The following is a 475,054-nucleotide window of genomic DNA, read 5'->3' as shown; positions in this document are numbered from 1 at the left end:
GTTTCACTCTGCAGGGGTTGAAGAAATGGGTTGTCCGTGGGGTGTACAATTTCTATCTCCAGGACCTAGACTCAGCCCTTTCTTTCTTGTACACTCTCCCAGTCATCTTAGTCACTTCTACCAAGTTTTAAAAGATCATCTGATGATCCCCAAATTGGTTTTGATGGATAGCACCCCTAAGTTACAGGCTTCCTTTTCTGACTGCCCTGGGCACAGAATAATGTCACCTGATGGCCCCCGGTCATGTGTCCATCCCCCTGCTGAGGGGTGGGATCAACTCCCACCAATCCCTATGGAGAGAGGATACGTGAAGGGAGTTTCCCTGAAGCAGCTATGTTTGTCACAGCCCCAAAGAGAAAGCAGGTGAGTCATTAAACTGTGCCATGACCCCCAGTAGGAACTCAGCAATGAAAAGGGATGAGCTTTTGATACACATGACAAGGTAGGTGGATCACAAGGGTATTACGCCAAGAGAAAAAAGCCCATCTCAAACAGTCATACACTGTATGATTCTATTTACATGACATTCTCAAAATGACAAGACTGTATACATGAAAATCAGATTTAGTGTTTGCTTGGGTTAGGGATGGAGGGGGCAGGAGGTGGGTGTGATGACAAAGCGGGTAGCACCAAGGAGATCTTTGTGGTGATGGAATAATTCCATCTCTTGGCAGTTACAGAAATCTACCCATGTGATAAAATGTCATAACATGATACACATTGTACCAATGTCAGTTTCCTGGTTCTGAGATGTAGCCAGTGGGGAAAACAGGGTAAAGGGTATGTGGGACCTCTCTGTAACATTTTTGCAACTTCCTGTGAATCTATAATCATTTCAAAATACAAAGTTTTTGTACATTCTTGTACATTTTGTACATTTTGTACATTTATTACATTCCTAATCTATTATGTATCCACATAAAAAGGTCTTCTTAGGAAGTTAAAACTTTGCTAATATAATCAATTTAAAGATTTCTCTAAAAGATCAAAAGGTAAAATGTATATGATAATTAATGGCTATAAATTGAAATAAAATCTCCTTGGACAAGACTAAATTTTTATTGTGATTTAAAAATAATATAAGTATACAAATTAAACAATTGTGAACCCTGGTGTTGCTTGTCCGTCTGGGGGCCATTGGGAAGGATCAGTTTCACACCTTGTATAGATTATGTCTAAGACTACAACCATGCATTTAGGAGTAAGTGAGTTGTTTAATATTACAGACCATTTCCAAACTGCTACGTAGAAGCCCTGTGAATATTGCATCCATGTGCTGTGCCTATGGGACTGTGAAGTTGAACTCTAAGAGAAACAAGAAAATGGATGCTTGGCAGTATTGGGAAATGAGATTTTGTTGTGGAGAATCTATCACTTTCAAGTGCTCTGAGTGGCAGGGTTTGAAAAGCTAATTATATTTTTTTCTATCGTTTCCATTTTCAGCCTCTCACCATACACTGAAGCAGTGTCCATGCTGGCCCATGCTGGTCACGGCACAACCTGTAAAGACAAACCCGAGCCTACCCACCAAATCCATGACATCTGCTTTTTCTCTTGAGGATGTAGGGCAAGAGATGTGGCTTCTGGACAGTGCTAGTCTAATGCACAGATGTTTAAGGTCAAGGCCATGGATCATGCTGGGCCAGCACTTTGTGTAAATCTCAAGGGACAGAGGTGCCCATGTATGCTTTAACAGATGTATGCTGTGTATATTTGGGTTATTGTGGTCCCTCAAAGCATGGTGCCCCAGGCAGGGACCCCTCTCCTTCTGGACATGTGGCACTGTCAGTGCTCATATGGGCACATGGGTGCCTGGGTTTCCATGGCAATGGGCTTCCCCTCTGGGAGAGACTGGCTCTCAGAGGACATGGAGGCTGCCCTACTCACCTTGGCCTCCCCCACAGGACAGAACTCACAGGTACCGGGGTTCAGGGAATTTGGGGATACTGGGTTGGGCAGGCTTCTCTGAGGGGCCAAAGGTGCTAAGGGCTATGGTCAATCACTGCCAAGTAGAGCCCCGCATTCCTGCAGAGAGAGACCCTGGCTGGCTGCTCCTGGGGAGACGACTGCCATGGCCCTTCTTCCCTGGACTTGATGCCACTCTGAACAGAAAGTGCAAGGTTTCAACTAAAGCTGTTCCAGACCAGTTGAAGCTAGTGTTACTTTTCCCCCATGTTCCCCTCCTTTCTTTCTATTCATCAGGTAGCAGATGCCCCAAAGATGGCCTTCCAAGTTCCCCCTCCTGCTGTGTGCATCTCTTCTCCTATCAAGAGGTGGACATGATGCTGAGACAGATCTGCACATAGCCTCTAAGAAGCCTGTGAGCATCACTTTCTCTCTCACAGAGTTAGCCGCCATGTTGTTTGTGCCTTGTGCCAGTCTAGCAAGTGATGAGAAGCCATCCGGGGAAGAGAAGCTACAGGAGCTCTGAGGCACCAGCCATGGGAGTTGGACCCCTTGGACTTTCCAGCCCCTCTAGACCCCAGATGAATGCAGCTGGCGGCCCTCAGCCCACACTTTATGAAGCAGAAGAACCGCCCTCCTGAGCCCTGTCTGCCTTTGGTCCTGCAGAGTCATGAGAAGCAACAACTGGCTGTTATTTTAAGCCATTATGTTTTATTATACAGCAGTGAGTACCTGAAACACTCTCCAGTAAAACTTGGAAAAATCTGATGGTCAAATGTTTGAGCACCTACTATTTGCCACTAGAGACTGGAGTTTGAGAATGGGGCCACACACGTGAACGAGAGAGTCCCTGACTCAAGAAAAGCAATGGGGCAATGATACCAGAGTGATGTGCAGAATGGATGAGCAGTAGGGAAAGTGTAGGGTGCCCGAGGGCAAGGGAGGACAGAGAATCCTATTGCAAAAAGGCAGGAACAAGAACAAGGCATCTGGCCTGGTTGCTCCACACAGCAGTAAGGACTAGGGGGTGGTTGGGGATAGTCTCCTGCGGTATTTTACATGTATGGATTTTGCCAGAGATGTAATAATGATGCTACTTACAGATGATGTCAGTGACATGCTATGGGCCAGGTGCTGTGGATCCTCCCACTGTTTTCCTCACACCCACCTATGAAAAAGCATATTGCTATGGTCCCATTGTACTGATGAGAAAGCTGAGACCTGAAGAATTGCAATGACTTGCCTGGGGTCAGGCAGCTAATGAGGGACAGAGGCAGGAGCCAACTGAGGCTCTTGGACCAGGAGCAGAGGCTTATGGCCATGATGCTGTTCACTGGCTTCTAACAACATTTTTAATCAAACATTTCCTCATGGCATTAAAAATCATATCCGAAATGGCATATTAATGACCATATATTGTTTTAAACTCCTCTAAAACAGAACACTTCAGATTATTTCCACGATGCAGGGAGCACCTTTCAGCATAAAAGTTTGCTCTGCTCCTGCCTTTATTTATATTCCAACATCAAAAAGCTTTTTCTGAATATTGGGTCATTTCCTTTGGATAGATTCACAGAGGGTAAATAAAATATTTTAAGTTTAGGATTTTCTGCAAGAAACCTCTCGAAGGAAAAGACCATCGATCTCCGTGAGTGATTGTCACACCCATCCATACTTAGAGCGATCATTCCCACATTTCATAGTTCTCCAGAAAGACAGAGAGGTACTTCTGCAGAGGACCTAGCTATAATGACTCATAATGAAACCACCCATAAATTTTCCCTTAAAATGTGAAGTGAACCTGTGGCTGAGGTTTGAGAATTCAAATGTGCTCTCTGGGCAGTTACCTCGGTGGGTGTGAGCAGAAAGCAGAAGTGGCCTCGCCTCCCTGCTTCTTCCCCTTGCATCAGAAGCAAGCCAGCTCTCGCAACAGCCCCGGGGGGCTGGCAGCCTCCCCGGGTCTCCAGGCAAGCCACGCAGGCAGCGGGTGGCCCTGTGCGGTGGGGGGTGCGGGGGATGGGGAGCTCCTCTCTGAAAGGGCAAGTATTGCCCCTGGGCCTGCTCACTGGATAGCTTTGTCATTTAGAGAGTCTTACAACTGCCCCTCGAGCCCGGGGCAGGGGTGGGGCTGGGAGGGATCAGCAGCCTCTTTTTAGAAATGTGGGTGAAGGCGCAGAGGAGTGATCTGCCCTATTAACCTGCTGTTTCCCAGAGTCCGCTTCCTCATCCTCAGGGTCAAGTCCTAGTTATCCTTGTGGCGGGTCTCCTAGTCCCCCGGGACCACACTGGCCCTGGAGCCTGGGAGCAGGAGGCCTTTCCATATTATCCTAATTTCTTATGTGGACATGATGGTGAGGTTAGCAAGCCTGTGAAACAGAGGTGTGCTGATAAACGCTTAACAACTAGCTCTCAAAAATATGTCTGTCTGACTTTCTCTCTATGCCTCTATCTATCCATCCATCTATTTCAGTTTATTGTAAATTTTACTGATATAAAATATGTGTAGCACATAAGTTACAAATAATAATAAAACATACGATTCTTGATTGCAAATTCCATTTAGTCAATTAATTCTAATGGAATGCCGTTGCTACTTTTTGCCAAATTTTTGAATCTGTAGCCAAATTAGAGTGTCAATTTAACCACAATTTGACAAATGGAGTCGCACGCTGATCCACCGTGCTTTCCCCAGTAATTTACAGTCATTAAGTCGGATGTGTAATTTACCACTAAACTCTTTCTCAGGCAATGTGCATTAACTGAAACCACTTGCAGCTTTCGTGCTGCATAGGTTAGAACTTTCCTCCGTTGACAATGGCCTGAGTGACTTTGTTGAACTGAATAATTGTTTTTGAACAACGGAAAAATATTTCCTCAATTTTGTATGCTCTTCACAATGTGATGGCTATAGACATGACCCAATTTAAATTTAATCTGAGTTAGTAACAATTTCCCCACCACTTTCTTAAGACTAATCCACAAAATAACAAGTCAAGCCCTTGTTGGAAAAATAGTTTCTAGTTTCCAAGATGTACATTCTCCCACCTGGGTCAATTTTAAAATAGCGCCATGAGCTGGAAGGTGTGTGGTTGTACATCATTGTACAGTTTCCCCCACAGACACAATAACCTCAACAGCACAAGAGCAAATTGTAATGAAATGAGTAGATTGTACGTACTTACTATCTTTGTTTTAATATACTTAATGATGTTTTATTTTATTTATTTATATTTTAAGTTTTTTTTACTGTGTTATGTCAGTCACCATACAGTACCTCATTAGTTTTTGATGTAGTGTACCAGATTCACTGTGTATAACACCCAGTGCTCCATGCAATCCATGTCCTCTTTAATACCCATCACCGGACCAGTCCATTACCCACCCCCTGCTTCTAAAACCCTCAGTTTGTTTCCCGGGTCTCCCGACTCTCTGGGTCAATCATGTTTCTTGATTCTACAATGAATATTGTGGGAAACCACACTATTGTCAATGTCGTTTATTAGTTTTTGAGTTTCTAGGGCCAACCTATGGACAAAGCAAGTAAGAGACTTGTAGTTAGCTAACACAAAGGTTTTAAACCACGATAACATGAAAACAATAGCATAAGAAACATAAATAAGGGGATAGGAGAGGAAGAATAACTGGGCTAGTATTTTTAGCTTTCATAGTAGCCAATACTGTCTTGATTTAGTGAAGACTTGAACGTACTATGAAAGTCATGAAAGCAACTGCCAGAAAGAAATATAAGAATAGGATGAACAAAGCTGGAAAGGCAACATGTAGAAGAATAAAGTAAAAATATGATTATGAATCATGAAGGTATATGAGAGAGGAAGAAGAAATTAAGGGAAGGAAGGTAATTTTCTTGTTTCTCCTTTCTAAAGTTCTAAAGGTACTGTCTAAAATTAACCCTAAAATAAAAGTATTAGTTAAAGTTGTCATGGTAACCATGAGAAGGTCTACAAGAAATCACTCTTAGTGATTATTTGGGCAAAGGAGAAAATGTCCACAGGCAAAAAAGAAGCTAGTTTTTGTGTTTTTATAAGCTGAATTTTCTTCCATGTGCAGGTACAGTTTTATAAGTGAAAAAAAAACAATCAGTATTCAAAAAGCAACTTCTGCTTCCTCATCCTGGACCCCATTTACTTTGCAGTAATCTTTTTTACAGTATATTTTGCTTTCGACCACATATGCAAATATCCTGCATTCACATTTCATCCCTATTTCCACTTCCCTTGGCTCTCCCCTTTCCCCCTGCCGACCAGGGGAATTCTCTCCTTATACTGGGGAATGGCCACATTTTGTACTTGTCCATGCTACAGATATTCACAATATGCTGAACACTGCACTTTGCCATAGGTACATTCTTAAAAATTCTTTAAATCTTTAAATTCTTTAAATCCCATCACGCTAAATGTGTGTATTGGAAAGGGAGGCTCAGCGGGCTTAGACACCTTACTCCCAGTCCCACAGTTTAATGGCTAAAATTAACACATTCCTCTTCTTTGCACCAAAGGATTCGGATAGTTAAACCAATATCAGCATGGGCACTCCCCCAGGAAATCCCCCAGGCAGAACTGTTGAGAAGTAGAGGGTGCCCTGACCTGCCAGTTTGCACATGTATTCTATTTGATTCTCATGGAAGCAAAATCTGGATGAAACTGTAATTTCTTCATTTTCAGATGAGAGGACAGTCTCAGTGCAGCTAAAGAATGGGCCTGAGATCACCTTTCCCTGCCTGCTCCCCCTCAGCCCCCAGCCACCTGCCTACAGGAACATGTGGTCAGTCCCTTCCTCTGATAAGTCCTATGGCTGCTGGGAATGGTGTTCCAGGAGGGAGGACGGCAGGGTCCTGCAGCTCCCTCTCTGGGCACAAGGGCTCAGTGCCTCTGATGGGAACCTTGGCCGGCCTGCTTCTTCCGTTGATGTTCAACGTTTAGAGCTCAAGCTGATCCCCTCCCACTCTGCCTTTCTCTGCAGGGCATGTCCGGGAGCCATGCCTGAGTGGAGACCCACAGGGGCCACAGGCCAGCTGGCAAAGCGGTTATAGAAGCATGGGGCCAGCACCTGCTGTGCCTCCGCTGCTTCCCCTGTCACCAAAGGCCACTGTCTGCGGGGGAGGAGAGGGTGCTGACACAGCACAGAGGCCCTCAGGATGGCTGTGGAGGAGCTGGGCTCTGTGCCCCGTAACTAAGGGTACAGGACCTGAAGAACAGCCCTGGGACGTGGAGAAAGGTGCTTCCTTTCCTTTACATCATCTCAGCGCAGGCTGGAGTTGGGAGGGAGGCTCCTCCATACGCATCTGACCTTGACCAAGCTCACACATCCAAGAAGGGAAGCTAGGTCAGTCTGCTCTTTCTGCCCCACGCTGCCTCTCCGCAGTCCCCAGGGAGTGCTCCTGACCTCATCAGTAACTCTGGACCCACCAACCCCAGCCTCCCAGGCCTTTGGTTCCCCTCCTCCTGGGTCAAATATGGCAGCCTCTCATTCGAAGCGGCTGCATTCCTTTTTGTCTCCTGCTCTAGGAGAGGACAGGCTTCGCTGCCTTGCAGTGACCTTTCTGGGGCATGAGCATCTGGCTGGATGCAGGAGACAGCCTTCCCTGCACCTCTCCTGCGCCCAGGTCCTCATGTGGTCTCAGCCAGGATGGCGAGCCGTGCTCAGGGCCAGCCACCCTCAGGGCCAGCCACCAGCGACTGTTCTGATCGGGGGATTGGACCACGATGGTGACCCCAAAGAGACCTAATCACAGTCACTTCCCAGGTCCCACCCAGGCCACATTTGGTTGGCCCAGGCGTTTACAGATCCAAATGAAGATGAGAATGGAGGGAACAGCTCTCTCTGGGAGACTGAGCTCACCACATGAGACAGACACTTAGGAGCCACGCATGGCGGTGTTCCACTGTGGTTACTGTGGACCAGGGAAGGGAGCAGGTGGAATGATACAGCTGGAAGCAGTGACCAGAGGGACAGCATCTCCTGCTCACTTCCTGAAAGGCAGTCACTGGCTTTCTGTACCTCCAACGGAGAGTGTCCCCAGTGAGGCAGGTGGAAGGAGCACCCAGGCTCCTGTCTGTGGGGACTGAGGACACACCTTCCATCCAGACCCTACCCCAGGCTTCTCTAAAGACAAGGGAGACAAGTCTTGCCTCCAGAAACCGTTTCTCTGTTCTCTGCCTCAGCCTCCTCCGAGCTGTCAAAGGCGTGGTTGCCGCGGCCACGCCACGATGTGGCTGTCTTCATTTGGGCTTTGCCCTGGAGGTCAGTTTTAGTTCACAACCAGGCCTCGGAGGCCCAGAGCAGGTTCTTGAGGCCACGTTCCCTCCTTCGCGGTCCTGGTGACAGCCCGGGAAAGCTGCGCACAGCTCCGCCCAGACGTCCTGGTCACGCCTGCGCGCTGAAACGTCGCTTCCCCCACATTCCCAGCAGGTCTCCCAACGTCCCTTCCTTCCTAGCCCCTGCTTCCGGCCCTCTCCCAGCTGGCTCCCAGCACTCCCAGCCTCTCCCAGTGCAGACTGTCTTCAAGGAGACTCTGGCTCCAAGGTAAATCCTTCTCACGCCGCCCTCCAACCCCCGCTGGCGTGTTCTCTGTAGCTGGGAAGTGTTGAATGGGGGCTTTTGGAGATGGAAAAGAAGTCCCTCCTGGATTGGGTAGAATTTTGGGAGGGCCATCACCTAGAGGTCTAATCCTTGCCACGCCAGCCTTCTGCTGCCGGCTGTGTCCAAGATTCAGTCGGGGCTTGCCATGGTTCTTCTGGACGCCGCACCAATGCAGAATGCTCCCTTCCTCCTCTGCCCCCTCCCCTTCCTTCCTTCTTTCCTCCCCTAGGACAGCTGCTGCTGCGGTGGTTGACCTGGTGCAATGACCTGAAGGCGCTTTATCCCTTCCACGGCGTAGCCCCGGGCACCTGTGAAACAAATGTATGTTTTACCTTGGTTTCTCCTGGTTCCCCCAGGCCTGCAGGCAGACTCTGGGATTCCCCCGCCGCACTGCTCAGCTGCGCCTGCTCCTGGAACCCTAGCTTTTCACGATGCCCCCTCCTTGAGCTCTCAGGGGAGGTCTGGGTCCCTGGCCTTGAGCCCGCCGTCTCTTTGGGACTGACCTGCCTCATGGTTACCTCTCTGGAGCTATGTTCTCCTCCGCGCGCCGCACCTACCAGGTGCATCATGAATGCTGTTCATTTTCTTCTTTAGCATTTTTTTGCATGTAAACAGTGGATTTACTTGGCTTTTAGTGAGTGGTGAGAAATGATCTGATTTTATTTTTTCTTACATTTCTATCCAGTTGTCCTAATACCGCTTACTAATAGTTCATGTTTCCCCACGGATGTGAGATGTCACCTTTGAGTACACTAAATTTGCACATCTGATTGAGCCTATTTCGGGATCTCTATTCCATTGTTCCCTTGATTTATCCCAGAGAACACTGTTCACATGATAGATTTAGAGTATGTTTTGATTTGTGGTATACCTAGCCTTCCCTTCTTGCTCTCTTTCTCTCCTAAAAAAAGTTTTATTATGGAAAATATTTTAATATATGTAAAGTAAATGTAATACTATAATGAACCCATGTACTCATGGTTCAACTTCAACTTTGATCAGCATTTTGCCATTTTTGGTTCATTTATATCTTATTTGCTACTTAATTATTTTAATCATTTCTTAATGTAAAATTTTATGTATATTGAAATGCACGATTTAAAAAAAATTGCTCCATTTGTGTATGTAACCCATACCTCTATCAAAGCATTAAATATTTCCATTGCTTCAGAAAGTCCCTTTGGGCCTCCTTCCATCCCATACTTCCTTCCCAGAGGCAACCATTGCTCTGATTTGTTGTTGTTGTTACTGTTGGTTATTTTTCATAAAAATGGGATCACAGAGCGTGCTTTTTGTGTGCAGCTTTATCTAGTCTGCAAAGCCTATGAGATTCGTCTGTGTTGAAGGGTGTAGGGATAGTAGGCTCTTTTTATTTCTGAGTAGACTTCTATTATATAAATATACCATGGTTTGTTTATTCATTATCCAGTTGGTGGACATTTGGGTTGTTTCTGGTTTTTAGCTATCATCAGTAAAACTATTATGAATATCCATGCATGATCTTTATGTAGACAAGTATTTTTACTTTATCTTGGGTCAGTTGGTAAGAATGCATTCCTGAGTCACGTAAGTGTATGTTTCATATTATAAAAAACTGCTAAACTGTTTATGAAAATAGTTGTATCATTGTACATTCCTACCAGCAATGTAGGAGCATTCCAGTTGCTCCAGGTCCTCACTATTTGGTGTTAATAATCGTTTTTAGCCATCATAGTGGGGTGCTGAGGCATCTCGGTGTAATTTTCCACTTATCCAGTAAGTGATAATGTCAAGCAACTTTCCATGAGCCTTTTGGTCACTAGTATATTGTTGTACATAAATATTCATGTACATATATGTATATATTTTATATGTTAAAATTGTTTTGGTATCTAAGTCTTTTGTACATAAAGGGTTGTGAATCTTTTAGTTATTGATTTGATGGAGTTCCTTATATGTTCTGGTTACTTTCTTGATCAGATATATGCTTTGGAAATATAATTCCAGTGTGTGACTTGCCTTTTCATTGTCTAACAATCTCTGTCCAGGAAGCCTTTTCCTCTTCTCAGGGTCCGTAGATATTTTTTAATGTTTTCTCTTAGGAGCATTATAGCTTTAACTCTTTCAGTCTAAGAAACCCCTTATGTTTTGTTTGTTTATTTGTTTTCTTTTAGGGTCTTTTTTCTTTTTTCTTTTTGTATATGGTGTGAGGTAAGAGTCAAGATTGATTTATTTTCATCATGGGTATCCATGTTATTCCAGCACAATTTCTTTTTTTAAATGTCCTTTAAATTCAATTAATTAACATGTAGTGATTATTATTAGTTTCAGAGGTAGAGGTCAGTGATTCATCAGTTGTATGTAACACCCAGTACTCATTATACCATGTACCCTTCTTAATGCCTGTTACGCAGTTACCCCATCCCCTGACTCCCCTCCCCTCCAGCAAACCTGAGTTTCTTTCCTATGGTTAAGAGTCTCTTATGGCTTGTCTCCCTCTATGATTTAGTCTTGTTTTCTTTTTCTCTCCTTTCCCCTATTCTTTGTTTTGTTTCTTAAATTCCACATATGCCTGAGATCGTATGATAATTGTCTTTCTCTGATTGACTTATTTCACTTAGCATAATACCCTCTAGTTCCATCCACATCATTGCCATTGGAAAGATTTCAATTTTTTTGATGGTTGGTATATATATATATACCACATCTTCTTTATCCATTCATCTGTCAATGGACATCTGGGTTCTTTCCATAGTTTGGCTATTGTGGACATTGCTGCTATAAACATTGAGGTGCACGTGCCCCTTCAGATCACTAAATTTGTATCTTTGTGGTAAAAACCTAGTAGTGCAATTACTGGGTCATATGGTCACTCTATTTTTAACTTTTTAAGGAACATCCATACTGCTTCCCAGAATGGCTACACCAGCTTGCATTCCCATCAGCAGTGTAAGAGGGTTCCCCTTTCTCTGCATCCTTGCCAACATTTATTTGTTGTTTCCTAATTTGTTAATTTTAGCTATTCTGATTGGTGTGAGGTGTTATCTCACTGTAGTTTTGATTTGTATTTCCATAATGCCAAATGATGTTGAGCATTTTTTCACGTGTCTGTTGGTCTTTGGATGTCTTCTTTGAAGAAATATCTGCTCATGTCTTCTGCCCATTTCTTAACTGGAATTTTTTGTTTTTTTGGGTATTAAGTATGATAAATTCTTTATAGATTTTGGATACTAGCCCTTTATCTGATAAAACATTTGCAAATCTCTTCTCCCATTCTGTGTGTTGTCTTTTGGGTTTGTTGACTGTTTCCTTTGCTGTGCAGAAGCTTTTTATCCTGCCTTGGAGATGTGTCTAGCAAGAAGTTCCTGTGGCCGAGGTCACAGAGGTTGCTGCCTGTGTTCTCCTCTAGGATTTTGATGGTTTCTTATCTCAAATTTAGGTCTTTCATCCATTTTGAGCTTATTTTTGTGTGTGGTGTAAGAAAGTGGTCCAGTTTCATTCTTCTGCATATTGGCTGTCTGATTTTACTAACACCACTTGTTGAAGAGACTGTCTTTTTTCCATTGAACATTCTTTCCTGCTTTGTCAAAGATTAGTTGACCACAGAGTTGAGGGACCTTTCTGGATTCTTTATTCTGTTCCATTGATCTAGGTGTCTGTTTTTGTGTCAGGACCATGCTTTCTTGATGACGACAGCTTTGTAATAGAGGCTTAAAGTCCAGAATTGATGCCCCTAACTTTGGTTTCCTTATTCAACATTCCTTTGACTATTCAGTGTCTTTTCTGGTTCCATACAAATTTTAAGATTATTTGTTCTAGCTCTGTGAAAAAAGTTGATGGTATTTTGATAGGGATTGCATTGAATGTATAGATTGCTCTGGGTAGCATAGACATTTTAATAATATTTGTTCTTCCAATCCATGAACATGGAATATTTTTCCATTTCTTTATGTCTTCTTCAATTTCTTTCCTGAGTGTTCTATAGTTTTCAGATTACAGATCCTTTGCTTCTTCTTCTTCTTCTTCTTCTTCTTCTTTTTTTTTAAAGATTTTATTTATTTATTTGACAGACGGAGATCACAAGTAGACAGAGAAGTAGGCAGAGAGAGAGGAGGAAGCAGGCTCCCCGCTGAGCAGAGAGCCCGATGCAGGGCTCAATCCCAGGACCCTGGGATCATGACCCGAGCCGAAGGCAGAGGCTTTAATCCACTGAGCCACCCAGGCACCCCAGATCCTTTGCTTCTTTGGTTAGGTTTATTCCTAGGTATCTCATGGTTTTTGGTGCAGTTGTAAATGGGGCCAATTCCTTAATTTCTCTTTCTTTCTTTCTTAATTTCTCTGTCTCATTGCTAGTGTGTAGAAATACAACTGATTTCTGTGCCTTGATTTTATATCCTGCCATGTTGCTGAATTGCTGTATGAGTTCCAGCAATTTTGGGGTGGAGTCTTTCAGGTTTTCCATATAAAGTATCATGTCATATGCGAAGAGTGAGAGTTCGACTTCTTTACTGATTTGAATGCTCTTTATTTCTTTTTGCTGTCTGATGGCTGAGGCTGGGACTTCTAGTACTATGTTGAGCAACAGCAGTCCAATACTATTTCTTGAAATGGCTTTATTTCTCATGAATCTCTTCTCAAAACATACCCTTACATTCCTTATTGCCAGAAGCTGCATTCCATTACCCTTCTAAGCCTGCTCCTCACTGATATCCTCCCTCTGGTCTCATGAGATCTCTCTGCAAAGTGGAGCCTCTTTAGGGAGGACCTCATATCCATCAGTGCTGCTTCAGTGATGGGAGGGCATAAAGGCACTCAGAGCTAAACAGAAGTTTCAGCTGTTTCTTCCTACTTCCCCTAAAATAAAACTGTTTTGGCATGGCAGGTGTGTGGCTGTGTATGATGTGGGTGATGTCTATGAATTTCCCACAGACAGACCAGATCTTATCACCCCGGGTGTCAAGCACAGTGACAGGCATATGGCTATATCAAGGAGATGGCAGTGGGATAAATGCAAGTATCGATCAAGAAAGGTTTTTTTCCCAGTGCCTTTCTGAAGCTCTCATCCTTAGTGATGTCTGTACCTTCTCAACCACCAAAGATAAATGAGCTTAGCTTAAAGGACTTGTTCTTAGGTTTAAAGGTCCTTGAGGAAGGCATTCTTCTCTCTTATTTGTGTCTGCAAAACCCAACTTAATACCTGGCCCTGATAAATCATTATGCTGGTTGCAGGGGGTTGAATGGCTTAAGTTTGAGTAATGGCTTATGATTCTTCTTTCTCTTTTCAGTGGGCTCCTTTTTGGGTGTGATGTCAGTGCTACCAATGTGGAGTTGTAAATTCTACCTTCCAGCTCCCTTTGAAAATTAAAAGAAGTATTTGACCACTTGTAGTCTTCTGATGCCCTGTCATTCTCCATGTCTCCTCCTGTCACCAGCAGTATCTATCACTACCCCTTCAGGCTCCAGGTGTCTTGTAGGGTTACTAGTCACACTAGTATTCATGTCCTCCATCCCCAAGAAAGTGCAATCTGCTGGTTGTATTTCCTCTCTTTTTCTGGAGTTTATCATAATCCTCACAGGGATCGTGAAAATTCAAGGAAATTGCTTTCTCTTCAGATTTAAAAAAAAGTCCCACTGCTATGGAAACAGGCTTCTTTCTTCTTGATTCCAACTTGGTGTAAGAAATACATTGTAATAATGAAATGGGAGAGTGTTTATGATGAATTAAGTGAGAAAAAAACCCCAACATGTTATAAAGCAGAATTTATGGCATGATTTTAAATTTGTTAAGAAAAAAAATATGAAGACCAAAGAAATATATTTCAGTAAACACAGAAAAAAAATGAAATGTTATTCTCACATGGGTTATTGCTTAGCGGTTTGAGGTATTTAGATATTAATGATTTTAATTTTTTGCTGTATTCTCTATACTTTTTTGTACAATGTATAAAATTAACAATTTATTTATTTTTTTTTAAAGATTTTATTTATTTATTTGAGAGAGAAAGGGAGACAGATAGGGACAGAGATAGTGAGAGAGAACACAAGCAGGGGGAGAGGCAAAGGGAGAGGGAGAAACAGTCTCCCATGGAAACATGGAAACAGGGAGCCTGACATGGGGCTCAATCCCCGGACCCCAAGATCATGACCTGATCAGAAGGCAGACACTTAACCTACGAGCCACCTAGGAGCCCCAACATGATTTATTTTAAAAGTCAGGAAAATTTTATCAACTTTTTTTTTTGTCCTAAGTGTAGATCATTAGCTCTCTGAAGAGAGTATGATGGACACTATGAAATGCATTCTCTTTTAATAATAGGAATAAGGCTGGCATATGGCTGAACTACACTTCCCAGCCTTCCTTGCTATTGAATATGGCCATGAAATCCCAATGGGATATGAGCCAATGTATTGAATGCCACTCACAGGTTGGGCTTTTGTGAGTAAAGATGGGCTTTGTCCATTTGCTTTCCCAGTTTGCTGATGGGTTGCAGATACCAAGACTTTAAAGGACAAAGTAGCTTGTGTTCCTGAATCACTATCTGAGGGACAACCACCTGCCCACTTGAGTAAGTGTTATGGGAAATAACCTTAACAGAAACTTTGTTTACTCATCTCTTTCTCCAGAGTCCAGCTGGGATCTGGCATAGAATAGATGCTCAGTGCATTTTTTTATTAGAACTGAACGTTGACTTTCCTGGTATCTTTGTCACAAAGTTACAAATAAAATACATATCCTTAACTTATCTCAATTTTATTACACAAAGTTAATAAAATGCTATTTCATGTAAAATGTGAGAAGCTTGCAACAGTATGTTTCCACTTACTCCCTCATCTTTTGTGGGACTGCTGTCATATATTTCTTGTAAGTATGGTATAAACTCCATGCACAGTGTCACAATTTTTGTTTTAAACAATCCTAGTGTTTTAAAGAAATTAAGGCAAGAAACAGTAAATAGTTTAATTATATTTGCCATTACTAGGGCTCTTCCTTTCTTTCTGTAGATCCGCATTTCCATCTGGTGTCTTTCCCCTTCAGGCTCAAAAATTTCATTTAGATTTCCTCCCTTCCTTCCTTCCAGATTTTATTTATTTGTTTGACAGAAAGAGAGAGAGAGAAAACAAGCACAAGCGAGGGAAATGGCAGAGGGAGAGGGAAAAGCAGATTCCCTGTGGAGTAGGGAGTCCGACTTGTGACTTGATTCCAGGACCCTGGGATCATGACCAGAGTAGAAGGCAAATGCTTAACCTACTGAGCCACCCAGGCACCCCTCCTTAGAATTTCTTGTAGTACAATTCTTCTGGATATGAATGATTTCAGCTGTCATTAATCTGCAAATAACTTAATTTCATTCACATTTTTTCAAGGATTTCATTGACTAAAAAGTTATGTGTTACCAATTTCTGGTTTTTTCTTTTAACGTGCTAGAGATATTTTTCCATTGTCTTATGACTTCCATTGTTTCCTGACAAAACATCTGTCTGAGGTTGTGTTTTTGTTCCCCTGTTTGTAATACTGGTTTTCTTTCTTTCTTCCTTTTTTTTTTTTTTAAAGATTTTATTTATTTGAAACAGAGAGAGAGATCACAAGTATGCAGAGAGGCAGGCATAGAGAGAGAGAGGAGAAAGCAGGCTCCCCGCTGAGCAGAGAGCCTGATGCGGGCCTCAATCCCAGGACCCTGAGATCATGACCTGAGCCGAAGGCAGAGGCTTAACCCACTGAGCCACCCAGGCGCCCGTTTTCTTTGTTTATAAGATAACATTTTGTTTTTCACTGTTAGGAGTTTGACTCTGATGTCCGTAAGTGTAGGTTTCTTCCTGTTTTGCTTGGGACTTACTAAGCTTATTGTATCCACAATTTGCTAGTTTCCAACAAACTTTGCAAATTTCAAACATTATTTCTTCTGATATTTTTCTCTACTCTCTTCTTTTTCTTCTTTCCCTCTGGGGCTTCAGTTACACATTTATTATGCCATTTGGTATTGTCCCAAATGCAACTGAATGCACGTTTATTTTTCTTCAATCTTTTCTTCTCTGTCTTTCAAATTGAATAATTTCTATTTAGTGGTCTTTAAGTTCATTATTTTTTTTCCTTTTGCAGTCACCACTCTGCCATTGGCCATCAGTAAAATTTTCATATTAAATATACTTTCTGGTTCTAAAATTTACATTGTTTTGTCCTTTTCTTGTTTTACTATTTAACACATAACAGTGTTATGTTTATTTCAGGTGGACAATATAGTGATTCAACACTTCCATACATCTCCCAGTGCTCAACACAACAAGTGTACTCCTTAATCTCCACCACCAATTCAACCCATCCCCCACCCTCACCCCTCTGGTAACCATCAGTTTGTTCTCTATAGTTAAGAGTCTGTTTCTTGGTTTGCTTCTCTCCTCTCTTTTTTCCCTTTGCTTATTTGTTTTCTTTCTTCAATTTCACATATGAGTGAAATCATATGGTACTTGTCTTTCTCTGACTGACTTAGCATTATACTCTCCAGCTCCATCCATGTCATTGCAAATGGCAAGATTTCATTCTTTGTTATGGCCAAATAATATTCCATTGCCTCCTTATACCACATCTTGTTTATCTATTCATCTACCAATGAACACTTGGGCTACTTCCATAAGTTGGCTATTACAAATAATGCTGCTATAAAAATAGGGGTGCATGTATCTCTTTGATTAGTGTTTTTGTATTTGGGGGGTAAAAACTCAGTAGCGTGATTACTGGATCCAGGGTAGTTCTGTTTTTAACTTTTTGAGGAATCTCCATGTTGTTTTCTACAGTGGCTGTACCAGTTTGCATTCCCACCAATAGTGCCAGAGGACTCCTTTTTTCCACATCCTTGCCAACACTTATTGTTTCTTGTGTTTTTTATTTTAGCTATTTTGACAGGTGTGAGTGGCATCTCATTGTAGTTCTGATTTGCATTTCCCTGATGAGGAAGGATGTTGAGCATCTTTTCATGTGTCTGTTGGCTATCTGGATGTCTTCTTTGGAGAAATGTCTGTTCATTTCTTCTATTTTTTTTTTAAGATTTTATTTATTTATTTGACAGACAGAGATCACAAGCAGGCAGAGAGGCAGGCAGAGAGAGAGGAGGAAGCAGGCTCCCCACTGAGCGGAGAGCCCGATGTGGGGCTCGATCCCAGGACCCTGACATCACGACCCGAGCTGAAGGCAGAGGCCTTAACCCACTGAGCCACCCAGGCACCCCATTTCTTCTATTTTTTAACTGGATTATTTTTTTTGGGGGGGTGTTGATTTGTGTAAGCTTGTTATGGATTTTGTGTAGTAAGCCTTTATTGGATATGTCATTTGTAAGTATCTCCTTACACTCAGTAGGTTGCTTCTTAGTATTATTGATTGTTTTCCTTTGCCGTGTAGAAGCTTCTTATTTTTATGCAGTCCCAATAGTTTCTTTTTATTTTTATTTCCTTTGCCTCAAGAGACATATCTAGAAAAATATTGATATGGCTGGTGTCGGAGACCTTACTGCTTGTGCTCTCTTCAAGGATTTTTATGGTTTTATGTCTCACATTTAGGTCTTTCATCCACTTTGAATTTATTTTTGTGTGTGGTGTAAGAAAGTGGTCCAGTTTGATTCTTTTGCATGTAGCTGACCAGTTTTCTCAGCACCATTTGTGGAAGAGACTGTCTTTTCCCCCACCGGATATTCTATATTCCAATCTCCTTATATTTTCCATTTATTTGCTGAAATTTCCTACCTTGCAGTTATTATGACTATCTTTTCCTTTTAAGTCCTTGAATATATTTCTAATAGCTGCTTTAAAGTCCTTTGGTGATACTTCTAACTTTAGGTTCATCTTGGGGTCTATTTCTATTGACAGTTATTTTTCTTGTTATAGGTCACATTGTTCTATTTCTCCAGATTTCTACTAATTTCAGTCATATGCTGCAGAGTATAAATGTTACATTGAAGGGATGCTGCATTACGTTTTCTTCCATTAAAGGATGATGTGTTTTGTTCTGGTTGGCAGTTTGACTACTGGAATCTCCTTTTGGTTCCGCCGAGTTTGCTTTTATTATTTGTTAGGACTTACCTATTTCCATTAAAAAAATTTTTGTTTTAAAGATTTTTATTTATTTATTTGACAGACAGAGATCACAAATAGGCAGAGAGGCAGGCAGAGAGAGCAGAAGGGAAACAGGCGCCCCACTAAGCAGAGAGCCCAATGCGGGGCTCTATCCCAGGACCCTGAGATCATGACCTGAGCTGAAGGCAGAGGCTTTAACTCACTGAGCAACCCAGGCGCCCTCTATTTCCATTTTTGAACTTGTTCCTAGTTTGTGGCTTCTACTTTAGTGTATGGTTCTTTCTCCTCTGTGTGGCCTTTCTGGAGTATAAGATGAATTCTCCATATACTCAAAGAGGTCTTTCCAATCTGAATGGGATGTAACTCAAACCTTCGTAACACTGCCCAATCTCTGCTACTTCTGTTCGGTTCTCAGCCTTGGAGCAGGTTATCTAGGTCTTTTGGAGTCTTACCCTATGCATGCACAGGTGACCCATGGCCAAGGACACACATGATGAGTTCCCACAAAACACACTCCTCTCAGGACTCTGCCCTGAACATTCTAACCCCTTCCATCTTCTGCATTTTTATTTCAAGGAGATTATTGCCCCTGGGCCTCTGCTCGCCTGCACCTTGCCAGGAAGTAGCCATAGGAAGAAGTCAGGACAACTTTGGGGCTCGCCTATTGTGTTATTCTTATCTCAAGGACTATAGTGTTCTGCTGCCTGCTCTTCAGTGCAGGGAAACTGTTGTCTTACATATTTAGAGTTACTTTCAGTGGGAGGATATGTTCTGTAACAGTTACGTTGTTATAAATGGAAGCAGAAGTGTAATAGCTATTTTTGGACATTTTAGAAAAAATCAGAGTCTCACATTTCCCCTCAATAAAAATATACACGTACATGAGCAGTTCATAGTTCCTGACTGCTTCAGTGTCTGAGCATGACCAAGTGTCTCAATAATAACTTGTATTTGTACAGCTCTTTCTAGTGTTTAAAAACCCACTGGCAAATATTACTTGATTTGTCCCTAAGACATCATAGTCATTTCTCCCCACAAATAAGAAACAAGGTAAAGATGTTGACTGTGTTAATACAGTAGTGGAAATTTCAGTCAAGATTTTCAAACCAGGAGCTAAGCCTCTAACAACATATTCTCTTCAGTCGACAAAAGTAGGTCTCTCTCTGGGAAAGAGTCTTGTCCCAGCCACCAAGAAAATTAACATTTCTCTTCCCACAGTAGTACACAGTATACAGCATCACGGGCCTTGGATATAGTATAAGGAGGATGTTAATTAGTTGCTTTAAAAAATACTGGAGTCTGTTTTGGCCTGACAAGATGATTCTGGTGCTAGTGTAGGCACTGTAGCCTGTCTCTGGGTGACCCTAGATAACCCTCCTGTGCTTCTGGGTTTCCAGCTTCCAGTGTGGCTTCCTTTGTACCCATGGACAGTGGATGAGAAATGAAAGCTTACGTAAGGATGCTGGTGACTGGGCCTGGGATCAGTGGGGGCATGTTGCCTTCGTCTTCTGCTGGACAGAGTCTCCCATTTTGGCTGCTGTCTCCTGGCAAATTTGCCCTGGCAAGAGTTGAGTTTTGTTACAACTGTGTTTTCATTTTTGAACCAATATCAGAGCCTTGCTGCCTCCCGTAATAAAGGATGTGCCCCTCACTTATAGTTGTTTATGAATGGCCAGCTGGTTATGAGCTAGGAATGGGCGATGTGCTAGCTTGTACCAGTCAGACATTCATGCTACCCACCGCTTCTGCTCATGGGGCATGGAGAGGTTGTGTGCTTGGGTGGACATGCTGGCTGATGTTACATGGACGGTGTTGTGGAGGGCTGATAGGAAATGACTCAAGCTAATAAACCGAGGGAAAGAGCACCATGTTGCTGAGTTTCAAAGAAGTTCATCCTATTATTTAAAGTCTTCCTTCATCATGACTTCAATGTTACCCACAGCTGGCCATCTAGCCTTGGAGGACTCCGTTGGTTTGTAGTACAACTTAGGTCTGAGGATGGAGGAGGAAGGACTCCAAGTGGAGAGCTCTCTCTGGACCCAAGTGAGAAGAGGCATATGACCCCATGCAATGTCATGGATGCCCGTTAGACACATCTCTGACTAAACTCACCCAAGCACCACTATTGTCTGTATTTTACCAGAGGTTCAAGGGGGACGTCCAGCCGGACAGCACAGGGCTAACTTCTGTGTCCACTCTTCACTAGCTTTTCCTTTGTCCTCGGCTCCAGCCAGCACTGCTTGACCACTGAGCACCCTGCCCTAAGGGGCCTTCCCGCGGGGCCCGAGTCATCCACCAGAGCTCAGGCAGTTGTGTTACTGTCTGGGTCATCTGCTGACTCTCCACTTCTGCTTTCTCCAGGAAATGAGCAGAAACGCAGCTCAAGTGATTCATATTGAAACATTGTTGAAGACTAACAATGCTGGCCGGATCCTCTTCCCCCAGGCCTGAGGGGCTTGGGCTGGATCTGGGGGCACCCATGTCACCTGACGTCGGCAGGCCCTGACCACCACACCTCTGGGTAGGTCATCTTGTTTGTGGCCAGGCCACACTGGGCCCGAGGTGGGCATGGAGGTCCTGTCTGTCAGGGAGGGGCCTACTGGCTGCCTCCTGGAGAGCTGGCATGGGAGTCCATGCAGCCACCAGTGCCTGGTCTGGGCTTATGGATGTGGGACAAGAGGTGGGCTGATGAGCAGAAAGTGTGTGCTGGGTGGGTGATACAGGTGGCGGGGGCCACTCGAAAGCATGGGTCTGCTGGGGTGTCTGTCACTGTTGGAGTTTGCCGAGCTGGGCTGGGCTCCAGCTCCCTTCCTCATCCTCCTACCTCAGGTCAAGCCCTTTCTCAAGGTTCTGTTAAGGAAGGTGACATGCTATGTGTGGGAGAGGCTGGACTTGGGCCTGTCTCTGCTAAATCCCAGGGTTGAAGAGAGGAGGCTGACTGTAAGGCTCCTCTGCCCAGAACCCCACAGGCCTCTGAAGGGTGCTGAGCTGTGAGGGCCGCTTCCCGGGGACCAAGAGAGCTAGCTTTGTCCTGGTCTGGTGGTCATTCCTGGGGGTCTGGTAAGTAAGGGCCTCTTTAGGCCTCCCTTTCTTCATGTGAATCATCACAACAAACCTTAGAAATGCCAATATTTTCTGAATAAGCAGGACCACCTGTCTCACAGAGAATTTGCTTTTCTCTCCTGAAATCGTACCTTATAGAACACCGAACTCATCCTTTGTCCCCGCTTCTCTCAAGTGACAAGGAGCTAATCCAGCAACTCGGGATTTTATGTATTACTCTTTCCAGGGGTATTTTGATGTTGACATGATATTCTGCAAAATTTTCCATTTAATTATTTGGGAAATATTTATCGAAAGCCATTTCCTCCCAGCACTGTTAAAGGCATCTGGGGGAGCAGACGGGGCCAGTGGTGCTTGTTGCCGTGGGCTGCATTGGGATGGGGAGCAGGGGGTTGGGAGTGGGGGGTCGGGAGGCTGGAAACCTGTGTACCTTCTGGGTGGAGCCCTGAAGGAAGGGAGGGTCTGAGCCCTGTGATTTTTGAGAAGAATTCCGGGGCAGGGGAATAGAGAACGTCAAGGTGCCTTGCAGGAGGCCTGGTGAGGGCCGGTGGCGGGGGGGAGAACAGCAGGGTAGAGAGTGGTGAGGGCAGGCCAGTGACCTGGCCAGAGAGGGATGCCACGGGGTCAGGTGAGGGAGGGCCTTCCTGTTCAGTGTGAGGATCTGGGCTGTTCTCCCCAGACAGGATGCTTCTAAATGATGAGTAGGTAGAAAAGAAAATTTAGAAACAGTGTATAGGGTATAAGAAATAACACCTAAGTGTTTTTGTTTTTGTTTAGTTTTTTAATTTTAATTTAATTTTATTTATTTGACAGAGATCACAAGTAGGCAGAGAGGCAGGCAGAGAGAGAGGGGGGAAGCAGGCTCCCTGCTGAGCAGAGAACCTGATGCGGGGCTCGATCCCAGGACCCTGAGATCATGACCTGAGCCAAAGGCAGAAGCTTAACCCACTGAGCCACCCAGGCGCCCATGTTTTTGTTTTTTTTAATCATCGGCGTCTTTGAGGTCCTTCATAGGCTTCACCTCTCCCTCTCCTGTCAGAGAACATGGTTGTCCAGAATTTGGGGATTATTGATCCCTTGCTTTTCTTTCTAATTTTACCTCATATGTCTAAATTGCTAAATATGTGTTACTTAGTTTTGCATGTTTTTTGGACTTTGTAAGTAGGAATTTTTTAAGTCTTTTAAGATGTGCTTCATTTGCTCCACAGTATGGTTCTGGAATGCCTTTGAATTGTTGCATGTGCTTCTGATTCATTCATGTTTATTGCTTGCTGTATAATACTCTGTGATATATACATATACCTCAGTATATGTCCCCAATTTAATTCTGGACACTGGGATTTTTTTAGGTTTTTGTTCTTGTTTTTCTATTATAAGCTGTTAGGAGCTCCAGCACTTGTTAGGTATAGCTAGGACACCCCTTGCACATATATCCCAGGGTAGGTGTGCAAGAATTCCCTAAGGTGTAAGCCCTGAAAGTGGAATTGGTAGGTTTACAATCTTCACCCTTACTGGATGATACCAGATTGCTTTTTCTGAACCAGCTGCACCATTTTACCCACCCATCAGCAATCCATAAAAGTTTCTGTGGCTCTATATCTTCACCAACGTTTGATATGCTGAAGTTTTAATTTTTGCTGATCTAGTGAAAATGAAAATCTGCCTAGGCTTTTAATTTGCATTTCCTGAATTACTAAGGTTGGGCATCTCTTTATATGCTTATTGGCTATTGTGGATCCCTTTTCCTGTTCAAATCTTTTGTCCCTTTCTTGTTGGCATCATCTGTCTTCTTTAGCCAACTGATTTTCTATAATTTAATACATATTTGGATATTAATCCTTTGTCAGATATATATATTATATTTTACTCTTGTTTGTGCTTTGTCTCCTTACATTCTTGGCAATTTCTGCTAACGATCAGATTTCTTAATCTCAAATGAGCTTCATTTATCCATACGTTCTTTTATGATATACATGTATTATCTAAGAAATTCTTCTCCACTATGAAGTCATAAAATTATTCTCTTACATTATTATTTTCTTTTATAATTTTGCCTTTTACATGTAGAAATCCCTCATCTAAAAATGATTTTTCTGTATGATGTGAGATAAAGGGTAACGTTTTATTTTATTTTGTTTTTCCCATATGGATAACCAAAAATGTTAACTGTATTACTTAAAAAGGCCATTCTTAGGCACCTGGGTGGCTCAGTTGGTTGAGTGTCTGCCTTCGGCTCAGGTCATGATCCCAGGGTCCTGGGATTGAGCCCCGCATCATGTTCCCTGCTCAGTGGGGAGTCTGCTTCTCCCTCTGCCCCTCTTTCTCTGCTTGCGGTCACTCTCTCTCTCTCTCTCAAAAATAAAAATTAAAAAAAAATTAAAAAATAAAAAGGCCATTCTTCAGCCACTTATCTACACCCACTCTGTTGTGAATCACCTTGTCATGTATATGAAGTTCTGTTTCTGGGCTCTCAGTACTGTCTGTCTGTTTATCTCTTTGACAGTACTATATGATATGATTAATTCTAGGCTTATAACAGATTTTGATATCTGAAAAGAATCTATTTTTTTTTCTTCTTCTTCCATTCTGTCTTGTCATTCTTGGTATGTTCTTCCTTGATATGAATTTTAGAAACAGTTTATCAGACTCTACAAAAAAGCTATGTTTAGGTTTGACTGAAAATGCAATTTGCAGAGCTATACCATCTTTATGAAAATGACTTCTCCAATTCATGAACATGGTTTGTATCATTTATTTAGATGTTCTTTTAAATATTTAAATAAGTTTTATAATTTTCCTTATAAAATAGTGCATATTTTGTTTAGAGTTATTCCTAAGTGGTGTGTATTTTTATATCATTTTAATTGTCACTAAAAATATGTGTTTCGCACTCACTGATGCATGCTTGCATTTTAAAGAAGAATCATTTAAGCTGTTCTATGGGTAGCAAAGGAAGAAGCAAGACTATCAGTTAAAAGGATGTTGTACTAATTCAGGCTAGATGTATTGTTGGCTCTTCCCAAAGTGATAGTAGAGATAATGAGAAGTGATCAGAGTGCTGAGATTCTAGATACTTTCTGAGTATGAGATTTGATGATGTTTTAAGTGTAGTGTGTGGGAGAGGGAAGTTGATGACTCCAGAGCAACAGGGAGAATGGAATCGTCCTATTTTGAGCTAGGTCATGGGCAGAAAGAACATATCTGCAAAGTGATGGTTATTCCAGGATAAAGGTTTGAACAGACAAAGGTAGAGATGTATATTAGACACCAAGTGTAGAAATGAAGTCTCGGCACCCCCTGTCCCCATGTGACCTTCACAGTAGGAAAGCAAGCCAGCTTGGTCGTCTGGGGGGCAAGGGGCGGATATCCTGTGCAGGAGGGAGAGAAAAAAGGTGAGCTCCTTGGAGTTCTTGAGCCACACTATAGAGCTTTTAAAAATTTATTTATTTACATTTATTTATTTCCAAGTGAGGACATGCATCTATTTCCATTTGTTATGCAAACTATCAAAATACATGTGCATTTTGCACCTGAAATGATTTTCCAGGCAACACTCTTAAGCCTTTGGCCAATGGCCCGAAGCATTTGCACACCTGTAGGAAGCTTAGGTCTCCAAGTCTGCACCTGTGCTATCTAACACAGAAGCCTCTAACCACACCTGAAATATGGCCAGCCTAAACTGAGATGTGCTGTAGTGTAAGATGCACATCAGATATCGAAGATGTTTCAAACAACAAGAAAAAGAAATGTGAAGTGAAATATCTAATTGATACTTAAAAATATTGATTGCATATTGAAATGATAATATTTTGGAGATACTGGGTTAAATAAAAATATTTGAGTAAATGGCTTAATTAATTCCAGCTCTTTACTTCTACTTTTTAAATGTGGCTACCAGAACAGTTTTAAGTTATGCACGTGGTCTGAATTCGTGGCTGGCTTGGTATTTCTTCTGGGCAGCACCGTTCAGAGGTATTTCATGTTCCATGGCCAGAGGCTTTTGTGGGAAATACAGTTCAAGAAGGATGGGAAACCAGGGAGGTGAAAAGCCACTTGTCCCAAATAATTCCAGGGAGAAAGAAAGTATGAAGGGTAAGAGGAAAGGATTTAGTACTTAAAATAAACCGGACACTGGGCAGGTCCTGGTATTTGCCATCTTTTTTAATCCCCACAATGAGCTCAGTTTCATTACTCCCATTTTACAGATGAGGAAATGGAGGCTCAGAGAAGTAAGGTCCTTCATCCTCAGACAGTAAATGACTCAGCTGGGATTTGAACTTAAAGCCTGTGCCGTTTTAATTAGCTGCTACCACCACCATGAGTTGAAGAAACACTTCTGGAGAGAAATAATCAAGGTTTGGCAGAAGTTTGGAAACTGCTCTTTCCCTTTAGCAAATAGTTAATCCTATTTTTGAAAATTCATCTTCCCCGATGATTCACAGGAAACAAAAAGATTGCGTGGGGATCCTTTTTATCCCAGCATCGCCCATAATAGCAACCGGGACACCCCAAGCATCCCGTGATTAGGGAGCGAGAGAGTGAATTACAGGCAATAGAGCAAGAGCACGCTTCTTGGTCATTAAACCTGATAACTTAAGGGAAAAGGCAACATAGACTATGTTTATGATATGATGATAGGCGATTGATACAATGAAACGGTTTATACATCAGTTATAAGTCAAATATGCTTCAACATGAAAAGAAACATGCAGAAGAAAAGGGACTTATCTGTTGATCTTTGTGTTTTTAACATGATAATAATAACAATAACAATAGTAATAATAGTATCACCCAAGTAGCACTTGGATATGGCTTTTTAAAGGATACAAAGAGATAAAGATGCATACGGGAAGAAACTGTTAGGGAGGTTGGGCAGAACATATCAAGAGTTAGTAAGGTCGAAGCGCGCTACAGTGAACCCAGGGGCTTCCTCCTCCCACTCTTTGGGTGTGGACCAGATGGAGGCGAGAGGGGCAGCAGGCTGGGAGATGGACGTCTTAAAGGCAGGGCCCAATGATACCTCCTTCTGTGTTTCTGCCAGAGCATGCAGACCACCCCTTTACTGGGTTGGGTGGCGTTGTCCACCTCCTCCACGGGTGCGTGAGTGTGTGAGGCTCTCACCTGCGTCCTTGCATCCAGTGTATGTGCAGCAGCTGCAGGGGTGGGTGTGGGAGTGCGGTGGGAAGGAGGGACTGCCGTCATCCTTGTAGGGAACGAAGGGTGAGTAAAGAACCAGGGGAATCCAGTGGGGATGGGCAGAAGTCCGCATAACCAAAAGGAGGAAAAAAACCAACCAAACAAAGCAAGGCAATACTTTGCAATCAGTACACAGAGCCTGGTAACTTTTAGTTTTCCTTTTCACATACCTGCCTCCAGGAAACATTTAATTATGTAAATTAATGGGGGGCAAGTCCCCCCACCAGTGATTCCACTGCTTCCCCTTGCAGACGGGATCTCTTGCAGACTCTCCCCTCGAAAACATCACCTTGGTTCCAAGAAATACTTCTTCCCCCGCACAATTTAAGGTGTCTGAATAGTCTCAATTTTGACATGTGTCTTTAATGTGAGGATCCCCTCCTCCCATGTAATTAAATAATTGTGTCATTTTATAATTGATAGAAACCTGGAGTGGAGGAAATACAGGGAAGAGGAAGATAAAGTGTATTCATGACTAATGATCACACAGGGAAGAAAGTGATGGGCGCCCCAGTTCTTACAGGCAGAAGGTATTGATAGATTTGGGAATTATGAAGTGCTCACTTTTATTCTGCTTGACTCCACACATAGTGTCCCTGCACAAGTGGCTTTGGCTACCAGGCTCCCCCTTTCACCTGGACCTGGAGGTGATCATAATCCTGAGCACCTGGTGTAATTACTAAGTGAGATCTGTAGTGTGCGTGTAGGATTGGAGACTGGCAAGTGCTGTCATTGAGTAAGGGGGGAAGGGGAGCTAGGGAGGAAGGGATAGGTAGGGGGCTACTGACTAGGCTCATGTAGGGGGCCACATGATCAGGCTCACCCCAAATCCCAGAAATGCTGAAGCCTAACACAACCAGAGTTAGAGAACAAACCAGACCACCCTGCCCTGGGAGTCAGTGGTAGGTGGGTCACATTGTGACCACAAAGAATGACCAAGCAGTAAAGAAGAAGTAAGCCATTAAAGATGTTACCGCAGTCCTTACTCAATGGTCCTATCAGTGGTAGAGACTTTAACAAGATTTAAGTTCCTTGGTCACTTTTCAATAAAAGACCAACCACAAAAGCCCTCAGTGGCAACTTGCTTGTTTGCGACCCTCTCACTCCTGAGAGCTTTTGCTCTTTCCTTGCTCAAAACAATTCTATCACTTTGCTCACTCTCCCTCATCCTCAAGATTCGTTCTTGGACTCTGTAAGAGCTTCGCTCTCCCTCTTCATTATGGGCTGGTAGTGACTACTTTCTAATCACAAGGTGGCTCAGTGGCGGGAGGAGTTTGGAAGTTGGAGAGAAGAGGGTTATTTCTCAGTTGTGGCATCGGGGATGCCTGGCCAGGGAGGCAGCCAGCAGCTGTGTTTGGAAGGGTTATGTGGAGCTGAAGGAGGGGCATCCCAAGGAGAGAATCCTGAGTAAAGGCAAAGGATCAGATTATGAGTGGACAGTTCATTTGTCCAGACTACATTGGAGGTGCAGCGAGAAGTGAAGCAAGGTAGGAGGTTGGGCCATGTCACTGAGGGCCAAGAGCTTGGGAGTGCTCCTTGAGAACACGGGGACCATTGAAGACACTGGAGCAAGGGAGTGCCGTGATGGAGCTGTGCTCCCCGGTCTGCCGCTGTGGGGTGAGTGGGAGACAGTTGAACAGAGTGGGAGAAAGCGGACACTCAGGGGTGTAGGCGACTCACTTCCCCACCTGTAACACGAAGCTCCCGGAATAAGGCTCCGGAAGGGTGTCTGCCGATGAAGTTTTACTTTTCAAATCAGCTTCATGTTCAGAGGATTCACATTTCTCTTCTGACCCCTGGATAAGTGTTTAACCAGAACGAGCATCCTACAGCCTAGTGAGTTTCTGGTTGTGTCAGAAATATTTTCTTACCCAAACCTAGTTCTACATGCACAGGAAATGCGAGAATGGCACTGAGGAGGATCAGAAGGAGGCAAGGAACCTCAAAAAAGTACCCAAATGGATGAGATGGGTTGCCTGCCCTCTGCGGGGAGGCAGGCCAGGGGGAGCCCACGCCTGTTGCACCCCTGAGTGTCAGCTTTCAAGGCCAGGGTGTAGACCTTCCCTGTTTACTAATCCGACAACTGGCCACACCCAGAAAGCCGTAAGGAGCCCCAGTTCCGGCAGCTCATTCTGGAGGCTGAGTGTTGATGCTGGGTGGGCTGCAGGTGGCAGCCCCAGAGGGCCGGCCAGCGGGTGGCCACCTTGTGCCCAGGCTCGTGAACTGTCAGCCTCTGTGGTTCCCAGAGGTCAGCTCTTGCCTCTGGGGATGGTGAGATCACCCTGTCCTGGCCAGGCCACACAGAAGACTGGGCCCCAGACCTCCGGCCAGGGACCAGCAGCATCTTCGCAGATCCAGCTGGGGGATCCCTTCGGGGCTGTTGGCAGTAAGAGCTTCCAGCTATATATATTCTCCCCACTGTTGCTGACTGTGTCGGGCCAGCCTGGACTGGTGGAGGAGGGTGAAGGGCTTCGAAGTCAGAAAAGTCTGGTTTTGTCGTTGATGCTGATGTTTATCAGTTTGAGTTCAGACAAGTTCCCAGTTTTCTCTGCGTGTCAATTTCTCTGTGGCTTGCTTTCCGCCTCTATGTCACGGGGATAACGATATCTACCTTACAATTTTTCTAAGATTAGAGATCACGGACAGCTCTGCCAGCAGATGCTCATCCAGGGACGGCCAGGTACACTTGACCTTCACTTCTTAGGTTGGAGAGCAAGTCACAGACTAGCAGCGGAGCGGCTCCCCGATGACGGGGGCTGGGCCTCTTGTTCCTTGTGCTGTCTCTAGCCCATGTCTTTGTGCAGATGGTGACAGCTCGGTTGCAGCTAAGCTTGGAGGGTCTGGCCAGGGGAACTGCTCCCTGGCTATTTCGGGCAATGTGGAAGTCAGTGCACATACCGAAATACAAAACCAGGGACCCTCCTGCAGGACCTGGCGAGTTCCTACATTCTGTTACTGTTGCACAAACCACAGAGGTGTGTACTAAATGGGAGTGCTTGGCCTGGAATCAGAAAAAGGAAGTTACAATGGTCGGGGCAGGTGCAAACCGCCCAGTTCCTGTCAATCAGAGTCCCCATCTTAGTCTTCATGGGGGTGTTCCTCAACTTCTGGAAATAACCCAGTCATTTGAGGCAGGATGTAGGCTTGTGGGTGGGCTCTGCTGTTCTCTGCCAGTGGGAGCTCTCTGCCCTCGGCTGATGGAGGAGGTGCAGACACTTGCTAACTGAAGAGGACTTGGGGCAGCACCCAGGCGGCTGCTGGTCCTTGCGCTGGAACTGGGTGTCAAGGCTCTCAGGGAACCTCTAACACTACTTGTTCTACTGTCCCATCAGCCACTGTCTGCAGGGACGCTTGCCACTACCCATGCTCTTGTACTCGCCCTGGAGCTGGCTGTTGGGGAACGCACTCCTGCTCCTGTTTCCCACTTTTTATCTTTAAGATGGCCAAATCGCCACTTCTAGCTTTGTCTCTGCGAATCCCAGGACATACTTCTGAAGCCTCGATTTAATCCACCAAGTATCCTGCTCTCCTTTCAAACCAGTGCCTCGTTGTGAGAAAATCTGAGATAGGACACTGTCGGCAGACAGGCCAGGGGTGGGCTGATACAGAAGAGAAGCCAGGTCTAGGGTGGGGTCCAGCTTGCCCTGGCTTTGGGGCTGGACCCTAAAAAGTGACCAAGGCTCCAGAGCACACCCACAGAGAGCTATCTGGCCTTAGGCTCCTCCAGGAAGGGCAGGCAGATTTCAGGAGCCCGGAGGCAACAACACACACAAAGGGAGCGGGCTAGGGTAGGACATGTGTGGAGTTGGGGTCGGGGTACTGTGAGCCACAAGGCAAGAGGTGTGGGCATTCTGCAGACATCTAGCCTGTGCTGGATGGCCTCTCACATATATTCATATGCTTAATTCTTTCCACAGTCTGGTGAGATGATATTCCTCCCATTTTACAGGTGGATGCATGGAGGCTCAGAGACTGTAAGTCACGAAGGCAGACAGCTAGGAAGAGGTAGAGCTAGGATTTGAATCAGATCTGTCTGAGGCTGCTCTGGGTCTGCCCTTGGAGCTGGGTGGGGATGCAGTGAGTCAGGTCCGGCCCAAAACTCCAAGCTCAGGGTGGTGATGGTGTCTTACTAGGGAATTAAGGCTGCCACAGAGGCAGACTCAGAGGTCCCATTCCCACACATCCTGAGCTGGCCTGCTGATGGGCCTGGTACCCTTGGCCCCTGCCAGCTCACAGCCCAGGAGCTCATCTGGCCTCCAGTCACAGCTCTGGGATCACCTTGCTCAGGGATTCTTAAGGGAGGCACTCCTCCAGGGCCTTTCGACTTCTTCCCAGGCCGCTTGCCTCTCCTGGGGATGCATCGAAAACACCTGAGACCTTGTAGAAAACACGCTTGCTGGGGCCCCACCCAGACCAATGAAGTGGTCCTCTTCAAGGAGCAAGGCCCCACTGGGGGGTTCTGGTGTGTGGCCTGGGCTGGTGCAGATTGCTCTATTTCTAGATGCACCGAGCCATTCTTAATGCCGTCAGCTTCTCTTAGATGTCCCTTTGCCTCTGTGTTTCCATGATTCTCATGGCCAGAGTGTTTCTTGCCTATACCTGGGGTGTACTTGAGGCCCTGGCTCTTCTTGCTTCTCGTTTCTCCCTGCTCCAGGCCTGGCTGTGCCAGCCAGGAATAACTTTTCTAGAATTTGTTTATATAGAATCTATTTATTTCTAGAATCTGTTTTATCTCTTCTTTATCTCTTCTACACCTTCAAGATCTTCTCATTATCTAGAACACCATGTCCATGCCAGCCTACTCTCCTGGTCCTTCTTGACTTAGCTGCACCATGATTTCCTGGGCTCTCCTTCTCCTCTCCAGAGAGCCTGTCTGCTTACACTGACCTTGTTTCCTGCTCACCACCCTGTTCCAGCTCTTTGGCTGGCCCTGGCCTGTGCAGATGGGGCCGCGATGTTCGTCAAGCCCTTTGGAGTAGCAGCCACAGCAGGATGGGGAGAGGCAGGAGGAACATCCCTTTCCACATGCTACCCATGACCTCTTTCTCTTGGGGACCCATTGTCCACAGTTGCACATCTGGTCCTCTTTTGGTCAGTTCTCAGCTGCAGAGACAGGTAGGGGGTGATTCTCTTACCCACCACCCCAGATCTGGCTCCTCCCTGCCCCTAAGAAGGTACAGCCCGATGTTGCAGCTGCTGCATGGTGTCTGCTCAGCAAACACTGAGGGCCTCAGGAAGGGCTGTCCCGCAGAGGGTTCCGCTGTGCTGCTGAGCTCAGAGGGAGATCAGAGCTTTCTCGGGAACACTGGCTCTCAGGAGCTCGAGGCAGACCCCGTGGGAAGTCTCATGCCCTGAGGAGACCCTGCAGCCATAGTGACCAAGCTCTGTCCCTTCTCATCTTGTTCCTTCATGGACAGCTGGTACTTGCCCTGGCATCCAAATGAGGTGTGAGATGTGGTGGTATGAGGAGAGGGAAGTGGGAGCTGGAGGGAGTGTGTATGGACAGGGCTCTCTGGGGGACCGTGGAGAAGCTAGGGTGGGTTGCGGTTGTGGCCATCCTGAGTGCCTCGGCTTTGTGGCCCCTGGGCAGGGCAGGCAGGGAACGAGGTCATGCATTCCATGTTCAGAGGTCTCTGCTTTGGGGGCCTGCGTTGGCAGAAGCAAAGGGACGGTGACATCGCTGTCTCCTGTCCACGTCACACCACACAGGTGCTCATGCCCCTGATGTAGTTTCTGTTCCTGGAATTTTGCCTTTTCCAGAGTGTCAAGGAAATGGGATAACACAGTATGTAGCCTTTTGAGACTGGCTTCTGTCACTTGCTATAAGACTTTGAGGTCCATCAGGTTGAGGTGTGGGTCAGTAGTGTGTTCCTTTTTACTGGGGAGAAACATCCCATTGTCAGGATATACCTGAGTTTGTTTGTTCTTTCACCCGCTCAGGGCCATTTCGGTTGTTTCCAGGTCTGGGCAGCTATGCATACACCTGTTACAAACATTCACACGTAGGTTTTGTATGAAGGTAAGTTTTTATTTTCCTAGGGTAAACACCCAGGAGCCTAACTGCTGGGTGAGTATATGTTCAACTTTCTAAAAAAAACTGCCAAGCTGCTTTCCAAAGTGGCTGGACCACTTGTATTCCCATCAGCCAGGATGCATCCTTGCCAACAGTTAACAATCTGTGTTTTCTTGTTTTTTTTTTTTTTTAAAGATTTTATTTATTTATTTGACAGACAGAGATCACAAGTAGGCAGAGAGGCAGGCAGAGAGAAAGAGAGAGGAGGAAGCAGGCTCCCCACTAAGCAGAGAGCCCCATGTGGGGCTTGATCCCAGGACCTTGGGATCATGACCTGAGCCGAAGGCAGAGGCTTTAACCCACTGAGCCACCCAGGTGCCCCGTTTGCTTGTTTTTTTTAAAGACATTCTAACAGGTGTATCCTGGTATGTCCTTGCGGTCTTCCTCTGCAATCCAACTGTCTGGCTCAGTTCTTCTGGTTAGCTATGCTAGGCTGTGGAGGGAGCAGAGCTTCTATATTACTAGAACTTCTACAACAGCTTCTTCTTTTCAATTTACTTTTAACTTGTAAGCTCTCCTGTTAGCAGGAAATGGCAGGGAAGAGGAAGTGAGGCCTCGCCCCACCTTGCCTATGTGTTTGGAACAAGAATGCCTTTGTTTTTTCTTTCTGAGGGCTCTAGGTTAAGGCCAGGTCCTTGCTGACACAGGAGCAAGAGAGTATGGATCCGCTGACATGTGACGAGGAACTGACTTTCCAGGGGAAAGGAAAACAGATCACGTATAGCCATGCGTGGAGAGCTGCTGTTGTGCTCTGTATCGTCTGATTTAGAGGTGCCCCCAGCTCTGGGGCCCGGGGGGCCACTGCCTGTGATGTAGAAGGGAAACAGGTTTGCCTCTACCCAGAGTGCACAGCGCAGAGGCAGGAAGAGTCACATAGGCTGAGGAGAAATGGGGAGGAATTCCACCTTGAATGGCACCATCACAGCTCTTTGTCACCAAATCTGGGCTTCTCCACGGAAGACACTGAGTCTTCCCTGTGACCTGCCTGTTAGAGAGCAGCTCCTTGCACCTTCCTGCTCCGTTTTCCCTCAAATGGCTTCCCAGCACCTTAGCTCCGAGGGCTGCTAAATCCTGTCTTATATCCTGAGGTTTCACCTGTTGGCAAATCAAAGTCAGGGAGGAAACGGTCAATGTTGGTTTAGCTGCCCAAACATCAGCAACCCAGCTGACTCTCCAGCGCGCAGCCGCCAGCCGGCTGCCCTGGGCCCTGTGCTTCTGATACATCCCAAAGCAGAGTTCTAATGACGCTATGGAATTATGCAGGGTAGGTGAGGTGGGAGCGCGGATGGGCAGTGATACCTATCTTGGGGGGCCCACGTGGGCACTCCCTGGGAACCCCCTCCTGTGCTGTCACTGTAGATCCGCCTCTGGTTCCCTGCACACAGGCATGGACAGGGAACTCCTCCTCTGCACCGGCCCACCATGCACAGCCCCAGCTCTCAGCCCACTCAGGCACCTCTCCAGTGCGTCCACATGGACTCATGTCCCACGTCTCTTCTGTGGTCAGTGCGTAAAGGCCAGAGGGGAGAACTGAGATCACCAAGACCATTTCAATGAGGAGAAAGCTAGCGTCGGAGAGGGGGAATAACTTGGTGAAGGCATCGCAGTAGCCCAGCTGGGACTGAACCCCTGCCCTGTGACTCCTGTCCTAGCCCAAAGCTTCCCTCCGTTTGAAGGCAACAGGAGTGGCCAGCTTCTTGCCCCGTGCCTCTCTCTTGCTGCCTCATGCAGGTTGCAGGAAAGCAAGACCTCTGGCCTGCCTGGTTGGCTGTGTGAGGAACCATGACTAAACTGTGCTGTGTGTGACATGTCCTGAGCCTGACTGGGAGAACAGCTCACTGGCAGAGAGGGGGCCTGGAGACCCCTGGAACACCCCCCACAGCTTCCAGTCCTCTGGGTCTGCCAAAGCCGTCTTTCCCTTTACCTCGCCCCAACCGTACCGCAGCCCTGCTCCGCCCAGCAAACCTCTACCTCTCCAAGAAATGTTTGTAGGGAGGCATGCCTTCCCTCAACCCAGGCTACCCGCCCAAGCAGGAGTCCAAGCCCTACCATCTACCTAGGGTCCCACACCAGCCCTTGTTTGAGCTTAGCCTCCGGTGTGCTTTGCTGTCTGCAGACCCAGGATGGACTCTGCCTTGTCTGCTGACTGACAGTGGGACCCTGGGTTGGTCACTTCCCTTCTCTGAGCCTCAGTACCAGCTGCAGACGGAGGCTGATCCCTTTGACATTGCTGGAGGGTAGGAAGATGACATGAAGTGCGCAGGCATTTAGAGAGGGGCCAAGTGATCGTCCATTCCCTCCGTCTTAATGGTGACATGTGCCAAACACTAGCTTAATCCCGGACCCCTGTGAGGGGTCCTGTTATAATCTCATTTTATAAATGAGGACACAGGCACGAGATGTTTCGTCTACTTGTTCTAAGCCCGTTGATTCAAGCTGGAGAGGCCTCGTTCTGGGGTCTCTGCTCGTGACTGCTATGGTGTGTGTATTAGGGTCGAGTCTATGGAAGTTTGGGTCTTGCAGTGGTGTTTGGTCAATTTGGTGATTTTTTTTTTTTTTTTTTAAAGATTTTATTTATTTATTTGCCAGAGACAGAGGGAGAGAGAGTGAGCAAGCACAGGCAGACAGAGAGGCAGGCAGAGGCAGAGGGAGAAGCAGGCTCCCCGCCAAGCAAGGAGCCCGATGTGGGACTCGATCCCAGGACGCTGGGATCATGACCTGAGCCGAAGGCAGCCGCTTAACCAACTGAGCCACCCAGGCGTCCCAATTTGGTGATTTTTTTAAAAATATTTTATTTTTTTTTATTTGACACAGATTGAGAGAGAGAGAGAGCGAGCGATCACAAGTAGACAAAGCAGCAGGCAGAGAGAGAAGGAGAAACAGGCTCCCCGCCAAGCAGAGAGCCCGATGCGGGGCTCGATCCCAGGACCCTGGGATCATGATCCAAGCCAAAGGCAGAGGCTTAACCCACTGAGCCACCCAGGTGCCCCAACTTGTTGATTTTTGTGACAAAATGCCCTCATTCCCCATTCTCATCAGGGGAGGCCAGTGGGTGGGGTCAGGCATCTTTTGGGTGAGACTCTGTCTCTTTTTGAAACTTTGATGTTCGCTCATCATGGATTTTTTGGCATTAATTTTGATTTTCATGGACACTGCATTAAAACGTTATTTATCTTGGCTACTGAGATTTTTTTGGGGGGTCCCCTTACGTCTTGTGCCTGAGGTGTCTTAACTTGCCTCACCCCAAACCCAGCCCTATCCCAGTGACCCTACTCCCGACTTACTCCATTTTGCCCAGAATATGAAAGTGTTAGCACCTTCTCACAGAGGTAAGAAGGCACTTTTGATAATGAAGTGGATTAGAATGATTTCTTCTTGCCATTTGTCACATAGCCCTGAGAGGTTAGTTGCTCCCTGTTACCTTCCTCTTACAAATAAAGTAGGTCTAGGGGGATGGGCAGAACCAGGGTGGGGGATGGGCACAGTCTGACAATTGAGTCAGACAACTTCTCCCTGGGATTTCATGGATCCCCATTTGTTAGAAATTCTTGTTTTGAAAACGTCTCTCTTCAAGAGAATGTGATTCAAATGTTTCACTTCAGTAAATACAGCTTCTTAATTTCAGAGGAAATCTGAAGTGGTTTCTGATATCTCCACTGAATATCCAGCCACTTTCCCCAGGACCACATTTCACCTTATGTTCTCACCGGCTTGATCTTAAAATGTGGCATGGCGGCAAGCCCCCAGAGGGGTGTTATTGAATGGAACTCTTAGTTGTACCTGTAGGGGTGGTTACAAAATGACTTTTATGTGCTGGAGGCACCACTTAGCTTGGCTTTAATAGTCATTCTGCGGATTGGGTTGTGTGTGCTGGACCCGGGACTGGTTCTGTTGGTGATGGAGATGGTGGTTTGGTTGGGATATAGGGATTGTCAGAGTCTAGGGGAAATCCAAGTAGAGATCTTGAAGTGAGGAAAGAGAACATGTTTAGAGGAGGGGTCTGGACTGCAGAGAGAGGTTTGGGTGCCATCAGTGTATGAGTTCATTCATTCATTCATCCATTTATATAGTAACATTTTGTTGAATGTCTATGTAGTGCCAACCACTGACACAGATGCAGTGCCTTCCTTCACAGAGCTAACATTCAGTGGATATGTGGCTCTCAGGGGAGTAGGAGATCTCCTACAGGGAGCTCATGAAATGAGAACACTTGCCATCTGACTCCAGAAAACCACTGCAGGGATCCCTGAAGGAGACTGAGCAGCAGACAGACAGAAACACGGTATAGCAAGATACATGGCGGGATGCCAACAGAGATGCCATTGCTTTTTAACCTACCAAGCGAGCAAGAATTAAAAAACAATAAATAAGAAAGTGTGAACTCTTGTGCATTCTTGGTCAGAGTACTATGCATTGATGCAGTGTTTAAGGAGAAGCAGTTTGGAAATATGTGTCAAGATTCAGCTATTTCCCTTGTAGGGATTTAAGAATGTATTACAATCTATTATTTAATCACGGATATATGCAAAGACTTAGACATAAGGCCTATCATTGAAGTATTATTTATAGTCGTGAGTAATTTGAAACTACTTAAGTGCCTATGTGTAGGAGATTAATTAAATGAATGATGATCAACATGGCCCTATGGTCACCATCAGTCATTCAAAATGAAGATGTAAAGGATCTACAACATGGAAAGTATTCATGATCTGTTTTTGTGACAAAAAAAATGTTATGAACTAATTTTTTAGAAAAATGGGTTGAGAGAAGGTATTTTTGATTTTTAAAACCAACGAGGGACAAGTTTCTAGAATATACTTCTTCAAAGCAATAAGCAAAAGACAGGCGAGGAAAAATCAGCAAAGGTTATGAATAGTCAGTTCCCAGAAAAAGAAGTGCCAATAGCTAAGAGGCATCTGTGCTGCTCAGGCTCATTAGAGAAATGCAAATTAAAATGACAATGAGGGATCACTTTACTTCAATCAGATCGGCAGGCATTAGAGAGCTGGGTAATTGGTGAGGTGGTAGAGGAGCCTGTGGGCAAAGTGTGGTCCGGTGCCAGCTTTCTGGAAACATCTCAGTTGGTGGTACTTTGTTGATGTAAGCAGGCATAAAACCTTGACTCAGCACTCCTGCTCCCAAGTCCATACCCGGAGCCAGTCCCATGCAGCCCCATGAAGGGACCTGCATAGAATGTGCAGGACAAAATTGAATGCAGCATAGGAAGTCGCGGACAATCTGGCCATGGCTGCGGAGTGAACAAGTCAAATAGGCATGTGATACCCACTTTGTAACATGGGGCAGCAGTTAGAAGGAATGAAGTTGACAAGCACAGAGCCCCACAAGGGTCGGTCTGAAGGCATATGCTGATGAAAAAGTGAGCTGCAGAAAAGATGCAGAAGGTCATTCGGGGAACTCATAATGCCTGTCTTCAGAAATCGTGTCACCTGTGCCATGTTTTATAAGAACCCATGTTGTGAAGCAGGTGGAGCTGGCAGGGCAGGGTGGCGAAGAAGGAAATGCAAGTGGGGAATGGAGGGCCAAGGAATAAGTAAATAAACCAACAAAGCCAGTCAGGAACCTGGTCCAGGTCAGGGAAGACTGCCAGGATGTGAGCCATCCCACCACCTGCTCCTGAGGGTCAACCCAACAAAGGAAATCGAACTCCCACCAAGCCCCAGCCAACCATCAAAAGCAAAAGTATAAATACAAAGTTTGCTTCAACAATATGAGGAGGATTTTTTTTTATTAAACAATGTATACATAGATAAGAGCTAGAATACCAACAGTCCTTTTTCTGGGTACAGGCAAATAGTGTCAAAGGCTCAGAAACAGCCAAAGTAAAACCAATACATCACTGAAATAGTAATTAGTGAAAATTGATCGTGTACACACCAAAAAAGACAGCTTGTGAAGTGGGAACACTCAACCCAAGACATGGAATGAGGCTCAGGGGTATATTGTTATAAAGCAGCTTATATAGTGAGAAAGCAGTGATTTTATTCTTCACAGCGAGAGGTTATAATGTTAGAATTTTCTTCAACGACTGGCAGTTGGTCAGTGGTTGCCTCCTATCAAACTTGGAAAACAGTTTAAGTTTTGCTTCTTATTTCCAGATATGTAAGCAAGAAACAACTGAGGTCAAGTTAGTTTTGCAAAATAAGTTAAATTAAGCTTTGCTTGTATGACTAAACTGGTTCTGTCTGCTCAGGGAATTTTCCAGGCTGGTTTGTTTTTTTCTTTACTACTTGATTGTCTTCCTGATACTTGGTTCCTTTCCTGTTTTGAGACTGAACTTACATGGCTTTTGTAATAAGAAAATGAAGTTTGAGAGTAATAAGCATGTGTATTGGAAGAAGCGCTAGGGACTCAGGGAGTTGTGTACGTAAAGGGTGAGAATGTTTCAAAGAGGGGTGGTGCATCTGGCCCTATGACCTTTCATCCATTCCCATTCTAGCCTGCAGGGGGTGTGTGCTGGGCTAAAAGATAAAGCATGACTACACCCCGAGCTGCTGTAGCCCAGAGCAGAACACTGGTGGATCCATCTTTTTGTGCCCATCCCTCTGGTTCCTACCCCATGATTGGTGGTTGTTGGTCACCGGCCAGATTCCAGAAAGGACTCCTACAGGGTGACATTGTGGTCAGGGAGGGCTTTTTGCAGGAAGCCTGAACGTTCTGGGCACCATGTGGAGTTTCCTATACTCCTGACATGCAACGAACAAATCTTTGTTGTCCTGTGACTGAGTCATGACACAACTAAAGACAAGGGCAGTTGAAGAGTCAAGGACACAAATAAAGGCATCTTCTTGAGATCACCCTTTTGGCAAATTGGTCTTTGGCTATTTTTACCACATAAATTCTTGTCCGCATGCCTACTGACCCAAGATCTGCAGCTTGTGCACATCATCCCTGTGTGTGTTAAAAAAGGAACTCTTTTAAGTTAGCATGGGGTGGGGGGGTAATTGAAGAGTCCTTTTGAGGACAAAGCTCTAACAATATGGAATGTGAACCAAATAATGCTGAGAGTAAAGAACCTATATTCTTTCAGACTCATGCAGTAGAAGGAAGTTACCACTGAAGATATAAAATTATAGGCCTGTACAAATGTTGGTGACAGGGGTGCCTGGGTGGCTTAGTGGGTTAAAGCCTCTGCCTTCAGCTCAGGTCATGATCCCAGGATCCTGGGATCGATTCCCGCATTGGGCTCTCTGCTCAGCAGGGAGCCTGCTTCCTCCTCTCTCTCTCTCTGCCTGCCTCTCTGCCTACTTGTGGTCTGTCAAATAAATAAATAAATAAATCTTTAAAAAAAAAATGTTGGTGACAGTTGTACATATCCCTTCTACTTACTCGGCCTTTTAGAGGAGGAACAGCAGCAGGTAATAAACAAAACCAAACCAAACAACAACAAAAAACAAGCTTTGGTGTTAAAGGTTTGCCCTTCAACTGGATGTCTAGCTGCTGATATGCCTTCGGCCCAGCCACATTCCTTTTTTTATATAGTGAAAATAAAAATACCCACTTGTCTCCTGAGTCTGTGTAAAGAGCCCAGCACAGTGCCAGGCACATGTCAGATTGCCACTGTAAGTCACATCTAAGTCAGAATCTCTTTAAAAAAAAAAAGTCTTCCTATTTTCGTCAGTTCAGTTTCAGATTCTTAGCGGAACCATCTTCAATAGGAACTGAACTGGGTGAGTACAGTACCTTGTCCCACACACAGCTTCATTAGGAAGTGCTTGACAGGACTTGACATTTTTGTTTTTTGTTCTGAATTCAGATCTGCTTTGCTAAGGCATGGAGGCAGAAGAAGTTTCAAGGGCTGAAGACGGAGCTGAGTATCCAGGTTCTAAAAATGAAGGCCAGCCTGATGTTGCTCAGCCTGACTTCCCACATGGAGGGCAATCTCCTGGTCCCACTGCTCTCTGGGAGATGCTAGAAAGGAAATTTCTAGAATACCAGAAGTTGGCTCATGGGAGCCTGGCTGAACATCAGCAGAGCCTGTTGGATCTCCTTCCGCTGTTCCTGAAGGTCGGTATTCTTATTTTTGAAACTGTAAGTAGATGATACAGTGCTCTGGGGACACTTCTGCGATGATTGGAAGCTGGAGTTGGTGGTTTTAATATCATCACAAGTGGTCCCTGTTGGGTTTCTTAGAGGGGAATGTTGTGCTATTTAATAAAGATGGCAAGCAAGGCTCATCTCCAGGATGAGGAAGAGTTGGAAAGGACAGTTGGCTCTTGAGTAATATTGTCTCCTTAGTTAAAAAAAAATTATATTGTTCAACCACCATCCTAATGTGGAGCCAGAGAAAGACCAGCCCCTCTGGAGCTAGGGAAGGAAGGTGTGTTCTGGGTTGCCAGGATAGCAGGTAACCTCAAACACCAGCAATGCCAACAGTGAGGACAGGGAGAACCCAGCCACTGGCATGGGAGAGAAGGGCAGCCTGTCCACAGAGCTGCCATTCTGGCCAGTGGCAGCTGGTGATGGTTTGGGTACAAAGGATTCCTTTTGTTGTCTCAGAACAAAGGTCCTGCCAATGAGGTCTGCTTTATAGTTGAATATGTTGAAGTTTAGTGGCAGAGTTGGAGACACATCTTTTTATGAGGGCTTAGTTTTTGCTTGACTATTGATTTTGGGTTATTATTTAAAAAATATAGAGCTACATTCAAAGCACAAAGAATATGAGATACTTTTCACATTTGAAACTAGGCTAAGACAGATGGAGACCTTGCCACATTTTCATTGGGAAACTCCCTTGTTGATTTGTTTCATCTAACTTATTAACCAGAAATATTTAAGGATTTCTAAAGATGAATTGGAATCTTCTTGGGATCATATTTCTAGGATGCACTGAGTACTTAGGCATGTCCTTCTGTAAAGAATTTTGCCAAGTAACTTACTGCCCATGAATTCATTATTTTCCTCCATCTTTTGGACTTGTATACCCCATCCATTCCATTTCGCAGATTGGATAACTGGCACATAAAGAATGTACGGGAAAAGTAAAACTACGTTAAGAGAGAGAGCTAAGGTTTCTCATTCCTAGCCCTCCTTGCCCCAGCAACCCTAGCTTCTGGAGGGTGGTTTAGTCTCCTCCAGTTCTCAGGTCACCTTTGCCTTATGGAAGGAAAAATGTGAGCAACCTCCTGTCCTCCACCAAAATTTGCTGCCCCATAGGTGTGTGGGCTCGGCCATTGCATGGTCTCTTTGCCACCCATCTGGTCAGCCATGGCTCTGTTGAAAGGGCTCTCATTCATGATGAGACAGAGCTTGGTCCTTCTTCACCTCTGTCTAGACTGTTGATTTAAGAATTCATTCATGTGTTGCACACATAAACTCTTATACCCTGAGCTCGGCTATGATAGTTGAGAAGACGGACAGAGGTTTTACACCATGGAGAGTTTAGTCCAGAGTAGAGGATACTAAGTAGCACCCAGAATGTGTCTTGTTTTCTTGAAGGGGTTAACAAAGGACTTTGTGGCCATTTTTTTTTCAAAATGGAAAGTTTTCGCGTGAAAATCAGATTTCCAGTTTCTCTTGAAAATTTTGGTAGATGTAATACTGACAATTGGATGGAGATGGTTAGGGGCACCCCTTTTAGACAGAAGATGGTCTCTGTTTCTCAGTTTGCCCCAGTCCACCATTCCCTAATATCTTTCACCCAACCCACATTACTCATTTCTGTTGCCTGACCTGAAGGGATTTGAGCTTGTGACCTCACACGCACAAGCAGTTTTTATTACTGAATTTTGGTAGTGGCCCATGTTTCCCAAGCTCTGCTCTTGTCACTAGAGGCATAATGACCCTATTGTTGAACATATGGGTTTTCGCGTCAAATAGAGCTGGTGTCAAGTCCTGGCTCTATTGCTAATTAGCTGTGCATCCTTGAACAAATTATTAAATATTAATGAACCTCAGTCTCCTTGTCTGTAAAGTGGCATCAGTAACAGATTGCTGGGAGTCTGTGAGGGTAAGAGGAGATAATGATTGTAAAGTTCACAGCACATGGAGAGCAGACGTAGTTCTCATTACCTTTCCACCAGCCACCAGGATACTAACTGTGTGTGTGTAGTTTGAGATCCCATTTCCAGTAGTGTCCAAACTGTTGACACAATCTATACGTTTTGGGTCCCTGGAGCTCACCTCTGATGAACCCTGCAGGAGTAGAATATTCCAGGCTTTTTATCATTGCTTAAAATCTCTATTTTTTTTTTTATTAAGTCCTACATGTCTACAAACCTGTTGTTGTTTCTGTTAAGTTCTAACTAAGAAAACCCCACCAGAGTGACAGCACTTAGGCTTCTTAATTAAGGGTTGGTATAATGGAAGGGGAACATGGAGAAGGTTAGAGGGTTATTGTTATTATTATTTTTTTGAGTATAGCGTAGATAAAAGCTGAAGTGTAGATGAAGACTGAGAACACTCACTAGAATACAGGTCCTCGCATAAGAAGTCAAGCTTGAAACTACTCTGTTCTGAATTTTATAATCACAGAACAATGTTCTTCAAGATCATCTATAAAGAACCCCCTTGGAAATACAAGGATTTAAAAAGTCATGCCAAAAGGGTGCCTGGGTGGCTCAGTTGATTAAGGGTCCGACTCTTGGGTTTGGCTCAGGTCATGATCTCGGGGTCATGAGATCGAGGCCCCTGTCTGGCTCTACATTCAGCATGGAGTATGCTTGAGGATCTCTCTCCTTCTCTCTCTGTCCCTCACACTTGTGCATGCTCTTGCTCTCTCTCTCTCAAATAAATAAATAAATAAATAAAATATTTTAAAAAAATCAAAATAAAAAGTTACGCCGAAGCCTTAGTCATGCACTGGTTATCCTGGCAGCCATGCCCCTACTGGGCTCTGAGACAACTGAGGGCTCTAAAGGAGTCTTGGACTGCTTTGGTTGATGGAGCTCAATTCTCTATACCTGACTCTTTTCACTTTAGGGCCAAGGAAAATTAGGATGATCTGGAATATTCTTTGTTTTAAGATAATGCACACAAGGGATTTTTGAATCACCACCCCCCCTGCTTGGAAAAGGCTGTGTCCCTGGATTGGGGGCTTTTTTGCCTGCCTTGCCCAGGCCCTGTGTCAGTCAGAGGTGGTATGGAAGGGGCAGCCCGGAGCTCGGGGGAGGGTTGACAGCAGTGAGTGCCCCATCTCAGTGGCCGCCACCTGCCTCCACCTAGTGAGTCTTGAGATTTGGAACAGGGACTGTTTGGTGTGCCAGACTCCCTCAGAACTGCTTCTTTCCCATCTTCTTCCCAAAAAAAACTTCCCTCTGGCCTCTTCGGCTTTCTCTCCAATTTGATTCCTCCAAATCCACAACAGAGGATCGTGTTTTCCCTAACTCTGCATTAACTGCTAGGCAAGCACAAGAATGGGTTTGGTTGGTTCTGTAGCAAATCCCAGCCCCATTGCCTCCTGAGTGGAGAAGCATCTACAGGGCTGTTGAAAAGTGAACCCATGCAAAATTTGGGTGATTCTCTTGGTAGTAAGGAAGAGCCTGATGGAATTTGGGGCATTGGAACACCAATGAGGAACTGCTCTGGGAGGATGAGTCAGAAAGGAAGTTCTCATCCAGAGCTACAGTCTCTCCTCCCCCACGAGGCTCCATCGATCCTCTCCAGAGATCAAGGAGGAGTTCTTAGCCAAGAGAGGTGGGCACTTTCACTGAGAATAGCTAATAATATTCACCAAGCTCTAACTACCTAAACCAGGCATTTTGTTTAATGTTGATAAGCCTTCATAATAACCCCGTGAGGTGGGGGTCATTTTTATCCCAGCCTTGCAAATGAGGGAAGAGAGGTTTAGAGACGTTGCATAACTTGGCTGGGGTCACTTCGTTGTTCTTGAGGAGCAGAACTCAACAGGGACAATATGCCCAGACCTGTGTCATTAGCCCCTGGGCTCCCTCACTTGGGCAGCACTGGGGTTCATAGAACGGAGCACATTTGACTTCCTTCCCTGTCCCATGACTCCCTGGACATATGGCTTTGCCTGGCTAGTACCGAATGGGTACAAAAAGAATGTCATGCCCTCTACATGTGGTGTTTGGATAGCTCCAGGATGTTGCAGATGAAAATGAGGTTTTAGAGCCTCACACAGGAAGCAGCATGGAGTTGATGACTTCTCAGTGTGCAGAACAGTGTTTCCAGGAAGGACTCAAGTGACTATTGTGTCCATGCCACAAGCCTTGGGCTTCGGTCTTTCTAGAACCCTTCCTATCATAGTCTCTCACATCAAGAGAAGTAGGCCTTCCTCTAGCAAGCCTGGGAAGATCTGCTGGCCCTTGGTTGAGTTTGTTTTGAGGGGGAAAGGAAGTGCTGTGGGACCTCACATTGCTTAGAGATATTTGGTTATAATAGACATGGGGAAAGCTAGAGCTGTAGATGTAGTTGTTGGAATGTGTTCTTGGAATGTGTACTTGGAGAGAAAACAGGCAGAGAGACAGGGAACCCCTGTCAATGAGTGTAAAATTCCTCACTGTCTGGGACAGACGACCTGGGGGGTGGGACCAGTGGGGACAAGGGGAGCTCTGTGGATGTGGTAGATTATAGAAGCTGAGAATGGGTCCACACTGCTCCCTTCGAGAGGTGGCATCCACATCCCCTCCTCTGGGATCTGGATGGATTTGTGATGACTTGGCCAATGGAATAGGGCAGAAGTGAGACTTGCAGGTCTAGGCTTCAGGAGACTCGCAGGTTTTTCTCCCCATCACTTGTAACTTCCTGTCACTCTTAGAACTCTGCTGCCATGCTGTGAGGGAGTCTCAGCAGCCCTGAGTAAAAGCCTACATGTAAGGGAACTGAAGCCCTTAGCCTTGCTGCTGACGGCCAGCACTGACTTACCAGCCACTCGGGTGTGGCATCTAGCAGGTGGATCTCTAGCCCTATCAGTTGCCCCAGCTGAGTGACGCAGAGAATAGTTGTCCCTGCTGAGCCCTGATCAAATTGCAGACCCATGAGAAAAATAAGCCCCTCAATTTGGGGGTGGTTTGTTGTAGAATGATTTATAGCCAGAACAGTGGGTAACATGGCGGGGGAATCATCCATTTTCTAGTGTGGAGGGATTGGATTTAACTCGATCGCACCTGGGCAGTGAATGTGTTTGTGTGCGTGTCTGTGTGCATGTGTGCAGACACACAGGGGAGCACAGGTCCTCTGAGTCCAATAGCCCTTCCAGTGGTGTAGAGTTCATGCCACCCAGTGTGGACAATCATTCTCATGGAAACCATGCGTGGACCCAACTGACAGTGGAGGAGAGAGAAATAACGTTAGATATAATAATAAGGATGAGCAATAATTATTCCCAAGTGAAGTGTCCCAAGGGGGCAATGAAGGTAAATACCCTTCTTTGTCCATCCCTGATCTACCCAGCCTCAGAGTGGGACCTGCAATGCGGCTTCTTCCCATCTCGGAGAAACATTTTTTTTTCTGCCACCAAAGTTTTGATGCATCACTTTTTAAATTTACAGTGGAGAGGGACAACTCTGTCACACTAGCAGGGAAAATTTGCATAAAGTCTCTGAAATGTGTTGAGCTCACTTAAAGACCAAATCACCAAACTCAGTGGTAATGAAGAAATAATAACATTGCAGCCAGCCTTGAAAACCAGCCGGGTTCTGTCATTCAAAAGCTGGGGTTTTCTCCCAACCCCTCAAGAGCTTTTGTCTTTCCTCATTGTCCTTTGGAGGCCACAGTATCATTTTCTTTCTCTTTCTTCCATGGGAGAGACAGCCATGAGACACAGCTGAGATAATGCGAGTAAATAAAATTTAAAAAAAATATTGAGCAATATTCTCCCAGCATGCAAGTCCCAGTTTGGGGAAAAAATTAGGTCCTTTTGGAAGCTGCCTTAACTCTTCGGGGGTCTCCACGGTACCATTCAGTAAATGATTGCCTCTGCGCATCAAACAGCACCCCAGTGGCCTGAAAGAGTTAACGTGGCCTCCAGAAGTGCCCATCGCGGTCCCAGGAAGGAGTGTGAGCCTTGGGAGAATCTGGCTGAGCATACAATTACTGTTCAGCTCACAGTGGCCCAATTTACTTTATTGTAGAGTGCCTGTAGGAGTCCCACTGGTTGAAGACGATCTAGATGCTTCTGAGTCAACTGCCTGCAAATTGGTCTTTGAGGGGTTTGCCAGTGCAGGGAGGAGGCACAGGAATTTGTTAGGAAGATATCATAGCACAGTTCTTAGTCCTGGGGAGGAAATAATCTTACCAGAAATTCCCAGCCGAAAGGACTGATGCTTTCTTTCCAGGTGATAGCCGCTTTCCAGAAGGCAGCCATAAATTTCTTAGCTATGCACATGCTGCATGACTATGAGTGAAGATAACTCAGCTCTTCATTCTGCTGCTTGCCTGCTTCTCTGGGCTTACTCTCCTGCCTCAGCCTTCGTTTCTGTAAAGTGGGAATAATCGTAACAATACTGATCTCAAAGGGTTGTCGTAGAATTAATGGAAGGAATGCACGTAAGGGCTTGGTCCAGTGATTGGCACAGACCCAACAAGCAATACGTTCAGCCCTCAATCTGCGTGTTGTGGATTTCATCATCATGTGTTTACTTATCGAGTATTCGTTGAAAGTCTACTACAGCATCTAACACTCACCTAGCATGTCTGTAGTGGCTTTTTAAAAAATAATTTATTTATTTATTTGAGTGAGAGCTTGAGAGCGAGTGAGCATGAGAGCATATGGAGGAGGAGGGAGAGGGGGAGGGAGAGCCAGGCTCCTGGTGGAGCAGAGAGCCCAACGTGGGGCTCAATCCCAGGATCCCGGGATCATGACCTGAGCCTAAGGCAGACACCCAACTGACTGAGCCACCCAGGCGCCCCTAGCATGTCTGTAATTTCAGCAAAGTTCTGATGAACTGCTTTCTTATTTACAAAGGAAAGGGACAATTCTGTCCATTTATAGCGCAGACAATAAAAGAAGTATTTCAGGTACAAAGTTTTGTTCAAAACAAAATAAATATTCCCATACCCACCACCCATATAAAAAAAATAAAATATTTCAGATAAACTGAAGTCTCTTGTGCATGCCTGCTAGAGCTCATTCCCCTTCTGCCCTCCTGTGGTGCAAACACCCATCCTGCTGAGTTATCATTCCCTGTGGGGGAATATATATGTATATATATGTTCCCTGAACATATTATATGGATATAACGTGTATTATGTATATCCAAATATATATATCCAATATGTAGCCATGTTATACAATAATATGGATATGTTTTAATAATCATAAGTGATATTATTATGAATTTTATAGGTAGACTCACAGGTTTTTCTAGACTCAAGACTGTACTATAATTTTTACAACTTGCTTTTTGCACCCAACATTCTATTTCTGCATTTACCCATATTGATTCATGTCACTCTATTTCTTTTTCAATTCTATATCGTATCCTTACATAAGTATGCCACAGGTTATTCATTCATTGTTCTGTTGATGAACACCGAGTTCTTCCAAAATGTCACAGTCACAGACACGGTGCATAGTAGTTTGTGTTCCTGTCTCCTTGTGTACACATGCTGGCATTTCTACAGGGAATATGCCTAGAAAGGAATTGCTGGGTCATAGGATGTGTCCCCCTATAACTTTATTGGATTGGATGAAATACTCTTCAAAGGGATTTTATGCACATTGTGCTCCGTCAGTAGATCATGGGGGTTTCCTGGTCCTTTCCCACATTTAGTATTGTCAGGCTTCACATTTTTTCCAGCTGGAAATATGTGACTGTCTCATTGTGCTTTTGATTTGCATTTTACTTACTATTATTTCCTGATTATTTTCCTAATTTGTTATTTATTGTATCTTTTATAAGTTACTTGTTTCATTTGCCTGTTTTAAGAAAATCAGAGTTTTTTAAAAATTAATTTGTGGGAATCTGGATGCTATTCGTTTGTCTGTTATATGCATTCCAGATATCTTTTTACCAATCCATGGCTTGTTTCCTTTGTACCTAGCATCTTTTAATACAGAGAACATGTCTTATTTATTTATTTATTTATTTATTTATTTTCAGCATCACAGAATTCATTGTTTATGCACCACACCCAGTGCTCCGTGCAATACGTGCCCTCCATAATACCCACCACCTGGTTCCCCCAACCTCCCACCCCCCCCGCCCCTTCAAAACCCTCAGATTGTTTTTCAGAGTCCATAGTCTGTCATGGTTCATCTCCCCCTCCAGTTTCCCCCAACTCCCTTCTCCTCTCCATCTCCCCATGTCCTCCATGCTATTTGTTATGCTCCACAGAGAACTTTTTTAAAAGGTTTTTACTCTTTAAGAAATATGGTATCTACAGCAAGGAAACACATTTCCCTCTGGAATTTTGATGCTTTTCTCACCTTTTCTAGAAGGAGGCTCTCAGGTTTAAAGAACTCAGTCACATCTTTGGGCAGGAATATAATTTAATATGGCTGGTGAGTAGGAGCAGTGGACAGCAGTCTAGCAAAACTCTATTTTGTGGAGGCCACTAATTGCCAGGAAACTGGAAAGAGGGAGTTGCCAGGAACTCAAGTCCTGTGCCAAGAAGAGTCACTCCACTCTGACTGTTGGTCTGGAGAGAGCTCTCCTCATCCTGGGACTAGTAAACTTTACCTGTGATGAACAGGAGAACAAAGGGAGAAGATTCTAATGAAAAGCAGATTGGGAGGGAATTCTGAAATTCTGAATTCTTAGGGCATCCTAAGTGGAATTTTAAAATTAATGACTTCTATTAAATAGTATCCTAAACAATAAAAGAAAAAGTTCAAGGTGAAAAGAGGACCAGATAGGATAGAACTAGAGAAGAAACAGAGAAGAAAGAATCTTAAAGAATTAAAAAAAAAGAAAAAGAAAAGAAATAGGAGATTAAAAGGGACCACAACCACTTGGACTCAAAAGAATTTCCCGAGCCTGGACCTAAGCTAGAAAACCAAGGAATAGATGGAGAAATTTCATTTCATGTGAATTTCAGGTTTCTGTACAGTGAAACCAAATAATACCAAATTAAAAGGAAAAAATGACAAATTTGAAAAAATCATGATAGTATTATGGACCAAGTGTTAACATTTTTTGGTATGTAAAGAGCTTTTTAAAACAAATAAGAAAATAGTGAAAACCCTGATAGAATAATAGGCTGAGGGTAAAAACAGGCACTTCAAGAAGCATAAAAAATGTTCATCTATTTTGGTAATCAAAAGACTGCGATTGAGAGGAGATTTTTTTTCTTCTATAAGCTTTCTCATTTAAGATGAAAAAGCATGACAGTGCCCCATGCACTTAGAGAAACTAGTCCCCTCCCATGGAGCCCCTGGAGAGGCTAATCAGGTAAACTTTTTCTGGGGAATGAGTTAGTAATCTGCATCAAAGCAGTAAAATAAATAAATGAATAAATAAATAAATAAATAGCATGTTCTTGTAACTTGCAATCCCACCCTTAGGAATTTATAAAAGGAAATAATTTTATGATTAAAACTTAGATACCTGCACAAGGTTCGAGAAGCATGAAGCATGCAAGGGTAGAATCAGAGAGGTAACAGTTGATGGGGTAAGGAAGTTGAGGGAGAGGGGAACCCAGAGAATCACCCTTGGAATTTCTCACTAGGGCACCTGGGTGCTTGGTAGAACCATTCACAGAGACAAGATACACAGATCTGGGAGGAAGGCAGTGGTTTGAATTATGTGTATTTGACATTTCAGGAGCATGAGTTCAGGGGCCGATGCTCAGCGCCCAGTTGGATGTGGGTTTGGAGCTCAGCAGAAGCTGAAGAATTTATAGGCACTAGGGTAGGAATACAGTGGAAGGTGTGTTAGGGTAGATGTTAGGGCAGGTGTTTCGGGGGCCTTTGGGATACACCTGGGACAGTGAGGTGACCCATGGGTTTGGGCTGGCAGGGAAAGCGGCATAGTGATTCTCATGCCTTGCTTTGTCATTTTGACATCTTTGCTGGAATCCTGTTTATTGCCCTTCAGGCCTGGGAAAACTCCGTGGGGATCATCTGCTTTCCCAGTCTCCAAAGGCTGGCAGAAGATACTTCAAACCAGCTTGCCCAAGAGATACAGAAGGCACTTGTGGGAAAGCCTGCAGGTAAGAGAACACTTGATGGAGAGCAAAACCATCTTGCATGTTCCTCCCAGGACCCCTATGAAGCTCTTCTCTGTTTTCCAGGGGAGTCAGACTGGTGCCTTCCAGAGAGTGCCACAGGCTCACTTCTGCTGTCGAGGGTGTTGGGAATGAAGGGAAAGGTTGGCAAAGGAGAGTAGAGGGATTTGCAGAATTCTGCTGCTCCTGGGAGGGACACACACACACACACACACACACACACACACAACCGGGGTCTCTGGGAGGGGGCGTACTAGGATATAAGGCACACCTGTGTGTTCAGTGAATCGCTCTATCCAGAAAAGACATAGAAGCTAAAGCGAAACATGTTTTCAGTTTTGGGGCTCCTAACTTGCATTTGTCTGCTCCTACAGCTGGACCCTGGAGGCTGGGCAGAGTTTCATGGTGACACAGGGCTGAGGGGCAGGAAGGGATTCTAGGGGGAAGGAGTATCTTGAGACTGGTGCAGATTGCAGGCATCTCTGCAAAGTAAGGGGCTGAAAGATACAGAAAGAGGAGTGAGGACTCTGGATTGGGAGAAGACCAATAGCTGGGGAGCTTCTTATTATTTGGTAATGGAGAGCCATTGATGGTTGTTGAACAGGCATGTTGACATGATAAAGAAGGTCCCCCCAGGAGATTAATCTGGCAGAGTGTGAGATGTTTGGTATGGTTTCAGATGGCATTGTGGAGAGGAGAGGAGACAGAAGTGCCCTAAAGATGCGAAAGCACATCTCACGGGAAAGGAGGCCAAGGGGAGGGAAAGGAGTGTGGGCAGGTCATTGCCCCGCCCTGCTGGTAACCTTTTCTCCCCTTCGTGTGCTGTTGCCAGAGCAAGCCAGGGAGGCAGCTGGGCAGTTGCTGCGGTGGAAGGGGGATGTGGATCAGGATGGCTACCTGCTCCTGAAGTCAGTATTTGTGCTCACAGGGACAAACTCGGTAAGTTTCGGACCCCGTGGGCCCCACTTGGGAGCTCTGTATCCATGTGCAGCAGGAAGTCCCAGCAAAGGGCAGTGGCATGTCTCAAGTGTGTCTTTTTTCCTGTGATACTGATTTATCATTTCTCTTGCCCTATGTCCCTTCTGATCTAGAACATGGACTTGAGCAGCTGAAATTCATTTTGGAATCCTGCTTTTTTTCAGTTGACCAGCTGTCTGTAACCTTGGGCAGATTGTCACCTTTCTGGGACCCAACTGTGTGGCTAATTTTAGAATAGGGGATAATGCCTTAGTTCTAGGGTTAGTGCAAGGATTAACAATGGCTGATGTGTACAGATGGTTTCCTGTGTCAGGGCAAGAGGACAGGTGTGTCCTGTGCAGGTCAGTTAAACCCTCCACACCCTCTGAGTAAGACTGTGAAGCCACTTTAGTTACCATCCTGTGTACTTGCTGTCTGTCTGACTCCGGAGCCTGTGCTCTGAGCCACTGCTCTTTAATGCCTCCTGCTAAACTCAAACCGAAGGAGCCCACCTTAGGCACCTTAGGCACCTGTCCCATGCATGCCCGGGGACAGTGCCTGAATGAGTCTGACTTCTCTTCCTTCCCTTCCCTTCCTACGGTACAACCCTCCTGGTTGCAGACATGTCCTTCCTGTGACTGAGGATGACTGTGTCCTCTTAGGCAGAAGCAGTGCCCGGGAGCTGTGGCTATCAGCAGGAAAGGCCAGAGGCCCTGGACAGGGCAGGCCCAGAGACTTGTGTATCTGGTGAGAGTGCCCACTGCACGCCAGTCTGGCACTCAGCACCAGGAGCAGCAGGGAACCAGATGGGGGCAGGGCTGCCCTGAGGCTAAAGGTGGAGGAGACCTCAGCCGGGCATCTGAAATAGTGCTTGGAGCTGGGGGAGGAGGTTGGCGTGCAGTCCCTCACTGGGGGAGGGTCCCTGGCCTTTGCTCTATATACGTCCTGGAACACTACCCATGTGGCAACCTGAAGCACAGAGAGGGAGCTTTTCTGTCCCTGGAGCAGGACTGCTCACACTCTGGTAGTAAAAATTAACCTAAGATCTTGTCTTCCACTGTGAGCCACCAGCCTGCAAAGCAGTGAGACAAGTAAGTAGGTGTATTTTAGTGGAGCCCGTGCAGCGTGGAGGACAGAGGAGCCCCCCTGAGCCAGGGTGCAGGAGAGCCAGGTGTCCAATACGGGTGCCCTACCACTATCATGCCCTGGAAGCTTCAAGGCGGAAGGATAGGACCAGCATCCTGCTTTATATTCCTGGTTCTGGCCCAGACTGTGCATTCTTCCTTTCTTTTTCTCATTTTGCCACCATGTGTGTCACCTTAGTCAGCTGGGTGGAAAGTTGGGTGGACAGTATGCTTTAGATTAATGCCATATGTATGTATGCACGCACACACACACGCAGACCTTGCTGCTGCCATAACCCCGGGGAAGCTGCTGGCTGAGCAAGTGGAAGAAAGGCTCCAGAAAGTTCCATACTGAGCCTGGTCCCCTCTCTGCCGACTTCCTGTCTTCTCCCCTATGGCTGGCCGCTCTGGTTATCAGTGCTAACTTATGGGACTGTGTCAGTCTTGGGGACGTCTCAGATCTGAACAAGGGGATGGGAAGGTCCTTGATCAAGTCCTTCATTACGGGTTTCCACTTGTTCTGAACCATGCACTCCCGATTATCCAATTCCCTAATCAGGATGCAACCTACCCAAATCAGTAGTGTAATCGTGTAGGAAAGCCCTTGTGTTCTGCTCTATACCTGTCCCTCCCTCCCTCGTTCCCACCCTTCTTTCCTCCTTTCCTTCCTTCCTATTACCTATCCTATAAAAGATGGGATGTTTATTGAGCACATAGTATACACTGTATAAATGTAATCTTCACAGCTGCCCTAGGTGGGTCGGATGATTGTCTTTGGTCTTACTTAAGAATGTGTTGCCCAGGGGTGGACGGGGGAAAAAAAAAAAAAAAAGAATGTGTTGCCCGGAGAGAAGATAGGATTTACCCACGTTCCCAGCTAAAATGGTCGCAGGGACTGGCTGGACCATGCTGTTCTGGGCCAGAGGGGTGCTCCGCTGGCTCTGCAGCCATGGGTCAGGTCTGCGCTTCCCTTGCAGGAGACACTGGGCAGAGTTGCTGAGTCTGGCCTTCCAGCCCTGCTCCTGCAGTGCCTTTACCTCTTCTTTGTCTTTCCTCTGGAAAAGGACGAGCTTTTGGAGAGTGATGTTCAAGTTCAGAGGATGTTTGTGCAGGTGAGTGAGAGGAGGGCTCCCTAGCCCTTGGCCAAGACCTTGCTCTGCTTCTTAGAGATGTTTTCATCTTCCTCAGTCATAGCCCCAAAGTAACTCTGTCCTCCCAGACGGCCAGCTCATCTGTTGGTTCCCAGGCCCAGCCAATGCCAGCAATCCTATGCATTTGGAAAACAGATGTTCTTCTCTCTCTATCTCATTCCTCCCTCTATTGATAGCCCCTTGTTCTCCCCCAGAAAAGCACACAGCTCCTCTTCCTCCTGCACTTGGTCCCCGTAGCTCCCCTTCCTCCAGGGTGCGTTCCCAGGCCCTGTCTGCCCTCCCCAGCATGTGGAGTCCCCGTCCCCGGCCCCCGTGTCCTCTGAAGACAAGCAGGCTAACTGCACTTGCATAAGGGTAACCAACATTTCCCAAGTATTTCCCTTTCGCTCACCTCCCCCACACCTTGCCATGGCCTTGCATCTGTCCCTTCCCCGAGCCCTCTCTTCCATTCCAGGAGGAATGTAGTACTACAGTTCTGATTCCATGTCAGCTAAAGCATGGTCAGTGAAAGTGGTAGTGGGTGAGGGGCTGGCATTGGGACCCTGGGGATCTGGCTCCCAAGAATACTTTGTGAGGTCACCTCCTTCCGCCTCCCAGAAGCTATCTCAGGCTGCTCAACATCAGTGTAATTTCCTGGTGTCCTTCCCCATTTTCCCTATCCTCTCTAACTACCAGCAGCAGCTTTTTTTTAGCAGAACTTCTCACCTCTTTCCCTGCCCCCTTACTGGCCAGTTCTGCTTTCTCAGGCTCCCAGATGCTGCCGTCTCCAGAAGACTCCTCCTGCCTCTCTAGAGAAGACCTTGGCGGTGGGGAGGGAAAGGGGGGCCCTATGTCCCGCTCATCTTTCTGCAGCCAGGGCCTCAGGGCGCCGTCTCACAGAGCAGGTGCTTAAGAGCTTTTGCAAATTTCCGAGTGCATTTGTGCATCGCACACGCACATTCATGCTAGCATCCGTGTGAGAGTCATTCTCAAGCCAGAATCATTGTTATCTGAGCTTATCTCACAAGTTCACTTATGGTAGGTCACCCCTCAAGCTGCATTTGTTGGAAGCTTGGGCATCATTTATCTGTATATAAATCACATTCTCAGTGGTGGCAGGATGCAGTCCTGGGCACTTTGACAAGCCCTTACCATGTGGCTTTCCCGTGTCCTGCAGAGAACTAGTGCAACCCTGCCTTCACGGTTCGATCCATGCATGGGTAGAACACGAGCCAAGTGATAGGCCATGGCTGCGTTCCTTGGGGCTTTCCTTATTTCATTCCACAAAATTATATGGAGCTCCTCCCATGTGCTGCTCTACACCAGACCGGTGGTTCCAGCAGCAAGCATAGTACCCTCTCTCGTAGAGGTGACAGAAAGATGGGGAGGCCAAACAGCGGAAATAACCATGTGATTAAAGAGCAGTGCCCTGATTTTTTAAGTGCTCTGAAGGAAAAAATGGAAGGTGTCCTGGGAAATGAGGACACGGGGACCTGATTTAGAGTAGAGGATGAAGGAAGGCTGTCCAGAGGAAATGGCACTCAACTGGAGTGGAGGGTTGTAGCAGAGGTGTGAAGGGGAAGGAGAGGGGACAGGAGCAGAAATGGTGTTGAAGGGTCCCATGGCCAGCAGATGGGGTCTGGAGCCCAGTTCTGTGGCTGTCCAGCTTGGACTCTGTTACTGAGGTCAGAAGGGGCTAATAGATTCAGATGGAAGGAGCTGTCCATATCTGCTGAAGAAGGAGATCTAGTCAGACCATCCAGAGCCAAAGGGAGGACTGCGCACAATCACCTGAGAGAGGAGGTGGGGCTGGTCTGCACAGAGGTCTGTGAACCATGATTTACCCCAAGTGGCAGGACCATATCAGAAGAACCTTTGGTGGCCACTGGGAGATGGTGGGAGAAGAGGCATGGGGCCCAGAGAGGAAGTTCTAGGATAACTTCTGTGTAAAAGAACAACTCTCTGAGTCAAACCCTTCTTTGTCATTCTGAATTGGAAAGGGTAAAAACTGCTTGCATAAGATTAGGAGTGCAGACCTTAGCCCACCCCCTGTCATCTTTTCTAGATGGTGCTCCTGACCCTGAGGCTCTGAGGCAGAGGGTGACCCATACAACCCATCCTTTGTCCTGAGGCATACTCCTGGGAGCTCTGGAAAAGGAGGGAAGGGATCTATTACAGGAAGGAGGCTTCCTAACTAGGCATCTTTATTTTTTTCCTCCAGATGTTGCTGAACATTTGCTGTGAGTCTCAGGGGCTGGAGAAACTTCTATCAGGAAATGAGCTTCAGTCTCTAGTGATTGCCACTACCTGTCTTCGGGAACACAGCTGCTGTTTTTGGAAGGAACCCACCTTCTGTGTGCTGAGGGCAATCTCCAAAGCCCAGAACCTCGGCATCATCCAGTACTTGCAGGGTATGACCCCGGGAGACCGGGGCTGGGATGTGGGCCCACTTTCTACAACGAGACCCTGGAACCAAAAAAGGCATGGCCAAACAGCGTCTTCACAGATGCCCATCTTGGCCTAGTAGATGACCCTTTCTTGGTTTCCTTCATAAGAGTGTGTTTATTATTTATTTTGGTGCTCCCTTGGAGGAGGAAAGGAAAGGGGAACTCATTTACTGCGCACATGCTGTCAAACACAGGCTGTGCTGGACCCATTTGTGTGCTATCTCATCTGTGTCTTTGAGATGGATATTAATGCCGTTTCGTAAAGTGGAAAATGGGGGCCAAGGGTGGGAAAACTTGCCCAGCTCCCAGCTCACAACCCCGAGAATCACATTCTAAACCCAGAGATGTCCAATCCAGAGCTTCCGGCTCTGATCTGGGCAGCATATGTAGTGCTGATGCCATAGATTCTGGAACCAGACAGCTGGGCTGTGGACTCCAGGTTTGTCCTCCTGTTCTCATAGCTGAATGACCTTGAGCCCTCAAGTGCCTGTGTGCCTCAGTTCTTTTATCTGTAAAATGGGGGTAGTAAACCCTTGCCCTGTGATCGGTCTTCTCTCTGGGGCGGGGCGTCAGCTGGGGACAGCTGAGAGAGTTCAACAAATCCACTATTGTAACTGAGCCTGGGACCAAACGTCAGCCCCAGGTTAGGGATTTAAGGTAAGGCCAGGGCCCAGCAGTAATGGCCCTTAGCTGAGCTGGGCCTGAGATGATCAGCAGCCCAGGTAACCCCCACAGGCTAGAGTCAGAGACCCCTGAGAAAGAGCTGCATGTGTTGGTGGCAGGTGTCTCTCACTGTACCATTATTAACAAAAGAAAATTTAGACCTCGGTGGGGGAGGCTGCTGCCTGGAGCCCTGAGCCCAGGACTCCCCTAGGTTCGGAATGAGTAGTTCCCATGGAACTTCTCTGAAGAGAAGTTCTGGAAGAAAGGGCTGGCCTGGTGGTTCCCTGTAAAGCCCGCAGCTCTTGGGGCTGACCTGCCCAGCATGCAGACTTTGGGGGGCATCTGAAGCCTTGTTGCTGAGGAACAGAGCAAGTGTGATCTTGTAGACAATTTTCCTGATCCACTGGTGTGTCCTTCCTGGCACTCAGAAGAGCCTTCCACCGGTGAAAGAGCTCTAAAAGTAGTGATCCCTCAAATTGCAAATCCAGTGACCTCTCTCTTATGATTCAAATCTTCGCGTGGCTTCTCACAGCTCTGGGTAACTGACAAGTTCCATGGCTAGGGCCCACACTTCTGGGCCCTGGTCCTGCCTTCCTCCTTTCCCTTGCAGCCCACACTTCTGGGGGCCAACCCCCCTGGGTACTTTAGTAGCAGAAACACACCACCTTTTCATCCCTCACTTTCTTCGACTCCCATATCCTTCCCTGAACTTTTAATCAGGTTGATCTCTGTGCATCTTCTGTGCTGCTTCCTTAAGAAGGTCTTTCTCAGTGCCCAGCTCTGGCACTGTGTTGCTCACGACCTGACAGACCCGCCCGTCCCACCCCTGCTGCATGATGGGAATTAGGAGCAGCCGGCCAAGACACTTCCTTCCTCTTCCTGTTTCACCTACTCTCCATCTGGGTCTGCAGAATGGGGCTCTTGGGACGGCACTTCCCATGGGGGAAACTTCTTGACTCAAGACCCAGTAGAAAAGTGTTTTGAATTAATTCGCATTTACATCTTGATATGTACAGTTTAAAGGAGGGTGGGGAGCAGACGGCTGTGGCAGAAAAGCTACGACCTCCAAACTCAATAAGGTTTTCTTCCTGCAGCCATGGATTGCATCAAGCTCTCCCTTCAGAACCTCTCCAAGCTTGCGGACAGCCTCCCCGCTCCTGAGGTGAGCGAGGCAGTGAACCTCATCTTGGGCTTTGTGAAGGACTCCTACCCCGTCTCCTCAGCTCTGTTCCTAGAGTTTGAGAATGGAGAGGGCTACCCTCTGCTCCTTAAAGTGTTACTTCGGTAAGTGGTTGTCCTTGGTGGGGGAGAAATTGCCAAAGCCTAGGTCTTTTGGGATGGGTTCAGCCACGGGAAGCGGCCTTCCCATGAGCAAATGCTGTAGCTCTTCACAGGTTTATATGGATTCCGAGTGCATGTCCTTATACCCAAGGCTGCCATTTGCAGAGTAACTTTTATCCAGGGTGCTCCCCTTGCCTTTTGGTGCTAGGCTGGTGGAGACCTCTGGGGGACTGGCATTTCCTCGGCATCCCTGTGACGAGTGCCAGGAGCCAACATGGCTGCCCCATCCAAGAAGCCCACAGAGCTGGCCTCGTCTGTTCCCACAGGTATGACGGGCCAACACAGAGTGAAGTGGACCCCCACCTGGAGGAGCTCCTTGACCTGGTGGTGTGGCTGACAACCTGTGGGAGGTCAGAGCTGAAGGTGTTTGACAGCGTCACGTACCCTCAGCTGGAAGGCTTCAAGTTCCATCATGAGGCTTCTGGTGGGTCATCTTATGTCTCTGGGGGCCTGGCAGTGACTGACACTGTGCCCTGCAAATGCTACACTGGTCTATTACTGCCTCTTTGTGGAGAAGTGAATACTTGGCTCCTGTCAGGGATTTTGTTGTGCCTCTGTGGAGATTACCTATGGATTTAAAATCTCCCCCTTTTAGATTTTTTTTTTTTTATGTCTTGGTGGGTTTCAAAGGAAATATTTGCTTAATAAAGGCAAAGACCCTCTCAGGTAATGGAGGGAGCCTCTGACCTCCACCTCCACCTCTGCTATGACGTACTCTGCAACATGTGTTCCTATACAAGTACTGATGTCCCCAAGACAGCCACCCAGGTTCAGAGACAGGGCCACCTCCATTCTTTGAGATTGATTGGTTATTTGATTGATGAACTCTGTGCAGCAAAGGCACCAGTGGGACAAGGCAGGTATCTGCTCCCTAAAACATCACTGTAGAGACAGTCCCACATATATGGAATCATGATCTCCTCTGTAACTGGCTGATAAATGCATCGGGGACAGTGGTGACACCAGGCAGGTGGGTCAGGTCTGTCCGGGTTACTCAGAAAACTCAAAGTGGGGTTTCAAGGCTCGGAGTGGATCGCCCAGGTAGAAAGGAAGAGGATAAAGTTCAAAGGCAGAAAGTACAGCCTGAGGAAAGACATGGGGACTACACACATCTGGGTGAGTGTGGGGAAATGGGCACAGAGACGGGCACAGACCAGAGCGTGGTTTCAGGAACATCTCTGGAGTCTGAGGCAGGGAGGGCCGGAGACAGGGAGTTCTCTGGTGGAGAGTCTCCTGGGCCAGAAAAGATGAGGCTTTATCCTTGAGCTGGAGAGAAAGGAGGGGGTGGTTTCTAAAGGTGTCTCTGTTTAGTCGCTTGGCTAGAAATGAAACTGACTTTGCTTAGTAATCTTTAACATCATTGAATTTTAATTGATTAAAACCAACCCTTCAGCCCAGCACTCCCCAAAGGAACTATAATGCGAGACATACCACATAATTTTAAATGCCCTGTAGCCATATTTAAAAAAATAAGAAGAAACAGGTCAAGTTATTTTTCATAATATATTTTATTTAACCTAATATATCCAAAATATTACCATTTCAGCGTGTGGTCAATATAAATAATTGTTAGTGGCATTCTTTATGCTGCAGCTTAGAAATCCGCTGTCTATTCTTACACTCACAGAACACACCAGTTGGGTGGCTATATTTCTAGGGCTCCGTGAGTCACCATGTCTTGGACCAGTGCAGCTCTGGCCTTACTCACACTCAGCACAGCCGGCTTTTCTGGACTTCTCATAGACATTCACCTACAGGAGCTGGAAAATAGAAACTATAAATGGTATTTCCCAACGGTAATGCAAGCATGTGTTTCTAGGCATGGGCGGGAGAAATGACCTGCAGGATTATTCCCTCTTTCATCTTCAGGGGTGACTGTGAAGAATCTTCAGGCCTTCCAAGTCCTACAGAACGTTTTCCACAAAGCCAGCAACCCCATCCTCTGCACCAAAGTCCTAGCAGCCATCAGGATCATGTGGGCCTGGAATGCCCGTAACTTCTTCCTGCTGGAGTGGACCTTGCAGCCCATCTCGCAGTTTGTGGAGATCATGCCCCTGAAGGCAGCCCCAGTGCAGAAGCAATTCTTCCAGCTGCTGGAGGCCCTGGTCTTCGAGCTGCATTATGTGCCCCACGAGATCCTGGGGAAGGTGCAGTGCCTGATCAAGGAGAGCCCCGAGTCACCGTGCTCCCTGGTGGCCCTGCAGAGTGTCCTCAAGATAGTTGGCAGGGACCTTCTCTTCACTGACATCTTCCGGGACTCTGGTCTCCTTGGCTTGCTGCTGGCCCAGCTGCGGAAGCGGGCCAAGATCCTGAGGAAGTCAGGTGCCTCCCAGGAGTGTCGGGAAGGGTAGGGGAGCAGGTTGGTGGTGCGGGGGGAGGGGTCTGTGTGCTATTCTGCCGCCCAGCAACATAACAGAAAAAGTGAGTGTGCCCATGTCACCTGGAATGGGGGGTGGTGGTTGGAGAAGGTATCTTGGGGCACATGGCTTTGCAGAGTGGACAGTCCTCTATTTCCTGTAACCAGATTGATCTTCCCCATGAAGAGGCCAGAGAGATGGGTGTACCTTTAAACAGACTCATGGGGCTAACTCAGGCCTGGTGAATTCTCAGCTTGCAGATATTTCCTGCACTGAATGGTGTCTGAGTATGTAGATGGAGAGATGTCAGGGAGGCAAGGGTGCTCCCAGAGTCCTGGGGTTCTGGCAGGGCAGAGGGTATGGCATGTGTGTGTTAGGGGGTCAGGGGTACACAGCCTCCTTTAGGTGCTATCAGGCCCAGTGTTCTCCCACCTGGAGCAATGATCACTGCTATCCAGTTTCCCCCTCCAAGTCTTGTCCCACTTCTTGTGTTTTGTGTCCTTTTGGGCTCTGCACCTGTGGCTCCTTGGCAACATCCCTTCACCCCTCCCTTGGCCCTGTGCTCTTAACCTCAGCAGCTTCTGCTTCCCCCCGGCGACTCCAGGCTCCCTTCTGTCCAGGCAGGAGTGCTGGCTGGGCCTTCTCACTGCCTGACCACAGCCCCAGGCACACACCCTGATGTGATTTGTCCACGACCCCCACCTCCACCAACCTGCAGATAGGAGCCAAGGTTTGAGAACGCCTTTCCCAGTTCTTGGCTTTCCCGCATCTGCCCCTCTGGGCTTTCAGCCTGGAGAAGTCACACCAGGACACTTAATCCAGCCACTTACCTCTCCCCAACATTTGGCCTTTTCTCCTACGGCACTGGGTGAGAGGGACTGAGGGCTCTCTAGCCATTGGCTGCTTTTGGAATTGGGCTTCAGACTCAAGCTGATGTCATCCGTTTGTCTGTTCCCTGGGCCTGTCTGAGGGGAGGAAGCTGAGGGAGAGAGTGTGGGCACTGGGGCCAGACAACCCTGGATGGAAATCCTGGTTATGTTACTTAGGAGCTGAGTGATCCTGAGCAAGTTCCTTAACCTCTCTGAGCCACTTTCCTCCTGTTAAATGGGTACAAGAATGTCTACATCATAAGGATGTGGTCAGCATTAAATGAGGAAGTACGGAGGTCCCCTTGCTGTGCCTGGAGCATCACAGGTGCTCAAGAAATGTTAGTTGTCTTCTCCCCTGCAGCTTCTGTGGCAATGCATGGAGGACTGAGACAGACAGGCAACTCTGGGATGCCTGGAAGGACTCACATCTCCCTGGGAGTGTTTGTAAATCTGGTCAAGATGGTGGATGAGGAGATCCCTGCTTTACATATCTGGGCCTCTGGGCTGGGCCTTGGAGACCGTCCCACCACGTGCTTTTTTCCACTGCCCTTCACATAGTGTTTTTGTTTAATGTTTCTGTGGTACCCTACTGTGTAACGCTTCCCAGCAGCCTGCTGTTGAATTTGCTTTTAAATCCCATCTCCAGACCTATGACCATTCCCAGCAGAATTTGAACTTTTTTGTGAGGTGATGTATCCGGTCTTACTTTTTGCTTTCTATTGTCATAGTTTTATAACGCTAGTTGTATTTCATTGTTATAATGTCTCATGTCTAGTGTTTCTGTTGTTTCTTATTTTTCTTAGATACTTTGTCTCTTGGTTAATAAACTCTACCTTTATCCACTCATTCAATCATTCCCCGAATAGGTGTTGGGCTTCCCTCTTGTGTCAGGCACTTTTCTGGCACTCAGGATTCAACAGTGGACACACAGGCCTGGTTTGCCCTCATGAATCTAATGGAAACACCCATCCATTCCAGAAACTGGCAAGCCGCTCCATACCTCAGATGGGAGCTGGCAGTCCTCCCTCCCAGGCATGAATGGCAAAATACAAAACTGTCCAGAGGAAATTCAAAGAGGTGGGCTTTGGACATTGTGTAGAGTAGTGGTTCTCAAAGAGTGGTCCTTAGACCAGCTACATTAACATCATCTGGGAACTTATAAAAAATGCAATTATAGCATCCCACCTAAGACCTCCTTAGCTAGAAATTCTGGGGAGGAATTCCAGCTTCCGATTTTAGCATGCCCTCCAGGGGATTTTGTTGTGCTTAAGTTGGAACTCCAACGGTTATAAGGAGTAATAGGGTGACTTCTTCTGAATTAGGATGCACACTCTCTTAAAATAGAAGCATTATGTTCTCATTTCCTCGAGAGTATAGGAAACTAATGGAATCAGAGATTTGGGGTCATACCAGGTATACTTAAGATTTTATGTATTGCTTCTTAAATATGGCAGGAAACAAAGAGTCCATGCTTGGTGTTCAGGATACAGAAAGAGAACTGACCTGTGTGATGCTGAGAACTGTGGTCACACTTCTGAGAGGCTCAGTACGGAATGCAGGTAAGGGGGCGGGCACCAAACTCATTTTGTCACTGCTGGGCAAAACATTAACTGTCTCCCATGATTTATGTCCGTGTTGTCAGGTTTAGCCAAGGAATAACCAACATGAAAGCTGTGGCTAATGTCCGTTTGCTGGTTGATGTCCCGTGATTATCAGTAACTTGGTAGACATCTTGGTTGAAAAATTTTACTTTTAAGATCATTGAATAGGGTTGGGATAGAGATATCCTAAAGTTATGAGACCACATAAATTACCCTCTTTCAAGTAAAATCTATGAATATCTTGCTGCACGGACTAAGTTGCTTTTCAAAAAAATCAGAATTGTAAAACGTAGGTAAAGAAAACAAACCATTTTTAAGAGGCTTCCAGCCCCTGATGAGCTCAGTAGCTCCATCCATACAATATATTTTTAGCTTCTTAGGATCCTGTGACTTCCATGTTTTTTTAATTTGGTGCATTAACAATGCATGTGTATACGTTATGTTACGAAGCAGATGTATCAACAAAGTGACATCATTGGTTTGGTGATTTGGGGTGTTTTTATCTGAGCGCCTCATAGATCAACGATACCAAATGTGAATAATTATTTCATATCCAGAAACTCTGTAATGTTAGACTATCAAAGATTCCCTGGCAGTACTGGTTAAAATGCATATTCCTAGCCTCACTCCCAGAGATTTAATTAGCAGCCAGTCAAGGTAGAGCTCAGGAATCTTTTTTTTTTTTTTTTTAAGTGGGCTTCATGCCCCACATGGAGCCCAGTATGGGGCTAGAACTCAAGGTCATAAGATCAAGAGTCAGATGCTTAACTGAACGAGCCACCCAGGCAACCCAGGGAACTACGTTAAAACAGTCTTCCAAGATGATTTCCATGTAGGGATGCCTGGCCCATAAGTGGTGAATTCCTGTCTCATGGAGCCAGCTCAAGTCTACATCATGCCGCTTGAATGATCTGGTTACTTCCTAGTTCTTATTCCACACATGATCACACCACATGTCAATCCTGCAGAGGAAATTCTTAGGATTACTTTTAAACAAACGTACGCCACTAGTCAAACTTCTTTCATCCGTCCCCCCAATCCAGGAAACTAGCTCAGAATTATATATGTTCATAACTTTAATTCTGGTTTGTTTTCAATACGAATTTTGGCAGAGAAGAGAGAGACTCGCCCTTGGCCCTGGATTAGGGTATGAACTGGCAATAAAGGATAGAGGTACGATCTAGTTAACGTTTATATTAGGTGGGTTTCTAAGAAAAATTCACTGAAAAATTTTTAAAAAGAAATTTCAAAAGCAGAATTTTCATTGAAATAGAATTAAAAAAAAGGTATTTTGTTTGTTTTTGTTTAATTTCTCCACAGCTTCAGCTTCTCTTTTCCTCTTCTCATTGTAACAGTGGGTATAGATTTTGAAAATAAAAAAAAAATTCTCTATTGGGCAGAGGACACACATATAAAGGGCACAAAACACACTTGGATGTTGTAAGAAAAAGCCTTCTTGTCATTAAAATGAAGGTGCTGAGGCCCCATGGCTCTAGCCCCATACTGTCTGTCTGGTCCTCAGTTGTCCTCAAAGACCATGGCATGGTGCCCTTCATCAAGATCTTCCTGGATGATGACTGGTACCGGGGAGCCTCGCTTAGCATCCTGGAGCAGCTGTCTGTCATCAATGCTGAGGAGTACATGAGCATCATTGTGGGCGCTCTCTGTTCGTCCACTCAAGGCGAGCTGCAGCTGAAGCTGGATCTTCTGCAGGTGATGTCAGGTCTCCCTTTGCGACGGGCTTGCCCATGGACAGGTGGCCAGTGACGGGCGTTCGCACGGGGCATTCCCTGGGTCACTGTATTGCCCGCGTAGGGTAGCACTAGCTGCTATCGCCAAGGAATCCCACATCCTTGGTAGCCCTGTTGCGCGTTCCCTTTCTCTGTCTAGTCCAACCAGGGGTGGAGGGGGATGCCATGCAGGGACCCCTGTCACCTGTGCATCTCATCCAGCCAGGAGACAAAGGAGCACGGAGAGTTGCATGAGGTGTTCTGCAGCCCTGCAGTCCTGCAACGGGCTCACTTCTGTTCAACTTTCTTTGCGCACAACTCATTTAGATATGAGGGGAGCCATGAAGGTAGTCAGGCTGGGCGGCGACTTTGTAGCGACACGGTCAGCTGGGGAAGTGGAGTCTGAGTCAGTGGTGGCCAAGCAGCTGCCTTGTTTACTTGACCAGCATTCAGTGAGTGTCTACCTCCTGGCAGTGGAGGGCCTGGGACACACAGCCATCCTCGAGCTCCCAGACTGGGGCTCATAGGAAGTGAGCCATCATTGCAGTGCTGTGCGGTGATGCCCTGGAAAGTACTGGGCACAGGCTTAGCCATGGGAGCAGAGGACTAGGAGAGCCCAGTCCCGCCCCTTGTGTTGAGGAAGGCTTGCACAGGGGTTACTGGAGCTAGGACGAGGATGTAAGGGGCAGGCAGAGACCTGGCCACGGAGGACACAAGGGGAGGAGTAAAACCAGGATGTCACTTGTGGGTAATCAAGACAAGTGTAGGTTTTTGTTTCTGAAATACTGTTAAGGATCATCAAACAATCATAACACAGTTAAAGTGGTAACACCTGTCCTCATCACCATTCCTTCAACAATTCTGTTGTTGTCGATCTTCCATTCCTTTTGTCTTTGGGGCCTTACACATTTTTAAAGATTCCCTTTCTTTTGTTGTATGCTGTTGAAGAGAAGAGCAGAGGAAAATGCGAGTATCCCCCAGGGACCTCTCACATACATGGGCAGCACAACTCCATGCACAACACACGCTCATGTCTCCGTGACATACTGCCTTTGATCACCAGCGAATTTAAAAAAAAATACAGAGTTGCTCTGACTTCCAAAATTAAACCAGCAGACTTACTCAGCCATGACTATTTCTGTACAAAACCCTTTTAACATTTAGAGAATGGTGCTTGGTTTCTTTTACCTACTTGCTTCTCCACAGAGCCAGTCACTGTCATGTGACTGCCGGAGCTGTGTGTTCCCATCGCCACATGGCCTGAGCCGGCGTGCTTGGCATGGCCAAGGCATCACGAGAAGCCAATCCCAAAGGGACAGAATGACCATAATTACCACACATTTCACAGATGACCAGAACCTAAGCAGCGATTTAGTTGTAGAGCCAAAGAAATCAGCTTTAAATGAAATAAAACCAGACTTACGTGAAACAAAAAGTTAACTCTTTTGAAAGATAAAGATACTAGAGTCCCATGATCATGTGAGGTAAAGGGACAGAGAGGGCTGTGAGAGAGAGAGTAAGGGGGAGAGAGATATCAAGAACTAAAGGCAATTTACAGCTTGGGAAGACTTTAGCTTTCTGTGATCCAGTCTTAATGTTCCAGCATAGACATGGCCAGAAAGCATCTAATACAAATTATGAGTTGAGCTTGAGTCTAAGACTAATGACTTAAAATCTGGGGATCTTTCCTCTTTAGCATGCTGTTATTACATTTTTTTCTCACATGTCTATCTTCAGCCTGATTCACATGAGCCTTATGCTGATAAGCAACAAAGAAGGCATATGACCAAAGTCGTGAGGACTTAGGTTTCCTGGAGGATGAATCATTGAAATCCCCATCTGTTTCTGGCATTTTCATATTGCAAGTCCGACAGATCCACAGAGGGGAAAGTTTTGACTTTCCTTTGCTTGGCAAGAACAAGTGTTTCTATGTCCGTTACAGAGTACTCTGCTTTGCTCATGAAAAGTTCATCTTCTTTGCTGTGTAGCCCAGAGGCACCTTATTGGAGTCCTGTTACCCTTGGGTAATAGGACTGCATTTCTAGAATTAGCAATGTAAAGTCTTTCTGGTGTTTTACAGATTCAATATAGTTTCAGAATCATGCTATCAAGGGATTAACACTGTGTAAGCTTATTTAACAAAGTCATACCCTGTTGTTCAACGTGCCATCTTCTCCGTGGGTGCCGGGTCACTGCTGCGCGGTTGCAGGGTGGCGCCTGGAGCTGCCTAGGGCTCTCCCAGGACCAGGGCCGTAGACACGCTGTTGCTCCGGTGGGTGGTGCAGAGGCGTGGGGCTGCTCCCGCCTGACCCACCACTGAGTCATGTGAGTGACTCTCCAATGTTCGCTGGAGTCTGATATAAAATCTGTATTTTTTCTAAACATCTTGGGAATCCACTGGAACTTTAGAAACAAAGATGGCAAATTAGCTCTTTCTGGCTGGATCTCCCTCTTTAGAAGCTGAGCGTGGACTCTGCCCGAAGCACTGGGCCTGCAAAGTGAGTCAGATGTAGGATGAGGGGGAAATGATGGGAGTGGGGTGGCCTCAAAGGTAGACCTCCCCCTCCAAGTTTTGCCATCTCTGACATGCATTTCTATCCAGGTGTGACCTTCACTTCCTTCACTTCCTTTCCCTGAGGCAGTTGGGCAGCAGCTTTGGAGGAGAGAATTCCTCCAGAAACACCCGCCTTCGGGCAGTTTCCAAAATCCAGGTGGTACTTCATACCAACACACAAGCACATGTGACTTCACCACCTAATCCTGGCAAATGATAATTGAGTTAAAGAATAATGTAAGCAAATGAATTTCCTCCCCACTGCCAGTGGGACTGTGATTGGGTTATGCACAAATTCAGATTGATCTGCTAATATACATTTAGCTGTTCAACTCTGGGCTTAATCACATTACCTCACGAGTCTTCCAGCATGACACATGGAAAATTATGAGGAATAACACATAATAGAATGTGAAATAAATCCGGTTAGTCCTAATGTCGTTAACGCTTTGCAGCAGACATCCATTTTATAGATTCAAGCTGGAGGGATACTAACTCCGAGACGATGACATGGTAACTGAGTTAAGGAGGAGAAAATGTGCTTAACGTTGACCTTTCTTGAAATGTGTCAACCCTAGCCTGATTACTTTGACTTCAGCTGATTAAATTTACTCCCTTCCGCAGGCTTGCAAGCCCTGGTGATGCATTGCCACGCAAAGTTGAATGACAGTAATGGAGACCCTCCTCCTAGGCCCCCAGTTCCTGACAAATCGTTTCCCGAAGTAGCACAGTATTTATTTTCCTTTATGATAGAAATGTTTCTCTTTAGTTGCTATGAAATTAAGCCTTTGTAATTGGATTTTGGACTCTTTACTTTATGACTCTGCAAATATGAAATTAACCCCATCCCAAGAAATAATAGAGCCGTCTAAGTTCTAATGAGATTACCCCCATTTTAGATAATGATTTTGAATTTAATAAATCAAACAAAGCAACAATTAAGGACAGCCATTTCTTTCTCCTCCCCCCTCCCAACAGGAGGAGAAAGGAGCCACCTAGGAATTACAGGGCACAGACCCTCTGCGAGACATGGGTCTTAAGAAGGACTTCCATTGGGTTGCTCTGTTTTAAAAGTATCTGCTCTCAACACTCTGAAGTATAGAGTCCTTTTGAACGATACCCGGTGTCACATTAGATGATTGGAAGGTGGCTTCTTGGATAAGAGGGGAGTTTGGTGGTCACCCAGTGTCTGTAATTTGATTTGTTTGTTTTTTGATCATTTTCCTTTTTTCATACTTGTTTGTCATGTGTCCTTGTGATAAATGGCATAGTTTCATTCAATTCATTTACCTTCAACAACCTCCTACTAGTTCTAGGAGACGCAGAAAGCACTCCTATCAGTTTAGAGGGTTTAACATCCTAGAACTTAAAATTTCCCAATGTCTTGGTGATTGGTGACCAGGCAAAAGGCCATCCTCTACCATATACCAGTGCTCATCCTTTTACATGGAATGTCAGTTGGTGGGAAGAGACCACCACCACCAACACACTTCAAGGTCAGAGTGGGTTTCCAACTTGGTGGAAGAAATAATATTCTGTTGGGAGTGAGTTGCTCATATAAGGCAGGCACAGATGTAGCAGATCTGTGTGTGGCTTGTCCTGGCCCCAAGTCGCATGGTGGTGTGTAGGGACAGGCTGCTGCTGCTATGGTGCTGTCAACATGGAGAAAGGCCTTGCTTGTCTTGAAAGCTTAGTGTTGCTCCAGTGGCTAGTGGGGAGACATGGGGTTGAACTTCACACTCATTAAGCATCACCCTTCTGGAGAACCTGCTTTAACAGTCTATATGCTTCTTTTGAGGACCTGCCTATAAAATCAAATTTCCCTGGGTTTTGAGCCAGATTCAGAAGTAGTTAGGCCATATATTTTCCTTCCTTCCTTCCTTCCTTCCTTCCTTCCTTCCTTCTCTCCTTTCCTTCCTTCCTTCCTTCCTTCTCTCCTTCCCTTCCTTCTCTCCTTCCCTTCCTTCCTTCCTTCCTTATCTCCTTCCCTCCTTCCTTCCTTCCTTCTCTCCTGCCCCCCTCCCTCCCTCCAAAACATTTGTCGAATACCTAATGTACACCACACACTGTCCTCAATGAATGGCACATTGTAAGTGCTCAATAAATGTTTGATTTTAGAAGGAAACAAAAGTTTGTCTAGGAATAGCTCAGTGATCTAGAGAAGGCAGATTCTGCCATGAATGTCATGATAGCCTAAAATTCACACATGCTCTAAGCATAAAGAATTATGCTTCCTTCCGTTAAACGTTTCTCTCCTCTACCTTGATTCCTTCATATTTTCACACCAGATATCAAGCAGATTCACTTTCCCACCTTTCTTCCTTTAACAGAGGCACTCATGTTTGCATAGAAAGGGAGACAAATAATGATAAGCTACCTTATGGCGATTTCACTGTGAGTCTTTGCAGTACAAGGGATGGCTCATCCCACTCATTCAGCAAACATTTATGAAGTGTGTGCTACATTCCATGGCACAGAGTTGCCTGATCTCACGGAGCTTCAGTCTAGTGGAGGGCTGAGACAATTTCCAAGTCACTTCATGGCAGTGTGAAGAGAGTCTGGTTCAACAACGGACAGGGGGCTGTGTGAGCCCTTGACCTGGGGGCAGTATAATTCAGCGGTCAAAGGACACTTCCTGGAGGGAGATGCACCGAAGTTAAGACCCAGGATAGGAAACCAGTACAAACCCTGAGCATAGGCCTTGGCAGCATTCATTTGAAAGGAGGCACTGAGGGGAAACCTAACTAAAAGGAAGAGGAACAAGGTACACATGGTTTCAGAATCACTCTCAGGTAGCCCGCTGCTCCCACAACTTGACCAGGGAAGAGCACGCGTGAGGCCTTGGTAGTGGTGTGCGGGAGCTTGGCCTTAACAAGCTGCCTCCTGGGCTTTCCTCATTTATATCCTGTTGGTGTTTCAGTCTCTCCTCAGGATCCTGGAGACCCCCAAAGGCCGTGCTGCTTTCAGAGTGTCCAGTGGCTTCAATGGACTCTTGTCGCTGCTCTCTGACCTGGAGGGGTCGCTCCAGGAGCCCCCGCAGCAGACGTGGGCGATGGTGTCCCCCAGCCAGACCCTGGACCTGGTCCTGCACACCCTTTGTGCTTTGTCCGCGGCATTGCACCTGGACCCCGTCAATGGTGACTTCTTCAAGAGGAATGGGCTTTTTGAGAAGTTGGCTGAAGACCTCTGTTTGCTGGGCTGTTTCGGAGCCCAGGAGGAAGAGGGAGCCCCTCGGCACTCCGGGGCGGACACAAAAGCCAGGCCATTTGCTGATTTGCTGAGTGTGGCCTTTACCTCTAGGAGCCCATTCCCACCCAAGATACAGAGCTGCCTCCAGATCCTCAGCTTTCTGGACAGCATGGCCAGTGGCACCCTTCACCTACGCAGAGACCTGAAGGAGTCCCCAAGGGCTGGGCAGGACCCAGCTGTGAATGCCCAGAAGAAAGAAGCTGGTAGGGATGCCCAAGGCAACTTCAAGCAGTGGCCAGACATGGAGGAGAGGTAGAGCTTTGCCGCCTGCTTCTGTAATTGTGTCACGAGTGCCTTTCTCTCTCCCGTTTTCTCCCCAATATCCTGTGCATGTGTAGTAGGTCGGAAGCCTAGACCTACAAACTAGGGCGGTGGTGGGGGGGTGTGTGGGAGGGTGCACAAATGTCACGTGTCTTTCTTCCCTTTAAATCAAGTTAACTTTGACTCCAATCTCCTCTACTGTGGGAACTGGCAGAGAACTAATCTGAGTCAATATGTGGTTAGAGGATGCTTTTGAGTTATACAAGAACTGGGGGGCTTCTCAGATCTTGAAAGCCAAGGGCAGAACTCTGCCGATAAGCTCACTTTCTCCATCGCCATCTTTGCTGCTGCTCCGGGGAGGCTTGGTGCCTGTGCCCAGCCACCCTGCTGTCCTGGGCAGCCTTTGCCCCACCCGTGCCTCTGCTCTGCCAGAGATGAGGTCATTTGGCTTGCAGGATAACCACAGTAACCTTTTCTACTGTTCATTCTGGCTGCTTCCACTTCTCGTAACAAAGACAGTCATCTCTGCTCACCTCTCAGGCCCATTCCTCCATGAGCCCAGACTTTTGTAGACAACGCTTTACTTTCATTCCTGCAAAACAGACTTCCATTAAAGCGATTGAGCACAAAGAACACTGCTCCTTCCTTTGGAATTGCAGGGGAAGAAAATGAAAGAACATAACAGCAATAGTGGGTTATCGTTTTTTTTTCTTTTTAAGATTTTATTTATTTATTTATTTAAAAGAGATCACAAGTAGGCAGAGAGGCAGGCAGAGAGAGAGGAGGAAGCAGGCTCCCTGCTGAGCAGAGAGCCCGATGTGGGGCTTGATTCCAGGACCCTGGGATCATGAACTGAGCCGATGGCAGGGGCTTTAACCCACTGAGCCACCCAGGTGCCCCAAAGGGTGGGTTATCTTTTTTATTCTCCTTAGGTAGCAATGACAAAACACAAATTAATATTGCAATAAACTATCTTGCTTTCTACCTCTCCATACTGTCTGACACTTGCTGCCATGGGACTCCCTTCTGAGAGACATTGTACCCATTTATCCAAAAATGTTGGATTGGCCATACAGCAGTGCTGGGGGTTGTTGGTGAGGGGGACGAATGACAAATCTCCAACCACTTAGATAATCATATCATTGTTCCTGTTTCTCCAGCTAATCTGCTAAATTAATTGGTTTTCTAACCTTGCATTTGCACAGACACCAACTTGCTCATGAAGTATTTATTCCTGCCTTTGATTTGCTGATTTTTTGAAAAGGACTTTTGTTCATGAGAAAGATTGGCCTTTCACACTCTTTTCTTGACTATTTTCACTATCGAGTTTATGGTAGGCGCCTAAAGTGAGTCGGGCAGTGTTGTCTCTTCTATTCTCTGGAAGAGTTATATAAATAAAGATCACTGTTCCTATTCCTTAGCTTTGTGACAGAATTTGCCAGTGAAAACCTCATAAGCCCCATGTTTCCTTGTAAGAAGATTTATTTTTGTGAGAATTAACTTATATTTCTTCTTGAATCATTCTCAGTAATTTTTCGAGTTCATTTTCCCATTCTGAGTTCTAATTTACTGGCTGGCATAAATAAGGCTGTTCCCAATATCCTTTTAACTTTTTGCACCTGACATCATTTGCTGCTTTTCTTTCCCCTGCACCCCAACACCCCAGCATTTTTGACAGATTTTTATTTATCAGTGTGTCTCAGGGGCCAACTTCCAGCTTTTCCTATCTCTCATACGTATGCTTTCTAATTCTGTTTTCATTTGGTTGTTCTTATTATGTCCTCTACTTTCTTTGAGTTCATTCTGGTATTCTTCTCTTTAATTTAATTGATTAGGAGACTTTTTAAGTGCAAATTTCTGTCACTTTACTCGAGCTGTATCATGCAACTTTCATTATGTTGCACTTTCGATATTATTTAGTCCTAAATATTTTAATTTCCTTTCTGACTTGATTCTTGAGTCTTATTTGAATTATGAATTTCCAAAGTTACAGAGTATTTTTGGTCATCTTTCATTGTTGTTGAGTTCTAATTTTATCATCATGAGAGAAGGTGGGCTGTATGATGGCAATGCTCTGAAATTAGTTGAACTTGACCTTGTGGCCTTCCATGTGACTAATCTTCATAAGTGTTCCATGAGTGCTTGAAAAGAATGCACATTTTCCAGTTGTAACACTCAGTGTTCTATTTCTGTCCTTTACATCAAATTCATCTATTGTCTTCTTCAAATTTTCAGATTATTTAATCTGCTTGATACATCAGTTACTACGCTGTGTTAGATATTTTTTTTTACATTTTTTTAATTTTAATTTTAATTTTTAGCATAACAGTATTCCTTGTTTTTGCACCACACCCAGTGCTCCATGCAATCCGTGCCCTCTCCAATACCCACCACCTGGTTCCCCCAACCTCCCACCCCCCGCCGCTTCAAACCCCTCAGATTGTTTTTCAGAGTCCATAGTCTCTCATGGTTCACCTCCCCTTCCAATTTCCTCAAACTCCCTTCTCCTCTCTAACTCCCCTTGTCCTCCATGCTATTTGTTATGCTCCACAAATAAGTGAAACCATATGATAATTGGCTCTCTCTGCTTGACTTATTTCACTCAGCATAATCTCTTCCAGTCCCATCCATGTTGCTACAAAAGTTGGGTATTTATCCTTTCTGATGGAGGCATAATACTCCATAGTGTATATGGACCACATCTTCCTTATCCATTCGTCCGTTGAAGGGCATCTTGGTTCTTTCCACAGTTTGGTGACCGTGGCCATTGCTGCCATAAACATTGGGGGTACAGTTGGCCCTTCTTTTCACTACATCTGTATCTTTGGGGTAAATACCCAGTAGTGCAATTGTAGGGTCATAGGGAAGCTCTATTTTTAATTTCTTGAGGAATCTCCACACTGTTCTCCAAAGTGGCTGCACCAACTTGTATTCCCACCAACAGTGTAAGAGGGTTCCCCTTTCTCCACATCCCCCCCAACACATGTTGTTTCCTATCTTGCTAATTTTGGCCATTCTAACTGGTGTAAGGTGATATCTCAATGTGGTTTTAATTTGAATCTCCCTGATGGCTAGTGATGATGAACATTTTTTCATGTGTCTGATAGCCATTTGTATGTCTTCATTGGAGAAGTGTCTGTTCGTATCTTCTGCCCATTTTTTGATATGATTATTTGTTTTGTGTGTGTTGAGTTTGAGGAGTTCTTTATAGATCCTGGATATCAACCTTTTATCTGTACTGTCATTTGCAAATATCTTGTCCCATTCCGTGGGTTGCCTCTTTGTTTTCTTGACTGTTTCCTTTGCTGTGCAGAAACTTTTGATTTTGATGAAGTCCGAAAAGTTTATTTTGGCTTTTGTTTCCTTTGCCTTTGGAGATATATCTTGAAAGAAGTTGCTGTGGCCAAAGAAGAGGTTACTGCCTATGTTCTCCTCTAGGATTTTGATAGATTCCTGCCTCACGTTGAGGTCATTTATTCATTGCGAGTTTATCTTTGTGTATGGTATAAGAGAATGGTCGAGTTTCATTCTTCTACATATAGCTGTCCAATTTTTCCAGCACCATTTATTGAAGAAACTGTCTTTTTTCCACTGTATATTTTTTCCTGTTTTGTCGAAGATTATTTGACCATAGAGTTGAGGGTCCATATCTGGGCTCTCTACTCTGTTCCGCTGGTCTATGTGTCTGTTTTTATGCCAGTACCATGCTGTCTTGGTGATCACAGCTTTGTAGTAAAGCTTGAAATCAGGCAACGTGATGCCCCCAGTTTTATTTTTGTTTTTCAACATTTCCTTAGCGATACGGGGTCTCTTCTGGTTCCATACAAATTTCTGGATTATTTGCTCCAGCTCTTTGAAAAATACCGGTGGAATTTTTATCGGAATGGCATTAAAAGTATAGATTGCTCTAGGCAGTATAGACATTTTAACAATGTTTATTCTTCCGATCCAAGAACATGGAATGGTCTTCCATCTTTTTGTATTTTCTTCAATTTCTTTCATGAGAGTTGTGTGGTTCCTCGAGTACAGATCCTTTACCTCTTTGGTTAGGTTTATTCCCAGGTATCTTATGGTTCTTGGTGCTATAGTAAATGGAATCGATTCTCTAATTTCCCTTTCTGTATTTTCATTGTTAGTGTATAAGAAAGCCACTGATTTCTGTACATCAAGATTAGAGCAGAGATCAATGAGGTAGAAACCAGAGATACAGTAGAACATATCAATGAAACTAGAAGCTGGTTTTTTGAAAGAATCAATAAGATCGATAAACCATTGGCCACACTAATCCAAAAGAAAAGAGAGAAAGCCCAAATTCATAAAATTATGAATGAAAAGGGAGAGATCACAACTAACACCAAGGAAGTAGAAACGATCATCAGAAGTTATTATCAACAGTTATATACCAATAAGCTAAGCAACCTAGATGAAATGGATGTATTCCTGGAAAACTATAAACTCCGAAAATTGAACCAGGAAGAAATTGACAACCTGAATAGACTGATATCTAGTAACAAGATTGAAGCAGTGATCAAAAACCTCCCAAAAAACAAGAGCCCAGGACCTGATGGATTCCCTGGGGAATTCTACCAAACTTTCAAAGAAGAAATAACACCTCTTCTCCTGAAGCTGTTTCAAAAAATTGAAGCAGAAGGAAAACTTCCAGACTCTTTCTATGAAGCCAGCATTACCTTAATCCCCAAACCAGGCAAGGACCCTACCAAAAAGGAGAATTTCAGACCAATATCACTGATGAATATGGATGCTAAGATTCTCAAGAAAATCCTAGCAAACAGGATCCAACAGCACATTAAAAAGATTATCCACCATGACCAGGTGGGATTCATTCCTGGGCTACAAGGATGGTTCAACATTCGCAAATCAATCAATGTGATAGAACAAATCAATAAGAAAAGAGAGAAGAACCACATGGTCCTCTCAATTGATGCAGAAAATGCATTTTGCAAAATCCAGCATCCATTCCTGATTAAAACGCTTCAAAGTATAGGGATAGAGGGAACATTCCTGAACTTCATCAAATCTATCTATGAAAGATCCACAGCAGATATCATCCTCAATGGGAAAAAGCTTGCAGCCTTCCCGTTGAGATCAGGAACACGACAAGGATGCCCATTCTCACCACTCTTGTTCAACATAGTATTAGAAGTCCTAGCAACAGCAATCATACAACAAAGAGAAATAAAAGGTATCCAAATTGGCAATGAAGAAGTCAAACTCTCTCTCTTCACAGATGACATGATTCTTTATATGGAAAACCCAAACGACTCCATCCCCAAACTACTAGAACTCATACAACAATTCAGCAACGTGGCAGGATACAAAGTCAATGTACAGAAATCAGTGGCTTTCTTATACACTAACTATGAAAATATAGAAAGGGAAATTGGAGAATTGATTCCATTTACTATAGCACCAAGAACCATAAGATACCTGGGAATAAACCTAACCAAAGAGGTGTTAGATATTTTTCATCGTAGTGATAGATTTGCCAATTTCTGTTCATTTTTGCCTTACATCTGAGGATATTGGAATCACACATCTTGACAATTTTTACATCATCTCATGGAATCAGAAATTTTCCCCTTCTATGGTGACCCTCTTTATCCCCAATAATATATTTTGCCATAAAAACAATTTTGTGTACCCATAAAAAGGCAATGCCAGCTTTCTTTTGGTTAGAATGTGCCAGGAATTAAAAAAAAAAATTCTATTGTTTCAAGCTTTCTGGGTCCTAATGTTTTAGGTGTTTCTTTTCTCAACACTAAAGAGTTGGTTTTGTTTTTGCTTTATTTTGTCATTTAACCCAGTGTGGTATTTTTTGGTTATGGAAGCATGTGCTTTGTTTACATGTTTATAATTACTAATATGTTTGGAACGATTTTTACTTTGCTATTTTGTATTTTCCATGGTCCCCCTTTTTCTTTTGATTTTTTTCCTTGTCTTCTTTTGAATTATTGGAATTTTAATTTTTTATTTTAATTTTTCCCATTGACTAACTTGGATCTTATACTCTCTATTAGTCTTTTAGTGATTGCACTAAAATAATTTAACAGTCCTCCTCATAATGTTTAATCCTTTACTCTGTTTACCATTGCTATTTATCTTCATCCTCTTTCCAATATATATGTGTTCCATGTGTAATATGTAAACTTAATTCAACTCTTAAATGTACACTTACATTTCCAATGTATATATTACTGTTGCCTAATATTAATTTTGGGCCATGATCAATCTAATCTAAATCTAATTTTAGCTAATCCAACAAATAAGGCATGTATTCATATTCATATATTTTTTGTTGAGGTATAATTGACATATACCATTATATTACTTACAGGTATAAAACATAGTTATTCAGTATTTGTATATATAAATATTTTAAAGACTACATGAGAGAGAGAGAGAGAATGCTTGAGTGGGCTGAGGGGCAGAGAGAGAGAATCTCAAGCAGACTTTTCACTGAGTGTAGAGCTTGACATGGGGCTTGAGCTCACAAGCCTTGAGGTCATAACCTGAGCAGAAACCAAGACTTGGAGGATGCTCAACCAACTAAGTCACCCAGGCACCCCTCAGTATTTGTATATATTGGGAAATGACCACCACAGTAAGTCTAGTAATTAGCATCCATCACCACACTAGTTACAATTTTTTTTCTTGTGATAAGTGCTTTCAAGTTTTATTCTCCTTGCAACTTCCAAATACACAATATAGTAATATTAACTGTAGTCACCACCATTAACTGGTGGTCACCACCAACTATAGTCAAATATGCAATATAGTAATATTAACTGTAGTCACAACTGTAGTTGTACCTTATGTTCCCATGACTTATTTATTTTAAAACTGGAAATTTGTACCTTTTGACTGCCTTCACTTATTTTGCCAACCCTCTAAGCCTTGCTTCTGGCAACCCTCTGTGTATTCTCTGTATCTATGAACTCTTTTTTTATTTTTAGATTTTACATGTAAGTGAGATCATATGGTATTTGTCTTTCTCTAAGTATTTCACTTAGCATAATGCCCTCAAGGTCCATCCATGTTGTCACAAATGACAAGATTTCCTTCTTTTTTATGGCTGAGTAATATTCCACTATGTACTTGTACCACATCTTCATCCATTCATTCATTAACGGTCACTTAGGTTGTTTCTGTACCCTGGCTATGGTAAAGAATGCTGCAATAAACATAGGGGTACATGTATCTTTTTAAGTTGGTGTTTTCACTTTCTTCGGGTAAATATCCAGAAGTAGAATTGCTGGATCATATGGTAACTCTATTTTTAACTTTTTGAGATATCTTCATATTGTTTTCCATAATGGCTGCACCCATTTACATTCCCACCAGTAGCACATGAGTGTTCCTCACCAACACTTGTTATTTCTTGTCTTTTTTGACATTCTAACAGGTGTTGAGGTGGTGTCTCATTGTGGTATTGATTTGCTGTCTTTAATGATTAGTGATATAAAGCACTTTTTCATCACCTATATATCTTCTTTGAAACATCTCTTTGGATGTTCTGCCCATTTTTTAAAAAAGATTTTATTGATTTATTTGACATACAGAGAGAGAGAACACAAGCAGGGAGAGCAGAAGGCAGAGGGAGAGGGAGAAGCAGGCTTCTAGCTGAGCAAGGAGCCCAATGCGGGGCTTGATCCCAGGACTCTGGGATCATGATCTGAGCCAAAGGCAGTTGCTTAAGCAACTGAGCCATCCAGGCAACCCGTTCTGCCCATTTTTGATTGGATTTTTTTTTTTTTTTTTTAGTATTGAGTTGTATGAACTCTATATATTTTGGGTATTGACGCTTTATCATATATACAATTTGAAAAACATTTTCTCTAATTCTGTAGGTTCCCTTTTTGTTTCACTGATGGTTTGTTTTGCTGTACAGAAGTTTTTAAATTTAATATTAGTTCTACTGGCTCATTTTTGCTTTTGTTGTTTTTGCTTTTTGTGTCAAATCCATAAAATCATTGCCAAGACCAATGTCAAGGAACTTACCATCTGTTTTCTTTTAGCAGCTTTATGGTTTCAGGTTATATGTTCACAGCAAGTCTTTAATCCATTTTGGGTTAATTTCTGTGTATGTGTAAGGCGATGGTCCAGTTTCATCCTTTTGCATGTGGCTGTCTAGTTTTTTCTCAACAGCATTCATTGAAAAGACTGTCCTTTCCTCACTGCATCGTCTTGGCTCCTTTGTTGTAAATTAATTGACAACATATATGTGGGTTGATCTGATCTCTCTATTCTGTTCCACTAATCTATGTAACTTATGCCAATGCCATACTATTTTGATTATTCTTTGTAATATCTCTTGAAATCAGGGAGCATGATGCCTCCTGCTTTGTTCTTGTTTCTCAAGATCATGACATTTCTCACTGCAGTGGTACCACAGCTGCACCTTATGAGATGGCTTTGACCAGATTCCAGGTCCTTCTCTTCTTGCTTTGTCTCGGGGAGAATTCCCTTTCTGAGGCTCCCTGATCTCTCTGTTCTGGGGAAGGGTGTCCTTGAGGAGGTCTCTACCCTGGCCACGTGGAGAGCATGGAGGTCAATTTGGTATCTCAGCATTGAACCTTATTCTACCAGCTGTTAGAGGGCAGGGAAATAGTTGTCGGCACCAGAAGACATTAGTAAGTGGTTTTGAGTGATGAGAAGCCATAGTCATTTTTCAAATGTCTCTGGGGGCTAAGCTCTAAACACTTCTATTCATTTAATTCCCTTCTAATCCTAGAACTTTACTAATAAAGAAACCAAAGCTAAGAAAGGATAAATGGCCAAAGTCACACATTTAGTAATTAAGCAATAGAATCAGATTATAATCCCAGGTCTATTTCCAAAACCTGTGTGTGTGTCTGTGTGTCTGTGTGTTTCTGTGGGTATGTGTTCTTCCTGCTTCTTCTGGAAACTCCCACAATAATGGCAATGATTTTCCAAATGTTCTGACACAATAGCTTACAGTTTAAAGTTGGTCTCTAACCTATGGACGGCATTAACCCACATTCTTTACCGATTAATCCTGTGTCAGATGTCACCTTGGTTTCATGATGAGTAATTTTTAAATGTATAAGAGTCAGATTTCATAAATAGAGCAATTTTTTCCTCATTAAAAAAGATACATCACCCTTGACCTTTCCTAATGGTTAGAGAATAAGTGAAACCCTAGCCTCTCATGAGAGAATCTGGGGGATAAAGGCAGGGCGGTGGGCTGAGAATGGGGGACAGGTTGCTCATCCCTGTCCACCATGAACTCTTGGCATCTTCTTGGACAAGTGCCTTGGCTCAGCACTGTCTGTGCAAAGTGGGCCTTGCTCTCCAGGGAGGAGGGGCAGAGGCTGTGGGCCTTGGACTCAGACCAAATGCTCTATGCCTTCATGGCCATGTTCCTTGGGCCTATTGCTTTATCTCTGTGAGCTTCAATTTCCTGATTTGAAGGCAGTGGTAATAAAAGTATCCACTTTGAGGGCTGCCATGAGGTGGGGGTTGGAGATGATAACGGTGCTGGTCATCATGACCACAGCTACTGTCTCCCAGGTACTTGTGTGCCAGATGCTGTGCTCAGCTTTTCACAAGCATTAGTTGGTTTAATTCATGTAACAACAATGATTTAAGTAAGTAACATTGCTCACAAAATGGAAGTTATATATTATGGAATTGCCCAAATACATGTGCAATGTGCAAGACTCTGTTGGCTGTCAGAGGACTTGGTTCCTGCCTAGGCTTCGACCTCTCCTGGCCTCTGCTGAGCCTTATGGGCGGACTTCCGCTCATTATTATCAACAAAAGGGACAATATCAATGACTTAGAGTTTGAACCCAAGTTGTGGCTATAATGCACATCTGTAAGGGGACATGCTGCCCAAGAAGGCAGTGTGTACCAGGCAAAGACAAGGTGGCAGGGGATGACCAGAGCCCTAACCAGTCCTTTGTCCTCCTCTGCTGCTATTCATCTGGAATTAATAATCACTCAGTAAATATCATGACATTGAAAACCCAGTAAGATTTTACTTTCTGATGTATATAATATATGCTCTCAATTCAAAAGACCCAGCGAGAATAACTTGGCAAACTGTGAAGTTGAAGTATGTGAACCTTTTGCCTTTTTCACAGTAGTTGTGGCTCAAATATTTCTACATACCCATGCTTCTAGGATAGTTTAGGGGTTTGCTGGAGTCAGAAGCTCTGCAGACCAGGCTGCATGAGGGCCTGACTTTTTGCAGCTCTCTCTGAGGCCTGGGGCCCTGGGATAGAAGCATTTTGGAGGGTGTCCCTCTGATGCCCTCACTCAGTCCTCCTTGACATCAGCACCCCGTTCTCCAAGATTCAATGCCTGGGGCAGTGTTGGAGGGTGGCCTGGCTTTTTCCCTGGTAACTCCCCTGAGCTGTCCCCTCCCGAAGGGGTTTTGCTCTGTCACACCTGCCATTCAAACCGGGCTTGCTTTTCCATGCTCCTCTGGATGACCAGAATTGAATGAGTGGCATGTGCCCATGCAGACATTATGGGGGAACTTGTGCTTGTGCACATGTGAGAACATTAGGTGTTGGCTGTGCATCTCAGGTTTGAGAACCCAGCTGAGGAGGAAGCATCTGCCCAAAGCCTCTTGTCCCTCCTGTGGAGCTGTGGCTTTGCAGGGAGCTTTCTCTTAAACCGCCATGCACTAGTCAGCCTTGACCCGCAACTGACGTTTCATTTTCGGCAGTTTCACTTCTGGCAGCCAGCCACGGTCTGGAAGCAGGTGATCCTCCTTCTGAGGAATCGTAGGCAGGCCAAGAGTAGCCTGATGCGGAGTCCCATGCCTGTGTCATCCACGTGACTCCGTCTCTAGGTATTTTATCACTTCCGTCGCCACAGGAGGGGTGTGTAAGTCACAAGAAGATATTTGGAGAGACAGACCACATTCACATAACTTTTATTACCGCGTATTATTAGAATTTTTCTATTTATTATTAGTTGCTATTGATCTCTTACTGTGCCTAATTTATAAATTAAAATTTATCATAGGTATGTATGTTTTGGGGGAAAAAAACAGGATATACAGGATTTGGTGCCATAGCGAGGACTATGGTTTCTTGTGGCTCTTTTTTTTTTTTTAAGATTTTATTTCTTTATTTGAGAGAGAGTGACAGAGCGAGAGATTGTGAGAGAGCGCATGCGCACGCGTATTGAGGGGCGGGGCAGAGGGAGAAGCCTGCTCCTTGCTGAGCAGGAAGCTGGTCTCGAAGCCCGTCTTGGGGCTCAATCCCAGGACTCTGGGATATCATGACCTGATCTGAGCTGAAGGCAGCCGCTTAACGAACTGAGGCCCCCAGGAGCCCCTCTTATTATGGCTTTTGAGATCTCTGACTGTGCAGCTGCCATGCAGCCTAGTGCAGACCTAGTCCCCGCTCTGCTGCAGGATGGCCACCCTAGCGTGTCCCTAACATGTCTCCCAGATAGTGGTGGCACGGCTCTTCCTTCAGAAGGCTGCTCCTACCTGTGCCTCTCTGGCTCACCCCCTGGTACACATCTAGTCTGGAGAATGCAAGTCCAGAATTTCAGTAAGCACTCAGGGAATGCCCGATTGGTGCCAAGTGCTCGGGGCCAGGCACTGGTGAGTACTTGGAGGAAGGACAAATGACCCCCTGCCCTAGCCCTACAGCTGGGTGTGGGAGAATCAGAAGTGTGAGCGGATCATTATACCACTGGTGGATGCCACCCAGGGCAGCCCCAGAAAATAAGGGGGAATGGGGCAGCGCACCTGACACAGCCTGGGAGAGGGGTTCCATGGGGCCTTCCTGGGTGAGACGATCCCTGAGCTAAGCCAGGATGAGAGAGACAGGTGCCTGGAATGGGAGGGTTTGGAAAAGGCATTCCCAAGCCTGAAATACAGACCTCACAGCAGCCACACTGAGTGAGGAAAGCCCAAGGCCTTGGCAGGGATGATGGACTTAGAGCCACACACTTGAGGGCAGTGCTGAGACGTGAGCCTGGAAGGGGGTCCAGGCATGAATGACCCATAGCCTGGCAGGGGATAGTATTTCGTGGGGGGGGGGGATAGTATTTCGTGGGGGATAGTATTTCGTGGGGGAGCAGGCAGACAAGTTGCAGAGGCCACTCTGATGTGTGTGTATGTGTGTGAATGTGTGACTGTGGTTTTGTGTATGAGTGTGTGTGTGTGTGTGTGTGTGTGTGTGTGTGAGAGAGAGAGAGAGAATGTGGAGGGAGAAAGATGGATAGAAATGAGAATGAGGAGGGGGAGGAAGGCAGGAACTGGGGGTCTCTCCCCCGGAGTGATGGCGATGACTGGCATCCAGACAACAGGTTGCTCACAGGAGAACCTTTTGAGACCTATTTAGGACATACTGTCCGGCCTTGGTAGCCAATGGGATGAGTGTGGGGGAGGAGGGGCTGGCGCAGGCCCTGATAGGGAAGCCCTGGTGGAAGATCTGGTTTGGGAGAAGGTGGTGGTTGTCTTGGGTAGCCCGTGCAGACTGCCAAAATGAGATTGTATTCCTTTTAATTTTCCAATTAATCACTCAGGAATCCACTGACCTTAGTAAGAAGAGATAGCGTAGCTTGAGCCTGCCCAGAGAATTTGGCTATCGTCTGGATGAGGGATAGTCTGACTTCCACAGCTAAGCAGGAAAAATACAGGGATGGATCCGAGCACCATGCCTTACCATGTGCCGCTTCCGAGGTCACAGGGTGGGGAGATGGGGATAGCCAAACGCAGGCTCTGTGTGATGTGATGTGGTCCCACTGGTTCCGATATCCCCACAGGCCTCGGGATTCTTTGAATGAAATGACATCACTCTTACATTGTAAAACTCGACCAAGCACTCCTCTTCCCCTGTCCTCAGCTCTAGGCCTTGAGAGATATAGATAATCATGTATATAATCTTGGATTATAACCTTTGGATTATAACTTTCAGTTACATGCACAGGTCTTTTGCAAGATAGATTGAGCCATTCAGGATCACTAGGTCATGTGGGTTACCACTATCTGTCCACCCTCCTTGGCATTCGGAACCCCTACCCTCATTCCTGCTCTTGGGATCCACACCTCAGAGCAACGCTTCTCCCAGTATGGCCTATAGCCTACCTGCCTGCATCAGAATCAGTTGTGAAAGTTCTAAAATATAATCTCATAAACCAGATTTCCTGAACCACAGTCACTGGGATTGGAGTTTAGGTTTCTATTCTTTATTTTTTAAATTTTTTTTTAAAGCTTCTCTTTTATTTTTAAGCACATTAAACTTAAAGAACTTGGCCCCAGGTGCTGGGCATCTTTTTTTTTTTTTTTCATTTTGTTTTTTAAATTTCTTTTCAGTGCTCCAGAATTCATTGTTTATGCACCACACCCAGTGCTCCATGCAATACGTGCCCTTCATAATTCCCACCACCAGGCCCACCCAACCCCCCATCCCCTCCCCTTCAAAACCCTTAGTTTGTTTCTCAGAGTCCACAGTCTCTCATGGTTTATTTCCCCTTCCGATTTCCCCCAACTCACTTCTCCTCTCTGTTTCCCCATGTCCTCCGTGTTATTCCTTATGCTCCACAAGTAAGTGAAACCATATGATAATTGACTCTCTCTGCTTGACTTATTTCACTCAGCATAATCTCTTCCAGTCCCATCCATGTTGATACAAAAGTTGGGTATTTATCCTTTCTGATGGAGGCATAATGCTCTATTGTATACATGGACCATATCTTCATTATCCATTTGTCCATTGAAGGGCCATTGCTGCTTTGAACATTGGGGTACAGATGGCCCTTCTTTTCATTACATCTGTATCTTTGGGGTAAAACCCAATAGTGCAATTGCAGGGTCATAGGGAAGCTCTATTTTTAATTTCTTAAGGAATCTCCACACTGTTTTCCAAAGTGGCTGCACCAACTTGCATTCCTACCAACAGTGTAAGAGGGTCCCCCTCCCCTTTCTCCACATCCTTTCCAACACATGTTGTTTACTGCATTGTTAATTTTGGCCATTCTAACTGGTGTAAGGTGGTATCTCAGTGTGGTTTTGATTTGAATCTCCCAGATGGCTAATGATGATGAACATTTTTTCATGTACTGTTAGCCATTTGTATGTCTTCTTTGGAGAAGTGTCTGTTCATGTCTTCTGCCCATTTTGACATGATTATCTCTTTTGTGTGTGTTGAGTTTGAGGACTTCTTTATAGATCTTGTATACCAACCCTTTGTCTGTAGTATCATTTGCGAGTATCTTCTCCCATTCTGTGGGTTTCCTCCTTGTTTTGTTGACTGTTTCCTTTGCTGTGCAGAAGCTTTTGATCTTGATGAAGTCCCAAAAGTTCATTTTCACTTTTGTTTCCTTTGCCTTTGGAGATATATCTTAAAAGAAGTTGCTGTGGCCAAAGAAGAGGTTACTGCCTATGTTCTCCTCTAGGATTTTGATAGATTCCTGCCTCACGTTGAGGTCATTTATTCATTGCGAGTTTATCTTTGTGTATGGTATAAGAGAATGGTCGAGTTTCGTTCTTCTACACATAGCTGTCCAATTTTCCCAGCACCATTTGTTGAAGAGACTGTCTTTTTTCCACTGTATATTTTTTCCTGTTTTGTCGAAGATTATTTGACCATAGAGTTGAGGGTCCATATCTGGGCTCTCTACTCTGTTCCACTGGTCTATGTGTCTGTTTTTGTGCCAATACCATGCTGTCTTGGTGACCACAGTTTTGTAGTAAAGCTTGAAATCAGGCAACGTGATGCCCCCAGTTTTGTTTTTCTTTTTCAACATTTCCTTAGCAATTTAGGGTCTCTTCTGCTTCTGTACAAATTTTAAGATTGTTTGTTCCAGCTCTTTGAAAAATGCTGGTGGAATTTTTATTGGGATGCCGTTGGAAGTATAGATTGCTCTAGATAGTATACACATTTTAACAATGTTTATTCTTCTGATCCACGAGCATGGAATGGTCTTCTGTTTTTTCGGGTCTTCTTCATTTTCTTTTATGAGTGTTCTGTAGTTCCTCCAGTACAGATCCTTTACCTCTTTTCAGGTATCTTATGGTTCTTGGTGCTATAGTAAACGGAATCAATTCTCTCATTTTCCTTTCTATAGTTTCATTGTTAGTGTATAAGAAAGCAACTGATTTCTGTACATTGATTTTATATCCTGCAACATTACTGAATTGCTGTATGAGTTCTAGTAGTTTGGGGGTGGAGTGTTTTGAATTTTCCATATAAAGTATCATGTCATGTATGAAGAGAGAGAATTTGACTTCTTCATTGCCAATTCGAATACCTTTTATTTCTCTTTGTTGTGTGATTGCTGTTGCTAGGACTTCTAATACTATGTTGAACAAGAGTGGCGAGAGTGGGCATCCTTGTCGTGTTCCTGATGTCAAAGGGAAGGCTGTCAGCTTTTCCCCATTGAGGATGACGTTCACTGTGGGTTTTTCATAGATAGATTTTATGAAGTTGAGGAATGTTCCCTCTATCCCTATACTTTGAATTGTTTTAATCAGGAACGGTTGCTGTATCTTGTCAAATGCTTTTTCTGCATCAATTAGGAGGACCATGGGGTTCTTCTCTCTTCTCTTATTGATTTGTTCTATCACATTAATTTGCGAATGTTGAACCACTTTTACATCCCATGAACAAATCCCACCTGGTCATGGTGGATAAATCTTTTTAGTATACTGTTGGATCCTATTAGCTAGGATCTTGTTGAGAATCTTAGCATTTGTTTCCTTTGCCTCTGGGGACATGTCGTGAAGGAGGTTGCTGTGGCCGATATCAAAGAGGTTACTGCCTGTGTTCTCCTAGAGGATTTCTTACACTTTAAAAAATCTTTTTCCTTTTTGTTGTTCAGACTGGGCAATTTCTATTGATCTGTCCTTAAATTCATGGACTCTCTTTCATCTCATTTTCTTATTGTTTGCACTTAGTGAGATTTTTAAATTTGTTATTGTATTTTCAGATCTTAAATTTCCATTTGGTTCTTTTTTATTGCTCCCATTTCTTTGCTGAAACTTCTTTGTTTTTCATCCATTTCAATAATATTCACCCTTATTCCTTAGAGTGTGGTATATAAACAGCAGATTTAAAGTTTTTGCCTGATTAAAAAAAATAAAATTTTTGTCTGATAGTTTCAACATCTGGGTCATCTCAGCCTTGTCATCTGTTGATTATCTTTTTCTGTGTGAGGTATTGATATTTCCCTGCTTTGTTCTATGCTAAGTAATATCAAATTGTGTCCTGGATATTTTGAACGTTATGAACTCTGGCTTTTGTTGACATCTGGAGAATGCTGATTGTTTTGTTTCACCAGGCAAGCAACCAGGTTAGGTTTAGCCTGAAAGTTCTTACCCACCTTTCTGTGGACCATGTTTCTGTTATTAGTTTGGCTTCACAGACTTGGCAGTGAGGTTTGATCTACCCTATATTTGCCCCATGCAGTAGCCAGTCATGGGTGGTCTTTACCCTTGAGTTCAGTTCTCAAAGCCTTAGGAATGTGGTTAAGGGTCACATCCACACATGCAACTCAGAATCGAGGCCAGAGGTTGATACAAAGTCTGACTTTCTTAAGCCTCCTCCTCTTCATGTCTCCCCAACACTTCATGTCTACCAGGGGTCTCTTCCTTCTCCTCTGTCTAGGAAGCTGAGGCTTTAGTTTTCCTGCTTTGCCATGTACCTCCTACCACTGCATCTGTTTCTGGTGCCAAGCAAGGAAAGGAAATAGAGAGACAAGAGCGATGGAGATTTTGCCTACACTCTTAGAACCATAGTTCTTCTGGTTAGAGAGAAGGATTTGTCTTCTCCTAGACACTCAGACACCTGCCTGGCTGCTGCTACTGCTATGAGGTTGTCTGGAGTCTGACTGAGAAAGAACGAAGGAACTTAACAAAGAACATCTCAGGGCTTCTCCTCCATGCTCTGTGACCTGTAGGAGCCTACTTTTCTGTTCCTCAGCCCAGAAACAGAGATGTTTTCTTGGCACTCTGTCCTTGTCTGTACATGGTGCACATTTCTGTTTTCAGATGCCCTCTGAGCCCATACCCAGGAATTCTGGAGGGAGATACCCCAGAAAATTCAATGCAGTTGAATGGTGCTGTGGGTTTGGTTTCCTTCTCTGCTACCATTTACTTTTCAGAGTCATCAGAGAACTGCTTATTTGTTCTATGTGAGTTTTGAGTTGCATTCAGGGGGTAGGGCAGAGTTGAGTATGCCTACACACCTTGAAGGGACTCAGAAATGCTTGTGCGTACGTGTTTAACATAAACGGAGAGCCTGTCTATCTCCTTTATGCCCGGAGGGAAGGGGAGAGGACCAGGCAACTTACTTACGTTGAGTATCGACTATGAGCCAGCCACTGTGTCCTGGGGCCCAAAAGCATTATTCTATGTCTCTCTGAGAGAAGTATGGTATTATGGGTTCCACATACAGCTGGGGAAAATTAGGCTCAGATTAATTAGTTCAAAGTTATATAGATCATATGTGGTAGAATAAGGATGTGTCTTGTGGCCTATCAGAGAAAGATTCAGAAAGGTTTGTGAAAAACAGAAGAGACTAGAAAACTCAAAGCTGATATCCTGCTTGCCCTCTCTCTGCAGGGTGGATGAAGGGGACGCTGTGATCATGCACCCTGGGGTCCTGTGCATCATGGTGAGACTGCTGCCTCGGTTGTACCACACAGACCACCCCCAGGTACTTGTGGATGAACACACATATTTGTCTTTCTCACATGATGACTCACTTAAGCTCCTTCTGGCCAGATTTCTTCTTCTTTGCCTTTGCCCTCAGTACCCTGCATTAGCGGAGCCCCTCCCCCACAACGTGACGCTCGTCCTGCAGGGTAGAGGTAGTGTGTCCAGGACCCTTGATTGAGTTCTGCTGCCCTTCCCTCCAAGGCCATTCGAAACAGGTCGTTTCTGCTGGTGAAGTGACCCTACTAAAATCCACAGCCAAAGACAAACTAGCTGAAATGATTCTGCCTTCATGAGGCCAGCCCTGGGTACTGAGGACAGCGCTGGGCATTGGTGGGGCTGGAAGTCCTCCCCACCACCCCTGGTAGTCATCTATCCTGTGGGTGCTGGCTGTGATCACGGCTCGGTCCTCTGTATAGGACATGCCGGGCTAACAAGATGGACACTGTCCCTGGATCCTGTGTCTCTCATGGGGACCAAGAGATGCTGCCAGTGCAGACAGACTGAATAAATAAGCCCACAAATGAATATACAATGACAGATTGTGACAAGTGATAATAATAGGGAAAAATAAGATGCTGAGAAAGAATAATGGGAATGGAGGTGGGGGAAGACCTGATTAAATCTAATTTAGAGGAAGGGGTGGAGGTCGGGGAAGCCATCTCCTAGATGGTGACATTCAACCAGGGCCCTGAAAGATGAGTAGCAATTAACCAGGCAGGAAGGAGCCTGCTGCAGGCGGCTGGGGTGGGAGCAGAGGGGGAGAGTGGGAAATGTGCCAGATGGGGCAGGCGAAGGATGGCTGGAGCCCTGCTTATGGATGGAGTTTTATCCCTAGGGTAGCAAGAAGCCTTGCAAAGGAGGAGAGGATGACTCTCTGAGGTTTTTGTATCAAAAACTCTCTCTGTTTATTGCATGGGGAATGGCCTAGGAATGGGAGCAACAGTTCGAAATCCATGTCTGCAGGACCACATCGAAGGTGGCTCAGCTAGGGTGGTGTCTGGGCAAGTGTGAAGAGAGAGGAGAGACAGACTCACAGGACCCTGAGATGAGGTCCAGGGGGTGGGAAGAGGGAGAGAAAAAAAAAAACCCAAAACAAAACCACCCAAGTTCCCGTCCTCACAGAATAAGGGGCTCCGCAGCAGGATGAAAGGATTGAGTAACAGAACAAGGCAGTTCTTGTTGAGGAAAACCTGGAGAATCCATGCTCTAATGAGTGCAGAGGAGAGGGTACGAACTGGACTGAGCAAGCAGGTGTGGTGCTGGACCTTTTCATGGTTTGTCCTCATTGCAGTTTTCTTGGGAGTATTATTTGTCTCTGTTTTTACCAGTGGGGAAACAGAGGCTCAGATAATTTAAATGACTTGGAAGGATTCTCAGTTGGCGCACCTGGTATTAAATGTGGTCCTACCTGGTGGTAGGTCTCCTGGTCTTCCCCTTGTGCAGTTGTGGCTTCTGCAGGAGGAATGAGGTACCGGGGTTGCGGGTTCAGCTGGGCTTTGTCCAGGACCTAAAAATGAAGTGATATGTTCTAGGAAGAAATGAACACTATTGGTGTCATTAATCACAGCCTGAAAATGACAATGACCTAGTAAAATGTTGCAAACCTGCCAAAATCAGTGAGAAAAGTGGAGCGGGGAGCAAAAGCCTTGATGTGTAGGGAAGGGAACTGTTTTCACCAAGGAAATTCTGTAGTATTTCATACAGGCTTGCAAAAAAGGGCTGACTTGGTTCCATGTCTCTATGTCCCTTTATAACTGGAATCTTTTTTCTGGTTCCTGCTCCTTTGCTGGAAAGTGACCATGAAGTAATGATCAAACTAATGAAGAGAGACTCATCTCATAGTAAAATAGAATGCACTTATATTTTTCTACACTTGCAGAAAGTAAGTAGGCTGGAGTAAAATGGGCTTGATCGGTTCTTCAGCTACCTGTTGCTGTGTGACAAAGTGCCACCCAGTTAGCAAACTATGTCATTCTTTCTCACGATGCCTGTGGGGTAGTAATTCTGACAGCCTCATCAGGGACAGCCCGTCTTTGCACCCCAAGGTGATGGGTGGGCTGGACCATTTAAGATGTCTTCCTTATTCACACAGATGGCATCTCATTGGGCTGTCTCCAATGACAGGAGTCTCGTGGGCTGGGCCAGATGCCTGGGGCCTTGATTGAAGCTGTTATAATAGCATTCTGGGTTCTTCTCCATGTAGCACTCTCTGTCCAGCCTCCATCCGTGCTCCTCCAAGTGAATTCTCCATCAGGCCACATAATAGCTCAGGGCTCCCAAAGGCACAAAGGCAGAAACTTCCAGGTCCTCCGAAGGCTTAGGCCTTGAACGAGCTGACCTTGCTTCCACAGCATTTGTTGGTCAAAGTGAGTCACAGGTTCAGCTTAGACTCAGTGGGAAGGGCCATATGCCCCCTCTACTGATGTGAGGGGTTACGTGTGTGTAGAGGACAGAGGGGATTGTTGGGGGTCATCTTTTAAGACCAGCACCTACTTGCCTTAAGCATCAACTGGTAGATAAAAATATTTGACCCTGAAATAAAGCATCTTCTAGTTCTTTACATGTCTTCTAGTCATTTAGTTGTCTCAAATCTGGGACTTTACTTTCTTTACCTTGATGTTCAAGACAGGGTCTGCCTGGACCATTTTGAACACTAATCACACTCAGGGCTACCTCTGTGCCAGGCCTGTTGTTTCGTCAGTATTCATAACAGCTCATCCCAGCACACTAGAATCTTCCCACATGGTAGGGACTTGAGGCTCAAGAAAGGTGGGTGACTCCTGCAGTCATGGAACTGGTGACGGGAGGTCTGGAACTCACTCCCCGGCCCCAGATCAAGGTGTGTTTGATGAATGCTCTCTCATCTTTGCAGCTTTTGCAGAATGTAAGGTCATGATCTCTGGGCATTGCCCAATTTTGCAGGTGCAAGAGCTTTACAGTAAGGATGTCTGGCTTTCTTAGCTGTATTTCCAGCCATACAGTGTACCTGGAATGAGAACAACCAAGCCAGTGGTTTGGGCGGCCTTAGCAGCCAAAAGGTTGCTGATGGGTGTGTCGTGCCCAACTCCATGGCGGTGATGACCGATGAAATGATGCAGAGCAGAGAGTGGCTTGTCTCTCTGCAGCTCGTGCATGGGAACTGTGGCTGAATCTGAGTTTCAGATAAACTCTGTGCCTTGTCATGTTAGTGTATGGAGTGGAACTCGATGGCCATCAGATGCATTAAGTATGCAAATGAGAGTTCCATCTGGTAGGATTCTTCTTCTCTATTCAGGTCACAATAAGTAATTTAGGAAAAGTCTAATTCTCCCTCACTGTCTCTCAAAATGCAAATGAAATGTAGTCGTGCGTTTTCTCAAATATTTTCTGCAGATGCCAAATCAGCAGCTATTAAAAGTTGAATAATTACAGTAATTAATTTCTGAAAGGGGAGGGTGGGAAACCTCATAACAATCAATAGAATAGTAAATCAAATGAGAAAGGAGACCACACAGGAAAATGCTTGAATGAAAAGGACTGCAGGACTGCATCTTCAGGGCAGGAAATTTCAGTAGATGGCAGTGTTACGAAGAAGATGGAATATGAGTTCCCCTCATCTCCCTGTCTGTTGGCCTGCCGGCTCCCAGCATTGCACTCTTAGCCACCTTCCTATCTGACAGATGAGAAATTGATGGCTTTCCAAGGTACAGATGTCATTTCAAGAGTGACAACTTAAATAACTACATATATGGGTGGTCTGATTTATTTCCAATTATAGCCACATGAAATTTGTTTTGCTTACAACCAAAAGGTGTCTTCCCCCTCTCCAAAATGCTAGTACCACGAGCTGCTCTTAGAAAAATAACCCAGCTGTGTCATCATCAATATTAAAACTGGACTGTGGGAATCGCTGTGAATGAGGCAGAAATGGCATCCAGCTCAGTTCTCTGGGAGCTGAGTTGGCCTCAGAACTAAACAACTGATTAGAAAGAAGACATTTTCCCTTTCTGGCATGCTCAGCAGCCACAGGGTCTTGCTCTGTGAGGGTTCTCTGGTCCCCAGCATCACTGTGTTTTCATCAGGACTGTGGCCTTTATTCAGTTCCTGGCAGAGGGGTATTTGCTTATGTGCACGAGGACTGTTAACTCAGAGGGTGGGAAGCCAGAACCAGGTTAACAGAGGTGGAGCGCACAGTGCTTTAGAACAACTAGTGTGATCCATATGTACCTGTGAATAATTTTACTCAGCACCTTCCAGATGCCACTGGGGATTCAGACATGAATGTCACAGGAGCTCACAGCCAGAGTTGAGGATGGCTAGGGAGAGGAGCGTAGAAGACAGTAAGACCACACTCTGTTGCCTAGAACAGAGGTTTGCCCACTGGGCCTTGGGACAGAGGGGAAGGAAAGCCACAGTGAGTTGGGGAAACTGGAACCAGGCTTTAAGGAAAAGACATGGCAGATCAGCTGGAGGAGGGAGGGGAGAGAAGAAGATCATCCACAGAGAGAGGTACATGTGAAGATGTCCATTTGGGGACTCTGAGTAGTTCAGCTGGGCTAGGATAGACCGTGTCGGTAGAGGGGCAGTGTGTGGGGCTGCGATGTGCAGTCAAAGCCACACCATGAAGGACGCTGAGTACCATGCTAAGAGAATTGAATTTTCTTGGGGTACCATCCATCATCATCATCATCACCATCATCAGCATCACCATGAGCACTACAGTCTTTACTGAGCACCTGCTATATGAGGGCAGAGTTCAGGCTCCAAAGACAGCAGAATGTCATCAGATCTCACCTCTGCCACTTCAGTCACACAGACACAGGAAATGATTCAACTTCCATGATCCTTCACTTTCTTTGCTGTCATATGGGGGTAATAATATTATCCTGTGGCATTATTGTAAGGATTAAATGCAATGAGTCCTTAGCATGGTGAGCAGAACATACACTGCACCATGGGAAACTCTTACTAAATGGTGGAATTACTGCTACTAGTTGCCAGAATCTCTACAAATGCTTTATCCCTTAATCTTTATAATAACCCTGCAGGGTGGATATCAGTATCCCCACTTTGCTGATGAGGACTTGAAACTTGTAGAAGTTGCTAGGTGGTGGATGTCCATGTTGCCAGGCTCCTGGACCTCCTGCCTTTGTGCTAAGTGCCTTTTCCTGTATGGACGTGGTAGCCATGGGAGGGCTTTGGAAAGCAACAACACGATCAGACCTGAGTATTACAAAGACTCTGATCTACAGTCAGCCAGCACTGAGTCACTGTTGTGTGTGTTCCAGATTCTACTGCCAAGGAAATATCCTGCGCAGTCTGATGGGACAGAGAAAAGATCGGGCTCAGGTCTGCGTTCATCTATCAACTCACTCATGTCTTAATTTAGAAAAGGGTGCCATTTTCTGGAATTAGCCTACATTTCAAACACATTGAAATAATTGTATGGGTTTCAAATAACTGAAATATTGACAGCATTAATAGCTCTGGGTAGCATTGTGTAAGGGCATGCTATTTGAAAAGAGCTATTTTCTCCAATAAGGAAATGGGTAAAGTAGGAGTCTCATTTTGTTAAAGTATGACACCTTAGAAATTCCAAATATGTTGAATTTTAGATATCATGTCTTCTTTCATACTTTAAAACCCCATCCCCCAAATTTCTGTTGTTCTTGGAAAAATGTCAAGCCTGGTCAAGATTCAGTTTACTTTTTAGGGTAGCCTTTAAAATAGAGCAAATACACATAATCTCACATGATGACCAAAAGGATCAAAGGAAAAACACAATGGATGTAGAACGATGGCATAGAAGTTAAAGCTGTATGAGAAGACTTTTGGCCCAATTATCAGGGGACCTTGCTTTTAGCCCCTTTTCCCATCATTAGTTCTGTGACTGATGTAGGCTACTTCCGGTTCCCACACCTTGGTTTCAGCTACTCAGATTTGGCCTAGATCACAGGGGTTGCAAACTCAATGTCTTGGGGCCAGGAAGGTGAAATAAATGTATCAGTGGAAATAATAGGGAATGATGAGGTCTGTGGCTGTTGGGAAGGGTACTTGTTCTGCCTAAAGGCACTTTTACTTAAATAGGGGGCGGTAAAACAGAAGGAAAGCCAGACTATGCCCACCAAATAAAACACTTCTAGACACCATCAATTTAGAACCCTTGTGTGATCAGGGTTCCCTCCCTTATAATGAGTGCAACACACTGTGTTAAAATCATGGGCTTTGGAGTAGGACTGGGTTGAATGTCAGTTCTGATACTCATTAGCTGTGTGACCTTAGGAAATTGATGTATCTCCAAGTCTTAGTGTTCCCTTATTATATTTTCCCATTGGGAAAAATAGTGGAAAATATAGTTGTAATGTACTTAGCACAGTACCTGGCACACAGTATCTGCTCATCATACACTGGCTCCATTATATAGCATCCCCCCAGCACCCTTTTCTTCTAGCTTGGCAGTCTGTAATCCTAGGACTTTGGGTCATGGCATATAGAAATTCGGAAATAGAAATGGAAGATAATACATTTTAGGTATATTTCCAACTGGAGTTTTACTATTATTAAATTATTAACAGAGAATTGATGTTGAGCTATATATTATAGTCTGCTTGTGAATCAAAAGCCTGAGTCCTCTCTTCTGCCTGTTTTGCATTTGATCCATGACCTGAGTGAACTCAAATGGCAGATGACATAGATCTGGGAGGAGGAGTTACCCACTGGCTGACAAAATGGGGATGTGAAGGGTCTCTACCAGCCTGAGGAATGTATCAGAATCCCTTTGGGTCGAAATTCAGCAGAGATGATCAGGCCTATGCTCATGTCTTAAAGCACATATACACTGGGCTGGGAAGGATGGAATAGAGTATGTGGAAGAGTCCTAGAGGGTTTAGTGCATGGCCAGTAATTGTCCCAAGTTGGGTGAGGACACTGCTATGGTGAGTTCTACTTCCCTCTATATTTATAGAAGTATAGTGCCCAGCTAAAGGGAAGTGGTAGTCCCATGGCCCCTTAACACTACATCTGTGTTTGTCCAGAGGTGAGAAGCCAGGATGGCTAGGGATCTGAAAAACCTCCTTAGTCATGGAAGGAATAGTGAAGAGATCTGAGGGTTGGAAGCTTAGAGAGAGAAGACATTGGGGACATAAGAGCTGAGCAGGTACTTGTTAGTCAGCTGGTGGTAGAACAGTGCACACAAAGACCAGTTAGTTAAATAGCAGATGGTTTGGGCTCAATGTAAGGATATACTTGTCCAGACTAGATGGACAGCTGAAGAGGTGGTTCCAAGGGGCCCGGAAACTTGGCCACTGGCAAGTTACATATATATGAGACTCCACCTAGCCTCTCAAGATGGCAGAAATGGTAAAACCCATTTAGTTCTTGCACACAGCAAATACTGTGTACCAGTTACTAAATTCAGATGATCCCAGTGTGGGCCAAAGCCATGAACACTTAGTTTTTCCTGTAAGTTTTGAGACATTGGCCTAGGACAGGATAAGATAGGTACCCCCTTCCCACCCCACAGAGTCACCAGTTTCAACTGACTTTGCCTTGAAAACCCAGAGCTGGCCAATGCTCTGCAAGCTTCAGCACCTGGGGGCCTGTGAAGCGGCAATCCCAGCGGCAAAGTGGAATTGAATTTCTGGTTTGAATTCCTGTCCCTCCATGCACTGTGTAATCTCAGTAAGCTGTAATCTCTTTGGGCCTCAGTTCCCTCATCTGTAAAATGGAGTAATAATAGCATCCAACTGATGGCGTTCCAGGATTAAATGAGCCAGTATGTGAAAGCACTTAGAAGAGTCAGCCTTCGGGGCACCTGGGTGGTTCAGTGGTTTAAGCCTCTGCCTTTGGCTCAGGTCATAAACCCAGAGTCCTGGGATGGAGCCCCGCATCGGGCTCTCTGCTCAGCAGGGAGCCTGTTTCCCTTCTTCTCTCTCTGCTTGCTTGTGATCTCTGTCAAATAAATAAATAAAAATCTTAAAAAAAAAAAAAAAAAAAGAAGAGTCAGCCTTCAAATAGTGAGTGGGCATTGATGTTAGCTCCCATTGCAGCCATGGGGCCTGTGAACATGGTAGGTGTGTCCTCCTGCTCTTGCACTGAGCTGGTGTGATGCACAGTGGTCATGCAAAGCAGGTGCTTGGTTGGAAGTAGTCTTACTGGTATTAAAAGAGAAGACCATGACTAAGAAGAGTTAATATCCTGAAAACACTTGCATCCTATAAGAAAAAGCACTTTCACAGAAACTGTTTCTACTGACTCCCCCAAACAACATGCCAGGGATGTCAGTATTTTCCATTATTCCTGTTTTAAAGCTAAGGAACTGAGGCCTTGAGAAAATAAGGAACTAGTCCAGGTTCACCCATTAGTTAGTGTTAAAGCAGCCTGAGAACCTAGCCGTGGGGAGATTTCGGTGCCCTCTGCCTAGACGGAGAAGGGAGGATGAATGTCTGTCTGAAAGCTCAGAACCAACACACCAGGGCTTAAGCCACAGTTGGCGTGTGAATAGATCCTTCATCTCTAGAAGAAACGGTGTCCTCTGCAGTCTTCTTCCAGGAAACTTCTCCAGACACTCGTGGATGGCTATCTGTTAGCCACAACAAAAATCTGCTTTAAAAATATCTCTTAGCAAAAGTTGTGTCAACAGCGTACTTTGGCTAAAGCACCAGAGACACTCAGGGACGTTTAAACCACCTTTTACTGGGTGGGTCGGAGGGGGAAGAAGCCTTGGCCCTAGGTGGGAAGGATTCAGGCTGGAGAGTGGTATTGGGCCCCACACAGCCATCCGCTGGGCTCCATTGCTCACCTGACCCAGCTCTCATGCAGTCTCCAAGGTGTTGGAAACTCTCCACTGATGTTACAGGTTCCAGGCTGGGCAGGCATCCTCCTGGATGGATGTCTGCAGGCTGGTTTCCCTGGTGGTGTTCTCAGGGCTGACCACAGACTCGTTGCAGGGGAGGTTGTTGGGTACTGGGGGTGAGGAAGCCCAGCTGATAACTACTCGAGCTCTCCAGCCTTTCCCTGAAAGGCCATGCCCACTTTCACCCCTTCATCTTTGCTCTTGCTGTCCACTCCCCTGGGAAGACCATTTTCCCTGCTGGCCAGGTTCTTTCCTCATTGTCCTCCAACACCTTTTCTGGGCACTCTTGGCCCTCTGGGGTAGGGGTACCTCCTATGTTCTAGAACACTTTTGCCCCTTGTGCTTGCACTTAGTAGGCAACTATTGCATTTGAGGCAGAGACAGGTGCTGGGCAACAAGGGTGAAGAGTCATTGTCTCAGGCAGCGGTTCACAGTGTGCTGGGGACAGGGGGTGGTGGGAAGAGGTCTGTTTATCATCTATCTACTGAGAGAACCATCAGAGTATGGTATTTATGATTAAGGTATGGACGGTGCTATTTGGGGAAATCAGGAAAGATTTCTCAGGTGAGAGAACATGTGAATTGTCTCTTGAATAATAAGTAGGAGTTCAGTAAAGGGATGGGGCTGGAAAGGACATTCACAGCTTTGGGCATCAGTCAAAAAGGGCATAGGATATTCAGCAAAGGGAGAGAATGTTACTAGGGCTGGAGCGTGGGGTGGACCAAAGGGAAAGATGAAGTGAAGTTGGAAAGAGACAAATACTTTATAAATACAAGATCCTAGGCTTCTGTTATCAGGCAGCATCAGACATCATATGCATGTAGTTTGTGAAGGAAGCACCCACATGCAGCTCAGTCTTATTGCAAATCTATTCAGCAACATCAAGGAAACCATGCCTTTAGACATGGGTTCTGCTCATTCAGTGGGACTCGGACCTCTTACTCATAAACCAAGATCACAAACTCCTACACCTACAAGGCCATGTGGACAGCACAAATGAGTCTACCAGGCTGATGGGGACTGTGGCAAAAAGGAAAATGTGCACCCATATATAGAAAGAACTAATTCTAAGTAAGCAAAGATAACCATAAGAACTTGTCAAATGATACTCATCCATGAGTCCTATTTACTTGTGCTATTTCTGAAGAGCTGAGGTCACTTAACCTGTACTATCTCTTTTCCAAAATCGTCGAAGACCATTTCAACAAAATTGGAATAAGCAACTAATCCAAATTTGGGTAGCTCTGTAGAACTCCCTGGTTCTTTCTAAGTGTCTGGAGGAAACGGACATGGTCATCTGAAGGTTTTTACATCTGTGTCAGGACACACTGTAGACTTACGTGTCCAAAGCCCATGCCTGCTGGGAGGGATGCACCCCACCAGGACCCAGCCCTCACTGGACTCTGGGACTGTATGAATCTGGACCAGAAGAGAAAGCGGGGGAGAGAGAGAAAGAACAACAAACATCCACAGCAGGGCAAGGATAGACTTGAAGCCACGACTGTTAAGTGGAGAAAGTAAAAAACTCCTGAAGGCTGACCCACAAATCGCTCTGTGATAAGTTGCCTTGTGGGTCCTGCCCACCGGCCAGCCTGGTGACCCCACGCACTCACCATGGAGCCCTAATTGAACCACCATCCCCTAGCCTGCATTGGAAGTAATATGCGTTAGGAAAATCAATCCATTTGTAGGGGGAGAAACCAGACTGGTTTCCTGCTACTGCTCATATTTTCACTAAAACCCCATTTTACTGGAACCAACATTGAAAAAAACAGCACATTTTATTCAAAACAAGGCAATATTGGTATTGACAGAGCTGCAATGATAATGAGGACGATCAATTTTCCCTCCTCCATTATGGGGTATTGAGCAATTTTGGAGTAAACTTGTGGCATCATTAGACAAGATCAGCATTTCTCCCTTTTGAAAACTTTTGCCTTTTTTTTCTTTGCTTTTTTTTTCTTTTTTTCTCTTTTGCATATTTAGATTTTAAGTAGCTCTTCTCTGGTGGATGAAAAAAAGCAAACAACAACGAAAAAAGAAAGCCAAAAGCCCTCAAAGTAGTAAGTGAAGTGCTGATAATAAAACTGGAGATTGTTGACATTTCTTTCTAATTCTTATTAATAATACATTGTGGTGTTATTTTTGCATCTTGCTTCTACAGACTGTCTCCCCAACTTTCATCCCAAATTAAAAGACTGCCGTTACCAAATAATCTAGGTTCTGGAAGGGGGAAATTCAAATGAAGAAGGCAGAGGCTCCCTTTGTGTTCTGAGAGGAGGAGACAGGAGGAAAGACCGAGGTGTGGACTCCGTGGGGTGCAGGGAAGGATGCTGAGAGCAGTAGAAGAAAGATCTGGGGAAGGGAGGCAAGGAGGCTGGGTAGATTTCCACGTGGAGGAACTCCTCAAAGCAAAAGTGGTGGAATTGTTTAGTGCAAATAAGTTTTGGCATTTCTTCCTTCTATCTCTGGTTCCCATTGGGCTGTACATTGCCTCTAACAGTTTATAGTGGCCACGCCAATACTGCAGTGACAGGGAAGGGCTGATCTCAGTCCATTCAGGCAGCTATAACAAAACACCATAGATTTGGTGGCTTCTAAACAACCAAAACTTATTTCTCATAGTTCCAGCAGCTGGAAGTCCCAGAGCATGGTGCTGGCAGACTCAGTGTCTGCTGGGGGCCCACTGCCCCATTGATGGCCTCATTCTTACTGTGTTCATACATGGTACAAGGCAAGAGAAGGCTCTCTGGGGTCCCTTTTATAAGGGCACTAATCGCATTCATGAAGGATCCACTCTTAGGTCCCAATCACCCCACAAAGGCCCCCAACTCCGTACATATCCTGTTGGAAATTAAGTTTCAACATATGAATCCTGGGGGACAAAGACACCCAGTGCATTACAGGGGTCATATTATCTCAATGATGAGATCTTCCTTTGGCATCAGGGATGGTGGCAAAATGGTGATGTTTCAGAAGGACAAAATCCTGTCTCAGAACAATTGCCCTTAAAACCATTCTAATGAGGTTTAAATTTTAAACTAAAATTAAGATGGTCTAAAATTTTAAGTTGAAAGTGTTACTGAAGATATTGTAAATATGGAAATTTCACTGAATGCCATCAGTTTGAGACAGGAGCTCTGGTTGATGTGCTCCTGGAAGGAGGAAGGGAGGGTGAAGGGTGAGCTGTATGACCCATTCATTTTTTTTTTTTAAATCTAAAAATTCATGATAAACAGTGTAAATATGTGTCCCAATACATTTTAATCCTTAAAACATATATACTACCAAGTGGTGTTTATGACCTAAGGATGAATGCCACCACCTTCTTAATTTCTGTCCCTTAGTGATACAGATATACTCTTGACTATGTGGCAGGGTGTTCCAAAATCTCTGCATGTGTGAGGTTGAGATGGGAAGTGAGGTGATCCTCAGCATGGAGTCTGGGGTCAAAGCCAGGCTCTGACCTTGCCACGTGGCCTGAATAATGTACTTCTCTGGGCTCAGTTTCCTCATCTGCGAAATGGGCAGAGTAAAATTACCTCCCTTATAGGGTTCCTCAAAGGGACTCTATAACCTATACATATCAAAATGCTTAGACTGGGGTCTGGCACATCCTGAATTCCCAGGAAATATTCTCATCTCAGGGTAAAATTTGGCTGCTAGGAGATGCCAGGCCTGGATTCCCTTCTAAATCCAGGAGCTCTGTGCAATGTGTGAGGGGCTGCAGGGAACCCCTCCTTCCCAGACACTGTAACTCAGCTGCTAGAGCCCGTTTCTCACTGTGCTGAGACTGTTCCCTCTCCTGTCTTGCCTGTAGTCCATGATTCCCTTGAGAGCAGGGACAGTGTTGTGTTAATCTTGAAATGCCTAGAGATTTACCCAGAGCCTGACATTGAAGAGACAGTTAATAACTTGTTGAAGGGAGAGAGGGAAGAAGCGGAAGCAAGAAAGGACCCCAAGAAAGCTTTCATGGGAGGTGTGCATATCAGATGGTCTGTGACTCAAGGGGACGAGAAGCCAGTCACCCTTAGAAGGAGAAGATTCAAATTAGTGCCTTTGTGGTTAGTCCTGGCTTTCCACTGGGACTAACCTAGACATGATCTACATTGTCCGAGATCTCTTTTCTTGAAACCAAAAACTAGGGCAAAGGTGTGCAGTATGAAAAGCATACCGAAGCCCCAGGTTGGGTTCCTGGGAGGTAGAGCCCAAGACTGGGGTACAGGTACATCAGATCCTTCAAGGGAGGGACTCGGGAGGGGAGTGGAGGAAGGAGATGGTGTAGGAGAAGAAGCTCAACGGGGATGTGCCATCAGCTGAAGTCCAGCCTCAGCCTGAGCCACGAGGGCGGGGCCCTCAGGGCATGAATTGCACTACAAAGACTGAAGGGTGCGACTTCGTGGGCTACGGTCCGGTGTGTGGTGTGTGTGTATGTACACATGGCAGGTGTGTGTGTGTATATTTGCATGCATGTGTATGTGCATGAATGCATGCACACAAGGATATGTATAGTTCTGTGGATATGTATATACGCATGCACACTTATGTGCATACATGTGCACATATGTGTACACATGTGTGTATATGCATGCAGAGTACATGTGTACATATGCATTTGTGTGTGCATGCATGAACATACATGGGGGGCCACTTAGCAGGGAATAGGTGGGGCAGTGCAGCTCCCCCTTGGAGGACTGCTGTCCTCCAGAGAAGGGGGAGTGGTGATGGGTACATTCATCTGGAGGAGGAGATCTGGGGGAAGGTCCCATAGCATCCACTGCAGGAAAATGCCATTAAGTTCTAACTGGTATCCCTCTCACTTCAGACCCTATCACATATAATAGTGAAAGAGAATGTGGGCAGTCCTAAGAGGACTCCCCACCCCTAACACCTCCACCCCTGCTCCAAACTGTTATCTACAGAGGCCTGGGAATTCCAGGGGTTGATATTTTTATGAAGAAAGGAAGATTGCTAGGGCACCTGGGGGACTCAGTTGGTTAAGCAGCTGCCTTCAGCCCAGGTCATGATCCCAGGGTCCTGGGACTGAGCCCCATGTCGGGCTCCCTGCGCAGTGGAGAGCCTGTTTCTCTCTCTCCCTTTGCCTGCTGCTCTGCCTACTTGTGTTCTCTCTCCCTCTCTCTCTCTCTCTCTGTGTCAAATTAAGAAATAAAATCTTAAAAAAAAAAAAAAGAAAGGAAGATTGCAAAAGCGACGTATTTGGCTCAAATATTTACTGAGCTGACTCTCTGCATTCTCTTCTGTGGACTTCAAGGACATAAAGTTACTGAAATGACTGGAAAACTAGTCAGGGTGAGATGACACCACAGCTGCCCGCGTATGAGAGGAGGACAAGGACAGTTGGAGGGTGTCGGGTGGATGACAGCAGGGGATGAAGGCACTGGGCACCGGAGCCACACCTGGTGCTGGCCTGGGCACTGAGTGTGGTTTGGTTGGGCCATAGCCAGTCGGCACGGACATTGCCTGCGGGCCTGCCTCCTGGCCACGCTACACCTTCTGTGCCAAGGGTATGGACTCAAACACGGGACTGCAGTTGCCTGGCCCCCTAACCTATTTGAGGCCTGATTGGGGATCGATCCAAGTTGCCCACAAAGTATTCTGACCTCAAGGGCTCACCGTTTGCTTTCGCTACCTCTTAGCTTTCCCAGGAGATCCAGTGCTCCATGGCCAGTCACATCCAGTCCCTGGTGAAGTCGGAGAAGAACCGTCAGGTCATGTGCGAGGCGGGGATGCTTAGGACCCTCATGGCCTCCTGTCGCCAGGCCCTGACCACCAGCTCCAGCCCCTTGCACTCGGGCCTCATCAGGATTTTTGAAAAGCTTGCCTCCCAAGCCATTGAACCAGATGTGTTAAGGTACTGTGTGCCGTGCATTAAATTCTGCTGAGCCGCTGGCAGCTGTGCTCAGATAGAGTAGAGGAGTGCACAGGGACAGGTGTCCCCCTCCCTCTCCTGCTTCTCCACTCTGTGGGGTGTGGCCCTTCCCAGCACAGGACACTGTTAGTCTAGGGAGGAGATCATACAGGCAGTGGACAGGCCCACAGAACAGACATGGTCCCTCCCATGGAGTTGATAGTCTTGGGGGAGAGGGTTCTGCAGACAACACAGAATGCGCTGTGGGGGCTGCTCAGTGGGCAGTGCCAGTGCTGCATGAACTGGGAGGGCCACAGTTGGGAGAATGGGTGGAAAGGGGCAGGGCTTCCAGGCAGTGGGTGGCTTAGGCCTGAGGCCTGTGCCAATGTTCACGGGACTGGAGAGGAGGGAAGAGGGCATTGAGGATGCCCTGCTGAGAAGGATGGGGGCTGTGAGGGCTTGACACCCCAAGGGGCCAGACTGCAGGGAGCTGGGCTGCTGCAAGGAGCCGGGGCGGGACTCCTGACAAGGACAGGGACCTTGTATCCTTGGGGACACTTCCCGCTGGCAGCCCCTCCCGGAAGGCACCTGTTTCCTGGAAAGCTGCGCAGGACGGAGAGGCACGTGGCAGGGCAGAGAGAGCAGAAGCAGAACAAAGTAGTGCAAACTCCTTTCCCCTTCAAGGTCCAGTGCAAGGCTTCCAGCTGGTCCCTGACCAAGCCAAAGCCACCTACATGCACTAGCTCTGCAGTTTGAGTGCATGGCCAGGAACACCCTGCTTCTGCAGGGTTTGAAGAACCATTCCAGGCAGAGAGAGGAGAGCGTGGAGGAGGGGATCAGGGAGCACCAAGATTTAGGAAAGTGCTTCAACGAAGCTGGAGAACACTTCTATCCGTGAAAGGTCTTCATTTCTTTCTCTCCTCTGTGACAATTCCTAGACAGTTTCTCGGTCTTGGAATTCCCCCACCTCTGTCGGCTGCAACGAAAATCCTCCATTCGTCTTGTCTGCACAGAGGGGACCCTGGAGGCTCAGGTGAGAACAAAGGAAAGAACAGGGAAGGTTAACAGGAATGAAAGAGAATATGCATTCCTTATAAGGGAGTCTACAATAGGTGAGAAGCAGACAGACTTAAAATACCTGCTGTGCAAAGGACCGAATGAGGAAAAGCAGGATTGGTGGTCCCAGAGAAAGACCACATCTGGAAGGAAAAGGATGTCCCCCACCCTCATATAAGATAGGTGATGGTAAGATTGTACTTGACCCCTTGAGCTTCAGATCATGGAAACAGTGATAGAGTTTCCTTCGTGACATGGCGCTGCGCCTGGACAGAGGTGCCAGTGATGGCTTTATGCACAGCTCACAGCTCAGGGGTCAGCGAGGAGGTCAAGAGGCCAAAGCCCTGCGTAGATCCCTGGTATCAAGCGTGGTCCCTGGGAGGCTGCTGGCTCCAGGGAGCAGCTTAAAGAAAAGAAAGCTGTGAGCATACCGCATGTGAGATCACATGAGGGCATGAAGGCAAGGAGGCACAGCTGAAAAGCGTGGACAGAGAGTCAGCTTGTGCTGGCAGCCAGTGGCGGGGAGCAGAGCTTTCAAAGAGACAGGCTGCTGTGAGTGGGGAGATCAGGGAGCCAGGATGCAGTGTCAGTGAGTGACTACCAGTGGGGCAAGTTGGAAACTGGGGGGCGGGGTGATGTTTGTGGGGAATGGTGGACTGAAGGCAGAAAAAGTTTCCAGGAGGAGCATGGTTGCTGCAGGGGCATTCCTGAGTCAGCAGAGAGCCACATCATAGTGGTTACGCTAGCCCTCCTCCTGGGCTGTGGCAGAAGCACTGGGGCTGTTGTCAGAAGGGCAGTAGAAATGCTTGAATGGGGACGTGGCCCCTCATCTCTTCTCTGGCTTATTGCTTTAGGGTCCCAGGCTGCAGCAGCAGGGACTGGTGAGGGTCCCGCGGGAGCCGCCATGGATGCCGGCCCTGGCCCAGCAGTCACACATACCTTCAGGGCCTCGGGGACGTCCCAGGGCTCAACCACTGCCCTTCAGACCTCGCTGAGCCTCATCTCCATGACCTCCCCACGCCACCTGCAGCCTCAGAGGGCGGTCCTGGCTCCATCGTTTGTGGAATTTGACATGTCCATGGAAGGTTATGGGTATGACAGGATTTCTTATATCTGGAATGCACTTTATTAATTTCCCAGTGCCTCTGATGAATTATAATATTGATGACAAAACTGTAGTTCTCATCAGCTCTCACCACTCAGGAGCAGAAAATGTCTGGGTCAGGGACAACCTTGTCTTCTCAGTGGTTTCTCAGGGTCAACATCATCAGCCACGGAGTGCTATGACCCTCTCCTTCCCCCTGTGGGCCTGTTTTCTGGAATGCCCTCCCCCTTAGGGTCAAGTGTGAATTCCATCCCTTGGGGTCCTCATAACAGCATCAGATGCTTTCTGTCCTCATGCTGTAAGAGGGAGGGAGGCCCCTGCGGAGGGACAGAGGGGAGATGTCACAGCCAAAGCTGATTTGTGGTTCACTGATCTGAGACACTTTTGTGTTTCCAGCTGTTTGTTTATTCCGACCCTGTCTACAGTTATGGGAAGCAGCACAGAGTATCTGGTCTCTGGAGGGATTGGGACAGGTAGGTGATTCTTGGGGGGGCTCAGCTTGCTGAGCTGAAGTCATCCTGTCTCCAGAGCAAGTGCTGAGGGAGCCTTGATGTCAGACTTCCACCTGGCCTTTCAAGAGACTGGAGTCTTCCTTATTGGATCTGTAAATGAGTCATCCTTGTGGTTTGTCATGCTTGTGTTAGGGCAGGAGGATCCCAAGGGCCCAGCCATGACTCTGCATACAGTGGGGATTCAGTGGTGATTTGATGGCAGAGTCTGGACTGGATTCATTTTGTCAGCGATTGACAGAAGTTGAAACAAACACCTCACCCCACCTTAGGCCTCTTTCTAGAGAAGAATATATGTTCTATGTGTGGATGGCCATCTGGTCTACTTGGGCCCTGGCAGGCTTTGCTCAGTGCTGTGCTCATCTAAAAACTGGCTGGGCAGGACAGGACAAGCGCCCAGTGCTGTCTTAGCTAAGCACCCTTGGTTAGGAGAACCAGAATTTCTCTGGGGTGGTGGGTGCTGAGGACCCATTGCATTCACAGCTCATCCGCATGGGACACAAAGTCTGATTCAGCTAATTCATGGATGATGGTGGGCCCACTCTGTACTGCCAACCCTGTTATGGGGCAGGAGGACATGGATTTCCCTATAGCGGAGACTTCCCCATACGAGGTTCAGCTGAGGTACACCTCACGTAGCATACTGCCCAGCTTTAGATCAGCCAATAGTGACCGTCTGCAGGGTTGTGCCCCTGACACCCTTGGCAAAATGGCATGGCATAATAGGTGGGATAGAATTGGAGAGAGGTTCTGGAGATCTAGACTCAAGTCCTGGTGGGAATATGACTTACTCCTGCGAGTATGAATAAGGGGACAAGCTTCTGTGGTGTAGGGTTGACATAAAGTGAGCATGAGTCAGATCAGGCACAGGACGGGTACACAATAGGGCCACACCTGGGCCGAATCAGAGCCATGATGACTCTAGACAAGATTCCAAAGCAGGAGAAAGGCTAAAGGAAGATGCTTGTGTTCTGACTCCAGGTGCTGCCAGGTCATTCCCTCCATCTGCGGGCCTGACCTTCTCCTGCTGGTTCCTGATCAGTAGGCACAGCACAGTCCTTGAGGGCCACCCGCTGCGCTTCCTAACCCTGGTGCGTCACCTGGCCAGGACCGAGCAGCCTTTCGTCTGCCTCTCTGTCAGCCTGTGCCCGGACGACCTCTCCTTGGTTGTGTCTACGGAAGAGAAAGCGTTTCAGCCCCTGGGTAAGGTTTTGGGAGCTGGAGCTGTTTTTGCCCACACTTGGGAGAAGTGGAACTAAGTCAGCAACTCTCCGCTCCAGAGCCTGGGAGACCAACTCTCCTTCAGTGGCGGGTGGCTGGCCCAGGTGCCGCCATTTCAAATTCTGCCTGACTCTCTAAGCTCATCCCCCTGTGATGGCCAGAAATGGCCTGTTCTTCTTGTGTCCCCAAGAGAGTCACTGTTTCATAGAGAGACACCCAGAAGGCCCCAAGCGTGGCTTGGCATCATTGTCACAGAGCACAACTACCTGTCCCCCTCCCCCTCCTGAGGACTCGAGGGCAGATGTGCACCGCTGCAGAGGCGGTCCATGTGGGGTCGACCCCGAAGCCCGACTTCAGGGTTTGAGTCCTGTTGCACGACCCCGGGCAAGTTTCAGATCCCGTTTGTGCCTCAGGAGGCTAAGTGGGGATTGTGATAGCACCTACCTCACAGGGGGGCTGTGAAAATGAAATGAAGTGACATTTGTAACCGTTCTTAAACCAGTGTCTGGCACAGAGCAAGACCTCAAGCAACGATGGCTGCAGTTGCGCTTGTTTGGGCCGTGGCTCCTCGGCATGAGGCCTGTTCTCCCAGGGTGCCGAGGCAGGAAGCTGTGTGCCAGCCGTGACACCCGTGTTCTCTTGCAGACATCATGGAGCCCGAGGATGATCCCGAGCCTTCTGCCGGCCGCCAGCTGCGGGTCAGGTGTGGCCAGCTGCTGGCCTGCGGTCAGTGGCACCACCTGGCTGTGGTAGTCACCAAGGAAATGAAAAGGAATTGCTTCGTTTCCACCTATCTGGATGGACAGATCACCGGCTCGGCCAAGGTGAGCTAGTTGCCCGGAGCTCCGCTTGCCCCACCGCGATGCCTTCTGGCTGCACCACCTGGAGCGGTCTCCCTTCTGCTCCTCTGTCTCGTTTGGCAGCGGATTTGGTGTCTAAAAAAACTCCGCCTTGCTGCCCAGAACGCTTGGCTGAGCTTAAACATGAGAAAAACCCCAAACCCAAGAAAGCAAAAATCCTTCAGAAACTGGAATGAAAGCCACACAAGCAGAGCAGAAGATGAAACATGGAAATAAGAGTAGTCATAAGAGACTATAAAGTCCCAGAGCAAATGAGGCTTTTCACAGTTTGAGTTGTGGATTCCCCGGGAAGGTCTGTGCAGGGTCTGAGGTTTTACTTTTCGAAGAAGCTTCCTGGTGAATCTATTATGACTCTCTGCACGCTGCACTTAGAAGCCAGGCCCTAGGGCTTGCAAGGACACCAACACCTCTTACCAGATTTACAGCAAAAATGACGAGGAAAACATGGTTCCCTGCTTAGAGAAGGCAATGGAATGTGAACACGTAGCTGGAGAGGTGTCTCATCACTGCCATTTAGAGTCACCTGCCACCCTGACACACAGGGGAGAGGAGGCTAGGAGATGAGGGACATGGCAGGTGTGTCTTGGCAGGCACTGGGAGAGCTCCCCAGGGAAGCCAGAGTGAGAAGGGCCCAGAAGACAGCAGAAGGCGGGTGAAACCAGAATTTCTCCCAGGTTTCTGAGAGAGCAGTTCAACCTAGGCTGCATTCTAGAATCACTCGGAAAGTATTTTTAAAGTTCTACTGGGCAGGCTGCTCCTAAGGGCAGTCTTAATAGGGTCTCTGTGTGCAGCGTAATTTGGTAATCTTTTCAGAGTTTCTCAGCTGGTTCTAATATTTAGCCAGAATGGAGAACCTTAGATTAATAGGGTTTCTCATTTTGTTAGTTTGACATTTGAGGCTTGATAATTCTTTGTTGTAGGGGTCCATTCTCTGTGTAGTAGGATACCTAGAAGCATCTGTGGCTTCCCTAGATGCCAAAGCATCGCTCTCTCTCTCTGTCCAGTTGTGACTGCCAAAAATAATTCCAGATATTTCCAAATGCTCCCTATGGGACAAAATCACCCCATGTTGAGAATCATTAGGTTAGAACAACCTAAGTTTGATATAACACTTAAAGATGAATTCGGTGCTATCTTCTAGTATAATTATCTTATCAAAAAAGGGGCAATGGTAACCAGAAAGATTCAGCAGGAGCATAACAAAAATAGGTCTTTGAAAGCATGAAGTTAATTCTTTTCTCAAATCACTGATGATACTAGCCATTCTTTCCTTCCTCCCTTTCCTGTCCCCTTCCTCCTTCCCTTCCTCCGTTCTCCTCCCTTCCTTCCCTCCTTCCCTTCCTTCCTTCTTTCCTTCCTTCCCTCATTAAGTATTTTGTAGCACCCATTCTTTGTCAGGTACTTCAGATGCTAGGAATTGTCCATGCCCACCAGCCAAATACCTCCGCGAGTGTGCATATAGTACAAAACAAGAATTAGATTTATTAAGCTTGTTGTAGAAGGACACTCTATTTCATGGGGGTAACAAAGACTTGGGAGGAATTTAGATAGGATTAGAGCTCATTTTAGGTGATTTGGGGAAGGGTTCAAAGAAGTGGAGGTTGGTCTGTTCTCAATTGTGTGCTGTCAGAAAGAGGGACTTTGATGTCTGCATATGTTCACAACTTTTATCCAGGAAGTGGGAGGAATGGAGCAGGTTAGAGTTGTCATTGGAGAAAAAAGCAGTATCACTCATGTTAGCCAGGATGGAACTCTGGTTAGTTTTGTGGTGTCTTTGTTATTATCTGTTTAGGCATGATTACAGAGTGGGCTTGTTTTTTTCTTCTTTTGCAAAACATGTTAGTATTCTTGTTTTGTCTTCCAAAATAGGTTGGTATTCTGTGAAATGGTTCATGGACTTTGAGGCTAAGAAACAAGTCCTGTTGATGTTTGGACCTTGCTCGCACCTAGCACAGGGGCCGGCACCCAGTAAGCATGCAATAAGTATTCAGTGAATTGCATTGAATTTACAGCCACAAGGAGTAAGACAGACTGGATGATAGCATAGTTGAGTGAATTGGTCCATGGATGAAGAACTGACCTCATGGGACCAGCTAAGCCAGAGTTAGTCAGCAGGAGGTTGGCAGTGGTGTGGGGCCACAGGAATATGCCAAAATATGCTGTGGGGAATGACCAAGAGTAGAGTCAGACAGAGTTGACTTTTCCAAGATGACTTCAAGTTGGTTCAGGATCAGCAAGTGAAATTTAATTGGAATAAATGTGAAGGCCTGTGTTTAGAGGCAGACATCTGCTGAGCAAGAACAAGATGGGAGAGTTTAGGTTATGGATGACCCAGCTTAACAATGGTTTTCTAATGTTAGAGCCTTTATTTTAATTTCCAAGGGAAGATACATTAAATTTTGGAAGGTGGGGAATAGTTCAACAGCTTGAATTGAGCAAGATGATGTGGGAGAAATTTGAGACATCTATGTTTGTAAATCAATGCAGATGGCGCAGTGAGTAAAGGCAGTAGGAATTTGGGAAAAAAGACAAGCTGGATTGCAGGGGTGGGGCAGAGCTTTAGTGTGGGAGAGAGAGAAGTCCCTGCTTGGCACGAGGGGAGAGGAGGAGAGAGCACAGTGGACCCACTTTAGGCAGGTCTGGTGACTGAAAACTTGGTTTGTTCTTGTTTGAAAATCTCATTTAATTGGTAGAGAGAAAAAGACTATTTCTGAAATTGTATGACCCCTCATTTGAAAAATGTATATTTATATACATAAATGTGTATATAGTGATTTCATAGTCATTATAAAAATTATATAAACACATTTTGAAATACCTGAAAAATATTGAAAAGAAGAAAGAATGCCTATATTCCTTCTATCTTACCATACTTTGTAGTTTCTTTTAGTTTTTTTCCCTTTAGAAAAATAGCTGTGACTTTATTGCATAGAAAATATTATATATTACTTAATTTTTACTAGTAGTTAAAGTATTTTTACCTGTGTAAACTTTGAAATTATCATTTTAAAATTTGTGATACTCTGTTAACTAGTTTTCTTTTACGTTATTGAAATTTTTATTGAGATAATTATAGGCTACCATGTAGTTATAAGAAATAATAGCAAGAAATCCTGTGTACCTTTTACCCAGTTTCTCCCCAATGGTGACATCTTAAAAAACCATAGAAAAATTTCATAACCAAAATATTGATATTGATACAATCTGCTGATTTGTTCAGATTTCCCAGTTTTACTTGTAGTTGTGTATATGTGTATGTGTTCCACACAATTTTATCACATGTGTAGGTTCCTATGGCCATGACTTCTGTCAAGATTCAGAATGTTTATGTCACTACAATGCTCCCTTGTGTCCCTTGTGTTGCCCTTTTATAAAAATTAAAATATAGCCACTCCCACTCACTCACACCTGCCTCCTTTATCCCTTTCCCTAACCTTGGCAACCAAGAATTTAGAATGTTGTCATTTCAAGGATGTGGTATATATGAAACTCTACAGTATATGGTCTTTTAGGAGGATTTTTCAATCAACATAATTCTCTGAAAATTCATCCAAATTGTTGCTGTGCATCAATATTTAATTCCTTTTTATCATTGAGTAGTATTCCATGATATGGATGTATATGTTAACCATTCACTGATTGAAGGACATTTGGGCTGTTTTCAGTTTTGGGATATTACAGATAAAGCTGATTTGAACATTTTTTTCCCTTTTTGTTTTTTCTTTGTTTTGCTATGAACATTTGTGTACAAGTTTTTATGTGAACTTAAGTCCATATTTCTCTGGGATAAATGCCTAAGAGTTCAATTTCTGGGTCATATGGTGATTGTATATTTAGTTTTATAAGAAACAGCCAAATCATTTTCCCAGATTGTGCCATTTTACACTTCCCATCAGCAACAGATGAGTGATCCTGTTTCTCTGTTATTTGGTGTGGTCACTATTTTTCGTATTAGCCATTCTGATGGGTGTGTAGTGATAGCTCGTTGTGTTTTTCATTTGCATTTCTTTAATGGCAAATGAGATTAAAAATCTTCTTAAGTGCTTATTTGACATCTGTATATCCTCTTAAGTTATGTCTGTTCATATCTTGTGGCTATTTTCTAATTGGATTGTTTTTCTTCTTGAGTTTTAAGGGGTTTTCTATATATTCTATATACTAGTCCTCTGTTGTGTGATTTGCCAAAGAATTTCTCATAGTCAGTAGCTTGTGTTCCATCTTCTTTCCCATAGGAGTTTGGAGGGCAAAAGTTTTTATTTTGACGAAGTATAATTCATCAGATTTCCCTCTCATGACTTAAGCTTTTGGTGTTGACTCTAAGAACTCTTTGCCTAACACTAGATCCTAAAGATTTTCTTTTGTGATTTCTTCTAAAAGTTTTCTAGATTTATATTTAAATTTGTTATCTCTTATGAGTTAACTTTTATAGGAGGTGTGAAGTTTAAGTTGAAGTTCATTTCTTTGCCCATGGGATATCCAGCTGTTCCCACAACATTGGTTAAAAAGGCTATCATAATTGGTTTTGAACCTCCATCAAAAATCAGTTGGGCACATTTGTATGGATTTATTTCCAGATTCTATATTCTGTTCTACTGATCTATGTGACTATACCCTTACCAATACCACACTATCTTAATTATTGTAGCTATGTAATAAACTATGTAATAATATTGATTAAAATGGTGCCTCCCACTTAATTCTTCTCCTTCAAAAAAAAAATAATAATCAAAATCACTCTTATTTTTTGAAAAAGAAAAATTAATCTATTTGTTTAAGTTATTCTAGGGCTTTTACCTTCAAATATAAATGTTAGAATTAGCTTGTGTGTGTCTATAAAAGCCTTCTGATATTTTGATAAGAACTTCATTGACCTAATCATTTTAGGGAGAAATAATATTTTTACTATGTTGAGTTTTCCTATCCGTGAACATGGTGTGCCTCTTCATTTATACAGGTCTTCTTTCATTTCTTTTATCGACATTTTTGAATTTTTAGTATATGGATTTCATACACTTTTCATTTAAATATTTCATTTTCTTTTGAGTGATTGTAAATGATAGTGTTTTTAATCTTGGTTTCTGCATGTTCATTGTTATCCTGTAGAATTTGATTGATTTTTGTATGTTGATAATGTATCCTGTGACCTTGCTGAACTCACTTATTATTTCTACGCCTTATTTTTTTTTTTTGGTAGATTCTTTGGAATTTTCCACATGGACATATTATTTGCAAATAGAAATGATTTTATTTCTTCCTTTCTATTTGGATATGTCTGTAATTATTTAGTACATAAAACTTAATGGGTGTGCAAATACTGGACATTTAGATTCTCAATGGAATGACTGGAACAGAAAAGATAAACATTTTAGTGGCTCTTAATATTCCTTGTCAAATTTGTTTCCAAAGACACAGTGTCAGTTTTTTACTCTCAGCAACATTTTGTAAACTGCTTTCCTGCATTGTTTCTCAGCTTTGAGAGTGAGCTTTTTAATGTTTGTAGATGAAATAAGCTTTTACTTTTAGAGTGTAAGGTATATCATTTTATATCCATGAGTGTTTATTTGATTAATTCTGAGGTTAAATCTCTCTCTTTACCCCTACCCCCATCCTTTTAATTTTAACAGATGTTGTATATTCAGGCCTTACCAGGGCCTTTCCTTTCAATGGATCCATCTTCATTTGTAGATGTTTATGGATATATTGCTACCCCTCGACTTTGGAAACAAAAGTCATCATTAATATGGCGTCTTGGGCCTACGTACCTTTTTGAAGAAGCCATCTCAGTGGACACTCTGGAAGTTATTAACAAACTTGGCCCAAGATACTGTGGTAACTTCCAAGCTGTGCATGCTCAAGGTATAGAGTGTTTTGATTTATAATGATCTCACTGATATTATTTTTTTAAATGGACATCTAGTTATTTATAGCATATTTATAAAGAATAAACTCAGTATAGGTCAGTCATTAGGGAAGACCTCTGTAATTGGATCATTATAAATTTACAACCCAAAAGAAAATGTCACAGAAAAGGAAATGACAATATCCTTTAGAGTTCAACTCCAAAGCCCATAATGGAGGAGAATGGGTGGGTAATACCATCAGCAAAGAAAGAGAGAGGAGAATGCGATAAATAAGTTACATTCCTTTTAATGAAGAAGCTTTTTAACTAAAGTATACTGTTGTATTCAATTATTAAACAGGCAGACAAACATCCACATTTCCATTATTGATTGCTGGCTGTTCAAGTAGGGAGTACTGCTCTCTGTGCTCTATCAAGTCAAGGGGGTCAGCTCCCATCTGGGAAGAATGATGGATGAATTTATGTACAGAAGAAGCCTTGCGCAGAGTGAAGGGCAATTGAGCACTGTAGAGTTTTTCTGTCTCCAGGCCCCACGTCTTCTTCAAGCTTCCATTTCCTCTGGCAGATGGCACTGGCCAGAGCCATGGGATGAGGTCAAGTCTCGAGCCAAAATTTTGCTCACTGCCTATTCAGGCCGTGCAGTTCCACTAGCACACATGGCTTTCTTTGACCCGGGGACTAGGGTGCGCATTCCAAGTGTAATGTTCACCATGGCATATAGCTCATTGAAAATATTAGGGCTTTCAGCCCAGTCTCTCTCTCTCTTTTTTTTTTTTTAAGTCAGCTTTCTTATCACTTAGCATTTTGGTTTTGGAGGATGAGGTTATATCATCTCTTTGGTAGATGCTTCAAGCCTTAGTAATTTCACACCCCAGGTGTCCTTATTTTATAGTAGGGTTAATCCTGTGAGATTTATCCAGTGTCCTGTAAGTGTCAGAGAACCACAGGGGCAAACATGTGACATAAACATACACTCAAACAACATAAGACAGCCTCTCAGTGGTAGCTTCACCATATAGCCATAGCTATTTTATTTTACTGAGCTCGTACTTTCTCTTCTATAGAGACAGTAGAAATGATCAAAGCTGTGTTGTTCTAGGAGTGGACCCTGATATAGAAGCGACGCCCCTCATTGCTGAGGAAAAGGTTTCCTTTGGCCTTCACTTAGCCAGCTCCTCCACCACCAGGGTTACAGACATCAGAAACACTTACAGTGAGGTGGACAGCCGCCTGATTGCCAAAGAGGTACGACTTCTGCCTTCGCCTGTTGCCCCCTTTTGGAATCATGACCTCATAGCTTGCTTCAGCTTTCAGTGCTTAAGTGGACGCAAACTCATAAACATGCACGCGCCGACAGATTCACACAGGCATGCTGCCCATTTCATTTGTTAAAATAACACATGCCTCTTCACCCATTCGGGTCTCCTGGGACTAAAGCTTTTATTTGGAATGCTCAGAAGAGAGAGCGGATGCTCTGTATTCTTCACTGGAGAACAGGAACAAATGGAACTTGAAAAACCTTTGTGACCCTGAAAACACGATTGAGCTTCTCTTTTCTGGATGCTACTGACTCCCCAGCCCTGCAAAATGTTCTGTGAGGTGCCATGCTTATTTCAAACAGCCAACTCGCAAACAGCAAGCCGACATGTTTGTAGAGGAAGCTGCCAGTAGATGAAGTATTTCCTAATCCCTGCAGAACGTGGTCTTTTGCTTAATGCTGATGAATTTGGGCTGATTTGTTTACATTCTCTCCATCCTCACAGACAGAGGGCCACCTCCCTTTACTAAAGAGGCTCAGTATATAAGGGATGAGGTCTTGTTGAGCACCTCAGTTGTGCCTTTACCCACAGAGTACCCCAGACACTCATCTGCCTAGCCCTTCGAGACCAGTGAGGCCTGGCCTTGCAGCGGCTGGACAGCCTGGACTGGGAAGGAGGCAACCTGGTTTTCGTGGCACCGTCCCATCTCCACATGTTCTTGGGTCCACCTCTCCCTCATTAGCTCTTCACTGTGACCTGTGGGACATCTGTGGCACGACTGCACCACCAGAGCTGTTCCCACGTGACTCAGCCACAGCCTGGGAGGTGGGGCATGGGAACCCAAATTTTGACGTCAGTCTCCCTGACATTGGTTCACTTATTATTTATTCACTGACTTTCTCTTACTGGGTGCCAAAACTGGACCAGGCCTTGGGGTGCCTGCCCTCCAGGACCTTGTGAATAAAAGCTCTTCCATTCCAGAAGATTTCTTAGGACTGATTGTTGCTCATTTCTCTAGATGAACATTTCATCCCGTGACAATGCCACACCTGTGTTCTTGCTAAGAAATTGTGCTGGCCACCTCTCGGGTTCTCTCCGAACCATTGGCGCTGTGGCTGTGGGCCATTTAGGTAGGTGAGGTCTTGCCCTTTTGCTACTGTTTGGGAAGATGGGCATGTGGCTGTCATAGCTTGTGCAGCCTGGACCTCTAAGCGGTTTCCCAGCGAGGGTGAGGGTTGGCGAGTTAGCCTGCCACGCTGCACGGAGATCAGTTCACCTTGCCGCATTTGCCAGTTGCCAGTGAACTCAGCTACTAACCGGGCTGGCATCTATGCACAGTGGGGCCTGTCAAGTGTGCATGGGGCTGTGGGGGGTGCCCTTTGACAGAGGCAATGGTTGTGGTTATTTGGGTAAAAATAGCCACTGACTGCTGCTTGTCATGCAGCTGGGCAAGAGCAGAGCAGGGTGTTGGTACAAAGTCCGATCTTACAGGATCTAGAGCACAGACAAGAGCTTGGGGTTGTCGCAACCAGCACCCCAAGGCCCAGAGAGCTTGTGGCTCTCCCAGCAGTCTGGATGGAGACAAAGGCAGTGATCAGAAATCCTTTGGGCTGTTTCAGCCTTTTGGAGAGCCAGGAAGAACTCAGTGCAGGATTTTTCAGGATGCTAAGACTTTCGAACCTCCATCCTTTCTCCCGCTCCCAGCCTGTCCTAGGTGCACAGGTGCCTCTACTCTGGGTGGACGGTGGCACTGGCACCCCTTGTGTCCTTGCAGGATTCCAGGGGACTTGCCATCGCCCTGAAGCTGTGATGTATTGATGGAATGCCCCTTTGTCTCACACAGGCGTAAGGGTGTTCCACTCCATCCCGGCAGCCAGCAGCCTGGACTTCATTGGCGGGCCCACCATCCTCCTGGGCCTCATTTCCTTAGCGACAGATGACCACACCATGTACGCGGCCGTGAAAGTCCTGCACTCTGTCCTGACCAGCAATGTCATGTGCGATCACCTAATGCAGCACATCTGTGGGTACCAGGTAATCCCACCCTCCCCTATGAGCCTGTAACTCCCTGAGGAGTAGAGAAGAGCCTCATTGGCCCTAGGGGACTTTCCCTCCAGGGTAACTTCTGGAGAAGGGAAACCAAGGGAAGGGTCTTGAAGCCAGTGTCACCACAGCGGAGGGCCAGGGGATGGCCAGGCAGAGAGGGACTCTGATCAGAATGGGGGTGCTCACCTGTATACCGGTACCTTTCACTGAATTCAGGAATCATCTGTTACCTGCTTTGCTAGCATGATGGCTGACATGATGGCTAGCAGCCCGGGTGCAGGAACTAGGGTGCTGGGTTTGAATCTTGCCTCTTCCTCAAACTTGCTATGTAACCTCACATGAGTTACTTAACCTTACATGAGTTACTTACCCTCACTGCCTCAGTTTCCTTGATAATATGATATGGACAATCTCCTATCCTGTGTCTTGGAATTGTCGTGAGCACTAGATCATTTAATTCAAGTGGATGGCTGCATATTATGGCTGTGCAGAATAAGGGCTCTATAAGTGCCAGCCATCTCTAGTTCTTACTCTCTTTGAGCCTCAGTTCCCCTATGTGTAAAATGGGAATAATAACAGCACTTGTTTTGTAGGGCTATGATGATTAAGTGAGTTCATACATGCCGAGTGTTCAGAAGAGTACCCGCTCAGAGTAACTGCGATTGTTAATGCTGTTTACTATTTGTAAGGTCACCCGAGACACGTCACTGCCCTTGAGTACCTTCCTGCATGGCTGGAAGGAAATCATGAAGGGCAGGACTAGTGTCAAAGTCTAGACAATGTCACTGGGGTGCAAAGACCATGGTGGTTCCTCCTGGGTACAACAGGAGCTAAGAGAAAGCCTTCCTGTCTCTTTGGCCCCCAAGTCAGGGTCTGAGAAGAAGAAAGCTTCTCAGGCACACACCCTCTTGCCTAGACTGCTGCCCCAGCTGGACAGTGGCCCATTCCCTCTGCTTCTTCCTTCAATCGCATTGATACCAGCCATAGTTCTACATTGCAGACTCGATGATCCTTCTTTCCTGTCCACACCCTTCAAAGGTACCCAGTCACTGGTAGAATATCCCAGACTCCTTATACTGGATTCAAAGGCCTTTAAAAACTGCCCGCCAACCTGTTCTGCCAGCCCCATTTAGCCCCATTTCCTGCCCAGCCAGTGAAACTTCCTCCCTGAATCCTGCATGGTCCTGGATTGCTAACTACCTCATATTACTTTGTGTACCTATATCCTGGGCTTGGAGCACTGCCTCCCTTTCTTCCCCAGGTCAAGCTCCAACGGCAAAGGGGATCTCTCTTCTAAGCCCTGAGCTGAGTGTGCAGCTGTATCCTAGCTGTCCTTGGTACTGCGCATGTGCCTGGTCTCAGGCTCTTACCCAGTGCTGTAATTATGCCTCTGCTCATCTCTACAGGACTGTAATTGTCTAAAGGCATGGGAGTTTCCTTATTCTTTGCCAGTATATTACTGACACCAAACAGATACTCAGTAAATATTTTGGTAATTAGTGAATGGGTGTGTCTGGTTTATGTTAAAACTCAAGAATTGGGGCTTTGGGAATATTAAAATTTTCTCTGAATCATGTTGTTAAAAGCAGCTGTAGTGGCATGTGTTCTACTTCAGCCCATGCAGATCTGCTGTGACTAGGCATTTGGGCTATTATTGTGAGCATTTCCAAAAAGGTACATAGCACTTCCTGTTCTTGGGGGTTTACCTAGAAGGATAAAATAAGACAAATACCAAGATAATTTTAAATTTTTAAAAATTAAAAAAATTTTTTTTAGTACCAAGATAATTTTAAGATACATTGAATGTAGTAAGTGTCTGAGGTTATCTTCCAGAACTACCAGGCTTTCTGTGACTTGGGTGTTCTCCAGCCATCCTCCCAGAAACTCCAGGTTCATGGAGATCTGGAACTCTCACTCATGTTCACTGTGGCCTCCCCACCACTAAGTGTAGGGCCTTGGGGCACTGTGAATTGTCAGTGAATGTTTTCTTGGCCTAAGCAGAGTGCCTTGAGAAAGATAATGTGCTATAGAGGTGGCTACAGAAAATGTGGTTACAGATAATGGCTACAAAGTTGGTCAACATCACATATGGGGCTATGTTGCTTTAGTTTTTCAGGAAGAAAGAGATGGTAGAGACAAGGAGTGGCCCATGCATGGAATCCATGTACTCAGTTCATGTTGACCGAATATCTCTTAAGAGCTAGGCAGCAGGGATATGGATGAGTCCTGATACGGAACTTGATCCCAGGACTCTGGAATCATGACCTGAGCTGAAGGTAGATGCTTAACTGACTGAGCCACTCAGGGTGGTTGGGAGGGTTCTAAAGATGAGAAATATTAGAGCATTTTTGTCAGTGGGAAGAAGTAACAGGAGAAAGAGAGAAAAGCTCTCCCACTGGGCCATGTCCTCGAGAAGGTGAAGGGTGTGTTCCAGGGGCCACATGGATGGAGACCCTGTTTAGGACAGGAAGGAGTGCGAGCAGGCATCAGTGGATCTGGTATGGGAAGATGAGAGCGTTCATGTCTGATAGGTTCTATCTTCTCAGCGGAGTGTGAAGTGGGGTGGTGGCGGCAAAGGGAGGTTGGGGAGAGAGGAGAAGAGATGAAAGTCTCATCTTTAAGATGAAGAAAACAGGCTTACTAGAAAAACGGAGTTGGACCCCCAGGCCAAATGGGGACTACTTTGGCATTTGACACTATTACTACAAAGTGAAACCAGTCAGCCTGCATGTGCAATTTTTCTCAAGCAACTTTCAGCCATCCTAATTATGTCTGGATCAGGGAGTGGGGAATGGTCAGATTTCAGATATAGCTAAGAAGTGACTGGAGCAGTCTGGAAAGATAATGAGTATTCACTGATCATGGGTCATCTTAGGCAGTTGGGCTGCTTTAACAGAATACCACAGACTGGGTGGCTTGTAAACAACAGAAAGTTATTTCTCACAGTTCTGGAGGCTGGGAAGTCTAAGATCGGAGTGCCACCATGGCCAGATTGGATGAGGGCCCTCTTCTGGATTGCAGATGGCCAATATCTCATTGTATTCTCACATGACAGAGGGAGGGATCAAGCTCTCTTGTGACTCTTACAAGGGCATTAATCCCACCATAAAGCTCCACCCTCATGACTCCCTCTAACTCTAACTACCTCCCACAGGACTCATTTCCAAATAACACTGCATTGGGGGATAGGGTTTCAACACATGAATTTGGGGAGGACACAAACATGCAGTTTATACCAGCAAGCAAGACTGCCCAATAGCACATTGGAGAGGATATCTGGGAGGACAGGGTGAATGGCTGGATGGTGTCAGATCCAGGCTTAGGGAATTGAGTGGTGGATAAGACGGGTGAGAACCCAGGTACAGTAGATGGGTAGGCAACATGAATTTTGTGTGACTGAGGTCAACAGAGACATAAGGCTAAGTGGGATCCCTCTCATTAGTCTCTGAGTTGGGTCTGGACCCCTGGGATCCCAGTGGCTCCATCCTGATATGTTGTTGCTTCCCTGGGCCCAGCACAGCAGAAAGGCACACTGGGTGGTTGCAGCCTAAAGTAAGATGCTGGTGCAGCTGGGCTCATGGGGATGTGGTGGCTTCCTGGTGACACAGCAACATTTATTGGATGGTTATGAATGCAGGATTTGGTAAAGGGAAATGAGAAAGAGCACAAAGAAATGCAGGAGGATAAATACCTGGTAGTACAATTGCTTAATCATAGGGTAGCTCTTTCTTCAACTTTTTGAGGAACCTCCATACTTTCCCAGAGTGGTTGCACCAGCTTGCATTCCCACCACCAGTGTAGGAGGGTTCCCCTTTCTCTGCATCCTCGCCAACATCTGTCACTTCCTGACTTGTTAATTTAAGCCATTCTGACTGGTGTGAGGTGGTATCTCACTGTGGTTTTGACTTGTTTTATTTTCAAGATGCTGAGTGATATGGAACATTTTTTCATGTATGTGTTGGCCATGTGGATGTCTTCTTTGGAGAAATGTTCATGTTTTCTACCCATTTCTTGACTGGATTTTTTGTTTTTTGGGCGGATGTTGAGTTTGATAAGTTCTTTATAGATTTTGGACACTAGCCCTTTATCTGATAATAATTGGCAAATATTTTCCCCCATTTTGTAGGTTGTCTTTTAGATTTGCCAACTGTTTCCTTTGCTGTGCAAAAGCTTTTTATCTTGATGAAGTTCCAATAGTTCATTTTTGCTTTTGTTTCCCTTGCCTTTGGAAATATGTCTAGCAAGAAGTTGCTGTGGCTGAGGTCAAAGTGGTTGCTCCCTGTGTTCCCCTCTAGGATTTTGATGGTTTCCTATTTCACATTTAGATCTTTCATCTGTTTTGAGTCTATTTTTGTGTATGGTGTAAGAAAATGGTCTGTTTTCATTCTTCTGCATGTGGCTATGCAATTTTCCCAACATTTCTTAAAGAGACTGTCTTTTTTTCCATTGGATATCCTTCCCTTTTTGTCAAAGTTTAGTTGACCATAGAGTTGAGGGTCCATTTCTGGGTTCTCTATTCCGTCCCACTCATCTATGTGTCTGTTTTTGTACCAGTACCACACTGTCTTGATGATGACAGCCTTGACACACAAACAGATTGACAAACATAGCGATCCAAAGGGGCACATGCACCCCAATGTTTACAGCAGCAGTGTTCACAATAACCACAATACGGAAAGAACCGAGATGTCCATCAGCAGATGAATGGAGAAAGTGTGTGTGTGTGTGTGTGTGTGTGTGTGTGTGTGTGTGTGTGTTTAAAATGGAATATTACTCAGGCATCAAAAAGAATGGAATCTTGTCATTTGCAATGACATGGATGGAGTTAGAGAGTATTTTGCTAAGCAAAATAAGTCAGTAAGAGGAAGACAAATATCCTATGATTTCACTCATCTGTGGAATTTAAGAAATGATTGAACATAAGGGAAGGGAAGGAAAAAAAATGAAATGAAAATTGAGAGGGGGGCAAGCCATAAGAGGCTCTTAACTCCAGGAAACAAACTGAGGGCTGCTGGAGGGGAGATGGGTAGGGGTTGGGGTAACTGGGTGATGGGCATTAGGGAGGGCACATGATGTAATGAGCACCGAGTGTTATATGCAACTGATGAATCACTCTACCTCTGAAACAAACAAATAAATAAATAAATAAGAAATGTAGAGGGAAACCAAGAGAGAATGGCATTCTGGAAACACAGTGGGGGAGTTCAAGAAGAAGCAGGGGGTCCCTAGTGAGAGGTCAAGTACACACATACACAAGTACAGAAAAGTGGACCCTGGTCAGAAGCAGACACAGAAGTTGGGGTGTGTTTTTCCTCTGAGAACATGGGAATAAAGGAGGTAACAGCAGAGAGCAGAGGACTTGCTGGCTGAGCAGATGACAGGTACTGGTGGGAACAAGCAAGCGAAGGAGAAAGAGTTCTAGTGATGCATTCATGAGGAAATTGCTTTGTGTTTTAACTTTTTCAGATAATGGCTTTTCTCCTGAGGAAAAAGACCTCTCTCCTAAACCATCGAATTTTTCAGCTCATCCTCTCGATTGCTGGCACTGCAGAGCTAGGCTTCGGGTCATCTGCTGTCACCAACGTTGGCGTCTTTCAACACATCCTCTGCAATTTTGAGGTAAACTGGAGACTGGCCATTAGCCCTGAAGGAGTGGGTGTGTGTGATGGTAAAGAACATCTGGAGCTTCCTCTAAACTCAGGCCAGCTTCCTCAGTAACCATGGGGGCAGAGAGAAGGAAAACCTCAAAAGCTTTGGAGCCGGGAAGGTCTGGGTTTATAATTTATATGAGCCCATCAATGGACTGTGTGGCCTTGGGCAAGTGTCTTAATTTCTCTGAGTTCTAGTCTTCTCGTGTATGAGATGGGAAGCATCATGTCCCTCACACAGGCTGGCGGGGGGGTCAAACCAGATAGGATCTGGGAATGGATTCTAAAACTGGAGGATACCATATATAGAGACATAGATATAGCTGTAGATGTAGATGTAGATATAGATATAGATAGGCTTAAAAAATATATGCTCTGCTCCCTTTGGATGGTGCTTTGCTGTTGACAAATATTCCTTAAAAGTGCTGACTGAGAGACCCTGAGGGCAGGACTGAGGCTAGATGAGGGGTACTGCACAGAGCTTCAGCTGGATTGCTGTAGTCACAAAACACCATTTACTGAGTGCCTCTGGGGGCAGGCACTGACCACGTCCTGGAGACATGCTGGGGTGAGAGCACAGTTGGGTCAGATTTGTAGATCGGGGACTCCAGGGCTGGGTGGGGTGGAATGTGTTCAGAGGGGGTGGAGTGTATGCTATTGGCAGACAGGAAGGATGGGAACAGCCTTGGAGATTTCAGAGCAAGTGGCTTGGAGGGTGCCTGCCAGGCTGTGTGTTGTAGGCAGAGGGGAGGCTGGAGGGGGAAGGAGACAGGTGAGAGATGCTAGGCTGCGGGATGGGACGTGCATGTTAGCCAGTCCCTGCTGCAGTCTGTGGAAGGATTTTAAAAATGGATTTTTTTAAATTTAAAAATGATATATGCTCATTATAGAATATTTAAAAGTACAGAAAAATGGGGGTGGAAGCTTTGATATCTGAGATCCAGATGACTGTTGTCAACTTTTAAGGCATGGCTTTTTTGTACTTTCTATGCATAATACACATATATTTTTATATCATAGTCATGATCATAGCATAGGCATATTTTAAGTCCTGCCTTTTCTCACATAACAGACATGAAAGATATTGGTTATGGACTCTTCTTTTTTCTTTTAAACACTTTTTTTTTTTTAGATTGTATTTATTTATTTCACAGACAGAGATCACAAGTAGGCAGAGAGGCAGGCAGAGAGAGAGAGGAGGAAGCAGGCTCCCTGCTGAGCAGAGAGCCAGATGTGGGGCTCGATCCCAGGACCCTGAGATCATGACCCGAGCCAAAGGCAGAGGCTTAACCCACTGAGCCAACCTGGTGCCCCAAAACACTTTTAATGAAAAGGAAAAGACACTAATATTCCATTTGTCTGCCTCACATCTGACCACTTTAGGAAGCTGTTGAGTCCACACCTTTGGAGGAGAAACCATCAGCCAAGCCAGTCACTTGCACAACCCTTACTCTCTCGTACTCAGACTCCGGTTCCAAATGCTCCTGTGTTAAGAGTACATACTATATCTCATTACGAGATGGAGAGACAGGGAGAACAGCCCCCTAGAGCTCATCTCCCAAAGTCTGGGACTCTAAGAACCAGACAGTGACAAAGACACAGCACCGGTCCATGGACAGGCAAAATGGGGAGGAAATAGGGCTTGAGAAAGGAAGATGAGAAACGTACATGGAACCAGGAAGTAAAGGAGGGAGGTATCTAAAACCAGAAACACACGAGAGCTAGGAAATCCCTTGTGACCTGTGCTGTCCCACTGTACACAAGTCACTAAAAGTCCAAAAGAGCATTTGTGATACCTGTCTAATCAAGAATTCAAGGTTCCCTCCATTACATCATACCCTTTCTTAATCTCATAGGCTCCCAGCAAGCTCAATGTTTTAGCCACGCTCTTCGACTCTCCCATCATTACTCCTTCAATGACCCTCACCAATAATGCTTGTTAAAGATAAGAACATCACACTTAAAAACATTTGTTATGGACTTTTATGAGATTTGTTCTGAATCCAAATAATATCTGTCTTATAGCAAGTTTGTGGTTTCTTCACTGTACCTCTATTGTCAAAGTCTTAGATTTTCCCCCTATATTGTTGTTTTGAATAAATGTTATTTTGTTGTTTTGTGCATATATTTCCCCTGCTTTAAAAACTGTTTCCTTTGAACAAATGATCAAAGTTAAATTGTTAGGATAAAGGCTTTCTAGATAATTTTTAGATTATTACTAAGTTTTGCTAAATTCCTGATACCTAAGGATATTAACTAAAGAATGACATGTTAGAATTTTATTTTAAGCCTATTACTCTGGTGGCAGGAGCCCAAGGCAAGGGAGAGTGGATCATGAGATTGCTACAGAAATCCAGGTGGAAGATTTTGAAACCTGAATTTTAGCAAAGACGGTGGGATAAAGAAGATTAATGAAGTTCATTCAGATGAGAAGTGATTAAGAACTGAGTGAAAGGAACTCACTGTATAACACGGTGTATTACAGAGCACTGTTGGGGGCTGCTGCTGAAAGCTAGATTTAGAGGAAAATGTATAGTCATCAGTGTATATGTATTAGAAAATAGAACATTTAAAATTAATGAACAGAATTTTAGATGAAGTTAGAATAAATAAACAGAAATGGAAACACAAAAACCCCAAACAAGAAAACAAACAAAACAAAATTCAGAGAAAGAAAGAAAGAAGGAAAAAAAGATGAGAACATTACTTAAGTAGAAAAGAAACAAACATAGAAAGGATCACCAAGGCCCAGAACTAGTTCTCATAATGCAGACAGAGCTGTTGAGATTGACTGAGGGAGGAAAAAACCAAACAGGAGGCACAGCTAAATAATGTTAGGAAGGAAAGGGAAGCATAGCCACAGAGGAATGAGCGATTAGAAAGGCAACAAGAAAATAGGACCAACAACTAGGTGCCAATAAATGGGAACACTTAGCTCATTTGAACAATCTCCAAGAAAATTTGTTTCCAAAATTCACTCAGGAAGAAGTAAAAACCCAAATGATCCCATAACCATCAAATAACAGAATCACAGGTTTAAAATCTTACAAACAAACAATGTCCATAAGGCAAGTCCAGGCCCAGGCCGTCTGTAGGGAAGTTCTGCCAGTCAAGAAATGAGCCATTCCAGCCTTATCAACTCCTCCAGGAAACTGGAAAGAGAGCACTCCCAGCTTATTTTGTGAGCCAATCTTGATTGCAGAACCAAAAAAGGACAGGATGGGAAATGAAAACGTACAGGCCAATCTTATTCATAAATATAGCTGCAAAAATCCTAAATAAAATATTAGCTAATCGAACCAGGTCCTGGATCTGGGTCTGAAGATGGATGAGAAGGTTATGCAGGAAGCCAGCCAGGTATGAATATAGGCTCCCAGAGCATAAGAGGAAAGGAGATAGGCATAAATGACTTCACCACCCTGATAAACAAGAAGTAGCAGGCCTTGGCCGCACCCCTGTACCTTCCAGAATGCTGTGGCTGAGTTCAGCAGCTTGGCTCTGAAGCATGTCCACCAGCAGCCTGGCCCAGAAATTACCCATAACCACAGCTTGCTCCTGGAATGACCATGGGTACCACCCCACCCCTCCCTGAATAAACTTTTAGGTAAGCTGGTGCTTTTAATGCTGGAGTTAAGCAAACAAGCCACCCATAAAGACCAGAAGCTAAAAAAACAGGGTAAAACAAAATGAAATGAAATAAAATTAAAGGATTAGGAGGACAAAATTTCAAAAACAAGAGAACTTTTCCAAATGTCTGCCTCTATCTAGTGAAGCAAGGGCAAGGATGTGTAAGTTGTAGGTTTTGCAATTTGTAGGATTGTATAAAATTTGGAAGTCACTTGGAGGTCAACTGAAGGTCACTCACAGGCCTAGAAAAATGTAAGTATTGGGGTCAGAAGTGAGGCGAAGGGAGGAGGATGGAGTTGAGACATTTAGAAGAAGAAAAAAAGAGAAGAAAATAGAAAGGAGAAAGTTTCAAGACTTAAGGGTCCTGAGTCTGGTTGTAGGCTGAGGAGGAGGAAGCAGCAGAAAAGTATGGTTAAAAATGCCAGTGGGAGAATCACTATTGATGGGACAGGTTCTTCAAGGAGAGAAAATGTTTAGAGATAAAAGAGTGGGTTACAAAAGAAAGGGTGGGTTCCAAGCTTGATGATTGGGACAGACAATTGAGAGGGAGGAGGGAGACAGGAAGCTGAGAAGCAGAGAGAGACAGGAAGTTGGGAAGCAAGGGAGGGCCAGGAGGTTGAGAAGCAAGGAGAGACAAGAAGGTGAGAAGCAGAGGAGAGACAGGAAGTGAGAAGCAGGGGTGGGGGGCAGGAGGTCGAGGCTTCAGGGTCCTTGAAGAAAGGATAGAACCTGGTGGTTCCAGGGGTGGGGAGAGGGTAAAATCTGACGCATTATCCGTTAGATATTTAAAGAAATCTGATCCAGACATCTCGATGCAGTTCTCAGTACAGAGGTTATGTGACACAGGACAATAACCAGAAGATTCAATTATCCATGTTTTCCATATTCCAGATACTTGGTATTATGTAATTTCTAAAGAGCTAGGCAGCCTCCAATGTGGTGTGGCAGCTTCTTATTGTTCTAATGCTCTGGAAAGGAAGCAGGGAATACACTTCTGTGGGAAAGGTAAGGGCTCAGGGCCAAACAAGATTGGTCAGTCAGATCTCACTGTCTCAGATCTCCCGGTACCGAGTCAGACAAAACATTTGCTCTATGACTGACTTTATGAATAAACATTCCAAGTGTGCAGGCTCTCAGACTCCTATGGGCTTGCATGTTGGGGTGCCATTCTTGCCTACCCCCATCCATACTGGGGCCTCATCAGCCCACACCAGCTCTCCCAAATGGCCGCTGCCCTCCTCTGTATGTGCCAGGCAGTGGCTGAGCACACAGGAGCTGGGAATCTGTTAGTGGGCTTCTGGCTTAAGAGCAAACCACTTATTTTACTTTGATTTACTTTACATTCACTCTTTTAAAAAATTTTGTGGGTCCTTATTAAGTGCCCTTTGTGTGGCATGTGTGGGGACTAGAGAGGGGTGGTCCCTGCCTTCACGGGCCTCCTCAGAAACGTGGGTCCTTTGAGGTTCTTTTGCTCTCACTCTCACGTAAGAGGATGGAGCCACGGTCACCTGCTTGATTCAAGTGAGGTCGATTATTAACCCTGCTGTTCTTCCTCTAGAGGAGATGTCTGGGGAGAGCGCAGAGAGGAGGCAAGAGGGTGGGCTCGATGGTCAGTCAGACCAGACTTGGAAGCCAGGCTCTGCCAGTTAGAAACTGTGGGGTGCCTGGCAAGTTTCCGAGTCTCTCTGAGCCTCACTCTTCGTAGCTACTACGTGCAGACAATGATAGCATTTTAGGACTTCTCAGGGCACTTCCTGCCTCTAGGAAACAGTCTCTTTTATAAGTGTGAGCTCTTTGAGCTGCCCTGTGAGTGCACTCTTACAATCCCACGTCAGAACCTTCTCCATTCTTGGCCCTAGGAAGTGTCAGGATTTGGAAATAAGAAAGGGTAGTGCTGCCTCAAGGGGAGCAGACTGGAGACATGAAGGCACGCCATCCACTCTGCCCCGGCCGGACGGTCAGCAGCTGCATTTTGTTCACTGGAAATGGAAACAACCTGAGCAATAAAGTTCACTCTAGGAATCTGAGTGCATTCCCTTTGGTGTGCAGCTCGCAGTGGGTCGTGAGGGTTTCATGGAGGTGGGAGCTGAAGAAGGTGATACGTGTACAACTTGGGTGGGTGGTCACAAACCACTCTGGTAGCATCTGGTAGCATCTGTCTGGAAGCATCAAACCAGACAGGCAAGACTCAGCTTCTGATTCCAGTCCTACCACTTGCTGGTGGTGAGAGGGACCTGTCCCTCAGTGGGTCTGTCTCAGCCTCTGTTTCCTCATCTCTAACTTGGGAAGACTGACACTTGCCTTCCAGGCTCCAGTGAGGGTGAGCTGTACCTGGCGAGAGGGGCTGCAGGGCTGAGGGCCAGGCACAGGGTACAGCAGGTGTCCTTGGTTCCCATCCAGACTTGCACTGAAGCACTGGGCAACAGCAGAGATAGGGACGAGAGGAACCATGTCTGAGCTTTCCCCTGGGAAAGGCAGCCTCTAAGTTGTAGGTGTTGGGAGAGCTGCACTGATTCCTGAGCTGCTAAATGGTGTTAGTGGTTTCAAGCCTAAGGAGACCAGGTGCAGGGCCATACATGCGTACCCTGGCCAGAGTCCCTTCCCACATGCGTCTTGGTTTCACTGTGTGCTTGTTGTCTCCAGCTCTGGACAAACACCGCGGACAGCCTGGAGCTCTCCCTCTTTTCCCACCTTGCAGAAATCCTTCGATCACCAAGGTAGGCCCGGTTTTGGCAGGGTCGGGGCTAGAACTAATGGCTTCATGCTGAGACGGGGAACTGAGGGGGCAGGACAGGCTAGGAGCTCAGCAGCCACGGCCTTCTCCCATTTCCAGAGCACTGAGATCCCGGAGGGCAGCACGTCTGTCTCAGTCCATGTGGGCTGCTGTAACAGAATATGATAGGCAGGATGGTGTATAAACAACAGAGACTGATTTCTCTAAGTTCCAGGGACTGGAAATCTAACATCAAGGCCCTGGCAGACTTTTGTGTCTGGTGAGGGTCCTGCTTCCTGGTTAAGAGCAGTCTTCTCACTATAATGTCACCTGGTGGGAGGGGTGAGGGAGTTCCCGGGATCTGTTTTATAAAGGCACTAATCCCATCACAAGGGGCCCACTATCATGACCTGTTTACCTCCCCAAGACCATGCCTCCAAATACTATCACATCGACAGTTTGGTTTCAACGTATGAATTTTGGGGGGATGCAGACATTCAGTCTGTGGCAATGTCCTTCCCACTGGCTCATGGATGTAAGGCATGGATTTGGGCCCCAGGAGGGGACTCTCCAGCTCTAACTAGCACACTCTCAGGGGCTCAACAAACAGAAACACTTCTCTGTGTCCCATTTACCTCCCAACCTATTTTCCCTCTAATGGACTCTTCTGAGTCACTTTCAGATTGTTCAGGGCTCTTTTGGTTGCAAGTGGTAGAAATACGACTCAAACCAACTTATGGAGGGAAGGAAGGGAAGCAAAAAGGAAAGGAGGAGGGAGGGCAAAACGAAGGTTGAGAAAGGGGATTTTATTGGCTCATAGGTTGGGAGGGGGCAGATCTTCACACGTGTCTGGGTGGCGTTCACGCTGGTTCATCTGAGACCTGTCACCCGTCTTGTCCAAACTTATCTTCCGCGCTGGCATCGTGTGGGCAGATGGCACGATGGCCTCCGGGCAGCTCCTCAGAGCATATCCTCGGCCCACAGAGGTAGCACAGAGGGCTTCTTTTTTCCTTCTTGGTCTCAGCAATAGGATGGGGTCTCAGTGGGCCATCTTGGGTCCCATGGCCTGGCCGGAGCATGACTTCACCTCTGGAAAGGATGGAGGGGAGTTAGAACATGGTAGGTCCCCAAAGAAAACCAGGGACTGGGATCAGAATAAAGGAGAAGGGAGGCAGGAAATCCACCCTCACAACCCAACTCTTTCCTTACCTGTCAGGCCGGTCACCCCCACGGCCACCTGCCTCCTCACAGAGGGCTGTTTCAGCTTATCAGTAGTGCCTTCGATGTTTTGAATAGATTTGTGACCCTCTTTTCACTCAGCCACTCACTGGGTATCTGCAGCAAACCCGTTCCATTTCATACCCAGTTCTTAGCGCTGGAAGTTTCAGAACCACAGGACAGTCCTGTGGAGAAGGAATACAGACAAATGGGCTGCTCAGTGCTGTGCTAAGAAAGCACCAAACACAGCGGGAGCCTCCAGGAGTGCACATTCTCCCTGGCAAGCGGATGCATACAGACCACGTGCAGAATGGGTCTGGTGCTGCCCCTGTGTGTATCGGGGATGTGGAGCCTGTCAGAGTTCATGCTATCAGTCCTGAAAAGACAGCTCCAGAAGGAGCCACTCACCCCACTTCCTGCTCCTTCATCTTTCTTTTTCCCTTTCCCACTTTCTTTCTTTACTGGTTTCTACAAGATGGACATTTATCCTGGGAGCTGTTTTCTTTGGGGGGAGTCGAATTTACTGGAAATTGAATTTGTGATTATTCTAAGAAGGAGGGCGCAGATGCTTGAATTCTGTCTTTCTCCCCTTTGACTCTCAGTGGCGTTCATCCACTTTGTGGTTTGGGGTGAGCAGGAAGAGCACACACCCAGACAGGCTCGCCCAGGGCTCCGCACTGTTGGGAAGTGCTCCGCGGTCACTCGCGAGTCTGCTGTCTTCCTTCTGAGTTTTCTGAGACCGGCATTAGTTTCCCCCGAGGCTTAGAACTTAAAAGTCAATAACTGGGGTTGTCTTTGAAGGCAGTTTCCGGGGGTGGAAGGGCACGGGAGGCTCATCCCTGAGCAGCTCTGGCACTTGGCAGACACATATTCAATGGGTGTCTGACAGCATTTTGATGAGTTGCCAAGAGAGCACTGGAGTCAGAGGGCCACAGAGCAAGCCCAGCCTAGGAAACCTTTTCAGCAGAAACACAGCAAATTTGGTTCATTCCAGTAAAAGCTTTTACTGCCTCTACTCCTGGGCTCACAGGGAAGGACCCCGGAATGCTGAGGTTGCTCACCAGGCCCAGCTTATACCCAAGCTCGTCTTCCTCTTCAATGAGCCGGGCCTCACCTTCTCCAAGATCCCCACCATCATTGCCATCTTGGGCTGTCAGCTGAGGGGCCACTTCAGCATCCAGGACTTGCTCAGGTACTGTGCCAGGCTTCCCAGGGGGACGGGCAGGGGTTTGGGACTATTTCACAAGGGAATATAGGCCCCAGTTCTTTCCTGACCGCACTCAACCCAGCAACATTACCCTTCAGTGTAGTGGCAGATTCCATTTCCTTAGAACCTTCTAGAAGTTCTGTTCAGGGCAGAGAGTTGAGGAAAGGGGCGGGTCTGCTAGACTCCCAGCAGGGCTATGTGCTCACTGCTCCCTGGTGCTCAGACACACTTATTACACCAATGATTCGAGAATTTCCATGAGCACAGTCATCCTCATCAGCCATCGACCCAACAGGTCTGCTTTTTGCAGATTTCCCAAAGGACAGTCCCAGCTGACCTGGTATTTAGCCCTTCCCTTCCTCATCACTATCTGTTCCGTTGATCTGGCAGAGCCAGAGCCAACTGCTCTGATGAATCCGGACAGATTTTAGAGGTCTATGGATACACTGCATTGATCACAGAATAACATGATTCCCCTCATACCCTCCCTTGAAACTGATTTGGGTGGATCTGTGCACAAAACTTGTATATGTGTTGAGCAAGCATGGGTTGAGCTCACCATTCAAAGTATCCTTCTCTCTCTGCATTAAGAATTGGACTGTTTGTTGTGTACACCCTCAAGCCTTCTTCGGTGAACGAGAGGCAGATCTGCGTGGATGGGGGCCTGGACTCCTCGGTGCCTGGTGAGAAGACCTTTCTCAGATACCAGTCTGAAGGCAGAGAATGAGCCTTATGGCACCCCTTGAGAGCCACCTCTCATGGGGCCATTTTGTAGAGGGAAGGGTTGAGTCACAGGAAGGGGAAGATACCCACAACTGAGCAGTTGTTCCCAAGTACGGGCTTGTGAGGTCATAGTTTTTATGAGTAGGGTTGCAATCACATCAAATTGCGTATTCTTCCTTCACAACCTGGAATGGCTTCCAAGACCTCTAGGATAAAACTCGGTTCACTATAGGCCAACAGGTGGAATCCTTCATGATCCAGTTCCTGCCTACCTTCTTGGTTGAATCTCTCCTACCCTTGCTCCCCTGATGAGCCCCAACTTCAGCGCTCTGAAGGCCCTACACATCCTAGTGTATGATGATCTGCCCTCCAGCCATGCTTTGTGCTGTTCCCTTGGCAGAAATGCTTCCCCTGTTCACCCCAGTCCCTCCTTCACCCACTGGAGGCAGAAATGCCTCCCTGGTCCCATCAAGCCAGTTAAGTCACCTCCTTTGCTTATAAAACTGTTGGGCTTACTCTATTGCACACGTTTGTGATTTGTTTCTTTAAGGCTCTCTCCTCCCAACCAGGCACAGAACAAGAGCTATGTCATGCTGCTTCTGCTAGAGGAGGTGTGAAGGGAATAGTCACTGACCACTTTGTCCTGGGCCCTCCAGATCTATGCTGTCCAACATGGAAGCCTCTAGCCACATGTGGCCACTTAAATTTATTTTAATTGGTAGAAGTTAAATACAATTAAAAGTTCAGTTCCTCGGTCACAGTAGTGACATTCCAAGTACTCGCTAATCACATGAGGCTAGTGGTTACTGTATCAGACAGGGGAGATATAAAACATTCTTTTTTTTTTTCCCCAAAAGATTCTATTGGAAAGTGTTACTCGATCTAGAAAAATCTCTTTTCCTTAGGTCAAACCCGAATAGTAGGAATTACTATTCCCATTTTCTAGATGAGGAAATGGAGGCTCAGGGAGATTAAGACCTTTGGGGACAGAATCCAAGTAGAGAGAAATCAGACCCTACTTCTCCAAGCTGCCTCATCAGTCCTATTTCTGCAGCATGGTTTGTGTGCCCTGAATTGGTTTGTAAAATAACTGGCTAACCAAGGGAGTGAATGAATGATGGGTAATGGGACAAAAGTAAGCTTATTTAGTCACCCCTCCTTCTTACATGGACTTCATTCTGGACTCTGCAATTCAAGCTTTGTCTTTAGTGAGACATCGGCATGCTGAAGGCCTAGCTTGGAAAAGCATCGAGAAGAGGAATTGAGATTGAGTACTAAAAATCTCCACCACTCTGTTCCCAGTGCCTCCTGTAATGCCCAGCATGTAGTAGGTGGTCAAGAAATGTTGCAGTCTATGATAATGGGAAAAAACCATTTTTCTACTAGAAGATAAATTTGACCTAATTTTTAGGATTTTTTTGGGGGGTGGTGATGGGAAGCATCAAAACCATCTTCAGTTAAAGGGAACTTTAGGAACCTTTCCTGAAATTCTTTTTAAGCATCGCATAGAACTCTAGACTCAAATGCTAAAATTTTGAGTTTCATCTATGACTAAATTCCTGAGTGAACTAAGTGTTTGGTGAATACGATTGCTTGCTGCGGCAAATATTATGTCTCTTTCCATCCGTTTTCTCTCAAATATGAATTTCCTTTTTTTGTAGCTGGAAGCCAAACATCTGGAAAGACAATCTGGCTCAGAAACCAGTTGCTGGAGATGCTGTTCAGTGTAATATCTTCCTCCCAACTTCATCTGTCCTCTGAGTAAGTAGCTCCAGGAAGAGCAATTTGGCCTGAGCTTGCCTCATACAGGGTGCAGTATTAAAACCTTTTCTTAATGAAAAGTTTAGCATCTCCGAGTCGGTTTTCTGCAGTGTGTTTCCTGCACCAGTCAGAAAGAAAATTATATTCTCTCCACTCAATAAAGCAGACCTTGCCCTGAGATATTCTGATGCAAATGTGCAATGGGCATGAGTAACTCAGAACAGATTTGGTATAATGAGAATAAGCTCTTTTTGTCACCATTGCTATAGTGTAATTGTTATTGTTTTGGCAGTTGTGACAAGTACTGATTTTGATGTCCTGTACTTGGCAGACAATAGAATGGAGAAATGGTTAGCCTAAATAACATCTATCAAGGAAAAGGCTTGCCAAATTCTTCTGCTATTTACTGTCAGTTTTTTAGTTATTTTTCCAAGTTGGAAAAAGAAGTATCTGCCTTCAATTAACTTTCAAAACAATGTGTAACCATAAAATCCCATTAACTCTCTCCCCCGACTGCCTGCTTTATGTCTAACTCTGGAGTCATTCGTTCAACAACTATTTGTTGAGTACCTACTGTGTGCCAGACACTGTTCCTCACTCTGAGAGTGCAGTGATGAGGAAGTCAGTCCAGATCCTTGCTGCCACTGAGTTGACATTTTCATGTGTATGTATTTGGGGGACGTAGGAATGGGATAGGGAATCACCCTTCAGTAAAATAGCCTTGCAGGTAATGCTTAAAAGGTCTGCATTCCTAGAATCTAAGCATGGTAGAACTAGAAGTTGCCCTGGAGGTGAGCTAGTCCAACTCTTTCCTTTTTTATCTTTTTGAATGAGAATGTAGTGTAGTGCTTAAGCACTGGGACTCTGATCTCTAGACCTTCTGGGTTCAAAGCCCAGCTCTGCCTCCAGAGACCCTGGGGAGGTTAGTTAAGCCTTCCATGCCCTCTTTTGCTCATATATCTGAGGATAAAATCAGTGCCTGCTAAAGAGGGAAGTTAATATGTTGCTAGCCCTAAGCACAGTATCTGGGATACTCTAAATATTACATAAGCTAACTGCCATGACCATCATAATCTCAACATCGTTATCCTCACCATCATCATCACCACCATCACCACCATCATTTTATCATCACCACCACCATCATCATCACCGCCATCATTATCATTATCATTACCACTATTATCACCACTACCACCATCATCACCACTATCATCATCACCATCATCATCATCATTACCATCATTATCATCACCACCATCATCATCATCACCATCATCATCACCACCATCACCCTCGTTATTATTATCTTTCCCACCATCATCACCAACACCATCATTATCATCATCATTACTACCATCATCATCACCACCATCATCAACATCAAGAAAAATGACCATAGCTCATCAAGAGCCCTGCTAATCATCCAGTTAGTCAAAAGAGGCAGGATAGAAGAGAGGACAGTTTCTTGACTCCTAGTCTGGTGGCCACAGCCTCGCTCCCTATTCTGGCAGCTGGCACTGACAACATTGCCCAGTAAAGATTGATCCTACTCTGGTTCCCTGGAGGCAGAGTCCTTTGCTGAGCCGTTACCCCTGAGGTTTGGTTGCCTACCTCCCTATCCTCCAGTCCCTTCTAGCAAGTTTGCATTCTCCAAACTCATCATTTTAAGATTTTTATTTTTATTTATTTATTTGACAGAGAGAGAGAGAGGGAGAGAGAGAAAGTGAGCACAAGCAGGGAGAACAGAGAGGTAGTGAGCAGCAGACTCCCTGCTGAGCCGGGAGCCCAATGTGGGACTCGATCCCAGAACCCTGGGATCATGACCTGAGCCGAAGGCAGACGCTTAACCATCTGAGCCACCTAGGTGCCCCTTAAACTCATCATTTTAAAATTCATTTTTGAATGTGACACTTAAACATGTATTTTGCTTAAATTGATAAGTATGCATAAATATTGACTATTCCATTGAGATTAATTTTGACCTGTGTATTTGAAAAGGGAGTTAACCAACCATTATGTGTTTTATGTGACTGTATTAATGTAATTAGATGAGTGGCTAGTCAGACCCGGTAAGTATGAGTACTAGTGGAGTAGGGCTTTTACAGCAACCTTGCCAGCATTTTATTTTACCATCCTTTAAAAATATAACATGTACTTCACTAAGTAATATCCAGGTTAACCTTAATTTGCCTCTCCTCGGTGACAAGTGAGGCTGGACATTATTTGTATTTTTTGGACGTGATCTTTGCTGACAAACTAAGAGATAATTTACTGCATTTCTTGAACCCTGCAGGACAAAGGAAGAGATGTTTCTGAGCCTGGGGCCTGACTGGTTCCTGCTCCTCGTGCAGGGCCACGTGCATCCCAGCACCACCGTGCTAGGGTTGAAACTGTTGCTGCACTTTCTGGCAAGCCCCTCCCTCCGCGGGCGATTTAAAGATGGCCTGTGTGCGGGATCCTGGGTGGAGCGCAGCTTGGAGGGTGTGGACATTGTGATAGGTAAGTGTGTGGCCTTCTCCAGGAGGTGGGACATCACCTCATCCTGGCCTGCGAGTGAGGACCTGCCAGGCTCCTTCCTGCTTGGGGCCTTCACAGCTCTTGCAGTAGGATCACCTTGACCCCTGACCCCCATAAGCCCCAGTCGCCTCCTACTTCCTGGTCAGGATCCTCTTTTGTCCTCACTACTTTCCAGATGCTGGGGGCTTCCTTCCATTCCTCAAAAGTTCCTTAGCCTTTTTCCTCTTCCTGAGATGTTTCCCCCAGCTCACAACACCGGGAAGGCTCTCCTGGCTGGTGCGGTTCCATCTTCCAGTCTCAGTTCAAATGTCGCTTCCTCCAGGAGAGGAGGGTTCCACCTGAATTAGGGCACCTCTGTTATACTCTCTTTGTCCTATTGCTTTTTTTTTTTTTTTTTTATGGTTCTTGTCACAATTCACAAGCGTCTATTTGGGTATTTAATTCCTTAATGTCCCTCCCTCTCGCTACATTCTAAGTACTTGGTGAGGGTCTGGGGTTCTGTATATTTTGTTGAAAGCTATGTCCCTATTGTTTTGTATAAAGTTGCGCTACTGCCTCAAAGGTAGTAGGCACCAAATAAGTATCTGTTTTGGAGTAAACGAATGAAGGAATGAATGTGTATGTCAGGAATAGGAAAAGGAACTCTTTTGAATACTTTCTTATGCCCATGTACATATGACATATATTTCTATCTGGCATTTCTGTGGGATGGGTAGGTGGCAGGGAACTCCTTAGCCCAATCCCCACCTTGACCAGAAGCAATAGCAGTTGTTCTCAATTAGATTTTGTGCCCCTTCCACCTGATCAACAGATAACCTGAAGAGCCAGGCCCCCACGCCTGACCAGAGCCCCAGCCTGCTTCCTGGGTTCCGCGTCCTGAAGGACTTTCTGGGCCACCATGTGCATATTCCGGAAGTCTACCTCATTGTGTCCACCTTCTTTCTGCAGACGCCACTTACAGAGCTGACGGATGGGCCCAAAGTAGGTTCTTGGAGTGCCCCCGGGATGGAGTGACCCACCTGCTTTTATGATCCCATGTGACCAAGGCACTTCCCTAAGATTCTCTACCCCTGCCTCCGTCCACATCCTCCAACTCGTGTTGCATTTGACCCACTTCCTTGCCTCGCACTCCTACCCCCTAGGCTAGTTCTTCAGATCCCCTGAGCTCCTGGGCCTCTGCCTCCCATCCTCCCTGCCAGCAGGTCTGGGTTTTAAGCCTTTCTCCTTCTGGGCATGGCTAGAGAAGTCACATGATGATGGGGGTGACACGGGGAAGTGAATGCTGCCACCGCAGAATTAGAGCCTCGGGTTATGCCTTCTGAAAAAGCATGTCTCTTTACCTTAGCCGCATCCCTCAGTTCCCCTGCATTTTAGTGTCAGCCCTATATGCTCTCAAGTCTTCCGCCCCAAAGCTGCCCTGTGCTCAGATGACTTACCTCACAGTGGGAGTGGAGGATCCTGGAGGGGCATTGCCTTGACACCCCACTTTCTACCACCTATTTATGCCATGACCCTCTTCATCACCTTCTCTCTATTGTCGCTGGCAAAGGCTGATGGATTCCTTCCACCCCTTTCCTGAGTGACCTCACCAGGGGTTGACCCTTTCTCCTGTATTTTCAGCACCTCCCTTTCTATGGACTCTTTCCTCATAGACCATAAATACGTGAACTGTGTCTCCACCTAAATGCAGAAGCTGACCCTTTGACACCCACTCTTGACCAACTGCTGTCTTACTTATCCTCCTCCTGTCCTCCTTTAGCCAAATTTCTCCAGAGAGGATCCTGCACTCACTAGGTATAGCTTCTCACCAAACAGCCCCTCACTCATTCCATTGCACCACATCCAAGGCTTCATGAGCTCCCCTGATGGATGGGGTTCTGACTCCACAGCCGGCATCAAGACCCTCTGTGACTGGGGGCCTCACTTGTCTCTCCAACCCACTATGTTCGCTTGCCCACCCTTTGTCCTGTGAACCTCCTTAGTCATCTCTCCAATAAGACCAGCTGCTGTGTGCTTGCCTCCCCTGTGCCTTTAACGAGCTCTTACTCCCATGTCACCTGCCTGGTGAGGGGGTGGATGGACTCTCAGCACTCAGCTCAGATTCCGCCTCCTGCTTCGATCCCTAGGCAAGGGGACTCATTCGCTCCCATGTGCCTTAGCACCTTCCCCTTAATGGCACTGACACAGTTATTTATAAATAAATTTATTGTCTAAAGAAGGATCTCATACTATGCATTTGTACAGACCCTACTTCTTACTCACCTTCCTGGGTGCCTGACAAATAGCAGATTCAGAAAATTGTTTCTCAGTCTCAGCTGAGTTGAGTTAAACTGCCCTGAATTGAAAGTGGGGGAGGGGCTTGGCTCTGTAAACTGAAGGCTAGAAAATCCACCTCTCTTGACATCCTTATATTTGACCTATTTAACCTTGATATATGCTAATAGTATTAGAGATCACACTTCAAAATAAAATTCTTAATATGCTGTGCTAAATTCACCAAAACCGTGTATTTCTGTTTCTTTGGGAATGTCTCATAGGGAACAAATACCTCCTCAATGTCAGGACCCGTGATAGATGTTTTACATATTTTATTTCGCTTGATATTTATAACCATCCCATGGGGAAGAGAATGTAATTTTCATTTTACAGAGGAGGAAAGTGAGTTGCCAAGAGGCTTCATAGCTTGCATAAGCCCAGCTTTTAAAGAGGCAAAGTCAGATTGCCCTGCTGGCCAAGCCCCGCGTTCCCTCTGCTACACTCGGCACCTTCCCCAAAGCCTTTGAACTCCTCATATGTCCTCTCTAGTCTCACTTACAAAAATTCATGACAGTTGACTGGGATTGCAAACCAAATGGAAGAGCTGAAGTCAAGGTGAATCACTGGTGGGTCTGCAGCATCTTCTCGGAGCCGTGTACTTCCCCTTATGCACCACCGAGTGGGCTGACGTTCTCTACGCGGACCAGCCACCTAGGCTGTCTGTACAGCTACTCTGCTGTTTGCCTTTCCCACTCAGGCCCCCTGGGAAACACGGTGTGCTGGCTGGAAAGCCGGTCCCCTTGGTGTGCCTCCATTGGTCTCTCTATAGCCCCTGCCCCCTCTTTCAGGATAGCCTGGATGCCATGCTCCAGTGGCTCCTGCAGAAGCACCACAATGAAGAAGTCCTCCGGGCTGGGCTGTGCACTGAAGGTATCCTGCTGCTCCTGGAAATGCTGAAAGCCACCATGAGCCAGGTGAGACCCATTCCCGCCCCCCATTTTATGAGGAGGTTCTGATGGGAAGACAAATCTGAAAGAGTCACCTTGACTTTTTCCAGCAGTTTCCCTTGCTGATAATTAACAACTGTTATTCAGAATGCTTGGTAGAAGAGGCTAGGTGGGTTCCCCAGTCTAAATGTCCTCAGTAGAGTTTACGCACTCTTGCCAGAGAACATCTATTTTCCATTTGTTTACATATTTGAGTTTCTTCACTGGGAGATTTAATGCCTTCAGTCAGGGGAACATTTCTGAGCAACTGCTTAGGTCAGGAGCTTCAGGGGACTGGTAGGAGGTGGAAAGGGGCCTCTTTCCTCAAGAAGCTCATTTCCGCCATGACAAGTGGGCCTCACACATGGGTAAGCTGTGAGGTAGAAACCCGTTAGAGAAGACAGATGCCACCAACCACATACGTGACATGGAGAGCCGTTAACTCAGGACTTCAGGGTCCTCGAGAGGCAGGTGGAGAGGTTATTTTTGACATGGAGGCAAGTGTGAGGGGTGAAGGCTCCCTGTGAATGGGAGTAACTGTGAGCCAGATCAACAAGAATTTGCATGGGAGGCTGAAAACTTCTGACTTCATTCTGTAGACCCCAATGGTGACTGGAGGCTTGATTCTGTGTGGGGAAACCTTATCGCTTCTATAAGACCATGCATGTTTACCTTTACAACTTTAACCAAAGAGGAAGATAGAAAGTAAAAATCACTTGAAACACACCCATGCAGAGATAACCGCTGTGAACCTCAGGGGAATGTTCTTCCAGACACCTAGGATTATACCGTAGCCTTACAGAGGGTTGGGCCACATCAACCCCTCTTGCCTTTTTCTCTCAACATGTTGTTGGAAATTATCTATATTTGTACATGGAAATTTATGTTGTTTTTCAGAATGTTCACTGTTATAAAAGCTCTGTAAAGAACTTTCTTGAGCAGATATCCTTTCTCTGTACAGAGTTTGATATTCTCCTTAGTGTGAATTCTGGATTTTGGATAGTGGGTCAGTCAGTGACCTTCATGTGTTTTCTTTTGGACGCACTTCTCAGGAAGGTTGCATTAGACATTATACGTACACGTCCCTACATCTAATGTATGTCCCACCATCCTGTATGGGAGTCCCCAGCACAGTCCTCACAGCCCCAGCTATGGGGTCTTTGCTTTTGACCCAGTTTAAGAGTCACATCTGTAATTCCCCAGATAACCATTTTATGTTTGACATTGTAATGTAAATGCTTGGTCTTATTATAATAATAATAATTATTTTTTTTTTACTCCTCTCAGCAGACTATACGTTTTCTTTGTTTTACCTGCTTTCATGTTATTCATTTTTTTTTTGCTTTTTCAAAATAACTTAACTGGTTAGAAAGGTAACAAACTCTTTATGCTGCAAACTGGAAATATGTATTTTTTCAGGCACCCGACTCCAAAATTAATTGAACATTAGGTCTGTAATGGAACCATGAGTAAGCTTTCCAAAGAAGGAAAGTATACAGTTCACATGCTCTGACTAGGACATAACAAAATGAAGTGGATAACAATAATAAAAAACAAAAACTCTAACCACATTAACAAAATATGAGTCAAGAGGTCTTTAAAACTGCAATCACATTAATTCTAGAAAGCAACAGCAACAAAGAAATGAAGATGTCAAATATCAGAATCTTAGAACTAGACAGGAAAAAAATAGGGAGATGTATCCGAAGATGGTTGTTTAAATCAACCCACAAGTTGTCAGCTCCTTACATAGTCAGAGGTTGTGGGGTAAAGAGAGCATGAGTTACACATAACAGAAGAGAAGGGAGAAATAATCATATAGAAAATTAAATGAATTAAAAAAGACCATTTGTGCAAACTGAATAAAATATTACCTAAACAAGATCAAAGAGACATTTAAGAGCCTAAACAAGGCAATAATGAAAAAATATGGAGCCCAAGAGTTTCATAAGAGCAACTTAAATAATATAAGAATTATGGATTTAACATCTTCTTGAATAAAAAGAAAGGAGAAGAGGGTTTTTTTTTTTATCAGTAAAGCTAGCATAATACTGATAACAAAACCTGACAAACATAAAATAAAAACTGCAGCCCACTATCATTTATAAATATGTACTCAAAATCATAAGTAAAATATTTACAAACAGAATAAGGAAGTCCACTGAGAGATTAACAGAGTGACTCAGTGAGCTCTTTGCAAAAATGCAAAAAATCTATTGGTGCAATTCATCATAGGTAAGTGGCTAAAAGAAAAAAAATCACCTAATTACATGTTAAAAGAGTATATCATAAAAATTAAATACATTCTTGTTTTTAAAAGGAGAAAAAATTGTGATCTGTACTTTCTTAGCATAAGCTCTCTCTCTCTCTTTCTCTCTCTCTCTCTCTCTCACACACACACACACACACACACACACACACATTACAGCCGGATTGCCTGGGTTCAATCCCTGGCTTTGTCGCTTATCTGTCGGGTAACCTTTGGCAAGCTACCCGACCTCTCTGTGCCTCTGTCTTCCCATCTGTAAAATAGGTGTAAATGTAGAGAGTGGTGGTGAGGGGAGAAGAGGAATGTGTGTGAAGCCCCGTAACAATGCCTGCACATATTAACCCCTCCCCCAACTGGTGACCAGTATCCTGGGCTAACCCACAGACTTAGGTGTCTACAATTTAGGTGTCCTGCTGACTATCTCAGAAAGCCTTTGATTTCAGATCCTCTGGCTCCCCTGCAGTTGCCAGCCACATTCCCATGCTCGGCCTCTCATGAAGTGTACCTTCAGCCCCCAGGAGGCTCTGGAGATGACGCCTGGGAACGGACGTTCCCTGCCAGTGTGCTGCATTTCCTTGGCTGTGTGCACAGCACCTACCCCCAGGATCCCGCCTGGCGAGCCCCGGAGTTCCTCCAGACGTTGGCTGCAGTCATCTTCCCTCTGGGGACCCACAAGGTAGGACATGTCACTGCCCTGCCCAGTGAGAGCAGGGGTGAGCGTTACCATGCTTCAAGACCAAAGGGTAACAGTCCTCCCTAACCCCACCCCAAATTAAAATGCATTTTAAGGCAACTTGGCTGAAACATTAAGTAAACAACTTGGGTAATTTTCCTTTTCTTGGCTGGGATGCAGCTTGAGTTCTCTTTCAGCTCTGAGATTCAGTAATTTTTTGAGTGGTCAGGAATCTCAGTAATAAGAAATTTGATGGCGGACCAAGTCCAGTTCTGTATGGAATATTCACGCTGCTAATGTGAACCAACAAATTCCATCCCAGGAAACCAGTGGCCCACACCCCTGACAGGAGACACGGAATAGAAAGTGTCCTATCTTTGGGGATCACGCCTCTCATCCTGTTTGCAGGCCCTGACTCGGGACTCTTTGCAGTCAGAGGGTTTGCTGAGGCCCAGCTTAGAGCCAAACAAGCCAAGGTTGGGAGGGCAGAGGGCCAACTGGGTCCTGAGGACATGATGTGAGTGTGGGCCACAGGAAGGGAGGCCCAGCGGGCCAAGCGGGCTTGGTGGCTGGGAGCATGTGGCCAGTGAGAAGAACCGGTGAGGATGGTGGGAAGGGCAGGTGAAGGAGAGGAAGGGCAGACATCCTCTCATCACCCCTACCACAGTGCAGTAGGAAGCTGAGACCCCAACAGGGAGGGTGAACCTGGGACACGTGTCTGCAAATCCATAACCACGGCTAAAGGAACATGTTGGAAGGCACACAGTGCTATGTGGAAGGTTCAGAAGCCATGCTGTGCACAGTGTGGGCATGTGGTATTTGTTCCGTAATTCTCGGCTCAACAACCAAATGGATATAACCAATGTGTTCATTCAGCTCCTCTTTTCTAGAAGTGTGTTCATGGTGATAGCTCCCGTCTGCTGAACACCTGGAGGGTCCTGAGCCTGGTGCTTTACCTGACCCTAGAAGCACCCTAGGCAGGTGGTTTCTGAAAGGGGGACAGTAAGATCCAGAGAGGCCAAGTCCGAGCAATTTCTGCTGCATGTCTTGGAGCCATAAGACCCATCTCACAAAATGTTTGAGAGAAGGAAATAGGCCAGAGTTTATATGATGCATGAGTGACAGAGCCAAGATTGAAACCTCACTCTCTCACCCCAAGGCCCAGTTACTTTCCATCAGTCAGTTTAAAATAAAATTAAATGGCCAAATAAAATTCAAGTAATTTGGTTTTCATGAAAAAACTAAACATAAAGACTAGAAGATTTGCAAAAAGATAAAATGGTTTGTTGGGTTAGTATGAACTAAAGGAAGATACTGGAAAAGTAGGCGTTAAAAAAAAAAAAAAAGATGCAGTAGAGAGCAAAGGAAATCACTGTGGGCTGCACTGGAGGGGTGGTGGGTGGGACAGAGTCCAGGCGTCCCTGGGCCAGTCAGGGAGGAAGAACAGTCCTACAGGCTGTCCCTCATCATCCCCCACACTAGGGCCTCTGGAGGGGACCAGAACCATGAAGTCTGTGGTCTGACATCCTTAGTCCAGAGCCCCACCTTAACTCCTACACCTGCCGGCCAGGCTCGCCATCTGCTGAGCCGGGGTTCCAGCCGGCTGCCTGCCCGCAGCCCACACTCTGACCCAGGGCTCTTCCTCCTCACACTCAATGGTTCCTGCTGGGGGCAGGCCTGGCCCAAAGTCACCTCCTCAGTGACTGCAGAGGAGCCAGACCCTGTCTTGAGACTCCTGGCTCCGGTTTCAAAACGCTTATCCCCACACTTCCTAGCCTTGTCCCAGCTCCAAGTCAGCTTCAGAAGGCCTTTGTTGCAAAGAAAACGCGACAGGCCCTCTTGATGCAGAAGGCTGGTGGCCAAAAGGCTTCGATTTGCTGTAAATATATATGGCATCTTTCCAGTCAAGTCCACATGGAGCTAATTAATGCAGTCACCACCTCCCTAGGTGCCATTAAATTCATTTTATGGCTTAATTAAGAACGGCTGCATTAATTTTATGAATGAGCAAAGGGAGGTGCTGACAGATGAATGTGCATGGAAAGTTCATGGGCCGGGAGTCAGGAGCCCCTGGCCGCGTGTCCTTGGGTGTGTCATTTGGTCTCCCAGCATCCCCATGTCCTCCTGGATGTATCTGGGCTGACAACCCCTGCCTCACAGATCTCATATTTTTATAAACATAAAAATGAGAAAGTGAAGGCCAAGGTGCTTCTGGGACTTGGATGCTAGGCCTTGAGGAAGTCCTTCCTCCTTGTCTCAGCAGGCGGTCCTGTCTGTCAATGTCAGCAGGCCCTGGCAGGCAGTAAAGGTGAGAGCTCCCCCAGGAGGTGAGGACAGGCTGTCTTGCACACAGTCCATGAGGCCAGGCATCAACATATGCACTGCTCGTCACTGACCACTGCAGGCCTCTCTCGCTCTGTGCTCAGCCTCTTTCCATGGCTCCTGCCTACCTCGTGTTCAGAGACCACAGTGGGGCCCCCCGATGAGCAGTGAGACTCTGGGCAAGTGGCCTTCTTCCTCAGAGCCTCGATTGCCTTCCATGTTAGTGGGTTTGATAAGAATTCCACCTGTGCACATCTCAGAGGTGGACACGAGAGTGCCCTGAGGCAGGTGGGCCACTCATGTTGGCGTTCTCTCGTCTTGGAGGAGCCCATGACTCAGCCTGTCCAGAATGCTAGCAGCCCCGGGGTGGAAGCCGAAGGTGACGACATTGTAGAGGGTCCACAGGCTCCTGCCAAGTCACATCCCACACGGAAGCAGCTGAGGGAGTTCATGCAGCGACTGCTGAGGGACTCCTTGCTGGCGGCCTCCAACCCCAAGCAGTGGCTGCTTCTGGAAGTGCTCCTGGAGGTGAGCTGGAAAGGGTGTTTTGGGGTCGTGTATTGTGGGGGAAGGCCTGGGAGGACATGGGCACCACAAGGCTGGGAGATTCCCAGGGACACCTGGGAGCTGATCTCTCTGGAGAGCTCACCTTGGCCTGCAGATATCAGCCAGCTGGGAGTTGAGAACGTCTCCTGGGACTGCCATGATATGGCAGGAATGGTAGACCCTTGCATAGCAGGGAGCTCACCAAGCAGCATTTGGATAGATGGGCAAGGGCAGAGCTTAGCCAGGTCCTAAAGAAGCAGAGCCTAAAGCAGGGATTTTATGGAAATTATCTGGGGGCTGTACTCTCAGAGGAAGCAGGAAAGAGCTGCAGAGGGGGACAGGGGAAAAGCAAGCTAAGAAATGGTCCCCTGTGGGTCCTGCACAGCTTTCCTCCTCCACCCAGGAAGTGGGCTTCACCTCTCTGGTGAGGGGATTTCATCAGCTGAGGGCAATGCCCTGGGGAAGGGGCAGTTGTGAGCTGCGGGCCGCCCACACTCCCGGCAGCTGTGGTATTAGCATATGGGGCACACAGGAAGGCTTGATGGCATGAGGTTGATGTGATGGCTGTGTGGCCACTCTCTTAGTCCCCAATGTGTTTCCAGGCTTCTCCACACAATGCCACCAGCCAACAGAAGCGAGACTTCCAGTCTGAGGTCCTGCTTTCCACCATGGAAATATTTCACATGCTGAATGGGGGCAATGTGCCCATGCTCAGAGGTGAGTAGGGTGACCTTCTCCTCCTTTATGACACAGAGCTTCTGGCAACTGAACAGGAAAACCAGTCCCTGGCTCACAGGGCTGCAGGGCCCCTCGGGAGCCACAGAAGCTACCCTCTACCTGCAAGTCAGTCCTTCCACAAATCCACAAAGAGAGCTCACAAACACTGCCTAGAGGCTCTAAGGGAGGCATGGTGACCCTCTCCATGACACCCCTGCCATTACTGAACCACTCAGAGACAGAAAGCCTCTGAACCCAAATCCACTCTCCTCTGGTTTCAGTAAGATTGGCCTCTTCCCTTGAGGGAAGTCAAGATGGCAGCTAGAATTTAACATTCTTCTGCTCAGCATCTTGTTCTCTGCCCCCAAGACTGGGCACAGCAAGGGTTTCTTCAACAGATGACCCTGGATGAAGATGATGTCACGCCCCTAAGAAGTTGAGATTGAAGATGCCTTCAGAATGCTTAGGTCCAGGGAGCCGTACCTTCCCCATAGAACTACTCTAACATCCTCTCTGTGGTTTCTGAGCCATGGAATCCTTAGTGACATGGCTCATCTTCCAGACTCTTCCTTTCCCCACAGCGTGGCAACCCTGACTTTTGGTTTTTCTTGGAGAGCATCTGCAGGGCAGGAAGGTAGCGCAGTGAAAAGTATTGAGCTGGTGGTCCCATTTCTGCTCTGGGCTCTATCACTAGACAGCCGTGTGACTTGGGGCAGGTGCCTGAAGTTGTGAGTGAGGATGGCGACTGTGGCTAACTCAGAGGGCTCTCACAAGGATTAGCTGAGATCAGCACATCCCCTCTGCACACAGTGCCTGCCATGGTGATGAGCGCAGACCGATCAACTTTATAGCTTTATCCTCTGCTCCCTGTAGCCACAGGGTCTTGGGTCACCATGACAGCCTCCCCATTTACGTTAGGCCTTAAGTTCTCCACCCGCCTTCTAGATGCATGGTGGAAGAAATGCTGCCCCCGGTTTGCCTTCTCCCCACTTGGTTTATGTCACTGACAAAATTGTTCAAGACTAACTTAACTTTGAAAAGCATGTGTATTCACTGGGCATTTACTGTGTATAAGACCCCATTTTCCAGCAACAGAGTATACAGAGGTTACACTTGGGTATACAGAAGTGAGTAAGCTGTGGTTGGTTGCCATGAGGGACTTGGAGACTGTTGTGGAGAGAAGGCTATTTGGACTCTGATGATTTCTCAGACGTGGTCTCTGTCCTCACCATGCCCTCCCCCACCCCCAGGCAGTAAAGAGCCTCAGCCAAATGCAGAAGCTGCTGCTGCTCCTTCACTTGCAAACATCTCCCACTTCACCCAGAAGCTGGTGGAGAAATTGTACAGTGGGATGTTCTCAGCAGACCCCAGACACATTCTTCTCTTCATCACAGACCGCATCGTGGTGGTAAGAACCTTGGGCTGGCCGTGGTGGTGTTGGCGGGGGTGGGGATCTCCTGCTGACCCACCAAGTGTCTGTATGACTCACTGTTGGCTGTCCTTCCTGGAAATCAATTCTGAGAGGGGTGGGAGGAAGGAGGAGGACCTATATGGCCCAGGTAGTACCTGGTGGATATTGCATGCCCTTCAGGGCTCTTACCTCAGGCTCCTTGAGAGCCGTCTTGGGAAGTGGGAGCAGCAGCCCCCCATGCTGGCAGCTGAGCTCTGTTCCCTTCTAGACTCTACACCCCCCACGTCACGTTTTTATTGTGATTATTGGTTTAATCTTTGTTATTGTTATTCCCCATCAACAAAGGGTCAAAAAGCTCCTTATTTCCAATAAGTCTGTTTCATTTCATTCTTCATATGCACCTATGGGTCATATTTGGGCCTTCCCGCAGTTTTCATGAGTATTTCTTCCCAGCCCTATTATTCCTGCGTATGCTCTCCATCTCTCCCCAGATCAGTCTACATACACACCCACACAAGCAAATGTGTGCTTGTAGATACACCTTCAGATGTAAGTTTGTGTGTACATGTGTGCACATTTTTTATTGTACATGTGTACATACACACACAGAATCATACAATCTCCAAATTCTGGAGGGGAACCCTTTACTTTTTCCTCATCTTCCATTCTAGAGACTTTTCCTGACAAGTGGCCATTCGCTCTTTCTTTGAACCCTCCCTGTCTGAGGAGCTCATGCTGGTGTGAGACGGTCCCAGCCAGTGGGGCACCTGTGATTGCTGGAAAGCTGAAATCTGCCTCCAGAAACTCCCACCAGTGGTTCTCGGCTCGCCTTCTGCAGCAGAACCCAGGGGAACCCCTCTCCTTCCTCTTCACACCTCTTAGAGTGGGTAACATGAGTGTCCCCAGAATATTTCTGTCTGTGGAGTTACCTGCAGAGCCCAGGACAGGGCCTTGACATAGTTCCTAGGGTGATAGTCAGAATGTATTCAGATGCTCCCTCTAGAATAGCCCCAAGATGGGAGAAATATGCCTTGTTGGCTCTGAGGGGATTAGAATCAGATTCTTGCAAAGTTGTGTTGAGAAATGAAAGTAGCCACAGAGCTTCTCTCTTAGTTCGGGCCGTAATGACAGCACCACGGACTGGGTGATTAGCCAACAAACATTCTTTCTCACGGTTCTAGAAGCCGAGGAGTCCAAGGTCAAGATGCCCACAGATCTGGTGTCTGGGGAGGGCTCTCTTCCTGGTTTGCAGATGGCCATCTCCTTACTACGTCCTCATGTGATGGAGAGAGAGGGGACACAAGCTCTTTATTGTCTCTTCTCATAAGGCCACTCATCCCACCATGAGGGCTCCATCCTCACGACTACTTACCTCCCAGAAACCCTGTTTCCAAGTGCCATCACCGTGGGAAGCTAGGTTTTCAACATAGGTGTTTCGGGGGGGAACATTCAGCCCACATCAGCTCTCCAGTGGTCAAAGCAAACACTCAGAGCTAACATCAAAGAATGGGTACCCCCTGGGGCTGATGTGCCTTCATGGGGACACTAGGCCAGACTCTGCTCTGCACATATCTGCCATCCTTCTCTTCTTCTCACTGCCTTTGACTCTCATGGATCTTAACTTCAGGTCGATAGTTGTGACCTATCTGAGCAGCAAGACAGGATGACGATTAAAAACACGAATCCCAATTTCCGGCATATTTAAATAAAACTTAAATTCATAGGCATAAACACATTCATTACCTATGCAATTCTAAAAGAGCAATCTATGACTAACAGATGATCTTCTGAATAGAGAAACATTTTGCACATAATTTTTGGCTATAGATTCTTTTAAAAAAATTCTAAATGTATTTTTATTGAGCTATAATTGACCTATAACATTGTATAAGTTTAAGTTGATACTTTATAGATTTATATTAATTTATAGATTGCAACAGGATAACCATCACAGTGTTTGTTAATACCTCTATCAAATCACATAATTATCATTTCTTTTTCATGGTGGGAACAATTAAGACCTAGTCTCTTAGCACCTTCATTTATTTATTTCTATTTATTTATTTATTTTTCTTAGCACCTTTAAAGTTTATAGGATGGGATTATTGTCTATAATCGCTATGCTGTGCATTAGATCTCCAGGACTTTTGTTGTCTATTAGATACAATGAAGCCAAATAGATGGGTGGACACACCAGTGTTAAGGCTACCATTCGGGACCATCTGCCTCCCCCTCTAAGTTTCTCATGTACAGAAATTTGTTGGCCTCCCAACAACTTTAGATGATATGGTGGCTATGAGCATGACTCGAGTGTCTGGTGTGGGTTTGACCTTTGCTGAACCTCTCTGACCCTCAGTCTCCTTATCCCTTAAGTGGGATAATCTTAGTGCTTACTTCATGATATGATGTTTAAATGTGGCAATGTATGTAAATCAATGCAAAAATACTTAATAGGATAACTGGAATATTGTAAACACTCTAGACATAACTATTATTAATAGTTAATAATATATTAAAAAATTAGACATTGTTAATAGCATGATTTTATATTTTGAGTATCAACCACATTATCAGCATTTTAGAAATTTCTGGCTAATGTCTATTTTTATAATATGAGGGTGGTCAACTTTTAATTTCTTTTCTTTTTTTAATTTTAATTTTTAAAAAAATCCTCTTCCGCACGAGTGTTTGATAAATCCAGCTGTTCGAATTTACTTTAGTGATCATCACTTAAATAGAAGCTCAAAGGTAGAGGAAAGTAGTTCTATTTGAATTTTAGATCACATCACTTTTTGAAATACAGAACAGAATCTAAGATTGTGTCATTTTCATAGTTAACTGGGTCCGTATCTAAAACTCGCAAAGTGTTCACAAGCGTATGTGTGTGTGTGTATGTGTTTATTTTATGACACAGGTCATTGAGAATGCCTCTTCTCAAAGGGAAGCTGTCATCAGTGCTTTATACAGCAGTTTAAATAAAGTCATTCTGTACTGCCTGTCCAAGCCCCAGCAATCCCTCTCCGAGTGCCTCAGTCTTCTCAGCATCTTGGGCTTCCTACAGGAACACTGGGACATTATCCTTGCTACCTATAACTCCAACGTCAGCTTCCTCCTGTGTCTCATGCATTGCTTTTTGCTCCTCAGTGAGAGAAGGTAAGAGCTGCCTGCTTGTTTCCTTGCCTGCTAGTGGTCCATGCAGAAAAGCAAACTTCAGAGGGACACTTGATTGGGGTCAATACGAATGATATATATATATATTCTTTGTTTATCTGGTCGTCCAAATTATGTGCAGTGTTTGACAGTACAGTAGATTGTCCTCAAATCTGTCCATGTAACTGAGCCACTAGAATCATCAGGAATAATAATTTACTCCATTTCCATAATTCTCGGGTTGTAAGATAGCTTATTGATTTCATTTTAGGGGCAGAAAGCTCCAACACTGAATATATAATTGATTTTATGATGCAGCCCGATTTCAGAAATATTAACATTTGATAAATGTAGTCTTACACTGAGAAAATATGTAATAAATTGTATCATGCAAGCCAGACATGAGTTTCTACATGCACACTATTTATGATATAAAATGATATCCATAAGCAAATTTGTATAAGAAATACTAATAAAGGGCGCCTGGGTGGCTCAGTGGGTTAAGCCTCTGCCTTCGGCTCAGGTCATGATCTCAGGGTCCTGGGATCGAGTTCCGCATCGGGCTCTCTGCTCGGCAGGGAGCCTGCTTCCTCCTCTCTCTCTCTGCCTGCCTCTCTGCCTACTTGTGATCTCTCTCTGTCAAATAAATAAATAAAAATCTTAAAAAATATATTAAAAAAAGAAACACTAATAAAAAGAAATGGAATCAAGTTTAATTTTTAAAAGATTTTATTTATTTGTATGAGAGGGAGAGAGCATGTGCTGTGAGGGAGGAGCAGAAGGAGAGAGATAAACAGACTCTGCACTGAGCATGGGGCCGACACAATGCTCGATCCTACCACCCTGAGATCACAACCTGAGCTGAAACCAAGAGTTGGATGCTTACCCGACTAAGCCACCCAGGCACTCCCTGAATTAAGTTTATTTAAATCATTTTCTTAAATCCAAAATTCTGAGAATATGTTAGATTTCTCTGTGTATATGTACTTTCTTCTTTTTCTCTGTGAATATTCTCTATCACCAGTGGCTTGGCACCATACTGCTTACAAATGCGATCTCTTATTAATAGAACCATGTTGAGCATAAGGAAAGGAGGCCTATGCGATATTATACTTTGCTCTTGTCTTCTTGTTGTTGCTATTGTTGTTGTTTATTCCCAGTACACATTCTGTTTTATTACTTGAAAAAAAATTCCAAAAATCCGGTCAAACTGACTATTGAATGTTAGGAAACTCAACTTGATTTGTCTTAAAACTCTCTGGCAATCACCGGAAAACACTTCTAGCCCAGAGGAGGCCCTTGCCATGTTATTTGTTTGATATAAAAGAATTCCTTTTTGCTGGGTTAAAGTGGGAGGTTCTGCTCTCTTGCCTGTGTTTTCAGAAGTAAGCCTACCCATGTTGGAAGCATAGGTGAGAACAGAGGAGTGCCAGCGTGTGTGTATGCTTGAATGTCCAGCTTCCTCAGATCCCTCTGTTCCGCTAAATGGCCTCCAAATCCAAAAGGACTTTATTCTAGGAATTTCAAGAATGGACAATGTCATATGGCGGTATATTTTCATCTCCTTTTTTTGTCATTTTTGGTTCAATCCACAAACTTGTACTGAGTAGATGAAGGGGCCCAGAGAAGAAGGCACATGGATTAGGAGCCCCAGAACACACGGTTAATGAGGAACTTAGGATGCAAACCACTGTGCCTCCACTTAGAACCAACTTCATGATGTGCAGGAAAAATGGAGATGTGGGGCCTTGTTCAAAAATTACTAAGATTTCAGGGCACCTGCGTGGCTCAGTGGGTTAAGCCTCTGCCTTAAGTTGGCTCAGGTCATGATCTCAGAGTTCTGGGATCGAGCCCCGCATCCAGTTCTCTGCTCAGAATGGAGCCTGCTTCCCCACCCCACTCTCTCTGCCTGCCTCTCTGCCTACTTGTCATCTCTGTCTGTCAAATAAATAAATAAAATCTTTAAAAAAAATTACTAAGAATTCAAGACAATGTCAGCAGAGCCCAAACACAGAACCTTTTTAAGTGTGGACCTTGTGAAACTGTACAGGTCACAGGCCCATGGAGCTAGTCTGGCCCCTCTCAGGTGGGATGAGATCAGTGCCAAGCAAAGGCAGAGTTCAATATTTTGGGAGTCTACAAAAACAAATGACCAGTTCTGATCATTGGGAAACCAGAAGAAGTTTCAGGGAATCTGCTGGGAGTATGGATTAGATTTAATAAGACTGGAATTTTAAAAAAAGAATTTTTTCTGTTGTTAATTGTATATCTGTCACGGGAGTTGTTGTGAGGTGTTTACTTAAACTCAAATAGACAAGTTTTTCCAGTTGATATGTACTAAGTTTGAAGGATGATTATTTGTAATAGAGAACAATGGAATGATCCCAAGGAAACTAGAGTTTATAGTGAAAAATCTCTTGTCTCCTAGTTATCCAGAAGGATTTGGATTGGAACCCAAGCCTAGAATGACTCCTTATCATCAAGTGTTTCTTTCTCCAAATGAAGAAGGGAGAGAAAAAGGAGAGGAAGACTTACCAAGTTTGAGCGATGGTACCTTATATTTGATGTTTATTTTTGGGAGAGTGGTTGGGTGGTGGTAAATTCTGGGTTACATTCTTCAACTCTGTGGGACTTGGTCAGGCTAAGAACTTGGAGGACTTACTATAAAATTCCAGGGGGCTTTACCATAAGGTGATTTCACTTCTCAGGAGGTCCCTTGAATTTTCCTTCGGACTGCTCAACAAGGGAACTGGAACGTCATCTTACCTCGTTGAAACTAGCTCTTTCTCAACCTTCTTCTCTAGAAAATGGGAATGGAGTAAATAAATTCCTTATTTCTATGAGATTTTTGGCTTGATGGAGTTTATTTTTAGATTTGCTAATATCAAATCAAGTTAAAGGGATTGGAAATTTAAAAAAAAAAATTGAAGCCAGGTCCATGTGTTTAGGAATTGCTCTCTTTTGGTCACATAGGTGCCCAAAGCCAGTGCTTAAAACTGTTAAGTTTAAAGTGTACTGTGACACAGTGTTAATTACAACATGAACACTCATATTTGGGGTTTGGCTGGTAAAGTGGATGGAGCAATGTTCATCCTCCTAGAGTGAACAAAATGGTCTATAGAGGAGTGACTCTGTGGTCCAAGATCCAATGGCATTTAGGGTCCTATAATTATGGGGCACATCAGGTAGAACTGGCCTGATGGATTGGTCTATATCTGGGTAAATCCAGGGCACTGAGATTGGTAGTTGGTAGGAAGCATGATTCGGTGTCAGGAAAGAGGACTGGCTTGGGTCCTGGGTCCCTAGCCATGGTTCTGGGCTTGGTGTCCATTCCTCTGAGGTGCCAACATAAAAGGTAGGTTAGACACAGCTGTTGGGGAGGTGGCATTTGGTTAGCTAGAGCTTACTTGGGTAGTTTTCTATTTGGTATCTAATGGAATTGAGGGTAGGAGAAAGAGACTCCTTGTGCCCATCAATCATGTTTCCCAGCTCTGAACATCTGAAGCAGGCAGGACTTGGTGGTGGGCAGTTAGGGGTGGGGGAAAGGCCAGCTCACTTGGATATTGGCAGCACTGGCTACAAACTGACTAGCTGGAGCTTTGAAAGCTTCAGTAATATTCAAGAAAGATGCAATAAAAGCAGCCATGATACACCATCCCCTCACCCTTGCTGGGAGAGGCACCAAGGCCATCCTGACTATGTGATGTGTTCTCTCTGTTAGTCCAGCACAACATCCAAAAGATTGTGCGAACCCTATGGCAGCAGCTCGTGGCACAGAGGCGGCAGGAGCTGGAAGACACCTGCAAGATTGATCTCTCTGTGAAACCTGGAGAGAGTGAAGTGAAGATTGAAGAGATTACCCCACTCTGGGAGGAGACGATGCTCAAGGCCTGGCAGCATTACTTAGGTCTCTGTCCATTTGGCTCCAGAGAACAGAACTGCTGGGTCTCACAGATGCAGACTTCCCCGAGTTCCGCTCAGGGCCCAGAGCCTTTTCCAACCACATCTTCTCTGTCATCCCTTTGGTGGGTGGGATGGACATCACTGAGACCTCCTGAAACTTTGCTCACAAAGAATGAATGCTGCTTTGCATCCTGGGTGAAAGGAAGGCCAGAGATGCAAGCAGCTTCTTGTAATCTCTTAGAGAAAGTGAACGCCTGCCAGAGCTCTAGCCTAGAATCCTAGAACCCTAGAACCCTAGAACCCTAGAGCTTAGGGTTCTAGGTCTTGCCCTGATATTCACCTCCAGCTTTGAAACCTTATACTAAGTCATGGAGTGACCTGGAGCCTCAGGTGCCTCATGTTCCAAGTGAAAGTTTTCATCCCGAAAATATTAATGATCCTTGAATTCTTTCAGTGACTCAACACTTTCTCCTTCATATAAGTTAATACAGCTATAGGAATGTTGTTTTAATTTTTAAATTTTTTAAAAAATTTTATTTTTAAATAATCTCTACATCCAGTGTGCATTCAAACTTGCAACCCTGAGATCAAGAGTTGCACACCTTACTGGCTGAGCCAGCCAGCCCACCCACCCGGAATTTTGTTTTTAAAGTGGTCATCACTCTTAAATTATAGCTCATGTACTTGTTTTAAGTCATCCAGCATCACAAAATTCACAGTGATTCAAGAATTAGTTATTTCCATGTATATCATCCCACACTGCCCAGCGATATAGAACTTTTATTTCATTGGCTTTCCAAACCAGGACTGGAAAATATGTATGTGTGTGTACATGCCCGTGTATAATTTGAGGTCAAAATGTCAGATTCCATTTCAGAGAAAAGTTTAATGGAAAAGGACATCTGTCCCCATACACATGCAGTGAATTAAGTGGTGAGATGGACCTCAGTGCTCGCTTACAAATGGCTCTCTTTTATGCCAACAATCATGTATTGAAAATTCTGTACATTTGACCATCTATGTTTTTTTTTCTAAGGATTTTATTTATTTATCTAACAGACAGAGATCACAAGTAGGCAGAGAGGCAGGCAGAGAGAAAGGAGAGAGAGAGAGGAGGAAGCAGACTCCCCACTGAGCAGAGAGCCCGATGCGGGGCTCGATCCCATGACACTGGGACCATGACCCGAGCCGAAGGCAGAGGCTTTAACCCACTGAGCCACCCAGGTGCCCCGACCATCTATGTTTTAAATGCATAATCTTATTTACTCTTCATGACACCAGAATGAGGTTAGATGCTCCTATTGCCAGTTTACAGGATGAGAACACAGGAACTTCTGCTTAATTATCCACATCTCCCTTTGAGTCAGTGGAACTAGGAGTCTAATCTGGGTCTACTGACCCTGAAACCCACACTATATGGCTTAGAAGATGACAATGTGTGCTTGTAGCCTGGGCTGTTGTCCTTATTGGAGGTGGCTCACTGGGCTTGTGTCCCTGGCTGGCCCTTTAAAAGCCAAGCCAGTTGTAGAAATTGTGTATGCTCTTCCCTCAACTTTACTTCTGACACTTTTTGCTCCTCTGTTCCTAGCATCTGAGAAGAAGTTGCTGGCCAGTCGCTCGAGCGTGGGACACCACAGCAAAGTGTCTTCATGGAGTGGTAGCTTATCTTCGGCCATGAGGCTGGTGCCGGGCAGGCAGGCCAAGGAACCTGAGTGCAAGACAGAGGTGAGCTCAGACACCTTGCCTTAGAGAAGCAGCACACATTTGTTCCAAACCCCATGAGGGATGTCTTCGCTCTCTGTTGCTTGTGGACATGATCCAATTCCATATTCATCTGAGCATGTAAGATTATGCATGTGACTTTCCAGTTGAAATGACATCTAGGGGAACCAGGTTTTAGGCTGGCTTTAACTTGAAGTGCATATGGGCTCCCCTTGAGCTCCAAGAGCAGGTGGGTGTTCCTTATAATGTTAAAACCCAAACCAGGTCTTGTGGGTCTTGTTCCCACACTCCTTTCGAGTCAGGTGTGTTCAGAGAGCCCTAGCTCGCAGCTTAGCAGGAGCTGTATGGGTGGGCTTAGCAAAATGAAGACCATCTCACGGGTGGTATGGCTGCGCTGAGCCCCAGAAGCTGGAGCATGCCCACCTGTGCCCCAGAACTTGCTCCTGAGTAGGAGGGGTCCAGCCCTCTTTCTCTGGCTTCACTCTGGAACTTCTGTTCCTTGACCAAGTCAGCTCTGACCCCAGGGGGTCAGTTCAGTCTGGCTAGCAGCCAGGAAAGGGACAGCAGGGATGCTGGGCATGGGCGTGCCTTGCATGGGGACCCTTGCATGCTATTGACGTGCCTCTTGCCAGTTTTCCACCCACTCCCAGGTCACTGTCATTGGCATGACTCTGTTGTCTCTGAGTTCTGGGGAGATTGGTTGAGAAATGGTTTATGTGAAAGACACTGGAATAGATTACAGTGTTTGAAGCCCCTGTAGGTCCACAAATGGCTTACAACAGTTTGCTCTGGGCTCACACTGAGAGATCTGGAGGGAAAAAAAATTTAAATTGGCTCTGTCTTTGGTGAAGGCAGGCTGCTGAAGATACTGTCTTCTATGTCAGTTGAGGTCTCCATTCATTCTTTCATTCATTCACTCAAGAAATACTCATTAAGTGTTTACTCTGTACCCTTCTGTAAGCCCTGAGGTTATAGAAGAGAGAAAATCTGACATATTCTCTGCTTTCTTGGAGATACATTTTAGGGGGTGAAGATAGACAATAAATAGATAAATAATTTGTAAATATGGAGGGTGCTAATTGCAACGAGGAAAAATGGAACAGGGTAGCTGGGAGAAGGTGACTGTTTACATGAACCTCTCTGGAAGGGGGGCATAGGAGCAGAAAAATAAGGCAGAGACTCTGGAAAGAGTGGTTAGGCAGGGAGGACCATCAGACAAAGGCACTGAGACAGGCATGAGCTGGGGTGTTCTAAGGCAGCAAAGAACAGTGTGGTTGGATTGAAGTGGGGAGAGGGCAATCCCCGGGGAAGTCTCCCCCAGCTGTCACCAGTAGGAAGGCCTGTGCTTTTCCAGAGCAACTGGCAAACACCAGAACTTCTGTTGCAGTTACATTTCTCGGCATGGTCGTCTGGGCACTCAGAAGCTCGGAGAGGTGACTGTGGCCATGCTCTTATAACTACACACACCTAGCCCCATAAAATTCTGCAAAACACACGAACACATGCACACACGTACGTGCACACACCCCTCTCGCTGCTTCTGCCTTTCTGTTGGAACCTCGTCTGTCTTTGATCTGATTTAGTCATCCTGTCTTCAGTTTGTATTATCTTTTGGACTCTTTAAAGATAGATTTCTTTTGAGACAAAGTAGACTTATGTTTTAATTTTTAAAAAATGAACTGTGCCTTTGCTTTGGAGAATCCTGTACCAATAACTCGGTCTGGGCCGGGCACAGTGCCTGGTACAGAGGAGGCTCTTAAAATAAGTGTGTGGCACTATATGGAGCGAGGGAATAAAATGCTTTCCCTCTTGGCTGGGATGAAACTCAGCAGCCTTCCCATCCCGCACCCATCACTCATCCCCGCGAGATGCCTTTGTGGCTAGCAGAAGGCACAACTTCTCAGGTACATATGTAGACTGTGATGTCATAGGAGAAGAGCATCAACTATTTGCCCTGGGGTCTGTTTAATTATTTTTAAAAATTAATTTTGATTATTACAGCTGATTACACCTCAGTGAGCAATGTAATTGATATTTTCTAATGTATCCCAAGGAACATTTTGTACAACACGCTTTTTGTTGTTGAAGGTTAAAGACTCCGTTATTGGTTTTTGCCTAAATATGCCCACATCATTAGTCCCTCCAGTGAGAAGGTCGCCATCTGGAAAAAGCAGCATGGAGACATTATTCAGGCACAAGTGCATGAAATTGGTGTTTCTGCATCTTCTGTCTCTCTTCTGGAAAGAAGAGGCTTGTAATTAAAGGAGTTGGTTTTGGAGGAAACATTATTCATTTGGTGTTATTCCTTATCATGTCAGCGGCTGACAGCTCTGCAGCACTGATAAATTGTTCCTTGGAGTGAGACATACAATGTACCATTTCTAATGCCGCTTACCTATCTTTGTTTTCAGTAGAAAATGTTTTCCTCTTGGCAGGTGAGCTGAACTTGGGGGCGAGGCTGGTATGATGGAGGTTATTTCTTCCTTTTCTTCTCCTGACCCCATCACAGGCCCCTCTGGGATCAAATGGTGAGGCTGTGGCCTCTCCTGGGGTGAATGAAGGCTGTGGGGGTCAGCCTGTTAGGCAGAGCTAGGGACCTTGGGCTCCCTTGAGGCCACCACAGGCCAAAGATGGTGTCCTGGAAGCTTCTTCCTCATGTCCACCTTAGAGCAACCCAGAGTGTGCACCCCAGCTGGCCGTTCCTCCTCCCAGCACTACATGCCACTTGCCAGCTCAGTTTTAGACTTTCTTGTTTAACAATAAGTTGAAAAAACATCGTGAGGGTTTATTCGCTCTGACAGATGCACGATGTATGTTGTTAACATTATGGGGAAGGAGGTAAGGGGTTGACAGAACCCTCTGGACTATCGTTGTAACTTTTCTGTAAATGCAGAATTATTCTAAAATCTTTTTCCTTTTAAAGAGCATTAGCTCTTTTTTTTTTCTTTTTTAAAGAAAGAGCATTAGCAAACAGGAAATGGACAGATAGGACACGAGAGGCTGGGTGGGAAGGGGCCACGAGGATGAGTCTGTGCGAGGCCTATGAGCAGGGGGGTGATCGAGGTCATGGCAGGACGCAGGGAGGACACCGTGGCTCATGCTGGATGTGGGGGAAGTGAGGGCTTAAGCAATGGGGGAGGGGTGCGTGTCTGTTTCTAGGTGTAGGATTGGAGGTTAGAGCCCCTGAGGGAGGGGCCAGGCTGGTGGCTGTGACATCATTTAGATGGGAGATAATGGAGGCTGCAGGGGCAGGAGTTAGAGCAGTGGAAATCAAAGAAGATGCACAAGAGAATTCTGTTGAACCAAGGCTGGGATGAGCAAAAGAAGGTGGCTGCCACAGGCAGGGGCCCTGACCTCATTGTAATCAGACAGTGAGGAGAAAGGACACTGGCTGTGGCAGGTGTGGCAGGTGCGTGTTTCCCATGGTTCTGTTGGATCTGCAGAGCCTGGGAAGAACAAGGGTTCCTTGAGGAAGAGGGTTGAAAGTTCAGGGTCACTTCCAGCCTGGAAAAGCCTATAAAAGCTCAGGGCCACTTCTAGTCTGGGTGAGCACAGCTGCCTGACCTGTGTCTCGTTCAGCAAACATGAGCTGGATTTCACCCCACTTTCCTCCTGGGATCAGTGGTACATGTGTGCACAGCTGTTCCATACAGGGGCCAGGTGGACCCCACCTGAGGAGGGAGACACACACTGCTGCCTCCAAACAAAGCTGAGAGCCTTATGGAGGAGACAGACCTTCTGGAGCAGGGCCAGCCCCACTGTCCATGTTTCTGTGGCTTTTGGAGTTAGCTGAGCAAGCTTCCAGTTGCTGGCTTCAAAGTGGGAATGGCTCAAGTAGGGAAGAGAATTAATAGAGTTAATTAGAATTGAGAAAGCACCACAGTCAGAGGACACCAAAGTGAGACACATTTGCTCCAAGATCCCTGGTCTCTCATAGCTGCCCTATGGGTGAACCCTCTGTACCTACCAGATACACTAGGGCCTCCAGTAAGACCATCTGTGCCCACATGTGGGAACTTTGATCTCAGAGACCAGACACCTGCGTGGTCAGGGTGACCACAGACATGCCATTGGCTGCCTCCCTGAATGTGTGCCCAGACTCACCGTCCCAGCTCCAGCTCCAGAGCAGCTTGCCCCTGGTAGAGGAGGAGATGCTGGTTGAGGCCAGCAACTGAGAGACAGCTGAACAAAGGGCAGCCCTGGCTTGGGTCCCTGGCAAGGTAAATGACATTTTTGACCCTCTGACTCTGAGCACTTTACCCATTATCTCTTTTAAAAATCATTGTGAAAAATCTCAAACATATACCGCAACAGAGAAAATAATCAGATGAATCCCCACGTATCTATCCATCACTTCCCGTCCACAATGTTCATCTCATGGCCAATCTTGTCTCTATCTCTATCACTACCCACTTTCCCCTGCTGCATGGAATAATTTTGAAGCAACATCCCAGACATCATATCATCTCATGCATAACTGTTCTTGTACACTTATTTTCTCTTTAAAGAAATCACAAAACCCAAATAAAAATTGCAGAAAGGGAAGCAAGTGTGCAGAATGGGAAGGCTTTAGCCATCACTGGGGGAGTGATCAAGCAGTTCCTGGGCTTTCTTTCTGGGGTGTTTGTATTCATCTCCTGCTGCTGTGTGATTTTAGTCTTGCTGAGGCTGAAGGCACAATGAGCCTCAGAGAACTCAGTGCCACTGTTTCCAGAAGGAGGGGAGGGACTGATGAGGACACAATGCTTTTGAGTTTGGTGCTTCAGTGCTTCTGAGTTTGGGGGATGCATGGGATTTACCGTGGAAGCTTTAGCTGTCATTCACCTGGGGAAAAGGCTCATGGGGCAGGAGAGCCCCAGGGCTAAGAAGAGATTTTTGCAAATAGAAAGAAATGGGCTTTAAAATTTTTTTTTAATTTTTCAGTGTTCTAAGATTCATTGTTTATGTACCACACCCAGTGCTCCATGCAATACGTGCCCTCCTTAATACCCACCACCAGGCTCACTTAACCCCATACCTCCCTCCCCTCCAAAACCCTCAGTTTGTTTCTCAGAGTCCACAGTCTCTCAAGCTTCATCTTCCCCTCCAATTTCCCCTGATTCACTTATCCTTTCCTTCTAAGGTCCTTCATGCTATTCCTTATGCTCCACAAGTAAGTGAAACCAAGAGATAATTGACTCTCTTTGCTTGACTTATTTCACTCAGCATAATCTCCTCCAGTCCCCTCCATGTTGATACAAAAATTGGGTATTCATCCTTTCTGATGGAGGCGTAATACTCCATTATACCTATGGACCATATCTTCTTTATCCATTCATCTGTTGAAGGGCATCTTGGCTCTTTCCACAGTTTGGCGGTTGTGGCTGTTGCTACTATGAACATTGGGGTACAGATGACCCTTCTTTTCACTACATATGTATCTTTGGGGTAAATACCCAGTAGTGTAATTGCAGGGTCATAGGGAACCTCTATTTTTAATTTCTTGAGGAATCTCCACACTGTTCTCCAAAGAGGCTGCACCAACTTGCATTCCCACCAACAGTGTAAGAGGGCTCCCCTTTCTCCACATCCTCTCCAACACATGTTGTTTACTGTCTTGTCAATTTTGGCCATTCTAACTGGTGTAAGGTGGTATCTCAATGTGGTTTTGATTTGAATCTACCTGATGGCTAATGATGATGAACATTTTTTCATGTGCCTATTGGTCATTTGTATGTCTTTGGAGAAGTGTCCACATGAACAAAGAACAAAGCCTGAACAAGCATGTGGGCTTTGACATAAAGGGAAGTCAGTGGTGGAGTAGCAGGTAACACCTGAGGAAGTAAAAATGCAGCTGTGAAAACAGAAGACAGAGTTCCCAGAGTCTGACTACCATAAGACTTTCAGTCAGAAATCTGTAAGAAATTTTAAAAATCTGAAATTCAGAAGGTTTCATGTGGACTATTTTTACTTAAACTTGTTGTAAATTCAACATGGTATTTGTGGGCAAGAGAGAAAGGATTTTCCCAGGAGATGAATGTGCCTTTAAGAGAGATGCATGGAGGCAGGAGGCCTAAATCTGGAAGGAAATTAAGACACATGAGGAATTCTAAAATTAGGCCAGAGGAGTGATCCTCATAGTATGTTCTCACTGGCATGGCAAAAGGGCAGGGAGACATCCTCTGTCAGCAAATCAAGAGAGGAGCTGGAGGGACAAAGTCCCTGGAAATCATAAGAAAGAGAAGAGTGATTCAGAAAACCTAAAATCAAGCACTTGGTAAGAAATCACAATGCTGTGTTGTTGGAAAACCCCATTGTGTTTGGTGGTGGGAAAAGGCTTGTGAACAAGTAATTAAATGAGACTATGTGTTAGAGGAATAAAACCACTCGGACACAAATGGAAGTATGATTTAAAAAGAGATGTTGGAAAGTGTAAAACCCTCTATGGATGTGAGCACGGTGACTAAGGCCTTCTGCTAAATGGAATCTTGGTTTTTATAATTGCCGTGGGCAAGGCTGCCAGTGACTTACTTTCTCCTGATGCTTTTCCAGAGATAACTGGCCCTAAAAATAGTGTCACTCTCCCCAGCCTGGCTTAGAGATCCTCATGGTACATCTGGACTAGAATTATTTCTAGAAAGGACTCCCATTACACTGGTTGTAGACTGTTAGGGAGCAAGAAAGAGAAAAACGATGAGGTCCACCATCTTATTTCTCAAACCCTGAAGTTTCCTTTTTCACTGAAGCTGAAGTTATGTAGCTGAAGTTATGTAGCATGAACTGTGGCCCCAGTCTTGCAGGAAGTGGTGTTCTGACACCACACCCAGAATGGACCATCCAGGTGGTGGAGGTGGGAACACAGCGCCATAGGCTCATGGGAAGGCAGCCTGGCTGTGGCAACGCCTGTGCATGTGTGTGTGTGCGCATGTGCGTATGTGTGCCTGCATTGCCTTTTAGTTGTTTTTCAAGTGGTCTAGGCGCCTAACCAGGGTGCTCACTTTTATTTCCACTATTCCTTGACATACTCACATGGTGCACGCGTACACACACACACACCATTCTTCAAACAGTTGAGGTAAGAACCCACTCATCACATCGTCATCAAGAGGTGGCCAGGAAGGAGTTGGCTGGAACAGGAAACTCCATATAGAAGGGAACGTGGATGACAGGTCCCGACAGCAGAGGATTTGAAAAAGCAGCAGCGTCACCCACAGAGCAGTGCTCTCCAGAACAAGATGGAAGGATGGTCGTGGGCAGATAGAGACCATGGCTTTTCTCTTTCCATCTTAAGGAAATCTTAAATGTTACTAGTCCATCAAAAGTCCTTGTTCCAGGAGTTTGAAAAATAGAAGTAAATGAACAAAGCAAACACTGATACCTTTAATGATGTTTCTTTACCAAGTGCATCATTTGTGAGACATCCTTATCTTCATAATAGAAGGATAATTAACATCACTAATTATCTAATTAAGTTCATTAAGCATCCACCAACAGGGCACCGTGAAGTTGACATTATGTTCTACTGTCAACAAATGCTTTTGATTTCTTAGGAAGTAATTAAAATGTAAATTAGCATGCAATTATATGCACAAGGGAAGTTTTGAATTAGATATTCATTTCAAAACTGCTTTGAGCAGCATAGTTTTTGTTTTTTTCTTCAATAAAAGCCGACATTTTGCTATTAATGGCATATATTAAAGTTGCCATTCTGTTGTTCAGTGTTTGAATCATTGCCAGGTTAGAGTACTTACATGACACACGGCGTTTAGTTGATACATTTGCTACTGTGCTTTGTGCTTTTGTTCTTCTTTGATCATTTTATTCGACACGTTGGTTTGTTTGTGTCTTTTGTGTTTAAAAAAATCACAAGTGATTTTTTTTTTTCTGTAAACCTTCTGTGACTTAAATCTCTAGCTGACTTCGCCCTTTCGAGGTATTTTAGATCAAGTATTTTAATGTATTCCTTCCATCCGGTTAGGTTCAGGGAATGTAATCAGTGGCTTGTTAAGTGCAGGTCGCACACACGCCCTTCTATACACAGGAAAGAGGGAAGGTGCACAGAGCAAACTTGTGGTCCAGCCATCCTTGATTGCAAGTTCACATTTCTCTGCTTTTTAGGGCAGCCCCTTGGTTTCTGATGAAATATTATAACTTAATTTATTATAATGAGATATTACAACTGTTATGCTAAATACAGCAACCTCATCAGATGAGGACTCTTCCTGAAACATCACAGAGTCCCCAGACATTTGCTGGAAAAGAGGGGCCCAAGACAGAAGCCACCATGCCCAAATCCCCAAAGTTTGCATTTTTTTAAACAACACCAACTGAATCCTGGAATGCCCATGTTTTAGTAAAGCTCATGGTTTGTTGTCACAGCTCAGTGGGTGAGATGCCCACCTCCCCCATCTTTTAGCATGGAGATACTGGGCCTTTTGAGCATTGACCTCATGTCATTTGTTTAGTGAGAAGGAAAAGTCTCTGCTGATGCCATTGAACATCCCCAGTCCCTTTCTGGATGATGTTTCCAGGGATGGATTTAGGTGTTGCTAGGCCCCTTGGTTTTGTGTGAACGAGATTTCAGATAAATGTGGAGAGAATACAGTGGCATAAGAGAGACTGTCCCTCGTTCTCTTGAAAGGATGGGTGTCAGGGTTTGGCCATGAGTAGAGCCTGCTGAATCACTAGCTGCTCATCATTGTGGATGTGGACATCCCTATAGTCCTGGCAGAGAGAGGCTGGTCTCCTGGGGCAAGTGGGGGACAGTTAGCATGGTATAGGGACTGGTGGGGGTAGCTGAGGCTGGCTGGACTATGACAAACAGTGACATCATGCCAGAGGAAACCCACACAGGGCTGTCCATTGAGATAGGCAGTTTGGGGTGGGGCCTGACTTTTGTCCCAGCTGTCAAGCTGTGAGCTGCAGTGTGGTCTGCATCTTTGGTCTCATTTGTCAGTCCAAGAGGGGCTTCTTTTTCCCACTCACGTAAAGGATAGTATAAGCTAGCAGAGACATTGGTCTGACCAAGAGATCCCACTGCTAAAATCAGATGATGCTGACCTTCTTCAAATAGGCAGCAACCACCTACTCAGCGAACAAATGGAATTTTCTCTACCAGAACTTTCCTCTCAACTGTTTATTCCTAAACCTTATCTTGAAATGTGGTCTACCATATCATGACTTCCCAAGAATGCAAAGTCCACACAACAAATGAATAATTAATACCAACAGTAACTCACTTCATCATAAGGCTAGCTTGTGGTCCTGCCTCCGGCTAATCACACATTTCCTCGTCTGTTAGCAGCACACAGCGATGGCAGAATCGCTGTGCTCCACAAACGCACCATGACACCACGGCACCAAGGGCTCTCCCACCTGAGAGCGGCACAGAGCCACCTCTCAGTGCTTTTCTGGTTATTCAGCCTCACAAGAATTGGGGCTAAAGTTGCTTTTCTTTTGGCAGCAAGATGATAACTTGAACCCTCGCCAAGAGAGCAGGCACTGAGATTAGGCAGGTTCCACAAATCAATGGCATATGCCCAACAGCAGGTCCTGACCACTGCCTGTTGAAAGGTGCATTGAATCTAAATTATGTTTGAAAAGTCTTTAGGGACAAATGCGCATTTCTTTCTCCAAAGTGGTCTATCCAAGCAGAAACATCTAGTCTTAAAAAGGTCACTAGATCTTCTTACCTCCTTCTGCTGTTTTCTGATTTTCTTTCTTTCTCATCTGTAGTATTTTTTTTAAAGATTTTATTTATTTGAGAGAGAGAGAGAGAGAGAGCAAGTGAGGGGAAGGGCAGAGGGAGAAGCAGAGTCTCCTCTGATCAGGGAGCCCCACACTGGGCTCTATCCCAGGACCCTAAGTTCATGACCTAAGTCAAAGGAAGATGCTTAATGGACTGAGCCACCCAGGCACCATTCTTTTGTAGTATTTTTATTATAAAATCAGGCTATGTTTGTACACCATTTATGAGGGTTGTCCTGGAGGACCGTTTCAAAGTAACTTGAAGTCCCAACTCTTCAGCTCAATCCACAGTATTTTAATATACATAAATAGCTCATCCAATGAAATTCAACAACACATGAATTTATTGAACAGACATAGTGTTCCTCACTAAAAATATAGAGATGAATAACTCATGAACCCCATATTTAAAGAATCCTGGTGCTATTTATTGATCTCCCTACTTAGAGGGCATCTAAGAAGAATCATAGTAGATGGGTTTCTGAAAAAAAAATGTCTATAGGTCAATATTTTGTAAGTTGAAACAGATTTGAAATTAATTTAGGAACCTGGCAATTTAAAGGAATTGTGGGTTGAATCTTGTGAAAACTGAATATAGTCATTTTCTTTAAAGGCAAATTATACCCAGGAATCTATTCAGATTTTTGTATATTAGATTTCCTAACGTGAGACACACCTGCATTTCAAAAACTAATGTGGTATTTGGGGGAAGGTATTGTCATCCTAAGAAATGCTTTCAATTTGGAAAAATTATGACCTAAGGATGGGGGATGGAACACATTTTTGTTTACTTCTCTAAATCTGAGTTTTTAAAACTTATGTATACTCATCAATGCAAAAATGCTTTTGAGTTTGCAAGACAGAAGTGGCCCCAACTCTATAAATGAGAAGCGGGCAGATGGTCGTGGAGTGGAGAAGGAGTGCGGGGCCCTCCTGAGGCGCTCCTGCCATTCACAACCCGCTAGGGTCTGCTTCCAGTGTGGCCACCAGGCGCCTGCCATGTGAGTTACAGCCGCCTTCTCGCCCTGGGACCCATCTATTATGAGAAACCATTTTGGTTAATTAAAAAAGTGTTTCAAAGTCTCAGAACAGGAAGTTGTGAAATTTTCTTCTCTTTGCTGTTGCCAATGGGGGTTGGTGTCAATTTGGCTCCACAGCCAGGCACAGGAGGGAGAGTGGGAACAGCAGAAGGAAGGGTGGCCATCCCGTCCTGGGGGCCTGGGAGAAAGGTTGTGAGGTCCTCAGGGGCTGGTTGATCTACTGTTATTATTAGGGGTGACAAAGGAAGTAGCTGGGGCTATCGAGTGAAACTAAAGGACAATTGAATGAGCGCGTGTCTGATCGGTTCTTGCAGACGGTTCCCAGCTCATGGATTTCTATGTCTAGGAGCTGCTATACAGGCTGGGGAACCAGGTGAAGTGTGTGCTTTTGGTTCTGGGAAAAGAGACTATAAGCAAAAGGGAACAGATGAGAAAATATTAGATAGTACAACATAATCTGAAGGAAATAGATGATGTGCTGGAGACTGCCTCACGATCACTGTGGGTTGGAAGCGATCATGAAGTTGAGAGGGAAGCAGAGCCCTCCAGCATCTGGGGAATGTGGACTCCTGAAACAGACCCAGCTAGTGCCAAGGCTCGACAGTGGGAGTGAGTTTGTATACTGGAGAACAGAGACAGAGAGAAAGGTCCGTATTAATGGAGCAGGGAGCTCAAATGGGAGAGTGGTCCCGGAGAAGAGTGCAGGAACCAGTGGTCAAGTGCCCTACCAGCTTCTCTGGAGGGTCAGAAAATACATCGGCGTCCATGCCTCCATCTGCATCTACATTTCCATGCCTCTCTCATCTCTAAGCACACATCTCTTCTCCAGACATTCCCTCTTTCAATGTTCTACGCACATTCATCAATTTGCTCTTCTATCCCAGATCTTTGGTGTAAGCCCAGTGGATACAGACACAGTCCCTGACCTGGGGATCCCGCCTTGTAGGAGGATGAAATGATGACATTGTAATGAGAGGTTAAAGCTCAGGAGGTGCCCAGAGGAGAGGGAACCTCACTTGGGCTTTCTGGAGGAGTTTGAACTAGATAAGGAGGAGGAGGAGGGTGAGGAGGAAGGATGTGAGGGGAGATCGGTAGGGAGGAAGGGGCCCCTCCAGGTAGAGAGGGACAGTTGTAACCGTCTGCCTTGTGGCTCAGCTGGTAGTCTGGCATTAGCGGAATAGCATATCCAGTTTATCTTTACTTAATTTCATGTATGTATTTATATCCTGATTCACCCCTCAGAGGATTTATGGAACCTTTAGATGAGGATGCATGTAATAAAATAAAGGAATGAGATCAGGAAAAATGATCATGGAAGAAGAAAGCCAGTTCCTGGGGAATGAAGATCATAAACACACCATCTATAAAGAGCTCCTGTCCAGCACCTACATGGTGCTCTCACTTTCTGGCTGCCATTGTGGAGCCAGAGGCAGAATAGTTCATATGTTTATTCCCCGCCCACCAGTTATGCTTCTGCCAAGAGGCGGAAGTGCTTGAGCACAGGGACATAGGGAGAACTAAGCGGTACCCCCTGCCCAGCATCTCCTGGCCACCCCTACTGTGAGTTTTTAAAGATCTGATCTGAACCGCTCATGTCCCTGATCAAAAACAAGCATGTACCGCCACCCTGTCTGGGCTAGAGGACGCAGACCCACAACCCCACTGCAAGAAGCCTGACCTCAATGCTTTTCCAAGCCCACCCCTCGCCCCCGTCCTGCACTGTCTTCAAGTCAGACCCAAATCCGTATTTTGTTACAACGCACTCTATCCTCTCCCATCCATATTTTCTGGCAAATGTGGGCCTGTCTGCCAGGAAGAGCCTCCCCCTTCCATAGGACCAACTGCTTCTCCTGGACTTTAAAACCATGACCCTTCTGAAAGCCTGTGTGCCCTCTCCAGCCTGGCTGGGCCCCTGTGTAACCACAGCTCTATTTGTCCTCACAGTGGCCGCAGCTGTGAGGACCAGCCTAAGGGAGAGGGAAGGGTTGGGGTTGATTTTGTTACCTTCGAGCTACATGCAGGCCCCCCTGCCCCTCAGAGTCCCCCGAGACCTGTGACCACTGAGACAGCAGAGGTGAGCAGGCGTGCACGGCATCCAGGAAGACAGGGATAAGGTTAGCGCTGTCCTCAGGGAACTCCGGCTGTGGCCACCCCCATTCTTCTTAAAGACTAAAGAAGGAAGCCTCCCTATGAACCGCAACTCCCATTTGTTTGTCTGAAATGTTCATTGCCATGTGCAGGCCGCTCCTTTGCTAGGCAGCATCTGGAGTGAAAGAAGCCATGTGGGTTTACCGGTGCTGCCGTAACAAAGCAGCACAGCCCGGGGGCTTCAGCAGCAGACATCTCTTTCCTCCCACTCCGCATCCGTCTGAGCCTCGTGGGGGTCCTGACACCTGAGCAGGAGGCCAAGAGGAGGGAGGGTGGCTTCCTTGAGAAGTCCCAACACCTACAGTTCCAGAGCTTTCGTCCTTTGCTACCCTGAAGGGTATTTTTGTTTGTTTAAGTAGTCATGCTCCATGTACTCATGATGATCGAATTTAATAAAAACATCACAGTTGAAAAAAGACAAGTTAGAAACCACCGTTCATCTTAGAAATTAATACGTGAGTGAATTTAACACGAGATGAATTGAGCTGTGGCAATCGCGTCCCTCCTCAGCCACTCGGAGCACCGGTTGTTAGTCATTACTGATGGAAATATGATTATTATTCTGGTATTGCTTGACACTTATTACAAATCTGGGGCTGTGTCTCCATAGCAGAGAGAAGCACAATTATCTGGGCACTTGGAGAAAAGAGTGTTTCCTGGCTGGAGTCATCCAATAGATACCCTGCAAAGACCCCTTGACCATGACCACGTCTTGCTCACTGGACATACGCCCCTTCTTTCTATCAGTCTGCTAACATTTGGTGGGTGCACATGTAGACATTATATGTGACTAACCACAAACAAGGAAAGGGTTTAATTTCTTTTGTCAGGGAACCCAAACCTGGTCTCCACCAAGGACTTATATTTAAAGATAGATGCGTCAGCCTTATACAGAGAAGGCATAACAGAAAAACTTAATTGAATGTTTTTCAACCCGGAAAATACTGAATTTAAGATTGGGTTTAAAGTGCAAAGGGTGTGAGGACCAGACCCGAAAGTGTTGTCACTGACCCTGAGGTTCTCTCTTTTTTTTTTTTTTTCCAAATATCATCAGCACACCTATTTCATACTTATATGGACTATACACCAAAATAGATCACATTCTGAGCTGCAAAATACACCTTTACAAATGTTAATAGAAGTCATGTAATGTCTGTTCTCAGAATATAGTGCAATGCAACTAGAAATGGAGTACTGGGTGTGGTGCATAAACAATGAATTCACTGAAAATAAATTAAAAAAAATAAATAAAAAGGTAAAAAATAGAAATCAATGTTGAAACTTAAAGTAAACATTTCAACATGTTCTCCTTAATCCTGATCCCATGGAGTGTCTCGCTCTGGGTAGGGAATAACCAGTGACAGAGAATTCGGCCCAGCAGAGTGACAGTAGTCTATGAGTTTCATTTCAGTCTTTCAAACTTTGGTCATTGCCTCTGTTTGCCTGGCCACTGGGGACAGAGATGGACAGTGTCCCTGAGGAGCTTATTCTAATCAGGGGACAGGGCTGGTGGGAGACGAGCCACTGTAATTCAGAGTACTGCTCTCACAGGGTTTCTGCTCTGCCCTGGGAGCCCCGAGGAGGTGTTCCAGGAAAGAGCAGAGTATTAATGATGGTTTCATGTTAACTACAAAGTGCATACACAGACTCAGTGACATTGCACTGTTAAATCTCTCATCCTCTCAGCCCCTACCAGTGGAGAAGAGGGGACTGGTGAGTGACAGTGAGAGTGACCAGTGAGAACTGAGATCCTTGGGGATGGGAGTTTCTTCCACATCTTGTTTCACGTCTGCCTTGGTAAATGGGAATTCACCTGAGTTTTACTTGAACCCATCTCTTTTTTCTTTGGCCAGAGAAAGTCAGAGGTTAAAGGAATCTAGATTTGACACTAAACTCAAACAGCATGGTTATTGTTTTTTCTTTATGGAATTATTAATGAATACTTAAAAACTTCAAAAAAATTGTAAAGACTGCCGACAGTAGAATCATGTTATATAGGAGTAAGTGTGAAAATACATTCATGAAATGAAAATCAAGTTGTCAAAAATACTCTTAAAATTCCCTTACATTATTCACCAAGAACGATACCATGGTGACTTTGTGAATTCGGCACCAAACTTCTCTATATCCACCAGGCAGATTTTCTACCATTTTGGGGGGATAAGTTACTATTTCTTTGTCAAATGTCTGATGAAGGGGTTGGCTCATGCAATTAGGGGGAGCAAGATTAACCAAAAATTATTTGTCTTTAAACATGAGAATTACACTCAGTACAATGAGTTGTTTATACCCAAGGGAAATGTGGGACTCTGTCCGACTGGGGGAACGGTGACTCATATCTTCCATCTCAGTTTCATGATGGAGTTTAGGTAGAAAACTTGCGAGAATTTCATTGTATTTTCTAATACGCTTTTTACTTAGGAATACCTTTCATGTACTTTTCATGTTCATTCAGTACTGTTATATACAACTCACCCAGTTTCCCCTGTTGTTAACATCTTAAATTACCATGGTGCCCTTTTCAAAGTGAAGAACTGACATTGATGCATTACTAGTAACTAAACTCCAGACACTATTTTGAGTTTCACTAGTTTTCCCATGAATCCAGGATCCAGACCTGGGCCCCACATTACCCTGAGTTACCATGTCTCTTTAGGGTCCTCTGATTTGTGACAATTTCTCATATTTTCCCTTGTTTTTCATGACCTTGACAGTTTTGAGGAGTACTGGTCAGATATTTTGTAGAATGTGCCTCAGTTTTGGTTTGCTCAGTACTTTCTCCTAATTAGCTTGGGTCATGGAGCTTTGGAAGGAAGATCACAGAGGAGAAGTGGGCTTCTTGTCACACTGTGTCCGGTCCAGGGCACGTGACACACATGTAGCATCATCACATGGCCGTGGTGGTGTCTGCCAGATGCAGAGTTCCTCTTGTCCCCCTCCCATACTTGATTCTTTGGAAGCAAGTCCTTAAGTCCAGCCCACCCTTACGGGTGGCCTCCTGGTGAGAGAAACATCTACATCTATTGTTTTTGAAATTCTCTGTAAGGAAAGGTTTATCTCTTCTGCCCCATTATTTATTCAATCTTTTATTTGTATCAAGAGGGACTCACGCTTATTTATTTTATAATTTGGGCTGTCGTCCATTAAGCCTGTTATGTATCTTGTGCTCAAAATTGCTCCAGCTTTTTGCTGAGAGTATTTCATTGATCTCACACTTGCTTTCACTGGCACTCTCTCGATCTTTTTTTTCACTGATCACAAAAATGAATCCGTATGAATTTTATGTGTTTTAATGCATCCCACTGTAAACATTCTAACATTTTTGGAATGTGTATCACTCAGGATAAGTTATGTTGCAGTAACAAACACCCCCACATCTAATTGTCCTAAAATTGCAAGGTCATGTTTCTCCCTTGTGCTACAAGTACTGTGTGAGTTGGCCAGGAGTCTGCTGTACCTTGTCCTCACTCAGAGACACTGGCTCATGGAGCAGAACATTGAGTCTAGAAAAACGAATGCTGCTATGGAAATTAAAAAAGAACTTAGCGAATTGCTTGTGAGCCCTTCAAGCTTCTGCACATTTCTCCCCAGCATCACATAGCTCAAAGGTAGCAGGAAGGGTAATCATGCCATGTACCTACAGGAGGAGAGAACTGGAAATATTTGGCATGCAATACTATTTTCTATTAGGTTTTCTTTTCTATGCAAATTCATATACATTTAATTGTTTTTGTTATTGTTAGCATATGGTTTAATAACCTCCTTTTAAAAATATGAATATATTGGGGCACCTGGGTGGCTCAGTAGGTTAAGCCTCTGCCTTCAGTTCAGGTCATGATCTCAGGGTCCTGGGATCAAGCCCCACATTAGGCTCTCTGCTCAGAAGGGAGCCTGCTTCCCTTTCTCTCTCTCTGCCTGCCTCTTTGTCTACTTGTGATCTCTCTCACTCTCTCTGTCAAATAAATAAATCAAATCTTTAAAAAATATGAATATATCAAAAACTTGGTTCCATATCCTTAAATCTTATTTGACACCAGGGCCGCAGTGAGTGATTGTAGCAGTTACATGTAAAGACATCTGGCCAGAGTGGCAAAAGGAAGCTGAAATCCAGCCTTTGTTCCACTATTCAAGTCATCCATCCAGGCCTAGAACAGTGTCTGCCCAAAGGGGGCACAAAAGCACCATGTGGGCTAGTGGTGGCCCTTTGGAAGAGCATGATTTGTGGTGACTGCTTAATACTCTCTCAAAAGGATAAGCCATTCTTCCATGTGTTGATATTTATGGTGTGTCATTTTGTGCTACTATAAATAGGATGGTGGAAAATCTTGTCAGTGAATATTCGTGTACATATCTAATAGTTTCCTTGCAAGAAATTACTAGCAGTAAAAATGGTGAGGTTTCAAAAGAGATGTGCGGCATGTCAGCACGCAGTAGTTAATAGTCCAGGTGAAAAGTTTAGTCCCACACCCAGAATGTGTGCTGCTTGGTTGGAGAACCCAGACCTCTGACCGTAATCTCAGCCCCAAGTTTCTGAGCAGGGTCTGAGGGGCTGTGTTCAGATATTGGCCTTCCTTGTGTTTGCGAGGCTGCACAGCTGTGATTACAGGGCTAATGATGCTTTAAACAAACAAGTGTAACGACCATCATCAGTGGACAGTGGGAGCTTCCTCAGAGGCCCTGTGGGCAGGAGGGTCACCAGCAGTTGGCCAGCCCCAGGGGTGCTCTGGCAAAGGTGGACCCCACCAAGCTGAGGGCAGCTCACTTACAGGTGACCCTCCAGTAGGATGTGCCCCACTCCCCATTCCAAGATCTGGTCTGGATGCTGTAGCCAAACCCTTCCCTAAGGAGGCACTGGGAGAGCAGGGCACATGCTCTAAACCAGATCTGCATCCCTCTCAAGTCTCCAAACGGCCTTCTGAGGCCCTTCGTTCTACTTCAGAGGTTCTCAAACTCTTTAACACATAGGCAGTTGCTAAGCAAAGGCTATTTAGTTCCAATAAGCGATGCAGAGCTCTGCTCTGAATTTGTCCCTGATCGACGTACCACATCCACCGCTGCCCAGGCAGATGGGCCTCTGCCCTTGAACCGACCCAAATGGTCCACCTCCTGTCTCTGTATCCTGAGCACGACAGCTTTCCAGAGCATGAAAGGTCTCAAAGCCCAGTGGGAAAGTAACGTTCACCTAGCACTGTGGAGTGGAAATGCAAGCCAGGGAGACACACAGGATGCCAGCATCCAGGGAGTCATCGTCTAGCATCACACTTCCGTGGAGTGTTGTTGGAGTCCCTCATCCTCTCTTGTCCCATTTCCTCTTCTGTAAAATGAGAATAGTCCCAATACAGATTTGTCAGGAGAAAAGCATTAAACATGATAATGCATATGGAAACTTCTTTGTGAGTGTGCGGTGCAAGGTCCTTCCTTTCACCTTGCAGCGTGAGGAGCCTCTCCCTTCGCCACTGTTCAGGTGGACCTCTGCTGGGCTGCCAATCCCATCCTTTCTTGCTTATCTGGTAGAACCTGCACCATCAGGTAATTTTCCTTTGCTTTTCAAGCTTCTCCCACCCACAGCCAAGCTCCCCGCAGCCTGGTAATACACTTGAGTCATGTTCTTTCTCTTTTATCATGTGACTCTGCTCCCACCTCTGTTTCTCTTCTTCATGAGTCAAGTTTCTTCAGTGAGTTGCTTTACATTCCTTGTGTCCACTGTCTTATCTCCACATTTCTAGCTGACTCATTGCTGTATAATCATTCCTCTGAAATACTCAGAAGTTACCAGTGACCAGTTTCAGCAGACATATCCCATGGACATTTTCAGGCTTTGTCTCACAGGACTTCTCTGGTGCATTCACTATGGTCACATGGCTGTTGGCTTCCTTGACATCCCTTTCTTGTTTTCCTTAAACCTCTCTAATCTTTCTTCTCCTGGCCTGAACTTCACTGGTGTTCTCCAGGTCTCGTACCTTGTCTTATTGGTCTCATCTCTGTACTTACTCTCCGTGCAGGATCTTATCATCTTACTAGCATCTGGTTGCTCATGACTCACAAATCCATCAACCTTGGATGTCTCACCTCGGCTTTATTCTAGGGAAGTGCAGCTGTACCTCTGACACTTGACATTCATCATGTCCTCATATCACTTACACTTGCTCTTTCTCTTATTCTTGTGATCGCTCTTAATTTTTCTTCATTTAGTTGATCTAATTTAATTCATTAGGCAAACTGGAAATATTGGTGAAATTCTTACCATCTCATACAGTCACCAATTCCTACCGATTTCATGTTTCGTAAAATTCTTGAATTTGATAATTCCACATCACTCATTCCATTATGTGATGTCTCACTTGTACTGTCATTGTAGTGTCCTAAGAGGGCTCCCTACTACCAGTCTTGCTTTCATTAAATCCATCTATCAAATTCCTGTAAGAGTGAGTTATCAAAAATGCTAATGGACTACATCAGACTTCTATTGAAAACCTCTCTTTTAAGATATAACCCGTCCCTTTTTGGCAAGATGGCACATGTGCTATTTTGATGGGAGCTACTTTGTGTCCAAGTGTTCCCCAAAAGTTCTCTTCTCCTGCTGCATGTCTCTAAGGCATCATATTAGGGAAAAGTCTGGGCTTTTGCCTTAGATGTAAAATTAGTCAAATTTGTCAGCATTTTATGTCACTTGCGATGCTCATAAGGATTGCTTTACTTATAAATGTGTATAAACACGTGTAACCAGCAGTATTAAAGAAAATTTTGCAAAAAAAGGAAATAAAAGAAAATAAAGAAATCTTCCTATTCCCACTACTCCAAAACTGTAACTGGGGTTTTAAAATTGTATTGTTTTTATATTTTTGAGTCTTTGCTTATAAACACTTTTTTAATCTTATCAAAATATAACATAACAGAAAAAGTATTCAAATCACAAATAAACAGATTTAAGAATTTTGAGAATAAGCATGTGACCAGTACCCAGATAAGAAAATGCAGCAGTAATGGCAACCCAGAAGCACTCCCAAGCTCCATGTCCCATCCTAGTCACTAGTCCCTTCTTCCCCCAAAGTAGCAACTATTCTGACCTCTAATACCATACATTCATTTTTCACATCACTACTTTTTTGTAAATGAAATGACACAGTATATATGCTTTTCTCTGACTTATCTCACTCCAAACTACATTTGTGCAATTTATTCATGTCATTGCATGAAGTAGTAATTCATTCATTTTCATAGTGTTGACACAATAATTCTCAGGACCTGTTTATCCCTTAAAAATGATTGAAGACTCCAAAAAGCTTTTGATTATGTAGACTGTATCTATTGATATTTACTGCATTAGAAATTAAAACAAAAATTTAAAAATAATGCCTTTATTAATTCATTTAAATGTAACAGTAATAAACCCATTATATTTAAACATAACACTTTTAATGAATAGCTTTATTTTTCAAAACAAAAAATTGTTAAAAGAGAGTAGTATTGTTTTGTAATTTTGCAGGTCTCTTTAATATCTATTTGACATAGTAAGACGATATCTGGTTTCCTGTATCTGCTTCTTTACTCAATCAGTTGTACTATTTTTTTTTTTTTGGTTGAAATATATGAAGAAAATCTAGCCCCTGAAGATATGTAGGAGAGAAGAAAGGAGCATTTTTAATAGTCTTTTCAGAAAATTCTAGACATTCTTTGATACTACACCAAAACTCAACAAGTAGTAGTTTCTTAAAGTTTAGTTGAAACCTTTATCAGTGAAATTTTTGTCTTCAATTACATTAAAATCTATTGATATATTTTACACTTTGAATGGATATTTTTAACTCATACATGATTTTGTAACATGCATCTTAGCATTCTTTCAGAATATTGGTTCCCTGAGTTACATAGATCTCCCTAATGTTGACATGCTTCCTTGCACAACATGATTTTTATCATGTTCATGTCACCATTCGTCTTATAAGAAAAACTTTTAGCTACTGGGAAACTGTTAAGTTCAAAGAGGCAGATACACGCTGTCCAACATTCTAATATTTAAATTTGAAAGCTCAATTTTATCTTTCACAGCAAATCGTGTCAGATTGCTTTATTTGAGTTGATGGGTTTATTTTGTTTATTTTTAAGAAAATATCTGCCAAACACTCAGGTCTTAATAACTATAATTTTGTCTTTGAGTCATTCTTTCAAATAAAAATGATGTTCTATGACAAAAGCTGCCAGTTCAGCTCATAACTCTAACAATTGCATAGTGCTTTTTCTTGAAACAACCATCATGTTTTTGGGTATTCAGAAGAAGTGCTTTATGCATACTTCCACTTTATCACATAGATTATTAAAAAAGAGTATATTCAAAACTTGAGATTTAATAAAATTAATATTTTCTACTATTTTATCAGTGACATTCTTATGTGAGGATTTTTTCCTAATATGATTTCCTAGTGGTGAGGAATATATAAAATGATGATTGTACAGTTGGTGCCAACCCCTTGGTTTAGATTATGACACTAATTCTACTCCTCATTGCTTTTGGGCCATCAATAGAAATGTGAACACAGTGAAAAAAAGGCAAAGATTTCCCAATGTTTTGAAAGTAGCTTTTACTTCACAGACTCCTGAAAGGGTTACAGGAACCTCCAGGATTTATGGACCACTTTAATAACCATTACTGTAGAATATTCAATATATAAATATATCAAACTTGATGTACCCAGTCTGTTACTGATAGACATTTGCATTGTTCCCAGACTACTCAAATACTGAGTAGTACTGACTAGTACTGAATAGGGCCTATTTCAAACACTGCGGTTATGAACATTGTTTTACATGCCTTTAGGAACGCATATATATGAATTTCTATTAGCTATATATCCAAAAATGAAATCTCTGAGTCATTGAGTATGAATATATTCACTTTTTAAGATACTGCCAAACAATGTTCCAAAATGGTTGTACCAATATAGCAGTGTAAGAGAGTTCATTTGCTCCATATCATAATCAAAATATGATATAATTAGCCTATTTGAATTTCTGAATATTCTCATTGTGTTTTTAATTTATGTTCCCCAAATGACAAATGAGTTGACCACATTCTTGTATGTCTATTGGCTAGTAGGACATCTTTTATTTATTTTTATTTATTTTTATTTGTTTTATTTATTTGTGTGAGAGAGAGAGAGATCGTCCAAGCACAGGGAGCAGCAGGCAGAGGGAGAAGCAGACTTCCTGCTGAGAAGATGCCCAGTGCAGAACTCGATCCCAAGAGTCTGGGATCATGACCTGAGCCAAAGGCAGATGCTTAACTGACTGAGCCACAATTGCATCCCTAGGACATCTTTTAAAATTAAATGCCTGTTCAATTTTTTCTTTTTAAAAGTTTCTATTGAGTTTTTTTCTGGTTTTCTTTCCTCATTGATTAATAGTTTTAAAATATATTCTAGACATGAGTATTTTTTTAGAATGGTAAAGACAAAGCCCTCAGTGACTTTTTTTAAACTAAACGTTTTATCTTAAGAATTGTAGATTTATATGCAGTTATAAGAGATAATGTAGGGGTGCCTGGGTGGCTCAGTTGGTTAGGCATCTGACTCTTGATTTTGGCTTAGGTTATGATCTCAGGATTGTGAGGTCAAGCCCAGTGTCAGGATTCACACTGAACTTGGAGTCTGCTTAAGAGTCTCTCTCTCTCTCCCTCTCCCTCTGCCCCTACCTGGCTTGTGCATGCTCTCTCTCTCTCTCTCTCTCTCTCAAAAAGGAAGGAAGGAAGGAAAAAAGAAAGAGAGAAACAGAAAGAGAGGAAGAAAGAAGAGGAAGAAGGAAAGAGAGCAAGAGAGAGAGAGAGAGAGAGACCATGTATCATTTACCCAGCTCCCCAGTGGTGCCATCTTGTAAAATTGCAGTAAATATCATAACCAAAAACATCTCAATCACCACTAAGAATCCCTCATGGTGCCCTGTGATGGCCATTCCCACTGCCTTTCCCCTTATTCCCATAAACTCTCATAACCACCTGTATGTTTTCCATTTCTATAATTGTGCCATTTCAAAATACTGTTTAAATGGACCCATACAGCATGTGACCTTTCGGGTTTATCTTTTCACATTCAGCATAATTCTTTGCAAATTCATCCAGGTTGTTGTTGCATGTATCAACAACCAACAGTTTATCCTTTTTATTTATAAGTGGTCCATGGTATGGATGCATTACAATATGTTTAACCATTTGCCTGTTGAAGGACATCTGGGTAGTTTTTTTCTGTTAATGAATAAAACTGCTATAAACATGTATGTATAGGTTTTTAGTTTTTGTGCGAGTCTAAGTTTTCATTTCACTGAGATACATCCCTAGGGGTCAAACTGCTGGGTCATATGGTAGTTATATAGATTTTTTAAATTTAATTTAATTTAATTAATTTATTTATTTAATTTATTATTTTTTAAAGTTTTTTAAAAAAATTATTTATTCATTCATTCATTTATTTATTTATTTTAAATAAACATATAATGTATTTTTATCCCCAGGGGTACAGGTCTGTGAATTGCCGGGTTTACACACTTCACAGCACTCACCATAGCACATACCCTCCCCAATGTTAGTTATATAGATTTTTAAAAACACTACTGACCTGTTTTCCAGAGTGGCTGTACCATCCCTTCTTATCAGCAGTACATGAGGTTCTAACTTCTCTGTACCTTCACCAGCATTTGGTGTTATTACCTTTTAATTTTAGCAGTTTGGATAGGTGTGTATTAATATCTCACTGTAGGGTTTTTTTGTTTGTTTTTGTTTTTGTTTTTGTTTTTAATTTAAATTCAATTGATTAACATGCAGTATATTATTAGTTTTGGAGGTAGAGTGCAGTGATTCATAAGCTTTATGTAAAACTCAGCAATCAATACATCGCTTGCCCTTTTTAATGCCCATCACCCTGTTAGCCCGTTCTCGCACCCCCCCACTGTAGTTTTAATTTTTATTTTCCTAGTGGAAATGATGTAGGACATATTTTCATATGTCTAGTTGCCATCTGTATATTCTGTAGTGAAATGTCTATTTATGTCTTTGCACATATTATAATGGGATTTCACATATGGTGTGAGATAGCTAGAAGTGGAATTATGCCATAGACATGCATGTGAGTGTTTGTGTGTGTGTGTGGTATCAACATATATGAAGTCTTTATTTATGAGGTCATGATTGATTTGACCAACAAAACTTGTAACTGTTATTTCCCCTGATACTTGGTCAGAGGAGACAAGTTCTCATCTCAAATCACAACTGTCATTAAGCTGTCACTTGTTTCCTCTCTTTCCCAGGACTTTGTGTCATGTATCGAGAACTACAGAAGAAGAGGACAGGAACTGTATGCATCTTTATACAAAGATCATATACAGGTAATAAACAAGCTCTTTTCCCTGCACAGAAGACTGGATGCTCCCTTGGTTCTGAAATGAAGAATCAGAAGGGCCTTTGGTTTAAATTCTAGTTGGCTAAGTCAACCATAGGTGAGCAACACGTGTGCTGTCAGCAACTGAGGAGAGAGGTAGCATGTTTATCCTCTCATCTACTCATTCATCCACTAGTAAACAGATGTCAAGAGCCCAGGGTGCCTCAGACACTGTGCTGTGAGCTCGGGGCACAATTGTACACAGAGCAGACATGGGCCTGACTCTCTGGTAGCTTCACTCTACCTCTGCGTATTAAATAACAGCACAAATAAGTAGATCATTATTACTTATGACAAGCAAGAGACATGGAAAATATAGGTACAATGAGAGATTATGATGTGGGGAGAATTTACCTTGGGCAGATCAGAGTCCCCCTCCAAGAAAGTGACCATTATATTGAGATCTGAAGGAGAAAGGTGCGCAGAAGTATTTTGAGGTTGTGTTTCTGCCTAAGGGAGGACATGTGGGGAGACCCTGGTCAGGAAAGAGCTGGATGTGACCAATTAACTGGAAGAAATGACTGGGTGACCTGAGCTGGGAACGGACAAGGGTGATGATGAGGCAGGACCAGAGCACACAGAGCCTACTGCCACCTTAGGGCTTTTGCGTTTTATCTGAAATGCAAGGGGTTGCCACTCATCAGAGCAGATTTAGATAATTAAAACAATTCTCTAGGTGTGATTTCTGGACAGTGAGAGTAAAGGGTATTGTCTTTCATGCCAGTGAGATCTCTGGTTGGGTCTCAGGTCTGCCTCTTCCCGGGTGTGGAATCTGAGCCTCGGGGTCCCCATCTTGAAGATGGGATCATACTGCCTAACTGTGAACATTAAAGAACAAGTGTAGAGGGTCTAGAAGTGGCTGGCAGGGAATACATGGCCCATGTGTGGTTATGGAATGGGCCAAGAAGTTTATCTTTAGTCAGTGTTGTTCACAAAATGTGGTTAAAAATGGTTGCCAATATCAGGAAAATACAAATCAAAACCACAATGAGATACTACCTCACACCAGTCAGAATGGGTAAAATTAACAAGTCAAGAAATGAGAGACACTGGCGAGGATGTGGAGAAAGGAGAACCCTCCTACACTGTTGGTGGGAATGCAAGCTGGTGTAACCACTCTGGAAAACAGCATGGTGGTTCCTCAGAAAGTTGAAAATAGAGCTACCCTATGACCCAGCAATCACACTACTGGATATGTACCCTAAAGGTACAAATGTAGTGATCCGAAGGGGCACATGCACCCTAATATTTATAGCAGCAATGTCCACAATAGCCGAGCTATGGAAAGAACCTAGATGTCCATCAACAGATGAATGGATAAAGATGTTGTATATATATATACTATAGAATACTATGCAGCCACCAAAAGAAATGATATGTTGCCATTTGCAACGACATGGATGGAACTAGAAAGTATTATGCTAAGCAAAATAAGTCAATCAGAGAAAGACAATTATTATATGATCTTCCTGGTATGAGGAATCTGAGAGGCAGAGCGGAAGGCTTGAGGGGGAGGGAAGGAAAAAAATGAAACAAGATGGGATCGGGAGGGAGACAAACTATAAGAGACTCTTAATCTCAGGAAAGAAACTGAGGATTGCCAGGAGGAGAGGGGTAGGGAGAGGGTGGTTGGGTTATGGACATTGGGGAGGGTATGTGCTATGGTGAGTGCTGTGAAGTGTGTAAGCCTGATGATTTGTAGACCTGTACCCCTGGGGCAAATAATACATTATATGTTAATTTAAAAAAAGGAAAAAAATGGTTGTCAATAATAGAGCACAACATATAGTATTAAAACCTTACTAAATATATTATTTTCTTTATGATTTCTCTGTTCCAAAGCCTATGTTAGGTATATGAAAGACAGAGATTATAACACTAGTGCTGTGCCTGGAGGGTTCTTAAAAATCAGTAGAGCACCAAGAGTAAATAAATAACCACAAACAGGGTGATGAGGCCAATCCTAGGATGTTCTACTATAAAGAGAAGTAGGGTGTAAGGGACCATGGGTTGTGCCTGGGGTGAGGTGAGGAGTCAAGGAAGGGTAGAACAATGGTGCCCAAATGTCAGGGAAACAAAATAGGCTCTGATCAACTTAAGGCAAGTAATTTGGTCTAATTATTTCCATATGAGCTCATTTAGGAGCCCACACATGGTCCTGGGACTATGGATTCATGAGCTGTGCATCCTGTACCTCAGAAACATGCAGATTAACAACACAGCCTTCCTGGCTGTTCTGTAAGGGGGGCAGTTCATCAGACTTCACAAGGGTGGAGGAGAAATCTGGGGGTCTACAGGACATGCTGCTGTCAAAGGGATCAGGAAGCATTCTGATTTCTCTAGCAGCACTGGTCCTAAACAGACTCTCTATTTGGAGAAGAGCCTTATCAGGGGCAGCTCCCCCACCCCAGCGTTGCTGACTGCATTGCACAGCAGGATGGGTGCCTTGCTGGCTTATTTGCATGTTACCTGTGCCCCTCAGACAGACCCCTGCCCATCAGTGTCCCACCATTTGTATTTACTGACTTCTCTCAGGACTAGCAATATGGCCAATAAATTCAATTGTTACCAGGGGGAAAATAAGATGAATTGTTTAAGACTGCATTCTTTATTTATGAACATCCTTATCATACTTGTTCTATTTCAAGATGAAGGATTTGTTTGTCTAAATGTCCAGATCAGCATCCAGTCAAGAGTGTGAGATCTCTCTGCTCACAGTTGGAAGACCTGGGGTGATTTGCTTATGGCTAGGAGAGATGTGCTGTGTGGCACTTTGTAAGTTTCTGCTGCAATTTGTGAGATTGAAAGTTCATAGGGGAAAGGACAGAACCTCAACAGAGGCTCCGAGTCCAGAAGGAAAGTATCCAGCCTTCTAGCGCGTTAGCCTGGCTCATTTTCAGCAACAGGCTGAAATGGGGTTCAGAGAATAATTGAGAAAGCTGTATAGAGTTCTACTGCTTGAGGTATTTTTGAGAAAATCAGCATTTTGAGGCTAATCCATAAGGATACTTTCTAAGTGTTTAAATATTTAAGACAGATTGTTTGAACATTTAAAGGAAAGCAGAGGTAATCACCGTCTGCCAGAGATAATGGGATCTGGAGTGTCCACCCTACTTTTTTAAGGGTGCACCCCCAGTGCAGATCCCTCTCCACTTCCAGAAAAACCATGTCCGGATTCTATAAAGAGATCAGACTTGTGAAACCTGCCATGTTCTTCAAGGACAGCTTCTCCCAAGTGTACTCAATGAGATCTCCCCAGGAGGGTGGTACTAGTGAGATTCAGGGATTCTGGCCCCATAGGACTTTCAAGAATAGGTGGTATAAGACTTCTCTAACTTGGTATTTTACCCACAACTGAGAGGTCTCTGGAGATGGCAGGAGCCTACAGCATGACAAGGTCATATTACCCAATGCCCTGGAAGTTAAACTAAGCATCATTATATCACCAGTAAATCTGGCAATTCTAGTATTCAGTCTCTCCAGTTTCCTGTCATTCTGGAAGTACTGGCAAAAACCATTTCCTGTCCTCTGGCCCTGCCCAAGTTCCCCTTTGCCTTTTCCACATTATATTTGTACTCTTCCTGATGGTCCAGCTGCTTTGGTTCTGCTCTGTTGGATGCCCAGATTGTCCTCTTCTTGTGGGGAGTCCTTACCATAATGTGCAGAAATGCCTCATTATTCTTGTGATGTTAAACATTCCAGGCTTTTCTGGTTAAAGTTCTTTGCAAGGTGCCTGTCATACCAAAAGTAGACTTTTTTTTTTTTTAAGTGTATGAGAAGCACTGTTCTTGGGTTCCCTAGGGTCCAAACAAGCTATTGCCATTTCTTGCTCAGTTTCTGTATATTCATCAAGTGTTTGTCACAGCTCTCTTTTTCAAATTTAAATTCAATTAACCGACATATAGTACATCATTAGATTCAGATGTGGAGTTCAGTAATTCATCAGTTGCATGTAACACCCAGTGTCATCATATCACGTGCCCTCCTTAATGGCCATCTCCCAGTTACCCCATTCTCCCCACTGACCTCCCCTCTATTTGTTTTCCAGAGTCAAGAGTCTCTTATGGTTTGTCTCCCTCTCTGATTTCTTCCCATTCAGTTTTTCTTTCCTTCTCTTATGATCCTCTGCACTGTTTCTTACATTCCACATATGAGTGGAACTCTATGATAATTGTCTTTCTCTGATTGACTTATTTCATATAGCAAGATACCCTCCAGTTCCATCCACACTGATGTGAATGGTAAGATCTCATCCTTTTTGATGGATGAGTAATATTCCATTGTAGACACATATACACACACATACACATACATACATACCACTTCTTTTTTTTTTAAGAACAAAAATAGTGGTATTTTTAAAATTTAATTTTTTTTCAGTGATCCATAATTCATTGTTTATGCACCACACCCAATGCTCCACACAATACGTGCCCTCCTTATTACCCACCACTGGGCTCACCCTCCCCCTCTGATTTTCCCCAACTCACTTCTCCTCTCCATCTCCCAATGTCCTTCATGTTATTCCTTATGCTCCACAAGTAAGTGAAACCATATGATAATACCACATCTTCTTTATCCATTCATCTGTCGATGGATATCTCTGCTCTTTCCATAGTTTGGCTACTGAAAAAATGCTCAACATCACTTGGCACCAGGGAAATATAAATTAAAACCAATGAAATACCCCTCACACCAGTCAGAATGGCTAAAATTAACAAGTCAGGAAATGACAGATGTTAGGGAGGATGTGGAGAAGGAGAAACCCTCCTACACTGTTGGTGGGAATGCAAGCTGGTGCAACCACTTTGGAAAACAGTATGGAAGTTCCTCAAGAAGTTAAAAAATAGAGCTACATTATGACCCAGAAATTGCACTACTAGGTATTTACCCCAAAGATACAAATGTAGTCATCCGAAGGGCAAGTACACAACAATGTTCATAAAAACAAAGTCAAAGCTCTTTCAAATGCAAATATCAGAAACTCAGCTCCATGTGGCTTAGGCAGCAAATGAACTATTATGTCATACTAAAAAATGCACCTTACCTGGTGCAGAAACATGGGCATCACAGAGCACCTTACAGGTGAGGGACCTCAGGGCTCTTGCTCTTCAGTCATCTCATGTCCTCTGTCCTGGGACCACTTGTAGCTTTCTATCATGGACTAAATAATCACTCATCTCTGAGGGGTCTCACCACTGACACATGTCTGTCTGGCCACAGGTATTCCAGACAACTTATTTGCTCTGTGATGAAGACTTGGGCAGCCGTGAGCCCCCAGGCTGCATAGGTAGATATTTGGGGGTGAAGACACTACTCTTTTTTTTTCAGATTTTATTTATTTATTTGAGAGAGAGAGAATGAGAGAAAGAGAGAACATAAGTGGAGAAAGGTCAGTGGGAGAAGCAGACTCCCTGTCAAGCAGGGAGCCCAATGCGGGACTTGATCCTGGGACTCCAGGACCATGAGCTGAGCCGAAGGCAGTCACCCAACCAAATGAGCCACCCAGGTACCCCAAGAGACTACTCTTAAAAGACTAATTCTAAAGCCAGGGTAGACAACCCATAATTTGGGATTGTTCATCCTCTATGAAGCTCTATATGTTATTCCAAACCCATCAGCAATCTCCAGGGAACTTAGATATTTTCCCTAAATGGGTATTCATTTCATATAATCTAATCCCTGTAAAAGGCTTTGCACAGGCATTATTTTTCTGGAGTTCCTTATTAACCAATTGGAGTATTATATAAAATGCTGTAATTCTTTTGGATATGAATTTAAGAACTGTGGAGAAACAAAATAATCTTGCTTTGAAATAGGATTTGCTTTATTCACAGTAATAATACTGTTTATGCCAAGCAAGTCACCACATAAAACTCTTGAAAATATTGTCTCATTTAATCCTTACATAAACCCATGGTTTTATTATTATTGTAATATTATTAACCACATTTGATGAGGAAGCTGAAGTCCCTTTACACTAGACTACTAGGAAGTAGCAGAAACATCATGACAACTCGGGTTCATCTGATGCCAAAGACCATACACTAAGCACTGTGTTGTCTGTTATATATTTTTTTAAGACTTTATTTATTTATTTAAGAGAGAGAGAGAAAGAGAGAGAGAGAGAGCGTGCGCAGAGGGAGGACCAGAGGGAAAGGGAGAAGCAGACTCCCTGATGAGCAGGGAGCCTAATGTGGGGCTTGATCCCAGGACCCCAAGATCACAATGAGCTGATCGCAGGCAGCTGCTTGACTGACTGAGCCACCCAGATGCCCTGTTACATTTTCATGGGAATTTTCTAGTTCCAAGAATGATTTACCTGTTCCATATGGCCTGGATTTACAGGGCCTACCTCTAAGTCTGCCATGTCAGTCTTTGAAGTAATAGCATCAGAAATCATGAGTTAATAAAAGGATGTCAGACCCTCAGGAAAGGCACTAGTGGGCAGGCTTAAGCGGAGGCTTTAGAATCAGAAGGACTGGGTTTGCATCTCCGCTCCATCACCTGGTGGTCTTTGGAGAAATCATTACTCCTCTCCCAGACTTGATTTATTTATGAATATAAATATTTATGAATATAATAGAAATTCTTTGAAAGTTTCAAGTTTTACTTATGGTGCTACTGGGTAAAGGAAATGAGATAGAGCAGGTAAGGGGCTCAGCCCTAATGCACGATAATGATTTTTTTTTCTCTTTATGTTAAGTTTGTGAGATCTGTGCTTCTTGTCATTAACACTTTCACCTTCCAGTTTTCTGAAAACTTCAAATCAAAATTTAGGGCAAATACCATCAAGTATTTGAATAATTGCTAAAGTTCACCCTGCAGACAAAGCTGATTCTACTGTTGAAACTGACAGGTATCAAAGTTCCCTTGGCAGGTGATGATGACAACTTCAGTGTGGCATACAAAGGCAGTTCAGGGATGTACTTTATAGAAGGTTTGAGTTATACTGTAGCAGAAGGTGTGACAGCCAGATTTCAAGTATGCAAACAATGAAGATTTCATAGGTAAGGGATAACTTTCAGTAATATCAAAGGTTTTAGCTTCTATGAACGTTCTAGAAGGCAATATTCTAGAACCCTGTGGTAGACCCTTAGACAATATCCAGGCCAAGCCTCTCATTTATCCGTTGGAGAATCTAGAGGTCCAGAGACAGGAGTGTCTTGTTCAGATCTTCCAGTTGTTGGCAGATGTGCTGATCCCCCACACGTCCAGTCCAGACACTGACAGGAGTATCCTCAGCATCATGTTTGAAGGGCAAGGTCTGTGGTAAAACACCCTGTCCATTTTGAAGAGTAGGGACTGTGATGAGATTCTGCATTCCACTTATAAGATAGCTGTCCAGCGTACTCTGATGAATAGTGTCAGGACCTTTGGGACCAGTTGTGTCCTGCACAGCCCCCAGCAGTCATGTTCCTGTGAAGGCCAAAGGGCAGATGGTTTTCTCCTCCTCCTCCAACCTGGATTAAATGGTTTCCAAGCTGAGAAACTGATCTCTTCTCCCAGACTGGTCCTAGCTCTGGAGTACATTACACACCCTGAAGGTGTGCAGAGCTTCCTAGAAGGGTGGTTTTTTGTTTTTTGTTTTTTTCTGAACAATTCAGAGGCCTTGATCTGTTCACCCCCAGAAGTTTGGGGCCAAGCCCATGAGAAAATTTGTCCAGGAATGACCCTGCATTTCTGCTTCCCAGAGGCAGAGATGTGACAACATCAAGGCAGCCAACACCTGGGCCAGGATTCAGGAGCAGCTTTTTGGGGAGCTGGGCTTGTGGGGTCAAACAAAAGAAGCCACACTTTGCTCCAGATGGGAACTGGACTGGAGAGAAGGGCCGGCTCGCATGAGGAAACGCATCAGACGCTTGTCTCCGCTGGAGACCCTGAGTCCAGAAAGGCTCAAGGTAAGTGTTGGACACAGCAAAACAATGATGCTTTCAGGCAGGAAAGATGTAGAGAAGTGTCTCCTTTGCTTTTCTTTCTCATGCTCTTTTCATCAGGGGTGCTTTGGGAATGCTTTAGCATGGGTAGGCAGGAGAGATCATGTGCACAGGAAATGTAGGAGTGCTGTAATTTATTCTTGATGCCATTTAACAGAAGAAAAGAAACTCTTTCTCCCTGGTGCATAGAAAGGATGCTCTAACTACGGCCTGAGTAAATAAGTAAATGAGCCAGTGAATGAATGCTGGAGTAGTTCATACCGACACCACTAACCTAGTAACCACACTGACATCCACAAATATTGCATCCAAAGCAATCATCTGGACATTATTGTTTGCAAAGAGCCAAGTGATGGCCATTGTCTGTTTGTACCAATTATTTGCTACGGAACAGTCATAACTAGTGCTGTTATGGGCATTATTGCACAATCAAGTCTCTTTAACAAGTTTTACAATGGAAATAATCTTGAACTCAGCTGTTTCTGCAAGCTTGAGCCCATGACCCATGTAACCCAAACAATGTTGAGGCCATATCGGATTCCCAACCAACGGAATCTAGGTGGGCCCTGGGAGTTTGCTGCGATGAAGTTTGAACTCTGTGTTGTCAAACTGACAGTGTTGCATTTTCAAGAATGTGGAACCAGTTGGATTAGGAGCTGAGATGGAAAAATCTGTTAATAGTTCTTTCATGTCCTCTTTGGACAATTCTGGTTCAAGATATTATAGAGGGCAGCCTTCCAAACACTGGAATGCAAGACGTTTCCTTCCATATCCATCCTGAGATACAATGTTGAGCTTATTCTCTGCTCTGTAACCTCAGAATCTTTTACACTTTAAATCCTTTATAAAATGTAATGAAAAAAATTATATTCATTTATTCAGTAGACACTTGAATTTTTAATGTACTGTCAATAAACCTCTGGTTTATGTAGTATTTTTTCTCTCAATGCATTCCTTAGGAAGTAGAGGCAGGAAAAATAAGTAGCCTGCCCTCTGTGCTAGTGACAAAGTCAAAGCCTGGCTAGAAAACCTGGTCTCTGGTTTCTCAGGCTGCCCAGCCCCTGGTCCTGTGCCTAGTCCCCTCTCCAGGGTGGCCCATACCACAGACATCCGGGATGCTATTGAATCCCATTTTGGCATCATCTTTGGTAATTACTGTAAGTCCTACTTAATGGAAGATTGTGGGTTTTTGCCCCTTTGACTCGGAACCATCCATACTTGCGTTTTATTGTGGTCCTTTAGGATTTAGGATCCCTCCCTTCTTGCTTCTAAGACTCCAGTAAATGAGTAATTCCAGGGGGTCACGTGTACGTGTGTGTGTTTGTGGGTCCGTGTGATAGGGTGGCGGGCAGTAGTCTTCAGGATTTCATTTGTCTTTTCCCTGGTTTTATTTCAGGAAAACCAAGACAGAAATGGCAGTGTTTCTGAAACAAATGTTGAAAAGCAAGGTATTCCATTTATCAGTTTACCTGTTTTTCATTTGTAATTAAATCACATTTTGGTTTTATTTAATATGAAATTAATATTTTGGAAAAGGAAATGCTGCCAGTCTAAAGTTGATGGTGCTTACACTCTTTTCCTTACTGTGCTCTCCAGAGTGAGGAGGAACCTATTCCAGATCTTGACTTCCTGTTAGGTGAAAATTTTTATGTTAAGTGTGCAACAGTAAGAATTTTATCTTGTCCATTTACTGTATCAGAGAGACCTTAAAAGTGTCCCCAAGTAATACAAATACATGCTCAGTATGGGACCCAAAGTACATAGAAAGAAAATAAAAAAAAGTTTTAAAGTAAAAATGGGTAGAAGAGATATTTAGTACTTTGTACACTGAATTCTGTTTATAAAAATGACAGCTACAATAGTCATTATTTCCCAGTCTAAAAAAAAAGACTTTGAATCATTTTTGATGTTTACACTTACCCTTTATTTGTGTAATTTTCATGGAGGAATTTGGTTGAGTTGACTTGCTGGAAATCCACGGTTTATTTTCAGAGGTCATTTGGCACGAACACATCCAAACACACACGCACACACACAAATACAACAGGCAGACACACACAGATGTATGCACTCTAGTCCAGATTTCGTGTTTCTACCAGACCCTGCCTTTTGCTTCAAACACTGCCTGTCTGTGAGTTTCGTTGTCTCCTGAGGTGCAGCTAGTGCCGTATCTTTAACCAAACGACAACTTCCGAGCTCTGATCAAACTTGTCTCGTTTAGTGCCTAAGTACTGGATTCTGTATTGAGCCTTCTGTCTTGCCAGTCTGCAGTAACAGTGCCCAGAAGTGAGGGTGCTGGGCCCTGATCCCATGTTTGTTTTTTTATTATTATTATGTTATGTTAGTCACTATGCAGTACATCATTTGTTTTCGATGTACTGTTCCCTGATTCACTGTTTGCGTATAACACCCAGTGTTCCAGGCAATCCATGCCCTCCTTGATACCCATCACTGGGCTCACGCATACTCCCAACCCCCTCCCCTCTAAACTTTCCCAGGGTCCATAATCTCTCAAGGTTCATCTCCCCCTGTGATTTCCCTTCCTTCATTTTTCCCTTCCTTCTCCTAATGTCCTCCATGCTATTCCTTATGCTCCACGAATAAGTGAAACCATATGATACTTGACTTTCTCTGCTTGATCCCATGTTGATTTGGGGGTCCCACGGTGGCGCAGGACTTGGGATAATGTCATAATGCCATTTGCTTCTCTTCTCTTTACCCTAAGCCGCACAACTCCAAGATCAGAGGGGGAATCTGCAGAGACTGTATTGGTAGAAAGCATGCACTGATGTAGACTACGGTTGTGGGCTGCTGAGTCCTCTCATCCCCATACAAAGACCCCTGCCCCGAGTAGGGAGTTCAGCCAGGGAAGAAGAAGAAATGGCTTATGTTACGGTTCTCCCCTGTGCTTTCTTGGGAGCCTGTATCTCCGTGTTCTCATGCATGGGAAAAAGCCTGTGGTGGCTGTTGCTGTAAGCAGCAGACACTTTCATTCATCCAGCTGGGAGACTTCCAGGTGGGGAGGAGCTCAAAGAGGTCAGCAACTTAGCACAGAGAAAATGGCCTCTCAGCTTTGCAGTTATGTGCCATGCACCTGCCTGCTTTAGGCAAGTGGACATCTAGGACAGGGGAGGGGGAGAGCATGATCCAGAAATCATGCAGCTCTGTGCTCACCTGGTACCCAAATGTCTATGTCCAGAAATGCATGCTTGGGAAATAAATCTAGGCATGCACACGCATGATTGCAGCACAGTGCATTTATGTTAGAAATAGAAACTATCTGTGCCTCCAAAAAATTGGATATGGATTAGGTGATTATGAAAGAGCCACACAACAGAATATTATGCAGCCATTTTAGGTGAGTTCAAAGAACTTTTAATGAAATGAGAAAGTGCTTTGGGGTAAATACCCGTAGTGCAATTGCAGGGTCATAAGGAAGCTCTATTTTTAATTTCTTGAGGAATCTCCACACTGTTCTCCAAAGTGGCTGCACCAACTTGCATTCCCACCAACAGTGGAAGAGGGTTCCCCTTTCTCCACATCCCCTCCAACACATGTTGTTTCCTGTCTTGCTAATTTTGGCCATTCTAACTGGTGTAAGGTGGTATCTCAATGTGGTTTTAATTTGAATCTCCCTGATGGCTAGTGAGGATGAACATTTTTTCATGTGTCTGATAGCCATTTGTATGTCTTCATTGGAGAAGTGTCTGTTCATATCTTCTGCCCATTTTTTGATATGATTATCTGTTTTGTGTGTGTTGAGTTTGAGGAGTTCTTTATAGATCCTGGATATCAACCTTTTGTCTGTACTGTCATTTGCAAATATCTTGTCCCATTCCGTGGGTTGCCTCTTTGTTTTCTTGACTGTTTCCTTTGCTGTGCAGAAGCTTTTGATTTTGATGAAGTCCCAAAAGTTTGTTTTCACTTTGTTTCCTTTGCCTTTAGAGATTAAAAAAAATAATAATAAGATAAATAAATAAATGTACTCTAAAATGTGTAATAGTATAGAAATCATGCAAAGTTCTTGGTACAATCTATGATGTACAACCTTTGATTATATTAATATAGATCATAATTAACTTAGGGACCACTAAAAATAAATTAAATAACCCTGTAGGTAAAGCAAGAAAGCTTACCAAATATTTGTAATATTCGTGAATAAATCTCCTTTTCATGTTTATGGAAGTCAGCAAAAGAATTGCAAGGACTTAGAGAAAGTGATAAAAGGAGATGCATTTTAAAAGGGTGTTTTGAAATTGGAAACTCCAAGTGTGTTTCTTATGTGAATATTATTTAATCGGGAACTATTTTGTTCCTCCTTATATAAGATTATAAGGAAATTAGAATGGCCTATGTACTTCTAGTACGATGATAAAGAAGGAGCTACCTTAGTCAGATTTGACGAAAACTCATTCTTCTGAGAGTGAATTAGCAAAATTTACCCAATAAATCTAAACATTTAAATTCTGTTATTAGTTGTGGCTAGCAGTTTTGTTTTTCTGTGTTCCAAGTTTTAAAATAATTACATCTTTTAAGTAAATGAAAAAAAAAAGAAATGAGAAAGTGCTCATAATATAATCTCAAAAAAATTCTAGAGAAGATGGGGTGCATGGGTGGCTCAGTCTGCCTTCAGCTCAGGTCATAATCCCAGGGTCCTGGGATCAAGTCCCACATCGAGCTGTCTGCTCAGTGGGGAGTCTGCTTCTCCCTCTCCCTCTGCCCCCTCCCTTCTCCTTTCTCTCTTTTTCACTATCTCACTATCACACTATCTCAAAATAAATAAATATTTAAAAAATTCTAGAAAAGAAAAACTGTAGATGCAGCATAATTCCTATCACGTTAAAAAATCACATATGTGTGTTTATGTGTATGTCCACACATATATACATATACATCCAGAAAAGATATTAGAAGTAAAGAACCCAAATTGTGAACAGGGAGGAGAAAGAGACTTAGTTCAGATTCAGCCTCTAGCTCTTTGTGACCATGTGACCCTGAACCAAGTAATTAGCCTCTTCCTCTTTTCCTCAATTGTGAAGGGAGTTTGAAATAGAATCTACAATCCAATAGAAGTAAATGAAAAAAATGTCATCAAAAGCATCCAGCCCAGAAAAAGAGCTTAATTTGTCAGAGCTGAGGTTATTAGCACTATCTCTGGGTGCCTGAGTGATACTTGTTTTACTTCTCAAATATTTTAAGTTTATTCTCACAATTTAATGGTTTTCCAAGTTTTTTTTTTTTTTTAACACTTAGATCATAGTGTGTCCATAGTTAGGGGAAAAAACAACAACAACGCTGTTTTAAAAGAATAAGGTAAAGTTCAGAGAAAAGAAAAAAAAAAAAACAGATTCTAAGTGACCCTAAATGGAATTTCTCTACTGATTAATGAGGGTGGATTTTGAGGTGGTGCCCCGCAGTCACTCTGGAGCTGCAGCGTGCCAGATCTGGGACACCTTCCAGAGTGAATCAACCCAACAGTGTGTTGACCGTACCACGGGGTCAGGGGGTGATATCCACCTTCAGACACAGTGAGGGGCACGCTGAGAGCTACACCACTCACCTCCACCCTGAAACCTCACGGTTTCTCTCCATGACTCATGCCCATGCTGTGCACCACCCCTCATGAGGTCAGGTGGCTTGTGCCAAAACCGTGTGTCCCTTTATGCTGCTGCAGATGAGCTGACACCAAAGGAAGCCGAGAGCGGGAGAGAGGAGGTGGCGGTGGACTGCACCCAGCTGACCTTCTTCCCTGCCTTACATGAAAGTCTGCACTCTGATGACTTCTTGGAACTGTGTCGGGAAAGACAAGTTATTTTACAAGAGCTCCTTGACCACGAAAAGGTAATGTAGTGCACCATGATTCTTCTTTAGAGGTTATCAGGCATGAGATCAAGCTTTCCTCATTCACATGGGAGGTGATGCTTTTCTTCAGTTAAAAAAATATGAGCAAAAAGAGCAAGCATGCTTCTAAATTGGTGGGCCCAGAGCAAGGGGACAAATGGAAGCTGACAGACCTTGCATCGAGATGTTTGAAAGATATAAATCAAGGGGCACCTGGGTGGCTCAGTTGGTTAAGTGGCTGACTTTGGCTCAGGTCATGATCCTGGGGTCCTGGGATCCAGCCCCATATCAGGCTCCTTGCTCAGCAAGGAACCTACTTGTCCCTTCGCCTGCCTCTCCCCCTGCTTGTGCTTGCTCTCTCTCTCTCTCTCTCTCTGTGTGTCAAATAAAGAAATAACATCTTTTTAAAAAAGATATAAATCAAGCTAATGCACTGTTATAAAATATCCTCTAACTTCCACACTAACCTTTATAATACCTGGAAGACCAGTTTCAGATTTAGAATTCTTGATCTTGTTTGGTTTGGCCCCCTGCAGGCTGTGCCTAGACTGCTCACCCTGCCACCAGCCTCCCCGGGCCACCATTCAGGCCTTGGGATGAGCACCCTTGCAGCCCTGGCACCCCTCAGCAGGGTGGACCTGGAGAAGATGAGTGCCTGGGCCAGGGGGCAGGTTGGACAGTTAGCAGGGAAATATGCAGTCTGGTTGTCTGGATCGGGGTTGGAGGACCTATAGCATGGCCCCCTGCTATGACTGGACAAGGGCCAGAGGGATCCCTAAAGTATGGCTCCAGCAGAGAATTACTCTTACCCAAATCAAAGAAGGGTATGAAAGACGAAGCTTATGTCTTAGAGTAAACCAGACCTGAGCTCAAATCCCAACTTGGCAATATACTAAATTGTATGTTACTGAACATTTTGAGCCTCAATCTTTTTTATCTTTAATGAGAAGTGTAGAACAACCATTGCACAAAATTCTTGGAGGGGTAGAATGAAATAATGGAAGCAAAGATACTTGCGCAGAACTGGGCACATGTGAAGTAGCCCATTAAAGACCAACTCTCTTCCCTTGCTAAAGCCTAGGTGGGTTAAGGGCCTCTGAGTCTCACCCATCAACCCTCTGTTCACAACGTAAGCGAAGGAGCTTGGCCAGCAGAGCAGAGGTGTTCTGAGGTGGGCAGGGTGGGACCCAGAGGCCATACAGGGACTACACAGATACAAATGTGTGAAAGCAGAGGGCTAGTTGGGTGGATGAGAGCAGATCAGAACTAAGATTCACCAAGGAAGCAGCCTGGATTTCCAGGAGCAGGTGCCCAGCTTATCGAGCTTGTGAGGGGCATCAGCAGGTGCAGAAATGAAGGACATCCTTTCCAAGGCCAGGTTCCTTGCAGAGACTCCTGGGGGAGTGGGAGTTAAGCTGGGTTTGCTCCTTGCAGGGGCTGGATAGAAGGGGGCCAGCTTGAAGTACATTGCCAAATGGTCCCCAGCACTTTTATCAAGTTTCTTAGCTGCTTTTGGACTGGGGTCCCTGTTTAACCAATGTGGTCTTGTAACAACATCATCTTCTCTACACCTGCTTACCCCAAAGCTTTCAGGTACAGAGCACATGTCAGTCCCTATCACACCTCACTCATGACTTCACTCTTGCTGGTGCATCTAACGTGCCCTGGCTAGCCAACTCTCTGAAGCCAATCTTGGCCGCTTTCCCACTCTGGGATGTAGAGTACTTACAGTTTCCACTGCCCCTGCATCACTCCCTCCCCTTGCTCCAGGCACACAGACTGACTTTCCCCACTTCACCTGTCTGCTTCTCTCCTTGCACGCCTTGCTCCTTAACAGAGGGGCCGCTGGGTACCTAACCTCAGGCATGCATGGAGGAGACATTCAGTAAACACTGATGAATGAAGGGCTGTGAAATTCTTGTTCGTTTTATTTTGATTATGGAAGTGAAGTGTGTCTACTTCGTAAAATATTTACAGATTGAAATCAAAGCATGTACATGTATATATATATATATATATATATATGTACACATACACATATGTATTTATATACTGTGTGCTATTCTTGATACCAGCTGCTGAGGACTAACAGCTGGTAATGGTTTGGATTATCAATAGAGTATTGTGTTCATTTGAGAAATGCTTATCTAGTACATGCATAATCAGTTGAAAAACAGCTCGGAGATTAATGTTTTCTTTCTATAAAAACTTTCCTCATACCCTTAAAAGCTTATATAAAGTGGTGATTCTTAGCAGGGGGCAGCTTGACCCCCAGGGCACATTTGCCAATGTCTGGAGACTTTTTCAGGTTCATGAGTTGGCGGGGGAGGGATGCTATTGACCTCTGGTAGGCAGAGACCAGGGATGCTGCTAACGATCCTACAAAGCTCAGGGCAGTCCCACCCCCCACCAGAAAATAGTTATTCAGTCCAAAAGTGGCGGGAAGTGTAAGGTGGGAAACCGTGAGAGGACGGATGCTTGTTAAGCAGCTGTCACGTTCAGCTATCCCCTCCTACTTTCCTGATAGGGTAAGGATATATTGGATTTTATGTGTCCATATTGGTTATTTTCATCATTTTGGTAAGAATATGTCAATGGCAGTGCTTTGCTTTTGCTTGGCATATTGATTTTCTGTTGCTGCCATAACGAACTACCACGAACTTAGTGACTTAAAACAGCACATGTTTATTAAATGCAGAAGTCCCCGTACAACATGGCTCCACCAGTCCTCTGCTTTGAGTCACACAGGGATGAAGGCAAGGTGTTGGCAAAGCCATGTTCCTTTCAAGAGGTTCTGGAGGTAGATCCATTTTCAAGCTCATCCAGGTGTCGGCAGAATTTGGTCCAATGCTTCTATAGGACTGAGATCCCTGTTCCTTTGCTGCATGTCAGACAGGGATCATTCTCAACTTCTAAAGGTCACCCACATCCCTTACCTCATGGCCCGCTCCTCTGTTCTCAAAGTCGGCTGCTGTCTGTCAAGTCCTCTTCCCCCTCAGACCTTGCTGGTCCCTTTCCGCCTGCCTTTCCCATCACATCTCTCCCACCAGCCAGCTCTTCTGCCCTCTTCTGCTGCTAAGGGCTCATGGCAGTACCTCGGACCCACCAGATCATCCAGGAAAATCTCCCTATTTTAAAGTCTGCTGATCTGTACCTAATTTCTTCTGTAGGTTCTTTCAGCAGCACCTAGGTTAGTGTCTGATGGGAACATCAGGGACGAGGTTCTTGGGAGATGTCTTTGGAATACTGCCTCCCAGTTAATATCACTCAGGGTCCATATCCTACCTAATCCATGTCCTCCCCTTCCAAGGGGAGCTTCTGTGGGTGACCTCGTTTCCATGTACTTCCCAAGGCCAGCCTGGGGCTTCCAGCCCTAACTGGGCTGGGCAGAGGGCAACATCTGGAATTTACCATCACAGCCAAGAGCTAGTCTTAGCCCCAGTATTTATAACAGCTGGTTGACCTCAGTGACTATCCTGGTCTCGGAGAGCTTTATTTTTGCTGGTTGTCCTGCCTGGTGGCATTTCTCTCAAGGGTCCTATCGAAGTGCTGGGAGCCATGATCCTGAAACCCACAGGGGACTGATTTTGCCAGCCTCCAAGAGGCAGAACAAGACCAGGAAGAGACTGCTCTCCCAGCCTCCCCTGCCTTGTACTTAAACTTCAGTCTTTCTTGGTCTCCATGTCACACAGCAGGAAGCTGTCAGAAGCACCACATGTGGCTTGTTGTGGTAGCAGGAATCTCCAGGCTGTGCAGACGGGAGCCAGCTGAACCCAGCAGGGGCTGAGAGCAAGAGCAGTCCCATTGGCACTTAGCACTTGGTATATCCCGTTGCCTGCCTGGAGGGGACAGCCGGGGGGGTGGGGGCAGGGAGTCCAGAAAAATGTCAGCTCCCTGGAAAGAGAGGCTGAACAGCTGTAAGGTCAAGGTGATCCTGCCATTATCTGGACATTGGGTCTTTGCACAAATTGTTTTGATTCCCTCCGTTGTTGCTGGTTGCCTCTGGTTTCAGGGTCAGTTACAGGAGAGGTTGTTTCTGATTAAGCCTGTAACTCCCAGGATGGGTGGGACCAAACCACTGGACACGCTTGCTCCCTGGAGAAGGAGGTGCGGGAGGAGAGCAGCAAGGGCCACACAGGGGCAGGCTCCTGATGGTGGGGGGTGGGGGGACAGTGTGGCTGCAGCCTGGGGTGCTCCTGCGAGGCAAGGTGCACTGCCCAGGTGAGTGCCTGGGCAAGATGTGAGACTCAAGCGGCCTGAGTGGGGCCGTTGTCTTGTGGATACGGTGGAGAATGGAGAATGACACTGAGAGTGAGAGAGGTGCCCACGAGAGACCTGCCTGCTGGGATGGGACCCCTGTGGAAGTTCCTGCACCCACCACCGAATGTAATATTTTGTGAGAAAGAGGGACGTTGCCATGTTTGGGGCCTGGATTGGTATGTGGTGAAACAGAGGGAGTCCCTGAATTTAAAGCAGGCATCCAGAGGGAGCATGAGGAAGCAGGCCGCAGGAGCCCAGAACATCCTGGGGCCGTGGAGCAGGTCCACTCTAAGAGCTGCCCATGGAGCAGGCCCTGGCTGATGGGGGTTGGGGGAGAGGGTGGACTCACCCTGATCTGCCCCCCTCCCCACCCACCAAGTGCCTACCAAGCACTCTGCCCACTTGGCTGCCAACACCACGTGACACGTGGCTGTAACTACGGCCCAGTCTTCCTGTGGTTTTGTGACAGGCAAGGAGAGGCTTGAGTTTGTCCTTGTCCTTCCCCTTCCTGACATGAAGCATTTGTGCTTGGAAAAGTCTGCTGAACTAGAGAACGCAGCTGTGTTGAGAGGCGCCCGCAGGGACCCAGCCAGGGGTGCAAAGCTCAGGGAGGAGGCAGGCGGCCTGCAGCCACCACCTGGGCCTGCTCTCTGGTCCCTGGGGCCCCAGCTAGTGGGGAAGCACGGAGGGGCACAGCTGAGCGGGGCTGGCTCCCACAGCGATCCACCAGCAGCGCCAGGGAGGCCAAGGCCAGCAGTCTGTGCCCGAGGGCAGCTGGGCACAGGACAAGCGCTCACACTAGCCTCACAGCCTCCTTTTCTCTTTGTTTGTCTCTGTTTTTGGCAAACATGTCACTAGCTGCATGTCTGGAGCTGTTGCTCTGTGGGTTTCCTGTAGCACTTCATCTAGTTTCACGCTTATGAAGGTGGCTGTGTCACTTCCCTTTCCCAGGTGGTGACTGTCGGGTCTAGGATCCCTTGCCTGGATCTGATCTCAGATCTGTGTTCCTGGAAAGCCATGTGGATTTCCACTCTCTCCCAGCTCACCGTGTTGAGCAAGTTACACTAACTCCCCACTGCCCCATTCCCATACTGGGGCTCAGAGATGTTGGCTGCAGGCCCTGTTGTGCTTTTTCTGGTAAACCTTCTGGTGAGCAGTGGCCCAAGCAGGCAGGCCTCCTGGTCCCTCACTGCACACAGCACCTCTGTCCAGGACACAGTGTGCCAAGCGTGCACCAGCCCACCCAACTGCTCATGCCCTCGCCCCTGGTCCACTGTGGCCTTCATCTCCCGTGTACTTTCCTGATTGTCAAGGACAGGAATTGGATGTTTGGGAAGGAGGGATTGTTGTATTGACCCTTGACCCATGAACATGCTCCAGCAAAAACAGAGGAAGTTTGCCCATGGCAGGTGGGTGTGTATATTTGGAAAGTTGGGGGATGGTGGTGGTGGTGGTATTTTCTGTCTTTCTCAGGCTGGCACATTCTGCCTGCATGGAGACATTTTGTAGCCAGCACTGGTTGTAAGCTGGGGATTCCCCTAATTCATACATCTCCTTTAGACCTTCAGGGTCTGTGCTTTTTCTGAATTTCTCAGAGAAGCCCAGCCATGACAGGAGTGTGGGGCAGGTGTGCAGCCATTCTCCGAGAACCTACTGCCAACCAGCCATCATGTAAGCTAGACAGCCCGCGACAGGCCCCTGGTTTCTCCTCCCCGATCGCCACTGCAAGTGCTTTGCCAGAACAGGCTAGGAGTCTCTCCAGGTTGTAACCTCTTTCCAGGCTTCTGGAGGGGGAGGGCGGTCTGTCCCCACCAGAGGCCCCAGGGAGAAGCGGGAAAGCCTGAGGCTCCTAAGTGACAGCCACTTAACTCAGGTCTTCATGCAGTGTGGGAGCGCTGATCGCCCCCCAGCAATACCTGGGACAGTAATTACTCTGCGCTATCTTTGCGTCATTGATTAATGATCCCCAGAACCCCAAACACATTTCTCTGCAAATAGCTCCATCTGACATGAGAAGCAGTATATTCAGTGCATGTTAATTGTGGGCCTGAGTCAACCCCTGTGCTGTTGGGGGCGATCCTCTGTACCCCACCACCTAAGTTGCTCTTAGAGCCGAGTCTCCCCTTGGCAAAATGGGTTTCTAGAGTCCAGTCCAGAGTCAGAACTCAAGTGACAGTTGATTTCACTGTTGCTGTTTTCTTTAAGTACATGAAAAACTACAATTATTTTTTATACAAACTCAGTGTATTATATTAGCTTGAGGTTGCTTGCAAGGAATCAGGTCAAAGGGAGTTATTTTTGCTCTGGACAGCAGAGAGCAGCATCAAGCTCTTCCCAGGTATTTTAAGATGAGGCCATTTCTGGAAAGTGAAGAAGTGTGTTAACCTGTGTAGGTGGTAGCTTCCCATGTAGGTGAACGGCCAGCACTGACTTTCGAAGATGCAGACTGTGTATGTCCCTACTTAACACCTTCAGTGACTCTATTTGGCTTCCTTTGTGCTCCAGGACACTCCCAAGCTGACCCTGCACTTCCCTGGGCTTGTCTCCCTGACGCTTATGTGTGTATACACACACACACACACACACACACACACACACACACGCACACTCTCACACCTGACTTCTGACTCCAATTGTATACAACTACTTACAAACATGTACAGACATGTCCAGCCAGTTTAAGACTTTGTATCTTGGAATGCTTCTCCCGGGTTTTATCCTCTTTACTCCTAATTCCAACCTTGGGGACGCCTCCTTGGGGACCACTTCTATGATGTCAGCGCTGCCCCCTCTCTCACCCCTGTATGGGCCAGACAGCCCCCTTTGTGTCCTGAGTGCTTGTACCCCGCCCCCCAACCACACCATGCTGGGACAGTTGATACTCTCTCGTTAGATCATTAGCATGGTCAAGGTGTCTTGTCTGCCTCTGCGCCTACCAGTGCATGGGACACACATCGAATATTCAGTGTAGATCTGGTAAAGGAATGCACAAACAAATGAATGAGTTATGAGCAATATGCGGATGGGAGACGAGATCTCATCTTTCATAGCCTCGCTGGTCCAGAGTCAGTTTCTCGAAGTATGGTCTTCGAGACCCGCATCGGAATCATCCAGACTGCTTATTAAAATGCAGATTCCAGGTCCCACTCTGTACCTGCTGCCCCAGAACATCTGGGAATGTGGCCTGGGAATCTGAACGTTAGCAAGCTGCCCAGGTGATTCTCGTTCATTCTCTTTGAATAAGTGCCCAAGATCTCCAAGTCCAGGTTTTACAACTTCCAGAGCTACTCTAGCTAGAAATGTGCTCTGGTTTCAGTCAGCCACCAATGAGCAATCCTTAGTAAAGGCAGCTTCCCTGGACTCTGTGTTTTGAACAGTCCTCAGTATGTTTCCCTTACGCTGGTGCAATCTCTGTCCTTTCCATCTGCTCTGTCTGCGCCGGCAGTGAGAGGCTGAGAGGCTCAGCTGTTTGCAGGCTTGTCTGCGGAAGTGGCACGTGCAGGCAGGCAGGGGGCATCCCCGCTCCTTGTCTCTGCCTGAAAAGACGAGCTGCTGTAACAGACCCATGCATTCTATTTCTTCTCAGATTTGCCCAATTTATATAAAAATAGTATGTCGTTATTGTTTCTTGATACATTTTTTGATCACTAACATGACCAAATGCTCCATTTAAAAGTGATCGAGATGCCAGAGTTCACAGGTAGCCAACATAAATGGAATTTATATAGTCTCTCTCCTTATTATACTTAACTTTTTCATGGCAATTGGTACATTTTTGAAAAATTAAAATACTTATTCCATATGCCAGTAGAACAGAATGCATCGATAGCAGGGTGTAGGCAAGCAGAAGAAAACAGTGCATGCAGCAGCTCTGTTCTGGGTATCTCATTGGATGGCTCTGCATCTCACTTTTTCTGCTCATTGAATTAGGGCATTGCACTGACTTGCAGATTAATAATGCTGGAAGAACTTCAGAGGGCCTCCAGCCAACCTTCCCCTTTTGCAGATGTGCACACTAAAGCCTGACTGTAGGAGAACATGCTGGCAAGGGGCAGCCATGGGATGTCCCAGCCAGTTGTTGCCCCTGTAGCTTCAGCTCTGGGATTTTGGGATTCCCAGCCAACCTGTTCCTTATCATGCACGGGGCCAGGTATGGCCACATACTTCGTGATCCACCTGCCAGAAGTGATGATACATCATCTAGCCGACCTCAGTTCTACTTCTGAGGCAGAAGATCCTCTTTTTAAAGTGATCAATAGAATCACGGCATGAGGGAATTCTTAACCATGAGTAAATTTGGGAGGCAGCCCTCCCAGGGCTAATTTAAATGGAAGAGCAGGTAAGAGTTCACTTAGGTTCATTTTTTAGTTTTTAAAATGCCATTCTTTTCCAGCAGAATCAATTCTTAAGCTATTAACCCAGCTCTCACCAGAGATTTTTCTCGAGGTTTGGTTTATTCTGGTTGTTACTTAATTCTCCCCAAAGGAAAATACCAGGGGCTTGTAGGAATGTGCTCCAGCCCCTGCTGTGGGCACCACAGAAGGTGGGTGAGGGCGGGGCTTCGCAGGGAAGGGGGTGCTTGGAGGTATACAGGCTGGGGCTGGTGCTGGGGCTGTCTCCGCCCCGCTGTGTGAGCTTGAGGATAAGGTCTCCTCCGTACAAAGGGATAAGAGGAAAAGTTTTAACAGGCTGGTGTCACTGCCTCCTGATGGTGCTGGTGGGATTGTAAGTTGGTGCCACCTTACAGAGAAGCAGTCCAGCAACAGAGGAAAATTAAAGATACCCACACCCTTGATCTGCAGTCCCACTTCTAGGAATACACCCTTCAACCCACCATCCTGCATGTTCCAAGTGACCTATGTCCAGGGATGCCCACTGCAGCATCGCCTGTAATGTCCAGACATTTGAAAACAGCCTGAATCCATAGGGGAATTGGACAAATAAGTCTAGTACATCTTTGCAAAGAAATACTCTGTACCTATGAATAAGAGTGAGGCCACTCTCTAAAAAGGGATTTGGAAGGACCTCCAAGGTGGGCCATTTGAAGGAAAAAATGAGATGCAGAACAGTGAGCATATGGATATGCTGTATGTATAAAACAGAAAAGGCATATAAACATCTAATGTATTCTCTGAATCTCTTTGTGTGGATAGTGGATACATTGTAGGAGGCGTCCAACTTTTCCCAACCCTCAGACTTTCCAGCTAGGCTGGAGAATTAAGTTGACAGAAGACAGACCGACAGGATCATACAGATTTTACTTTTATAGGTATGTGGGAGTCTTTCTTCACAGGAAAATGAAGAACCCAAAGGGGTTGGGCCTAAGGGCTTAAGTTGAACAAAGTGTAGTCATTGTGAAAAAGTACCCAAAGTATACAGGGAGGCTGAAGGGAGGTTCGCCCAACTGGGTTTATTTGTACAATTTTCTCTAGGTCTGACCTCATTGTCTCGGGTGCTGAGAATGTTCTTTTCCTCCTAATAGAAGGAGGGCATTTTTCATCTGGGAGTTTTATCTCCTGCTTCCACCTCCCCAAAATATAAAATAAAATAAAGGGGGGGGGGTAAACCAGAGTGCCCTTCCTGTACCTGCTGTTTTTTGAGTGTCTTTGACTCAAAATAGTCATGGCACATTGACATATTTTGGGGGGGAGCTCATCTGCTCTCCTTCAATACAATAAAGTGGTGATGGTGCTTGTCTTTGGAGAAGGCTTTCGGGGAAGCAGGAGGGCTCCACTCAAATGCCTAACTCCCAAAGTAGACCTGCTCCTCAGTCGTTCCTATTATTATTGGTATTACCGGTTTTGCAGTTGTCTGGTACAGTTCTTGTTCATTCCACCCCTTCTTGCTTAGATCCCCCACTTCTCTCCTTCCTCCCACTTGTCACAGAATGCCTCCACACCCCAAGCCATCTTTCTTACAGTGGACCACAGAAATAGCCACATGACTGATCACGTTCCCTCCACTCTTGGCTCTTTCTGATCTACTCTGCACCCAGCAGCCAGGGTCCCCTTTCAGAAATGACCCCTCCCATGGCTTCCTGTTGCAATGAGCATAGAGCCCGCTGGCCTCACCAAGACATTCCAAGCATCCCACCCCAGGATCTAAGCATGCCTACTTCTCAACTCCATCTCCGCTACTGTGACCTATTTTCTGCTCCCCAGATCTGCCTTTCCTGCCTCTAAGCTCTGTATTGAATGCTCTTTTCTCCTCAAATGCTCTCTGAGTTTTCCATGGCTGCCCCATTTCCATCCATCAGGTCTTAGAGTTTGTCTAAAATATTGTCCCTTCTAAGCTTTTCTCTTCCTTACTGTGATCACCCTAGTTTTCCTCTCTCAGCATATATCACAGTTTGCTATAGTTTATTGGCCATGCATCCTTACTATCTGTCTTCCCCCCTGGATTTTAAGCCCCATGAGGGTAAGGTTCTTGTTTATCTTGTCCATCCCTCTATCTCTGAAGCCCAGCTCAGGGCCCGGCATGTAGTAGGAGCTGAGTGCAAATTTTTGAAAAGATGACTGTCTGGATGAATGAACAAATTTGGAAATGAGTCCATGGGGAACTCTGGCTCTACAGGGGGCATGAGGGCTAGCTTCTCTGACAAAGTGGGTGCAGGAGAAGCCAAGGGAACCAGCTGCCTTCAGGAGGCTTGGGTTTTAGGTACCATGGCTCTTGGCTAGTCCCCGCTTAGGAAAAATAGTTCAGAGATGACTGTGGGCAATGCTTATCTTGGAACAAAAAATCCTTGGCACATCTTCACTTTCCGGCCTTGGCCCTGACAACTGATTCCATTAGATGCACCAGTTGGAAAACCTGCTTTCCAGATTCCATCAGTGTAGTCCCAGTATTGTTCCCAACAGTGAGCAGGGGGCTTAGCTTTAATTACAGGCTCTGCCACTTACTAGGTGACCGATCTTTGGTAAGACTCTTATCTCTGGGACTTTTTTTTCCCCTCCCCAATAGTAAAACCTCCCATCCCTGATTGTAAGAATTATATTGGTTAGCATGTGTAAAATGTTTACAGTGGTTGTATGTTAGATAGTAAACAAACAAACAAAAAAATCAGTTCCTCGGGCACCTGGGTGGCTCAGTGGGTTAAAGCCTCTGCCTTTGGCTCAGGTCATGATCCCAGAGTCCTGGGATTGAGTCCCGCATCGGGCTCTCTCCTCAGCGGGGAGCCTGCTACCTCCTCTCTCTCTGCCTGTCTCTCTGCCTATTTGTGATCTCTGTCTGTCAAATAAATAAATAAAAATCTTTAAAAAAAAATCAGTTCCTCTTTAGTGTAACTGGAATTAGCACAGAATTACTCTGAGAAAATGTTGGCCTTGGCCTTACTCTTAGTCCGTTTGGGGTCCTGTCATCCAGAATTCATTGATTCCCTCACTTGTTCAGGGATTTATTCCATGTAAACAACCACTGAGTCCTTACTTCATGCAGAAATCCAGGTCATACCAAGACACAGGTCAGACTCCCTGGGAAGCCAGCTATGGGCCAGAGATGTGCACGAGGGACATTCCCTGGGAGTGACAGTCACAGGGTCATGCAGAGGGAGAAGGGCAACTCTGATGCCTCAGGTGATGCCATGAGAGCGGGAGGTGTGGGGTGGGACTGGGGCACATGGTGACTCTTCTTACCCTGCAGGGACCAGTTGTTGGGTAGAGACTGCCACTAGGAAGGGCGCGTGCCCTGCAGCCGGGCTTTCTCGTTAGCACCAGTGATTGTGGAAAGCTGCCGGAATTTCCAGCCACTGAGAGAATGAACTTGAGTCTGAAAGGAGGGATCTGGGGGAGCACGTGCCTCCTTTGTGTACATCTGGACTAGCCTTGGCCTTGCAGAGGCAGCAGGGCCAGTCTTACACTTGTGGTTCTGGACAGGCATGTTCCAGTCCTGGTGCAGCCACTTAGCTAGCCCCCCAACAAGCCCCATCACCTGCGTCACGGAGGGATGCCTGGTACCCTGAAAACCCTCCCTGCTGTTAACTACAGAAGTTTTGCTTGGTTGTGGAGGGGTTTAAAGTGAGAGGACAATGGTCAGTGTGCTCAGTACAGCCATAAATACTCACCCACATGTCTTGGTAGGGGTGGGGGTGGCCGTGGGTAATTCAAATAACAAGACATTGGTTTTGGTGGAGAAGGGCCGCTGAGACTGAGATGAGCCGGGCAGCTCTCAGGCAGTGGCTCTGTCCCTCGAACAAGGAGCTGCTCTCACCTCCAGACCCTCAGTGGGCACCTGCTCACTACCCTCATGCCCTCTGTAGGAATGATGGGCATGCTTCACACACACACAGACTGACTCTGGCACTGTCTCCCTCCAGGTGACACAGAAGTACTCCCTGGTGATCGTGCAGGGCCATCTGGTCTCCGAAGGGGTCCTACTCTTTGGCCATCAGCACTTCTACATCTGCGAGAACTTCACGCTCTCTCCCGTGGGGGATGTCTACTGTACGCGCCACTGCTTATCCAAGTGAGTTCCCGACTTCTCCCGTAGACTCTGCAGAGCCTCGACTTCCTTCGTGGCCACCGCTACTCCTACCCCTCCCACCTTGGTGTTATTGTGGGCTTCGCTTTGGGCCTGAAACTGAACCATGAGAAAAAGCAGAAGAACCTTAAGACATGGGCATCCCTGACCGTGGTTTCCCAAAGCTAAAATCCAGTGTGGGTAACAAGAAGGCAGCTCCTCATGCTTCATGAGACATGGAATGCATGAAGGGGATACAAGACAATGGGGCTCTGTTCTTAGGTTGTTTGGGTAACTGGAGCCAGTCCCACCAGCTTATTCATTCAGCAGCTTGTTGACTGGCCATGCTGCGGGAAGCACCACACTCTTCCCCTCATGCTGAGTGAGGCACACGAGGGCACATGGCAGCACAAGCAGGTGCTTTTGGAAAGACTTTGGAGAGCACTGTTTTCATGGGACAGAATATATGTCATGGGAGGACTCTTCTGGGCTCACAGTTGATGAAATGAGGCTAGTGTGCTGAATGAGAGCCCCTGGACGACATGGGCTGAGATCTGGGTTTGGAAGGATGGATGAGATTTGGGTAGAAATTTGAAGAGTCATTTTTTTATACCGACTAGTACCAGAAGTCTTTGGCAGGAAATTCAGAGGTTCTTCTTCTTCTTCTTTTTTTTTTTTCCCCCAGAGGTTCTTCTTTATGATCAGTATATATATATATGTATATATATATATATATTTTTTTTAAATTTCTTTTCAGCGTAACAGTATTCATTGTTTTTGCACCACACCCAGTGCTCCATGCAATACGTGCCCTCCCCAGTACCCAAGTATATTTGTTCTATTGGGTTCAGGTAGCTCTCACTGATTAATCTTCTTGTGTTTATAAAATACAACCACCCAAAATCCAAGTGACTGTGTTCACACCTTTGCTAGGACTTCAGTGGTCAGGTCATATGCTTCCTGGATCATCATATGTGAATACATTTGGATGAAGATATCTTGATTTTTCTGGCTAGCAAATGTTCACATGATGACAAGAGAACCTCTTAACCCAGTGGCCCTCAAACTAATATCAAGTCACCTTTAGGGCTAGTTAAAAGAGACTTCTGGGACCCACCTTCATCTCCATTGCTAGTTTAATAGGTTTATGGTAGGGCCAGAAATTTTAACAAGTTCTCAGCTGATGCTGATGCTACTGGTCTGGGACCACATTTTGGGGACCACATTTTGAGAACCACTATAACTCCTAACCTGTCAATAACTAAGAATTTCAATGCCTGGTTGTCATATCACTTCCAGCCTATGGCAGGAAGCAAGAGTTTAAGGAGTGCGGAAGAAGAGTATGTCAGCTCACTCTCCCTTGATTAAGATTTGCTCTAAAATGCTTGGCCTTTTTCTTTTCCCTGCTAATTTCCATCTTTTATTCATACCAAATATTCACCCATTGCTGTGAGTCTTCTGTGCTCTTCCAAGGCAGGAGGAGCCTAATTAATACTTGGCATGTGCATCCCATCTTATTGCTCATGTTTTATTGATACTGATCAATATGGACGATGGGTCTGCAGACTTGCCTTTCTGAGAGCCGATGAAAGCTTTCTACTCTTACCTCTATGCATGGAATGCCCGTGTAATGACTTATAGAATCCATTGCTTCACTCTCCACCTCTGGTTTAAATCGAGTTAGTGTTAGATAAGATCTTATTGATCAGGTAAATTGTGTTTATGAGGAGCATCTAATCCTGATCAAACTGACTATCTCTGCACTTTTACTAGAAGTCCTGTTGTCAGGCTGTATGGACGCACTTGATTTGCAGTGACAAAGGAGACCTCCCATGTGTGGAAATGTACTTCTCTGGAAAGTGAGTAGGAGTGGAGTGAGAACAAATGACTACCCTGGAGTGTCATTTGGGAATTGCTTAGGTGATTTTAGTCACCGGCCCTCAGAGAAGTATTTGTTAATCAGACAGTGCTTTCTAGCTGAGGTCTTGTCTGCTGCCCTAAGAAACTGCCAGCTCTCATGGAGATGTGGTTCTCAGAGACTGGCTATTAGATCATGTCAGATCAATGAGGATTAAGTCTTATTTTGACCATGGAGACTAAGGAAGATACATAAATAAGCCAGTTAAAAATAAAGCTAACGCAACCCTGAAATGTCTCTCTAAAAGACTGCCATCAAATTGAGTAGAGTTGAGCACTAGACCTTGAAAGAGGCTCTCTGATGCACCATAAAAATATCCCAAATAGAACTCAGGAACAGTGCAAATCCTCCAGCATTGATTGCACTTGTGTGCTTTGGAACTTTTCTCGGAAAGTAAGAACTTTTCCAGAAGGTTTATTTTGCCTTCAGTGGGATCGCCTATTGCTTGAATAGAATGACTATACTTGTTTCCTAAGGCTGGATAACAAAGTACCAAAACCTGGGTGGCTGAAAAAAACAAATTTATTTTTCCCAGTTTGGGAGATTAGAAGTCCAAAATCAAGGTGTTGGCAGGGCCGTGGTCTCTCCACAGCTCTAGGGGAAGATCCTTCCCGGCTCCTTCTAGCCTCTGGTGTGTCCCTGTAGCCCTCAGCCTTTCGTGCCTTGCAGATACATCACTCCAGTCATGGCCACCTTCTTTCTGTGTGTCTTCACAAGATCTTCCCCCTGGGGGTATGTCTATGTCCAAATTTCCCCTTTATTTAAGGATGCCAGTCCTGTTGCATTAGGACCAAGTACCCTATTTAAAAAAAAAAAAAAGTCACATTCTGATGTACTGGGGGTTTAGGACTTCAACATATCCTTCTTGGAGGACACTACTCTATCCAAAATAGTGTCAGGCAAGCTCACAAGATACAACATTGGATTCATTTTGTGGGAATCCAAGCCATCTAGCTGGTATTTTGTGAATAGGGTGCTTATAATCAGATATTTTCTCCACATCAGTCAGCAGTTCTGAAGCATCATTTCTCCACTTAATTTGATTCAACAAATCCTGACTGGACATCTGTACTGTGCCAGGCACTGTGGTAGACTCCATAGACACAAAGAGGTAAATCAGGTGTGGGCTGAGTCTGGTAAATAGTTTGTGATCTAGTGGCTGATTCTGGATTAAAATTACAGGTATAAATTCTGACAACAATTGGATAACCCCAGAAATAATTTCAAATATTTTAGTCTGAAATCCCCACTTTGACTCTCAAAGACCAGGTCAACCAATATGAATATCACTTAGTTTAGTGTGGTTTCCCTAGTTAAGAATATTAAAAATTATACTATGCCCACTCTGGAAGACTTGCATATGTCATGAGAGCTGTCAAGCAAAAGAGCTGTGAGCACCGTCGTATAGCCATAGCTCTACCTAAAGAAGAATATAAATCAGTTTCTCCTTTCCGTTCATTGACCTTAGGTGCTTGAATTCTGACTTAATGTGCAGAACACATTGAATACAGCATTGACCAAGAGACCCAGTCACAGCTGTGTCCGACTAATGCTGCATAAGACAGAACTCCACTTTGGACTTACATCAGTGAACTTAATAATGTTTTTTTACAGTTTAATCTTCCTGAGCATTTGGGTCTGTCTGAGCATTCCTGCCCAATATGGTTATTCCATCCCTGCAAGTAGGAGAAAAATGAGTGCATTTCCTCCTGAAAGCTCCTGCCTAAAAGCATTTTCCAGAAAATTCTTCCTCATGTCACCAGTGTCTCTGAATGTTGGGTCATGGGATCAGTCAGCAGAGAGTCTGCTGACAGGAGAGAGCTCACGGGGAGAGCTCTGTAAAAGCCAGCAGGCCTTTCTGCCTCAGAGGAGAAAAGGTGTTAGTAAATGAGCTTGGATTTTAGAGTCTGAGGACCCTGGTTTGAATCCAGTTCCACATGACCTTGGAAAAGTCATTTCTTCTCTTCGCTGACCTGGGTGACAGACCCATGTCTCTGCCACTGCCGGGCAGCATGGCATGGAGGCCTAGTGGCCAGGCAGGCCGGGTGAGGAGGTCCCCCTTGGAACTGGGGTGGGGAGGAGACAGGATGCCAGCTTCTTGCCCGTTCCTGCTACCTTGTGCGGGCACAAGGGCTCTCCTGGCTCTTGGCTCCTTGGATCTGTGGTTGGTATGCAGGCTTCTTGAGGGCTGAGGTGACCCGGCATGGCGGTGGGGGAGGGCCTCCAGTTCTCAAGTCCTGAAAGGGCATTTGATCAGAGCTTTTGCAGCCATGTACAATTTAAATTTGCTACATCACTCAGAAGCAAGTCTGCAACTGAAATCAGTGTTGTTAAGTCCCCGCTCATGGGTGGTGAAAAGCTTGATCTGGTTCCCTAAAGGTGTTTCCGTTACTCCCAGTGCACGAACTGTCCTCTTTGGGGTGAATCTGAGCCCAATTCATGATGCTCCCTTTCTCCCCTCTCCCTTTCTTCCCGAGGGGAGTCATTCTGCCCTCTGAGAGGGCTCCTGGCTCGGGGCCAGTGCGGGGGCCACGGCCGATGCTGTGGCCAGTGTCTTTCAGCCCGCCACACATGTCTCTGGGGCTCAAGGGTGGCTGGGCCACCCCAGGCCCCACGCTGCTGAAGCCACGCTGAACACAGGCTTTTTAGGGAGGCTCTTCATCTTTCTGTCCTTGCCTTCTGGCCTGACATTTCTCCATGTGTAATGGGGTCTTTTATTCTTTCCCCTCTTTGACCCATGTTTGACCCATGTGCCCAGAGAAACTTCTTACACTCATGCCCCACCTTGTGCCACTGTCTGCCCTGGAGGCTTTCCCTTCGTCTGATGATACTATGCCTCACCCTGCTCCAGGGCAGGCTGACAGAGGCAAGGGGTCAGTGGGGCTGGCTCCCCTAGCTGGCAGTGATGACAGCTCTCCACCCACGGTGTCTCCAGAACTACGGTGGGGATGTGGGGCAGGAGGGGAACAAGCCTCCACACGCCCTCTCACTGCTTATCCTGTTTCCTTTCCAGCATCAGTGATCCATTCATCTTCAACATGTGCAGCAAAGACAGGTCCTCCGACCATTACTCGTGCCAGAGTCACAGCTACGGGGATCTCCGGGAGCTCCGGCAGGCTCGCTTCCTGCTGCAGGTACACCCCGGGGAGGGGTCAGGAGGGACACCAGCTTCTCATGGCATGGGTGGTCCAGGTGTCAGTGAGGCCCCATCGGACTGTGAGGGACAAACTCTGTGACCCCTTTCACACCTGTGCAGAGCCCAGTACCCTTTGGGACACATCTGCGAATGTGGCCTGGTGTCCTGGTTGGCAGGTTTGATATCTGCTGCACTCGCTCCCTGCTTCACAGCTCCCTGCTATTTGGCTGCTGGAACCTTCTCTTTCTTGCTGCATCATTTAGAACCCAGCCTCTTTATTTTCCCCTTGACGTGCTCCAGAGTGGCCTTGGAGATTCTAGAATACAGGACAGGGCACCTCCACTGCCTCATGGCAGAGCGGATAACTAGAGAGTCCAGGGTCAGCCTACCTGTCTGAGGGTGCGGACCACCTCCACTGACCTCCGCCCCTGCCCTTTGCCCTCGCCACGGCCAAACCCAAACTCCAAAGACCTGGGCATTTCTTGGGCCAAGTGGTTTAGAGATCTGACTGTCCCCTCCAACCAGGCTCCCAGGGCTTCACCCAGTGCCTCCAAGGGCTCACCAGGGGCTAGAGGAGCCTGTTCCCTTCAGAGGCAAGGATCTGCCACCAGCTAGGCACAACCTGAGGCTTCCCACTTGAGTTGCAAGGGGAGGAGCCCCTGCTGGCCTCAGACACCCCTGGCCTCCCCCAGCCCAGCCTGACTGGTAACAAAGCTGCGTGTGTGTCCAGAGGCCTCCCAGGCACAGGCAGAGGAAGAGATGAGAGACCACACTTGGAGTGGGGAGGGGCCCCAAGCTCTCCTCTACCCTTTCTGTAAGGTTCTGCTCTGCTAAGGCCAACAGGGGGACAGGGTTTTGCCCTTATCAACCTAGCCATAAGAGTGTTTTGTTGGTAAATGTGTTTGGATCTATAATTCATCATGGAATCCTCCTCCTCCCTGGTGGCCTCCTTACAATTCTCTGACAGTGAAGCTCAAGAAGGCCTTTTAGGCAGGCTCATTCTAGAAAGGATCCACAAGCTGCTGGAGTCCAACCAGCCCTCTTTCTCCCTCTCCACTGATTTTGTCACAGAATGTTAGTTCTCATCTTGCCTGACCTTAGTGAGCTTTTTTGTAAGGACAGTGAGTGAGAAGGGGACCGCTGGAGGAAGCTCTGCCCTGAGGGTTCTGGGCAGTGTGGCCAGCATGGGCCTCGTCCGGAGTGCAGCAACAATGTCTTGAGTCTTCCAGCATTACATGGATAGCGCTCAGCACATGTTTGGATACTTCTAAGTACTCAAAATTATTATTTTATGACTATGCCTACCTTATAGGTTACATATAGTAATACATAGGTATCAGCAAGTGAGTTTCTTCCCCCTAGTGCCCCTCAGTAAACAGTGATGGTTTCCAGATGTTTGGTTATTGGCCTGACGGTAGTGGAAGGGAGAAATGGGAAGGCGTGTGAGCATTGGGTGTGGGATTTGGGGGCAGGAAGAGCTTTGTGAGCAAGACCCCCATTTCTCTTAGGTTCTCCCAGGAGAAAGTCAGATCTTGGCTACTCAAGGTTGCCAGCAGAAGCCATTACGTCTGCCTTGATCATCTGTTTTGCACAGTGCTTAGATTTCTAGTTGCAGAAAATACCTAAAGCTCCTATGTGCACCCCCAGCCGGAAGGGGTTGCATTATCATCACAGACACTTTGCCTCTGTTCAGGAGCCTAGTGAACTGGACTTTGAGAGCTCCCTTCCAGCCAGGAGGAAGCAGGTGACTCTGATGCAGCAACCCCCCTGTGCCTCTGTGCCCGGGCCTCACCCCTGCCTCCAGCCCTGGGAATTCTCTCCCGGATCCCATCTCATCTCCGAGCCTCATCCTCCATGCAGGCTCTCTCTGTGGCTGTTCCAAATATGCTATTTACACAGCTTGAAATAGAAGGAAGGGAGACAGGGAGGGAGGAGAGAAAGGAAAAAAGAGAGTATGTAGAGTTCATTTCGACATTAACCAAATACCCTTGCTAGGTCAACAAGACCACAACAGATTGGCTCGCAAAATGAGCTGGGCAAAGCATCCCGTGCCTGCAGGTTTGTGGGTCTGCTGCCCAGCTTGTGAGCTGCACATGCCCCCCAGCCAGTTCCCCTAATGTTTCTGATAGGGTGACTCTCTGGTTCAGGAAACCAAACTTGTGACCCGGAAGTGAAAGTGTCTGAAGGTATTGCTGGTCCCTTTCCTCCCTCTGTCTGTTCCTGGCTTATCCTGGGAGTGGGACTCTTACTTTCTGCTCAGTTGAAGGAAGTCTGAGGCCCCTGCCCTCCTACTCATTCTGAGGGGACTCCCCTTGTCCCCGTTACCCAGGAGGTTCGAAGAACCAACCAGGAAGGGTTGTCTGACACAGAGAACCAAATGACCCCTGGCTAGAGACTCTGTGGCCTGGTGTCCCTCTGTTCCAGGCAAGTTCAGCAGCAGTGAAAGGGGTTTCTCTTTATAGGACATCGCTCTGGAGCTCTTTTTCCAAAATGGATATTCCAAGTTTCTTGTCTTTCACAACAACGATCGGAATAAGGTCTTCAAAAGGTAAGGGTTTAAAAATCCTCCTCTAAGAAAACTGATCACGAACTGATTGCAGAGCAGACATGGATCTGTTCTATTCTCAGGAGCACTGTTTGCAACCCACAGCAAGCAGGGTTTAGGTCAGACACAGGGAGGACTTACTGACCTACAGAGCTATTAAACCATGGAACCAAGTACAGAAAAGGCAGCAGAAGTGCCTTCCCCAAATCCTGGGAAAAAGGCTCCATTTCACGGACTAAAGTTTAGGACAGTAATGACTAAAGAGGGAAGAACATGTGCAGACACAACACATTTAAGAAGCTGGCTGTTTAATGGGCCTTCCAGAATCTTCTGGCTTTGTTTTTTTAATTTTCCAAATAATTTTTTTGGCTTAATTTTTCTTTTTGATCCCAGTTGCCAATTTTAGCTGCTCCAATTTCGTATTTCACTGGAAAGAATTCCAAACAACTGATCTCCCACTTTTTCATGGAACATCTTTTTTTCTTAAAGAGAGAAGCCAGATGTTTTAGTTGAACTTCTTTCTCCAAATAGATGAATCAATCTAAGAAGTTTAAGCTGGGGTTTAAATGTTTTGAGACTAATGGTTATTTTTTTCGGCACTCTTAAAGTTATAGACAGACTGATTTGTGGAGCATCTAGAAGGGCCAGAAAGAAAAGGATGTTCCTAGCCATAGACAGAAAACACAGAAGGCAGATGGACAGAAGGGGTGGTTCAGCTTCACTTGGGGCTGGAAGTTCTGAGGTGATTTGTGACATCCCTCATTTTGAGCTCAGAGGTTCTGGCCTTGCCTTCCTGTTGGCCCTGGCCAGTAGCTGGCACCAGGACCAGCTGCTGGGACCAAAGGGCAGGGCCAGTGTGAAGATGACTCCCGCAGAGAGGCTGTTGCCCCAGCTCTGGGCACATCTCCATTGCCTGTGGGCCTTCCTCTGAGGTGCTTCCAAGGAGGGTTGTTATAGGGCTTCCTAAAGCTTTCTTCAAGTTCTATTTTAGACCAAACTGAAGAAGTACACAGGCAATGTGGAACCTCACGTCCATTTCCCCCTGTGATTTCTGTGTGTTAAACACAGTTTTTCACAGTTAATCTAGAAGTTTTATTTTTTTAAAGATTTTATTTATGTATTTATTTGACAGAGAGAGAGAGAGATCACGAGTAGGCAGAGAGGCAGGCAGAGAGAGAAGGGGAAGCAGGCTCCCTGCTGAGCAGAGAGCCTGATGCGGGGCTCGATCCCGGGACCCTGAGATCATGACCCGAGCCATAAGCGGAGGCTTAAACCACTGAGCCACCCAGGCGCCCCTAGAAGTTTTATAAATCCTTGACTCAGGCAGTGAATGTTGGCCAAACCATACCCAACCCTGCCTCAAGGAGCCTTAAATTAGATGGCATTTTCATTGGTTGCTGAAATTGGCAACAGAATTGTCGAGTGCCTGGCCCAACCTGCCAACATGCAGATTGTTTTATTGTTACCATTTTTATTAAGGCTGGAGTGTATACTGACAGCATCTCTCAGAGGTACACCCAGGTCTGGGGTTCATTATCTCGGGGACAGGTTGAGGTGTGGGGGGGGGCAAGTATATACCCTCCCTCTGGACTGGCACCAGAAATGTCTCCTGGTGGTAGAAGACTCTTGACTGCTGCTGGAATGATCCTTTCCTTTTTGTTTAGCTTCTGCTCTTTCCAGCCCACCTTGAAGGGGAAAGGCATCACAGAGGACCCCCTCAATCTAAGGTAAGGGCACACAGGCAGGTGTCAAGCCATGCTCTCTGGACATGGCACTGGCCTTGCTTTGATTGCTTTCATTTGTCTGATCCTACGGTGAAGAAGTCATGCAAAGAGCACATCTATCTACCTTCCCCTTCATTTTGCTGTCTCCCATCCTCATCCTCTCACCCTCTTCCTGGAGCTGCTTCTGTCAATTAAACCTCTACAAAGGGAGCTTGAAATTCCATGGGCTCCGTGACTTTTTCAGACCAAAATACAAGAAGCAGCCCTCTGCCCTTGGTGGGTGGGGCAGGTTGCCTGGTGTGGTGTTCACGTAGGCCCAGCCTTGGTGTCAGGCCCCTGGGCAGGGGCTGTGAGGGGTCCCAGCTCTGTCCTTCCTTTGTGAGACTCTCTGAAAGCTTAGAAGCTCAGTCAGCAGAGGGTGGAATGGGTATCAGATATTAACTTATGAATCTGTGATATGGAGCACCTTGCCAGGGAGTGACATGCTTCTAGCCTCCTCCCACGGCCTCCTTTAACAAGTACCTGGTTCTCTGGATGGCTCATTTGGGATTGTTAGTGCTTTTATTTCAATTAGCAATGAAATGAGAAGAAGAGATGGTGGCTGGTTTTTCTCTGAGAGTTTAAGTTGAGAGGGGTGTCCCCAGGAGATTCAAAGTATTTATAATAAAAAAATACATATTTTATAATGACTGTGGAACAGGTACTGCCAAGTCATTCATGGCAATTTATCAATAACGTTTTGCTTGTGGCGGTTGCTGCTTGACAGAGCAGCAAGCGGCCAGCATCTTCCCTGTCCTCACTGTGTGTGCATTTCCTCAAGGAAGGTAGAAGGAGGCAATGTCAATGAGTGAAATAAAAAGCATATTAGATAATCAGTATAAAAAACAAAGTAGGTAGATGCATGGATTGAAATCTTAGGGTGGTAAGGGAAACCCTCACCCAGAAAGCAATATTTGGATTCAGCTGTGAACAAAGTGGGGAAGCAAGCTTGCAGATCACCGGGGAAAGAGCATTTCAGGCTGAGGGAAGAGCAAAGGAAAGGCCATGGGTGGGGGTGGGGAGCACAGTGGGCTCAGCTGAGGCCAGTGTGCTTGAGGTTCAGGGAAGAGACGGGAGAGAGGGAGCAGGGGCTGGTTCATGCAAGCCGCAGGGCTCCTGGTGATACCATTGGGTTTTACTCTGAATAAGTGGGCAGTATTGAAGGAATGCTGGTACCCAACTTATAAAAGAATCACTCTGGCTTCTGTGTCAAGAATAAGTATAGTAGGTCAAAGGCAGAAGTGGGAATCCACTTAGGAGGCTTTGGCAATAATGCAGCTGAGAGATGGTGATGGCTTGGATCGAGGTTGGGGGGCACAAAGATGGCATGATGTGCTCTGTTTATGGACACATTTTGAAGCCATGACTGCTGGGATTTGTTGAGAAATTAAGTGTGGGGTGTGTGTGTGTGTGTGTGTGTGTGTGTGAGAGAGAGATAGAGAGAGAGCACTTAAAGATAAGACCAAGGATTTAGGCTTGAACAAGTGGAAAATAGGATGGAAAGACCGCAGGAAGAACTACTTCAGGGTGTGGTGGATAGCAGGAGCTCAGTCTGGGTCATGGTAACTTTGAGATGCCTGACATCAAGGTGGAGGTATCATGTAAACCAGGAGGTATATAAACCTAGAGTTTAAGGGAGAGGTCCAGGTGAAATAGAAACTTGGAAGAGTATTTAAAGCCTTGAACCTGGCTAAGATCACCAAGAGGAAGAGTCCACATGGAAAAGAGGTCTAAGGATTGCGCCTTGGGACATGTTAACCTTTAGAAGTTAAGGACGTGGAGAGGAGCCAGCTGGAGAAATGGAGATGTTATAGCCAGGGAGATAGGAGGGACTGCAGGTGTGGGAGATGTCCTTTAAGCCAAGTCAAGTGTTCAAGGATGGAGTGGTCAACCTTGTTGGTGATCAAATATTATTGGTAGGCCAAACAAGAGAGGAACTAAGAAATGACCATTAAATTTCTCAACAGGGGGGTTATTAGTGACCTTCAAAGATCAGTTGGAGTAGCTGCCAGCAGAAGCTTCCTGTTGTGCCAGAAGATGACCCTTTAGTTGGTAGATGGTGGGAAGTCCAAGGCATACCAGGGGATGGTCCAGGAGGCCGAGGCAGCACTGGGTTGCTAGAAGAGGGGTAACCGTTTACAGGTGGGAATGGACGTATTTCAGTAGTTCAACAGAAGTATAGTCCCAATTGTGCATACCAGCCCTGGTGACCTCATGTCATTTATGTTTCATGTAAACTTTAATGTCCACACTTGGATTTCTCTGCAACATTTCAGTTCAAGTATGTAAAGCCACTTCATACTAAATGAAGCCAAAAAGCAGATTCATTACCTCACATACCTGAAGACCAGCAAAGTTCTAGCTCCAGGCATGTTAGGATCTCTGGGCCCAATAAATCCCAGCACACTGTAGGTGTACTCCTCACAGCGAGGGTTTCCTTTGAGTTGACTCCATTCTTGGCAGGCTGTCCAAGCATAATGGCATCAATGTCCCCAGTAGCTCTAGTCAATGACTTGGGAATTCTACCACAGGAGGAATGCTCTATCCCAGTAATTTCAGAAAAATCCCCAAAATGATTTTCATCTGTCAAAGTTAGGTTAGTGCCCATCCCAGAACTTATCAGGAGTTTTCATAGGCCAGATCAGTGTCATGCACCCACCCACCTTCTAGAAGTGGGATCAGTCCCACCCAACAACATAGACCATACTGACAGGGTCATGGTTCCCCAAGATCATCAAGGCTCTGTTATCATAAGAGGGCTGAATACTGAGGGGTCAACAAAAGCAGATAGCCAGCCACTACTCCATGTGGAGAGCTCTCCCAGGCACCACCGAACTCATGAGCTGGACACTTATTTCCTCTCTCCCTGGAATTTTTCTCTCTTTGAATCAACTTTGACATGCCACTTTGCTGAACCCCATTTGTCTCTGCAGATCCCTTCTTTCTTATAAATGATGCCTGTGCTGTCACTCAGTGGGCACCCATCTGTCCCACAGCTATGAGCCTCACTCTGTCCATTCCTATACTGTTGCTCTCAGAGTCTTCAAGATGCCTTGCCCTGACAATGCACACTTATGTCTGCACAGGTAAGCTTCTGAATTTCTGTCCCAGATGGAGGGGGAGAAGACAAGGGAGCTGCAGAGGGAAGAATACATAAGACGAGCTAACAAAAATGACCACAAAGTGTCAGGAGAATTCTTGACCCGGGGATGAGTCAAAGATGTAGAAATTACTCCTCACTCATTCATAGGGATGACTCTAGACACCAGCCTGTGTACCACTTTGTCCCTGTGAGACACCTGGGCATTGTGCTGATCTTATTTACATTTTGTTTATTTTTTCCATGATGGCTATCTGGGCCCATTGGTGCAGGATCTTCTGGGGCCATTCTGTGCCTGCCTGGCACAATCCTAGCACAGCTCCAACCATAGAGGCCCTTGGAAAATATAAAATGGGAAATTTCTGGAGTCAATTGGGAACAACACGTAGTACACCAGAGAAAGGCTTATCAAAGCTCATGTAAGATGAGCTTTGACAAAATGAGGAAGTCCCAGTGGGAGCACTGGTCCTAGGCTCTGGGACTACCCAAGCAGCTGGGGACATGGTGAAACTGTTGCAACAACCAGCAGTGGACTTTGAAATCAAACCAATTTGGGCTCATAGTAGGTGCTCAATAAATACTGTAATTTCTTTGCTTAGCTTTAGCATCACCTACTGTATTTGTAGGGTGTATATGGACCAATTGATTAAAAACAGGTGGCCTTCTATGCTCTCAGACCTTGTACATCTTTCCTCTCCAGCTCTTCTCCCACCAGGTCCATACTGGACCTTCAGGAGTTTCAGAGAGGGAAGGCAACAGTGGCCCCCAGCCTTCGGAGGGCTTGGCTGGCCATTACCCCATGCGTAGAGCAAACTTGATTATTTTCCATTTGTATTACTAAGGGCAAGGCCCAGTCCACACGGTGAGTCTTGAAAAATACCCATCTTCTTTTAGGACACTCTAGGAAACAGGAGTTTCTCTTCTTTGATAGAAGTGTGCAGTTTCATTCTGAGAGTTTTCAACTAGCCCAAAAGTCTTGGCCTGTGCTATAGGTTTTTATATCTTCAACTTCCAGCTTTTGAGAACCGATTTGGTCCCTCTGCAGATGATCCCCTCCTATAAGGGGGTACGAGAGTTTTGCCTAGAATTCTCATGGAGACAATGGCTGTCTCCATAACTGAATTCCAGGAAGGTCCTGTGGGGATGAATCCAAAGTGGGAAATACTTGCAAAGCCTGGTTGAACCTGGGTTCTGTAATCCATCCGTGTCTTCCCACAGAACAAGACTAGAGCATTCTGATGAAAGCACGGTGGCTTGACCAGATATTCATAGGGGGCAAGATTCTGCAAGCCTCCAGGGGTTTCTCATAGAAAGCCAGCTAGACACTTCACTAGCTAAGTGCCTGGCAGCCAGAAAGCCCCACAGGCAGGCTCTGCTGATATCTGAGAAGGACTGGCTGGAGGAAGAGAAAGTACAGTTGAAGTGACGGGGAAGGTCAGCTTGTTGAGAACGCATCCTTATACTCACAGTTCTCTGTATCCTCCACAGAGGGTTGCAAACAGCTATGAACTTAAATGCAGGGTACAACGATCATTTTTAAATGACCCCCAAATTCTTTTTTTTTTAAAGATTTTATTTATTTATTTGACAGACAAAGATCACAAGTAGGCAAAGAGGCAGGCAGAGAGAGAGAGAGAGAGAGGGAAGCGGGGCTCAATCCCAGGACCCTGATATCATGACCTGAGCCAAAGGCAGAGGCTTTAACCACTGAGCCACCCAGGTGCCCCCCAAAATTCTTTAAAGGAGAAGAAAATAGATGTGATCGGGTACCCGAGTGATCTAGTTACCTAATTGTCCTGAAACTAAGGAAAAAAAAAAAGATAAAATTGTTCTGGGTCATATCATTTTTCCAGTGACAGAAAACAGGAAATTGGGGGTTTTGTGAACTTTTCTTTTTCCTGAAAAATAATTTCTCTTGGCACTGAATATCAAATTTGTCCTTGTCTAAAGGGTAGTGGGTACCAAAGAAGGCAGTTCCCTTTTTACAAGATGTGAAAAAAGAACGCTGCTGAATATAATCATCTGTACTGATGTTCTAAAAAAGTAGGGCCCTACCATTTGGACTTAACTTCTGTGCAGACATTTCTTTGGGACACCAGCAGTTTATATCAGCTGGCCAGTGGTCTCAATTCATACTGAGCCCAGAGTTTAGAAAACTCAGAGAAATACAAAGCTGGGATGCCTATCTTGTTCTTCTCAATATCCCTGTTATACACAGCACACACCTTTTATCTGTTTTTAAATTTTTTATTTAAATTCAATTTAGTTAACATTTAGTGTATTATTAAATTTCAGGAGTTTAGTAATTCATCAGTTGCATATAACACCCAGTGCTCATTATATCATGTGCCCTCCTTAATGTCCATCACCCAGTTATCCCACTCCTCCTGCACCTCCCCTCCAGCAACCCTCAGTTTGTTTCCTAGAGATGATTCTCTTCTAGTTTGTCTCCCTCTCAATTTTCATCTTACTTTATTTTTCCTTCCCTTCCCTATGTTTGTCTGTTTTATTTCTCAAATTCCACATATGAGTGAAATCATATGGTATTTGTCTTTCTCTGACTGACTTATTTCGCTTAGCATAATATCCTCTGGTCCCATCCACATCATTGCAAATGGCAAGATTTCATTCTCTGCTATGGCTGAGTAATAGTTATATATATATATATATAAAATATTTTTTTATCCATTCATCTGTTGGCAGACATCTGGACTCTCTCCATATTTTGGCTATTGTGGACCTTGATGCTATAAACATTGAGGAGCATGTGCCTCTTTGAATCACTGTATCCTTTGGATAAATACCTGGTAACACACACACACGCACACACACACACACACACACACACTTTCAAAGGGGCCAGAGGCATCCTTCCATCCTTCCATAGCCCTGGTCTCTGAAATGCTCCCTTGCTGTATCATCAAAGCTAAGTGGCCCTGGGCTAGAGTAGAGTAGACTGTTAGGTGTGAGCAGAGCTTATATGTGGGACCTGATTGTATCTGGGTATTTGTAGTTTCTGAAATGTTCTCTCAATTGTATAGCTTACTTAAATGTAACATTTAAAAAGAAATGCATTTTCTTTTCTGGCACAAAGTTCTACAGTTGAGTGTTGTCAGAGTTTCCTTTACAGATTCTCTTTGAAAAATAATGAAAGACAAACCAACCATAAGAAGCTATAAATTCCCGTTAGATGTTGATCTTGCAGGACGATGAGTCACACCCTCAGAAGCATCCACAGTGTGGAGGCTGAAATTCAAGTGTGTCTCCTCCCCATGACTGCTCCTTCAGTCCTGCTCTCCAGAGATCAACGCTGTTGACCAACTGGGAGGCTAGGAATCTGTCATGTACATGATCACTCTGATAATGATAGCTTCAGCCTCATCACTGAGTGCAGAAACATGCTTCTTGTGCTTCTTGGGAAAGCAGGGGGTCAGGGAGGAGCAATTGTAGACACAACAGAGCTCAGACCCCAGTGTCTAGAGCTGAGTTGCTGGAATCTGAGGTGAACTAAACAACTGGTGGTATAACCATTGCCCCAGCATTTAGGAACTTTCCTTTTAAAAGAAACTTATTTATTCATTTTTTTGACAGAGACACAGAGAAGGAGGGAAGACAAGCAGAGGGAGTGAGAGAGGGAGAAGCAGGCTTCCAACCCAGCAGGGAGCCCGATGCGGGGCTCGATCTCAGGACCCTGGCATTATGACCTGAGCAGAAGGCAGATGCTTAACGACAGAGCCACTCAGGTGCCCCTAGGAACTGTTCACATCATTGGCTCAGCAGGCCATGAACAGCTGAGTCCAGTGACCTGCAGTGAGCCCCACGTGGATCACGTGTAGACCTTGGTTTTAGGCCCCGTTCATGTGACTCTTATCTCTCTTGCTCACATCTCTTCTTTGCTATACCCTTAGCCAGGACCTCAGACCTACTTCTAGGTAACAGCTGAAATTAAGCCTCTCTGTCTACACCAAGCTGGCCCCTTTATCCTTCCAGCTTAGTCACATTGTTTCCATGGGGCCAGGAGGGGTTGGGGTGAAAACCCAGTAACATGAAGAGTGGCCCACTGGTTCAAGGTCCTCCACCCAACTTGCTCCTTGTGCCCACTCACCATCAGAAAACCTGAAACATGGGTAGAGAAGCCATACATTTACTTTTTATTATTATAGCATCTTCAGTGACAAGATCAACAATGGATAATTTTAGATTAGTCTGGTGAACTGAGGTCAAGGTGCTTTTTCTCCTGAAATGCCTTAGCTCTTCGGGATGGTTGCAGCTTGTCATATTTACTCATAAATTAGTACTTGGCAGATGTACAAGGATCTGTTTATTGCTGCATCTAGGCTGCAAGATTGTTTAAAATTTTTTTTTATTTTAAAATAACTATAGTTTCACAGTAAGTTGCAAAAATAATACATAGAGTCCCCATTCAGCCTTCTCTTAATTTCCATATATGGTTGTTACATCTTATGTTAACTCTGGTACAATTTCAAAACCAGGAAATTGACATTGGTATACTATGTATACATAGTTCTGTGTCATTTTATCCTATGTGTAGAGTTTATAACCACCACCACCATAACAGAATGAGTTGTTTATAGCACCACAGAGAGAGATCTCTTGTGCTACCATTTTATGGTCCTTCCCACCTTCCACCACCTCTCAACAGTGCTAAAGCCTGGAAACCCCTGATCTGTTTTTCATCACAATCATTTTGTTCTTTAGAGAATTGTCTAAAAATGGAGTCATAGAGTGTGTAACCCATGGAGGTTGGCCTTTTTTACTCAGAATAATGCTACTGAAATCCATCCAAATGATTGCCTGTATCAATAGTATGTTCCATTTTATTGCTGAATAGTATTCCACAATATGGATACACTAGAGTTTAACCATTCGCCCATTGAGAGAAACTTGACTGTTTCTAGTTTAGGGCCATTACAAATAAAGAAGACTACTTACATTTAATGTAATTACTGAAATGTTAGGATATAAGTCTGCCATTTTATTTTTTGTTTCCCTGTTTATGTTTTTTCCTGTTGTTCATTTCTGTTTTCTTTTCTTTTTTTTTTTTTTTTGCCTCCCCATGCATTACTGAAAGATTTGTTAAAATTCTACTTTGATTTATCTATAGTACTTTTGAGTATATTTCTTTGTGTGAATATTTTGTATAAATTTTAGTTGCTTGAGGGATTGCATTATACATACATAACTTACCACAAGTGACTGGCATAGAGACTTTACCAGTTTGAGTATAAAGACCATAAGTCTTTTAAGTCTTAAAGTATTCTTATAAAACTTTAATTTTCTGTGACTTATGTCTATCATTTTCTTAAACATTTCCTCTATATATGTAAAAAAAAAATTCACCAAATATTTCTCAAAGTCATTTTCACACATAAATGGTCTAAAGCAAAGAAAGACAAAGTGTATTTAAGAAGCAAGTCAGTATCATGGCCAGCACCACAAGGCCTGGCTTCCAGAATGTTCCCCTTACCACTCTCTTTCTTCTCCTAACCGAGGGCTTTTCTTCTTCAAAGTCGTTTATCCTTGTTGGCTGATTAGTCTTCAAGTTTTTGCCATAAACTACTCTAGGGAGATGTTGAACGGATCCTGGGGATGGAGACACAAGAGACTGAGGTGATTTTACTCCAGATCATGGAGGCAAAACACAGCAAGAGGTCACACAGGGGTCATCTAGGTCATGCCTGGCTTTCAGAGAGGGCAGGGACTAGGTTAGCCTAAATGGGGTTTTTGTTCTGTTTGAGGAAAGCAAAACCCCATGGGTTTTCCTAGCAAGTGTTTTTAGGCTTAATACAATATTCAGGAAAGAAAAGTGACTGTGTATTTTAGAGCATGAAGGAACATCAACATCAAGCCTTTTTCTTGATGAGAAAAAAAAAAAGAAAGAAAATGTGCAAGATGACTCCTGACTTATCTCCACTCTCTGCTTCATTCTGCTGCCAGGGTTTCCTGGCTAACAAGGTATCTACCATGAACATCTCTTGTGGCAAATCAAAACCTGCCCATTTATTTATCAGTCCTGGTGAAGGTAAACACATTTACAACGCTTTCCTAAGATATGGCTGTGAGAATGAAAGCATTATCGAGCACCCAGACCAATGATGGCAAATAAATGTCATCTTGCATACCAACCACTCATCTGGCAGTGAATCCGGAGCCAGTGCCTGGGGGTTGTTGAGGACCAAGGGCTGTGGAAGAAGTATGGTGTAGGAGAGCAGGAGAGAGAGTAAGGGGCAAATGCATGATCCAGAACAAGATCTGCCTGGGGGCACAGGGAGACTTTTTGCTTCCTTCCTGTTCTCTGCCAGTTCCTTCAAGTGACTAAGAGGGGAACATTAATGCTAAAGAAAAAAATGTCTCCAGGGATTAGGAATGGAAATGGGTAGGATCCAAATAACTGGTCACCACTCTGTGTTTGGATCATGTGTCCTGCATGGATTCTGTACTTCTTGGTGAGAGATGAAGTTGCTAAAATAGAATGGTTACCTCAAGGACATGTTCAAGGCCCGACATGCTAGCGGTGTCTCCCGAGCCTAAGGCAGGACCCCTCATCACACACTTCACGATGAGCCTTCTCTGTTCATCTTGGGAAGGGATTCTGGGAAATCACTTCCAGGGGAAATGTAAAGGAGGGTACTTTCAAAGCTGACCACGAGGCAGCGAGACAGATTCTCTAATATGCTACTCTTAGATACATAAATGTATAATCCTATTGTAAACTATTTGATAGCAGGTATCAAAAATTATTTTAAAAAACGATGCTTAACATATTTGCAATAATGAAGCTACAGCAAGAAAACAATGCAGAATAATTTATAAAGTCTTCATGGTAGAGACTTGCCTCACAAAATTATTTCTAGGAGTGAAATACTGGAAACAACTTGAACACCCAATAGTAACTTATGTGTGTTTGTTCAACTGGCTCACAGATGTTTTAAATTATGATTATTAAAACCATGTAGCAACATGGATTTCAAAGCAGGATGAAAATGAGGTAAATGTTGTCATTTTAACTGCATATAAAAATATATACAGAACCACAACTAGTAAGGAAATCTGTCACCATGATCGCTGGCTCACACTATAGGGCTGTGGATACTTTAAGATGTTCTATTTAAAACTATGCTGTGGTTTAGTTATTTTCATAATGGAAAACATTTAATGAAGGGAAAAGTTGAAAAGGGAATTTTGAGTCGTATTTTTGGAGATTTTGGAGAAAGAGTTGCCACAGCTAAGCATTCCAAAGGAAAGTAAGCAGCGAGGAGTGAAGAAATAGGCCGTCTGCTATGCTTTATCATGTGAAAAAGAAACAAGCTAGTCCCACTGAATTAACAGACCTCCCTGCTTTTCCACGGACCACTACAAAACTTGCCACCAACATAGGAAAGCCTTGATTAGGAAAAAAAAAAAATTTTTTTTCCTAAACATATCTTCCTTGATCCTCTCCTTATTTAGGCGGTGTGAAGGGATGAGTGGGTGTGAGTGACTGTGAGTGTGAGTGAGTATGAGTGAGAGAAGTTTCTCTCCACTACTGTCAATTCTACCAAAGACTGACTGTGACTAGGGACACCGTCCAAAGTAGTATTTCAGCTTTGAAATGCACCAAGCTTTAGTTAATGCAGAGAACTGACTTCTACTGAGTACTTCCTCTGTGTGCTATTTGCTATAGGTGCACAACAGCCCTTCCAGTCGGGGCTGATACTGTTCCCACTTTACAGATGAGCGAACCAATGCTAAGTAAGGTGTCCAGGGAAATGAAAAAACCAGAGCTGTCCTGGACCTGGATCTGTCCAGCTCCAGAATCTTTGGCTTTTCTCTAGGCCAGGCCAGACCTGCGTACCACTTGGCCCTGATTGCCTAACTTTGTCGGACAATAACATTCAGTCCTGTCTTCTTTCAACTGGTCTGCCCAGGACAAGGCAAGCTTTCCTGTGCTGACTCAGTCCCTGTATCTAGCACAGTGCCTGGTAAGGTATTTATTTATTGACTGCACTGACCCATACCTGCACCCATTCTTTCCTTACTCCCACAAGAGTCTGGAAAAGAACTGGATATGAGAAGATGGGAATGCAATCTCATTCATTCACAGTCAGTCAAGAGCTTGCAGATTCAGTCTAGAAAGCTCCTAGAACCAACTATGCATATGCAGACAAGAGAAAAAAAGATAAGACTGCTTTTAGTCCAAGACATTACCTACCAACACTTAATGATAATATCTGCCCATCTCTGTGGCTCAGTTTTGTCACCTTCCCAAAACTCAATGTCCATCGGCCTTCCTACCAATCCATGCTCTGAGATTCCTGACCTCTGAAGCCCTGAGCCAAAGCATGCTCACAGAATGAACTCCACATCTGGGAGCTGGCAGTCGGTCCTGAAGTGCACTGTGACTAAGAGCGTGCTGGCCGTAATGGCTACCCTGGTCATGGGCTATAGGCAGGAGAATTCTGGGAAGAAGGGGGGATGGATGGCCCTTTTCTGATTCGTTGTGCCTTTACCTGTGGGTGTGTGCATGCAGAGAAGATAGAAGAAGCAAAGAATTAAAAGCCCTTCACTCAACAAAATCACAAGCCAAGGAGGAAGGGAAAGGTAATTTTATGGGCTTGGCTAGAGGAGCTGTTGCAGGAATGGAGGGCTCCCACAGTTCCCTGTAGATGCCATCTCCTACCTTCTTCCCTCCCTCCCTTTTCCCTTCCTGCTTCAGGGTTAGGGTCCCTGGTCACCTCCAGTCTTCCTGGGAATCCTTGGCCATGGAGTTGGGTGAGACCAGATTGGAAAAGATGGCCTTTTTCGGTGCTCCAGTGGCCATATTCTTGATTTTGTTCAGCTTGTCCCGGGCCTGTTGGCATTTTCTCAGGCAATTTGAACACAGATCTTTGTCTTCCACCAGATATAAGTTGTCCAGCCTCTTGATGGTATCTATGAATGTGTCTGACTCCTCCGACTTGGGAAAGGGGTTTCGCTTTATGTTGAGCTTTTTGAGCTTGGGGAGCTTGGAGATGCTGTTGGGGATGCTGGTCAGCAGGTTGTCATAGAGCCCCACCTCATGGAGCTCCTTCAGAGCACCCAGGGTGGTGGGCACACTGTCCAGGTGGTTCAAGCCTAGGTTCAAGGTGCGGATATTCTTGAGCTGATTGAGCTCCACAGGCAGCCCACTGGTGGTGAGCCTGTTGTTGCTGACATTGAGGTACAGCAGAGTCGTCATCTGGCCAAGGGACTCAGGAAGCTTGTCAATATAGTTGCTGTGCAGGTCCAGCCACCGCAGGTTCTGGAACTTGGAGATTGATTCAGGGATTTTTCTGATCATGTTCCGGCTAAGGTCGAGCTCATCCACATCATTCAGTCTCAGGATACACTTGGGGAAATTGGTAATTCCCATCTTGCTCAAGTCAAGGCGTTTTCTCCCATCAAATGTGATTTTGATACAATTCTTGGCCACTTTGAGGGTGATCTTCTTGCCCTTAGGGCCTTTCCCGCCCTTGGCCATGTTCTTTTAGTAAGGGCGTAGGTTTGAAGTGTGCTCTTCTGATTGGTGGGTGGTCGGTTTGAGGGAAAAGTCACAAGAAACTGCTATATATACTGTGACAAGAAGAGAAAAGAAGTCTAGTTAGGAGCTGACATGAGGGCACCAGACTCCCCCTGAATTGTAATGCTTCACTCGCTAGTGGTTCAAGGAGAGAATGAGGAGGGTGGACAGAAATTAGGGCATCAGCAGAAGTCACCTAGCCAGAGGTCTTCAGCAAATTCAGTGTCCTCTTCCGGGATGTGGGGTCGGCCCGAAGGATGCTCAGTGTTCCTCTGGCTGTGCCATTCCCTGACATACGAATCTCTCCACTGTCCTGGGCTCAGATATATCCCCTACCCCCACCACCAAGGGCTCTATGTGTGTATGTGTGTGTGTGTGTGTGTGTGTGTGTGTGTGTGTTCTTGGCTATCTGCTACTTCCCAGACCCTCACAAAAATCTAGTGTTTCCTTACAGTTATCCCATGAGTCCCTAGGGTGGGGACTGCTGAGTTCTCAGAAGCAGCACAGCCTGGGTATGAGGGAATAGGTGGGAGTGAATGACTCATGTCTTACATCTCTCCTCACCTTCTTCCTGGACCCAGAGGCAACAGTTGGACATGAGCTACTGTCACTGCAGTGTGTCAGGAACAGCAAGAGAGCATCTTTCACTTGGCCCGCAAGTGCACGTGGGTGCCCACACCTCCGTGAGGAGGTTGGAGGAGCCAGGGTTGAGCCCAGCAGCAAGAGAACACTGTCTTTTTCTACTTCCTACCCCATATGCTTCCTCCCTCACATCCTTCACACTGCAGTCCCAGTGCAGACAGCTCGGCACTGACAGGTCTGATGTTAGTTATGACTGCTACCACATGGAGAAGTAGAATAGACAGAGGCATGGGTAGATTCTGGCCTCAAAATGCTTGGCTTAGAAGTCTAGCTCCGCATTAAAGAATTATCTTAAATTTTCAGTGCCACGGTTATCTCATTTATGGAAACAGCCCTCTGATAGGGCTCTTGGGGAGTGTAAATTATCTAAGCCATAAAGTGCTTACAACAGTGCTTGGCACATAGTAAAACCTTGATTAATGTTAACTATTAAATATCATTATCAGGAACTTTGCACATATTCCTTTTAATCTCCAACTGTCCAATAAGATCCATAGGATTATCTCCATTGTAAAGAGAAGAAGACTGAGGCTTGGGAGTAAGGAAGATCTTTAGCTAGGAAGAGGATGTAAACTGTCCTGTCCTATTCTAGGGGCTGTTTTCTAAAACCTGGTGCCCTTTGCTTACTGATTTTCTATCTTGGACCAAGCTCCCACCCTGGACAAAAGCTTACTGTCAGGAGACAGATCCTTGCATTATCTCCATTTCCCTGCAGGCATGAGTAGGAGAGATGCCCTGCAGTTTCTGTAGTTCATCATTCAGGCCCTCTATCAGGAACCAAGTTTGCAAAACACATGAAGCACCAGCAGTTGGGCTATGTGAGTCTATCATCACACGTTTTCCTCATTCAGTAATCCTCAGTGTCAAAAGGAAGTGGGTAAAAATTACCTTCCAGGGGCTTACTATCAATCATGCTATTGCATTGCAATCATGCTTAGCATCCTAGCTAAGGTCAGAGGGTCCAGCCCTATGCAGGTCATCCTGGATCAGAGCCTCCTGGGATGGAGATCTCCAGAGTAAACCAACGGAAGCATTCTTAGCTCTCAGCAGCACTGGTGTTCTTTCAAGCAGGCCTTGCAAGCTAAACCCAGTCTTTAGAAACAAGGAACTAAGCACATTCAGGCATAGTTGGCTGGTTACCAAAGACAGTACCGTGTTTACCACTGTTGCAGTTTTTACCTCATGCAGAATTGAGGAACCAGAAAGGATAAAGCAGGCTAAAAATGAAGGCTGGGGTTCTAGCTGCAGTTAGGATGGAATAAGGGCCCTCTTCCCTGTCTCACCGGTTGTATGCAGCTAAAGGCCCCAGACAGAACTCCTGGAGCAGTTCTCGGAGGATAAGATGAAGGCTAAGGTTAAAAGATATCTGAGGATAAGGTGATAGAGTATCAGACAGATTGAAAAAGTAACTCAAAATAAGACCAACTTTGCAGCAATGGTGATGGGAAGATTTACAAGAAAAGCCCCCTTCTGTGCTCAAAACCAAGAAAGGGGGACTCTTGGGGTTGTGGAGAATGAGGGAGATGTCCTGTTTTCTTTCCTGTTTGTTTTTTCCATCCTCTGCTGCCTCAGCTCCAGGCAATCCTGTATCACTAGAGTTGGCCAGGCAGGCAGCTAAAACTCTGAGGGAGGAGAACCATTGTCTCTGACCAAAATTCTGTCCCAAGGACATGGAGGTTGCTTTTTTCTCTCAACCCTACTGCCACTTGGCCCCAGAGGTAGAAATAGTGGCAGGAAGTACACAGCTGATTTAGAAAATAAAAATCCCAAGGTTCTATCCAGAAGACCAAGGAGGGAAGCCACTCTTAGAGCCACAATGGGTGATTGTAAAGAGGAAGGGGTTTAATTAGCTTGTATATGAACTCCTGGACACACCCTGAGATGTCTATCCATGGAGAAAACCCTGAACAAGATCTTTAGTACCCAGTCCCAAACTGTGAACCCAAAATCTTTGAATGTTGAGCTGAGAGGTAGATCACCACACAGATCATTTCAACTGATGCTGAAAAAATGTGTGACAAAAGTTAACATCCACTTATGATGGCAAACCAGTAATAGAAAGGCTCTTTCTTAACCCAACAAAAGGCGTGTGTGTGCGTACACACATGCACGTGTGTGTGCGCACACACGCACACACACACACACACCCTATATTTCATATCATACCTGGTGACAGACTAAATGCTTTCCCCCTAAGTCTGGCAACAAAGCAAGAAGGTAAACCTTCAGTGTGCCTATTCAACATCATATTGGAAATTCTAGCCAGTGCAATAATGCAAGAAAAATAAAAGGCATACAGATAGGAAAGAATGAAATAAAACTCTTCTTACTCACAGATCACCTGCTTATCTACCTAGAGAGTTCCACCAAATTTAAAAAACACTCTTGGAAGTAATTATTGTGTTTAGCAAGGTTACAGGATATAGATTAACACCTTGGTTAACACACACAAAAAAACTTTCATATTCAACAATAAACACTTGGAATTTGAAATTTGAAAAATAATAATGCTCCAAAAAATAAAATTTGTGTATTTCACATAAGTAATAAAAATGTACAGCATTTCTGTGATGAAAATTATGAAACACTGATGAAATAAAGCAAAGAAGATCTAAATAAATGGAGAAACATAGCATATTAATGAGTTGAAAGACTCAATATCATGAAGAATCAATTCTATCCAAATTGGTCTAAGGATCAATTAAAATTCCAGCAGGATTATTTGTATACATGAAGGAACAGATTTTAAAATTTATATTGAAAGGAAAAGAAACTAGAAATCCAAAAATTCTAAAAAAGAAAACATCAAGTTAAGGGATTCATGCTTTCAGTTTTAAAATTTACCATGTAATTACAACATGTGGTGTTGGTGAAGGGACACATACATAGATCAGTGGAATAGAAAACAGAGGCCAGAAATTAGAGCCACACAAATACAGCCAAATGATCAAATTATTTTTGACAAAAGTTCAAAGGAAATCAATGGAGAAACCATGAACTTTCCAACAAATAGTGCTGGAACAATTGGTTACCCACAAACAAACAAAAATAATCATCTCAAACTATTGAAATGAACTCAGATTAACTCAAAATGAATCACAGATAGAAATGTAAAGTGTAAAACCAGGAAACATCTAAAAGAAAACATAAAAAAAACTTCATAAGCTTGAGTTGGGCAAAAGTACAATCCATAAAAGAAAAGAAAATATTGACAAATTGGACTTCCACAATATTTACAATTTCTGCTCTGTTAAAAAAATCAAGAATAAAAAGACAAGCTATAGAATGGAAGAAAATATCTGTAGATCTCATGTCCAACAAAGAACTAGTATCTAGAATCTACAAAGAACTCAAGGTCAACAATAAGAAGACAATATAATAAAAATAAAATGCCCAAGATATTTAACAAGATTTTTCACCATAGAAGTTATAGGGTTGGCAAATAAGCCCACAAAAAGTTGCTCAATATCATTAGTCACTAGGAAATGCCAATTAAAATCACAAACAGATACCACTACACAGTTATTCGAATGTCTAAAATAAAAAAACAAAAGCCCTTAAGAAATCTAAATAGTACAAAGATTTGGCGAGGAAACGGCAAACAGAGAACTCATGGGAATTCAAAATGTTACTCCAAAAAAACAGTTTGGCAATTTCTTATAAAATGAACTGTATACTTACCATACTTACCCAACATTTCCCCAACTAGGCAATTACCCTAGAAAAACAAAAATTTAGGTTCACACAAAAACTTATGCATGTGTTTATAGCGGCTCTATTCATGATTGCCAAAACCAGAAGAAAACAATCCAAAGACCTTCCAGTGGGTGGATGGATAAAGAAATTGTGGCATATCCTTATCACGGAACACTGTGAAACAGAAAGAGGACAAATCTGTTGATCCATGTGACAGCTTGGATGCATCTCAAAAGCATTTTGCTGAACAAAAGAAGCCAATCTTCAAAGCCCATATAATGAATGATTCCATGTAGATGGTGTTCTGGAAAAGCCACAATCATAGTACAGACAGCAGAGGAATGTTTGCCCAGGACTAGCGGCAGAGAAGGCAGCAGCAGGAGGGAGTTTTCTGGGGTGCCGGAACTGCCTGTATCCTGACTGTGGTGCTGGTGTGAAACTGTACATATGTTAGAGCCCAGGGAACTGCGCACTAAAAAAAGGAAAATTTACTGTACACAAATTTACAATTTTTAAAAAACTTAAAAATACTTAGGACTCTACTTCTGCTTCTGTCCTTTTCACTGTGGCTCCTTGCTTGGCCTGGTTTAAAAGCCTGCAACTTTTGATGCCCCCACATAGCCCTTTTTGCCCGGTAAAGGGCATCCAGATAATGTACCACATGGCATTGCTGTGGCACACGTGCATATCAGCGCAGGGAACAGCCACCCACAAGATGGCGTGTCAGAACAACTGCCCTGCTGCTCTTGAGTTGAAATCGTAATTTAAAGAAAGATGGGCCAAGAGCAAGAGAACCTGTGTTCTGATCTTATGGTTAACAATGACTTTTCTGCATGGCAAGGTGCCAGATTTAGCCCATAAAATTACACACTTCCAGCTAAATTTGAGCTCCAGATAAACAATGGACAATTTTCAGTATACATTGTGTCCCAAACATTGCATAGTTCCATATTTTATTTGGCAATTCTGTCTCCCGGGCCTGAACAAATAGTAAAGTTTCCTTTGTTCGTGATCCTTGTGTTAGTCCTTCGGGACTAATTTAAGCCAAATCGATGTACTTATTGCCACATGCATTCGTTTGTTCACTCACTAAAGAAGTATAGTGAGAACCTATTAGGTGCTGCACAGGTGAGCAATAAAGACGGCCCAAGCTCCAAGGGGTAAAATGTAGATTGTAATTGATTCTCCTGGGCTCCCTGAAGCTCGGGGATAAAGTTCAGCTCAAATACAATAAGCATGGGTTAGAGGAGCCCTGGATGAGAAGAATGCTTCCAGTAGACTGAAGACCACCCAGGTGAGCCCTGCTGAGTCTGCTCCCCAGAGCCCATCCACACCCTGATGAGAAGCCCCCCAAGTTCTGATGATGGGAAGGCAGCCTGGAGCTGCCCACAGAGGACTTCTCCATTAAAGAGCTTCTCTCCAACGGGCCCTTTGGCTCCAAACTTGCTTATGAATGACCTGCAAGGCAAATCAGGGGCTAGGATAACACACGCTGCCACTTCCCCAGCACATCTGGGGCCGCAGTCAGCCCCAGGCCAGGTGAAGCATGATCAGCCCTCACCCACTTCATACTTCCTTCCACCTTACCTGGCTGGGGACCTTGCTCTTCGCTGTAGAGATTAGGGTGTGTTATATTTGCTCAGAGTCCATGAGGACCCTCTAAGCTGCTGAGTACCATTGGAAGCGGACTAATGCCAGAAGCCCCCCAAAGGCCAGGAATATCCCTTCTCTCATTCAACTTGGAATGGTCAGCATCCTGCCCAGTTCTGCCCGTCAGGTAGGAGAAGAAATACGGGCAAAAGAAGTGTAAAACTCATGTTCTTTCGATTCAATAACAACAACTGGTAAGATGGTCTGATATTATCAATTCACAGAATCCTCAAATGTCAGAGTGGGAATAGCAACCCACAAAAGGGCAGCTGGAAAACAGAGAAGGAGATATAAATTGATAAATGGATAGACATAGATGGATGGATGGATGGATGGACGGACGGACGGATGGATGGTTGGAGAGATAAGAGGTTTCATATCATATGAATAGTTGAGAAGCCCGAACACAAGAAGTTTTTAAATGCCCTGGGTCTTTTTGTCCTGAACAATTGGTTTTTATACTTTGGAAAAAACCGGACCAGTTGGTTGACTCTAATTTCTAATTAATTTTTCTATCTAGTCATCGTGAATCAAACAGCATGGTGGGACACCCCGTGGATATCTAAATTAAAAATGTAACAGCAACCTATATTTTCATGCCATCAAAATATTTGCAGGCAGTTTTAGTTATAAGATTGTTATCATCACTATGATAATAGAGTTTATCTTGTGCCTCGCACTCATGTGTCTTTATATTTGTAATTAAGACTGACTCTGTATAGATCTGATATCTTTAACATCTTGCTAATGTGATCTCACAATAATTATTTCACTCTTGACTAATGCATTGAGACACAGGACAGACACACTATAGAACCCAAAGCCCAAAAGTCACAGCTGTCTCCCAGCCAGTATTTAGAGCTAACTTAAAAAGCAAGCTTCATGCTATATGAGTGAGAAGTATCTTTTGCTTGTGGGCCATCTCTTAAGGGGAAATGATGTAAACTTCCTTCAGTAGAATCAGCCATTCCAAAGGCACTGCATTTATTCTCTCTCCTGACTTTCATAAGACCCATTCCCTGGACCCATAAGGGGCTAGCCTCCCCAAACATCTGTGTCTTCTCATAAGCAGCCAGGTGGCAGGTGAAGATGTGGTTGCATCCTCTGGGACCGTCTGTGAGCTGCCCCTGTCTGGACCCTCTGGCCAGGGCTCCAAAATAGGCACTAATGTTTGACTTGGGCCCAGTCTGCCCTGGGGGAAAGAATTACCATTTGTCCAGTGCCCACCCTGGGCCAGGAACTGTGCGTTCATCTATTTGCTTTACAGGGTTAGCTGGTTTCCGGAATACAGGCTTACTGGGGGGTATAAACATGAAGTGCTTTTATTTTTTCCATTCCTGCCCCCAGCTGTGTTATGTTGAGCCCCTCTTTCCTGGGGGCAGAAGGACAGATTGCTAGGAAGGGGATAGGGGACAGACTGGAGGCAGAAGGATGTCTGCGGAGCTCACACCAACAGCTCTACCAGACACATGGTGGAGTTGATGGAGAGAGACGCAGACAGCAGGCATGGAGTCTTACAGGGCCCCCATGATCGTGCGTGTTTTCTGACATCGTCAGAAGATCCACTCAGCATCATTCACTTGGGTGACATGTACCCAAGTCACGACTGCAGAGCTGCGGCTAGGCCCTTCCTCTATCTCTACAGCAATGACGCAGAGGTTCAGTTCTATCTTTAGAAAAAGAGAACTGAGGCTCAGAGAATCAAGTGACTTTCCCAAGGTAACATAGACAATGCAGCATAGCCAAAGCAAACACAGACATGTCTGATACCAAAGCGTATGATCTCTGTGCTATACTAGGCTGCCTTTCTTTCCTCTGTCTACGGTTGCCTTTGCTCTAGCAATAGGAAATGCTTATCTGGGTGGGTGGGGGCACATTGCCAGCCCCATGACTCCAAGGAGAAGAAGGCATTCTGGAATCCTAGCATTCCCAGGGCAAAATATACCTGGAACAGAAATTGAAGCTGCTTGTCCCTCATGTCCCCAAAAGATGTGCCGCCTCTGGCTTTGGAATCTTTTGTCCCTCGGCCATCCCCAAGCTCCCCCATGGTGTGAGCTTCTTGCCACATTGAACATGTCAAGAATGTGAAGATACAGATTTTTCATCCAGCATGGCCGAGGAATGGTAGCCTGGGTGCTCACCAGAGACCCGGGGCCCTCTTCTGCCCCGGGGGACTGCTGGCTATGTAGGGGCGCTAAGAGGCTGTATGCAGACCACCAGAAGTTTGATTTTCACTGTGCGGGCTCACTGTAAAGTCTAATCCCTGTGAGTTGCTCATATGCTCTTCCCAGACAACAGGCTACCCCCCTGTGTCAATCACATGATTCTCTCTACCCCCTCCCCCTCCCACATGCATGCTCAACCCTTAGAGGCACGTCATGCCCTCTGCTTCACAAAGCCACCTCCCTTAGCCATTTCATTCGGTCCTCACTACCCTCCCTTGAGGTGGGAATAGTCCTCCTACCCAAAGATAAGCACGCCGTGGGGTGGAGTGGGGCATGAAGTAGTTTATCCAAACTCCCACAGCTCACCTTATTCCAAGGCTTCTGGGTAGAACATTCTTTCCATGATAATAGAGCTGCAGCAGAGTGTCTGTGTGGGAATCATCAGGTTCACTCCATGTGGCAGTTATCTGGTTAATCAGATCAGCGCGGCTTTAAGTGTCTTCCTGGGCTATTATGCGTGTACAGCTCTGTCTACCCTTAATATTATTTACTTCTCCGTCCTGAGCACCCGTGCGGCTCACACATGTGCGGCTGGGATTCTGTTATCTGTCAAACTGTCCCCTTCCCCTGGCGGATAATAAGAATTCAACTTTTATTTGGAGCAAAAGTTCCCAGGGGGTCACATGGCCCAATAACAGAAGATTATGATTTCTTATTGGTTTAATAGCATCTATTTTGTAATTCTGAATGTACTCTGTTTTAATTGGATTTGTTAAAGGAACAAAAGGGAATAGGTGCCTTACGATTAAAATAAAATATTAAGATTATTAGTTTAACAGACTAGAAATGCCTTGTTCATCAGCGAACACATTCAAAACACACAAACCAACCTCCGCACACAGGAAAGCAGAAGGACCAGTCATTCCTGGCACCTGCAGACCTTCAGAGATGAGTGCTAATTCACTTTCAACCAACGTGGTTTAAATACTGCTACTGCCAGATAGATGCTATTGCATTTTCTCCCCATGGCCTAGGCCTCCCCTGCAGATAAGGCAATGGGCTCCGAAAAGTGGCCTGGAAGGGTGAAAAGTACAGGGGCTTCAGACCACCTGGGATGCCTTCTGCCTCCCCCTCTACCATCCAGGGGACCCTGGACGGTCCCCTGAGCCTCACAGAGCTTCAGCTACCCCTTCTGTGAATAGGATCACAAAAGTGGCTGCTTCTGAAGGTGGGGTGAGCGTAGGCGAGCCCTGGAGGCCTGTGCTGTGCCTTCCTGTATTGGGGGAGAGGGGAAATCGTGGCATGATCAGGACAGCGTAACTGGTCAATAGTGGAGCCACAACTCCTGCGGTCCCATGGAATAGAAATCGGATTCAGGCTCCACAGCCCCGCATCCTTACTGTGGCATCTCTGCCTCACCAGGTGCACTTTAGGTTACTTTATCCTAGGGGACAAGGAGATAGCTCCTTGAACCACAGGACCCCCAAGATTGGAGCCCTGAAGATCAACCGTAAGGGGACAGTTGAACTTCCCATGGCCCTCTTGGATTTACTCATTCATTAACAATAGGTACCTGATAGCTGTGGATGGGCGTGGTTTCATACAGCAAGCCACAGGAACCGGGAGAGGAGCAAAAGCAGAGAAGCATACAATGCCAGGTGGTAAGGAGTGCTAGGAGGAGAAAGAGTTGGGACAAAAGAAACAGAGATGGTGCTGGGGGGAGGGAAGGGAGCGTACGCTTCTGGAGAGGGTGACCAGGAAGGGCCTCCTTGAGAAGAAGAGACCCGGGCAGAGACTGAAGGAAGCAGGGATCCAGGGAGATGGGGAGGGTGTTTTGGATGGAGGAAACAGATGGAAAGGCCCTTGGCAGAGGGGAAGGGAGGGACAAGTGCCGGGGAGAAGGAAGAAGGAAAATGGAAGGAGGGTAAAGAGAGAAGGGGGTGGGAGGTGGAAGGGAGAGAGAGAAGAAAGGAAGGCAGGAAGGCCAGAGGCACAATTAAAAACAAAATAAGCAAAAAACAACAGCAACAACAACAAAAACACACCAAACAAACAAAACGAGAACAGACGTGATCTGGCTTATTGCTTATTTTCCAAATGATACTCCGGCTGTTGTGAGAAAAATCCCAGAGCATGTCATACCAAAGAGAGAGAGCCAGTCCCCACACTTCCTCCAAGGCCATCACAGACAAGCCCGGGTCCCCTCTGCTCTAATTTCTACCAGAGACAGGAGAAAACCCAACCACCTGGCTGGCATCAGCCATAGTATGGTACTGGACTGGCACGTCACTGTGAGGTATGCTCTCAGGGTCTCAGGGCCACCAGGAAGCAACCATGCGCAGGACCCCTTACATGCAGCCCACTGGGTGGGAGCTCTCGGGGGCAGTGGACATAAACCAGATATGGCAGGGAGCTATCCGGGCTGGATGAGAACTGTGTCTGCCATGGGCTCCCTGGGGGCCATGGCCAAACCACTCACCTCTTCTCAGTCTACACCCCATACCTGATCTCACCTAGTCTCTTTATTTAAATACACTAATGACTCCCCAACTTTTGTTTTTTGTCTAGACCTTGCCCTCTGACCCCAGACTTCTGTATCTTTCTGCCTACTTAACATTGCTCCTTGCACTATGCAAAGACACTAAAACACATTGTGTCCCAAACCAATCTCCCTGTCCCCCCCGTTACCCCCACAGCCTCCTCCAGCCAGGCCGACAGCAACAGCATCTCGCATATCAGGCCCCAGACCATGGCATCACACTCAACACCCCTTTGCCTCTTAGGTTCCATGTTTGGTCCCTCAGGAAATCCTGCTCGCTCTGTGCTCAGGGTCGATCCAGAATCCTACCATTTCCCACCATGTGTCCGGGGGCCATCCTGGGCTGAGTCACTACCGTTTGCCACCCGGCCTTGGCAGTGGCCTCCTGTCTTGTTATCCTGCACCTGTCTTTGCCCTGTGCAATCTGTTCTCGACACAGCAGCCAGAGGATTTCTGTTACCACAGCAAGTCCCTCTCTGTTACTCCTTGGCGCACACCCCTCCAGTGACTCCTGTCTCACCCAGATAAGGGCTGGACACATTCCAGTGGCTTCATGGTCTGACCCACTGCCTCCTCTCTGAAGGGCCCCCCACCACTCACCCCCACACTCACTCCACATCCACCACTCAGCCCAGCCATTTCTCTAATACGCCTTACAAACTCCTTTTTATGGCCTTTGCTCCAGCTCTTTCATTCTTCTGGAAGGTTCTTCACTCAGATACTTACTTGACCGACCTGTTCATCTTCTTCAAGGTTTTGGGTAAAATTTACCTGCTCAATTCAGCCTGCCCTGATCCCTCAATTAATGAAGCACACCGAGCCCCAGCGTGTCCTGATACTCCTTGTTCTGTTGCTCTGTCTTCCATGACACTTATCACCTGAATATTATTTTCTAACAGGCTTACTTGTTGTGCTTATTTTTATTGTCTGTGCCTTTCTCTCCACCCCCCCATCAGACTCTGCACTCCCAGTGCCTGGGATGGAAGAGGCCTTCAGTCGGTCTTGGTTGAAAGCATGAATTCTAGTTGCTTACCAAGGTCATCCCAGCTCCCACGACCCTAGCAAGGGGTCAGCTTCCTCCCAGATCCCACAGCTGCTGTGGAATCCCTCTTGACCCACTATTTATGCACCTACTTTGAAAGGGCTTCTAGAACATGCAGACTATTTTTTAAGGGAGAAATCTGTGGGGGAAAGTCGTCACTTTCACACCAAATATTTATCAGTCACCAAGTGCGTACCCAGCCCTGGGTGGGATACCCTTGAGGACAGGAAGACTTTCCAAACAGATGCATACAAGGGTGTGATGAACTTTTTGGCTGTGAGATAAAGTGTGCAGTGAGGCTGGAAAGTGGGTTAACAGTACGACAAATGAAGCTTTAATTGGGTTCGGCCAAAGGGAAAGAAAGCTTCCCTGGAGTGAGTAGCCGGATGTAAGACTTGTGGGAAAATTTTTGCTGATTCCCAAGGACAAAAGTCTTTGCAACCTTTTAAACACAAATCATTAATGATAATATTAATAATAAAAGAAAAAAAACAGCAGCAATTAGAAGATATGATTATACCTTTGTCCACTGTTAACCTCTAGAGCTTGCTACAACCCAAGCTACTCACTTGCTCATTCATTCATTCATTCATTCAACAATTTGTATTTGAGTCATTCTATCGGTCAGGGTCAGTAGACGAGTAAACAAGGTAGACGCAGTAAACAAGGTAGACATTGCTATACTTCTCATGAAGCTCCTATTTCAGGAGAAGCAAATCAATCAATACAAACAAAAGACCCAAGATCATTTCAGCTGGTATAGACACTCTGCAAAAAATCAAACCTGGGTGTGGTGTATAAACAATGAATCTTGGAAGAGTGAGAAAAATTAAATTAAATTAAATTAAAAAAAAAAATCAAACCTGGTGGAGGTCCAAGGGAATGTCTAGGATCAGGGAGAGAATATCGGGGAGGGGTGGCCTAATTTAGACTCAGAAGGTGGGGCAAGTACTCTCTGAGGTGACATTTGAACTGACACTAAAATGAGGGCACATGGGAGGATTTGGGGAAGAACTCCCTTGTGGGGTAGGGGGTGCACCAGGGCAAAGTCCTACCAAGCAGGGAGGAGCTTGTGGTGTTTACTAGAAAGGAGATGTCTCGAGGGCTGGAACAGAGACAGTAAGGAGAGGGTAAAAGATGAGGACAAAGAGCTGGGGAGGGGGGACATGTGACGTTCAGAAGCATCACCCTGGTTGCTGGGAAGTCTCGGAGGTAACGAAGGAAGAGTAGATGAAGATGGCCCCTTGCAGGCAGAAGAAGATGTTGTCTACCAAGGGGGTAGGAAGGAGAAGGATGGCGCATATTTACCGTATGTGGTAGAAGCAGAATTAGAATGGTCTTCTGGGTTGCATGTGTGGGTCAAAGAGAAAATGCAGGCTGCCATTCTAGCGGGCCTGGCGTTTTCTATACATGTTTCCTCTCGTGCTAAGCGCTAAGTTTATGTCCAAGTGCATTGTGTGCGTTATCTCATTTGATCCATCCACCCCACTTTACGGAGAAAGCCCTGAGCCTCCAAGTGTGTCCCCTGTCAAAGTCACACGCAGCTCAAACAGAGCCAGCATCTGCTCAGTCTTCTTGTCTGGGAGCTGAACTGGCATTTGGCTTTTCCGTGGAAGTTTGATTTTACAAAGTCCAGTGATAAATTTGGCCCTTTGGGCTGACAAGGAAGCTCCTGACTCATGTTTTCCAGACACTAGCCTCAGCGGAGTGATGTTCTGTGTAACTCTCACTCTAGACCAGGTCAAGCCTCACCCTTGAGATTCACCCCTCATGGCAGAGATAGCATGTGTGTGTTATCGGACCTCGCTCTGGGGACTGAGATGAGGTCTGTGATGCAAGACTGGAGAGAAACTGGAAGTTAGCGATGAATCGAATTGGCAGTGGACGGAAAGGCTGGCGATGGATTGTGCAGCTGGGGGACCCATCATGCCTGTTTGGAGGGGTGCATGTTTCCCTGCACACCCTCTGTTGTAGGGAGACCAGGACCAGGAAACATCACCCAGTCTGACTTTCCCATCACACAGGTGATGGCTGGAGGGAGAGAGCATGAAGTCACCCTCACCTCTTGATAGCAACAGTAAGAGACCCTTGGATCCCCAGGAGGAAATTGGAGCCACCAAGAACTAGGCCTTAAAAATTGGTCTCTAGACAACTGTGGGGCTCAGGGTCTCTGCAGAATGGGCAGTGACTGGCTCAGTACTTCCCTTTCCCCTGCAGGCTCCATCCAGAAGGCATGTGAGTCACAGACCAGTCGCAGCTCTGTCTCTCCCTAGATATGTGACTTCGTACACATTTCCTAACCTTTCTGACTCCCCATTTCATCCCACAGGAGCCGGTGTTCAGGACTCAGTTCACATAACATCATATACAGTTCATAAATGTATTGAGAACTCACTATGTGCCAGACCCTTTGCAAAGCAATGACACTGCATAGCTTTTAACACATTTGAATTCAGCTCCTGCTTTCAGACTGTGTGTAGCGATTATACTGACCACCTATTATAGGCCAGACATTTTACAAACATTATAAGGAATTCTTATAACCACCTATATATTGGTTTTCATCTCCACTGGACGGATATGGCAACCAAGGTTCAGTGAGGCCAAGTAGCTTATCCAAAATCACAAAGACTGGAACTAGGAGCACCTGCATTTTCCCATTATACCTGTCTTGGAAATAGGGACATAGGCAGGTGTTCTAGTGTGTTCCTTGAACAGTCTCTCCTTGCAAGGCCCACCCCAGCCTAGGATATGACTGCTTGTTAATGGGTCCCAGCATTCAGGACAACTTGTGAAGAGAGTTAGCCTCCAGACTTCTCAAAAGATGGTTTGTACCCCCAAACCCCACTCCAGTCAGCTGTCATTAGGCTCCAGCCTCCTGAGTGAAGAAGTGTAGCCACCCTGCACTCCCCCTGATGGGTCAGTCACCGGTGGGGTTAAGAAGCATTTCAAATTCTGGTCACCTCTGCCTGTGGAACAGCAAAATGCTCCAGACGCAGACTTTGGAAAGAGACCCAAGTGTGACCCCAAAGTCCCAGAGACTCACACACCGTCCTTCCCAAGCTGGCCATGGCCCCAGGCACCCAAGAAAGGCCGGCTGGGTCCCCAGCTAGGGCCCCTGCTAGCTGCCCTTCCTGCCTGTGGCTCAGGGCCAGCTTCCTCCTCTTTTTAAATAATGAATTAGCTCGTGTCTGGGGTTTGTAAATAAAGCACACCGAGAGAACCAGCATTTCCAAAGTTGCTTACTCAAAGGAGGAGAGCAAAAAGCCAAGTTTGTTTGGCAGAGTTCAAGTAAATCGATAAATGAGGGCCACGACCAGAGGAAAACTTACCCCGTTTGTGCCAGTTCCTCCTCCTCCACTGTGAAACTTTGTCACCAGGCAACAAGAGACTTGGGACCTGGAGTTAATTAGCATAGTCTTGACGCCAGCCTGCAAGGTGGGAACACAATAGCTGAGAGGTCTCCAGGACACACAGGCGCAGGCGCAACTAGCTGTCCTTGTGGGGGAGGGGGGCGGGGTGGGGACACCCGGGGCCTGGGCTCCTCCAGCTTCTTGTTGCAGGGGGCTTTCCTCTCTGCCACCTCCAGCAGCATGGTGGACACTTCTCCACCAGGCAGAACTGGCCTGCCATGGCCACACCAGAAGTGGACATTGCTAATGGAAGAACAGCCACGCTTGCCCCTTTTAAGGAACAAACACCTTACTTCTATATAAAGCACTGAGTCAGTCCCATGAAATATCATTCGTCTTCCTCATTATTTGTCCAAATAGCTTTTTCAGCTCTTTGATCTGTGAGAGAGCTATCTTTTATCTGCTTATTTGAATTTAATTATTTCTTGCGTTTTTCTCTTTGTGCCCTTTTCACACGATGAAGTCAGAATGACCATAATGCGCATATAAACCGTACAATTATATAGTCATTTTTGTCTCACTTAATATTATGTTAAATGCTGATGTGTAATTTCTAAAATCTACCGCTCAATAGAATGTGTAATACTGAATCTGGTGGATTGGGCTTTTCCTGTTGTTTCTAATTTGGTGCTGTCGTGAATAGGGCTGCAACAAATATATTTGTACATTTATAATCTTTTTGTTCAGTTTTTTCCTTTAAACTAAATTGCCAGAAATTGAGAAGACCAGCAAAAAGTTACCCATGAAAACTATTATGCAAATAATAACATTGTAGAAAAATTTGAAAATGCATACATAGAAGTAAATCAATATGCCCAAAATTATACTACCCAAATGAAATTAAATAAAATAATTAGCAGATAAGTAATTTGAACTACAAAATAAATCCAAGCACTGCACATTTTGAAAAGTATTAAAGCAAAAGGAAAGAGTTTAAATTAAAAAATAAAAATACAGTTAACCACAAAAACTTTAGATACATGAATATCACCAGTTTTTTTTTTTTTTTTTTTTAAGATTTTATTTATTTATTTGACAGACAGAGATCACAAGTAGGCAGAGAGGCAGGCAGAGAGAGAGAGAGGAGGAAGCAGGCTCCCTGCAGAGCAGAGAGCCCGATGCGGGGCTCGATCCCAGGACCCTGGGATCATGACCTGAGCCGAAGGCAGAGGCTTTAACCCACTGAGCCACCCAGGCGCCCCTCACCAGTTTTTTTTAATGCAAAACTTAAAAAAAGGTCATTTAATTTAGACAATAAATGGATTTAAAATAATTATCAAATTCAGATAAGTAGAAAATTAAAAGTTACCCAAAGTCCTGTGACCCAGTGTATTTCTAGACTATTAGTAAAAGTACATCATTTTAAATTAGAAAATAAACAATGTGAAAATCATAAAACACAGATAAGCAAAAATAAAATCAACATTTTATGGAAGAAAATGCACAAGAAGATAAATACATTTTAAAGTGCAGATATCTAAAACCTCATGAGAATTAAAGCCTCTCAGTTTCAGCATCTGGAGATAACTTCCTGTTCTATATCCTTCCAGACTTTTAATACCTCAACAGCTTCATGTTTATCTCACGGGTATGCAGTGATAACTTAGCAACTTTGCTAGGGCTTATTGTTTAAACCCAGAGGTACACAAATTACTCATTTGTCAGGAAACTGCCTTCTAAGTCAGCCAGAACTAAGGTTTTTGCCTTTGTTGCCTTTTGTTTACTTTTGTTTTCTTTGCCCTGGCAGAGGAAAGAGCTTGTCTTGTAAGTGGGGGCCCTGGGTCAGGGTTTCATCCGAACGCGTGCTTTGCACAGCCCAGTGTGTCAGGGTTTCACAAGTCCCTGCTATGTGCCGTTTGGGGGTGAACTCCTCTTGGCTTCATGCCACTCCGTCACCCCACACATCCACTTTCTCTTCTGTAAGTGAAGAAATGGCTGCCTCATTAGGTCGTTGTGGAAATTAGACAATGGGTAAGGTCTTTGCAATCTTTAACGCATGACAATTACTGGTATTTTTGATGATTATGATGATGATGATGATGATGTCTCTGAGTGAAGGGGATGGGAGATGGCTTCCAGTTACAGAATGACTAAGTCATGGGAATAAAAGGCCCAGCATAGGGAGCACAGTCAGTGATACTGTGCTAGTGTGTGGGGACAGACGGTAGCCACACTTGTGGCGAGCCCAGCATAATGTTTAGAGATGCTGAATCTCTCTATTCTCCACCTGAAACTAACATGACATTGTGTGTCAAGTGGACTCAAATAAAAATATAGATATAAAATTTTTTTATAAAAAGAAAAAAATCAGTATAGGAGTATATACATAAATTCTCAAATGAAATAAGACAGAAGTGGAAGTGATAACATAAAACAAACATATAAATAAACAAATAAAAAGTTAAAAACTATGACTCACCTTTCATTAGGTGTCTCGGCACTGCTGGTAATGGCGTCCTTAGCTGGTCGTAAGGGAATGATGGATCTTCCTTGGAGCTCATAGCCGATGAAATGAGAAATGGGATGGTGACATGCCTCTATCTTCTGCACACCATTCCACCTGGGGGCAGTGTCACAAAAGACCACCGGTAAAATTCTAGAACCCTCTCTGAAATTAAAAATGGCTGAGATTGTCTCTCATTGCCTGAGCTATAATAGGTACATTTTGTCCCCTTATTTCCTGCCCCCCCCTGTCAAACTTACAAAATAAAGTAGCAAGACTAGTGAGCTTTGCCATACGGACTCCACATGCTTGTAGCTTGACCTCCTCAGGAATGCTCAGCACATGTCCTTTCCAAGGTGGTGACCCCCACTGTCTCCAGCCTGGGCTCTGCCCATGTTCGTAGGCTTTGAAGCAGCCTGAGTTCCAGAACTGCGATAGGTGGCCGGCCCCAGACTGAGCAAGAGAACCAAACCTTCACTCGAGCCTTTGCAACCTAAAGCAATAAACTCGACTATCTTTTGCGTCTGTTCTTGTTACTGTCATTTGCCTAGATAAAATGGACATAACAGATGATTTCTCTATTGGGGGTGATGGTGTGGGGAGAGGTAAAGCCCAGCCTGGGAGCTGCATTCTATTTATAAAAAACCTACCAAGGAAAGAATTGAGTGAAAAGCGATGGGAAGCCTGAGGCAGAGTGTAGGCTGGCATTGCCGTGGTGGGAAGGTGAAGGGAACTGCCCCTGCTAGGGCACTTGGGCAGCCAGGCCTTGTCCAGACAGACTGAGGCTGAAAGGATCCTGGTGCAGGGCTTGTGAGTGGAACATAAAACGCATGTTGGGGTGACATCTGTGGGCACTTGAGTGGGACTGAGGAAGAGTGAATGGCTGGAAAGAGGAGACATGATGGGTTGGGTTTGGCAAGACATCTTGAACAAAGGTCTTGAGAGCAGAAGGAGAGTCAGAGAGGGGAGAAAAGAGAGCTGGGAAAGGAACCAAGGGATACCACAGAGGCCAAGGAACTGGGTTCCACAAATCTATGCTGAGCAGAAAGGGCATTTCATGTGGAGAAAACCCCTTCCCATCGCCTTCCCAGCACAACACCTCGTTGCCCTTCTAAACTCTTTCCCACCACATTGGTCAAAAACGGCGTTTCTTTGGTTCAGTTTGTATTTCTCAATTCTATGTGTAGAAACATAAATCAGTACAGCCTTTTAAGAGGACAGGTTGGCAATATGTAGCAAACTGGAAAATGTTCATACTTTTCATCCCAGTAGAACCGCTGCCAGAGATTTCTCTCATGGGTACGCTCACCAAGTTCCCAGAGACTTATGTCTGAAGCTGGTCACGGAAAGGCCATTTGTGAGGACAGATCCCCCCACTCCCCCGCAGAGACAGGCTCAACCCGTCCCAATCCATCTGTACAATGGGGTCCTGCTGCTGTAGAAACGAATCCCATAGAGCCATGCGAGCTGACTCCACCCTGCTGTGAAGCCTGTGACAAAACACAGATGAGATTATCCCCCGTGTCATCACAAAAACAATAACGATACAAGCGCATAGATAGGCCTGGGGGTAAAACTATTCTGGACACTGTTAACTGGGGCTCCTTGAGTAGGAGCGGTAGTTTGGAGACTCTGATTTTGTGGTCTTCCACATTTGTTAAACTACGTGCCTATGTTATCGTCCCATCCCAGTATGTTATGATCACATATATTACATGTACATGGGGAAAGCAGGCTGACATGTGGCTGTGGGAAACCCAGTGTGGGGTTGTGAGAGGTCAGCCTGCTTCTGCGTGGCCCCGGGAATTTGCCCACAGGCCACACCTAAGACAGTAGTAGAATATTGCAGCATCGCAGCAGAGCAAAAGTGACCACAAGAGCCTAACCTTCAGTAGGGTAGTGTGGGGGCAAGCAGAGCTTGGATAATAGTTTTATTACCCTGCCTGGAGAGGGCCTGTATGCCCTGGGAAGGCTGTGGCTTTTCTGGATGCGCCCATCCCACAGAGCTCCAGAAGTTCCCACTTCTCCCCTCATTTGTGCCTTGAGACATTGGGTCACCGTCCTTGTTTTCTGTCCCACAGGAGATACCCAGGCTCCGACCGGACCATGCTGCAGAGGTGGCAGGTAGAGTGACCCCGTAGAGGACTCTAGGTCTGAGGAAACCCCGTGGGAAGGCAAATCAGGAAACAGCTCTGGCCCCAGTGATGGAAAGACAAAGCGTGTGGGGGGCTTCGGAGGGATCTTATTTTTTAACTTACCAAAATGTCCCGCATATTTCCCCACAAAGATCTCAGTGATCAAAAGTGGTCTTTGAGGCTTGGAGTCCGAGGTGGGTGGTGTGTGTGTGTGTGTACACATGCGTATGCACCTGCTCCATCCACAGACACATATGTGTAAGTGGACACAGTGTAGAGGGGCTCCAGGGTTCTCTTCTTGTTCTGAGAGGATGCTCATGATTCCCAGCTTGAATGAATGGACATTTAGCCTCTGATCCTCAGTGAAAGGCTAGGACCCCAAGAGGGCCAGTCCTAGAGATCACATGGCAACAAGAAATTAACTCCTGGTCACACTTGTCCCAAATCTTTTCCCAGCAAGAGGGCCAAGCGAGACTCAGCACGCGCATCCCCTATGAGAGGTGACAGCTGTGCTGGTCTCAGTGTCCTTTCTCCCCTTGGCCATTTTTCCCAAATACAGGCCCTGACTCCGCCTTGACTGTACATTCTAAGACCCTAAGAATGAGTGTTATCCCAACAGAGAAGGGCAGAAAAGAAAGTCCCTAATTTCCCGGAGGGAGACAGTTTGTTCAGCTTCTTGGTGAGGGCTCCTTTCTCTGTGACTGCAAGGCCCCCTTAGCTAATTTTTTTTTAATCATCAAAAGGTCAGCAGGAAGTTCACCCATAGCATTTGTGCTCTTCCTTTAATCAACTTTTGAGTATCACACCCAGCAGCTAAACAAAAGAAGACTTTATCCTTGGCTTTGGACTGCTGAGCTGTATTGTTTTTTTTCTTTGTATTTTCTTTTTTTACTGGCTGACTTTGCTTCCTGAATAGATTTGCTTCAGTTCAGGTTGAAATTAGTGGGGCCTCCCTGCTTTGGCCTGGCTTGGGTGCCAGGTGCACCGGGAACCCTGGAGGCGTGTGGGGCCTGCTCTCACCTGCACAGTGAGGGCTGCAGAGGGCTGAGAGATGGGCCCCCGTGGCCCTTAGGAAGATGCCAGTTGTGTTTGGTTTATCTCCTCTCTGTCTCTTCCGGCAGAAAAGGGACATCAGCAATTTTGAGTATCTCATGCACCTCAACACCGTGGCCGGGAGGACCTACAATGACTACATGCAGTACCCAGTGTTTCCCTGGGTCCTGGCTGACTACACCTCACAGGTATGGTAGTCACGTGGCTGCTGTTCAGATGTCCTGAGGCTTTCTGACCCTGACGACCAGAGAGTACTAAGTCAGCACACAGAGCCTCTGCTATGAGATTCGGTCCACCTGGGCCTGAGGGCTGCTCCATGTTCCAAAGGAAGACTTTGGAGTCTGGGAGCTCAGGTTCCTCTCCAGATCTACCTGTGGTAAGGTGACCTTACCTGTGGGATGATCAATATGACGAGGACAGTTGCTAACATGAGCCCCAGAGGGCTTCCTGGCTTACTCACTACTCTGAAGGCAACCGATAGCCATCTGCTGAGACACTGCCCAGTCCTGCAAGTGAAGGAGGCCATGGAATTTATTCCTGAATCAACATGTGTGGGTGAGGGGTAGATTAAAGGAGAGAGATCCAGAGACCCAGAGAGAACAAACTACTCCTCTGTATCTTGACTTCAGCCATCCAGATGTTGGTATGTGGACTTCACTCAGGATCTGGACTGAGACATGTTGGGACAGGGGTGCTGATGGCAAGGCCAGATCATTCCCTCTTTTGGCGTGTGCTCCTGGGCCTCAGCAGGTAGGAGAGGGAGGAGGAAACCTGACCCAGCCAGGCCAAGATGACATTGCTGGGAATGATCTGGCCACGCACAGTCCCAGCCACCTGGGCTCTGGCCATTAAGTGGGGTGTTGGGCTGTGTGTGTAAAGGAAAGAAGGTGGCTAAGTCCTGGTTCAGACCAGCTCTCGCCGATCCTGCCTGGGGCAGCTTGGAAGACTGACACCCAGGATTTGGGAGAAGGAGCCTCAGGCCTTTGTGACCTCCTATCCCCAGTTAAGACATTTAACACAAACTCTTCTCTCCAGCTGCACATTGCCTTTTATTTCCCTAATGATCCATCTGAGGCTGAGCTATTTCAAAAATGAAACATGCAAATCCCAGCTTTAACTCACATGTTGCAAAGGGGTGGTTTACCAGCCCCCTTTGTTTAGTCCAAAATTGTGATTACTTAACCCGTGTTTAGAAATCGGGCAATTTCTCCTAAAAATGTGGATTTCCAGTATCTTTTGGAGAATCAGGAGATGTAGCAGCCTGGAAGCCCCGTTCTGTCCTGGCAAAATCACAGGGGTCTGAGAAGGGTCTGCCTCACTCTGCTCCCACCCCTGGTTCTGCAGGTGTGGAGATGGGGAAAGGCCCTGCCTCCCCAGGGGGACTGCAGTGGTTCATGGCTAGTGAAAAGGAAAAGAAGTATTAAAAAACACTTTCTATGGGACATGAAAATCCTAGAGGATATTTGACTCCTCTGCTAACATGTAGAGCATCTCTGCTCAAAGCAAACATCTCTGAGGACACCTGGCCCTAAAAACCTCAGGTCTCCACTGCCTTATATTGTGTTCCCCAGGGCAGAGGAAGGGGTAAACTTGCATGCTGTCATTGCACAGAAGGGAGGGGCTCCAGACAAAAGAGGACGCTCCTCACATTTCCTTCCCAATCAGAAGCTTCTAGAGAGTCCGTTTGATTCCCAGTAAGGACTGTGAACTACTGGAGTATACGTCTCTCTCCACGGGGGCTGAAGCCAAGCACCTTATCCACAACAGGGATTCTTTTCAAAGTCTTTTTAGTAACTGGTGGCAATGTTCTGATTTGGGTCAACTTGGAACAGGTTTAGTGTGAACTCAATCTTCCCCTCCTCTTAGTTTCCTTCTCTCCCTTATTAAGTCTTTGTGGATCACTGGCTCTGGGGCCATAAAACCCCAGCACGCCTGCTAATCACCAGAGGGGGTCAGACCAAACGACGATAAACCAATAAAGAGAACCATAAAACTAAAGAGCGTGGCTCCTGAAGTCTCACTGGGGCACAAGAGGGTCTGAGGGGAGTTAACTCCAACCACACATCTGCCTTCTAGACATTGAACTTGACGAATCCCAAGACTTTCCGCGATCTCTCAAAGCCTATGGGGGCTCAGACCAAGGAAAGGAAGCTGAAATTCATCCAGAGGTTTAAAGAGGTTGAGAAGACTGAAGGTGGGTAGATCCCAGCTTGACTTTTTTTTTTTTTTTTTTTTCCTGCAGTGTTGCTCATTCAAGTGCCTTGACAAGGTCGTTGGTAATGATTCGGGCTCTCACCTAGCATGGACACAATTATGTTTGGATAGAAACAGCTCTAATCCTCTGGTCTGCACCTTGACTGCAGGGAAGAGTTCCCTGGGCAGGTTTTACACCTACTGATGCCCAAGCCCCACCCCTAGAGATTCTGATTTAAGTAAGGCTGTGGTGAGGCACAGGGGATACTGAGAACTACCGTGCTAAGAGCTGCTTCCTCCAGACCTAGGGCTACCAGAGGTGGAGAGCACATTCATTCAGCATTTTGTATATTCCCAGCACAGGCCAGCCCACATTCATAAATACAAGGGTCCATTTCAAAGAGAAGGGAATTAAACACGGACAGTTCAAACAATGCATTCAAGATCACAGCTTCTAAATGGCGGAGCCTGTATTTGTTGGACTCTAGAACCTACCTCCCAGTCTCTTCATCAGCACATCATTTTTATAATTTTTGCCACATTCACATGCGCTTGAATTCCTAATGCCTTAATTTTTTTTCTCTAGGTCTATTCACTTCTGAACTTTGATGAATATATTTTCAAAAGAAATTTTTCTATCATGCATTTGATGCTAGCTCTATTGGTTTTCTCAAATCCTTTAAATAAACATATAATTTAAAATAAGGAGCAGCTATCCATGAACCATGAAAATTTCCCTTGGGAACCAGAGGTCTCGTGCTTTGGAAAGGCTTACACGGCCCAGAGATGCTGCTTTTGGCGAGCAGGTTCTCAGCGGGACAGGGAGGGTCCTGCTGCATCCCGCACAGCCCCATAGAGGCCTGCACTGCGTGGGGCTGGCACTCAGACTCGCTCAGGGGAGATGGGAGGATGTAGACAGTTGGGCAGGCCCTCGTTGCCCTGCTTATCCTCCTGAGGCTGAAGTGGAATCATGAGGACCCTCCTCCGGGAACCCCCCAACCCCGCATGCTGTTCCTCTGGCTGCTGGGCGTGGCAGGACCCCTTCCACAGAGGCAGGCCACGGGAGCATGGGATCTCACCGTGCTCTCCCATCTCACCTTGGGTGTGCATTTGAGCTGCCCATTTGGGACCTTGTGCAGGTTCCTCCACCAGCCCCCGGAATAACTGGCTTAGACAGCTCCTCCATGGCACCAGGGAGGGCTTCAGGCTGTGCATGGGGCTGGCGGCAAGATGGTAAGCAGTCACCACAGGGAGCTGGTTCAGGCCTTGGCCTACTGCGCTGGAGGGATTGTAGGCACCCTGGGGCTTTCTATGTGCCCCTTAACTCAGAAGACCAAAGTCTTCCCATGAATCCTGAGTGCAGCCTTCCCAGAGCCTAACTCTGCCCACGTTCTCCGGGTAGACCACTGAGGGTCTTGAATGTGCTTCTCATCACCATGGCTACCGGCCAAATCATGACATCTGCGAGCAGAACCACGGTTACATTAGGCCTGCAGGTGCTGTCTTGAGGAGGGCTTGTGCCCGCCGCTCATGATTGAGCCTGATAGAGTCTGTGTGTCTGCAGTCTGTCCCAGCACAGGGGGACATCCATGCCAGACTTGTCCTTTCGTTGCAGGAGATATGACTGTCCAGTGTCACTACTGTACTCACTATTCCTCGGCCATCATTGTCGCCTCCTACCTGGTCCGGATGCCACCCTATACCCAGGCCTTCTGCTCTCTGCAGGTGAGCTCCCTTACACACACACACACACACACACACACACACACAAACCTCTATCTCACCGATGAACGGCTGGGCTTGGATGAAGCAGGGGTCTCCCCGCTAGCAATCCAGTCTCAGTCGGTGATTCCCACTTGATGTTGGCTCCGGGATCCTGGGTAGTCCAGCTGAGGCAGGCTGCCCATCCTCACCGACCTGTGGTGACCTGCGCGTCTGCCCAAAGGTGTTGCAGAAAGACTCCAAAAATAAGGAATGAGAGATAATAGGGGGAAACATGCATAACGTAAGTCAGTTTTCGTGGAAAAGCAGAAGGCTTGAAGACTTCCTTGAAGGTGGGTGGTCTGGAATTCGAAAAATAAACACAAAGAAGGAAGAGCCAACGAATACCACTTGTGACTTCGGAATGCAGACAGCCTCGCTAAGTGCAAGTTGAAAGGCTTAAAAGGACAAAGTACTTGAATAATGAATAGCTGAACCAGAGAAAGAAGGTGACCAACTTACCCACCCATGAACCAAGAGACCATTCATCATACCAGCCTAAGGTTGCCAGATTTCACAAATAAAAACACAGGATGCCCGGGTACATTTGAATTTCAGGTAAACAGTGAATTTTTTAGACTAAAAAATGATTTGTTGTTTATCTGAAGTTCAAATATAGCTGGGCCCCCTTCTGTCTTTCCTCAGCCCTACACAGCGTGAAGGGAGCAGGTCCTGCTCTGAGTGGGTGGTATGGCCAAGGCACATGGGGTTGCTGAGACAGGGTCCTTTGCAGGCAGTCGAGACATTTATTTTCTTTCTTTTCTTTCTGACCTTATCGCTGGGATCCTGCTTCCCAGGTTGTCCTGGGGGCCCAGCTCTCAACTGGGGAGAGCCTCTGGGTAGCCCAGTTCCAGCCAGCTCCAAAGGGAAGCAGCTCACAGTGCAAGTGCAGGGCCTGGCCAACTCCAGGGCCTTCCCAGCGTCCTACCGAGAGGAAGGCAGGAGCCACGGTGGGCAACAGGCCACGAATATGCACAGACTTACTCCAGTTATGAAGTTCAACAGAGAGAAAGTACGAGTGTTCCAGGAGTGTGGGGTTTTGGTCTGACCTCACCCAAAGGCCACTCTTTGTGGTCAGATGACCTTGGCCCTGAGAGACCAAAGGCCACGTCTGCACTAAATCCAACTCCTGAGCCCTAGGTGGGAGTGGGTAGGCAAGGTCAAGGTGATTTTTCCAATTAGGAACAAAATCCCTCCAGTCTTCTCTGTCTTGGCACAGTGTTCTCTCTCCTTAAAGGCATGGATTGTCTAGACATTGTATAACCTCCTCTCCCTGGAAATACACTCAAAAATAATAAGTGTGCTTCCCCTGAGCCTTTCTCAGGCAACAAGCATTTTAAGTAAGTTTGGTTTGGAGAACAAACGGTCCCGGAGCTCTAGCCCGTGCCAGGAATCCCATCCAGACGTTGCTCATTAATCCACAAGAAGCGATGATCGCCGTTGATGATGATGGCGATGCATTCCGTTATGGCACTCCCTCCAGGCAGCTCTGGATGCTTGAAAAGCTTTCTTTGTCCCTTCAGTCTAATGCTGTAAAGCCCCATCTCTACCTGTTACTAAAGGTCCTCTCACGTGGACAGGAGGCAGAGTGAACTTGAAACGGCATCCGCCATGAGATTTATACGCCAGATCTGCTACTTCACGGATACGGAATCTTCTGCGAGGGATCTTACCTCTGGAAATGAGGGTTGATTTTGCATAGCTTCTGGAGCTGCTGAGATTAAACGAGAAAGTGTGGGTAAAGCCCCTAGCACAGGGCTTGACACTGCATAGGCAACCGATCCTGGTCACTTCCCTTCTCCCTGCAATCAGCCAGATGGAAGCTGAGCAGGCCTGAGCTTGTTCAAGCTGGTCCGGTCTGGGCTAAGTTAATTCAAGACAGCCTGGACTGCAGAGAAGCATTCTAGGACGAGACGAGCCAGATGAAACAGGTGTGCTGCAGACCCACAAATATACTGGGTTAAGACCAACCTGAAGTTAGTCACAACGAGTCTGAGTTTTCTTTTTAGCTAGTTTGATCCACGGATGACCACACTAAACCGATTTGAGGTGGTCTGAACCAGCGCAAGATGGTCAGAACCAATTTTATCTGCTTTTGGGTGATACACATTAGCTCTGGCCCTTTAACTCCCATGCTGAAGTCTGATGTGACTCCTAGTTTTTCCTGGTTTGACTGTCTGTGGCTGTTGGCCCATCTGAGCTGAAAGCAGTTGGGTTCTCCATGTGTGCTACTTTTTACTGACTCTTCTAGCACGTCCTGAGAAAAATCCACCGTCTTCTGCTTTCTCCTTAGAATAAAAGATGAATTTTAGCTCCCAAGGGAATGCTTAAAGGGTACATCTGGGGGGAAATGAACCTGGCTCTCCTTTGGGAGTCCTGGGACCTTCACAGACCTCCTTAGGAATGTTCTGGCATCTTCCTGAAGTCAGGCTCTTTCTTTTGCCTCACCGTGCCTCCTAGGGGGCAGGTCCATTTCTTTTCTTCCTTTTTTTTTTTTTTTTTAAGATTTTATTTATTTATTTATTTGACAGACAGAGATCACAAGTAGGCAGAGAGGCAGGCAGAGAGAGAGGGGAAGCAGGCTCCCTGCTGAGCAGAGAGCCCGATGCAGGGCTCGATCCCAGGACTCTGGGATCATGACCTGAGCCGAAGGCAGAGGCTTAACCCACTGAGGCACCCACGTGCCCCAGGTCCATTTCTTCTTAATGGAACTTTGCGTCACTCCTGTCTGGTAACGAGGAAAGGAACCTCACTACAGTCTCAATAGACTAGACTTCCATTCCCCAGCATGGACCATGGGGTAGCAAAGAGTGAGAAATGTGGAGAAGATGCAGAATCCAGGAGTGAGCCCTTCTTATTTTACTTATCTGGAGAGCAGGGAACTGAGAGGATCAGATGGACCCAGAGCTGGGTGTGTTTGCAAGAGTCAGCCTGACAAAAGGCGTGCTTCTCTATTCTGCATGAAGTAAGCTCTGCCTCTTGCCTATTAGTGTGAAGGAGCCAGACTTGCTTGTTGCTCGTTCCATGGCTCAGCAGGGGGATGCACCTTTGGTGTGGAAAACCATGTGTCTAAGCCCTGCACCCGATGTGGCCCTGCGCTCTGTCGAGAGGCAGACACGGTGCCTTGGGCACGGTGGCCTGCCTAGCCCCCATGAGCTGGATGTGGACAGAAGGGGGTGCTTGCCCCGTGGCCTAGATTTGCCATGCAGCACATTCTGATCCCTGGGTGGAAGGTGTGCTATGTTGCCTTCACTTTTGCATCTTGCCAACTTTGGGCTGCTCTCGGAATGACTGCGTTCCTCTGTGGTTGCTGTGTTTGATCTTCTGCCTCGAACCGAGTATTACAATGATAGACTCTCACAGTCCAGTAGGTATGGCAGAGAGGCAGAGGTACTGCAGAGAGGCAGTGCGAGCCGAGCAGGTGACACACACAAGTCGCGGGGGATGAGATGGGAGCTGGTTATGCGCTGTCACCCCACTCTGTGGAGGCCTGAGACCGCTGTCTGCCAGAGCCGGGGGCTCAGCTCCTGGGACGCAGTCCCTCTCCGGTGTCTGGCCGGCCTGGAGCTGGTGCCTGAGAGCAGCCAGGAGGCCGCACCGCTGCTGGGGCCACAGCCCGCCCCCCTGCCCCATTTCCGCCCCAGCAGGAGCACCAGTGGCCATGAGGCCCACGAGGAGACTGGCCTGGGCAGGGCAGAGCGAGGCAGCAGCGCCCCAGCGAGGGCACAGTGGCCGTGCTGCTGCAGCTGCTGTTACATTTAATCAGAAGCTGAAATAAAGTGCTGTGTTAATTAAGTCGCAGCCCGTGTGACGGCAGCTGTTACCAGCAGTGGGAAAGGGTTTTCCGAACCACCTGAGGCGCGATGGCTGGTTTTCGTGTAAGACAGATGCTCACTGCAGAGAGAACGGAGAGCCGCCCGGGTGGTCCACGTGGGGGCTCCGTGGGTGACAGGCCACCGGTCTGGGAGGAGCTGTGTCCAAAACAAAGGCACAGTTATCATTATGCTGACTCAACAAGGAGCATTTGGAAAGGCTCGTGTAATAGAGACAGGCGGACCTGAGTCAAAGTCCTGGCTCTAAAACTTTCTCATGGGTAGTATTGAATCACCAAGCTTCCATTCCTCCTTTAAAATACTCCCTGCCTCAGTAGGTGGTAAAGATGGGGTGAGTTACAGCAGGGGAGCCCTTTGGCTGGTTTCTAAATGCTCCATATTTGTCCACTGTCCTCCCTGTAAGAGTGGACAGCAGGCTTTTCAAAACTTTTGTGGGTTTTGTCTGTTGAGTAAAGGGCCACATCCTCCAGGAAGAAAAGCAAATGGCTACGCTGGGGGAGGCCCACCCTGCATTGAGAACAAGACCGACAAGGCAGCCCAGCTGGTACACGGGCTTCCCAAATTCTTGTCGGGCCGACAGCCCAGCTGGCTGAGTGGGATGTCAGAGCCTGGATGTTTCTGAAGAAGCCCGCAGAAGGCCGAGCCTGGCTCTTTCCTCAGCTGCACACGTTGGCCCCGCCATTTCTTGGGTGGTGATGGGGTCTCAAAATTGACCAGTTGATGCGCTAGCTCTTTTGTTCCCCGTCCCAGACCCCACCCCTGCTCACTTGCCCCCAGACCCCACCTTCTGCTTCCAGGAACTTTTATTCATTTATTTTTTTAGGTATGTATGTATTTTTTAAAATTTAATTTTATTTTTTTCAGTGTTCCAAGATTCATGGTTTATGCACCACACCCAGCGCTTCCAGGAACTTTTAAATTCTTTTTTTTTTTCTTCTTCAGAGCCCCTGATTACCTTCCCCCATGTATCTGAGGTCGGGGCCCCAGCCCAGGATTGCTCCTCCATTCCCACTCTGCAAAGGGTCAGGGGCGTCGGGGCAGAGTCCTCGGGGCATCTCTTTCTGTCCACCTGGCACTGAAGGAGGTACCTCACACACACGTGCGCACACATGCACACTCACACTCACATGCTAACCCATGTTTGCACGCCCACAACGGTAACCCCAGGTGGCAGAGTAGAGTGTGGGAAACATTAAGACTTTAAGAAACTCCCTGGTGGGAAACATTAAGACTTTTAAGAAACTCCCTGGTGTTCACACTGCCAGGAGGGCAGAAACCCCCATGCCGGTCCACCCAGTTGCCCAGCTGGGGCGCCCTCTCCTCTCGCTGACACACCCTCTTTCACGGACAGAGGACAGCAGCTTAGAGGACCCACGCACACAGGGTCCTGTGAGTGGATTGGTTACATGGGATACTTGTAAATTACCGGAAAAACCATCTTCCAGGAGAATGGGTTGTCAGCCTGCTCATAAAACCAATCCCATACTTGGATGTAGTGGTGGGTTGACTCAGGTCAGTCCCACAGGAAAGGAAGACTAGACTTTCTAGCACATAGTGTGCAAATCTCTGTGTTTAAGGGTCCTTGAGCGCATGTAGTTGCTGTACTCCCTGCGGGTCTTGGTCAAGAATTGAATGGATTTTTTTTCAGCATAGTTTCCCCGCCCACACTGGAGAGGGGTTTAAGAATGTCTGTCCCTCTTGAAATGCTTACCCAGGGACACAGGGGCACACAAGAGATGTGCCTTTACTACAGAACACTCCTTTCAAGACCATTTCCAGTTTTAATAGACGTACCACAATCACAAACTTTCTTCTAATCTGAACTCCTGTCATGTCTGGCAGAAGTCCTAATTGACCATTTCTCTCCCCATTATTTTGATTTTAATTTTGATTCATCTCTTTGCAAAATTTTATACCCCTTGGAAGTATTTTAATTGAGGAAGGATACCTAGAGTTATATTGTTTGTGAGCCCTTAAATATTCAGAATATCTTTCTGGCTTCTTCATGAAGGAGTGATATCATTTAGAAGTAAAATCCAGCTCCTCTACCTTTTGCCTCCGAAACCTCCAGCCTTGGCTGCCTTGTCTTCTAGCTCTTTAGCGTCACATGGAAAAAGTTTTCTGCCAATGAGAGGTTGTTCCTTTGTTGATAATAATAATGATCATCATCTTACTATTGCTTTTTTCAGCATGTCGGATACACATAGGATTCATTGCTCTTGATACTCAAGGATGCGCCGATATGCAGAATAGATTTAGGAGTAAAATCTTGGCTCCGTAATTCTCTCCAATCATTTGGTTTCCACCCAGTCTATATACTTAATTTTGTTGTTGCTTTATTTTATTTTGTTTTGGACTTTCCTCGTGGCAGGGCTCTACAGACCTTCATTGTGCCTCCCTGCCTCGCTCCTTCTCTCCCTTCCTTTTCTCTGTCTTCTCTTCCTTTTCTCCTTCCTTCCTTTCCTGAGAATCGAGTCATGGCTGAGACTCCTTGCTGGCGGCCCCCGGATTCCGTGTCCACGCACAGACTTACAGTACAAGCAATAGAACAGCTCCACTTTTTCTTCTAGGGAATTTGGCTTTTCTTTTGTATTGCAGAGGTGAGAAAACCCATTAATTTTGAAACAAATGTATGCAAATACATTTATTAATATAGGAAATAGGAAAATCAGTTATTGCTTCCTTTATAAATAATACAGGCTTAAGTTTTAAAGATATTACTTTTGCTAAAATGCATTAGACAGCTGTGAAAAAAATAACATTTTTCTTTGTGGTAATATCTTTAACCAGATTTGTAGCACTAACAATATTTCCTATGTATATATTATTTTTATTTAATACAGGTAATCTTTTTATTACCAAATCATATTGTTTCTCAGGAGATTACCATCAGTACTCATAAAAGCTGCAAAAGGAATCCAGGAGGACGAGAAGGCATCAATCTCCTGCAGATGTAAGGCTCGGGCTGCAGATTAAATATGCAAAGCTCTTAATATGTTTCAATGAGCCACTTGTTAGGTGCAGATTTATTTAAAAACTCTCCCCCTATTTTGTTTCCATTTCCATTTGAATCTGATGGTGGGCAGCATCCCCTAATTTCAACACAAGAGCAAAGTGACCTTGGAGAAAAGCCACAACCTTAAGCTGCCCAGGTAGTGTATTCTGTTGCAGCTCTGCTGTAACTGGCTTTCTCGGTGTCCTGTCCATGTCCGTGTTCAGAGAACGACCCATGGGCCTTCCTGGATCCTCAGGTCTGACTCGGAAAACTGACCAGCCCACCAAGATGTCCAGATGGGGTCTGCCTCAGGCGAGTGGCAGATTCTGCCTTTGCAGAAAGAGCTGAGACTCCTCGCCCCACACGTTAGGAGATCACATTTGCCTCAGGCCCAGGGAATCACCCCAGTAAGCTGGCACAAGGGCAAAGAAGGCATGTCCGTTGGAGGAGCATCCGTGGGATTGACCCAGTTCTGCCACTGGTTGCTTTGATAGCCTTGGGGAATCCAGGGCACTCTGAGGACCTTCAGTTTTCTGGTCTGCAGAATGGAAGTGGACTTCCTTCCTGACACCCCTGCTGTGAGGATCAGGAGTCAACATCTCCATATAAAGTGTCTAACATGGGGCAGACTTGCCAAGGGGAGGCTGTGGCCCTTCTTTACCCCTCATCTACTCCTGCAGCTGCCCCAAAGCTTCCTTAGGTAAATGCTGAAGAGACCTCAGTCCCCGAGAAGTGAAGGGAGTGCAGAGAAGTGAAGAGAAGCTGGCGGGTGCAGAGGAGAGCACTACCCATTTGTTCTCAGGCCACAAGAACCCTGCAGAAGTTGGCAGAAGGAGGACAAGTTCTGATTGAACGAAGGCCCAGCCTTAATGGGGACAAGAGAAGTATCCAGTCCCGGGCAGGTATTTTGGGGATGTCCCCAAACTTAAGTAGAACCAGAGCCCCACTTCAGAACCTCTTTCCTGAAGTCCGTCTGCCCCCAGCATTGTCATTCCTCCAACCAGACCTTTTTTCCTCCGCTCAGCCCTCAAGGCCACCTGATAAATAAGGGTAGCATCAACTAAAGATATTTGATGACTCAGATGAGAGGAGCAGAGCACCCAAAGAAAGAATTTTTTAAGTCTTACCTGGTGCAATCCTAGCTGCCAGGCTTGGGACGCATCAGGCCACTTGTGGAAATGGGAGTTGGAACCGGGGCAGTCCTTGGAGATCGTGTAGACATCTTATCTTCATGGACCAACTTCCTGTCTCCCGGAGGCTGGTGTCCCTCCAGATCTTCATCCTCAGACCTGTTCTCTCTTGTAAGGCTGCACTGTTAGATGTCAGCAGGGCCCTGACCCAGCCTGCTTCCTTCTGCTTCTGTTCCCGGCCTTCGCCTTGCTTCTGCTCAGAACACTCTGCCTTCTTCTATGTCACCAAGCTTGCAAACTCACCAGGGGTCCACTTCTCTAGAAAACGTGCCCTGATCCCACATGACATGGCTGACCCGCTCTCTGTCCTGTAGAGGGTTCTTTCTGTGTGTCCTGTCCGTGTGTGATTCAGAGTGGGCCCTTAGCACATGTGGGGAATGGACAGATGAATCACTCTGCTTTTCCTGTCTCTGATCTGAGCCTGGATTTCTGAAATGGAGAATGAACAGTGCGTCACGTATCCTCTGGGGAAGCCTCGGGGAAAGGGTCCAGAGAACGGTCGAGTGAACAGAGGCACGAGAAACCATGTCACGCACATGTGGAGCGGTGAACGAACGTGTGTGGGAGTGAATGGAAAGAAAGCTCTGATGGCGGAAGCCGTGCCTCAGTGGCCGTGGGCGAGGAGAGGCCCACCCGGGCCTGCATGTCTTTCTCGCTACCGGTGATCACATGGGCTCCCTTTCCTCACAGGGTGGAAGCTTTGATGTGGCAGACAGAATGTTCCACAGTGTGAAGAATGCGTGGGAGTCGGCCTCTAGGGAGAACATGAGTGACGTCAGGGAGCTGACTCCAGAGTTCTTCTACCTGCCCGAGTTCCTCGTCAACTGCAACGCCGTGGAGTTTGGTGCGTGGAGGCTGTGGTGCGGCCAGGGTGGGCTGGGCAGGGGAGGGATCGCTCCCCCAAAGCTCAGGTAGTGACCAACTTCATCAATAACTTTGTTGTGCACCTAAATGAAGAGACCCTTCACCAAACCAGTGTGGTCGTTGTGAGGTCTCCCCTCGATGGTGGCCTTCAGTGGTGAGGTGGGAGCCAAGGAAGGACTTGAGGCCCCCGGCTGCCAGGATGTCTCTGAGGCACGGTCCCATCCATCCTGTGAGGGTCCCCAGGCCTCAGTCTGCAGTGAGAAGCCCTGCTAACAACCAGGTCTATCCTGGCCCACTGCATGACCTGGGCAAACCCCCACCCCTCTGTGGCCTCGTTTTCCTCCGTGGCCCACGAACAGGTTAAGCTGGGCTCTGAGACCCAGAGAAGCTGGGTCTCCTGGGAGAGATTGCTTACCGGATAGTGTCTAAGGGTGGTGGTATGGGGACGCTGGTGGCTCTTCCTCTTTCCTGTGCTTCCGGCTCCACCCCAGGATGAACTATGCCATCTCCCTGGTTTAGAGGAGGAACAACAATTTGAGGACACCCCCGTGAGCAGGTCCCCCAGTGACCGTGTGTGTACCTTGGTAGCCTCCGCTGCAAATGTCAGGGTGACTTGTGGAAGGGGCTGTGTGGTCAGAGCCTGAGGCAGGGTGTGGGCCCCTGCACCCCCCGAGGAAGGGAGATGGGATCCCTCACCTGGCAGGGGGCACTCATGAACTGTCACCAGCATACACCTGCACCCCAGAGCTCCCCTTCCTCGGGACCCTCCTTCCTCCAAACAGCCCACAGGGGCACCTTTTTAGGCACTGGGAATTTATTTGGGGCTCCTGGAATAGACTGCCCTGAAGGTGTTTACATTCTGTACAGGCATGGAGGAAGGGGAGAGAACATATAAACATATTTATATAAGTGAAATTCTATCTGATGCTGAGAATTGAGGACAGAAGGTAGGAAAATGGCTCAAGAGTGATTCAGAGGGCACTGTGTTATTCTGATCTCCAGGAGGGACAGCCTGAGTTGGTGACAGGGGAGCTGAGGCTGGCTGGTAAAGGAGCCACATGAGGCACAAACCTGCAGGCCAGAGAGAAGCGGGGAAGGTTTTATTTAGTTGTACCTTGAAGGCTCTGGAGGGTTTAAGCAAGACCACAACCACTGTTTATCGGGCAACCATCATATGCCTGGAGTTTTTCTAAGCACATTATGCGTATTTCTCTTTTCATCCTTCTATCAGCCCCCTCCCCCGGGGGGGTGGGTAACAGGTAGAAAAAGTGAGCCCCAAAGAGATTAAGCAATATGCCCAAGGTTGTGCAGCTAATGGGTAGGAGAGAGACTTGGGCTTGGATCCAGACTCATTCTATTGTCTGGGGAAGCTGCCTCTAAAAACCTTGCTGTCCTCAGTTTAAAAATGGAGAGAAAATACATAAATTATAGAGTTAAATGAAGATTCAATAAGATGATGTGTGCCAAGCACCTAGCATAGAGCCCTGGCATAGTTAGGTGCTCAAAATACAATAGCTTTTACTGTTACTGTGATTATCTCCCTACTGCTCTAGCCCCGAATAGAAAGCCCCTGGATAAAAAGGCACAGAACGGTAGGGAGGAAGACAAACAATGACCACACCACTGCCATTTTATAGGCAGTTTGTGAATCAAACACAAACCTGCCTGGGAAGCAAGGAGGGCCTTGTGGAGGGTGGAAGGCTTAGAGACCAAGTAAGAATATTCCAGGCAGATGAGTGGGGGATGCAACAGACAGAAGCAGCAGCAAGTAGTGAGGCCTGTGCAGGACACAGCTCTTAGCCTGATCTGCCTGGAATCAGAAGTCCTAGACAGGACAGTGTGTATCCCGCCCTGGTTCCTAGCCCAGTTTGGGCTCCCATTCACCTAAAGCCCTGCTGTTTCTCACCCCACTCAGGCTGCATGCAGGACGGGACAGCACTGGGAGATGTGCAGCTCCCTCCCTGGGCTGATGGGGACCCTCGGAAATTCATCAGCCTGCACAGACAGGTGAGTTGAGCAGGGTCACAGCAGAGGCCCTGCATCCTGAATGAAGACTGTAGTATCTTCACTCTCCACGGAGGCTTTCTGTGTGAGCAGAGGGCTAGTGACAAATGTTTCTGAGGCTCTTATGTCTAGAGAGCCCAGAAAAGGTGCTGGGCTCCATTCTACAGGTTAACAGGAAAAAGTTCATGTTGTGGGCTCTTCCAAGAGTTCCATTAGATTCTGTCCTTGTGCCAGTTTGTTGTGGGAATCACTGGGAGAAATTAATTCAGTTTCTTTTTGGATCACCTGGGTCAAGTCAGTGTCTTTAGCTGGCCCTATAGTCAGGGCCATGACTGGGCCTTACTGCTCTATAAAGCTCATAGAAGGGCTGTAGACCCTGAGGGGCTCCTTTTGGCCAAAGGATTTGCCAGGACTGGGGAATACTTGGCTTCTCAGCCAGAGAGGTTGATGTGGTAGAAGCCATTTTGGGACACATACACGCATTAGCATAAACCACAAAAATATACGTGATAATATCATTAGTCATCAGGGAAACATAAATTAAAATCACGGGAGATGACATTACATACTCACAAGAGTGGCTAAAATTTTTAAATATGACAAAACCAAGAGTAAGCAAGAATACGGAGCAATCAGAGTTCATTACACATTGTTGGTAGGAAAATGAAATGGAAAAGTCACTTAGGAAAAAACTTAGTAGTTTCTTACAAAGTTGAAGAAGAATTTACCTTATCACCCAGCAATCCCCCTTGCGTATATTGACTGAAGAGAAATAAAGATATGTCCATGGAAAAGCATGCACAAAAATATGCACCTGTTTTATTCAGACCAATCAAAAACTGAAAACAACCCAAATGTCCAGCAACTGGTAATGGATTAACAAATGATTCATCCACACAATGGAATACTATGAAGCAATAAAAAGAAAGAGATTACTGATACATGGAGCAACATGAATTAATGCCAAAAGCATTATCGTAAGCAAAAGAAGCCAAAACTCAAAGCTACATACTAGAGGATTCTATTTATATGACATTCTGGAAAAGGTATAATTATGGGGACAGATAGTCGATCAGTAGTTACTAAGGTCTGGAGTAGGGAATGATGGAAAAGGAGTACAAGAGAATATTTTGAGTTGATGTAAATGTCCTATGTCTCGGTTGTGGTGGTGGTTACATGACTACATTCCTTTGTCAGAACACATTGAACTGTATATTTTAAAAGGGTGAATTTTATTATGTGTAAATTATATCTAAAAAGAAAAAAAAATCTGGGGTGGGCCTGGCTAGTAAAAACAAAGTTGGACTCTTTCCTGTGTCCTTCTCCCTTGCCAAGGAGAAAAGTCTTCCCTGGTTTATCCTTGCCTCTGAAAGTGTAGTAATGGTAGGCATCTTTCCCACAACACACTGGTCTTGAATAGCTGGACCAGAGGTGAACTTAACCTTCAGGTAACAGCAGCCTTCTGCCAAAATGTTCTCAGAAAAAGTTGTTGACATGGGCTGAGTGAGCAGATTCACTCTACAGGACTGACTGCAGATGCCGGTGGTCTAGTTGGGAGGCAGCTTGATTATATAACCACACAAATAACAGAGAAATTATAACTGCACAAAGTGCTACAAAGGAGAGAAATTCAATGCCATCAGATATAGGTTAGAGGTGAGACCCATGGGACCTAGGTGATGACAACAGCGGGGAGACATCTTCTGGTAGAGTAAAGATTAGGTTGGAGTGGATTAAGGTGTTCATGATCAACATCAGTGAAAATATCAGAGTAGGAATCTCTGAAAATCCTCTACTCCATAAAAGCAATAAGAATAATGGCAAAGATTATCATTTAAAAAAAAAAAAACCCTCCAGAACTCTGGAAATTAACCAGAGGCTTAGAAAAATCAGGGGAGTGTTCCTTTGAGAAAAATGGCTGAATCTTTATAAGAACAGCAAGATTTGGGTTGTTTTAATTTACACTCTTCTCATTTCTCCTCATCTCTGTAGTAGTTTTGAAAACCAACAGCCCACAATAACAGTCAAAACCAAGAGCCTAACAGTCATTGGAGGGTGAAGAATGGGTTTGGAGCTCCTTCAAAGCCCCATACCCAGAGAACTGTCATTAGTTGACCTGTTAATGTTTCCCTGAATGTCCCCACCAGCAAGGCTTTTCTTCAGTGACCTTTGTGAAAAAACAAACCAGAGACAATTGTTTGACACTGTGGCTGCCAGAGGCAGTGGATATAATTGGGCAAACAACAGACTAACCAAAAAGCTTAAATAGAAAAATTAGAGAATGAGATATTTATTAGGAGGCCTTGAAAAAAACTTCAAAATATCTCTGGAATCTAGAAGGACACACACAACTGTAGGGATACTTTCATGTGCAAGGCTGTGTTCATGCTCTTAAGGTCCTAAGCTTCACTTCAGGCTGACATTGAGGCTCTGTGCAAGCAAGATAGGAGGTAAAGGCAGAGTTTTTATCAGGCAGTTGCTGCCTAGCTGAGCACTGAAGCTTTGGGCTAACATGCACACAAAGCCCTTCCCGGGGAAAGACTGGAATGCTAATTGGTTCTAGGCATTTAAAGAAATCTTCATCCAATCATAAGATGATCATTAAGCTAACAGAGCAGAAATTTTAGTGGCCACATACAATAACAACAAAAATACAGACCTTATAGAACTAGTTCAGAAAAGTCCTAAATAAACCAGCCAGCAAACAACAATAACAAACAATAAAGCAACAACAAACCCTGGGGAGAGGGAAAAATCTGATTTCCAGAGTTGATACATCATATTATCTAAAATGCCCAGTTTTCTACAAAAATTATGAGACATGTAAAAAAAAAGAAAGTATGGCTCATAATGGGGGGAAAAAGCAGTCAGTAGGATTACCTCTGAGGAAGCCTAACCTTTGGACTTACTAGACAAAGACTTTAAATCAGCTATTGTGAATATGTACAAAGCATTAAATAAAACCATGTTTAAAGATTGAAAGGAGAGTATAACAATGAGAAAAGATATATAAAGAGATAGAAATTATGCAAAGGAACCAAATAGAAGTTGTGGAGCTGAGAATTACAGTAACTGAGATGAAAAATTCACTAAAAGAGATCAATAGCAGGCAGAAGAAAGAATCAACAAACTTGGAAGATAGGTCAATTGAGATTATCCAATCTGGGAAACAGGAAGAAATGAGTGAAGAAAAATGAACAGAATATATGCATCTGTAGAACACCATCAAACATACCAACATACACAAATTGAAAGTACCAGAAAGAGAGGAGAGAAAGGTACAGAAAGAATATTTAAAGAAATAATGTTCAAAATATCCCAATTTTGATGCCAAGTATTAATTTATACATTGAAGACACTCCGTAAATTCCAAGTAGGATAAACTCAAAAAGATCTATATTTAGACACATCATAAATTGTCAGAAAGGAAAGTCAAAGGAAGAATCTTGAAAGCAACAAAAACAACTCATCACTTAAAAGGTATCTTCAATAAGACTAACAGTTAATATTTCATCAAAAATAGAAGTGGGGCACCTGGGTGGCTCAGTTGGATGGGCATCTGTGTTTGGCTCAGGTCATGATTCCAGAGTCCTGGGATTGAGCTCTGCAATAGGATCCTTGCTCAGTGGAGAGTCTGCTTATCCGTCTGCCTCTGCCCCTACACACCTTATGCTCTCCCACTCATGCTCTCTCTCTCTAATAAAGAAATATATTCTTTTCAAAAAAAAAACACAGAAGGAAGAAGGCAGTGGTATGAAATATTCAAAGTGCTGAAAGACTATCAACCAAGAATTTTATAGCCAGCAAAACTATTCTTTGATAATGAAGAAATTAAGACCCTCTGAGACATATAAAACTAAAAGAATTTATCATTAGCAGACCTGCCCTATAAGAAACACTAAAGGGAGTTCTTCATGCTAAAATAAGACAGTAACTCAAGTCCACATGAAGAAATAAAGGAGGTGAATGATAATAGGGAAACAGAAATGGTACGGTGGGAAGAGACAATACACATCAAACCCCAAGCCAGTGCCTGGGACATAGAAAGTGCACAGTGCAATCATTGTAGCTAACATTAATTACATGGAGTTCACTGTGTACCAGGCATGGACACAAACCTAACCTCACATAATTCCACAAAGAAGGTACAATTACTGTCCCCATTTCATAGATGAAGATGAAGGAACTGAGAAACAGAGGTATTAAGGAATGATCATGGCAGTGCTGGGGTCCAGCTGGCTCCACAGCATGTTCTCTTAACCGCGACACTTAATCTCAACCTCCTGACATTTCTGGTCAGAATCAGCTCTCACTTTTTCTTATATCGATCTCAATAGGACCCCAAGACTTTATTTTCAGTCTTCCATTTAGATATCACTACAAGACATAGATATTTTGAACCTCATGATTATAGCATGGAGTGAATGAGCTAGGGTGATGGCAGCAGTCAGATCCGTTTTCCCACGAGCTGGAGGCAGGAATGGGATGGTCATTGGGTTGCCCGCATGTCCACCCACTTAGTGCTCATCAAGCTCAGTGAGATGTCACACGTTTCCTGTGCAGAGACAGCATCCTGAGGCATATGCCCCCCTCCTGATCTGTGCAGAGGGCTCACAAGTCCAAGAGAGGCCTTCATTTTTCATGCTCTTTCGGTTTTGGTTCTAGGCTCTGGAAAGTGATTTTGTCAGTGCCAACCTCCACCACTGGATAGACCTCATCTTTGGGTATAAGCAGCAGGGGTCAGCTGCAGTGGAATCTGTTAATACCTTCCACCCCTACTTCTATGGTGACAAAGTGGACCTCAGCAGCATCAGTGACCCCTTGATCAGGAGCACCATCCTTGGGTTTGTCAGCAACTTTGGACAGGTGCCCAAACAGGTACATCATCTATGTTCTGGGTCTTGCTTTCTCAAGAGTGTGTGCATTGTGAGCTTGGGAGTGACTGAAGACATTTTCTCCTGGAGAGGACCAAGAGAGCACTGGGGAGGGGAAATGGTCTTCCTATAACCCTCAACATCAGGGATTACTCCTCTGTTACCATCTGATGGTGATGAACATGATGATGTCATTAATGATAATGGTGAGGACTACCTTTCCCTGTGGGATATGTGATGGAAACTATAGTAAATCCATAGGATTTAATTGTCTATATGGGTGTCTATGCTGCACAGTTACTGTGCAGAGCCAACGAATGGAGACATCAAATGCTCAAAAGTGACTGAAATATGACGGGCCTTCTGCAAATGTTAGTTACTAGTATGATTCCCTCATTGAATCCCCTCCTAAGCTCTGGGTATAGGGATTATTCTTTTACAGATCAGGAAGCTGAGGCTCAGGGAGGTTGAATACATAACTGGCCCACAATTATACTTCAGCAGATGCCAGAGGTAGAGCTCTACCCCCACCTGGCTGGCCCCACAACCACTGCCATGTCACCAGCAGTGGGAGACTATCTCCCAGGGCCCCTGGTGAAGTTGCTGGGGTCTCATATTGGCCTTTTTCTCCACTGGCTCCATCCCACATCAGGATAATCATGTAGTAATATGAGGCTGTGTGTTCATGGGCATGTCCTGGTGAATAGTGGGCAAGAGGAGTGCTTAGTTAGCTGATCCCAGCCTGGTTGGCCCTCAAACTTCAGTTCAGCATGGAAAAGTATTATTCCTAAGGATATCCATCTGGGCTACTAGCATGGCCCCATGGGCTGGGGTCTCAGCCTGGGCAGTCAGGAGCCATGCTGGGAAATGAGTGCATAGGCCCAGCCAATTCCAGGGCCATCTTGGGCAGCAGCCTTCCCCACGTGTAACCATGAGGCTTGGAAAGGCTCATCTAATAGTGCAAAATTAGTAACGTCTTTTCTGCCTGGTCTTGTATACCATGCTGCAGGTTTGCTCTGCTCCCAGGGGAGGGCAATGTGAAAAGTGCCTAAGGGTGACTTGGAGAATGAACCGTGCCTTTAAAATGTGGGTTTGGCCAAGGAACACTTTGTAGGAAGGAGGGAATTTCAGGAAAGAAGCTTGGGTAGCCTAATGGTTTCGTTTTTTTTTTTTTAAGAAGTGAAATAATCCAGATAAAGCAATTAAATCAAAATAGTAGTCTCCCCCAACCAATTGTTTCCTGAGTTGTGTCATTGTCCTTGTCCAAAAGCAAAAGATATTTTCACATCCATATGCTCGGAAAGTGCACACAATTTTAGATTCTGATTTCATTTAGTGATGTAGCCTATGAGCTTTTACAAAGATATTTCTAAGTAATTATCAGAATTAGAATTCTTGTAGTGGTCCCAACTAGAGGCAGGATTAAAATACTTCAAGGACCGTGCACTTGCCATCAATGGGCTCTGCGTGCTGAGGCTGTGACAGGCCTCTGGCCTGTGGTGCTTTAGTCATCCTGCTTGCCAGGAGGGACGTTCTTTATTTAATGCTCAGTTTAAAGTCCCCGTTCTGATTTCTGTTTGCATTGATCACTCACCTGGCTTTACTAGGTGGACCACTATCTGATCGAGGCCTGTCACTGAGCCTAGGCTGCTGTGAGAAGCCCCCCCACCCCACCCCAGCTGCTTGCTGAGCCTTGCCTCTGCCCCTGTGCCCAGCTGGGGTCAGCTCTCACCCCTCCATTGTGGCACCCAGGGGATGTTTCCATCGAGGAGCAGAAGCGTGGGCCTGATGACTGGAAAACACGGCCTCGTTGGGGAGGGGAATGTGGCGAGGTGGCCTCGGCTGCCCTCTGTGGCAGCAGCAAGATTCTGCCAGCAGCATGGCCTTGCACTTCACGTGTTGCCTGGTTATGCAGAAAGTTTGGCATTAGGGACAATTTGACAGCAGAGATCTAAGAAAAATGAAAATTTAAAAAGGCCACTAATGGGGGTTGCCTGTGCTCTTTGGAATGTTTGAATGGATGCCCAGACGGATGCTCCTGCAGAGAGTTTGTAAGGGAAAGGAGGAAAAAAGATATATGAGAAATAACTCAAGCAAATGAAGAGAGACATGTGATCTAGAGAGGAAAGGGGGTCATTCTGAGCCCATTATAGGAGAGGCAGCTCTGCCGGGGACCAGGGCTCCTCAGGTTGGTCATCCTGCTCCCAGGCAGCATGGGGAAGATGACAGTTGGCAGCCAGGAGGGCTTTTTCCGCTAGTCCAACGCTAGGAGCTGGAGAAAGGAGCTGCCCCCCTCTGAGCCCCAGGCCCCTCACCTGCACCCACCGAGGGCTAATCCAGAGAGTCCTGTTCATGCTCATCTCAGTCAGGAGCAAGCCCAGCTCAGGCAGCACTCAGAGCAGAGCGGCCGCGCCACTTACATGGGGACGCCGCCGCTGCCACCCCCGGCCATCTGTCCTTAATGACTTACGTGGTCTGCGTCTGTCCCCTGTCTCTCCAGCTCTTTACAAAACCCCACCCAGCCAGGACTGCTGCGGGCAAGCCTTCACCTGGAAAGGATGTCGCCCTGCCTGGGAGCCTGCCCAGCCACCCGCAGCCCTTCTTCTACAACCTGCAGGCACTGAAGCCCTCCCAGGTCACAGTCAAAGGTGACTACCTGGTCTTGCTTTATTTGGCGCCCTGCCCCAGAGTTGTCCCTTCAGTGACTGTTGTTCCTTTGGAGGTTCAGGGGCACAGACCCTTCAGGATCTTGGGGTCTGACTTGACATGGCTATGTCTCTAGTCACAAAAGGGATCTGGGGAGGTGTGCTCCAGAAATGTCCAGAACCACCTCTGTTAGATCCTGACAGACTTACCTATCTTTCAGTCTGAGACACACTTTCCTCTCTTTCATATATCTCTTTCGCGCATACGTGCACACACACACACACACACACCTCTTTCTCCCTCTCTCTCTCTTTCCTGCGCACATACACCCCTCCTCACCTCCAAAGCCAAGCGAGGAATTCCCAGATTCCCTGAGGGAGGGTTGCAGCCTCTGCTTCTTGGTGCTTGTGGTCACAGTTGCTCCTGAGCCCCCGGGTGGGCCTTGTAGCCCTTAGGCAGGATCATCTGTCCTGGGCAGATGGCCCAGTGGGAGTTCCAGCCCGGCTGCTTCCTAGAGACACGGTGCGTGTGAGGTCTGATGTCTGCGCCACCTGCGGGCTGCTCGGCTTTGGGGAACTCGCACTACGTGGGGCAACATTCTGGACTTGTATTAAGGACTATAAGGTTGGGTTTGTTGGGGTTTTGTGATGTGTCTTTTTTTTTTCCCTTCAAATCCAAGAACAGGGTCTTTGGCACACCCCGCCCCACTAGATAAGGTGTCTGGGAGGGGCAGGAAAGGCAGAGCCCCCAAGGCTCCTGTGGCTTTGTGCCATCACCCAGACAGCCTCAGCCACTGCTCCCCTGGCATCAGCCCTTAGAGACACTGAAGACCTGCATGGCCACATGCGAGCTTCATGTATGTGTGAAAGCAGGGGACGACCTGAGGCCTAGGGCACCCAGTTTGGGACCAGGGTTTAACACGAGTGAGGCCCTCGAGGGACATGCCCTGGTGAGCCAGCGGCGCCTGCCCAGGCTGGTGCTTTGCCAAGGCTGGGTCACCTACCACAGCTCCTCTCTGGGCCCAGTGACAGCAGGTCTTGTCCTTTGGTGTGTAAGCTCCACCATACTAACTGGGGGGTAGATATGTACCTTTTCTCTCTAGGCTCCGAATCCCCCAAAGGAGCCATTGGCCACATCGTCCCCACCGAGAAAAGCATCCTGGCCGTGGAGAGGAACAAGGTGCTGCTGCCTCCTCTCGGGAACAGGACCTTCAGCTGGGGCTTTGACGACTTCAGCTGCTGTCTGGGGAACTACGGCTCTGACAAGGTGGATGGGCGTGGGGCGCAGCCACAGGCTCAGGGTCTCGGCCTCCATCTGCTGGGGCAGAGGTGGTCAGGAGACAGGCCGGCCCAAATCAGGCACAGCTGCCCACACCCCACCACCTCCATGCGGCTGTGCCCCCTGCTTGGGAGGGAAGAGTGTTGTACGGCTGGGCTCAGGGCCCTCGGGGCCAAGCCTCCAGCCTGGGTTCCAAGGAGTGGAGCGTGCAAGTTCTCAGTGCACACTGTCACCTCAGAGCAGTCTCTGTCACCACCTGGTCACTCAGACTCTCACTCAGCCTGGCTGGGAAGTCAGGGTTCCTCTGGCCCCAGTCATGGCTCCCAGTCAAAGGACAGTCACTGGGCATTCAGCTGGTGCCAGAAGCTAACCATCTGGCTAGTCTTCTTCCACCCTTACCTCGGCCCACCCAGCGAGCTCACTTCTTGCTGTGGCCCTGGCAGCCTCCCAGGCTCCTTGCCTCCCCGATCTCCCCTCCCTCCCTAATTCCCACCCACCGATCACATGCATGAACTCCCTGCCCACCAAGCCCTCTCTCCCCACCCCTAGCCTTCCCTACCACTTCCTGAGGCAGCCAGAAACCAGTCCCAGATGTCAGTCCCTCCTGAAAGCTGTCCCTGACCACCTCAGGCTGTCGTTGGCCTTCCCCACTCCCTAGAGTATGAGCTCCCTGGGGATAGGCTTGAACTGCCTGGATTTTGTCACCAGAGCCAGCCTCCCGAACAAGTGACATGCCCCCCAGTTCCCGTGGCACATAGACAGGGCAGCAGTATCCAGATCTGCCCTTGTCCCTCTGTCACCCTGTCCGGGCTCCCAGCCCTGTGCTGGCCAAGGGCACCAGTGCTCATCCCACTTGTATCTTCTAGATTCTAATGACGTTCGAGAACCTGGCTGCCTGGGGCCGCTGTCTGTGTACCGTGTGCCCGGCCCCCACCATGATCATCACCTCTGGGGCCAGCGCCGTGGTGTGTGTGTGGGAGCTCAGCATAGCCAAAGGCCGCCCAAGAAGCCTGCACCTCAGGAAGGTATGGTGCCTTAGGCGGGGATGGTGTCAGGGTGCTGGGGGTGAGTGCATGGTCTGGTGTGGCCCAACTCCCTGAGCACCGAGAGCCCCGCCTCGCTCAGGAGCAGAGAACACAGTGAGGCCCTGGAGGGTGTCACAAGGCTCTGTGCCACGAGAGGGCCATGGTTTCATGCCCATGGGGGATTTGACAAGTTCTCAGGGCAGGTGCCCCCATGGAGACCCACGCCTCCAGGAGAGATGCCACTTCAGAGCCAGGGAAACCAGATTCCTTGCGCTAGAGAACGTTTTTGACCATGTGCCAGGGACATGCTTATGCCCACAGCCTCGTTTTGCCTTCTCAATAGCCCTGTAAAATAGGTACCGTTATCATCCAGACTTCACCGCTGAAAAAAAAAAGCAGGTGCAAGGAAGTTAAGGGACTCGTTCTAGAGGCAGGAATGGAGAGGCTGTTCCAGAACAGAAGTGGTTGTGCAGGAAGAGAGCAGAAGCAGGGGAGAGTGGACTCCTTCTGGTCCTGCTTCTGGAACGAGCGCTGCTCTAATAACAAGCCGAGTGTCCTTACTGTTTACTTAAGGACCCCATCCGTTCATCTTAACTCCTGTAAAGCACACACAGTTATGCCCACTTTCTCAGGAGGACACTGAAGCTCAGAGAGAATGAGTTTGCACTTTAATTTCGGTCGATCTAACTTGAAACCCACGCTTCCTGCCTGTGCACCCTTGAACTTGACTGAGAGTACCACTAGGTATCCTCAACTCTAGAAGGCAACTTACGTTTCTATCTGTCTTGTAGTTAGCCATAGAGACCCTAGATAACGAGAAACCCAAAAGAATCATACAAAACTCACCATGGGCCAGATTTAAACTAAACATGTGTCACAGGAACTGGACCTGGGTTCCTCTGGCTGCTTTTGCAGCCCCGCCCAACACATGGCCGGTGCACAGTGGGCTCTCAGTGAACATGAAGAGAAGGAAGTCAGTGTTGAAGGGCCTGATGAACCCTGCAGGAGCAGTGGCACCTGCTCGAGGGGTTGGGGGGGCAGCAGTGTGGGCCAAATGCAGGCTGCCTTCACCAGACTCTGCAAGGTGGTCCTCCAAAGCCAACCTCGGAGCGCCCTCCTTTTTCATGTTTTCATAGCATTTTGGGTTTCCCAGCTCTTTCCATGAATTGCAGTCAGGGGGCTGGGTCCTAATTCCAGACCTGAATAAAGAGCCTGTGCATTCCTCTGTGGAGCATTCCCCTGGCCAAGGCACCACTGTGGGGACAGCCAGAGATCCAGCCTGAGGGCAGAACTGTCCATGGCAAGTCAGGGAAGGGGCCTCCCCCTGCTGCTTCGAGGTCCCTTTTAGAAATGAAGATGAACTGTAAAAGCCCCGGTATCGACAGCATAAAAATGTCAGTCATCATCCCCTCCTAGTTATAAATCAAGAGGGAAAGGGATGGGGAATCCCACCCGCTTTTATCTCCTAGGTGAAAAAGAACTCTTTCTCATTTACCTGTAGGGGCTGACATGGCCTTGGGGATCCCCCAAGAGCCCCAGTTGCTCAGTGAGGGGATCTGTCCCCGACTTGTTGACAAAACCATCATTAAATAATTTCATAAACGGTTTTTAAGTGTTTTTTAAAGATTCTACAACATTAAAGACAAATTTCAAATTCACTTCAAAGTCAAGCAGTTCTCTCTAATCCCTATAAAAGTTTTCGTTGTTGCTCCTGCTCTCCCCAGATATACATATTTATACCATTCTGATCATTGTGTAGATATGTTTCTTCCATTTTGCCCAGCCTATCCAATTGGTTCTGCTTTTCCACAGTCTCTATAATTTACATTTCAATTGTTCCATATTATTCCATTTCCATAAAATTACATCTCAGTTGTTTTGTTATGTCTAACGCACCACAGTTTAATAAACCATTTCTTCTGAAACTAGACAATTACATTACTCTCACATTTTAACTATTTTAAAGAGTGCTGTGGAAAACAACTTATACAGATTGCTGTTTGCTTCTGATTAATTGTTTCCTTAAAATAAATTTCAAGAAGTAGAATTACCAAGCAAGGACATAGTGCTTTATCTCCAGTGGTCCCATAGCTTTTCGGTGCCACCGACGACTCCACGTGCCCGTCTTGCCACAGGTGTCCTGCATGAGCAATTATTTCTCAAGGCTTTTATTTTGTTTGTTTTGTGCTACTTTAGTTAGGTATGATGATATTGTGCAGTTATTTTAATTGGCCGTGGAGACAGGTACAGCTGTAGTCCCCTCCCCACCCCGCCCCTTTATTCTGGTTTCACTTCCTGTGGTCTCTGTTACCTGCCGGTCAGCTGTGACCTGGAAGCAGATGCTCCTCCTTCTGACTCATTGTTAGGAGGTTAGTAGTAGGGTAACACCGTGTCATGGTGCCTATGTCATTCCCCTCATGTCATCTTATCAACTCACATCATCACAGGAAGGAGGAGTACAGAGTCTGATAAGATTTTTCGAGAGAGAGAGGCCACATTTGCATAACTTTTATTACAGTATATTGTTAAAACTACCCGATTTTATTATTAGTTACTGCTCTTCATCTGTTACTGTGCCTAATCCATAAGTTAATTTTTTTCATAGGTATGTATGTATAGGAAAACAAAAACACAGCAGACATGGGGTTCAGTACTATCCAGTTTCAGGTATCTGCTGAGGGTCTTGGAGCCTATCCCCCATGGATAATGGGGACTACTGTTTTCTGAGAAAACAAAAGAGCCAGTAGGGAACACATTTAAATCTGCTGTCCTCTTCGCTGATTTCCCCAGCCTTTCCCAACAGGGGTGGCTGAGTGCCTGACGGTGGGAGACAGTAAGCCTGACGTGGGTGGGCCGTGTCTGCACGCAGGCTGGTCCCCCTCACTCTCTGGTGCCTCCCGTCAGAAAGCAGCAGACTTGGCTCCATTAATGGACAGCACACATGTGGGCCCTTGGGCTCAGAGCTTCTCCTTCTGAATCCCCTGCGCTGACTCCAGAATCCCCCGGCTTACAAGCTTTGGAGTCACCATGTCCCCTGTGGTCAGAACTTAGTCATCAGAGCTCCGGGCAAAGCCTCTGCTTTTCTCTTCATTTAGACAGCTTCCAGTTTCCTAAGATGACCCAGTCCCTCTTCTGTGGGTCACAACCAGAACCTTGCCAGCACAAGCTGCTTAGTGCCACATTAGGACCTATTGGAAACAAACAGGGATCCTCGGCAGAACTTTTAATTGCAGTGACCAGGCAAAGTGACAGCTTTGAATAATGAAGCTCAGCCTCATTGACCCAAATGAGCAAGCAGTCATCTGTCTTGAGGGCGGAGGTTTACCGCTAGGTAAGCCAGGGTAATCACCTTTCAGAATGCCACCTCTGCATTTCTCTGACTGATTCCAGAGGACGGCAGCAAAGGAGCATGCAGGAGCTCTCAGATCAGGCTTACCTGGCAGCTTCTGGGACGGTTGTGATGGAAACCACACTATGGCCAGCAGCAGTGGGCCTGGGGGCGTCGGGTCACCCCAACCCCTCTGCCATGCATCCCCGGGGAGCAAGGGCTCTGGCCTTATCTGGATACGTGAGCATCTATAAGCCAGGCCAGAAGCAGCATAGGACAACCTGAGGGCCAGAACCAAGTTGCCAAGTGGCCAGACGGGCTATGAACCTAGACCCATCACACATGAAAAGTCACATGTTTTTTCACTGTGACCTGACCTCCCTGCCTTCTTCCCATTTTAGCAGGCAGATGCATATTTGTTTCTGAGGCTCCCTTGGTGCGATGCTCAAACTTGAGCATGCAAGAACATTTCCTGGAAGACTTCTGAGAACCCATGTTTTGGGGCCCCAACCCCAGAGCTTCTGATTCAGTAGGTCTTAGATAGGGCTCAAGAATGTGTATTTTTAACATCTGGGAACATACACCTGGTTGGAAGGCCACATTTTGCAAATCAGTGTCCTTTCATATGACTGACCAGATGCAAGACAAGTGCAGGTGAGCACACAGCAAGAGGGTGCTACCAGCCTGTGTTTCGCTTATGACAAAAGGACTGCAGATCCTGGCTGGGCCTCAGCTCCCAGAGATGAATGGGACTGAGCTGAGAGGCCAGCATCGACACACGCACGTGCACACTCACACGGGCAGGAGCACACAAACCATAGACCTTGGAATCACAGAATCACCCTGAATCTCTGTTTCCTCCTCTGGGACCCAACAGTGAAAGGGAGGGCTGGATAATTCCACAAGTAGCTGGATTGAAGGTCCCTCTCGTAACCTGTGGGTCTGCCTCTTGTCCCTAGGCCTTGTATGGACACACCCAGGCTGTCACATGCCTGGCAGCGTCGGTCACCTTCAGCCTCCTGGTCAGTGGCTCCCAAGACTGCACCTGCATCCTGTGGGACCTGGACCACCTCACCCACGTGGCCCGCCTGCCCACCCACCGAGAGGGCATCTCTGCTCTCGCCATCAGTAATGTCTCGGTATGGCCCTGCCCTTCTCGATGTCCAGGAGCCTGCCTCGCAGCGTGGTGTAGTGCCCCAAAAGAAAACCCGGGGACAGAGAGAGGCTGACCCCCCAAGAATGTGGAGAGGCTCCCAGATGTGTGGAGTATTCTTTACTCAGGCAAAGTGGAGCCCTCAACATGTGCAGCATCTCGGGCTAGATTTTTTTTTCCTTTTTTTATTTTTCTCCCTCAGGGGGATGGGGGTTGTGGGTGGTGGGGGTGGTGGGAAGTGTCTGTTCTGGCACAGGCATGAAGTTGGCTTTGGTAAGAGATCTGCTCGGCTTGACTAATTCAGCTCAGTGACTGCAAACCAGTGTTAATTCAGCAGGTGCTTCTGGTCTCTGTAGCAGGAAGTGCTTCTGCTTTGTCCCTCTGAGCTGGCTGCCATAGATGAGCCCATCAGGAACATGTGTGTGTGTGAGAGAGAGACAGACAGAAGAGAGAGAGAGAAATATTTATCTAAACCTCAGTGTGAAGTTTCTCACAGGCTGGTATCCCCATTTTAGGGCATGGGGTTCCCTAAGGATTCAAATCCTCTGCATCTATTCACAGAAACACCCAGATCAGTGCATGGACAGAATGAACGAGGGGACAATAGAAGTGGGGGGAGATGGTCAAGAAGGCTCCTGGTACCAATTTTAGTCAAAAGTGGTCTCCATGTAGGCCTGATCCAGGATGAATGTTGCATGGGCAGAGAGAGGATGGATGGATGGATGGATGGATGGATGGATGGATGGATGGATAGGTATGTGAGTGGATGGATATTGGGTGAATTAGTGGGTGGATATGTAGATGGGCAGATAGAGCGTGGGTGTGTTAATGGATAGATGGGTGGATAATGAGTGAATGGATGAAATGGGGGATGTATAAGGAAGGGAACCAAACCCTGATCTGAGAGAGTGTAAAACCCATAAACCCATCAGTCCTCAGAGAAGACTTAACATCAGGACAACTTGTTGACTTAAACTTGTCCTGCTGGGCCCGGTGCTGGGTACTGAACAGAGATATATCAGACATGGTCATTGGCCTCAAGCAGACTCTATATCAAAAAATTCAGGAAAGGACATGATGGACACCAGTCCAGAGAGCTATGGAGGGGCACTGAGTTCCCTACATCCCTTTGGTGGTTAGGGAAAGGCTCAAAGGCTTGGCTCCAGCTGGTTTATGAGGCTTCAGTAACAGTGACCAGCACATCATTGGCTGTAACATAGACAAAGACTTAAGAAGAAAACTCTCAGCATAAACATTACAGGAGATTAAATGGGAGCATTTTTCCTCAGAAATTCCCTTCAGAGGGACACTGTCCAATTTTATGATCCATATACAATCATCCAAACCTCACCAGGAATTTGCAGTGTGTGAAAACACAGCAGACCTAAGAGCCATCTGGGAAGAAGTGGATGTCTTAGAAGGTCTTGGATTACATCGGTTAGTCTTCAGAAGAGAGCAGGATAACAGTGCTTCTGCTCTGCCAGAGCAGAGCAAGGGGCAGCTGGGCAGGCAGTGACCCCAGCATGGAGTAAAGCCAACTCTCGCGATTGCAGGGCACCATTGTCTCCTGTGCGGGAGCCCACTTGTCTCTATGGAATGTCAACGGACACCCCTTGGCCAGCATCACCACTGCCTGGGGCCCTGAAGGAGCCATAACCTGCTGCTGCGTGCTGGAGGGGCCAGCATGGGACACAAACCATGTCATCATCACTGGGAGTCAAGACGGCATGGTTCGGGTAGGTGTGTCTTGGGCAGAATGAAAGCATGGTACAAGAAAGTGTTCTTCTCTGTTTTGCTCACTTCCTCCAAGAGTCTAAATGTATAGGCTGCATTTGAAACCACGAGGCATGCCAGACCAGGTCTCCATAGCAAGTGAGGACAAGGGCAAGGCCCACTCCCAGCAAAAAGTAAATAAATAAATTCATATATATAGAATTTTATGTACACATATACTTATGTAATGAAACACTTAACATCACAAGATGTGAGAGCTGAATGGTCAAATGCACAAGAACATAGCCCAGTGCTGAAAAGAAATACTTGGGCCATCCATTCACACACTTGGCCATCCATCCACCCACTAATTCTATTCTTTACCCACTAGTCCATCCAGCTGTTTATGTCTATACCTATTCATCCATCCATCCACCCTCCATCCATCTTTCCATCTACCCATCCATTCCTCCATCTACCTATTCATCTGTCCAATAATACAACTACCTACCTACCCAACTATTTATCTCTCTGCCATTTCTTCTTTCTTTCCTTCCCTCCTTCCTCCCTCTCTCCCCCGCCTCCATCCCTCCCTTCCTTCCTTTGTTCTTATGTCTCTATCCAATGATCTTTCCTTCTATATATACATCCATTTACCCATGAATCCATCTACCCATGAATCCATCTATCCACCCACATGTCTGTTCATCTATCCATGTATCCATCCGCTAATTCTGGCTCTGTGCCGAAATCTTCATACAAGCCATAGGGGACACACAAATCGATGGTAATAGGCCCTTACCTTCAAGATGCTCATATCCTAGAAGAGAAGACAAACAGAAAATAGCTGTATGCAGCCCATGCTATGACCAGGATAATCAAAGAGTGTCATGGATCCTCTGAGGCAGGCCATGGCGAGGGAGAGCCCCAAGAAACCAAGAAGAGAAGGAAACAGAAACACTGAGGTGTGAGGATTAGCACAGGAAGAACAAGGTAATTTTTCTGAGACTGACAGGAAAGATGAAGGAATAAGTAAATATAAGGAATAATTCAGAGGCTTCCTCAAGAAACTGTCAATTGAATTCCACAGTTTATGAAAGGAAATGTCAACTGAATGCCACAAGGTATTCAGGAAAAGGCCCACTGAATTCTACAAATGGTTATGAAAGCTTCCTGTGTGCCAGCAAGAGACAAAACTGAGGAAGGCCCCTCAAGAAGCCCTGTCTGTGGGCTCTCAGGGGTACATGGTCTCTGCAGAGAGCAGAGTGTCCTGGGCTAGCCAGAACATGAGGAGGCCTGCGAGGCCTGGGCTTGGTGGGGCATGATCCACGCTGTGGGTCAGTCAGAGGAGCCCAGGCTGTCTGAGCAGCAGGTGCATTTCTTCCACAGGACCCCAAGTCGTGAGTGGGGGTCTTTCGTACACTCGGCCCTCATTCATCCAGGATGGTCATGGAGCTCTTAGGATGGCCCGGGGCAGTGTTAGGCCTAGTGTGGAACTCACAGAAGCATTAAAGGAGGTTTGTCTTTGTCCTTTGGCTACAGAACTTCCAGACTTAGCTAGTGAGAAGCCCTACGTGGTCAGCCTGACGACACTCACAGGAGGGCTTGGGACTAAGAGCCAGACACAGAGGATGGGGAGGCCTAGCTGCTGAGTGGTGAGAGAGGCCTTCAGGGATGGAGGCCGTGGGATGAGAGGCATTAGCTGAGTAAAATGTCAACCAGCTCGCTTCTGAATCTCATCCCTACAGCTGAGGTCAAGGGCAGAGGTCCTGTCACAAGAGTGCGGAGTGAACCCACCAAGCGGCAGCTGTGCTCGGCTGAAGCCTAAGTAATTTCTCCCAAAGAATACATTAGTCCTGGAGGTGAAAGGGGCCATGCTCCTGCCCCTTCCCTCAGAGACTCCCTCAGAGTCCCTTGGATGAGAGGCACACACCTGCAGACAGGATCATTTCTCCAGCCAGAAAGATGTTCTTTTTGTCTCTTTTCTGGGCAGATTTGGAGGACCGAGGACATGAAGACATCTGTTCCAGGGCTGGCAGCCCCAGAGGAGCCCTCCACTCCACCTCCAAGCCCTAGAGGTACATGCCTGGCTGAGGGCGTGGGGCATGCTTGCCTTGCTCAGTCTTCCCTATCCTCTTTCTCCCATCCTGTAGCGCCAGTCAGGCCTACAAGCCCAGGGAAGCCATCGAGTCTCTCTGGATGTTGCCGGGTTGGGGGGACAGAGCCATTAATTGCAAGCTGCTGGTGGGATGTGAAGCATCATGGAGAAGTCCTGTTGCATCCTGGTCCCGTCATGCAGGGACCAGTGAGCTCTGCGCTGCTCCTCAGACATGAGAACAGTGGAGATGGTGACTGTCAGGAGCCCGTGAGCTTCAGAGCGGGGAGAGTAGGGGACAACCTTGCAGAGCTTAGTTAGATGTTCTCCATCTGCCTGGATGACCCTTCAATCCCAAACTTTCCAGCCCAGGGCCTGGGTCCAAACATCTACTTGCCTAGACAGCCAGGCTACAGACAGGAGCAAGAAGGGGACAGGGATGGGCCTTGCCATATGCCTAGGGAGAGGAAGTGGTTCCATAGTGCCCTAGCGTGCCCTGTGGATCCTGGCTCAACCCACCCAACCCCATAGCAAGCCCTTCAAAGTGGGTCTTGGTGCCCTCTGCATCAATATCACCCAGAAGCCTTATTAAAAATGTAGATCCACCTTAAACTCCAGAAAAGGATAAGGGGTTGTTAGATTTCCTTATCCACCAGGTCCCCAGGTAAGTGGGGGTGTGCACCGAAGTAAGAGAACAACTTTTCTGGAGCCCTCTTTGGATTGTGGCAGATGGGACTGAGGTAGGGGAATCTGCTCTCTCTCTTGCTATCATGGCCACTTGGTACCACCACCAGCCTGGCTGCCGTTACAGAACTCGGAGGGAGAGGACTGGCCAGGCTTACCATGGTGCACACTTGCCACACATTCTCTTATTTCTCACAGCAATCATGTAAGGTCGATTTTGCTATGACACCCCTGTGTAGGATAAGGAAATTAAAGCACAGAGAGGCTTAGTAACTTGCCCAAAGTTATATGACTACTACTGTTCAGACTCAACCAACCTCAGACTAACTTCACACCGCCAGACTAACCTCGACCGCAAATCCTGCCACACATCACCAACGACAAAACCACCCCCTGACCACAGACACAAAGGTCACCATCGAAGCCATCACCTCCTTCTCTTCTACCCCAGCTGTCCCCATGGCCCCCACCATTCGCTCCTCCAATGCAGCAAACCTCTCTCAGCTCTGTATTCATCGAAGATTTTGGCACAGAACTGAGACATCTTTCTCGGTGTCCATGACGAAAGGAAACATGTTACCATGAAGGGATTCTCCTGTCATCCTGAGTCCCTCTGGTTAGCTCTGCATCCCAGGACCCATGATCTTTCATGGGAGAGAATTTTCCAGAGTTCTGAGGGCTGTCTTCTGAAAAGGGTAGGCATTTTCAGTTAGTTCATTTCTGGAATGTACTCCACACCTTCTTGAACCATTAGTCATCCATTTATGGTTTTTTTCTTCACACAAGCATACACAGACATCTGATCAGCCCTTACTAGGTCCCAGGCTCTGCACTGGGAATCCTTTCCTTCAAAGTAAAGCCATCCGGGAACACTTGTCAATAATCTGGGCTGTCCAGACCAGCGACCTCACGAGGATCTACAACCACATTCACTTCATTGTTCCTAGTGTCTCAAGGGTCCTTTGGGACTATAAGGAATCAGCCCATCTCAGCTTAAAAAGGAAGATGTACGGGCTGGTGCATTTTAAGAAACTGACAGCACTTCCTTGGAGAGCAGGGACCAAATGTCCTCCCCATTGCCACGCACATGGAAGAGAGCTAGCACAGGATCCTTATTCTCTGCCCGTGAACAAGTGCGTGGTACACCTGCCCGAGGGCATGCTAGTTCAGGCTCGGGCACCACTGCACATTTCTGGAACTATGGAGGCCCAGTGAGGAAAAGGTAGATAAATGGATGCCTGAACAGAATGCTGGGTGAATGGAAGGACAGATGAACAAAGGGCACCTCAGAGACTTTCTACTGGTTCTTGAAGTGCCAGCATATTCATGGATGTCTACTCAGGATCAGCAGTTGTGCTGAGATTGTGCTCATTGGGAATGGAGTCCAGAGCAATGGGAAGTGAGATAAAAAGCAGGAGACAAGGCTCTGGACCTGGCTCTGTCCCCAGTAGCTTCTCTGTCCCTCAGTTTCCCCTGCCCCATCAGCTGGAGATGCTCCTACACCCTATTAGGGAGTAGAAAAATATTAGAGAATGAGAAAAATGAGAGCAGAAAAATAATAGGACATAGACAAGAATCTACTCAACAAAATGCAGGTTATCCCTGCAATTTTCACACGGTTGTAAGAGCCTTCCTGACTCGTATACCAGCTGATGACATTAGGGAGCTCACAAGACAGTTTCAGGCTGCCAAGACCCACCCACCCCCCACCCAGCCACCCAGGCCCAGGCCCACATCTTTCCCTGCCATTTGTCCTGCCCTGCCTGAGGTCACCGCTGTCAAATAGAATTATGTGCCAGGGCTGTGATCACAGTTCAAGGGAGGATTCAGGTGAAATGACATGAGGGCACTGACACATTGTTGAAAACCAGGCGAGCCACGGTATGGAGCTAGAATGTCCACATGCAGGCTTACAAACGTAAGCCAGTAGAAGTCTTGCTGTTCTCAAAACATCGCTTGAAACGGTTTTGCTGGAAAGTGACAGTTCTGGGTGTGCACAGATATTGGCACACATGTCCTATTGGTGTGGATATCGCTGCATCCCTTAAATGCTGTAAGGGGCAAGAGAGGGGATCTTTGAAGACATTAAGGATGCTGCATTTGTGTCCAGATGTAATCTGATTTCTTCCTGGGATTCATTTATTTGTCATTTGAAGGGAGGACCAACCCCAGGGAACACAATTCATTTTAGGAATCACCCCGTAGATTTTGACTTAATCTGGTACATAAAAAGTGCTAGAGGAGGGCTTGTTGTCTGGACTTCTGCACAAACACAAAAGGCACATGCATTTCCCAGGGCCTGGGAAGCGGCCCCCTCGGCCCAGCTGGGGCCTCGCAGGGATGGACGCAGCTGATGTCTCTCCGCCTCACCCCTCCATGCCGAAGGAATTACTGTCTGTCCCCAAATGCAGTCATGAAAATGAGTGAAGTAACAATCATCGAGTTATATTTTTTGAAAAAACGTTCTCAGCATTTAATTATTGGTTGTGGCGTGAGAGGATTTAGATAAGTTGATAATGCCGACTTTATGTAATTTATTTTTACTAGGCAATTACGGTCTGCATTACATCCTGGTAGCAAGGTATTGTGGGGCGTCTTATTAAGCATAAAGCCAGTAAACACTGATGAACAATTTTGCTGAACTAGGCATGCAATTTAGAAAGCAATAATACACAAATCCAATTTGGTACACAATGGATACCGCGGCCCGTCAGCACATGTAACTATCACAGGCTGCAAATTAAATTGGGACGGCCCTTTTTGCAACAGCACAGGCCAAGATTAAATATATTTTCCCCCTCAATTTAACAAGTTGCTGACCACAAATATAAATACATGTGTATGTGTTTGTGGCCCCGCGTGTGGACGCACACGTGCCTGTGTGTGAGGCCACTCAGGGTTTCGGGCGACCCTCTTGCCATAATCCCCACAGGTCACAGGTGGGAGAAGAATCTTGCCCTGTGTCGAGAGCTGGATGTCAGCCTTGCCTTGACCGGGAAGCCCAGCAAGACCAGCCCTGCGGTGACAGCTCTGGCGGTGTCCAGGTAACCAAGGCCTGGCTTCTTCAGGCCTCCAGCAGGGGGCGCCAGAAAAGCCCCTTGGCTCTAGGCTCAGGTCCCCAGGCCCTGGGAGGTGGCCTCAGTACCCCAGGAACCTGGGAGGGCCCACAAGGCACAAGAGGCAAACGAGGTGCCCGGGTAGGGCCCTAGGACATTTTTTTAAACACACACATGTTCTTGCTCTCTCTCTCTCAAATATCCATGAACTCATAAAGAAACCATAAAGGTAAAATATATGGCTTTGTAGTTTCATGCCGTAGAGGAACTTTTTTCCTGAGGCCCACTACCAATTATAACATTTGGTGTGGGGATGATCCTACATCACTGAAAAAAGAAAACGCCCTTTGAAAGCTCCAAGCCAATGTAGAATGGCCAAGTGTCAGACACTACCCTTGATAGACATTATTTTATTCTTGCCAGTTACCCCATGGCAGTAAGGGGTGCTTACTGTCATTAATCCGTCCCACACAGCAGGAAGTGTAGCCTCTGGAGGCCATGGGCCTTTGTGAGCTGCTTCCTTCTTCCCTCACTGCCCTGGAGTGGGTGGCTCGGGGTCCATGGTGGTGGGAAGCACTCGGTTCTAGAAGCCAGACTGAAGTGAGTTGGGCCAGCGGAGACCATGGGCAAAGGGACAGAGAGTGCAGAGCCCTAACTCTTTGCTGGAAAACTTGCCATTCGTTTGTTTGGGGGTGTCCAGCTGTGTCTTCACAGGATAACAGGCACACGTGGAGATGCTGGAGAGAAAAGTCTGGGCTTCACCCCGCCTCTTGGAGCCTGGACATCATGGAGTGTCCCCCCAAAGTCACGAGGGAGGCTACAACTCACATAGTCCAAAAGTCCCCCTCCCCCACAGTCAAAACATTCTCCTGTTCTCCCAGCGCACCCACCCCTGCTTCAGGTGGAGGCCAGGTGCATGTCCCATGGGGTCCTGGACTGAACACCCCCGTGTCTCAGTCTCCTGAGGGGTGGCTGGGATAAGTGGGGCTCACAGGCTTGGCTCTACCACTCCTACCTATTCCTTCTCTTCCCAAGAAACCAGACCAAACTCCTGGTCGGCGATGAGAAGGGGAGAATATTCTGCTGGTCTGCAGAAGGGTAGGAAGAAAGAGACGGCGGAGGTCTGGCCCAGCGGCGTGTGTCCTGAGAGGTGGCAGCACCCCGCGAAGGCAGGCTGACGCAGTCCCTGGGGCGCAGAGAAGCCTCCCCCGAGGAAGGGGCTGCTGGCCCTCAGAGCTGCACACCCTGAACTGCTCCACGGCCTGTAGGACTTTGGCTTTGGATTGTCCAAGGACGTGCTCTACAAAAAGGAGAGCGCCTGGGAGCCTGCGAGCAGTGATCTGGAAACCATGACTCGCTCACAAGCTGCCCACGAACTCATGAGACTCACCTTTTCAAAGGGCTAATAGGGTCACTTACTGGAAACTAATGGGAACACTGGATTGTCTTTATTTTATTAAAACAACTATTTTCCAGAAGCAAGAGGGCTCGTGAGTATAAAATCACCCCCCTTTTCCACTCAGCTGTTTGCCTCCCAGACCTAGAAAGGTAGGAAGGCCTCAGGGATGCACAGCCCGCCCTGAGTGTTTCTCAGGCCCTCCTGTCTCCCTCCGTGGAACCTGGCTCTCTGGCAGGCTTGCCTGCTGGACAGGAGCTCATGGGGAGTGAGGGGCCATGTTCAGGAGGCCTACTTCTGTGAGATGGAGGAAGGGGTGCTTCTGAGGTCCATTGGGCCCCTCCCTGGGTGAGAAGGGCCCGTGTCTGACCCCAGGGCCAAGGATCACACCGCCTCCGGCGGCGCTCTTAGCAGACATCCCATTTGCAATCCCCTCATCAGTCTGGGGCTGCACCGGAGGACTATAAATTGAAGAGCAGAGAGCACCACTCCCCAGGAAGGCAAGAAACAGGGTCATAAATATCAAGGCTGGGGCTGCTGTCATGTTTCAAAACACCATTCATCGCATTTTCCCAGGGCTGAAAGGTTTGCTGGCCCAGAGGCTGTCTTGGGCTCATTGACTTGACAAACACATCCTGAACCGCTGCCTTTGCTTCCCCAGATCACTGGGAAAGGAGGGGGGATGGCGTCAGGTCTTAATTGTTGGAGTCGTGGGGCTAAGATGTCTGTGCAGACAAATGTGACTTGAGAGGAACGCTGAAGACACGGACGCCCTGTGCCCTAGGTAGGCCCTGGGCGATACTGCAGCTCTTGCAGTCGGCGTGGGCTGCCAGGATACAGTGTCGCAGGCTGGGTGGCTTAAACAGAAAGGCTTTGCACAGTTCTGGAGCCGGGAAGTTTAAGATCAGGGTGTCGGCCCGGTTGGTTTCTTCTGGGGCGTCTCTCCCCACCTTGTAGATGGCTGTCTGTGTCTTCACATGGATCTCCTCCTGTGTCTGTGTCCTAACCTCCTCTTCTTATAAATATACCAGTCATGTTGGATTTTAAGGTCCATCCTCATGACCTCATGTTACCTTAATTACCTCCTTAAAGATGTTATCTCCAAAAACTGTCACATTCTGAGGTCCTTGGGATCAGGACTTCAACAGATGAACTTGGCCAGGATACAGTTCAGCCCAGAAGGAGGCGGCCCTGGAACAAAGCTTGGGAGGGCAGCTGTGAGTCAGCCATGTGCGGGTGGAGAGCGAGACGTTGCCAGAAGAGAAGACCGCGCCCGCAAAGGCGCAGGGCAGGCCAGGCCAGAGCCAGAAAGAGCAAGCCGGCAGAGCGAGAAGACCACGTGGAGGCTGGGAGCAGGAGGGGCTGTCACCTCAGGCAGCCTAAGCCCTTTTCCCTGCATCCCCACTTCCTGCCAACAGCAGCCTCAGTTTCTCTGTCTATAAAATGGGGCTACCTAATGACTTGTCATGGGGTTAATGTCATATCTGTCTATTTTACGGAGGGCTGAAGAGGACAACAGGTGGCCTGTCCTGACATGATGTAGTCTTTCAATAGATCACTGATTCAGTCACTCACCTGTATCTTCTCCTGCTGAGCCAAGCCCCTTGCCAGGGTCCTGGGGACAGAGAACATTCTGCCTGTTCCCAGAGAGGCTCCCTGCCTGGGCTGAGGAGAGGCACGGAGAGAGCATGACGGGAAGCATGCTCTGCACCTAGCGCAGGTCTCTCAGGCTGGAGCAGGGACGTTCACGCAGGAGACCATTGCTTCAGGAATGTCCTGGAATGCAAGCCCACCTCTCAGTTTCCGGGTCCCTCCCAGAGCAGAAGCCGAAGTCCGCATGTTTAACAGTTCCCCAGGCCGTGAAGACGTGGGGCCTGGAGTGCCCACTCGGAGACATTCTGGAGCAGACAGAGACAGGACCCGGCAGGGATGGAGGCCTTTGCCCTCTGCTGCCCATGCTGCCATCTCAAGACAAGTGCTGAGGGGCTTCCCTGACCTCTGGGGTCAGGGACCCCCGTGTTCCACTCGCTTTCACTGGCTCAGCCAGAGACAGTGGGTGTGCCCAGTGCTCGCCCAGTTGAGCTCATCCCTATGACAACTACTTAATAACCGTGAGGCCAGGGGCACCTGGTGGGCACAGTCTGTTGAGCATCTGACTCCTGGTTTTGGCTCAGGTCGTGATCTCGGGGTCCTGAGGTTGAGCCCCCCTCGGCTCTGCGCTCAGCAGAGATTCCCTCTCCCTCTCCCTCTGCCTCTGCCCCTGCTCTCCCTCTCCCTCTGCCTCTGCCCCTGCTCTCCCTCTCCCTCTGCCTCTCCCTCTCCCTCTGCCTCTGCCCCTGCTCACACATGTGAGGCTTTCTCTCTCTCTGCTCACCCTGACCTTTGGTTTTCCATCTCCGCTGAGAGCCCAGGGAAGGGAATTCAGAGCAACGGACCTCCCTCTCACGGCAAACAGGACGGCGGGGCTTTCAGTCCAGTCTGCCAAAGTGCAAGATCAGGATGTGCATTTGAGTCAACCCTTTGGGAGACAGCTTTACCCACCGTGGGTCCCAGCAAGGCTCGAGCCATGCCCAACTCTCGATCAGGACAGGCTTAGGCTCACCTGGGGACATACTTACCCTAAAAACTCTTCATTGCTTATCAGAAGTTCAAATTCAACCGCTTGTGTTTGTATTTGTTAAGTCCCAGTGCCCTGCTCCCTGGACCTCCAAGAGGCAAGGAAGGATGGTGGCCGGCCCAACGACCCCACACGCCCATAGTGCTCAGTGCGTGAAAGTGGATTGCTTCCGTGAATAGCTAGAACCCAGTGGAGGGACTGCCAGGCTTCTTTGTGCCACCAATCATGTTTCCTCTGGCCCTCGCTCTCGGTGGGTATGCCCTGACCTTCCGGTTTTGTCCCTTTGTGCGCTGGACTCCACGTGGGACAGCAGCTGCCTCCCCCACGCTCTGCCAGAAGCCGGGGGCCAAGCCCTGAGCACCCAGTCTCAGGGCTGGCGAGAACTCAGAGACTGGATTTGGCCACATTAGCATGCAGCCGAGCAGGGCACATGTGGGGAGAACAGACTCTTCATATGAAAATCCTGATGAAATTTGTTTAGCATAAAATCAAATCTCTCTAAGCCAAAATCAGTTTTGCTTTAGTAAGTTCTGGGTACATGTCACATGTGCAGATCCAGAGCACATGTGTGTGTGTGTGTGTGTGTGTTTGCTCACACGAGTGTGTTGTTTCCATTTCATTCTTACTGGCTGCTGCCAGTAGCACCTTCATAGTCCTCTTAGTAAACAGGATTCTCCAAATTATCTCCTTCCCCCAAATCCTTGAAAGCTCAGAGAACACTGTGAGGTCCAGGACAGAGCTCTCTGTCTGCCCACAGAGCGGCTGATACAGACACCCCTCTCCCAGGACCCACTACTGCCACCTGCCAGAAATGATCACGTTACACCCCGCACCCTGCCATGACTCCAGGTGCCCCGGGCCCAGCGCTGTGCCTGGCACACTGTGCGGCCCTACTCCTCACTCAGGCAGCTGGAGGTGATGCGATCTCACTGACGGCAGAGTGACGGCTTAACTGTCCTTCCAAGCAGTGGCTCCTTCCTTCCTTCCTTCTTCCTTCCTTCCGTCCATCCATCACTCCTTCCTTCCTTCCTTCATTTCTATTTACTACCCACTCAAGCGACTGCACATTCATTCATTCATTCATTCACTAGCATTGCCCAAGGGACCACTGAGTGTCTGTCCCAAGCCAGGCTGGAGCCTGACAGAGAGGCCAAGCCTGGACACGGATGCCTGAATCTTAAGCCCTAAGAGCCTGTGCCATTGGGGGTCACGCAGCCCCTCTAATTCTGCTGTTTTACAAGTGGGGAAACCAGGGCCCAGAAAAGGGAAGGGAGGTAACTAAGGTCATGTAGCAGGTCAGGCAGGTCAGTGGCAGAACCTGGTCAGGGCTCTGGACAAGAACACCCCTGCAGTACCACACGGCCTCATGTTCTTTGGTGGGGGGAGGGGTGGTGGTGGTGGCACAGGCAAGATGGAGGTCTAAGCAGCCTGCTGCCAGGCCCCAGAGCCTCAGCCCCTGCCTTACTCTCCAGTCCCTGGGTTTCTGGGACCCTACCTCACCTCACAACAAAACATGGAGAATGAAGAGTGGATATAAATGCTTCTGGAAGAATAAAAAAGAAAAATGGGTTGAATACTTTGTATGGGAAGAGACCAGCTTGGATACCTCCTATAACAAGGAACTCACTGCCTCAAAAAGTAGCACTCTGAGACCTGGGAGTTGATCCTCCCTACTCGGAGCACAAGTCACAGGAGGCTCCTGCACTGGGCAGCCCGGACCCCTGGAGTCTGGGGAGCAGAGGCTGCGGGATCGCCCCTTCGGACTGGGTGTGACTCTCGGCTCTGTGCCCCTCAGCCCCGGTTGTCCTTCTTTCCTGGGGTTCTGTAAGTCAGAGGGAAAATTCCCCACCTCACAGACTTCTGGAAAATTCAAAGAGATCCTGTGTGTAAGCTTCTACCACAGAGCAGGGGCTCAGGAAAGGCTTATTATTGTCATGCTAATTACCGTGGTTTCTCACACAGGGCCTGATAAGAGAATAATACTTTCCTTTTCTTCTCTCTCCTCTCCAGGGCATCATCCCCTCATTCAAACGCTTCCAGAATTTTTCTCATTCCGGACCACCTTTACAATTTCTCTAGGCCGTCTGTATCAACCACAATGATCTTAATGTTGTCTTTAACTTCATGCGTTCTGTGAATTTTAACCTCTAAGCATTAATGTCTGTGAAATCACAGGTTTGAGACACAGTTCTTATTTTTTTTAATTACATAAAAATAAAAGGGAAAACAACTCTTCCTCATGTCCCCCTATAACCACCCAGTCCGGGGTCTCCTAGATACAACACCAAAAGTACGATCCACTAAGGAAAAATAGGTAGATTGGATCTTGTTCAAGATATTCTGTTCTTTGAAAAATACTGTAAACAAAATAAAAGACAAACCACAGATGGAAAAAAAATTTGCAAAGCACATATCTCACCCAGGACTTGTATCCAGATGATACCTTTTATAAAGCTCCCAAAATTCAATGAAAAGAAAATAACCCTGTTAAAAAAAAAAAAATGCAAAAGATTGGAAGAGACACTTCACCAAAGAAGGTAGCTGGCTGGCAAGTACGCCCACAAAAAGATCTGAGTATCATTATCATTCGGCAAATGCAAATTAAAATCAAGTAATAGGCCACAACGTTATAAAAATGGCTAAAACTGAAAAGACTGACCACACCAAATATTGTAAAGGACATGGAGAAGTGGAACTCATGTATGGTGGGAGGGAATGTAAAATGGTACACTTTGAAAAACAGTTTGGAAGTTTCTAGAAAGATAAACTCTTTCCAGTATGAAAGCAGTTATAGACAATGCACAGATAACGCAAAGGGATAGGTGTGCCTGTTCTAATACAATTATGTTTATGGATACTGAAATTTGAATTTCATGTAATTTTCACACCACAGTGTATTATTATTCTTTTGATTTTTTTCAATATTTAAAAATGGAAAAACCACTGTTCACTTGCAGACTACATCAAAAGAGGGCTGTAGCTTGCTGACACTGCTCTTGGGTAAGTATCCAGGGCCATTTCCACCAGGAACAAGGAGAGGCTTTGGGCATAAGGCCTCTGCTGGAAGGCTGGAGGCAGCAAAGCCAGGTCCATTTGGGAGAGGCGACTTCTCCCCACTTCTGTGTGAAGCACAGCATGACTGGGGTTCAGTGAGCCAAGGGACACAAGGGACCCAGATGGCTGTGGAGCACCAGTGAGAGAAGGTGAGAAAGGTAGAGACCCATCGAGGGGCCGAAGGTGACACCCACAGGAGGCTGGACCAGGGGAAGCCCTGGAGTCACCCCTGAGGGCTCATGATACCTCCAGTCGACTTCCTGGAACAACGGAGGGGTCATCCCGTTTGGACGATCCTCCATTGCGTGGCAGAGAAAGCCCACGAAGGAAGGGCATTCCTTCCCCGTGCTGGAGAGGCCTAGGGATTTTGGGGTCCTGTAGTGCAGAGTAAGCAGGCTCCTCCTGACCAGCGTGACGGGCTTGGGCTCTTCAGAAGCCCCCAGTGACCAGGGATCGGCCACTTGTGCTCTTGGCCCTTTACTGCTCAGAGTAGTGACTAGTGATTACCCCCAGCAGCCTCGAAGACGGGCCACTCAAACTCACATATCGGGGATCTTTGGGGCCTTGGGACCACGGCAGGGTCACAAATGGGTGGTTTGAGGAGCACAGTAGAGCCTGCAGGTGTCTTCCACCTGGGCTGGTGAGAGCGAATCATTGTTTGGAGTCTGAACGCCCTGGGGAGGTTTGAATGGCAGTGCCAGTGTGGAGCCCACCCTGCTGCTTCCTACAGCTGGGTCAGGTCCACATCATCAGGCCGGCCCCAAACCCATTTTATTTATAACCCCTGGGCCAGTACCTTGGGGGAGACTCAAAGCCTGAGAAACGTGCAGGCACCCCCACTGCCTGGCACTCAGGGGGCAAAGGAACACACGCCCAGGATCCCCCGAACCCAGACCCCTCGGCGTCAATAAGTGGCTGGCAAGAATTCTCGGCCATTCCCTGGGGTGATGCCCGCCTCTGGGCACTTTCTAACCCGTTCCACGCTTATCCATAATTACTTTTCCAGACCAACTCTTCTCAGGGCCCTGACACAATGGTGAACAAGACAGATTGAGGTCCCTGCCTTTGGGGAGCTGACAGTCCAGTCATAGACACAGATAAGGACACACTGAAAAGATGAGCTCGTGAAGCGGGCCATCAGGGAACACTCAGGCTACAGCAGGGAGGAACACCCTTCAGAGAATTGGTTGCTGAAGGGCAAACCCAGATACATGTTGTCTCATGTTATCTTGTGTCTTACAGTTAAGGAAACTGAGCCTGGGAGAGGCTGGGGGCCCAGTCCCAGCTGAGGCGCCTGGATTCAGGGGGGTCTGTGTCCCCGCCTAACAGCATCACAACAAAGATCTGCGGGAGGTCCTTGTCGGGACAACACTGAGCCCTGCTGGGTCTCTCCCAGTGTCCTTTCCTTGGCTTTAAGACGTGCCTCACCCTGTCCCTCCTCTGTCCTTTCGGAAACATCGTGGCTCTCTCTCCCTTGTGCTCCACAGGCCATCTGGGCAGCCAGCAGGTGGCGCTGGTGGGAGGGGTGGGCTCTTCTGTGCCATCTGCCTCCCCTGGACTGTCCTGTCACCAATACAGGAGACAATGGCTGCTTCCTCTCTGAGCACTAGCATCAAGTCGAAGGCCTGCTGCGGGGAACAGGGACACAAGGCCGTGAACAGGACCCAGAGGAGCACCTCAGGTCTGGGTGAGGCAGCACCCTCTGGGTGGCTGGGGAAGCCTTCTCATAATGACTCCAAGGACGGCTCTTCATCCCACCTCGGTTGCTGGAGAAGAGGTGTGTGGGGAGAGGAGTGCCTGAACCGAAGCACCAACCAGCCCCCAGCCAGACTCTTCCCCGGCCCCCCCTCCCCCTGCTGCCTCCACCCTAGCCCATCGCTCAGGAGTGAAATTCCCGCTTTCCTGCCCAACCCCCTGAGCATCTGTGAGGTCCTGAAGATCAGAAATATTGTCCTGTGTGTTTACGTCTGTCTGTACTGCCTGGGGGGCTGGTCCCATGTGGGCACTCCGGGAAGGTGTGTTGAATGATGAACTGGAAGGAACCCTCAAAATTCTACAAGTCTGTTTTCCCAGCGTCTGGCCAGGCCCTCATAAGCAGTCACTGCGGAGAGCAGCACCGTGGCTGGGAGGCTGGAGAGGAGCTCCGGTGGGGGTACCCCCCGGCTGTTTGGCCATGGACCCTGTGGCCTGGGGACGAGCAGACACTGGGCTTGGCACTAAAGCAGTGAGGACTGGAGGTGGAAGACAGAGACACTAAGGGGAGTAAGAGACAAAGAGAGAGTGGGCAACGTAACGGAAGCAGGTGGCTTCTTGGGACAGGACCTGGGCAACAGGCAGGACACCTGGTGACCAGCTAAATGCAACTGGACCTTCCCGAGATTGGCAGTCTCACTGCGGCAGCCAAGAGGTGGGAACACCGGACCCTGGCTAAGACGTGCCTTTGAAGTAAAACAGACCATGGCTAATGTCCCAGCTCTGCCCATGCTCCGCTGAGGAACCTGATGTAACTTCTGAGTCTTGTTTCCCAAATCTATGAAATGTCCACAATCATATCCAACCCTTGTGAAAATGTCTAAGGTGCTGTGCACGCATTCCCTTAGCCAGGTGCCCCGCACAGCTGTTCTGTGGCAAAGCTGGCCCTTCGGTGTCCTCTTGTCAACCAGCCTAGAGCCGTGGGCTGCCCTTTTCCTCCAAGGACATTCCAGCCTATTCTCATGGCCTCCTACCTATTCATTCGTTGAACGGTGAACTCTCACAGTGTGTCTGGTGCTGGTCAAGGCCCTGGAGATGGAGCAGGGCCTGATAAGTGAGTCCCAGCCTCCAAGGAACTTGCATTCTACTCCAGGAGATGAGCAGTAGAAACATAAGGAAAATACCTGGTAAGTAAGGTGCCACTCCATGTAGAAACAGGTGGGAAAGGGGCAAGCGGGGGGTGGGAGGGCATGTGAAGGGGCTCCCAGGGATCGCTGCTCCAGGAAGGTGGCATCTGCCCCAGGAAAGTAAGAGCTGAAGCAAGCAAGACAGTGAGCCAGGTGGGTGTTGTGGGAGAACATTCCAGCACAGAGATGACCCAGTGCGAGTCCCTGAAGCAGGAAGTGCCCAGAAACAACGGGGGGGGGGGGGGGGGGGGATTTGGATTGGGGGGGGGGGGGGAAGGGGGGGGGGGGGGGGGGGGGGGGTGACTTTGAATTGGGGCAGAGTGATGAAGAGAAGCAGGGACAGGGGCAGAGTAGAAATGAGGGGAGGGTCCCAGGGAGCACGCCACCCAGAATGGCCAGAGGTCACTGCGCTGCATGAAGAAGGGAGGGCAAAGCGTTCCAGGGTTCCAGACCCTGACCATCCCACATATTGGGACAGTGCCTCCCAGCTCCACCTGAACACGCAGAGTGCTCACCCACCGCCACCAGCTCTCGTGGGCCACTCCTTCCCGTTCCTGTGGCCACAGCATCTCACATCCCGGGCTTCATCTCTGGAGTCCGGCCACAACGCTGTGGGCATTACCCAAACTGGGAGGCCCACGTCAACTGCCTCTCCCCACTTGGCTGAGGCTGGGCCCCGGTCCCCCACTCACGTCTGCTCCTGGAACAGCGTGTCCGGGCTGGGCGGGAATCCAGCCGCCGGACTGCAGGCGGAGCCCAGGGCCGTGCGTGGGGATCGCTGTGAAAAATAACACAGATGGCAAGCCTCGCCATTTCCTGTACAACACATAATTAGGTTAGATAAGAAACTAGCTGTGTCTAAGTGCTATAAATGTCTATATTAAGCTATTTTGAAAGTGCCGAGCACTTTGACATTTCAGAGTTCAGAGTAATTGAGGTATTGAAATAAAATTGCTTCTGTTATTTAAAAGGTCATTATCGTCTTCAGCTAGATATATGAGGACTATTTTCCACTCTAGTGAGCCGTTCTCCCTGGCGCAATTAGTGTCGCTTGAGCAGCGGCCTGCTGGGGGACCCCCCAGCCGCAGCCCCCGCCAGAGCCCAGGCAGCCACTAGGACACACGGAGCAGGAGGGAGCGGAGAGAGTCTCCGTCAGTGGCCGTGGACCCCACCCTCCGTGCACGGGGCTTCCACAGGCACTTCCCACGCAGTTGGTCCCACCCTCATGGGGACTGCAAGGACGCCGGCACTGTGGGAAGGCTGTAGAAGGGAGCTGAGGCCACCAGCAGTGACGGAACAAGGGCGGGTGACCCTGGGAGCCGGGAGGGTGGCGAGCGCTGGCCACCGTGCAGCAAGCACTTGGCACGCTCTGGAAGTCTGCCAGCCCTTTACTGTTCTGGCTTCTTCGAAGTTTGTCATCATCCCTAGAGGAAATGTGCCCATTTCAAAGATGAGAAAACTGATCCTCAGGGCAGTTGAGAAGCTGGAAACAGCAAGAAAGTGGCTGGAAATGTCGGAAGACTCAAGAATGGGAAGAGTATTGCTCAGGGCCCAACCCCATTCCCTGTAGCTCAGACAGCTCTGGCCTCTCTCCACCATGACCTGCCCCTTCCCCAGCCTGTGTCCCTTGTGCCTGGAGGGCTCCTTGCAAAGAACAGAAACAAGAGTGGCCTCAGCCAGACTACTCGGCCCCACAAACTTGGACCAGCAGTTCCTGGGAGGGAGACTCTGCTGACACAGGGCGCTGGCTTGCAGGAGAGCTGGGTACCAGGGTACACATACTGGTATGCATACGGGGCACCCTCACCAGGCCTCATCAGTCGCATGGTGTTCCTGAGAGCATCCAGATCAGGCGCACATCTCAAACCACCCTCTGCAAGCACGGCTCCTGGAACGTTCCTCCATAAAAACCAAACATCGCAGCTCTTCTCTCATTCTCATTTGAGCCCCTCACCACCCCCACCCCCGATGGTTAAGTTCAATAAATAGAATGCTCTTAACTAGAAATAAGACACCTAACTAAGTACTAAATTATATTCTTGGTTATCACTGATATAATATATCACAATCTCCAAATCTCCCTCAAAGGGAATCTTTTTTTTTTTTTTTAAAGATTTTTGTTTATTTGACAGATCACAAGTAGGCAGAGAGGCAGGCAGAGAGAAAGAGAAAGAGGAGGAGGCAGGCTCCCTGCTGAGCAGAGAGCCCGATGCGGGGCTCAATCCCAGGTCCCTGGGATCATGACCTGAGCCAAAGGCTTTAACCACTGAGCCACCCAGGTGCCCCCCTCAAAGGGAATCTTGACTTCCAAAGGCATCTTCAACTCAACAGTGTGGGGTCCACTGCTCTGGGAAAGAGACAAGCGGCAACAAGTCAGCACTCCACCAGCCTGTGGCCCTGCGCTGCACAATGGGGAAAAGCTTCAGAAAAAGCACTCGCTCTCTGAAAGCAGGGACTCTAACTGGTATCTGTACACCCATGTTCACGGCAGCACTATTCACAGAAGCCAGAGAGTAGGAACAACTCACATGCCCATGGATGGATGAACAAATAAGCAAAACATGGGAGACAGGTGTGACGCAGTAGTATTCCGCCTTCAAAAGACGGGAAATTCCGACGCGTGCCGCTCTATGGCTAAACCTTGAAGACGTTACGGTCAGTCGAGCAAGCCGGTCACAAAAAGACAAATACTGAATGATGTCACTGACGTGATGCCCCTGGAAGGGTCAAATAGAGACAGAAAGCAGAATGGTGGGGCCGGGGACTCAGGATTGGGCCGTATTGGGAATTATTGTTTACGGGGAACAGAGTTTCAGTTTGGGAAGACGAAGAAAGCGCTGGAGACATTGGCAGAGAGGACTGAGTGCCTTGTGAGTGCCCTCATTCATGACAAACCGCTAAGACGGTCCATTTAATGTTAGGTATATATTATATATATAAAACAGATAAAAGTAAAAAGTAAAGAAACAAGCATCCTAGTGGGGCCATTGACACAGCCAGTGACGTGTGGCAGGTGTGGCAGCATGGGGGAAGGCTCAAGTGACGACAGGAGACCGAGCAGTCTGTTTTACATTGGTCTTACTTGGGCTCATCGGTGGTTACGAGTTCTAGTCCTCTCTGCTGCTTGATGGCCGCTGGAGAGCTGTAAGGTCACACCGGGTTCCACGGAGGAGAAGGGAGCCTGGCTAAGCCGCGCGAGCAGCGGGGCGCATGGGGCTGTGGCATCCCTGGCGGGGGTGGTACAGCTGCCCCACATGGACGAGGAACCTGAGATGATGGGCTGGGCCGGGGTGCAGGGAGGCAGCAGCTGACACCCCTGCTTTTGCCAAGGATCAGGGAAGAGCTAGAGTGGTTGGAAACTAGACCAACACTGGCCTTTCCCCAGAGAGAGTACTAGAGAGAGTACCAGAGTACTAGAGAGAGTGCTAGAGAGAGTACTAGAAAACGGAGTGTCGAATATGGGGGAGAAAAACAACACACCCGAAGACCCTTTGGAAAGTGTAAGCAATTTACAACCTAACCTTCTCTCACTTCATGGTCCCAGAGTTGGAATGTCATCTGGGGAAATAAAATATTGCCTAAGCCTCTACACATTAGCCCGACCCTGTCTAGATACTGAAACAAGGTATCTTCCTAGGCAGGCGAGGGCTCTTCCCCCACACCCAAGTCCTCAGCTCTGGTCTTCTGACTCCAGATGTTTCTGAATTGTGGGGCCAGCCCTAAGCCAGCCTCCTGGCCATCATGATCCAGTGTTTTCCAGGGAAGAAGCACCACCTCCTTCTTACCCACAGAAGAGGGGCCTCCATGGGCCTCTGAGGCTGTCGACACCCCCCAGATTCCCGCCAAGCCCCTGACCCTGCCGGGACTGACCACAGCCCGAGCGCAGCCAGCCATGGCTGCCTCATCACCACCCTCCCCAACCCCTGACAAGCATGTGATTGCAGGCTGGTCTTTGATGGAAACTGGTGGAAGGGGCTGCCAACAGGACAAATATAACTGTCTTTTTGCTGAGTTGTGGAAGCTCTGGATAATGTGGTTTGGGGCACAAGGTTTGGATGCCTTCGGGAGGAATAAAATCTATAGGAAAAAGTTCCCCCAGTATGGGTTGTGTTTTTTAGTTTTCAAAATACCTTCACTGTCCTTTTCCATCTTGTGTCCCCTTTCTAGATATCATGAAGCTAGTGGATGCTGGGCTCTGTGACAGACCTCAGGGACAGTGTAGTGACAAAGCAGATAGGGGCTGCCCTTAGTGGGACTCACTGTGCCCTGGGGAGAAGAAAGCCATCATTTCCTTGTTCTGTTCCCCAACCATGAGCACTCTGAGGAGGAGGACGTGTTAAGGAAACAGTCAGGAGCTGGAGGCCAGTTGCTGGCATCTCGTGGAAGGTTCTGGAAGCAGGGAAAGGAGGTGACTCTGTGCCCAGGCCTAGCGTTCCATGTGTTCATGTGGGTCAAAAAACTACCAGTAGATGTTTTCATCCTCAGTCTAAGTGACAACAAGCCGATGGGAGAGCAAGCCTCCCTGCACCAGCACTCCCGTCCTAGGCCTTAGGGCAGCCCCACCCTGGGGTGTAGCCCCTCTGGGAGCCCTCCACACGCCTGTCCCTCCCTGCTGTCTTCTGAGGCTCACAGCGAGGGGGTAGTGATGATGAACCCAGCCTCCCCTCCCCTCCAGAGGCCAAATCCTTCCATACGGGAAGGTAACTCTTTAAATGTTATCAGCCCTGGTCATTTTTCACATGAGGGCACTGAAGGCCAGAGAGCTCGAATAGCTTCTCAAAGACACACAGCAGTTAAAAGGCAGACTCAGAATTTGGACCAGAGCTGACTGAATCCTGTGCTCATGTTATTGAGTGAGAAAAGCCAGGACACCAGCAAATGAAAACCCCAGACCAGAACTCCATTTATAGGCTCTGATCTGGTCTCTGGCCAAGGACAGTGGGGAGGAAGGGAGGTCCGCAAGTTCTCAGCTCTGGCCACCAGGAGGCGCTGCCAACCCCGAATGGTGGGGCTGTGGTCCAGACTTGGCCAAAGAGGGACAGAGGTGGGAGAAGCACCTGGCCGGAAAAGCTGGGGGAGGGGCGAGGAAACGGCGTGTCCCAACCACCTCCCAGTCTCTTAACTCAGGAAGTCCCAAGCCCGGGATGGATGCTTCATGATCCCCTTCCTACCACTCATGATTACGCGGGCCGTAAAAAGAAGGAGCTTGTCAATTAGCAAAGGTCTCCTTTTTACTCACCTATCTGGAACAAGTGTGTGGCCAGTTAGGGGCATAAATTCCAAATCTATCAAAATAAGAGAACACACTATAAAGCTAAAAGGAACAAGGCCACCAAGCTCTCTTCATTGGGGATGGGAGTGGGCAGAATTCTAGAATTTTAGGGACTTTCAGTAAAGACCTTTTCTCTGCAGTGTCATCTTTTTGTTCTTTCTGCCATCTGTCAGGTGTACCAAATTATCTTTTTACTGCAGCTTTTCTCCTAACCTGAATGGCCTCAGTTCCTTTCTTTCTCTCTTTCTTTCTTCCTTTCTTTCCTTCTTTCTTTCTTTCTCTCTTCTTTATTTCTTTCTTTCTTTCTTTCTTTCTCTTTCTTTCTTTCTTTCTTTCTCTTTCTTTCTTTCTTTCTTTCTTAGATTTAATTTATTTGACAGAGAGACACAGTGAGAGATGGAACACAAGCAAGGGGAGTGGGAGAGGGAAAAGCAGGCTTCAAGCTCAGCCCCAGTGCAGGGCTTGAACCCAGGACCCTGAGGCAGACACCTAACAACTGAGCCACCCAGGCGTCCCTGGCCTCAGTTTCTGCATGATGATAAGGTGATTCCCACTGCTGGTTGTGAGGAGAAGCACAATGCCCAGTGTCCCTCAGCCTGTGCACTGTTTGCAACCCCATTTGAAAGGCCTGTGGCCCATCCCCTTTCCCAGGCAGCCCCGGCTCCTGTGCACTGTGGTCACGCAGGTGAAGCAGATGAGGAGCCCCACACCCCCTGCTCTCCCGCCATGCACCTTCCCACCAGGAACTCTGCGTGCAGCAGGATATTTACAGCCCAGGGAACCCCCTGTCCTCTGCCTCCGGGCAGATTCTCACCCCTCTACAGAGCTCTGCTCAAGTGGACACTTTTTGCAAAAAGCCAGTCCTGACCCTTTCCTCCTTCTGGTTGCCAGGGTACTTGGGGATTATTTCCTTTTTTTCTGTGCCAGATGACAATAAGAAGAGCACAGGATTGACACTGTACAACCGGGACAGTTAAGCCAGCTCTGCCATGCACGGTGCAGCGTTGGGCAAGCTACGTAGATGCTCTGAACCGCATTCCTTCCAGTCTGCACTCAGAGCTGATGGAAGGTGGGAGCCACGTGGCCTGAATGGAGGGACAGGTGCCGGCAACATGAGGAGCGCCCACAGGAGATAACATGACTCCAGCTCTGCCTTGAGCAGGCTAGCTGAACTCTCTGCGCTCAGCTTCTTTGTCTGCAGAGGCAGGCGGGACAGTCTTGATTTAATGAGATAATACAGAAAATGTGCTCAGTAGGGTGCCTGGCCCCTGGTATTTGTCTCTAAAAGTCAGCCAACAAGTCTGCAGCTGCTGCTCCTGACCCACATCTCCACTGACGATTTCCTGGTTTAGTTTCCAGTCTGAGGAGATGAACAGTGGTGATCTTAAGCAGCACGGCTAGCTGGGGAGGGGCCTGGGGTGTTCGTGATGTGGTCAGCCATGGACACCGGCTTCTGAGAGATGTGGGTGGTGCTGGGGGGAAAGGGCTAGTGGGTAGACTTGGAGCTCAGGAGAAGGGCTAGGGACCCTAGGTCCAGCGCTCCAACTGGTAGGCTGCCTGGGGCCAGAGCTTGGGGGTGGAATTGGGGGGTTTGTGTGAGGATATTGAGGGGGGACAGTCACCAGGTTTGATTCCCACTGGGCTCTGCTGCCAACTAGCAGCTCCTTCCCATCCTTACCTTCCCCAGCTGTAAAACAACAGATTTCATCATGATGCTCCTAGGGGACATTGCCATTAGGACCCTGGCAAAAAGTCTCTAAAGGTCCTGTCTTAGGTGGAGCACGATTCCTTTAGAAAACTGACGAGGGCATCAGGCAACACAGAATTCTGCATAAAAATTCCTGGGTGTCTGTGGATTCTCTCAGATCCCACCCCCCATAGACCCGGGAGTCTGGGGTCCTAATCATCCTCATGCATAGGGAGGGAGCATCCCCAGAGACCTGCTAGGGAGCTGTAATAACGGAAAATGAAATGCTGGTTCTACCAGCCATGGCCACGCCCACCCCTCCACCAGCTGCTAATGAGTTTTTCTCCTGTTTGCTGATGGAGGACACTTGTAATAAAGTTTAATGTGGAAGAACAAGGTGCATTTAACCAAAGCTGTAAACATCTCTAATTCTATTTAAAACTATAGGGTCCAGTACATTAATGTTTAACAATCAGACACAAAATTGGTGTGAAGCTAATCGAGCTGTGTTTATTAGAAAGTGGAGGCCAAGTCATCTTTTATCAATGACAACAGAAGGAGCAGAAAACTGCAGTGTCCCCCGACCCCCCCACCCCACCCAGGCATTAATTAAGAGTCTTCCCCAAATTGCCACCCCATGGAAAGACACTGATTGTTTCTGGGAAAATCCGCTGAGCTGATAACACGGGGCTCAGTGCCAATGTCTGTCAGCCCTGTGTATTTGGGGAAATCACTTTCCCCAGCAAAACAAATTATTTTTAAAAAATGCAAAATGTACAATTAATTCAGAAAGAGCAAAGGCTCAACTTCTATTCTATTTGACCTCTGCAGAGTGCCCACTGCTGAGGGCTTCCTTCTTCGAGAAACTCCCAGACATGGTTTTCACCAGCCCTCTCCCACTCCTCTGATTGCTTGGTTTCCCCTGGCCTGCTTCAGGCTCCTCACCGGCTCCTGGAGCTGCCAGCAGGGGGCTCCCTATCACTCAGGCCAAGGCACCATCTCTCCACACTGGGCTGCCTCTCCCTGGGGATTTTGCTCACTCTCAGGCTTTGGCTGTGACATGTATTCTGAGGACAGCCCCCAAACCTCCAGGGGTTCCAGATCCACATTTCCCAACAGTTTGCATTGATGCCACTCAAAACATGGTCTGGATTCAGAAGCATGGACATTCCTTGGGGGCTTGTCAAAAACACAGACTCTTGAGCCCCACAGAGACTTCCTGAACCACGATCCACAGCTTAACGAGATCCGGCGATGTGTTAAAGTTTAGGGAGTCCTTGTCTATCCTACCTATCTGGACATTCCATCATAGCTCACGTTCAACTTTGCAGAAGGCAGGCGGAAAGCAGAAGGCAGAAGGCAGGCTCTTCCTCCAAACCGCGAATGTCTTTGTTTTCCCACCAATGATTAGCTTCTGTTCAGTGTATGGGGTGGGGGTAGGGGGTGGGATGGCGAGTCAATATCCCACCATCCCCCAACAGCCTCACCTTGTAATGGGCTAAGAATGACACAGAGCTGGGTCCCACCTTCTCCCCCAGGAAATACAGGGATACTGAAAGTCATCATGTTCTATACGGAAGCCACCCTAAACTTCACAGCCACACAAAAGACTCCCTCCAGTATCCCTGTGATGTGGCTCAATTGAATCTCCATCCCTTGTCCTTCTCCTATTGTCACCAGTGCTGCTTAGTACTACGCCAGGCCTGCAGGTGTCCATACTCCAAGCCAGAGGGTACCTCCATCAGGAGATCAGTCCCGAAACCTGACAGTCCCTCTCCATCGAGAAGGGTGTCTTCAGGGTCCTGAGAAGGCAGGCTCAGTGGAAAGGTACAGAGCAGAGCAGAGCTCGTGGCTCCAAGTCCCTCATAGGACATAATGTAAATGGACCCCTTGGCTAGTGAGGCTCAGGGCAACTCTTTTGCTTCCCGACCTGGGAAGTAACTCGGATGCATACTATGGCAGTCAGAATTTTCGCCATTGCAACTGGATGAGCTTGAATAAAACTAGGACTTAGAAGGTAGGAAAATAGGGTAGTTGACTGAATCAAAAGAAGATCTAAAGGAAAGAGAAGTCCGGGGGATTCTAGGGTCTGGGGGTAGGATTCTGTGCTTTCCTCCCTGCTTCTCTCTCAAAGTCTCCTTCATTCTTGAAGGCTTCTCTACTCATCAGAGACATGGCTAGAGGCAGATCTGGTACGCGGCATCCTGGCTTCGCTTCCCAAGGGAAAGATGGTTTGTTTCTCCCAAGGATTCTGGTTAGTCCAGACCAGGCTTCTTGCAAGCTTTGGACCTTTTTTTTTTTTTTTTTTCTTTTTGTGTGTCCCGGAGCATGAGCTCCAGCTCATGGTTGGCCCAGCCTAGGTTGTCGTCATGCATATCAAAGGCTGAGTGATGAACAGGGGCGTGAATCGTCCCTAAAAACATCAACCGGTTTAGTGTTCTTATCCCAAGTGAGTGTTTGGGCTTATCGATGTGTGGGATGACCCAGATGACTATGGACTGAGAAATACCAAGGGTCCCATGTCATTTTCATTCCAGCAAGTATCAGGAATGGTGGGAGCGGGGCTGCTGGCTTTTTCTGACTCACCCTGTGAGCTAACAAAATCATGATGTTTTATTGAAGACATGATCCCAAAGAAATCCCAATCCTTCCCACCACACCTGCTTTAACTCAGAGCATGGGGATGCTGTTTTTCCGTTCGGGAGACCTTGCCTCCTGCCATGTTTCCATGTTTCCATGCAATGCCTGGCCTAGGTCAAATTCACCACCAAATTTTAGAGAACCTATGAGCGATGGGTTCCTGTTTTGAGTTCACTTAAATGTACAAGTGATTGTCCCCTTTGTAGACTGCTTTAATATAGTTGTTTCAATAGACGCTTGAGAGTAAAAGCAAGATGAAGAGCTTTTCCTAATTTCTATTTGATATGCTTCCCCTTTCTTATCGTTAGAAATGTTAAGGCATGGTTATCGTCATGTCTAAATATGGTAAGTATGCCAACCATATTTGATAGAGAATAATGAGTAGACCCATTTTCTAAGTTTACTATGATAATGAAGTCGAGATTTATCTCCCCAAAGAAGCCCCAGGGACAGATCATCCATTGCTTCTAGTTGTGAGCTGAACTGGGATGGTTTGCTTCTGGAGATAATGGTGGGATGAGCTCTGCTTGGATGTGGATGGTACCTTCCAAGATTCCCTCGGGAAGCATTTTCAGTAGGGGAGATGGTCTGTGCAGGCTCCTGTCATCCTCTCTGTCCAGCTGGCCCCCCAGTCCCATAGCCCAGGGTGGATTTATGCCACTGTTACAAGAATGTTGGAGGAAACGTCTGAGTTTGACTCTCTACTGATGACCTGTTTGACTAACTTGCAGCTACCAGCTCTAACATGTGCCCTTCTTCATGGCATGCATTTATTTCCATCTATGATGGCCCTATGCTCCCTCTGAATTTAAGGAGAAGGTTTGAGGCTGACTGAAGTTCAATTCAGTTCTGTGGAAGCCTGGAGGCTCCCTACCCTCTTGCCTGTCCCCACAATCTTCTCTTCATGTGCCCCACTCTCCACCCCCACCGGGCACCCCAGGGTCCCACTAGCCTGTATGGCTCCTCGTGCAAATGAAGAAGTCACCCTCCTTCCTCAAAACACCACAGAAGCATATTCTGCAGGAACACCGCCATGATAAAATAAGATATGCTGTCCATGATAATTATGATAGGAATTGTACGCCAACCATATATTCTGCTCCCCTAAAGGATGATCTGGGAAGTTCTAGTGAATTCTTCCAAGTGGTATTTCTTCTTCAAAAGCTGTGTGGTTTATTCACTATCTTTGGAATTTGGCAGAGGGGAAGGGAAGGAGATGCAGGTAGAGGTCAAAGAGAATGACTTCCTCTTTGTAAAGTCAGGCTATTTCTGCTTCTAGAAAATCTACCCGCTCCCAATCTGGACCCTTTCCAATAAGCCACAGGAGATACTTATAAGCTATCATGGGTCTTCAGGAGTGTTACTGTAGAGCTAAGTTAAGGAACAAACATTTATTTTTTGAAGCTATGGTAAGGAGAGCCTTACACTGAAAAGAAACTTCATTCTGAAGATACGTACTGGCTGTGGCATGAGCGTTAACCTGGTGTAGTGGGAAGCAATGTATTCTACCCAGAATCTGGGAGTAGTCCTTATCCCATTACATGAACTCTATGGCAGGTTAGGTCACCTTACTACAAACATGAGTCTGAGGTAATTAGGGAATAAGACACTTGACCGAGTTCACTTGGCTATACAGAGGGGCACAACTCACATTCAAGGTTGTGTTTAAAATATATAATTTACCATATATACATGGTCCATTACAAAGCCGAACAATTTCTACAGTGTGCTATAAGTGAGCACCCAGAGCACACCCCACAAAAAGTGTCCTTAACAATACAGTCAACAGCATGTCTCTCTTCTAGAAGGTCTCCGTCTTCAGGGAGATCCTGGGTGTTGTAGCAGTCACACAGGGCAACTTCCGCACAAATCTCCTTGACCCGCGTCCCTGCCTGAGCCCAAGCCAGACACGCGAGAAACCCCATGTGAAGTTGGCTTGGGAGACGTGCTCTACAAGAGTAGGGTCTTTAAAACACATTTTTCCTGCTCAGCTTGCACCTCCTACTCTCCTAGCCCAGGGGAGCCAGGCCGAAAGCTCTGCTCACACAGGAGCGGGCATGCAGTCAGAGTAGTAACTCTGTACACTTCTAAGAGGCCCACTTCCACCAGTGTGTCCATGGATGGCTGGCTCCCTCTCTTGCTCCTTTGGAAAACAGTAAGAACTTTCTGGAGAACAAGAGTTTCTATAGCAATGCGGGTCCACAGTGCGGAAGTCCTTTTGAATGGTGTGCTACTCGCCCTGCAGCCTTGGGGGATTCCGGGTGGGGAAATGGGCCCTGGCATATTTGGAGATAGTGGGTTGTTAGCTTAGACAGCAAAGTTCCCCACAATCTGCTGCTGCCCTTAAATCTCCAGGGTCAGCGCATCTGTTTAGAACAAGAGATGCTTTCTTGAGTGACCGTTTGCAGTAAGCAGTTTGCTCCACTCGAGGTGCCCTAGAAATGCTCTCTGACCTTCTGAAAAAACAATTAGTACGTATCTACCATCTCACACTTGGGCCTATAATGGCATTTCCTCTAGCTGTATACTATGAGCTTGATATCACAAATACAGGAAGAGTAGAAGATTAAAATAAGATTTTAAAAAAGATTAAAACCCAAAGAAAAGAGAAGAAAACATGAAGGGGTTTGGCTCAGCAGAAAATCTCCTTGGGTGCTCTCCGAATCAGAGTCCAGACTGCTCGGGGCTCAGACCCAGACATGTCCCATCCTCGGATATCCGTCCTGGGAGATCCGTCCAAGGGCTGCGGCCCCTACTTTTTTATGGAGAGGAGCCTTGTACCCCACCACACAGAAGGCACAAGGGAAAATACAAAAATAAGGGTTTTGTTTCCAAGGTATCATAAATAACTGGGGTGGCATGTATTAAATAGGACCACGGAAGAGGACCACGGAAGAAGATGCCACGTTACAGCTTGTTCTCCTCAAAGAGGATCTGGGCATAGACGGTGCTGGTGGGGAGGCCTTTGGCAGCCCGGTGGGGTTTGACCAGCTCCAGCTCAGCGTAGGTCAGGCTCTCCTCCGCGATCTTCGGCTAGAAGACAGAACACAACACAACTCTAGCTGACCACAGGGAGTTCCACATCATACCTTCTTTCACTGGGCGTGCGCTTTCACTGCATTCTGGGATCCAAGGGGGGAAGAGATGGACATAAGTTTTCCAAGGATAGATAAAACCTCAATAACATAATAATACATATCTGTCTTCTAAAGAACATTATGCCCTGCAATGAGACAGCATGAATTATTCTTAACTTGACAAAGAACACTAACAAAAAATGATTAAACATTAGGCTACAAGGGCGCCTGGGTGGCTCAGTCATTGGGCGTCTGCCTTTGGCTCAGATCATAACCCCAGGGTCCTGGGATCCGGCCCTGAGTCAAGCTCCCTGCTCGGCAGGAAGCCTGCTTCTCCCTCTCCCATTCCCCCTGCTTGTGTTCCTTCTCTCCCTGTGTATCACTCTGTTAAATAAACAAATAAATAAAATCTTAAAAAAAATTTAAAAATAAAAAAATAAACATTAGGCCACAAAGTAAACTTTAATTCTAAAAGTGTTAACAGTTTCTCTCTCTCTTTTTTTTAAGAAATGTTTTGTTTATTCATTTATTTGATAAAGAGAAAACATAAGAAGGGGGAGGGGCAGAGGGAGAGAATCTTAAGCAGACTCCCCACTAAGTGTGGAGCCCAACTTGGGACTCGATCCCATGACCCTAAGATCATGATCTAAATGGAAATCAAGAGTCAGATGCTTAACCAACTGGGCCACCCAGGCGTACCACTAACAGTGTCTGATCAAAAGAAAAAAAAGAATGATAGAAACAGAAACAAAAAATTCTAGAAATTAATAACAAAATTAAAATGGTACCATCTACACATTTTTTGAATCACTTAACCTGTATAAAACTAAAGTTCTGGAATATCTTGATAATGATGAAAAAGAAAGTATTACTTGCTAGAACCCAAAGAATGCAGTACTCACTGAAAAATCATAGTCTTAAATATTTATATTAATAATATGAATTAAATGTATCAAGCAACCAATTAAAGAAGTTAGGAAAGAACAAAATAAATGAAAAAAAAGTAAGAAAGAAAGACTAATAAAATTAAAACCAGATAATATAAATCAGAAAGCAGAACAAGAGTATTATAAAAATACCCAAAAGCCTGTGTTTGGAAAACACCAATAAAACAAATAAACTGAAAAATAAATTAATCAAGATAAAAAGGGGGAAAAGCCCAAATGAATAAAATAAGAAATGAGGAAGGGGATATAATGTAAATAAAAAATTTTTTTAATTTAAAGAAAAACTGCTTTGCTCAATTTATTGTCCCACATTTCAAAATACAGGTAAAATGGTAATGTTTCAAAAATATGTAAATTATAAACATTAACTCCAGAAAATATGAATGTACTAATTATCATTAAAAAAAAAGGAAAAGAAAAGAAGGGAAGGAGGGGTGGGAGGGAGGATGGGAGGAAATAGTGTCAAAGAGCTCTTTCTTAAAAACACCAGGCTCAGGCAGCTTTACAGGAAACTTTCTACAAGAAATTCCTTTAAGGAAATGATAATTCCAATGTAATTAAACTGATCCAGAACATTAAAAGAAGAAAAACTTCATTTATTTAAAAACAAACTCACTTATTAATGTACAGTTTAAATCAGATTTACTCAGAATGAGGAAGCACATTAAAAGGCTAGATAACCGTATTCCCGGAATGCAAAGACGGTTCAATATTAGAAAAAAATCTACCAATACAATCCACGATAGCCATAGAGGCAAACAATAATATGGTTATCACTATAGATGCTGGAAAAGCATTTAGAAATTAAAAAGAAACGTTTTTATTAAAAACAACTTTTGAATGAAGGACGTAGAGGTGTTTATTTTCCTGCCATGCTTAAGGAACATAACCAAAATAAAGAAAAATTGGTGGGTTGTTATGGAGTCACATCAGCATCACAGCAGCATGTGTCATTCCTTTTTTCTCTCCCCACCATGTACAACTAATTGGACATCCACAACACAGCATACCAGGACAGCCAAGAGATCTGTCCATCTGTGCACCTGAAGGTGAGTGGACCCGACTGCAGAGGGAGGGGTGGTGGCAGAGAAAGGGTGGGCTGCCCCAACAAGCAGCCAGCACCACCTTTCTGCCAGAGGGGTGGAGGGTGAAGGCAGTGAGTGGTGGTCCGCCTGGCTATGTGCCTCCCAGCTGGAGGGACCAGTTGCTGTCTCTGAGGAGACCACAGGGATGGGGGAGAGGAAGAGAGACTGAAAGAGGACCATCCCCACTTCAGGATCCCCCTATGGAGCAGTTGGCACACCCCTATGGAGCAGTGCCCCAAGCACTGAGTACACACCTTCCCTACTCACCCTTGCTCTGCCCCAACCTTTTGCTTTTCTAAAAAGGAATAGTGCTCCCAACCTGAGTAGACCTGCAGATCCCTTACCAGAAGCCAAAAACTTGTGCTATAGCGCCACCTTCTGGAAAACAAAAGGAAGGTTCCTAACTATAGACCTGTTGAATTGAACTGTTAGAATCCAAGTAAACAAAACCTTGCCTACATAAAAAAGGTGTTCACTACTTCAAATGCAGTGGCAGAACCACTTCTCTTCAAACACTGTGAAAAATCACAGTAATATGAAAACAATCACAGTAACATGGTAATACAAAAATAAAATGACAATTTTCCAGCAACCAAACCCAAAGATATGGAATATTGTAACCTAACTGATAATTTAAAATACTTGTTGTAAAGAACTTCAACAAGCCACAAGAAAACTCAGTTAGATGATACAGTGATCTCAGCAATAAAACTAATAAACAGAAGCAATGCTTTACCAAAGAGACTGAAATTCCAGAACAGAAATTCTGGAGCTGAAGAACTCAATAAATGAGATGAAGAATGCATTAGAATGTACTGGAAATACAGCAGATCATATGGAAGAGAGTTCTAAGACAGAAATATAGAAAATATTCTGGCATAAGAGACAAGAGAACTGAAATGTTAAATAGTGAAGAAATCATGTGAATCATCTGACTCTATTAGAAAAGCCAACATAAGAAAACTGGGTATCCCAGAAGGAGGAGGGAGGGGAAGGGAAGAGGGACTGTTTAGAGAAATGAGCTGAGAACTTCCCACTCCTGGGGGAGGAACTGTGAACATCCAAGTTCACAAGACTAGCAGAACAACTTATTATCTCAATGCAAAAAGACCCTCTCCAAGACACATTATATTAAAACTGTCAAAAGCCAATAAGAAAGAAAGAATTTTAAAGACAGTGAAGGGTGGGAGAGGGGGGAGACAGTAACCTACAAAAGTACCCTTGTTAGGCTATCTGCAGATTTCTCAGCAGAAACTCCACAGGCCAGGAGAGAGAGGAATGACATATTCAAAGTACTGGGAGATAAAAACCATCAGCCAAGAATATCTGGCAAAGTCATCCTTCAGAAATGAAGGAGAAATAAAGGTTTTCCCAGACAAACAAAAGCTGAGAGAGTTCACTACTACTAGACCTGCCCTGCAAGGAATATTGAAAGGAGCTCTTCAGGCTGAAAGAAAAAGAGGAAAGTACTCAAAACTCTGATTAAGGCTATACATAGAATTAGAATACAATAACTCTTCTTTAGAATAGTATATTAACCTCTTAACTACAGCGTAAAGGTTAAAGGAGAAGAGCATTAAAGAGAACTATAGCTACTACAACTTGGAACATATTTTAGAACAAATGAACTTAACAGACATATACAAAACATTCCACCCAATAGTGACAGAATACACACTTTCTCAAGTGCACCTGGAACATTCTCCAGGATAGATTATCTTAGTCTACAAAACTTATCTTAGGAAATTTAAGAAGACTGAATCATAACAACTATCTTCTCTGACCACATGGTATAAAACCAGAAATCAACAAGAGGAAAAATCTAAAAATACGTGGAAACTAAACAACACATTTCTAAACAACCACTGGACCAAAGAAGAAATCAAAAGGGAAATAAAAAATTATCTCAAAACAAATGAGGATGAAAACATAACATCGAATACTGTGGGATATATCAAAAGCACTTCTGAGAGGAATATTTATAACATTAAGTGCATATAGTAAGAAATTAGGAAGATCTCAAACAACAAATTTTATATAAAAGAAAACAAACTGAGCCCAAAGTTAACAGAAAGAAGGAAAAAGTAAGCATAAGAATGGAAATAAATGAAATAGAAACCAGAAAAATAACAGAAAGGATCAGTGAGACTAAGAGCTGGTTTTTCAAAAAGATAAACAAAATTGGAAAACCTTAAATTAGATTAATTTAAAAAATAGAGAAGACTCAAATAAAAAATTTAGAAATGAAAGAGAAGAACTTAGAAGAGATACTATAGAAATGCACAGAATCATGAGACTACTATGAACTATGCCAACAAATAACGTAACTGAGGAAAAATGACTACATTTCTAGAAACTCACAACCTAAGGAGACTGAATCAGGAAGAAATAGAAAAGCTAAAGAGTAGCTTAACTAACTGTAAAGAGATTGAATCAGTAAAAAACAAAACAAAACAAAACAAAACTCCGAACACAAAAAATTTCAAGAGCAGACAGCTTCATTGGAAAATTCTACCAAACATGTAAAGAACAATTAATACCAATTCTCTTCAAACTCCTCTAAAGTATTAAGAAGAAGGGAATGCTTCCAAACTCATTCTATGAGGCCGTCATCACTTTGATTAAAAAACCAGACAGGGGTACCACAAGAAGAGAAAACTATAGACCAATATTCCTGATGAATATCAATGCAAAAATTCTCAAAACAGTGTTAGCAAATCAAATTCATGAACATATTAAAAGGATTATACAGCATGACCAGGTGGGATTTATCCCTGAGATGCAAAAATGATTCAATGTACACAAATCAATAAATGTAATTCACCACATCAATAAAATGAAAGATAAAAATCACATGATCATCTTAATAGATACAGAAAAAAGCATCTGGCAAAACACAGCATCCTCTCATGATAAAAACCTTTAACAGACTAGATATAGAAATAACATACAAAGGGCCATATATGACAAATCCACAGCTAACATTTTACTTAATGGAGAGAAACTGAAAGCGTTTTCCCCAAGATCAGGAATAAGGCAAGGATGCCCACGCTCACTATTCCTATTCAATATAATACTGGAAGTCCTAGTTAGGGCAGTTAAGCAAAACAAAGAAATAAAAGTCATTCAAATCAGAAAGGAATAGGTACAATTGTTATTATTTGCTGCTGATATGACCCCTACATATAGAAAATCCCAAAGAATTAGTAAAAAACCTATTTTGGTAAAGTGGCAGGATACAAAACCAACATATAGAAATTATCTGCACTCACTTACACTAAAGATGAAGCAGCTGAAAAACAAGTAAAGAAAATGAACTCGTTCATAATGGGACATCAAAAAATATATATATACTTAGAAATAAATTTAACCAAAGAAGTGAAAGATCTGTACAATGAAAACTAAAAAACTTTGCTGAAAGAAATTGAAGAAGACACAAACGAATAGAAAGATATTCCATATTCATGGATTGGAAGAATTTGTATTGCTAAAATGACCATACTATCCAAGGCCACCTACAGATTCAACATAATTCCCATCAAAATACCAAAGGCATTCTTTGAAATAAAAGAAATAAAAGAAACAATCCCAAATTTTATGAAGAACCACAAAAGACCCCAAATAGCCAAAGCAATCCTGAGATAAAAGAACAAAGCCAGTGGTACTGGCACAAATATAGACATATCAGACAACTCAAAAACCCTAGCATATATGGTCAACTAATATTTGACAAGGGAGCCCAAAACACCCAATAATGAAAGGATAGTCTCTTCAATGAAGGGTGCTGGAAAATTGGAGAAACACATGCAGAATAATGAAATTGGACCACTATCTCACATCACTCACAAAAATTAACTTGAAAAGGATCAAAGACCTAAACAAAAGATCTGATACCATAGAAGTCCTAGAAGAAAACACATGAAAGAAGCTCATTGATATTGGTCTTGGAAATAATTTTTTGGAAATAACACTAAAGATACAAACAACAAAAGAAAAAATTAACAAATAGTTCTACATAAAACTGAAAAGCCCCTACAGAGGAAAACAAACAATTAACAAAATGAAAAGGCAACCTATAGAAAGGGAGAACTTTTTTCAAACTATATTAATGGATAAGGGGTTGAAATATTCAAATAATATTCAAAAAATATTCAAAATAATATTCAATATTCAAAAAAAGTTGAGTTCCATCAACTCAATAACAAAACAAAAAAATCCAATTTAAAAATGGGCAAAAGAATTAGACATTTCTCCAAAGAGGACATCAAAATGGCCAACAGACACAAAAAGATGCTCAACATGCAAATCAAAACCACAGTAAGATATCACCTCACATTAGTCAGAATGGCTATCATCAAGAACACGAGACCGCAGGAGTTGGTAAGGATGTGGTAAAAAGGGAACCCTTAAATATTGTTGGGAAAAATGTAAATTGGTCCAACCACTATGGAAACAATATGGAGGTCCCTCAAAAAATTAAAAATAGATGTATCATATAATCCAGCAATTCCACTTCTGGGTATATCCCCAAAGAAAACAAAAAACAGAATTTTAATGAGATGTATGCTACCCCATTTTATCGTAGCATTATTCACAAAGCCAAGATATGGACCCAGCCCAAATGTCCATCAATGGATGAATGGATAAAAAAGATACACTATATATATACAATGGAATATTATTCAGCCATGAGAAAGGAAGACATTCTCCCCTTTGTGACAACATGGGTGGGCCTTGAGCACATTATGCTGAAGTAAGATAAGTGAGACAGAGAAAGACAAGTTCTGTATGATATTACTTATACGTGGAATCTCCCAAAGTTAAACTTATAAAAAGCAGAGAGTAAAATGGTGGTAATCTGGGGAATGAGAGGAGTCAAATCAGAGTGATGGTGCATAAGCGTACAAACTTGTAATGAGCAATAATAAGGCACAGAGATCTAATGCACAGGACAATCCATGTAGAAAATAATACTGTGCTATAATTATGTACACGTGTATGTACATGTATAATTATGTAATGTGATAAACATCGCTACATTGGCAATCATATTACAATATATAAATGTATCAAAATAGCACAGGTATACCTTAAACTTATACCATGTTACATATCAAACTTAATAAATAAGCATTTTTATTAAAGATAAATATATTTCTATATATATAAAATAAATATGTTATATTATATAAATATATTCATTAAATAATTGTAAATTATAAATATATTTATTAAATAAATATATAAAGAATACTAGGAATCCAATTCTAGTGATATTAAAATCTAAGGCTGTAATAAGTAAAATACTGTGGTACTGGCAAAGGAATACACCTATACGTCAATGAAACTGATGAAAAAGTCTAGAAATGAACCCAGAATAATAAAATAAATTATTATTTTTCAATAAATAGTGTTAAGACATTTGGGTAGCCATTTGAAAAAAAAAATCCCTACATCATTCTTTACACCAGACAAATTCCAGATAAATTTAAAATTTCAATGTGGAAAATAAATTCATAAGAAGTGCTAGAAGAATGTGTGGGGACATTTTTAAAAAATAACTTCAGTGTATAGAAGGCATTTTACAGATTAATCCAGGATTAGTACAAAATAGATATGTACATCTTCGTGCCATAGATGGCAAAATATTTCCTAAATAAAGCAAAAGGACCATTAAAAAATGAAGAAGAAAATATTTGCAACTCATATCAAAAGGCCTTACAATTCAACAAAGATTATAGCCAATAATCCATCAGAAAATTAAACAAAATACAACAGACAGGACCAGATAGTTCACAGGAAAGGAAATTACAAGGCTCTTACACATACAAATGAGACTCAACCTCTCGTTAAGAGGTAGTAAGAGAATCACGATTTAAAATCAGGCATCACTTTTTGTCTTGCGTGTTAACAAACATTAAAGAAGAAAGATTGCCCAAAGAAACAGAAGAAATGGGTCCTGTATATCATTTAGTGGAAGTGTTTGTTGGTACAAACAAGAATCTGGAAACACTTCAATGGATGTCAGCAGGAGACGGCTGTGTTCATACAGTGGGTATATGGTGCAGTCTTTAAAAAGAATGCTGGAGGGGTGTCTGGGTGGCTCAGGGGGTTAAAGCCTCTGCCTTTGGCTTGGGTCGTGATTTCGGGGTCCTGGGATCGAGCCCCGCATCGGGCTCTCTGCTCAGCGGGAAGCCTGCTTCCTCCTCTCTCTCTGCCTTCCTCTCTGCTTACTAGTGATCTCTGTCTGTCAAACAAATAAATAAAATCTTAAAAAAAAAAAAAAGAATGCTGGAACCATACGTGTACTATATGTTTTACTATCATTTGGGTAAACACGTGTGCTTCTATTCTACATGCTTAGAAAGCCCTTGGAACCTGCTTGGAAATCAAACACCTGGTATGAATCCATGATGCCCTCTGCTGAATGGCGGAAGGGAGACCCACAAGTTAGTGTGTAATTTGTTGAAACCTCTCACATTTTCTAGTAGGCACATGTATATAAGCAACACATTAATTAGTTTTTAAGTCATAATCAGAAAAATAAGAGTCAGTCACTAATTTACAGTCCTAAAAGACACATGACTTGCTTTTAAGCAACCTGTTTGTCATTTTGGTTTCTTGGCTTTGGTTGTGTTGTTTTGTTTGGATTTTTGATTTTTCATGCTTCCACCTTGGTTATCGAGCCAAGATTCAGGACAAGTAAATCATTTGCATTCGATTTAAGTTTTTTAAAAAGAATGCCGAAAACAAAAAGCCTCTTTTCTTCTGAAGTGGAACATCCTAACAGAGACAGGAAGCAAGAGACAAGGAGAGTTCCTAAGCTCCTACAGCCAGTACGAATGCCAAGCAACCTTCACAAATTAGCCATTTTTAAATTTCCAAGGACATTTATAGGGATGAGAGCCTCCTGCTGGTCTTTGGACATCAACAGTCTTTACATGGCTTCCTAGTTGTCCATAGATTCCAAGCCAACAAAAATCCCGTTTACATCTTGCTTTTCTTTTAATTACATTTCACATTATAATGATTCCATTTAGAAATGCCATGTGTCCTCAAAGAAGCACGCAAAACCTAACTCATGTAAATTTTAGAACCTGGATTTAGGAAATCATATTGTCCAGGTATTTTATCACATTACTTTGAAATTGCATTGTTTTCTAGTGTGGATTATCTGTTTATTCTTAAGTTATTCCATTACGTTTGGATATGAAAAATAACACTAGCTTTCTCAATACAGGTCACCAGGCTGGCTGGGCTGATGTGTTGTTTTCATACATTTTTATGATGTTTCTATAGTAAACATAATTCAATAAAGCCAAAGCACACTAAATAAATAATTGCATCTAGAAAAGCAATAAAAACAAATAAAATTAGTACTTTCATAAGTGGAAAGGTACTTCAATTACTGCTACAAGCAACAACCCACCATAAAATGTGTAGAATCATTTCCCTTATGCATATTTCTGGGATATAATAATTTGATTGAAGCTATGAGGCAGCACACAGGAGGCTCCACGACGTGAAGCATACACAGTTTCCAAAAGAAGATGCGTAATGTCGGTCCTTGGCACCTTTAAAGAACCTTTTGTTTTTCTGGCATGCACACTTGGCTGTCACCATCAACCATGTGCTTAATTATACTTCCCAGCTTGTTTAACTGGAAACAAATTCCTGATGGCCAGTGGAAGGCTGTAAATGCAAACTCCTCACCAGTTCTCACCAAGCCACCTTGTTTGGCCCGGATGCTTCAGTGGAAGGTTCAGGGGAGAAGCAACTTGGAGCAAATGATGGGAGTCATTAATTACTGGTGAAACTGTAGAACTGGTAGGAAAGCCAGGAGCCAGGAGCAGCAAGTCAAGGTTAAGGGGAGTGATGCAAGAGGGCCCAGCTGGGGTGAGGACCCTGAAGCCTGTCTTCTAGACCCCATTCCTACTCACACAGAAATGTATGGGCACTCCAGAGCACAACCTTCAGTGATCTCCAGTGGGCTGTCCATACCCACCCAGCTGCTTTAGACTTCTCTCAGACACAAAAGAAACTCCTAGAAGCAGGATTTCCAGGCCCCGGACACTTGGGTCTGATGTTGCTGTATTCACCGGAGAGCAGGAGAGGGAAGAAACAGGAAGGAGGGAACGTGGACCAACTGCTGAGAAGGTCTGATGGGATCCTTTAGAAAAGGCCCTAGAACTTTCCAAACATGAGAGAAGCATCTGCTCCATTTTCTTTTTGTCAGGACTGTTTGGTTTTATTTTCTTTTCCCTCTCAGCCTACAGAGACCCCTGGCCAGTTTCTCTATTCCTCCAATAAGGGCCTGGGATTTCTGTTCCACTGCTTGGGATCTTGCCTGTTCTAAACCTCTTCTTTGCTTTATGTACATGTAATCTCACTTTGGATACATTTTCTCCCAGCCAAGGGAGAATCCATTCCTTTTTCTGGAAGGGGACTCAATAAGCAAGAGGGGATGGAGGTTCACACACAGACATGTGTTGATGCATCAAAGAAAGGCCTGAAAGGAATTCTGAAAAATTCTCTCAGTTGGTGGAAATGTTCATGGAGAGGAGGCAAGGAGACCAGCCCTGAGGCCAGCATCTTGGGGTTGCCAGCAGAGAATGGCTATAGGACCACTTTGGACCTGGGCTCAGATATCAGCTGTGAGACCCTTCTACTGTCCTTAAGGACCTCACAGATCCTAGAATTGTACTCAATAGCACACTGACCACCACTGAGCCAGATTATATTCCCACATAGCACAACTTCCCCTCGGAAGGCTTCGGAAAGCATCATCACACAAACCAGTTTTCTCGCGCAGTGATAGAACCTTCTGGACTCTAGGTGTAACGAGGTCAGTGTGCAGTGAAATGCCAAGCCTTCCATGGCCCATCCTTCTGTGCTGCCAGTGGTGAGACACTCAACAGCAGATGACAGTCCCCAGGCTGGATTTCCCACTTCTAAGTTAAGCTCTTCTTTCCCCTGGTTTTAGAGTATTGATTATGGAAAATGGGTCTATGGGGACGGATTTACTGGACATGGCTCACACTAGAGAAGTCAACCCCCAAGAATTCAGAAGTCCTGCACCTCTTGGGAACACAGCACACTTCAAACTCCTAATTGGTAGTTTCTGAGTATTTCATTCCAGCATTCAAACCAAAACTTAACATTCCTACTAGGATTGAGACAGAGAGAAAAAAGAGAGAGAGACTGGGAGAGAAAGGCTGATTGAACATTCCATGCAGACTCCTGCAAAACAACATTTTTTTCATAGAGATCACAGCTGGATGTGCACATTGAATTAAGTTGCAGGAATAAAAGAAAAATGGAATTGCAGCCACTGCAAGTTCTCCAATGTCAGAAGTTCAATTGGGTAACAGCATTATCTGAGCAAAAGATCAATAACTAGGACATGGGGATGTTTATGCTAACGTCACCTTAGAGTTAAAAAATGTGATTGCAGTTCTACCGACTTGCACTATCAGGAATCTATTTGCCCAAGAGAGAATTACATATTATCAAGGGCAGACTTCCTCTTCCCCCTTCAAGATAAGTGCTCATTTTTTATTCAACAGAGGAATACCTAGTAAAACAAATGCTCCCCTCACGACGCCCACACACAGGACTCCAGCCACCGAAGACGTGGAGGCAGTGCTGTGGTCGAGGCTCTATTTGATGGTGGGCCCTGGACAGGTAGCCATAGGTCCAACCTCTGGAAAGAAAACTATGCCATCGTTCTCACTGGTTCTGTTAGAACTGACATGCCTTGAATATGAACTTGACTTAATTTTGAGTTCCACAGGTCAGCCAACTGGCATGCTCTACTTTGGCCACACTCTGTGTCAGGTGGAAGCAGACTTTTTTTTTTTTTAAAGATTTTATTTATCTATTTATTTTAGGGATAGAGAGTGAGGACAGGGAGGAGCAGAGGGAGAGAGAGAGAGAGAGAGAGAGAGACTCTGCATCGAGGGCAGAGCCTGAAGTGGGGCTTGATCTCAAGACCCTGAGATCATGACCCGAGTAGAAATCAAGAGTCAGAGGCTTAACCAACTGAGCCACCCAGGCGCCCCTGGCAACAGACCCTTGAGTAGAGAAGTCCACTGGACAGGTGGGACTAGGAAGCTAAGCAGTGAAAGGGTAGCACTGGAGAAGGCCAGGGGAATTTTATGAGGGAACTGCTGGAGTCACATGCCAGGTCTACTCACCATCTCCTTGGAGGTGAGATCACTGGTCCACTAGGACCTCTGGCTTTAGCAACATAACTGATACCAGAATCCTCACTCTGAGGGGAGGGCTGGGATTCAGCCACACTCCCCAAATTCAGCATGCAGCTGTGACTGCTGACATGGATGGGTGCCTCTTGACATTCTGAGCCAGGGTCTAGAGACCAGGACCCTTGGTCGTCTCACAGCGGCACACAGGCACATAATGCCTCCTTCGTCTGTTGCTTCAGACTTCCATAAACCTCGGGATTGTATCTGCCCAAATTCCTTCCCCATGCCTGGCTTTCACATGATTATTCAGAATTGATAGCCAATGAACTAGTGTTCTCTAGGGCTTTGGAAGGATTTGAAAGGCTCTGGAACTTAGGAGAGAAGTTTTGGAAGGAGATTAAGATTTCAAAGTTGTATCCAGGTTTTTGGCACCGAGGGTTGGATGAAGTCACTTGGAACTCTTGAGCAGAGCAAATTCGCATCATGCTCTTGACTCTGGAGAATTCAAAGGATGTTTAGCAAAGCACATTCCCAGAATGACTATGACATGATGGAAAGTCACATGCCCCTGGCTAATTGCTCTGAGGGCGCTCAGAGGTGACCAGCTATAGAACGCTAAAGCCACGCACAGAAAAGGCCCAAGGCTTTACAAGTCATCAGACAGATGGAGGTCTCTAGATTTCACCAATGTATGTTTGGAAGCTAAAATGTGATTATAGATAAAGCTCTTGGGGAGGGTCCTGACACATGAAACTTTTCATAGTGGCACAGTGATAGCGGTGATTAGCTCCGTGATCTAATACAGACACTCATTTTCTCTTCCCCATGGACCATAGATGTATGTTTTCCCAGCTTCCTTCCAAAAGTACTTTTACTGGCAGTATTGTTCAAAAGAATATTTATGTTTAGAAAAAGAGAGTGTTTGATTATCTCCTTCTACGTAGGAGCCCGCTATGAGAATCTTCGATTTTGAACCCTCCGCCTTCCAGTCAACTGGAATCCTTAACACTCTGACTCACAGAGTGTCTGGGCTTCCAGGGTCTATGTGGTGGTACATAACAGCATAGATTCTCAGGGACAGAAAGACTGCTGTTTTCCTGCTCTGTGACCCTAGGTGAGTTTCTTGGCTTCCCTATGCCTCCATTTCCTTATCTATAAAGTGAGACTCATGATAGTACCTATCCCACAGGGTTATTTTGAAGATTAAATGCATTAATATGTGTAATGTACTTAGAAAATGACCTTGTTGGTAAATAGTAAATACTACACAAGGGCTCATTTATTATTATTATGATAATTTTTATTATAGAGTACAGACAAGTGTTGTTTTGACAGTTTGTCCCTTTGAAATACTTAGAAGCAGAGAGAAGAAGACACTCAAAAATCATTTGGAAAACACCACCTGCCAGATTCTGATGGATGCCACTGGACCTCAGGTCAGTGCCAAATACATCCAGTAAGATATATATATACATATATATATATATATATATATATACACACACACACACACATATATAATATTATATATAATATTATTATTTATATATAAATATATATTTGTATATATAAATATAATTTATATTTATATTTATATATCATATATAAATATTTATATATATTTATATATATAACTTTTATTTATATCTATAATGCATAGTGGTAAAGTTGATCCTTCTAAAACAATAGGTCAAACCATTCACTTCTCTGCACAAAATTCTCCAGTGGTTTCTTATTATACATAGAATAAAATCTAGAGTCCCTATCAGGATACTGATCCTTCATGATTTTGTCCCAGGAATCCTCTGACCTCAGTTCACACCACACATCCCCCTTGTTGACCAATGCTCCAGCCAGACTGGCCTCCTGGTGTGTGTCAGACACACCTGCACAGTACTCCTTGTCCAGAGCCCACCTCAGGGCCCTTGCCCGGGCTGCACTCTCTGCCTGGAATTTCTTCCCCCAAATAGCAGTGTGGCTTGCTCCCTTACTTTACTGGGCCTTTGTTCCAAGGAGGCACTTTCCCCATCAAACGCTGTCCTTCCTGGCTCATTTGCTCTGCAGTACAGCTCTGCAGGCCACGTATCACTCCTTGGAATTATAAAGTCCTGTTCATTGCCTTCTCCCACCAGAATGTAATCACAGCACCTAACTCTACACAGGAAGCACTCTTATCATTGTCATCATTTTACCCAAGTAGAAACAAAGGCACAGAAATGGCAGGCTTGAGGTCACCAGCTAGGAAGCGGGGGCGCTGGTGCTAGAGCTAGTCTCCAAGCACACCGCCTAGCTCTGCAAAAGCATGGACTCTGTCCACCCCTTCACTGCTGCATCCAAGAGTGTGCTGGGAAACTGTGAGCAACTCGTTCTTCAAGAAAAATGTTCTGCTTTATGGCACTGGCTGACTTACATGTGTAAATTTCATGATGCCAAAGGGATTTGTTTTCTCTTGTGGACAGACGTGGGCTGGAGCACGCCACTGGCTGAAACTTAGCTTCCCGGAAGGTGCCTGACTCAGGTGCTCCTTGGCACGTAGGGGATAGTCAGTGCACATTTTTACAGGATTGACTGAATGAGTTTAAGACGAAATGAAAGAAAATCAGTCTGACGCAGCCGGAAAAACCTTTCTCTGAATATCCTGGGCCTTAGAAGAACAGCGAGGGGATGCTTTTGGAAATCATGAGCAGACCCATGGGATTTCTTTTCTCTTTCAGCCTATTTAGGGTTTCCGTGAGCACATTCTACCAAGAAGAAGGATACCTAGGTTCTACTTCTTGGAATCATATAAATCTGCATATGGCTTTCAACTTCATAAGTTAAAATACTGACATATGATGATATCAGGTAGATACATGAAAGAAATGATACCATGACACTTTGCAGTTATTAAAAGAATGGTATGGATCTACATATGTACTGACATGGAAATACGAACCGGACATATATTATTAGTGAGAAAACGTTTCAATGTGTAATCATTTTGTTTTAGATCATTCTCATTTTTAGGGAAGTTGGCACACATTAATCCTTTGTCATAATCTGTAACCATGACCTACACTGCTTGTGGGCTGACTGTGTATACACTTTGGGAATATATATAAAGATGGATATAATAAGTGTGTCACATACAGAGAAAACGGCTTCAAGAATACAAGCCAAATAGGAATCTAGCAACTGCAGAGAAATGAGAGCCTACAGGAGGAAATTCACTTTCTAACCTTAACATATGGATATTCTGAACTACCAGCCCCAGTCCAGTGCCCCCACGTAGGATCACCATCTCAACTTTCATCATATAAAAACCCAGCCAGTGAGGTCAAGACAGAAACCACTCCAAAACGTGGACTAGAACTTTCTTGAGTGCTCTCGATGAGAGGCCATGGAGCCCAGAGCCCGGTGGGGGGGACGAACAGGGACCCGAGGCCAAGTGCCCGACCAGACCCTGTACTGTCACTTCCCAGTGGGCGAGCTTGTGCCAGTCCTTACCTCCCTGAGCTCCCTGCCTCATCAGCGAGATGGAGCCAACAGCAATTTTAGGTCAGATTGTGCCAACATTCCTAGGGACAAGCACGGGGATAGCGGAGAGTGCCATGGAAGGGAAGGGTCTGAGTCATCACCGTCAGCACCATCATCATCTTCATCACACCACCACCGTCACCATCACCATCGCCACCACTAGCATTATGTCAAGGGCACAGTGCACAGGGCACAAACCGAGCGGTAAGACCAGAAATAAAATAAGAGAAGGTATGCTGGCCCATTTGTTGAATTCATATGTAATATGAGCAATGGGCACACACAACTGAATTCGCAGTTTGCAATCTTCAACTTTCTGTGTGTGCCCTAATCACACATGCACGAGGCTTCTGGACATCACACAGGCTTGTTGGAAGTTATAATAATAAATTAGAATTAAATCTGGCTACGGGGGCATAAAATCCCATCAGTAGCTCCATTAGTTCTTCAGGAACTCAGAATTTCACATCCAGATTTCCTTCCGGATATTCTGAATACTTAGCTTGATGTCACAAATACAGTCATTTTTTTTTCTTTTCTTTTCTTTTTTCTCCAAAATGGCACTTTTTTTCTAGTATTCTCTATTTGAGATAGAAGAAGCCTTTCAATAACAATTCTGAAATGTTTTGCACTCAAAACAGGTTTTAAATGAAATCAGCTTTTTAAAAAAAAAAATCAGATGTGAGTACAAATGATATTGTTTCATGAGCTTACAAAAATAAAATAGAGTAAAAAAGTTTTAAAAAAATTTCCCAGCAGTGCAATGATCCCAACAACGAAGTGCCCAATAAAAGCAGCAAATCAGCTGAGCTGAGCCGGGAAACAGGCCACCACTCTGAAGGGACGGTCCCTGCAGACACACAGGGCTGGGCCTTCCCAGAGCGGGCCTCTCCAGGAGCCCCAGGAGCAGGATGGGCCTGTGTCACATGGTGGGCCTCTCACGAGGCTGGACCTGCAGGACCTTCAGGCCTCCCCCCAGCCTCGGTCAACCTCTAGCCCAGCTTCCCTCTCTCCCACCTGTTCCCCTCGGTCAGGAGGGTCTAAGGCTCATTGCACCTGTCCCCACAGCTCCTTTGCACCCTGCCTGCCAGCACTCAATAAATGTGTGAGGCATGAACAGGTATGTGGAAGACTGCAATGTGACAGGACCGCCTAATGACACAGTAAACAGAGACCACAGTCCTGAGGCGGTCAGTCCTGAGTTACCTTCCTCCTCAGAGCACGAGGTCACATTATTCTCCTCAGACGGGGTGAGGCAGGCTCCTCCTACAGCGCTCGCTCATGGTGTAGGATCCCCACCGTCTCCCAAAAGGGGGTTCCTCACGAGTGCTTAAGGTGCTACCAGTCTTCCCGGAAAGGAAGAGTGTCGCTTGGCCCATTGTGAATAAAATCAGAGCCTCCAGCGATCTCCACTGGCTTCTGACACAGTTGGGAAGCATCCAGCCAGGTGGCTGTCTCTGGTCAGCGCCAAGCAGCAGAGGGCCTGGGAGGTGACATCCCTGTGGCAAGAGTTGACAGTCCCTAACAGGAGACTAATCAGATTCCACCTCCACTTGGGGCCGGTGCGGTGCCTGCTTCACCTCCCTGAGGACTGCCTTGTGCTTACCAGGGGCCCCGCTGCCTGCTCTCTCCGGACTGGAGCAAACCCATGAAACCAAATGACTTCTGTTTCCTTCCTCTCATCCCTTCCGAAGCTCAGCATCTATTCTTCCCTCCAGTCAACATACATAACTCCCTGTGACAATAATGGGATATGCATGTGTACCGAGGGGAGCATAGAATTTTTATCTCTGTAAAAATGGTACTAGCGTGGTACCAGCAAAGTTTTTGTTTTTTTCCCAAGGCTTTTACTTGGGGCAATATATTGTACATGTGGTTGTGGGTTTTTTTCTTCTTTTTAATTTTAAATCGAGATTATGAACATATTTTATGCAGGTTAATATATCCTTTTCATGTAAAATTTAACTGAAACCAGTTCTAGCCCATTAACGACAACAAGAGAAATTCTCCGGCTTATTATAAACATCCTTCAAGAAACCTGAAATGCGTGTCCTCTGGAAATAATTTTGCTGGGATTTGGGTTATTATTAAAATCCTCTCAGAATTCTATCACTGGTGCCTAATGTGCCTCCAAGCCCTGTTCTGCTACAGATCAGAGAGAAACTCTTTCTGGTCTTGGCAGGATGTTCTCGATAGTGAAACGGGGCCGGGAAAAGGGGCTTCTTTCCTGAGACCAGGAAAACGTGGGACAAGGTGAGGCATCTGGGTCCTGGGCTGACCACTTAGTGGAAGGCCGTTTCTTCAGACAGGTTCCTTCTCAGCTCTGATGGAATGAACCACAACCTCTGTGTCCACTGGGAGTGCTCTGATCTTTAAGAATCCATGAGAGGAGGCAGGTGTACTGCAGATGGTGAGCTCAAGGGAACCCCAGGCGGGCAGGTCTTGGTCACACTCTCTCTACGCATCAGAACGCTCTGCCTATAGGAGGCCCTAGGAGATCACAGGGCAGAGCTACCCCTGGCTGACGCAGGGATAAGCTGTCCAGGAAAGGTCCTCAGGAATGAAGGAAACTCACCGTACCCTTTAGAAGCGGATTCTCGCATTTAATTTTCTCTCTGTTGGTAAATAAGAAAACCCACCCAGTGGGCTGAACTCCTTACTAAAATATAAAATCAGTCCAGATGTGACAGACTCTGTCTTATTGGCCATGACCCAATCAGAGCTGGCTACTGAGTTTGATAGCTATTCAGAGCAACACTTTCAAACCTTCATGTTCATCAGATTCATCTGGGATCTTGTAGAACTGCAGATTCTCATTCAGTAGGTCTACAGTAGGGTGTGAGTTTCAACTTTTCAACTAGCTTCCAGGTAATGCCCGGGCTGCTAGACCATAGACAACACTTTCAGCAGTGAGGACTCAGAGCTCCAATCACAGATCTCTGTCCTCAATCGTTCATTCATTCCACACACATTCTACAAGCTCCTCTACTGGGGACACAGTGATGAGAAGGACAAGTCCTTGATGATTTTGAAACTAGTGCTAATTTAAAACTCCTGTGCATCAAAGAACGTAATCAAGAGAGGGAAAAGGCAATCTACAGAATGGACGAAAATATTTGCAAATTATATATCTGCTAAGAGATTAATATCTAGAATATATAAAGAGCTTCTATAACTCAACAACAACAACAAAACAAACAACTTGGTTTTAAAAAAAATAAAACAGGGGAATGACTCAAACAGACATTTCTCCAAAGAAGATATACAAATGGCCAAAAAGAAGGCAAAAAGATGTTCAACATCACTAATTGTCAGGGAAGTGTTAAAGAAAACCACCATGAGATACCATCCCACACCCACCAAAATGGCTACTAGCAAAACAACAACAACAATAACAACAATCCCCAATAAACAGAAGATAGCAGTGTTGGCAAAGATATAGAGAAACTGAATCCTTGCGCACTATTAGTGGGAATATAAAATGGCACAGCTGCTGTGGAAACCAGTAGGGCAGTTCCTCAAAAAATTAAAAATATAATTACCATATGACTCGGCAACTCTACTTCTAGGTACGTATCCAAAAGAACTGAAACCAAGAACTCAGAAATGTATTGGTACATTCACGTTCACAGCAGTGTTATTCACAATAGCTAACAGGTACAAGCCACTCAAATGTCTATGGACAGAGGAATGGATAGGCAAACTGTGGTATATACATTCAAAGAAATATTATTCAGCCTTACTAAAAACAAAAAAAGAAAGAAATTCTGACACATGTTGCAACATGGATGGTCCTTGACAGTGTTGTGCTAAGTGAGATCAGCCAGTCACAAAAAGAGAAATGTGATCTCAAAAAGAGAAAAAAAAAAGACTATGTGATTCCACTTGCACGAGGTACCTAGAGTCGCCAAATTTTATAAGGACAGAGAGAAGGAGGATAGGTTCCAGGGACAAGGGGAAGGCAAGTGTTATTTAATGAGTACAGAGCTTTGCAAGATGAAAAGAGTTCTGGAGATGGTCTGCACAGCAATGTGGAGACACTTAACACTACTGAACTATACACTAAAAAATGGTTAAGGTAAATTTTATGTCATGTACATTTGAGCACAATTTTTAAAAAAGCAGCCCATCCTGTCTCCACCATCTAAGGTGTCCACAGTGTGGAGAACTGTAGTGTAAGAAATGCAGAAGTCACTTTGTAAAAGGAGCCACGTGATGCTAGTGGAGGAGAAAGTGAAATTGGGCGGCTTCAGAGTGGTGTGGGAAGTGCTAAAATACAGGTCAGGTGCTGTGGGGGCCCCACGGAGAGGCCCTGAGGTCAGATGGATGGGGAGACAGTGGGCATGTGAGCCAGTTACGGCAGTGAGTAGGGGGACAGGGAGAAGCCTGGGCATGTGAAGTAGTTCTCACCACCACACGTGGTGGGGGCGGGGAGGGGGGCAGAGGCACCTAGATTCTGGACGGGACAGCCATTCCTGGGGGCAGGCATATCCAGGTGGAGCAGGGCTGGGGGTGAGTCATGAGTACCATGTGCGCTGTGGTGAATTTGGAGGAGCAGGTGGAGCCTCCAAGGGATTGTACCATAAACAGTCAGAAGGACCGGTCAGGCACTGCCTTGAAGACCCAAGTGAGGGAAGGGGTGGGCTGCCACGTGGTGGCTGCACCCCTGCGGGTGTTGACTCTCCCAGGCCATCTGTTCAAGAAGAAGAACAGCCCAGAGACAGCCAACATCCTGGAGAGGTGGAGGAGGAGAAGCAGCCTAACCACCAGGAAACAAAGCAGTCAGCTGGGCCGGTGACAGGGAACCCACGTTTACCTCCAGGGACAAGGATGCTGATGCCTCGAAGGGTCAGAAATGACAGTTTCACTGAAAAGTGCCACAAAAGTCAGTGATGGGGAGCTCCCTGACACGCAGGGGCGTCACTGATGTTCTCTGGGAGGGGGGTAAGTGGGACTCTGGGGGCAGAAGAGCTCCACAAGAAGGTGGTGAGCGAGCCCGAAGGTGAGTGGTGTGGGACAGAGCCGGTGGGGCCAGCAGGAGACAGCCGGCACAGGAAGCCATGCTTCATCCCTGAAGCAAAGGGGAGCCCCGAGAGCATTTTCAACAGGGCGATGACATGGTTGGAGCTGTGGTTGAGACGGATCTCTGGGAGCAGCGTGGGAGATGGATCTGAGTGGGACAGGCAGGATAGAGGAGACCCGCAGGGGAACGTGTAAGAAGGAAGCCGTGATGTGCCTGATTTCTCTGTGGCTTCAGTCTTCTGCTCACAACGGATCATTTCTTCCTCAGAGAAGAGAGGTGGCCGGAGCCTTCCAGCTCCTGAGTGCTATCCCAGTGCCATCATTACAGAGGCGCAGGGGTGAGGCACGGAGCCGACCTCAGCGAGGAGGGCGCAGGCTCGGAGGTAGGAGCGTGTGAAGTCCGCTGAGCCCAAAGGACCTCGTTCTCTTCTCTTGTGGTTCGTTCTGGGGTGCTGACTGCCCTCCCCCCAGATCCGTCTTTCCGTGGCTCTCCGTGAAGCACTGAGCTCTTACCTCCACATCACTGAAATGGTTTCCTCCTCCTCTTCTTGGCCTCCAAGTCAGTAACTGACCCGGCGCAATAAAAATCAGTCAAGAGCACTTCTTGCTTTCTCTGTCTCTTCAGAAACCAGGGAGCCAGGACAGCTTTTCCTGGAAGCATCTGCGTTCGCTCAGTGAGTACCAGCGGGCTCTGGAGGCAGGGGTCCCCAGAAGGCTTCAGGGGGTCTTGAGGTAGTGCCAATCCCTCTCCCCTAGCTGAAAGGAGAACTACACATTTGGAGGGTTGTGAAAGTACTCCCTTGTCCCCAAAAGGACGAAGAACCTCTGATGTAGGAACAATGCCTCACGGTCAGTGTTTAGTGTTAGAAAACAACCGATCCCATGGTCAGTCAGAGAGACCCTGCGTGATCGCTCACAGCCTCCCTCTCAGATGAGGTCACCTCGAAAGCTGGCTGCTGGGTTTGCTTTATTATAAAAAAAGGAGGATTAGTTTTGGTATCCTAATTATAAAATGCCTAAAATACCTTCCTCATCTCTTTGTTTCCTTCTTGAATCCTACCTTTTAGACTTTCCAACCACTATCAGGCTCTGACATCCATATTTTCTACAAAATGTCACGTTGTCTTGAAAACATACAAAAAGATTCCCACTTTCATGCTTTGAGGGTGAAAACCCAAGGAAAGGCATCGGTCATTTTTGCCCGCCAGTGTCCAAAGGTTCCCACCAGGAGCTTGCGTGGGCACTTAACATGAGTGAGAGGGAGACTGTGAGCCCCTCACAGAGTAGCCGGCACATAGTAAGTGCTCAGTACATACAGATTCTCCCTTCTTGTCCAGGAATCACTGGAGGCAGCGGGCAGTGTGGCTTCTCAGGGTGAGCGTGTGCTAACGTCCCTCTGGAAAGAGAGCTGGGGGGCTCTGCAGCCCATGACCACTCCAGGAAGCACTGTTTTACACAGATGGTGGCAAAAGGGAACAGCGAAAAAAAAAAAAACAAAAAAAAAAAAACCTCCCCAACTAGTACCAGGCCCCGAAAAAGAAATGTCTCCAAATTATTTCCTAAAACACCCACCAAGGCCTCTGTGAGTCAACAAGTATCTATCAACTTTAGTTTCAGCTCCCATCAAGACTTATTGATCTGAGAGCTTAATATTGACCCAATTGAGATGAAGGCCAATGTTGTCCCCCTCCCTGGGAAAATAAATCTTAATATTAACTAAAACCTGTAGATGCTAGGCCTGGTATTTTTGACTCTAAACTGCTGGTCAGACAGAATCCCATGCAAAGTCAGCTCTTTTCTTTATTGTCTATTATTATGGGTAGAAACTGGTTTCCAAATGGTCTCATTTTTGGAAAATTCTGATATGGAAAATTTTAGGTCTTTTCACCTCATAAACGATCCACATATAATTTGGCACTTAGCAGTTCTTATTGGAGATACTTCCATAAAACAAAGATCCCCTCTGATACGCATGTAACTGCCCCAACTTACTTTCCATGAAGACGAAGAATGACCTGGGTTGCATGAGCCCCGAGAGGAGCACCCCAGCTCGAACGCACACGCAAACAAAACTCAGCAACTAAGACTTGTGACTAAGACCAGAGTCGTGTTTAAAAACACTGTTGACTCCAATCTGTTTACTGGTGGTCCCAAAGTGCTTAATGAAGCATTCTGTCCCCAAAAAGTGCACAACTGATTTTTGCTTAATGGATAAATGAGAGATGCCCCCTGCCCAGGATGTGGACTAGAGAAACTGTCCATTTAGGATCGGCGACACTGCCACGGGGCCATCCGCCGGGGCAGCAGCACAGTCGTCACGGGAAGTGGATTGCTACTCCTGTGAGTTGTAGGAACTCACTTTTCTTAAACAGAGTGTGTGTCCTCACATGCAAAACCGGAGATCGGGAGAGGGGACCTTACTGTGAGGATTAACCACAACAACATGCAAAAAGCACTTTTTGGCTCTCTCTCAGATCCACAGAGTGTCAGTAAATAGCTGTTTCTGCTGTTACCAGGGCTAAAATTTTGGATTAGAAGCAACAGCTCCTGAGCAACTTAGAGACGTGGGAAGTACGGTGGGAAAATTTACAAGGCAGATCCTTTCTTGTGTTTGTTGATAATTATCAGAACAAGAAGAAAAGATCTGAAAAAGACAGACACTTACTCACACAGATGTGCAGGGATACACAGTTGGGGAAGTGAGAAAAGTTGCTAGGTTTAGCCTTTGTGCCCCACTGAGCTTCCGAAAGCCCACTGAATGACCAGAGATCTATTAAAATCAGCAAAGATTCTCCAGCTGCTTTAGAGGACAGGACAGGGGTAGTCAATAGAGCAGAACTGCTGAGGAATTTTTGATGATCTGAACCAGATGGAATCAAAGGGAATGAAAAGTCCATTGAAACCCACAATCCACTGCAGGCAAAAGAAGCCTCTCTTTGGAAAACAGGTGAACCAGCCTCTCTGGTAAAACAGCAGGAAACAAGGGTGCAAAGCAGCAAGGGCAGGGTTGAGCCTGAAACAGAACAGTAGGTCCGAACCACACCCAGAGAACCACCAGAGCCAGGCTCCACTCTGAGGCAAGAATCCAAATGAGCTGGTTAAAACCTTAGGAGCATGTGCTAGTCTGCATGACCTTGGGTTCTATCTTGCACCTCACTGACTTTGCATCTCACTCTGCCCATCTGTAAAAGCAGAATGACGGAACATACTCCTTGGAGCAGGTGTGCCGTCATTAACACGTCTCCCTCCCTGCTCTGGGCACGGAGGACATCACGGCGACCAGAGCAGACAAGCTCCCTGCCTTGATGGGCCATGCATTCTGGTAGAAGGGAGAGACAGTTAACAGATAGATATAGAATACATTGGGTGCCTGTCATGGGGACTGCCATCAGAGGGTGAGCAGTGTTCTATGTAGGATTTCAGGAAAGTTTCTCCATCAAGGTGACATCTGCGTAGAGACCTTATGGGGTGAGCGACAAGCCGCAAGCACAACCTAGGGAGAATGGTCCAGGCAGAGTGAACACCTGGTGCAAAGGTCCTTCCAGAACATGCTTGGTATGTTTAAGAAGCAGCAAGGAGGCCAGGGTGGCCAGAGGGGAACTAAGAAGGGAGACAGTGGCAAAAATGATGTCAAAGAGGTAATGAGAGCCTGACCATATACAGCTGAGCTTTCCAGTGTGGTAGCCACTAGTCAAATGTAGCTTTTAAGCCCTGAAACGTGACTCTGAAACGAGATGTGCAGTAGGGGTAAAATATACACTGGATTTTGAAGGCTTTGGAGAACAAAAAACATGTAAAATATTTCATTAATAATTTTTGCATAGATTATATGTTTAAATGATAATCTGTTTGCTATTTGGGTTAAATAAACCATATTATTAAAATTGGTTTCACCTGCTTCTTTTTACTTCTTTAATGGGAACTACTAAAAAATTAATGACATATGTGGCCTGTATGGATATAGGGCATTATAGGCCACAGTATGGAATTTGGCATTTACACTGAGCAATATGGGAAGTAAATGGAAATGCACATGAGGGGCTCAGCATATTTCCCAGAACAGACTGGAAAAAGTTTATAAAACCAGAATTCCATTCCCAAGCAAATTGCTCAAATATAGAGGCCAATAAAGATATTTAGGGGGAAGACATTAGATCAAGAAAGAATAATAATAAAACTAGTAAATGTTTAGATCAAACTGTTTAGGACATAGGGATGAAGTTTAACAAAATTGGCAAGGAATAATTATTGAAATATGAAACATAAAGTAACATAAAAAGAATCTGATAAACAGATAAAACTGGATACATGCCCAAATTCCCAATGGGTCGAGAAAGACAGGCAAAAAAAAAAAAAAAAGAAAAAAAGAAAAAAGAAAAGAAAAGAAACAAGCATTTCATTTTAGCCATCCACCTACATGTAAACTTTATGCTCTTTAACTTGCATTGCCATGATGCCAATGAGGTTAAATATTTTTCATGTGCTTACTCTTGGTGTATCTCGTTCTGTGAAGTGCATGTTGAAGACTTCTGCTTATTTATTTAGTTTTTTGTAGAGTTGTCCTTTTATTTCCTATTGATATGTGGGTGCTCAGACATTCTAGGTAAGAATCCTTTGTTAGATGCATGCACGCCGTCATGTTCCTCCAACCTGTGGTTTGTGTTTGCATTTTTTCTTGGTGCCTTTCAATCACAATCGATATTCTAAATTTTAACATTGATTTATTGATTGATTTTTATTTTTAGAGAAGGAGAGAGAGAACAGGGCAAGGGGCAGAGGCAGAGGAAGAGAGCAAATCTCAAGGCAACTCCGCACTGAGTACGGAGTCCGAAGAGGGCTCCATCTCACGACCCCAAGATCACAGCCAGAGCAGAAATCAAGAGTTAGATGCTCACCCCACCGAGCCACCCAGGTACCCCAACAACCAGCATTCTAAATTTTAAGGTAACCCAAATTTTTAGATCTTTTCCTTTCTGCTTGGTACTTAGTGAGTCTTGTTTTTAAAAAGTCTTCGCCTGTGCTGAGGTTGGGGAGATATACAATCTTTAGGAAGCTTTATATTTATTTACCTTTCCTGTTTAAGTCTATGATCCCTCTGTAATTTTTGTCTACGGTGTAAAGCAGGAGTAATGGATCCTTGTTTTTCATATGGATATCCAACAGACCCGCCACCCTATACTGAAAAGTTTTCCCTCCTCTCCCTTGTAATATCACTTCTGTCATGAATCAAGTGACAATACATATGTAGATCTGTTTGGGCTCTTTATTCTATTCCTTTGCTCTGTTTATCTATCTCTGTGCTAATACCACAGTTTATCAATTACTGTGGCTTTAAGGTGAATCTTGAGAACTGGCATATATATTCTCCACTTTTGTTCTTTTCCTTCAAGGTTATCTTGGCCCTTCCCAGTACATCCACATTTTAGAATAGGGCTTCCAATATCTCTCCCTCTCAGTCTCTCTCTCTGTCCCTTCCTCTCTGCCTGTCTGTCTCTCCCTGCCTCTCTTTCTGTCACACACAAATATACAGCTGCTAAGCAATGTTAGCGGCAAAATAAATAACAATTAAAAACTTAAAATTTTTCATATCTATGCACCCATACCAATACAAGTTAGTGTAAATAAATGAGGGAAGGTGTCCTGCTCTTCCTTACAGAAGAATTTCAAGTAGTAAATACAGAAGGATTAAGGAAAATACCCATTAATGCACCATAGTAATAACTGCTACAGGCAAAATCTATTGATGAATGCTAAAAAGTTCATGGAAAAATAAGATATTTGCTTAGACTTGACATATCTCCCCCAAAACATTTATTCATTACTGCGGTAATTAACAGATGTCCACAAATTGTTTAATACTCCTTCAGGATAGGGAGCTTCTCCCCTCCCTCAGGGTGTGAACTGGACTTAGTGATGGCCTTTTTTTTTTTTTTTTTTTTTTTTTTAGACTTTGTTTGTCAGAGAGAGGGAGACAGATTGAACGGGAGAAGAGGGAGCAGCAGGCAGAAGGAGAAGGAGGCTTGCCACTGAGCAAGGAGCCCGATACAGGACTCGATCCAAGGACCCTGGGATCAGGCCCTGAGCTGAATGAAGGCAGACACTTAACCAACAGAGCCACCCAGGTGCTCCTAGTGACTGGCTTCCACCTAACAGGTATAGAAAGGGAAAAACAGAAATTCTGTACGGAGGAAGTCTGGCCAACACCAGCCTAACCAAGAGACTGCGATTAATGTCACCATTAATAAGACATATTGACATCATGCATCCCCTAAAACAGGCCATGAGGAGGAAGTGTCACCTCTGTATTCTTCTCAAATCCGGGACCTCATCTCTACTCATCAGAAAACCTCAGAGAAAGCCAAATTAAGGGACACTATAAAAAAAATAATAATAACTGGCTGCTTCTCCTCAGAAGTGTCAAGGCCACAAAAGACAAAGAAAGGCAAGGGAATGTCACGGACTGGAGGACACATGACAACTAAGAGTTATGCGACCATCTTGGACTGGATCCTGGAACAAGAGAAGAACATGGGTGGAAAAACTGCTGAAATCTGGCCAGAGTCTGGAGCGTGGTTAGCAGCAATGTGCTAATGGTAACCTCACTTTTGACAAAGACACCAGGGCTATGTGAGAGGCTGACCCTAGGAGACGCTGGGTGAAAGGCAGACAGGAACTTGCTGTGTCTTTACAACTCTTCCGTAAATCTACAGTTATTTCAAAATAAATTGCTATGGCATATTTTCTGGAAGGTTCTTCAACAGTCTCTTTAGCGTAATTATTAGGGAAATTTGTATAAACAGGTTCATATCCTATTTATATCTTCCAGAGTATGGCTTTTTTTCCCCCTCTTTTTGAAAAATAGCATTTATAATGGAACATGGTTCTCCTTGGATTTTTAAAAAGCCACTCTGGGAACAAGATGTGGAGAAAAGACAGCTCAAAAGCTGACCCAAGAAGACAGAACGTCTTTGCTTGGGGACCAAAGCACCGAGAAGTTTCAGCATATTTTGAGTCAGTCAAGGTACTACTTGGACCTCCAGTGTGTTTAAGGCTTAAGGGGACAATAACAACACCGACTATGGTTACTCACCAGGGCGACTTTCCTCTGTGGTTTCAGCAGCTTCGGTTTATGGAATGTGGCAGCTATGGGAGCTGTGGAAGCATGTCAAGGGTTTAGCTTGGATTTCCTCCAGGATTCCCAATGCCCACATAACACGAGCATCACAGACATACTCTGTGGAGATTCATGGTCCCTTTCCTGCCCCCATGGAAGAAGTTTGGTTTCTGATCTAGGTACCACTGGGTGCCCCTCCATGGAGAGCAATCCTACCCGAATCTTTGGACATGTCATCCTCTCCCACCAGCAAGGTAAATGAAACAAGATTGCATAAAACACTGCCAGCTACTAAGAGGTGAGGCGTGCAGGTGAGAACCCGGTATGTTTGGTTAAGCCTGAGGCCAGAAACTTCCCTGGGGCTTCATCCAAACTACACACTTACAATTAAAGCTGTGACCTTGACAACAACCCTCAGAGGTCATCAGGGAGGTGGGTCTTTATTGTCCCCATGTAACAGAGGAGGAAACTAAGGCTCTTCCCCCCAATATCATGTAATGAGTACTTCAATGTTTTGGAATTTGAACTTGACCTTGAAGTTTAGGCAGACCTCATCTCCAAGCCAGACTCTACCACTTAGCTCTCTGAGGCTCACCTTCATCTTTTATAAGGAAGGGTACTAACCACTCTGAATGAATGATACGTTACTGCAGGGTTCTCTGCCCCCTTCCCTCCCCAGATCTACATTTGTCATGCCTCCCAGAATGCCCAGGCCTTCCAGTCCCTCTGTCCACCCAACATGCACTCAGCCTGAGCACCAGTGGCTTTCAGCACAGGACCCCAAGGATCTGTAGGGGACAGACCTAGTACTTCCAACTACATTGGAACCTCACCTATGTTGCTCTACATTACAGTTGGAATCAAAGACCAAACTTGATTTTATCCCCAGAAAAAATCCAAAATAAACTACATACCCGACTTACATCCTTAGAAAAATCAGAGGCTCCATTCCCTTGAATGAACCAAGAAGATGTTGATACCCCTTTGTGCCACCCCACTATGTGTGAGCATGTTAATAGTTGAAGGTGAAATGCATTGTGGAATCAATCTGTGCATGTTGATATCCCCTCTCCCAACTCCCCACTAACACCATGCTGGGCCAGTGCACCAGCCCCAGCCCCACTCCAGTGATGGGCCTCAGTGATTATCAAAATGAAGATGGGGTTCTGCAGGCCTATCATCACCAGATGTCCTCCGTCTGTCTACTCACCCTGTCCCGATCCCACCGCAAACCCCAGACCCACTTCTAGATCAGTCGTGCTGGTTCCCACATGGGTAACCATAGGCTAGCCTCCTACCTTTGGCAGGGACTGCAGGAGGAACGTCAGCCTTCTCCTTCCGCCTCTTGCCCTTCTTGGGTTGCAGGGGGGCCAAGCTGGTCACACTGGTCACGGTCTCCCCAGAGCTATACAAGAAAAGACTACTGGTCAAGGCAAAAGCAGGTTTGTTCCAGGGAAAGGGAAAGGAAGCAATAGTTTCTGTGTGCTTCCTGAGTACCTACGTAAGGTGAAGTTCTCTTACAGCTGGACTGGGACTCTAGGTAGATCCCCAGGGATGTCGGGAGGTCTAGTTCTGACCTGTGGCTAAGATAAGGATGGCGAGATGAGCTAGTTAGTGATTTATGATGTGCTTTTTAATGTTCAAAGATCCCTGGGGAGATCCGGGGCCAGCTTGTCTGCACTTACAGATGGAGAGATGGACGGTTCTTACTAGGTGCATCAGTTACACAATCTGGCTTGGCCACATCACCAGTAGGGTATTAAGATACTGTCAGAAACTTCTACCTGAGCTACCCTAAAACCAGGATTCTTTGCACGTATTTTTGTGGTGCATAATCCACAGAGCCCCTCCTGTGCAAGGGAGAAAGGACCTTGGAACCTGCACCCAGAAATCTCCAAAGTCCCCCAAGATTGGCCACACTTTCTTCTCCCACTGTACCTTTACCTTTAGGAGAGGGCAAGTGGCTTCACCCTGAAGAGGGTTGTGGGTGGTTTCAGTTATCTGACTCTGTGTAATCACTGTGCTATCAGGATCTTTCTATGTGTTACCCAGAATGATGGTACTGATAAGCCTTATACTGGGGGCAAGAAAACAAGGACACACAGGTGCTAAAGTGACAAAAGTTACACAGACCATCTTGATGGCAAACTTTGATGCCACATGTGGGATGGAATCCACGTGCTTCCTTGAATGGCTAACACTCTTATCTCAAATGTGTCAGAGTGACTCCAGCAAAGGCCCCTTCTAGAACCTCTTGTCCTGAGACACACGCTCCAGCCAGGTGGGTGCGGTTACCAAGAGAGGTTCTCTCCCTAATACATAAAGAATTTCTAGAAATCCGTAAGACTATGATCAACTGCTTAATAATCAAAATGAAGGAAAGCAGTAACAGTTATCACACGAGAGGAAAGGCTCTTACCACTGAAAACACACCAGGGCTCCCTTATGAAAGGAAGCCAAATTAAAACATACTGCTCTTCCATTCTCCACATATCAGAATGACAATAGTCACATTGGAAGCAAAGCACTCTTTTGCCAAGGACGTAGAGAACCGGGCGCGCAGAAGTACGGCTGATACGAATGAAAACCCTTCCCGAAGGAGAGAACTTGGCAATCAGAAGAGCTTGGCAATCAGAGCTACAGACGCTTATACTCTGACCCGGCAATTTCACTTCCGGGAATTTACTCTGTGGACATCCCTGCAAGTGTATGAAATGTGCGTGTGAGATTCGTCCTTACGGTGCTATTGTTGATAGCAATGGATCAGAAAGAATCCAACTGTCCATCAGCAGGGGATTGGCTAAGGAAATGATGGTGAGTCCACAAATACACATGTGGGGTTCTCTGTAGCTGCAAAGAGGAGTAAGAAGCTATTTATGTGCTGATGAGGAAAGATACATTGCTAAGGGGAAAAGCTGGGTGTTGGACAATGTACAAAATGTGCCCCTTTTTGTATGAAAATAGGGAAAAATAGAAATACATTATTACTGCTTGCATATATATGCATAGAGAAATTCTGGAAGCAGTCACAAGAAATTTTAAAATAGTGGTTCCCGGGGTGCCTGGGTGGCTCAGTGGGTTAAGCGTCCAAGTGTTGGTTTCAGCTCAGGTCATGATCTCAGGGTTGTGAGATGGAGTCCCACATCCGGCTCTATGCTCAGCACAGTATCTGCTAGGGATTCTCTGCCTCCCCCTCTCCCACTCCCTCCATCCCTCTCCCCATTCACCTGCATACACACTCTCTCTTTCTCAAATAATAAATAAATAAATACAATTTTAAAAACAAAATAAAATAGTGGTTCCTTAGAATGGGGATGCTGAGAAACTAAGCCAATGGGAGACCAGGCAGGAAGAATTATCACCATATATATTTTTAGTCAATTATTTAACTTTTTTTTAAAGATTTTATTTATTTGACAGAGGGAGAGCACAAGCAGGGGGAGTAGGAGAGGGTGAAGCAGGCTTTCTGCTGAACAGAGAGGCCAACGGGGGACTCAATCCCAGGACCCCAGGATTATGACCAGAGCCGAAGGCAGACACTTAATCCACTGGGCCACCCAGGTGCCCCAATTATTTAACTTTTTAATTTTAACTATTAAACCATGTGTTTGTATAATCATTGAAAAACATAACCATTGCAAAACAGTAAATTAAACACAAATAAATATCTGCATACATGTAAGAGAATGTAGGCTATTCTAACAGACTCCTAGGGTTTTTAAAATGAACAAAGAATGACTCACGCATCGTGGGAAAAATTCCAAAGATACAGATCATGCTGAGACTCCCCAAAGACGGCTTAGTTTTACTGGGAACTGAAACTCCAACTGGCCATAGGTTTAGAGTACAGGGTCAATTGTGTAAACTCACAAACAGGCCAAAAGAATGTGCATTTACAAAACGCTGACCACTAAGAAGAAACAAGGGATCCAAAACTCTCAGAATTGCTTCAACACACAACTGCAAGCACGGCTTCATCTCATAGCTTTAAACTCTTCAAGTGTTTATTTTTTTATTTCCATTATAAATTAACGCACGTTCATGTCTTCAAATGGTAATTACAGGCAGGGAGAAAAAGGAAAATAAATAAGTCTATCTTAACCAAAACACAGCCTTTTAAAATATTTCCAGTCTTTTTCTTCTTTCTTGTTTTTTTTTAATGGACTTCATTTTTTTTTTTCAAGAGAAGTTTAGGTTCACAGCAAAATCGAGCAAAAGGTAGAGATTTTTCACATGCCCGTCCACTCTCCCCCCGACGTGTGCAACTTCCTCCATCATCACTGTCCCCCACCATGGTGGGACATTTGTTATAAATGATGCACCTACTTCAAGATGTCATTAGCACCCAAAGTCCATAATTTACATTAGGGCTCCCTTTGGGTGAGTTTCATTGGTTTAGACAAACACATAATGTATCAGACCAAAGAGCTGAACTGCCCCAAAACCCTCTGGGCGCCACCCATTCATCCCTCCCACCCCCCAACCCCTGGCAACCACTGATCTATTTGCTGTCTCCATAGTTCTGCCTTCTCGGGAATCTTACACAGGTGCAATCATGCAATAGGTAGCCTTTTCAGAATGGCTTCTTTCACTTACTAACAGGCATTTAAGTTTCCTCCAAGTCTTTTCATGGCTTAAGAGCTCATTTCTTTTTATCCCTGAATGATATTCCACTGTCTGGATGTACCACAGCTTCATTATGCATTCCCCTACTGTAGAAGATGTCGGTTGCTTCCAAGCTTGGGCCATTATGCGTAACACTGCCATAACTATATCCAAGCTTTTGGACATTAAGTGGACATTAAGTTTCAACTCTTCCTTGATTTTTATACATTGTATTTTTTGTCATAATCTATTTATAATTTCCTGCCCTTCTTTTTACTTAATCTCTATTTTCCATATTGTTACGTCCTCATACTGTTCTGATGAGAAGCTATGCCATGGCTTCCTCAGCCATTCCCCGACATCTAAGTAATATTTGATGCATGAGTGATATTGCCATACATGTATTTGTGCATCATGGTTTTTCACTCTTAGACTTTTGTTTTGGGTTAAAGTCTTAGAGCTGGGATTACAAATTCATGGAGGAGGACCATTCGAAAGGGTATCTAACTCCCTGCTGTCAAAAGGATCTCCAATAAGTTAGTCCTACTTTGCAGTCACTCAGTCAATGGATGAGGGTATTTCTGTTTTCAGCCTCTTTAACACCAGGTCTATCAGCTTTAAAAAACCACTCACTTAATGAATAAAACTGTGATCTCCCTTTTCCTTGCATTTCTCTGACTGCCAGTGAGAAGGAGCATTTCCAGCATGTATCTAATCGTGTTTCTGCTTTTACAAATACCGAATGGACATCTGCTGTCATTTGTAAGGGTTCTGAGTTTTTCTTACAGGTTTGCATGCACCTTTCACATCGGTCTGACGTATTTATTGCAACCATTTCCCCCAATTCCCTTTGAATTGTGGCTTCTTGTTAAATGCACGGTGACTTATTTCTTTTGCTAAAATCATGAAGTGTTTTCCTTTTGTTTGTTGTCACTGAGCTTGGATCATCCTCCCCAGCTGCATCTCACACGCTGCAGAATCAAGGATTTCTCCTTCCTCTCCCCTTTTCATGGACTTCGTTCTTTAGCTCTTCAACACAAAATGAAAGTTTTGGGACAATCATTTGTATAGATGCGTGGTCTCAGGTCCAGGGCATTCAGCAAGCTGAAAAAGATCTGCTTTGTCATCACTGTTTTCCTTCAAAACAGCAAAACTGCACTAAACTAAATTTAGCTCTAATTCATACTTCAACAATGAGAATTCATATACAATGAGTCACCCCCATGACATGACAGATTATTTTGCTCACAGAATATTATGTTTCCCATTGAGCCAGCAAGACTGGCAGACATTTTTGACAAAGAAACTCCACATTATGATTCACTGACCAGAAAGTTACTCTATATCTTAGATTGGGACAAGACTGTGTTTTGTCTCTGACACAAGGGGAGTGATCATTGCTGGAGCCAGTCAAACCCAAAAAGATAGAGAAGAGGCCGGAAACTCCGTCTAAATGAGAGAGCTGTGTGATTGGAAAGCAGGGCTATTTGTGGAAAACAGGGCTGCCTTTCTGGCTCCACCCAGGGCCTCGTGGCTGGCACGCGTGTGACAGGTATAAGGTTCCAGCCTGGCCACCGTTCGTGGGCGTCTCCCTCCCACATGCGTGGGGCATGTCTGCTCTGTGACACACGGTGGTTGGGTCTAGGTCTAGTGAATGGGCAGTGGACAAGGGGGTTGGGTCGGCACCAAAGCAGGTTCTACTCTGATTAGAGGGGTGACCTTGGACGAGTCGCTCGCTTCCTGGACCTCATCCACCCATCTGTAAAATGGGGACACCTACACTTGCCATCTATCACACAGGGTTATCATGAAGGTCAGAAGGGCTAGTAGCGCTGACCTACAACCCTCGTGTGTGGTGCAGGGGGAAATGCTTCACGGTGTGCTGCAGGAGAACAAGGTTGCCTCCTGGGTATCTCCTGGCATCATGTCGTGGCCCTGAGGGGAGGGCTACGAGTTAGAAATTAAATTTCGATTAGAAAGTCTTTCCTTCCGAGATGGTCCAGCATGCCCTCCTATTGCCACAGAGAGAGTGGTGTCGGCTAAGAACCAGCACAGCACACAGCCGGCAGGTAAGGAGGAAGAGGAAGAGGCTGCAGCCTGAGCAGTGGGAGCTGCCCCAACACGCTGGAGGCAGCAGGCCACCTGGATTTTCTAGGTCCTGAGCACACTGGGAGCAACTATATTTTGCCGAACTTAAATGATTAAGAGCGTTATTTGCCTCTAGCCTGTGCAAAGCACCATGAGAAGTGCGTGATATCCACAGTCCTGGACACTCCCCGATGGGGAAAATGAAGCCTCAGAGAAGTCCAGGCAGGAGACCTGGGATCTGATCCAGGTTGGCCTGTCTCCCTGGCCCTGCAGCAAGGATGCTGGGTCCAGCCCCAGACAGCAGAGAATAAGAAAACTAGGACAGGAAGAGGGTAGATCCAGCCAGATCCACAATGGCTGCTCTGGGCTTAAACCAGCTCCCTAAAGAGAAGGCACTGAAAGGCGAGATCAGCATTCCACTGCATCCAAGTCTGTACTAAATCTGGGCCTGTTACAGCTGCTAAAGCCTTGCCTGGGTGGGGGGAAGTGGGGGCCAACCCCAGTGCTGGACACTTGGAGGCAGGAACTGGGGCTGGTGCCCAAGACCAAGGGTTATCCTGGCCCAAGATTGGGCAGAGGAGGAGGGGAGCATGTTCTTATACCTGGAATGATCTGGAATAAGTGATGTCAGCTGTCAAAATGGAGGTGGGAGGGGGCAGGTTGGCCATGTGGAAATTTGGTTCCTCTGAAGTGTTCAGGAATAGGGGGAAAAAAAAACAGTAAAACAGCACAAACAGAACTGAACCCCCCAAACAAAGAACATAACCGTAACGAAGATTCACAGATGCTGCCACATCTTGCCTCCACAACTAAATGTGAGATCAAAGCACCCTCATACTGAAGCACGGTGCCTGTGGCATAGGCGTCCTCACCCAACCATCTGTGCCCATCCTAATACCCGCCTCTCCCTGGGATCATACCGGAGGTGCGGCTAACCAACCATTCATGCCGAGGGGCTTTAATACATCCGACCCGAGCCCCCCAGATGCCAAGTGTTTCCTTTGGTGCAGGGCAATCTTTGCATCTCAGCACAGCCACTGTGAATCAGAATGCTTCCTTGAGGTCTGTCTAATCTTGTTTCCCGTAGAATGAGCAAGCGCCCTCACCGCTGGGCACACAGCAGTCTGTCACATGCTGCAAAGGGATTTGCTGTGGTTTGAACTGGGATGGCCAGAGATGCCAAGTGTTGTCTACCAGTCAAACGAACCCAGCCCAGAAAGCCCTTCGGGAATGACGCGCTGGCTCAGATCCTGCCGACATTCCCCCAGGCCTGCTTCTTGGAGCCATCTTCCCCCCAGCCCTTCTTGCTCCACGCCGTCTTTGGAAAATCACTGCATCTGCAGAAATGTCCACGCGCTTCCTTTCCTCCTGCCCACGGAGCTCAGTTTTGACACTGACAATGCCCGAGAAGGGTACCCAGAGGACCGTGAACTCCTTGCCCAACAGCTCTGAGCTCTCCTTGCCAAGATTCCCTGCAGCACACTCATCACCTGTTAGCCCTGCACCCTACAACATCAAGTGCGCCATCTTGAAGGAGGAACACTGCAGTGGCAACTCACTGTCATTACCAGTTATGGTCAATTATATCTCAATAAGCTATAGGGAGAAGTGCGATTACAGTCCTCCACCCCCAGGATGGCTGCCACTGAGAAAGGCCAATGATTCCTGCAACGGGGCAAATTTCCCGACATCTCGCTTGAGGCTTTGGGACGTGCTCTGCAGGCCTCCTGTGCCACTGGACTACTCATGCCAGGAGCAGCTTGGAAGTTGTAGGACTCCCCTCTCAAGTTGGACGAAGGGTGCCACCCACTCCCATGACTTCCTTGAAATGCCTCTTTTTCATAAATGGCATTTCATACATGCCAAGAACCTAGAACCATGTCTGGTGTGCCATGAGCGTGTAATGGGTCTCATGTGCTATTACCTGACCGGGATTGTTGTCATCATTACTGTGGAATCTCCTCTCGGAGTCCTTGAGTGGGGAGCCAGACATGACGGAGCTCTCTATGCCTCCAGCCAGAACCAGTGCCCTTCGCAGAGCCCGGCAGACCCTCGGCGGTCACGGTGCGTTACTTCTGCTGCTTCCCCTCTGTGACGTCTTTGCGTGCACACTCCAAGCAGCAGCAGAGGAAAGCTGTTCCTTTGTGACGGAGTTGCCAAGGCGTCTCCCGGTCCACGGCCTCCGTGGCCTTTCATCATAAATGCTTTACACAGCCCGAGAGGCTCTACTGGGGCCTCTTTGTTAAGGCTGTTCCTCTGCAGTCCCTGCCAGCTTTGTGAACATGAGTACACACTCCACAGGCCACGGCTTTTGTCTGTGAATGTAAAATCTCTGAACACAGACTGGAGAGATCGGGGGAGGCTTCATTAATATTTAGCAGTTCCATGCAGGGTTCTCTCATCTTGGGTCATAAAAATAACAGCAGAGAGAGGTCACTGGGGGCATATGGCCAGGATCTAGCACCTGTACCCCTAGGGTTGAGGGTATGTGTTTGGGTGGGATCTACCCCAGCTCTCTCTGGCCACCGTGCTTGGTTTGGGCTTGTCCCCTACCCCTAAGGGGTGACTGTGTTTTCTGTCAGGAAGGGAGACAGCTCCTTCATTAGGCCAGAAAGGAATGCACCTGCCACCACCTTTCTCTTCCCAAGGGGAGCCAGCCTGGCCTGAGGACAGGCCAAGCCTTGAGGCAGCACTGCCCAGAGACAGGCTGGGAATGGAAGCCACCACCGTGATGACAGCATGTCTCCTAGACAGAGCTTCCCCGAGGCTCACCCACCGCAGCATCCCTAGTTAGATGAGTCAGCCAATCCCTTCCGGGGTAATAGCATCTGTGCTAGCTTTCCTGTCACCTGGAATCAAGAGGTTCGTAAATAGTACAGAGGACTAGCTATTTATCTAATAGTTGGCAGTTTTATTCCTGTTCTTAGTCTGGGGAGACTAATTTGTGCCTTGCAGGGTTTTATGAGGATTAGAAATAAATCCCATAAAGTGTTCAGAGGTAGAGGTGCAGGGTCACACGGTGAGTCATTATGAGGAATTAGCCCAACAGCCACGGAGAGCTCCTTGAATCCTCAGAGCGACCCTGAGCGATAGGGACAGAAGCAAATTTGTACCCATTCTGTGAAGAGTGAAAATTCCCAGAGAAGCCAAGTGGCCCAAAGTCACCAAGCTGCCGGGTGGCATGGCTCCAGCGGACACCAAATCCAGGTGGAATATCCTTCACATTACGTGAGGAACAACCACCAGGGTCCACCTCACAGGCCAGCCCTCCTCATGCCTGCCTCGGCCTGGGGGCTACGGAAGGGCAGTGAGCCAGAGAGCTGAGGCAGGAGAAGGGTGAGGATGAGAGGGGCAGCAAGGATGTCGGGGATGCAAGACGGGGGCCAGGAGACACACCACCCGCATCTGCCATCCCTGCGCTCACCACCTTCCATGCTCTAGTGAATGTGGCCAGCAGGGAAGGCGTTTAGTGTGTGGGCTAAAGCCAACCAACGACAACAACAATGGTTGGAACTTTTGTAAATTGGTGCCTATAACCAGAGCACGTTGACCTTTCAAAGTCAGGGACATGGAGAGCAGCTGCAGCCGCGGCCAGCATCTGTGGCTGTACCCTTCCCACTTCTCCTTCCACGGCCCTGACTTCCTGGAGCTTCTCCTCCTTGTTCATCTGAGCGAATGCCAGCACGGAAGCCCTCACAAGCGAGTCTGAGCTTCCCGGGCTGGCATCTCTCGCTGCCCCATCCCTGCCCAGCAAAGACCTCACCACCATCCACACTCCTTGTGCATCACTTTCCATCTGTAGAATGGGACAATCACAGCACCTGCTCACACGATGCCGTGAGGAATGAAGATGGTGTGTGGAAAGGCTTAGCCCTGTGCCCATCCCTGGGCTCCCCCTCCAGCCTCTACTCCCTTGTGCTCTGCCCGGAATCTCGAGAGAACCTCACTGCTGGGGACCAAGTGCCCCCCAGCCTCCTACCCGCTGTATGCCTCTCTCCCCACTTCTGTGCGCTGTGCTTTCCCAACTCTCTTCTGGAACACTTTTACCCCTCTTTCAATACTTGGCCCAAATCTCATCTCCAGGAAGCTTTCCCTACCACCCACCAACCGGGGAGATAGGGTTAGCAGGGCCTCCTTGCTGTGCCCACGTCAGCTTTGTGGGTAGCACATGGTTTTGCTTCTCTAGTTCTCCTATTCAGTGCGGACCTCAAGGGTATAGGCTGTGTGTTATTTCATCCCTGCCCTCCGGGCCTTATAAAAAGTCCTCTAGGGGTGCCTGGGTTGCTCAGTGGGTTAAGCCACTGCCTTCGGCTCAGGTCATGATCTCAGGGTCCTGGGATCGAGCCCCGCATTTGGGCTCTCTGCTCAGAAGGGAGCCTGCTTCCTCCTCTCTCTCTGCCTGCCTCTCTTCCTGCTTGTGATCTCTCTCTGTCAAATAAATACATAAAATCTTTTAAAAAAAAAAAGTCCTCTATAGAAGAATCACCCATAAGTATGACTGAATAATAACAGAACCACTTGCATAAAGCTCACCATATACCAGGACCACTGGAAGCACTTTTTACAGACTAACTCATTCAATCCTCCCAACACCACTATGCGCTAGGACTATCTCTGCCCCCATTTCATCAGAGAGGTCGAAGAACTAGCCAAAGTCACACAGCAATCAGTACCCGAGTCCAGATTTGAACTGAGGCAGCCTGGCCTCAGAATCTTTAAACATCCCAGTGCATTACCTTTCACAAAAGAAGCAAATTCTGTAATACCACCGCTCTGCAATATTGTGAAAATAAAGCAAGTAGGTACCTATCTAAGTTTAGAATTGACGTATTCACATTCGTTCTGAAATCATTTCCGCCTTCACGCTAAGATCCCGAACAAATCAATGATTAATTAAATCCCATACTTCAGCTATAGGGGTGTGTTTAAAAAAATAAATAAATAAATAAAAACCTCTGATGGTTCAGAAAAAAAACGGAAAATGCTTTAAACTAAGCTCACAAACCACAGTAAACCTGTGCCTGTAATTTATCCAAAATATAAATGGTCTGCACCCCTGCTTATCCACGAGAAGGCGTAGGAACCAGAAAACATGAAGAAGGCTTGGATTACTTCAGTCTCGTAATTGCCGTTGGCACAGGGAACATGCTGTCAGCTTCAATTTCTCCCATTTGCAAATACTTTATTACCTCAAACCCATAAGGAGAGGTCAAGCAACAGGTCAGGAAATCTACTGGGAATTGCTTTTTTGGTGTCCATGTCCATCTTCTCGGCAACTTTCTTGAACTTGACCTACAGGAAGGAAGGCATCTGGATCCATGGAAGAGGTGTCATGGTGTGGGGACACACCATATCTCTATGCGAGTGGTGGCATTTCATTTCAAATGTGACTTTCTGGGACCTTTAGGGGCAGTTCCGTGCTTACCCGCTGAGCTGCTGTCGGGGAGCTGCCATCCCCGGGGAAAGCCCAGTTACAATCCTGCGAGATCTTGACAGGCTCCCTCTGGCCCAGCCTTCTGCTCCGGAAGAGCACTTAGACATGGGAAAGGAACAGCCTCCCAGCCCCAAAGTCAGTGCGCCCCCCCCACTCCCAGGAGATGGCAACTTCCGACTTCGGGAACGACACACATTCACGATGAGATTTGTTTTCCTTCTGTATGAACTTCTCAAAGAACGTCATTGAAAGCCCTAGGGTCTCCAGATTCTGGCCCAGTCACTCAGCAGGCCTTCTTTTGGTGACCGCACCTCAGCGCCAGCATGGCCCCATCCTGAGGGTCCCTCCCTTGCCTGAGGGTTTCCGTTCCTGGCATCTCGCCCTGGCCCTGAGCTCTCTGCCCATTCTCCCTAAGGAGGAAGTGGTCAGAGGACAGAGAAGAGCACTGATGCTGGATAACAGCTTGAGGATCTCCGGGCCCAACCGCCCACTGCCACAGCACAGATGGGGCTGGGATCTGGGAGCCTCCGGCACAAGGACAGGAGGAACTGCCTGGGCTGCAGAGGCAGAGCACAGGGCAGGCCAGAACCTGCTGGAAGGCAAGGACTGACCGGTTCACTAGCGAGGCATCGTGGCAGGGAATCTGGGCTGCACGAAGTCAAATAGGCCTGAGACTCTGATCGGGAAGATGAACACAAGTCGGCAGTGTTCTTCTGCATGGTCCTAGGGTGCAGTGCAGTAGAGGCAGTTTTGTAGAGATTGATCTGTTGGCTGGTCCCCCAAGAGACATGCCCATGGAGAGAGCTTGACTCAGGCACTGAAACAGACTCACTGAGAGCACCAGCTGGCAGAGGGGCAGCCCGGTAGGTATCCCGGGCCTGGGGAAGACCAGACTCTCCTGCCCACCAGGCTGCGGTAGCGCCTCATTGTACTCCAGCCTTAGCACCAGCTCAGGATAGGGGCCTCCCACGGGTCAGACTTAGGAGGGACAGGGAGGAGCCCAAACGCCCGGCACTGCTTGCTAACCATGAAAAGCCAAACAGGAGACCATAGCAAGCAAACCCTGAGAAGCAGTGGCAGGCTGGCCCTGCACAGTCTCTGAGCTCCCCAGCCATAACCTCCCCAGCCCCCCACATGTGAAATGCCAGGCCCTGTGGAGCACATGCTTTTGGAAAGAAACAAGTACCTTTATGAAGAGATAATTTAGTCATCATAAAATTCATTGATCTTAAGTATACAATTCAATAATTTAGGGTAGATTTATCAAGGGGTGCAAACATCACTACAATACACTTTTGGAACTTTTCTATTCCCCCACAAAGTTCCCTCTTGCCCATTTATAGTTAATTCCTACTCCCACCCTCAGCCTTAAGCAACTGTTTTCTGTTCCTATAAGTTTACTTTTTCTGGACATTCCAAATAGATGACATCATGCCATACATAATTTTTTACATCTGGTCTCGTTCGCTTGGTATAACGTATCTGAGGTTCATTCGTGTGCCGCATGTATCAGCACTCTGTTCCTTTTTATTAGCAAACTGTAGTTTAGTGAGTGGATTCCTCAATGGTGTTTATCCATTCACCAGTTCTTGGCTGTATTCAGACTGTTTCCAGCTTCTGGTTATTATGAACAAAACAGCTGTGAACAACAGTATGTTTGTGTGTCCGTGGACAGATGCTTTCATTTCTCTGGGGCCGATTTTCTGGGTCCTATGGTGAGTATGTGTTTAATGCTTTAAGAAACTACCAAATTGATTTCCAAAGCGGCTACACCCTTTCACATTTCCACCTGCAACAAACAGGGTTCCAGTTTCTCTACATCCTCACCAACACTGGACGTTGTTTTTTTATTGCTCTCAGAGCGGGTATGAATAATGAATATATTTTCATGAACTTGTCAGCCATGTGTGTATCTTCTTTAGGGATGTATGTACTCAAATCTGTTTTGTCCATTTTAAATTGTGTTATTTGGCATCTTATTATTGAGTTGTAAGAGATCTTTCTGTATTTTATCCCAGCATTATTTGTTGAAAAGATCATGCTTTCTCAAATTTTTTGAATTACTTTGTGAGGGGCTGGTATTATATTTTGCTTTAATTCTTGATATATCTCACCAGTAAAGCAATGTGGGTCTGGGCTTTTCCTGGTTGGAAAGATTTTAGCTAACAATTCAATTTCTTGACTTACTACAGGTTTATTCACTTTATAGATTCCTTTTTAAATCAATTTTGGTGGTTTGTGTCTTTCTAGAAGTTTTTCCATTTTATCTATGTTGTTTAATTTGTTAGAACCAATGTGTTCATAATATTTTCTTATAATCCTTTTAACTTTAGTTGAGTCTGTGGTGATTCCTTTTTTTTTTTTTTTTTTTTTAATTTTAAGTAGGCTCCAAGCCCAGCATGGAGGCCAATGCAGGGCTTGAACTCACAGCCCTGAGATCAAGAATTGAGCTTAGATTAAGAGCCAAAGGTTTAATCGACTGAGCCACCCCAGTGTTCCAGCGATTTCTTTTTTGCTTCCTGATTTGGTAATTGGTTTTTCCTCTTTTTTATTTTCCTGTATAGTCTACTTAAGATCTGTCAATTCTATTGATCTTTTCAAAGAACAAAGTTTGGCTTTATTGATTTTTCTCTGTGCACGTGTGTGTTTTTTCCATGTCATAGATTTCTGTTATGATCTTTATTATACCCTTTCTTCTGCTTACCGTGGATTTCACTTGGTCTTCTTTTTCTGGTTAACTATGGTGAAAGCTTAGGTTATTGATTTGAAGTCTTTCTTCTTGTCTAATATAGGCCATAATTTAATAATTTAATAATATAGCCATAATTTTTTCTTGAAGCACTGCTTTAGCAGCCTCTTATAAGTTTTGATGTGTTTTGTTTTCACTTGTATTTAATTCAACATATTTTCTAATTTCTCTTGTAATTTCTTCTTTGTATTATTTAGAAGTGTGTTGTTTTAAATTTTGAAATGTTTGGGAATCTCCCAGATTTCTTTCTGTCATTAATTTCTGTTCAATTCTGTTGCTCAGAGAACAACCTTTGTATGATTTCTTACATACATAAAATTTGTAAATTTATGCAGATTTGTTTTGTGGCCTAGATATATGGTCTGTCCTGGTGGATATTCCCAGTACACTTGACAAGTACGGTATGTGGTCTTTGGGAAGAGTATTCCATGTCGAGTCAAACTGCTTGATGGTCTGGGCCCTTGTTGATTTTCTGTCTTGGTATTCTATCAATTTCTGAGAGTGGACCATTGCAATCTCCAACTATCCTTTTAGAATCACCAATTTCATCTTTCCCTTTTCTGTTTTTCTTCATGGATGCTGAGGCTCTGTTGTTAGGCCCATGTTCATTTATAATTGTTGTACCTTCCTGGTGGTATTAATCCTTCACAATTTGTAATTTCCTTCTTGGTCCCTCATCTTATTTCTTGTCTTAAATTATATCTAATCTGATATTAATTCAGCTACCATGTCTCTTGTTACTATGTGCACAGTGTTATTCTCTTCCTTCGGGTGCTTTCCATACTGCACTCCCCATGTATGTTGTCTCAGCGAGAAATACACTTGCCCCAACTGTGAGCAAAAGCTCAGACTAGCAGCATTGTCGGCCCTCCTTGCTCAATCCCCCTAAGAAGGTCACCTCCCGTGACACTGCTGCTGAACGTGAGCACTGCATACTGTTCCAAGCCGCACGAGCCCCCTTCTAACAACAGAGCATCTGGTGGTCCTCGCAGCACTCCCTGCTCTGAAAAAAGCTCACCAACAAAGCAGGAGGGAAGAGTTTCGGAGCGAACGGAGGCCAAAACCCCACCAGACCCCACTACTGTCAGCAACAGCTCAGCAGTTTTTCCAGTATAAAAGGCTCTTCGTTTAGTACACACCTGTGGTCTTCCCAGAGTGTTAGAATAGTTATTTTTGTTGATTTGGTTCAATTAAAAGCTGCCTTTGTGGGGAGAGGACTTGCTGATGTCCTCACTTGGCCATAGTCAGATATCTCTCCCAGGGACACGAGCATTTGCATTCAATGCCTACTAAGTTCCACGAAGCAGGGATTTCTATCTCTCTTCTTCACTGTTGGACTACTCTAGACAACTACCTGGTAGGTGGTGAACTCTCAATAAAAGAAGTTTATATTTTGATTTTAGTAATAGGGTTTCTCTGGATCCCAAACTCAGCAGCAGAAATGCAAAGCAGTCAGGTATAGGGACTGCTGGGCAGTAAAGAGGACCCTCCAGAGACATCCAAATTCACATCCAACTGAAGTATTTATGAAGAAAACTGCAGATTCACATACAGTCATAAGAAATAAAGCAGAGAGATCTTGGGTACACTTTACCCATTTTCTGCCAGCAGTCAGTCTCCTAAGAACCAGATTTTTGATTCACTGATTTTTCTCTATTGTTTTGATCTTTTCAATTTCATCAGTTTCTGCTTTGACCGTTATTGTTTCATTCTTTTCTGCCTGCTTTGGGTTTATTTTGCTCTTTTCCTAATTTTCTGAGGTGAGACTTCAGATTGTTGATTTGAGGGCTTTCCTAATTCCTAATGCAAGCATTTAAGGCCATACATCTCCCCATCAGCACTGCTTTAAAGGCATCACACATGTTTTGTTGCATTTATTCTCATTTTTGGTCAATTCTCTGTATTTTTTTTAACTTCCTCTGAGACTTCCTCTTTGATCCATGCATTATTTTTAAAGTGTGCTGTGTGTTTGTATGAGTTCCAGTGCTTTAAGTTTGCTGGGGTTTGTTTTAAAGCCCAACATTTGGTCTAAGATAGGCTAGATCTTATGGCGAATGTTCTGCAGGGGCTGGAAATACACGTGTTCTGCCGGTGGTGGTCCGAGTGTTCGATCTGTATCAATTTGGGCCTGTCCTTGATTGCGGTGTTTAGATCTTCCATACCCTTGCGAATTTCTGTTCAGCAGGTCTCCTGGTTGCTGAGAAGGTGCATTAGAGCTGCCCACTGTAACTGTGGATTTATCTCCTTCTTCTTTCAGCTCTTTTTTCTTTGCTTAATGTACTTGGTAGTTCTCCCGTTTGGTGTGTATACATACATTTAGGGTCTTTGTCCTGGTGGATTGATCCTGTTGTCATTATCGAATGTCCCTCTTTGTTTCTAGTAAGTGTCTCTGCTCTAAAGTCTATTTTGTCATATTATTAGTCTACCCACTCCAGATTTGTTTTGGTTTTGTTTATGTGCTAGAACTGTTTCCATCCTTTTATTTCAACCTACCTAAGTCACCGAGTTTGTAGTGAGTTTCTTGTAAAGAGCATATACGCAGGTTGTATGTGTGTGTGTGTTTTTTAATCCACTCTGTCAATCTCTGTCATTTGACTGATGTATTTAAACTGTTTAAGTTTTAAACCAGGTAAGAGAAACAGTATGTTAGCAATTAAGTCTGCCATTTTATGATCTGTTTTCTGTTTATTTCCTGTGGTTTTTATTCCTCTGTTCCTTTATGTTACTGGAACATATTTTAGGATTCTGTATTTTTCTATACTGTTTTTGAGTGTATTTATTTCATAGTCACTTTAATGGTTGCTTTGAGTGTGATAAATAAATGTGTGACTTACCAAATTTCTATCACTTTGAAGGAAGTGTAAAAACTTCACTTCTATTTAGGTAACTTCCCCCTCCCCACTTCTAAATATCTTAATGCTTTTCCTGAGTATCAGATGGTTTTATAATTTTGTTTTGATTATATTATTTTTAAAACTCATGAGGAAAAGAATAGCTTACTTATGTACCCATATTTCTGTTCTACTGTTGATCTTCTTCCCTAATGTATCAAGTCTTTTTCTTCTATTTTAAGAATTTATTTTGGCCTTTCTTTTAATGTAGGACCCATAGTGACAAATTCTTTCAGTTTTCCTTCATCTGAGAATGTCCTTATTTCCCCTTTATTCCTAAAGGACAGTTGGGCTGGATATAGAATTTGTAGTTGACAGTTCTTCTCTTTCAATATTTGAAAATGTGCCACTTCTTGGGCTGCCTGGGTGGCCCTGTCAGTTAAATACCCAGCTCTTAATTTTGGCTCAGCTCAGGATCTCAGGGTCATGAGATCAAGCCCACATCAGGCTCTGTGCTTAACAAGGAGTCCACTTGCCATTCTCTCTCTCCCTCTCCCCCTTCACCCCTCATCCTGCTCCTGCTCTCTCTCTCCTTTGCTCTCTCCCTAAAATAAATAAATAAATAAATAAATAAATAAAATCTTTTAAAGAGAAAATATACCACTTCTTTCTGCTTTCCATCAATTCCAATGAAAACTGCACTGTCGTTCCAATTTGTGTTCCCCATAAATAATGCATTGTTTCACTCTCATTGCTTTTAAGATTTTTTTTCTTTGTCTTTCATCATTTTCTTCTTACCCCCTTTCAGAGCCCTCCTTTGGTTGTCTCTGGCAGTATTTTCAGGGATTATGGCTGTGTTTAGCAGGGAAGAGCAGGGAGAAACTGACCTATGCCATTGTGCCTGAACCAGAAGTCTCAAATTTCTAAACACTATGAGTTTGCAATGTCTGCTCTAACTGTTATGTTACCTGTGAGGTGTGTTCCACCAGTTAGAAGGCTAGCATCTCGGCACATGTATTTCTAATGGCCACATTCTGCAGAGCAGGGCAGAGGGCAAGCAGGAACTGGTAGAAGGGAATTAGGAGGATTTGTGGCCAGAAAGCATCAAAGTGCTTCAGTCTAGCTGCTAGCTTCCTCCTACACAGGGGAAACAGTTGTCCAGGAACAGGTGCCAAGCCTCCTCCAGCTGGCATGTTGAACCAGCATGAGTTATATTTTCTCTGGAATCTGAGGGTAAAAACCAGAGCACGGAATCTAGAAACACCCAAGTGCATGAAGAACACACATTTTTAGGCCAACCTGCAAACTACCATGCAGACCCTTAGGTAAAGATACAAATTAAGCCAATTTCTTGGTAATATCAATAGAAAGGAAAATATCAAAGAGTTTCATTTGAAAAAAGAAAAAAAGTATTCCTACCTGTTCTGGGGACATTTCACCAAATAATGTCTCGCTGTAAAATGAAAAGAAATAGAAGATGGTAAATAAATGTTACTTTAGAAGCATGTGCTCCAGGAATCACAGGGGAACGTAGGTACCCAGGCATTGCCCAGATGTTGGTACAAGCCACTTCTTGGAGCTTTCATACTTCTTTTTGGATGAGTAAGCATAACCATAGCACAGACACCACATTGACTCAATACTGTTCCACACTTAGACTGAGCCAGGCATGAACCATATACCCCAGACCTCCTAGTTTGATGACCCAAAACAGTCTTTTTTTTTTTTTCCAAGCCAGGTTGAGGTGGGTTCTGATCTGGAAGGTCTTAGAGTAATAGTCACCCAACTTGGAAGCTCTGCCTTAGTCATGAGAAAGCCTTTGGGGACAACCTGTTTCCATTTAGATGCTCCTCTCTGCAAAGTGGCATTGTGTTCTCTGATCAACACTCTACTGGGGGCAGGGGGGTATGTTGGAAAAACAGTCTTAGAGCAAGACATCCTCCACAGTAGGTCTCATAGAGGAAAAAAAAAGATTCTAGCAGCACAGGAAAAACAAGAACTAGGCAGTTATCCTAATAAGTGGCCAATCTAATCTCACAATTGAGTTCACTTCAAATAGAAGCAAAGCCATGGGCTCCGGAGGTGGGTGGTGGATCATTACATCGATGGTCCCAATGAATCGCACCTCCCTGTGTCTGTCCACACCGCTGTGAAACTGCTTGACCGCCAGACGTGCTTTGGTCAATGGAACAATAACCAATATGTCGCAAGCAAAGGCCTAACCGGTCCCTGCGCTCTGAGGTTTGCTCATTTGTTGTTTCATTGCAGGGAACTCTTCTGCTACCACGTAAAGAAGCCCGGCTAGCCTACTGAGAGATGAGACCACATTGAACAGGCACAAGTCACCCCAGCTGAGGCCCCAGAGCAGCCAGGCCACAGCTCATCCACCAGCAGGCTGCAGCAAAGGAGGGACTCCAGTGAAGACCAGAAAAAATGCTCAGCTAAGCCCAGTCGAAACTGCTGACCGACGGAATTGTGAGCAAATAAAATCCTTGTTCTTTTAAGCTGCTACACTTGGCATGATCTGTCCTGCAGGTGACCAGGGCAGGTTCCAGACCAGCATGACAGGGTCTCTGCTTTAGAAAAGGCTTTTTACAATGGCCATGGTCGCCAAACTGTGGAAAGAACCAAGATGCCCTTCAACGGAAAAATGGATAAGGAAGATGTGGTCCGTATACACTATGGAGTATTATGCCTCCATCAGAAATGAAAACCCAACTTTTGTATCAACATGGATGGGACTGGAAGAGGTTATGCTGAGTGAAATAAGTCAAGCAGAGAGAATCAGTTATCATATGGTTTCACTTACTTGTGGAGCATAAGAAATAACATGGAGGACATGGGGAGATGGAGAGGACAAGGGAGTGGGGGGAAACTGGAAGGGGAGATAAACCATGAGAGACTATGTACTCTGAAAAACAATCTGAGGGTTTTGAAGGGGCGGGGGATGGGAGGTTGGGTGAGCCTGGTGGTGGGTATTATGGAGGGCACGTATTGCATGGAGCCCTGGGTGTGGTGCATAAACAATGAATTTTGTTACACTGAAAATAAATAAATAAATAAATAAATAAATAAATAAATAAATAAATAGAAAACACTAATTCAAAAAGAAAAAAAAAAGAAAGAGCTTTTTAGGTTTACCTGTTACTACCCCCTTTTAGTGCATAAACTCTTTCTATATCTTGTTTACCAAGCACCTGCTCTGTGCTGGATAATTTACAGACATAGCAATAATAAAGCCATAATTAGTTTTTTGGAACACTTCATGTTCCTGGCCTGACTCTAGGCTTATTAAATAAATCAGTGATCATGTGTCTGGGGTTTGCAAACCGGTGGGCACTCCTAGGAAGGGTAGTGTTAAGGAAATCACTTTCTAGATCCTCACCTAGCACAGTGTTCTTTATTCCAGAATTCATTCTCCCAGAACATGCCTGAGCTCTGGCTGCATTCCTTTCCTCCCTCCCCATCACATCACTGTTTCTTTTCACAAAATCAAGGCATACCTCTCACCCATCCTGACTTGTGCTGTGGAGGTAAAAAACAGGAGGCACCAAACGAGAAATGATTTGAAAAGTTGGTGCCAGTGTTGAGAAAGCAAATGACTAAGGACTGGGCAACTAAAGCTTTCACCAGCAGAGAGGTTTCCAATATTTTGCTTTTGACAAGGATTAAATAATGACCTAATCCAGTTGTCAGCTGGTCAAGTATTAAAAATAATTTTTAATGACAGAACATATACCCTTGTGTGAATCTACCTAATAACAGAATTCAACATCATTTCTATTCTTAGTAATGGAATTCAGCCTCAATTCTCTACTTTAAAAAGTAGGAATAGAAGTGATGCTGAATTCCATTATTAAGCAAATTCACGCAAGGGTATATGAACTAAAATAAAAATTTATTTTAGTAAAAATACATTTCCAATAAAATGGTCTTCTATGACTGATTATCTAAATTGATAATATCTATGGGGTTTGATTAATTTTATATTCATTTTCCAAATCTTATTAATTGTGCAATATTAATAACAACACAAAAAATTTAATACCGAGAAACTTGTGGAATAAGGAAATTTAAAATTCTTAATTTAAATTTTTATACACATTACTTTTACAGAGCAGTGTAAACAAAAAAAAACTGCATTAAAGTGGGATAAAATTTTGTGGGGAAAGTAAAGTGAAGATAAAAGTTCAAGGAGAAAAAGGAACAATATACAATTTCTAATAGCTGAAGCATGTTCAGTCTTTTTAAATAAAGAGAGGTACTTATGAAATTCGTAACATTTAGATGTGAAAGAGATTGAAACACTTTGTTTTAAGATGTCCATATTTGTGATGCCCTAGAAATTACCTCCTTTGCAACAATTTACACTTATGATCAAAAAGTTTAGACATTCACAAAAAATGTTCAAGGGTGCATAGTTTTTGAAATGCTTTTAGGTGCAAGCAAAAATGTTTGAAATGCTTTTAAATGCAAGCAAAAATCTTTGAAGACCACGAATTTGCACTTGAATTTAATCTTCACAAAAACTTTGTTATTGCACCTAATTCTATGGTGGAGGACACTGAGGCACAGAAAGAAAGGTTAATGACCTTGCCTAAGGTCACACAGCTAATGTTAGGGGCTGAGCTGCGTCCTTCCTATGCTGAAGCCCTAAAACCCAACACGTCAGAATGTGACTGGAGTTGGAGGTGAGGCCTTTAAACGGGTGATTCAGTTAAGATGAGGTCACTGGGGGTGAGCCTTAATCCAAAATGACTGATGTCCTTCTAAAACGAGATTAGGAAACAGACAGGAGCAGAGAAAAGACCGTGTGAAGACACCGGGAGAAGACAGCCACCTATAAGCTTTATTATGGCAGCCAAGCAAACTAACACACCTAGGAAGGAGCAAAACTGGGCAGCCTGACTCTAGAGCCCTCTTGTAACTACTCCTCACCATTCTCAGAGATACTGGGTGGCTGGTATCAGAGCTCCTTATAGACGAAGAGAGTCAATCTCAGGAGAGATGGTTGGCCCACTGTGCCACAGCTGGGCAGGGCAGAGCTGGGACTGGAGTCTTAGGGAATCCATGCATTGGCCTCTATTTTGGGAAATCCAGTCCAGCGGCAGTGAGGTGAGCAGCCTGGAGATCAGGAAGCCAGGGAGCCGGAAGGCAGGCCAGGGCAACTTGTAATCATTGGCTGTAGGAGAACAGGCTGACTCAGAAAGACCAGGAGCCCAGAGAGGATGGTTAGTGCCCGGCACAAAATACGCCCCTTGGCCAGCACTTGCTGACCAATTCTTATGATGTCTCAGACCAGTAAACACATGGCTGATGTTCCTTTAAGGCTGAGGGACTGCCAGGGAACCAAAAGTAATCCATACCGAACATAAGACCTAGGCACTTCAGAGACATAGCCCTGGCACAGAGTCACCTTTAAATATATGTAACTTCATCAGGACTGACTCCCAGGAAGCAGAGTCTGTAAGACAAGCATTTCAGTACAGAGTCTCTGTGGGATGGGATCCTGGCAAATCCACTGGAAAGTGGGGAAGTGAGACCAGCAAGAGAAGGAAGACAATAAGGGGGGGTCCTGGAGCCCGTCTCCATCGTGGGCCATGACCTCGCACCCAGCGTACTTGACTGGGGGCTCCTGGGCCACACAAAGGCAACAGACTGCACAGAAATGAAAACTCAGGACAGTGTTCTTTTTCAGCGGTGATCTTATGATCTTTACGACTTGGAAGACTAAAAGGAAAGACTGTTTTTCTCACCTCCTGGCAGAAATGTGTCTGTGAGCTGGGGCTACCCTTTCTCTGCCACCTCAGCCTGAGCCATACTGCTCCCAGCCCCCACCTCATGGCCAAATCTCCCAGATGACCTGTTCAGGCTGAAGACTGTCATCCCCATCTGGGCCCATCTCTGCCACCACTACCACCTCCAGATGGGTGATTTGGAGTGGAGGTAGCTATGCTCCCCCATCCTATCAGGCTCTGTACCAGTGTTGGGGCCTCAAGGTCAAGGCCTGACCCTCCCCTAACTTTCCCCTAATTTGCCTGCACCCTCTCCCAATCCCAGGCCTTGCAGAGACGCTGAGGTAGGACCCATAGATAATTCTGCTCTGCTCCCCAAGCATCTCCTGCACTGTGCAAGGACTGTAACAGCCCCTGCAAAAGGTCCCATGCATCTGCCAAAGGAGCAAGAATGACTGAGCACAGTGGTCTCCCAGCCGGCCCCCCCCCCCCCCCCCCCCCCCCCCCCCGCCAATCCCCGGCCCAGCTCCAGCAGGGACAGACAGCCCAGCAGCCTGGAAAAGGACATCTGCACTTCCCTGTGGGGAGAGATAAGCCCAGGGTTGTGCCCCGCTTCCTGCCAGCCCTTCCCTTTACACGGGACTGTGCTCCCATCACGTCACATCCAAAACCCCAGCCCCTTCCAGGAAGCAGACCTGCCCTAACAGTGTTTCGGGGCTGGCGCAGTCACAAGGCCAGGTGAAGCCATTTCCCTCGGGCACCAAGTGGTAAGCTGAGAAGGAGAATGGGGTTTCCTATTGCCTGTCCTCTTGCTACAGAGAGCTATTTCATGACCACGTGAAAAGCACTGATGGAAAACACCAGAACATAAAATTGTGGGTCTAGAAACTGGTCTTATATGGAAGTTGTGGGCCCCAGGTGGCTACCTAGCACTCGAAATACACCTAGTCCCGAGTGAGATGTGCTGGAAGTATGAGATCATGCTGGATTTCAGCCTTAGCATGAACAAAAGAACATAAAATATCTTATTCTGAATCTTTATATTGATACTTGTTGAAATGCTATTTTAGATATATTTTAAATAAAAGAGTTGGGTTTTTTTTTTAACCTTTTCACCCTGTTAATGAGACTACTAAGAAAATGTCCAATGACATGTGTGTGCTAGGGTTCTAGCACAGCAAGTGCCAGCTAGACCGAGACGTCACAGAGAGTAGCGACAAAGGTGTTAAGGCCGTCTCCTTCCGTCTGTCCAACCGTGCCTTCAAACTGCCCTTGTAAGAGCTCAGACAGGGAAGCCTGGGGGAATTGCTGGAGACAATATTTGGGAGCTCTGCTTGCCCTCACTGCCAGGATGGCTGATCCCACAGTCACCGTGACCGTGATGGAAGGATGAGGTTTGGAAACTGAGCTGCAGGCTTTGGAAGGTGCTCTCCAGAACTGCCCACGCCAGGACTGACGGCCACACCACACTGGGAAAAGCATCCCCAGGAGCCATACAAGTAAGAGAAACTCCTGTCCCCATTTTATAGTGAGGACACTTGGGAATACAGGATGTCTACTCGGGGCCTAAGAAGACCCACTCTGTAAGTAAAGGAGTTTGAATCCAGGCTCTGGGTCCCACGCTCTTGGCATTAGGCTCCTGGGGAGGCTGACAAGCACCCACACAGGGAGGACGGGTCCCCTTCCCAAGGTGGCAGTGGGCCCATGAGAGCCAGCCAACCTTCCCACATGCTCTGAAGACCAACTCTGCATCTCAGAAGTGTGCAGCGAGGAGAACTCATGCTAGGGATTGTCCAAGTGTCCGCGACAGCAGGCAGGTGAGCCAATCAACTTCTCCAAGGCCCCAGGGTCACCTCTCTGCTCCTCACCCAGAGCCACCCCCCACTCCATGCTTTGAGCCTCCTCCCTGCACTGAGCGTGGCTGTGACAGGGACGTACCACCCCCCACACCTTCCTCCTAGGGGTACAGCTCATAGGCTCTCTGGCCCCATCCCCTGGGGAAGCAGGGAGAACAAGCCTGCAGCAGGGGAACGTGGGGTCTAGCAAGCTCCAGGAAGCCCTGGCTCCAGGGCTAGGATTCTAGCACAGCAAGTGCCAGCTAGACTGAGACATCACAGAGAGTAGGGACAAAGGTGTTAAGGCCGTCTTCTTCCATCTGGTCCTACCGTGCCTTCAAACTGCCCTTGTAAGAGCTCAGACAGGGAAGGCTGGGGGATTGCTAGAGCCCTCTCAAAGCAGCAAGTCTAGGTTCATTCCCAAACAAGTAAAGGCTACGGGAAAGCACTGTGCTTGAGGAGTAACTCAGGGTCTGGTCCTGGGCCACCAGGACTCGTGTTTTCCAGGGTGACTCAAAGCCGCAGAGCCCCTGGGACAAAGCTGCAAGCACCCAGGCACTAAGAGCCAGGACAAAGAGTCATAGCTCAGGAGGAAAGTGCAAAGCAAGGAACACATGGGTGCAATTAACGGCAGCTCACGAGAATAATGAGCACCCCAGGAAAACAAGGCAGCGCGAGGCCGGGGTGAGGGCCAAGCAGCAGGAATGGAGAGAGAGAAGGAAGAGAAGGACGCTGGCTGCTGGCCCCCCAGCTTCCAGGCTGGGTTTTGTTTACCTCAGGCACTCTCCAGGGGATGGCACCGGGAGTGGGGACAGCTACTCTGATATCCCCTTTGAGGCAGATCCAGGGGAAGGAGCGGGAGAGCCGGTGCTGGGCTCCCCTCCGCTTTCCCTGTGTGTGTGAGCAGCCAGGATGCTCTGAGGTTCTCAGCCTGGCAAGAGAGCTTGGCTTTCCTCCATGTGGCCAGGACGCAGAAGGCCCAACCCACACACAGTGACACAGAAAACCCAGAAACTGTCCACGTAACAAGGGGGTCTGGGCCGGATTGTATTTTTGTGGGCACAGGCAGCTCATCTCATCTCTGAGTTTCATTTCAAGATGGTAATGGGGTCCTTTCAAAATATTTCGTATAAAAGATGGGTACAGAGGAGGACAGGGTTCAGAAGAACCAGCTCTAAGGCCTTGCCACTCGAAGCGTGGCGTCTCACAGGTAACCGTGGACCCGCCATGATCTCATGAGAAGTACTCAGTCAGAATGTTCATTTGAGCAGGCTTCCCGGTGAACAGTCTCCTCCTTAAGGTTTGGGCAGCGCTGTGCTAAGGCTCCGAGGTCCAGGTGAGGGGTAACCCTGGCCCACCCTGCACAGTCCCCTGTCCCCAGCCCTGTGGTGGCTGGGAGGCACCTGGCTGCTGGCGTCCCAGAGGGCAGGACCCACCCAGCCAGAACCACAGAAGGCCAGCCTGCTAGAATAAAGCCAAGCTCCCTAGGGACTACGGGAGCGATACCTACTGTTTGGAAAGGACCTTGGCGGGAACCGCCGTGAAGGCTGAAAGAAAATTCCTCGGCAAGCCTAGCTCCCAGATGGTGAAGCTCTCTTCGGACAGAAATTTCCTCAGAATCAGGCTGAGCTTGGGCTCTGCCATACCCCTTTCAGGACTTTCTCAAGCTTCTCAGCTGAGTCCTCTCTCGCAAATGGAAGCAGTATGGACTGGTGGTAAGGATTACACAGGATTGTGCAGGAGCCACTGAGCAGTGCGGCCCGCAGCAGGTGCCCCCGCGAAGCTCCCGGAAGCTCAGCGGGGCTTTGGGACACTGTGCACAGGTGCACACGAGGCTGTCTGGGCTCGCTCCAGGGGGGCGCAAGGGCGACTGGGATCTGGGTTCTCGGGGGCTCTGTGTGAGGCACGGCACGTACTCTGGCAGTCTGCCTCGTCGGCTCTGGAGGAGATGGATGTCTCCTGAACTAACTACTTTGCTTTGTTTCCCCGATCCTGCCTACCAACTACCAGAGCCTGCAGCTCAAGGCACGCTGCTCTGTCCTGCTCCCAAACCCAGGCAGAGGTGCCTTTGGAGCAAAACAGGCTTAGAGACTGCTTATGGGGTTTCCAAACTCCAACAGCTGGGAGCAAAGCAGCTGGGAAACAAACACATTTGCCCCCACTTGCTGAGCAGCTGTCATAAGCCAAATTCCAAGGAGAATGGATCAGATGACGGGCCTGTGCCTTCCTCGCTATTCTCTTGAAGGGCAGCGAAGGCATCTGTGCAATGTGTCCCACAGGCTCACAGGCGTAGGCAAGGGTTTGCAACAGGAGGAAAGCTTGGGCACTCTTGACTCGGTAGGTGGAGGCTGCAGAGGAAGGCTCTCTGGCTCAGCTGAGAGACCGCAGAGAGCACTGTGGGAAGGGTACGGCCCATGAAAGATCCGCCATAGGCCTGGGTGTGCTGGGTGTCTCTGTGTCCCCCTCCACCGTGACTGGCCAGGAGGCTGACCTCCACGCCCTGCCCTCTGGCTCCTGGTTGGTGAGAGCACAGCAAAGCAGCAGCAGGACATCCAGAGGAGAGGGGAGAAAGGAGGGCTGAGGAATGAGTGCTCCCGGCTCCCTCCCTGCTGCCTCCTGGTATGGCGTTGCCTGGGTCCCTCTTCTAAGGCTCCTGCTGGTGACACTTGTCCTACAGCGGCAGCTCTTGCAAGTCCCAGGAGCCTCTCCTGCCCTCGTCCCCTACTCTGCAATGGCAACAGCTTCCTGCAGGCTGGTCCCTGAGTGCACCCCTACCCTCCCTGAGCCTTGCCTGCACCTTGGCGGAGAGGCCCTCTGGAAGCATGGCTCCGTCTCCCTGTTCAAGCGTTCCCATACACTGTGACCACCCAGTCTAACACTTCCCAGCTTTGTGACCTCAGGATGATGCATAATGCTAACCACGTGTCATTGACACTTACAAGAGTCGGAATGTGTTAAAGGTTTTGTTGCTGTTGTTGCTGAACTTTAGCCTCTCAATAATCCCATGGGACTGGGCACGCTACTGTTTTCCCACTACTCAGATGGGAAAGGTGAGGCTCAGCGGGTAGGTCATCAACTGGTAAGTGAAGAGCAGCCATCTGAACCAGAGCCGGTCTAATTCCAGAGCCCAGCTGTCACCCACATCATCTCGGGGAGCTACAGTGTCCACACCTGCTTTGGAAATGCAGAGGGTGTGCAGGGAGGGTATTTCTGAGGAAGTATACAGGCTCCAGTGGAAACGATACATTAAGGCTTTCTGAGAGGTGGGGACTGGAGTGGAAAAACAGCCCGGGCAGCCTGCATAGGGAGGTAAGAGTTGGAGTCCCCAGAACTGTAATCATTAAGAGAGAAAGAGCAGAGCAGGACGGGGCTGAGGAGAGATCCAGGCCAGTAGGGATGCTGACAGGGAAGGAGATGGAAGTGATCCCCCCGCCAGGCTGGGCGGAGCCTTCCTGACCTCACCTGCCTGCCAGGCGCCAGGCCCCGGGCCAGTACTGTAATTAAATAATGAACACTCACAACCGCACGCCGTCTGAGGAAGGCAGTGTCCACCCCAGTTCGTTTCATAGATGAGGACAGTGAAGCCAGGGTGGTTAAGGAACACGTCTAAAATCAGTCAAATCCAGGTTCATCTGACTCCACAGCCCCGTCTGGGTGAATGAGAGAGGGAAGGGCCACCCCCTCAGAGACGGCGGAAGGAAGGGATTTGAGAAAAAGAGAAAGTTCAACGCGCGGGCACAACCGATTTTAGCAGAGTAAGGGGGACACATCTCCTCACTCGCTGTACTCACCCGTCACAGGGACATAATCCCTGACTCACGATGCATTTTTCAAACAAGGTTATACTTTGCCCAGCATCTTCCCCCGTCTGTGGTTTGGTTGTGCTCCCGTTCCAGACATGACCTTACCGGTCCTCTTACCTCTGGCTTTCCTCTTGCTAAACACAGACTGCCAGATGATCGTCAGGGTGAAGAAGAGGACACTGAGGATCCCCACGCAGCACACGAGAACAGCGTAGATGTAGAGATCTGAAGACAAAGACATAGGGGTATCAAATAAGATCAACTTCACACGTTACCAAAAATCAGTCCAAAGTAAACCACAAGCCTACACAGAAAATATAAACTAGAAAATTTTAGGGGAGAAAATAGGAGGAAAATCTTTGGGATCTAGGACTAAGCAGAGACATGTTTTTTATAAATGTATTTTTTGAGGACTTTGTTTGTTTGTCAGAGAGAGAGAGAGAGAGAGAGCACAAGCAGGGGAAGTGGGAGGCCCAGGGAGAAGCAGGCTCCCTGCTGAGCAAGGAGCCCAATGTGGGACTCGATCCCAGGACCCTGGGATCATGACCTGAGCCGAAGGCAGACACTTAACTGACTGAGCCCCCCAGGCGTCCATAAGCAGAGAATTTGTACACTTCACACTAACATCTACACAGAGAAAATTTGATCAACTTGATTTCATCAAAATTAAAAACTTCTCTTTTGTAAACACCCGTATGAAGAGGATGAAAAGACAAGCTACAGACTGGGAGGAAATATTTGTAACTGTATATCCAACAAAGGGCTAGTATGTAAAATATAAAGAACTCTCAAAACACAACAGTAAAAAAATGAACAACCAATCCTACTAGGAAATGAGCAGAACCAGAGACATTTCACTAAAGAGAACATACAGGAAGCAAATAAGTTCATGAGAAGATGTTCAACTTCCTCAGCCATTCGAGAAGTGCACATTTAAACCACGCCGAGATATCTCACACACCCATCAAAACCAATAAGATAAAAAATAGCGACAATACCAAATGCCAGGAAGGCTATGAATAAAATTGGGTCACTGGAGGCCAGTTTGCTGGCGAGAATATAAAATGGTACAGCCACTCCAGAAAACAGTTCCATAAAAGATACACCTACAAAATTCCCTTCAACTCAGCAACTGCTCTGGGACAAATGCCCCCAGAGAAATGAAAACTTCAGTTCACACAAAATCGCAGCTTTATTTGCAGTAGCCCGAAACTGGCACCTGCCCAGAGGTCCTTCAGGAGGTGAATGGCTCCACAAACTGTGCTCATACACACCACGGGCTACTAAGGGATGCAGCAATCTGGAACTTCCGGAGAATGATGCTAAATGCGGAGGTGGGGTTGGGGGGGGGGGGCAGAAATCCCAGAAGGCTACATACTGTACGATTTTATTTATATAATGGCAGAATTACAGAAATGGAGAACAGATTAATGATTGCCAGAGGTTAAGCAGCGAGTAGCTGATGGGAGGAACTTGGGTTTGGCTCTAAAAAAAATTTGTAGGGAGGGGAATATTCTGTATCTTGGCTGTATCAATGTCAACATCCTAGTGGCCGTGTTTTACTAGAGTTTTGCACGATGTTACCATTGGGAGAAACTGCGTTAAGGGCACAAATGGGTACAGGGGATCCCTGTTATCACTTTTTAGAAATATATGCTAATCTACAATTATGTCCTTTTTTTTTCATGATCATCTTTGTCTCAGTCAATTTAGGCTACTATAACAAAATATCATCGACTGAGCAGTTTTTTGTTTTTGTTTTTTAAGATTTTATTTATTTATTTGACAGACAGAGATCAGAAGCAGGCAGAGAGAGAGGAGGAAGCAGGCTCCCCACTGAGCAGAGAGCCCAATGCGGGACTCAGTCCCAGGACCCTGGGATCATGACCTCAGCTGAAGGCAGAGGCTTTAACCCACTGAGCCACCCAGGTACCCCCGACTGAGCAGTTTAAACAATAAACATACACTTCCCACAGGAGCAAGATGCTGGCAGAACTGGTAATTGGTAAGAGTTCCCTTCCTGGTGTGTAGACATTTCTACTTGGTGTCCTCACATGGCAGAGAACAGAAAGACACCAAGCAAGCTCTTATGGGGTCTCATCTTAGAAGGGCAAATAATCCCATTCAGAAGGCTCCACTCTCGTGACATCATCACTTCCCAAAGGCCTCACCTCCTAATACAGTCTTATTAGGGGCTAGGATTTCAACACGTGAATTTGGGGCGAACACCAACCTTGAGCCCTTAATAACATACATCCATTTCCTAAACTCCTATGATCAACTTCATCACCAATCTGATTGATCAAATGCCGACTGCTCAGAAAGGCAAAGGGAAGCCAAAAGCATCATTTAACCCTTCTCTGTAGCAAAAAGCTACAGACGTTTGAACTTGGCAAAATGTTTCCCTACCCACTTAAATGTCTTGAGCCAACAGATGTTCATTATCAGCCATGTTCAGCACTCTCCTAAGAACAAGAAATAGAACAATGGACATTTTAAAGTCTCATCAAGAAATCAGAGAGTACCATGGCATTTGTAACAACAGAAGGGTGTGCCCAGTGCCAGAAACACAAAGAAAAGGAACTCAACCAGTCTGAGGAGGTCACAAGGAACTTCAAAGAGGACTGGAGCTCTGTGCTGAGTCATATTTAAGAAAACACAGAAGGGGCGCCTGAGTGGCTCAGTCGTTAAGCGTATGCCTTTGCTTCAGGTCATGGTCCCGGGGTCCTGGGATCGAGCCTCGCATCAGGCTCCCTGCTCAGCAGGAAGCCTGCTTCTCCCTCTCCCACTCCTCCTGCTTGTGTTTCCTCTCTCAGTGTTTTTCTCTCTGTCAAGTAAATAAATAAAATCTTAAAAAAAAAACCACAGAAAATGCAAAAATGTATAGAAAGAATAAAAATACAGAGAGAAACAGAGTGAAAAAAAGTATTAGATTAATAGAAATGGCTTCATGAGAACTTATTACTGATCACACAAAGTGTTTCTAACTGCTCCCTGTAATAAATGAGGAGGATGAACATTTACAGACTCAAACCTTAACACACCTCTCAAATTAGGTTTTTAAGATGAAGTTCCTAGAAGAGGAATTGCTGAGTCAAAAGGAATGCACCTTTGTAAAGCCCTTGGGACCCGGAGAAGCAGGTAGTTACATGTCCAAATGGAAAAAGCAAGCATGCTGGGAGCAGCGGAGGGGGAACGGCTAGCTTCCACAGAGAGCTGGAGACGCAGGTAAGGCCATGGTCAGTGAGAGAGGAAGGGGGAGGATAGGATGGAATCAGACATCTCAGCCTCCTTTTGACTCTCTCTTCCCTGGCCTACAGCCCAGGAGGCTCAGTGTAGTCTCTGAGCCAGAGTCCCTGAGGTCCTCCCGTGGTCTTAGGCTCAGTCAACATTTTGGCCTAAGCTAGTCTAAGAAGGTTTCTCTTCATGGAACTTAAAGTAAAAGTAAAAGTAAACTAAAAGTAAAAGTAACTAAAAGTTAAACTAAAGTAAAATAACTAAAAGTAAAAGAAGTAGAAAGCACAGTAGAATAAGGCTTCAGGGGAAGGGAACACCTGCCCTAATATTTAAGGGAGCAGGAAGTTGGGTAGAAAGAGTCTGCTGCAGAAGGAGCTGGGAGCCAGTCACAGAAGCAGAGGAAAACTGAAGTTGAGAGTTCTAGAAGCCAAGTGAGTAGATGTTAAAGGTTCTTTAATAGCAGCAGGTGCTGCTGGAAAACATCTACTGGGTTTTCCTCCTTGGAAGTTACTGGAAAAGTCCTGGGGGAAAGCCAGTTCAGTGGGAGGGTACGGGCTGAGCCTGATGACAGGGGTCAAGGAGTTCAGTGGCATGTGAGGAGTTTGAGACAGAGATAGTGGAAACCCTCTCCTACAACAAAAATCAAAACTGCCTTTCTGTATAGACACCTTGTCTCAGACGCGTGGGCTTTGCAGATTCACTCGGTGAGAGCTCTGAGTGGTCAGAGTTAGGGGCTCAGGTCTCCATTCAAACAATGAAATTCTGAGAGCTAGAGCAGGGGTCACAGACCAGGATTCATGACAGGATGCAGGGTGGGCCAGAACACGGAGAGCACACAGCCAGTCCCGGATTTACAGGGGTTAAGCAAACTGCTCAGGGACCAGGACTGTGTAGTCATTTCTGGCATGAGAGGATGGCAAATAATTCAGCCCCATTGCCAGGCACACAGATGTGGGGCAAGAGGACACAGCATCCACCTCGACAGACTCCAAAGATGCGGGCCTCAGGACCAAAAAGGCAAGGGCGATCCGGCTTCAGTCTCATCCTTCGTTGGAGAGACAAACCATCTCACTGAATGAAGTTTCTGGATCACTGGAGCAGGGCAGCATCCACCACGAGCCCCCTCTTCACTGGAGCCCCTTCCTTGGTTTGGAAACTGTAGCAATCAAGCAGGGACAAGGTCGTGGTGAGAATCTCCCACAAGCGTCCCCAGAAGCACGCTGTAGACATCTGTGGCCCGCTCTGCCCCAGCAGGAGGCGAGGGGCTCTGAGAGACCCGAGTTCTGGTTTCAGATCACAGCCTCTACCACGTGGCACAGAGGAGGCTCTCCCCAGGCAGCCCTGGCTGCAGACATAAAACATCTGGCCAGTCCGGAAGGCTCAGCTATACCGCCAAACACGCAGACCCATGGGTTGGGGACACTGGCCGGCAGGCACGGGCTGCCTGTGTGTGCGTACCCACAGCCTCAGGAGCAATCACACCTTCTCTCTGTTGCATTCCTGAAGCTCCAGGAACGTGAGCAAGTGTCACCTTGCAGGAGGAGAAAAGCTCAAACAGAACATCTGAGTTTCTCTGGATGGGGTAGCACCCAAGACACCAGAGTTCCGATTTTTCCCTCTCTTCCGAGAGTTCCTTTTGCTGCATAAAGACAATGCCCCGTTTTATCTACTCAAAACACTGAAACCACCGCCCCCAGTTTTCTCTGCAAACAGATAAAACGCTGAGCCCTTTCAGCCAGGGTCACAAACACATAGATGGAGCACCGCCTTGCCACTGGGCTAGCAACAGCAAAGCTGGGCTGTGCCCCACACAGGCGGCGGCCACTGTGCTCAGGACAGCTGTCCTCCGCCCGGAAGCCCAGCCTGTGCTACCTTATCTCCCACTTTCCCTTAACTTCCTCGTACACACCTCTCTAATTATAAATGTGGGCTCAAAGGTTTTAAAACCCAGACCAGACCGGGCCAAACAATCCTTGTCTGGAGGCTGGATCCACAGCCTTCAGATCCAAATCGAACAAAACATCTGCACTGAACTGAACCTGGGGTTAGCTTTCCAAACACCACGTGTACCTGCGCCCTCAAAACCATTCTAAAAATCTACGTCCCTCAAACTCGTGTGCAGCTTTGTCTTCTGCCACCAGACTTTCAAAGGCACCGATGTCATTTTTAGGCTCCGTTGCAAGCTGCCATGCAGAAAATGTCCCTCCTGCCCAGCCCAGGCCTCCCCGAAGCAGATGGCGGGGCTGGCAGGCTGGAGGGACATTCACGCGGCAGGGAGGTGGAGGGTGGGGTGGGGGCACAGAGAGCTAGTGCCAGATCCCCCCGCTCCCAGAACACCAAGCCACCGCAGGGCAGGCCCAGCAGAGAGGCCCCGGCCACAGGCAAGCAGCACCTGTTGCTGGGCAACCCGGAGGCCAGCTGGGATATTCTGCCTCTCTGAAACCCAGCGGCCCCAGCATGTCTCCGCGCAGTGAAGGAAGCCACTCTCCCAGACCGCTGACTCCAGAAAGTCCATGTCCGTCCTCTACTCTTCCAGGGAAAATGCGAACGCCAGGATCTCGGATCTGGGCAGCCAACCTGAGCCCCAGCCCTGAGGGATTTTAACTCACTGCCGCATTTCACCAAGCGCTCTGACAATGCTGGGATTTGTGCTGCGGCCATGTGGCCCACTGAGCGGAGAGCCCCAGGAGACGGCCATCCCTCATCAGCTCTCCCATCCAGGAACAAAAGGGCAAAGGCCCAGCATCAGGCGCCAGGGAGTTTCATCTGTACCCCTGGCCTCACTGACACCATGGCTGGGTTAAGAAAGCAAAACACAAGGCCACTGCTGCTGGAATCACAGGGAAAGAAGGCTCTGGAAACAGCTGCTCTGCGGCATTAGACAGAGCAAGGACTCTAGCTCTTTTCTGAAGGGACCTAATTCTCTGTGTGGAGAAGGAAGCCCACCTTGGGCTATGCATTTTGTGCAGAGAGCTAGGTTAAGAGTGACCCTGAGAGTCAAGAGCTACATGTGAATTACCAAGTACCATCAATTACACGCTCGTTTTAGACATGCTGTTGATGCTGCCAGGCAGATTGGGACCACGTGCTGCAATCTTCCCAGATATATGGAGTCTTGTTTTTTGTACCACAGGTATTTTTTTTTTTTAAGATTTTATTCATTTGTTTGAGGGAGAGAAAGAGAGAGAGTGTGTGTGTAATGTGTGTGTTTGTGTGTGTGTGTGTGTGTGTGTGTGTGTGTGATATCAGGGGCAGAGGCAGAGGGAGAAGCAGACTCCCTGCTGAGCCCAATATGGGGTTCTATCCCAGGACCCCGAAATCATGATCTGAGACAAAAGCTTAACTGACTAAGCTAGCCCCCGCCCCCACCATCGGTTATTTCTAAATACAGTCCTCAGACCATTTGCACTGGGGAAACACCCTGGGCCCCAGTACAAATGTTTTGCTCCCTTCCTAAATGCAATAATCAGATTCTCAGTGGGGAGCCCAGAATCCGGGTCACTAACAACCCCCCAGGAGATCCTTATGCATCTGTTGATAAACAAGGTTCCCGATGTCACAGCTGCCAGCGACCTACCTTAGGGATGCCCTGGATGTCTCCATACTTCTCCCTCACCATTGGGCCTCGGTCATGGAGAAGCTCCCCAAAACATGGAGTAAATCAATTGTTTTTTTCTACTGCTTCACTCCATGGAGTAAAGTTCCTTTCATCTCCTTGATAACAAATAGGCATTCCCTGAATGAAAAGCTGGTGGAGGGGACACCTGGGTGGCTCAGTGGGTTAAAGCCTCTGCCTTTAGCTCAGATCATGGTCTTAGGGTCCTGGGATCGAGCCCCACATCGGGCTCTCTGTTCGTCAGGGAGCCTGCTTCCCTTCCTCTCTCTCTGCCTGCCTCTCTGCCTACTTGTGATCTCTGTCTGTCAAATAAATAAGTAAATAATCTTTAAAAAAAAAAAAGAAAGAAAGAAAAGAAAAGGCAGGGAATACAAGGAATCGCTACCAAGTGAAAGAGCAGTCTCACAAAGAAAATGTTTTATGGCAAAACAGTGAATCCCAGTCTCCTATCTGGGTGACACTTCCTGGTTGCAAATAATGTTCCCAACTGTGATTACGTTTTTCTAAGAGAGAAAGTGCCTCCACCCACTGCTTTTAACTGGCTATCTGAAGAGGAAGAGGTGAGTTTGGATCTCCTTGCAGCACATCTGTGAGCTAACTAAAGGTGAGGGGAACCCCCAAGGCACACACATCTCCCGAGATCTGTTCAGCAAGGGGATTCATCACCCATAAATGCCATGCCTTCCCTAAATGTAATCCTTCAGAATTTCCTGATCACCTTTTGACATTCATCAGTTTTTCACTGACCAAAGGTTCTGCCCAGAACTCACAAAGGACATTCTTTCATTGCTTCTGGTCATAATCCTCCCCCTCTTTGTGATAATAATTCCTGTGAACTCTCCTCACTCTCAGTAAGGCTGGGTTTCTCAGCCTCGGAACTCTTGACATTTGGGGCCAGAGACTTCCTTGTTGTGGAGAGCTGACCTACACGGGCATTGCTAGGACGTTTAGCAGCACCCTTGGCCTCTACCCCGTAGAAGCCAAGAGCATCGAAAGCCTACTTGTGGCAACCAAAAATATATCCATAACTGGCAAATGTACCCTGGAGGGGCCCAACCCCCTTGAACCCCAGTCTGAGTGCAGCAGAATCCCCGCCGAGGTCTTGTGAAAACCCAGACTTCTGGGCACCACCCCTAGTGTTTCTGATCTTATGCGTGAAGGGAGGGCCCGACACTGTGCCTTTGTATCAGGCTACCAGGTAATGCTGCTGCTGCTGGCCTGGGACCAGCCAGAGCTCCTGCTGGGAGCACCTGGAGAGCTTTTTTTTTTTTTTTAATTTTTTTTTAAAGATTTTATTTATTTATTTGACAGAGATCACAAGTGGGCAAAGAGGCAGGCAGAGATAGAGGGGGGGAAGCAGGCTCCCTGCTGAGCAGAGAGCCCGATGTGGGGCTCATTCCCAGGACCCTGGGATTATGACCTGAGCTGAAGGCAGAGGCTTAACCCACTGAGCCACCCAGGCGCCCCCCCCCTTTTTTTTAACCTGGAGAGCTTTGAACCAGTTCCAGTTCAATCAGAATGTCCAGAGATGCGGTCCAGCCATCAGTGTTTTTAAAGCTCCCCAAGGGAGTCTAACATGGGTTGAAAACCACTTGCTGAAGGTTCTCAACCTATTTCTAGAATCCCAAACTCTGTAAGAAACTGGAGATAAAATTTTCCACAGTAGGGGTACATTTCATTTGTACAGTACTTGAAGATCCCTTCCTAAAATCACTTAGGAGTAGGAATTCTGGAGCTTGGGGCTTTGTCTCTTACTCTTTCAAAACCCATGGGCGGATACCAACAGGGATTCCCACCTTACTCTCTTTCTCTCTCTCTCTCTCACTCTTTCTATATATATAGTTTTGGTGTTTTTCAAAAGATTCTATGTACTTTTTTTAGAGAGAGAGCATGAGTGGGTGAGGGGCAGAGGGAAAGGGAGAGGGACAAGCAGACTCTGAGCTGAGTCCAATGCGGGGCTCGATCTCACGACTCTGAAATCATGACCTGAGCAGAAATAAAGAGTCAAGAGTCAACGCTTAACTGACTGAGCCACCCAGGGGCCCCTCCCACCCTTCTCTTAAGTAAATTAAAGATAAGAAAACAACTTAAGGGACGACTGAGTGGCTCACTCGGTTATCATGATCCTAGAGTCCTGGGGTCAAGTGCTACATCAGGCTCCCTGCTCGGTGGGGAGTCTGCTTCTCCCTCTCCCTCTGCTCCTGTTCTCTCTCTCTCTCAAATAAATTAATTAAAAAAATAAAGAAAACAACTTGATGTCATAGCACAACTAAGAAGTCAGGATCCTTTTTGTTGGTTGAATGCAACAGGAAGTTACTCAAATAAGAGGGATGGAAGCTATCAGCAGAAGGTGGGAAGGGAAGGGACAAAAGCAGGGAAGGAATATGTTTTGTTTCACAGAACCAACAGTTCCAGCCTAGGAGACGCCCAACGAGGTGTTTCACCTGAGACCCACCTGCTCGGTGTATCTCCGCTAACAGCCCGCATGGGAGCCAGGTGAGCCAGGCTGAAGCTGAGGACCTCAAGTTACCTTTAGCTCATTATGCTAACATCACATCCTATGGGCAGAGTGTTCTGACATTTTTTAGAACGTATGAGGTATGTACTAGCGTGCTGACGCGCTAGACATGCGCAACTCATCCAACCGTACCAATGGCAGCTCCCTGCCCCAGCCCCTAACACACTGAATAAAAGATTCTTGTACTAACCCCGTGGGGAGACGGTGCTTTGAGAACTATCTCCCTGTCCCCTAACTTGTAACAAGAAATAGAAAGTCCTTCGCTTCCAATATTGGTTGTGCTCAATTTGGTGTACCCCAAGTGGTGACCCCCTTGAGTTTGGATACACTTTCTTCCCATTTTATTCCTTTCTTATTCTCTAAAAGTGAGGGGCATCTTATAATAAAGAAACATGCAAGGTCTACCTTCAAAAAATGCCCAGGTCTCTTTCTTTTTCTCAAAGGATGAATCTTCAGAAGCTTTGAGGGAAATCACTGTAAAACAAAAAGAAAAATGGCACAGCGTGAAGTGTAGTAGTTTATGGACCCGGCCCACACTGTGATCCAAAATAATACCATATTGTGTGAGCGGCCCTGACATTTACAAAGCAATTTTCCCATTTGCAGAACCACATTTAATTATCACAACTCACACATGAGGGAGAGGTACAATGCCTGACACACCACACTGGAGGCTCCAGCGGGGGGAAAGTAAGTTGTCTTTGTTTAAAAGCCAATAAATGACAAAGCTGGGACTGAACCCAGTAGAAGTCCCACTTGCCCCACATTCTTGTCAACTACAAAGTTCCCCAGTGGGAATTCTAAGGACCAAAATATTTATTTGACCATATTAGTGGACATCTTTCTAAGTATGGTGCACTTACCAAGTACTCCTAGACAGAGGAGCCTGAAGTCATCTGATGGCCCAGGGTCTGGGCTCTGAGCACCACTCTGTGCCAGACAGTCACACACAGCAGGAGGCATCTGATTTTGAGGTTATTTTGTTCACTTCTAGTCATAGTTGATCACTGAACTTACTGAGCCTGTTCCCAACAGTCAGGAAACAGAACTGAGCCATACAGTGTAAAACTTTGAATATTCCACAAAAGAGGCTGCAAGCACGGAAAGGTTCCATGCATAAGGGTAATTTAATCATGGGTAAAAAAATTAAGCTGACCAAAAAAAGCAAAATGTGAAGGAATGAGATCACTGTCTGATAGAACTTTCCAGGATGAAAGAAATGGCCGCCCGTGGCTAATTGAGAATGTGAAGTGTGGCTGGTCCACATGGGCCTGAGGAATTGAATTTTTAATTTTATTTTAATTAAAATAAAAAGGCCTGTGGCTACCACACTAGAGAGTTCTAGAGAAGAAAATCTAACACCTGAATAGAAAGACAAAGGAGGTTGGAATGGAGATTGAATCAGAGAGGTAAGGCCTATGGCAGAGATCGTCTGAAACTCTATTTACTGTCCCTCCCAAAAACTTTTGTATTATATTGTCATGAATTTCAATCTGAATTTTCATCTTTTTACTTCTTTAGGCCTTATACTGGGTATTTCTTATTGACCCATCTTGCAGATCGCCAGTCTTCCCATGTGATAAAATCGTCTATTAATTCATTTTTATATTTAATTAATTTATTCATGTTTATAAATCCCAGCTCCCAACAAATTTCTCCAGCTTGTCACCTAATTTTGCAACCATATTAATCACATTACTTTAATGCAGGTGCCTGATAACTTTCATATCTGCATCACCCGTAGACCTGTTTCCGTTATCTATCTTTGCTTTTGATCATGTCCCTTGCTGTATCTTAGCACTTTCTTTTAGTTGAATGCCAGACATTTTATATAGAAAACTAAGCAAGATTTTATCTTCCGGGGTCTCTGGCAGGCTCAGTGGGTAGAGTGTGCAACTCTTGATCTCAGGGTTGTGAGTTCAAGCCCCACATGGGGTGTAAAGCTTACTTAAAAATAAGATCTTGGACATTTTTTACTTAAAAATAAAATCTTAAACACTTTTTAAATTTTCCTGGTAATTGGTAAAAGTAGAGAGAACATCTAATCCAATCAGGATTTTAACTGCCTAGAGTCTGGGTTTCAGTTTTATATAGTCTATACTATCTCTGGCTTGCCCTTACTTAAGGGATCCTCAGTGAGAAGCCTAGAGTAGCAACCAGGGCCCTTCCAATTGTTAAAATTGCCAAAAGTTCTGCTTGCCTCTCAAGCATCCCGATTGACACTTTCTGCATAGCTTCTCTTAACTGCTTAAGTATGACGGAATTTCTCAAAGAGTTAAGTGTCTCCAACAATTGGGGTCACCAACTACTCTTCCCTATGCTCTATTTAGATAGTCCTTCAGAGACAAATTAAGGTAGCTGAAATACATATAATTGTGCAATACAAATGTATTTATGATAAATAAGTGTGTAATTGCTACAACTGAAATCTACATTTCTTTTTTTCTACTTTCTAATTGCTCTCAGAAGGCAGACTTTGATCTGCTATAAGCTAGTCTGCCACTACTGAAGAACTCTCCCATTAGAACCTCAATTCCTTAAAATGTATCTTCTATCTCTATATCCCCATCACTTGGTAGACTGCCTGGCAGCTAGTTAGTGCCTAGTAAATAAATGGATAATCACTTCTTTCTGGGTCCACAAAGTAAGCAGTCTGGCCCTCCAGGAATGAATTCTTGGTCTTGTATATAATATTCAATAAGTCACATAATTTGCCCATCATCATCCTGCTTAATTTCCCCACCCACAGCTGACTGCCAGTGCAATCAATCAGATTCTTCCTTCAAGAATTTAAACTAAGAAACATAGTATATAATGGTTGTTGTGGGCCCTGGGGTTGAAGGAGCCTGTGGACTTCTGGGCGGCAGCCATGTTGGAAACACAGGCAAGTGGAATGGAGCAGGGGCAGAACCCGCAAGGGGACATGAAGTGAGAGGACTCGTGGGGCTGAGGGCTTGATCTTGCTGGAGCTCTAGGCCCCAAGAAGGCTGATGTAATGTGGCTGCTATCCTTGCATTTTATGAGCTCCATATCCTTAAATCTATCCTTGCCTTTCTTCTGAATTAGCTTGAAAGGGCTTTCATAACTTCAACAAATTGAGCAGAGGCTAGGAGAACCATAAAGAGACAAAAGGAAGGAGAAAGGAAAGAGAGATTATCTCCAAGGACCTGAGTTTTCAGGAGATCCAGCATGCCCATAATCATCCCGAGCCTCGCCACTTCAAATGTGGCCTACAGCCAAGCAGTGCAGTGTCACCTGGGGGCTTGTCAGAAGTGCCAAATCCCAGGGTCCCCAAGCCCGACCTATTGGACCAGAATCTGCTTTTAAACCAGATACCCTGGATCAATCATACAAACTTTAAAGTTTGAGATGCACTAATAAACCTCGGGTTAAAAAACAAACAAAAAACCAAAACAAAACAAGTTGCCATTTACTGGTTGTGTAACCTTGGGCAAGTTGCTTGATTTCCCAGCGCCTTAGTTTCACAAACAGGGATGACAAATGCCTGCTCTTAAAGGACATGTGAGTCAAACACATTAATATATGTGAAGTGCTTAGAACAGGGCCCAAGATGGAGTGAACCATTTTTATCCGCAACAGTGTTAGCTCCATTAGAAAAGGGATTTTTGTCTGTTTTTTTCCCGGCTCTAATTCCTGCACCTGATTCCAGCACCATCCTTTGTTGTCAGTCCTTTGTTTCACTGTGTGAATCTTCAGTCGTCCAAATGGTCCCCAAGAAAAGGTTCCTTGTCCTTGTCGCTAAATGCCTACAGCTCAAAAGGGCTGCTACTGTCCTAGCAAAGGCAGGCACCTTCGGACAACTTTTTCTTCATTTTTCTTTTTCTTTTTCTTTTTTTTCCACAGAAATTATGGGTCCTTGCTGTAGTCAATAACAATGGCTTTGCCTTACTTAGGATACAAGATAACAAGGTCTGCCTAACCAATTTACAGAGACCTGCACTGAAAAAGCCAACAAACTGGGATTCTAAGCTAACAGGGCTCTAAACAATGAATTAATGCATGTTCCTCATTTCCCTGCAGCGCAATTGTTTTATGGGAAAATGCAGCAAATCTGTTTGCATATGATTAGCAACACGGGTCATAACTTTATCTGTTCCATAGACTCCTTCAGAGCTTCAGAAATTTGTCCAAGGTTTTGCCATAATGATCTTGTTTCAGCTGCTAATCCCCTGCTATCTCAAAGTGAATTTGATACATTGTCAAACCTTGTGTCTGAGCCCAGACACTGTAAGGAAACACAGTGCAGGATGGGTGGGTGAAGGGCTTTGCAGTGGACAAGAAGTGGGTCTGCAACTTGAGCAGTGCACCTCCTTTAAGGCACGGCTGCACAGAGCGGGCACAGATTTAGAGAAGCGAGCCTGGAGACACTGAGTAGAAGAGGCCACGGCAGGGTAGATACGGAGGATAAAATGCTTCAAGGAGACATTCTGCTTCACCAAGGAAGGAGTGGCAAATTTTCCAACCACAGGTTATTCACCCTGATCAAAGACTTTCAGAAATAAAATGGCAGTTTCTTGATCATCCAACATTTGTAATGGCTTCGGATGAATTAAGCCATCAGAAGGCTGCAGCCTTTTAAGCAAGATTCCATAAATCTATCACTTTCAACTGCATTTGCCTCACCTGGTGATCCCAGCTGGACTCCTAGATAACTGGGAAGAAGGCACCAAGCATGCTTTCATACCCAAAGTGCTGGCTTTTCCTAAGTATCAATCAGCTCAGGGGAGCTGAACGTCCTCACACATCCAGATAGCTACCTAAGATTGGGGGAGTTCCCAGCGCAATCCCTCCAAGATTAGGAATTCACATGCATTCAATCAGCCTTTTAACCAATGGGTTGTCTTATAGGGTCATGAAAGGGAATGGGGGGCTCATCCTCTGTGCTGGGATTCTGAAGTCCGGAAGAGGAATAGCACTTCTGTCCCTTCCCAGAACGGAGCATGTTACTTGAGTATCCCTGCCTGGCCCTCTCTCTCCTCCTACATCCACTCACCCTCCTACTCCCCCAGGCAAGGGGGCTGGGGAGGAGTCCCTGATCCAGGAGAGCTTCTGATACACAGCCCCTCTCTGGGTGGAGGAATGCGGTCAAGACCCTGCGGAAGGCAGTCTCGGTCTTGTACACGTTCTGAGACTGTGCTCTCAGCGAACAGCTGACGAGGGGATGGGCAGTGTGCGCCCCTTCGGGAAGGTCTCATCACCCCGGCTGCTGGGAGTGATGCCAACCCTGCTTCCCGGGGAGCTCTGTGGCCACTCAGCTGCATGCTCCTCTTTCATCCTACCTGCAAGGACTACCTCCAGCCATGAAGTGGAGAGCCCCGGGCCACCCTGCTGGGCCTGGGGGAGGCTCCCGAGGAGCAGTGTAGCTGATCAGGAAAGCAAAAGGAAGTCCAATTAGACCTTAGCACCAGACTACTTTTCTTAGGATAGCTTTATCCAGAATAAAGTGGGCATTTTTATCTCTGTCTGACTTGGGCTCATTTTTCGATCGGTTTAGGCTCACAGTAGAGAAAACAAGAGTACTCAAAGCTAGGTCATCCACTAACCTACTGACTGCTTTATAATTTCTAGGGACCCCAGTGCCCAGTGGGCAGAGCCTGTGTGACCTCCCTGTGAAGTACGGGCCAGGATGACAGAGCTGCAGACTGTCTGGGGGCCTCTAGCCAAGACAGCAGAAATCAGATGAATCTCAAAAGGAGCAAGTTGTGAGTCCACCCTATCTTGGCCATTCCAGGAAGAACTGGCTGGAAGTGGCCGCCAGATCAAACAGTCTGGAAGAACGCAGCCCAGAGGCACCCCGACAAACTGATCCTATCAGCCTCCTGTCTGGAAAAAGCAGGTTGGAAAGAAAGAATCTTAGTCAAGCCCCCTGCAATGAGACCCGTGGGGAAACCATCACTCAAAGAGGTGTGAAAACTGAGAGCCTTGATTGCTAACTTGGACAGAATGTCCTGCCAACTCCCCTGGGGAGGACGGTTTCACAGGCTGTGGCAGACTGTGTCCCCGAGCCCCTGAGACAATGCCCTCCCAGCTGAGGGGCTCCCATTCCCCTCCTGGTCTTCTTTTCACAGATCATACTGACACCCTTCTCTGGACCTGCGCTGACCCCATCATCCATAGAACAGATGGCTGACAATTTTTAGGGGCCTTGGAAAGGCTCCTTTTCTTCCAAAACTCTTTCTCATCTGCTCTCCCTGTGTCCCCAGTTCCTTTAACAAAAGATCCTACAATTAAAGCAGCTTAAATTGGAACCATGGGTTATATCCAAAGGAAGGTGCACAGCACGTTTCTGATAAGGAAGGCCTTCTGGAATGCAGAGGAGTGTAGAAGGGTCCCCGGCTCAGCCAGAGGACTGAGAAGGCTGCAGAGACACGGCACAGGCCAGCCTGAGTTCAAGAGACATACCTTCGCCTTTCTAGTCCCACTGTTCTTCAGGCTGGGCTTAAGTATCCTCTCAGATTACATGCACAGATTTTAATCATAGAGAATGTTACCTTTATTTAGTGCCCAAAGACCACGATTTCTAAAACTTTGGTGTGTAGGGGAATTCACTGGGACTCTTGCTAAAATGAACATTCCCAGGCATCATCCCTGATCTTCTGATGAGAAATTTGGGGCAGGCTTAGGAATTTGCACAACTGGGGAGCACGTCATTCAGGAAAGTCCGAGGCTCGGGGTCTCGGGATTCCGCTTAGAGAAGCCCTGCCTCGCACGCTCTGAGTAGAGAGGTGAGCACAGAGTCCAAGGAGACGTGGGAGAGGGGATTCAAGTCACCAGGAGCCAGACCCGGGGCCTCCATCGCTCGTCCAGTCCAGGGCACGGTCTGGAGCTCGAAACTCAAATAATGCCTCTCTCCCTTTCATCTAGGATAAAGAAAAGTAACAGCAAAACCTAAGGAGTAAGCCTATCACATGAGTGTTGTTTACCAAAAACTCCAAACAGGCCCCTTTAAATAGCATCAGGACAAAAGAACACAGTTTTCAAGGAAGTTACTTTCTAAAGAACAGACCATCTGCAACGACTAATGTGTCTCCCCAGATGGCTGACTCAGACTTGGAAACTGGAGAGAATGTGAGCGAGGGACACCGTGCTCCAACGGTGACCTGGTAGTTCATGCTCTCCCTCCCTGCGCACCGTGCTGCCTTAGAAAGCATCACTGGGCCCCACGCCTTCATCTTGTTATCCACCGCCCCCAGCTGACGGGAAGGTGACTGCTGGGCTGCACCTGTCTTCCTCACTTCTCAGAATCCTTCTGGGCCCACTGTAAGTCACGGTTACTTTGAACGAACAAATGAATGGAATTAGCATGAGCACTGGTATCGGTGGGTCAAGACCTCCCGAAAGGAACTTGGTCCTGGGATGAAGACACTGTTACATTCTGGAAGGCTAGGAAGAGAGGCCAGGGAGGGACCCATCCTACCCAGTCACCTCCCTTCGTCTGGAAGCCCTGCCCCCAAAGCAATGGGAATGCAACCGTACACCGGGCCATTAAGCCTGACTTCTCTGCAAAGTTTGGGCCCAGGAGTTACGTACTGTGTGTCTGCTGTGATTAATCCTATGGCCTCTGAGTTCTTAGTTCGTTACAGAATGGAGGCAGAAAGACCCAAGATCTTAAGCAGAAGGCAATTTTTAAGCTCACTGAAACTGAAAGGAGAGGGACAGCCACTGAAAACCCTGGTCCCTGGCATGTAGATCTCGCTGACTGGCACCCAAGGGCTGCAGGAATCCACACAGCAGACACTGCCCTGCCTCAGTCTCCTTAAGCAGCATCTTGCACAGATCAATAAGAGGGAAAATCAGGGGAGACCAGAAGAGGTTGGTGATATGAAATACACACAAAGAAAGATCCTTAGGAGCACCTGGGTGGCTCAATAGGTTAAAGCCTCTGCCTTCGGCTCAGGTCATGATCCCAGGGTTCTGGGATCGAGCCCCCGCATTGGGCTCTCTGCTCGGCAGGGAGCCAGCTTACACCTCCCCTCTCTCTCTGCCTGCCTCTCTGCCTACTTGTGATCTCTGTCAAATAAATAAATAAAATCTAAAAAGAAAGAAAGAAAGAAAGAAAGAAAGAAAGAAAGAAAGAAAGAAAGAAAGAAAGATCCTTAAAGAAAATAAAGAGGCGGCAACACTTTTGCTGCAAATTCAAAAATGCATACACTCAGTTCATGGTCCCTTCTTATTCAATGAGGGACAGTTTCCCAAGGAAAAAAACTGTTAAAAATGTAGCTGTGTCGCCACGATTTATAACTGGATCAGCGTTCTCAGGGAAGGCAGGGGCAGCCCCAGGGACACACAGAGACTTTCTCTGTCTCTGACCTTCGGAAGTTCGCCTATTGCTTCATTTCCCCCTTGTGTCTCCAAGATTCAGGCCAAAGGCAGTCTCTCTTGGGGCTCCGACAAAGCCATGCATGTGAGTAAGACCTCTGAGTGACCTACAGGGAGCAGCTGATGAGAAACGGAAAAGTTCCAGTTACGTCTATTTCAAGCCATGCTTTTCTTTCGCGTCCACTGTAAGACAAATTCTAAAACACAAAGGAAAGCAAAAGAGCAAACAAGCCAACAAACGAAGACCCGGATTAAATAGACTTCCCATTATGACAAGGCAGTTGGAAAAGAAGGTCGCCTTGGGAGATGGAATCTGCTACGGAATACAAAGGCCCAGTGTATGACCCCAAAAGCCATTAGGAAACGCTGAAATGTAGGGCTTGGGAATTGGCGCTCCAGATACAAGGCCAGGTCTTCATACTTGCTCGCTTCCACCTTCCACTCCTTGTTGCCGTTCATTAAAATGGCATTTTACCAAAAAGCCTGGGTCACTCATTCTTTCTTTCTTCCCCACCCTCTCCCCACCCCCACCCCCCGCCAAAATACAATCACTGAGCCTTTCTGTGTACCATGCCCTGTGTCAGGTATGAGGATGCATTTCAGAAGAATCTGGCAGCGTCCCTGGAATCGAAGTTATCCCTAGCTAGGTCCACCATGCCAACCTCGGCTCTTACCACGACCACCCCCCCGCGCCCCCCGTCTGGCCCTCACCAACCACAGACATGCAGCCAGCTCTAGCAAGTCGTCTGCATACTCCTCTTCCCTCCTGTCAACCTTTGCTCAGCCTGTTTTGTCTCTTGACATGGCATGGACCACAGCTGTCCTGGCTCCCCTCACCCTGTGGTGCAGTAGAATCCTACAACCTTCAGGTGACCTCCTCATTTCCCCTGAGAATATATCCTTGTCTCTCCTTTACTCCCATGCCAGTGTCACCCTCGTCTATGGCCTGTTCACACTTTTTCTTAGCTATCTCCATAACCTCTCTCAGATCCATGCTCTTATCTACATGTTCCTCCTCCAGATGGCGAGGCTGGGGCCCAGAGAAGGGGATCAGACCTCCCCACCCATCCCTCTCTTTAAGGTAGACACAACGATAACGGGCTCATAACCCGGGGCTTACTACGTGTGTGTTCAGTTTGATTTCAGTCTCTTAAATTCTTCCAAGACCATGGCAGTCGGAGTGAGGGTAGGCACACTGAAGAATTGTTTAAAGCGTAGTTTAAATTACACTCCTGTTGTCAATTTGTCCCCTTTGAGGATCTGGACCTGTTGACACTTTCAACATCTTGATATGTGCTTGCTTAATTAAGCAGTAGCACTAAATGTTTAGTAAATCTCACTCCTAATTATCTGCTCCGTGTCTCCAGTGAAAAAGGAATTATTTAATTTCTTCCCCTGATACTTGAAATATGGGTTCCCTGTGGTAGTACTTTCAGATCCAATTATTAAATTCCCTCTAACATTTTGGGGTTAACTAGTCAAATAAGAAATTGTAATTTCATCTTTGCCCCCTAATACTTTTAGGGTAACAGAGTTTTCCATTTGCTTAGTTCACTCCGTACATTTAAAGCTTATTTATATAATCTTGAGTCAAATAGCCATTTGGCTTATTAAAATACGTTATTTGGGGTCAGACTGAGATACTGATTAAATTGCAGGAGACAGCCTTTGCAAATTGCTTCTATTATTAGCGTTTTCACTGTTAATGAAGACATCTCCATCTGAAAGTAGGCAGATTCATTTTGGCTCAGAGTATCAGTCTGCCTCTGAGTCTGTGGGTGGCAGGACTGGGCTGAAAAGCCATCAAGGGTAACTTTTTATGAGGTCTGGGGAATTAAATTTGCTGTCCCTTAAGACCTCACTAGGCAGCTTCATCTCCTCATTGGGTAGTACCCTAAACTTCTACTCATACTCTTTCATTTCCATTCTGATCTGTTGTTTCCATCTGATCAGTTGTTTGGCCAACTGCAACATTTTTAAATCACAGTGCTGGGTACAAGGCACTCAGGACTCCACCTCCCTGCTATCCCTGGGGTTGGGCAGGACCTTACCTTGTTCTTCACTTCATTGTGTCTCACCCGCACTGAGGCCCACATCTGCATCTCACCTGCTCATGATGAATGAGCAAGAAGATGTTACCTACACATGACTGTCATTGGAGCAGAAGACACAAGGCTCACGGGGCCCCTGGGGATCGAGGTGACTGCAGCTGGTCCTCACCTAGACACTGTGCTTCTCTCAATGTCCCACAGACTGACTTTCTGGGTCTCGGGGCAGAAAGCTGCTGTACTTTCTCCCTCCAGTGCTGCCTTCCACTAAGAATATTCTGCTTTGTCTAGACAGCCAGATGGGCTGGTCTGGAGGTGTTTGAATCAACACCAACCCAAACAAGCTCCTTCTGTTGCCCCAAATATTGGCTCCATCCCTACCCCTGCCTTTAGACATTCTCCCTCCTCCCCACCCCCCATGGTTTCAGCTGTCTGACTCAGAAATCAGTTCTCACTAGCCGGATCAGATAGGGACTTCAGCTCCTCACGCCTGTGTACTTACCTGACAGGGTGGCCTCCAGCCATCTTACTCTCAAACCTAAATGCCTCCTATGGACCAGCTGAGGGCACCACCCTGCTCATACTACTGAGATAGACCTCTGTGTGCCATCCCCAAGCTCTCTTTCTTGCCCACACCCAGTCGATTACTAAAGACTTCCCATCTGACCTCTCCACGTCCCTCCATTCCTCCTGTCAAATGTGGTCCTCTATCATTCCAAGCCTGGGCAGCTACAAAAGGCTGCCTCCTCATCCTCTAGTCTGGTTCCCCAAATCCATGCCCTGACCAGCCAACACAGGGATCTGTCAGAAGGTTCTAATACTTTCTGGGGTTTTCCGAGGGCTAAAGCAGAGATTCCCCCAAACTGCCTGATGATCAAATCACCTAAACTTCATGTTAAATATTCAAATCCCATCCCAGGCCTAGTAGACTGGAATCCCCGGGGGCAGATGCTTGGGAATCTTGGGATTGTTACCAGTAGCCCCGGTGATTCTTATCATTTAGAGGAGATTGAGAAGAACAGCCTACAAAATCAAGTGTAAATTCCTTAATATTCAGGACAAGCCCCTCCACCTTCAGCCCTGCCTGACTCCCCCAGTTATCCACAGCTGCCTCGCCCCAGCTCAGACTCCAGACCCACAGTGATAGCAGGCCCACACGCTGAGATGCTGCCTCCTCCCATTTACCGCTGCAGAAATGGCCCTGCCTTCTCCCCCATCCTTGGGGGCGCTCCCGTGTGTTGAATGAATGCCCCGTGCACACCGTGTTCATTGCACATACGTTACCCTCTAACATCCTGTTTGTGTATCAGCCACCCCTACAGACCGATCTACCCAGATATACCCATATGTCCCAAGTTTCCAGCAGGGCAGGGACTCAATAAAACGCCCACCAAGTGAAGGGATAAAGGAGCCCACCCAGTGCCACTGAGCACCGCAGCCCACGCGTGATTCCCCGAGGCAGTGTGTTCACTGAGCCCAGCAAAGCTTCCTCCGCCGAACAGATCGCATCTCTGGAGGCCGCCGCTCATGTCCTCATCACACTCGCCCCTCTCCTCTACTTTGAGTCAATCTTTCTGGAAATGAGGTTCCCCAAACGGACTGTTGGAGTCCCCATTAGTCTCACCAGCGCAGCGCACACGACACAGCCACCTTCCTTCGCGGGGACACCGGGCCAGTCTGCACATGGACGGAAATCATTTCGGTGTCAGCCCTGCAGCGTGGCCCTGCAGACACGGGGCTCATTCGCGGCCCCTGTCACCAAGGTCCTATAGCAGAGACAGCCTCTCGGCCTCTCGTGGACCATCCCACCGTGCCTGGGCAGCGCTTTCCCTGCGTGCATTGCTCTGCCCTTTTCCAAACGGAATCTCATGCTGTTATTTCCCGCCTGTATTTCTGACCTCTCCATATTCGTTTTTATTATGTTTTTACTCCTCACTGACATGAAAAACATTTCCCAATTTTGCATTTTCTGTGAAGTTCATTAGGGTGCCATGTGTGCCTTTTTCAATGTCGTTGATCAAACAATTAAGTGAAATCAGACCTAACATTGGCCCTCCTGATTTCCAGATATTGGCTTCTCCAAAGGGTTCCAGTTCCCTGTGTCACTTGGGACTTTTTGATCCATTTTTTCTGCCCGCAGGTCTTCGTGCATAACATTCCTTACCTTTCCTTCTACCTCTGTGTAATAAAAATAACACCGTCAGGTTCATCTGATAGGACAACTTCTCCAAAATAAACTGAGCATGGCTCCTTGGTCCTCTAGAGGGTCACACATTTTCAGTTTTCATTATTTATCATTTCATTTTGTGCCACTCAGCACCCAACCCTATAGTCAGAAGCCCTCCCTCCCACAATCTCACACAGACATGATTTGCAGTTAAGCCCCGATTTGTCAATTCCCTATTCTTCAAAATCCACACTTCTCCATCACGTTTTACTGACATGCACAGTTAAAACATAAAATGGCAAGTCATGCTTTGCCTCAAATTCATAGAACTTATATTTCTTAGCCACACATTTTCAGCGATGTCTCCGGGGGAAATTGCCATGACAAATCCTTATGTTAGTGCAGATTTTTTCCCAATAACTTGCTATTTATTTTTTTTTTTCATACACATGCTCAAGGACTCACCCCAAATTGGGGGAAACTCAAAAAAATAGAGAGCAAAGTAAACAAATAATACCGCAGGTATTGGGATGCACTGGTTTGGTTTGGTCTTGGGCTTTTTGTTCCTTTTATTACTTGGCATGACATTTATAAAGCATTTTATAAGCACATGGATAGCGAGCCGGACTTTGTAAGGAGCCACCATGTCAGGGACACAGCAGGGATGTGACAGGTTGTGGTTTATGTACAATTCCCTGAACACCCCTTGTAAGTGCATCCCTCCTCCCCTTCAGCAAATTAGATCAAAGCATAAGTGATAAAGACTGATGTAGGATCACACCCTTGACTCCACTATAACACATATAAACAATTTAAAGACGCTAGACTTCAATCAGCATTCATGAAAATTTAGTTGTGGTGCCATGATATCCAGGAGTTTCACGTATTCAACAAGCTGGCAAGTGAGCTTTCCCAGTAATGACCTTTCCAACCAGTAGGCCCACTAGCAATATTTCCATCCTTTCCTCCTCAGAGGACAGCAACATGTGATCTTTTGTATGTGGTGATCACTCCCAGGTCAGAAAGAACTCCAACTAAGGAAAAGTCTGATGTCCTGGAGAACGCTAGAGGCTTTGAGACAGGAATTCTGAGGCACCTGCCTAGAAAAGCATATGATGGGATGAAGTTGCCTTAGGCCCTAATCTCCTTACAACTGCGGTGTTTAAAAATGAAAAGCTCTTTGAATATCCACCTGCCCGTTTGTTATCTCTTTGAGGCACGACTTTTACAGACCAGGAACTTGCAGAAAACCTCAGCCCCCTCCGATAATCTCTTTCTCTGACCTACCTTGAAGGTGCTGCATTGAATCGGGAAGCCAGAAGCCACAAACTTGAAACAAGCTCCAGGTTGCAACTTACAACAAGTTTGCTCCTACAAACACGAGACTAGACCAATCAGAGCCACAGTGGACCCCAGCCCTGACCTTTCGACTTTTTCCTCTTGTTATAATGCTAAAAATCATAGTCAGGGATAGAGACTTAACATGCAAATAAAATGTTGTCAGCTGCACCTGCGCACCCAAGTCCCTGTATTTCCCTACCTTTACGTGCGACATATATACATGACGTCACTCCTTTCCTGCCTCAACTCCTTCAAACACTTGCCCAGCCCTTGCTCAGGGAGGAGTCTGGTATCCCTTTCACTAAGGCTGTCTCCCTCATGCCCAGGCCTGAGCTTGCAGTAAAGGCTGTCCACATCAACCCTGGCCTGTGTCTCTTTCTACCTGGGAGGGTCAGAGAATCCTAAAGTCAATAACACCTTGGCTAAAAAAAAAAAAAAAAAAAAAAAGAGTAAGAAAGTAGTTGGTTTTCAAAACTTTAGGCTATCTCTGACAAGTTTCTAGGATGGATTTTTTTTATTATTATTATTAAGACTAATTTTTTTAGGGGCGGCTGGGTGGCTCAGTGGGTTGGGCCTCTGCCTTCCGCTCGGGTCGTGATCCCGGAGTCCTGGGATTAAGCCCCGAGTCAGGCTGTCTGCTCGGCGGGGGGCCTGCTTCCCCCTCTCTCTGCCTCTGCCTGCCCCTCTGCCTACTTGCGATCTCTCTCTGTCAAATAAATAAATCAAATCTTAAAAAAAAAAAAAAAAAGACTAATTTTTTTAGAGCAGTTTTAGGTTCAGAGCAAAATTGAGGGGAGGGTACAGAGATCTCCCATACCTCCAGCCCCTACATACGCACATCCTCCCCCACTGTGAACACCCCCACCAGAGGGATGCATTCGGTACTACAGATGAAACTACAATGACACGTCATAATGACCCAGAGTACATCATTTACCTTAGGGTTCACTCTTGGTGTGGTACGTTCTATAGGTTTGGACAAATTAATAATGACACATGTTCACCATTATCATATCATACAGAATGTTTTCATTGCTGCAAAAATGCTCTGTGTTCCACCTGTTCATTCCTCCCTCCACCAAACCTCTGGCAACCACGGATCTTTGTACTGTCTCCATAGTTTTGCCTTTTCCAGAATGACATATGGTTGGAATCACACAGTACGCAGCTTTTCAGACTGGCTTCATTCACTGCACAGAAAGCATTTCAGGTCCCTTGATGTCTTCATGGCTCGATAGCTCATTTCTTTAGAATGGATTTTTTAAAGTGTTTTAAGAAATTTAAAAAGGAAAAGGTAAATTACTAAGAGCCATTGGCAGGTCAATCCCAATTGCTTTTCTGATAAGTTTACTAGCGGGGATCATGAAAAAGTCACAGATACCTCAAAGCTGGTTTTTCAGTAGAGAACTGACCATCCCTAGCAGTGGCTACGTGAGCTATATGAGAAAATATGGTCAAGATAAAAGCCCAAATGGTAAAATTAAAATTCCTAGCGCTGTTAACAAAAAGAGTGCAGGTAGATGACTCACTTCCCCCAAAGTCCTGATCAGTGCAATAAGGTTAGCTAAAACAGTGACATATCAATTTGCAGACATTCTTGAGAAGCAACTGAAAAAGTGTATATTAAAAAAAAATAAGTCACTATGTTGCCAAATGCAAGCCAACAACTTTTCTATACATCAGTAATGACCAATTTAAAAGAGGTATGTGTGTGTGTGTGTGTGTGTGTGTGTATGCATGTAAGAAGGGATAGATCCTATTTACAAGTGTGCAATACCTAGAAATAAACATACTAAAAATATTCCAGACTCATGTTAAGATATCTTTTACTGAAAGACTTAAAAAGAAAAACCCACCCTGCATGCATGAAGGAATGTACTAGTTCTGTGGATAGGAACATTTAAAATCATAAAGACATTGGGCATCTGAGTAGCTAAGTACGTTCAGCATCTGACTTCTGATTTTGGCTTAGGTCATGATCTCAGGTCTTAAGCCCCACACTGGGCTCTACACTGGGAGTGGAACCTGATTAAGATTCTCTCTCTTTCTCCCTCCCCTTTGGCCCCTCTCTCTCTCTCCCTTTCTTAAAAAAAAAAAAAAAAAAAAAGGAAAAAGAAAAAATCATAAAGACCATGCCAAAGTAATTTATAAAGTCAATTAAATTCCAATAAAGTCAAACCCCAACATAATTTCTACAAAACTATGTAAGATCAGCTGAAGGAAAAACTAAATGAGACTAGGCAAAACATTTATTTAAAAAATAATGAGACTTGCCCTATCCTCTAATAATTAAAATAGTGCTTTATCTGTGAGTATGGAGTTTGCATTTAAATGTAGGAATTTTGCTCATGACATCGTAGCATTTCAAAACAGGGAAATTTTATCTGTTCAATAGATAATGTAGGGACAAAAAGACAGCCATTTGGAAACAAAAAGTTAGTTAATTATTCCACACCTTATATGAAAATGGATTTCAGGGGTGCCTGGGTGGCTCATTCATTGAGCATGTGCCTTCCACTCAGCTCATGATCCCAGGGTCCCGGGATCAAGCTCTGCATCGGGCTCCCTACTCAGTGGGAAGCCCACTTCTCCCTCTCACATTCTCCCTGCTTGTGTTCCCTCTCTCGCTGTCTCTCTGTCAAATAAATAAAATCTTTCAAAAAAGTGGATTCTAAAGAGATAAAGGAGTAAAACTTTCTTTTAATCCTTTAAAAATATTAAAGAAAAATACAGAAAATACTTTTGTAAGTGTGGGTGGGAAATACCCTCCCAGATAATATATGAAATCAAGGTACCATGTGCAATTTATTGAATAAATTATATCTCAGTAAAAAAATACAACTGAAAAAAGGAATACCATAAAGGGAAAAAGAACCCTGGCAAATTTGACAAAATAAATATCTTGAAAATGTAAAATATCCATGTGGTTAAAAAAAATAAACAAAGTGTAAAGATAAGTAACAAATAGGAAGAAAATTTTGTACCATACATAACAGCTAAAGAATTAATGATCAGAAAAATATATATGTGTATGAAAAAGACAGCAAGCAACTGAAAAATAGGCAAAGGTTAGGGACAGGCAATTGACAGAAAACTTTCTTTTAAAGGTTTATGTATTTATTTTTAAAGAGAGAAACAGAGAGAGTGAGAGAGAGCACAAGTGGAAGGGACACAGAGAGAGGGAGAAAGAGAATCCCAAGCAGACTCCATGCTGAGCGCAGAGCCCACAACCTGAGAGAAACAAGGGGCTCAACCCCACAACCTGAGACAAAACCAAGAGTCAGACACTTGACTGGCTGTGGCACCAGGAGCCCCAACAGAAGAAATTTTCTTAAACAGTCAATAAACATATGATGAGATGTTCAACCTCACTAGTAATTGAATACAATAATTAAAATTAAATTGTATTGAATATAATAATCGAAATTAAAACAACAATGAAATATTCTTTTTCCCATCACCAGGATAAATAATGAAAAAGATTAATAATATCCATCGATAATGAGGCTTCAGGGAAATAGACCCTATCATGCAATGATGGTCAGAGTATAAATTTGTAAGATCTTTTTGGAGAGCATATGGGCATTGTCTATTAAAAATTTAAATATGCATGGCCTTAGGCCTAGCAATTCTCTTTCCAGGAATTCAAAAGACACACTTGAAAATGTGTAGAAGGATGTTCACTGAAGCACTTGTTATGTTAATGAAAAATTGGACATTTCTGAGACTTCATCACTAGAGGGATGATGGCATACAGTTTGGTGTCGTCTGACTATGTAATATCACTTACAAAAAAGAGCATAAATAACATCGGCAATACTTATAAGGCATGAAGTCTGGTGTTATTGGAATATATGTGTGGGGGCAGGCACTAATGCCCACAGAAGAGGGACTTGATGGAGGCAGACCACACCATGGACAATGATTACCTCTGGGGACAGCAGTGCCCCTGAGGATGTTAGGATGTAATCTCGGTGGGCTAGCATGCAAAAAGAAGTCCTGAAGAAAGAGGAAGGATAGAGAAGCGCCTCGAACGAGATGTACAATTGGAATAGGCCAAGGAAAAAGAGATGACTTCTCCCAGAGAAGGTTACGTTATCGACCAAGTCTTGCTTCCCTCATGTATTGGTAGCAAGACATGTTATCAAAGGGCGTTCATTCATTCACCAGCCAACCTCCTTTGGCAACGGTGAGATGAGAAGACACGGCGTTTCAACCATTCTTCCTGGGACTTTACAGTGGAAGACCAGCAATTTTATCTCACATTAAAAACAATGCAAGAAAGAGAGTGTGACAGTCCATGGTCAAGGGCAGGGGACAGGGGTAGTGTTAAAAGCATTCCCGAGGAGTGCTTGGGTGGCTCAGTGGATTAAGCCTCTGCTTTCGGCTCAGGTCATAATCTCAGGGTCGGGGGATTGAGCCCCATATCGGGTTCTCTGCTCAGCGGGGAGCCTGCTTTCCCCACCCCCTGCCTGCCTCTGCCTACTTGTGATCTCTCTGTCAAATAAATAAATAAATAAATCCTTTAAAAAAAAATAAATAAAAGTATTCCCGAGAAAATTGCCCTGCTCCTGTGAATGGCTTGAGAAGACTTCAGGAAGGAGAGCAAAGTGAGTTCCTTAGAACAGAGGGACTCCGGAGCCCAGAGGAGGAAAGGCGCTCACTCCAAAAACACTTGTGAGAATTGCTATTCAGTGTTATAGCCCAAAAGTATTTGCCCACAGGACTTTTCATTGTGTTTGTTTTTGTTCTGGTTTTCCGTATAACAATTATTAATATGAGGTGAAGATTTAGGAAAATAAGGCTCATGGAAATGAGCAAGGAAAAGGGCCTGGGGAAATGGTGCCCCGGGAGGTTGGAGCCAGGGGCCTCTTCTCCGCCTTGGGCCTTGCAGAGAAGGACAGTGAGCCAAGCTTCCGCACTCTGCCCCCAGCCTGGGACAGACATTTTCCAACCTAAACAAGCCAGTCTGCTTTCAGGTCATTTATGTAGAGTCATCTTTTCTTTACCTTCCTGGTGTAGTCCCCTTGAAGCCTACGTGGAATGCTCTAGAAGGTATGGTCATCACTTTCTAAGGTGTCCGATCGTCCTGTTGAAAAACCACAGCCCTTCCCAGAGGCTGAGACAGTGCGAGGAGCAGGAGGCTCTGAGTTAGGGCAGAGGCAGCTGGGGAGGCCCAGCTCTGCTGTGAGATTAGAACCACTTCCAGGGCCTGTGGGGGATGAGCGTGAGACCGACAGAGAGACAAGGGAAAGAGGAAGTGAGGGGAAGGGGAAGGAGGAGGGGAAGGAAGAGTCAGAAATGGGAGGTCCAGGAGATGGAAAGAAAAGGAGAGGAAGAAGAAAAAAGAGGTTCAGAGAGTGGGAACAGGAAGGAGGGAGGGAGGAAGGGGATTAGGGGGAAGGGGGAGAAGGAGGACAAGGGTCTGTATTTCAAGTGAAACCTTATGAACCACCTCAGGTTTGGGGAGCAAGTACCTAAGTAAATGTTCTAGAAGGAACCCGCCTTCACTCCATGAAAGTAGATTCACATTAAATGTGAAAAGTGCAGATGACGGCACTTGAAGGCAAGGAACTTTTCATCTATTTTAATTGCACAGAGTCCTTACTACCAAGAGATGTAGTGTACAATTCCAGAATATACTGTGACATAAACATAAAAAGGACACGTTTAAGATCTTGTGTTTCAGAGCCAACTGATATTCAGAGTGAATTCCCTCCTTGGCCCTTGGTCATCTGATGCATTTTTCTGTTTTCTGTGCCAAAAGATATATTTATACTAATAGTCATTTGTTTTCTTGAATGAATTTGCTTAGGGAGAAAAAAATACACATTTCAGATAATACATCATTCCCTGCTTAAGAACATTATAATGAGGAAACTCCAAAGGCAAATAAAGTTGTACTAACCACTCTCTACATAAATTATCTGCTTTAACACGTCCCTTATTCATACAGGATATTAAAAATACTCCTTCTTCTTCCATTTAAAAAAAAAAAAACCCTTCACAACTGAGTTTTATCCTTTCAAAAAAAAAAAAAGCTTATCAAAGCCACATCACTAATGCCTTTACTATTATATTACATGTATATAATAAAATTAGATTCTTTCTCACATTTGAGACCATCAGCTTTACTTTGTGATCCTCTTAATCTTGTACCAGACCAAATTCAAGTTCAAAGCAATCAAAAATGTAATATTTAGCACACCATAACTAGTCTTACTGAAACAGTAGAACATTTGTGATAAAAAAATGATAACCTTCGAATGTGGGGCTTGGTAGCTAAGATGTTCCAGAACACAGCTGATACCTCCTATCTTTCTCCAGGAAGAGTGGGCTACTTCTGGTCCTTTGCCCACTTTTAGATGAATTTCTCAGTGAGATGTTGCCGGGGGCTTGGACCAATTCCTCTGGGCAACAGATCAGAGCCACCAGCATGCCCTGCTCTGAGGCCTGGAAACTGACATCAGGATTTCCCGACGCAGGCCTCCCCCACTCCAGCCTAAGCAACCAAGGCCGCACGGATCTGAGCTGGAGGCAAAGCACACACACAGCCAGTCCAATCTTTTAGACATAAAGGTTTTGCCCAGGGCCATGTTGGGCAGGATGGGGCCAGGCACTTGCTAGCCCCAGTGTCCAAGGAAAGATCTGTCCTCATCCCCAAGCCTAGCTCACGTGGCTGTGGCCCACAGAAACCATGAAGATGCATTCTAGCCCAGCAGAGCCATCTGGGGGCCCCTATCTCGCCAATTAGAAGAAGGACCACTGATCTGTGCCCCCCTTATCTCCCCAAAGAGCAGAGAGGCCCTTACCTCTCATTTCCGTCGCTGAGGAACCGTTGGACCAGGCGGTCCACTTATTCCTGTGCTTGCTGATCTCCTGGACTTTGCAGACGTAATGCCCTTGATCTGCTGGCCGGAGGGTCAAAACAGAGAGCGTGTAGAGTGCCCCGCGCCTCTCCTCCAGGAGGCACAGCCTCTGCCGGAAGGCGCTGCGGCTGTAATTCCCGTAGTACTGCACCACCCGGAGTTTGGTCATCTTAACCATCAAGGCTTCCTGGGCGTTGGGGCGTGCGAAGAACCAGCGCACGGCCAGCAAGCTGTCCTTCCGTCTCTTCTGGGAGACATGGCAGAGAAGAGTGGCATTTTCCCCCTCCAGGTAGTCAACCACAGGCCCCGGGGACACGGTGACATTGAGGGCCCCACACACCTCTGCAGAGAAAAAAGGAAGATGATGAGCATGGCCACCGCCTTTCTCCGGAAGGACACACTGTCCGTCTTTTCTCCAGGAGCCATGTGCATGGCCAGAGGGGCAGGCCACCCTGATCCCCTCCACACTCACTCTGTGCCTTTGTGGTGGACAGGAGGAGCCCTTCTGGAGCATGGCAGGGACAGGGAGTTTCTGTGGGCTCCCACATCCTCATCCATGGGACAGTCCCATCCACATGAAAAGCCCCTGACCACTTGGCCCAGACATAGTTGAAAATGTTCATCAATTAGTTGGTGACATTCAACACTTGGGAAATTTCACATAAAGATTTGGGTTTTTGGAATCCCTTAAACATTTCCAGCGCACATCCCATCCACCAGCCTGCCTCCCAGGGTCCACTTTTGATCAGTTTCATCACCTGCCTGAGACAGCAATGTTGTGGGTCCAGGAGCTGCCCTTCCAAGTCCCTTGCCCTGTCTCAGTGATTTCCACTGTAACCAAGGCAGGGCATCAGGGCTGGTCAGGCAGACATTGAACTAGGACCAAAGAGCTGGAACAGCAGAGGTTTCTCAGTGTCTAAGTCTTTTGTAGACTTAGGGTCCACGGTCTCAGAGCTACAGTGCAGGAATAAAGAATGAAGGAACCCAGGAACAGGGAGGAGGGAGAGAACCCCCTCAGAAACTCAGAAGATGCTCCAAAATTCCAGACCTGGTCTACTCCTTCCTGTCCTTTGTTTTTTGCTTTAGATCCACTCCAAGGTCTGCCCCTCCTGAATTGCCTTTCTGCCCCCCAAGCTGATCTTGGAGGGAGCCCCCCCAACACCCACCCAAAGCAGCCAGACCAGCAGACCTCACACAGAGGCCTCCCCCCTGGAAGACTCACTACATGGTGACAACAGGGACTAAGCCGTGTGGCCGTCCTGCCTTGGAGCTCACCGCTGGAGCCGTCAGCTTGTAGGTGGAACCCAGAGGCTGTTTCCGAACAGAACCTGACGGCCAGTGCGTCTTTACCCCAGGTCCCCCATCCTCCCTCTGCACTGCCAGCTGCCCAACCCCTGCCTGCCCCACCACACCAGCAGGGGGCCCTGGGGTCATCTCGAGCCACGGCTCTCAGCCCCAAATGTCACCTCTGATCACATGAAGGGGCTTGGGTCCTGATGTGAGGGTCAGCAAAAGCTTTGAACTCTGGCCAACGCTGCAGGTGAGCAAGGAGGAAGGATGAAAAAGTGATCAGGAAAGACCAGAACCTTCCACTGGGAAGAGGCCGTGTGTCTGTCGGAGTTGGAAAGGCTCCCGAGAAAAATATTCTTCACGGAAGAAGTCCAGGCAATAATCTCATCCTCCTAAATGGCTTCCGCTGTTGTGTTCATAAACTGCATACGTTCAGAGATAGGACGGAAGGGTCCACTTCCTCTCATTTTCTTTCCCAGCTCTCAGAAGTCAGGCCCACCAGGACACTCCAGCATACTCCAAGGTCCATCCTTAATCACCTCCATTAAGTACCTCTTGCCACGTAAGGTAACATTCACAGGTTCCAGGAGTTAGGACACAGACCTCGTCGGGGGCCATCATTCAGTTTTCCCACATCCTGACAATCTCTCATTGCCTTGAAAAATAGAGGGTTATAAACTCACAAGAAAAAGGTTGGTGCTGGGCTGGACTGTCCTTGTGGAAAAGAATGAGACTGTCTCTGTCTACGGCCACAAAGGACAAAGCCAGCCCTGGGACATACTTGGGGAACAAAGAGCATCAGCAACTAAGGAAAGTGCAGGTTCTCTAGTAACGATCTCCCTGTGACAGAAAGTGCTCATGTAGGAAAAAAGAAGAGGAAATGCTCCCACTGTCTCCCCTGCATCTCATGCATCTGCCCTACACCTTGCCCAGATGCTCTATTAAATTAGTCCAAGTCCCTCCAGGCTGTTAAGGCCCTGTCTGAAGTCCCCACGGGCCACAGCAGGGACACCAGGCTGACCCACTCCAGCAGCTGCCCCGGGGATCAGGGATCGGCAGACAGAGAGCAGCAGAGAGCGAGTGGCAGCTGGCTTCCAGAACTGAAGCCCAGCTTTTCCCGCCCCCAAGCCCCCCCCAACCCCCAAACCCCCCCCCCCCCCGGCTGGAGTCAAGGGGAGAACTGGGGAAGGCAGGAAATTGAAACAAGATGGGTGGGATGAGCGAGCCCAGACCCCACACCCCAGTCTCCTCCCATTAACGCTGGGTGAAAGAGGGATTATTTATAGTGACTGAAACCAGGAGAATGTGCCAAGTGCTCGGTTCCCATGGGAGGACAGATTCCATCCTGGAGGCAAAAGAGTAACCTTTCCACTTCTGCAGCTCAGACCAGGAGTCAGCAGCTCCCTGGAAAGCCAGTGGATGGAACCATCTGCCTAAAAGGACCCCTCCTTTTCTCTTTACCAGGGCACCTCTCCGCCTTCATTTAGCCCTATATCCTCTTACAAATGGGCCACGCAGGCTTCTCCCAGCAAAGTGCAAAGACCCTAATGTGCTCGCGAATTCATATATATGTTGAAAGCCCGAACCCCCACTCCTCAGAATGTGACTGTCTTCGGAGATAGGACCTTTCTAGGGGTGATTAAATTAAAATGAAGCTATTAGAGAGAGCCTTAATCCAACATGCACGATGTCCTTATAAGAAGAACTCTGGACACAGACACGTGCACGCACAGAAGGCTGCCCATGTGAGGACAGAGGGAGCACATGGCCATCTGGAAGCCAAACAGGGAGCCTCGAGAGAAACCAACCCTCTCGACACCTTGAACTCACACTTCAGGCCTCCAGGATGTGGGGAACAAATGTGTGAGATTCGTGGCACTTTGTTCCGACAACCCTAGCAAGCCATACAACCTTGTTGATAGGAAGGCTCGTTTCGGCCACACGCCTGTCACCAACCCAGATATTTACACCCACGGTCAGCTGAAAAGCATGAGCTACTGAAATTCAGGGCCAAGGGCCCCTCAGGGGCATAAAGTTTTGCTAGAGAACACAGGCTCTCAGTTGTCTCCAGGCCTGCGATGAGCCTTCCTTGAAAGCCAGGTGTTCCCAGTAGCACCCTTTCTTTGGCACTGGAGATGGCTGGTTGAAACCCAGCAAACACAGTTCCTGTGCCGGCCTGAGTGGGGAGGGGGAAAACTGCAGCTAGAGGCTCCAGTGCCTAGCAGATAACAGCTGAACTAGATATTTAGTTAAATACTAGAAAAGACAGCATCACTCGGCATCTGCCTCACTGCAGCCACGCCCCCCCAACCCCCCTGCCCATGCTCAGCAGAGAACATAGCAGGTGGGAGTCAGGAGGGTAGGAAGCAAGGGCAACACCAACCAATGTATGGAGTCAGGCTGGCCAGAAGGCAGTGCCCGTGGGAGTCCAGGCCTTTCTCTTCTGGATCTGTCTGAATGACAGAGCATACACCCACCCTGCAGGGCAGAGGGGCAAGCCAAGCAAACAAAGACCAAGCCAGCTCAAGACGGGAGGATGAGTGTCACCCTCCAAGCAGGGTGGTCTCCCCTCTCCTGGCCTAGGATGGAGAATTGTCAAAAACTCTCACCCAGAGAAGAACTGAATTTCTTGCTTTGTGACCCTGCATTGCAGGGAACTGAGATGGGAGGTAGATTCCCCAACCTCTCCCCTGCCACCCCACACCCCACCCCGCCCCAGGCTCCTCTGTGCCCAGGGTTCCCACTTCCTCCAGCTTCTGTCCCAGCCTATGCTTTGTTCACTTAATCACTCAACAAATACTTCCTGAGCAACAGCCTTGAGCCAGTCACTGCACAAAGAAGACAGCATTCCTAACCTCATGGACCTGAGGGTCCAGTGGGCGAGACAGCCGGTGCCAGGGGAAAAGGACACAGGAGGAACGACAAACAGTGTCACATGGTACAGAGATAAGTTGCAAGGCTTTTAAAAATCAGGGCAAGGTCCCGATCTAGTCTGTGGGGTCAGGGAAGAAGGAGACTCTGGGGAAGTGACTGTGAGCTAAAGGCTGAGTTGGGGTTAATGACATAAAATTCAGGAGAGCAGGGGAACCTGTGTGGTTCAGTGAGTTAAGCATGTGCATTCGGCTCAGATCATGATCCCAAGTTCCTCGGATCGAGCCCCACATCCAGCTGCCTGTTTCTCCTTCTTCCTCTGCCTGCCACTCCCCCTACTTGGGCATGCTCTCTCTCTCTCTGTCAAAAAAATAAGTAAATAAATAATTTTTTTAAAAAATTCAGGAGAATAGAAAAGAGTGACCTTCCTGGGAGAGAGGGGTTGCCACCTGTGCAAAGACCCTGAGGCACAAGGAAGGTAGTGCAGGCCAGAGGGAGAAAGCACAGCATCGTCTGGTGAAGGGCACCACACAATGACCCAGAAAGCCACCGGGCCTGCAGGTAGATCTCAGGAGGGAAATTTCTACCCCAATAAGGACCCCTCTGAGGCCAGTTCTTAAAGGAGGAATACGACAACATGGGCAGGGAAGAGGGTGAATGAAACAGAGCAAACGGGATTCTGGCCACAAGGATCCCTCCCCCAAGTGGGCTGGGCACTGGGATTCTCACCGCCCAGCCTTTCGCAGTGGCTTAATGGTGCCGGGCAGAGAGCTGGGGGTTGGCGTTCAATAGAGCAGGGATGGAAACTTGGTGCTATTAGATGTGAGGCCCTGAGAGCCTCAGTTTCCTCCTCTGAAAAACTAGAAAATGATGCCTGGCAAGGTGAGTGTCAGCTCCAATGAGGAAATACCTTCAAATACTAATATTCGTCTTAAGCTCTGAAAGCCAGGCAGGAGAAGGCAACAGAGAGTGACACGTGCCGACCTGTGAGCAGGGCGGGCTTCTGGGGTGTGTGAGATCCACAGTCATCCGGGGCCCTGCACTGGCAGGGGCCCACTGCTTGGTTCCATCTCTGTTGTCACTCTCTAGAAATTTTGAATCAGGGACTGCACATTTTCATGTTGCACTGAATCCCACAATCTATGAATTAAATTTCTGCGGAGAGGATTTCTGGGGTCTAACCCTCTTGCTCCCTTTTGTATACCGTCGTGAGAAGGACTAATGCAGCTCTGAGAACAGCTTAAAAGTACATCCCTGTACCAAACAGTATACAACCTACTCATCTAGTATAAAACCTGGGCCTCTCCCTCCAGCCCTGGCCACGCAGTGGAGGAGGGCAATTTCCAGCTGCAGGTTATTGTAGGACGTCTAACAGAAACAAGGCGCCCACATGGCCTGGGACCCAGACAGGGGTAGGGCCACCAGTGATGTGTTGGTGACTCTGTGCCCCACACTCCTTCTCTGTCCTGGAGAAACGGCTCCCACTCACTCAGATCGTTCCTCTTGCTGCTGCCCTGAATTTTATGCCTTTAACTCCAACTCAGCCTTCAGGGCCCCAGGCTCTCCTTCTTCCCTGACCCCACTCGGCCAGAAGTTTCTGCATTTGGAGCACTGGGTATGGTGCATAAACAATGAATTTTGGAACACTGAAAAAAAATTTAAAACAAACAAAAATAATGCAAATGGTAGGTTAGGTACCCATCAGCAGCAAAAATCTCATTCTTATCAAAAAGATAGCCTGAACTCCTGGCAAATACATCTCTGAAAGAAATACAATTGTATTATTTAAAAGCGCATGGCACTGGGAGCCTGTATGTATCTGCACCAAGCAGAGGTGCTACCAGACCTAGCCTATGGGCTGTGGCATTCGCATTATCCCATCCCCCGAAAATAGCTGTCATCCGGGACAAACACAGGACCCTGACCAATGACAAAGGCTACCACGAGCTGCGTGTGAACTCCAGGCCAGGCGTTGTTCCAAGCACTTTAGGTTTATCTGCCCGATTGATCCTTATATCATGTTTATCCTCATTTTCTGGAGACACTAAGCCCACTGGTCAAGCACACAGAACTCGGCAGAGCTGGAATTTGAACACAAGCCATCTGGCTTCAAAGCAATTCTCAGCCACCACTCCGGACCACAGCTTGGCCTTTAGGAAATATTTTGCCCCTCAGTTTCCTTTCCTGTAAAATGAGGGTTTGGACCAGCGACGGCTAAGGTCCCCCTCTGCCCCCAAATCAAGAAGTAGGAAAGTGCAGCGGCTAAGAGTCAGGACCTATGTGTAAGGCAGCTCTCTGCCAGGTCCGCCGTGGGGGATCGTGGCCAGGGGTCGTGGGCAAATGCTCAGCAGGAGGAGGCATTCAGCCTGTGCCACACAAGCAGGACTGTCGTGATGAGCCACCACATGGCCTTGGGCACAGCCAGGGCAGACTCTAAAGGACCCCAAACTGCAGCTCTCAAGCCTCCTGACGTCTCCCGAAAACATAAAAATGTCCTTGACTCCCCCCCAAAAGTCAATCTCTGGGGATGCCCTCCTTGATAACACCTGTGATCACGAAGGTGGTTGGGGAGCCTGGAGGGGTAAGGTTATATCCTGTTTGCTGCTGGCTACTCCACCATAGCTGTCCTGGTCCAACCACCCCAATCAACACCCCAATCAAACCTCCAGTCACAGTTGGTCAAGACAATGACAAGGATGACAAAAGCATTTCCCACAGCACCAATTTCAGATTCCCCAGAAAATCGGGCTGCTCTGGTCGCCAGGGGACAACCGGTGAATTTCTGCCCACTGTGATCCAAGTTCTTCCTGCTCAGACTCTGACCTATGCTGGCTCAGATGCCAGCTCCTCCACTTGGTAGGTGGGTCACCCTTGGAAAAATCACTTAATTCTGAGCATCAGCTTCCTTATTGACAAAACACACCTTCGACGGAATGAGCAAAGGCTAGCACCAGGCTCCCGGGATTCAAATCCCTGCTCCACAACTCAAAAGACCTGTGACTTAAGCCAAGCCGATTTCTGGGCCTGTGCCTCAGTTTCATCATTTATAAAATGAGCATACTAACAGCACCTCCTCCAGAGGTTACTGGCAAATTGAGTTAATGTTTTCAAAGCAGCTGGATATATATATTTGCTTTTTGACGTGATTAAAGTGCTGCTGTGATTAAATGAGATCATGTGTAGCGGGACACCTGGCACCCAACAGGCACCCAAGAAATGTAAGAGCCATCGAAACAGTCATTATTAACTATTATTCTAGCCAACGTGGACTTTCCAGCTCCGAGGCAGGCGGGCAGGACTCGGGGAATCAACTTAGAAATGAGGGCAGCAACCCCAAGAGAGAGCCGGCAGTGCAGGTAGGGGCTTTCCTAAAGCAGGGTGCTCCGGGAAAGGGTCCCACTTCTTCCAGGCGCGGACACGGTGTCTCCCTCGGCCTGCTCCCGCAAGCCGCCCGCGGACAAGCCCGCGTTGCCGGGGCACATCCAGCCCCTCCGAAAACTCTCCGCAGAAGTAGAGGAAAGTTGCTGCCAGTCCAGCCTGCCAACTGTTGTTGGTCCTGGCTGTCCTGGAGAAAGCAAGCAAGCAAACTAACAGCTAGAGCCGGCGCGCCCCTGTTTCAGTCTAGCCCCCTAAGGCCCGGTCCCCGGAGGGCGCGGGGGCTGTGGCGAGTGCCCGCGTAGCCGCGGGGCCCGGGCGGAGGCAGGAAGGGGTCCCCGCACGGCGGCCGCAGGGAGCCGGGAAGGCGCCGCCGCGCTCCGCAGGGCTGGCGCGGCCACAGAGACCCGCGGAACCCGGGCCCCGCCGGGCGCGGACGGGGAGGGGGCGGCCCGGGAGGCGGCAGGGCCTCCCCGCCAAGCCCCCGGCCCAGAGCTCCGGCCTCCCCGGCGCGGGCTGCCCTCGCCCCACCCGCGCGCCCTGGCCCCGCCGCGCTTACCCGGGGCCGGAGCCCGCGCCAGCAGCACGGCCGCCGCCAGCGCCAGGAGCCGCATCTCCCCGCCGCCGCCCGGCGCTGTGACGCCCCAGCAGAGCCGCCGCCCGCCCGGCCCGGCCCCGCCGCTAGCCCGCCCCGTGCCGCGCCCGCCCCCGGCCCCGGCCCGCCCCTCCCGCGGGCCCCGGGCTGTTGGGTGCCGCGTGACGCAGGGGGCCAGGAGGGCCCCCTGCCATCGGCTTGCCCAGCGACCTGTGGCCGGCTCCTTGTCGCCACCCCCACTTCACAGATGAGGAAACTGAGGTTCTGAGGGGGATCGCTGGACGCCGGGAAGGCACAGATGGAGTGGGCTTCGCGGTCCCTTTGCATCACCCACAGTTATTGCTACGGGGAAGGGCGCTTGGAGTTTGGGGCTGTTGGGACAGGGGGTTGGGGGGTGCGGCCCCCAAATGAGGTGGCTGCTGGGACCGGAGGCTAACCGGATTCCCAGCGTCTCTCCACAGCAAGTCAAGGAGCAGCTGAGGGAGGAAAAAGCCCTCTTCCGCTGCCCTGAGCTGGGTGTGGGGGATGTCAGGAATGAGCTGGAAAATCCTGGAGAACTGAGAGGGTCCACAACAGGTAAGTTCAGAGTGTGTGTGGACACTGTTAAAACCAATGACCACTCAGAGTCCACTCAACTACAGCCTGGGCTAAGTACTTTGTGCCATGTTACTGAATCCTGGCACTGTAAGACCCTGGGACAGTTCCTTAATCTCCATGCCTCTATTTGTTCCATCTGTGCAATGGGGAAAGAGGCACATCCATTATGGGGTGTTCGACATCAAGTGAGACAGCTCCAGTTAAGGCACAGCCCCTGGCCCCTGGCCCATGAATGTCAGCTATCATTGCAATTATCATTATAGATAATGAAGCTGAGTCAGAAAGACAAAAGAGCTGACTCAGTCACACAGCAAGGGAGTGGGGACAAGGCCCCTCAGCCCAGGTCACTCTGAGCCAATACCGGTCTCCTCGCCGTGGTTCTAAACTTGGGGTCTGAGCCCGACTGATATGTTTAGTCCAGCATCTCTAGAGCAAGAACAGTACATATTAGCTATGTTCCCTGTGTGTCTGTCAAGGATGGTCTTTGTGGGGAAAAGGTAGGTCCTGCTTGGCAGTGGACCCCTACAGAAGAACAGGGTCCCCTCTCCTTTGCTCTAAGGGCAGAAGAGGGATGGGGAAAGTGTGGAGAGAGAGGTAGTGGTGCCCCCTGGTGCTGAGCCACAAGGCCTGTCCCAGAGGGACCATCCACAGCCCCAGTGGGTACAATACCAGTGGGTACAAGCCTTTGTGATCTTTCCAAATCCCAGACACTTCATGAGGCCCCTGGTCCCCAAGGGCTTTTCTAGCTGGGAGACTGTTCCATAGAGCAGGCCCCTGTGGTAACTGGACCCACCGTCAAGGTAGCCAGACTGGACGGAGTGGCCCCCTACTGCTGAAATGTCCTGAGCAGTCGGTGGTAAGCTGGCTGCAAGGTCTCTGGGTCTGAAGCCAAGGACAAGAAAGAAGTAAGGACAAGAACTCGTGTCCAACTGGATCCATCACCCCAGGCAAATATTCCTAGGAGGCTTCCAGACCAGAGCTTGGAAACTGTAAGTAAATAAGCCTTGTTCCCCCTTCCTGTGAGGTCCCAGGCTCCATTTTTCAGATTAGTAAACTCAGGCTCAAAGAGGACTGCAGACCTGCCCAGGGCTCTGTGGGCCCCCAAGTGTCTGACATGGGACCCTGCCTTTGTGTCGGAAGAAGAGTGTTGGCTCCGAAAGCCAACCAGCACCTGACCCTGGGTGACAGTGTGGGGTCCTTTGGCGATGTAATATCTCTGCACTTTACTTTCCAGATGAAGGCGACATATGTAAAATGGCATGTCCACGTGACGGTCCAAGATGTGGACAGTGAGCTAAGGGGGTGGCAGGACTGCTCAGTGTCTGCCGTGACCTCCCTTCACACTTCGTGCTTGCAATTTACTCTTCTAGTCAGTGGAAAGTAGAAGGAGCCCCTTACACATGTTGGTCACACTTGAAGGAGCCAATTCCTGCTTTGATCATTGGATCTTTTCTAAACATCAGTCTCTCCCCAGATGATTGAGTGGATATCCAATCCAGCATTAGACTTAAGTGCCCACTCTTGGCTTTGCTTTCTCTGGAGCTATGCTGGAGATTTGGGGCTGGAAAGTGCTTTTTTTGTGCTACTGTGATATGTGACATTGTTCTGTTTTCAACCGTGTGCTCTCTTAGTACTTTTCAGTTTCCCAAATAATCTACTGGACCATCTTGGTACGACCTGTGCTGCATGGCACAGGAATGGGAAAATATACCCATTCCCCATGGGAGAAGCAATCAGCGACCCAGAGGAGACTAGATATTTCAGTTGGCTCTGGACCACAGTAGCAAAGGCCCTCACCCTGCCACCTGCCCACTCCCTCCCCAGCTTAAGACTTGAAAATCCTCCACTGATGTATTTGCCCATCCCCTGACTCTATCAGGTCTGAGTTAGAATTAGAAGAATAATACTGTTTTGAATTAAAAGAATAATACTGCAAGCCAGTTATTTTTTTAATTACCTCTTTTGAAAATCCTTATCTGGAGTTTCTGGATGAGGATCCAGACTATTCTAAAGTTGATACGGGTCCCTGTGGACACTGAGCGATGTGGAAACCCTCCTCAGCTAATCTGGATTCTATCAGTCACCACCAAAAGAATCTTAGAAATCCGAATTCCCTCAAAATATCTAGTCTCTCCTCTTTCCTTACACAGTCGTCTGCTAAAACCTAGGTCTGAGATGAGAGCATGGCATGGTTCAAGAATCAGCTTGATTTCGTGTACAGCAATTATATCCCTAAATTAAAGCACCAAGGAAAAGTAAACACCCCCTTCTACGGTGTTGGGCAGATTTCTGGGTTATTTTTTCAGTCTGGAATTATACGAGTAGTTTTTGAGATTTCCTCCATACGGCCTGCCAGCATTTCACCCCCAAAAGCAGTCAGTTGCACACTTGAACTATCACAGGGAGGGAATGAACAAGGAGTGGATTTTTGGATTAAAAGGGTTTTAGCTCTATCTGATGGGGTTGGGGGAAGGGTATGAAAGAAGAGATCGTGGTTACAGGGGGTTCGTCCATCCAAGCAGAAGGAAAAGCCATGAACTAGCAATGGTGGAACTATCACGAACCCTGCAGCATTTTGTCCCCTGTGAGACTTGGGAAGGGCTGTGAGGCACACTGGGTATTCCCTAAAGGGAAGGAATGTGAGGTTGTAAGCCTGACAGTAGATCTATATAGAAAGAGCTTCTGCAAACCAATCTCACTGGTGACCCTGATAAACTGGGATCATTCCATGACTTTAGCATTAACTGTGAGCTTTGTACTAGGGACTCTGCATGCTGGCTGGATGCAGAGAGAAGTGGACCCAGATTCTAGAAGGCTCCAGAAGGAAAGGACTGGAATGAGGGAGGGATAAAGAACTAGATGTGTTATCTATATCCCTGACCACAATAGAGACCTTGCCCACTTCCTCTTTCTATCTGCTGGAAACAGGAAACATTTACATGAAGGTAGCCCTTGAACTGAACTTGGAAGGACACTGGGAGAGTCCTCCAAGAAGAGGGTGAGGGGCTTGTTCCAGGTGAGGGAGCAATGTGTGTCAAAGCACAGAGGCTAAAGGACACAGGACTTTCAAGGTTCATAGGTGGTTTCTGGGGACCTAGAAAACCAGTTGTGTCTGGGAAGTGAGATGTAGACCCAGGAGTTTGAACTTCAAATCAATAATGGTGGGTCCCACTGAAGGAAAGGAGATGTCACAAGGGTCCCCTTGTAATCACAGAGCAAGGGACTGCTAGGGGAAGAGCAGGTTTGGAGGAAGGGGCTATATGGAGCCTAATATGTCCAATACTGTTGACAGGAGATCCATGAGAAATATTGAATTCTAGGATCTGTAACTCACAATGAGAGTAGAAGCAGGGAAAGACAACCTTTTCATCCTCGAGCCTTGGGATACCTTGGGAATAAAAGCCACTGCCAAAGGGTTAGTTCTCTGAGATAAGGGGAGCTATGAGTACTGAGCTCTTAGAAACCCAGTCCTATGCAGTGCACAACACATGGTAAGTCATTGATCAGTATTTCAGGGGTGCACCAGGCCTCTCTTCCTGGCTTATAGATGGCCATCTTCTCCCTGTGTCTTCCCATGGTGTCCTCTGTGTGTGTGTGTCTGTGTCCTAACCTCCTCTTCTTACACAGTCATATTGTGATGATTAACTTAATTACCTCATAAAGACCCTATTTCCAAATACAGTCAATTTCCAAGGTATTGGGGTTTCGGACTTCAACATACAAATTTTGAGGACCACAGTTTGGCCCCTAACAGAAAGGAAGGAGAGAGGGAGAGGGGAGACAGGAAGGGCAGGTGATTTTTTTGAGAGAGCAGCCAAACAGGGAGCTGATGGGGGGCTGGCAAAGAGAGATGGGGGGAAGCCAGCAGACTGTGCTGTGGTCTCCCACTCCCACCACCAGGCCTAGGTTCTGAGGTCGACTATCAGAGAGAGGCAACTAATCCCAAAACAAAAGGCAACAAGAGAATCAAGAAAAATCCTTAATCTTCTCATGCTGACCTGGAATTAACAAAGAGTAGTTCCAGAAGAGATGTCTCTTTGGCACATCCCGGTGTTTGTAAATAACAGGTTTTACTGGGCCAGGGGCATCTGGAGTGGGGAGCAGCTCTCATGCCAGAACCCTGCCAAGAGGTCTCCACCCAGCCCCTGAGCCTTCTGTCACACCCCACAGTGTTCACACCGGTCCCGCTCTTCTTGCTGCGTTGGCACTATGCCCCCTCGTGCTTCGGACTGGCCAATGAAGGAAGTCTCAGTGGAGCTTAGTAGAGCCTGTCCTAAGGGACACGACCTGTGGCTCCAGTCACTGGGCAACATGAACCCCCAGGAGTGCTTTGGGCATGTGTGGGGCATTTTTGACTGTTATAACAATCTTGGGGTGCGGCCACAACTGACATCAGGGAGCTGGGCTCTGATACGATGCCTTAAAGGGTAATGGGCCATCCTGCACCCGGGTACCAGTCTGCACAAAATACTAGTGGTATCCTCACCAAGAGATTGAGAGACAAGGGGAACGGAAGTCACTGATGCAGTACTCTGGGGCAATCGATGCCTTCTGGGATTTTGTGAGAGGAAGGTTGACAAGATCCAGAATCATGTCCCAATACAAAATGGCCATTGATTGTCTTATGCCAACTCCAGGACAGCACACTCCTCAGCACCCATCTTGCATGCAGCTCTCAGGTTAGGCATCTGTCAGCCCAGACTCCCACCGCTAGCCTGGCTTTGCCCTCACACCTACTCCGCCTCTGCAGAGGGAGGCTACGTCCCTCAGGAGTCAGTGGGGCCGGCTAAGTGCTGCTCTTAGCTACCCTCGACCTTGACGGAGAACAAACCAGGAAAATCAGATTCAGACTGCTCATGTTCCTCCCAAACACTGGCTCACTCAGAGCACCAGGGTTGAACAAGGGGGAAACCGGGTGGGTAGCTACAGGAGGAGCCCAGGCAGCCGCTGGACAGAAAGTTCTGGTCTCCATCTCAGGTAGGCCAGGTTGCTCGGCTCAGGTTTCCTGGCTGGAAGAGGGTAGGATACAAGGAGCTAGTCCTTTGTGCAGCAACTGTAGTAACTTGCAGAGGCAGAGAAAGCTGAGGCTACCCAGTGAGCGAGAAGACAGCCCATCTTTCCCGCCTTTTGACTCCCCTACCTGCACATATACATGTACCCCATCCCACACATGGATGGATGAGGGCTGAGAACTCTCCAGAGTTCTCAGTTCTCTTACATGCCCCTCTTCCTGGCTCCCAGCCCACAGCAGGTGAGCGCCGACATCTGGCCCCACTCCTCTTCCACAGTCCCACCCAACCGCATTTCCATGCCCTCAGGAACTTTCTCTGACCCTGTAGCAAACTGATGAATTACTTCATGCTGTTATTGTCTTACTATGTGAGCTTTGCAAGGATATTTTTATTGTAGTACAGAAGGAAAAATTTTAAGTCAATGAATGACTCTCTGATGATGAAATTGCCGACTTGTTAACCAGCCTCTCAGAAGAGCTTGTGGGGACAAGTGGTGAGGTCTCGGGGTGGGGGGACCCTCTTTCTCTGGTCATTAGGATAGCCTTTGTTCTAGAAATGCAGAGCCCCAGTCTTAGCTTAGCTTGGGATGTCTGGAATAATTGCCCCTCAAGGACCCAGCTGGACTTTCAAGATTCTCAGCATATCCAAGTCCTCATTGTCCCTGTGCTCAGCTCCTTTGCTGGGCATCCATCACCTCCTCCAGGAAGCTCTCCAAGCCCCCAAAGTCTGTTGGGTCTTCTCTTCCAAGCCCCTATGGTTTCCTATACAAACCTCTATGTGCAACATCATTAATACTTAAGTGAATGTCCCTGTTTGATCCCCAAGGCCAGACCCTGACTCTCAGTCATCTCTACGTCCCTGTTGCTTGAGCCCAGCTCTGGTGCCTGAGTGGAAATAACCGGTGAATGTCTATGGAATGAAGGACATTCTACATGAGTGCTCTCTGGCTTTTCTCCTGGGAAAAACATGAGCAACCCCAGGGCTTTTACTCTCCTTCATTGAATTCTTGAAACTTTAGGAAGATCTATAAAAAATTTTAAAGCACGTGGATAATCTGGGTACCTTTTAAATCCCAGCTGGCACACGAGCCCTAGTTTGCATTAGGCTGGCAATCAAGACCACCTCAAGTGGATGAGTTTATGTATCCATAGTGTCCACACTGGGAGACCGTGTCGTCTCTGCCCATGACAGTGAGGACCCGTCTCCCACAGAGGAGTCGGCCTCCCATTGAGTCCCATAGGTAAGTGGATTTTACAAACACTCAGCTCAACAGTCACATAAAATCAGTGCTGTTAGTTTGAGTTTTTATGGCTGTTGTCATTGTATTTAATTTATAAATGCATGTTTATTTTATACTTGTAAACAACTATCAATCTGAATGTTTACATTTGAGTGAATTTTTTCAGCAGCCATAATTTAAGCCAACACGGGTGTGTAAGAAGGTTCTGTGCTTTGCAAGGAAACTACTCAAGTTTGAGAAAACACTGCTATGGGGCATTCTCACTCCCTTCTCCTAAGACTGAAGGCAGCTCAGTCTGCGGTGCTGGGTGAGCACTGGGAGAGGCATAAGGAAGGCTGACAGAGCCTAACGTTCATGGTTTCCAGCCCACCCTGCCCCCTGACCTTCTCTCCAGGTCCTTGTGCTCTGCTCCGAGCCCAGTACAGCAGGGCCCAGGGCTGAGTGGCATGCACCACAGGCTCACACACTCACAAGCTCATACCCACACGCATGTGTGCATGGACACACAGGGTTTGGCTCCTGATGCCAGGCTTTGAGCTCTAGATGTAGTATTTTAATAAACTGCTTATTCCATCTTCCCTACAGCTCAGCACACCCAGGCCCCCATTTTCCCTGTGCCCAGCCCATCTGCTGGTGGGGCCTCAGCTCTGTTACACTGGGTGGGGAAGCATTAGAGGCATAGAAGAAAATCAGAGAAAACACACTGGCCTCTCTTAATTCCCACATCACTGTGCACTCATGCACCCAATTCATTCTGCCAAACCCTCTGACAGATGCCCAAAGCCCTCAGAGTCCTAGGGGCTGGTAGGACACTCTGTGTTTGTCCAAAGTCAGCTGGTTTGTTCCCAAATGTATTTATGCCTTTCTGGGCATTTAAATCAATAAACCTTGATTGCCCACTCATTCTGTGCTTGTTCTTCTAAGGACCTGGGACCCAGAAGGCTCCCCACTGGAAACATGGACTTTTCTGGCTGCAGCCTTCCTGTCTCTGGTTTCTCCTCGTCAGCATCTGAATTATTTCCTAGGTCTGCCTAACAAGATAAACTTTTCTCAAAATTATGGAGGCCAGAAGTCTGATATCCAAGTGCCTGTAGGACCAGCTTTTCTGAAACTCTCTGCTTGGCTTCTAGATGACCATCTTCTCCCTGTGTCTTCCTCACATGCTCTTACATCTGTGTTTTAATCTACTCTTTTTAAAAGACAGCAGTCAGATTGGATTAGAACCCACACTTGTAACTTTATTTTACCGTAATTACCTCCTTAAAGACCTTATCTCCAAATAAGGTCACATCATGAGGTTCTAGGTGTTAGGACTTCAACACATGAAAATGGGAGGTACACAATTCAGCCCATAATAGCATCCATCACTGAGCACCTCAGCGCCATCTTTGATGGGACCTTCATCCTTTCCACCAGCCTCCGACCTGGGCCCCCTTTGTGATGTCACATTCCGCAATCAATGTATTCCTTAATATCTGCCATTCCTCTCTCTCTCTCTCTACCCTTTTGTCTCCCTTCCCCAACTTCCTTTTCCCTTTGTCCTCTTGCACAGCCTTTGGGTCTCCCTTCAGGGCCCTGTTTGTAGGGCCCTTGATTCCTTTCCCAGCTTCACTGTGTTTACTCCTTCCTTCAACTGAGCTCCCACCTTGGTTCTTTTTCAAGATCTCCCTCTAACTCAGAGCTTTCATCAACCGCCATAAGTCACAAGGACATACCACAAAAAGATCTTTATAACATAACTCTCTTGAGTTGGCTGGGTCCTTCTCCATTACAAATTAGTTTTAGAATGAAAGCTAATGTCATTTGCAAGGACCAAGGAGTGTGATGTTAGAAGTTGGGGTTCTTCAAGCTTGTAGACCACAAATGTGGACAGGGGAGGCCCCCAAGGTCACTTCTCACCTGAAGTAATTGTTTTTTAATTACATTTAAATTCAATCACATTTAATTTAAATATGATTAAATGTTTCCTTTTACTACAAAAGCCACACTTCCTCATCTAGAAAACTTTAAAAATAATGTGCATTACAGAGAAAACAAAATTTATCAATAATTATCAACTAGAGGTAATCACATCGACATTTCAGAACACTTACCATTAATATCTGCCTATCTAGTGAATGGAGCATTGTCTATGTTGTTTCCTAATTAGCCACACCTAATTCACAAGAAAGCTTTTGATATCCACCTTGTGTCTCAGCCCTTTACCTCTTTAATGATCTCAAGTTAATTCATTTGCACTTACAAGGTAACTATATTGTCTTCTTCCAAAAATGGAGAGATTTTTCTGTCCCTTATGTTTCATGTTTTTATTGAATTTGTTGTAATTTCCAGGATATCAAATAAAAACTTATATTTTTCTGTTTCCTTGTGCTTTGGTGTCATATCTAAGAGACCATTGACTGAACCAACATTGTAGAGATTTATACCTTTGTCTTCCTATAAGAGCTTTATAGTTTTAACTTCTACATTTAGGTCTTTTTCATTTTAATGTTTACATATGGTGTGAGGTAGGGATCCAACTTCACTTTTTTGCATATAGATATCCAGTTGTCCCAGCACTATTTGCTGAAAAGATTATTCTTTCCCTCATTGAATTATCTTGGCATCCTAGTTGAAAAAATTCTATTAGCTATTATTTTGTTGTTTACAAATGATATTGATGTATTCACTTTTTTAGTGCCGTCTTTGTCAGGCATTGTTATCAGGTTTCCATAAGTGTTATAAAATGAGTTGCATCTTTTTTTATGGTTTGGGAAAACAAAAGGTCTAAAGTGGTTAAACATTTAAAATGTTTGAGGTCCCTTGAGTCCCCTGGAGGAGTTCTCCTTACCCACCCTGATACTTACCTTATTTGGTGGCAGTCCCAGGTTTTTACAAAGTGATGAGTTTAAACCACAAATGAATACTGAACTCAGCTGAGTTTAAGCTATACTTTAAGAACAAGTGACTATTTAAGAGCAATTTTATCCTTTCCTCCCCCATATGTGTCAGCTTAAGTTATTCTCTACATTAAAAGTTTGCTTACCCAAGGTTTCTGTCATCTTTCATTTATTCTGAACGCCCATCACTTTCCCCTGATCTCCAGCTGCTGCTACTTAATCTAAAGAAAATACAACCTGTGGAGTTGACATGTTTGCTTTTCTAAATACCTTGCATCTGTCTTTACATTAAAATTTTCTTCTCCATGTGATGGTTACAGCACAGGCTCTGAAACCACACTGCCTAGGGGTGAAACCTGACTCTGCTGTATACCAGCTGTACAGCCTTGGCAAGATCTTTGTCTACTCACCTATCAAACTAATCATAGTACTCACCTCATTAGATTGTGGAGAGCATTACATCACTTAATATTTAATATTAATATTTAGAATGATGCTTGACTCTTAAAATATCAAGGCTACACTTGTCTTATAAAGGCTGAAATTCCAGACCATAGATGCCATGCCTCATTTTTCTTCACACACTGATTTCTAAATTGAAATGTTCTCACTAATGCTTTACTATTTCTGGCTTCTACCTGCCTACTGAGCCTCCCTCAAACACCAAATAGCCCTTCTAAGAAGAGCGTGACAAAGTTGGGCCATTGTCCTATCCCTTTATCCTTTCAAAGCTCCTCCAGCTCCTTTCATAATGAATTTAGAAAGTCTGTGAATCTGTGGCATCTTAAAATTGGTGATAAGATACCATCCTCAAAGGGGCTGATGTCCATTCTAAGATGATCTCATGGCTTCCTGTTCCACTGAGGCTAGCAGAGAAAATGCATCCCACATGAGGCCCACATAAGGCATCATGTTCTTAGCTAATTACATATACGTAGAAGACTGCAATCACCAACCCAAGTAATACTCTTCCAAGCTCCAGCTCCTTCTAACTCCTCTCTGGATGTTTCTATCACAAGCTGAGATTATTCAAAAGTGGACTCAGCAGTATTCCAGCAAATCTTCTCCTTTGCTATTCCATTATCTGGAAATGGCCCCAACATTCTCCAGCCACTCAGTTGAAAAATTTGGAAGTCATTCTAGATAACTTCTTCTCATCACCCTCATCAAACACTAGCCAAATCTACCATTTCCAGCTCTCGAATATCTCAAACTCATCCTGCCTTCAATACTTTAACTTCACTCCTTTTTGCCAGCAATGCTCCCTCTCATTCACACTCAACCCTGCTTACCGGAGTAATCTTTTGCAAATGCAAACCTGACTTGCTTACAATTCCTCAAGTGTTCTTTGTAGGTTTGGGGGAGGGGTGGGAATTCAAGTTTTATAATTTTGTCTCCTAAGTCCTACTTGACCTTACTGTCCATCTGAGTGCAACAGAGAACACAAAAATGTCCTTGCCAAGGGCACATTTCTTGATATCTGTTCAGGATGCAGCCCTCTCTCACCTGTTTCACTGTTCTAGGATTTCCCCATTTTTCTTGCATTCTGTCTCCTCCTTTCTACTGATTCATTCTCATTAGCATGTAAACTTGCTCCCTCCCCTATCTTCATCTTTTTTATTTCCTTTTGTACAGCTACAGCCATGGTTGCTTCCCCTTTTAAACAAAGCTTGCCAACAGAGTTGTCTTACGCTTGTTCCCTGTGGTTGGCCTCATGTCCACTATTGGCCTGTGCTCATCTGGCCTCTGCCCCACTCAGCCTGAGACTGCTCCCATCGAAGCCATCAGCAACCTCCATGTGCCAGATGTAATGAAAAATGTCTCATCCTCAGCTCACTCCCATATTCTCCCACATTTGACACTGCTCATCCCTCCTCGAAATAATCTTAGTTTGTTGACCTTGAAGAAAACTCCTAAGAAAAGCAGCCCCCACACCATTTCTCTTTCCTTCTCAGGCCACACTCTTTCAGTGTAACTCCACCCAGCTCCCTACTTAACCTCTGCCACCCACTGATGTGGTTTTAAATATGGTACCATCATGTGCTGTTAGCTTTCTAATTTGTTTCTAATCCAGACTGATCTTCTGAGTTCTAAATCATACCCCACTTACCACTCAACATTTGTACTTGGATGTGTCATTTGCATTTAGAATTGACCTTGTCCTAATTGACTTCAACCCCCACTATCCTCAGCACTTAGACATGTACATCCACATGCAGACACTTGTACTCATGTACACACATACACACACACACTCACACATGCACTTTCACACACACACACACACACACACACACACACAGCCAACCTTCCTCTAAAGTTTCCCATATCCGGTACTGTACCACCACCTACCATTTACTCCTACTAGGAACCTGCAAGTCTACCTTGACAAACCCATTTCCCCCACCCCACATCCACCCATCCCCAAGTCCCCAAATAGGCCTTGAATACATCCATGCACTCCCTCATGTCTTGTGACAAGCCTTATGCAAGCCCCATTACATTGTCCCTTGTCCGGGCTTCTCCAAGAGCCTCTTATCTCCTACTTATTCTTTTAACTGTACCAGTCCATATTTCACATACAACCAGAATGAGTTTGAAACATGAATCAGATTATGCTACTTCTCTTTTTAAAACCATCTGCAAATAGAACGAGGCCTACACTAAGATAGCACGATTGGGAAAATCCCCTTTGAAAAAGTAACAAAACTGAAACCTCCAGAATGAGCAAGGGGTCAGCCAAAAGAGTGACAGAGAAGGATTTGCACTCCACTTAGAGGAGAGAGTAAGTGCAAAGGCCCTGAGGTATGAGAGCTTGGAGCACAGTGAGTGAAACAGTGAATGCTATAAAATGGTGATGGAGAAGTTAGCGAAGTTGGGCCATAGAGGGCCTTGGAGGTCATAAAATGAGTACTTCCATAGTTATTTCTAAATATGTATATATGGAGTCTGTTTTTGCCCACCAGCCATAAGTTCCATAGGAAACCATGCATGCCTATTCACCAGTTTTTTTGCATGCCCAGTACAGTATCTGGCACATAGCAGGTACTAAATCTTTATGGAGCACATGAGGGGAGAAATATCTCCAGCATTCCAACCAGACTGAGTCACTGGCAATTGCCCAAACATCTTGTGCCATTCCCTGTTCTAAGATCCACATTCTTGTCCAGCTCAGTGATTGTCCACCAAGCAGTGATTTTGCCCTCCAGGGAATGTTTGTTAATATCCAGGACATTTTTGATTGTCACAATTGTAGGGAAGAGGATGCCACTGGCATCTGGTGGGGGGAGGCCAGGGATGCTGTCCAACATACTACAGTGGAGAGGGCAACCCTCCCTGACACAAAGACAATTATTCAGCCCAAAATGTCAACAGCACCAAGACTGAGAAGGCCTGGTCTTACTAATTCTACCTGTCCTCCAAGCCTTTGTGAACATTGCCTCTTTTGGAAAGTCTTCCTTCCTCATCAACCAATGTGAGTTTTGCGGGGGGCCTCCACTGAGCTCCCCAAACCTCTTTTATGTGATTCGGCCCCTTGCCTTGTAATTGCCTATTCTATCTGCCTCTCACTAGAAGACTGGGCTGTATGTTTCATTAGCCTAATCCACAGTGAGCCTTCCATGTATTTTCTTGAACGAATGCAGCCCCCTGAGCTGGGGACACATAGCAGGGTGCAAACGAATTTTGCAACAACATTTTAAAACATAAGGTTGCCCTATGTGAACTCACAGGTAGCAGGACTTACCCAGACCCCATCTCTACCTCTGGGAACCTGCCTGTCTCCAGGTGTCTGTGCTGGTGTGTAACCTACAGAAATGGCAACTTCCTGCAGCTCCAACCTAATAGCATGGTTCACTCCTTTAGACATGGCCTTAAATTCTGAGTTACTCAAGTTTAATCTCACTAAAATAAGATATAGAACTAGGGCATATGGCGGGTTCCTAACAATGAAAAATATAGGGTTGACGCTTCATCTGCAGTTGGCTCTCCTTTGAGTCATGACCTGCTTGATTTACCAACAAAAATAGAAATCCCTGTGGCCACAGGCTTGCGGGCTTCAGATCTCGTGCCCATGGTCAGAAACATTTGAAGCCCACCTCTTTGGATTCAGGTTTGAAATGGACTTTGGTTGAAATGCTGTGCCCTTTGGAGGGGATCTTCCCCTTCCCTTGTCACGGCCGCCCAGTTCTAGCTCCTGCTGGCTTTCATCCCCCGGCCCCTGTAGTTCTGGTCCTGCTGACAGGAGAAGGAGCAACCGAGGTGCCGGAGGTAAGGGCAGGGCTGGGCCCATCACCTCCAGCTCACTGCTTCTGCTGCCGCGAGGGAAGCACCCTGGCATGCAGCCTGGAACATTCACTGCCTTCCGAAGGGCTCTGTTCCTCCTCCTCCAGCTGTTGCTCCTGAACTTGGCCCCGGGCCCGCCTTCTCTCCAGCATCTCCTCGAAAAAGATCTGGCAGCTGAAGCCCTCCTGGATGCCATACTGGGCGTGCTTGAGCAGAGCCTCCAACGTGGGGAAGACCCGACAGCAGGCCACACAGCGCAGCCCATAGTTCGTGGTGACCAGCCAGTCCGGGGTGTCCCGCAGCTCCTGCAGGCAGCACTCGAGGGACCCCAGCAGCTCCGGGTCATCCTCCTCTGGACAGCAGTCGTTCTTGCTGGCTTCCAGTTCCCAGCGCAGGTCGGTGTTAGAAGCCATCTCGAAGGAGGAGCCTTTCCTCCTCTGCCTCTTGATGAACTCAGCTTCATGGATGCGGGGCTTCCTGCTGACTGGCTCGAAGCCTGTCTCGGTCTCCCAGGCCACGGCCACTCCCTGCACGGTTTGCACGTGGGTGTAGAAGGCGGACACACTCTGCTGGGTGGCGTCGTCGTCGTCGTATGCGCAGGAGTAACAAGACTGGTACTGGGAGTAGGACTGGTACTCGGAGGAGGACTGGGAGGACAGAGAGCTGCTCCAGCTTAGCATTGCCCGAGCCTTGCTGGCCAAGTAGACGTCATCCTCATGGGGAACGGCCGGTCCGGGCCGTGGAGATGTTTGCTCTCTTTTTATGGCCCCTGGAAGTGGAAGGACATTTTCATCAGTGCTCCCTGCAAGGATCAGTACTGAAACCCACCTTCAGGACTCTGAAAGCCCGTGGGCTCCAAGGCCCTGCGCAGGTGCCTTCTGCTCCTGTGGCTGTTTCCTTCTAAGATGGGGATGGCAATGCTTACCTCGTGGGGTAATGATGAGGATCAAACAATGTATGAACGAGATCGCCAAAAACAACTAAACCCCCAAAGACCATCTACTGGTGAATGGACGGACCAATGATGGTACATCCATACCAGAGAAGCCTATCCACTGGTAAAAAGCAGGATCCCCTGATACCAGCAAAATGTGGAAGAATTTCTAATGCATATGCTAAATGAAAGCCCCAGGGCAGAAAGCCCAAGACAGTATAGGATTCTACCTAGATGACATTCCAAAAAAGGTAAAACTACAGGGAGAGAGGAGAGATCAGGGGTTACCAGGAGCTGGGGGTGGGTGGGTGGATAGGATGCAGATGCAGGGAAACTGACTTCAGATGGTCACAAGGGAGCCTTTGGGGATGGTGAAAATATTCCATATCGTGATCATGCTGGTGCTTACCCAAATGTATACCTTCCAAAGTTCTGCAAATTGTGTACTGAAAACTGATAATATTTGTTTAAATATATTTAAATTTAAATATAAACTCAAGCAAACCAATTTCAAAAACATGCATGGGACATGATTTGGACAGGCTTTCCAGCCCCACAACACCCTTTGGCATTTGTGACACGTCTCCGTCTTACAGAGGGAACATCTCGCCCTTTCCTTGAACATTCACTGTACCCCATCACCATCGGAGTGCTTTGCCATGTTTTAACTCCATTAATATTGAAAAAAAAAAAAAACAAGAAATCACCTTGTTGTAATTTCCATTTGACAGATTAGGAAACTGAGGCAAAAAGAGCTTAGCTGACTGATGAGCTGGTATTACCCTTAGGTGCTGCCCACGGTCACTTCATAGTGGTCTTCAAATTGATGCTCTAGATTAACTTTACTCAACTTAGTATAAAGGACTTCTTTATATTATTCCGAAATCATGGGATTCACATGCCAGTTCTGTTTGTCCAACGTACATGAATATATATAATGATGAACATTTTACAGTTTCATCCTCATACCTTCTGAAATCACCTCAGGTACTCACAATGGCCTCAAGCATACCCACCACCCATTTTTATGGCCAATACAACACTTTGGCAACAGCACTGAGGGGTGACCCCGTGCCCACTCCTCATCCTCCGGGATCTCCTTCCCAGGGGACACAGCTGGCGGCACCCTTCAACCCTTTCTCGGGACCTACCTGACCAGCACACTTCCATGCCCTCTTCCATGGACTCCGGGCTGGCCAAGCTGAGGCTGGTGCCATCTGTGGGTGACTGTTCTACCCTGTGTTCCATGAAGTGGCGTTTCATGATTGGACACCAGCACCCAGGGGACTCAGTGCTCCAGCTCTTTGGTGAAAGATGGCTTGGGCTGTGCTGAAGCCCTCCACTGGACCCAGCCCAAGTGGCTGCTGGGCTCCCTGCTGTCACTAGGATGCTGGTTTTGTTCTGTGACCTCATCAATGACACTGGCCTGTTCTGTGACCTATGGCAAAGAGTGAGACCCCACCTGGAGCCCAGGAGAGGCTTCCTATCAGCATCTCATTTCCCCATGGGGAACTTTCCTGTCTTGTTTATTGTCAGGGACACAAACACAGAACACACACACACACATATAAACACTTGTACACACATAGACACACAAACATCTAAACATACCCCACAAAGACATTTATACATATATAAATACACATACCCTCACACTGACACATAATCACTCAGACACACATACACTCAAACATACATAAACACACACATTTAAACACAGAGACACACACATACACATTCATACACATACAAACTAACACACACACAAATTAATACACACATTTGCCTAACAACACACATATGTTCATACATGCATACACTCTAACTCACACCACATTCACTTAACTGCACACATGTTCGCACACTGTCATCACCCAGTATCAAAATGGGCTGACCTGATACTGAGGAAACAGCAGATGACTGGACATCTTACCTCCTCCCCAGTGTCACACCCCTGCCTCATTTAGACCTCTTGGCCCTCCACGGCCTAAATCCCCATGTGCCAGGGACAGCCTACCTCAGGGCCTTTGCACTTGCCCTTCTACCAGGCACACCTTGCTCTTAAGTTCTGGTGGCTCACTCTCTCAGTACAGTCTGCTGAAACAGCATCTGTCCACCCATCTTCCCCCTTTCCCTGCTTTAGTTTTTGCCCTCAGGCAATTTCATGTATGTGCACACATGCATAATGGGCTTATCTGTATTCATCTCTATTCTTAAAGGTAAGCTCCATGAGGAAGAGAGTCCATTCAGTTTTCCTCTGTCACATCCCTAGCATCTAGAATAATGCTTGACACATTGCTTGAATAAGCATTCTAAAAGTAATCATCAAATCGGTGAATGACTAAACAATACATTGGAGCTCCTGATGGTATTTGTCAAGGGCGCACCTACCTAGCAGATCTGCCTTCTCTCCACATCTCGGTTCTCTGCTGCCCTGAGGCAAGATGGTTCTCACCCCACGACTTTGGGTCCCCTCCATTCTCCACCTGCACAAACCTCAGCCCAGACAAAGTCACTCTGGCACATCTTCCCACCTGCCCCCTCTCTCTCTGCTCCTGGAGGTCCTCATGTTGGAATGTACTTTCTCCAAAATACTTCTCTCCAATTCCCTCCCACCTCTGCTCAGTGTCAACACCTCTATTCCTCTGCATCCGCAAATCTAAATAGCTCGAAAAGGTAATGATTAGAAATAATCCCTATAATTCCAAAGTAACCCCCATATGACCCACACAGCCAGCACCTAGGAAAATATTCTCCTCTCTAGAACAAAAGGCCATTGCATGAAGGAGAACAGCACAGAGCTTTACGGAGTGATGAGAAGTCACACTTGCATCTACAAAGAGGCAATGTTCCCTGGTGGAAAGAAGAAATACAGTGATCGTGTTCTCTCTTACCAAATAAATCCAGAGGCTGGCCTTATAAAAATAAGGGGGTACCACGCAAAAAATAAGTACATCAATGGAAGAAAAAAGTAGTCCAGAAAAAGATCACATTATATATTTGAATTTTCGTAAGATTTTATTTATTTATTAAAGAGAGAGAGAGCGCATGCATGAGCCAGGGGAGGGCAGAAGGGGAGGAAGAGAATCTCCTACAGACTCTCGCTGAGCTTGGAGCCCCACTGGGTACTTGATCCCATGACCCTGAGATTGTGACCCGAGCTGAAATCAAGAGTCAGACACTTAATCAACTGGGCCACCCAAGTGCCCCTATATATTTGCACTTTTAAGAGATAAAATAAATAAAATCTAGGAGAAAAAGAAGACTCAGTGAGTAAATGATGCTGAAAATTTTTATTCACTATTTTTTTTAAGCCACCGCTGGCCTTACCTCATATAAAACTACTAAGAATATTTTCTTAAGATGCTAGGGTTGTGTTTTAATTAAAAGTGTATAGAAAGAAACTATAAGTTAACACCCTAATTATAGGCTGGTTTTTCTGAACCTAAACGATATCAATCATCACAAGCATCGGGAATCCTTGTCATCTTTTCTTAACTTCATCGCTTAAAAAAACGTCATTGTTTCAATTTGCATTTCTCTGCTTTTTAGTGAAACTGCCATGAGCCGCTCAGTGAAGGAAATGAACAAGCAATTCCCAGGAGAAGGAATGCAGATGGCTGAGAAACAGATGAGAAGTTCAGCCCAACTCGACCTAACTATAATGAGGAAACTACAAATTAAAAACACATGATGTGCAGTGTATTGCGTTTGCCCCTAAGACAAGCAAGAATGAAAAAGACTGACAGTTCTCCAGGAGCGTGAGGGGATAAGGAAGTGAACACTTATACTCTCCTGCTAACAGTGTACCTGCCTTGCTTCAAGGCAACTGGAGAGCACCCGTGCAATTAAAAGTGGGTGTGTTCTTTCACTCCGCCATCTCTTTCCTGGGAAACGTTCACATTTTGTGCTATGGGCATGAAATCACACCTGGAGAAATATTTATTGCCATTTAATTTATAAGAGAAAAAGAAAAAGGAAACATTTCAAAGATCCATCAAAAGAAAAAGCAGTTACATAAATTACACCATAACCAAACTGTGGAATACTATGCTATAGTAAAAAATACAGATCTGTATCTACTAATAAGTGAATTCACGTGAATTGCAAAAAGGAAAAATGCAAGGGAATTCCACTTAAGTAAGTGAAAATTAAACACGCACCCCCTCCCACAAAAGGCTTAAACCAAGTCTTAGTTATCTATGCATGCAAAGGAATAGAGGACATCTGAAGATCATCACCTGCCCTTGGGAACAGTGGTGAACTTGGAAGAGGGAGAGAGATTAGATGGGGCTATAAGAGATTATATTTTCCAGAGATGGCCACACTGGTGTGTCTCCCATCCCACATGCTCTTCTTACAACGTGAAGTCGACACTGCTGCATGGAGAAAGGGTCTTTGTCTTCCAGAATCCAGGTAGACTTTGTAGCTCTCTCCACCAATAGAAGGCAGGGAGCAATGCTTCCAGACTTTCAAGGCTGCACCATAAAAGACCATAGGGATTCCTCCTGGTTCTCTCTCTCGATGTCCCTGTTTCTCTTTCTACATCCCTTTGGACTCAGCCACCATGTTGTGAAGAACCCCAGGCCCCACAGAGTTGCTCCAACCAGTAGCCCTGGCAAAGGTCCCAGCCAACCAGCCAATGCGCAAGTGAATGAGCCTTCGGATGACTCTGCCATCGAGCTTTTAGAATCTTCCAGCTGGGTCCCCACACATCTCAGAGCAGAGAATAGCCATCCCCTCCAAATCCAGCCATCAGCCCTGCCTGAATTCCTTGCCCTCAGAAACAGTGAGCGTAGTAAGAGCTCTATCTTTTATGAGGTTTGGGGCAATTTGTTATGGGGCTCTCATAATTCAACAGACTTTTGATCTTACCCGTAATGTTTAAATATGTTCTAGTTCAGCAGCTCATTGACCAGCATCTATCACGTAGTGCACTGCCCTGGGAGAGCCTGATGGTTCCCCCAAAGACAATTTAGGAGTCTATCTCCTGCCACCCACCATCCATTCACGGGTTTGTTTATTCCCAGGATTCACACACAACAGTTTCGGAGTTGTATGTAGTTGCTTCACTAACTACATCATACTGTTTGTGGAGGGTTGCTTTTCTCTTTAGCTCTTACTTTTTCTACTCAAAACAGCAATATCCAAGGTCACATGAGTCAGCTCCTTTATTCCCCCAGAATCTCCATATGCCCTTATTAGTCTTCCCAACGACCCCGCCAGCGGGCATTATTAACCCTACTTTCTAGAGGGAGGTTGAAGCTCAGAGGGGTTAGGCGAGGCACAGGCAGGGCAGGAGGGATGAGCTGGAGGCCCAACTGCTTTGCCTTGCTGCCCTAATGCCCGTTTCCTACCAGGCCACTTCCCAGCAGGTGGCTTAGAGCAAAGCCCCACCAAAGGTGTGCAGATAGCCTTCATCCCACGTGGCCTCTGGGTTGCTTCTGCCCACGGGAAGGCCCTCTTTCTGAGCCCCTCCCCTTGCTCAGTAAGGCGGCCCATACAGGGGTCCTGCCCTCCCCCAGGGAAAAGAAGGGGAAAATGGTTAAGGCCCAGGCCCGCCCAACCCACTGCATCCCAGGCCCTGAAGTTTTCCAGCTGGTTCTCCAGCCTCGCCAAGAACTTCCATGCTCCATGGTCAGAGCCAGCAGGGTTGGTGCACAAAACCCCAAAAGGACCAACACAGCATTTTCGTGGAGCTCTGAGTCCCGGCCAACTCATTTCACACATTGCATGTCAGCCCTAAACCTCATCAAGAAGGCCCGGAATGTTTTCCAGTCTTAACTTTTCTTCCAAGACCTCCTCTTCCCAGCCTCTGGTTTTCTCAGCCGGGAAGTGGCTGACCGGAAGCAGCCCAGCCGCAGGCACGGCAGGAAGCGGAGACGCCCCTTCTCCTCTCCCTTCCCTTCTAACTCCTGAGGTTGGCTCATGCCACAATCTCCACAACAGGGAGAGTCCACTGGTTCACCCCAGAGCCCCTTAAGCCTCCAGAAACTGCCTGTCCACCGGGCCAGGGTGCCAGGGAGCCGTGGCAGGCGGGCACGGCATCCGACCTGACATTTCTGTGGCCCAGCGGATAAGAGCAAATGTTTTCAGTAGACAATGCTCTTCTCCTCATGCTAGAAAATAGAGCCCCTCGAGGCAGGACCCACCCCCTTGCCGCTGCCCTGCAAAGCACTCCTCTGATCAGCCCCGAAAACACTCCTCTCATCAGACTTAACAACCAGAGGGAGGGAGAAAAACAGGGAGACCCCCCCCCCCAAACCCCGTCCCAGATGCTGCTGCTGGCCAGGTGCAGGGTGGGCTCCCAAGTGGGGAGTTTCTCCTGGGGAAGGCCAATCCCCAGGAATTATTGACGACCTCCGCCCTGTGCCAACATTACAGAGAAAGTGCCAGAAGATAGCTGACCCTTTGAGGATTTGAGTAAGGAAGTACTCTCTTTTGAGTTCATTTTCTCTTGCTTCTTGTAACTATTTAAAAAGAAGTGAGTCAGTGGACCACATAAGGAAAAACTCAGCCACAGAGAAATGTAATATGAAGAACTCTTCCTCAGGCTCCTCAGGCAAGTGGGGAAGGGAGTTTTGATTTTTTTTTTTTTTTCCCCTGTCAGCCTTAATGACAGGCCTCTCCTTCCCCATGGTTTGTTTGGAGCTGTCTCAGGGTTTTGACCTTAACCTCAGGCCACCCACACAAATAGCCTAGGCCTTCTCTGTCATCAGAGAGCAGGGAGGGGGACACACTTCAGGCTGGGTCCTTGGGCATGTCCGTGGCGGTGCTCCAAGCCCCAGAGCCCTCCCTCCCTCCCTGTCTAGCTCTGGCTTCATGGGATCTCGAATATTCAACAAGATTTCTGGATGCAGAAGTGTCTTCTTCCAACGTATGCTTCCTTGGAAGGGTGATTTCAGCTAGTAGGAAGGACAGCACAGCTGGAGGCCATGTACATGATGACCCAGGAGCTCTAGGATCCTGGCAGCTGGCCACTCCCCATGCATGTTCTTAGACAGCTACGCTGGGAGCTCTGGGGAAAAGATTGGATCCTCTCTCTCTCTGTCTAAAATATGCTGGCCATAGGCCTCCCTGGACACAGCTCTCAGGCACTAGTTGCTAACTCTTACTGAATGAACCTTCTGGAAGCATAGCTCCACCTTGGAAGGTGAGATCCCAGGACCCCAAAGGCCAACAGTGTGTCACCATGACTTCTAAGTGTGCTGGGCTTACCCCCATGCAGCCTGCAGCTCATGTCCAAGGTATTTGCAATCCCCACTGGCAAGCAGCCTATATGATCACAGATAACTGGGATGCTTTATTTCCAAGCCCACAATTAGAAAAGGTTTATTGCAGACCCTCATCTTCAGACTGGCTTCTTCCCCTGCTGTCCTTTAGAGAAAGTGTCTCTTTTGTGAGATGATACAGTTGCTTAATGGATGGGAAAGATATCCCAGAGAGGCCAGCCACTGTCCCTTTCCCAACATTCCCCCCCCAACCCCCGCAGCTGATCCCAGGCCCTTCAGGAATGATTTCTGGGAAGACCAGGTTAGGCTACATGTAAGTCCTACGGGAAATTTCCACAGAAGGAAACCTGAGGCTAAAACTTAGGGGCCTGAATACGAGGCTGTGTGTTGAACCATCCCAGTTGGCTGCCAGCTGGACCCCATAGGGCAGTGAGTCTGGCTCCAGCTCCCTCCACATTGGGATGGGGAGCTTTTAGTTTCACTTTTCTTGCCCTTCCTTAGTTAGATTTATTCCTAAATATTTTACTCCTTTTGATGTTATGTAAATGCAGCTGTTTTCTTAATAACTCTTCAGATTGTTCCTTACTGTTGTACTGAAATACAACTTTTTTTAAATTCAACTTTGCTGATTTTTATTAATTCTAAAGTTTTTTGTGAACTCTTTAGGATTTTCTACACATAAGATCATGTCACCTGCCAATACAGTTTTGCTTTTTCCCTTTCAATCTGGATGCCTTTTCTTTCTTTCTTTTTCCAAATAGCCCTGGCAAGAATTTCCATCTACACTGAATCAAAGTGCTGAAAGCCAGCATTCTTCTCTTGTTCCTTATCTTCACGGAAAGCGGTCAGCCTTTTCCCATTGACAATGCTGTTAGCTGTGGGCTTTTATAAATGGTCTTTTTCACGTTGAAGAAGTTCCCTTTGAATCCTAGTTTGTTGAATGCTTTTATCATGAAAGGATGCTGACTTTGGTCCAATGCTTTTTCTGTACCAAATGTCGTGATTCCAGGGGGTGTTTTCCCTTCATTCTACCAATGTGCTGTGTTACCTTCTTGGACTTTCAAAATATCGAACGACACTTTGCATACCCGTGATTCCATCTGGCTCTGTTCCCATGGGGAGTTCTGGTTCTTAGAGCCCCCAGCTCCATGTGACCATCGTGCTGAGGTTGGGAAAATGGGAGGAGCTCACGGTCAAGAGAATTGGCTGCAGGGGCCCAGAACCGGGCTCCAGTACTCCCATGGACAGAAGGTGGCTAGAGACGTGCTTCTTGCATCTGACACCCTGGTCACCTGAACCAGCAGCCCCCTGGGCACTGTGGGCACCCTCTCCTGGGGGAGGGGGGAAGAGAAGCCTTTCAGGGTCAGTGAGAAGAGGATCAGCTTCACTAGGCTCACTTCTCAAAGAAAAGACAACTCTCCTCAGAAGCCATCCCATGTGCGTCTGGGCTACCAGAAATTCAACAACTCTGATCAAGATCAGAGACCAGCAGGTAGGACTTATTTATTACTTACAGGAGAAGCCTCCAAGCATCTGCATTATTATTTAAATTTTGATTTATAGTTTTAAAACTATTCCCCAAAACTTGAAGACAACCCAGCAAATTTATTATGATTTCATTGGCTACAATACCTAACAGACTGTTTACATATAGCACGGACTCACAGGCAATGGTACATTATAGATGCTGAAATATCTCTATACAGGCCAAAAAAATTTTTTATGTTGTTTACCTGCTTTAGGGAAAGAGGTATGAAGGCTCATACTTGAGCCACAAAGTATACGCAAATGCAAGTGGGCGTATTAGAAAATTCCAGGTCGCGAACATTAGTCATGTGATAAGGAGCAGGCGCCCTGTAGGACTCAACGCCCAACACACAACAAATTAAACTGATCACAATAAAGCCCAACTAAGATAATTAAAAGGCAAGAACAGCAGCAATTGAAAATTGATCTCTCAAGACCTCACTGATGAGGTTCTGGAAACAAAGCATGCTTCCCCCAAATTGCCAGCTTTCTCTCTGCACAAGGCACGTGCAGGGGGAGCTTGGCTGCACTCATGAGAGCCGGAGAGATGTCTTAGCAGAATCCCAAATCTCAGTCCTTGCAACACAGAACTAACACTGGACTATTTTATATATAAATGCCAAAACCAAAATAATTCAGATTACCAGTGAGTGTCGCCCTCCGTCAAATGGACAAGATGAAGTCGGCATAACCACGCATTGTTCCTGCATAAAGTTGAAAAAGTGACTTGCATTTTTCACGAGATCATGGACAAAATGGAAATCCAGTGGTGTGCCAAGGTCACCCAGTTCTGGGTGCCAATTGTTAACTTTTCCAAGAACTTTTTGCAAGCCAGTTGTTAAACACAGTCCTTATCAAAATTAAATTCATACAAACTGACAATTAAATAAATTATATTAAACACAAAAGTAATAAATACTTAAAATTCATCAATTCCTAATTATTTTACTAAATTTTAGGACAGAGTGGCAGCTTGTAGGAAGGCATGGAGGAAGTAGTTACTAGGTGGTAATTGAAGAAGGCTAAAATCAAGGCCTCTCCTCCCCTGCCGCCCCCACCCTTCCTCAGCTGTGAGTGGGTTGTTGATCATTTACTTTCAAGGGGCGGGGGGCTCCTGAAAGCAACTGGTGGAACCCACAGTCCTGGCTGTGAAGACAAGACCCTGCTAGGCAACTTTCCCCCAGTCATCTAACTTTCCACACTGTAACTTTCCAGAACTTTCTACACTATAGGCTATATCTTTTTTTTTTAATTTTAAAAAATTTTAAATTTTCTATTTTAAAATTGTTTATTGAAATACAGTTGACATGCAATATATTCTTTTCAGGTGTGTGACATAATGATTCAATAATTATAAACATTACACAATATTCACCATAACTGGTGTAGTTACTATCTGCAACCATACAAAGCTACTACAATTACTGACTATATTCCCTATACTGTATTTTTCATCCACTTTATTTATTTTAGAACTGGAACTCTGTACCTCTGAAGCCCCTTCACCTATTTTGCCCATTCCCTGACTGCCTCTTGTCTGGAAACCACCAGTTTGTCCTCCCGTCTGTTACAGCATTATTTACAATAGCCAAGATATGAAAGCAACCTAAGGGTCTATTGATGGGTAAAGAAGATGTGATATTATATATATATATATATATATATATATATATATATATATATATAAATACTATTCAGCCATAAAAAAGAGATATTGCCATTCAAGATGGACAACATGGATAGACCTGGAAGGTATTATGGTAAGTGAAAAAAGACAAAGATAAATACCATATGATTTCACTTTATGTGGAATCTAAAAACAAATAAACAAATGAAAACCGGAAATACACTCATATAGATATAGGTTGTATCTTAATCCTTCAGGGAAGAGCTCAAGGTTCCCCCCACCTGCACGTGGGTCACAATTTAGAAAGGGCTGTCCCAGCCATCATGTTATGATTCTCAGAGCAGCTCAGGAACGGGGCAGAAGAGTATTCTTTTTCTTCTAATAGATGAAGAAGCCAAGCCTCAGATGAGTACGGAGGTGTTCTGGGTTCACACAGCCTGTGGCACAGGAACCTGGCTTTCTTGGCTGGATTAGCTACATGTGACAGGAACGTTTTATTTAGAAAAGGGGGAGGAGGAGGAGGAGGGGCAGGAGTGAAATAAATACAAAGTCCAGAACTGATAGACTCTGGTAGAAAAATAAATGAAACCAGCTTTCTGGCAATACGTAGCAACAACTTGAAGCCTGTGATACCATCTGCCTCGGCAACCCTGCCTTTAGAGATGTATCCTGAAGGAGGGATAGGCCCGAGAGGTTGCTAGTCCGTTTTTACCACAGTGTCATTTATACGCATAAGCTCCAAAGGGACCTGTGTCCCAAGCCAGGAGTTTGGGCTAACCTGATTGGGTGGTATCAGCTTCCACCTGGGAATTTGTTAGAACTACAAATTTTTGGGCTTGGCTCCAGTGCGGGCCAGCAACCTGTGTGTAAATAAGACCTCGCTGTGATTGCTTTGGATGCCTAACAATGTTAGAGATTCCCTGGGTTAAATAAATTATGGGACAACTAAATGAAGAAATACAATGCCATTCATGAAGGAAGCAGAATATGTTCACAGTGTAGGAAGTAAAAAAATATACCATAGAATACTCGTTAGGTAAAACACAGTCTACATATTATCTCCTTGCTCACACACGTGTAAAGTTGGGAATCACATGCCAAAATGTGAGTAACATTTATACTTGGAAAGAGGGTTCCCCTATCCTTTTGTTTATTTTCTAATTTCTGTGCAATAAACATTTCATAAAACAAGCAATTGTTTACTTTTACTTTTATTTACGTACTCACGAAATAAAAATAAAATAAAATACAGACCCACAAGCAAGATTTTGCAAAATGCCACGCCTGCTACCCATCCATCCCTCGGATTCTCCACAGCAGGGCCAGTGGGCCCATCCTGGGGTCTGGGGACAGCACCAGCCTCTGGGTCCCAGGCAGGATTTGGCTCAGTGGGTGCAGCCAACAGGACTGGGATGAAGAGCCAGACGCTGTCCCTGTCTGCACAGGGTTAAAACAAACTGGCTAGAGAGAAGCCCCGTGGGAAAGACATGACATTTGTTTGCAAGGAAACATAAACAGGGACAAATGAAGACAGAAATGTGGTTCAGTGAGAGCCTGATCAAAGCCAGCTGGGCAAGCAGCTACAAGGAAGAAAGCCTGCAGGCTGGGAGGCTCCCCGGACCAGCCTGGGGGAGGGCAGGGGCCCCTCTAGCTCCATGGGGCTGCCCAAGGGAGCAGGGCCTGGAACACAGACACAGGCGGGGAAAGTTGGGTGTGATGAGTTTCAGGCACGTTGAGACCCAAATTAGCCAGTTCCAGTTGCCCAGAGGAGGAAGGGAAGTTCCACCCAGATTTCTGTCTTCTCCGGCCGAAGGTCATCAACCAGAAAAGCGCCGGCCGTCTATTGCCAAGTGTGTGCCAGGCACAGAGCAGGGCATTTCATTCTGGCATTTACTCTTTATGGTGGTCCTGGAGGAGACACCGCTGCCGCTGCTGCCGCAACCGCCCAGCCCCCACCCCGCTCCCGTTTTCCAGTCTGACTTGCCCAAGGTCAAATAGCCGCGGAGCTGCCAAGCAGACGTCTGAACCAGGGTCCACATCCATCTGCAGAGCGCAGGCTTTCCCCATGACGGCAAGCCCGGCTGTCTGTCATCAGTGCCCTGGCGTCCTCCCGGGCTCCTCCCCATGGTCCACCCTGCCCCTCTGGACACGGGCCCGGCCCCCTCCCCAACCCCGGCCCCAGCCCCAGCCCCAGCTCAAGGCCTCCGCAGTTCTCCACTCCTGAGCACCTGAGCCCTTAACGACGCTGGTGTGAGCCTTGGACTTGGCATCGTTTCCACCCTGTAAAGGCTAAGGCAGCCTTACAACGCTGCGTTAAAATTGTGCCAGGCAAGCGCTAAGCACATATTATAAATTATCATTAATTTAAAGAGACATTTCCCTTTGGGAGACAAAGTGCCTCACTCATCTCATGAACAACAGCTGAGGCTTAGAAGTGACACCACACTGAAGTTTTCTCTCTTGGCCTTGGCCTGAAATACGACCTTTGGTTGTTTGCCCTCATTCCTCTTAGAACACAGACTCAGGCGTCCCACTCAGAACTGGGGAGACAGTGGAGGGGTCCCCTTCGAGGCCCAGGTGGGGTCTGAGAGAGCAACCAGCCTGGCTTGCAGGCTCCAGGTGTGAGCCACCTCTGTCTGTCCCTCCTCCCCTTCCTCACTGTCCCTTCCCTCACCCAGGTGAGTCATTACCACCTTCATGTAGGAAGCCACTGAAAGGGGGTGACAACCACACCCGAAGCCAGGTCCTGCGAATCCTGGCTAGCATCCTTCTTCCCTTTTCTTCTTCTTTTTTTTTAAATTCAAGTGTAATCGACATACAGTGTTATATTGGTTTCTGGTGTACAGTATAATGATGTGACACTTCCATACATTTCTCAGGGCTCGTCGAGATAAGTGCGCTCTTAATCCCCTTTATCTGTTTCATCCCCTCTTTCTTTACAGGACATCAGAGTCTTTTTGTGGCAAAACTTCGGAAAATTTGTTTTTAGACATTGTGTCCTCTCTAAAAAGTTTCACCCATGGAAAATCTTCTCTGTCTTCCAGAGCAAATCCCCTTCCTGCTGTCCTGCTCTTCTGCCCACCCCCTCTCTGGGGAAGTAGAGTCAGCCACCTAAACCAGGACTTACAAGGGGAGGCAAGGGAAGGCATCCACACAATTCGGTGCACAAAAACGTCCATGCGGTCCTCTATGACTTTGATCCTCCTTCCAGGGTGAGGCCAGATCCACGGCCACATGAAGAGCCGAGAGTGTGTGGATCTGTGGTTGCTCTCACTCCTAGAGGCGCCCATACGGATTTAAGACCTGCCCCGTATCAGCTCCACCAACTAATGAGAGGAACAGCCCTCTCTAAGCCAGCTACTCCCAAGTCAGAGAAGAGAATGAGCATCACCTTGACCTCCTATTTATTCCACCTTTCCTGATACCCACAGGTCCTCCTCAGTCTGACTCATGCCTTGTCTGCAGCTGCCCTCACAGCACCCCCACCCTCCACCTCACCCAGGCCCGGGCCAGTCCTGGCCCCCTGAACTTCTTTCTACCATTCTACACTCATTCCTGCTACAGCAATCTCACATGTCACTCTGTCCCCTTTCCTACCTAAGAACTCTCTTGGCCAAGATCACCCGAGGCCACCCCTTCAGGCTGGCAGAAGCCCTTCTTCTCTCTCTCATTCTCTCCAAGGGCAGCCTGGCTTTGGAGCCAAAACTTGGACAAAATGGCCAGAGAAGAAGAGGTTTCCATTCCAACATCAAGGTCAATCACCCAGGGATAAAACCATTATGCATAATACTATTACTCAGACTGTTTTCATGCTGGACATGCCATAGGCACAATATGGTTTTAGGAGTAAAATTTCTATCTGCCTTAGAAAAATTCTCACATCTGTGCCAAAAATATAAAGAGTTTTATATTTTTGTAATTGGCTCGTGCAATTATGGAAGCTGGTGAGTCCAAATCTTCAGGGTGGGCTAGCAGGCTAGACACCAGGGAACATCCAGTGTTGCAGTTCAGGTCTGAAGACTGTCTGCTGGCAAAGTACCCTCTTGCTGAGGGGAGAACAGTCTCTTGCTCCATTTAGACTTTCAACTGATTGGGTGAGGCCCACCCACACCATGGAGAGCAATCTGCTTTTTGCCAAGTCCGCCCATTTAAATGTTAATCTCATCCAAAACACCCTGGCAGAAACAGCCAGAATAATGTTTACCTCTATACCCAGACACTTTGGCCCAGCCAAGTTGGCATGTGAAACAAGCCATCACACCACGCCCCTCTGATCTGGCAAGATCTGGACTTTGAAATGTCTCTCAACAGCACAGCAACTGCTGAAAACTCTGCTCAGCAAATTTTAGCCTTTGCACTGTCATTTCCCATTTAGCCCCTTCAAATTTCACTGTGTGCATGCCCAGTTCAGAAGTTAATCCAGGATTTAGGGGAATTCTAAAGCAGATTTTGGGTTTCCCCCTCTAAGACTGCTTTCTTTCTAGAATTGTTCCCCAAAACGTCTAGCCCCTATGACTGCTGTGAGCCCCACTCTGTCTTCCAGGCACAGTAAGAGAGCCACTTTCTTCACACTCATTGCCCTGTGTACAATGTAAACTGTACATGTCCTCAGGGGTAGGGCCAAATAAATGTGAGCTCACCGACGTGTCTTCTTTAGGAGTCAAATTCCCTCTGGCTTATGCCTGCTTTGAGAGGCTCATCAGTACTTCAAATCATTGTCCTATTGTATTTTGTACTAAATTTATCATTGTTATTGGCAGGAGGGCTAGAATGATACACTACTCAGTCATATTCAGCTTCAGAATCCCTCAAGAGTTATTTTTCAAAGTATTTAAAATTTCCAAGCTAAAAAATACTTTTGGACTAGCATTTAAAAATTTTTTAAATATTTCACTGGGGTCAGTAAGTATAAAATGCATAATTTCAATCCTTGGTAATTTGATCCCAGGTCAAGTCCTGATGGGGGGGATGGGGTAGGAGTCATCAACCCAACCTGACTCCGTCTAGAAGGCTGACGGAGGGAAATGAGGGTCATCTACAGTAGCAACAGGTAACACCTTCTGGATGTCGTGACTGAGGCCACATGACATCTCTTCTTGGAGTGAGTCTACTGGGGGCAGAGAGCAGAGCCCTTGCTGCCTGCTGTAAATGCCCCATCAGAGCACACTGGGGGTAAATCTTGGACATTGTTTTAATCCCTTTTTGGTCAGCAGTTTTGCTGGACTCACAATTTGTCACCAGTAAAAAGAACCACCGTCTGATTTAAACTCAGGAAAGGATGAAATATCAGAACCACATTATAAGGCTTCTTGGTGGGTCTTTGTTTTTGCTAGGAAGACTTAAAGGGCAGCTCTGAGCCATTTCCCTGGGGAGCTCAGGCCACACTCCCAAGGGCTCCTTCCTGTCCACAGAAGGAGCAAAGGTGGGCTTATCTTTTCTTGGGTAAGAGAGGACAGTGGAGTCAGATCCGCAGTTGCCCCAAACAGAGGCTGAAGTACTCTCGTGGTCTCTGCTGCAGAGCCAAGGGGCACAGTGGTTTTGGGAGGCTAACCTGAGCAGCCCCACACTAACTAGAAACACCTGCTTTGCTTTATTTTCTAAAGAAAGTTTTCCTTTTTACCAAGCCTACCAGATTAGACTTAAGTGAGATTTGTCAGCGATCTGCCTAACTTAATTTATATAAACAATGGTAAACATTAGTGAACACTTGGTTTATTTGTATGATTATAATCAATTTTATGTTCAAATTAGCCTACAAGAAATTTACCTTCATGAGAAAAACATCAAACTATGAGCTGAGGAACAGTCTACACAATACTGATACACAGTGATACCGACCAGTGATACACAATGATACTGACCAGGGCTCCTCAAAACTGTCCAGGCAAGTCTGAGAGACCATCACAACCAGGACGAGCGTAAGGAAGCATGATGACTAAATGTCATGTCACACCCCGGATGGGTGAGAAAAGGGACAGTGGGTAAAAACCAAGAAGATACAAATAAAATAAGGACTTTAGGTAATCAAATTGGCTTGCTAGCTCTGACACTTAAACCATACTAATGTAAGATATTGATAATAAAGAAGCTGGGAGCGGGGCATAAGGGAGCTCTCTGAAGTACCCTCACAACTTTAAGGAAAACCTAAAACTGTTCTAATATAAAACTTGATTCAAACATATCTATAAAGAAATGAATGTCTAAAAATGAAGACTTCCTTAATCTCACTTCTGAATTTTAGAATGGAGTAAAAGGTGACCAAGCATGTTTGCCAAGTGCCAACTACATGTCAGTCTTCTAAGAGCTTTATTATCTGTGTTACCTCATTTAACGCTAACAAAGATCCTATTAGGTAAGTACAACTATTAGCCCATTTTTACAGATAGGGAAACTGAGGCATAGAAAGGTTAAATGATGTGTCCATCTCACAAAGCAGCATTTGGCTACAGAGCCTATGTAATCTCTTACGTCCCTAAACTGCACAGAGAGAGGATCACAAATGATGAGAAAAATCATGTCAGTGGAAACTCCAGAACCATGAACACTCAGACCCAAAATATGCTGATAAGTGAGGCTGGGATGAATGAGGCCTGAACAACTTCCCACATTCGGTGTAGAGATGGGCCAACCATCTGTCATCCAGTGATAACGTACATGTGAAATATCATATCCTTTGAAGGTTGATTAGTTTATCTGACAAGTCTGAGATATTGACAAATGACTTGGAGGGAAAAGAACCAGTCAGCAGGAGCACAGCTGAGCACAGCCCAGACCTCACTTTCCCCAAACATAGCCCGCCCCCCCCCGCCTTCAGTGTCCTAATGGTTGATGCAAGAGACCCAAGACCAGCTGCTGAGCCTTCCTGAGGCTAGCACTCCCCAGATCCTCCACCTCCTAGTCGGTGGCAACAAATCCTAGGAGTGATGGTGAGTCACGTCCTCCCGCTCGATCACATCTACCCATCAGTAACTCTTGACATCTTTGCCTCTAAGCCCCATCCCAACACATCCACCCTCTGCAACCTTGCTGCCCAGCACCACAGCCCAAGCCACACTCACCTCTCGGACTGGGGCAAGGATGCCGAGCAGCACGCTTGGGACAGCAGAGCGATACTGACATGTCATGACTCATTTGAAAGTCACAATAACCCTCATATTTTATTCTCCATTGGCTTGTTTGTCTATTCTTAGCTATTTCCAAACTTGGATGATGAAAAGGAGTACCATTTATTAACTTATTCAAATCCCCTTATATCTTAAAATTCTATGATATGTATACTTTAAAAACACACATAAGGGAATATATATACACATATGCATTTGCTTTTTATATACTGATTTTAATTTATAGATTCAATGTAAGTATATTTTTAATTTATAGACATAGAGATTGATGCATGTTTTTTTTAATTTGTTGATCTGGCCAGATAACCCTCTCCCATCTCACCTTCTCCTCCTCTGAGTGCTGAGTTTTGGAGGCAACAAAGCACAGCTGCGCCCAGAGATCCTGGTTGGTTGCTGCTATCTTCAGCCTGCTCTCCCCATGTAGGGAAGGTTCACCCTCTAGTGTTTGAGTGTCATTGGTCCTCCCCTCAACTCTCTGCTAGAGGCAAGGTGGGCTGTGTAGGACTGACATGTGTTCTGGGGGTCCCAGGGCCTATCGGGCTGGGAAGGCAGGAGTTTCCCCTAACCCTTGGCCTCTGCTACCACACTCCCAAACCACTGGCTGAGGCCATCAGAATGGCCTCACTCTTGACATTGCACTTGCACACACAATGATTTCTTGTGGCTGCTTTCAAATACTTCCTAGAGCTCTTGCCCATTGGAACGTCCATCCCCACGAACTGCTACCAGGGAGAAGGGCTGTCAAGAAGGAGAGTCAGAGAACTGCCAGTAGAACTGCCACAGATGGAAGCCACTGAGCTTGAATTTGGGGTGGAAGCCAAGAGGACCCGTTACAAAGAGTCCCATGCTGACCCCCAGGGCATGTCAGCCTTTATAACCCAAGGAGAGAGCACTGGCCTTCAGCATACTTCTCTGTTCTTCACCCAGGAAACACTGTGTGGGGAGAAAACAAAAGGGGAGCCCAGGAATGATGCTAGGAAAATACGTCATGGTGTGGAATGGCGGAGAGGACCCCATGGTTTTGTTGTGCTTATAAAAAATGATTACTGAGAATCCTGAAGCATTCACCTTCAGGTTTTAAGTGTCTCTGCCATTCATGAACATGAAGTCTTAATTAAAATGCTGCTAAAAGAAGCAAATCAATTAACAGATACCTTACAAGATGGTTTATTCTATCTTACACACAGAAAATTGCTTATGAGTATCGGGTTACCGCTTTAGGTTATCAGCTAACAAAGGCTGCTAATGAACTACGTTGTTATCAAGTCAGATAAAAGATGCCCGGGGAATCCAGGCAAATTATTATAACACAGCACTGTGTTTTGAAATATTGCTCATCTTTCATCACACACAAGGAGAAGAGCCCAATCCGAGGAGAACCAGCCCACGCAACCACCTGGATTTCTGCTGAACTGGAAAGGCAAAGAGTATTCAAGAATGCAGCCCCAGAAATACAGGGTTAAGAGTATGGGGGAGAGAAATGTTAACGAGGCCTGTGCCACACAGCCTTTAGTTGATGGCAATAATAAAAAGATGGGCGTTTCCTAAGCCTCTGTCGGTCATGTCCTCTAGGCAAAAGCCATTCACATTTGTACTAATAACCACAAAATAATGTTCTAAACGTAACAATAATCCCTTACATCTATGTGGGTCCCTACAAGGCACACCATTGGCTTTTTCATTTAATCCTTTGTTGGCTTCATCTTGTGCGGAGCTGCAAAGCTGTAGGCCATTCCATGGCCATTCAGACCCCTTCCTCTCACTCTGGCCCAGTCCTCCATTCTTTCCTGTGGAAGGTCAGTCTTTCATTCCTCAGACCAGAGACTACCCCATAGTCTTCATGTCTCAAGGATCCTGAATATTCACATGGGGGATTCTTATGGCAACTGAAAAGGTGAGGCCATCAGTTCTAGAAAAATGATGCTTACCTGTTGATAAGTGGTGGTGTTACGCAGGCTATGTCTTGACTTTGGTCCCCATTTCCATGAGCCATTTGCTCTGGGTAGGTTCCATTGATATGGACACAATGCTATCACAGAATCATGAACAACTCCACCAAAGAGGACCAGGATAGACAGTGTGGATTATTGGCTTCCATCCTTCCTTACTGCTGGGTAAAGTGCTCATGCCTCCCTCTGTTGAGTCCACTTCTCATGGAAGAGAATTGATATTTTCCTTTAGGACAGAAATGCTGTAGACTCCATTCCATCTGTTACTTGGCCTGGGCATTGAGGTCCACATGAAGGTCCGTCACCAGCTTTAGAAGCTCAAGTTCATGACATCCCTGAGATTGAAACTGTCCAGACTGCCCAACCTTTCCTGAAGAGGCCACTCATTTAGAGCTCAATCACTTGCTCATCTCTGGAAAGGAAGAGAACCATCAGGAAGACCTATTGATGGAGTGATTATGCTCTCACTAATTATGGCATATGCTTATGCAACACACACAATTAAGTAGCTATGAAAGAATTCATCACATATCTTAGCAAGGTGAGACATTTCCTTGTGCAACATAGAAAGTACGTGAAGACCAGTGGCTTCTAGGTAAAAGGGGGAGATTTTCAGATAGAGCTCAACTGAGAGGTTGTTTTCTGCCTGCCAAACCTCGAGCCACAAAACTTCACCCACTTTGGTGGAAAAAGGGAAGAAGTCATTCCCCAAGGTTAAAAGGCATATCTGCTGGAAAATGCCACTTTATGTACTTGAAGAGATTGCACCAATCTGGGAAGATGCTACAAGGAACCAGGTAGATAGACCTGTGCAAATATAATTAGAAACTTATACATTCAAGTCTGAACTTGTGCTGTTATAGAGCATGAGACTTGTCCACACATAGCAGATCTATTTCTATCTCTATATCTACATAAAATTAGGAACACATAGGAAACTATGAGGTCACCGAACTGGACCCCAATATAGTAGAGCTCAGGCTGAAAGTAGGGCACAGACCCACTGCTATGGCCACTTTCAACTAAAGACCTCACCCACACCCTCATGCACAGAGACTGAATTCACACCAACATTCACTGCTATTTCCTGTAACAGTCATAATTTTAACAGATTGGCATATTTGTGTTTACATTGAATGTTGCATACTTGTTTATGCCATTCGATTGTGCGTGTTGTCTCAATGTCTTGATATCTAACATGGGAGAAAGGACAACAACATTAGAAAGATGGGACAGAGAGAAGCAGCAATGAGATAAGCCAAGCCAAAGGCCATAAAGAGATAGTACCTACCTACCCTACGTGTAGAGGACCAAGGACACACATTGAGGTCAGGGTTACAGAGCTTGATGGCAACAGAGGCAACATGGAAGATAAGCAAGTTGGAAACAAGCAAGGATGGTGACAGAGAAGTCTAAAGGGGTTCCAAGAGAGTTTTTTGTGCTTCTCCTTTAAAATGTGTTGAGTCCAAAAATCAGAGTTTAAGTTGGATGGTCTAGAGGTCCAGGGGCTCAATAGAAAGTTCATCCCTTCTAACATCTTTAACAAGTTCTGAGCTCAAAGGGCCCTTTTGGATATTGTTAAGAAGAAGATCCAAAGTGGCTGGATCTATGCAGCATTTGCTCTTGAATGCTGATGTCTATAGAGGATGGGAAAACCAAGAAGGCAGCCTCCTTCTTCTCCTAATGGCCCTGAGCTGGGGAAGGGGCACCTGTGAGCTTCTCCATGGAGGAATTTGTTCTCTGACAGGGCAGTCAATCCTCTATGTACAGCTGTGTCACCAGCCCTTAGAGAGATAGGCACAATGTACAAGAAAGGTAAGTTGGACAGAGGCTGGAATAGTAGCTACCGACAGGACCAGCAGGTGAATCAGGCTGCAGACCTGGGCTGGGTATCAAGAAAAAGAGAAAGAGACTTTGGGAGACTGTATCTGCACTGTTTCCACTATTATTTAATATTGGTGGTTTTAGTCAATGCAGTCAGAGAGGAGGAAACAATTAGAGGCATAAGAACTGGGAAAGAAAATCTACAATTTGACAGATGACGTAATATTATGAAAACTCAAGGAAATCAAGAAGAACACACATACAATGAAAGTATTCAGTAAGGCTGTCACTATAACATTAACATACAAATACAATCCATAAGCAAGCAATGACCCAGTAGGAGACATAACGGGAGACTCCATTCACAAAAGCAACAGAAACAGAAAAATATTTAGGAATAAACTTAACAAGAGTGTGAAAAACCCATAAAGTAAAAGCCGAAAACTCTCTTCAGATCCATAAACACAGACTTGCAGAAAGATTCACCTTTCCATGAAGGACGTTGTAAAGAAGTCAATCATCTTCAGTCTCATACATGAACGTAATGCAACCCCAACAAAAATACAGAGGTGTTTTTTCCATGGATAGATTGAGTTGGTTCTGAAGGTCATATGGAAAAACAAATACTCAAGAATAGTTAGAAGAGAACAGCAACAATGTGCCCTGAATAGGACACACAATGGGAGCGCGCCAGATGGCGGAGAGAACCATGGAACCCGTATGAGTAAGAGCGTGGTCCCAGCAAGTGAATACTCACAAATACCATGAACAATACTATAAAGTCTAAGATTACCCCAAATACACACGGAAATTTAGAACACAATAAAGATTGCAGATAAAACTGGGGAAAATAATATTTTCAATAATGGTACTAAAATAGATTGCCATTTGGGAAAAAGATAAAATTGGATCTGTGTGTCATCCTACACACCACAATATATATTAAATGGATCAGAGATCCAAAGAAAAAATAAAACCTTACAAGAGCTAGAAAAAAATGTATGTATGTATGTAAACATTTTTTTTTAATTTTAAGGACATTTTATATATATAATTTTAATTAAATATATTTTTTTAAAAAGAATGTGGGAAGATAAAGCCAAGACTTGAAAATAGTTACCTCCACGCAGTGGGTGGGGACAGGACAGAGCGGACATGTTTGGGAGGGAGACTTCTCTGAGTTCACCTGTTTACATATTTTTTTTATCTTTGAACTATATGTATGTTTTACAAACTCAAAAAAGTAGAATTAAATTGAAAGAATTAAGAACAGAAACATTAAAATAGCATATAAAAGAAAACATACCCCATATCCAATTGATAGCATAACCACACAGAGAAAATAATTAGTTCAGTATGAGTATAATACTCGGTACAGAGAGAAGGCTAAATTCTAAGAAGAAAAAGAACTGTGAAGATATCTTCAAGTTACTAAGCAAGTTTGTGGTTGTAGAGTGTTGTGATTGTGGAATTATTTTGTTTACTATCAGAGGATAGAGCAAAAGAGAAAAAATATTTATATGGAACAGGGTTTTCACTTTGGAGGTGAAAAAACAGAAATACAGAGTGAGGAAAACTTAAGTAGAGCCTTATGAGTTTGTGGTGTAAACATATATATCCAGACTCTGTCCGTTGAGAGGGTCATGTCTCAGCAGTCATGAACACATTGTGCCCACATCTTGGCTTGTAAAAGCTATTCCATATCAAAGAAAGAAAGAAAGATAAAGAGAGAGAGAGAGAGAAGAAGGAAGGAAGGAAGGAAGGAAGGAAGGAAGGAAGGAAGGAAGGGAGGGAGGAAGGAAGGAAAAGGGGAGAAAGAGAGAGAGAAAGAAAGATAGGAAGAAAGAAAGAGTGGAGGGAAGGAAGGAAGGAAGGGAGGGAGAGAGAGGGGAAGAAAGGAAGGAAGGAAAAAGGGAGAAAGCAAGCAAGCAATCAAGCAAGCCAGGTAGGTACATGGGTGACCAGGTCTGAGCAGTCAGTTCAAGGTGAGCCCAGTATACTGTGTTGAGTCAGAAGTCCAGGAAATGAAGAAGAAGGAAAAAAAAAATCTAGGAAATGCTCAAAAACCACCAAGAAGTGATGGTACTGGACAAAATGGGGACAATTTGAGCATCACAAAGATCTACGATGGCAATGAATTATAATATGTTGAAATCCACAATCATGATACTCAACAAGTAAGAGAAAGAGAAAAGGGGAAAGGAAAAAGTCTTTTTATCCAGAGGCATACCAGCTATTAAATGCAGAAGGGATGCTACCCTTAGAAACTCAGTATTTTGTAACCCCCAATATAATAACTGATTCATAGATGGATATAAACAGATATAAAATCGCTGGATGAAGAATCATTGAGGGGTCAGGATGTTCACATGGTCTCAGAGTATCACCCTTCAGGTTATCAACCGATTACAAAGAGGAAAATTTGTCTCCCCAACACAGACATCTAGTGGTCACTTCTTTATTCAAGTGACTGAAGGCAGGGATTCCTGGGTGGCTCAGTCAGTTAAGCATCCTTTGGCTCAGGTCATGATCCCAGGGGCCTGGGATCTGAGTCCAGCACCAGGGTCCCTGCTCAGCAGGGAGCCTGCTTCTCCCTCTACCTGCTGCTCCCTGGCTTGTGCTCTCCCCTGCCTCTGAAAAATAAGTAAGTAAAAACTAAAAAAAAAAAAAAAAAAAGTGATCAAAGGCAGCATCGCCCACCGTGAGACCCTCGCGTCATGGGCTTCCTGATGTAGTACAATATTGGACACGCAATGTCACTTCCGTGGTGTTCTTGACAACAGTCTCGATCTGCGTCTACTCATGAGAAAACAGACCAGTCCAAAAGACAGGACATCATACCAAAGTACTTTGAAATCGACAATGCCACAGAGAAAGAAAGCAGAGTCGTCCAACATAGAAAACATACAAAAAAGACGAAATGGAGACAAAATCAAACACTGTGCATCCCGGTTTGGAAGACTAGAGCTATAAAGATTCTTTGGAAACAATCAGAGAGATCTGAATGTGGGCTGTGTAAGGAATGATAGTACTGAAATACTGGTCATTTTTTGGGTGTGGTCATCATATGGTGACCATGCAGGAGACAACTGGTTCTGTATTTAGGGGTGAAATATCTCTACTAACTTAAGGGTGATATTTCTACTAATTTTTAAGTGGGTCAGGAAAAAATGTAAGTGTACAGAATAAAGTAAGTGGGGGGACTATTAACTTGGGAATCTAAGTATATGTATATGTCTTTCTTGCACTGTTCTTTCAACTCTTTGGTGCATTTGAAGAGTTTTCAAAAAGAAGGAAGGTGAGAGCATGTAGGTGTTGCATGAGACACAGGCACGTGGGCCTAGGAATTGTGACCTGTGATCAACCCCACACACTCAGACCTCATCCACTGCAAGACACAAAAGCAACAGGGGAAACAGACACTTCCGTCAAATAAATAGCGTTGAAGACACCAAAGTTTTGGATTTTTTTTTTTAATCTCATGGACTAAGTTGGCAAGTTCATGGTTTGACTGACGTTTAGGGAAAATCTGGGCAAATAAAAGAAAGTTAACTACCCTATTTCTAAAATCTCATTTTCTCAGCTTTAATCAGGCAAATGTCCCACAGCTTCATTTTAAATCTTCCTGAAGTACCACTAAATTAAGACTTTTTGGAAGGGAAAGAAGAAGGAGGAGGAGGAGGAAGAGGGGGAGGAGGAGAGGGGGGAGGAGGAGGAGAAAGAGTAAAAGAAGGAGAAGGAGGAGGAGGGGGATTCCTGGTGTCCCAGGAGAGGCATGAGGAATGCGTGGCTCCTGGCTAGCAATCCCCTCCTATCCTGTGTGGGGGCCGCCTCTGGAGAGCCACTGCCTTTCTCCCTTTCAGAACCAGCCATCCATCGTGCTTACCACTCACCTTGCAGAGAAATTGAGGTTTGACCTGCAAAACAGGAGAATCAGGTGTTCATTAAATCATTCCTGCATAACAAAAAAAGCACATGCGAAGTTTTGCTCCAGGAGAATGGCTTGCTTGTCCTTAGCTTTTTCTTTCCGGTCTAACTTCTTCCTGACTCCGCCTGACTCCATCTAGTGTTACTTTTGGAAACTTGAAGCGTGCTTCCCTCCTCTCCAACAAGCTCTGTTCACAGAGGAGCTCTGGTGTGACCCGTGCCAAGAACAGCTCCCTGCACGTGGGGTGGGGGAGGCTACATCCCAGAGCAGGGGAGGGCTCCCACCCAGCCGCCTGCCGCCCCCTGCCCTGCATCTCTCCCTTGCCTCCCTGTGTACACATGCTCAGGATTGAAAATTAGGATTTGGGAGCTCTTCCATTTTTTTTATTCTATGACGAAGATATCCCTGAAACAGGGTCTGCAGAGACTTCTGGGGGCCACTGGAGTCTCCAAGGCCAAGTACCTTAACTCAAAATGCCCCTCCATGCGTGTGGGTGATTTGAAAGGCCAAGGTAGCACGCCCACCCCCGTCGGTGGTGAGAAAATCAGTACGACCCCTAAGTCGTGACAGAGAGTCACAGCTGGCCACAACAGTCTGCAGCCACAGGCCCAGGGTGCCCCCACCCTGCATGGTGGGGCATGCAGGTGGCCCAGCAGGGGGCCCCGGAGGCCACACTGTGGGCAGAGTCTTCACTATCACAGACATCTCCCATCTACGCAAAACTGACTCCCATAATGTACTCCCCACCCCAGAGACCAGCTGGACCCCCCAAAAGCAATACAGGCTCTAGGCCTGGGCTCATCTATTCATTCCCAGTTCCCCTCTTCCCCTACGTCAGGAGCTAATCCTTCTCACCCTACCAGACTCAGTCCATGGCCTTCCATACCCCCGTTGGCCCAGAGCCCTGTTTGAACCCCTGATGAATGTCAGGTTGCCTTCATTCTCTAGTGGGAGAGCCTGAGTCAGCACCCAGCTCAGAGCAGCAGGAACGTTGCACCTGGCTGAGCCAGGACGAGGATGTTCTCCCGGCACAGGGTCCCAGCTGCACCCTCAGCGGAACCTCGCGCCACGCCAATCCCCCAACGGCTGCCTGGAGACAGAGCTGCCCCAGTGAGAAGGTCCCTCAGGGTAGGGAAAGACAGGGGCCGTAGGAGCCAGCCAACCTGAAATTCAACCTTCCCCCATAAGCGGTCTTACGGACTTGTTGGCGTGAGAGCTGTTCAGCATGTTTCTTCTATAAAGAGGAATGCAACACCTTAGCCAGTGCGGGTCTGGGTGTGTATGAACGCGTGTGTGTGTGACATGGGACACATGGCATCGTGGTCCCCCAGCCTGTAATGCCCCCAATTCCTCCACATGTTTCCAAAAGCTCCCTGGGACTGGTCACCCACCCCTCCCCGGTGTGAGAACCCCAGGTGCAGAGGAGGTGACATTGTGAGCAAGACGAGACCATGGTGCCCATCGTGGGGCCTGGCGAGCACTGCCTCTCAGCCCCACTAAACCGAGGCTGACCACATGCTCCAGTTCTCTGAGAACTATCCAAGTTTACCCCATCGTCCCACCACTGTTATTAGCAATTCCTCTTCACTCTCCCAAAGTCCTGGTTTGGATGACAAGGTCGATGGTCACTGTAATCACACTCCTCTCCAGTCCAGGCCCCTGTGGGGTGGCCATACAACACGGGAGTGGGGGAAGTGAGGAGGGAGGTGGGAGAGGATGGGACAGAGAGAGAGAGAGACAGAGAGATAGTGAGAGTTGGAGAAGAAGGGGCAATGCTTGGAGGCAGAGTCGATGAAACACTCTTCCAGAAGCCCCTTCCAGAAACCAGAATATCTGAAGGAGAGAAGATCCTCAAGAAAGTAAACTTCTAGAGAAAATCCACTTCCAGCTCAGCCCTGAGGCATCAAGCATCCGTCTCTCTCTTCACCCACATGTCCACCCCTCCTCCCATACACACGCTATAGCACTTACTGAGTCCTAGGCTTTGGGGCAGAACTGGAGGAGAGCCCAGGTTCCAGGTCCCCTCTAAAACCCACCACCCCACCTAGCCCAGATCTCTGTCTGCATGCCAGCCCTTCTGGAGCACCCCTTCTACTTGGACGTCTCCAGAAGTCTCAGATTCATTGTGTTTAAAAAGGACTCCCCATCTCAGCCCCCCAGCCCACTGCCCAAACCTGCTCCACCATCTACTTCCCAAGGGCACTGCCGCGTGGGGACCTTCCTGTTCTGGATTCTTCCCTCTTGGTGGCTGCACCTTAACTCAGCAACCAGGTCCTGGGCCCCCTGCCTCAGTATCGCTCTGATTCTTGCCCAGCAGGGCTTTGCAGCAGGTCTGAGGTCCTCAAAGTGCTTCCCCGCAGGTCTCCCTGTCTCTAGCAGATGTCCCCGCGCCCTGCCATGCTACTACAGCGGAAACCATGTCCCATCCCTCTTCTGCCTAGAATCCGTCTGATTGACCAGAAGTTTCAGGACAGGGTACAGACTCCTTCACTTAGCATTCAAGACCCTGAGTAAGACTACCCCCCTCCAGCCTCTGCTCTACAGACCTTCCTGTGAAGCATTTGCTCCTATCACACGGAATGCTTGTTCCCCAGATGTGCACAATGACACACGTCGGTGTACCTTCTGTGTACACTTCTCTTTCTTCCCCCACTCCCCAGGACTTCTTCTCACCCCTCTGTATGCAACCCCAGCGCTTCCTGAGCTCCTTGACATCCTGCCTCCCACCCAGACCCCTCTGTATGCCCCAGGCACAAGGCAACACATGCTTAGCTATGTCACAGCTCCCTCTCCCCAATCCCAAAACCCTGCAACAAGCATCTAGGATGTGCCTGTGTCCCCTGCGGGCTGAAAGGGAGCCTGTCTTCTCCCAATGCTCAGTACCTAGCCCATGCCCAAAAGCCCATTCATTCATTCTTTACACACATATAAAAGTACCCATTCTGGGGTGCCTGGGTGGCTCAGTGGGTTAAAGCCTCTGCCTTCAGCTCAGGTCATGATACCAGGGTCCTGACGCTGAGCCCCGCATCAGGCTCCCTGCTTAGCAGGGAGGCTGCTTCCTCCTCCTCTCTCTGCCTGCCCCTCTGCCTACTTGTTATCTCTTTCTGTCAAATAAATAAATAAATAAAATCTTAAAAAAAAAAAAAGTACCCATTCTGTTCCATGCATGGTACTAAATGTCAGGGCTACAAAGATGAAAACAAAGATCCCACCCTCAAGAACTTTACACTTCAGGGGGGAAACCATCAAAAGAAACAGAAGAAGAAATATATCACATAATGTCAGTGAAGGGAAAGTAATATGAAGAAAAATAAAGCTAGGTAAGGGAAAAGGTTTCTATTTTAAACAGGCCATCTAAAATGAAATGGTGGCCTTGAAGCAGAAATATGAAGCAAATGAAGGGCAAAGGTTGCAGCTATCTAGAAGAAGAGCATTCCGTGTAACAGAAAACAGCAAGTGCAAAGGTCCTGAGGCAGGACTGCCCTCAGAGGACAATGTGGTTCATGGCAGCAGGGAAGCCAGGTAACCCAGGGAAGGCCATATAGGTTTCCCAAGTATGTCATGGCAAGGGTTAGGGACCTCATTCTGAGTGCTGGGGGAATGCATTGGGGGGTTTTGTGGGGGAGGTGGGGCAGAATGTAACTGAGGGTATGCAGAGGCAAGCTCAAACCCCCTTTGTCTACTGTACCTTGTGGCCCCTCACTTTCATGACTCCTGCCCACTGAACCAGAGAAGGGAAGAGGGGGCATGGGGTGCATTCTAGTCTCCCAGGAAGCATTTTGGGGTGGCAGGAAGGGCTAAGATGACAGGCAAGGAAGCACAAAGAATAAAACAGGAGGGAGAATGATACCCCACACTTACCACAATAGTGACCTTACCTTGGGACTCTCTTCTTTAGTGTGGCGGTGTCTAAAGGGAGAAAGCAGAGCATTAGGAAGGGGACACTGTGATCAGTGGAGCGGCTCGCTCGGTGCCAGGCAAGCAGGAGCCAGGCAGAGCTAAGAGTGCTCCTCGTCCTTCTCCTTTGGCTCTGCTGGAGCTTCTCTATCTAAGTCCCGTCACTGAGCCACCCCTTAGCGGGGCACCTAACTGAGCCTTCCCTAGAGCCTTGCTACCCCCATCACTCCTCATCAAACCCCTCCACTTGCCACTCCCAGACCCTCTTGGTCTAAGGGGATCCAACACGTCTCCCACTATGTGATGAAGAGGCTTCTTTCTCTCCCCTTGTGATCATAGGAATACAAAAACAATGGTCAGCAAAGTCCTGTGACTTATTAAGCCCCTTGTGCAGTGGGGCGGGGGGGCAGGGGGCTATCTCAGGATGCCCTGGAGGGGCGTGGCTCCTCTCCCTGGCCCTGACTCCGCCTTCTGCATATCTTCACGGATAACAATCCTATATTCCAGAGCCACAGTGAGGCTCGTTCCTCCTCACTCTTGGGAAAATGTCATGGAAAACTGCATCATGATCCCATTACTAAGCAGGCTGACAGGACTGGGGATGATTTTTGCAAGTCCCATCTTGAGAGAAAGGGGATGCCAATCAGTGCTGCATTTTGCGATCAAAACTCACAAACTGACTGCTGGGCCTGCGGGGTAAGCCTCCCTGAAGGTGCCACAAGGACACCAAGAGCCATGCCAGGATTCACACTGGCCCAGCTCTGTTCAGACCAAGGGGACACAGCACTGCTCTGAGTAGCACCAGCCCAGGTTATGACAAAAAAAAAAAAAAAAAGCCACTCAGCAGCACCTCCACAACCCACCCAGCCTCATCACCTCCTGGGATTCATTTTATCTGGTCACATCTTTGGATACGGGAATAAACACTTCGGTCCAAAGCCAACTCACCTCCCTTTCTCCAGCTTTCTCCAAGAAATCTGATTCTTAGGAATGGAAAAGTACAGAGAGAAGAGGGGAGGGGGAGAGATGGACAGAGACACAGAGAGGCCTCTGCGTTTCTTTCCAACCCAGTCTGTCAGTATTTCTCTGGCCAAGTTTCGGGGGTGATGGGGCCCTTGGGGCTCAGGCTGCCGGGACTGTCCTGGTCTGGGCGGGGTGGAACCGGGCCAGAGGTCGCTGCTCCCTTACCATTGAAGCCTGGGTTTGTGCTTCTCAAGTCTGAGGAGTCGATATCAAACAAATGCTTCTTGATCATGCAGATCTTCAGGACCAGGAAGACAGCCAATATGGCGATGCCCACAGCCGTCCCAATGAGGGCGTACTTGATGTCTGCAGGGCAGGGAGGAATGCAACGGTAGGTATCCATCCGTCAGTCACCACTCTGCAAAGCTCTTCTACAGCCCCCTTCACATTCAGGCTCAAGTCCAAAGTCACCAGAAAAGTCCACATCTAATCCGCTGAAGCCCAGGGCCACATTTGTCCCCTACCCCTCACCTACCCCCCCCATCCTCTCCTCCTGGAACCCCATCCCGCTGTCTTCAGCCCTGGGAGTCATTTCCCAGAGACTGATGGCTCCCTTTTCCGGCCTCCTGTAGCCCTACCTCACTTGCCTTTGCATTAATTCATTTATGGAGCACATGTTAACTGCCTGCCTGCTCTGTGGTAAGTTTGGAAGGCAAAGGAAGAGATCTGACTCCATCTTGAGGGCAGATGGAGGGAGGAGTGGGAAGCCCAGCAGAGTGCAGGGCACTGTGGGGGCTGGAGCTGTGTATCAGAGGAGGGCAGGCCTGGTGACTCCGGGGCCCTTTGGAGAAGGGCTCTCCAGCAGGTCCGTGCCCCTTAGGGTAAAGCTGTGTTAGTCCTTGGGCGGATGTGGAAGTGAGTGCTGCCCTGTTCTGTGATGACCCACAGGAAACCCGCCAGGCTCTGAGCACACCACCCCTCGCCCCCGCCCCTCCTGCCCCCCTCAGCCCTGCACAAAGAGGAAGCTGGGCACCTACCAATTTCGGCCCCAGCAGACTTGCCCGTTGCTAACACCGGAGCTCCTCCAACATCTGCAAAGAAAGAAAACCCAGAGTCTGGTTAGAACCAAACTGGTGGCTGTGATCAGACCAGGGGTGGAGGGCCAAAGCCCTGTCCCCAGCGTATCTCCCACAGGTCCAGGAAGGCCTGGCATGCTTGGCCTCCAGCCTCAGGAACACAGAAGCAGGCTGCTGGTTGCCACGAGCATCCTGGAGCCTCGCCGGGACTTCAGCACCTTTCTTCCAACCCAGGCCAGGAGTTCCATCCAGTTCCACTCAGCTGGCTCTTACACATGGCCTCCCAGACCCACACCAACCGCAGTCTGCTTCCTTAGCCCCTTCTGTCATTCCCATGAAGCCTCTCATCCCAGGCAGACTACCCAGCTCCTAGTTCCCCACCTGGGCCAGGGATCTGCTGCCTCTGGGCCATTCCTCAACCTGGTCCTGTCTTCTCCTCTTGCTTCCCATGTTACGTCCTCCTGAGCCCCCTATACCTGGCTTGGCTGTGTGCCCCATGGGGGCTGTTCTCAGCTGCCAAAGATGACCACACCATTTACTTAATGATGTTAATGGTGCACTGTTGGGTGCCAAGCACCCTCCGTCCTAAGAGCTTCTCAACTATGAATCCTCTGGCCCATACCTTCTTGCCAGTCCCCGCTCTGTGCTGTCTGTGCCCCATGAAGTGTTCTGCCCCTAGCACATGACACAGCATCTGGCATGAAGAAGGCATCAACACAAGTTGCCAAATGAATGGTGGTGATAGGTTGTACTGCAGGGGTGCCTCACACTTCTGGCCAGAGCTTGAAAGCTTCCATCAAGAGACGGGGCTCACACTGGGGCCACAGTCCTGCAGACTGGCCCTCAAAGACCAACAACAAAGCGGCAAGCCTATAGGGGAAGGGGCCTATGGGGCAGAGCTATAGGGGAAGGCGCCCAGTAACTGGCCACTGACTTGGAGGTGACACTGGCTGTGGCATGAATGCGCTGCAGCTACAGCTCCAGGAACCAGGTGCTACTATCATCTCCATGTGATGAATGAGGAACCAGAGACCCTGAAGACTTGATAATGGATCTAAAACCCAAGGGAGGCAGAATGTGGCAGGGCCAGGACCAGAGCCATGCCACTTGCACTGGGAGCCTGTGTCACCCTGCAAACTCGAATCCCAGGGAGTTAGGAGAATGATGCCACAAACCACAAGGTCAAGGGCTGAAGGGGCTTGGGCTGTGGTGGGTGGACGATGAGATCCAAGCCTGGTTCTAGGTACAAGCTTCCAGGCAAAGGCAGAAGCAGTTTGAATGATCAAAGAATCGGAGTTTGAATGATGACTGAGGGCCCTGTTTGCTGACTACGGACAATGCTGCCTGGGGTGACGCGTTGGGTCGACACTCTACAGAGGACATCTTGCTCTGCATGGGTCCGGTGGGGAAGGGATAATCATCATGGAGTTTGGGATTTTTCTGGTGGCCTCACTTAGTCAATGGATAAAGTCGGAGTTATGAAGCAAAAGTGCAAAGACTTGCTCTAATCACAAGTCCTCTTGGAAAGTCAATGACTTCTGTCTTTCTGTCCACTCACCTAAACATCACAGACACCCCCACATACAATATGACCTTAGTCTTGTCAGTTCTCCCAAGCTCCTGCTAAGCTCCACTGTTTCTTTACATTAAATCTGTTGTACCAGCTAGCTTGAAAACCACTCCAGGGAAGGGACAAAATCTTCTATTTTGTACGTGGTTGGCCTTGGCTGTTATGAGTAGCTTGGTTAGGAGCTGACTTCCAGATGGATGCCCAAAATTGAGAGTTTCATATGCCCCCTGCTCACCCTGGCTCCTTTCCTGACACCAGTCTGGCCCCAGTCTGCCATCACTGGGCAGCAGGCAGGGGACAGAGCAGGGCAGAGAATCAGCAAGCAGGACCAGTCACACAGAGGGACAGTCTGTCCCCTGTCCCCTTCACACACAGATCTCTTTCCTGGGTCTCCCACTGGTGACCATCGCTCTCCACGTAACGCATGCAGTGTAAAAACTTTATATGAGCACAAGATGAAACTTCAATGGGGAAAGGAGAAAGATCACAGATCAGGAAAAGCAGATGGAAAAAGTCAGAGAGCCAGAGAGAGAGAAACACAAAGAGACTCGGTCACACAGGGACACACAGAGGTGGGCCACAGGACCTCAGACCACAGGAGCTCAGACCACAAGGCTCATAAGGAAAGAGGAGAAAGAATTTGAAGTGTCAAAAACCGGCCAAGTCCTGCCCTCCCTGACAGCACTGGGCCCCAGCACTCAGCAGGCAGCCCAGCTTCCCTCCGTCATCAGCCTGGCTCACAAGTGACACTGTCCTCCACGCTTGGCTCTTTCTGCCCTTCCCTGACAGGGACTCGAGGGCTGGGGTTCAGCTCAGCTGTCACTCCTCACCCCCACCGCGCACTGACACGCCACTCTCTGCGTTCCATTTTGTATTGGCCCCAAGCCCTGAGGCTGCCCCTAATCCTTGTCCCCAAACAGGCTCCTGGGGCTTAGGGCTCCCCTACCAGTTTCGAGGTCAGGGACTGAATTAGCCGCAGGCAGACAAAACGGGCGGTGGACACATTGGTCCCAGTAATTCCTGCGAGCCAGCCAGATGGCCACTCGGCGGCAGCCTTTCCCTCCTTGGGGAGGGAACTCCCTCCTTGCAGCCTTCCCCCTGCTCTCCGCATCTCTGCCCTGAGCTCTAACAAGGCCCTGGGTGAAGATCCATCGTAAGCACGCTAGCCCAGCCGACCCCAGCCCCGCCTCCTGCCAGGGTCTTGAACTGGAGTAGTCCCTCCTGGGCCATAGACCCCTGCGAGGCCCCAGTGCTTGTTTCCCCTGCTTCTGCAAACTAGCTGGAGGATGGATGGCCTTAGCGGCACAGCCAGAGACCTCCAGCATCTAGACCTGTGGGAGCCCCAGGAGGAAGTCTCAGGGCATGTTCTTTGCTGGATTTCTCTGGGTTCTCTTGCAAACAGGAGGAGGAAGCTGAGCATCCAGAGGACAGACTCTCCAACGCAGGAGAGAGTCCAGGGGGCCTTGGCGGGGGCTGACTGTACCAAGGTTGGTCTCCCTGGGGGGCATGGAAGGACTGTGTGGATTGGTTCACCAAGCAGTATAGCAGGCACAGCGCTGGCCAAATCTGACTTGACCATCAGCACTCCTCAGGCCGCCCACACTGAACCAGGCACTGGGGACAGGAGGAGAGGCCCCAGAGCCCAACCCTGGTTGCTGTCTGGCACAGAGAGCAGAGGCCTGTTCTTAGATGAGTCTCCGCCCTCCTAGTCTTCCTGTGCCCCCGGGAGATCCCACAAAGTCACACACCTGAGGCTATACCTGTCAAGGGATGGTGCCCTTTCCTCGGGTGCACAGAGGCACTATGGCTCTGAGTCTAGAGTCCTTGCTACCTCTTCGTGCCCCCTCTGAACATTCTGCTGCCCAAGGATACTCTTCCACCCCTCCCTGCCGAAATAGCCAGTCTCCAGCTCTCCTCTCTGCAGACCCTCCCGCCCCAGTCACCTAGAGCCTCGCCTGCTTCTGCCAGTGATTTCCAAACAGAAAGGAGCTTCCTGCAAGAGTAAATGGTCCTGAGGCCTTGAGGCTGGCTGGGTCCCCTCGCCTGGGACATGAGAGGACAACCTGCAGGGGAAGGCAGCAATGGGGTTGCTCTCTGAGACTGAGCTGAGGGTACAGCATGGCCTTGCCCCATCTCAGTTGGAACCTGACCCACAGAGAGGCCATCCCTGATGTCCAGACCGACTGTGCTGCTCGTAACACCTGTTGGGCCCATCCCCGATGGGGGCTGGAAGTCTTCACCACCCTTATTTGGGCAGAATTAGACTATGTGGTTCCAGTTGTGGGGTAGTGGGCGTGCGAGCCCTCAGATGTCGTTCTATAAGTATCTGAACTATAAATAAGGAGAAGCTGCCCTAAGTGTTTGTCAACTGATGCCCCATCATCTTCATCTTGGAACTTAAATATTGCAGAGTGGCTCCTAACTTTAGATCTCATGGATTCTAATGTTCCCACCCAGAGGAAGGGGCTTCGAGTGTCTAGACAGGCATCCGTCCTCTCTTAATGTTGTCGGGAAGTGCCTGCCATGCACTCTGGACAGGGAATCTGAGAGCAACCCAAGTCCCCTGTCCCCCATAAAGGAGCTCATGGAGTGACAAGGGAGACAGAAGGAAAAATCAGAGCATCATGGGTGATGTCCCGCACCTTCCTGCAAACTTCCATCTTCACTAGGTAGAAGTCTGAAGGGGAACCTGTAGGATGGAGACTTGCTGTGTGGTCCACACCCTTCCCCTGACCCAGAAATCCTTCTGCTTTCCTTCAGTGAACTACCTCCATGTGATTCCCCCAGGGCTGGCTCCAGGGCGAATACATGAACACCTGATTAATTAGCATATTCCAGCTTCCTGTCAGCAGTGATTGGTTGAGGGGTGGGGCAGGTGATCCAATTCAGGCCAGTAAGACTCAACTCTGAGACTTTGAGGAAAATATGAAGAAACAGTGGTGTCTTCTGGAATTGGTAACAGTGGGCAGAGGAAGGTCCACAGGATGGAGAGAATCTGCTGGGACTGAAGCCCCCACAGAAGAGGGTCAAGTCGAGACCAGGTCTTAAAGATAGATGTTAAGCGCCTGAATCCAGCTATGCCTGAAACACCTCTTCTTGACTTGCCGGTCACCTTAGTAAGGAAACACTTTCTTTAGTTTAATCTGATCTGAGCGGAGTCACTGTCATCTGCAGTCAGAAAAGTCCTGAGGACTTGGGTGGCAGGTCCTTCACAAAGCATCTCCAGAAATCAGGCTCGCGAGGCAGGGAGGGGAGCAGAGAATGCTGGCTGGGAACAAGCTGCTCACAGCACAGTCACTGATAAACCCAAGTAGGACCTGCCGGCTAAGCAGCTGTTGCTCCTCTGCCTGGCGCATGCCGCCAGCCGATGCAATGCCTGCCTTGTTCCCGTGGAAAGTTCTTACTTATCCTTCAAGTCTTAGCACAAAGCTGCCTCTTCTGAAAGTCCCCTTTCTCTGTGTCTGTTCAGGCTCACCCTTGCCATCTTGTCACACCTCTGCCCCTGCTCTATGTACGCTGTCCCGCAGGTCATTCTCTAGCACAAAGGACATGTTTCAGAAAAAGCAGCTTGTCTCCAAGGCCAGGATGAGAGGTGAGACTCCTTAGAACTCAATTTCTCTTCCTGTGAGATGCAGAGAGAAGCAGGAAGGGAGGAACATGGAACTAACTGGGAAGTGACCCCAAAACTACTGAGCATGAATCCAGAAATGGCTTCAAGCGATGAGACTGAGTACCCAGTACTAAGTGATAATGCAGGCTCCGGAGGGAAGTAAAGTGAAGCCAAGGAGAAACAAGGGACCATTGCTCTTGTAACTCTGAGACGGGAAACTCTTGTGGCACACCCTCAGAGCACATGTGGCACACCCATGGCACACGTGTGCCTGCCACTGCTGTGGATGCCTCTGTCTCCCCTCGTCCCCTGTCTCCCCAGGTCAAGCACAGTGCAGCAAGCATCCCTCTTCAGTCCTCTCCTGGGCTGGCCTGGGTGACGGAGCACTCTGGCTCCCAGGGGCTGCTGGGTATGCGCTGGGGTCTCGAGCCTTCCCCTGACACCGCTGTGACTTGAAGAAACCTCAGGCTCCCTGTCCGCAAGCCCAGGAAGCTCCCGAAACTGCTCTTGCTCCATCCCACCTTCTGGTCTTGTTGGCCAGACTGCAGTGGCCGGCTCCAGGGAAATAGGCCTCACTGCTCCTCTCCCAGGGTGGTGGTGTTCCCCCTTCCCAGGAAAGCTCCTAGACTCCAGGGCAGAGCCCACACCTGCTGGAGCCGTGCACGTTCTAGACATAGAAAGTAAAAGGAAAACTGAGGAGCAAGGACAGCAGCACAAAGATGGCTCAGAGGGGCCTCTGTCCACAGACAGAGGGCACACTAGGTCAGACCACCTGCTCAGCAAACCCAGCTCAGCACCCCCGGCCTGGCCAGTCATGTGCCCTGACGCCCGACCCTGCCCACTGAGCAGGGAATTCCTTGCACAGGGTCCCAGTCGTACATGGAAGTGTGCATCCAGCAGCCATCTGGGAGGACCGAGGGGTGCCTCCCCCAGCCTGGGGGAGTCAGAGAAAGGCCCCTGGAGTAAGCATTATTTAAATTAAAAACAAAAGGACAAGTAGGACCTAGTGAAGGTGGGAGGCTGAGCAATGGGGCCAGGCAGGGCCGGTGTCTAAGCAGAGGAAGAGGCACCAGCAAAGGCCAAGAGGCAGAGGGAGAGCAAGGGCTTAGGAATAAAAAAGGCAACTCGGTGAGTCAGAGCAGCGAAGGGGGCACTGGTAAACTGAGGCTTTCAGGGTTTTCCAGAGGATGAGGACGGGACAGCTAGCCAGGACCCAGCTGCCCTGAGCAAGATCTAGAGTCTGGAGGCCACCAAGAAGAAAGAGAGGCTAACCCAAGGCTCCCAAACACGCAGGAAAATGCCTCCAGTTTCCAGAAATAACCTCATAATTAAGAGGAAAATAATACTGGTGGGTCACCAGACAGTACCAAAACTTGTGCCCACTTTGTTTTGCCTTAGCAATCTTTGCTAATTAATTCTTAAAGATTCACACACTGGGATTAAAACACTCAGCTACAGAAGCTAAACTGATCGATACCCTTCCAGACTAATGGAGGGGCTGGAGGCAGGGAGCCGGCTTTGGCCCAAGGTAGACCCAAGGGCACTCCACAAATGGGGAGCTGTCCCAGAGGGGCAGGACCCTCCCAAGGCATCCCAGACCCATGCTGGACAGCAGGAAGTGACATCAAACCCTGTCACAACTAGCAGGGATGCTGCTGAAACCTTGAGGAAGCGAGAGATGCTGGAAGCCAGGGGGAGCGTGAGGCTGCTTTGGTGGCGTGCATGGTGGTGTCTGGGGAGGGCAGGACTGGAGAACCCACCATACGGATGCCCGGCTAACCCTATACACACCTTGTTGAGGGCGCTGGTCCCTCTTTGAATGTCTTCAGTGGGGCATGAGTGCTTCATATGACTGACTCCATGGTGAGTAGAAAGGAATGACACTCAGAATCGGAGCTTCTGAATCTCCAGTCTGCCACTGCTCTGCCAGTGGCCTGAGGCCGGACAGGACGGGACTGGCAGCTCAGTGGCCTGAGCAACAGCTGACTCGCAACGGGGCTGACCACAGGAAGCCTCCTTATCGCACACAGAATGCTGTGACGATCCCCTGAAGTTGTGCGGCATAGACCGAGGTGCAGGAGGGAAGTCTCCACAGGCCCTCAACCACCCCCTTGAGATGGTGTCCTCCCCTTTCCTGGAGGCCACGGGAGATGTGGGGAGCACAGCATGCCAGGAAGCAGCCCTGGGCAGGAACTCAGGTGGGAAAGATTATCCTCCCTGTCAGCAGAAGTCACAGAGCTGGACAGAAACCTCCAGAAGGCTGTGTGAGGCCAGGTGTGGGGACAGCTCACCCACTCCATCCCGGGGCTTCAGCCCAGGGAAGGCCCGTTTGCAAGAGTGCCTTTGCAGAGAGAGCAAGGGCGGCTGGAAGCAGCGCAGAATAACTAATTAATGATGGTAAAGTATTGTGGAAGGGGAAAGCGCTGCATAACCGCTAAGTGGTGGGGTTATTATTATTCATGCAATATTCATACTGTGCTCTTCAGCCTCGGAGAAGCTCCGTTCCGCAGCCCTCAGGGACCAGCTGAGGCAAGCATGTGCCCAGGGGGCGGGGCTGTGGGATGACAGCTGGCCTGGCCCGCAGGGAAAGGCTCAAGACACTGCAGCGGAAACAGCAACACCCAGCCAACACGAGAGCCCCCGGGGCCTTGGCGACACCACTCCACCTGCCTCCATCTACCAGGACCGAAGTTCTCCGAGCCCTACTGTGCGCCAGAGTCTGTGCTGGGTGTTTCTTGGTCAAGGCAGCTCCTGACATCTGCAGAGTCCAGAGCATACCATAGTCTAAATATTTAAAAGTCAGAGATCCGTTCACACGTGGCCCAGCCCACTTGCCGCTCAGGGCCCTGCAGCCCACCCCCCAGGAGTCATCTTTCTGAGGGGGAAGCTTAGCCCTCCTAAGGGCCCAAAGGCTGGCTGGTCTGTTGGGCAGGAAGTGGGTCCTGGCCTGGGCCTCTTGGAATGCCAGGATGCTGCGGGATTCAGGACAGGTCAGTCTTCCCACCCCGCCTTCTCCCCAATGCCTCAATTTCCCCCCTGGACTTCTGGCCAGCACTGAGGTATGCCTCCCAAACTAGTTTGCCAAGTGGAGGAAAGAAGTGAATTTTTCTGGTCCTCTGCCAAGGAATGCCCGTTGGTCATGGAAATAAAAGCAGTCCCTCTCTTACTGTCTAGATCCCAGGCCCCCACAAGGCTGGTTTCCTCCCTGGACACACCCCCCTCACTTTCAGCAGCCTGGTGGACACACACAAGCCCCTCTCCTTTATGAGTGCATGCTGACCCAGTTCCTGAACTTGGGAAATCCTTTATGACAAGACTGGAAAGAAAAAAAATCTTCGCTTTGCATATATATGTGTGAATGTGTGTCCCCCAGAGTAGGGACAGGGCCCTTTCTCCTGGGTCCTTGACCCTCATCTCTCCAGGAAGCTCCAGCAGGTGAGGGGTCATCTCGGGGTCACACCCCTGAATAGGGGAGTCCTGGGGTTGGAACCTGGGTTAGCCTGGCTCTAGGAAAGGGTCTCACGCTGGAACCTGGGCTGGACAGTGGCTCCAAGTGGACCACAGTTTCTCCCTTGTCACGTGTGGCTTAGTAAGGACTCCCTGGCAGCTTGGGAGGGTCTCTGTTCTTAGTGCCCCGAGGTCAGCTCAGGGACCCTCTCTGAATATCTCCGGAGCCTTCCCTGGGTCAGCCCCATCCAATGTTGTTTTCTGTGGGGTTGAGCATGGGCCAGCCACAAGCTATGACAGACACCAACACCTCAGCCAGAGCCTCCGACCTCAGACCACAAGCTACTTCCAATGGGGAAGCAAGTACGAGATGTGCAATGGGGCCTGCAAACCAGCAGACCCTGCTGGTGTGGCCCTGGACAGACCTTGCCTATCTGCTCTCTCCCAGAAGGTTTGCCTCCAGCCAACCCAACTGCTACACTACAGCTGGCAAGCTCTTCCTGCAAGGCTGTGGCAAATGCCCTCCAGGAGAAAGCTCTCCCCTTCCTCCCCGTGACTCACCAAGCCCTCCTCCTCCCCTGGCCCGTACTCGCCTGTCAGCCTCACTCAGTATTCCCCTCTGAGCCAGCCTACCTCCTGCCTGGGCCCTGGCAGGGGCTGTCCTCTCTTCTTAGAACTCCTTCTTTCCCATCCCAACCAGATTCGTTTCTGCACAGAGTTCCTGCAGACTGGCTCCTGGAAGCTGGGGTTGTACTCTAGGCACTAATCAACACACGGACAAGTGCTGTTGCTGGCCATTTGCTGGGCGGTGACCTGGCGAGACCAGATCCTTGCACCAACAAAAGTGATAGCCCAGAGGGGGAACAAGATCCCAAAAAAGCAACCATGAAGACAGGTATACTGTTAGGATTGTGAGGAGCTCTGTGAGAAGAGTATCTCCCAGGATCCTGGGGAGGAAAAGCATGAACCCCATACAGAGCAGACGATATGTGAGGAGAAGCCTTCACAGCTGGACAGGAACTTGACAGCTATTCCATAGGCCTGGACAGCAGAAACACGGGGTGGTGCATGTGATGGGGCTGGTCTGTTGTCACCCTAAACACTTTGGTCTATCCTGGTAGCCATGGAAAACTGTTAAAGGATTTTAGCCACACGGGGGCGCAATTAACTCTCACTCAATAAGACTCTTCCTCCAGGAAGCCCTCCTGGACACCCAAGCTTGCATCAGGAGCCTTTTCTCTGTCTCCCTCCATTTTCCTTTATCTTAGTACCTAAGACACCACATTGCAACTGTCCTTCCTATAGGCTGTCAACTCCTTCAGATCAGGGCTTGAATCTGTGTCACAACAGAGTCTGATAAAAATCAACATTCGCTTACCGAAAGCAAAAGCTCCCATATCTATGTGTCCCAGTATTGTAGGGTGGCCCAAGAGCCTAGCTCCAGGCCCTTCCCCTCTTCCCCTGGGCAGCAACTCCTTGACAATACGACCCAAAGGTTTGCATAGGTTTCTGAGGGGATGCAGGCGGGTTCCAGGCAGAAATTCGCCAGCTGCTCATCTGTTTTGTTCAGATGAGCAGGAGAGAGCAAGCCCGTTCATCTCACTGAGAACCATTAGCCCGTTATTTAATGGAATCAAATTTAATAAAAGGAGCAGTTCAGGCAATTCTGGAGGATAAATGAGGGTCTGGATGTGACAGAGATGCTTACAGTGACTTTAAAGAGGAAGCACAAGTGGTTAACGTGGAAGTGAGTGAAAAACTCTGCTGATCTGTGTGACAGCCACGCTGACTCCTGTCCAGTGTTCAAGGACCACCGGGAATTCCCAGCAGGTGTTTTGCGGAGGTCCACATTGTCCTTACCTGAGGGCATTTTCTTCCCTCAGGATCCCCCAGGATCAGTGCTGTGTGTCTGAGAGATGTTAAGGAGCCCAGAATCCCCTCCCCAAAGAGCTTCCTCCAAATCGCCCACCCATCAGGTTCTTAAAAACTCGTCTCAGACCTCCATTTCTGGAAAGATAGAACAGGCTTACCTTTCCCTATTCTTCTCACTAAATAAAGCTTAAAACCTAAAAATAGCTTAGACAAAAACAAATAAACAAACATAAGAAGATCCTGAAAGATGGAGAGAAGAAGGCAGACTTGCTGAGGACCTTGGGGGCCCCACAGGAGGCAGCATGTGGCCTGTGGTCAAAGTGTGGCTGTCACAGCTCATAAAAATATAAGTCAACAAAACAGACTTTCTTTCTCCTCTAAGATTTCTAAATTCTGTTTGACTGTTTAGGCTAAGAAATAACATGTCTAAAGTAGTTCCCAATATATGTAGAGGAAATATTTAAGAGAGGAAAGGGACATAGAGACACAATTTCCAGTTTTCACTTGAACTGTTAAAATGTTGATAGCAGTAGATGATGATACATTATGCATATATAATGGAATACCTACCGTACCAGTCCAATGGTAGGAATACCTACCATTCCAGTGGTTCAGCAACCACTGAAAAGGCAATGAAAAGAAATATGTTCAAAAACACTACAGACTAATCAAATGGAATTCTATAAAAGAATGTTCCAGTAACACACAGGAAGGTAGGAAAAAGAGAAACGAAAAACAGAGAACAAGGAGAAATCATAATATAAAGGGGTGGACTGAAAGCTCCAACATATCAAGAGCTACATTAAGTGTAAATTGCCTATATCTGCTAATTAAAAAACAGGTTTGCAAAGCTTATTTAAAAAATGATTGAACCATATGCTGTCCACAAGAAACTCACCCTAAATATGATATAGGTACGTAGAAAGTAAAAGAATGAAAAAAGAAATCCATGCAGACATTAACAAAAAGAAAGAGGAGTGGCTATATTTATATCAGAGACATTTTAGAGCATAGAAAATTATTAGGGCCAAAGATATTACATGACATTGTATTACATTACATAATGATAAAAGAGCCAATCCACCAAACAGACACACTAATCCTAAATCTCTATAATCAAACACAGCTGTAAAATCTGTGAAGCAGAAACCAATAACACTGAAAGGGAAAATAGACAGATGCCCAGCTATAGTTAAAGGCTTCAATAGCCCTCTCTCAACAACTGATAAAACAACTAGACAGAAAATCAGCCATGATAGAAAAAAATTCAACCATATTATCAAGCAAAAGGACCCAACGCCAGCAGGATATGCGTTCTCTTCAAGCACTTCTATAAGATATATCAAGGTATCTAGACTACATTCTGCATCAAACATCAACAAAATTAAAATAATTTCACTCATACAAAGTGAAATCACAATGGGCTCAACTAGAAATCAACAATAGAAAGATAACCAGAAACTTTCCAAACACTTGGAAACTAACAATACTTCCACAAAATTCATGGGTCAAAGAGGAATTCTCAATGGAAATTAAAATATTTATTAACTAAATAAAAATGCAAACACACATATTAATATTTGTGGGGCATAGCTAAGATGGTGCTGAGAGGGCAATTTTTAGTACTAAATGCTTACATTAGGAAAGAGGTAAAGTCTTCAAACCAATAATCTAATATCTCACTTGAAGAAATCAGAAGAACATCAAAATAAAGCCAGAACACACAGAAGGAAGTAAATAATAAAGACAAAATCAGAAATCAATGAAGTTGAAAACAGAAAAAAATAATAAAATGGTTTATTTATTAACATTTAATAAATGGTTAATAAAAAGAAACAAAAAATCCAATACTTCGAAAAGATCAATCAGATAAACCTCTATTGAGACTGACAAGGGAAAAAAGAGAGATGACACCAATATCAGAAGTGAAACAGGAACATCACTATAGATGCTATAGACATCAAAAGGGTAATAAGGGAATACTATGAACAGCCCTACACATAAAAACCTGGTGACTTACGGACAACTGGGTGACACAGTTGGTCAAGCAACCAACTCTTGGTTTCAGCTCAGGTCATGATCTCAGGGACTTGAGATTGAACCCCATCATGGGCTCCACACTCAGTAGGGAGCCTGCTTGAGATTCCCTCTCCATCCCCATCTGCCCCTCCTCCCCATGTGTACACTTTCAATCTCTCTTTCATAAATAAATGAATCTTTGGAAAAAAAAAAAAAAGAAAAACCTGGCGACTTAGATAAAATGGGCCAATTCCTCAAAAAGTACTAACTGTCACAACTCATCCGATATGAAATACTTTGAAGCCCTATAACTATTAAGGAAACTGAACTCATAATCTACAAACCCCAAAAAAGAAATCCACAGGCCGAGACAGTTTCAGGGGAGAATTCTAGCAAATGTTTAAAGAATAATTAACACCAATTATGCAAAACCCCATCCAGAAAATAGAAGAAAAGGGAAAGCTTCCTAATTCATTTTACGAAGCCAACATTACCATGACATTAGGACCAGAGAAAAAAAGGTGCAAAAAAGGACAACTACAAACTAGTGTTCATCATGAATACAAACTCAAAAACTCTTACCAAATGCTATCAAATAGAATTCAGAAAAATAAAAGAATTATACATCAAGACCAAATGGAGTCTAGTCAAGGATGCAAGTCTGGTTTGGTATTCAAAAATATATCACTGCAATCCACCACATTAACAAATAACAGAAGAATAAAATCACATGATCATATCGAGTGATGCAGAATTCTAAACCCATGTATGACCAAAATTCTCAGAAAACTAGGAAAAGAGGGAAACATCATCAACTTATTAAGAATCTACAAAAAATCCTACAGCTAACATCACACTTAATCGTAAGAAACAAGGTGTTTTCCCACTAAGAACAAAAATAAGGCAAAGCTATTTGCCATTGTCCTACCTGTTGAACATAGTACTGGAAGCTCCTGCCAGTCCAATGAGACAAGAAAAGGAAATTAAAACAACATACCATTCAGAAAGGGGAAAATACAACCATTTGCAGTTCATGGTCCACATAGAAAATCCCAAGGAATCTAAAAAATAATCCCTAAAATTAGTAAGTGAATTCATTAAGGTGGCAGAATAGAAGATTGACATACATAAATCATTTATACTTCTATATATTAATAGTTACGCACAGAAAGAGAAATTTAAATACAATTTATTATCACCCCCACAAAAAATACTTAGATATAAACCTAATAATACATGTACAGATGTCACATATTAAAAATTCCACAATGGTGATGAGAGAAATAAAAAAGAATCTTAATAAATGGAGATACAAACCAAGTTCATGGAAAACTCAGCTAATAAAGATGTCAAACCACCGCAAACTGATTTCTAGATTTAATGTAATTCCCATCAAAATCCTTGCAAGATTTTTTTATTGATATAGATAAGATTATTCTAAAATTTACATGGAAAGATAAAGGAAATAGAATTGCTAAAAACCTTTTTTTTTTTTTTTTTTTTTTTTAGAAAATGAAGAATAAAGTAGGAGGGATCATTCTAACATCTTGAAATTTACATACCTACAGAAATCAAAACTGCTTGGTATTGGCAGAGGGACAGATCAATGGAAAAGAAAAGATGACCCAGAAATAGTCCATACAAGAATGACCAATTGATTTTGGACAATGGAGCAAAAACAACTCAAAAGAGGAAGAATAGTTTTTTCCACCAGTGGTGCTGGAGTGATTGGATATCTATAAGTAGCAACAACAACAACAATAAAGTATGCTGAGCTAAATTCACAAATGAACTCCAAGTGGATTATAGAATCAAATGTAAAAGATAAAACTGTACAACTTGGTGAAAGGTAAAATAGAAATGGGGTGATTTAAAAGGGAAACCAGGAGGTCATTAAGGTCATTAAGGAGATGGACCTTATTCACACCCTCACTGGATAGACCCATGAACTTCTGAACTGGGTCAAACTGCAAATATTTCAAAGACTCAGCCAGAACACCTATGACTTGTTAAGAGAAGTTAAGTAAAGGCTTAATGATAGTCTTAGCAACCAATTATATTCAATCAAGATTACTTTTCTGTTGCTAACACCAATCAAAATTCTTTGTAAACAATATTCAAGCATTCCCTTTGTCTTTAGAAACCCTTGACTTCTGTTCCCTAGAGGGGAGAGGAGGTGCACTATTTGTGTTGTGTTGTTAAATCTTCTGTGTTCCTGAATTACACTTCCCCCAATCAATGATTTTTGTTTTTGTTTTAGTTCTGCTTTTTTTTTTTTTTTTTTTTTTTTGGTTGACAGCTTTTAGGAGAAAACATAAGATTAAGGGAGGAGCAAGATGGCAGAAGAGTAGGAGAAAACATTAGATAAAATCTTGGAGACCTAGGGCATGAGTAGTGAAAATGTCTCAGATGTGCTATCAAAAGCATGATCCATAAGGGAAAAAAATATCAGTAAACTAGACTTAATTAAAATTAAGTACTTTTGTTCTATGAAAAACCCTGTGAGGAGGATGAAAAGACCAGATAGAGACTGGGAGAAAATATTTTCAGATCACGTATTTGACAAAGGACTCATATTCAGAATATATTAAGAACTCTTAAAATTCAATAGTAAAGGAAAAAGCAAGCAAACCAATTAGAAAACTGGCAAAAGTCATGAAGAGAATGCTGGCTTGACCAGGACATTTCTCCTCACCTTCCCGGGGTCCTCCCTTTTTCCTTTATGTTCCACTGACTTTCCAAGTGACCCTGCTGTATTGTTTTCTTTTGTTACATTTGTGATAAATTGTTGCATGGGAAAAGAAAACTAACATGTCAAGAATTCTTTCTTCCTGGAATCCACTCACTGCCTGATTGTGAACCATTGTCTTGGCAGGAATCTGAAACAGGGGAAAAGCTGTCAGGAAAGATTTTTACAAAGATCTCAGGGACTAAGAGCCAAGGAATAAAGTGATGACTTTGACTTGTAAGATAAAAACGAATTTAATTCTCTTTACCCCAGCCTCTGCCATCTTTTCATTATAAATTAAGGGGGGGGGTGGCGGGAAGCCTCTGTTCTCTTCAATAACTCTGGCTCTTTCAGTGAAGAATGTTTTAGGCACTGGAACATAATTAAAGTGATATTGTATTTCTTTTATTATCATGATTATAATAATACATAGATTTCAGCGAGTCCTTTCCAACAGAATTAAAACGGAGACAGATGGTTGACATTTTGGTTGGAATTAAGAGTCCATAGGAATATTTTATCTGGCAGCCTTTTAAAAAGGAAGGTACAAACCTCTAAGAAAATGCCTAGATATCTCACCAGATATTTTCAATAGCTATTCTTAGAGCCATATTTTAGCAAAATTTAGCAATATTGATCAGTTGGTAGTTAAGTGGCAAATAATTTATTTAGAATTGTGACAACCGTAACCCACAATCTGTGGAGGCCGAGAAAAATCAAGGCCATCACACCTCAGGTTTAACCTTAGCATAAGTACAGCCATCTTAGCTCCGGCAGCCATCTCAGACCCCTGTGCCCAAGGGCTGAACTTTCCCCCACCCTGCTTTAGTAACCCCCACCCTGCTTTGGTTCCAGGAAGCCCCACCCTGCTTTAGTAACAGGAACCCATAAATACCCCTGCCTTAACTAAGCTCGGGGTCCAAGTCCCTACTCTGCTGTGTCGGTTATACTTGGGCCCAAGCTTAAGCTTGTCAAATAAACCCTCGAGTGATTGCATCAGTGCTTGGCTCCTTGGTGGTCTCTCAGACATGAAAACTCCAGCACAACACATCAGCTATAAGTATTTTATCATCATGTCAAGAGAACATGAGCCTTTCTTAGACAGGTATCTTCTGCTTCCAAACGTGAAGCCCTTAGAAGGACCCAAGAGCGGATATACGTTGTCTAGTACAGAAAGGATAACTGGAATCACTAGAATATCAGGCAAACTCCAAGATGTGGAGTGTTCTATGGAAGAAAAGGAGATGGGGTGCCTGAGTGGCTCAGTGGGTTAAAGCCTCTACCCTCAGCTCAGGTCATGATCTCAGGGTCCTGGGATCGAGTTCCGCATCAGGCTCTCTGCTCAGCAGGAAGCCTGCTTCCCCCTCTCTCTGCCTGCCTCTCTGCCTATTTGTGATCTCTCTCTCTGTGTCAAATAAATAAATAAAATCTTTAAGAAAAAAAAAAAAGGAAAGCAAGAAAAGGAGATGGAAGCTTCTAAAACACCAATGTCATAAAAGACAAAGGCTGAGGAGATGTTTCAGGTAAAGAAGGTTAAAGAAACAAGGTTACCAAATGCCACATCGGCCCCTCCACTGTCTCCTTTGCTCAGGTCAGTGAAGGCTGCAAAGGGCATTGGTGGGCCCAGTGAAAATACTGAACTGCGATAGATTATGTGAAAGTATTTTGACAATGTTAACTTTCCTGATGTTGCTAACTGTGCTGTGGTTATACAAGAGATTGTCTCCATTCTTAAGAAATACACACTAATGTATTTAGGGTTAAAAAAAATGATATATACAACTTACTCTCAAATGGCTCTGAAAAAAAGACATCTCTCTCTTACTATATAGAACTACGTATATTTATATCCTCATTTGTTTGGTATAAACATATTTCTCCAGAGAAGTAACATAAGATAATGCAAATGATGGAATCTGATTAAGAAATCAGCAAATCATACAGGTTTCTTTGTATTATTTTTCTTGCCAATTTTTCTTTAAGTTTGAAACTATCTTGAAATACAAGACTGAGAGAACCGTTTCAAAAGTCATGTCCGTTTTCCGTGATGACACGACTTTCTATTCTCAGCTGGGAGGCAGTTTGGTATTAGAGCTCCAAGTACGGCTTTTCAGCATCCAACTGTTTGCATTTGAATCCAGCATTTCCACTCACCAGCTATGTGACCTCTGATAAGCTACTTGATCATTCTGGGCCTCAGTTTCTTCATCTGTGAAATGGGCATGAGAAGAACATCTGCTTTGTGGCTGGTTTATCAGAAACAAATGAGATCTACGTAGGAGTGCTGGGCGAGACACCATGCTCGGAATGAGCTCTCAGGAAGTGGGCTTTGATGATGCTTTCAAGGAAAATAATCTACGAGAGAGAGAGGGTGTAGTAAGAGCCAAGATTAGTTTAATGTCAAAGCAAAAGAAGAGGGAGGAGGAGTAGAAGAAGGAGAAGAGGAAGAAGAAGGAGGAGGAGGAGAGGGAGGAGGTAGGGGAAAAGGGAGGAAGGGGAGAGGGAAGGAAAAGGGAAAGGGAAGGGGAGTGGGGGGAGGAAGAGGGGGAGGAGAAGAAGTAAGTGAGGAAAAAGAACAGAGAGGAGGAGAAAGTATCTTACATACAAGTTACCAAGATTCATAAGCTACAGTGAATACAGCAGTGTGACATGACAACACAGAGAGACACAAACACTGGCACAGAATAGGAATCCCATTAATAGTTCAAATATGCATTAAATGGGTATAAAATAGAAGAAGCACTGCAAAGCAGGGGAGAAAGGAAAGATTGTGAAATAAATGATATGAAGATAATTGATGTTTCATATAGAAAAAACCCTAAAATTAGATCCTTTGTTTAGGCCATACACAAATATAAATTCCAAATAAATTAAAGTCGCAACATGGAAAATGCAACCACTCTAATTAAAAAAAAGAAAAAAGTTTCTTAGACAAGGGAGAAAAACCAGACACAGCAAAAGTCTAAGAATAATAAATGTGATTGTATCCCATTTACAGACTTCTTCAGAGCAAAGGATGCCACAAAGATAAAAGATAAGCAACATATGTAGATAGGATATTGACAATACATGACAGAGCCAAGTAATTAATATCCAGAAAAATATATATAAAGGACCAATAGGACCACAGGAAATGTACAGAAAAAGACACCTGGCTGTCTGATAAAGAAAGGGAAAATAGTTAATCTCACTAGTCATCAGGAACATGCAACCTAAAAACTTGGAGATAATATTTTACAACTCTGATTGGCAAAAAATGAGAAGTCTGACACTACTGAACCTGTAGGGGGACAGAAAGATCCGGATCTTGCTAATGGAGAGCAATTTGGCAATATCCAATGAGGGGAGAATTGTCCATACCCGTGACTTGTGACGTCTTCAAGATTGTCTCCCAGAAAACAGCCGCGCATGGCTTCTAGAAGATGGGACTGAGAAGGTTCATTACAGCATCAACGAACACTCAACAAGTAAGAAACAACCTAAACTCTCTCAGTTACCAGAAGGTACAACTAAATTATGATGTAGTGTTTCAACAGACCTATTTAGGGCAGTTGAAACGAATACCATTGATCTATGTGATCAGCGCGGGGAGCTAAGTAAGGCAGCATGTTGAGTGTGCTGTAGTGACATTCGTGTCACATGTTGAACCCCTAGAAAGCAACACAGGAAGGAAGCTCAGTCAAAGCAGGGGTGCTGTTTCTTCCGGAGAAGAGAGGAAACAAAACAGGGGAGGGGAGCCCCAAGCTAATGTGTTAACTCCATTTCTGACATTCTCTTTCTTTGATGGATATGTTGATTTATCTATCTACTTACGAATCTGTCTAAAAAAAAAACAGCCAAATTTTAAAATGTATTAATTCAAGATGTTGGGTCCATGTTTGTTACATTGATGTCAAGGTTTTTTTGTTTTTTTTTAAGATTTTATTTATTTATTTGACAGAGAGAGACAGCGAGAGAGGGAACACAGGCAGGGGGAGTGGGAGAGGGAGAAGCAGGCTTCCCACGGAGCAGAGAGCCCGATGCGAGACTCCATCCCAGGACCCCGAGATCATGACCTGAGACGAAGGCAGCGGCTTAACCCACTGAGCCACCGAGGCGCCCCTGATGTCAGTCTTAAAATAGTTTTAGAATATTGGAAAACTGAATTTCCCAAAACTGTCCAACTACTTTGTGTTGTGGGAAATAGTGTCTCATGCAAGCCAGGATGTTACTGGAGTCACTAGGGAGAGATGTCTCTCTTCCTCCCATGTCCCCAAAAGCCCTCGTGCACAGCTCTCACATATGCCCTGGGATGACTGGCCTGGTCCCCTGCCCTGTGTTAGTAGGTATCACTAGATAATCCCCCAGGTCGCTTCTACCAGTTTGTAAAGGAAAAGCTTAATTAATTCTTACAACTTTCAAACAGGCTATCATGCTATTTTTTGGTGCGTAGAAATTTATTTTGTATTAAGAATATATATGATCCTTATGAAAAATGTCAATACAAAGAAACCAAAAGATGCCTTGTAATCCTATTTCCTAGAAAGGGTAAAAGGAAACTTTTCATGACTCGCTGTATTTCCTTCCAGTCAAGTTTTGGATAGGCAAGCAAACATATGGAAAATGTAATTCTGTACCTATAACTCCGTAAGTTTGTCACCTCCCCTCTATCCATGTCAGTTCTGAGAATGTTTTTCATGTAAACATTTTGGATATCATTGGAAAAGTTTGATTATAACTGATTTAGCCAGATTCTGACAGAAAATCATTTGTTTTCTGGTTTCTACTGGAGTCAACAGTGCTAAATAACATCCTATTAAATGTTCAGGGGAATTTTTTATCCTATTACTTCATCAGGATAAGTTTCCGAAGGTGGAATTTCTGGGTAAAAGGTTGTGAACAGCTTACACTTTGCTACATGTTGTCCAATTATGTCCTGAGAAGATTGGGTCAATCAGTGTTCTAATTATCCAAATAGTGAGTGCCTGCCTCCTGTCAGATCCTGGCCATGTGCTTTAAACATGGCTGCAGACTGAGTTCTCTCAACAGCCCTGTGAGGTTCGTACAGTCATTATCCCCAAGTTACAGATGAGAAAACTTAGCACAGACAGGATGGACAACGTGCCCTAGCTCTCAGGGCTGGTAAAGAGCTAAGAGGATTAACATTCGTTTCTTTAGAGGGAGACACAGTCTCTGAAACACTGTTTCTGCCAATGGTATCTGAAAACACTAACTGGCTGTGATACCTTAGCCAACTAATTAAAACTTTATCCTTAACATGCGGATAATGGTGGGACCTACTTCATGAAGTTGTTGTAGGCGCCCAATGAGCTAATGTGTTTAAGGGAATAGGCAGCAGGTCGAATGCACTAAAAAATGTTACGTTACTCTTTCTTTTATTATCTGGGACCTTGAGCATTTTCAAGGCTTATCGCTTATTCGTAATTTTTCGGAAAACTGCCTACTTGTATCATGGGCACATTTTTTTTCAGGGGATTTCTTAAATTTCACTTCCTTCCCCACACCCACCCCCCAGGACAGACGTGGGGAAGGAAGATGTACAGACTGGTCTGTACATCTACACTGGTCGAAAGCAGAAACAGGTTAAGATGCCTGCCACCGTTTGCCAAGTCACCAAGCACACTTTGCGTTTTCTGCCCTGCACACACGTCTTTCTTGCTTGCTGGTTCTAACCACCCGCATGGCCACTTCCACTCATTACACATGGCCATTTCCACATGTAAACTGCTAGATGCCGAGGCTCTCTGCCTCCCACGCTAACTCCCAGAAAGCCAAGGTCTTTGTTCACTCCGGGCTGGATGTGGGCTTCAGGCAGGAGTCCTGCCCCTGAGAATTAACATTGCCCATGTCCCGGATCTAGGCTGCTGCTTTCTCAGATAGAAGGTTAGATCTGGAGATAGACTGCCTGCCTTTGAGTCTTGACCCAGGGCAAGTTCTGAGAAACAGCCTCTTTGTGCAGATGCCTTTTTAAGAAATAACAATTAATGTCGAAGCAGATTTTGCAAAGTGCATGGCTCATTCATCTCTGTTTATCTCTGTCTACACATATTATTCTAACCATCATTCTGGGCCTCAATCTTTATGTCTCTCTATTTTTCCTCTCTAATACTCTGGTCTTCTATTTCTCCCTCTACATCCGGCCTTACTTTTCTATCAGTCTCCACCTTTCCCCCTTCTTCCTTCTGTTGATGTATAGAATTAAAGATGACTTTTTAAAAGTCTGGATACTTCTGGGTGACTAAGAACCTCCTTCATTCCATAATAAGACTCATTCACCATGAACTATGGAGAAGCACCTACATATTCTCATTTTATATAATTATTTTGGTTTGACCTAATTAAATTGAACTTAATTTTCAAACAATCCTAGAAGACATGCATTATTATCCCCCTTATCTCTTATTGGTTCATAAACTGAGAGAGGGTCTAAGAAGCTTGCAGCAGTTTGTCAGCAATGAGGCCACAATTTAAAGCCAGATTTTTCCAGGTCCCAAGCCCAAAGCTCTTTCTACCACATGACCCTTTCCTGCTCTCCTCTGACACAGAAGCATTTGTAAGTTGTAGCTGGAATGAAACAGACAAAAATCGTTGCTCAGTTTCCTGTCTCAAAATGAGAAAAGCCGTCTATCTCAAGGGACACATCTGTGCGTGAGAGACTGAGTCCCAGTGGGCTAATGCTCCCCCAGTTTCCCACTCACTGAGGGACCCTGGCCACAGAAGAGTCCCACCCACACCATTTCTGCATTCCTCACTTACCCAGGAGGAGGAGGAGGGCTCTCAGCATGCTGGCCTCCAAGCCCATGCCAGCTCTATGCTCCTGGCTCCTCTCTGAACAGGCACCGAGCGCTGTATGACCCAAAGCTGCAAGGGACAGGAGCCAAGCTCCACGTGACAGACAAGGAGGAAGCTGCCTCCACGCCAGGAGGCTGCTTAGTTCCTCTCCGCTCCATCAAAGGGCAGGGCTGAGAGAAGCACTTGTTGTCCTGGCCCTGCCATCTGTGGAAGGGAGCTATCCCACAAGAAAGGCTCCTTGAGGCTTTCCAGGGTACTGGTTATCACCCCATCTATCTCCTATAACCTACCCCCACCCACCACACACACACAGCACGGGAACAGAAGTGCCCCTGGGTGCAGATTCTTGCCCAAAGACCCAGGCTGATGAGTCTCAGAGGCGGTTGTGGGCAAAGCAAATATGGATGTCCAGGTCATGCAACGCCCATGGCCACCAGCCCACAATGCACCGCAGTCACTATGGTTTGTGCCATGGACGTCTCTCAGTCTGGGAGGCTGACTCTCTTCTCAGAATAACATTTTAAATGTCCAAAATAAAGTAGCCAGGATCCTAAAAGAAACCAGTTATATTGGGGTCCCTGGGTGGCTCAGTCAGTTAAGCGCCTGTCTTCAACTCAGGTCATGGTCCCAGAGTCTTGGGATCGAGTCCTGCATGGGTCCGGGGGGGGGGGGGGTCCCTGCTCAGCGGGGAGTCTGCTTGTCCTTCTGCCCCTCAACCTGCTCCTGCTCTCTCTTTCTCTCAATAAATAAATAAATAAAATCTTAAAAAAAAAAGAAAGAAACCGGTTATATTGAAATACAGTTATCAAAAATAGTTAGAACGCACACTTATGATATAGAAATAGATGTGCTTTCTCTCTATGCAGCAAACAGCAAGATTTAGCAGAGGGGCAGTAAGTCCACAATCTTGACATCATGACAAACGTTAACAATATTTAGAGATCTGTACCAGCTGGAAGGTGGACGAAAAAACCTGCAGTTGCTACTAGCCATAAAATCACCCATGTGGTAACATCACCGTGGTTTCTTGGTTACCCTCACGTTGAAAAGACGTGTTAAGTCTCCAGTAGAGGTTAGAGGACAAGGATGTGATTTTTTCTCATCCACATTCCCAGACCCCACATTAAGCCCCTCAGGCTGGAAGACCCTTGGTTCTCAACAGGCTCAAACCAACAGATTTGGGGCCGTGGGTTTCCATCCTTCTCCTTGAAACCTGCCTGACTGTTGAGCCACCAACTCAAATGTGTAAGAAATCTCACTTTTAAAAATGTACAGCCCCCTCATGACAAGTGTCGAGCCCCATCCAAATGAGAGGACAGCGGTCAGCCTCTTCATCCTCGGGCTTCCTCAGCCAAACTCCTAACACTGCTAACCCACGGAGCACCGTGTCCCTCAGGCCCTCACAGTAATGATGGATGTGAGCAGACCAGGGTGTTTGTGAGAAAGGCTATTTGCTTTGTTTGGTGGCTTAAGGTTCCATCCTCCTAGCCAGACACTTTATTTCATGCCAAACACTTTGGTCGGTCTTTACCCACACCACGAAACATACTCCCTCTTACTTCTCCTGAACTTGTGAACTTTTAAAACTTTTACCCCCCCCCCCTTTTTTTTAATTTAAATTCAATTAACCAACATATAGTACATTATTAGTTTCAGATGTAGTGTTCAATGATTCATCAGTTGCGTATAACACCCAGTGCTCATCACATCATGTGCCCACCTTAATGCTCGTCACCCAGTTACCCCATTCCCACTCACCTCCCTTCCAGCAGCCCTCAGTTTATTTCCTAGCATCGAGAGTCTCCCATGGTTTATCTCCCTCTCTGATTTCTTTTTTTTTTTTTTTTGAAAGATTTT

The 475,054-nt window shown here is 46.1% G+C and overlaps 5 protein-coding genes across 15 annotated transcripts; 1 reads left to right on the top strand and 4 right to left on the bottom strand.

Annotated features, from left to right (window-relative positions):
- The first annotated feature begins 20,913 nt into the window (after window positions 1-20,913).
- On the top strand, window positions 20,914-288,686 carry WDFY4 (WDFY family member 4). Of its 4 annotated transcripts, none has more exons than XM_032837856.1 (62): window positions 20,914-21,067; window positions 40,653-40,903; window positions 50,836-50,950; window positions 51,798-51,904; window positions 54,024-54,158; window positions 56,398-56,587; window positions 58,381-58,570; window positions 58,894-59,051; window positions 60,497-60,949; window positions 63,308-63,412; window positions 64,977-65,167; window positions 70,659-71,239; window positions 88,824-88,917; window positions 103,410-103,624; window positions 104,560-104,654; window positions 105,532-105,769; window positions 106,179-106,255; window positions 107,273-107,494; window positions 108,158-108,336; window positions 113,997-114,228; window positions 115,332-115,477; window positions 116,510-116,621; window positions 117,335-117,525; window positions 123,004-123,156; window positions 129,456-129,529; window positions 131,774-131,935; window positions 132,542-132,633; window positions 134,335-134,434; window positions 136,731-136,936; window positions 137,766-137,935; window positions 140,059-140,184; window positions 142,977-143,141; window positions 145,785-145,988; window positions 146,609-146,723; window positions 147,974-148,131; window positions 151,049-151,287; window positions 153,713-153,834; window positions 155,006-155,191; window positions 156,776-156,912; window positions 181,116-181,193; window positions 188,941-189,147; window positions 190,580-190,631; window positions 194,858-195,024; window positions 207,596-207,744; window positions 212,670-212,790; window positions 215,255-215,340; window positions 217,002-217,064; window positions 249,410-249,452; window positions 250,585-250,704; window positions 252,593-252,710; window positions 254,325-254,434; window positions 263,179-263,332; window positions 265,268-265,359; window positions 270,022-270,234; window positions 272,731-272,878; window positions 273,979-274,142; window positions 275,021-275,179; window positions 279,467-279,646; window positions 281,214-281,396; window positions 283,367-283,451; window positions 287,085-287,196; window positions 288,244-288,686. In XM_032837856.1, exons 2-62 carry the CDS (start codon window positions 40,670-40,672, stop codon window positions 288,308-288,310), a joined length of 9,540 nt encoding a protein of 3,179 aa, XP_032693747.1. In that variant the 5' UTR covers window positions 20,914-21,067; window positions 40,653-40,669; the 3' UTR covers window positions 288,311-288,686. The 4 variants fall into 4 exon arrangements, with proteins under 4 accessions (XP_032693747.1, XP_032693739.1, XP_032693758.1 ...); XM_032837848.1 differs by having other exon boundaries at window positions 273,958-274,142; XM_032837867.1 differs by lacking the exons at window positions 146,609-146,723; window positions 147,974-148,131; window positions 151,049-151,287; ... (24 more) ...; window positions 287,085-287,196; window positions 288,244-288,686 and having other exon boundaries at window positions 142,909-143,141; window positions 145,785-145,878.
- Window positions 224,335-247,440, bottom strand: LRRC18 (leucine rich repeat containing 18). Of its 3 annotated transcripts, XM_032837892.1 has the most exons (6): window positions 247,305-247,440; window positions 244,805-244,903; window positions 228,936-229,791; window positions 225,689-225,804; window positions 225,409-225,598; window positions 224,336-224,538 (listed from the first exon to the last, which is right to left on the bottom strand). In XM_032837892.1, the coding sequence occupies exons 3-4, from the start codon at window positions 229,697-229,699 to the stop codon at window positions 225,783-225,785; spliced, it is 786 nt and encodes a 261-aa protein (XP_032693783.1). In that variant the 5' UTR covers window positions 229,700-229,791; window positions 244,805-244,903; window positions 247,305-247,440; the 3' UTR covers window positions 224,336-224,538; window positions 225,409-225,598; window positions 225,689-225,782. The 3 variants fall into 3 exon arrangements, with proteins under 3 accessions (XP_032693778.1, XP_032693783.1, XP_032693790.1); XM_032837887.1 differs by having other exon boundaries at window positions 224,335-224,538; window positions 225,409-225,804; XM_032837899.1 differs by lacking the exon at window positions 225,409-225,598 and having other exon boundaries at window positions 224,339-224,538.
- A 20,792-nt stretch (window positions 288,687-309,478) lies between the features above and the next one.
- Window positions 309,479-405,116, bottom strand: VSTM4 (V-set and transmembrane domain containing 4). Of its 2 annotated transcripts, XM_032837823.1 has the most exons (8): window positions 405,031-405,116; window positions 396,879-397,277; window positions 376,576-376,644; window positions 366,917-367,024; window positions 356,846-356,879; window positions 339,018-339,124; window positions 337,696-337,757; window positions 309,479-309,786 (listed from the first exon to the last, which is right to left on the bottom strand). In XM_032837823.1, the coding sequence occupies exons 1-8, from the start codon at window positions 405,083-405,085 to the stop codon at window positions 309,661-309,663; spliced, it is 960 nt and encodes a 319-aa protein (XP_032693714.1). In that variant the 5' UTR covers window positions 405,086-405,116; the 3' UTR covers window positions 309,479-309,660. The 2 variants fall into 2 exon arrangements, with proteins under 2 accessions (XP_032693714.1, XP_032693725.1); XM_032837834.1 differs by lacking the exon at window positions 376,576-376,644.
- A 13,221-nt stretch (window positions 405,117-418,337) lies between these two features.
- Window positions 418,338-421,290, bottom strand: FAM170B (family with sequence similarity 170 member B). Its single transcript, XM_032877803.1, has 2 exons — window positions 421,164-421,290; window positions 418,338-419,847 (listed from the first exon to the last, which is right to left on the bottom strand). Exons 1-2 carry the CDS (start codon window positions 421,273-421,275, stop codon window positions 419,096-419,098), a joined length of 864 nt encoding a protein of 287 aa, XP_032733694.1. The 5' UTR covers window positions 421,276-421,290; the 3' UTR covers window positions 418,338-419,095.
- Window positions 421,291-438,665: 17,375 nt separating this feature from the next.
- On the bottom strand, window positions 438,666-473,292 carry TMEM273 (transmembrane protein 273). 5 transcript variants are annotated; one of them, XM_032837800.1, is made up of 8 exons: window positions 473,162-473,260; window positions 468,560-468,760; window positions 461,165-461,261; window positions 451,121-451,174; window positions 450,309-450,449; window positions 449,102-449,132; window positions 445,189-445,212; window positions 438,666-439,883 (listed from the first exon to the last, which is right to left on the bottom strand). In XM_032837800.1, the coding sequence occupies exons 3-8, from the start codon at window positions 461,181-461,183 to the stop codon at window positions 439,859-439,861; spliced, it is 294 nt and encodes a 97-aa protein (XP_032693691.1). In that variant the 5' UTR covers window positions 461,184-461,261; window positions 468,560-468,760; window positions 473,162-473,260; the 3' UTR covers window positions 438,666-439,858. The 5 variants fall into 5 exon arrangements, with proteins under 5 accessions (XP_032693691.1, XP_032693684.1, XP_032693697.1 ...); XM_032837793.1 differs by lacking the exon at window positions 473,162-473,260 and adding an exon at window positions 469,766-469,994; XM_032837806.1 differs by lacking the exon at window positions 468,560-468,760 and having other exon boundaries at window positions 473,162-473,226.
- Between the last annotated feature and the right edge of the window lie 1,762 nt (window positions 473,293-475,054).

The sequence above is a fragment of the Lontra canadensis genome, unplaced genomic scaffold, assembly GCF_010015895.1.
Source record: "Lontra canadensis isolate GAN:19392208 unplaced genomic scaffold, GSC_riverotter_1.0 scaffold3, whole genome shotgun sequence".
NCBI classification, from domain to species: Eukaryota; Metazoa; Chordata; class Mammalia; order Carnivora; family Mustelidae; genus Lontra; species Lontra canadensis.
This window is presented reverse-complemented; position numbering and strand designations above follow the sequence as displayed.

What these genes read in the sequence shown, in the direction of transcription:
- LRRC18 (XM_032837887.1), bottom strand. Translation starts at nt 229,699, where the DNA reads ATGGCCAAGGGCGGGAAAGGCCCTAAGGGCAAGAAGATCACCCTCAAA. An exon ending in GATTCCCAGGAAGACTGGAG is followed by an intron (nt 225,805 to 228,935) that starts GTGACCAGGGAC and finishes CTCCATCCCCAG; the next exon opens with GATCCGTTCAACATCTCCCT.
- TMEM273 (XM_032837787.1), bottom strand. Translation starts at nt 473,207, where the DNA reads ATGGGCTTGGAGGCCAGCATGCTGAGAGCCCTCCTCCTCCTCCTGG. An exon ending in GTCTGCTGGGGCCGAAATTG is followed by an intron (nt 450,450 to 451,120) that starts GTAGGTGCCCAG and finishes CCTGCCCTGCAG; the next exon opens with ACATCAAGTACGCCCTCATT. An exon ending in CACAAACCCAGGCTTCAATG is followed by an intron (nt 449,133 to 450,308) that starts GTAAGGGAGCAG and finishes TTCTCCCTTTAG; the next exon opens with ACACCGCCACACTAAAGAAG.
- VSTM4 (XM_032837823.1), bottom strand. Translation starts at nt 405,085, where the DNA reads ATGCGGCTCCTGGCGCTGGCGGCGGCCGTGCTGCTGGCGCGGGCTCCG. An exon ending in GACCTGGGCATTTTTTGAAG is followed by an intron (nt 367,025 to 376,575) that starts GTAGACCTTGCA and finishes CTTTGTCTTCAG; the next exon opens with ATCTCTACATCTACGCTGTT. An exon ending in CACAGAGGAAAGTCGCCCTG is followed by an intron (nt 309,787 to 337,695) that starts GTGAGTAACCAT and finishes TCTGTCTTCTAG; the next exon opens with CCGAAGATCGCGGAGGAGAG.
- WDFY4 (XM_032837848.1), top strand. Translation starts at nt 40,670, where the DNA reads ATGGAGGCAGAAGAAGTTTCAAGGGCTGAAGACGGAGCTGAGTATCCA. An exon ending in TCCCTCTGGGGACCCACAAG is followed by an intron (nt 143,142 to 145,784) that starts GTAGGACATGTC and finishes CTCGTCTTGGAG; the next exon opens with GAGCCCATGACTCAGCCTGT. An exon ending in GTCAAGACGGCATGGTTCGG is followed by an intron (nt 281,397 to 283,366) that starts GTAGGTGTGTCT and finishes TTTTCTGGGCAG; the next exon opens with ATTTGGAGGACCGAGGACAT.
- FAM170B (XM_032877803.1), bottom strand. Translation starts at nt 421,275, where the DNA reads ATGAAACGCCACTTCATGGAACACAGGGTAGAACAGTCACCCACAGAT. An exon ending in CATGGAAGTGTGCTGGTCAG is followed by an intron (nt 419,848 to 421,163) that starts GTAGGTCCCGAG and finishes TTCCACTTCCAG; the next exon opens with GGGCCATAAAAAGAGAGCAA.